General features: G+C 49.0%; 3 protein-coding genes across 5 annotated transcripts; 1 reads left to right on the top strand and 2 right to left on the bottom strand.

Moving 5' to 3' along the window:
- Positions 1 to 24,147: 24,147 nt before the first annotated feature.
- On the bottom strand, positions 24,148 to 88,219 carry LOC119978315 (centriolar coiled-coil protein of 110 kDa-like). Its single transcript, XM_038819854.1, is given in 16 exon segments — positions 24,148 to 24,499; positions 33,293 to 33,352; positions 33,481 to 33,549; positions 38,719 to 38,798; positions 41,836 to 41,952; positions 42,476 to 42,577; positions 42,879 to 42,995; positions 46,309 to 46,430; positions 47,647 to 47,684; positions 47,686 to 47,721; positions 47,723 to 47,802; positions 49,646 to 49,773; positions 62,445 to 64,104; positions 76,622 to 76,750; positions 78,306 to 78,484; positions 87,973 to 88,219. Coding segments are annotated over 15 exon segments (3,138 nt in total). The 5' UTR covers positions 78,447 to 78,484; positions 87,973 to 88,219; the 3' UTR covers positions 24,148 to 24,240.
- Positions 88,220 to 106,346: 18,127 nt separating this feature from the next.
- Positions 106,347 to 148,026, top strand: gde1 (glycerophosphodiester phosphodiesterase 1). Its single transcript, XM_038820274.1, is given in 7 exon segments — positions 106,347 to 106,646; positions 114,990 to 115,165; positions 117,851 to 117,956; positions 130,890 to 130,982; positions 131,183 to 131,391; positions 147,533 to 147,603; positions 147,606 to 148,026. Coding segments are annotated over 7 exon segments (984 nt in total). The 5' UTR covers positions 106,347 to 106,391; the 3' UTR covers positions 147,680 to 148,026.
- A 5,921-nt stretch (positions 148,027 to 153,947) lies between these two features.
- LOC119978784 (transmembrane channel-like protein 5) lies at positions 153,948 to 406,617 on the bottom strand. Of its 3 annotated transcripts, XM_038820662.1 has the most exons (25): positions 406,466 to 406,617; positions 353,984 to 354,143; positions 345,356 to 345,552; positions 342,323 to 342,457; positions 307,921 to 308,037; positions 307,593 to 307,695; positions 290,667 to 290,757; positions 280,052 to 280,300; positions 278,290 to 278,441; positions 275,783 to 275,927; positions 265,861 to 266,016; positions 257,208 to 257,429; positions 254,109 to 254,278; positions 248,224 to 248,299; positions 239,635 to 239,732; positions 228,911 to 229,006; positions 228,718 to 228,793; positions 210,635 to 210,768; positions 202,694 to 202,870; positions 198,253 to 198,331; positions 193,739 to 193,840; positions 187,982 to 188,011; positions 169,847 to 169,895; positions 159,418 to 159,474; positions 153,948 to 155,362 (listed from the first exon to the last, which is right to left on the bottom strand). In XM_038820662.1, exons 2-25 carry the CDS (start codon positions 354,058 to 354,060, stop codon positions 155,268 to 155,270), a joined length of 2,883 nt encoding a protein of 960 aa, XP_038676590.1. In that variant the 5' UTR covers positions 354,061 to 354,143; positions 406,466 to 406,617; the 3' UTR covers positions 153,948 to 155,267. The 3 variants fall into 3 exon arrangements, with proteins under 3 accessions (XP_038676590.1, XP_038676589.1, XP_038676591.1); XM_038820661.1 differs by lacking the exons at positions 342,323 to 342,457; positions 345,356 to 345,552; positions 353,984 to 354,143; positions 406,466 to 406,617 and adding an exon at positions 323,684 to 324,382; XM_038820663.1 differs by lacking the exons at positions 257,208 to 257,429; positions 342,323 to 342,457; positions 345,356 to 345,552; positions 353,984 to 354,143; positions 406,466 to 406,617 and adding an exon at positions 323,684 to 324,382.
- Between the last annotated feature and the right edge of the window lie 5,645 nt (positions 406,618 to 412,262).

The following is a 412,262-nucleotide window of genomic DNA, read 5'->3' on the forward strand; positions in this document are numbered from 1 at the left end:
GTTGCAGTGAGTGGATTGCAGTGAGTGGGTTGCAGTGAGTGTGAGTGTGGGTTGTAGTGAGTGTGGGTTGTAGTGAGTGTGGGTTGTAGTGAGTGTCGGTTGTAGTGAGTGGATTGCAGTGAGTGTGGGTTGCAGTGAGTGTGGGTTGTAGTGAGTGGGTTGCAGTGAGTGTGGGTTGTAGTGAGTGGGTTGTAATGAGTGTGGGTTGTAGTGAGTGTGGGTTGGAGTGAGTGTGGGTAGTAGTGAGTGGACTGTAGTAAGTGTGGGTTGCAGTGAGTGTGGGTTGTAGTGAGTGGGTAGTAGTGAGTGGACTGTAGTGAGTGTGGGTTGTAGTGAGTGGGTTGCAGTGAGTGTGGGTTGTAGTGAGTGGGTTGCAGTGAGAGTGGGTTGTAGTGAGTGGGTTGCAGTGAGTGTGGGTTGTAGTGAGTGTGGGTTGTAGTGAGTGTGGGTAGTAGTGAGTGGATTGTAGTGAGTGGGTTGCAGTGAGTGGGTTGTAGTGAGTGGGTAATAGTGAGTAGACCAGGGGTGGGCAAACTACGGCCCGCGGGCCGCATGCGGCCCGCCAAAGGTATTTCTGCGGCCCACCAAGTCATTAAAAAATAAATAAAAAAAATTTTAAATTTTTTTTTTTTTTTTTTTTAATTTTTTTTTAAGGTTAATGGGGGGGGGGGCTGTTGGGTTACTTACTGGTATAGGGTGGATACGTTGACTTGAGTAGGGTGATCATTGCTCGGCACAACGTCGAGGGCCGAAGGGCCTGTTCTGTGCTGTACTGTTCTATGTTCTATATGAGGCGCCCAGAATCATAACCGGGTGAAGTAATTATTTTACTTAATATACTATGCGGCCCTTTGTGAATTGTGAATTTCTGAATGTGGCCCTTGCACGGAAAAGTTTGCCCACCCCTGGAGTAGACGGTAGTAAGTGTGGGTTGCAGTGAGTGTGGGTTGTAGTGAGTGGGTTGCAGTGAGTGTGTGTTGTAGTGAGTGGGTTGCAGTGAGTGGGTTGTAGTGAGTGGGTTGCAGTGAGTGTCGGTTGTAGTGAGTGGATTGCAGTGAGTGGATTGCAGTGAGTGGATTGCAGTGAGTGTGGGTTGTAGTGAGTGTGGGTTGTAGTGAGTGTGGGTTGTAGTGAGTGGATTGCAGTGAGTGGGTTGTAGTGAGTGTGGGTTGTAGTGAGTGGATTGCAGTGAGTGTGGGTTGTAGTGAGTGTGGATTGCAGTGAGTGGGTTGTAGTGAGTGTGGGTTGCAGTGAGTGGGTTGTAGTGAGTGGATTGCAGTGAGTGTGGGTTGTAGTGAGTGTGGGTTGTAGTGAGTGGATTGCAGTGAGTGTGGGTTGTAGTGAGTGTGGGTTGCAGTGAGTGGGTTGTAGTGAGTGTGGGTTGTAGTGAGTGTGGATTGCAGTGAGTGGGTTGTAGTGAGTGTGGGTTGCAGTGAGTGGATTGCAGTGAGTGGATTGTAGTGAGTGTGGGTTGCAGTGAGTGTGGGTTGCAGTGAGTGTGGGTTGCAGTGAGTGGGTTGTAGTGAGTGTGGGTTGTAGTGAGTGGATTGCAGCGAGTGGATTGCAGTGAGTGTGGTTTGTAGTGAATGTGGATTGCAGTGAGTGGGTTGCAGTGAGTGTGGGTTGTAGTGAGTGGATTGTAGTGAGTGTGGGTTGTAGTGAGTGTGGGTTGTAGTGAGTGTGGGTTGTAGTGAGTGGATTGCAGTGAGTGTGGGTGGTTGTGAGTGTGGGTTGTAGTGAGTGGATTGTAGTGAGTGTGGGTTGGAGTGAGTGTGGGTAGTAGTGAGTGGACTGTAGTAAGTGTGGGTTGCAGTGAGTGTGGGTTGTAGTGAGTGGGTAGTAGTGAGTGGACTGTAGTAAGTGTGGGTTGCAGTGAGTGTGGGTTGTAGTGAGTGGGTTGCAGTGAGAGTGGGTTGTAGTGAGTGGGTTGCAGTGAGTGTGGGTTGTAGTGAGTGTGGGTAGTAGTGAGTGGGTTGCAGTGAGTGTGGGTTGTAGTGAGTGTGGGTAATAGTGAGTAGACGGTAGTAAGTGTGGGTTGCAGTGAGTGTGGGTTGTAGTGAGTGGGTTGCAGTGAGTGTGTGTTGTAAGTGGGTTGCAGTGAGTGTGGGTTGTAGTGAGTGGATTGTAGTGAGTGTGGGTTGTAGTGAGTGTCGGTTGTAGTGAGTGTGGGTTGTAGTGAGTGTCGGTTGTAGTGAGTGGATTGTAGTGAGTGTGGGTTGTAGTGAGTGTCGGTTGTAGTGAGTGGATTGTAGTGAGTGTGGGTTGTAGTGAGTGTCGGTTGTAGTGAGTGGATTGTAGTGAGTGTGGGTTGTAGTGAGTGTCGGTTGTAGTGAGTGGATTGCAGTGAGTGGATTGCAGTGAGTGTGGGTTGTAGTGAGTGTGGGTTGTAGTGAGTGGATTGTAGTGAGTGTGAGTTGCAGTGAGTGTGGGTTGTAGTGAGTGGATTGCAGTGAGTGTGGGTTGTAGTGAGTGTGGGTTGTAGTGAGTGGATTGCAGTGAGTGGATTGCAGTGAGTGGATTGCAGTGAGTGGATTGCAGTGAGTGGGTTGTAGTGAGTGTGGGTTGTAGTGAGTGGATTGCAGTGAGTGGATTGCAGTGAGTGTGGGTTGTAGTGAGTGGATTGCAGTGAGTGTGGGTTGTAGTGAGTGTGGGTTGTAGTGAGTGGGGGTTGTAGTGAGTGGATTGTAGTGAGTGGGTTGTAGTGAGTGTGGGTTGTAGTGAGTGGGTTGCAGTGAGTGTGGGTTGTAGTGAGTGGGTTGTAGTGAGTGGATTGCAGTGAGTGTGGGTGGTTGTGAGTGTGGGTTGTAGTGAGTGGATTGTAGTGAGTGTGGGTTGTAGTGAGTGGGTTGCAGTGAGTGTGGGTTGTAGTGAGTGTGGGTTGTAGTGAGTGTGGGTTGTAGTGAGTGGATTGTAGTGAGTGGGTTGCAGTGAGTGTGGGTTGTAGTGAGTGGATTGCAGTGAGTGTGGTTTGTAGTGAGTGTGGGTTGTAGTGAGTGGGTTGTAGTGAGTGGATTGCAGTGAGTGTGGGTTGTAGTGAGTGTGGGTTGTAGTGAGTGGATTGTAGTGAGTGTGGGTTGTAGTGAGTGGGTTGCAGTGAGTGTGGGTTGTAGTGAGTGTGGGTTGTAGTGAGTGTGGGTTGTAGTGAGTGGATTGTAGTGAGTGGGTTGCAGTGAGTGTGGGTTGCAGTGAGTGTGGGTTGCAGTGAGTGGGTTGTAGTGAGTGGATTGTAGTGAGTGGGTTGCAGTGAGTGTGGGTTGCAGTGAGTGTGGGTTGCAGTGAGTGTGGTTTGTAGTGAGTGTGGGTTGTAGTGAGTGGGTTGTAGTGAGTGGATTGCAGTGAGTGTGGGTTGTAGTGAGTGTGGGTTGTAGTGAGTGGATTGTAGTGAGTGTGGGTTGTAGTGAGTGTGGGTTGCAGTGAGTGGATTGTAGTGAGTGTGAGTTGCAGTGAGTGTGGGTAGTAGTGAGTGGATTGTAGTGAGTGTGGGTTGTAGTGAGTGTGGGTTGTAGTGAGTGTGAACCTGGTGCCATGTTTATGCAAAAGTAATTCCATCACAGAAAATACCAGAAATGAACACATTTAAATGCCTGTGACCTCCAGATTATTTTGATTGAGGCTGCTCAGAGCACAGGGTAAAATCTGGAAGAAATGCCTCTCAAACCACTTTAAATTATCAAAATAGTTATTGTTGCAGTCTTTTGTTCTGACTCCAATATATATTGTGAATGCAGGACTGACAAAACAGTAATGTTTTAAAAGATCTCCTTTAATTTAAAGTCAAAAACACCCTGGAAAACAGGATGGTGAGGACATACTAAACCTCCACCTGCATTGCCACTTCGCAGAGACAAGCCCATATTATGTGGTTGCCATGCGAAAGAAACGGAAACCTATTGAAATCAAATGACAATTTTGACACTTGACACTACCTAACAGCAAAGAGACAATGACTTTTAGAGACAAGCAGACACAAAGAAGTGACTGATAGAGGAGCAGCTGGACTGCATTTGGTGTTAATAACCATTTAAGATGCACCAAGGTGGACTTTGCTGGTGGAAATCGGAGTTGGGAGACTCAGACTGAGCAAAATGATTTGTGAGGAACACTGAAAGTTTCAACCTGGCACAGCAGGGTGAAACAAATCTGGAGAGTTACAGAGGGTCAGTTCCAATGATGCTGTATGTCTGGCAGAGGTGCAGTGCACAGCAAGAGGAGCTGTAAGGCATATTTGATTGTATTAGATCTTTGAAGAAGAGTCACCCCAACTTGAAACATTAGCTCTGTTCTTGCTCCACTGATGCTGTCAGACCCACGAAGATTTTCCAGCATTTTCTGTTTTTGTTACATGCCCATAGGTGCTTGTTTCCCAGTGTATGACAATTGGACAGTGATATCGGGAGGAAAAATATTAACGCTCTTGTTTTCCTGACACTGGTGTTCAATCGTTTTGATGTGAGTTTGTTTAATACAGTAAAAGACTTAAAATGAGAAATCTTGTCCCTGAGGTATTTCTATCAGTCACTGTAATTTCATCTCATTTTAAAAAGTTGTTGGTTTCTGTGTGGGGGCGGGGGGCGGGGGGCGGGGGGGGGGGGGGGGGGCACAACAATATTACAGATCTTCTATGAAGTGACTCGACCCAGACAGAAACTGGTCCAAATTGTTTGAAGGAGTGCAGGAAATCAGTATTCACCAGAATGTTTAGAAACCTGTTCCACAGGGTCCACTCCTCTCTGCAAAAAGAACAACCACCCAACAGGCAACTTATATTTGTTTTGGATCCGGACAGGAACCCAATTGGTTTCAATTTGTAACATTGTGGGGAAATGTAACCACACCACAGGAGTGATATCACTGACCAATTGGCAGCTTTTATATGAAAACAAACTTTAATTTAATCACAGAATTAACCACATTTGCAACAAAGAAATAGCTTTACAGTTACCAGTCACAACTGTTCCCGTACCAGCTGAGGTTATAGCGGTAATGGGGAGGGTTTAAACTAATGTGGCGGGGGGTAGAAACCAATGTAGGAAATCGGAGGGTAGTAAAGAGAGGATAGCTGAGTCCACAAAAGATCAGCCATGATCTAATTGAATGGCGGAGCAGGCTCGAGGGGCCAGATGGCCTACTCCTGCTCCTAGTTCATATGTTGTTATGATAGAAACAAAAGTCAGTAAGGAGAAAAGTGGAAGGCACATAAACAGATTGAACGGCGTTTATTTCAATGCAAGAGGTCTGACGAGCAAGGCCGATGAACTCGGCACGGATAGGTACATGGGACTGGGATATTATAGCCATTACTGAAACATGGCTAAGGGAGGGGCAGGACTGGCAGCTCAATGTTCCGGGCTACAGATGCCATAGGAAAGATAGAACAGGAGATAGGAGAGGAGGGGGAGTTGTGTTTTGATTCAAAACAGTATCAAGCCAGTACAGAGAGAGGATATAACCGAGGGTTCACCCACTGAGTCTAGATGGGTAGAACTGAAAAATAAAAAGGGTGAGATCACTTTGATAGGATTGTACTATAGGCCCCCAAATAGTCAGCGGGAAATGGAGGAGCAAATATGTAAGGAGATTATAAATAGCTGTCGGAAAAATTGTGTGGTAATAGTTGGGGACTTTAAGTTTCCCAACATTAACTGGGACAGCCATAGCATTAGGGGCTCTCCATTCCAGGCAACATCCTGGTAAATCTCCTTTGCACCTTTTCCAAAGCTTCCGCATCCTTCCTAAAATGAGGTGACCAGAACTGCACACAGTACTCCAAATGTGGCCTGACCAAGATTTTGTACAGCTGCATCATCACCTCACGGCTCTTAAATTCAATCCCTCCGCTAATGAACGCTAGCACACCATAGGCCTTCTTTACAACTCTATCCACTTGAGTGGCATCTTTCAAAGATCTATGAACATAGACCCCAAGATCTCTCTGCTCCTCCACATTGCCAAGAACCCTACCATTAACCCTGTATCCCGCATTCATATTTGTCCTTCCAAAATGGACAACCTCACACTTGTCAGGGTTAAACTCCATCTGCCACTTCTCAGCCCAGCTTTGCATTCTATCTATGTCTCTTTGAAGCCGACAACAGCCCTCCTCACTATCCACAACTCCACCAATCTTCGTATCATCTGCAAATTTACTGACCCACCCTTCAACTCCCTCATCCAAGTCGTTAATGAAAATCACAAACAGCAGAGGACCCAGAACTGATCCCTGCGGTACGCCACTGATAACTGGGCTCCAGGCTGAATATTTGCCATCCACCACCACTCTCTGTCTTCTATCGGTTAGCCAGTTTGTTATCCAACTGGCCAAATATCCCACTATCCCATGCCTCCTTACTTTCTGCATAAGCCTACCATGGGGAACCTTATCAAATGACTTACTAAAATCCATGTACACTACATCCACTGCTTTACCTTCATCCACATGCTTGGTCACCTCCTTAAAGAAGTCAATAAGACTTTTTTTTTTAAATAATTTTTATTGAAGAGATTTTTTACATGCAAGTATTTACCCCCCCTAACCATAGACTATTACACAATATTCCCTCTTAACAGATATCCCCCCCCCCCCCCGCCCGACCCCCCGCGCGCGCTGTCCCTCCCCCCCCTCCCCCCCCCAAAAAAACAAACAAAGCAACAATTAACATCAAACATGAACTGCGAACAAATTTGTCCGCATTACAACCTTAAATAACCCACCACACCCGTTGTTGCCTCCCCCCCCTCCCCCCCCCCCCCCCCCCGGGTTGCTGCTGCTGCTGCGACCTCTGCACCCTATCTTTGAGCCAAAAAGTCGAGGAAAGGCTGCCACCGCCTGAAGAACCCTTGTACCGACCCTCTCAGGGCGAATTTGACCCTTTCCAACTGGATAAAGCTTGCCATGTCATTAATCCAAGTTTCCACGCTTGGAGGCCTCGCGTCCTTCCACTGTATCAGTATCCTTCTTCGCGCAACTAGGGACGCAAAGGCCAGTATTCCGGCCTCTCTCGCCTCCTGTACCCCCGGCTCCACCCCAACCCCAAAGATCGCTAGTCCCCATCCTGGTTTGACCCTGGATCCCACCACCCTCGACACCGTCCTTGCCACCCCCTTCCAGAACTCCTCCAGTGCCGGACATGCCCAAAACATATGGACATGGTTCGCTGGACTTCCCGAACACCTGACACATCTGTCCTCACCCCCAAAGAACCGACTCATCCTTGTCCCCGTCATATGGGCTCTATGTAGCACCTTAAATTGAATGAGGCGAAGCCTCGCACACGAGGAAGAATTAACCCTCTCCAGGGCATCAGCCCATGTCCCATCCTCTATCTGCTCTCCCAGCTCCCCCTCCCACTTGGCTTTCAGCTCCTCTACTGATGCCTCCTCAGCCTCCTGCATTACTTTGTATATGTCCGATATCCTCCCCCCTCCGACCCAGACCCTCGAGAGCACCCTATCGCTCGCCCCCCTGCTGGGGAGCAAGGGGAACCCTTCCACCTGGCGGCTAGCAAATGCCTTCACCTGCAAATGTCGAAACACGTTTCCCGGGGGGAGCCCGAATTTCTCCTCCAGCTCTCTCAGGCTCGCAAACCTCCCATCTACAAACAGATCCTTCAGCTGCCTGATGCCAACCCTGTGCCAGCTCTGAAATCCCCCGTCCATGTTCCCCGGGATGAATCTATGGTTCCCTCTTAACGGTGCCTCCATCAGACCTCCCACTTCCCCCCTGTGTCGCCTCCACTGCCCCCAGATCTTGAGGGTGGCCGCCACCACCGGGCTCGTGGTGTACCTCGTGGGAGGGAGCGGCCATGGCGCCGTTACTAGGGCCCCCAGGCTTATGTTGCCACAGGACGCCCTCTCCATTCGTTTCCAAGCTGCCCCCTCCCCTTCCATCATCCACTTGCGCACCATCGACACATTAGCCGCCCAGTAATACCCCGAAAGGTTGGGTAATGCCAGCCCTCCACTCTCCCTACTCCGCTCCAAGAAGACCCTCCTCACCCTTGGGGTGCCATGCGCCCACACGTAGCTCATGATGCTGCTCGTCACCTTTTTGAAGAAGGCCCTAGGGAGGAAGATGGACAAGCACTGAAATAAAAACAAAAACCTTGGGAGGACCGTCATTTTAACGGACTGCACTCTGCCCGCCAGCGACAGCGGCACCATGTCCCACCTTTTAAATTCCTCCTCCATCTGTTCCACTAGCCTAGAGAAGTTCAACTTGTGGAGAGTCCCCCAGTTCCTTGCCACCTGCACCCCTAAATATCTAAAACTCTTTCCTGCTCTCTTCAACGGGAGTCTCCCGATTCCCTCTTCCTGGTCCCCTGGGTGTATCACAAATACCTCACTCTTACCCAAGTTTAGCTTGTACCCCGAAAAGACCCCGAATTCTGCTAGCAGTTCCATCACCTCCGGCATTCCCCCTTCTGGGTCTGCCACGTATAGAAGCAGGTCGTCCGCGAATAGCGATACCCGGTGCTCCTCCCCGCCCCTTGTCAGCCCTCTCCACCCCCAAGAAGTCAATAAGACTTGTAAGGCAAACCTACCCCTCACAAATCCATGCTGACTATCCCTAATCAAGCAATGTCTTTCCAGATGCTCAGAAATCCTATCCCTCAGTACCCTTTCCATTACTTTGCCTACCACCGAAGTAAGACTAACTGGCCTGTAATTCCCAGGGTTATCCCTATTCCCTTTTTTGAACAGGGGCACGACATTCGCCACTCTCCAATCCTCTGGTACCACCCCTGTTGACAGCGAGGACGAAAAGATAATTGCCAACGGCTCTGCAATTTCATTTCTTGCTTCCCATAGAATCCTTGGATATATCCCGTCAGGCCCGGGGGACTTGTGTATCCTCAAGTATTTCAAAACGCGGAACACATCTTCCTTCCTGACAAGTATCTCCTCAAGCTTATCAGTCTGCTTCACGCTGTCCTCCCCAACAATATGGCCCCTCTCGTTTGTAAATACTGAAGAAAAATACTTGTTCAAGACCTCTCCTATCTCTTCAGACTCAATACACAATCTCCCACTACTGTCCTTGATCGGACCTACCCTCGCTCTAGTCATTCTCATATTTCTCACATATGTGTAAAAGGCCTTGGGGTTTTCCTTGATCCTACCCGCCAAAGATTTTTCATGCCCTCTCTTAGCTCTCCTAATCCCTTTCTTCAGTTCCCTCCTGGCTATCTTGTTTCCCTCCAGCGCCCTGTCTGAACCTTGTTTCCTCAGCCTTACACAAGTCTCCTTCTTCCTCTTAACAAGACATTCAACCTCTCTTGTCCACCATGGTTCCCTCACTCGACCATCTCTTCCCTGCCTGACAGGGACATATATATCAAAGACACGCAGTACCTGTTCCTTGAACAAGTTCCACATTTCACTTGTGTCCTTCCCTGACAGCCTATGTTCCCAACTTCTGCATTTCAATTCTTGTCTGACAGCATTGTATTTACCCTTCCCCCAATTATAAACCTTGCCCTGTTGCACGCACCTATCCCTCTCCATAACTAAAGTGAAAGTCACAGAATTGTGGTCACTACCTCCAAAATGCTCCCCGTACTAACAAATCTATCACCTGCCCTGGTTCATTACCAAGTACCAAATCCAATATGGCCTCCCCTCTGGTCGGACAATCTACATACGGTGTTAGAAAAGCTTCCTGGACACACTGCACAAACACTACCCCATCCAAACTATTTGATCTAAAGAGTTTCCATTCAATATTTGGGAAGTTGAAGTCACCCATGACTACTACCCTGTGACTTCTGCACCTTTCCAAAATCTGTTTCCCAATCTGTTCCTCCACATCTCTGCTGCTATTGGGGGGCCTATAGAAAACTCCCAACAAGGTGACTGCTCCTTTCCTATTTCTGACTTCAACCCATATTACCTCAGTAGGCAGATCCCCCTCGAACTGCCTTTCTGCAGCTGTTATACTATCTCTAATTAACAATGCCACCCCCCCCCCCCCACCTCTTTTACCATCCTCCCTAAACTTGTTGAAACATCTATAACTAGGGACCTCCAACAACCATTTCTGCCCCACTTCTATCCAAGTTTCCGTGATGTCTGCAGTGTTTTGCGTGGGCTTCCGTTCTCCATCTTAGATTGTACGAGTAACATCTCCTAATTAACCTTGCATTGTGTTTGTAAGAAATACAAGCTTGTGGCACCTCCAGACCTTTTCTCTTTACAACGCTCGGAGAACATAACAAAAAGAGAAAACTTGCGGCAAGGATTGAAGCAAGAAAGGATTGGGGCAGCACAGCATAGTGGTTAGTACTATGGCTTCACTGCGCCAGGGTTCCAGGATCGATTCCCAGCTTGGGTCCCTGTCTCTGCAGAGTCTGCATGTTCTCCCCGTGTGTGCGTGGGTTTCCTCCCATAGTCCAAGGATGTGCAGGTTAGGTGGATTGGCCACGATAAATTGCCCTTGGGTTAGATGGGGGTGCTGGGTTACAGAAATGGGGTGGACGTGTGGGCTTGGGAGCCAGTGCAGACTCGATGGGCCGAATGGCCTCCTTCTACACTGTAGATTCTATGAAAGCGGTGTTGCGAGTGGAGAAAAGATTCTCTGGAGAGGATTCGCAATTCCGAAGAAGCAAAAGCCGCCAATGTTGAAAAGAAAAATCTAAGTTGCATTGTGGATAAGGGGATCTCATGTTCTATACATCAAAAAGAATCGGAAGGGAGGTGGTTGAAGTATACACTCAAGGAGCCAACATCTGGAATATCAGGAAAGATGGGTGCCATTGATGCATTTGAGGAAGATTGAGAGACTGAACTCATCAGAGATTTGAACATAGCCTCCTAGCAAATCAAACACTAGAGGGCGTAACGAGTTCAACATTTCTTAGTTCATTAAGGCGTAAATCTTTTATGTTGCTGCAAAAGGTAGTTCATCCACCAAAACCTAGAGAAAAGACTTCAATCAAACTAATGAAACTTTTAGGAAATTTTTCACCTCGGCTGTTGTTAATTGCAGAACAGAGGACAGCAGGGTAGCATGGTGGTTAGCATAAATGCTTCACAGCTCCAGGGTCCCAGGTTCGATTCCCGGCTGGGTCACTGTCTGTGCGGAGTCTGCACGTCCTCCCCCTGTGTGCGTGGGTTTCCTCCGGGTGCTCCGGTTTCCTCCCACAGTCCAAAGATGTGCGGGTTAGGTGGACTGGCCATGCTAAATTGCCCGTAGTGTCCTAATAGTAAGGTTAAGGGGGGGGGGAGTTGTTGTGTTACGGGTATAGGGTGGATACGTGGGTTTGAGTAGGGTGATCATTGCTCGGCACAACATCGAGGGCCGAAGGGCCTGTTCTGTACTGTTCTATACCCTTCATGATAGGCTGGTATGTGGACTACGTAGTGAGGCTATTCAGAGGAAGCTGCTTCCTGTAAGTGATTTCACTCTCAAAGTTGCTGTGGTCGTTGCCCCATCTACAGAGCTAGCAACAACAGAGGCTTCACCGATTGGGGCTGGAACGAAGATCCACAAGATCAAGACCATTGGAAAGAAGGCTGCAAAGGGACAACCGTGTGATCGATGTACACAGGTTGGACACTCAGCGGGGTAATGCTGGAGTCGAGAAAATAAGTGGAAGATCAGTGGCAAAAAGAGTCATATTGCCAAAGTATGCTGGACACGGCAAACTTCACCAACATCTAAGATGTGTAACAAAAATAAAACATCTAAGCAGACTAGTTGAGTCGACAAGTTAAAGAAGAAATTCAAGACCCTCAAGAGATGATGCACCCAAACAACTTCCAAGCTTAACCGTGGTTATTTATACTCTTCCTAGAATCCTTTCTTCTCAGCTCTCCCACAAGGGGAATAACCTCTCAGCATTTACCCTGTCAGCTCTCTTCAGGGTCTTATGTTTCAACAAGATCACCATTCATTATTCTAAACTCCAACGGTCCCACCCGCCCAATCTTTCCTCATAAGATATATGAATGCGAAAGATGAGACATTTTCTGAAATACAAATAATGGTTGAATTGTTTATTTCGCAAGATGCACAGCATAAATGCAACAATTGAAATATTATAAAAATAAATATTGGCACAAAAATGAATGCAATTTAAACAAAATAAAATAAGGCTATTTATACCGGGAAAACAGCATTTACACAGACTGTAAAATGGCACCTGTTGAACTGAAGGCTTTTTAAACTTCATGGTGGAATTCATAATACAAACAGAACAAAATATCAAAATAATGGAAAAGCTGCATGCTTTGTCAATTTAAGGTAAAATTACGACAGACATTTATCGCAGAAATCTGTGAAGTTTCTGTGAAATTAAACTAAACGTCAACATTTAAATACACAAATACATTCCAGGAGAAAAGTCTATAATCTTATTCTAATAGCTATGTTTTCCACATCGACCCAGTAACAGAATAACAGTGAGAACTGTGTATTTAGTTCACAGCCATATTTAGTAGACTAACTGCTACTATTTTTAAACAGTCCCTCATTAGATACACGCAAGTATATAAATCAGTGCAGAAAGATCAGAAAACACTCCTTAGCTGGTGGCAGGTCCACTTTAATAAGCTTCTGTGAGTGCATGCATTCTTTCACTTTGTAAGGTATAGAATCGTTAATAATTATACAAGAATTTAGAAACTTTGACACCTGTAAAGTTTCTTCCATTAAGTCCTATGGCCGATAACGATGTTTTATTTCAGTAGTTGTATTGAAAGGGTTGTTCTGTTCATGGAAGTGAAGCAGCTCTGCTCATCCTATCGAGTGCTGTTTCTTCACAGTGTCGTAACGCTTGACTTTGTTTTCAACACTCTTCCTGGGCACACTCCTTTAAAAACCACACAAATGTTCAACTTTTGAATTAACATGTGAACGTTTGAATTAACATGTGAACGTTTGAAGCTTTCTTGATTAAGTTGCGAGAGAAAGAAAGGTATTCAGTGGAAACTAAAGATAAACAAACTATTTTCACAACTCTTTTAAGGATTAGGACAGGAAAATGTTACATTTATTCTGTAGTATGTTCATCAGATAGTAGAATTGCAGTTTGCAGAAATATAATTTTACACATGGTAACATTGTTCCTTGGAAATACACTCCCCCAGAAAACAAATGCGTAAAGTTTTAGGGGCAAAGAGTTTAGTAATATTCTTCACTTTTCCAAAAAAAAGGTCAAATCAGTTCTCAGAATTGTGAAAACCAAAACAATTTTCCAAATTTCATCTTGTTCAAATTATTATTTTGTTTTGGAGATGTTGATTACTGATCTACAACAGAGGTGTGGTGTCCATTCTGATCTTGGGAAATACTATTTCTGTTCTTTGGCTATCCATTTCACAGCAAGGATACATCACCGGAATTGGCATGTGGGTCCTTCCTGGGCGCACAACACAAAATTAAATTCTGAAGTATTTTAGCCAGTGAAATGTTGAAGCACTGGTGTGTTTTTTATCAGCTTGAAGACATTTCCTCATGAACAGAACAGAAATGCAGTTTGTTAATAATAATCAGAAGCTGCTGGAAGTATTAAAGAGCCAATTTATTTTGCAAGCATTGCAACAGCAAAATACTAATAAAACAGGCCGTCAGTCACCAGTGTGGCAGCACTTCATTGGCAAAGGTCCTTGGAAATTTCACTCGATCAGGATCGCAGGCTCTGACCATATTCTGACTGTCCTCCAACCATCCAATTGAAAAACACTCAGCGATCAAAACTGGTGCAGCATAATCATGTTAGCCAATCAACATATCGCCATCTTAAACTTGTTAATATTGTGCAAAAGTTAATATGTTAATTCAATATCTGCTTCGTTAAATAGTTTACTATTAGTCAGAGACTAATAGTCAGAGACTTTTTCCCAGGGTAGGTTGCTAGGTGGCATAGGTTTAAGGTGCGAGGGGCAAGGTTTAGGGGAGATGCACGAGGCAAGTTTTTTTTACACAGTGGGTAGTGGGTGCCTGGAACTTGCCGCCAGAGGAGGTGGTGGAAGCAGGGACGATAGTGACATTTATGGGACATCTTGACAAATACATGAATAGGATGGTATTAGAGAGAAACGGACCCCGGAAGTGTAGAAGATTGTAGTTTAGTCGGGCAGCATGGTCGGCGCAGGCTTGGAGGGCCGAAGGGCCTGTTCCTGTGCTGCACTTTTCTTTGCTCGATGTACAATTGAACAGGCCATTACTCTCACAAAGGGAATCAATTACTCCCCTTTAGAAGTTGTATAAGGAGGGATGTGATCTCCCTGAGCCACAGGACACAAACGCTTGTCCGAGTGACATACCCCAGGTATTTGGAAAGCAGTGACAGTAAAGGACAGGTCCCAGAGGGCACAATACCTCCCACCACCCCTAATCTCTCTTTCTCTCGCCCTCATCTGCCATCCAACTTCCCTCAGTCTGCCCACGGGACAGTCCTCCTCTAAGTTTCCCCGAGGCTCCAAACACAATATCCTAAAAAATATACTGCAAGATCCACAGCAGATAATAGCACCAAGGTTGAAATGAATCATGCAAATGAAGAGACAGGAAGTCCTGAGTCCTGGTTTTGAAAACCTGAAGACTGCAGGAGGCAAAATAAATCAGAGGAGGGATGGGCTTCCAGTCATGACAGCTTAATTCATAGAAACATAGAAAATAGGTTCAGGGGTAGGACCCGTTTATTCCCATCTCTTTGTTGCCCATGATGAATTCACCTGATTCTAACCGTAAGGGACCTACATTTGTCTTCACCAGTCTTTTTCTCTTCACATATCTAAAGAAGTTTTTGCAGTCAGTTTTTATGTTTTCTGCAAGTTTACTTTCATATTCTATTTTCCCTTTCCGAATTAAACCCTTTGTCCTCCTCTGCTGAATTTTATATTTCTCCCAGTCTCCCTCAAGGGCTCAAAACAGGATATATTTTCTACATCTGGGGGGAGGTCTCTGACATAACCGTGAGAATGGGGAGCTCAGTTTTTTTGATAAGTGTGGAAACAAAATGCCAGAAATAAATAACTTTTAAATTAAAATATTTCAATGAGGCCCAAGACAAACGTTTACACATTGTACAGAATTTGTTGCTGCAGATTTAAACTGCCCAACCTCTGAAGTCCTGAAAAACGTGCAGAGCTTGCTTATCTCCAGTAATCAACTTTATAACAGTTCCACCCAACAGACAGTATACAATCAGCTGAATAAAATATTCTCTTATTAGCATTTTATTGCATTCTCGTTGACATTAATCCACAACAGTTTATTTTTAACTGAAAAGAAAATATTCAGGTAGAAAGTCACCAAATACGGTTTAAAACCATGTTACAGGCAATGGAAATTTTAACAAGAGTAATGCCCAAAATTCCCGAAATGTAGTTTAACAGAATATAATAGGAAACAAATGTTAATATGAATGTTCCCAATTTCTTAAATTGTACTGTCATACACAAATAAGTGAAATATTTCACCAGCCTTGGAAGAGAGCTTGTCGAGCAGATAAGAGATTGAAGGAAAAGGAAAAATATCAAAACTGAGAAAATACATAAAGAAACTGAGGAGTATTGGGAGACAATGTTGAAAATGTGGTGAGACAGAGAGGAGACACGTTCTCACAGTGAGGCCAATTCTCTCTCTCTCTCTCTCTCTCTTCCGCCCCCCCCCCCCCCCCCCCCCCCCCCCCTCACCCAGGCTACTCGAATTTTAGCAGCTGAATCAATATAAACTATGCTAAAGGTAATCCACCTGCCCATTCAGCCAAGGATCACAAAAACAACAACTTGCATTTATAAAGCACCTTTAACATCCCAATGCACTCCACAGGGGTGTCACAAAGCTAAATTTGACAGCTTGGTCAGATAGTCCACAACTTGGTCAAATACATCGATTTTAAGAAGCTCTAAAAGGATCGAGAGATAGAGGAGGGAATTCCAAACCTTAAGGCGAAGGCACTGGACATTGCTTCACCAATGAAAATCAGGGGTGCTGAAGAGGCCAGAATTCAGTCTTTCGAGTCTGCTCCGCCATTCATTACGATCTTGGCTGATCATTCAACTCAATAGCCTAATCCCACTTTCCCCCATATCCTTTGATCCCCTTTACCCTAAGTGCGATATCTAACTGCTTCTTGAAACCATACAATGTTTAGGACTCAACTACTTCCTGTGGTAACGAATTCCACAGGCTCACCACTCTCTGGGTGAAGAAATTTCTCCTTATCTCTGTCCTAAATGGTCTACCCTGTATCCTCAGACTGTGACCCCTGGTTCCAGACACCCCCCTCATTCTTCTGCGTGGGTTTCCTCCGGGTGCTCCGGTTTCCTCCCACAAGTCCTGAAAGACGTGCTGTTCGGTGGGTTGGACATTCTGAATTCTCCCTCAGAGTACCTGAACAGGCGCCAGAATGTGGTGACTAGGGGATTTTCACAGTAACTTCATTGCAGTGTTAATGTAAGCCTACTTGTGACAATAACGATTATTCTCATCTCCAGCGAATACAATTCTAACCTAGTCAATCTCTCCTCATACATCAGTACCGCCATCCCAGGAATCAGCCTGGTAAACCTTATCTGCACTCCCTCCATAGCAAGAACATCCTCCCTCAGATAAGGAGACAAAACTGCTCACAATATTCCAGGTGTGGCCTCACCAAGGCCCTGTATAATTGCAGCAAGAAATCCTTGCTCCTGTATTCAAATCCTTCGCAGTGAAGGCCAGCATTCCATTTGCCATCTTTACAGCCTGCTATCCCGTTGCACGTTCCCCTCTCCTAATTTATGGTCATTCAGATAGTCTGCCTTCTCATTTTTGTTGCCAAGAGTGGATAACCTCACATTTATCCAAATTATACTGCATCTGCTATTTATTTGCCCACATCACACTGAAGGATCTTTGCATCCTCCTCACAGCTCACCCACCCACCCAACTTGGTGTCATCTGCAAATTTGGAGATACATTTTATTCCCTCATCTAAATCATTAATATATAACGATTCCTATGGTACCCCACGAGTCACTGCCTACCAATTTGAAAAAGACTCATTAATTCCTACTCTTTGTCTCCTGTCTGTCAACCAGTTTTCTATCCATCTCAATACACTATGCCTAATGCCATGGGCTTTAATTCTACACACTTATGTGGGACTTTGTCAAAAGCCTGCAGAAAGTCCAAATTAACCACATCCACTCCCCCCCCCCCCCACCCCCCTCCATCAATTCTACCAGTAACATCCTCGAAGAATTCTAGTAGATTTGTCAAGTATGATTTCCCCTTCTTGACTCTGTCCAATTCTGAAAAATTCTATCATATTATGGTCGCTCATCCCCAAGGGATCTCGCACAAGTATATTGCCAAATTGATGATGAATATATTTTGGAGGATTGTGCAACTGGAAGAGATTACTGAGAAAGAAAGAGGGCAGTGAAAGGGAGAGGTCATGGAGAGATTCAAAAACATGAAAATAAAAAAAAATAAAATCAACATTCAAACCAAGCAGCAAGGAAGCCAAAAGCTAGAAACATTGCAGAGTGCAAGAAACAAAAACAAACACCTCACAAAAGTTAAATCACCCAAATAAATAGCATTAAGTAAAAATCTGAGGTACAATAAATAGAGAATGGATGGATGTCAACAAATAGTGAAACACACCTGGACCAGCTTTCCTAGGGAATCTGCTTTCTGTGCACCTCTCTCTATTCTGTTCAACCCCCTTCCTAGAAGTCTGGGCTCTAATCAAATCAAAAATACATGAGTGGATACTGTAAATGCATCTTAATTTGTTATACAAGACTCAATATTTCATGGAATTTAAATAGAATTCCATCAATCCCCCTCTCCTCAACTTGAAGTCATGATGTGGAGATGCCGGCGTTGGACTGGGGTGAGCACAGTAAGAAGTCTTACACCACCAGGATAAAGTCCAACAGGTCTGTTTCAAACACTAGCTTTCGGAGCACAGCTCCTTCCTCAGGTGAGGAAGGAGCTGCGCTCCGAAAGCTAGTGTTTGAAACAATCATGTTGGACTTTATCCTGGTGTTGTAAGACTTCTTACTGTGCTCAACTTGAAGCAATATTCTTTGGGATGAAAAGCTATTTATGGTGAGGCAGAAAGGATACTAGCTGAAGTATTGTTAAAACCAAAAATAATTCTGTGAGCTATTAGTAGCTTCTTAATGAGCAATTGCAGTTTCCAGGGTAAACTTCCTGAAGTTTACACGGTTGCCTGTCACACATCAGCCGTCATTTTGGAGGAAGTGGAGGAAATGTAGCCTGGTGATTGTGCAATTCAATATTTGGTAGAATGAGAATGGTACATTCAAAACGAGCAATCAGAAGCTCACCTCCCAGAGATATTCCAAGGACAGATTGGCTGAATGGTCAGCAGTTAGATTTTAATAAATTCTAAAATATAACTGTGTTTACTACCACAATTTTAAAAAATTCATTTTCAGGATGTGGGTGTCGCTGGTTAGACCAGCATTTATTGCCCATCCCTAGTTGCCCTTCAGGTGATGGTGAGTTGCCTTTTTGAACCGCAGCAGTTCTTGAGGTGTAGGTACACCCACAGTGCTGTTAGGGAGGGAGTTCCACGATTATGACCCATTGACAGTGAAGGAACGGCCGATATATTTCAAAGTCAGGGTGGTGAGTGACTTGGAGGGGAACCTCCAGGTGGTGGGGGTCCCAGGTATCTGCTGCTCTTGTCCTTCTAGATGGTAGTGGTCGTAGGTTTGGAAGGTGCTGTCTGAGGAACCTTGGCGAGTTCCTGAAGTGCATTTTGTAGATGGTACACACGGCTGCCACTGCGCATCGGTGGTGGAGGGTTTGAATGTTTGTGGAAGGGGAGCAATCAAGCGGGGCTGCTTTATCCTGGATGGTGTCGAGCTTTTTGTGTGTTCTTCGAGCTGCACTCATCCAGACAAGTGGAGAGTATTACATTAAATTCTTAGCAGTGTGGATGAGCAGAGGGATCTCGGTGTCCATGTACATAGATCCCTGAAAGTTGCCACCCAGGTTGATAGGGTTGTGAAGAAGGCCTATGGTGTGTTGGCCTTTATTGGTAGAGGGATTGAGTTCCGGAGCCATGAGGTCATGTTGCAGCTGTACAAAACTCTAGTACGGCCGCATTTGGAGTATTGCGTACGGTTCTGGTCGCCTCATTATAGGAAGGATGTGGAAGCTTTGGAACGGGTGCAGAGGAGATTTACCAGGATGTTGCCTGGTATGGAGGGAAAATCTTATGAGGAAAGGCTGATGGACTTGAGGTTGTTTTCGTTAGAGAGAAGAAGGTTAAGAGGTGACTTAATAGAGGCATACAAAATGATCAGAGGGTTAGATAGGGTGGACAGTGAGAGCCTTCTCCCGCGGATGGAGGTGGCTAGCACGAGGGGACATAGCCTTAAATTGAGGGGTAATAGATATAGGACAGAGGTCAGAGGTAGGTTTTTTACGCAAAGAGTGGTGAGGCCGTGGAATGCCCTACCTGCAACAGTAGTGAACTCGCCAACATTGAGGGCATTTAAAAGTTTATTGGATAAGCATATGGATGATAATGGCATAGTGTAGGTTAGATGGCCTTTAGCTTTTGACTTCCCATGTCGGTGCAACATCGTGGGCCGAAGGGCCTGTACTGCGCTGTATCGTTCTATATTCTACACTCCAGACTTGTGGCTTGTAGATGGTGGACAGGCTTGGGGAGGGGGTGTCATGTCAGGAGGTGAGTTACTCACAATAAGATTCCTAGCCTTTGACCTGCCCTGACAGTGAGAATACTTTTAAGTCCTCTTGTATATTATTTTATTAAAATGTCAGACTGGTTCAGTTCCCTCGTAGCTCCAAGAACGGTATTGCAGAGGTCACAGAAGAATGAACTTGCACATTTTATCAGTCAAGGAGAACAAATATATGGGAGGAAATTAAAATTGCAAACCAAAAATATACATTTTTGAGAAAAAGAAATCAATGAAATGTGGTAGAAAGATTTATTGCAATACAAAAAGATTCCTCAAACGTGTTGTACTAATGCTGATTTCCAATAAATGCCGATAGTTAACATGATCACCAAACAAATCAGACCAGGAAAATAATGAGTGCAGAAAGATGGTAATAGCCTGGATTATCTACTGGTACTGGGAAAATAGCTAACAGCAGCTCATTTAATGCTAGAACATGTTGTCCTCAAAACATGGAAAGCACGTACAGCCAAAATCTAATTCTTATTTCTATAACGATCAAAGCATTTTTCAAGAAATGGTGGCATGCTGTATCTGTATAAAATGGGGACACACTGTTACTTAAACCATTTATCACATCATGGATGAAGAACAAAGTAGTATTTGAGAGACTTCTACCATCCTTTCACTTCAATATGGTTTCTTTCAAAAATTCCACATTCACAACTGTTGTGTTTAACTTTTCAACAAATAGGTAAAATTTTGAAAGTAATTCCAAAATAATTATTCACTTTTCTGAACCACCTGTGGAAAATGTCTTCCATTAAAATCTGTTCTGCTTCAATTTGGGAGAGAATTCTGAAATAATTATGAAGGCATATTCAGCCCGTTTCATCTCTTTTAGTAATAAAGTTGCTACATTATTCAAGTGGTGCTATCCCAGAATAATATCCAGCACTGACATATTACAAGCAGATCAGCTTCTTCTGAAGCTGGGATCACCCCCCACACACACACTGGCCTGCACAGAAATAACACCTTGCATTGCGGTGGCACCTTTAAACATAGTAAATTGACGGAGCCGCCATTGTCAATTTGGCGACTTGACCATTGAGCGGTCTCTCGATCTGGTGCTCACTGAGACACTAAAAATGACGATTGCAAATATCAGCCGTGTAATAGATCAGAGACCCGGCTTGTTGATGCGGAATGTGAATGGTCATGAGGACAAGCTTCAGAATACGAATAAGAGTCTCGATGAAACGGAGGAAAGAATCCTCAACTTTAAAATGTTGCTTCAGCTGAAACTTGTATTCAACCCTTGGAAAACCAGTTGTATGGCACGTCAGAAATCCTGGAAGATTTGGAGAACCGAAGCCGGAGAAAGAATATCCAGGTGTGCCGGAGTGCGGGAATATCCGGGTGTGCCGGGGTGTGGGAATATCCGGGTCGCTGGTCTGCCGGAGTGTGTGAATATCCGCGTGTGCCGGAGTGTGGGAATATCCGGGTGTGCCGGAGTGTGGGAATATCCGGGTGTGCCGGAGTGCGGGAATATCCGGGTGTGCCGGAGTGCGGGAATATCCGCGTGTGCCGGAGTGTGTGAATATCCGCGTGTGCCGGAGTGTGTGAATATCCGCGTGTGCCGGAGTGTGGGAATATCCGCGTGTGCCGGAGTGTGTGAATATCCGCGTGTGCCGGAGTGTGGGAATATCCGCGTGTGCCGGAGTGTGGGAATATCCGCGTGTGCCGGAGTGTGTGAATATCCGCGTGTGCCGGAGTGTGGGAATATCCGGGTGTGCCGGAGTGTGGGAATATCCGGGTGTGCCGGAGTGCGGGAATATCCGGGTCGCTGGTCTGCCGGAGTGTGTGAATATCCGCGTGTGTCGGAGTGCGGGAATATCCGGTGTGCCGGAGTGTGGGAATATCTGGGTGTGCCGGAGTGCGGGAATATCCGGTGTGCCGGAGTGCGGGAATATACGGGTCGCTGGTTGCCGGAGTGTGGGAATATCTGGGTGTGCCGGAGTGTGGGAATATCCGGGTGTGCCGGAGTGTGGGAATATACGGGTCGCTGGTCTGCCGGAGTGTGGGAATATCTGGGTGTGCCGGAGTGCGGGAATATCCGGTGTGCCGGAGTGTGGGAATATACGGGTCGCTGGTCTGCCGGAGTGTGGGAATATCTGGGTGTGCCGGAGTGTGGGAATATCCGGGTGTGCCGGAGTGTGGGAATATACGGGTCGCTGGTCTGCCGGAGTGTGGGAATATCTGGGTGTGCCGGAGTGTGGGAATATCCGGGTGTGCCAGAGTGTGGGAATATCCGGGTGTGCCGGAGTGTGGGAATATCTGGGTGTGCCGGAGTGCGGGAATATCCGGTGTGCCGGAGTGTGGGAATATACGGGTAGCTTGTCTGACGGAGTGTGGGAATATCCGGGTGTGCCGGAGTGTGGAAATATCCGGGTGTGCCGGAGTGTGGGAATATCCGGGTGTGCCGGAGTGTAGGAATATCTGGGTCTCCGGTCTGCCGGAGAGCGTATAGGATAAAGCTCCAGTTCAGTTCTTTGGGAATTGTTTTCTCAAGCTGGATGTGAAGGCTGAGTGTTCCAAATTGGAAAGGGTGCAGCGCATCTCCGCTTGGAGGCAGAGGGACAGGCAACGTGACAAGCCTATAATCATCGCTTCCACAATTTTAAAGATTGCCAGTGTGTCCTGGAGATGGTGAGACCTGGTTCCATAAGGGAGCAAGAATTTCCTTTTTCCAGGACTTTTCGGCGTGACAGAGCTGAAGCATCGAGGTTTTGGCGATGTTCGAAGGCAGCTGGACTGAATTATCCTGAAACCCTGAAATGATATCCGACGACTCAGTTACGCCTTTCAATGATACAGCTGGTGCCTTAGCCTTCGTTAAGTCCATTAGGGCAGGTGGTGAACTCATATTTTACGCTCAGAAAATTTGAAGTCCGGACTTGCTCCACATCATGTTGTTATTTGTCTAATTTCATTGTCATATATTCTGTTTAATGGGAGGTATTAACATTGCAGCACTATAATGAATGTCTCTTTCTTGTCCTCGAGTTCCAGGGACTTTTATTAATTGTGGTAGCTTTGCTGATTACCCATCACCCTTTCTAATTATATCCTCTCTTTAATCATTTCAGAACAGAGCGAGAGGTGAATGGAGGGTACAGGACTTTGTGGGAGGGTTGAAAATGCCGGGGGGGTGGGGGCATTTGTCTCCCGTTCCCTTGTTGGCTTTTTCCTTCTCCTCCTTGTCGAGGAGGTTGTCTCCTGATGGAATGGCTTCCTGATCGATGCAGCGCTAACTCTGCAGCTCCTCACCTTTATTGGGGGGGGGGGGGGGGGGGGGGGGTGTCCCTTTGTAACTATCATGATTCTTTTGTATTTTTGTTACGTTAGGGTTTCTATATTAACGATGATATCCTGCGTTGGTACAGACAGGTCTTTTATCTGAGAGAAGAACATGTTCAGTACATTCTGGTGCATCTGGTGTTGCTCGAGATGGGGGGGGGGGGGGGGGGGGGGGTTGTATGGCGCATGTCCAAATATGGTGTGAAAATCCTATTGTATTCTTTTTCTGGTTGTCTATGCGATGGCAGTAACTAATTTTAAACTTTGTGCTTTGAATGTACGTCGAATTTATCATCCTATCAAAAGAGAACAGAAGGATAAAGTGGACACAGCCTTGTTACAGGAGACTCACTTGGGAAGGCGGGTTTGGGTGGGATGGGATCTTTTTATTTCCATTTTGACGAGTAGCAGGGGTGTGGCAGTTTTGGTCAACAAGAAATGGAGAATTGTGTTAATGATAAGGGAGGCAGGAGATTGTCAAGGGATTAGTACATGGAGAAACTGTCTCAACAATGGATGTATCTGGCCTGCCGAATTACCCCTGTAGCTTATCACCAAGACCTTTTCAGATTTTGTGGAGCTGACTTTGGTGAAATGAAATGAAATGAAACTCGCTTATTGTCACGAGTAGGCTTCAAATGAAGTTACTGTGAAAAGCCCCTAGTCGCCACATTCGGTGCCTGTTCGGGAAGGCTGGTGCGGGAATTGAACCGTGCTGCTGGCCTGCCTTGGTCTGCTTTCAAAGCCAGCTATTTAGCCCTGTGCGAAACCTGCCCTCCTGGGGTCAACTCTTCTATGAGTGGAGGCTATCATCAGAATCCCTTGATGGACAAGCTTCTAGTTACCAGAGATCCCCCCAGCCTGCAGGCTAAGCCGGCCTCGGTGTGAGCAAATGGGATGTATGGAGAAGATTTTTATTTTTTCCCGGCCTCTCATCAGTGTCAGACTAGAATTGACAAGTCCTCTGCCGAGGAAGATCCTACACTTTGTCCTCTTGCACTGTGGGAAGCTGTAATCTCCGACCATGCTCCTGTCGGCCTGGAATTTTTGCGTGAGGGCTTTCCCCCCCCCCCCCCCCCCCCCCCTCCTCCACCTGATCTAGGTCATGGCGGTTTGACCCTCCCTGCTGAGGGATAAATCTTTTATTACATATTTTAAGGTGTACGAGCTTTTACTCGGTAAATTCCCCTTCTGACGTCACCCCTTCAATCTTGTGGGAAACGCGCAAGGTCATTGCTAAGGATTGGTTATTTCTTACATTACTAACAGGAGAACGTTGGAGAGCCACTGCTGATTGGATGAGGTAGAGGGGAGGTACAGGAGCGCTCCCAGCAAGCAGTTGCTGAAGGAGGTTAACACAGCTAAAGTAGCTCTGCATTCCTTAATGACACAGCAGGGTGACAGAAGGAAAAAACATACGTGTTTGGGAATAAGCTGCAGAAATACTTGTCCTTTCTGACGAAGGTGACGGCAGAATTTAGAGTTATCCCTCTGTGCGCAGCTCAGGGGTAGACTGTTAATGAAAACGGAAAATATTAATGGGTCTTTCAGGGATTTTTGTTTCTTGCTGAACTATACATGTCTGATCAATCTGGATGTGCTGGTGGTCACATTGATAGGTTCTCTCCCCTCGAGCTCCCTGTGGTTTCCGAGGATCAGCTTTTGGCCTTCAGTGCACCTATCCCTAAAAAGGAAGTGGCTGCGGCCAATAAGGAGCTTCAGCCGGGGAAGGCCCCGAGGTCGGATGGTTTTGGGTGTTTACAGGAATTTAAGGATCTGTTTATGGAGCCCCTGCTGGGTGTGTCTTGTCACTCCTTTGAGCCACAAACTCTGCAGGAGATAAACGTCTCCCTGATTTTGAAGATAGGCAAGGATCTGGAACAATTTGTCTCTGACAGGTCAATCTGACTTCAGAGTGTTGATTTGAAATTGTTGTCTAAGGTATTGGTGAGGCAGTTAGAGGAAGTTTTATTCATGATTTTCCAGGAGGATCACACTGGGTGCGTAACAGGTAAGTTTTCCAGTAAAGACATTAGAAGGTTATTGAAAAAAGCTAGCGGGTAGCCAGGGAAAGGGTTGGCCCACTGAAGGATAGGCAAGGGAATGTATGTGCGGAGCCAGAGGAAATGGGCACGGTACTAAATGAATACTTTGCATCAGTATTCACCAAAGAGAAGGAATTGGTGGATGTTGAGTCTGGAGAAGGGTGTGTTGATAGCCTGGGTCACATTGAGATCCAAAAAGACAAGGTGTTGGGCGTCTTGAATAATGTTAAGGTGGATAAGTCCCCAGGGCCTGATGGGATCTACCCCAGAATACTGAAGGAGGCAAGAGAGAAAATTGCTGAGGCCTTGACAGAAATCCTTGGATCCTCACTGTTTTCAGGTGATGCCCCAGAGGACTGGAGAATAGTCAATGTTGTTCCTTTGTTTAAGAAGGGTAGCAAGGTAGTCAGCGGTAGGGAAATTACTGGAGAGAATTCTTCGAGACAGGATCTACATTTGGAAGCAAGTGGTCGTATTAGCGAGAGGCAGCATGGTTTTTTGAAGGGGTAGTTGTGTCTCACTAACTTGATAGAGTTTTTTGAGGAGGTCACAAAGATGATTTTTGCAGGCAGGACAGTCGATGCTGTCCGTATGGACTTTAGTAAGGCATTTGACAAGGTCCCTCATGGCAGACTGGTACAAAAGGTGAAGTCACACGGGATCAGGGGTGAGCTGGCAAGATGGATACAGAACTGGCTAGAAGGCAGAGTAGCAATGGAAGGGTGTGATGTACCATCAATTGTACGTGAGGCGAGTGATTTACCAAAGTCTGGCTTTAATTGACTAGAACACAGCTCTGCGATCGTCTACAATGGAAAGGACGATCGTCAGGCGTCTGACCATTTATACCTCGTTAATAGAGGCGTGGTTAACTCAGCCTCTCGGCCAATCGGTCGAGAGGCACATGACCGACCCGAGCCAATGGTAAGCTGACGTTCTGGCCCAATGGCAGACAGGTATGCAGATCATATCACCACAGGGTGCTTTTCTGATTGGAGGGCTGTGACTAGTGGTGTTCTGCAGGGATCAGTGCTGGGACCTTTGCTGTTCGTAGTATATATAAATGATTTGGAAGAAAATGTTACTGGTCTAGTACGTTTGAGGACGACACAAAGGTTGGTGGAATTGCGGATAGCGACGAGGACTGTCAGAGGATACAGCAGGATTTAGATCGTTTGGAGACTTGGGCGGAGATGGCAGATGGAGTTTAATCCGGACAAATGTGAGGGTAATGCATTTTGGAAGGTCTAATACAGGTAGGGAATATACAGTGAATGGTAGAACCCTCCAGAGTATTGAAAGTCAGAGAGATCTAGGTGTACAGGTCCACAGGTCACTGAAAAGGGCAACACAGGTGGCGAAGGTAGTCAAGAAGGCATACGGCATGCTTGCCTTCATTGGCCAGGGTATTGAGTATAAAAATTGGCAAGTCATGTTGCAGCTGTATAGAACCATAGTCAGGCCACAGTTGCAGTATAGTGTTCAATTCTGGTCGCCACACTACCAGAAGGATGTGGAGGCTTTAGAGAGGGTGCAGAAGAGATTTACCAGGATGTTGCCTGGTATGGAGGGCATTAGCTATGAGGAGAGGTTGAATAAACTCGGTTTGTTCTCACTGGAATGACGGAGGATGAGGGGCGACCTGATAGAGGTCTACAAAATTGAGGGGCACAGACAGAGTTGATAATCAGAGGCTTTTTCCCAGGGTAGAGGGGTCAATTACTAGGGGGCATAGGTTTACGGTGCAAGGGGCAAGGTTTAGAGGCGATGTACAAGGCAAGTTTATTTTACACAGAGAGCAGTGGGTGCCTGGAACTCAGTGTTGGAGGAGATGGGGAAAGCAGGGACGATAGTGACATTTAAGGGACATCTTGACAAATACATGAATAGGATGGGAATAGAGGGATACAGACCCCGGAAGTGCAGAAGATTTTAGATTAGATGGGCAGCATGGTCGACACGGGCTTGGAGGGCCGAAGGGTCTGTTCCTGTGCTGTACTTTTCTTTGTTCTTTGATGTGTTCCAGGCTTTCCAGAAACGGGCACTAGTTGGGCTGGTGAGCTCCTTCAATGCAGAGAAAGTCTTTGATTAGGTGGAGTGAAATTATCTGGTGCACCCACAGCGCAGGCTTGGTTTGGGTGAGGAATATATTAACTGGGTTCAGGTACTGTATCAAAGATCCCCGGCAGCAGTGCTCACAAATGGTTTTAGGTCCAAGAACTTTGGCTTGCAGAGGGGGACCGGACAGGGGTTCCCCTACCCTCCTTGCTGTTTGCATTGGCCATAGAGTTGTTGTCGAGGATATTAGGAGGAACCCCTTGATATTGTGGTTGGGCTGTGGGAAGAAGCAACATAAGATTACGCTTTATGTGGCTGATGTTTGTGTTGAAGACGGATGTCTCAGTTCTCACTATTAGTGATGTTGTGGGTAGATTTCGTGCTTTTTCCAGTTATAAGATTAATTTTACAAACTCGGAAGAATAGAGGCCTAGACTATTTTCTAAATGGGTAAAGGCTTCGGAAATCTGGAGCACAAAGGGACTTGGGAGTTCTCGTTCAGGATACTCTGAAGGTTAATGTGCAGGTTCAGTCGGCAGTTAGGAAGCCAAATGAAATGTTTGCATTCATGTTGAGGGGGCTAGATTACAAGACCAGGGATGTACATCTGAGGCTGCATGAGGCTCTGGTCAAAACCCATTTGGAGTATTGTCAGCAGTTTTGGGCCCCGTATCCAAAAAAGGATGTGCTGGCCTTGGAAAGGGTCCAGAGGAGGTTCACAAGAATGATCCCTGGAATGAAGAGCTTGTCGTACGAGGAACGGTTGAAGACTCTGGGTCTGTACTGGTTGGAGTTTAGAAGGATGAGGGGGGGACTTTATTGAAACTTACAGAATATGGAGAGGTCTGGATAGAGTGGACGTGGAGAGGATGTTTCCACCAGTAGGAGAGATTAGAACCCAAGGGCACAGCCTCAGGCAGAATGGAGGATCCTTTAAAAATGAATGTCCCAGGGTTTTCAGCATTTAGGAAGGACAAGTATAAAGGAAAAGGTGTTGGCGTGCCACTGCTGGTTAAAGAGGAAATTAACACAGTGGTGAGAAAGGATATTAGCTCTGACAATGTGGAATCTGTATGGGTAGAGATGAGAAATACCAAGGGACAAAAACATTAGTGGGTGTCATATATAGACCCCCAAACTGCAGTGTTGATGTTGGGAATGGCATTAAACATGAATTTAGAGATGCATGTAATAGGGAATGTCAGTGATCATGGGTGATTTGAATCTTCACATAGATTGGTAAATCAAATTAGCCACAATGCCTTAGAGGAGGAATTCCTGGAGTGTATACGGGATGGTTTTCTTGACCAATATGTGGAGGAACCAACTAGAGAGCAGGCCATCTTAGACTGGGTGCTGTGTAATGAGAAGAGAATCATTGCCAATCTGACTGTACGAGACCCCTTGGGGATGAGCGACCATAACATGATAGAATTTTTTATCAAGATGGAGAGTGGAGTAGTTGATTCGGAGACTAGGGTGCTGAATCTTCATAAAGGGAACTATGAGGCGTGAGTTGGCCTTGATAGATTGGGGAGAGTTACTTAAAGGGATGACAGTGGATAGACAATGGCAAACATTCAAGGAACGCATGCGGGAACTACAGCAACTGTTCATTCCTGTCTGGCACAAAAGCAAAGGGGGTAAGAGGGCCAATCCATGGCTTACAAAGGAAACTAGAAATAGTATCCGATACAAGGAAGAAGCATACAGATTGGCCAAGAAAAATAATAGGTCTGAGGATTGGGAGCAGTTTAGAATTCAGGAAAGAAGGACGAAGGGATTGATTAAGAAGGGGAAAGTACAGTACGAAAGGAAGCTTGCAGGGAACATAAAGACTGACACTAACAAGTTTCTATAGATACGTGAAGAGGAAAGAGATTGGCAACGAGAAATGTATGCCCCCTACAGGCAGAAACAGGGGAATGCATAATAAGGGACAAAGAAATGGCTGAGCAATTGAATACATACTTTGGTTCTGTCTTCACAAATGAGGACACAAATCAGATCCCAGAAATGTTGGAGAATGAAAGGTTTAGTGAGAGGGAAGAACTGAGGGAGATCAACATTAGTAGGGAAATGGTGCTGAGAAAATTGATGGGTTTGAAGGCAGATAAATCCCCAGGGCCTAAGAATCTGCATCCCAGAGTGCTTAAAGAGGTGGCTCTGGAAATAGTGGATGCATTGGTGGTCATCTTCCCGGATTCTGAGGAGATCGTGGATAGCACGTTCAGTGAGTTGGTCACACCGCAGATTAGGATTGGTGACGGAGACAGGGAATGGGTGACCAAAAGGCAGAGAAAGAGCAGGAAGGCAGTGCAGGTGTCCCCTGCGGTCATCTCCCTCCGAAACAGGTATACCGTTTTGGATACTGTTGGGGGAGATGACTCACCAGGGGAAGGCAGTAGTAGCCAGGCTCATGGAACCGTGGCTAGCTCTGCTGCACAGAAGGGCTGGAAAAAGACTGGCAGGGCTATAGTCATAGGCGATTCAATTGTAAGGGGAGTAGACAGGCGTTTCTGTGGTCGAAAACGAGACTCCCGAATGGTATGTTGCCTCCCGGGTGCACGGGTCAGGGATGTCTCCGATCGGCTGTAGGACATACTGAAGGGGGAGGGTGAACAACCAGTTGTCGTGGTGCATATAGGCACCAACGATATAGGTAAAAAAAGGGATGAGGTCCTACAATCAGAATTTAGGGAGTTAGGAGATAAGTTAAAAAGTAGGACCTCAAAGGTAGTAATCTCAGGATTGCTACCAATGCCACGGGACAGTCAGAGTAGAAATTCAAGAATAGTCAGAATGAATACGTGGCTTGAGAGATGGTGCAGGAGGGAGGGGTTCTGATTTTTGGGACATTGGAACCGGTTCTGGAGGCGGTGGGACCATTACAAACCAGATGGTCTACACCTGGGCAGGACTGGAACCAATGTCCTAGGGGGTGCTTTTGCTAACACTGTTGGGGAGGTTTTAAACTAATGTGGCAGGGGGATGGGAACCAGATTAGGAAGTTAGAGGTCAGTAAAGAAGCAGCAACTAAAGCCAGTAAGGTACGAGACAATAAACTCAATGTGACTAAGGGGAAGAGTAGACAGGGAAGAGATGGTGAACGCAAAGGTGGTCTGAGGTGCATTTGTTTTAATGCGAGAAGTGTAGCAGGTAAGGCAGATAAACTTAGAGCTTGGATCAGTACCTGGGAATATGATGCTATTGGTATTACTGAGACTTGGTTGAGGGAAGGGCAGGACTGGCAACTGAATATCCCAGGGTATAGATGCTTCAGGAGGGATAGAGAGAGAGGTAGAAGGGGTGGAGGAGTTGCATTACTGGTCAGAGATGATATCACAGCTGTGATTAAGGAGGGCACGATGGAGGATTCGAGCACTGAGGCAATATGGGTGGAGCTGAGAAATAGGAATGGTGCAGTAACATTGTTGGGACTTTACTACAGGCCTCCCAAAAGCGAGCATGAAGTAGGGGTACAAATATGCAGACAGATTATAGAAAAATGTAGGAGCAATAGGGTGGTTGTGATGGGAGATTTTAACTTCCCCAACATTGAATGGGATTTGTGTAGTTTTGGAGGCGTAGATGGAGCAGAGTTTGTAAGGAGCATCCAGGAGAGTTTTTTAGAGCAGAATGTAAATAGTCCAACTCGGGAAGGGGCCATACTGGACCTGGTATTGGGGAATGATCCCGGCGAGGTGGTTGATGTTTCAGTCGGCGATTACTTTGGGAATAGCGATCACAATTCCGTATGTTTTAGAATAGTCATGGACAAGGACAAGAGGGGTCCTAAAGGAAGAGTACTAAATTGTGGAAAGGCAGAGTATAACAAAATTCGGCAGGAGCTAGGGAATGTGGATTGGGAGCAGCTGTTTAAGGATAAATCCACATTTGAAATGTGGAAGTCTTTTAAGGAAAGGTTGATTAGAGTGCAGGACAGACATGTCCCTGTGAAAATGAAAGATAGAAATGGCAAGATTAGGGAACCGTGGATGACGGGTTAAATTGTGAGACTAGCTAAGATGAAAAAGGAAGCATACATAGGATCGAGGCAACTCAAAACTGATGAAGCTTTGGAGGAATATCGGGAACGTAGGACGAATCTCAAACGCGCAATAAAGAGGGCTAAAAGGGGTCATGAAATATCTTTGGCTAACAGGGTTAAGGAAAATACCAAAGCATTTTATTCGTATGTAAGGAGCAAGAGGGTAACTAGAGAAAGGATTGACCCACTTAAAGACAAAAGAGGAAATTTATGCGTGGACTCAGAGGAAATGGGTGAGATTCTTAATGAGTACTTTGCATCGGTATTCACAAAGGAGGGACAAGACGGATGTTGAGGCTAGAGATGGATGTTTAAATACTCTCGGTCAAGTTGTCATATGGAAGGGGGAAGTTTTGGGTATTCTAAAAGACATTAAGGTGGACAAGTCCCCTGGACCGGATAGGATCTATCCCAGGTTACTGAGGGAAGCGAGGGTCGAAATAGCTGGGGCCTTAACAGATATCTTTGCAGCATCCTTGAGCACAGGTGAGATCCCGGAGGACAGGAAGGGAAAATCACGCTTGACAAATCTGCTGGAATTCTTTGAAGATGGGGCAGCATGGTAGCATTGTGGAAAGCACAATTGCTTCACAGCTCAAGGGTCCCAGGTTTGATTCCAGCTTGGGTCACTATCTGTGCGGAGTCTGCACATCCTCCCAGTGTGTGCATGGGTTTCCTCCGGGTACTCCAGTTTCCTCCCACAGTCCAAAGATGTGCAAGTTAGGTGGATTGGCCATGATAAATTGCCCTTAGTGCCCAAAATTGCCCTTAGTGTTGGGTGGGGTTACTGGGTTATGGGGATAGGGTGGAGGTGTTGATCTTGGGTAGGGTGCTCTTTCCAAGAGCCGGTGCAGACTCAATGGGCCAAATGGCCTCCTTCTGCACTGTAAATGCTATGTAACCAGTACAGCTGATAAGAGGGAGTCAGTCGATGTGGTATACTTGGACTTTCAGAAGACGTTTGACAAAGTCCCGCATAAGAGATTGTGTAAAATTAAAGCACATGGGATTGGGGGACATGTATTGAGGTGGATAGAAAACTGGCTGGCAGAGAGGAAAAGGGATTATTGGGTCCTTTTCAAATTGGCAGGCAGTAACCAGCGGGGTACCACAGGGATCGGTGCTGTGACCCCAGCTATTCACAATATATATTAATGATTTGGATGAGGGAACAAAATGTAACATCTCAAAGTTTGCAGACACCAAATTAGGTGGGAGGGTGAATTGTGACGAGGATGCAGGGATCCTACAGTTGGGCGGGTGGGCAAATCAATGGCAGATGCAGTATAATTTGGATAAGTGCGAGGTTATTCACTTTGGAAGCAAAAACAGGAAGGCAGATTACTACCTGAATGGTTGTAAATTGGGGGAGGGGAGTGTGCAGCAGGACCTGGGTGTCCTTGAGTACAATTCACTGAAGGTAAGCATGCAGGTGCAGCAGGAGGTAAAGAAGGCTAATAGTATGTTAGCCTTCATTGCAAGAGATTTTGAGTATAGAAGCAGGGATGTGTTGCTGCAATAATATTTGTAGAGCGTGGAGAATGGCCCACCAACCAGAGCGAGATCTAAACTGACGTCCGCTCTTTCTCCAATCCAGAGCAGCCTGGGCTTTCCACCAGGTCTCATGGATTTGATACTTGGAGAGATGGAGGTGTTTGGAGGATGGGAGATATGTTCAGTGATGCTTCTTGTCATTCCCTTGAGACATATTGTAAGTCTTGTTCTCCGAGTACATCAAGGCGTGCAGCTTGGGATATTATCCTATCTCACTGACACGGTCTTATCCTCTTTCTCCCATAATTGTTTTTTCTGATCGATCAAGTATTAAAGATGGAGGCACTAATTTATAAGTCTGTTATTCTAAAGTCATCCTGTCTTGTTCGTTCTTATACTAGCAACCATTTCTTGTTCTGTAAAAAACTTAAAAATCTAATGAAAATACATTTAACAAAATAGAAGCAAAAAGACATTTCTGCATAAACAATGTTTCCCAGGTACACCTACTTTTGTAGAATTACTGTTGCATTTGAAATTGAAGTTTCTGTAATAACTAGCTTGTCATCTAGGATGTGCGATGTTTTATAAATTCTCCTTGTACAATTAAAAGTTGAAATAAATCAGATAACTGAAACAAAACCATTCTGTCCCTTACCCTTGTCTATGAAGTAGTCTTTGGACTGGGGCATTCTGCCCCTGGCTTGGTTGAAGAATTCTGTAAGTAAACAGTAGGATATGTGCAATTTTATTTTGTATAACAAACAGCTTTACACGACAGATCTCTATCTGACCTTATTCAGATTCCCAGCATCCAGAGTATTTTGCTTTTATATCTGGTCTTACCTGGTTTCAGAGGAACTCTTCGGTTTCACGTTGGACTTTTGTTTACTGGTTATTCCCATTTCAGCAGCCCTTGAAAATAAAAGACAACTCTGACCAGCTTCTAAAAGGTGACAATCATTTCCTACTCCTGGGTGTTTATCTGTTTATCTAAGGGGCTGTTTAGCTCAGGGCTACATCGCTGGCTTTTAAAGCAGACCAAGCAGGCCAGCAGCACGGTTCAATTCCCGTAACAGCCTCCCCGAACAGGTGCCGGAATGTGGCGACTAGGGGCTTTTCACAGTAACTTCATTGAAGCCTACTCGTGACAATAAGCGATTTTCATTTCATTTTTTCATTATCTCCCAAACTTGACTTTGCATAAAGAGCAGAAGCTTATTTGTCACCAACCCTTATAACCTGGGTACTGGGTCTTCAGATGGAAAGAAAGTGCAAACTATATGTTTCGCTATTTAAATATCAAATATTACAACTGTTGTGTATCAGAGAATACATCCCTGCTGGTAATAATAATCATCGCTTATTGTTACAAGTAGGCTTCAATGAAGTTACTGTGAAAAGCCCCAAGTCGCCACATTCTGGTGCCTGCTCGGGGAGGCTGGTACGGGAATTGAACCCGCTCTGCTGGCCCTATTCTGCATTACATGCTAGCTATTTAGCCCACTGTGCTAAACCAGCCCCCCAGATTGTGCAGCGCCACATACTCTGCAGTGGTTAGCAGAGAGTGTTTGCACGGGCTTCAGTTAATTATATGAGCAACATCGGTAATAAAACCTCTCATAGTGTTGGTAGGAATCTGGAGCGTGGGCACAAAGAACAACAAATAAATCAGCACAAGAACAGACCCTTCGGCCCTCCAAGCCTGTGCTGACCATGCTGCCCATCTAACCTAAAACCTTCTATACTTCCGGGGCCTGTATCCCACTATTCCCATCCTATTCAAGTATGGCACCTCAATATCTTCTCTCTTTCTGCCAAATTCAAAGATATGACAAAAGAGAAAACTGGCTACAAGGATTGAGGGAAAAAACATAACGGAGCGAAAGAAAAAATCGTCGATTAAATTGGAAACGATGTCAAGACGGAGAAAGACTTTTGGGATCGGACTCCCACATACAGGTTGGGCAAAGCAAGCCGTGGATGCTGAAAGTTTAAAAAAAACAACCACAACAGTGAGTACAGAGGAACTACAGTTGGAAAAAGTGCTTGCAGTTGAAGGGGTAGATTCTGGGCTGTGCGGCCACACATGTGGTGAAGCTAAACCAGCTGTAGGAACGAGGATTCAGAGGTTGTCTAACTCTGTACAGGACATTACTCAGCAAAACGGCAAACCACAATAAAGCATAAAGGAAAACATTTCTGAGCCACAGTGTGGGTAAGGGGATCGTTTGTGCCATACACCCAAAAGAATTGGGAGGAGGGGGGGGAAAGTGGTTAAGTATAGGAGCCGGGATCTGAAACAGCAGGAAATACGGCCATGGATGCATTTGATGAAGACGGTGATGGAACATGAGGCAAGATTCCAACTTTATCTCACAGCAAATCAAAAACTGGAGAACCTAAAGATCACAACTTTTCTCAGTCGGTAGGTGGTAAAACCTTTCTGCTGCTACAAAATCTTGTTCATCCAGCGAAGCGGGAGATAAGTCCGATATCAAACTAATGAAGATTTTAGAAGGGCTTTTCTCACCTAGGCCGGTGTTAACTACAGAAGGTCCCGACTTCACTGTCGTGGTCAGGAAGAAGGTGAAAGCATTTATAATTCACAGCGACTTTAAGACAATTAGCAAAAATACTGAGTTTGGTGCAACTTTGATGATACCCTTCGTGATAGGCTGGTTTGTGGATTCCGCAGTATAAAAACTCACGAGGAAACTGTCATAACGAAGGTGAATTTATTTAATATATACAAGTTATACTTTACACTCCCAGTGCAGACCCTGTTGGGATGACAGGTCTCACAAGGCCCCTGCTTTTATCCCCTGCCTTAACCAGCCCCAGATTGTAGGTCTCCTCCCCCTACCTAGTGAGCTTGTATTGCATGGGCCTAACAGGGAAATCAATGATGGTTTCCCTGCGGTGCTCATGGGGGTTATACCCCCCCCCCCCCCCCCCCCCCCCCCGACGCCACTGACGGAGGCTTTGTGTGCTGCTCAGCCCTCGGCTGACCACCCACTTGCGGATTATACCTCCGTGTCCACATCGGAACCGAGTCGTAGTATTCTCAGTGTTGATTGTGACAACCCAGACGGCTGGGCCCACACCCCAGGTAGGTCATGTTGCGATGACAGTGGTTCTATCGTCAGTGGAAGGTCCCCACAGGCAACCTCACACCTGGTAAAGCGGGTGATGTGTTTAAGGGTCTTTCCCTGGACTCGGAGCCTAAATGAGACCGGGAAAGTCTGTTCCAGCACCACGCCTGGGAGACACAACTCGCTATGTCCAAAACATTGGGTGAGTAGTGTCTCCCTGGTGCGAACCATTCGTCCCAGCGTACCAGAACCACGGCAACTCTTCACCACTTCCTGCTCCCGCTTCCTGCTCCCGCTCAATCTCGGTCCCTAGGTTAGGAAGAGCAAAACTCACCAAGTCCTGAGCCGTCGTCCCATTAAATGTCCAGCTGGAGAAATCCCAGTGCTCACATACGGCGCTGTGCGATAATGAATACAAAAAACACCAACCGTTTATCCATAGATCCAACGACTGCTTTTTAAAGACGCACTTAAAAGTTTGGACTGCCTGCTCAGCCACTCCATTAGAAGAAGGATGATATGGCGCAGTGCGGATGTGGCAAATGCCATTTTGCCGCATAAAAACAGCAAACCCCTTGATGGTAAAAGGTGTGTTATTATCTGTCACTAGCACCTAGTGCCCATCCCTGGATTCTTGCCGACCCAATAGACGGGATGCTTTTGTCTTCCCGAATAGGCAGAACAACGGCTTGTGGTCCGTTATGATAGTGAAATGCCGTTCATACACATATTGATGTAAGTTTTAAATTGTAAAGATGACAACCAGACCTTCCTTCTCAAGTTGCGAGGACCAGCGCTCAGCATCCACCAAAGTCCTTGAGACAAATGCGATGATGTGTTCCATGCTCTTATCCCACGCATGGGCCAGCACCGCCGGAATGCTACAAGGGGAAACATCGCAAACCAAAATCAGGGACCTTTTGGGATCAGGAGTTGCTTGGAAAATCGGCGCTTCTTCACAGCCACAAATGACTTGTTTTGGAATACGCCCCAGCATCACATTCCTGGTCTTCCCGCGACAACTAATGCAACGAGACCAACAGAAAGGCCGCATTTGCAATAAATTTGCCTTAATAATGGACAAGGCCCAATAAAGACTGGAGTTCAGTGTCGTTCCGCAGGGTGGAACCCCTTTATAGCCCAGACTTCATACTCGACTGGGTAAAGCCCCTCACTATCCAGGACGTATCAGAGGTAGGTCACTGCCTTGGCAAGGAAAACTCATTTGCTTTGTTTTAGACGGACATCCACATGGGCAAAATGTCAGAGCACCTTCCGGAGATTGTCCATGTGCTCCTACTCCGTGGAGCCGGTGATAAGAACGTCATCCAGGTAAACAACCACTTTTGGCAAGCTCTGTAAGCTGTCCATGTGGAGTTTGCACATTCTCCCTGTGTCTGCGTGGGTCTCACCCCCACAACCCAAAGATGTGCAGGTTAGGTGGATTGGCCACGCTAAATTGGGAAATATTTTTTTAAAGATATGCATGGCTCATGTCTAACTTCATAAATGAAGAGCTCCCAGTCAACAGAGCATATAGATCTTTGATAGATCTTCGACCCGGGGTATCGGGAAGCGGTCCAATCGTGAAGCCATGTTTGTCGTCAGTGAAATCCCCACATGGCCAGACAGTTTTACCAGGTTTCATCGCCGGCGCTGCCAATTCCACAACCAGGTTTCATCACTGGCATCACCGGTGCTGCCAATTCCACAACCTGCACGGGTCAGATAACCCCCAGATCCTGTAAACATTGCAGTTCTGCACCCACCTTCGGAACTGGCCTGGCCCAGAGGTACCGGCAGGATTGACATAATTTTGGGCTCCAGCACCCTTAATCCTGCTCAGACCTTCCTGGAGAACCTCCAGATATTTATCCAACACATCTTAAAGAATGCCAGAGGCCATTCGAAAGATTCCCTGCCAATCAACTTTGGACCTGGACCACACACGACCACCAGCAGCAAGTCGATCGGCTGCTGTCCATACTCCACCCGCGCCACAGTGGCCCCCACAATTTTCAAAGGTTCCCTTGTACAGGTAACCAATTGAGCCTTGGTATCCCACATAGACAGCGGTTATGATTCCCGTACACAGCTGCCAAAATGTTGTCACCCTCCTCCCCCTCGGTGTCCACAAGCACAGCCCTTGTGCGGGGCGACCTCAGCTGCTTTCGTGGGCGGCGTGCTTTGTGCCATGCCAGGCAGGCCTGACCTATTAGAAAGGAGGCACGGTGGCCGGTTCTCACCGTCATCCTTGGCAAAGCATCACGCCCATCCAAGGTAGCGTCCGAAAACCAAACTACGCCATGAGCTTGCAACGTGGATCATTCCACCGACCGATATGGAATGCGAACGGAAGGCTGAACCAAGCCATGCATACCATAAACGCACACATGCGCACACGCACGCAAACGCGCAGTACTCAGCGATGCACCACAAACGAGTTTTAAAAGATTGTCACTGACTCACCATGGGAGCGTATTGCCATGTTAAACCAATATTGTTACATTATCAGACGGTTTGCGGATGTAGTGGTTCCGAAAACCATTGGTACGAGTTCATCAAAGACCCTGGAATCCGGTCAGGCGGATGATCCCAAACGCCTGGCCCCGCAAGGTGGTCAGAAGGTCAGAAGTTTAAGGGAGATGTGCGTGGAAAGTCTTTTACGCAGAGGGTTGGTGGGTGCCTGGAACGCTTTGCCAGCGGAAGGTGGTAGAGGGTGGGCCACGATAGCATCATTTAAGATGCATCTGGACAGATATACGAACGGGCGGGGACAGAGGGAAGTAGATCCTTGGAAAATAGGCAACAGGTTTAGATAAAGGATCTGGATCGGCGCAGGCTGGGAGGGCCGAAGGGCCTGTTCCTGTGCTGTAATTTTCTTTGTTCTTTGTTCTCCCCTTTGCACCAAACTCAAAGATATAAAACCAACTTTAATCAGTTACTATTATATAAACAATTACTGTCACCCAACAACAGTGGAACTTACTTAATTTGTCTTTTTCTATCTAACGATCTCTGGGTCGCAACTGAAAGGGCTCCTCTTTCTTTCGGGCACTTCCATTTCTCCTGTTGGGAAAGAGCAAAATCCAAGTGAATATCAGGAAAGCCAAAGTGGTGCAATGAATTACCTTAAAGCAACATTAATATGGTTACACTCACCGATACGTGACACTTATCACTTCTTTATTTAGAGATTATATAACATGACAATTTTTATAGAATTATCATCTCCTCAATATCATCCTAAATTTTCAGTAGATTTGAATTCAATGAAAAATTTAAGTACAATTAAAACGTGTTCCTAATTTAACGTATGGGCAAAGTTAACAATCCAAGTGCAGCAAGTTAGAAACAGAAACAAAGCGGCGGAGAGGGGGAGAGATCCACATGATGCGAGCGCAGGAGTGGCTATGTTTTTATGAACTCTGCTGTTATTCATTTTTTAATCCTTTTTGTTTTGATCCCGATGCAAAACCTATAATTATTTGATCCTGGTGCTATGTTCCTGGAAGATTCTGGCTAGACTTTGGCGAAGCGGTGCTGAGTCAAGTCAAGAGAATGCTTGTTTGATTGAGGCGGGCAGGGTGAGGCTCAATGCACAGTGGAGGCGGCACTAGTGGGTAGGCCTTCGCTTCAGCAATATCTTGGTGCAAGATGGTGGGCATCATTTGTGAGTGAAATTGTGGATGATGATCTCAGCTCCCTGGCACAGTTTATTGGTGCTCACATTGATGAAATAAGAGAAATCCTAACGAAAATGGGTAAAGTGGAGAAGAGAACACGGTCAGTCAATTGGGGAAATCTCCCAGGTGGGAGCTCAGCTTCAGTCTGTGGGAATCTTGCTGCTGGATATGTTGACCATGCTGGTCGATTGGGGGAGATGGGCCACACAGGGCGTGTTCGCGTACCCGGTCTTAAGAGGGGAGCTGGGGTTGATTCCCAGCTGAATTGGAGAACTTGCTGCCATGCTTTTTCAATCTCGGTTTGAAGGCTGGTCGTTTTGAGTTTGATGGAACATATTGTATCCGGTCTTTGAGGCGTGAGGTTGGTCAAGCATTCCGGCCATTGGTCTTACATTGTCTTGTCCTTAATGTTCGTCTGAGAAGGTTAGAGGCAGCCTGACATGATGGGTCTTTGCCACCAGCCAGGCCCCAGGTCTCTCACCACCGGGGCTTCGGTACGGCAACGTGTGAGAGGGGTAGGGGTTCCGGTGAAACTCCTGATGGATCCTGGATGTTGCTCAAGAACTTATCATGGCTTTGGCCTTTTCCAAGCTCCATGTATGGTGATATTAATCTGTAGTTCATCAACAATCCAGAACTTGTGATTTCATCGCTGATTTCAGGTGATTGCCTTTTTTCCTGACGCGGGGAGTATGAAATATGAGCAGCGGCTTCCTCGCCCGTTATCCTACTGTGGCGCAAATCAGGCTGAGTGGGAAAGAACAAGAGGGATGTGCAGTATTTACCTAGTTTTGTTTTTATATGTGTGGTGTAATCTTCGTTTGCAATGAGGAGTAAAGTGTTTTTTAGGTACTTTTCACTTTGTTTACAGAGCTGATCAGTGCCTCAGCAGGGTGGTGGGTAGGTGGTTTTGATGTAGAGGTAGTTGGTATGGCCTCATAAATCCACATTGTGGGTGATGAAAACCTCCCTTTAAAACTATTAGTGTTGTGTATTTTAGTACTTTTGTTATTTTGGGATTATGCAATCCTTACTCAGCTCCTATGAAAGTTTGGTCAGACTATATACTAGAGCAGACTGGGTTCCTTTATCTCTTCTCTTCCATGGTTAGTGCCTCTGGTGCTGTTGGAGTTGGAGAGAAGATTGTATTGGTGCATGCCCAGGGTGTTAATCCCTCGGATATCTAACCTTTTCTGTGGTTTCTCTTCTACATTTGCTCGGCTGCGTGGGTGGTCACTTGATTAGAGTAGTTAGGGCAGTTGTAACTGCGTTTATCCGGGTGGGTGGTGGGTATGTTGGGTGATGGAGGGCCTGTTACCTGGGCACCAATACAGCCTTTTGGCCAATTATTAGCCACCAGCCAACCAATCGAATCAAGTCCCATAATCTCTCAGGAGTTGAAAGGTTCAATGCTGCTGTCTAAAGCTTGGACAGTTGTCCTATGCTGTAAACTTTTGAGTTCTGCATTTCCCTACTCGACTGAAGTACATGTCCATTAAGCATTCATGGATCAAAATGATAACAGGAAAAATAAAGAAAGGGGAATAAGGGAATAAGGAAGTGCCCTTACAACTATGTGGACTAATGACAATCTGTACTGTACCAGACTGTGAGGATGTGAGCAGAGGATTGAGGACGCTCCTGGTTAGCTGAGCTGCAGAAAATTTGTCTGGAAGATTTTATTTCTCAATCATAGTCCAATTTCACCAAAGTAAAATTGAGCACAGATTCAATTTGTACGGCTGAAACCTAGTTTCAGTTAACAGTTTATTCTTCCATATTTCTGCATCTGAACAAAGGATGAGCACAGAGGATATTCACAGCACCAACTTATACTTAATTCTTTGGGATATCATAAACAAACCACTTGCCATGATAATGGAGTTTCTTTCAAACTAATTGGTGAAAAAAAAAACTAAGGTTGACACCAGAGTTACATAATTGAGTGCTATATCTACTTTCCTTTAGCATTTAAGCTGTCATCATAGAATCTACAGTGCAGAAGGAAGCCATGTAGCCCATTGAGTCTTCACCAGCCCTTGGGAACGCACCCTACTTAAGCCTCCACTCTATCCCCGTAAACCAACCCCTCTAATGTTAGAAGAACACCCAAATAATTTTTCTCCATTTAAACAATCCTCAACCAACATGGTAGCTGCAGTAAAGACTTTAACAAGAGAACCATGACATCCACCAATATCTCTTTCACAAACCATCTCCTTGCTTCTCTCTACCATCAACCCCCATCAATCAACCTTGTAATTTGGCTGGAAAATCAAGTCAGTAGCGCAGAAGAGATTATGCTTTGCAAGTTCAACAGGGTAATCTTAATTATATTTTTTTGTAAAGTAATATTTAAAGAACATTTTAGCATTTAAAATACAGAAGCGCTTTCTTTACTGAACCATAATGAACTTTACCATTTGTCTCAGCTGTTTTTCTTTGCGAATTTCCCGATCATGGCACAAAATTTGCATTCTCTCATCTGGATCCAATACAAAGAAGATGTCGTGAATCTCATAAAGGGCAGCCCGTAACTGGAAAAGAGGAATAAAACATTACACATCATAGATCGTAGAAATTACAGTGCAGAAGGAGGCCATTCGGCCCATTGAGTCTGCACCAGCTCTTGGAAAGAGCACTCTTCATAAACCCACGCCTCCACCTTACCCCGTAGCCCAGGAACCCCATCTAACCTTTTTTGGTCACTAAGGGCAATTTATCATGCCCAATCCACTTAACGTGCACATTTTTGGACTCTGGGAGGAAACTAGAGCACCCGGAGGAAGCTCACGCAAACACAAGGGAAGCGTGCAGACTCCGCACAGACAGTGACCTAAGCCGAGAATCGAACCTGGGACCCTGGAGTTGTCAAGCAACTGTGCTAACCCCTATAAGTGCCGTTATACACTTCGATAAATTCGTACAATCTCAACATAAAATGCTGGAAAAACTCAGCAGGTTTAGCAGCATCTGTGGAGAGATTGTTAACGTTTCAAGTCGAATATTACTTCTTCGGAACTTGCTTTTATAATAAATTTGTGCAATCTGATTCAGTACCTGTGCAATGACTCTTTCGTGTAGTGAAACATCTTGGGATGAAACCACACCTCTTTTCAAGGGGGCTTCTGTCTGTAAGTTACTGATAAACTCCAAGGTATCCTTCAACAGAAGCAGACATTAGTGGTGACATGAAGTTTTCTAAATAATCATGGTCAGAAAGTTGAAAATCTATTGCAATGGTTATCTATGTAAAATAAATTGTTGTCAGCATAAAAGTTTAAAACAAATGCCATTGGGTTGAAACTTTCAAAAGAGAACGTAGAATATACCAGAAAAGGTGAAATTTGAAATGATAGTTTTGGAAGAACTAAGCAATGGGACAGCACAGACACATCAGGCCGAATGGTCGCATGATTCTATGATATGATTTTATTTCTGTAATCTCAGTGGAGTTTCTTACTTTTACCGTCTGTTGAAGCTGTTTCAATTTCTCGGTTTTCATCAGTCTCCGAGTGAGGAATCCCTTTGCCACAGCTGAAACTTTATTAAACCTCTTTTGGACCTCTGGTGCATTGATCTGAAATACAACAATTTCACAGTGATTACATTAAAACGCAAGCTTGACAAGTTTCTCAAATATTGCTTCATTCACAAAAATTAGAAATAGAAAATGAAGCAGCCACACGCAACAGGTAAGCACCTTCCTTCAAGAAGCAATCACAACTAACTTGTGACTGCCATTCATCATTTCCCAAGCCAGTAGGAAAATTCACCAAAAGTCATGGATGGCAATTAAATAACCTCTTTCGAACCCATCAGATATGAAATGGCCAAATACCGTGAGTCCAATTTCGTTTCCAGCATAATGGCTTGCACTTCAGAGCCTGCGTATATAAAAGCCTCATATACTCTTGGCTGGTGTGTACACACATGTTAATTTTGCATAAATGTATTAACACCCAAGACAGCTCTGGGACCAAGCGTGGAATTCTATTTTTCGTGCAACACCTCCTCCTCCCCTCCGCCCCCCCTCCCCCGACTTCAGCTCCCCACCACCACCAACTCAGGCAGAAAGGACTCTGTTTACTAGGGCGGGGAGGCATGGAGTGGAGCCCTGTCAATTCCACCCCAACTGTCTGAACCTATGATTGAACCCTGTGGGTCACACTTCAGACAATCAGGCAGTTCAAGATGGCTTCTCACTCGCAACTCAAAGGGCAGTTAGTGATGGGATACAAATACTGGTCTTGCCAACAACATGCACATCCATTAAAGAATTTAAAAAGTCACCCTCAAGTGTGCAAGAAAATCTCTTGCTTAACTGAACCATTTCTCATGCAAGTCAGACCATCAAATAATAAACCCTATGGGGTAATCAGCACCCTCCTCAATGGGAGGCAAAGGAGTAAAACTATCAACACCAATAATTCCCACAGATACAATATAATAACCCTGAATCTTTCCATGAGCCAAATACCCTCTTCAACACAGACATCAGGTTTAAATTCTCTACTGAGAGCAGTTTTAAATTAGCAAGTGATTTGAAGACATTCCTTTCATGAAGAAATAAATCAGAATTACACCTGGTTTTGCTGGATGCAGCTCCCAATCTGCAAAATAAAACCAAACACACCCGGTAGCTGCCAGCCCAAAGCGAAAGTAAAGCAGACAGACAGCCCAGCTCCACCCACACTGACATCAATACAGCTATTTGATAAACACCCATTTCTTAAAGATACTCTGACATGACAGGTTCCAGCCCTCAGATTTTGGGAGTAATTGGAATATAATGGGCGGGATTCTCCGGTCTCGAACGCCAAAATCAGATTCGGCGATCGGCCGGAGAATCCCGTTTACGCTGAAATCGGGGGCGGTGCCGCTTTGACAATGCTGCGCCCCAGGAGTACGCCGCGTGTCATATCGACGGCCTCAGGTCATTACCTGAGGTCCCCCCCACGTTGCTACGCCCCGACCGGCCGAGTTCCCGACTGTGTGGGTCTCTCATGCTATTTGTTGTCGGGAACTTGGCGTGGCGGCTGCGGATTGAGTCCAGCGCTGCCACAGTCAGGTGGAAACCAATCCACGGGTAGGGGGGACTTTGGCAGGGGGCTGGGGGCACTGTTGGGGGATGGTCCGGGGATCGCGAGCCTGGCCAAAGGGGGACACTATTTGGCAGGGTGGGTCCATGTTGCATGGCGCAGCCGGCATAGTAGGCCACCATCGTGCATGGCCACGGGTCATGCAATTCTCCGCCCGTATCGGCAGCTAGAGTCAGGTGCTCTACCCTGTCTGCCTGCTACCCCCACACCAAACGGAGGATCGGTGGTCATTTTGCACCGAAATATCGGTCGTAAAACGCCACCTTGGATTTGGATTTTTGTTTATTGTCACGTGTACCGAGGTACAGTGAAAAGTATTTTTCTGCGAGCAGCTCAACAGATCATTGAGTACATGGGAAGAAAAGGGAATAAAATAAAATACATAATAGGGCAACACAAAGTACACAATGTAACTACATTTTTTTTATAAATTTATATAGCCAATTCTTTTTTCCAATTAAGGGGCAATTTAGCGTGGCCAATCCACCTACTCTGCACATTTTTGGGTTGTGGGGACGAAACCCACGCAGACACGGGGAGAATGTGCAAACTCCACACGGACAGTGACCCAGAGCCGGGATCGAACCTGGGACCTCAGCGCCGTGAGGCGGTTGTGCTAACCACTAGGCCACCGTGCTACACAATGTAACTACATAAGCGCTGGCATCGGCTGAAGCACAGAGGGTGTAGGGTCATTTAGGAGACAGGACATACCCAGGGATGCCCCCAGAGATTCGTGAGGAAGACTTTGCAAGTCCACAGGACTAAAAGCCTTTGTCGTTTCCAGTACCTCGGTTGATGACGGGCGGTCGGTTTGGTTTCATTCCTATTGATTTTGTTACAACTGAGTGGCTTGCTCGGCCGTTTCAGGGGGCACGGGAGAATCAACCACATTGCTGTGGATCTGAAGTCCAGACCAGGTAAGTAAACCAGATGGGCTTTTATGACAACCAATAGTGGTTTCATGGGCATCATTAGATTTTTATTGATTGAATCTGCGTGGTGGGATTCGGACTCAGGTCCCCAGGACATTAATATAATAATTGCTTATTTTCACAAGTAGGCTTCAATGAAGTTACTGTGAAAAGCCCCTAGTCGCCAATTCCGGCGCCTGTTCGGGGAGGCCGGTACGGGTATTGAACCCACTGCTGGCATTGTTCTGCATTGCAAGCAGCTGTCTAGGCCACTGTGCTAAACCAGTCCCTTTACCCTGGGTCTCTGGATTATTAGCCCACCACCTCCTCCGAGAAGTACTGGTCGGCTGGAGAATGCCACGTCGACCTTCCTGGCTTCCATCCCGTGTGAAATGCTAATGAAAAAGGATACAGAGGAGCTTTTACAATGCTGAAGTGGCAGTCTGAATCTCATTTCATGTGGGATTGAACCCAACGTTAAAATCAGCACCTGCATTTAATTCTATATAGATTTTAAAATTGGGATTAGAGCAGTCATGCATCTTTTATTTTTTAAACAGTGCAGAAGGAGGCCATTCGGCCCACCGAGTCTGCACCAGCTCTTGTAAAGAGCACCCTACCCAAGGTCAACACCTCCACCCTATCCCCATAACCCAGTAACCCCACCCAACACTAAGGATAATTTTGGACACTAAGGGCAATTTATCATGGCCAATACACCTAACCTGCACATCTTTGTGCAGCACAAAAGAGGCATGGCTATAAATGATAGGCAATCAACTCCAGATTCTCAGAAAAACAAATGTATAACAAGCATCTTGAACATTCCAGCACATTATGCACATAGATCACAATGAAGTATTTAATTCCATCTCACCTGTGACCATCTATTCCGTGGCCTGCTCAGATAACAGGAAGACTGCATCTCGTCCAAGTCATCATCCCCAGCTCCCCATCGACTGAAAGGAAACTCGGCACTGGCCGAATTACTGGTAAATGCTGGAAAAGAAGTTGGGACACAATGCAATACCAAATTATTGGGGAAAAGGAAAAAAAACAGCCACCATGTCACTGAATATAATTAATTAATTAATTAATGTTCATGTAATTAATTAATAGAAAATTCTTCAAAGACTACGTAACCAAACATTCAGTCTATGAACACGTGATTTGGCCAATGAGCTGGAAATAAATCTGGATCTTCTCTAACTTCTGCCATAATGTCTTTACGTCTCAGAGTAGGTGGATTGCAGCTTTGTTTTACTATCTCAACTGAATGAAGATAGTACCTCCAACAATGTGGCACTTCTGCTGAACTCATTAAGAACCACCTTTGATTGTGTGTTCATGTCCTGGAGTGGAGCTTTAACACATGTCTTCTTGCCCACAGATGAAAAATGCTTCCAAATGAGCCAAACTGATATATTAAACAAACCATATCATACTGAACTCACCTTCAAAGCCAACATATAGTCAGAAGCTGATCATTTGAAGCCATTTTTGCTCGAATAAAATTTAATTATTCAGTAATTCCAAATTAAGCAACAGAACATAGTGATAATCAATTGCTTTAAAAAATGACCTAGATTATTTAAATTAAATAAAATAGCTTCCTCTAACTCAAAGTTAGTTTCCAGTATTGATAAGACTAAAACAAAATTGTACAATTGGTCGTTAAAAAACACAAACAAAAGAACAAAGCAAAGTACAGCACAGGAACCGGCCCTTCAGCCTCCAAGCCTGTGCCGATCATAAAAACAAAGCCTTCTGCCCTTACTTGGTCTGCATCCCTCCATTTCCTCCCTATCCATGTACCCTTCCGGATGTCTCTTAACTGTTGCTAATGCGCTGCTTCCACCACATCCTCTGGCAGCGAGTTCCAGGCACCCACCACTTTCTGCATGAAAAACTTTCCCCTCACATCTCCCTTAAACTGTCCCCCTCTCACCCTGACCCTGTGCCCCCTGTGTAATTGACACTTCCACCCTTGGAAAAAGCCTCTGACTATCCACCCTGTCAATACCTCTCATAATTTTGTAGGCCCTCTATCAGATGTCCCCTCAGCCTCCGTCTTTCCAGTGAAAACAATCCTAGTTTATTCAACCTCTCGTCATAGCCAACACCCTCGGAGACCAAGATTCAAGCAACGGGAAAAGTTCATGTGCTTTAATGCAGTATTCTTTTGAAACTCCGATTACCAATGTTAGGAGAATACTGGACTGATGGCCATCAACTCCATTGATCAGAGATGCATGGGGTAGTTTCATTTATTCTCCTCCAACCTAAAGAGTTTCTTTACTCAGCAACTTCCAGATGATTCCATCACAAAATTCCTTTGCTCCCTAAATCGCCTTTCCTGTTCTTCTATTTCCTAAAAGACAAAAGTTTTAAAATCAACTAGGTCAAATATATTTTCACCAATGGTTAGCAGAATCACTCAAATTATTATTTCTCTTTGCATGGAAGGCATCCAACAATCTTTCTATCATATTTGCCGCTGATGGTCGATGATGTTTAACGTTTTGGGGCCAAGTAACAACAATAGGCAATCTGAAACCTGCAACATTAATTACAAGACAAATTGGGGCAGCAGGTAGCATGGGTGGTTAGCATAAAGGCTTCACAGCTCACAGGGTCCCAGGTTCGATTCCCAGCGGGGTCACTTCTGTGTGGAGTCTGCACGTCCTCCCCTGTGTGCGTGGGTTTCCTCGGGTTGCCGGTTTCCTCCCACAGTCCAAAGATGTGCGGGTTAGGTGGATTGCCATGCTAAATTGCCCATAGTGTCCTAATAAAAGTAAGGTTAAGGGGGGGGTTGTTGGGTTACGGGTATAGGGTGGATACGTGGGTTTGAGTAGGGTGATCATGGCTCGGCACAACATTGAGGGCCGAAGGGCCTGTTCTGTGCTGTACTGTTCTATGTTAAATCAAAGGTGTTCATCAATGAAAGAGGAGTTATCTTTAGACTTAGCCAGAGGAATATTTAGATGCAGTGGGAAATTTCCAACTGCTTATCTTTAAACTAGCATCTTGATCTTTACCAGCAATCTTCAAAGAAATTCCTCTTCCTTTACACAATAAAAACACCTTCATGACAGAGAATATGATCATTCTTATTGCTTTGGATTGCAGAATAATTTCCTAACATCAACAAATAGCTGGACATGTTCAAACCTGTTATGATAGATTTTGAAAAAGGAAATTAAAGCTGCCAGACCCATAGCACCTTTGAAATATATGCCTCACTGTCACTGTCAAAAACCTGAAACTCCCCAACAGCACCATGGCCGTGGCGATAACAGTGACTGCAGCAGCCTCCTCAATTTAGACTCCATATCTTAGTTCACGTGTTGTGGAGGTGGGGGAAATGTTGAAGAAACTTCTCATGAGTCTGATACATGGTCAGGATGTGGTGGGTATGTATCAATTCAGGATGGGTACAGTCCTTGGGTCAGGAAGGGAAGGGGGCAAAAAGGTTGCTCTAGAGAGTTCGGCACCATCAAGTCAGCGCTAAACTCAATGTTGCTAACTCAGCAATTTATTTTTATTTTTAAACAAGAAAATACATTCCTATTTTATGCTTGAGAAAAAAAATAAGTCCAAAGAGCCTGTTTATTGTTCAACTGAAACCTGGTGTCAGATTTCTGAAGAGTCAGGAAGACTCTGTGGATCTTTAAAAATGGAGGGCAGGGAAATCACAACCTCATTTCTGATAGGTTCTTGCCAGCAAGGGAATGGAAACTGTAATAACAATAATTAATAATAAAGTACCATCTTCAGTTAGAAACTGGAGGCATTTACATTTTACTTGTTATTTGTGACCAAAACATTCAAGTCCTCATTAAGCCAACCTGAGCAGACAATGAATTAAGGAAAGAAAAAAAATTCATGACTTGAACTGGAAAAAGACGGTCGCAAATCTAGGGAAAGAATAAAAGCTTACAGTAGGGAATGAGCCAGTTAAATGCTGTACAACATTACTGTAATAAGACAAAAAGCTTTCAATCTATTTCCAGTAATATAGTATCCTTCCTGTAATACAGGATTATGACATTGGAAAAGGTACAAGGACTACCCATCTGTTGTTCAGTATTTAACAATGAAAACACCATCTTACAACATTTAAAAAGCGATCATTTTATTTATATTTATGTTTGTTGGTTAAAACTTTGAAGACAAGTTTCAATGTCTAACACTGTATTAAGTGGTTTCCCTACCCTTTGCAGTTTCTCTTGTTCCTTTTCTTGTTCAGCAATCAGCATAGAGAGTTGTAATGTGTGTTGTTGTTCTAATTGTTTCCGCATTTCTACAAACGCCATCATCTGCTTTGTGATGTGTTCTTCATCTGAACAATGGAGCAGAAAAAAATACATTTAGCCCTCTTCTTAAAAATACAAATAGGCCTGTATTTTGCAGTCAGCAATGAATGAACAGCACTCATCACATTTACACATGCCCACAGACATGGGTTTTTACACTGGAACTTGCAATAATTAGAAATCCATTCCAGCAAGGTGCCCTCCACAAGCATCTAGAATTACTTTGAAAGGGGCAAACACTTAACAGCCTCTTAACCAAATAGACTCTTCTGTCATACAATCTCTCCTGACTATCTCTCCTGACTATCACAGACTTTTCTTTAGTCCTTGTCCCACCCTCCCCTTGCTTAAAACCTACTCCATTTTGAAATTTTCCCACTTCTGCTTCTTCCTACCCAGTCTGAACTTGTCCTAATTTGAAATATTTCCTCAGATAGGTCCCCATAAATCGGTGCCACGCCAAATTTTAAGTTTTAATTTGTATTTGTAATTCCTCTTTCTCATATAAAGCAGCATCCTAGTGAATTGTTCTCTAAAGTCTCTTACAATGTTCAAGCCATCACTACATGCAGAAGGTTTATGCAGAATTATCGACTCTTGGCTTTTCTTTCTCTCGCATCATAAAGTCTAAAATTCCATTAGTATTTTCCTTAAAAACTACTGGATAAAGCAGAGATGATTTTTATAATCCGTGAACCCGTAGCCACAAATTTCTTTGCTCTTTCACAGCACCTAGTCTCCTTCCATTCAAAATATCAATTATTGAACGCTAATTTACTGGCCACTTTTGAAGCTTGGGTATTGATTTGAGCAATATCTCTTTGCAGCTTCTTTTGACCGTCTAAATAATTAACCTTGCCTCCTATTATCTGCTCTAGGCTTAAAGCCAAATACTCAACATACATAACGAACAGAAGGGACTCGGAAATAAACCCTGCATAATGTCATTACCCACTTCCAATAATTTAAGAAATTCCAAACACACGATGACATGAATAATCTTACCAAATGGGTATATAATTGGAATATGAATTCCAATATAGATAAACGTGTTGTTGTGCATTTGGTGGGGGGAAAAAAATCACAAAGGGATTAATCTTTGGGGAGTGGCGAAATGCTGAAGCTGCAAAAAGGATTGTACTATCAAGGCAGGTGAACCAACCTTTGTATTTGGGATGGTGGAGTAAGCGTCTCATTTCAGCTGCTCCGTGTGAGCATCCACACACAGGATGCTGAGGGGAACTGAATTCAAGTATATCAGAGTATATGAGTATATCAGGGTATATCAGTATATCAGGGTATATCAGTATATCAGGGTATATCAGTATATCAGGGTATATCAGGGTACAACAGTATATCAAGGTACATCAGTATATCAGGGTACATCAGTATATCAAGGTACATCAGTATATCAGGGTACATCAGTATATCAGGGTATATCAGGGTATATCAGGGTACATCAGTATATCAGGGTACATCAGGGTATATCAGGGTACATCAGGGTATATCAGGGTACATCAATATATCAGGGTATATCAGGGTAAATCAGTATATCAGGGTAAATCAGTATATCAGGGTATATCAGGGTATATCAGTATATCAGGGTATATCAGTATATCAGGGTATATCAGTATATCAGGGTAAATCAGTATATCAGGGTAAATCAGTATATCAGGGTAAATCAGTATATCAGGGTAAATCAGTATATCAGGGTAAATCAGTATATCAGGGTAAATCAGTATATCAGGGTAAATCAGTATATCAGGGTAAATCAGTATATCAGGGTAAATCAGTATATCAGGGTAAATCAGTATATCAGGGTAAATCAGTATATCAGGGTAAATCAGTATATCAGGGTAAATCAGTATATCAGGGTATATCAGTATATCAGGGTATATCAGTATATCAGGGTATATCAGTATATCAGGGTATATCAGTATATCAGGGTATATCAGTATATCAGGGTATATCAGTATATCAGGGTATATCAGTATATCAGGGTATATCAGTATATCAGGGTATATCAGTATATCAGGGTATATCAGTATATCAGGGTATATCAGTATATCAGGGTATATCAGTATATCAGGGTATATCAGTATATCAGGGTATATCAGGGTAAATCAGTATATCAGGGTAAATCAGTATATCAGGGTATATCAGTATATCAGGGTATATCAGTATATCAGGGTATATCAGTATATCAGGGTATATCAGTATATCAGTATATCAGGGTATATCAGTGTATCAGAGTATATCAGGGTATATCAGTATATCAGGGTATATCAGTATATCAGGGTATATCAGGGTATATCAGTATATCAGGGTATATCAGTATATCAGGGTATATCAGTATATCAGGGTATATCAGTATATCAGGGTATATCAGTATATCAGGATATATCAGTATATCAGGGTATATCAGTATATCAGGGTATATCAGTATATCAGGGTATATCAGTATATCAGGGTATATCAGTATATCAGGGTATATCAGTATATCAGGGTATATCAGTATATCAGGGTATATCAGTATATCAGGGTATATCATGGTATCAGAGTATATCAGGGTATATCAGTATATCAGTATATCAGGGTATATCAGTATATCAGGGTATATCAGTATATCAGTATATCAGGGTATATCAGTATATCAGGGTATATCAGTATATCAGGGTATATCAGTATATCAGGGTATATCAGTATATCAGGGTATATCAGTATATCAGGGTATATCAGTGTATCAGGGTATATCATGGTATCAGAGTATATCAGGGTATATCAGTATATCAGGGTATATCAGTATATCAGGGTATATCAGTATATCAGGGTATATCAGTATATCAGGGTATATCAGTATATCAGGGTATATCAGTATATCAGGGTATATCAGTATATCAGGGTATATCAGTATATCAGGGTTTATCAGTATATCAGGGTAAATCAGTATATCAGGGTAAATCAGTATATCAGGGTAAATCAGTATATCAGGGTAAATCAGTATATCAGGGTAATCAGTATATCAGGGTAAATCAGTATATCAGGGTAAATCAGTATACAGGGTAAATCAGTATATCAGGGTAAATCAGTATATCAGGGTATATCAGTATATCAGGGTATATCAGTATATCAGGGTATATCAGTATCATCAGGGTATATCAGTATATCAGGGTATATCAGTATATCAGGGTATATCAGGATATCAGGGTATATCAGGGTATATCAGGGTATATCAGGGTATATCAGGGTATATCAGGGTATATCAGGGTATATCAGGGTATATCAGGGTATATCAGGGTATATCAGGGTATATCAGGGTATATCAGGGTATATCAGGGTATATCAGGGTATATCAGGGTATATCAGGGTATATCAGTTCTAGGGATGTAGAGGAAAGGATGGCGAAGATGATTCTGGAAAAGAGCGAAAGTAACAGGGTAGTTGTTATGGGAGACTTTAACTTTCCAAATATTGACTGGGAAAGATATAGTTCGAATACATTAGATGGGTCGTTCTTTGTACAATGTGTGCAGGAGGGTTTCCTGACACAATATGTTGACAGGCCAACAAGAGGCGAGGCCACATTGTATTTGGTTTTGGGTAATGAACCAGGCCAGGTGTTAGATCTGGAGGTAGGTGAGCACTTTGGAAACAGTGACCACAATTCGGTGACCTTTACGTTAGTGATGGAAAGGGATAAGTATACCCCGCAGGGCAAGAGTTATAGCTGGGGGAAGGGCAATTATGATGCCATTAGACATGACTTAGGATGTGTAGGTTGGAGAAGTAGGCTGCAAGGGTTGGGCACACTGGATATGTGGAGCTTGTTCAAGGAACAGCTATTGCGTGTTCTTGATAAGTATGTACCAGTCAGGCAGGGAGGAAGGCGTAGAGTGAGGGAACCGTGGTTTACCAAAGAAGTGGAATCTCTTGTTAAGAGGAAGAAGGAGGCCTATGTGAAGATGAGGCGTGAAGTTTCAGTTGGAGCGCTCAAGGTGTTTCTCTGGTTGGCAATCAGTAGCTAGTGGCGTCCCTCAGGGATCCGTGTTGGGCCCACAATTGTTCACAATTTACATAGATGATTTGGAGTTGGGGACCAAGGGCAATGTGTCCAAGTTTGCAGATGACACTAAGATGAGTGGTAAAGCGAAAAGTGCAAAGGATACTGGAAGTCTGCAGAGGGATTTGGATAGGTTAAGTGAATGGGCTAGGGTCTGGTAGATGGAATACAATGTTGACAAATGCGAGGTTATCCATTTTGGTAGGAATAACAGCAAACGGGATTATTATTTAAACGATAAAATATTAAAGCATGCCGCTGTGCAGAGAGACCTGGGTGTGCTAGTGCATGAGTCACAGAAAGTTGGTTTACAGGTGCAACAGGTGATTAAGGCGGCAAATGGAATTTTGTCCTTCATTGTTAGAGGGATGGAGTTTAAGACTAGGGAGGTTATGTTGCAATTGTATAAGATGTTAGTGAGGCCACACCTGGAGTATTGTGTTCAGTTTTGGTCTCCTTACTTGAGAAAGGACATACTGGCACTGGAGGGTGTGCAGAGGAGATTCACTAGGTTAATCCCAGAGCTGAAGGGGTTGGATTATGAGAAGAGGTTGAGTAGACTGGGACTGTACTCGTTGGAATTTAGAAGGATGAGGGGGATCTTATAGAAACATTTAAATTATGAAGTGAATAGATAGGATAGATGCAGGCAGGTTGTTTCCACTGGCGGGTGAAAGCAGAACTAGGGGACATAGCCTCAAAATAAGGGGAAGTAGATTTAGGACTGAGTTTAGGAGGAACTTCTTCACCCAAAGGGTTGTGAATCTATGGAATTCCTTGCCCAGTGAAGCAGTTGAGGCTCCTTCATTACATGTTTTTTAAGGTAAAGATAGATAGTTTTTTGAAGAATAAAGGGATTAAGGGTTATGGTGTTCGGGCCGGAAAGTGGAGCTGAGTCCACAAAAGATCAGCCATGATCTCATTGAATGGCGGAGCAGGCTCGAGGGGCCAGATGGCCTACTCCTGCTCCTAGTTCTTATGTTCTTATGGTGGACCCAGCAGGGTCACCAACACCAGCCCACTCGCCGATGGAACAACTAATGGAGGTTCTCTCTCCGGAGCTCCAGAAACACAGACTCGATAAAAGACGACCTTATGTTGGTCATGAGGTCTGCAATAGAGGCTGTGCTGGCTCCCATTGAGGGAGCAATGGGCAAAGTGGAATGGAGACAGGAGGCAGGTGGGGCGGGGAAATAGAGAACAGAAACCACCACCCCCCCCATTAGAATAGTCACCTGGAACGTGAGGGGGCTTCACAGACCGGGAAAGACCCCAAGTGTTTGCCCATCCAAAAAGCCTGAAAGTCGGCATAGTCTTTCTTCAGGATCACATTTAAGAGAGAAGGAATGACTAATGGCAAGGAAAAGTTGCGTTGGGCAGAGTTATCAGGCATGCTTTGACACAAGGATGAGGGGGTGGCCATACTGCTCGGCAAAAGGAGCCTTCACAGCAAATACCATAGTGATGGACTCAGGGGGACAATATGTAATGGTTGCCGGGACCCTGGAAGGGGCCCTAACTATATATGGCCCAAACTGGGATGATACCAAGTTCATTAATAATAATGGTGGAGATCCCCAACCTCGACTCCCACCAATTAATCATGGGGTGGTATAGGGGGGATCAGTGAAGGAGAGGCATCCAGAGGGGATACAGAGAGCACACTCTCACTGTATGCGGATGACCTGCTCTTCTCTGCCTCAAGCCCCCTAGCCGGCATGGGAAGGATAATGGAACTTCTAAGAAAGCTCGAAGCCTTCTCAGGAAACAAATGTAACCGGAGCAAGAGCAAAATCTTCACCGAGAACTCCCAGGGTAAAGAAGCAGAACTGGGAACGCTGCCGTTCAAACTGGTACAAACCAAGTTTAAATACCCGGGGATCCAGATCGCCCACAACTGGAACGGATCCATAAGTGGAACCTGTTAAGCCGAGTGGAGGAGGGAAAGAGACACCTATGGAGCTCGGACTCGCTCCCCGCTCTCCCTGACAGGAAGAGTGCGGACAATCAAAATAAACGTGCTGCCAAGATTCCTCTCTCTATTCAGATCCCTCCCAATCCTCATCCCCAAAGCCTTCTTCACCAAGGTAGATAAGTTAATCAGGGTGTCGTGTGAGTAGGAAAAAAATCCCGGATCCGCAAAAGCGTCTTATAAAGAGGGCAGAGCACGGTGGCCCTGACGCTTCCGAACCTCCTCCTCGGAGATGGCTGGGAGAACCGGAGGCGGAATGGGTGCAGATGGAGGAGACCTCCTGTATTGGGACATCCCTACGGGCACTGGCCACAACCCCACTCCTATTCCCCCTGCGGGGTGGTGACGAGGCTAAGGACCTGGAACCGGCTCAGGCATCATTTCAAACCTGCCGACATGTCCGCTGGGGTCCCCCATTTGCAAAAACCATAAATTCATCCTGGCAAAAATAGACGCCACCTACAAAATATGGAAACAGGACAGAGGGGTACTGACAGTACGTAGACGGTAGAGTAACGACCCTGGGAAAACTATCAGAGAAGCTCCAGCGTTTTGACTAGCTGACTGTTCACCTCCCTTACCTGTGCTATCTCATTCATGGCAGCCTCTTCCTGAATTGTACAAGGTCTCCTGTGTCTGCCATAGCTGGTTCACTGCTTTCCCTGTGGAAAGCAGGTCAAATTCCATTTGTATCTTTTTCTTCTCTGCCAGCAGCTCCAACCTCACGTCCATGTTGTGTGGCTCGTGGTCTGAGATAACTATTGCGGAGTATTCCACCACGACCAACCCTGGAAGCACCAGCTTAGCCGCTACAAATAAGCCTATGCTGGAGTCGGTTTTGCGAACATGGGAGGAGGAGTCCTCCCTTGGATGGTTGAATCTCCACAGCCCCCCCTTACATACGACTGCTGGACTTCTTACGCAAGGAGACCGCAACATTCCCCCAGCTACCCGGACACTCCCTACTGGACAGACTGCTAGCAGCAGACAAATTAGGGGACGGTAAATGTGTCGACATGCACGTTAGAAAAGGTAAGGGTCCCACTGGACGAGACACGAGAAAACTGGGAGGAAGAGCTCGGCATAGAGATTGGGGGATGACTCTGGATTAAAGAACTGCATAGGGTGAAGTCCACCTCCTCATACGCAGGGCTGAGCTAATCGCAACTAAAGGTGGCGTACCTGACCAGTACATGCATGAGCGGGTTCTTCCCGAGGTGGAGGATGGTGCCGGGGTGGTCTGGTCAACCAAACCCACATGTTCTGGTCCTGCCCCAAACTTGTCAGGCACTGGACCAGCTTTTTTGAGGACATGTCTGTTCATGGCAGTCTTTGGGGTGTCAGAACAGCCAGAACTCTTTATGGGGAGAGGGGCAGACCCCTTTGTCTCCCTGATTGCCCGCCAGAGACTGTCTGACTTTGCAGAATTCCGGAAATAGGAAAAAAATTAAATTTGCGATCAGGGGATCGGAAGAAAGCTTCCAAAACACATGGAGGCAATTCACCAGCTTGTTCGTGACCAGCAACTAGGAAACTGGGGAGTGAAAGGGTGCAGTGAAAGAGGACGCAGCACCCAAAACACAGGGGAAATATACACAACAGCGGGGACACGGGAGCCCACAAGCAGCGCTGCAGAAGCACACACCCACCAAAAGAAGGGCAAGTTCTGCAGACGAGGCCTCCGCACCCTCGTGGGCCTCGCTCTAGTCAACAGCAAGCTGGATACTCTGCTCCCCCACAGGTGACAACAGAGAGGGGTCTCTACTCATCACCCTGGAACATAGAGCTACCAGGCCGGAATGATCCACTAACACAGACCACACTGGTAAAATGCACAGCACAGGTACAACTGAACCGCATAGTCGGCAGGGGGAGTCGAAGGAAGCAAAATATTTATTTATGTCACCATGTCTATTTCCCTTTAAGTACTTTGATCATATTTCTAGTATGTTTACTACAATGGTGTAGCTTCACAGGAAATACACTGCAGAAGAGGTCCTAAGAACATAAGAACTAGAACATAAGAACATAAGAACTAGGAGCAGGAGTAGGCCATCTGGCCCCTCGAGCCTGCTCCGCCATTCAATTAGATCATGGCTGATCTTTTGTGGACTCAGCTCCACTTTCCGGCCCGAACACCATAACCCTTAATCCCTTTATTCTTCAAAAACTATCTATCTTTACCTTAAAAACATGTAATGAAGGAGCCTCAACTGCTTCACTGGGCAAGGAATTCCATAGATTCACAACCCTTTGGGTGAAGAAGTTCCTCCTAAACTCAGTCCTAAATCTACTTCCCCTTATTTTGAGGTTATGCCCCCTAGTTCTGCTGTCACCCGCCAGTGGAAACAACCTGCCCGCATCTATCCTATCTATTCCCTTCATAATTTTAAATGTTTCTATAAGATCCCCCCTCATCCTTCTAAATTCCAACGAGTACAGTCCCAGTCTACTCAACCTCTCCTCATAATCCAACCCCTTCAGCTCTGGGATTAACCTAGTGAATCTCCTCTGCACACCCTCCAGCGCCAGTACGTCCTTTCTCAAGTAAGGAGACCAAAACTGAACACAATACTCCAGGTGTGGCCGCACTAACACCTTATACAATTGCAACATAACCTCCCTAGTCTTAAACTCCATCCCTCTAGCAATGAAGGACAAAATTCCATTTGCCTTCTTAATCACCTGTTGCACTTGTAAACCAACCTTCTGTGACTCATGCACTAGCACACCCAAGTCTCTCTGAACAGCGGCATGCTTTAATATTTTATCGTTTAAATAATAATCCCGTTTGCTGTTATTCCTACCAAAATGGATAACCTCACATTTGTCAACATTGTATTCCATCTGCCAGACCCGAGCCCATTCACTTAACCTATCCAAATCCCTCTGCAGACTTCCAGTATCCTCTGCACTTTTCGCTTTACCACTCATCTTAGTGTCATCTGCAAACTTGAACACATTGCCCTTGGTCCCCAACTCCAAATCATCAATGTAAATTGTGAACAATTGTGGGCCCAACACGGATCCCTGAGGGACACCACTAGCTACTGATTGCCAACCAGAGAAACACCCATTTATTCCAACTCTTTGCTTTCTATTATTTAACCAATCCTCTATCCATGCTACTACTTTACCCTTAATGCCATGCATCTTTATCTTATGCAGCAACCTTTTGTGTGGCACCTTGTCAAAGGCTTTCTGGAAATCCAGATATACCACATCCATCGGCTCCCCGTTATCTACTGCACTGGTAATGTCCTCAAAAAATTCCACTAAATTAGTTAGGCATGACCTGCCTTTAACGAACCCATGCTGCATCTGCCCAATGGGACAATTTCTATCCAGATGCCTCGCAATTTCTTCCTTGATGATAGATTCCAGCATCTTCCCTATTACCGAAGTTAAACTCACTGGCCTATAATTTCCTGCTTTCTGCCTACCTCCTTTTTTAAACAGTGGCGTCACGTTTGCTAATTTCCAATCCACCGGGACCACCCCAGAGTCTAGTGAATTTCGGTAAATTATCACTAGTGCATCTGCAATTTCCCTAGCCATCTCTTTTAGCACTCTGGATGCATTCCATCAGGGCCAGGAGACTTGTCTACCTTTAGCCCCATTAGCTTGCCCATCACTCCCTCCTCAGTGATAACAATCCTCTCAAGGTCCTCACCTGTCATAGCCTCATTTCTATCAGTCGCTGGCATGTTATTTGTGTCTTCCACTGTGAAGACCGACCCAAAAAACCTGTTCAGTTCCTCAGCCATTTCCTCATTTCCCATTATCAAAACTCCCTTCTCATCCTCTAAAGGACCAATATTTACCTTAGCCACTCTTTTTTGTCTTATATATTTGTAAAAACTTTTACTGTCTGTTTTTAAATTCTGAGCAAGTTTACTCTCATACTCTATCTTACTCTTCTTTATAGCTTTTTTAGTAGCTTTCTGTTGCCCCCTAAAGATTTCCCAGTCCTCTAATCTCCCAGCACTCTTTGCCATTTTATATGCTTTTTCCTTCAATTTGATACTCTCCCTTATTTCCTTAGATATCCACGGTCGATTTTCCCTCTTTCTTCCGTCCTTCCTTTTTGTTGGTATTCCTTCCTTTTTGTTGGTACAGCCAACAGCCCATCAAGTCTACACCAATGCATGAAAGACACCTGACCTACCCACCTAATCCCATTTGCCAGCACTTGGCCCATAGCCTTGAATGATGGGCCAAGTGCTCATCCAGGTACTTTTTAAAGGATATGAGGCAACGTGCCTTTTGTAATCTATGCACTGATTGATAAAAGCAAGTGTCCTATTACCACCCTATTAACCTGTCCTTCTGCCTTCAGACATGTCTGGACAAAGACACCAAGGTCCCTTTGTTCCTCAGAACCTTCTAATGTCAGGCCATTCATTGAATATTTGTCAAATTACTCCTTCCAAAGTATATCATATCACCTGACACTTTTTCAGGATTAAATTCCATCTGTCACTTATCCGCCCATTTGACCATCCCGTCTCTATCTTCCTGTAACCCAAGACACTCAACCTCACTGTTAACCACCCGGCCAATCTTTTTCAATGCCAGCAGTGCGGGTTCAATTCCCGTACCGGCCTCCCCAAACAGGTGCTGGAATGTGGCGACTAGGCGTTTTTCACAGTAACTTCATTGAAGCCTACTCGTGACAATAAGTGATTATTATTATTGTCATCCGCAAACTTACTGACCCTACCAACAACCCCCCCCCCCCCCCCCCCCCCCCCCCCCCCCCCGCATGGTCATCCAAGTCTTTTATATAAATGACAAATAATAGGGGACCCAGCACAGATCCCTCTGGGCTTGTTTATAGTTTATAGTAGGCTTGGTACAAGTGTATTTGGATGATACTGTTCATGTGCTTTTCTTTATTTTCTGTTATAAATATAAATGAAAATTTTCAATAAAAACATGCCCTAAAAAATGCTCAACAAAAAACAGACCACCAACTAGTGGAAGGGAGATAGAGGAACAAATTTGCAAAGAAATTACAGAAAGATGCAAGAATGAAGGAGTAATTATAATGAGGGACTTCAATTATCCAAATATAGACTGGGATAGAAATAGTGTAAAGGGACAAGAGGGGGAGAGGGCCTGGATTGTGTTCAAAGTAATTTGCTGCAGCAGAATGTTTGCGGTTTAATGAGAGGGTAGACATTATGGAACCTGGTTCTGGAGATCAAACAACAGTGGGAGAGCATTTAGGGTTAGGAGGGAGGAATTTAAACCCTTATCCCCAGGGCATTAGCCTGGGTCACTAGTCTAGTGATATTACCACAATGTCACCATGTATACTTCCCCCTCCTTTCCCCCACTTCATTCAGTTCAACATTGATTTCAGCAAAGGCTGAAAGAGAAAGGTCAAAGGCTAAACTCAGAATGAATGTGTGGCCAGTCAGAGTAGGACAGAGGGTTCATGATCACAGAATCTCTAAAGTGCAGGAGGCCTTTCGTCCCATAGAATCTGCACCCTTCAAAAGACCCAACCCAGGCCCAAACCAGTGCCCTACCCCCGTGGTCCCACCGAACCTTTTGGACACTAAGTGGCAATTTAGCATGGCCAATCCACCCAACCTGCACATCTTTGGACTGAGAGAGGAAACCCACGCAGACACGGGGAGAACGTGCAGACGCCGCACAGTCACCGAAGGCTAGAATTGAACCTGGGACCCTGGCGCGGTGAGGCAGCAGTGCTAACCACTGTGGCGTTTGAACAGGCATAAAACCAAAAGTGAAAATTCAACCTGCGACAAATATTAGGATGAGGTTTGTACAGATGATTGTAGCAGTTAAGTGTGCATCTGCTACTCTGTTGTGTCACATTAATGAATCTAAAATAAACCAGCGACCTGACTCTACATTGACCTGACCTCACCCAGAGCATACATCAATGAAGGTTGATTAGTCACACTGATCACGATGCCTAATTTACACTCCAGAGTTATTCTATTATGCTTCCGATATTGACCCCGGTTTGGCTCTCAGTGCTATAAGAATGACCTTATCCGTTCACCTCTGCTACAGCTGCCTAGAGACTGAGGGCTTGTCAGTGGGAATTTCCACCAACCAGGTGCTTCATCTAGCCTGGTGCCCTCGACGAGAAATCTGTGGCATCCGAGTAGGTCAGGCAACAGTGAGGTTCTCCTACTAGTAAGATTGAAGTATCTCCCTGAGACACAGACTAAAAACCAGGAGGTTCAAAAATATAAATCACATATGGTAGGCAAAATATATGTTGGTACATAGGAATGGGATAAAGAAAGAGATAAAAGAAAACAAACAGAAAAATTAAAAATATATTTTTTGATTTTGTTAATTTTCTTCAAATGAATGAGACCCCAAGAGTTAATTTTTCAGGACAACCAAGGTTATTCATTGGTAATTGTTGGTTAATGCAATTCCTCCTCATCTCTGTCTTAAATAGACAATTCCTTACCCTGAGATTATGCCCTCTGGTCATAGAGTCTCCCACAAGAGGAAACTAATTACATATTATTATTAGATTGTATTAATATATTTGCAAGGGAAAACACAGAACTGACAATGTAGCACTGCCACACCATCAGTAATATCTCAGACAGGCCATGGTTAGGAAAGAGAATTTAATCCTCTGTACCTCAAGATAAAGTTGTTCTTACCTAAAGCATTAATATAGCTTGTTGAAGTTACTTCATTTTCACTCCTGCAAACAGAAACTCTTTGATATCTCTCCTCTCGAATCCACCTACTCATCTCCTGAGAATTTGAGCCTGCAGTTTCAACAACGGACAGTTCATTTTCTTTGGCATCTAAAGTATCCAGAGCTAGCTTGCGTTTGGCTTTAGCTTCTATGCTGCTTTGTAGACTTGTTTCATTTTCTGAGGGTGTAACTGTGAGGTCCATTTGTTGTCTTGTATATTGAGTCTGCAGCAACACTGGAGATGGATGTTCGACATCATAGGATTTGTTAAGCTCAATAGGTGAACTTTGTTTGGCCTTCTCAGGCAGACTGCCAGTCTTATGGCCACTGAGCTTAAGTTCATTCTGGGTTTCTAAAGGCGGAGTTATTTCCGGATGATCGAGGTGTAATGGAGATGCTCTTTCCAAATCACACAAATCTTTCGGAATCAAGCTCCTCAATGGCACTTGAACTTCATTCCCAACAATGGCTCCAAACATTTTTATGTCAGATTTTCCAGAAGGTTCAGCACACAAAAACTGTGAGCAACTTTTTGTTGGAATGTCATGTAACCTTCCCAAACCTGCTGGAATATCCTGCACTTTCCCTTGATTATTTTCCATTTCTTTTTGCTTGACTGCTATTAAAGCTTCATTTGAAACTGCTCTCTTTATGCTATGATCACTAATATTCATTTTACCTTGCTGAGTCCCAGGCAGCCCTCTAAACTTTTCTTTTGGACTTAGCTCATAAGCATTCACTGGGTTATTAATGACAATGTGGGTGGATGCCCTGGGACGTCTTTGGTGCATTTTGGGACTGCGACTTGGTTCAGGGTTGGGCAGTTTAGCATATGAGCCCATTAAACTTTTAAGCAAGCTGTTTTCATTGGTCATCCAATCTTCATCTGAATCGGATTCTCTGGATAAACCTCTCATTATCTTTGCTGGAAAGTCTACTTTTGATGAACTGCATAAAGCTGAAGTGGGCAGACTAACTGCTCTCTTATCAGACAATTCAAAGCTTTCTCTGCTTGTAGAGGCAACTTGCGGCTGTGGAAATGACCTTGCACTGCTCGATTTGTCAACTCTCACAGGACTGGAGCTTTTGTTCGAAATCCTGTTCCTTTCTCTTTCCCAGTCATTGATTTTAACACCTTCATTTTCTTTATCAGAATGGCTTTCGTTTGCACCTTCCTTGGGAGCGTTTTTCCCATTGCGCCGATTTTGTTCCCGCTCTACATATTCTCTTGACTTTTTAAGCAGATTCTGAAGACTCATTGCATAGTGATCAGGAGATTCCTTGATAGGTGACATCACAGTTTCAGATTCTTCATTCTTAGGATCCACACAAACAGAAAGCCTGTCATCGGATTGGATACTGCAAATGGCTTTAGGAAGGTCACTTACTTGAGGGGAAGAAATAGACTTTTCAGAGTATCCCACAGTAATCTCTTCCTTTAATTTCAACAATGTCTTAGTTGATAGAACGGTACCATCAGGTTTGTCAGAACAGCTTGGGGAAAGTGAAGAACGGTCAGTATGCTGTGTTGTAGTGAAGTCATTTGTTGGACCAGGTTTTGTTGCCGGTCGAGTAAGAGGGTCTTTGACATATTCGGTGGTACTTGGCACTTGGCATACCTTCAGAAAAAAGGTTTTCAAAAATCAGGATCGACAAAGTAATAATGTTCTCCTCATTTGTAAAATATGTGTACCTGTAAAACAGGCAATTATATAATGCTATTTCCTCGGTACATTATTGAGCAGTTAATAACTGAGAAAAATTTTTAAAAGTGTATTTTAAACATCAGACAAAATTGATATCTTAGCCTTTCAAAAAAAAAAGGGTAGCCACTTATAATGATTATACGTAACCAGAAAGCAAGATCTTCAGTGAAACAGAGACTGCAGGAGGTCCATTGGAAGTGAAGCAGAAAGTTTAATGTTTGTTGGCAACCACTGGTAACGGAACCATTAAAATCCCATCTCATGTTTTGCTTTTGGTATCCAAGTACACAATTGTAAACAAAATAAGATAAGCCTTCTAAAGCAGTTAGGAAACAGGGAAGTATTTTTACTGTCTGTAATCATTGCCCCTTATGAATTGCTAACTGTAGGAGTAAAATTGGATTAAGGAAGAGAACACTTTATTTGCAATAACAAATAATTTGGGGAAAACAACTAAGTGTTCAGACGGCAAAAACAAATTTAATTACTACTTGCATCTGTCAGTCAGTCCAACTCTTTAAAAAAAAAAAGAGTTGTTATATCAGAATTCCATTGAACTCATGATTAACTCAATCATGCCAGTGCTGAAATGGCTCCATTATGAAGATGTAAAAATATTCATCATATAACCTGGGCAGGTAGGAGAGGAATCTGATGCAGGGCCTCGTCACGTTGGGTCTATGGTCTTTTATTAAAAGCACAGATGTATCAAAAATACTGGTGGTGGGCACTCACACTCATGCTTTATCACAGAAAGATGATTGGCAGGATGACCGTGTCCACCGGAAACAGGATACAGTAATATTTTGAGACATCACCAGATTAGTCAACCAAATGCCAGACAAACAGTCCAGAGAATGCAACGTTAAATCCCAGCATGGCAATTAGAGAATTTGGAAATATTCTGAAATATAAATGACTGTGAAGTTGTTGGGTTGTCGCAAAAACTGAACCGGTTCACAAATGTCCTTTAAGGATGAGAAGCTGCTGCCCTTCCCCAGTCGAGGCTGTACATGAGTAAAGTCCTACGCCGAGGTGTTACTCTGAACTGACCTTTGAAGTAAGACGGAAAATACTGGATAAACCCAGGAGGTTTGGCAGCATCTGTAGACGGGTCAACGGACTCTTAACGTTAACTCTTTCTCTCTCCACAGATGTTGCCAGACCTGCTGAGTTTATTCAGCATTGTCTGTCTTTAATTCAGATTTCCAGCATACACAGTATTCTGCTTTTATCTGATCTCAATTGTTCCAAATGGCTAAAAACTAATGCCAGATGGACCCACTCAGCTGCAGACAGAGCATCAAATCACAACACAAAGGCACAATCTGCCCTGCCGCATCTGCATTAACAGCCGAGGATCGGGGACCAGGAACAAAGTCAAGCAACAACCTACCAGACAAACTCCCAATTATAGAACCAGAGAAATGTTAGTGCAGAAAGAGGCCATTCTGTCCTTTGTGTCTGCGCTGGCCAAAAAAAGGAGAAAAGCCTTTCATTGGAATCCAGCATCTGATCCATCACCTTGCAGGTTCCAACTCTGCCGATGCAGATCCAGGTTCCTTATCAATGAATTGAGCGTTTCAGCCTCAACCACCAAACCAGACACCACCACCCTCTGGGTGAAAACAACTTTCCTCATATCCCCTCTATCCTTCTACCAATCACCTTAAATCTATGCCCCCCCCCCCCCCCCCCCGCCCCCTCACCTCGAGGAAAACAAGAGTTTCCTGTCTACCGTCTAGGCCCCTCAATCAGGCCACACCTTAGTCTCCTCTGTTCGAAAGGGAAACACCCCCAGCCTATCTAATATCTCTTCAGCTGCTATTTTCAAGCCCTGGTAACATTGTAAATCTCCTCTGCACCCTCTCTCCAGAGCATCATGACCTTCCTGTAATGTGGTGACCAGAACTGTACACAAAACCCCAGCTGTGGCCTAACCAGGTTTTATACAGTCCCAGCATTGCACACCTGCTTTTGTATTCAATACCTCACCCAATGAAGGAAAGCATTCCATGTGCTTTCTTAACCACCTCGTCCACCTGTCCTGCTACCTTCAAGGACCTGTGGACATGCAATCCCAGGCCTCTCATTCCTCAATCTCTCAATATCTTCCCATTTATTGAGTATTCGCTTCCCATTCAAATGCATTACCTCATACTTTTCCAGATTGAATTCCATTTGCTACTTTCCTGCCCACTCAATCAAACCATTGATCTCATTCTGGATCTGACAGCTTTCCTCTTCACTATCAACTACACAGTCAATTTTTTTTGTCACCTGTAAATTTCCCAGTCATTCCACCCACATTTAAGTCTAAAATATTAATATATACACAACAAACAGCAAGGTCCCCAACACTGAGCCACTGTAAACCTGTTTTCTATTTGCAAAAATATGCAACGACCATTGCCCTTTGTTTCCTGCCAATTCCTGAGTCAATTGTGGATCCAACCTGACACTTTCCCCTGTATCTCCGGAGATCTGTGATTACTAGAGGCTTTACACAGTAACTTTATTGAAGCCTACTTGTGACAATAAGCGATTATTATCTCACTAACCTGCCCAGTCTGTCAGTGGGCCCTTTCCATATACTCAAAGCACAGAAAAGGCCCTTTGGCCCATCACGTCTGCACTGATCAAAAACAACAACCTAACTAACAGGTTTTAAATTGGCAATTTGGTACAGGGTTATGGAGAACGGGCAGGACAATGGAGTTAAGGCCAGGATGGAGTCAGCCATGGTTGAATGGCGGAGCAGACTCGACGAGTCTAATGGCCTAATTCTGCTCCTATATCAACAAACAATAAAGAACAAAGAAAAGTACAGCATAGGAACAGGCCCTTCAGCCCTCCAAGCCTGTGCCGACCATGCTGCCCGACTAAACTACAATCTTCTGCACTTCCGGGCTCCGTATCCCTCTATTCCCATCCGATTCATGTATTTGTCAAGATGCCCCTTAAACGTCACTATCGTCCCTGCTTCCACCACCTCCTCCGGCAGCGAGTTCCAGGTACCCACTAACCTCTGTGTAAAAAAACTTCCCTCGTACATCTACTCTATACCTTGCCCCTCGCACCTTAAACCTATGCCCCCTAGAAATTGACCCCTCTACCCTGGGGAAAAGCCTCCGACTATCCATTCTGTCCATGCCCCTCATAATTTTATAGACCTCTATCAGGTCGCCCCTCAACCTCCGTCGTTCCAGTGAGAACAAACCGAGTTTATTCAACCGCTCCTTATAGCTCACAGAACAATACCTTTCACTGTACCTCAGTACACGTGACAATAAATCTGATATGGTAATAAGCCATCGGTTCAATACCAAGAACGCCCCTAGCTCCAGATGTGGTCTCACCAGTACCTTGTACAGCTGCAGCAAGGCCTCCCGACTCGGATACTCCAACCCCCTTGAAATAGGGGACAACATTCTATTAACCTTCCCGATTACCTGCTGCACCTGTGCTAGCTTCCTGTGTTTCATGCACAAGTACCTCCAAATCTCTGTTGCAGCTTTCTGCAGTTTTGCTCCATTTAAATAAGACTCTGTTCTTTTGCTCTCCCTTCCAAAATGAACTTCACATTTTCCCACATATCCTACCGGTTCTGGGGGGAGGTGGGACTACTACAAATTGGATGATCTACACCTGGGCCGGACTGGAACCAATGTCCTTGGTGGTGTTTTTGCTAACGCTGTTGGGGAGGGTTTAAACTAATGTGGCAGGGGGATGGGAACCAAATGAGGAGGTTAGTGGACAGTAAGGAGGTAGTAACTAAAGCCTGTAAGGAACTAGATCATGAAGTCAGCGTGACTAAGGGGAAGAGTAGGCAGGGAGCAGATGATAAACGCAAAGGGACTGGTGGTCTGAGGTGCACTTGTTTTAATGCAAGAAGTGTAGTAGGTAAGGCAGATGAACTTAGGGTTTGGATTAGTACTTGGGAGTATGATGTTATTGCTATTACTGAGATTTGGTTGAGGGAAGGGCATGATTGGCAACTAAATATCCCAGGATATTGATGCTTCAGGCGGGATAGAGAGGGAGGTAAAAGGGGTGGAGGAGTTGCATTACTGGTCAGAGAGGATATCACAGCTATGCTGAAGGAGGGCACTATGGAGGACTCGAGTAGTGAGGCGATATGGGCAGAGCTCAGAAATAGGAAGGGTGCGTTAACAATGTTGGGGCTGTACTACAGACCTCCCAACAGCGAGCGTGAGATAGAGGTACAAATAGGTAAACAGATTATGGAGAGGTGTAGGAGCAATAGGGTGGTGGTGAAAGGAGATTTTAATTTTCCCAACATTGACTAGGATACACTTAGTGTCAGGGGTCTAGATGGAGCAGAATTTGTAAGGAGCATCCAGGAGGGTTTTCTAGAGCAGTATGTAAATAGTCCAACTCGGGAAGGGGCCATACTGAACCTGTGTTGGGGAATGATCCCGGCCAGGTGGATGAAGTTTCAGTCGGGGATTACTTTTGGAATAGTGATCACAATTCCGTAAGTTTTAGAATACTGATGGACAAAGACGAGAGTGGTCCTAAAGGAAGAGTGTTAAATTGGGGAAAGGCCAACTCTATCAAAATTCGGCAGGAGCTGGGGAATATGGATTGGGAGCAGCTGTTTGAAGGTAAATCCACATTTGATATGTGGGAGGCTTTCAAAGAGAGGTTGATTAGACTGCAGGACAGGCATGTCCCTGTGAAAATGAGGGCTAGAAATGGCAAGTTTACAGAACTATGGATGACAGGTGAAATTGTGAGACTAGCTAAGAGGAAAGAGGAAGCATACATAAGGTCTAGGTGACTGAAAACAGACAAAGCTTTGGAAGAATATCGGTAATGTAGGGCCAATCTGAAACGAGGAATCAAGAGGGCTAAAAGGGGTCTTGAAATATCTTTAGCAAACAGGGTTAAGGAAAATCCCAAAGCCTTTCATTCATATATAAGGGGCAAGAGGGTAACTAGAGAAAAAGTTGGACCACTCAAGGACAAAGGAGGAAAGTTCTGCGTGGAGTCAGAGAAAATGGGTGAGATTCTTAATGAGTACTTTGCATCGGTATTCACCGAGAAGAGGGACATGACGGATGTTGAGGTTAGGGATAGATGTTTGATTACTCTAGGTCAAGTCGGCATAAGGAGGGAGGATGTGTTGGGTATTCTAAAAGGCATTAAGGTGGACAAGTCCCAGGTCCAGATGGGATTTATCCCAGGTTACTGAGGGAAGCGAGAGAGGAACTAGCTGGGGCCTTAACAGATATCTTTGAAGCATCCTTGAACATGGGTGAGGTACCGGAGGACTGGAGAATTGCTAATGTTGTCCCCTTGTTTCGGAATGGTAGCAGGGATAATTCAGATAATTATAGACCAGTGAGCCTGACATCAGTGGTAGGGAAACTGCTGGAGAAGATACTGAGGAATAGGATCTCTTCCCATTTTGGGTGGATTGGTCATGATAAATTGCCCTTAGTGTCCAAAATTCTATGATTAACCTAGGACAAAAGTTTGGCACAACATCGTGGGCTGAAGGGCCTGTTCTGTGTTGTATTTCTCAATCTATCTATTTATTTGGAAGAAAATGGGCTTATCAGTGATAGGCAACATGGTTTTATGCAGGGAAGGTCATGTCTTACCAACTTAATAGAATTCTTTGAGGAAGTGACAAAGTTGATTGATGAAGGAAGGGCTGTAGATGTCATATACATGGACTTCGGTAAGGCATTTGATAAGGTTCCCCATGGTAGGCTGATGGAGAACGTGAAGTCTCATGGGGTCCAGGGTGTATTAGCTAGATGGATAAAGAACTGGCTGGGCAACAGGAGACAGAGTAGTCGTGGAAGGGAGTTTCTCAAAATGGAGAACTGTGACCAGTGGTGTTCCACAGGGATCCGTGCTGGGACCACTGTTGTTTGTGATATACATAAATAATCTGGAGGAAGGTATAGGTGGTCTGATTAGCAAGTTTGCAGATGACACTAAGATTGGTGGAGTAGCAGATAGTGAAGGGGACTGTCAGAGAATACAGCAGAATATAGATAGATTGGAGAGTTGGGCGGAGAAATGGCAGATGGAGTTCAATCCGGGAAAATGAGAGGTGATGCATTTTGGAAGATCCAATTCAAGAGCGAACTATACGGTAAATGAAAAAGCCCTGGGGGAAATTGATGTACAGAGAGATCTGGGTGTCCATTGCACCCTGAAGGTGGCTGCACAGGTCGATAGAGTGGTCAAGAAGGCATACAGCATGCTTGCCTTCATCGGAAGGGGTATTGAGTACAAGAGTTGGCAGGTCATGTTACAGTTGTATAAGACTTTGGTTCGGCCACATTTGGAATACTGCGTACAGTTATGGTCGGCACATTACCAGAAGGATGTGGATGCTTTGGAGAAGGTGCAGAGGAGGTTCAACAGGATGTTGCCCAGTATGGAGGGCACTAGCTATGAAGAGAGGTTGAGTAGATTAGGATTATTTTCATTAGAAAGACAGAGGTTGAGGGGGGACCTCATTGAGGTCTACAAAATCATGAGAGGTATAGACAGGGTGGATAGCAAGAAGCTTTTTCCCCCCCAGAGTGGTGGACTCAATTACTAAGGGACACGAGTTCAAGGTGAGGGGGGAAAAGTTTAAGGGAGATATGCTTGGAAAGTTCTTTACGCAGAGGGTGGTGGGTGCCTGGAACGCATTGCGGGCGAAGGTGGTAGAGGCGGGCACAATAGCGACTTTTGAGATGTATCTAGACAGATACATGAATGGGCAGGGAGCAGAGGGATACCGATCCTTAGAAAATAGGCGACAGTTTTAGATAGAGGATCTGGATCAGCGCAGGCTTGGAGGGCCGAAGGGCCTGTTCCTGTGCTGTAATTTTTCTTTATTCTTTGTTCACATTATACTCCATTTGCTCTCTTACTTAACCTATCAATATCTCTTTGCAAACTGTTTGTATCCATCTCACAACTTTCTTTTTCACCTATTTTTGTGCCGAGTGAAAATGTGGCTATAATACATTGGTTTCCCTCCTCCAAGTCATTAATATATCTATTGTAAACAGTTGCGGTTCCAGCACTGATCCCTGTGGAACCCACTGGTTACAGGTCACCAACCTGAAAAAGTCATTTATCCCCACTCACTGTTTCCTGCCCATTAGCCAATTTTCTGTCCATACCAGTATACTACCTCCAGCACCATGGGATCTTACCTTATATATATATTTATTATTGTCACAAGTAGGCTTACATTAACACTGCAATGAAGTTACTGTGAAAATCGTCACACATTCCGGCGTCTGTTCGGGTCACAGAGGGAGAATTCAGAATGTCCAATTCACCTAACAGCACGTCTTTTGGGACTTGTGGGAGGAAAATGGAGCACCCGGAGGAAACCCACGCAGACACGGGGAGAACGTGAAGACTCCGCACAGACAGTGACCCAAGCCGGAATCGAACCTGGGACCCTGATGCTGTGAAGCAACAGTGCTAACCACTGTACTACCATACCGCCCATTTTATGACTTAACCTTTTGTGAGGTACCTTGTCAAACGCCTTTTGGAAGTCCAAATATAGCACATTTACTGGTTCCCCTCTATTCATTCTGGTTGAGACATCCTCGAAAAACTATAATAATTTAGTCAGACATGATTTCCCTTTCATGAAGCTATACTGACTCTGCTCGATTAGATTATGATTTTCCAAATGTGCTGCTATTACTTCTTAAAATTGATTCCGACATTTTTCCAACACTAAATGTTCGGCTATTCAGCCGACAGTTACCTGCTTTTTACCTCCCTCCCTGTTTGAATAGGGGTGTCATATTGGCAGTTTTCCAATCCTCCGATACTTCTTCAGAATCCAAGGATTATTGGAAAATTACAACCGGTTCATTTACTATCTCTGTAGCTACTTGTTTAATTCCTGTTTAACCCCTCTGCCATTTCCTTTTTCCCCACCACTCTCCCCCAGATTTATTTTCTAAGGGGTCTATGTTCACTTTGACCTCTCCCTTCCTTTTTATATATTTAAAGAAACTCTTATTGTCAATTTTTACATTACTCGCTAGTTTGCCCCCAGTTTCTTATCTCTCTCTTATTATCTTTTTAGTCCTCCTCTGCTGGATTCTGAATTTATCCCAGTCTTCGGGGCTATCACTGACTTTTGACTACTTATGTTCTTTTTCTTTCAATTTAATAGCTCCTTAATTTCCTTGGTTAACCAGGCTTGGTCTATCCCACTCTTAGAATTTTTCCGCTTTACTGGGATATATTTTTGTTGAGTTATGAAATATGGCTTAAATATCTACCACTGATTGTCTTTCCTGCTAATCTGTCCGCCCAGTCCATGTTAGCTAACTCTATCCTCATTTCATTGTAATTCCCTTTATTTAAGTTAAACACAGTTGTTTCCAACCCAGGTTTCTCACTCTCAAACTGAATATTAAATTCTTTCATGTTATGATCACTAGTTCCTCGGGGATCTTTTTACATTCTTTTTACATTAACAAAAACTATTCTTTTTACATGCTCCTATTATTTGTTGATTTATATCTTTCCTAGTGTGGCTGCTCTTTGGGGGTCTGTCTATACTCTACTCCTACCAACGTCTTCTTTCCCTTGCTGTTTTTTCCCTCCACCCAAATGGACTCTAAATCATCAGAGTCTCGATCATCTCTCACAACTGTCCTCAGTTCATTTCATATTAACAGTGCTATTCCACCATCTTTGCATTCTCTCCTGTCCTTCCAAAAGGACAAATATCGCCAAATATTAAGTTCCCAGTTTAACCTCCCTGAAACCATGTCGCTGCATGTGCTATGAGATCATCTCCAGTTACCTCTATTTGCACCGTCAGTTCATCGACCTTATTCTGAATGCTTCATGCATTAATATACAAAACATTTAGACTTGTCTTTCTGCCATTTTTAATCATCCTAACTATGTCTGTGAAATATTCCATCTATGTGAAGATTCAGAATGAAAGAACGCTAATTATCCAGCCATATTTCTCCCTGTTTTTCAAATTCTTTGTACTCATTATGTGATACCAATGACAGGGACAGGAACATTTTAATTTGAGACCGCCAGTGTCAGCATTAAAGGTCTCAAGTCAGATTAAGTAGAATGAGAGTCCGGATAATGGTCGCATGATTTTTATTGCCACTATTGCTCTGCCCCAGCCCCACAAAAATACTACAGTAGCTGTGTGGCAATTATAATAATAATCTTTAGTATTGTCACAAGTAGGCTTATATTAACACTGCAATGAAGTTACTGTGAAAAATCCCTAGTCGCTACACTCTGGAATCTGTTCAGGTACACTGAGGGAGAATTCAGAATGTCCAATTCACCTAACAGCACGTCTTTCGGGACTTGTGGGAGAAAACCGGAGCACCCGGAGGAAACCCACGCAGACACGGGGAGAACATGAAGACTCCACACAGACAGTGACCCAAGCCGGGAATCGAACCTGGGACCCTGGCGCTGTGAAGCAACAGTGCTAACCACTAACCATGCCGCCCATTCTCCATTTCCCAGCACAACCACCCTTGGGGCTGCCATAAATGCCAGGCAGTTTGGAGTAGACCCTTGGTCTGGAGCAGGATTGAGCCTCCAAACTCACAGGAGGAGTAAGCCATTCGGCCCCTTAAGCCTGCTTTAGCAAGATCATGACTGATTTGATTGTGGCCGTTAACTCCATTTTCTACCCTGCTGCCCATAACCCTCGATTCCCTTGTTGAACAAATATCCGCTGAACTCAACCTTGAATATATTCAATGATCCAGCCTCCGCTGCCTGATGGGAAGAGAATTACAAAGACTGGCTGCTGTCTGAAAGAAATCAGTCTTAAATGGGAGACCGCTATTTCAAAACAATGCTCCCTTGTTCTAGATTCAGCCACCAGGAGGAATCACCCAGCATCAACCCTGCCAAACCATAAGACCATAAGACATAGGAGTAGAATGAGGCCACTTGGCCCATCAAGTCTGCTCTGCCATTCAATCATGGCTGATATTTTCTCATCCCCATTCTCCTTCCTTCTTCCCATAACCCCTGATCCCCATATTAATCAAAAACCCATCTGTCTCTGTTTTAAAGACACTCAGTGATTTGGCCTCCACAGCCTTCTGCGGCAAAGAGTTCCACAGATTCACCACCCTCTGGTTCCTCCTCATCTCTGTTTTAAAGGATCATCCCTTTAATCTGAGATGGTGTCCTCTGGTTCTAGTTTTTCCTACAATTGGAAACATCCTCTCCACGTCCACTCTATCCATGCCTCGCACTATCTTGTACATTTCAATAAGATCCCCATTCATCCTTCTAAACTCCAACGAGTACAGGCCCAGATGCCTCAAATGTTCCTCATACGACAAGTTCTTCATTCCAGGGATCATTCTTGTGAACCTCCTCTGGACCCTTTCCAAGGCCAGCACATCCTTCCTTAGATATGGGGCCCAAAACTGCTCACAATACTCCAAATGGGGTCTGACCAGAGCCTTGTACAGCCTCAGAAGTACATCCCTGGTCTTATATTCTAGCCGTCTTGACATGAATGCTAACATTGCATTTACCTTCCAAACTGCCAACTGAACCTGCACTTTAACCTTTCCGAAGCATTTCCCCATTTAGAAATTAGTCTATGCCTAGATTCCTCCTTCTAAAGTGCATAACCTCACACTTTTCCACATTGTATTTCATTGGCCACTTCATTGCCCACTCTCCTAGCTTCTCCAAATCCTTCTGCAGCCCCCTTGCTTCCTCAATACTACCTGCCCCTCTCCAGATCTTTGTATCATAACCCTGAAGGAATAAAATAAAATAATTCAGAGAAGATCAGGAACGACTGGGGCCTTAAACAGTGCACACTTTCTGCTTCTCTTTACCCGATTGGTCGGTCAATCAAACCCATTACTTCCCCCCCCATAGACAACCTGACTCAATTCTCCATTTTCAAACTGAGAATAACTTGCATTTATATACTCCTTTCACATAGTAAGATGGTGCAAAGGTCACGCAAAAGCATGATCAAACAAATAACGATACTGAGCCAAAAGGGATATTAGGACAGGTGTCAAAAGCTGGATCAAAGTGGCAGGAAAGTGTGGTGGGGAGGGTTTATTAGCGATTCTTTCCCCATCTTAAGCTGGTTTAATTTTAATTTCCAGATGAATATTCCCTATCTCTCTGGTGCTTGAATCAAGGAGGTAGAAAAAGTGCAGGTTAGTCTCCTTTGAAAGAATAATACTCTGAACATATTTTTTGGAACACTGTCCCAGGCTTTGTACAATCTGGTTTAAAACTATGACCATATGGCTTTTCAAATTAACATGCAAAGCAATCTTTCAGCTGCAGAAGGCGGAAGCAAGCAGATATTCCCCATTTCTAGCACATATTACACAAATGCCAAACAGAAGAAGTCAATAAAACCATTATTCCTTTTGCCAGGTACACTTCTTAAAATACACAGCCGCAACCATGGAATAAAATTGCACCCAGAATAAAATGGATTTCTCTGTGAATTTTCTTCCCTGCTTATGCAAACTGAACAGTGTCACTGCCTGGCATATTAGTGAGCTAGCTGTTGTCTTCTCTATATTTTATATATAATTTATTACTACGGAGCTTGAATTTCTGGGCATAAGCCAAAGCATTAGGGAAGCCCAGTCTGCCTGATATTAAAACCTAAAAAGCAAACAAAACACAAACTGCATATAGCGTCATTTCACAAACAGCAATGAGATCAATGACCAGGAAGCCTGTGTCGATTAAGGAATTAGTGCTGGTCAACACACCAGGAGAGTTCCCTGCCAGGGTCTTCATTTAACATCTTCTCCAAAAGATAGCAACTGTAAAAATACAGCACCCCCTCAGCCCTGCACTGAACGGTCAGTCAGATAAGTCTTGGGAAGGGCTAAACCCATCACTCAGAGGCAAGACTGCCAACACGGAGCTAAATCTGACACTGAAATAATCTACACTTTGTGCGTGACAGTAAGCCTCATACAATATAATTCATAAATGCAGCAAGCTATTTAATTGGACAAAGGAAAACTCATTATGAATTACAATAATCAATTTGTTTCAAATATCACAATAAGGAATGATGTGGAGATGCCGGCGTTGGACTGGGGTGAGCACAGTAAGAAGTCTTACAACACCAGGTTAAAGTCCAACAGGTTTGTTTCAAACACTAGCTTTCGGAGCGCAGCTCCTTCTTCAGGTGACTGGAGAGGCCTCTCCATTCACCTGAGGAAGGAGCTGCGCTCCAAAAGCTCGTGTTTGAAACAAACCTGTTGGACTTTAACCTGGTGTTGTAAGACTTCTTACTGCACAATAAGGAAGATACTGGAGCTATAAAGTCTCCTCTGAACTTCTGATTTTACTCTGCCATTTTTAAATTTTTGTTAAAAATCCATTAAAGTAAACAAAGATACTATTAACTAACCTGCACATTTTCAATAATTTCTTGGACACGGGTAAGTAAGGCGCTTTTCCTCGCTTTCTGCCGGCTAAGCTCCAACTCCACAGCTTTTTGTCTGTATTGCTGCATCTCCAGCTTCCTTTCAGTATTCACCTGCAACAGGAAAAATTAGCTTGATTCAGTTCAGTAGTGTGAAAGCTTTCAGAAAATCTGTACCTCATTATAGTGATCCAATTTCAAGCTGCCAAGAACTAAGCTTAACCAGAAGTACCTCCACTAAGTATTGTAAATACTACTTACGCACTCCACTAGTCAGGTGATAAGTAACTCAAAGCTGAAGCAAAGCTATCAAATAACCAGCCGAAGCTTAGTTGTTAATGAGTCCTATAAAAGCTTATGAGTAACCATTGCTCAGTGTGTGGTTTCCGATTTAAAAGACGCTGTGCTTACAAAATCCTCAATGACAAATTAAAGCAACCTGTTAGTCAAAGAACAAAGAAAAGCACAGGAACAGGTCCTTCGGCCCTCCAAGCCCGTGCCGACCATGCTGCCCAACTAAACTACAATCTTTAACACTTCCTGTGTCCATATCCCTCTATTCCCATCCGATTCATGTATTTGTCAAGATGCCCCTTAAATGTCACTATCGTCCCTGCTTCCACCACCTCCTCTGGCAGCGAGTTCCCGGCACCCACTACCCTCTGTGTAAAAAATCGTGCCTCGTACATCTACTCTAAACCTATGCCCCCTAGTAATTGACCTCTCTACACTGGGGAAAAGCCTCTGACTATCCACTCTGTCTATGCCCCTCATAATTTTGTAGACCTCTATCAGGTCGCCCCTCAACCTCAGTCGTTCCAGTGAGAACAAACCGAGTTTATTCAACCGCTCCTCATAGCTAATGCCCTCCATACCAGGCAACATCCTGGTAAATCTCTTCTGCACTCTCTCTAAAGCTTTCACATCCTTCTGATACTGTGGCGACCAGAATTGAACACTATACTCCAAGTGTGGCCGAACTAAAGTTCTATACAGCTGCAACATGACTCGCCAATTCTTATACTCAATGCCCCGGCCAATGAAGGCAAGCATGCCATATGCCTTCTTGACTACCTTCTCCACCTGTGTTGCCCGTTTCAGTGACCTGTGGACCTGTACACCTAGATCAACATGTGATCTGTGGATTTTAGACAGAGTTGATTAGGTTGTAACCACCGTCTTACGAGACAGAAGGCTGACAAAAAGGTCTTTAGGTTTGAAGGTATTCCAACCACATCAGACAAATCTAGCTTACATCTGTTACAATAGATTAACTTAGCAATAGCAGATACATTTGATTAAAATGCATCATCGTCCATAAATATGTTGCAAAGATCTTCCAGTTAATGTAGTCTGACTGAATTTTCTTCCACACAGACTGTAGGTAACTTACAATAGAACTGAGCACCCACAGGCTGTAGAAACTAAAAGAATGTGCCATTGTGCATTCATCCTTTGCCAATCTGCAGTGGTCTGCACATTGTCACTCTTCCTGCATCACAGAGGGATGGACACAATTTGTAAAAATGCAGAGAAATCCTACTTGAAACATCTTTTGCTTTGGTGCCAGTGGAGTAGCCAGCAAATTACTTCCTTTCTTTTCTTCGAATTTATGATACCTAATTTGTTGTTTTTTTGGTCAGGTGACAATAATCAAAGTCAGTCATACCAGAGGAGAGAGTGCAGCAATCCCGTGGAAGTAGATCACAGAGTTGCTCTTCTGCCAAATTGATTGTAAAGAATTATTTTCCATCATCTCAGCCTGAATCCTGTCTAAATGCCTCTTGCAGAAATCCTCGTATTCTTCCATTCTCACCCACTAACGTTTTCTTCTATAGTTGTACAAAGCTGTATGAAGAAGCAGATTAAAATGACGGAGATCATTGACACATTCCAAATAAACTAATAGTACAACTCCAAAGATACTTCACAGAGCCATTTTTCTCACCAATGACATATTAGAATTAAATCAAACTAAACCTTCATAAAAAACAAATAGTGAGAAACACAAAGTAGGTATTATCTCAGTGTGATGGCTGCAAATGAGAATACCAATAGTTTCATATAACTAACTCACCAAATTACCCAACCGGAATTTTTGTTATCTGCAACAAAATTGTACGTTTTCTTCAATTGTATTTCAGCCATTTTGAATTCAAGAGGACAATACAAATATTTACCCTATATGGTTTTAACAATGTTTTTAAATTACTGAAGCTAATTGCACTTTACAAAGCTGTGAAATTCATTCACATTTTCTCTCAAATCATTTTTTTAAATAACCAGATGATTTAAACGAAGATGCCCGTGAACAAGTTTAACCTTATTGGATCTACATCTCGCTCAGACACTGCATTCAGCAGTTTTTATTTGTTACAGTATTCTTTTTCTCAATGGTGAAAAGTCCTAGAATAAAACAAGATTTACTGAAAATCCCAAGTCGCGAGCACACCTTTATATAACACTTCATGACTTACACACTTTGCATCAGTGAGATTTTTAATGTTACCATCCAGCTGGTGTACAAATTGCAGATCCAACGATTAATTGCAGTTTATGCTGGTAATTACGTCACAGATTAACAGTGTTAATGCCCCAACAAGTTAAATACATGGGGGCTGTGAAAGAGGACGAGACGGGGCACGCGGGAGAGGGATAGTACGAGAAAGTGATAGTGCGAGAGAGCATAAATAATGGCCCCTGCTTCTCTGCTTTAAATTCTTTGTAATTTGGGAGATTAGCACAGTCTCTCAAGCCTCTTCTGGTTGGGTTTTACTACAATATTCAAAAGCAATTTAAATGAACTATCAAGGGGCCTATTAACTCAAAATTACATCAAGTGATCCTTGTTCTGCTGAACAAAAGAAATGTTGCCCAGACCTGCAAAGCACGAGTTTTTTTGCTTCTCAGTTTTCACTTTTAGGATTGGATAAAGAGTATTATTTAATACACAAGTAAATAGCTGATATTTTATTTGGTCTGGTCATGGATATCAGGATTGATACCACAAACTATATATTTTATTGATGGAGGGAACGATTTTTGATGACTGTTCAGGCACGAAACTGGATACAGAACTGGCTCGATTATAGAAGACAGAGCATAGCAGTGGAAGGGTGCGTTTGTGAATGGAGGGCTGTGACTAGTGGCGTTCCTTAGGGATCAGTGCTGGGACATTTTCTGTTTGAACTATATATATACATAAATGATTTGGAGGAAAACATAACTGGTCTGATTAGTACGTTTTAGATGACACAAAGGTTGGTGGAATTGCAGATAACAATGAGGATACAGCAAGATATAGTCGGTTGGAAAATTGGGCGGAGAGATGGCAGATGGAGTTTAATCTGGACAAATGTGAGGTAATGGATTTTGGAAGGTTTAATACAGTGGGGAAATATACAGTAAATGATAGAACCCTTAGGAGTGTTGCCAGGCAGAAGGATCTGGGTGTATAGGTCCACAGGTCACTGAAAGTGGTAACGCAGGAGGAGAAAGTAGTCAAGAAGGCATACGGCATAAGAACAAAGAATGAAGAACAAAGAAAAGTACAGCACAGGAACAGGCCCTTCCGCCCTCCAAGCCTGCGCCGACCATGATGCCCGACTAAACTACAATCTTCTCCACTTCCGGGGTCCATCATGCTTACCTTCATCGGCCAGAGCATAGGACCTTAGTTAGGCCACACTTGGAATATAGTGTTCAATTCTGGTCACCACACTAACAGAATGATGTGGAGGATTTGGAGAGGGTACAGAAGAGGTGCACCATGATGCCATGAGGAGAGGTTGGATTAGCTCAGTTTGTTCTCACTGGAACGGCAGAAATTGAAGGGTGACCTGATCGCAGTGCACAAAACTATGAGGGTTTTTCCCCCCCAGAATGGAAGAGTCAATTCTTTTGAACTCTAAGGATTATACAGCTATCCTGCTCAACATTTCCTCATCAGATCTGTGACAATCACTGGTTCGCACTGGGGGGGGGGGGGGCCTGAACGGGGGATTCAGGAGGTGTCAGCGGGCAGGGATTGATAAATTTGGTACTCTCTTCATTGAGGGGGGTTTCCCCGAGCCTGGAGGAGTTTGGGTTGCAGGGTGTGTTGGATCTCCCTGTTGTTTAAAATGTGAAAATGTTAAAATTATAAATGCCTCAATAAAACATTTTCTAAAAAAAAACATTTCCTCATCAGATCGCCCCTTCATCCCAGGAATCAACCTAGTGAAGCTTCTCTGAACTGCCAGTGCAAGTATCTCCCTCATTAAACCAGGAGAACAAATCTATACACAGTACTCTTGATGCAGTCCCATCAATGCCTTTACAAGTCTTGCCTACATTTATCTTGGAGAAGGCAACGAATGGAACTTTGTGGGTAGAGCTTAGGAATGAAAAAGGGGCAACCACATTGTGAGGTGTTTATTATAGACCCCCAGATAGTCAGCAGGAAATTGAGGAGCAAATATGTGCTGAATTCGCAGAGGTGTGTAAAAATAATAATAGGATAATTATGTTAGGTGATTTCAACTTTCCCTATATTATTTGGGGTAGGCATAGTGTTAAGGGCTCAGATGGAGTGGAGTTCTTAAAATATATACAGGAGAACTTTTTTGCTCAATATATAGAGGGTCCAACAAGGGACAATACAGTGCGGGACCTAATTCTGGGGAATTAAGCTGGACAGGTGGTTGATATGTTGGTGGGGGAGCATTTTAGTGATAGCGACCACAACATGGTGCAATTTAAGTTTGTTATGGGCAAAGAAATAGACAAATTGCAAAAAAAGGTTTTGGATTGGGGGAAAGAGTAGATTTTAGCAAAATAAGGCAGGATTTGGCCAAGGTAGACTGGGAACAGCTACTTGTGGGGAACTCTACAGGAAAGCAATGGGGTTGTTCAAGAAGGAAATGGGGAGGGTACAGGCCCAACATGTTTACTCTGGGGTGGTAGGAAGGAGTAACAGCTCAGAGAACCGTGGATGACCAGAGATATTCAGGATACGGTGAGAAGGAAAACAGAGGGTTTTAAACAGGTACAAGGGGAACAAATCAGCAGAGGCATTATTGGAGTACAGAATGTGTGGGGTGGGGCTTAAGAAAGCAATTAGGAGAGCAAAGAACGTATAAGAAGAAGCACTGGTTGGTAATATCCCAAGATAATATATCAATGGGAAGAGGATAACCAGGAAAGAGTAGGGCCCATTAGGTGGAGCTGCAGGACATTGGTCAGGTGTCGAATACATCAGATCCTTCTTCACCCATGATAATGTAGGTATGAAACTCAGGGGGAAGGGACTGTGAGGTTCTTGTGCAATTTGTCACAGGGAGTGACAAGGTATTGGAGGTGTTGTCAGGCTTAAAAGTGGACAAATCTCCAGGTCCGGATGATGGGAAGCGAGAGGGGAGATTGCAGTCTCTGACCCAAATGTTTAATCCCTCTCTGGCCATGAGGACTGGTTTAGCACAGGGCTAAATAGCTGGCTTTTAAAGCAGACCAAGGCAGGCCAGCAGCACGGTTCAATTCCCGTACAGCCTCCCCAAACAGGCGCGGGAATGTGGCGACTAGGGGCTTTTCACAGTAACTTCATTTGAAGCCTACTTGTGACAATAAGCAATTTTCATTTCAATTCATTTTCGGGAAGTGTCAAAGGATTTCACAACAGCAAAGGTGGATCCACTATTTAAAAAGACTTGTAGAGATAAGCCAGGGAACTACAGACCAGTGAGTATCATGTTAGTGGCAGGGAATATAAAGTCTGTCTGAAGGAGAATGTACCCCCACTTGGAGAGGCAAGATTTGATCCGGGAGAGTCAGCATGGCTTTGTCATAGGAAGGTTATGCCTAACAAATCTGATTGAATTCTTTGAGGTGACCAGGATGATGGTATTGCCATAAAACATAGGAGCAGAATTAGACCATTCGGCCATCAAGCCTGCTCCACCAACCATGGCTGATATTTTTCTCATCCCCATTCTCCTGCCTTTTCCCCATAACCCTGACCCCCTTATTAATCAAGAACACCAGATTTGTGCTTGAGATGCTGTTACTGACAGGTACAGACCGAGAGCTGGAAGGTGAATTAGACAGAACAGTTCTTTCTTAGAACATAAAAACTAGGACTAGGCAATTTAACCTCTCAAGTCTGTTCCACTGTTGATAATAATAATCTTTATTATTGCCACAAGTAGGCTGACATTAACACTGCAATGAATTACTGTGAAAATCAATATGAATCTCCACCGTTCTCTGCAACTCTTTAACCCATTACCAATTAAAAATCTGTCTAACTCCTTAAATTTACTCACTGTCCCAGCATCCACCGCACTCTGGGGTAGCGAATTCCACAGATACAAACCCCTTTGGGAGAAGTAGTTTTCCCTCAACTCTGTTTTCAATTTGCTGTCTCTTATCCTGAGACTATGACCTCTCATTCTGGAATGTCCCACAAGAGGAAGCATCCGCTCCACGTCTACTTTTTATCATCTTGTATACCTCAATTAGATCTCCCTCATTCTTCTAAACTCTAGAGTATCGGCCTAAACTGTTCAATCTCTCCTCATACGACAAACCCGTCATCTCTGAAATCAACCTGGTGAACCTCCTCTGAACTGCCTCCAATCCGACTATACCTTTCCTCAAATAAGAGGACCAACACTGTGCCCAATACTCCAGGTGCGGTCTCACCAATGCCTTGTGTAGTTGAAACAACCCTTCCTTACCTTTATACTCAATTCCTTTTGCTACAAATGCCAACATTCTATTTGCTTTCCTTATTATCTGCTGCACCTGCGTGTAACTAATGCATGAGGACACCCAGATCCCTCTGCATCGGAGCATCCTGACGTGTGTCCCTACTTAGATAATAAGTTGCTTTTCCATTTTTCTGACCAAAATGGATGACCTCACACTTATCCACGTTAAACTCAATCTGCCACATTTTGGTAGACTCTCCAACCTATCTATATCCATTTGTAAGGTTCTTATTTCCTCATTGCAACTTACTGTCCCACCTATTTTAATGTCATCTACAAATTTAGCTATAGAACCTTCTATCCGTGTATCCAAGTTGTTAATATAGATTGTAAATAGCTGGGACCCAAGGATCGAACCCTGAGGCATCCCATTGGTTACATCTTGCCATCCAGTAAAAGACCCATTTCTCCTGATCCCCTGCCTTCTGTCCGTCAGCCAGAGTTCTCTCCAAGCCAATAAGTTACCACTAATCCCATGTGATCTCACTTTGTGAATTAACCTCACCTTATCAAACGCGTTCTGGAAGCCCAGATATACTACATCTACAGGATTCCCATTACTCATTTGGCTTGTTACATCTTCGAAGAACTCTAGCAAATTAGTCAAACATGATTTACCCTTCATAAAACCATGCTGACTCTGATGGATTGTGTTTTGACTTTCCAAATGTCCTGATATTACATCCTTGATAATGGATTTTAACAATTTACCAACAGGTGTGAAACCAACTGGTTTGTAATTTCCTACATTCTGCCTCCCTCCCTTTTTAAATAAGCGTGTTACATTAGCACAACAGAAAGCTGCTTTAGTGACTGGAAGCCAGTGTCCAGTGGGATACCACTGGGATCTGTGCTGGGTCCCCTATTATTCATCATTTATTTAAACAACATAGACTATGTGGGGGGTAGGATCAGTAAATTTGCGGATGGCACAAAGATTAGCCGGGTGGTTAACAATGAGGTTAAGTGTCTTAGCAGGGAGGTAACATTGGAGTTGTATAGAACTTTGGTGAGGCCACAGCTGGAGTACTGGGTGCAGTTCTAGTCGCCACATTATAAGGGTGTGATTGCGCTGGAGGGGGCGCAGAGGAGATTCACCAGGATGAAGCCTGGGATGGAACCTTTCAGTTATGAAGAGAGATTGGATAGGCTTGGGTTGTTTTCATTGGAGCAGAGAAGAATGAGGGGCGACCCGATCGAGGTGGACAAGATTATGAGGGGCACGGATAGGGTTGATAGGGAGCAGCTGTCCTCCTTAGTTGAAGGGTCAGTCACGAGGGGACACATGTTCAAGGTGAGGGGCAGGTTATGGGGGGATTTGAGGAAAAACCTTTTTATGCAGAGGGTGTTGACGGTCTGGAATGTACTACCTGGGAGGGTGATAAGAGACGGATTGCCTCACGTCCTTTAAAAAGTGCCGGGATGAGCTCTTGGCATGTCAAGGCTATGGGCCAAGTCTGTTGAATGGTATTAGGTAGGTCGGTAAGTCAGGTGCAGATTCAATGGGCTGAAGGGCCTCTTCTGCGCTGTGATTCTGGTTCAGTGGGAGAGGGGCAGACAGTTCACTCCACAGTACACATGTATATCATTTTCACAATTACCTTTTCACACATGCTGGAGGTACAAAACTCTTTTTCAAAGACATGTGTATTGCACCTTAACTCATTCAGAACAGAAAAGTCCACCTTTAAAATTGCATATAACTTACATTTCCAATCACACTTTCCCATCAAACTGCAAATCATGTTTACGCATTACAGTCAAGACACCCAATATATTACAATAGCTGCAACAATGATGAATCTCTTTCTTACTGAAAGAACTTTCTCTGGCCATGAGACATATAAGCATACAGGTAGCAGAGCATGCAATTCCAGTGAGCAAAGACTGTGCCGTGTACTTGAGCACTGTGCAGAGCAGAGCAGGAAGAGGAAGAGCAAGCAATGCAGTGAAGTACAGAGCAAAATGAAAGGGGTGCATTGTGAGCAACAAAATGAGGAAGGCAAGGTCTTCTTTCTGTGTTGTCAATGTCTTTGATAGTCCTGATGTGACCATCACTGTGGTAAGGTGTTGCACTACTGCTGTAGTTCCAGGTCTACAATGCAAGATCAAGCTCAACAGTGGAATTCAGTTTCTTTTCATGTGCAACATTAATCTTTTTATTAGCTCCAGGAAAATTGGATCCAAGTGTGGGGATAATTTGGGGTATTTCAAGTCCTTTATCACGAGATTTTCTGAGATGCAATTTCCAAACTTTTTTCCCCGAATAGCTGTTTACAGACGCTACTCACAGCATTAAGAACAGTGGAACTGTTTTAACATCTTTAGTCTAACTTCAGCAAGTTGCTGGAACTCCCCTGAACAACAGGTGATCCCAGTTGGAAACAAGGAAGGCCTGTTGCCAGATGTCAGCAGTAAGAATGAGGGAGTAACAAAGCCCATCAGGATTCACACACTTTATTACAACCTAATAACTCATGAGGATGTATATACATGGACATCAGAACACCAAAGAAGCTCAACTCTATCCAGGATATTCCACAAACATTCACTCCCTCCTGACACCTACAAGATGCACCAAGGCTCCTCAGATAGCATTTCCAAACTCATGACCACTACTATCTAGAAGGACAAGGGTAGCAGACACATGGGAGGTTGGCCTCCAAGTCACTCAACATCCTGACTTGGAAATATATCACTGTTCCTTCACTGTTGCTGGATCACAATCCTGGAACTCCCTCCCTAACAGCACTGTGGGTGTACTTACACCACATGGACTGCAGCGGTTTGAGATGGCAGCTCCCCACCACCTTCTCAACGGCAATTAAGGATGGACTAGCGAAGCCCACAGCCCTTGAATGAAAAAAAAGGACACGGAGCTTCCATCACATTTCCACCTACATATATCCGTGAGTAAATAAATTACCAAACTCCTAAACGACCCTCTTATGGACTGACCTAATTAACACTATACTCTGTATGCTTCACCCGATGCCGGTGTTTATGTAGTTACATTGTATATGTTGTGTTGCCCTATTATGTATTTTCTTTTATTTCCTTTTCTTCCCACGTACTTAATGATCTGTTGAGCTGCTCGCAGAAAAATACTTTTCACTGTACCTCTGTACACGTGACAATAAACAAATCCAATCCAATCCACCGTTCGCTGGTCCCCTATCCAGCCACCCCCCCCCAACCCCCCCCCCCCACACCTCACCCACCCCCACCCCCCTCCAACCCCCACCAACCCCCACCCCCCCAACCCCCCCAACCCTAGCTCCCTTCTCGCTCCACAGACACTGTCAGACGGGCTCAGATTGTCCAGTATTTTCTGTTTCCAGAACCCGGACTAATTTGCTTTAATTTCAATTCCAGCGTTCAATTCCTTCAAGAAATGTCGAGCGGCAGAGGCAGAGTGGCAGGGGGGCAGCGACAGGGGGGCAGGGACAGAGAGACAGAGGGGCAGGGACAGGGGGGCAGGGGCAGAGGGGCGGGGGCAGAGGGGCGGGGGCAGGGGGGCGGGGGCAGGGGGGCGGGGGCAGGGGGGCGGGGGCAGGGGGGCGGGGACAGGGGGGCGGGGACAGGGGGGCGGGGACAGGGGGGCGGGGACAGGGGGGCGGGGACAGGGGGGCGGGGACAGGGGGGCGGGGACAGGGGGGGCAGGGGGGCGGGGGCAGGGGGGCGGGGACAGGGGGGGCGGGGACAGGGGGGGCGGGGACAGGGGGGCGGGGACAGGGGGGCAGGGACAGGGGGGCGGGGACAGGGGGGCGGGGGACAGGGGGGCGGGGCGGGGCGGCAGGGGGGCAGGGGGGCGGGGGCAGGGGGGCAGGTGGGGCGGGGGCAGGGGGGCGGGGACAGGGGGGCGGGGACAGGGGGGCGGGGACAGGGGGGCGGGGGCAGGGGGGCGGGGGCAGGGGGGCGGGGGGCAGGGGGGCGGGGACAGAGGGGCGGGGAGACAGAGGGGCGGGGACAGGGGGGTGGGGACAGGGGGGGGCGGGGGCATGGACAGGGGGGCGGGGGCAGGGGGGGCGGGGGCAGGGGGGCGGGGGCAGGGGGGGCGGGGGCAGGGGGGGGGCGGGGGGGGCAGGGGGGGCGGGGGCAGGGGGGCGGGGGGGAGGGGGGCAGGGTGCGGGCGTGCGGGGACAGGGGGACGGGGACAGGGGGACGGGGACAGGGGGACGGGGACAGGGGGACGGGGACAGGGGGGCGGGGACAGGGGGACGGGGGACAGGGGGGCGGGGACAGGGGGGCGGGGGCGGGGGACAGGGGGGCGGGGGCGGGGACAGGGGGGGGGGGCGGGACAGGGGGGCGGGGGCGGGGACAGGGGGGGGGGGGGGGACGGGGGGAGGGAAGAGGGGCAGGGGCGGGGGGCAGGGGCAGGGGGGCAGGGACAGGGGGAGCGCAGGGACAGGGGGGGCAGGGACAGGGGGCAGGGACAGGGGGGCAGGGGGGCAGGGACAGGGGGGCAGGGGCAGGGACAGGGGGCAGGGACAGGGGGGCAGGGACAGGGGGGCAGGGACAGGGGGGCAGGGACAGGGGGGCAGGGGCAGGGACAGGGGGGCAGGGGGTGGGGGTGGGGGAGACACTTACCCGGGTAGCCGGCAGCGGCCGGGATCCTGGCAGCCGCAAGGTGTCTGTCCGGGTCTGTGTGAGGGTGTCTGTCCGGGTCTGTGTGAGGGTGTCTGTCCGGGTCTGTGTGAGGGTGTCTGTCCGGGTCTGTGTGAGGGTGTCTGTCCGGGTCTGTGTGAGGGTGTCTGTCCGGGTCTGTGTGAGGGTGTCTGTCTCGGTGCTGCCGCCTCCCTCCCGCGCCGACCAAACGGCTCCGTCACCCGGCAACCGCCGCCCGCTCTGATTGGTCAGCGTTCAACTTCCGCTTCCGGGCCAGCCAGCCAGACAGTAATAATCACCCAGAGTAATCGATACAGACAGTAATAATCACCCAGAGTAATCGATACAGACAGTAATAATCACCCAGAGTAATCGATACAGACAGTAATAATCACCCAGAGTAATCGATACAGACAGTAATAATCACCCAGAGTAATCGATACAGACAGTAATAATCACCCAGAGTAATCGATACAGACAGTAATAATCACCCAGAGTAATCGATACAGACGGTAATAATCACCCAGAGTAATCGATACAGACAGTAATAATCACCCAGAGTAATCGATACAGACGGTAATAATCACCCAGAGTAATCGATACAGACAGTAATAATCACCCAGAGTAATCGATACAGACGGTAATAATCACCCAGAGTAATCGATACAGACAGTAATAATCACCCAGAGTAATCAATACAGACAGTAATAATCACTCCGAGACTCTGATAGAGACATTTTATTGTCACCAGCCGCCAAGGGTTTTTTTGGAACATGTTACATGATGTCATGACACACAATGGTGCAAAGATGATGGGTGGCCGAGTACAATCCACATCCGCGGACATTCATGATCCGAGGACAATCCAGATTCGAGGACAATCCAGATCCGAGGACAATCCAGATCCAAGGATGATCTAGATCCGAGGACAATCCAGATCCAAGGATGATCCTGATCCAAGGACAATCCAGATCCGAGGACAATCCAGATCCAAGGATGATCCAGATCCAAGGATGATCCAGATCCGAGGACAATCCAGATCCAAGGATGATCCAGATCCAAGGATGATCCAGATCCGAGGACGATCCAGATCCAAGGATGATCCAGATCCAAGGATGATCCAGATCCGAGGACAATCCAGATCCAAGGATGATCCAGATCCAAGGATGATCCAGATCCGAGGACGATCCAGATCCAAGGATGATCCAGATCCAAGGATGATCCAGATCCAAGGATGATCCAGATCCGAGGATGATCCAGATCCAAGGATGATCCAGATCCATTGCTGGTGCTGAATCAACCTGATGTCCTATTACACAAACTGCTCCATTCCAAATGTGGCCAGAAACAATATCCAATAATGGCAAATTCACAGCTCACTGTAATCCATTAAAGAACCCTCCAGACAAGGTCACCATTACAAGGTCTGGGAGTACCAGCAGATTACCTGTATGCAGAAGTACATACAACGGATGAATCTATGTACATGTAGTGTAAATACTTATACTTCTTTGGAAAGGGGGAAAGTATAATTCAAAAGAAAGGGAGATGTTGTAATATGCCTTTAGGCAATAGCAGCATATGTATTAGTAAGATTGTATCACTGATGGTAAAACATAGAACATTACAGCGCAGTACAGGCCCCTCGGCCCTCGATGTTGCGCCGACCTGTGAAACCCCTCTAAAGCCCATCTACACTATTCCCTTATCATCCATATGTTTATCCAATGATCATTTAAATGCCCTTAATGTTGACGAGTGCATTACTGCTGCAGTCAGGGCATTCCACGCCCTTACTACTCTCTGAGTAAAGAACCTACCTTACATCTGTCCTATATCTATCTTCCCTCAATTTAAAGCTATGTCCCCTCGTGCTAGCCATCACCATCCGAAAAAAAGGCTTTCACTGTCCACCCTATCTAATCCTCTGATCATCTTGTATGCCTCAATTAAGTCACCTCTTAACCTTCTTCTCTCTAACGAAAACAGCCTCAAGTCCCTCAGCCTTTCCTCATAAGATTCTCCCTCCATACCAGGCAGCATCCTGGTAAATCTCCTCTGCACCCTTTCCAATGCTTCCACATCCTTCCTATAATGCGGCGACCAGAACTGCACGCAATACTCCAAATGCAGGCCGCACCAGAGTTTTGTACAAGCTGCAACATGACCTCATGGCTCCGAAACTCAATCCCTCTACCAATAAAAGCTAACACACCGTACGCCTTCTTAACAACCCTATCAACCTGGGTGGCAACTTTCAGGGATCTATGTACATGGACACCGAGATCTCTCTGCTCGTCCACACTACCAAGAATCTTTCCATTAGCCCAGAACTATGTCTTCCTGTTATTCCTTTCAAAATGAATCACCTCACACTTTTCTGCATTAAACTCCATTTGCCACCTCTAGCCCAGCTCTGCAGCTTAACGATGTCCCTCTGTAACCTGCAACATCCTTCCGCTTTGTCCACAACTCCACGGGCTTTAATGTCATCTGCAAATTTACTCACAAGGCTCACAAGGCTAAATCGCTGGCTTTTAAAGCAGACCAAGCAGGCCAGCAGCACGGTTCGATTCCCGTACCAGCCTCCCCGGACAGGCGCCGGAATGTGGCGACTAGGGGCTTTTCACAGTAACTTCATTGAAGCCTACTCGTGACAATAAGCAATTTTCATTTCATTTTCATTTCATTTCTACGCCCTCCTCCAGGTCATTTATAAAAATGACAAACAGCAGTGGCCCCAAAACAGATCCTTGTGGTACACCACTAGTAACTGAACTCCAGGCTGAACATTTCCCATCAACCACCACCCTCTGTCTTCTTACAGCTAGCCAATTTCTGATCCAAACTGCTAAATCATCCTGAATCCCATGCCTCCGTATTTTCTGCAATAGCCTACCGTGGGGAACCTTATCAAACGCTTTACTGAAATCCATATACACCACATCAACTGCTTTACCCTCGTCCACCTGTTTGGTCACCTTCTCAAAGAACTCTATAAGGTTTGTGAGGCACGACCTACCCTTCACAAAACCGTGTTGACTATCCCAAATCAAAATATTCCTTTCTAGATGATTATAAATCCTATCTCTTATAAACCTTTCCAAGACTTTGCCCACAACAGAATTAAGGCTCACTGGTCTATAGTTACCGGGGTTGTCTCTACTCCCCTCCTCCTTATGAACCTCAAGCCCTTCTCATCTAGTAGCCTGTATCTCAGTATACTCCTCGACAACATTGTCTTTTTCCTGCGTGAATACTGACTGAAAAATATTCATTTTAGCACCTCTCCTATCTCCTCGGACTCCATGCACAACTTCCCACTTCTGTCCTTGACTGGCCCTACTCTTACCCTAGTCATTCTTTTATTCCTGACATACCGATAGAAAGCTTTAGGTTATCCTTGAACTTACCTGCCATAAACTTCTCATGTCCCCTCCTGGCTCTTCTTAGCTCTCTCTTTAGGTCCTTCCTAGCTAACTTGTAACTCTCGAGCACCCTAACTGAACCGTCACGTCTCATTTTTACATAAGCCTCCTTCTTCCTCTTGACAAGTGATTCAGCTACTTTAGTAACCCACGGTTCCCTCGCTCGACCACTTCCTCCCTGTACATACAGGTACATACTTATCAAGGACACGCAGTAGCTGTTCCTTGAACGATCTCCACATTTCAATTGTGCCCATCCCCTGCAGTTTCCTTCCCCATCCGATGCATCCTAAGTCTTGCCTCATCGCATCATAATTACCTTTCCCCCAGCTATAACTCTTGCCTGCGGTATATACCTATCCCTTTCCATCACTAAAGTAAATGTAACTGAATTGTGGTCACTATCACCAAAGTGCTCACCTACCTCCAAATCTAACACCCGTCCTGGTTCATTACCCAGTACCAAATCCAATATGGCCTCGCCTCTCATTGGCCTATCTACATACTGCATCAGGAAACCCTCCTGCACACATTGGACAAAAACAGACCCATCGAAAGTACTCGAACAATAGCGTTTCCAGTCAATATTTGGAAAGTTAAAGTCCCCCATAACAACTACTGTTACTTTCGCTCCTATCCAGAATCATCTTTGCAATCCTTTCCTCTACATCTCTGGAACGTTTCGGAGGCCCATAGAAAACCCCTAACAGGGTGACCTGTCCTTTCCTGTTTCTAACCTCAGCCCATACTACCTCAGTATTCGAGTCCTCATCAAATGTCCTCTCAGCCACAGTAATACTGTCCTTGACTAACAATGCTACCCCTCCCCCTCTCTTACCACCTTCCCTGAGCTTACTGAAATATCTAAACCCTGGAACCTGCAACAACCATTCCTGTTCCTGCTCTATCCATGTCTCCGAAATGGCCACAACATCGAAGTCCCAGGTACCAACCCATGCTGCAAGTTCACCCACCTTATTCCGGATGCTCCTGACATTGAAGTAGATACACTCTAAACCACCTTCCTTCCTGCCGGTACACTCCTGCAACCTTGAAACCTTACTCATGACCTCACTACTCTCAACCTCCTGTATACTGGAGCTACAATTCAGGTTCCCAACCCTCTGCTGAATTAGTTTAAACCAGGGGTGGGTAAACTTTTCCGTGCAAGGGCCACATTCAGAAATTCACAATTTTAAAGGGCCGCATAGTATATTAAGTAAAATAATTAATATTTAAAATAGCCAAAATAAAAGTTTTTTAAAGAAAAAAAAAGCAATTAATTAATATTTTAAAGTAGAAACTTTACATGAAACACATTTATTTGAAAAACAAAGTAACTCAGTAAGTAACAGAACAATGTCAATGAGAATGATGCATCTGACTGCAGTCATTTACCAGTTTGTTAAAATCAGGTGTCAAGTTGCTTGTGCTGATCCTTGCAGTCACGAGCCTAGCAGAGTCAACGGTGCGGGCGAGCGTAGTGGGTTAGATGAGCGGGGCTGTCTTATTGGTGGGTATAGTTGGGTGCGACCAATAGGACAGTCGTAGTAGTCCCGGTTGTAACCAATTAGCGTGCGGCATATACCTCAGCGCTTCCCCCGGTGGCATCCTGCCTTTGGCCCTCTTTTTCTCTACTTTTCAAAAATGGCGCTTCAACCGGTTATGATTCTGGGCGCCTCATATGACTTGATCTTGGTGGGCCGCATAAAGACCTTTGGTGGGCCGTAGTTTGCCCACCCCTGGTTTAAACCCTCCCGAAGAGCATTAGCAAATTTCCCGCCCAGGATATTGGTACCCCTCAAGAGCAATAAAACATAAAACAGACCAGTATCTGAAAAACATGAAAGCAAATGGGGCAAATGTATAACGGGGTTTGTAAGCAAAGGTGATGTTTGTGAAATCAATGTGCTGGGAGTAGAAATTAGCACGGATTAGCAGGAATAATAGGTGAGTGGGACAGCACAAGATAATTGGAACACTCAAATAAAAGCAAAATACTGGAACTCAGAGATAAAATATAGAAAATATTAGGGAAACCCAGCCAGTCTGGCTGTATCGGTGGAGAGATAGAGGGAACATTTCAAGTCTAAATGATTCTTTACAGAACTATAATGAGGACTGAGAGAGGGAATTATGCCTATTATAACTTCCCAGCAGGAAAAACACCCAATTTCTGCATCAAATTGTCGTTAATTCTTACCAGGATTCATACCTCCATTCGTTTATCCGGGTGTGTATTCCACCTATTGATCACTGTGACTGATTCATTTTAAAGTTATCTTTCACCAGTGTGTGGCCAAGTGTGGTGACTAGGGGCTTTTCACAGTAACTTCATTGAAGCTGACTTGTGACAATAAACGATTTTCATTTAATTTCATATGTTCCCCCCAAAATAGACACTGTTGCTGGTTATTCTGCCCCTACCTTTACATTCTTGCCATAATAATAAATCTTTATTTGTGTCACAATAGGCTTATATTAACACTGCAATGAAGTTACTGTGACAATCCCCTAGTCGCCACATTCCAGTACTTGCCCACTGAGGGAGAATTCAGAATGTCCAGTTTACCTAACAAGCACATCTTTTGGGACTTGTGTGAGGAAACCGGAGCACCCGGAGGAAACCCACGCAGACACAAGGAGAATGTGCAGAGTCCGCACAGACTGTGACCCAAGCCGGGAATCGAACCTGGGTCTGGGTCTCTGGCGCTGTGAAGCAACAGTGCTAACCAGTGTGCTACCGTGCCGCCCCATACCATGTAAGATAAGTTTCATCTTTGCTAAAATAAGTGCATAGAAAATCATGGACAAAGTGCAATATTTCCTGATATACACGAGTTCACTATTAGTCAGTGACTTAGAGTCATTGAAAAAAATCAGAGATAATCATATCAAACCCAATGAGAACTGGAAGCTTAACACTTACACTGATTCCAAATTTGTGCATTGAAATGTGAAACCAAAAAAAAGACATTATTTTCATTGAGTACGTACAAACAATAGTGCTGATTGTTTACAATGAATAGTTTTTGTGTTAGTCTGATTTATTTCTCAAGAAACAACAGACTGCTAAAAACATACAGGATCCTTAGTTTTATAAATAGAAGCATAGAGTACAAAGTGAGAGAAGTCATGGTCTTGTCACCAGTTGCTGGCACCGCACTTCACAAAAGGCGTTCCCTGCATTGGAGAGGGTCCAGGGGAGGCTTCTCACAATGGTACCCGTGATGAGGTAATTCAGTCAATGTGGAGCAAGAATAGTAAATGAGATTGTTCACCCCGACTCACGTGACAGCCAATACAGTGAGATTTCTGTCCACACCTACTGCAGTACTTACCATTCACCACAGGACAGCACTGTAACAATGCATTTCCCAGAGAATTTAAGCCACTTTGCTGAAGGTAATCTCATTGCACTGTTAGTGGCAGACTTACTCTGCTGCTGTGCCTCTTTGCCCCAGCATCTTTCAATAATCAATCCAATAAACCATCATGGAATCAGCAGAGGCCAGGGATTGGTGCTTTTACACGTGAACCAGTGGTATGTGGCCCATTATGGGTCCGAGTCAAGTCTCCGTTTGGGAGACTAAGTGTTGGTGCTGGGACTGAATAGTTTGCGATTCACGCTTCCATTGGGGACGCTAAGTAAGAGAGTCAGGACATGCAAATGGGCCAGCACTCTGCCGGTGCAAATTCAGAGCAATTCCCGATCAGGTGGACGTGGTATTCACTCAGACAGCACTTGGTGCTGAAGAGCCTGGCAGCTGCAGCGGGTTTTAATCGATCCACATAACAGACACTCACTGCAGCCACAAAGGCAGCTTATGTAAGACCATCCCCCCTGTGTTCAGGAGTTCGAGGGGGACCCACAGCCAGGGCCGGCTCAAGGCACCGGCAACTCGGGCAGTCGCCCGGGGCGCCATGTGCTAGGGGGCGCCAGAGACTCGGGTCCGCGCATGCGCAGTTGGGCCGGTGTCAACCAGCGCATGCGCGGTGGCCGCCCTCCCCCAGGGCTGCCCCCCCCGGTCCGCCCCCCCCGCTCGGTCCGCTCCCCCTCCCGCGGTCCCCCCTGCCCCCCCTCGGGTCCGCCCCTCCGCCCCCCCCTCGGGTCCGCCCCCCCGCCCCCCCCTCGGGTCCGCCCCCCCCTCGGGTCCGCCCCCCCCCGCGGGTCCGCCCCCCCCTCGGGTCCACCCCCTCCCTCGGGTCCGCCCCCCCCCTCGGGTCCGCCCGCCCCGCCCCCCCCCCCCGCCCCCCCTCGGGTCCGCCCCCCCCTCGGGTCCGCCCCCCCCCCCGGGTCCGTCCCCCCTCGGGTCCGCCCCCCCCAAGGGCGCCGAAGTTCAGCTTGCCCGGGGCGCCAGCAACCCTAGGGCCGGCGCTGCCCACAGCTCCATGGCAGTGAGGACCGGAGGGACACCCTCTTCCCCAGGGTGGGCCCAGACTCAAGCCCACCCTCCTGAACACTGCCTGGGAGGTGGTGGCAGAGGCAGTCAGCGCTGCCAGTCTCACCGGGAGGAGACAGCGGGGGTATCCGGAGGGGTGGGGGTCACTGGTGAGGCCTCTGCCCTGAGAGGGGCAGAGAACCAGGGAGGGCTCCACAGGCCACAGAGCAGGTGTCCTCTGGCTGGGGTGGGCTCTGCTGTTCCCCTGCTTCCTCTCCACTGTCTGGGCAGCAGGCCACTCCCCGCTGCTGTCCCTGGCCCGGGCAGCCACCCTAGGATGCCAGCCAATGTTTGAGGATTTTTCAGTGTGTTTTAGCCTCCGGCTCCCCGTCCCGCTCTGCAGCCATGGCGCCCAGGCCCCACTTCTAAACATTTGCTCTAATTCTCACCCGTGTGCCCTCGGCCTGAGAGAGGCACAGTGTCACTCGGGGCTGGGGCATGAAGCCGCTGATGATATTGAAACCCATGCAAGTGACGGTTTTGCATCGATCCGCTGTGTGGGGCACAAACATCGATATCACCGCCAGCGAGGGACCCAAACAGGGGGCGGAATTCTCCCGGGGGGTTGGAGAATCGCCCTGTGCTGGCGTCAATCCCGCCCCCGCCGTGGCCCGAATTCTCCGCCACCCGCGAATCGGCGGGGGCAGGAATCGCGCTGCGCCGGTCGGTAGGCCCCCTGCGGCGATTCTCCGGCCCGCGATGGGCCAAAGTCCCGCCGCTGACAGGCCGTTCCCGCCGGTGGGAATCAAAGCAGATCTGGTGCCGGCAGGATTGGCGGCGCAGGCGGGCGCCGGGGTCCTGGGGGGAGTGCGGGGCGATCTGGCCCCGGGGGGGTGCCCCCATGGTGCGATCGGGGCCCACCAATCGGCGGGCCGGCCTGCGCCGTGGGGGCACTCTGGTGGGGGCTGTGGCGGCGGCGGAAGAGACCCCCCCTCCGCTGCGCATGTGCCGGTATGACGTCAGCAGCCGCTGACGCACAGGCGCATGTGCGGACTTCCTGGCTTGCGGGGCACCAAAAGCTGTTCGTGCCGGCTGGCGGAGCGGGAGCCACTCCGGCGCGGGCCTAGCCCCTAAAGGTGCGGAGAATTCCGTACCTTTGGGGAGGCCCGACGCCGGAGTGGTTCAGGCCACTCCGTCCCGCCGGGACCCCCTGCCCCGCCGGGTAGGGGAGAAGCCCGGCCAGGGGGTCGAATCGGCGCCAGGCGCAAACCTTGACTTCCATTACCCACGATTCTCCACTCGACTGCTTTCCGCGTTCCCGGCATCGGAAAGCTGAGAATCCAGGCCCAGAATCTGCCAAACCTCCCAATTGTAACATGGTTTCATGTTGAGTTGTGGTCAATAATTACTGGGGTATTATTGTCTGTCCCATGACACAGTTCCTGAGTCTGGTTACCTTGCTGCAGACAGGGGCAGGGTTTAAAGGATTAAGACCCACTGTTGAGGATGATGTTCACAGACAGATTTTAGTCTGGGTTTACAGAAGAGAAGGAGGTCTTTCTAACCCAGCTTTGTGCAGAGGACGATTTTCTGGTCCTTTCGGTGACGCTGGGAGACAGAGTTTGGGGAGCGGTGGGCGGCGCTCCTGTAACGTGATTATTAAATTAAATTAATTATTGAGAAACATATCAATCAGAGCAATGCGATGGAAATCACCAAACATTTCACTCTGCCACATGTCACAATGATTGTTTCCGTGCTCCTCACCTCAGTCATTCTAATTCTCTGCATTAACCCAACATTTCCTGGCAGGATAATGGGCTCTGACGTTTGGGACAATTCCAAGGTCAGGGGTATTGATTTTGTCCGGACATTTCAGTTAAATCTGTTTGATCTCTCTTTGCAGCCGAAGCCGGTGTAAAAATAGATTTTTTATCTAAAAATGGCATCACATGTCTTCTTATTCTGGATATTAATACCTGGCTAAATATGGGATAGAGTGTAAACAAACCATAATGTTCAGCTTTAAAGTCACAAATGCCTCCTTGAATGTTCTGCCCCACCTTTTGTATAATCTCGTTCAGTTCTCCAATATTAACTTTGGACAGTGAGCTGGTTTGATATTTCAGCAAGTTATCGATGGTGAGAAAAGTAGAAGCCAGATTATTATAAGAATTCCACAAAGCACAGTGATTTCAATATTTATTTAAATGTGAAAGTTGGAGGGGTTATGAACCATTTGAAAGGTGCTGATTACTGACGCACACAATCACTCGATTTACCTGAATCGAATTTACGTAGTTATAGAACATAGAACATAGAACAGTACAGCACAGCACAGAACAGGCCCTTCGGCCCTTGATGTTGTGCCGAGCATGATCACCCTCCTCAAACCCACGTATCCACCCTATACCCCCAACAACCTTCCCCTTAACCTTACTTTTTAGGACACTACGGGCAATTTAGCACGGCCAATCCACCTAACCCGCACATCTTTGGACTGTGGGAGGAAACCGGAGCACCCAGAGGAAACCCACGCACACACGGGGAGGACGTGCAGACTCCACACAGACAGTGACCCAGCCGGGAATCGAACCTGGGACCCTGGAGCTGTGAAGCATTTATGCTAACCACCATGCTACCCTGCTGCCCCAAGGTGAATGTCAGGAGTGGGAAAGTAACCTGCCGTACTCAATCTTCTTGCAGATTTGTTAGCAAAGATTGTGATTGTAGGAAATATGGCTCCATGGCCGGTTATATAACAACTCATCCTCCGCAATGTGTACATCCTGACCTTAGCATGCAGAATTCATCCAATCTTTGCATTGTTTCGAAATGAACTATCTAAAAATTAAGTAATTTGCTTCGATCCAGATGAACTGTTCCAATGATGATTTGTAATCAGATCGTACAACACTGATTGATCATCTTTGAGAGAATTGTCCTGGAGAAAGGAACACATCTTCTTGGTTCTTTGTTTAATTATAAGGCAAAGTAAAGTCGCCACAGTCCCAGATGACCACAGGCTGCTTTCCCCTTTGATGTAACCTGAGGTTCACCACATCTCAGGCGAGGGGCAAGGTTGAGAAATGAAATGAAATGAAATGAAAACCGCTTATTATCACGAGTAGGCTTCAATGAAGTTACTGTGAAAAGCCCCTAGTCACCAAATTCCGGCGCCTGTCCGGGGAGGCTGGTACGGGAATCAAACCGTGCTGCTGGCCTGGCTGCTGGTCTGCTTTAAATCCAGCGATTTAGCCCAGTGAGCTAAACCAGCCCCTGGGAGGGGCCTTCATGAATAACCTCAGCCAGTATGGCTAATTGTATAACTAATTTCAATGCAGAAAATATACTTGTATTATGGCAGTTGCATGGAATTATTTTTAACCATGGGAGGGGTTTAAAAACCAAGCACTTGGGAAGACAGTGTAGTTAAACCATCAGGGAATCAGCACAGACCAATGTTCAGTGTGTATACCCAATCTGCACTGGAAAACCTGAGTCTTGCTTTGTGTAGTTCTTCAGTGATTGAAGAAATTGTGAAGTACTTTACCCGTATGCTGACAGTTGATTCATTAAACTTTGTAACTTTTCCAGTGTAAAATTAATTGAGTGAATGGTGTACAATCATTTTCCACTGATCCATTACAGGGGGAAATTGGGCAATGTCCTCTAATCTCTGCAGAGTTTTCAAATATCTCTGGTGCTACCCTGATCAAATTCCATAATGATGTGGAGATGCGGCACAGTAGCATAGTGGCTAGCACTGTGGCTTCACAGCGTCAGGGTCCCAGGTTCGATTCCCGGCTTGGGTCACTGTGCAGAGTCTGCACTTTCTCCCCGTGTGCGCGTGGGTTTCCTCCGGGTGCTCCGGTTTCCTCCCACAGTCCAGAGATGTGCAGATTAGGTGGATTGGCCATTGCCCTTAGTGACCAAAAAGGGGGGTTGTTAGGTTATGGGGATGGAGTGGAGATGTGGGCTTGGGTAGGGTGCTCTTTCCAAGGTCCAGTGCAGACTCGATGGGCCAAATGGCCTCTTTCTGCACTGTAGATTCTATGATTCTATGCTGGTGTTGGACTGGGCACAGTAAGAAGTCTGTCGACACCAGGTTAAAGTCCAACAGGTTTGTCTGAAAGCACAAGGTTTTGGAGCGCTGCTCCTTGATCAGGTGAAGTGGAGCCAATGTTTCGCCGGGGATTCCGGATAAACCTGTCCTACTTCAGCTTTGTGAGATTTCTGACCAGACTGAATATGAAGCAGAGCCCTCCCCTTCCACCCCTCCCCACTCCTCTACAGCCCTGCCCCCTGTGAGAGGCCCTGCCCCCTGTGTGAGGCCCCGCCCCCTGTTTGTGGCCCCATCCCCTTTGGGACGCCCCGCCCTCTGTAGGAGGGGACCTCCCATGCCATTGGCCGGGCCTTCGTTGCTGGTGAGGTCAGTGAGCACGGTGAGAAGTCTTACAACACCAGGTTAAAGTCCAACAGGTTTGTTTCAAACACGAGCTTTCGGAGCGCAGCTCCTTCCTCAGGTGAATGAAGAGGTATGTTCCAGAAACATTTATATAGACAAAGTCAAAGATGCTGGACAATGTGAGCATTTGCATGTAATTGAATCTTTACAGATCCAGAGATAGGGGTAACCCCAGGTTAAAGAGGTGTGAATTGTCTCAAGCCAGGACAGTTGGTAGGATTTTGCAAGCCCAGGCCAGATGGTGGGGGGTGAATATAATGCGACATGAATCCCAGATCCCGGTTGAGGCCGTACTTGTGTGCAGAACTTGGCTATATGTTTCTGCTCAGCGATTCTGCGTTGTCGGTTGTCCTGAAGGCCGCCTTGGAGAACGCTTATCCGGAGATCAGAGGCTGAATACCCTTGACTGCTGAAGTGTTCCCCGACTGGAAGGGAACCTTCCTGCCGGGTGATTGTCGCACGATGCCCGTTCATTTGTTGTTGCAGTGTCTGCATGGTCTCGCCAATGTACCACGCTTCGGGAAATCCTTTCCTGCAGCATGTGAGGTAGACAACGTTGGCCGAGTCGCACGAGTATGTACTGCGTACCTCGTGGATGGTGTTCTCACCTGTAATGGTGGTATCCATGTCGATCATCTGGCACGTATTGCAGAGATTGCCCTGGCAGGGTTGTGTGGTATCGTGATCGCTGTTCTGAAGGCTGGGTAGTTTGCTGCAAACAATGGTGTGTTTGAGGTTGCGCGGTTGTTTGAAGGCCAGTAGTGGGGGTGTGGGGATGACCTTGGCAAGATGTTCATCTTCCATCGATGACGTGTTGAAGGCTGCGAAGAAGATGTTGTAGTTTCTCTGCTCCGGGAAAGTACTGGACGACGAAGGGTACTCTGTCAGTGGTGTCCCGTGTTTGTCTTCTGAGGAGGTCGGTGCAGTTTTTTGCTGTGGCGCGTTGGAACTGTCGATCGATGAGTCGAGCGCCATATCCCGTTCGTACAAGATCACATTTCAGTATCTGTAGGTGTCTGTTACGCTCCTCCTCGTCTGAACAGATCCTGTGTATACGGAGTGCTTATCCACAGGGGATGGCATCTTTAATGTGTTTAGGGTGGAAGCTGGAGAAATGGAGCATCGTGAGGTTATCCATGGGCTTGCGGTAAAGCGAAGTGCTGAGGTGACCGTCCTTGATGGAGATGTGTGTCCAAGAATACAACTGATTTTGGAGAATAGTCCATGGTGAGTCTGATGGTGGGATGGAATTTATCGATGTCATCGTGTAGTTGTTTCAGTGACTCTTCGCCGTTGGTCCAAAGGAAAAAAATGTCATCGATGTATCTGGTGTATAACGTTGGTTGAAGGCACTGTGCGGTGAGGAAGTCTTGTTCAAACTTGTGCATGAAGATGTTGGCATATTGAGGTGCGAATTTGGTCCCCATGGCTGTTCCGTGCGTCTGGATGAAGAATTTGTTGTTGAAGGTGAAGACGTTGTGATCTAGAATGAAGCAGATGAGTTGCAGAATTGCGTCTGGAGATTGGCAGTTGTCAGTGTTGAGGACTGAGGCTGTTGCAGCAATGCCGTCGTCATGGGGGATGCTGGTGTAGAGTGCCGAGACATCCATTGTGACGAGGAATGTTCCATGGGTGCTGAGTTTCTGTAGGAAGTCCGTCGTGTCGCGACAGAAGCTGGGCGTTCCTTGTACGATGGGTTTCAAGATGCCCTCGATGTGGCCAGAGAGGTTCTCACACAGGGTCACATTGCCTGAAACGCTGCGAGCCGGGGGGGGCGGGGCTGTGAGCCGGGGGGGCGGGGCTGTGAGCCGGGGGGGGCGGGGCTGTGAGCCGGGGGGGGCGGGGCTGTGAGCTGGGGGGGGCGGGGCTGTGAGCTGGGGGGGCGGGGCTGTGAGCTGGGGGGGCGGGGCTATGAGCTGGGGGGTGGGGCTGTGAGGCGGGGGGCGGGGCTGTGACCCGGGGGGTGGGGCTGTGAGGCGGTGGGGTTGTGAGCTGGGGGCGGGGCTGTGAGCCGGGGGGGGGGGGCGGGGCTGTGAGCTGGGGGGGGTGGGGCTGTGAGCTGGGGGGGCGGGGCTGTGAGCTGGGGGGGGCGGGGCTATGAGCTGGGGGGTGGGGCTGTGAGGCGGTGGGGTTGTGAGCTGGGGGCGGGGCTGTGAGCCGGGGGTGGGGCTGTGAGGCGGGGGCGGGGCTGTGAGGCGGGGGGGGGCGGGGCTGTGAGCCGGGGGGTGGGGCTGTGAGCTGGGGGGGTGGGGCTGTGAGCTGGGGGGGTGGGGCTGTGAGCTGGGGGGCGGGGCTGTGAGGCGGGGGCGGGGCTGTGACACGGGGGGGGGGGGGGGGGGTGGGGCTGTGAGCGGGGGGGCGGGGCTGTGAGGCGGGGGCGGGGCTGTGACACGGGGGGGGGGGTGGGGCTGTGAGCTGGGGGGCGGGGCTGTGAGGCGGGGGCGGGGCTGTGACACGGGGGGGGGGGTGGGGCTGTGAGCTGGGGGGCGGGGCTGTGAGGCGGGGGCGGGGCTGTGACACGGGGGGGGGGTGGGGCTGTGAGCTGGGGGCGGGTCTGAGTTCCGGGGGGGGGCGGGGCTGTGAGACGGGGGGGGGTCTGTGAGCGGGGGGGGGGGCTGTGTTCCAGGGGGCGGGGCTGTGAGCCGGGGGGCGGGGCTGTGAGCCGGGGGGCGGGGCTGTGAGCCGGGGGGGGGGCAGGGCGGAGTGCCAGGGGGCGGGGCTGTGAGCCGGGGGGCGGGGCTGTGAGCCGGGGGGCGGGGCTGTGAGCCGGGGGGGGGGGGGCTGTGAGCCGGGGGGCGGGGCTGTGAGCCGGGGGGCGGGGCTGTGAGCCGGGGGGGGGGGGGGGCTGTGAGCCGGGGGGCGGGGCTGTGAGCCGGGGGGGGGGGGGGGCTGTGAGCCGGGGGGGGGGGGGGGCTGTGAGCCGGGGGCGGGGCTGTGAGCCGGGGGGGGGGGGGGGCTGTGAGCTGGGGGGGTGGGGCTGTGAGCTGGGGGGGGTGGGGCTGTGAGCTGGGGGGCGGGGCTGTGAGGCGGGGGCGGGGCTGTGACACGGGGGGGGGGGGGGGTGGGGCTGTGAGCTGGGGGCGGGTCTGAGTTCCGGGGGGGGGCGGGGCTGTGAGACGGGGGGGGGTCTGTGAGCGGGGGGGGGGCTGTGTTCCAGGGGGCGGGGCTGTGAGCCGGGGGGCGGGGCTGTGAGCCGGGGGGCGGGGCTGTGAGCCGGGGGGGGGGGGCAGGGCGGAGTGCCAGGGGGCGGGGCTGTGAGCCGGGGGGGGGGGCTGTGAGCTGGGGGGGGGGGGCTGTGAGCTGGGGGGCGGGGCTGTGAGGCGGGGGCGGGGCTGTGACCCGGGGGGGGGGGGGGGGGTGGGCAGTGAGCTGGGGGCGGGTCTGAGTTCCGGGGGGGGCGGGGCTGTGAGACGGGGGGGGGGGGGGGTCTGTGAGCGGGGGGGGGGCTGTGTTCCAGGGGGCGGGGCTGTGAGCCGGGGGGGGGGGCAGGGCGGAGTGCCAGGGGGGGGGGGCTGCGAGCCGGGGGCGGGCCTGTGAGCCAGTGGGTGGGGCTGTGAGCCGAGGGGGGCGGGGCTGAGTGCCGGGGGGCGGGGCTGAGGGCCGGGGGGCGGGGCTGAGTGCTGGGAGGCAAGGCTGAGTGCCGGGGGGCGGGGCTGAGTGCCGGGGGGCGGGGCTGTAAACTGGGGGGTGGGGCTGAGTGCTGGGGGCGGGGCTGTGAGCTGGGGGGGCGGGGCTGTGAGCCGGGGGGGGGCGGGGCTGTGAGCGGGGGTGGGGCGGGGGGCGGGGCGGGGCGGGGCTGTGAGCGGGGGGCGGGGCTGTGAGCGGGGGTGGGGCGGGGCGGGGCTGTGAGCCGAGGGGCGGGGCTGTGAGCGGGGGTGGGGCGGGGGGCGGGGCGGGGCGGGGCTGTGAGCCGAGGGGCGGGGCTGTGAGCCGAGGGGCGGGGCTAGGTGCGGACGGGCTCGGGGCTGAGTGCCGGGTCGCGGGGCTGGGTGCCGGGGGGCGGGGCTGTGAGCGGGGGGGCGGGGCTGTGAGCGGGGGGGCGGGGCTAGGTGCGGACGGGCTCGGGGCTGAGTGCCGGGGGGGCGGGGCTGTGAGCGGGGGGCGGGGCTGTGAGCGGGGGGGGGCGGGGCTGTGAGCGGGGGGGGCGGGGCTGTGAGCGGGGGGGCGGGGCTGTGAGCGGGGGGGCGGGGCTGTGAGCGGGGTGGCGGGGCTGTGAGCGGGGGGCGGGGCTGTGAGCGGGGGGCGGGGCGGGGCTGTGAGCGGGGGGCGGGGCTGTGAGCGGGGGGGCGGGGCTGTGAGCGGGGGGCGGGGCTGTGAGCGGGGGGCGGGGCTGTGAGCGGGGGGCGGGGGGCGGGGCTGTGAGCGGGGGGCGGGGCTGTGAGCGGGGGGCGGGGCTGTGAGCGGGGGGCGGGGCGGGGCTGTGAGCGGGGGGCGGGGGGCGGGGCTGTGAGCGGGGGGGCGGGGCGGGGCTGTGAGCGGGGGGCGGGCTGTGAGCCGGGGGGCGGGGCTGTGAGCGGGGGGCGGGGCTGTGAGCGGGGGGCGGGGCTAGGTGCGGACGGGCTCGGGGCTGTCAGGCGGTGTCTCGGGCGGGATGGATGTGACGGTGGGCGGGGCTGTGAGCCGGGGGGCGGGGCTGTGCCGGGGGGCGGGGCTGTGAGCGGGGGGCGGGGCTGTGAGCGGGGGGCGGGGCTGTGAGCGGGGGGCGGGGCTGTGAGCGGGGGGCGGGGCTGTGAGCGGGGGGCGGGGCTGTGAGCGGGGGCGGGGCTGTGAGCGGGGGGCGGGGCTGTGAGCGGGGGGCGGGGCTGAGTGCCGGGGGCGGGTCTGTGAGCGGGGGGCGGGGCTGTGAGCGGGGGGCGGGGCTGTGAGCGGGGGCGGGGCTGTGAGCGGGGGGGCGGGGCTGTGACCGGGGGGCGGGGCTGTGAGCGGGGGGCGGGGCTGTGACCGGGGGGCGGGGCTGAGTGCCGGGGGGCGGGGCTAGGTGCGGACGGGCTCGGGGCTGAGTGCCGGGGGGCGGGGCTGAGTGCCGGGGGGGCGGGGCTGTGACCGGGGGGCGGGGCTGAGTGCCGGGGGGCGGGGCTGTGAGCCGGGGGGCGGGGCTAGGTGCGGACGGGCTCGGGGCTGTCAGGCGGTGTCTCGGGCGGGATGGATGTGACGGTGGGCGGGGCTGTGAGCGGGGGGCGGGGCTGTGAGCCGGGGGGCGGGGCTGAGTGCCGGGGGCGGGGCTGTGAGCGGGGGGCGGGGCTGTGAGCGGGGGGCGGGGCTGTGAGCCGGGGGGCGGGGCTGAGTGCCGGGGGCGGGGCTGTGAGCGGGGGGGCGGGGCTGTGAGCGGGGGGGCGGGGCTGTGAGCGGGGGGGCGGGGCTGTGTGCCGGGGGGCTGGGCTGTGTGCCGGGGGGCGGGGCTGTGAGCCGGGGGGCGGGGCTGTGAGCCGGGGGGCGGGGCTGTGAGCCGGGGGGCGGGGCTAGGTGCGGACGGGCTCGGGGCTGTCAGGCGGTGTCTCGGGCGGGATGGATGTGACGGTGGGTGGGGCTGTGTGCCGGGGGGCGGGGTTGAGTGCCGGGGGCGGGGCTGTGTGCCGGGGGGCGGGGCTGAGTGCCGGGGGCGGGGCTGTGAGGCGGGGGGCGGGGCTGTGAGGCGGGGGGCGGGGCTGTGAGGCGGGGCTGTGAGGCGGGGGCGGGGCTGTGAGGCGGGGGGCGGGGCTGTGAGCCGGGGGGCGGGGCTGTGAGCGGGGGGGGGGCGGGGCTGTGAGCGGGGGGGCGGGGCTGTGAGCGGGGGGCGGGGCTGTGAGCCGGGGGGCGGGGCTGTGAGACGGGGGGCGGGGCTGTGAGCGGGGGGGAGGGTCAGTGAGCCGGTGGGCGGGGCTGAGTGCCGGGGGGCGGGGCTGTGAGCGGGGGGGGGCGGGGCTGTGAGCGGGGGGCGGGGCTGTGAGCGGGGGGCGGGGCTGTGAGCGGGGGGGCGGGGCTGTGAGCGGGGGTGGGGCGGGGGGCGGGGCTGTGAGCGGGGGGCGGGGCTGTGAGCGGGGGGGCGGGGCTGTGAGCGGGGGTGGGGCGGGGGGCGGGGCTGTGAGCGGGGGGCGGGGCTAGGTGCGGACGGGCTCGGGGCTGTCAGGCGGTGTCTCGGGCGGGATGGATGTGACGGTGGTGGCCGGCTTCCTGCTGCTGGTGGCGTTGGTCGCGCTGCTGGTGGTGAGTGTGTGCCACCCCGTCTACTTCCCGGTGATGGTGCTGGGCCTGTGCCTGGCTGTACAGGTGCTTCGCTACCCGGCTGTGCCGCTCGAGGTGGCCCAGCAGGTGCTGCGCCCCAATGGCCGCCTCTCCATCGTGGCCCACCGCGGCGGCGGCTATGATGCTCCTGAGAACACACTGGGGGCCATCAGGAAGGTGAGTGACCCTCAGTATGAGGGAGGGAGTGAGGGAGGGAGGGAGTGACCCTCAGCATGAGGGAGGGACCCTCAGCATGAGGGAGGGAGGGAGTGACCCTCAGCATGAGGGAGGGAGGGACCCTCAGCATGAGGGAGGGAGGGACCCTCAGCATGAGGGAGGGAGGGACCCTCAGCATGAGGGAGGGAGGGACCCTCAGCATGAGGGAGGGAGGGAGTGACCCTCAGCATGAGGGAGGGAGGGAGTGACCCTCAGCATGAGGGAGGGAGGGAGTGACCCTCAGCATGAGGGAGGGAGGGAGTGACCCTCAGCATGAGGGAGGGAGGGAGTGACCCTCAGCATGAGGGAGGGAGTGACCCTCAGCATGAGGGAGGGAGTGAGGGAGGGAGGGAGTGACCCTCAGCATGAGGGAGGGAGTGACCCTCAGCATGAGGGAGGGAGTGACCCTCAGCATGAGGGAGGGAGTGACCCTCAGCATGAGGGAGGGAGTGACCCTCAGCATGAGGGAGGGAGTGACCCTCAGCATGAGGGAGGGAGTGACCCTCAGCATGAGGGAGGGAGTGACCCTCAGCATGAGGGAGGGAGTGACCCTCAGCATGAGGGAGGGAGTGACCCTCAGCATGAGGGAGGGAGTGACCCTCAGTATGAGGGAGGGAGTGAGGGAGGGAGGAGTGACCCTCAGCATGAGGGAGGGACCCTCAGCATGAGGGAGGGAGGGAGGGACCCTCAGCATGAGGGAGGGAGGGAGTGACCCTCAGCATGAGGGAGGGAGGGAGTGACCCTCAGCATGAGGGAGGGAGGGAGTGACCCTCAGCATGAGGGAGGGAGTGACCCTCAGCATGAGGGAGGGAGTGAGGGAGGGAGGGAGTGGACCCTCAGCATGAGGGAGGGAGTGACCCTCAGCATGAGGGAGGGAGTGACCCTCAGCATGAGGGAGGGAGTGACCCTCAGCATGAGGGAGGGAGTGACCCTCAGCATGAGGGAGGGAGTGACCCTCAGCATGAGGGAGGGAGTGACCCTCAGCATGAGGGAGGGAGTGACCCTCAGCATGAGGGAGGGAGTGACCCTCAGCATGAGGGAGGGAGTGACCCTCAGCATGAGGGAGGGAGTGACCCTCAGTATGAGGGAGGGAGTGAGGGAGGGAGGGAGTGACCCTCAGCATGAGGGAGGGACCCTCAGCATGAGGGAGGGAGGGAGTGACCCTCAGCATGAGGGAGGGAGGGAGTGACCCTCAGCATGAGGGAGGGAGGGAGTGACCCTCAGCATGAGGGAGGGAGGGAGTGACCCTCAGCATGAGGGAGGGAGTGACCCTCAGCATGAGGGAGGGAGTGAGGGAGGGAGGGAGTGACCCTCAGCATGAGGGAGGGAGTGACCCTCAGCATGAGGGAGGGAGTGACCCTCAGCATGAGGGAGGGAGTGACCCTCAGCATGAGGGAGGGAGTGACCCTCAGCATGAGGGAGGGAGTGACCCTCAGCATGAGGGAGGGAGTGACCCTCAGCATGAGGGAGGGAGTGACCCTCAGCATGAGGGAGGGAGTGACCCTCAGCATGAGGGAGGGAGTGACCCTCAGCATGAGGGAGGGAGTGACCCTCAGCATGAGGGAGGGAGTGACCCTCAGCATGAGGGAGGGAGGGACCCTCAGCATGAGGGAGGGAGGGACCCTCAGCATGAGGGAGGGAGGGACCCTCAGCATGAGGGAGGGAGGGACCCTCAGCATGAGGGAGGGAGGGACCCTCAGCATGAGGGAGGGAGTGACCCTCAGCATGAGGGAGGGAGTGACCCTCAGCATGAGGGAGGGAGTGACCCTCAGCATGAGGGAGGGAGTGACCCTCAGCATGAGGGAGGGAGTGACCCTCAGCATGAGGGAGGGAGTGACCCTCAGCATGAGGGAGGGAGTGACCCTCAGCATGAGGGAGGGAGTGACCCTCAGCATGAGGGAGGGAGTGACCCTCAGCAAGAGGGAGGGAGTGACCCTCAGCATGAGGGAGGGAGTGACCCTCAGCATGAGGGAGGGAGGGAGTGACCCTCAGCATGAGGGAGGGAGGGAGTGACCCTCAGCATGAGGGAGGGAGGGACCCTCAGCATGAGGGAGGGAGGGACCCTCAGCATGAGGGAGGGAGGGACCCTCAGCATGAGGGAGGGAGGGACCCTCAGCATGAGGGAGGGAGGGAGTGACCCTCAGCATGAGGGAGGGAGGGAGTGACCCTCAGCATGAGGGAGGGAGGGAGTGACCCTCAGCATGAGGGAGGGAGGGAGTGACCCTCAGCATGAGGGAGGGAGGGAGTGACCCTCAGCATGAGGGAGGGAGTGACCCTCAGCATGAGGGAGGGAGGGAGTGACCCTCAGCATGAGGGAGGGAGGGAGTAACCCTCAGCATGAGGGAGGGAGGGAGTAACCCTCAGCATGAGGGAGGGAGTGACCCTCAGCATGAGGGAGGGAGTGACCCTCAGCATGAGGGAGGGAGTGACCCTCAGCATGAGGGAGGGAGTGACCCTCAGCATGAGGGAGGGAGTGACCCTCAGCATGAGGGAGGGAGTGACCCTCAGCATGAGGGAGGGAGTGACCCTCAGCATGAGGGAGGGAGTGACCCTCAGCATGAGGGAGGGAGTGACCCTCAGCATGGAGGGAGTGACCCTCAGCATGAGGGAGGGAGTGACCCTCAGCATGAGGGAGGGAGTGACCCTCAGCATGAGGGAGGGAGTGACCCTCAGCATGAGGGAGGGAGTGACCCTCAGCATGAGGGAGGGAGGGACCCTCAGCATGAGGGAGGGAGGGACCCTCAGCATGAGGGAGGGAGGGACCCTCAGCATGAGGGAGGGAGGGACCCTCAGCATGAGGGAGGGAGTGACCCTCAGCATGAGGGAGGGAGTGACCCTCAGCATGAGGGAGGGAGTGACCCTCAGCATGAGGGAGGGAGTGACCCTCAGCAAGAGGGAGGGAGTGACCCTCAGCAAGAGGGAGGGAGTGACCCTCAGCATGAGGGAGGGAGGGAGTGACCCTCAGCATGAGGGAGGGAGGGACCCTCAGCATGAGGGAGGGAGGGACCCTCAGCATGAGGGAGGGAGGGACCCTCAGCATGAGGGAAGGAGGGAGGGACCCTCAGCATGAGGGAGGGAGGGAGTGACCCTCAGCATGAGGGAGGGAGGGAGTGACCCTCAGCATGAGGGAGGGAGGGAGTGACCCTCAGCATGAGGGAGGGAGGGAGTGACCCTCAGCATGAGGGAGGGAGGGAGGGACCCTCAGCATGAGGGAGGGAGGGAGGGACCCTCAGCATGAGGGAGGGAGTGACCCTCAGCATGAGGGAGGGAGTGACCCTCAGCATGAGGGAGGGAGGGAGTGACCTCAGCATGAGGGAGGGAGGGAGTGACCCTCAGCATGAGGGAGGGAGGGAGTGACCCTCAGCATGAGGGAGGGAGGGAGTGACCCTCAGCATGAGGGAGGGAGGGAGTGACCCTCAGCATGAGGGAGGGAGGGAGTGACCCTCAGCAGGAGGGAGGGAGGGAGTGACCCTCAGCAGGAGGGAGGGAGTGACTGACCCTCAGCAGGAGGGAGGGAGTGACCCTCAGCATGAGGGAGGGAGGGAGTGACCCTCAGCATGAGGGAGGGAGGGAGGGAGTGACCCTCAGCATGAGGGAGGGACCCTCAGCATGAGGGAGGGAGGGAGGGACCCTCAGCATGAGGGAGGGAGGGACCCTCAGCATGAGGGAGGGAGGGACCCTCAGCATGAGGGAGGGAGGGACCCTCAGCATGAGGGAGGGAGGGACCCTCAGCATGAGGGAGGGAGGGACCCTCAGCATGAGGGAGGGAGGGACCCTCAGCATGAGGGAGGGAGGGACCCTCAGCATGAGGGAGGGAGGGACCCTCAGCATGAGGGAGGGAGGGACCCTCAGCATGAGGGAGGGAGGGACCCTCAGCAAGAGGGAGGGAGGGACCCTCAGCATGAGGGAGGGAGGGACCGACCCTCAGCATGAGGGAGGGAGGGACCGACCCTCAGCATGAGGGAGGGAGGGACCGACCCTCAGCATGAGGGAGGGAGGGAGTGACCCTCAGCATGAGGGAGGGAGGGAGTGACCCTCAGCATGAGGGAGGGAGGGAGTGACCCTCAGCATGAGGGAGGGAGGGAGTGACCCTCAGCATGAGGGAGGGAGGGAGTGACCCTCAGCATGAGGGAGGGAGGGAGTGACCCTCAGCATGAGGGAGGGAGGGAGTGACCCTCAGCATGAGGGAGGGAGGGAGTGACCCTCAGCATGAGGGAGGGAGGGAGTGACCCTCAGCATGAGGGAGGGAGGGAGTGACCCTCAGCATGAGGGAGGGAGGGAGGGACCCTCAGCATGAGGGAGGGACCCTCAGCATGAGGGAGGGACCCTCAGCATGAGGGAGGGACCCTCAGCATGAGGGAGGGACCCTCAGCATGAGGGAGGGAGGGAGGGAGGGACCCTCAGCATGAGGGAGGGAGGGAGGGAGTGACCCTCAGCGTGAGGGAGGGACCCTCAGCGTGAGGGAGGGACCCTCAGCGTGAGGGAGGGACCCTCAGCGTGAGGGAGGGACCCTCAGCGTGAGGGAGGGACCCTCAGCGTGAGGGAGGGACCCTCAGCCTGAGGGAGGGACCCTCAGCCTGAGGGAGGGACCCTCAGCCTGAGGGAGGGACCCTCAGCGTGAGGGAGGGACCCTCAGCGTGAGGGAGGGACCCTCAGCGTGAGGGAGGGACCCTCAGCGTGAGGGAGGGACCCTCAGCGTGAGGGAGGGACCCTCAGCGTGAGGGAGGGACCCTCAGCGTGAGGGAGGGACCCTCAGCGTGAGGGAGGGACCCTCAGTATGAGGGAGGCAGTGACCCTCAGCACGAGTAACCTTCATTCAGCTGCTCCACTAACACCAACTTCAGACTGCCTTCACTGCCCTGTCTGGCTGCATGGGACACCCCAGGGTGCCCGGGCTCCTGAGGGTCAGGGTGTGCCCGGTCCTCGGAGGGCGCGCTATGTCCTTGGAAGGCGCGCGCTGTCCTTGGAGGGTGAGCCTGAAGGGTGAGCTCTGTCCTTATTTGGAAGAGCGAGAGCTGATCTAATTGAAACAAACAGTCAATAACTGAGGAGGTTTGACACAGAGGACACCGAGACGTTGTACCCGCTGGTCGGGGATTCTAAAAAAGGGTGGGAGGTGGGGGGAGGTGCGTGGGGACAGCCTCCGAATAAGGGGCTGATCTTTTGGGACTGAGATGAGGAGAAAGTTCATCACTTAAAGGGGTGTGAATCTTTGGAATTTGCCACCTCAGGGGTTTCTGGGTGCTTAATCGCTGAATATATTTAAGGCTGAGATAGACAGATTTTTGGTGTCTCAGGAAATGAAGGGGTATGGAGCGGTGTCGGTTTGGAGAGCGGGGAGGGGGAGAGCTGGGGAGACCGGGATGGGAGAGTGGATTAGAAGCCAACATCAGCCACAATTGTACTGAATGGCTGGGCAGGCTCAGTTTGCCATGTGATCTACTATTTCTCATGTTCTTATGCAGCAGCCCTGCCGCACTCGGAACTCCCATACAATCAGCAGTCTGTGGGATTTGTTATACAGACCCACACGAATAGTTATCGTGTTAGCTAATTATGAGTTGGAGTTAAAATGCACCTTGTATTTGAACGATACAAGAAAGTCCTCTGTCCACTTGACTCAACTGAATCGAGATGTGGTTTTTGCTCGTGTGATGTCTAACCATGGGTGCTGCAATAGGTTTTTGGCTAGCAGGCATGCTGCACCTTAGACTTTTCTCTGGGATTCTTTTACTATTACAATCAATGTTAATTTTGGTCGGAGATTTGTCCAACTTGTTATTCTCTTTCTGTTACATATTGAGTTGCTTGCTGCCTCATCTTTCCTTTCTGTGATAAACTCATATGGTCAGATTTTTTTTAAAAATCATCAGTTAACCTATTCCAATGCTGAAGGGAAAAATGTCCATATAGATAACTTTAAAGAAGTATTTATCTATAAAGTTAGAACTTTAAACCTCCAAAGTGTTTCAACTTAAAACCATCTTGATTATTCTGATTTCAAAATATACTGATTTCTCATTTCAAGAAAGCTTATTAAAGTTTAGTGAGATGCACTAATGCTTGAGACGATTTCAGCATCACAAGAGTTCCATATCTCATTAGTTCCAGTGTGAAAAGAAACCAGTTACTTCTTCAAAGAAAGAGGGGGAAATAAGGTGAATTATTGGTCAAAAGTTTGGAACTCCCTCTCTTTTATATATAGTCGCCATAGTCCCAGCTGACCATAGGCTGCTTTCTCCTTTTGAGGGGCAGAGCTGACTGGTGGGGATTTAACCTGAGGGTCACCACACCTCACGCGAGGGGCAAGGTTGAACCTCAGCCGGTACGGGAATTGAACCCACGCTGCTGGCCTCGCTCTTCAACACAAACCAGCTGTCCAGCCAACTGGGCAAAACCAGCCCCCAACTATTCCCTTCCTAACAGCATTGTGGGTGCACCAACAGCACATGGGCTTCAGTGATTCAAGAAGGCAGCTCACCACCACCTTCTCAAGGGCAATTAGGGATGGCCAATGAATGCTGGCCTGGCCAGCAATGCCCACATCCTATAAATTAATTTTAAAAATTTCCTCTTGTCTCCCAGCTACTGGCCTGGAACAGAATTGGAAAAAAGTGGGTACAAAACGAAATTTAACATTTTTAAATGAGTGATCATTCAAATATGAAGTGTCGAGACAGAATTTTCTGGATCCCTTTGCCCACCAGGCCCAGGCATGCAATGACTCGCATTTAAATAGCAAGTTTCACTTGGTAAAACATGCCGTGGCAGTACATACAGCATAGTCAGATAGAAAATTTGATTGACCCTTTTGAGGGTGTTAACCCAAAAATAATAATAATCACTTATTGTCTCAAGTAGGCTTCAATGAAGTTACTGTGAAAAGCCCCTAGTCGCCGCATTCCGGCGCCTGTTTGGGGAGAGTGGTAAGGGAATTGAACCCACGCTGCTGGCATTGTTCTGCATTACAAGCCAGCTGTTCAGCCCACTGTGCTAAACCAGCCCCTAAAATTGGTCAGAGGTAGATTTTTAAGGAGGATCTTAAAAGTCACCGCTTCAATGAGTTGCTTATTGCATGAGTTTTGCCGAGAATATTCCATTCCTTTTGCACTAAAGGGAGGATATCCACTGAAGTTGATATACTGAACCTCCCACTAAGGACTACATGTAACATCTCCCTGTTGGCAATGTTTGGCGGGGGGGGGTTGTGTACACCCGAACACCTTCTCGCCCACCCCTAAGATTTCCCGCATTGTGCAGGGGTACGGGCGGATATTGGCATTTGCAGCCCACCCATCATACTTAAATAAATAATCAGGGGTTATTTGGGCTTGTTACCAAGGCAGCTGACCCTGATCAAATGCTGCCCACACCATAAAACAATTGGCATGGGCAGTCAGCTGGGAGTGGGCAGGACATTTAAATAAAATTACAAAGGGGGGGGGGTGTTAGCTCTGGGGGTGTCTCCCTCCGCAGTCAGGAGGTGTGCCAACTAAAATAGCCCCCACTCCTATCCGCTTGCTCAATTAAACACCATCCTCGCCCCCCCCCCTCCTATATCTGCTCAAACACTCCCCACCGTGGACCCTGGCTCTGGATTCCATGGGTGGCACCTTCCTGCCCGCAGTCCCGCCAGCCTGCACTAATTCACTGTTAGCACCGCCAGGCTGATGGATAGGCTGACCAATTGAATGATCACATTCTGGCTGCAGGGCAGGATAGTGTGCTGTAGGTAAGTCCATGTCCATGTTGGTTCCGTTAGCTGGACGCAGGCCATCTCTTCCCCGCTCCCACCTATTTCTGCCCTAAGTGTGTGAGGCCTGTAGTGCAGGGTTTTAATTGGTTCGGAACTATGCAGCTCAAATTAATTATTCGAGTTGTAGCTGCTCTTTCTCCGAGTTAGCTGCAACTCAACAATGATATCAACTTCCATTTATTCATTTATGTTCCGAATTTATAAAAGAAAAGCCAAGATGTTTGTTTTATAGATAACCGAGGTACATTCAGAAAAAATAAACATTGAACCAAAGCAGTGGTGACAAAGAGCTTGGCCATTGGCTTTTAAAAGTTTGAAAAATATTTCCAAAGTTCTATTTCAAATGTTTTTGGTGGAAATTGCTATAATCTATTGCAGTAAAGCCTCCATGCTCGGAAGAGAATGTTATTTAGAGGTTGTATGATAGTCGAGGTTAAATTTACATTATGTACGATGGCAACATTGCATCAAGGCTCTCTATTTGGCCACTGTGCCGTGTAATAAGCTAACGAATACTGTGAGACGTCCTGTTCTCGCTCCTCGTCTAGGCTGCTGAACATCATGCTACTGGTGTGGAGTTGGATCTCGAGTTCACTTCAGATGGTTTCCCTATTCTGATGCACGATCGTACTGTGGATCGCACAACTGATGGTATCGGTTCTCTTGATCACTTAACTTTCGAAGAGGTCCGAAAACTTAACCCGGCAGCCAAGCACAGACTGCAGTATGTAATCAGAATGTTCCCCACACTGATTATAGTGACAAAAATACAGTTTTACATATGCTGCCCATAGATTTCCCAATCTGTAAGAATTAGACTATATTCTTTCAATGTGCTATTATTTCAGGAGTGTTGCAGCACTGTACAGTTTGAAAAACTGCCCGTTATTGTCCTTTCTGCAGTTGCGATAAATGCATTGTTTTTATTTTGATTGCACTCCATACAAAGATTTGGATTGTGACACCTTGAAGAACTGCAGTAAAATATGGGGTGGTGGTGGTGTCACGAGGCTAGTAATCCAGAGGCCAGGGCTAATTCTCTGGGGACATGGGTTCAAATCCCACCGGCACCTGGTGGAATTTAAATGCAATGAGTTAGTCTGGAATTGAAAGCTATCTCCGCAATGGTGACCACAAAACTATCGTCTATTGTTACAAAAAACAATCTGGTTCACTAAACCTGCCATCCTTACCTTGTCTGGCCTACACGAGACTCCAGATCCGCAGAAATGGGGTTGACTGCCCTCAAAGTGAGACACTCAGTTTAAACGTAGTAGGGAATGGGCAACAAATGCTGGCCAAGCCAGCAACGGCCACATCCCGTGAAATAAAGAAATGTAAATGTGAATATTCTCTGGGACTCCTTTGGTCGCAATCTGATCTGAAATATGGATAACGGTGTGATTATATTGGACTCAAATCAGTTTCTGCATTACAGTGACATTCCATTATAATTACAAAGTTGTATTCTGACTCATTTGTGGATAAGGCAGTGTGAGAACACCTCACCGAGGCTGTCTCACACCAGTGGGTTTGACAGCACGTGGAGCAGCATTGGGCTGGGTGTAAATCTGCCCTAAACAGCAGCCAAAATCCTTGGACCACTTTGTAAAACTGAGTAACACTTAATGAATTGGGTTGGAGCACAGGTGCTACAGCTGATTCAGTACATTTAAAATACAACGGTCATGTAGGCACACTTACAAAGAACTACTGTCTCAATCAAATAGTTATAAATACATTTAGAAATAACCCTTACATACTTAGCAGGACACTTTGACATCTGTGGTAAATTGCGACCCTTGACTAAACATGGTGAACTGTAACTAGTGGGGTGCCACAGGGGTCAGCCCTTAGACCTCAACTGTTTATAATCTTAAAAAATAATCTGCAAGCAGCGACAGAGTGTAACATAGCAACATTTGCGGATGAGACTAAAATAGGTGGGAAAGCAGGCAGTGAAGAGGAGATACAGATTTTACAGACGGATAGAGATAGGCTAGGAGATTGGGCCACAATTTGGCAGATGGAGTTTAATGTGGATAAGTGTGAGGTTATCCATTTTGGCCGAAAAATAGTCAGGCAAATTATTGTGTAAATGGAAAGCAGATTCAAAATGCATCAGGCAGAGGGATCTGGGTGTCTTTGTTCATGAATCGCAGAAAGTCAGTATGCAGGTACAGCATGTAATAAAAGCCAATGGAATGTTAGCGTGTATTGCGAAAGAACTGGAGTATAAAAGTAGAGAAGTGTTTTTGCAATTGTATAGGGTATTAGTCAGACCACATCTGGAGTATTGTGTCCAGTTTTGGTCTCCTTATTTGAGGAATGATGTGGTGACAATGGAGGCAGTTCAGAGGAGGTTCACCAGATTGATTCCGGGGATGAAAGGGTTGACGTATGAGGAGAGATTAAACAGTTCGGGGTTATACTCGCTGGAGTTTACATGGATGAGAGGGGATCTAATCGAGGTGTATAAAATACTAAAAGGGATTGATAAAGTAAACAGAGATCAAATGTTCCCCCTTGTGGGTCAATCTAGAACGAGGCGTCACAGATATAGGCTGAGAGACGGTAGATTTAGAACTGAGATGAGGAGGAACTACTTCTCGCAGAGGGCAGTGAATTTGTGGAACTCGCTGCCCCCATAGTGTGGTGGAGTCTGAGTCATCAAATGGTTTCAAGAGAGATAGATATATTTCTGATTTTAAAAACGGGTTAAAGGGAAATGGGGAACAGGTTGGGAGGTGGATCTGACTGAATGGCGGAGCAGGTTCGAAGGGCTGAATTGCCGATGTCTGCTCCTAATTCCTATGTTTCTAAGTGATTGAATTCTTTTTTGTTCATATTGAATTCGACGACTTCTAAAATTTGAAAAATATAAGGTTTATATGGAGTTTAATGTGGATAAGTGTGAGGTTTCCATTTTGGCCGAAAAATAGTCAGGCAAATTATTGTGTAAATGGAAAGCAGATTCAAAATGCTTTTTTTTACTGTCAGAGCCTAATTTCTGCCAGTCTCTGTTTGTCTCTTTGTTTTCTTATTGTTTGAAAATGTATATTAATTACTTCTGTTCCTATTTGCTGCTGACCTGTACAATTAGAAAGCGTTTTGTGAATAGATTAGGTCAGGGAGTGAGAGCAGAAAGGTTATTTTAAAAACACATCAAAAAATCAGATTTTAGCCGTTTTCCATTGTTTCTTTAAAACATTAATTGTTGAATGACACTAGATTCCATGCTCTTATACTCTATAAAATGCATAGTGAATAAGTAAATATTGTTTTCCATTAAGAGAAACTTCATTTGTAAGCAATGAGCCTGTTTTTGAACAGATTTTAAAATGCTAAAGGTTAAATTTATGTTGTAAACCTTCCATTTTTAATATGATTTGTGTTCTATTCCGTGCAGCAAATATTTTCCACATGAGAAGGTCCCAACATTGGAGGAAGCTATCGTGGAAAGCCTCAAAGGCAACATGACAATTTATTTTGATGTCAAAGGTCATGCAGCTCAGGTACAATACGTTTTATAACCTCCGTAAGCCAGCTACATTCCACTGAGGAAATGTCTGAAAAACAGCGTCTGATTTGAGCCGATAGTGCCGTTAATGCCAGCATTAAACATTTTCTAGAGCACAATGTTACAAGTCTAACTGAGATTGATGTTATTAGGTGGATGTTGATAAAATACTTTAAAAGACCTCTGCCTTCATGCAAATGCAATTGGAAGAATGTTTTTTTCATCCTGAAGAGTTTTGTAACAGAGATGTGACTTCAGATCACAGGATCATGTATATCGATTATTATGTTTAAAAGTTTTTGAATTTTATATTGCGGCATTCCTGAAATTGACACTTCTCATATCTGTCACTATAGTGTCTTCATTTTTCCTTCACTCTCCTCTGCAACGTTACCTCTTCAATCTCTTGCTCCTTCGATCCTCTTTCTACTCCACAAGTGCTCCTGAATCCCATGACAATCATACCAATCCCTTTCCCTCGAATATCCTCTCAGTTCTGATATCATGTCTCGGAATGGAATTAAATCCCTTGATTGCCCAACTCCAAGACATGATATCAGAACTGAGAGAATATTCCTGGGAAAGGCTGAACAGGCTAATACTCTTTTCTCCTCAGATGAGAATGCAAAAGGTAGCCTAGTGGAGGTGGTTAAGATTGTGATAGGACTTGACAGAGTTGTCATAGGGAAAATGTTTTTACTTGTGGAGTAATCCCAAACTAGAGGTCATTAAGTAGTCAATATAAATCCAATAAGAATTTTTTGAGAAACTTCTTTCTCTCAAGGGTGTGGAACTCCCAGCTTCAGGGAGTGGTGAGGTGATAGCATTGGTGGGTTTAAGGTAAAGTTAGAAAAGCACACAGAGGAATAGAGGGGTATGCTGATGGGGGTGGGTGAAAACAGATTAGAAATAGCTCATGTGGAACATAGCTGCTGACATAGACTACTTGGACAGAATTGCTGTGCTGTAAACTCTTCTGTAAGCATTTGTTTAAGCTTCACTTCCCTTTCTTGCATCTTCACTTCCAGAATCCCCAGCACTGACCTTCTCAATCGTTCTCATTGTAACTGTTGCTCCTCCGTGAAATTATCTATCGGTCAGCTTACCTAAACAGTGTTGACAAAGTCCAAATCAGCTAGATACCACTTCTCTCTACTTCAATACTACTTCTGGTCTTTCTGACTTCCTGTATGATATCAAATCATGGATGGGTCATAAACTTCTTAAACTGAGCACTGAGAATATAGGTGTCATTTTTGTCTCTTGCCAAAAATGGCACTGACTCCATCGCCCTCCCTCGTTACTTAGTCAGAGCCATATCTTGCAAAACCAGTTTGACCGTACACTGGGTGAAAACCCCAGATTTTCTCCATCACCCATACTGTTTATTTCTAATTCTGATATTCCTACCTTAGCCTCTCTTCTACTGAAAGCCTCAATCACCTTTTGGACATCTTCAGATTCTATTTCACCCACGTCTTCTCTGTTGGCCTTCCACCTTGCACCCTCCATTAATCTCAATTTGTCCACAATACAGCCACCTGTAAGTACAAAATTCTACTCGCCAATTGCTCACATTCTTATTAACCTAAAAAGGCATTTAGTTCCCTGATGTATTACAGGCAAAATAATTGATCTCCTATTCAACCTCCTGGTTGGTCTTACCCACCTCATAGACCATACAGTGCAGAAGGAGGCCATTCGGCCCATCGAGTCTGCACCGACCCACTTAAGCCCTCACTTCCACCCTGTCTCCGTAACCCAATAACCCCTCCTACCCTTTTTTGGTCACTAAGGGCAATTTATCATGGCCAATCCACCTAACCTGCACATCTTTGGACTGTGGGAGGAAACCGGAGCACCCGGAGGAAACCCACGCAGACACGGCGAGAACATGCAGACTCCGCACAGAGACCCAGCAGGGAATCGAACCTGGGACCCTGGTGCTGTGAAGCCACAGTGCTATCCACTTGTGGTACTGTGCTGCCCACAGATCAATACTGAAACATTCTGTAGCTTTGCATATCCTCTGCGATCTTCCAAATGTGGCTTTTTGTATGTCTTCCCATTGGAGCGTCATGAGTGGAACTCCTAGAGATTGGTGGGGGAGATGGTGAGGGTGGACAGGAGATATGCGGAGGCCCTGGAGGAGGGATTGTTGCGGGAGCGGTGCAGCCTTCAGGCTGAGTTTGACTTGTTGACCACCAGAAAGGCGGAAGCTCAGTAGAGGAAGGCACAGGGTGTGGTGTATGAATATGGGGAGAAGGCGAGCAGGTTGCTGGCACACCAGCTCCGTAAGCGGGATGCGGCTAGAGAGATTGGTGGAGTTAAGGATCGGGGAGGAAATGTGGTACGAAGTGGGGTAGACATCAATGGGGTCTTCAGGGACTTCTACGAGAAACTGTATCGGTCCGAACCCCCGGTGGAGGAGGGGGGGATGGGGCGCTTTTTGGATCGGCTGAGATTCCCGAGGGTGGAGGAGGGACAGGTGGAGGGACTGGGGGTGCCAGTTGAGCTGGAGGAGCTGGTTAAAGGGATAGGGAACATGCAGTCGGGGAAGGCGCCGGGGCCGGATGGGTTCCCGGTTGAATTTTATAAGATGTATGCAGACCTGTTGGGCCCCCTGTTGGTTAGGACCTTTAACGAGGCAAGGGAGGGGGGGCTTTGCTCCCGACGATGTCTCGGGCGCTGATCTCCCTGATTCTTAAGCGGGACAAGGATCCCCTGCAGTGTGGGTCATACAGGCCGATCTCACTCTTGAATGTGGACGCCAACCTGTTGGCAAAGATCTTAGCCACGAGGATTTGAGGACTGTGTGCCGCAGGTTATCCACGAGGATCAAACGGGGTTTGTGAGAGGGAGGCAGCTGAACACTAACATATGGAGGCTCTTGAACGTTATGATGATGCCGGCGGTAGAAGGGGAGGCGGAGATAGTGGTGGCACTGGACGCGGAGAAGGCCTTTGAGTGGGGGTACTTGTAGGAGATGCTGGAAAGGTTCGGGTTTGTGGAGGGGTTGTCGGGTGGGTGAGGCTATTATATGAGGCCCCGATGGAGAGCGTGGCCACGAATAGGAGGAGGTCGGAGTATTTTCGGTTACACCGAGGGACGAGGCAGGGGTGTCCCTTGTCCCCCCTACTTTTTGCATTGGCAATTGAGCCCCTGGCTCAAGGGGGCTGGTGCGGGGTGGGGAGGAGCACCGAGTGTCGCTCTATGCGGATGACCTATTGTTGTATGTGGCGGACCCGGTGGGGGGAATGCCGGAGGTGATGAGGATTCTCCGGGAATTTGGGGACTTTTCGGGGTACAAGCTCAACTTTGGGAAGAGCAAGCTGTTTGTGATACACCCGGGAGACCAGGAGGGGGGGATTGGTAGGCTCCCATTGAAAAGGGCGCAGAGGAGCTTTAGGTACTTGGGGGTGCAGGTGGCCAGGAGCTGGGGGGCCCTGCATAAGCAAAACCTCACATGGCTGGTGGAGCAAATGGAGGAGGAGTTTAAGAGGTGGGACATGTTGCCGCTGTCTCTGGCGGGTAGGGTGCAGTCAGTCAAGATGACGGTGCTTCCGAGATTTCTGTTCCTGTTTCGGTGCCTCCCCATCTTTATCCCAAAGGCCTTTTTCAGACGGGTTAACAGGAGCATTACGGGGTTAGTGTGGGCACATGGGACCCTGAGGGTGAGAAGGGTGTTCTTGGAGCGGGGCAGGGATAAGGGGAGGCTGGCGCTGCCCAACCTCTGTGGGTACTATTGGGCTGCCAATGCAGCGATGGTGCGTATGTGGGTGATGGAGGGGGCAGCATGGAAGAGGATGGAGATGGTGTCCTGCGTGGACACGAGCCTGGAGGCGCTGATGACGGCACCGCTGCCGTTCCCTCCAACGAGGTATACCACGAGCCCGGTGGTGGTGGCTACCCTTAAAATTTGGGGTCAATGGAGGCGGCACAGGGAGGAGGTGGGGGCCTCGATGGGATCCCCGATACGGGGGAACCACCGGTTTGTTGTTGATATTAAGCAAAAATTTGAATAAAAATTATTTTTTTTAAAAAAAATGACTGGAACTCCTTCTCTAAACTTTGCCTTTTATTTTCTCTCTTTTAGATCGCGATTGTGGAGGGAGTTGAATAGTAGATTAGACTATTTCAGCCTCAAAGGATGTAAATATTTAGATATTGAAAGAACAGGTTTAAAGGTGGCTGACAGGTCACCAGACCATATTAGTAATATAATCAGCTTGTTCTCGGTTTCTGGACAATGAGGATTGGGAGATTACCAGGCTAGTATAATTGCACATGTCCGTAATAAACTCCACACCTATTGCAAAACACAATAGGAAAGGAGATGAATATCCTAATATCTTGATATCCCAACATCTCTTTCACTTTTCAATTCTGCTTTTCTTTTGATCTTATTCTGCTTTCAATGTGACCAGCACAAACAAACACAGATTAACTGATTGTTGATTACTTAGCTATTTATAAACTCTTGCTCTATACGCGGATTAGCTGCTGTAGTTGTCAGCAAAACAATGGCTCCAAATTGTTCAGGTTTTAGCGAGAATGCAGAGGCGATTTACTGCGGTGGTACTAGAACAGTAAGATGCAAAGATTAGCAAAGCTAAGGTGTTCTCCTTGCAGCAGGGAAGGTTAAAGAGAAACTTAATTTGTGTTCAAAATAATGAAGGGTTTTGATCGACCAAATAAGGAGAAACTGTTTCCAGAAGAGACAGATTTAAGGTTAGTTGCTTAAAGAAGCAGAGGCAAATGCGGAGACATTATTTTACGCAGTAAGTTATGATTTGTGATGGTGTGTGAGAAAGGGCGCTGGAAGTAGATGTGGTAATAACTTTCAAAAGGGAATTGGATTTATTTGAAAGAGAAAAAGATTGGAGGGCAATTGAATTGGGACAACTGAGCGAGACTTAATGGGCCAAATGGTGTCCTTTGGTGCTCCTATTCGATGAATTGGAATATGGGTTAGGGAGTGGGCTGTTTTGACCCATAGGTTTTTTATCTCACTGTGTGCTGATCTGTATCTCAACTCCATCCAGCTGCTGAGGTTCCAGAACTTTTACCACTCAAGTCCAGCAAAAATCCATCTTGGGTTTTAAATTATTACCTGAAAGCAAGCACAAATTTTTGTAGGAGATCATTCCAAACTTCTCCCACCCTTCGCTTGATGAAGTTTTTAAAAATTCATTTGTGGGATTTGGGTACCGCTGGTTATGCCGGCATTTATTCACAATCACAGACAAATACAGTGCGGAAAAGGCCCTTCAGCCCATCAGGTCTGCACCACCACATGAAAGGCACCTGATCTGCCAATCCTGATCCCATTTGCCAGCACTTGGCCCATAGCCTTGAATGTTAAGACATGCCAAGTGCTCATCCAGTATTTTTCTAAAGGATGTGAGGCATCCCGCCTCTGCCACCCTCCCAGGCAGCGCATTCCAGACCGTCATCACCCTCTGGGTACAACGCGTTTCCTCACATCCCCCCAAACCTCCCACCCCTCACTTTGAACTTGTATCCTCTTGTAACCAACCCTCCAACCAAGGGGAACAGCTGCTCCCTATCCACCCTGTCCGTGCCCCTCAGAATCTTCTACACCTTGATCAGGTCACCCCTCAGTCTTCTCTGCTCCAGCGAAAACAACCCAAGCCTATCCAACCTCTCTTCATAACTTAAATATTCCACCCCAGGCAACATCCTGGTGAATCTCCTCTGCACCCCCTCCAGTGCAATCACATCCTTCCTATAACGCGCTGACCAGAATGGCACACAGTACTCCAGCTGTGGCCTCACCTTCCTGCTTTTGTAATTTATGCCCCGATAGCAAGTGTACTATATGCCTTTTTCACCTCCCTATTAACCTATCCTTCTGCCTTCAGAGATCTATTTACAAACACGCCAAGGTCTCTTTGTTCCTCAGGACTTCCCAGTGTGGTGCCATTCATTGATTACTTCCTTGTCAAATTGCTCCTTCCCAAGTATAACAGCTCACACTTCAGGATTAAATTCCATCGGCCACTTTTCTGCCCATTTGACCATCACGTCGATATCTTCCTCTAACCCAAGACTCTTAGCCTCACTGTTAAGCACTCGGCCTATCTTTGTGTCATCCGCAAACTTACTGATCCTACCCTACACATAGTCAGCTAAATCATTTATATTAATGACGAATACTAGGGGACCCAGCACGGATCCCTGTGGTACGCCACTGGACACTGGCTTCCAGTCACTAAAGCAGCCGTCTGTCATTACCTTCCGTCTCCGACAGCTCAGCCAGCTTTGAATCCACAATATCAATTTCCCCTGCATCCCATGTGTATTTGCCGCCTTTATAAGTCTCCCATGTGGGACCTTGTCAAAGGCTTTGTTGAAATCCATGTAAACTGCATCAACTGCACTACCCTCATCTAACACTTAGTCACATGCTCAAAAATTCAATCAAATTTGTCAGGCATGGCCTCCTCCTGACTAAAGCCAGGCTGACTATACCTGATCAAACCTTGCCTCTCCTTCAGAATTTTCTCCATTAGTTTCCCCACCACTGACGTGAGACTCACTGGCCTGTAGTTCAATGGCTTACCCCTACAGCCTTTCTTAAATAGTGGGGTCACATTCACAGTTCTCCAGTCCTCTGGCACCTCTCCAGTGGCCAGAGAAGAATTAGAAATTTGGAGCCTTCCACAGCAACCTGGGCCATAATTTATCCAGACCTGGAGATTTGGCCCCTTTATAGCCTGCCAACACCACCTATAGACAGTGGATGTGGTGTGTTTGGACTTTCAGAAGGCTTTTGACAAAGTCCTGCAAAAAAAGAGATTAGCGTGTAAAATTAAAGCGCATGGGATTGAGGGCAGTGTATTGAGATGGATAGAAAACTGGTTGTCAGACAGGAAACAAAGAGTAGGAATGAATGTGTCTTTTTCAAATTGGCAGGCAGTAACTAGTGGGGTACCAAAGGAATCGGTGCTGGGACCCCAGCTGTTCACAATATATATTAATGATTTGGATGAGGGAGCAAAATGTCATATCTCCAAATTTGCAGATGACACCAAGTTGTGTGGGAGGGTGAGCTGTGAGGAGGATGCTGAGATCCTTCAGTGTGATGTGGACAAGTTGAGTGAGTGGGCAAATGAATGCCAGATGCAGTATAATTTGGATAAATGTGAGGTTATCCACTTTGGTAGCAAAAACAAGAAGGCAGATTATTATCTGAATGGCCATAAATTAGGAGAGTGGAACATGTGCAACGAGACCTGGGTGCCCTCGTACACCAATCACTGAAGGTAAGTATGCAGCTGCAGTAGGCGGTAAAGAAGGCAAACGGTAAGCTAGCCTTCATTGCGAGAGGATTCGAGTACAGAAACAGAGATGTCTTGCAATCATACAGGGCCTTGGTGAAGCCACACCTGGAATATTGTGTGCCGTTTTGGTCATCTTACCTGAGGAAGGATGTTCCAGCTATAGAGGAGTTCAGAGAAGGTTTACCAGACTGATTCCTGGGATGGCAGGATTGATGTACGAGGAGAGATTGAATCGGTTAGGATTGTATTCACTGGAGTTCAGAAGAATGAGGAGGGGATGTCATAGAAACCTATAAAATTCTAACAGGACTGGACAGGGTAGATGCAGGAAGGATGTTCCTGCTGGCGGCGAGTCCAGAACCAGGGGTCACAGTCTGAGGATATGGGGTAGACCATTTAGGACAGAAATGGTGTGAAATTTCTTCACCCAGAGAGTGGTGAGCCTGTGGAATTCGTTACCACAGGAAGTAGTTGAGTCCAAAACATTGTATGGTTTCAAGAAGCAGTTAGATATCGCACTTAGGGTAAAGGGGATCCAAGGATATGGGGGAAAGTGGGATAAGGCTATTGAGTTGAAAGATCAGCCAAGATCGTAATGAATGGCGGAGCAGACCTGAAGGGCTGAATGGCCTCCTCCTACTCTTTGTTTCTAATACCATGTCCCTTCCTATGACAATTTGCTCACAGTCTCTCTCCCAGAGTTCCATATCTGCCTCCTCAAACTTTTGGGTGAAGACAGATGTGAAATATTCATTTAACACCCCACCAATGTCCTCTGGTTCCACCCACAGTTTCCCCCTTGGCCCCTAATGGGCCTTACATTTTCCCTAGTTTTCCTCTTCCCATTGATATCCCTATAGAATATTTTGGGATTTTACCAACTAGAGATTTCTCATATACCCTCTTTGCTCTCCTAATTGCTTTCTGAAGCTCCATCCTGCACTTTCTGTATTCCATTTGTGCCTTTGTTGAGTTGCTCCCCTTGTAGTTATTAAAAGCCTCTCTCCTCCTTCTCATTATATCCTGAATACAGGGCAGCAAGGTGCACAGTGGTTAGCACTGCAGCCTACGGCGTTGAGGACCTGACTTTGAATCCTGGCCCTGGGTCATTGTCCATGTGGAGTTTGCGCATTCTCCCCATGTCTGCGTGGGTAGGGCAGCACGATAGCCTAGTGGTTAGCACAACCACCTCACGGCGCTGAGGTCCCAGGTTCGATCCTGGCTCTGGGTCGCTGTCCGTGTGGAGTTTGTACATTCTCCCTGTGTCTGCGAGGGTTTCGCCCCCACAACCCAAAAATGTGCAGAGTAGGTGGATTGGCCACTCTAAATTGCCCCTTAATTGGAAAAAATAATTGGGTAATCTAAATGTCTGCGTGGGTTTCACCCCCACAACCCAAAAGATGTGTAGGTTAGTTGGGTTGGCCATGCTAAATTGCCCCTTAATTGGAAAAAAATAATTGGGTACTCTAAATTTATTTTAAAAAATTATATCCTGAATATCTCTGGTCATCCATGGTTCTCTGGGCTTGTTACTCCTTCCTATTAGCCTAGAAGGAACATGTTGGGCCTGTTCCCTCCCCATTTCCTCTTCGAACACCCCCCACTGCTCTTCCGTAGATCTCCCCACCAGTAACTTGTTCCAATCTGCCTTATTTTACTAAAGTCTGCTCTCTCCCAATTCAAGACCTTTTTCTGCAATTTGTCTATTTCCTTGTCCATAACAAACTTAAATTGCACCATGTTGTGGTCACTATCACTAGAATGCTCCTCCACCATCACCTCAACCACCTGTCCACCTTCATTCCCCTGAATTAGGTCCAGCACTGCACCATCCCTGTTGGACCCTCCACATGTTGAGCTAAACAGTTCTCTTGCATACGTTTTACAAACTGCTCCATCTAAACCCTTAACACGATGATTATCCCAGTTAATGTTGGGAAAGTTGAAATCACCCACTATATTTACCTATTAAATCACCCCTATTATTATTTTTGCCCACTTCTGCAAATTGCGCACATATTTGCTTCTCAATTTCCCTCTCACTATAAACACCTCGCAATGTGGCTGTCTCTTTTATTCCTAAATTCTACCCACAAAGCTTCATTTAACACCACCCCCAAGATATCATCTCTCCCAACTGCAGTAATTGACTTCTTAATTAATTGTGCAATGCGTTTTTGCTCCCTCCCCTGTCCATCCTGAAGATTCTGTATCTGGGGATGTTAAGCTGCCAATCCTGCCCCTCCCTCAACCATGTCTCTGTGGTGGCTACTATATCACAATTCCATGTGTCAACCCTCGTCCTTAACTCATCCGTTTTATCTGTCATGCTCCGGGAAATAAAGTAGAGGCCATTCAGCCATGTTTTAATCTCCTGGAATTTACTACCACTATATTCCCTCTGACCTGATGGTTTTCTGATTTATACTGTGCCCTATTCTGCTAACAGTCTGCGGACACCCCCCACCCCGGCCGACACAGCATGAGCAAACCCGCCCGCAAGGATGGTTCAGATGTAGATCGTCCCACTTGTACCTGTCCCACCTTCCTCAGAAACGGTCCCAGTGATCTAGGAATCTAAAACCCTCCCTCCTGCACCAACTCTTAAGCCACGCATTCATCTGTGCTATTCTCCTATTTCTGTATTCACTGGTCCTGGCACTGGGAATAATCCAGAGATTACAACCCAAGAGGCCCTGATCTTTAGTCGATTACCTAATACCCTGAATTCTTGATGCAAGACTTTATCCCTTTTTCTACCTACGTCATTGGTACCAACATGTACCATGACCTTTGCCTTATTACTCTCCACCTTCAGGACGCCCTGCAGCCAATCAGTGACATCCCAGACTTGGGCACCAGGGAGGCATCACGACCACAGAAGTGCCTATCAGTGCTCCTAACTATGGAGTCCCCTATGACTATTGCTCTTTAGTGCTTTGACCGTTCCTGTTGAGCAACAGAGCCAGCCATACTGGGGCTGGTTTAGAACTGGCGCTGGTTTAGCACCGGGCTAAATCGCTGGCTTTGAAAGCAGACCAAGGCAGGCCAGCAGCACGGTTCAATTCCCGTACCAGCCTCCCCGAACAGGCGCCGGAATGTGGCGACTAGGGGCTTTTCACAGTAACTTCATTTGAAGCCTACTCGTGACAATAAGCGATTTTCATTTCATTTCATTAATGTTACCGATCTCCCACACCTCACAGTTCGAGCACTGCACCCCGCTGACTGACATATCTAGCACTAATTACTTAAGTCAAAATAAATAGTTACTAAATTTAGGAGTAATTAATTACATTAAAATAAATACTTGTTAAAATTAAAATGAACTATATGGTCCCTTGCGCTAGATTTCTCTGATAAATATTAAATGCTAAATGCACTAATCTCCACATTACTCCTTTACTTAGTTAATGACTCTAGTTTTTCAAATTTAGAAAATATTCCCAACCAGCCAATCAGCTTTACTGCGATGTCACATACCTAGTTGCTCTTCAGAAGGTGGTGGTGAGCTGCCTTCTTGAACCGCTGCAGTCCATGTGGTGTCGGTACACCCACTGTGCTGTTAGGGAGCGAGTTCCAGGATTTGGATTCAGCGACAGTGAAGGAATGGCTGATATATTTCCAAGTCAGGGTGGTGAGTGACTTCGAGAGGAACCTCCAGCTGGTGAGGTTCCCAGGTATCTGCTGTTCTTGTCCTTCCAGATGAAAATGAAATGAAATGAAAATCGCTTATTGTCACGAGTAGGCTTCAATGAAGTTTCTGTGAAAAGCCCCTAGTTGCCACATTCCGCCGCCTGTCCGGGGAGGCTGGTACGGGAATCGAACCGTGCTGCTGGCCTGCTTGGTCTGCTTTAAAAGCCAGCGATTTAGCCGAGTGAGCTAAACCAGCCCCTGTGAGCGAAACCAGCCCCTGTCTAAACCAGCCTACCAGATGGTAGTGGTCGTGGGTTTAGAAGGTGCTGTCTAAGGAACCTTGATGAGTTACTGCAGTGCATCTTGCAGATGGTGCACACGGCTGCCATTGTTTGTCGGTGGTGGAGGGTTTGGATGTTTGTGGGAGGGGGAATCAATCAAGCGGGGCTGCTTTGTCCTGGATGGTGTTGAGCTTCTTGAGTGTTGTTGGAGCTGTGCTCATCCAGGCAAGTAGAGAGTATTCCATTACGCTCCTGACTTGTGCCTTGTGGACAGCCTTTGGGGGATCAGGATGTGAGTTACTTGCCGTAGGATTCTTAGTCTTTGAACTGCCCTGGTAGTCACAGTATTAATGTGGCTAGTTTAGTTCAGTTTCTGAAGTGGTTTCTGCTGAGTGCTCTGGCTCTGATTTTAATGTTCTGCCTCCTTATCATTGGCTCCCCAGTGGGAAAAGTTTCTCCCTTTTAACCTACTGATTCCTTTCAAAATCCTAAAACAAATCCTCAATCCTAGGGCAGCACGGTAGCATTGTGGATAGCACAATTGCTTCACAGCTCCAGGGTCCCAGGTTCGATTCCGGCTTGGGTCACTGTCTGTGTGGAGTCTGCACGTCCTCCCCGTGTGTGCGTGGGTTTCCTCCGGGTGCTCCGGTTTCCTCCCACAGTCCAAAGATGTGCAGGTTAGGTGGATTGGCCATGCTAAATTGCCTTTAGTGTTGGGTGGGGTTACTGGGTTATGGGGATGGAGTGGAAGTGTTAACCTTGGGTAGGGTGCTCTTTCCAAGAGCCGGTGCAGACTTGATGGGCCGAATGGCCTCCTTCTGCACTGTAAGTTCTATGAAATCATCCCGTAACATTTTATTTTCCAAAAAATACTCGCCCAGTTCATGTGATCTTTACTCAAACTAGCCCTGAGAGCCTTGGTAATTTTCTGGTGAATCTAACTGAGAACAGTACATAATATTCTAAATGTCGTCTAATCAGGGTTTGGTACAAGAGTCGCAAAATTTCCTCTCTATATTTTAGCCCTCTGAGTTATCAACTTTAACATTCCATTAGCTTTTTTTTGTACACATCTGCTACATTTTGGTCACCTCTACACAAAGACCCCTAAATCTCTGACTCCCTGCTGTTTGTAGGTTTCCATCATTTAGATCACTTGTTCTTTGGGATATTCTGACATGTGAAGAGTGCTATATAAATGCAAGTTTGATTGTTTATTCTCAATCCTTCCTTACAACCAAGCTTTCTGACACCCATCCTAATCTCTCCCTCTAGTGTTCGGCAGTAACCCCTTTCCTATTCTTCATAACTCCAGTCTCCAAAGCACCTTGGGATGTTTTCTGTGTTAAAGGTGATGTAAGGATTTGGCTTAAGCACTGAAAGCGGGGGAAAGAAAGCTTGAAATGGATACCGGGAGTTTGGATTTTAGATTCCGTGTGAAACTTCTCGTTCAGTCATCATGGTCCTGCCCCTGCAATAACCCTTGTCCTCCACAGAAAATGTTGAAAAATAACATCGGTACTGCAGTCATGGACACTCGCTACTGAGTGAACACTGTGGCTAAATTTCATAATTTATCACTAGTGTTGTGGTTATATATGAGCTCTGATTAATACGCATTTCAGTTGAAAGGGTGAAAAGTATTGTACATATTAAATAGCAATGGCATGAATTTTAAAGGAGTCATTTATCTTTGTTTCACAGGCCTCTGCAGCCCTGAAAAAGATGTTCCAGGAGTATCCTGAACTGTACACCAAGAGCATTGTGTGTTCCTTTGATCCATTGGTCATCTTCAAGGTATTAAAAGCTTTAAACTACATGAAATGAACATAACTTTTGTTCCATGATTCTACTTTGAAGTTATATAGTTAGTGTTAAGCAAAACTGTCATAAATATGTCAGATTAGAATGTGTATTTTGTGCATTGGTCAATTTTACACACGAAACAAAAGAAAAATGTTTAATTTCTTATTTGTTTCATCCTTGCACTATTGCAGATGAAACAAGTTGACCATAATGTGGCAACTGCTCTCACACATCGACCTTGGAGGCTGAGTTTCTTTGGGAATGGTAAACCAAAGTTCCATGACTACAAGCAATATTGGTACATGTTGCTGGATATCATCCTGGACTGGTCTCTCCATGCCTTTTTGTGGAAGTTCTTTGGTATTTCTGCATTTCTAATGCAGAAGAATTTCATATCAATGTAAGTATTACAAACCTTAATCTGGTTCTCTCAAATTATTTGGCGGTTCAGTGGATTTGGATACCATTCTTTCTCCCAGAGATTTGGATCCAAGTTCAGCCATATAAATATCAAAATCTCTTAATCAATAGTGCTGTGAGGCCCAATGTGAAATAAGTTTGGGCATGTATTTTGACTTTGTTCTTGGAACATAAAGCTAGCGTTAATTTAGGAAAATTAAGTAATGAATTGGTAATTTGGTTTTAGGAATGGCTAAGTAGGTGATGGAAAAGAAGTCTCTTCTGAAGTTGGGAAGAATTGACATTGTTGGAGCAGGGGTAAAAGGAGCTTTACTCTGGCTGTGCTACTTGTCCTATGAAAACCTGATCCTGGTACTGTGGGCTAAAAAGAGAACGGGGCAAGATTTGTGAACGAGAAGCCTCGAGGTCTGGGTATGGCTAACGTCCTGTAGAAATGAACAGCAAAGTGTGGAGGTAAGCTGGCTGAGTCTGGAGGAAACACACTTTCCCCTCCTGGCTCACAAACATTTCCTTCTTTCCTCCTTTTACCAACAGGGATTCTCAAGGCCTCGCAACCCTGACCTCTGAGTTTAAAAATGCTGTGAAAGTGGAGACATGCAGCCTGTTTAAACTGTTTCAGCGAATACCTCACCTGAGAGCAGGTTGATTGCCTGACACGCCTCTGTTTAAAACTGAAAGTGGGTGACTTTATTCAACCCTCCCTTCTTGTGGGGAGGAATAAACATTGCCCCTGGGTATCTGATTTCTTAATGCCTCAGTTATAAAATCTAGTCTGCAGCCTTGCTGAACACAAATATCCTCAAAATATCCTTGCAAATGTTCTTTTGATTAGTCTGCATGAGTGGTTTCCTGTGACATTGTTGCTGGTGTCCATTGTTCACATTTTAATAAGAGGAAAGAAATTGCAGCTAAAATTGTACCTTTATATTTTAAGATTAGAATCTGGACACAGTGATGCCAGTTCTCATTCCTCACTGAAACTCTTCCTGTCAACTAAATCTCATTTATCACTACTCATCAAATTCCTCAATGTTGCAAAATATCCTGTTTTCCAGTCAACTGAAAAAAACTTGGTAACCATAATAGTGCCAGAGTACCGAAAACGGATTGTAAAACTCAAAATGTAAAGCTGGAAAGATTTGTTTCTCGACTGTTTTTGGTGGAGTTCACAGCTGTAGCTTTACGAAATGCTGAATGAACTGCAACATGATTGAGAAATAGAACCCCTGAAACAATATTTTAAAAGGGACAGATTTGTATATGATATGGCGTAGATCACGGAAATCATCAATAATTACCATCATGCTTCAGGTGGGTGGAGGAGAGAGAAAACGAGACAGATTGAGAACAAACTGACATCATCCATTACAGCCTTGTGGACCACATCGAGTTGTTGCATACAGCGGTGCTCGTACGTACTGTGGGTTTATCAGAGCCACTCTGCCCATTGTTGTGACTTTAGACTGCATGAAAAACCATCCTATGATCTTTGCTCCCAGCAGTACAGCTCTGAAGGGAAGTGTGTTTTTGTTCCTCCTGAATGCACCCACCAGCACTGGGTAGAGCCTTATTAAAGGCCACAATCACTACCAACCAGAATATCCATTAGGGCTTTGGCTTACGCATGTCTGGAATTTCATGGGAAGAATCTCTGTGCCATTAACCGTCCATCCCTCAGAACAAGTAAAGGTTGGTCGATTATCAACAGTGCTGACATATTGGATTACCAAGTCTGTCACAAAGTTGACACTGATGCAATATTTTGTAGCGAGCTGTCAACTTCAAGTTAATTTTAATCGAAAGAGACCTCATTTGCTTCTCTATTTCTAAGGAGGCTGGTCATTTGATAACTGCCAGCTGTAGGTTTGCGTTCTCGGGGGAATCCTAGCAGGATCTGCACAGGTAGTTTAATATCAATGCACCTCACTGTAAACATGTGAATAATTTTCCAACTTCCATCCAAATGCAGCTTGCATCATCAGTTGGCTGTACCAGTTAAAGTGGCAGAGCTTATTTTTTTTAATTTGAGTACCCAATTATTTTTTCCCAATTAAGGGGCAATTTAGCGTGGCCAATCCACCTACCCTGCACATCTTTGGGCTGTGGGGATGAGACCCACGCAGACACGGGAGAATGTGCAAACTCCACACAGACAGTGACCCAGGGCTGGGATCGAACCCGGGTCCTCAGTGCCATGCACAGCAGGTGGCAGAGCTTTAATAGTACCTGCTTGTCTCTGCAACTGAATCCTTGCTGGGAGCTCATTACATGTCATCTCATTTCCAGGTAATACAAGATGGACATTTACCTTCATAGCAGTGAATGCTGGATGTCCAGCTTCACGGATATACATCGATTCCCATTCGTCACTGCTTAGTTCATAGAACATAGAACATTACAGCGCAGTACGGGCCCTTCGGCCCTCGATGTTGCGCCGACCCGTGAAACCATCTGAAGCCTATCTGACCTACACTATTCCATTTTCATCCATATGTCTATCCATTGACCACTTAAATGCCCTTAAATTTGGCGAGTCTACAACTGTTGCAGGCAGGGCGTTCCACACCCCTACTACTCTCCGAGTAAAGAAACTGCCTCTGACATCTGTCCTATATCTACCACCCCTCAATTTAAAGCTATGTCCCCTCGTGTTGGTCATCACCATCCGAGGAAAAAGACTCTCACTGTCCACCTTATCTAACCCTTTGACTATCTTTTTTTTCTTAATTTAGAGTACCCAATTCATTTTTTCCAATTAAGGGGCAATTTAGCGAGTTCAATCCACCTACCTTGCACATCTTTGGGTTGTGGGGGCGAAACCCATGCAAACACGGGGAGAATGTGCGAACTCCACACGAACAGTGACCCAGAGCCGGGATCGAACCTGGGACCTCGGCGCCATGATGCAACAGGGCTAACCTGACTATCTTGTATGTCTCTATTAAGTCACCTCTCAGCCTTCTCCACTCTAACGAAAACAACCTCAAGTCCCTGAGCCTTTCCTCGTAAGACCTTCCCTCCATACCAGGCAACATCCTAGTAAATCTCCTCTGAACCCTTTCCAAAGCTTCCACATCCTTCCTATAATGTGGTGACCAGAACTGCACGCAGTACTCCAGGTGCGGCCGCACCAGAATTTTGTACAGCTGCAGCATGACCTCGTGGCTCCGAAACTCAATCTCCCTACTGATAAAGGCTAGCACACCATATGCCTTCTTAACAGCCCTATTAACCTGGGTGGCAACTTTCAGGGATTTATGTACCTGGATGCCGAGATCTCTCTGTTCATCTACACTACCAAGAATCTTGCCATTAGCCCAGTACTCTGCATTCCTGTTACTCCTTCCAAAGTGAACCACCTCACACTTTTCCGCATTAAACTCCATCTGCCACCAGCTCTGCAGCTTATCTATGTCCCTCTGTAACCTATAACATCCTTCAGCACTATCCACAACTCCACCGACCTTCGTGTCATCTGCAAATTTACTAACCCATCCTTCTACACCCTCTTCCAGGTCATTTATAAAAATTCAGCTCTTTATGAGAGACTTTTTTTAAAATTTAGAGTACCCAATTATTTTTTTCCAATTCAGGAGCAATTTAGCGTGGCCAGTCCACCTATCCTGCACATCTTTGGTTTGTGGAGGTGAAACCCACGCAGAAACGAGGAGATTGTGCAAACTCCACACAGACAGTGACCCAGAGCTGGGATTGAACCCAGGACCTCGGAGCCGTGAGGCAGCAGTGCTAATCATTGCTCCCATCATGCTGCCTCTTTATGAGAGACTCTGACTGCTTATTGATGGAAACATTTCTAAGTGGACGATTGGCTGGTGTTCCTCAACGGCTACGTGGGTGAGATCGTGGCCTACACTTAACGGCAGGTGGCGCCCGAAATGAGTCCCCACGAGCTTCTCGCCGTTATTTGGCTGTCTCGCTGTCTGATTCGCCTCAGTGTCTGGCTGCTATTGAGGAGGATCTGCTTTTAAACGCTCCCTCAGCACTCACTCCCAGTCAACACACAAGCATGGCAGCATGCAGCCCTGCTACTGGCTTTAGGGATGCTGACAGTGCCAAGCTTCTCGCCGGCATCGATGCGAGACGGGGCATCCTGTTCCCCTGAGGAGGCTGGAGAACCAGCAGCAGCGACACCAATACTGGGAGGCAGCGGCTGTTCCGGCAGCAATATAGGTGAAAAGCTGTACAATGTCAGAAGAAGACCAAAAACCTCCACCGAGCAGCAAGTTTACGTTGTCACCTCTCTCCAGACATCAGTTCCACCTGCCAACCCTCAAATTCCCAATCCCACCCTGCTCCCCCATCCGAGGAACGGGTCCTGAAATCGCAGGGTTGCCCAAGGAGAGAGCAATCATCGACAGCAAGTCACCGCAGAGGTGAGGATACACACTGCCCCTTCACCCAGCTGACCTGTCCCAAATGAGTTGTTCATGCCAGACAAAATTATCCTTCTCAATAAATAAAAGCAAATTACTGCAGATGCTGGAATCTGAAACCAAAGAGAAAATGCTGGAAAATCTCAGCATGTCTGGCAGCATCTGTAGGGAGAGAAACAAGCTAACGTTTCGAGTCCAGATGACCTCTTGTCTAAGCTGACAATGGCTTTGACAAAGGGTCATCTGGACTCGAAATGTTAGCTCTACGTTTGCACTGCCACAATGAAAAAATAAACTGGCTTCAAGGATTCCCGTGAAAACCCACTCCCTGCACCCCTCTGAGGCAAAGGTAGTTCAGTCTCGGACAGGACACACACCTCCGCCTCACCTCCCCCCCCCCCCCCCCATACCTACCCCTCACCTCCACCTCACCCCCCTCCCCCCACCTCCCTCTCTTCCTCACACCTCCTCCCTCACCACCGCCTCACCTCCCTCCTCCTCATCTCCCCCTCGCCTCCCCTCACGCCTCCCCTCACGCCTCCCCTCCCGGCACGCCTCCCCCTCCCGCACGCCTCCCCCTCCCCGCACGCCTCCCCCTCCGGGCACGCCTCCCCCTCCCGGCACGCCTCCCCCTCCGGGCACGCCTCCCCCTCCGGGCACGCCTCCCCCTCCGGGCACGCCTCCCCCTCCGGGCACGCCTCCGGCTCTTCTCCCCCACCAACCACTCAAGCTCCAGTTGGGAGACGCCCAGGCTGACTAAAGTGATTCCACCCCCTCTCAAACGAAACCAGGAATAAGACCACATAGAACCAGAGGTTGGAAGGCCACCACCAACCCCAGGCCTCTAAGACCGGATTAAATGCCCTCCAAATCGAAATCCTCAAAATACGGCAACCAGTTCTCAAACTTGGCTGAGAGCTTCCGCACCATCACACCGGAGACACCAGGTACGACCTGGCCCCTCACCCTTTCTCCCCTCGCCCTCACCCTAACTCCTTAGGATGGACGACAAGCCATGCAACAGGAACTAAACCATGCAAAAGCAGGCTTCCACCAGAGACGGCACTCGCTCTGCTACACAAACCTCCTCGTGCGTCGCCCCCGCCTCCATAAAGACGCAACTCTAATATCCTGCAGGACAGAGCCAAGACTATCAGATGAATCGCCTTCACCGCTAGCAGCCATCATCCTTTTCTGTGCACTATCGTCAGTGCGGGAAACCTCTCAAAGGCAGCGGCGCCATCAAGGGCTAGGTCCTGCCCCAACTCCCTTCAACCGCCACGAATCAGTGAGAATTTAAGCATATTGGCTCGACTCAAAAGTGCTGAAACATTGACCAACGAATCTTGGTACATAGTACAAACCACGTAAACCCACAAAAGTGTCGTGCACAAGGATCAAAACAAAGATTGTAGCTGAAAAGAAAATATATATTAGGGCAAACATAAAATACACAATGTAAATACGTAGACACAGGCATCGGAGTACTGCTCGGTAGAGAAGATGTGTGAAGAGAGCAGATCAGCTCCATAAGATCGTCGTTTAGGGGTTTGCTGCTCCCACGCTCACATTGCGTGATCCTTGTGTCAGAGGGTTGGGGCAGCACAGTGGCGCAGTGGTTAGTACTGGAACTACGACGCTGAGGACCCCGGTTCGAATCCCAGCTCTGGGTCACTGTCCGTGTGGAATTTGCACATTCTCCCCGTGTCTGCGTGGGTCTCACCCACACAACCCAAAGATGTGCAGGTTAGGTGGATTGGCCACGTGAAATTGCCCCTTAATTGAAAAAAAAATAATAATTGTGCACTCTAAATTTATTTCTTTTCAAAATAACGTCGTTGCCCTATAAATGAGAGGTAACAGTGGCCTCGCACCTTAACTGCTCTCGTTGGGTCATTTAAACCTTTCCCTGCATTGGTTTGCAATGACAGGGATGAGGGAGAGGTGACATTTAGTCCATTGCCACCTCTATCTCCACATTATTTTGGGCAGTGTTTGGAGATTTTCTCCCAAAGGCACTCAACAATTTTCTTCTCCTTTCCTGCATCTCATCCAGGAATGTCTTGAGTTCAAATTCACCTAGATTGTGTGCTCCTGTTTTCTGTCCCCTTGCTTGCTTCCTTGGATCTCTCTCTCTCCCGGCTGGCCCAATGGAAGGCATTCCCGAAAACATTCATAAAGTCTGGGACATTTAAAGTCACTAATTAATATTACATGTAGTCTTGCCAAAGGTTTACCACTTGCTTACTGTTTCATCAGCATGCTGTGACATTTCAAGTAAATACTGATCTTTAAAAGCCCCTGAAGTTTCTGGTCTCCTGCCTTGGTGAACTGCTCCGGACTGGCATGGAACCAGTACTAGAAGTGTGCAGATAAGTTGACCCCCCCACTAATTATGGCAGTGTAAGGCATGGATCTATGGGTAGATTTCCTCTACTAGCCACGTCTGGTTTTGGATTGGGATTGGTTCATTGTCATGTGTACCGAGGTACAGTGAAAAGTATTGTTCTGCATAGACACAGGCATTCCTGGAGTCAGCATACAGGGATCGAGTACTGCTCAGTAGAGAAGATGTGTGAAGAGATCAGATCAGATCCTTAACAGCGTCGTTTAGGAGTCTGGTAACAGTGGGGAAGAAGCTGTTTTTCAATCTGTTTGTGCAGGTTCTCAGACTTTTATATCTCCTGCTCAATGGAAGTTGGAAGAGTGAGTAAGCCGGGTGGGAGGAATCTTTGATTATGCTGCCTGCTTTCCCCAGGCAGCAGGAGGTGTAGATGGAGTCGATGGATGGAAGGCAGGTTCGTGTGATGGCTGGGTGATGTCACGACTCTCTGAAGTTTCTTGTGGTCCTGGACCGGGCAGTTGCCATACCAGGCCGTGATGCAGCCATTATTTTGAGATCCAACCCACTACGGTCGTGTCATCAGCAAACTTGTAGATGGGGTTGGAGCCAGATTTTGCCACGCAATTGTCTGCATAGGGAGTACAGTAGGGGGCTAAGTTCGCAGCCTTGCGGGGCCCCGGCATTGAGGGCTTTTGTGGAGGTGTTGTTTATTCTTACTGATTGTGGTCTATGGGCGGGAAGTCGAGGATCCAGTTGCAAAGGGAGGAGCCAAGTCCTAGGTTTGCAGCTTTGATATGAGTTTGGCTGGGATTATGGTGTTGAAGGCGGAGCTGTAGACAATAAATAGGAGTCTGACGTAGGAGTGTTTGTTGTCGAGATGCTCCAGGGATGAGTGTTGGAGCCTTTATTTTCAGTGTGGTCCACTCCTCCTATTTCTCGTGTTCAAGCCAACTATACTTTAAACTATCTTAAGGTTGAAGTCTCACCAAGGCTGGAACTTTTATTCATGTTATTCACATACTTAAATAATTGCTGTTGTAAATTTGGTTCTAAAATTAATGTTAAAGGCAGCCAAACCTTTTAAGATGTGTAGATACCGGCATTGGACTGGGGTGAGCACAGTAAGAAGTCTTACAACACCAGGTTAAAGTCCAACAGGTTTGTTTCAAACACTAGCTTTCGGAGCACAGCTCCTTCCTCAGGTGAATGACGAGGTATGTTCCGGGACCTGGGATTCATGTCGCATCACATTCATCCCCCACCATCTGGCCTGGGCTTGCAAAATCCTACCAACTGTCCAGGCTTGAGACAATTCACACCTCTTTAACCTGGGATTACCCCTATCTCTGGATCTGTAACGACTTAATTACCTGCAAAGGCTCGCATTCAAAGCATTGTCTGGCATCTTTGAATTTGTTCATATGTTTCTGGAACATACCTCTTCATTCACCTGAGGAAGGAGCAGTGCTCCGAAAGCAAGTGTTTGAAACAAAACTTTTTTAAAAGCAGGAATTATAAAACATCTGTTTGAATCTCTTTGACTGGGTCTATAATGGAGAACACGATGGCCAAGTGTTAGGCTTCATTAGACTCCTGTTTAAATATATTTGCATTTTGAGTTCAGGTTACGAGAACTGTGCCAACAATGTTAGCAGCTGCACACTCTTCTTGCCTTTGGCTTTGTGGCGACCAGATATTAAATAACTTTTTTTCTTTAACAAATCAAAATGACCTCATATACTTCTTGTTTGTGAACTATCAAAACACAGTTAAAATGAGCATTTTAATTTTTTGATGGCTTCAGTGAATTAATAATTTGTGGCAGCTGAGAAATGATGGGCCTTCCGCTTCCCCATTCTGACTGTTTGGAGGAGGCATTTCCTCAGGAAATGGCCAGGACAATATCAAAGTTAAAAGTTAAATATGTAGAAAGGTTGCATAGCTTAAGCTTGAATTTAGGGGAATGGGTGGTACCGGATTGTTCCATTTAAGCTGAAGGGTATCGGAGAATCTCGACAGTGCAGAACGAGGCCATTCTGCCCATCTAGTTCACACCTACCCACAGTAAAAGCATCCAACCTAGGCCCATGCTTTCACCATATCCCCGTAACCCAATAACCTTTTGGGCACTAAAGTGCAATTTTATCATGCCCAGTCCACCTAACCTGCATATCCCTGGACTGTGGGAGGAAAGCGGAGGAAGCCCACGCAGATACGGGAGAACATTCAAACTCCACATAGACAGTCACCCGAGGCTGGAATTGAACCGGGGTCCCTGGCGCACTGAGACAGCAGTGCTAACGCGGGTCCCTGGCACTGTGAGACAGCAGTGTTAACCCGGGTTCCTGGCATTGTGAGACAGCAGTGTTAACCCGGGTCCCTGACATTGTGAGACAGCAGTGTTAACTCGGGTCCCTTGAATTGTGAGACAGCAGTGTTAACCCGGGTCCCTGGCATTGTGAGACAGCAGTGTTAACCGAGGTCCCTGGCACTGAGACAGCAGTGCTAAGCCAGGTCCCTGGCACTGTGAGACAGCAGTGCTAACCCGGGTCCCCTGGCACTGTGAGGCAGCAGTGCTAAGCCGGGTCCCTGGCACTGAGGCAGCAGTGCTAAGCCGGGTTCCTGGCACTGTGAGGCAGCAGTGTTAACCCGGGTCACTGGCGCTGTGAGGCAGCTGTGCTAACCCGGGTCCCTGGCACTGTGAAACAGCAGTGTTAACCCGGGTCCCTGGCGCTGTGAGACAGCAGTGTTAACCCGATCCCTGGCTCTGAGACAGCAGTGCTAACCCGGTCCCTGGCACTGTGAGGCAGCAGTGCTAAGCCGGGTCCCTGGCACTGAGGCAGCAGTGCTAAGCCGGGTCCCTGGCACTGTGAGGCAGCAGTGTTAACCCGGCTCCCTGGCACTGTGAGGCAGCAGTGTTGACCCGGCTCCCTGGCACTGAGGCAGCAGTGTTAACCCGGGACCCTGGCACTGTGAGGCAGCCGTGTTAACCCGGGCCCCTGACACTGTGAGACAGCGATGCTAACCCGGGTCCCTGGCACTGAGACAGCAGTGTTAACCCAGGTCGCTGGCACTGTGAGGCAGCAGCGTTAAGCCGGGTCCCTGGCACTGTGACACAGCACTGTGAACCCGGGTCTCTGGCACTGTGAGACAGCAGTGTTAACCCGGGTCCCTGGCACTATGAGACAGCAGTGTTAACCCGGGTCCCTGGCACTGAGACAGCAGTGTTAACCCAGGTCGCTGGCACTGTGAGACAGCAGTGTTAACCCGGGTCCCTGGCACTATGAGACAGCAGTGTTAACCCGGGTCCCTGGCACTGTGAGACAGCAGTGTTAACCCGGGTCCCTGGCACTGTGAGGCAGCAGTGTTAACCCGGGTCCCTGGCACTGTGAGACAGCAGTGTTAACCCGGATCCCTGGCACTGTGAGACAGCAGTGTTAACCCGGGTCCCTGGCACTGAGACAGCAGTGTTAACCCGGATCCCTGGCACTGTGAGACAGCAGTGTTAACCCGGGTCCCTGGCACTGAGACAGCAGTGTTAACCCAGATCCCTGGCACTGTGAGGCAGCAGTGTTAACCCGGGTCCCTGGCACTGAGACAGCAGTGTTAACCCGGATCCCTGGCACTGTGAGGCAGCAGTTGAAGTTAAAACTCACCACTATTCTTAGAATTCCCCCTATACCAAAAAAAAAGGTTGATATTCTAAATGGTGAACAGGGATTCTCACTCCCTGACTCCAATGCAGGCTTCTGTGGGTGCTATTCAGGTCAAACTATCTTTTCAAGTTATCCCCCCGGTATAACCCATACCTTCACCGAAGAATTTTACCTACTTACCCCTTAATAGCATTGATGTCCTGGGTCCTGCGTTATTAAGGAAGTGAAGTAAGCTAATAACCACTTTTTCAGGTTAAGTTATTTTTATTATTATATTTTCTTTTAAAAGCTGCAAACACTTTCTTACAGAAAGGAAAAAAGATCTTGCTTCTGGCTGCTGCTGGTTGCTTCAGGCCCACCTTGGCAATCGATCTTCTTAAAATCTGGTCTTCTTGAGTTGTATTCGCTGGTGAACTCGGTTGCTGTGTCCTGTTCTTCCCATGCACCGAGCTGTGAGAGCTGGCTCTGCTAGCTATCTCTAAGCTGACTCTGACTCCTGTTTAAATTCTAGTCTTCCTTTGATGTATAACTGTTAAACTCGGCTGCTTGCCTTGTCTTTCCCATGACCGAGCTCTCTCCTCTCTCTCTCTCTGAGTTCTCCTCCCCTTCTCCTCCTGTTGCTGGTTTCTCTCTGTCCTCTGTTCCCTGGGGTTATATTCTCTTTCTGAGAGTTATTAAGTTTTAACGACTTATTGTAAATGGCTTGTTTCACATTTGATAGTTTAGAAGTATCTTTGATGTAAACATCTTACTACTACTAATTATTCATTTTGGGCATATCGTCTCCTCTCAGATCTGATTAAACAATGCTTTGGTTTCAATAGGTGTTACTTTTAATTCTGTGATTTCAAATCGTTTAATTTTCCAATTGTCCCCAGCTCATACTTTGCCTTTGATTTTGACTTACATGAGTTTCTCGTAGACAGGTTCGTCTCCAATTTTCTTTTAATTGTTTGATGTTCATAGAATTTTACACTTTGAATTTGACACCAAATTTGACTGAGTATCTTCCATCCTTTCCAGCTGTTTACTAAGAGAGTTATTTCAATTAAGGTGTGAAACTTTGCTTTTAGCTGTATGCTAAAATTTAACTTGGTTATGACTTGAAAGACTGGCCTGTTTTAAACATTCATCACTTAATGCAATTGAAACTCTCATCCATGCTTTTTCAGATGCTTCCTGAGATAGTTTACATTCCATGAAGGTGTGAGCCATTGTTTAGCTTACCACATGAGACCTATGTGTTTGATTAGCCTGCTTGTGAGCAAGAATCGGCATTTATAACCCTGCTCTTTGCAGCTGCTATGATACTTTTGTGGGATCTTTCCCTGTATCCTCTCAAACCAGATATTGCCAGACTTCCATGTTTCAAATGACACATTTTTCTGTATTTTCAAGAACACAGTGCTAACCCGGGCCCCTGGCACTGTGAGGCAGCAGTGTTAACCCGGGTTCCCTGGCACTGTGAGACAGCAGTGTTAATCCGATCCCTGGCTCTGAGACAGCAGTGTTAACCCGGGTCCCTGGCACTGTGAGACAGCAGTGTTAACCCGGGTCCCTGGCACTGTGAGACAGCAGTGTTAATCCGGGTCCCTGGCACTGTGAGGCAGCAGTGTTAATCCGGGTCCCTGGCACTGTGAGGCAGCAGTGTTACCCCGGGTCCCTGGCACTGTTGAGACAGCAGTGCTAACCCGGGTCCCTGGCGCTGTGGGACAGCAGTGTTAACCCGGGGCCCCGGCGCTGTGAGACAGCAGTGTTAACCCGGGTCCCTGGCACTGTGAGGCAGCAGTGTTAACCTGGGTCCCTGCCACTGTGAGGCAGCAGTGTTAACCCGGGTCCCTGGCACTGTGGAGGGCAGCAGTGTTAACCCGGGTCCCTGGCACTGTGAGACAGCAGTGTTAACCCGGGTCCCTGGCACTGGGTGAGGCAGCAGTGTTAACCCGGGTCCCTGGCACTGAGACAGCAGTGTTAACCCGGGTCCCTGGCACTGTGAGACAGCAGTGTTAACCCGGGTCCCTGGCACTGTGAGGCAGCAGTGTTAACCCGGGTCCCTGGCATTGTGAGACAGCAGTGTTAACCCAGGGCCCTGGCACTGAGGCAGCAGTACTGAGCCGGATCCCTGGCACTGAGGCAGCAGTGCTGAGCCGGGTCCCTGGCACTGAGACAGTAGTGTTACCCCGGGTCCCTGGCGCTGTGGGACAGCAGTGCTAACCCGGGTCCCTGGCGCTGTGAGGCAGCAGTGTTAACCCGGGTCCCTGGCACTGTTGAGACAGCAGTGTTAACCCGGTCCCTGGCACGTGACACAGCAGTGTTAAACCCGGGTCCCTGGCACTGTGAGACAGCAGTGTTAACCCGGGGTCCCTGGCTCTGTGAGACAGCAGTGTTACCCGGGTCCCTGGCACTGAGACAGCATGTTAACCCGGGTCCCTGGCCCTGTGAGGCAGCAGTGTTACCCGGTTCCCTGGCACTGTGAGACAGCAGTGCGTAACCCGGTCCCTGGCCTGAGAGAGCAGTGTTAACCTGCGTCCCTGGCACTGTGAGCAGCAGTGTTAACCCAGGTTCCCCTGGCACTGTGAGACCAGCAGTGTTAACCCGGGTCCCTGGCACTGTGAGGCAGCAGTGTTAACCCAGGACCCTGGCACTGTGAGGCAGCAGTGTTAACCGGGTTCGGCACTCTGCCCCGCCACCTTCCCCCCCTGCCCCGCCCCCTTCCCCCCTCTGCCCCGCCACCTTCCCCCCTCTGCCCCGCCAACCTTCCCCCCTCTGCCCCGCCACCTTCCCCCCTCTGCCCCGCCACCTTCCCCCCCTTGCCGCCTCTGCCCCGCCACCTTCCCCCCTCTGCCCCGCCACCTTCCCCCCTCTGCCCCGCCACCTTCCCCCCTCTGCCCCGCCACCTTCCCCCCCTCTGCCCCGCCACCTTCCCCCTCTGCCCGCCACCTTCCCCCCTCTGCCCCGCCCTCCACCTCTGCCCGCCACCTTCCCCCCCTCTGCCCCGCCACCTTCCCCCTCTGCCCCGCCACCTTCCCCCTCTGCCCCGCCACCTTCCCCCTCTGCCCCCGCCACCTTCCCCCCTCTGCCCCGCCCCTTCCCCCTCTGCCCCCGCCACCTTCCCCCCTCTGCCCCGCCACCTTCCCCCCTCTGCCCCCCCTTCCCCCCTCTGCCCGCCCCTTCCCCCCTCTGCCCCGCCCTTCCCCCCCTCTGCCCCCCCCTTCCCCCCTCTGCCCGCCACCTTCCCCCTCTGCCCCCGCCCCTTCCCCCCTCTGCCCCGCCCCTTCCCCCCTCTGCCCCCCCCTTCCCCCCTCTGCCCCGCCACCTTCCCCCCTCGCCCCCGCCACCTTCCCCCCTCTGCCCCCCGCCCCTTCCCCCCTCTGCCCCGCCACCTTCCCCCCTCTGCCCCCGCCCCTTCCCCCCTCTGCCCCGCCACCTTCCCCCCTCTGCCCCCCCCTTCCCCCCTCTCCCCCGCCCCTTCCCCCCTCTGCCCCGCCCTTCCCCCCTCTGCCCCCGCCCCTTCCCCCCCCTCTGCCCCGCTCCCCCCTCTGCCCCCGCTCCTCCCTCTGCCCCGCCCCTCCCCCTCTGCCCCCGCCCCTTCCCCCCTCTGCCCCGCCCCTTCCCCCCTCTGCCCCGCCCCTTCCCCCCTCTGCCCCGCCCCTTCCCCCCTCTGCCCCCGCCCCTTCCCCCCTCTGCCCCGCCCCTTCCCCCCTCTGCCCCGCCCCGTTCCCCCCTCTGCCCCCGCCCCTTCCCCCCTCTGCCCCCGCCCCTTCCCCCCTCTGCCCCCGCCCCTTCCCCCCTCTGGCCCCCGCCCCTTCCCCCCTCGTGCCCCCGCCCCTTCCCCCCTCTGCCCCGCCCCTTCCCCCCTCTGCCCCGCCCCTTCCCCCCTCTGCCCCGCCCCTTCCCCCCTCTGCCCCGCCCCTTCCCCCCTCTGCCCCCGCCCCTTCCCCCCCTCTGCCTCCGCCCCTTCCCCCCCTCTGCCTCCGCCCCTTCCCCCCTCTGCCCCCGCCCTTCCCCCCCCTGCCCCCCCTCCCCCCCCCTCTGCCCCCGCCCCTTCCCCCCTCTGCCCCCGCCCCTTCCCCCCTCTGCCCCCGCCCCTCCCCCCCTCTGCCCCCGCCCCTTCCCCCCTCTGCCCCCGCCCTTCCCCCCCTCTGCCCCCGCCCCTTCCCCCCCTCTGCCCCCCGCCCTTCCCCCCCTCTGCCCCCGCCCCTTCCCCCCTCTGCCCCCGCCCCTTCCCCCCTCTGCCCCCGCCCCTTCCCCCCTCTGCCCCCGCCCCTTCCCCCCTCTGCCCCCGCCCCTTCCCCCCCTCTGCCCCGCCCCTTCCCCCCCTCTGCCCCCGCCCCTTCCCCCCCTCTGCCCCCGCCCCTTCCCCCCTCTGCCCCCGCCCCTTCCCCCCCTCTGCCCCCGCCCCTTCCCCCCCCTCTGCCCCCGCCCCTTCCCCCCCTCTGCCCCCCGCCCCTTCCCCCCCTCTGCCCCCGCCCCTCCCCCCCTCTGCCCCGCCCTTCCCCCCCTCTCCCCCCGCCCCTTCCCCCCCTCTGCCCCCGCCCCTTCCCCCCCTCTGCCCCGCCCCTTCCCCCCCTCTGCCCCCGCCCCTTCCCCCCCTCTGCCCCCCCCTTCCCCCCTCTGCCCCGCCCTTCCCCCCTCTGCCCCCCCCTTCCCCCCTCTGCCCCCGCCCCTCCCCCCCCTCTGCCCCGCCCCTTCCCCCCCTCTGCCCCGCCCCTTCCCCCCTCTGCCCCCGCCCCTTCCCCCTCTGCCCTGCCCCTTCCCCCGCCCCTTCCCCCCTCTGCCCCGCCCCTTCCCCCCTCTGCCCCGCCCCTTCCCCCCTCTGCCCCGCCCCTTCCCCCTCTGCCCGCCCCTTCCCCCCTCTGCCCCGCCCCTTCCCCCCTCTGCCCCGCCCCTTCCCCCCTGCCCCCCCCTTCCCTCCCTCTGCCCCGCCCCTTCCCCCTCTGCCCCCGCCCCTTCCCCCCTCTGCCCGCCCCGCCCCTTCCCCCTCTGCCCCCCCCCTTCCCCCTCTGCCCCCGCCCCTTCCCCCCCTCTGCCCCGCCCTTCCCCCCCCTGCCCCGCCACCTTCCCCCACTCTGCCCCGCCACCTTCCCCACTCTGCCCCGCCACCTTCCCCCTCTGCCCCGCCACCTTCCCCCCCTCTGCCCCGCCACCTTCCCCCCTCTGCCCCGCCACCTTCCCCCCTCTGCCCCGCCACCTTCCCCCCTCTGCCCCGCCACCTTCCCCCCTCTGCCCCGCCACCTTCCCCCCTCTCTGCCCCGCCACCTTCCCCTCTCTGCCCCGCCACCTTCCCCCCTCTCTGCCCCGCCACCTTCCCCCCTCTCTGCCCCGCCACCTTCCCCCCTCTCTGCCCCGCCACCTTCCCCCCCTCTCTGCCCCGCCACCTTCCCCCCCCCTCTGCCCCGCCACCTCCCCCCCCCCCCTGCCCCCGCCACCTTCCCCCCCTCTGCCCCGCCCTCTCCCATTCACCATGGTTGGGCAGTTTTATGATGCTAGCATTAAGAATATGATGTTGCAGCCAATCTTCGCTTCCCCTTTTTACAACAACTTATATAGCATCTTTAAAGTAATGAAACTCCCCAAACTATATTAAATGAGTATCGTGTGCAGCATAGAACTGAGAAATTGAAGAAATGCTGCTGTAAGCTATATTCAGGGAAGCAAAGTAAAATATCTTTGTTATAAAGCATGGTAGCGTCAAGTTATACTGAACTCTCCAATTTTCACTTTGCACAGGGACTACATCCGGTTCTGGTCTGAGAGAGGGGTTGAAGTGGTTGCCTGGACAGTAAATTATTCAGATGAAAACGATACTATGAAAAAATCCTCCATTGTATTTACATTACTGACAGCCTTATCGAACAATGTTCACCTTCTTCCTAACTTCTCTCCTATCACATGTCGTTCTAAATGGTTAACGATATTTAAAAAAAGTGTACCCATCTCTCCAATTCTTTTGTACTTTGATATTAGGGAAGGTAACGAATTTATGATTTGGTAAAACCCATTAATAATGTAAATAATTGTGAAATTATATGAGCATTAATATTGGCATTAAATAAATGCAGCAAATGTACCTTTTAATGGCACAGATTTGCTGGGAGATGCATCCTGGACAGTAGAAACTTCCTTCCAATTTGTTAAGAAACTGTCTTTATTTATGAATCAAATGTGTTTAATGCTGCAAATGTTAAGTATGTGTAAAATAAATTCACACAAGTTTAAATTGTTCATTGTTTTCACTGCTATTTCCAATGCTGCTCTGCTCAAACTTGACTTCCTAGATTCCTGGATTCTTCTGACATCAAGACTATGTTTTGACCGGGACTAAGATTCTGCTCCTCTGACTCGCTCTGCTACTCAGTTGCTTTAAGGTAACCGTTTCTATCCTACAGCCCCTCCATCTCCCTTCACCGCTCGTGGTTTCTCAGCTTTATTTTTGCTGTGGGTCCTCTGGATCTTATAGTGACTTCCACTGCGTCCTGCAGAGAATGCCCTGCCTGATCGGTCATTTCCGATGTCCAGTTTTCTGACCTGCCATGGAGTCTGAAATGCCCTCCTCCCTTACCAAGAATTTTTCACTCGATGCTAAGGTATCGCCAATCTTTTTCTCCTGTTCCACCCTGATTTGGGTTCAGCTCCATTGCTGCCACATTCCTCCTGCTTTTCATTAACGTTGACTCCATTCATCCCTCTGCTACTGGACTGGATTTATTGTTGCACACTAATAATCATAAAGATCAGTCTCACTGCGCTGGATCAACCTTTCTCGACTCGACCTTTTCTGGATCAACCTTTCCCGGATCATAATTGACACTCGTCAGTTCATCAATACTCTTTGCTCCTTTTGAAAAAGTCACTTCCAAATACCCTTTCAAACTCTCAGCTGTAATCTCTCTCCCTCCATTTGTTTTCTCCTATAACTGTTGATTTGTCCAATCACTTCCTCTGCTAGGTCTCCCTTGTTCCTCCCACAGTCCAAAGATGTGCAGGTTAGGTGGATTGGCCATGATAAATTACCCTTAGTGTCCAAAAAAGTTTAAGTGCGGTTGCTGAATTACTGGGATGGGGTGGAGGCATGGGCTTAAGTCGGGTGCTCTGTCCAAGGATCGGTGCAGACCTGATGGGCCGAATGGCCTTTCCCTGCATTGTAAATTCTATGATAACCCCATATCCGTCTCCATGACTAGTAACCGTTGGTACAGAGAAGCACGGTAGCATTGTGGATAGCACAATTGCTTCACAGCTCCAGGGTCCCAGGTTCGATTCCAGCTTGGGTCACTGTCTGTGCGGAGTCTGCACATCCTCCCCGTGTGTGCGTGGGTTTCCTCCCACAGTCCAAAGATGTGCAGGTTAGGTGGATTGGCCATGCTAAATTGCCCATAGTGTTTGGTGGGCTTACTGGGTTGTGGGGATAGGGTGGAGGTGTTGACCTTGGGTAGGGTGCTCTTTCCAAGAGGCGGTGCAGACTCGATGGGCCGAATGGCCTCCTTCTGCACTGTAAATTCTATGATTCTATAACCTTAACTCCAGCTTTCCTTCCCCAAACCTCTGCACCTTTTCATTTAAGAACCTCTTTCCAATCTACTTTGATCATCTGATGTTTCTTTGTAGGTTGCGCCAATGCTTGTTTGATTAGGGTTTTGAAGCATCTTGTGACGTTTTTCATCCTTAAAGGTGCCAAATAAATAACAAGCTGCTGTTGAATTTTATGAAGTAATTCACATGTCTTGGAGCAGAACTGAGTAATAATGAAATCTTCCCTGAGTCATGAAGTCTGCTAAAGGTTAACTGAGTTGTGAAAGATTCCAGGAGTTTGATGGGAGAATGATATTCATGTAAAAATATGGTGGAATCTTTCTGAAAGTAGATGTAAAATTACAAAATGCAGTGCATAAATATTCAGAAAGTAAAACTAATTTTATTGTTTGTGTCTATGAATCAAGAAGCTGTTGTGCTATCTTTTGTTAAAATGTTATTTTCCCCTTATCTTAGTTGCACACTTACAAACCCATGCACTAACTAAAAAACTATTTATAATTTCTTCTGATGAGGTGGAGAGAATTCACACCTTCAGATGGGTCTTGGTGCTTAGGTTATTAGCGCAGTTTATCTCTCAACGCTAATAAAACATAATTATCAGAACTGTGAGTTGGTGTTGGACCCAGACACACAAAGACAGTAGAATGGATTTGAACCCACCAAGCCTGGGAGGAACAGGTGAGGTGACATTTAAAATGGAGCGTTCATCCATTGCTGCTTGACGTGTTCTGACCACCAATTTAACTTCACTGTCGTTTGGTTGATAAGGTGCCCACTAGAAGCAGGTAGGAACCTCAAATTGAACTCCTACTATATCAGTTTTAACCTATGTCTGAGCAGGGAAGCTGCTAGGACTTTTCCACCAGGTGAAATCAGGTCCTGTGTGCAAGTGTCAAATTGTCCCTTTGTCGGGCCAGGAAGAGCAGGAGCTCTCCTCGAGGCCCCGTATAGAAAGTTGCTGCTCCCCTGCCTGCACGTGACTTGGTTTGCTGGTAAGCCACCCTGTGGTGCTGGTCAGTGTCTGAATGTCCTCTCCTGGATACTGGTTTCAGTTCACTTTGGGCAGTTGGTAACAGATCTGGAGTTAAAATACTCCCAACATCAAACATGGGTGTCTCATTACATATTACATTCCCTATTTAAGGATAAAAATCAACCTCATTGAATTGCCGCCTTGGTCATGTGCTGTTCCTCCGTTTCATATTCCAAACTGGTCCAGGGGGTGTTGATTACTGATTTAAAGCTGTCACATTCCTGTAAATTAGTCACTTGTCATGCAATCAAAAGGGAAGAGAATGAGCCTTTGCACTATTTGCCAGTGATGTTTTTGAAAATGGTGACATGTAACACTATTAAATGTGTCTGTCCAGTCACCACAAATTCAAAGAATATGCTTGTCACAACCAATTGTCGCTGTAAATTATTTTAAAGAGAAGCAAATGGGAAGCAGTGCTTGATCTTGGTGCTAGTACACCCTACACCATACACCCTACACCATGGGTTATATTTTCAAACTGCTTCCAGAATGGAAATTACATCCAATTCACAACCACATTTTTGGAAATATTTTGCTTTACAGCAGACTTCCCTTTTTATTCCCCAAGTTAGTCAAACATTAGTCCAAACTGGTATCATTACTGACCTTGTGTTGTAACACTGTGCTGAGCTTCGTTAGAACTCTATTAATAGTCCATTGCGCAGTACACAGTTGATATATTTTTTTGGCTGACTTCTCATTCGCTGATTGAGTTTTTAATGATTAGGATAAACACACCAACTAAACATTTGCTGTCCAGTAAATCATCTTCACATATGGAGAAATATTGAGGTCCCTCTTTTAAATATGAAATGTTCTTACAGAAAGCATTCGATTGGAAATCTGAAAGCTTTCCGAGATAGTTATAGTTTTTGTATTTTCCTTGGCAGTAAATGAATGAATTATTAGCCACAAACATAATTTATTTTATACGGTCCCATTTTGTAGCATTCCTGATGTGATGCGACTCATTGGGAGACAAAATAATCCCGATGCATTTTTCCAAAGTTTTTAAATATTTCCTCAGGGTTCAGTTTAGCATAAACTCTCATTTCTTAAAACAAGCACAAAAAATGCTGCTGGCTTGAATGAATGCATGTTGTTAGTTTTTGAGCAGTTTGTCACTACTTGAATAGTTGCCTAGTTCTGGTTATTAACTCTTGATTTAATTGTACAAGATAATTTACTGTGAAGACAGTTATTATGGATACTTAATCTGTTATTTTACAGTATATGGAATGACAATGTTCTCCAATTGTTTCTGCTCTTTCAATAAATAAAAGTCTTGTGGCAACTTTATTGAATATCTCAATTGTTTCTTGGGAAAATTAGTAAATGTCTTGCGATGCGCTGACAGAGAAACTTTCTGAAGGAACATTCTGAAAGGGCAATCTTCTGATTTCTGTGAAGCTTAAAAAATTGTGATCCACTATTGTTATGTTCATAAGTAACGAAACGATACTTTCTGAACCTCCCTGCTTCCACTTTGATTTCCTCCTTTTTAAACTCCTCTTAAAACTTACCAGCTTGATCGACCTTTGGTCTGAACTAATACTTCCTTATGTGATTCAGTGTCACATTTTGTGATATAATTATTCTGCAAAGTCACTTTGAGACACAGGTTAAAGATGCTATATAAATACAATTTGTGTGTCCATGTAGAGTAAGTGTTAAACTTATTAAAAATAAATTTAGAGTATCCAATTCATTTTTTTTCCAATTAAGGGGCAATTTAGCATGGCCAATCCACCTAACCACATTTTTGGGTTGTGGGGGTGAAACCCACACAAACACGGGGAGAATGTGCAAACTCCACACGGACAGTGACCCAGAGCCGGGATTGAACCTGGGACCTTGTGCCGTGAGGCAGCAGTGCTAACCTTAGTGTTATAATTTAATGCTCCCTCACATGGATTGGACATACAAGACTGATTTAGTCACATTGGGCTGTAACCGTCTGCCTCCAGAGCGTTGGGAACTTCTTAGGTAAGCATTTTCAAGACGATTGTCCAAAAGAGCTAACTTAGAACATAGAACACAGCACAGAACAGGCCCTTCGGCCCTCGATGTTGTGCCGAGCAATGATCACCCTACTCAAACCCACGTATCCACCCTATACCCGTAACCCAATAACCCCCCCTTAACCTTACTTTTTAGGACACTACGGGCCATTTAGCATAGCCAATCCACCTAACCCGCACATCTTTGGACTGTGGGAGGAAACCGGAGCACCCGGAGGAAACCCACGCACACACGGGGAGGATGTGCAGACTCCGCACAGACAGTGACCCAGCCGGGAATCGAACCTGGGACCCTGGAGCTGTGAAGCATTTATGCTAACCACCATGCTACCGTGCTGCCCAACTTCCCCTGGGTAATTGTGCTGTGCTGGGAATCATCCAACAAAGTGATTTAAATCGCTAACTTTAGATGGTTCTGCCATAATAACTTCCAACCTCTGCCCAACCACTTTAAATACTGAGACCAACTCTGCATGGGACTGACTCTCCCACACACCCTCTAACCCCTGGGTCACACCCCCATGGGATTCCTCCATGATATTCCCCGACTTCCCTCACCATCACATCCAACCCCAGGCCCAACTCTCTTCTCCCATCTTTCCACATCCCAGCTGGACCCCCAGACCCTCCCTCATCCCCGAACACCAACTTTCCTGACCATCCAAATCTCATCCACTCCTCCCTGGCCTGTCAGTTGCAGTGGGCCTTTTAGATTACCTGCTTTACAGCAGCTAGTGCAGTGAAATGGGGGCTTGGTCTTCTTCAGCCTGATGCTGGGCCAGTGGGAACTGTCTTGCAGGCCCCAAGCAGTTCCCACCATCGGATGTTTCAGTGCAGTTTTCAAGAACAGGTAAGTGCTTTAAAGTTTTGTCATTCCAGTGGGCCATCGCTTTCAAAGCTAGCCGGTAGTTATGGCCCATTGCAAATTACAAACTGTTTATGTATCTGACCCCTCCCTTTCAATCACCACTGTTTTCAAACACTAAAGGAATTTGGGCAACACCTTGGGTAAAAGACTTCCATCAATAACTTACTGCTAAGACGGGACCATGTTCCACAAAAACTACCAGAACGCTTCAATGTTGTACCCAAGCATAATCATTGGGCAAGTCAATGAGCTCCAGAGTGTTAACAGTCATATCCTTAAAAAGGGTTTAATCACAGCTACTTCAAGAAAATGCTCTCCATGTCTTTGGCAGGGCTGGTGATCTGTTGTGGGTATGTTAGGCCCAACATATTCATAGATCTTCAGCCAATATTGTGACAAAATTACAGCAATTTCTGAATATGGACCTTTCTCATTGAAAAGTAAAAACAATAATTTAATTTATTTATGACTGATTTTTTTTGAACTAATGACATCAGCTCATCTTTGTTATTAACCAGTTCTCACTTGTGAAGTATTTTTGCCATCTGCTGAAAATAAGGGCAGGCCCTGTGGGAATTTGAATGTCAAATCCACCGAAACTTTAGTAAATTTCCCTAACCCGTTGCATGGTTGGAATTTCTGCTGTTTATTGAAGATCAGCATCATTCAAGCAAACATCTCACATTTTGTTCCTTTTAAAGGCTTATTTTTAATGCAATTCCAGTGTGTATTATGATGATTGTGAAACAAGAACTAACAAAATTATACACAAGAAGAACCATCCAGCAGGTACATACACAAACAAACAAGTCAAATAGCACACCTCCAGATAACACACCGTATTGGAGGGACAGGAAATTAGTACTTTGGTGTTTCAATGATTTTGTTCAATGTTCTTTCTTCTCTGGGACCCAGTTTAAATTCAGCTCAAACTGTGAAATTAAGATCTCTCACTGCTGCCAGAGAAGTTTATACAAAATAATTTGAGCATCCCAACCCAGTTGGTAGTGAGCAGCGGAACAAAACAACAATCATTTGACACATTCATAATTATTCAGGAAGACTAGAAGATGACGCCAAAGAAATAGAAATGTCACCCTGAGGTGAGATTCAAACACACTGGCGGAGCAGTGTGGCTGGTGTTTTACTCTGCAGTTGGCTTTGCCACACTTGAGGTCAGGATACTTGATGCTGACACTGGGGACCTGTAAATTATGTTGTATTTTTCCCAGTTTTCTGCTGCAACTTAAGTGGGAGACTGTGGAAGTGCTGGAGAAATGGCACTATTTGCCCATTTCAAACTGAGTTTTTTTGCTCCTGCTAAAGTTATGGTGGGAGACTGCACATAATTTCAGGGCCCAGCTGGAATGTAGAAATGTCCCATTAGCCAGTGTTCCAGAAAAACACAAAGCATTGCCAAAATAAGGAAAATAGTAAATAGACTGTGTAATTAAACTAAAATACAGGCAGAAATAAAAATATTATATTTTACAATTGAATTCTTAACTGTTCTTTGTCAAGTTAAGAAGCATGGTTCTTTTTGAAGTTTAAAAGTAAATTTGGATGAGACCTCAGAATTATTTACCAATAAAATGTACTTAAGTTCTAATAAGCTACTTAACTATAAATTCTTTTTGAAAATTGAAGCATTGCACCTTTCCCAAGTTTGACTATAATTTTCATTATTGGTGATGAATTGTTAGGTAAAAGAGCAACTCTATTAACCTAGATAACAACTTATGATAGAGGCACTTAATTATTTTCAGACTACTCTGAAGCAGTGAAGGAATTCTTAACATTCAGAAGTCTCACAATGGGGATTGGGTAGATTTTGAATGGAGCTCTCCATGTGTCTCAGAACAACAGGCTGCTCATTCGACATTCACTGCTGCATTGTACGTGATGTTTCACCAATTAATGTTAGCAATGATTTTCTGATTTAAGTCACCTCCAGTTTGGTGCTGACATGGCTGTGGAAAGTTGAGTCCTTTGTCTCTGAAACAATTATTCATTTGGGTCCTCAGCCTGATGCCTGGCAGCCATAGCCAGTGCAAGAGCACTGCCCGATTCTTCTCGTGTACTCTGATAAGCTGGTTCTTCTGTAAGAAAGAAAAATATTTCTATCAGCCTGTGAGACAAATGCTTTCGTGGAAGTCATGGATGGGTAACACATAGAATACTTGACCTAGTCCACTCTCTCCAGGTTGCAAATGTAGGAGTAGTTTAGAGTCTGCAGATTGCTTAATTGAAATGGCTATTAGAATGTCCACAAAAACAGCAAAGAGTGGAATCCACCTCGAATTTCAAAATCTTTCCAATTGCGCCAATGTGTACTCTGAATTTCCAATTGGCTATATTTTCAACAAGGGCTACACATAGGTTACACACTTCCTGCGAGTTATTCTGTCATGCAGCATTGCATATATTTCTAAGAATTCTATATTCAAAAGCTTCCTGAACTTAAATGAAGAATGGTAATAGTGTTGTATTTGTGTTAGCTTATGGCTGTAAACCTGAGCGAGCTGGGGCTGCACTAAATCAGGTTGCCTATTCACTGCATCCATGAAAAAGCCCCGACACCCTCCCAATTCAGGGTTTACAGTTTTAAATTACGTTCCCTTTTACCCCATTTCATATGAAGCAGGTGTTTTCTGGTTTTATTTCTGATCTCCTGCATTTTGCCAATCGTTTCTAATTTCTAAGTGATTAAAACGCTGAAAGCAGTTTTTAATGAGAACATAAGAACTAGAGGCAGGAGTCGGCCATCTGGCCCCTCGAGTCTGCTCTGCCATTCAATGAGATCATAGCTGATCTTCTGTGGACTCAGCTCCACTTTCCGACCCGAACACCATAACCCTTAATCCCTTTATTCTTCAAAAAACTATCTATCTTTACCTTAAAAACATTTAATGAAGGAGCCTCAACTGCTTCACTGGGCAAGGAATCCATAGATTCACAACCCTTTGGGTGAAGAAGTTCCTCCTAAACTCAGTCCTAAATCGACTTCCCCTTATTTTGAGGCTATGCCCCCTAGTTCTGCTTTCACCCCCCAGTGGAAACAACCTGCCCGCATCTATCCTATCTATTCACTTCATAATTTTATATGTTTCTATAAGATCCCCCCTCATCCTTCTAAATTCCAATGAGTACAGTCCCAGTCTACTTAACCTCGCCTCGTAATCCAACCCCTTCAGCTCTGGGATTAACCTAGTGAATCTCCTCTGCACACCCTCCAGTGCCAGTACGTCCTTTCTCAAGTAAGGAGACCAAAACTGAACACAATACTCCAGGTGCGGCCTCACTAACACCTTATACAATTGCAGCATAACCTCCCTAGTTTTAAACTTTATCCCTCTAGCAATGAAGCACAAAATTCCATTTGCCTTCTTAATCACCTGTTATACCTGTAAACCAACTTTCTGTGACTCATACACTAGCACACCCAAGTCTCTCTGCACAGCGTCATGCTTTAATATTTTATCATTTAAATAATAATCCCGTTTGATGTTATTCCTACCAAAATGGATAACCTCACATTTGTCAACATTGTATTCCATCTGCCAGACCCTAGCCCATTTGCCAGACCCTAGCCCATTTGCCAGACCCTAGCCCATTTGCCAGACCCTAGCCCATTTGCCAGACCCTAGCCCATTTGCCAGACCCTAGCCCATTTGCCAGACCCTAGCCCATTTGCCAGACCCTAGCCCATTTGCCAGACCCTAGCCCATTTGCCAGACCCTAGCCCATTTGCCAGACCCTAGCCCATTTGCCAGACCCTAGCCCATTTGCCAGACCCTAGCCCATTTGCCAGACCCTAGCCCATTTGCCAGACCCTAGCCCATTTGCCAGACCCTAGCCCATTTGCCAGACCCTAGCCCATTTGCCAGACCCTAGCCCATTTGCCAGACCCTAGCCCATTTGCCAGACCCTAGCCCATTTGCCAGACCCTAGCCCATTTGCCAGACCCTAGCCCATTTGCCAGACCCTAGCCCATTTGCCAGACCCTAGCCCATTTGCCAGACCCTAGCCCATTTGCCAGACCCTAGCCCATTTGCCAGACCCTAGCCCATTTGCCAGACCCTAGCCCATTTGCCAGACCCTAGCCCATTTGCCAGACCCTAGCCCATTTGCCAGACCCTAGCCCATTTGCCAGACCCTAGCCCATTTGCCAGACCCTAGCCCATTTGCCAGACCCTAGCCCATTTGCCAGACCCTAGCCCATTTGCCAGACCCTAGCCCATTTGCCAGACCCTAGCCCATTTGCCAGACCCTAGCCCATTTGCCAGACCCTAGCCCATTTGCCAGACCCTAGCCCATTTGCCAGACCCTAGCCCATTTGCCAGACCCTAGCCCATTTGCCAGACCCTAGCCCATTTGCCAGACCCTAGCCCATTTGCCAGACCCTAGCCCATTTGCCAGACCCTAGCCCATTTGCCAGACCCTAGCCCATTTGCCAGACCCTAGCCCATTTGCCAGACCCTAGCCCATTTGCCAGACCCTAGCCCATTTGCCAGACCCTAGCCCATTTGCCAGACCCTAGCCCATTTGCCAGACCCTAGCCCATTTGCCAGACCCTAGCCCATTTGCCAGACCCTAGCCCATTTGCCAGACCCTAGCCCATTTGCCAGACCCTAGCCCATTTGCCAGACCCTAGCCCATTTGCCAGACCCTAGCCCATTTGCCAGACCCTAGCCCATTTGCCAGACCCTAGCCCATTTGCCAGACCCTAGCCCATTTGCCAGACCCTAGCCCATTTGCCAGACCCTAGCCCATTTGCCAGACCCTAGCCCATTTGCCAGACCCTAGCCCATTTGCCAGACCCTAGCCCATTTGCCAGACCCTAGCCCATTTGCCAGACCCTAGCCCATTTGCCAGACCCTAGCCCATTTGCCAGACCCTAGCCCATTTGCCAGACCCTAGCCCATTTGCCAGACCCTAGCCCATTTGCCAGACCCTAGCCCATTTGCCAGACCCTAGCCCATTTGCCAGACCCTAGCCCATTTGCCAGACCCTAGCCCATTTGCCAGACCCTAGCCCATTTGCCAGACCCTAGCCCATTTGCCAGACCCTAGCCCATTTGCCAGACCCTAGCCCATTTGCCAGACCCTAGCCCATTTGCCAGACCCTAGCCCATTTGCCAGACCCTAGCCCATTTGCCAGACCCTAGCCCATTTGCCAGACCCTAGCCCATTTGCCAGACCCTAGCCCATTTGCCAGACCCTAGCCCATTTGCCAGACCCTAGCCCATTTGCCAGACCCTAGCCCATTTGCCAGACCCTAGCCCATTTGCCAGACCCTAGCCCATTTGCCAGACCCTAGCCCATTTGCCAGACCCTAGCCCATTTGCCGGACCCTAGCCCATTTGCCGGACCCTAGCCCATTTGCCGGACCCTAGCCCATTTGCCGGACCCTAGCCCATTTGCCGGACCCTAGCCCATTTGCCGGACCCTAGCCCATTTGCCAGACCCTAGCCCATTTGCCGGACCCTAGCCCATTTGCCGGACCCTAGCCCATTTGCCGGACCCTAGCCCATTTGCCGGACCCTAGCCCATTTGCCGGACCCTAGCCCATTTGCCGGACCCTAGCCCATTTGCCGGACCCTAGCCCATTTGCCGGACCCTAGCCCATTTGCCGGACCCTAGCCCATTTGCCGGACCCTAGCCCATTTGCCGGACCCTAGCCCATTTGCCGGACCCTAGCCCATTTGCCGGACCCTAGCCCATTTGCCGGACCCTAGCCCATTTGCCGGACCCTAGCCCATTTGCCGGACCCTAGCCCATTTGCCGGACCCTAGCCCATTTGCCGGACCCTAGCCCATTTGCCGGACCCTAGCCCATTTGCCGGACCCTAGCCCATTTGCCGGACCCTAGCCCATTTGCCGGACCCTAGCCCATTTGCCGGACCCTAGCCCATTTGCCGGACCCTAGCCCATTTGCCGGACCCTAGCCCATTCGCCGGACCCTAGCCCATTCGCCAGACCCTAGCCCATTTGCCAGACCCTAGCCCATTTGCCAGACCCTAGCCCATTTGCCAGACCCTAGCCCATTTGCCAGACCCTAGCCCATTTGCCAGACCCTAGCCCATTTGCCAGACCCTAGCCCATTTGCCAGACCCTAGCCCATTCGCCAGACCCTAGCCCATTAATATTACATACCTATATCTTGTTCACTGATTCTATCTTGATCTTCGGCCAAAGTGTGTTCATCAATTCCTGGGAGTGTAAAAATAAAACCTTTAAATTACATTCATTAAATAGCAAGTTTCCAAAGCGACATTGAACATTTGGGTTCATTATCGACAAGTGGAGAGTTTGAGGTTTGTATTCGCCTATTTTAAATATTATTATAAATATATATTGTTTTTGTGTTTTTCCATTTTCAGTTATAAATACCAACATAGCTTCATCATTGCGGGAATCTGTCATGGGTGTGATATTTATGGTAATTCCGATCATTGTGGTAATTGGGGCAACAACTCTGAGATTGTGCATTCAAATCTGGTCAAAAAGAAAAATACTTGCATTTGTATAGAGCCTTTCACAGCCGCGGGATAGCCAATGAAATATCCCGACTGTTGTAATATAGGAAGCATAGCAATTTGTGCACAGCAGGATCCCACAACAGCAATGTGATAATGACCAGATGTTTCTTTAATTTTGATCGAGGGATAAATTCAGCCGGGTTACTGGGGATAATTCCACAGTTTTTCTGTCAAAACTTTCACCATATCTCATCCGACCGGCAGCAGCTCCGACAGTGCAACGCTCCTCAGTCCTGCATTGGGTTTCGGCTGAGAGTTTTGTGCCCACAGCATGGAGTGGGGCTTGAACCGCCAACCTTCTGACTCAGAAACAAGAGGGCTACCACCTGGTGATCTTTCAGTAGCATAGGACCGAACGCCCATTAAAACTGTCGGATTGTCACACAAATCCGACAGGTTCAGTTATAACGGTCAGGAAAGGGGGGACCAGAAACTCCTCCCTGGTCTGGCCCACAGCAGTAGGATTAGAATGCTAAACTCACCAGACTTACTGAAGAGAAAACTGGTTTGGCCAAGATCACAATTTCCTAGAAATGTTTAACGAATGCGTGTATCTGACTGATGCCAATAAGGCAAAGCATTCAGGTACTACTGCACTAAGGAACAAATGATGAAATAAGCACAGGAGCATTAAGAATCATAGAATTTACAGTGCAGGGAGAGGCCATTCGGCCCATCGAGTCTGCACCGGCCCTTGGGTGTACAGTACTGTGAGGGTGTCGGGTATACAGTACGGTGGGGGGTGTCGGGTACACAGTACGGTGGGGGGTGTCGGGTACACAGTACGGTGAAGGGGTTGGGTATACAGTACGGTGAAGGGGTTGGGTATACAGTACGGTGAGGGGGTCGGGTACACAGTACGGTGAGGGTGTTGGGTACGCAGTACGGTGAGGGGGTCAGGTACACAGTACGGTGAGGGGGTCGGGTATACAGTACTGTGGGGGGTTCGGGTATACAGTATGGTGAGGGTACTGGGTACACAGTAAGGTAAGGGTGTTGTGTATACAGTATGGAGGGGGTGTTGGGTATACAGTATGGTGGGGGTGTTGGGTACACAGTACGGTTGGGGTGTTGGGTATACAGTACAGTGAGGGTGTTGGGTATACAGTACGGTGAGGGTGTTGGGTACACTACGGTGAGGGTGTTGGGTATACAGTACGGTGGGGGTGTTGGGTACACAGTACGGTGGGGGTGTTGGGTACACAGTACGGTGAGGGTGTTGGGTATACAGTACTGTGGGGGTGTTGGGTACACTGTACGGTGAGGATGTTGGGTATACAGTACGGTGGGAGTGTTGGATACACAGTACGGTGGGGGTGTTGGGTATACAGTACGGTGAGGGTGTTGGGTATACAGTACGGTGAGGGTGTTGGGTATACAGTATGGTGGGGGTATCGGGTATACAGTAGTGAGGGTGTCGGGTATACAGTACGGTGAGGGTGTTGGGTATACAGTACGGTGATGGTGTTGGGGATACAGTACGGTGAGGGTGTTGGGTATACAGTACGGTGGGGGTGTTGGGTATGCAGTACGGTGGGGGTGTTGGGTATACAGTACGGTGAGGGTGTTGGATATACAGTACGGTGAGCGTGTTGGGTATACAGTACGGTGAGGATGTTGGATATACAGTACGGTGAGGGACGGGTATACAGTATGGTTGGGGTGTTGGGTACACAGTACGGTGATGGGGTTGGGTATACAGTACGGTGAGGGGGTTGGGTATACAGTATGGTGGGGGTGTTGGGTACACAGTACGGTGAGGGGGTCAGGTACACAGTACGGTGAGGGGGTCGGGTATACAGTGCTGTGGGGGGTTCGGGTATACAGTATGGAGGGGGTGTTGGGTATACAGACTGTTGGGGTGTTGGGTATACAGTATGGTGGGGGTGTTGGGTACACAGAACGGTTGGGGTGTTGGGTATACAGACGGTTGGAGTGTTGGGTATACAGTACGGTGAGGGTGTTGGGTACACAGTATGGTGAGGGTGTTGGGTGTACAGTATGGTGAGGGTGTTGGATATACAGTATGGTGAGGGTGTAGGGTATACAGTACGGTGAGGGTGTTGGGTATACAGTACGGTGAGGGTGTAGGGTATACAGTATGGTGGGGGGGTTGGGTATACAGTACGGTGGGGGTGTTGGGTATACAGTATGGTGGTGGGGTTGGGTATACAGTACGGTGGGGGTGTTGGGTATACAGTATGATGGGGCTGTTGGATATACAGTATGGTGGGGTTGTTGGGTATACAGTAAGGTGAGGGTCTTGGGTATACAGTATGGTGGATGTGTTGGGTACACAGTACGCTGAGGGTCTTGGGTATACAGTAAGGTGAGGGTCTTGGGTATACAGTATGGTGAGGGTGTTGGGTATACAGTATGGTGAGGGGGTCGGGTATACAGTACGGTGAGGGGGTCGGGTATACAGTACGGTGGGGGTGTTGGGTACACTGTACGGTGAGGGTGTTGGGTATACAGTACGTGGGGGTGTTGGGTACACTGTACGGTGAGGGTGTTGGGTATACAGTACGGTGGGTTGTTGGGTGCACAGTACGGTGGGGGTGTCGGGTATACAGTACGGTGAGGGTGTCGGGTATACAGTACGGTGGGGGCGTTGGGTACACAGTACGGTGAAGGGGTTGGGTATACAGTACGGTGAGGGTGTTGGGTATACAGTATGGTGGGGGTGTTGTGTACACAGTACGGTGAGGGGGTCAGGTACACAGTACGGTGAGGGGGTCGGGTATACAGTGCTGTGGGGGGTTCGGGTATACAGTATGGAGGGGGTGTTGGGTATACAGACTGTTGGGGTGTTGGGTATACAGTATGGTGGGGGTGTTGGGTACACAGTACGGTTGGGGTGTTGGGTACACAGTACGGTGATGGGGTTGGGTATACAGTACGGTGAGGGGGTTGGGTATACAGTATGGAGGGGGTGTTGGGTATAGAGACTGTTGGGGTGTTGGGTATACAGTATGGTGGGGGTGTTGGGTACACAGAACGGTTGGGGTGTTGGGTATACAGACGGTTGGGGTGTTGGGTATACAGTATGGTGAGGGTGTTGGGTACATAGTAATGGTGAGGGTGTTGGGTGTACAGTATGCTGGGGTTTTGGATATACAGTATGGTGGGGGTGTTGGGTATACAGTACGGTGGGGGTGTTGGGTATACAGTACGGTGGGGGTGTTGGATATACAGTATGGTGGATGTGTTGGGTATACAGTAAGGTGAGGGTCTTGGGTATACAGTAAGGTGAGGGTCTTGGGTATACAGTATGGTGAGGGTGTTGGGTATACAGTATGGTGAGGGGGTCGGGTATACAGTACGGTGAGGGTGTTGGGTATACACTACGGTGAGGGGACGGGTATACAGTACGGTGAGGGTGTTGGGTACACTGTATGATGAGGGTGTTGGGTATACAGTACGGTGGGGGTGTTGGGTACACAGTACGGTGAGGGTGTTGGGTATACAGTACGGTGGTGGTGTTGGGTACACTGTACAGTGAGGGTGTTGGGTATACAGTATGGTGGGAGTGTTGGGTGCACAGTACGGTGGGGGTGTCGGGTACACAGTACGGTGAGGGTGTCGGGTATACAGTATGGCGGGGGTGTTGGGTATACAGTACAGTGAGGGCGTTGGATATACAGTAAGGTGGGGGTGTTGGGTATACAGTACGGTGAGGGTGTTGGGTATACAGTACGGTGAGGGTGTTGGGTATACAGTACGGTGAGGGTGTTGGGTATACAGTACGGTGAGGGTGTTGGATATACAGTACGGTGAGGGTGTTGGGTATACAGTACGGTGGGGGTGTTGGGTACACAGTATGGTGGGGGTGTTGGGTACACAGTACGGTGAAGGGGTTGGGTATACAGTACGGTGAGGGGGTTGGGTATACAGTATGGTGGGGGTGTTGGGTACACAGTACGGTGAGGGGGTCGGGTATACAGTGCTGTGAGGGGTTCGGGTATACAGTATGGAGGGGGTGTTGGGTATACAGACTGTTGGGGTGTTGGGTATACAGTATGGTGGGGGTGTTGGGTATACAGACTTTTGGGGTGTTGGGTACACAGTACGGTTGGGGTGTTGGTATACAGACTGTTGGGTATACAGTATGGTTGGGTTGTTGGGTACACAGAACGGTTGGGGTGTTGGGTATACAGATGGTTGGGGTGTTGGGTATACAGTATGGTGAGGGTGTTGGGTATACAGTACGGTGAGGGTGTTGGGTGTACAGTATGCTGGTGTGTTGGATATACAGTATGGTGGAGGTGTTGGGTACACAGTACGGTGAGGGTCTTGGGTATACAGTAAGGTGAGGGTCTTGGGTATACAGTATGGTTAGGGTGCTGGTTATACAGTACGGTGAGGGTGTTGGGTATACAGTACGGTGAGGGGGTCGGGTATACAGTACGGTGAGGGGTTCGGGAATACAGTATGGTGAGGGTGCTGCGTATACAGTAAGATGGCGGTGTTGGGTATACAGTACGGTGGGGTGTTGGGTACACAGTATGGTGGGGGTGTTGGGTATACAGTATGGTGAGCGGGTCGGGTATACAGTTTGGTGAGGGTGTTGGGTATACAGTACCATGAGGGGGTTGGGTATACAGTACGGTGGGGGTGTTGGGTATACAGTATGGTGAGGGTGTTGGGTATACAGTACGATGAGGGGGTTGGGTATACAGTACGATGAGGGGGTTGGGTATACAGTAAGGTGGGGGTGTTGGGTATACAGTATGGTGGGGGTGTTGGGTATACAGTATGGTGGGGGTGTTGGATATACAGTACGGTGGGGTGTTGGATATACAGTATGGTGGGGGTGTTGGATATACAGTATGGTGAGGGGTGTTGGGTATACAGTATGGTGGGGGTGTTGGGTACACAGTACGGTGAGGGGGTCGGGTATACAGTATGGTGGGGGTGTTGGGTACACAGTACGGTGAGGGGGTCAGGTATACAGTACGGTGGGGGTGTTGGGTATGCAGTACGGTGGGGGTGTTGGGTATACAGTACGGTGAGGGTGTTGGATATACAGTACGGTGAGCGTGTTGGGTATACAGTACGGTGAGGATGTTGGATATACAGTACGGTGAGGGACGGGTATACAGTATGGTTGGGGTGTTGGGTACACAGTACGGTGATGGGGTTGGGTATACAGTACGGTGAGGGGGTTGGGTATACAGTATGGTGGGGGTGTTGGGTACACAGTACGGTGAGGGGGTCAGGTACACAGTACGGTGAGGGGGTCGGGTATACAGTGCTGTGGGGGGTTCGGGTATACAGTATGGAGGGGGTGTTGGGTATACAGACTGTTGGGGTGTTGGGTATACAGTATGGTGGGGGTGTTGGGTACACAGAACGGTTGGGGTGTTGGGTATACAGACGGTTGGAGTGTTGGGTATACAGTACGGTGAGGGTGTTGGGTACACAGTATGGTGAGGGTGTTGGGTGTACAGTATGGTGAGGGTGTTGGATATACAGTATGGTGAGGGTGTAGGGTATACAGTACGGTGAGGGTGTTGGGTATACAGTACGGTGAGGGTGTTGGGTATACAGTACGGTGGAGGGTTGGGTATACAGTATGGTGAGGGTGTTGGGTACACAGTATGGTGAGGGTGTTGGGTGTACAGTATTCTGGGGTGTTGGATATACAGTATGGTGAGGGTGTAGGGTATACAGTATGGTGGGGGGGTTGGGTATACAGTACGGTGGGGGTGTTGGGTATACAGTATGGTGGTGGGGTTGGGTATACAGTACGGTGGGGGTGTTGGGTATACAGTATGGTGGGGCTGTTGGATATACAGTATGGTGGGGTTGTTGGGTATACAGTAAGGTGAGGGTCTTGGGTATACAGTATGGTGGATGTGTTGGGTACACAGTACGCTGAGGGTCTTGGGTATACAGTAAGGTGAGGGTCTTGGGTATACAGTATGGTGAGGGTGTTGGGTATACAGTATGGTGAGGGGGTCGGGTATACAGTACGGTGAGGGGGTCGGGTATACAGTACGGTGGGGGTGTTGGGTACACTGTACGGTGAGGGTGTTGGGTATACAGTACGTGGGGGTGTTGGGTACACTGTACGGTGAGGGTGTTGGGTATACAGTACGGTGGGTTGTTGGGTGCACAGTACGGTGGGGGTGTCGGGTATACAGTACGGTGAGGGTGTCGGGTATACAGTACGGTGGGGGCGTTGGGTACACAGTACGGTGAAGGGGTTGGGTATACAGTACGGTGAGGGTGTTGGGTATACAGTATGGTGGGGGTGTTGTGTACACAGTACGGTGAGGGGGTCAGGTACACAGTACGGTGAGGGGGTCGGGTATACAGTGCTGTGGGGGGTTCGGGTATACAGTATGGAGGGGGTGTTGGGTATACAGACTGTTGGGGTGTTGGGTATACAGTATGGTGGGGGTGTTGGGTACACAGTACGGTTGGGGTGTTGGGTACACAGTACGGTGATGGGGTTGGGTATACAGTACGGTGAGGGGGTTGGGTATACAGTATGGAGGGGGTGTTGGGTATAGAGACTGTTGGGGTGTTGGGTATACAGTATGGTGGGGGTGTTGGGTACACAGAACGGTTGGGGTGTTGGGTATACAGACGGTTGGGGTGTTGGGTATACAGTATGGTGAGGGTGTTGGGTACATAGTAATGGTGAGGGTGTTGGGTGTACAGTATGCTGGGGTTTTGGATATACAGTATGGTGGGGGTGTTGGGTATACAGTACGGTGGGGGTGTTGGGTATACAGTACGGTGGGGGTGTTGGATATACAGTATGGTGGATGTGTTGGGTATACAGTAAGGTGAGGGTCTTGGGTATACAGTAAGGTGAGGGTCTTGGTTATACAGTATGGTGAGGGTGTTGGGTATACAGTATGGTGAGGGGGTCGGGTATACAGTACGGTGAGGGTGTTGGGTATACACTACGGTGAGGGGACGGGTATACAGTACGGTGAGGGTGTTGGGTACACTGTATGATGAGGGTGTTGGGTATACAGTACGGTGGGGGTGTTGGGTACACAGTACGGTGAGGGTGTTGGGTATACAGTACGGTGGTGGTGTTGGGTACACTGTACAGTGAGGGTGTTGGGTATACAGTATGGTGGGAGTGTTGGGTGCACAGTACGGTGGGGGTGTCGGGTACACAGTACGGTGAGGGTGTCGGGTATACAGTATGGTGGGGGTGTTGGGTATACAGTACAGTGAGGGCGTTGGATATACAGTAAGGTGGGGGTGTTGGGTATACAGTACGGTGAGGGTGTTGGGTATACAGTACGGTGAGGGTGTTGGGTATACAGTACGGTGAGGGTGTTGGGTATACAGTACGGTGAGGGTGTTGGATATACAGTACGGTGAGGGTGTTGGGTATACAGTACGGTGGGGGTGTTGGGTACACAGTATGGTGGGGGTGTTGGGTACACAGTACGGTGAAGGGGTTGGGTATACAGTACGGTGAGGGGGTTGGGTATACAGTATGGTGGGGGTGTTGGGTACACAGTACGGTGAGGGGGTCGGGTATACAGTGCTGTGAGGGGTTCGGGTATACAGTATGGAGGGGGTGTTGGGTATACAGACTGTTGGGGTGTTGGGTATACAGTATGGTGGGGGTGTTGGGTATACAGACTTTTGGGGTGTTGGGTACACAGTACGGTTGGGGTGTTGGTATACAGACTGTTGGGGTGTTGGGTATACAGTATGGTTGGGTTGTTGGGTACACAGAACGGTTGGGGTGTTGGGTATACAGATGGTTGGGGTGTTGGGTATACAGTATGGTGAGGGTGTTGGGTATACAGTACGGTGAGGGTGTTGGGTGTACAGTATGCTGGTGTGTTGGATATACAGTATGGTGGAGGTGTTGGGTACACAGTACGGTGAGGGTCTTGGGTATACAGTAAGGTGAGGGTCTTGGGTATACAGTATGGTTAGGGTGCTGGTTATACAGTACGGTGAGGGTGTTGGGTATACAGTACGGTGAGGGGGTCGGGTATACAGTACGGTGAGGGGTTCGGGAATACAGTATGGTGAGGGTGCTGCGTATACAGTAAGATGGCGGTGTTGGGTATACAGTACGGTGGGGTGTTGGGTACACAGTATGGTGGGGGTGTTGGGTATACAGTATGGTGAGCGGGTCGGGTATACAGTTTGGTGAGGGTGTTGGGTATACAGTACCATGAGGGGGTTGGGTATACAGTACGGTGGGGGTGTTGGGTATACAGTATGGTGAGGGTGTTGGGTATACAGTACGATGAGGGGGTTGGGTATACAGTAAGGTGGGGGTGTTGGGTATACAGTATGGTGGGGGTGTTGGGTATACAGTATGGTGGGGGTGTTGGATATACAGTATGGTGGGGGTGTTGGATATACAGTATGGTGAGGGGTGTTGGGTATACAGTACGATGAGTTCCGAGATTCTCCTGATTTTTGGCTGAGTGGTTTTTGTTATGGAGCTGACATGTTGCTGTTATGTTGCCCTCACCCTGGACGACAGTCTGTACAAACCTCAGATCTGCTTATTTGCTGGCTGCTGTTTTGAGGCTTTTGGATCCTCCGCTCAGCCTCTAAAACAAGCATCTCTGAGACTGGTGTTATGGGCCAGGGTTTAGAGAACCCCAAAGTGTATCATGGAGTTCATCTGACCTACAACCTTTCATAGATTGTGGTATGGGGAGCACACGGAAACTCTACAGGTGTGGTACAGCAGAAACGGAAAAGTATTTTTTAAAGCAAAAGTATGTTTATTCTATGAACTCAAGTTAACCTTTTTAAAACATTCAGTGAACATCTTAGCAGCATTAATTCAAATACAGCCCCCAAAGAATACAACACTAATTATCCTTTAAGCTTTCCTTTTAGCATCCATACGACTTAAAAACAAAACCTTTAACAGAAGCACATCAGGTAAAAGGCACTACTGAAAACATTTATAATTCTGAATTCACCAAATGATCTGGAGATAGTCTTTTGATGGCAGGGAGAACAGCACTACAGCTGCTCTGTCTGGCTTCAGCTCCAACACTGAAAGCAAAACTAAAACACACCCTGCAGCAAACAGCCAAAAACAAAAGTAAAAAGCTGACAGACAGCCCAGCTCCACCCACACTCTGACATCACTAATAAACACCCATTTCTTAAAGCTACTCTCACATGACACTAATTGGCGGGTCTTTTACTGTTTGCATTTGGGTTAAATCTAGTTTCAATATTTAGCTTTGAAACTGAAAAATTCATCAAAACAAAATAGTAAACCGGGCGTGAGCTTTTAATTCATCCTCGTTAATTATCCTGAGGAATACATAACTTCATCCCTCTGTTCTGTAATCCAACATAGCACCGTAATATCCGCAAGCATACTATTATCAAGCGTTTATTAGCTTTTCTGATCACTGACGGAATGTTTGAATTTGAAAATGATGAACTCGGGAGGTGGGGGCGAGCTGCCAGTGACCTAGTAACAGGCTGTTGCCGAGTAACAGGCTGTTGCCGAGTAACAGGCTGTTGCCGAGTAACAGGCTGTTGCCAAGGCTACTGTCTGAAGGAGAATGGCGGTCCGCCCATTTGAGCTTTTGACCCAGTCAGAGGAGGTAAAGGGGTGGGGTCACTTTGCCCAGCAGCTGAGTAGGCCTGGGAGTGGCCAATGCTGCTGGGGCACCCTTTTGTGGACCATGAAGTGGCCATCATGGAGGTCTCTCCTTCTCTGAGAACCCCTAAACACAGTGGTGGCAAAATACCCATGGGGGTGTGAGGAGGCTCCTGGACCATGCAGCCACGTTACCGAGGTGCCCGCTATGGGCTATGGCAACGGGAAGATCTCAGTCTCCCCTCCTAACCTTTTTCCCACCATATTGTCAGTTTGTTCACCTCTAATACAGGAGATGGAAAATTCCGCTCAGTTCCACAACAAACTCAATTAGAGCTACACAAATACACTATTTGATTTGTGAAAATGACAGGATGGGGATTGAATGTGGAATTCTATGATTCTACTTTGTGAAGTCAGGACATGATTATAATCACTTTAGAAAACCCGCTTTCCGCATTGTTACACTTACTTGGTGTTTGATAGTTGATAACTCGACTTGTCTCGAAGTGCAGATTAAGCTAAATATAAGTTGAATGAAAATAATTAAAAGGCTTGAAAGTTGAAATTTTTGTCACAATAAAAAAAGGTTCCAGCCGATCCCGTGTGATTAGTGCACGTTTCCTCTGGTTTTCTAGGACTCTGGGTACTTGCTTAATAGATTTCTGATGATTACATCAACTTTAATTCTTTTGTTTGGGTTAAAGGACATGGACATTAGTTTTGGTGTTGGCAGCAAATAAAACACCCAAACTGGGCAAACATTTTGTATTTGATTTAACTCCTTCTTCGTGCCAGAGAGTCTGTAATCTGATCATGTGATGATTACAGATCATTGAGATATTGCCCTTGTATTTTCTGACCATACCTAAGCCCCTTGCAGTCGTTCTGGCTATTTTAGAATTCTGCTATTGAAGTATTTATGTATTTCACTCTGCTTTTATTTTTTTTTATTTGCTCCTCACCCCTGAATAGCTTTCTATCCGACTGGGCCGAGATTTTTCTTCAATGCTTCCTGGAATCATAGTGCTGTGGCCCTTGGAAGGGTCCAGCTACAGAGGAAACAAATCATCTGACCTTTTAATCATCTGACTGAGTCTGCATTGCAGTGCATTCCACACACCCACCACTCTGTGTAAAGAACCTCCCTCTGACATCTCCCCTATACCTTCCTCCAATCACCTGAAAATTATGTCCCCTCTTGACAGCCATTTCCACCCTGGAGAAAAGTCTTTGGCTATTCACTCTATCTCATCACCTTGTACACCTCTATCAAGTCACCTCTCTTCCTTCTTCGCTCCAGTGCTCCCTCAACCTTCTTTTCATTAGACATGCCCTCCAGTCCAGGCAGCATCCTGGTAAATTTCCTCTGCACCCTCTCCGAGGGAGTCAATCTCAAGATTGACTCCTTACTGAAGGACAGGTCTGAGGCGTTCAAGTCAGGCGACCCTGACTTATACAAGAAATCCAGGTATGACCTCCACAAAGCCATCCGAGATGCCAAGGGAGAATATCAAACCAAGCTAGAGTCACAGACTAGTGTTACAGACTCTCGGCGGTTGTGGCAAGGCCTAAACAACATAACTGATGATGGAGTGTAGACTGATAGGGCGGTAATTGGCTGGGTTGGATTTGTCCTGTTTCTTGTGTACAGGACACACCTGAACAATTTCCCACATTGCTGGGTAGATGCCAGTGTTGTAGCTATACTGGAACAGCTTGGCTAGGGGGGCGGCAGGTTCTGGAGCACAATACTTCAGTACTATTGCTGGGATAGTGTCAGGGCCCAGAGCCTTTGCCGTATCCAGTGCCTTCAGCCGTTTCTTGATATCACGTGGAGTGAATCGTATTGGCTGAAGGCTGACATCTGTGATGCTGGGACCTCCGGAGGAGACCGAGATGGATCATCCACTCAGCACTCCTGGCTGAAGATTGTTATGAATTCCTCAGCCTTGTCTTTTGCACAGATGTGCTGGGCTCCTCCATCATTGAGGATGGGGATATTTGTGGAGCCTCCTCCTCCAGTGAGTTGTTTAATAGTCCACCACCATTCACGGCTGGGTATGGCAGGACTGCAGAGCTTCGATCCACAACTACTTCTAACAACCTCTGACCAGCTAGAATTTGCTTGAATTTGTGTTTATTATTTATGGTGCTTCCTGAGTGAGAAAGAAACAAAAAACAAAACAAGATGCTTCACTGACACACATTTTGATATTGAGCCACTTCAAGTGACATTAGGCAGGTGACCAAAAGCTGAGGTAAAGAGGTACCTCTTTAGGAGGAACTTTTAAAACATAAAATTTTTTTTTTAGAGTACCCAAATATTTGTTTTTCCAATTAAGGGGCAAATTAGCGTGGCCAATCCACCTAGCCTGCACATCTTTGGGTTGTGGGGGTGAAACCCACGCAGACACAAGGAGATGCGCAAACTCCACATGGACAGTGACCCGGGGCCGGGTTGAACTCAGGACCTCGGTGCCATGAGGCAGCGGTGCTAACCACTGCGCTACCGTGCCACCCTATTAAGGCGTAACTTAATGGAAGATAAATGTCGAGGAATTTAGGACTGAGTCAGCTGAAGCTTGAGGGATAAAAATCTGAGATTTTAGAAGTTCTTTAATGGGACAAGGGCAATGTCAGCATTTGTTGGCCTTGAGCTGGATGGCTTGAAGGACCATTTCACAGTCAGCCACGTTGCTGTGGGTCTGGAGTCACACCGGCTTGGGCAAAGCAGCTGATTTTCTTCCCTAAAGAGCAGCAGTGAACCAGATGGGTTTTTATGGCAATTGGTGAGAATTACACATCACCATGGCTGAGACTGGTTTAGATTCCAGCTGCCAATAGAGAGTTTGAACTCGCATGCCCAGAGAATTAGCCTGTGCCTTAGAATATTAAATCAGTGACATGACCAAAACACCACTATCTTTCCACAAGAGGCTCAGTGTGGAGAATGCCGAGGATTGTAGACGGCTGTAGAGCTGAAGAAAGCTACAGAAATAGGAAGGTGTAAAACCATCGAGAGATCTGAACACAACAAGGAGAATTTTACAATTGAGGTGCTGCTGGAACAGGAGCTGATGTAGATCAGGGAGCACAGGGGGTGATAGGTGAATGGACAATGCAGATACAGATTTGTATGAACTTGAGTTGATGCAATGTATATGGTGGGAGGTTGTCGGTGACACCACGGGAATATTTAACGCTGGAGGTAACCAAACCATTGTGAAGATTTCAGCAGAAGGTGAGCAGAGTTGGGATGGAGAGGAGTGGCAATTCAGAGGTGGATGTGGACAGTGGGGCGATGATACAGAGGTGGATCATGAAATCCCTACAGTGCAGAAGGAAACCATTCGTCCCATTGAGTCTGCACCGGCCCTCTGAAAGAGCACCCTATCCGCCCCATCCCTACAAACACACCTAACCTTTTGGACACTTGAGGGCAATTTATCATGATCAATCCACCTAACCTACACATCTTTGAACTATGGGAGGAAACCGGAGCACCCGGAGGAAACCCACGCAGACATGGGGAGAACGTGCCTAACCCTAACCCTACAGACAGGGACCCAAGGCCGGAATAAAACCTGGGACCCTGGAGCTGTGAGGCAGCAGTGCTAACCACTGGGTCACCGTGCCAGTGATGTTATGGAGGTGGATGTAGATGTAGGCAGGTTTGTCGATGGAGCAATCCTTCTGGGAGTCCATATCGAAAATATCTGCAGACAAATACATGTGGCGGGCAAAGTTCTTACCAATAACAAAGTCTGAAATTTGTTGAGCAAGTATTTTATTGCAGGTTTCCTGATTATTTTTATGCTACTTGAGGATAAACAGTTGTACATGTGTCAAAGGTCTTCAACCATATTTCAGTGCTTTGGATATTGATGTGGGGCTGGATATTATGGTATCTCTGAGCTAGGCCTGCCCCCCCTCCCAGCCTGGCCCCATAATAAGGGACATGGGCAATTCACCCATAGGCTGCTCCCCTTAGCGCTACTGGGAATGTTAACACAATTCAGTGGCAACTAAGGGCCTCCAAGCCACGTACATTGCTAGAAAACACTGGCAGTAGTAGGCGGGCCAGAGAGCAAAGGGCATTTTTAACAGTGCGTCTTTGAACCCTACCCCCTCCCCCCCCCCCCAGCTGATTCAGAGAGTGGCAAAACTGTGGAACTCGCTACCACAGGTAGTTGAGGCCAAAACATTATGTAATTTCAAGAAGGAATTTAGGGCTAACGGGATCAAGGGATATGGGGGGAAGGTGGGATCCGGGTATTGAACTTGATGATCAGCCATGGTCATAATGAATGGCGGAGCAGGCTCAAAGGGCCGAATGGCCTCCTCCTGCTTCTATTTTCCATGTTTCTATGAAACATCCTCTCAGCATTTACCCTGTCAGCCCTTCAAGAATCACGTCACATTCTTTTAAATACCAATGAGTAGAATCTCAACCTATTTAACCTTTGCTCATAAGACAATCTCACCATACCAGGGATCATCATACTAGGGGCTGGTTTAGCACACTGGGCTAAATCACTGGCTTTGTAAAACAGACCAAGCAGGCCAGCAGCACGGTTCGATTCCCGTACCAGCCTCCCCGGACAGGCGCCGGAATGTGGCGACTAGGGGATTTTCACAGTAACTTCATTGAAGCCTACTCGTGACAATAAGCGATTTTCATTTCATTTTTCATCATCCCAGTGAACAAGGAGAGGCGTTGGTGCAGTGGTACTGTCACTGGACGAGTAAACCAGAGACCCAGAGTAATGCTCTGGGATCCCAGGTACAAATCCCATCACTGCAGATGGTGAAATTTAAATTCAATAAAAATCTGGAATTAAAAGTCTAATGCTGACCATGAAACCATTGTCGATTGTCGTAAAAACCCATCTTGTTCACTAATGTTCCTTAGGGAAGGAAATCTGCCGTCCTTACCTCGATGTGACTCCAGACCCATGGCAATGTGGTCAAGGGGCAATTAGGGATGGGCAATAAAGGCTGGCCCAGCCAGCGACGGCCACGTCACCATCTCTAAATCACCTCCAATGAGGGTGCACGGGGCCCCATGGGCTTCATGGTTCCACCGACTGATCTGCTGGGACCATGCCTGCCAGTTCCCCACTGATCCCACAGAGCAAACCCTATACAGCTCGCTGCCAGGGGTGACCATCCCCCATCCATCACCGATGGCAGCCCACCCTGCCAGAAGCTGCCCCCTCCCCGGCAGAACCCCACTGCCCCCAGTGCCATTGCTTTGGAGCGACGATGGCTGCTCACAGCAGCCATTCCACCTGCTTCATGTCACAAAACCTTTAAACTTGCCTTTTTTTCTATCCTAACTTTTCGTTGTACTGTGGCCCTATTTCCTCTCGCACTTGATTACCCTGTCTACCATTTTTGCATTTTACTGTTCCTTCTTTTAATCCCGCCCCTTGTTTCTCTTTCTCCTGTGTCTCTGCTTCGATTCCCATTCCAGTGCCATTCAAGTTTAAAGCCTCCCCAAACACACAAGCAAGTACTCGCCCTGGGATATCAGTCGCTGTCCTGCCCAGGTGTAACCCGTCCAGTTTGACAGGTCCCATCTCCCCCAGAAACTGTCCCAATGCCCCAAGAATCCGCACCTTCTCTCAACCACGTATTCAGTTGATATTCCCTGCTATTCCTACTCGGACTAGCATGTGGCACTGATAGCAATCCAATCCCGTCCGCCCTCTCAGAATGTTCTGTAGCCGCTCCCTTGGTTCCGGGGAGGCAACATACCATTCAACAGTCTTGTTTGCAGCCACAGAAAACCCTATCGATTCCCCCCTACCCTGACCAGCCTGGTACATTGAAATGAATGAAATGAAAATCGCTTATTGTCACGAGTAGGCTTCAATGAAGTTACTGTGAAAAGCCCCTAGTTGCCACATTCCGCCGCCTGTCCGGGGAGGCTGGTACGGGAATTGAACCGTGCTGCTGGCCTGCTTGGTCTGCTTTAAAAGCCAGCGATTTAGCCCAGTGAGCTAAACCAGCTGCTGCCTGAATAGGCTGTATCTTGCCAAGTGGCAATTGACAATGAAGAAATCAGCAGCTCCAGCTGTTCAGTACAACAAACAGAAAATAATAAACCAGGGTTGGCTACATATAACCCAGGAAAATGCATTCGAATCTCCCCACAATGTCTGTAACATTATTGAATCACGGTAATCCCACTGAGAATATGAACAAACACTGAGAAGGGACAATGTCACCTTGGAGTGGAAATTCGGATTTCCCTAGGGCCTGAGTATTATATCAGCTCAGCTGTGTTATTGCCATGATAAACTAGCTGGCTGACTAATTGCAATCTGAGACTCCTCCCAGTTGACAAAGCAAATTTAGTTAGTGAGTCATTCAACCAGGAAAGTGCTAGTTGATCCCTCACCTATATTCAGTTTAGTTGGGAAGGTGTTAAAGAAACAACAAGTGGCCTGTGTGCTTTCAGGCAAATGTGAAGCGTCCCTCCCGCCAGTACACTGAAATCCACGTCAAGCTCACTGGGCTGAAATTAATCTTGTAAATATAATGGGTGGAAGATTCTGCTATTGGCAGAGCGCTGGGTGGGGTGAGAAACAGAGTGTTCCCTCCAGCTGCACAGCCAAATTTTCTCGTCAGATAAACCAGCTTTCTGTGCCAAATAAATCTCACAGCGTGGCCCACGCCATCACACTGATGGTACACACGGCATCATGCTGGCAGCGCCCATGACGTCACTTTGACAGGGCGCATGCCACCACGCTGGTACGGCGGTGCTGGAAAAGCCGGGTTTGGGTGACATTTTTAAAGGATCCAATAAAAGCAAAGAACTCCCCACCCTCCATTTGTATAGAGACCCTCCTGCATGCACAAGGGGAACCCTTCCCCACCAGGCATGGGGAACAACACCCTCTCCAACAATAAAGGGAACCCCACAATATAGCTCCCCAGAGACCACCCCCTTCCCCCCCCTGCCCCTTGGCAGTACACCCTGGCACCTTCTCTAGCAATAGCCCTTAAGAAACATCCAGCAGTAGTTACCACACTAGGTACCTATATATCTTTTGGCAATTGCTTCTGCTTTAGAATAGTAAACCTAGTAGCTCAAACAGGTTCCCTGGGCAATGGCTTGCAATGGAGTGTGCACAGCCTCCGGCTGTGTATTACTGTGATCTTGGACCAACTCTACTCAGCTCAGCTCAGCCTATAGGATAAACTCTACCACTAACATACTGGATTGGATTTGAGTTATTGTCATGGGCAACGCTGTACAGTGAAAAGTATGGTTCTGCGTACAGTCTAGGCAGATCGTTCTATACATGAACAAAGTGGGGGTTGGTTTTATTCAGTTGGCTAGACAGCTGGTTTGTGTTGCAGAGCGAGGCCAGCAGCGTGGGTTCAATTCCCGTACAGGCTGAGGTTATTCATGAAGGCCCCGCCTTCCCAACCTTACCCCTCGCCCGAGCTGTGGCGATCCTCAGGTGCCATCACCACCAGTCAGCTCTCCCCCTCAAAGGGGAAATCAGCCTATGATCACCTGGGATTGCTGAGCAAAGTTTTCTTTGGGGCGGCACGGTGGCACAGTGGTTAGCACTGCTGCCTCACACTTGGGACCTGTCTGTGTGGAGTTTGTATGTTCTCCCTGTGTCTGTGTGGGTTTCCTCCGGATTGTCCAGTTTCCTCCCACAGTCCAAAGATGTGTAGGTTAGGTGAATTGGCCACGCTAAGTCATCCCTTAGTGTCCAAAAAAGGTTAGATAGAGTTATGGGGATAGGGTGGAGGTGTGGGCATAAGTAAGGTTCGCTTCCAAGGGTAGATGCAGACTTGATGGTCCAAATGGCCTCCTTCTGCACTGTCGGGATTCTATAAAAACACAGGACATACGATAAATACACAATGTAAATACATAGGCACAGGCAGGTGTAGCATACTGCTTTTTTCTTTGATCTTTTCTGATCTTTCCTTGTCCGTTATTGATTGCAGAAAGGTTTCAGTTCCATCACCATAGTCAGGAAGAAGGATAAAGCATTTTACAATTCGGAGCGACTTTAAGGTTAGCAAAATATTGCAAATTTGGTGCAACACTTGATGAAACTCTTTGTGATAGGCTGGTTTGTGATAGGCTGGTTTGTGATAGGCTGGTTTGTGATAGGCTGCTTTGTGATAGGCTGGTTTGTGATAGGCTGGTTTGTGATAGGCTGGTTTGTGATAGGCTGGTTTGTGATAGGCTGGTTTGTGATAGGCTGCTTTGTGATAGGCTGGTTTGTGATAGGCTGCTTTGTGATAGGCTGGTTTGTGATAGGCTGGTTTGTGATAGGCTGGTTTGTGGATTCTGCAGTGGAGCTATTCAGAAGAAGCTGATTACTGTTAAGTGATGTAATTTGAAAAGCTGCTGTGGAAGTTGCCATATCTATGGAATTAGCAATGAGTGAAGATGGAAAAGTTGCCTCTGCGTGTTCTGTGGAAATGTCCTACTTTATTTGGCAGAGATGGTTGGAAAAGACTAGGCTTAATTGGGAAGCCCAGATGGATTCAAGGAGCAAGTTCTAATGAAGAATGAGAAGGGTTTTGAAGATTTGCTAAGGTCTATGAGTGGAGTTGAATTATACCTAAAAATGAAGCCAGACAGCACACCCAAATGTCTCAAAGCTAGAACCGTGCCGCACGACATGATGCCAAAAGTTGAAAGAAGTAGAAAGACGAGAACAAACAATAGCCATTGAACCTGTTGCTACCAGTGATTGGGGAACACCAATAGTTCCTGTATTGAAACGTGATGGATTAGTGAGAATTTGTGGAGATTTTAAAACAACTATTAACCCAGCATTGTGCACAGATCATTACCCACTGCTGCTGTTTGTAGACTTGTTTTCCGGACTTTCTGTAGGGCAGAAATTCAGTAAAATTGATCTTTCACAGGCATATCTGCAAACGAATGTGGCTGCTGAATCACAAACATTACTCACCATCTTAACGCCCAAAGATTTGTTTCATTACAGAAGTGATTTCAGAATAACAACAAAGTAGAATGGAGTGCAATGTTTTTTAGATGACATACTCATCACCGGTTCAATTGAACAGGAACACTTGGAGAATTTGGAAGTTGCCCTGAAGCATTTACAGAGCCACAATCCCGTCTCTGGGTCACTGTCTGTGTGGCGTTTGCACATTCTCCCTGTGTTTACATGGGTTTCACCCTCACAACCCAAAGATGTGCAGGGTAGGTGGATTGGCCACGCTAAATTAACCCTTAATTGGAAAAAATGAATTGGGTATTCTAAATTTTTTTTAAAATTTTTAAACAAAAAAAGCTTTTGATTCAAATGGGTCTTTACCAGACCTTTGCTCTCAATTTCAGGTACAGAGAGGAGAGAGACAGTACAACTGCACTGAACTCCTTTTCCCACTTGTAAGTAAAAGAGGTTTGGGATTAGTTTTTAAAGAAAAGGTAGTGTGTTTTCCCAATCCTTTGGCTATTTTTGAGATCAAATTTCACTGGTTTAGCACAGTGGGCTAAACAGCTGGCTTGTAATGCAGAACAAGACCAGCAGCGTGGGTTCAATTGCTGTACCAGCTCCCTGAACAGGCGCCGGAATGTGGCAACAAGGGGCTTTTCACAGTAACTTCATTGAAGCCTACTTGTGGCAATAAGCGATTATTATTATTAATAGTCCAAAGCAAATTTAAGTTAGGATTAACTCCGAAGGTTTGTTTATTTTGCACATTCGAAACCTGGAAAAGGGGGCGTTTAGCAACATCCCACTCCCGCACGCACAGTAAAAGGGGGAGGGGGAGAATAGAGAGAAGAAGATTTGCACCTCAAGGACCACAGAAAATGAATATTAGTTCACGTGACTTTCAGATCCCAAGGTCCGATTCAAATGAAGAATTCTTTCACGGTGCTCGGACTCCGCTAACCAAAGACCGCAATCGGAGGATTGGCTTTAAATTGGTGCTGATACCAGAAGATGGCGGAGGTAGTCCGAGACAGAGTGTGTTCTGTTGGCAATGATACAATATCTTCCAGCAGTGCTCGGTGAGATGGGAAGGTGAAGCCTGCTTCTGTGGGGCTAATCAGTTGGATGGGCCACAATGTGGTCTGGCCATGATACCCAAAGATGTTAAAACTGTCCAAAGGTCCAGAGGCTTGGGTCACGTAACATGGGCTGTTAATAATAATTACAGCTTAGCAATCAGTTTCTGTGCTTCTTGCTAAATTCTTAGGAAAGTGTCTCTTCCAGTAATGAATTTCGAACTTTCTCTTTTGTGATAGTTCAGGATGGGAGAGCCAGTTCCCCTGCTTTCATTAATCAAAATGAGTTTGTACAATGAACTGTGAAATTCCAGAAGCTGAGAAAGAATGATTTTGTTCTTGAATATCCTGGGGGTAGCACCCAGGCAAAGGACTAACCTGTGGCCAAGTGACTTATAGCAGCCATCTTTATTCTGCAGAAAATTTCAGTTTTGAAAAAGCAGTAAGGATAAAGTTTTGAACATTCAGTGTTGGGGTTCCTTTCGTGTTGTGTAGGAACAAACGTGGAGAGCGGTCACGTGAATTTCAATGATGGCCAACTCTATCTCTACACCATATTTTCACCCTACCACTTCCTCTGAGCTATCAGGCTAATTCTGGATATACAGACTTGGATGAGCAACAATATTTTCCAGCTAAACATTGGGAAGAAGGAAGGTATTATCCTGGGTCCCCAGTGGAACTCAATATCAATGACCACTGGTTCTATTGCTCTCCCTGGCTACTGTCACATTCCTATTTCAGTCCGTCTGTGACCTGACCCTCAGTCACACTTTTGCCACCTTCAAAACTCTATAATGCTCCTCTGGTTCAATTCCTATCCTCCACAGTCTAAGATACGATAGAAAAGCCACTCTGCTCCACTGAACCTTCATTTTCATTTCCTTGGCTGCAAAGATTCGGTGGTATTGATCCATTAATTTCAATTAAAAATAATACAAACGATGAGTATTGAACTTGACATCCCAGCTTCATGACAATGTGAGCATGATCTGAAATACGTGGGTTTTTGTGAAAGGAATTAAGATGCAATTTTGTTATTAATCTAATTTGTCTGTTCCCTTTTTCTTCTGCTTTCCTCTCTCCCTTTCCTTCTTCTCAAACGTGGCTGTGAGATATATTTTCTTTGTTTCTTATCTCTTCCCCCTTTTCAGTGAGACAAAATAGCAGAATGTTATCCTCCTTCAGCGCTGACATAGCCCTAACCAATGCCATGAAGTCCTGTGACCATAACTAACCCCTCCTCATCACCCTTCCCACCAGAACCTTTGACACGGTTGATGATGACACCGAGAAAGACTCACAATTATACCACAATGTCTGAAAACATTTACAGCCAATCAAGTACCTTTGAAGTGTGGTCACTGCTGTAGTGTAGGAAATGCTGCAGTCAATTTGCACAGCAAGATCCCGCAAAGACCACTTGATAAAAACACCAGAATCTGGTGAGTCGACCTGCTTGGTGGGATTTCTCTAGCTTGACTTTATCCTCAACCACTGAACACTTGGAGCATTTCTGCCAAGGTCTTCGCCTCTCATGTCTGTCCTATCACCTTGGGTGGTCCCCGAGGAGTTACTCTTGGGCTCCTCTACTTCCTCATGCTGGCTGGAACTGAAAACATCACTAGGGTCAGCTTCCAAAGGTACGTAGATAACACTCAACCTTCCTCTACAGTGCCTCCTCGAACACCTGCATTGTCTCTGTGCTGTCACACGGCCCAATATCACTCCTCCACATACATAATGTCTCTAGCTAAATGCTTGGAAACTAATGTTGTCACCTTTGGCACGGGTTGGCATTAAGTTCATACACACACAGTCTCCCAAGGCCAGCATTGAACCCTGGCGCTGTAAGGCAGAAATGTCTCCATGCTGCCCTTTGGCGTGGGGACTGTAAGGAGGTTTGGAGGTGAGAATGGACCATGAGGTGGCTCTAAGGCTATATGGGGCCAATGGGGGTCTTGAGGGGTAGTGGGGTCTGAGGGATGAGGGCTTGAGGTCTTAGAATTTAACAAAACAATTGGGACAAATTCTCCGTGAAGCGAGGCAGGCCTTCTAACCAGACTGCCTGAGCACTGAGCTGCAGACACCTCTGACCTGTTTCTGAGTGGGTGGGCCTGACTCAGTTCCACACTGACCACCCAACGTGAAAATTGTGTCTAACGGGCTGCTTTCTACCAAGATGGGATTGCTGAGACAAGGAATTTCTAACTTTGTGATCTGCCTTGAATGTGAAAATCCAGCCCAATGTTGTACAGTTGGAAAGGACAGAAGTCTGAAGACAGGGAGTGAGGAATTGTGGGTGGGCTAGTATCCTGCTGATCTTTAGCCCAGAATGGTGAAAGGGGGTAGCTGTAGAGGTAGCATTGGTGGTCACCTTCCAAATCTCTGTATATCCTGGAATTGTTCCTGCAGATTGGAAAGTAGCAAATACAACCCTCGGTTCAAGAAAGGGAGAGAGAAAACAAGGAACCAGGGACCTGTAATCCTGACATCAGTAGGATAAATGCGAGAATCCAGTAAAAAGAATGCGATAATTGATCACAAGGAAAATAATGATAGGATTTGGCAGCGTTAACATGGATTAATGAAAGGGAAATCATGTTTGACAAACCTGTTGAGAGTTTTTGAGGATGTTACCAGCAGAATAGATAAAAAGGGGAACTAGTGGATGTGAAGTATTTGGATTTTCAGAATGTTTTCGAGAAGGTCCAATACACAAGGTTAGTTAGCAAAATTAGAACACAACATACTGGGACGGATAGCAAATTGTTAAACAGACAGAAAACAAAGAGTAGGAATAAATAGGCCATTCTCAGGTGGGCAGACTGACTAGAGAGTTACCACAAGAATCAGTGCTTGGGTCCCAGCTATTCACAATCTATATCAGGGATTTGGATGTGAGGAATCACCTGTAATATTTCCAAATTTGCTAATGACACAAAATTAGATGAGAATGTGAGTGGTGAGGAGGATGCAAAGAGGGAATTTAGACAGGCTCAGTGACTAGGCGAGAACAGAGTCAATGGATTATATTGTGGAAAATGTTATTCACTTTGGTACTTTGGTATTTAGCTTTGGGACAGTACAGTGGGCAGCATGGTGGCACAGCAGTTAGCACTGCTGCTTCACAGCACCAGGAACCGTGACCAATTCTGGCCTCAGGTGACTTTGTGGAGTTTGCACGTTCTCCCCGTGTGTGCGTGGGTTTCTTCCGGGTGCTCCAGTTTTCTCCCACAGTCCAAAGTTGTGCAGGTTAGGTGGGTTGGCCATAATAAATTGCCCTTCATGTCCAAAGATGTGCAAGGGGGCTTATGGGGACAGTTCTGGTCGCCTCATTATAGGAAGGACGTGGAAGCTTTGGAACGGGTGCAGAGGAGATTTACCAGGATGTTGCCTGGTATGGAGGGAAAATCTTATGAGGAAAGGCTGATGGACTTGAGGTTGTTCTCGTTAGAGAGAAGAAGGTTAAGAGGTGACTTAATAGAGGCATACAAAATGATCAGAGGGTTAGATAGGGTGGACAGTGAGAGCCTTCTCCCGCGGATGGAGGTGGCTAGCACGAGGGACATAGCCTTAAATTGAGGGGTAATAGATATAGGACAGAGGTCAGAGGTGGGTTTTTTACGCAAAGAGTGGTGAGGCCGTGGAATGCCCTACCTGCAACAGTAGTGAACTCGCCAACATTGAGGGCATTTAAAAGTTATTGGATAAGCATATGGATGATAATGGCATAGTGTAGGTTAGATGGCCTTTAGTTTTTGACTTCCCATGTCGGTGCAACATCGAGGGCCGAAGGGCCTGTACTGCGCTGTATCGTTCTATGTTCTATGTTCTAAGAGGGGACATAACTTTAAGGTGATTGGAGGAAGGTATAGGGGAGATGTCAGAGGGAGGTTCTTTACACAGAGTGGTGGGTGTGTGGAATGCACTGCCAGCAGAGGTGGTGGAGTCAGAGTCATTAGGGACATTTAAGCGACTCTTGGACAGGCACATGAACAGCAGTAAATTGAAGGGGTGTAGGTTAGGTTGATCTTCGATTAGGATAAATGGTCGGCACAACATCGTGGGCCAATGGGCCTGTACTGCGCTGTATCGTTCTATGTTCTATTATGGGGTTACAGGGATAGGGCGGGTGAGTGGGCCTAGATGGCGTGCTCTTTCAGAGGATTGGTGCAGATTCGATGGGCCAAATGGCCTCCTTCTGTACTGTAGGAGTTCTATAGTTATACGATGAACACCTTCACTTACAATCGCAGAAGGTGTAACTCCTGCCCCTTTACCTTCTCCCTCCCTCCTCACCATTCAAGGCCCAAAACACTCTGGTCAGGCTGACGTTTCACTTGCTTCTTTCAATCTGGTTACTGCATTCACTGTTCTCAGTGTGGCCTCCTCCACATTGTGGAGACTAAACGCAGACTGGGTGACCACATTGTGGAACACCTTTGCTCAGTCCACAAGCATGGCCCCAGACCTTCCTGTCTCTGCCTTTTTAACTCACTGTCCTGCCCTCACGCCCACATGTCTGTCCCTGGCCTGCTGCAATGTCCCAGTGAAGCCCAGCGTAAACTGGAGGGCCAGCATCTTATCTTCCCATTAAGCACATTACAGCCCTCAAAACTCATCATTCAGCTCAACAACTTTAGACTGTGAACTTTTCTCCTCCATCTTAAACCCTATTTTTATATCCCAGACATTTATTGTCTCAATGCAAGAAAATCTCCCTCAAAATGAGACAGAACAAACAACTTAAAAATGCACATATGCATGTGTCTGAGTATATGTTTGTGTCTATGTATATATGTGTGTGTGTCTGTGTGTATATGTGTGTGTGTCTATGTGTGGGTGTGTGGGTGAGTGAGTGTGTGTGTGTGGGTGTGTGTGTGTGTGGGTGTGAGTGTGTGTGGATGTGTGTGTGGGTGTGTGTGTGGGTGTGTGTGTGGGTGTGTGTGTGGGTGTGTGTGTGTGGGTGTGGGTGTGTGTGCGTGTGTGTGTGGGTGTGTATGTGGGTGTGTGTGTGGGTGTGTGTGTGGGTGTGGGTGTGTGTGTGGGTGTGTATGTGGGTGTGTGTGTGTGGGTGTGGGTGTGTGTGGGGGTGTGTGTGTGGGTGTGTATGTGGGTGTGTGTGTGGGTGTGTGTGTGGGTGTGTGTGTGGGTGTGTGTGTGGGTGGGTTGGTGTGGGGTGTGGGTGTGTGTGTGGTGGTGGGTGTGTGGTGTGTGTGGGTGTGTGTGTGAGTGTGTGGGGGTGTGTGTGTGTGTGGGTGTGTGTGGGGCGTGTGTGGGGTGTGTGTGTGTGGGGGTGTGTGGGTGTGTGTGTGTGTGTGGGTGTGTGTGTGTGGGTGTGTGTGTGTGTGGGTGTGTGTGTGGGTGTGTGTGGGGTGTGTGTGGGGTGTGTGGGCGTGTGGGGGTGTGTGTGTGTGGGGGTGTGTGGTGTGGGTGTGTGTGTGTGGGTGTGTGTGTGGGTGTGTGTGTGTGGTGTGGGGGTGTGTGTGGGGTGTGTGTGGGTGTGTGTGGGGTGTGTGTGTGGGTGGGTGTGTGGGTGTGTGTGTGGGTGTGGGGGTGTGGGTGTGTGTGGGTGGTGTGTGTGGTGTGGTGTGGGTGTGTATGTGGGGTGTGTGTGGGTGTGTGTGTGGGTGTGTATGTGGGGTGTGTGTGGGTGTGTGTGTGGGTGTGTGTGTGTGTGGGTGTGTGTGTGGGTGGTGTGTGGGTGTGTGTGGGTGTGTGTGTGGTGTGGGTGTGTGTGGGGTGTGTGGGTGGGTGGGTGTGTGGGTGTGTGTGTGTGTGGTGGGTGGGTGGGTGGGTGTGTGGTGGGTGTGTGTGTGGTGTGTGTGGGGTGTGTGTGTGGGAGGGGGGGCTGTCCCACATCCTCAGAGGAGATGGAAGCCACAAAGCTAGCACTGTGACATCATTCAAGTGCGCTGTCCACCAGCGCAACACCTCACATCAGGCTCCTTGAGCACAATTACAAATGGTGGGACATCACAAGTCAGCAGAAGTTGTGAGAGGCAGAGACATCTGTGGGCAATCCGCTTCAGAAGACGGAGACAAACCTAGTCATAGAATCACCTGGAGAGTCCACCACAGCAGGACTCCGGGTGGATGCAGGAGTGGCCATTGAAAGCACAGCACGTGCCATGTTTTAGAACTGCCACTGATGACTCAGGCATCCCAGCTGGTGGATCCTCCCAGAGTGACCTGAGGAAGCTGGGGCAGTAACTGATGGCGATGGGTGTGCTTTCACCATCATTGATCTCATTGGCCTCTCTGACTGACGGACTACCCGTGCAGCAAGACCCTGGGTGGAGATTGTTCCTGATTGACACCGGTACAGAGGAGGAAAATGTGATGGCAGCTGCCAGGAAAGCGAGTGAACACTGTGGTGAATGTGATTCACACCGGATTATAATCTGTATATACATGTGCCTATATTGTAAGTGCAGTTGCACTACCTGACCACCAGGGGAAGTAGCTCTGGGAATGCTCGAGAATTGTACTGGGCTTCTCCCTTGGTTCCGCCCAGGACTCCTCCCCCTGGAGCTGCTGTATAAAGATCAGTGCCACATAGTCAGCCGGCCAGTTCACCGAAAGTTCAATGGCTAACCGGCTGGCTCTGTTGTGAGTATATTAAAACCGCTATTCTAATCCTACAAGCACGTGTCCGTAGAATTGTTGGTTCCAACAAACACATACACACGGCACTTGCTATTGTCAGATACTCTTACTGAATCTCACTGGCCAGTCACATTGGTGTCTTGATGGTAATGTGAGTGTAATTGATGATGCCCTCCACATGTGGGAATCCAACAATGTTCGGCCATGCCTGCCCTTTGTACCTGTGAGAACTCATCTGTTTGAAATGTGTACAGTGCTGCTTTGGTAAATAGGACATCAGTGAGCTGTGATGTGGAATGGTGTGCTGCTGTTTGTGAGACATCACCACTGTGTCTACAGCTGAATGTGGAACAAGCTCGGGGCACGATGAGTGATCCAGTGGGGTCTGAACTCTCACTGAATGGTGCATTGATGGCCAACTCCCCTCTGTGTTGCTGCCTCCTCAAACGAGACCTGTTACAGGTCCAGTGTGAACACTGTGTCTTCTGTCACAAATTACAGACTTGCCCTAAATGGGCTAATATGTTCATTAACAGGTTTAACTGGTCAGTGCTCGCATTCGGGATGGGTGCTCGGCCCTGCCTCCCCACTCGTCACAAAGATTGGTGACCTTTAGAATGACATCAGAAACTGGGCAGGAAAAGTAGCCAATGTCAGGAAATGACAAGCAGACACTTCAATTCCCACCCCCATCAAAATCCTGCTCTGACTACAGCATCTTCCAAAGCGGGAAAATGACAAAAGAATTATCAATTAAACTCAGGCTTTGTAAGAAATGACAAGTTAATAAAATCCTTAAAATATGCGGCAGATGTTCCTGCACCACATGGACTGCGGTGGGTTTAAGAAGGCAGCTCAGTACCACCTTCTCCAGGGCAACTAGGGAAGGACAATAAATGTTGACCCAGCCACTCACAACAAAAACAAATTTAATTTTTTGAAAATGATGTGGATAATAATGAGGACAGGTTTTGTAGCCACTGGGTGTGAGGGGTTGCAGGAGGATGGTGCAGAGTTTGGGACGGGAGTTTAAACTCCACAGCATCTGTCTAATACTGGGCAGGGTGCTCTGCTGGAAGCTGAGCAGGCGGATGGTGAGGCCTCTAGAGAAGCCGCAACAATAGACAGGTCTGATCCATGATCCGGTGTGGTTGGTGCTTCTGATTGCTGAACGTGGGGAACATTGCGTGGGCAGGTATAATGGCGCAGGGTAGCTTGGAGGTGCTGCAAAGACAGAAATCTTCCCCCAAACCTGCCCGTATTTACTTTCAGAGGGTACGTTCCCCAAAGGTTGGGAAATGCAGCTGCCCACTGCAAAATCTGCAAAGCTGCAGTCCTATCAAAATATTGAAATTTGATCTTGGGATCAAATTGGCTCCACAAAGGGCTCACTTCTGGGCAGGTTGGGGCCAGGTTGTAGAGTTGAAAGCTTTAACATCTGATCCCAAGTTACCTATTTCTGGATGTTAAATTCAACTCCGTGTAACTCACACGACAGACAACCAGATGTCAAAGAAAGTAATAAAACTCCCATTTGTTTGTCATCTAATATCGTCACAAATTTAACATGAATCATTTGTCATGAAGATATATATATATAAATATATCTATACAATATTATACGTACAAATATCAAATATAAAACTATAAATATATGTTGAATGTATTAAAAAACAAATCTCTGGTTTTAGTAAAATTAATATTTTGCTGATGATTAACTTTTTGGTTTGCTGGAATCAGCGCTTTAAGGAGTTAAACCAGGAATATGCAAAGTGTTTCTCAAACAACAACCCCATCAGTTCAGTTCCATATCATCTTGCTCACATTCCTCAAAAGTGTGAATTGATAAGGCTGGGACAGTAGAAAACGTTAAGTGTCAAATAAATTAAGATAATACTGTCAATGATGGACATTTACAACAAATTGTTTTAACTTAATCATGAGAGATACATTAACTGTTACCTTTGATTCAGTGTCAATCTCATCGCCGGTCTATCATAAAAAAATAAAACCATTTAATGATTTTAAGTCTTAATTTGATACGAGTTTTTCTCTAGTCTACTCTTCATAAATAATGTAATCTATGTATATCCTAGTAACCAAGCTGATCATTTTGTCTTGTGATCTCTGGGTCTGACTCTCACTTACTTTGATATCAGGGAAACCCTGTTGTCCAGGACAGGGAGTGAATAATAACATTATTGTTAAATGAACTCTGATTTAATATACAGGGAAACATTGCAAAAGAATGATACATTTAAAGGCAAGATGAGAACTCAGTCAATGACTCCACAGCCTAGAAACTGCTGTTTATGTATTATTCACAGATAAATTATGAATTTGCTTCCCATTCATTAGGGAGTGCTTTCCCTTATTTACTCTCAGTTTTTGCTGTCATGTGGAGTTTGACAGCCATTAGCTTTGTGGGTCTTCTAGAAGGAGATAATATAAGTTGTACCACTGTTTATTTGTTTGCTTAAAGTAAGTTCCACCATTGGCTCTCTATTAAACTATTTGTAGAGATATATCTCTACTGTGGAAACTCACTGTATAACTGAACAATGCAACTTGACTGCAGACCCTGCATATCATTGAATATCACAGTCCTTCCTGCTTATTCCCTTATTTCCCATTTATTTTATTTTGCCGGTATCATTTTTTTATCCATGGATGGTGAATGGACATGTGTCTTTCAGTCAAGGAGCAGAGAAGAGGGAGGAATTCAGGAGTACAGGAGACAACACTCTCCGAGTTGAAACAGGAGACCTCAGAACTTTTGGCACTGGGGTGGGACTCAGCTCGGTTCATGGGCTGGTGGCAAAAGAATTGGCCAAAAGGCTGTACTCTGCCCAGTAACAGGTGGTGATTAGATTCTACCCCAGTGGGGTGGTTCTCAGAGACCAGTTGAGTCCTAGACACACAAAGACAAGGACCTGCTGTCTCCCCCTCTCTCCCTCTGCCACCAGAAAGGCTGTGACTGTTGTATTTCTGAAACTGCAGAGACCTGAAAGAATCTGCAGTGAAAACCTTGAACTGAAAGTGGTGTTTGAAGAGCAGGAAGGTGCTGGAAATCACCGTCTGAAACAAAGAGTTTTTTCATTTTACTTATGATTTTCACCCCATTTCCCCCCTCGGCGTTGGTCTGTCTTGTGTGTGAAGAGGATGGGGGGGGGGGGGGGCAAGTTAAAGTGGTGAGTTAGGAATTAGATAATAGTTTTTGTATTTGCAGAAAATGTCAATGTAGTCCTTGTTATAATAAACAATAATTGTGTTTACATTTACAAACCTGGTGGCTGTAATTATTTGGCAGCCAAAGGCCAAAGATTTTGGGAATTTTTATAAGAATTATTGGTAAATTCACTTGTGTTGAGACTGTGGGTTGAATGGGCTGGAATTGGCCCTGCCTTGACCCAGGGTGTCTGGTCACGGCCACACGGAAAACTGAAGCTGGTGAAAATAAATGAAAACATAAAAAGGGGAATTTGAAAAATTCACCTAGAAATCAATCCTCAGTGTCAGAATATTTTGGCGGGATTTGACCTGTTGGCTGGAGAGCCGGCCAGAGACCCGTGTTGCTCTCTTTTTGGGAGGATTGCCAAGTCACGCGCCATCAGGCAATGGTGAGGCCAGCTATGAGCCTGGAATTAAGACCCTGGGGAAAGGAGTCTTACTTACCAAGAGCTGCTGGCGAATCAGAGGTTTCTCACTGTGTTAGAGCCCCCAGGGATGACCCATTGGGGCCTGTGGAATACGAGCTCTCCTGAGATAGAAGCCGGCCCAGGAAGGAGTCAGAATCTCAGGATGGTCCCAGCTGGGACTTGGACTGTTGCTGAGTTGCTGCATTTTCTAACTGTGAGGAGGGAACTTTTCACTCACCTTATTGGGCCTCCTCATTGACTAAAATATTAGTGACGAGGATAAAATGGAGCAGACGGCCCTGGAGGCAACTCAGACAATGGCTGTTCTCAACGCAAAGGAGAAAGGTTTGCACAGCTTCAAAAATGCCTCTCTTCGGTAGACTCGGCCTGTTTGATGCGAGTGTGGAAGACGGGGCTCAGCGCACGGAGCGTCTGAAATATTTCTTCAAGGCAAATGCAATCACGAGAGAGAGACCACCAGAAGGCGATCCTGTTGGTCCCACTTTCAGCATCATAAAGAGCTGAATCTACCCTGTGGCCCCAGACTCCAAAACGTTTGAGGAATTGGTGATACGCTTGGCGGTCACTTCCACCCTAAACCTCCGGGCATTGTCCAAAGATAATGATTTAATACGGCCAAGAGAATCCCAGGGGAGTTTGTTACTGGGTTTCCGGTCTGATTACACAAACTAGTGGAACACTGCGACTACGGGCCGTCCCTACCCGAGATGCTACAAGACCTCCTGCGGCAGCAACAACATGGTGGCCCAGGGGAAATTGCTGGCCGAACCGTCATTGGACCTAAAATGGGCCAATGAGACCTCCCCCTCATGGGAGAGTGTAGAGAAGAGAGTCCAGGAACGCCAGGGTAAGTCTGGCATGGAGGTGAATAGTGTAACTTGTGGGTTTCCTCCGGGTGCTCCGGTTTCCTCCCACAGTTCAAAGACGTGCAGGTTAGGTGGATTGGCCATGATTAATTGCCCATAGTGCCCAGAAAGGTTAGGAGGGGTTATTGGATTACGGGGATAGGGTGAAAGTGAGGGTTTCAGTGGGTCGGTGCAGACCCGATGGGCCGAATGGCCTCCTTCTGCACTGTATGTTCTATGTTCTAACACGCCCCTCATTCAGATGAGCAGCACCTCTAAGAGTGGGACGAATGGGACCTCGCCCTTACCCGAACACCGTTTGGGCCAAGCCCATTGGCTGAGGATTCACAGAGATGAACACCTGAGGCCGGAGAACCCATAGGTACTGACAACAACGGGTCAGCCAGCAAGCGAGGGGTCACCCTGATTGGGGAAGGCGCCCTCCTAGAACCAGGACCCTCCACCTGGAGCAGCCCGACGAGGACGAGTGCATGCAGTTGAATTGCATCATCGTCCATGTGATTGGTCACCCACTGGAAATGGAGCTGGACTCGGGGGCTGCGGCCCCAGTGATAGGCTGGCAGACAGTTGAAAAGATCAAGATGGGAATCCAGTGTTTGAACTTAAGGGTCACCAAGGCGAGGTTGGCACCATACACGGGGGACCCCTGGCCATGGTGGGTACAACAATAGTCCCCAGTCGCCGATGGTCAGCAGTCCATCAGACTGCCCCTTGATAACAGTCCGATGCTCTGACCTGAGTCTGCTGGGCTGTGATTGGCTGCAGAGGCCCCGTTTGGACTGGGAGTGAATTTTCAGGATGGGCCCTGGGGATTGTACAAAGTCCCGGGGAAGTACCCGGAAGTTTTCCAGGAGGCCCTGGGTAAGATCAAAGGCCATGGCCAAGAAACACACAGACTCTGAGGCTCCGACAAAGTATTTCAGGGCCTGCCCACCCCCCTACGCATTACTGATAAAGGTGGAGGAAGAACTCAACCGCTTGGAAAGCCAGGAATCATCCAGCCGGTACAATATACAGATTGGGCAGCACCCTTCTTCCTGGTACTGAAACTGCAAAACCGTCTGCCTGTGTGGGGATTACAGGCAAACAGTAAACACGGCCTCTCGTTTGGACAGATATCCGATGTTGCGAATCGAGGACCTCGACACAACGTTGGCTGGAGGACACTCTTTCTCCAAACTCAATATGAGTCACGCGTACCTCCAATCAGAGCTGGACGTGGTTTCCAGATGACTTGTGACCATTAATACCCGCAGAGACTATGAATTGACAAAGTTGCCATTTGGAGGGTCATCAGCTGGTGCTATTTTCCAGAGAGTCACAGAGAACATCCTCCAGGGAATACAGCGAGCGGCGGTTTACTGGGATGAGGTCCTGGTCACCAGAGCCACTGAAAAGGAGCACCTGAGCAACTCAGAGGATATCCTCCACCGGTTTCCCGAGACAGACGTCTGACTTAAGAGACAAAAATGCATTTTTTATGCCAAAGAGGTCACATACTTAAGATATCAGCCTGCGCCCGATAGCGGAGAAGTCAACCAAGCCCCCACATCAGAGAACGTGACCGAATTGCGGACATTCGTGTATTATTACAGGAAATGTATCCCTATCCTGTTGTCCATCCTCGCACTACTGCATGCGGTACTGAAGAAACATCAGGAATGGGCGTAGAGAGCAGCGTAAGGAGAAGCTGCACCAAGGTGAAGGGACGGTCGTCATCGTCAGGGTTGTTGACCCATTACTTCCCCTCAAAGCCCCTTTTGGTCACTTATGAAGCCTCTCCATACGGAATCGGGGCTGTGTTACCCATCGCACGGACAGGGGAGGCGCACTTTTTCTTCAGCTACTGGAGCACGCCACACCTTGCGACTGGAGTGGGAACGGCTGTATTGTTGATGGGCCGGAGGCTGAAATCCCACCTTACCCAAACGTTCCCCAATATTAGCGGGAAAGTAGAAAGGAGACAAGACCTCCAGAGGCGGTACTGAAGGAGACGGACGCAGGATAGATGTGTCCGACCAGGGAACATACTCTGAAACTTTGGAGACGGTGTCTGGTGGACTCCTGGGAGCATGGTGAAACAGACTGGACAAGTATCATACTCAATAAAAACACAAGAATGGATGATGCAGAAGCAGGTAGACCACCTCCGGAGCAGGGAGCCAGCGTCAGGACAATCAGGACAATCCCTATCGGAGGAGCTATCCTCCTGGCCCCCCAGCCCGGCACATGGGGGCCCGGGGACACTACCCTCTGGGGTCCCGACACGGAGATGTATGAAGAAGAAGACATGGAGACTCAGAAATCTGGGTTTTTGGACGATGCCTTCATCAGGGAACAGCCACTGATGGTGACCCCCAGAAGATCGATGTGAAAACAACCTTCCCCAATACAGTACACGCCCCCTGGCCCAGTCCCACAACAGCCAGGGGCACAACGACGGGCAAAGTGGAGAAGATAACCTCCAACAACAGAGGGACTTATGGACCTGGGGGGGGGGGGGGGGGGGGGGGGGGGGGAATGTTATAACCCCCATGAGGATGACCTGACTAATCTCCTCGTGGGGCACATGGAGTACCAACCCCTTCCGGTGAGGGTGGAGAACCCTCAGCAAGCCCATTAATTACCCGAGATAAAAGCTGGCCCAGGAAGGAGCCGGAATCTCGGGATGTTCCCGGCTGGAATATGGACTGTTGCTGACTTGCTGTATTTCCTAACAGTGAGTAGGAAATAAAATACTTTTGACTCATCTTTTGGGGCTCCTCATTCCTCATGGTACACTACAACCTTGAAAATAGTGTAGTTCTGATTGTGTGGGATGAATGCATCTCAGCAGCAAAGCTTTACGACTGTGTCATAGGGATATTCCTCTCAAGGGTCCATTACTTCAAAATCTATTCCAGCAATTTTGCTAATGCCAAGGAATGAACAATAAGGGAGTTTAAATTGTTATTTAAAGGGAGCAATAAGGGAGTTTAAACTGTCAACATTAGTGACTGTTATTTGACAATTGTGACTGATGTAAACTTTGTAACAGCAGATTCTAGTCTTGTGACTTTCGTTAGCAGTGAACTACTGTGTTTATTATTAACCATCATCAAATACTTTACTAATTTGCATCAAAACAGTTGCAGTTTTTCTTTATTAATAAAATGACTGATATTTATAAGATTAACAGATTGCGCGTTACTAACCTCTTCAGTGATTTTGAGCGGCTGAACCGTCTCTTTAGAAGACCCAATCTTTAATTTCACCGTGTTGAGCTTTCGCAGTAAATATGTTTTGTCTTTTCCTTCCTAACAGTGAAAATATCTCTGTAAGGTTAACCAACCAATTTTGTATATTACAAAACACATCACGTTTCAGGAGCAAGTTGAGTCACAACATGTCATGTTTTGCATAAACTAGTCCACCTCCTAAACACCTCCAAGCTTATTCTCTACAGTTCTATTCATTCTTGTGCACATGAAGCATCTTCTTTTCAGACACTGTTAGCATTTCAGTAGTGTTCTTGCTGGGAAAATGGTTGTCTACAACAACTGGTGAGGTTGATACAGGGTGAGGAGTAGTCATTCCCTTGCAGCCTTGAAATAAATATCATTTCATTTTGGTTTCTATGTCCTCATAGAATCATAGAATTTACAGTGCAGAAGGAGGCCATTTGGCCCATTGAGTCTGCAACGGCCCATGGATAGAGCACCCTACTTAAGTCCACGCCTCCACCCTATCCCCCCAAACCCAGCAACCCCACCTAACCTTTTTGGTCACTAAGGGCAATTTATCATGGCCAATCCACCTAACCTGCACACCTTTGGACTGTGGGAGGAAACCGAAGCACCCGGAGGAAACCCACGCACACACGGGGAGAACGTACAGACTCTGCACAGACAGTGACCCAAGGTCGGAATTGAATCTGGGACCCTGGAGCTGTGAGGCAGCAGTGCTAACCACTGTGCCACCGTGCTGCAATTTAAAAAAAATAAATGATGACAATGAGCTCACTTTTGAATATAAACATCTACCCTAGCCATGGGGAAGTGGAAAGTAGACTGCATGTATCAACAACTTCTGGCAAAATTATTGAATTTCCACTTGAATACCTAACTAGTCTTAATTAAAGAAGACTGGATCATGATAGTAATACTGAAATAAAAGCCATTTGACAGTTTCTGAATGAATTGCTGTAGTTATAATTATAACCCCACTTATTGAACATTATTCAGTAATGCTGAAGGACATTTTAATAGTTACAATATTTTTCATCCTTGATATTTGATAGAAGGAGACAGGCAACAAGTAATAGCAGTTAATAATGTGTAAGAACATTTGCTGAGTATCCTTCCATCTAAATACACCAAGTTCTGTGTGGCTCAGAGTAAACTGCCAGCCCTTTGGAACTGGAAGAATGGTCCATTTGGGCCTTTTTGGCTCTTTGAAAAGCTGTTCAATTGATCCCAGAACCCTGCCTTCTCCCATCACCCTGCAAAACCTTCCCCGTCAAGAATTTTCCCCGTTCTCTTTTGAAAATCTTTTTTGAATTTGCTTCCATTGCCTTGCAGGAGCGAGCTCGTGGTCAGAATAACAGCGGTCGGGAAATTAATCTTAATAATAATAATCTTTAGTGTCACAAGTAGGCTGACATTAACACTGCAATGAAGTTACTGTGAAAAGCCCCTAGTCGCCACACTCCGGCGCCTGTTCGGGTACACGGAGGGAGAATTCGGAATGGCCAAATTACCTAACAGCACATCTTTCGGGACTTGTGGGAGGAAACTGGAGCACCTGGAGGAAACCCACGGGGAAAACGTGCAGACTCCGCACAGACAGCGACCCAAGCCGGGAATCGAACCTGGGATCCTGGCGCTGTGAAGCAACAGTGCTAACCACTGTGCTATTGTACCACAATAGGGGCTGTTTAGCTCACAGGGCTAATCGCTGGCTTTGAAAGCAGACCAAGGCAAGCCAGCAGCACGGTTCGATTCCCGTAACAGCCTCCCCGGACAGGTGCCGGAATGTGGCGACTAAGGGCTTTTCACAGTAACTTCATTTGAAGCCTACTCGTGACAATAAGCGATTTTCATTTCATTTCATTTCATTTCTTCTTGCTTTTGAATCTTTCTTTCATTTGCCCAAATCTGTGTCCTCTGATTATTGACTCTTTGACTACTAGAAACAGATTATCCTTATTCATTCATTTTTTTAAACTTTGTGATTTTGAATATGTCCATCTTATCCCCTTTAGCCTTCTTTGCTCCAAGGGAAAGTATCCTACGATGCTGTGTGGCAACATAATGGGGCTTTGACCAGCTAGATAGAGCTCTAAACAGATTAGAAACTAAAATTGTATTTAGATCACAACAGGTATATTGCCAAAGTGATTCTTCCACATTAGCAGTTTGTTACTGTGACACTAATCTACATTTTTGGTGTTATTTTAAAGTGAAAAAAGGCTTTCTCTGAGCCTTTCATTATACTCAGTTGAGGATTCTAATGACTAAAAATTACAAATAAATTGTTTTTTTATTGATGAAATAAGCAACAGCCAATTTTTTGAATCAGAAAGGATCCTAACAACCCAGTCACTCTTTATGTAAGAATGAAAGAACATATAAACTAGGAATTGGAGGAAGCCATTTAGCTCCTTGAGTCTGTTTCTTCATTCAAGATCATGGCTCACCTTTTAACTTAATGTCCCTTTCCTGCACTATCTCTGTGCCCCTGATATACCCAAAATAAACAGGGAGGCAAATGTAGTAAAAACTTGAAGAGCTTGGTGTGTTTCGTCAGCAAATAATTAAGTCACAGAGACCAGGACGGCCACAGATGATTTCTAGCCTGTACTGAATTAATTTAGGGGGCATGACAATAAAAATGTTATAATTGACCCAAGTCCCTGTGTTGGGTGAAGGGGTATCTGCCAGGGTGTTCACTCCTACTCAATTTGATAAGCCGTGCTGGAAATCTACATGTGTGAATGCTGGGTGAGGCTTGACTGGGATGGCTCTTGCTACTGTATCAAATAGTCCATTGAGATTCATTGTTCAGACTTACACTTGGCCAAGGTACAGGAGGCAAATTACCACCATCATAGAAGCCTTATCCAAACAGGGACTCGATGGCTTCAGAAGAGAGTGGCGATAGCTTTATAATTTCTGAATATTGCTTTTGAAACTAAAATAGAAAATTTACAATGTTCCCTCTGTGGATGAGTCCAGGACCAGAGGGTTTAATCTAGGAGTAAGGGGTCATAGAAACATAGAATCATAGAATTTACAGTGCAGAAGGAGACCATTCGGCCCATCGGGTCTGCACCGGCCCTTGGAAGGAGCACCCTACCTAAGTCCATACCTCCACCCCATCCCTACACCACTCTATCCCCCTAACCCCACCTAAACTTTTTTTGGACACGAAAGGGAAATTAGCAAACAAATCCACCTAATGTGCACATATCTGGACTGTGGGAGGAAACCGGAGCACCCGGAGGAAACCCACGCAGACACGGGGAGAACGTGCAGACTCCACACAGACAGTGACCCAAGGTAGGAATTGAACCTGGGACCCTGGCGCTGTGAAGCAACTGTGCTAACCACTATACTACCATGGTAAAAGGTCACCCATTAAAGACAGAGATGACGAGGAATTTCATTTCAGAGGGTAGCGAGCCTATGGAATTCTTTACCACAGAGAGCTGTAGAGGCTGGGTCGTTCAGAATGTTCCAGGCTGAGATAGAGAGAATTTTAATCAGGGAGGGAAACCGGGGTTATGGGGATAAGGCGGGAGAGTGCAGTTGAAGATTATCACGCCTGGGGCCGGCGGCAAAAGCACTCCCGCCGTGTCCCGAATTCTCCGCCCCCCGAGATTCGGCGGCGGCGGGAATCGCCCCGCGCCGGTCGGCGGGCTCCCCGCGGCAATTCTCCGGCCCACGAATTCCCACTGCTGACTAGCCGCTCCCGCCAGCGTGGATTAAACCACCTACCTTACCGGTGGGAGCAGGCGGTGCGGGTGGGCGCCGGGGTCCTGGGGGGGGGGGCGCGGGGCGATCTGCCCCTGGGGGTGCCCCCACGGTGGCCTGGCCCACGATCGGGGCCCATCGATCGGCGGGCGGGCCTGTGCCGTGGGGGCACTGTTTTTCTTCCGCCTTCACCATGGTCTTCACCATGGCGGAGGTGGAAGAGACCCCCTCCCCTGCGCATGCACCGGTATGACGTCAGCAGTCGCTGACGCTCCGGCGCATGCGCGGACTTACGCCGGCCGGCGAAGTCCTTTCGGCCGGCCCTGGCTGGCATGGCGCCAAAGGCCGTTCACGCCAGCTGACAGAGTGGGAATGACTCCGGCGCGGGCTTAGCCCCTCAATGTGAGGGCTTGGCCCCTAATGGTGTGGAGAATTCCTCACCTTTTGGGGCGGCCCGACGTTGCAGTGGTTCACACCACTCCAACACGCCGGGACCCCCCGCCCAACGGGTAAGGGAGATTCCCGGCCCAGATCAGTCAAGATCCAGGGTGGAGCAGACTCGATGGACCGATTGGTCTACTTCTGCTCCTACATCTTATCTCGCAAATTTACTTCAGTAAAACTGTTTCACAATTCAGGCTACACACTAAATACACACAAACCTGAACGGAAATGAAAATAGTGAAAATGCTGATTAAAAATTGCTAAGTAAGCTACAAATTGAGAGAATGAAATTGAGCACATTTCAAACTTACATTACTGATGTGCTCCTGCAAGAGTTTTGTCATCATTTTCTGCCCATCAATAATTTGAAAATACAGGTAGATGATAGCACTTGAGAAAGAGAGAAAATGTCGTTATTAGCAACAGCATTTGAGTTTAATAGCTTTATGAGACACATGTTTAGTATCTACGAATAATCAATGAAAATTACAAAAATATAATTGCCATGAATTTGCAATGTTCTCTATGATCACTGATTGACAAGATCCCAATGGGGCTCTCTGAACATTAAAATTCAGATCCAGCAGTAAACTAGTTCTGAGCACGTGCTGCTAACACAGGTCCTACGTCACTGGTCGGAGTGCAAACAACTCAGATCTGTCAGGTCTGAGGTATAATGACACCCAGAATAACTTGTTAACAAAGACCTAAAAATATAATAATGAATAATTTCAGATTGCTGAGATCATGGATGTGATTTTGAATGTGTTAATACTTAAAAGAGGAGCTGGTCAATATCCCTTTTATGATTTGACAACAGCAACCTCACCAATTCCAGATTCCATCTGCAGCAAGTCAAGAAAGCAACTATTTTTTCCTTGATCTAAGAATTGGAAATATGCAAACAGAATATTTCCTCTGGCGCTGGTTTTTCACCTCCAAAGATCTTTTCAAGCTCCACAAACACACTCCGTTCTCGCCATCCATGGCCCTCCAAAATGACATTGCTCTCCGGCTTTACAAGAATCTCTCCCGCCTTGAATTTGTTGAGGCCACTTTCCTCCTTTCCTGCACTGCCAAGCTCATATAAAAATAATCAATTATAGCCCTTGTGACAGTGGGTATATTATTTTATCTTTGCCACCTCCAGGTGGCAATGGTCCACCAGTAGCTGGTAGCTGGGTCTCCCAGTCCCGCCACTGACAATGCAATTTCCTGCAAGATTCCAGCAGCTGAAAAGAGGCAGAAAATGCTGCTCTGCGTAATCATTTAGCTACTCTACCATTTCTCTATTCCCCATTATAGATCCTCCTGACTCTGCCTGCAATGGCCCCACATAAACGCTGCAGTTTTACAAACCGACAGAAGGTTTTGCAGTCATTTATATGTTTTTTACTGGATTATATTCAGATTCTGTTCTACTTTTCTTTCTCAGTTTCTTGACCTTTCTTTGCTGTATTCTAAAATATCCCAATCCTCAGGTTTCTGACTATTTCTGGCAACATTATAAACTTTTCTTTTCATCTTATACAATCCTTAACTTCCTTTGTCAGCCCCGATGGACTGGTTTTTGGGGTTGTTTGCACCCCGAAGGAAGGTATCGGTGCTGTGAGGTATGGTAATGGTCCTTTGAACGCTATCCATTGCCTATGCACAGTCAAACCTTTTCATGTATTTTTCCCTGTCCACTCAGCCAATTTGTCCCTCACGTCTCCATAATTTCCTTCATTCAACTTTAACTCCCTGGCTTCACATTGAACTTCCTCGTCTTCAAACTTAATGTCAAATTCTATATTATTGTGGTCTCTCATCCCTAAAGGTTCTTTTATAACAAGAATATTAATTAACCCTTTTTCATTGCATAATACTAGATCTAGAATTTGGGGCAGCAGGGTAGCATGGTGGTTAGCATAAATGCTTCACAGCTCCAGGGTCCCAGGTTCGATTCCCGGCTGGGTCACTGTCTGTGTGGAGTCTGCACGTCCTCCCCCTGTGTGCGTGGGTTTCCTCCGGGTGCTCCGGTTTCCTCCCACAGTCCAAAGATGTGCGGGTTAGGTGGATTGGCCATGCTAAATTGCCCGTAGTGTCCTAATAAAAAGTAAGGTTAGTGGGGGGGGGTGTTGTTGGGTTACGGGTATAGTGTGGATACGTGGGTTTGAGTGGGGTGATCATGGCTCGGCACAACATTGAGGGCCGAAGGGCCTGTTCTGTGCTGTACTGTTCTACGTTCTATGTTCTAATAGCCTGTTTCCTAATTGGTCCTCAACAAACTGCTCTAGAAACCCACCCCTGACATTAGTCAGCACGGATTTGTGAGGGGTAGGTCTTGCCTTACAAGTCTTATTGACTTCTTTGAGGAGGTGACCAAGCATGTGGATGAAGGTAAAGCAGTGGATGTAGTGTACATGGATTTTAGTAAGGCATTTCATAAGGTTCCCCATGGTAGGTTTGTGCAGAAAGTAAGGAGGTATGGGATAGTGGGAAATTTGGCCAGTTGGATAACAAACTGGCTAACCGATAGAAGACAGAGAGTGGTGGTGGATGGCAAATATTCAGCCTGGAGCCCAGTTATCAGTGGCGTACCGCAGGGATCAGTTCTGAGTCCTCTGCTGTTTGTGATTTTCATTAATGATTTAGATGAGGCACTTGAAGCGTGGGTCAGTAAATTTGCAGATGATACGAAGATTGGTGGAGTTGTGGATAGTGAGGAGGGCTGTTGTCGGCTTCAAAGAGACATAGATAGGATGCAGAGCTGGGCTGAGAAGTGGCAGATGGAGTTTAACCCTGACAAGTGTGAGGTTGTCCATTTTGGAAGGACAAATATGAATGCGGAATACAGGGTTAACGGTAGGGTTCTTGGCAATGTAGAGGAGCAGATAGATCTTGGGGTCTATGTTCATAGATCTTTGAAAGTTGCCACTCAAGTGGATAGAGCTGTGAAGAACGCCTATGGTGTGCTAGCGTTCATTAGCAGAGGGATTGAATTTAAGAGCCGTGAGGTGATGATGCAGCTGTACAAAACCTTGGTCAGGCCACATTTGGAGTACTGTGTGCAGTTCTGGTCACCTCATTTTAGGAAGGATGTGGAAGCTTTGGAAAAGGAGCAAAGGAGATTTACCAGGATGTTGCCTGGAATGGAGAGTAGGTCATACGAGGAAAGGTTGAGGGTGCTAGGCCTTTTCTCATTAGAACGGAGAAGGATGAGGGGCGACTTGATAGAGGTTTATAAGATGATCAGGGGAATAGATAGAGTAGACAGTCAGAGACTTTTTCCCTGGGTGGAACAAACCATTACAAGGGGACATAAATTTAAGGTAAATGGTGGAAGATATAGGGGGGATGTCAGAGGTAGGTTCTTTACCCAGAGAGTAGTGGAGGCATGGAATGCACTGCCTGTGGAAGTAGTTGAGTCGGACACGTTAGGGACCTTCAAGCGGCTATTGGATAGGTACATGGATTATGATAGAATAATGGAGTGTAGATTAATTTGTTCTTAAGGACAGCATGGTAGCATTGTGGATAGCACAATTGCTTCAAAGCTCCAGGGTCCCAGGTTCGATTCCCGGTTTGGGTCACTTTCTGTGTGGAGTCTGCACATCCTCCCCGTGTGTGCGTGGGTTTCCTCCGGGTGCTCCGGTTTCCTCCCACAGTCCAAAGATGTGCAGGTTGGGTGGATTGGCCATGGTAAATTGCCCTTATTGTCCAAAATTCTATGATCTATGATCAACCTAGGACAAAAGTTCGGCACAACATCGTAGGCCGAAGGGCCTGTTCTGTGCTGTATTTCTATACTCCAGAAACTTGTCTTCTTCAGCAATAGTGCTCACTTGGTTTAACCAGTCTATGTATAGATTGAAGTTACCCGTGATTGCTGTATTGCCCTTGCTACCAGCTTCTCTCATCTCCTGATTAATACCATCCCCACATTATCATTACTGTTATGTGGTCTATAAACAATTCCAACCAAGGTCTGCTGTTTATTAGCTCCATCCAAGCAGATTCCACCCATTGTTCTGATCTGAGATCCTCGCTCACTACTACACTGATCCCATCCCTTGTCATCAGCTCAGTTCCTTCCCTTCCTAAACATCGAACATCCTTGAATATTCAGTTCCCAGACTTGGTCACCTTGCAGCCATGTTTGCGAGATGACAATTCAAACATAGCCATTTACCTCTGTTTGTGATCTTAGATCATCTATCTTGTTGTGAATGCTGCACACATTCAGATAGAGGGACAGTAACTTTGTCTTTTTGACATAATTCCGCATTCTACACACACTCGATGCTTTACTTTGTTTCTCCTGCTTTCCATTCTCATTACTATTTCCTATCACCAACTTTATTTCCTTCAAGTTTGGGCCCCCCTCAGATCACCACCCCCCTGATGAGTTAGTTGAAACCCAACCCAACAGCACTTGTAAAATCTCCCTGCGGGAATATCAGACAGACAAAACAGGTAAGAACAAATTATTTACTAGACATTTTAAAGTATCATTGAATTGCATATTAACAGATCTGTGTATCTTTTTGGACAAATATGAAATGTGCATTACACGAACAAAGGTGATTTTTGAATAATTCTATTGACACAAAATTGCAATAGGATAGCAGGTGGCAATTTGACCAGATATTTTGATATTTGTTATTAAGATCAAATTAATCTTTTTAAAGCTGGAGGAAATTTCCATGTGAATAAAGCAGTTCATTTGCTGCTGAATTAAATGCTAGGATACATAACCAGAATACTCACAACACAATAATCGTTAGGAGGAAGTAGAATAGTGGGTTTTTTATCAGGTTCTTATAGGCCCAGACAAGCCAGAACATCTGAGCAAATCTTCCTTGTATTATGTGAATAAAATGAGAAATGGAATTATAGGGCACGCTCAACCCTCGAAAAGGACCACAATGTTTGGAAGGCTTCCATCTGAGGAAAACAATTTTAATATACATAAAAAATTAGAAATATTACAAATATACAAGCTATAGTTTGAAAAAGAATTGAGAAGGAAGAGAATGTGTGAGAGTTTCTGCTTTGGACATATCAGCAATTATAGTGCACAATGTGCCTGTTTTGTTTGGGGGGGGGGGGGGGGGGCGGTTTAACAGCCAGGGGTACATTTCATCCGGTCCCAGTGACCTAATATTTCCTCTTTCCTGATGTTCATTACTTCACACTGCTGCTCCTTAAACACATTATCTGCATTTTAATCTTATTTTGTGGAGATAGACACTAAGTGTACATTGAGAACCATACTCCATCTCCACAGATCACCTTTTTGGGTCTCTTATAAACATTATGCTTCCCTTGGTCATCAACTGCATTTGTTTCTCCTTGATAAAGCTTGTCTATTCTTCATGTCCTCTCTCTAGGAGCTGGTTTAGCACAGGGCTAAATAGCTGGCTTTGAAAGCAGACCAAGGCAGGCCAGCAGTAGCACGGTTCAATTCCCGTACCGGCCTCCCCAAACAGGCGCTGGAATGTGGCGACTAGGGGCTTTTCACAGTAACTTCATTTGAAACCTACTTGTGACAATAAGCAACTTTTATTTCATTTCTGCTTTCCTCATTTCCCTTACGATTTCATCCTGCACTTTCTAAACTTCCCTCCAAAAGGGAGAGATAGAAAGCAGGAAGCTACAGGCCCATTAGCCTAGCATCTGTCACAGGGAAAATATTAGAAGCTAATATTAAAGATACAATAGCAGGGCACTTAGAAAAATTCAAGGTAATCAGGCAGAGTCAACATGGTTTTGTGAAAGGAAAATAATGTTTAACCAATTTAATGGACTTCTTTGAAGGAGTCACATGAGCAGTGGATAAAGGGGAACTGGTGGATGTACTGTACTTAGATTTCTAGAAGGCAGTTGATATGGTGTCACAGCAAAGGTCATTACAGAAAATAAACTCTCACAGCATAGAGGTAGCGCATTGGCATGGATAGAAGATTGGCTGCCGAACAGAAAGCTGAGAGCAGGCAAAATGGGTCTTTATTGGATTGGATTGGATTGGATTTGTTTATTGTCACGTGTACCGAGGTACAGTGAAAAGTATTTTTCTGCAAGCAGCTCAACAGATCATTCAGTACATGGAAGAAAAGGGAATTAAACAGAATTCAAGAAAATACATGAGAATACATAATAGGGCAACACAAGATATACAATGTAACTACATAAGCATTGGCATCGGATGAAGCAGACAGGGTGTAGTGTTAATGAGGACAGTCCATAAAAGGGTCATTTAGGAGTCTGGTGACAGTGGGGAAGAAGCTGTTTTTGAGTCTGTTCGTCCGTGTTCTCAGACTTCTGAATCTCCTGCCCGATGGAAGAAGTTGGAAAAGTGAGTAAGCCGGGTGGGAGGGATCCTTGATTATGCTGCCTGCTTTCCCCCGGCAGCGGGAGGTGTAGATGGAATCAATGGATGGGAGGCAGGTTCGTGTGATGGACTGGGCGGTATTCACGACTCTCTGAAGTTCCTTGCGGTCCTGGGCCGAGCAGTTGCCATACCAGGCTGTGATGCAGCCCGAGAGGATGCTCTCTATAGTGCATCTGTAAAAGTTGGTAAGGGTTAATGTGGACATGCCAAATTTCCTTAGTTTCCTGAGGAAGTAAAGGCGCTGTTGTGCTTTCTTGGTGATAGCGTCGACATGAGTGGACCAGGATAGATTTTTGGTGATGTGCACCCCTAGGAATTTGAAACTGCTCACCATCTCTACCTAATGAGTGATTTGTGAGCGGGATCCGTGCTGGGACTTCAACGTTATATGATTTATGTAAATAACTTGGACGAAGAGATTGAAGGGATGGTTCAGAAAGTTGCTGATGACACAAAGATCGGCAGGAAAGTAAATTGTGAGGAGAACATAAGGAGGCTACAATGGGACAGAAAGGGTTTAGTGAGTGGGAAAAGGGACAGAAAGGGTTTAGTGAGTGGGAAAAGGGACAGAAAGGGTTTAGTGAGTGGGAAAAGGGACAGAAAGGGTTTAGTGAGTGGGAAAAGGGACAGAAAGGGTTTAGTGAGTGGGAAAAGGGACAGAAAGGGTTTAGTGAGTGGGAAAAGGGACAGAAAGGGTTTAGTGAGTGGGAAAAGTTTCAAAAAGGGTTTAGTGAGTGGGAAAAGGTCCAAAAAAAAGAGTATAATGTGGGAAAATGTGAAATGGTCTATTTTGGCAGAAAGAATAAAAAGCAGTTTATTACAGTCATAAATTCAGAAAGGTCGACAGCTCAGAAAAGATCCTATGGCCCATCGAGTCTGTGCAGGTCAAAAACAGCCAGCTAACTATTCAAACCCCATTCTCAACACTTGGCCGTGTCTGCCCTGGGATCGCACGTGAACATCTAAATACTTCTTAAACGTTATGAGGGTCTCTGCCTCCACCCCCCTTTCAGGCAGCGAGTTCCAGGCTCCCACTACCCTCTGGGTGAAAAGGTTCCCCCTCACATCCCCTCTAACCCTCCTGCCCCTCACCTTAAATCTCTGGCCCCTGGTCATTGATCCCTCCACTGAGGGGATAGGTTTCTTCCTGTCTACTCTATCTATGCCCCTCAATTTTATACATCTCAATCAGATCGCCCCCTCAGGGTGGGATTCTCCGTCCTGCGAGACCGGAATCGGAAATCACGATCTGGTGGGGAATCGGGCGTTAGCCGAAAATCAATGTTGGTGCCTGTTGCCCAATGGAGCGGCATTCTCCGGTGCCTCGATGATGGCCCCACACAGACGGGGCATCGAAAACGTACAGTGACATGTGTTAACATTAATGGGCCTGACGCAGTAGTCTCCCGCCTCCCGCGATGCTCCAGCCCCCAGGTGGAGGTGACACTGCCGCGGTTCACTGTGCATCAGCAACTGTGAGGTGCTCAGCAGATTGTGTCCCTGAATCCCGCCCACTACATTCCCCCACCGAGGTGTGTGTCTCTGCGTTGCTGGAGGGTGAGGCTGGCAGCTGTGATTCAATGATAGTGGCATCCTCGGAGCTCTCTCCTGACGTGTTCTCATGGGAGGCGGGGCCCACCCTGGATGGGCCGGCAGCGTCAGAAAAAGATCCTGGGGGGGAATGGACATGTGGTCAGTGAGAGGGATCTAGGGGCTGGTTTAGCTCACTGGGCTAAATCACTAGCTTTGAAAGCAGACTAAGGCAGGCCAGCAGTACGGTTCGATTCCCGTAACAGCCTCCCCAGACAGGCGCCGGAATGTGGCGACTAGGGGCTTTTCACAGTAACTTCATTTGAAGCCTACTTGTGACAACAAGCAAATTTCATTTCATTTTCATTTCATTTCATTTCATTCATCATTATGTCTGACATGTACAGCACGTGTGAAAGGTCATCAGGGTTGTGGGCGATGGATAATCGCCTGTGTGTCACAGTCAATCTTGACCTCAGTGACTGCTCTGTCCTCGGCCAGGCACCGTTCCATGTAGGGGGTGAAGTGTCTGATGTCCTGTTCCCCCCCCCCCCCCAAGATGCATGAACTTGCGGCTCACGATGCCCTCTCTCTGTCCCCGCGGAGAGTTTGTCCCATAACAGACATGGACACCGCTGCTGAATATGGGTGGGGTGCGCAGGTGGGTGCCAGAATGTGCTGGGTCACAGGTACGGTATTGTGCTTTGGGTGGGGGAGTGCGGTGCCAATGCAGGGTCCGGCTCCTGCGCCACCACATGATCGCTGTGGTCTGAGATCACTCCTTCAATCTCCTGAATCAGCAACCCCTCCACCTCCAAACGCTCCACCCGTTCCATCAAACTCTTCAGGGGAGCCACAGCTCCTTCGATGGCCTTCGAGCAATCCTCCCGCATTTCCATCCTCTGATTGCGGAATTCCTCCTCAATAAAAGCCATCAACTGCTCCACCTGTGGCCTTCCACCTTCCACCAGCCCTTCCCCCTCAGCCACCCTCACACTGGCTACTGCAGCACAGTTTTCCTCTAACTCTTTGGCTGGGTCTCTCACCGTCTTCTGCCAGATTTGGAAACCTGTGCACAAACCACCCCCGGGGGAAACTACTCCTCCGACCTTCACCGACACCTTACCATCGACTTTCCACCCGATATAGGGTTTAAAAGAGCTCTTTCCTGTGCCTTCAAGCAGGGGCTGCCCTGTTTCCGACCACTAACACCATGGTCACCACCAGAAGTCCTCATCCTCACCAACCTGCCAGCCACAGTTTCATCTGTCCATGACACTATCGGTAGAAGTGACCACCGCACAGTCCTTGTGGAGACAAAGTTCCGTTTTCACACTGAGGATACCCTCCATCGTGTTGTGTGGCACTCCCACCGTTGTAACTGGGATAGACTTCGAACAGATCTAGAAACTGCAGACTGGGGCATCCATGAGGCGCTGTGGCCATCAGTAGCAGCTGAATTGTATTCAACCACAATCTGCAACCTCATGGCCCAGCATATCCCCCACTCTACCATTACCACCCAGCCAGGGGGTCAACCCTGGTTCAATAAAAAGTGCAGGAGAGCATGCCACTACACCCTGTATACTTCAACCGATGCCAATGCTTATGGAGTTACATTGTATATCTTGTGTTGCCTTATTATGTATTATCATGTATTTTCTTGAATTTTGTTTAATTCCCTTTTCTTCCATGTACTGAATGATCTGTTGAGCTGCTTGCAGAAAAATACTTTTCACTGTACCTCGGTACACGTGACAATAAACAAATCCAATCCAATCCAATCCAATCCAGGAGCAACATCAGGCAGACCGAACAATGAGGTGTCAGCTTGGTGAAGCTACAACACAATAATAATCATTTATTGTCACAAGTCGGCTTCAATGAAGTTACTGTGAAAAGCCCCTAGTTGCCACATTCCGGCGCCTGTTCTGGGAGGCCGGTACGGGAATTGAACCCGTGCTGCTGGCCTGGTTCTGCATTACAAGCCAGCTGTTTAGACCACTGTGCTAAACCAGCCCCTCAGACTACTTGTGCTGCCAAACAGCATAAGCAGCAAGTAATAGACAAAGCTAAGCAATTCCTCAATGAACGGATCAGATCTAAACTCTGCAGTCCTGCCACACCCAGCCGTGAATGGTGCTGGATGATTAAACAACTCACTGGAGGAGGAGGCTCCACAAATATCCCCATCCCCAATGATGGAGGAGCCCAGCACATCTGGGGAAAAGACAAGGCTGAGGCATTCGCAACAATCTTCAGCCAGAAATGCCGACTGGATGATCCATCTCGGTCTCCTCCGGAGGTCCCAGCATCACAGATGTCAGTCTTCAGCCAATAGGATTCACTCCACGTGATATCCAGAAATGGCTGAAGGTACTATATACAGTAAAGACTATGGGCCCTGACAATATCCCGGCAATAGTACTGAAGACGTGTTCTCCAGAACCTGCCGTACCCCTAGCCAAGCTGTCCCAGTACAGCTACAACACTGGCATCTACCCGGCAATGTGGGAAATTGCACAGGTGTGTCCTGTACACAAGAAACAGGACAAATCCAACCCAGCTAATTACCGCCCTATCAGTCTACTCTCCACCATCAGCAAAGTGATGGAAGGAATCATCAACAGCGCTATCAAGCAGCACTTACTCAGCAATAACCTGCTCACGGACGCTCAGTTTGGATTCCGCCAGGTCACTCAGCTCCTGACCTCATGACAGCCTTGGTTCAAACACGGACAATAGAGCTGAATGTCAGAGGTGAGGTGAGAGTGACTGCCCTTGACATCAAGGCAGCATTTGATTGAGTATGGCATCAAGGAGCCCGAGCTAAACTGGAGTCAATGGGAATCAGGGAAAACTCTCCGCTGGTTGGAGTCAGAACCTGGCACAAAGGAAGATGGTTGTGGTGGTTGGAGGTCAATCATCTCAGCTCCAGGACATCACTGCAGGAGTTCCTCAGGGTAGTGTCCTCGGCCCAACCATCTTCAGCTGCTTCATCAATGACCTCCCTTCCATCATAAGGTCAGAAGTGGGGATGTTTGCGGATGACTGCACAATGTTCAGCACCATTTGTGACTCCTCAGATACTGAAGCAGTCCGTGTCTAAATGCAGCAAGACCTGGACAATATCCAGGCTTGGGGCTGACACGTGGCAAGTTACATTCGCGCCACACAAGCCCCAGGCAATGACCATCAGCTTGTCTGCCTTTTTTTTTACTGTACTTGCACTGAACCCGTGAACACTGCCAAACTCCTGTTTTTATATTTTCTAACCTTTATTTCCTCTGCCTTCCAGACTCATCAATTAATTAATTTCCCAGATGTCCCAAAAGTAAAGTCAGAAATGTTGTTGTTGCAATTTTTCTGCTTTGCCTTCAGCCCACTTAAATATAACGATCAGATTACTGTATACTCGATTACATTTAATATTATTGACATATTCATCGCCAACCTTTGTCCCTTTCACAACCTGGAAACCCAGCTGAATGAATGGTAGAAATCTGGGTTTTGCAGGAACAGGATTAAAATGTGGAGCAGAAACCTGCAAGTCGTGCTATTCCTAATCAGAAATACCAAGCTTGAGAATATGGTGCATCGAACAGAGAAATCGGAACCGATACAGAAAAACAAAATCAACAGGAAATAAATAAATGCAACATTCAGAGGATACAGGAGAAAACGAAATCAGAACTACAAATACTGAAAATCTGAAACAAATGTGTAACATGATAAGCCACTTTTTAACTGATAGAGAAGTGATTGTGATTGGCCAATGCCCATTTGAATTATGGTTTCTTCCCCATAAAATGATCATGACACTAACAGGACAGCAATATTTAGGGGATTACCTCGAGATTCTATTATTTAGGTAACAACGTTGAAGTGGAATATGAATGTCAGTATTTGCAAAATTCTGTGGGCTGGTTTTCAGATAAGAATGATAACATTTACCATTGTTCAGGATCGATACTCTGACTTTCCTGATAAGACGGTTCAGGCAATGATGTAGGTTTTATGCTTCTATTGGATTTGAACAAGAGAACTATTGGCCCCAATGATGCAGTAAAACGGAGATAACCCAGTGCATTTGAGTTGGTAATACCTTCAAATTGTGTGTTGGCTATCTTTGTTTATTTTTCCTATGGTCTGGAATTTGATCAGAGCAGGGCCTTTCAGCTGTGCTACTAGAAGTGTGATAAGAATCACACTGAAACCTGGCTGTACTTTTAGCTGCAAACAGCAGCTTCAGCAACTTTACAGCAGCACAGCAGGCAAAACTCCAAGGAAATTCTGGACTTTTGCATTTTAGTTGTCATCTCTGACTCTTTGCAACTTCAATGTAAAGGAGCTCAAAGCTTGAAGACTGATTGAAATGCAAACTTTACAGGGAGTCTGAATCATTTGGAACTTTCATCATTTTCACACGGAGCAGTGGAAGGACAATTGGACAATGCGTTCTCCCATCCCTGTGACATGTTGGCTTTGTGCCATTGCCCAAAGTATCCGCTACAGGTCACTTCTCAGAATCGATGCAGCTGATTTGCAGGGACACAGACCTTAACAGAAGGTTTCAGTGTTCGTGAACACTTCTTACCCCCAAGTCAAACAAATACACGGTGTGCCCATTTTATGAGGATATTGGGAAAAGGAATATTCCTGCTAGACTTTTTCTCCTCTTTAAACATTGAGAATGTTTATTATTTAAGCTGTAAAATAAACTTGCAGATAATATATTGAATACTGGCAGTGCAGCTACAATAGATAAAACGATTTCGAAGACTTACTTCCACACCGTTACTCCCAATAAGCAAAGGACGCCAAGGAAGCCAGGAAAGAACAACAGGAAAATAAAGATGGTTGTCATATGGGAAGCTCGCCAGGCTTGGCGAGGGGGTTGGCAATTCATCATTAGGCTAACCTAGACATACAACCCAAAGTGTTAATCAGCATTTATCATCAAAACAGCAAACATTCAGAATGCAGAGCCCATATACAAACTACTGTTAATATATTGAGGATACATCATCAAGGTTGTAAAGAACAAGAAGAACATCAAATTATTATTGGGCAGCAGTGGGCAGCACAATAGCACAGTGGTTAGCACAGTTGCTTCACAGCTCCAGGGTCCCAGGTTCAATTCCAGCCTTGGGTCACTGTCTGTGCGGAGTCTGCACGTTCTCCCCGTGTCTGCGTGGGTTTCCTCTGGGTGCTCCGGTTTCCTCCCACAGTCCAAAGATGTGCAGGTTCGGTGAATTGGCCATGCTAAATGGCCCTTAGTGCCCATAAAGGTTGGGTGGGGTTTCGGGGATGGGGTGGAAGTGTGGTGTTGGGGGGGGATGCTCTTTCCAAGGGCCGGTGCAGACTCGATGGGCTGAATGGCCTCCTTCTGCACTGTAGATTCTATCTAAGAGTGTCAACTTCATAATTTACCCAGTGTACTTATCCCACCCATCCAAAATCTAATTCAAAACAAATTTGTATTTTTATATTGTCACAATGAGAATGATCTGGAAATCAGCACCTTGATTTTTAAGTCTTCTGTTCTGGAGTCTTGTCCAATGATGGGAGCGGAAGTCAGAGTGAATTCCACGGGGGAGCGGGGTGGCTGCACACGCATTGCTCAACTCATTAATTATACATTCACAAGAAGCATGGCGAATCTGATGGAAGGTCCTGCAAGTGGCCTGCCCTGCTGTTGCCCCCTGGGCTACATTATTTAGGTGACACCCAGACAGCCATTTACTCCCTGCAGGCCTGGGCTCCAGATTCTGCAAAGAGAAAGATGTTCAGGAGAAACCAGCAACCTTGGCGCACGGATCATCGATGCCTCCCTGGAGAGTCTCCCCTAGGTAGTTGAGGAAAGGAATGGGAGGAGAAGGCCCCCTTGTCTGACCATGCTGGGCTGGGAGGAGATCGCCAAGGAAGTGAGCACTCATGGGGTCCTGGGGAGGACTGTCCTGCCGTACAGGAAACTCAGGAATCATCCATTGCGCTCCACCAGGCTGAGTGAAACTTCTACTCTGTAAATTCAGACTCTCATAACAGCATCAGACAGGCTAAGGTTTAGAGCAGGGTTTACAAACGCAGGGTCGCCACCTGCGGGTGGGTCGTGGGCAGGTGTTGGGAGGGTTGCAGAGTGATTGGTCGCGGCATTCCTGATCGCGGTGAAGTGCCCAACACCATGACAGGATTTTAGATTGAGAATGTTGTCCGCGTGAGCCAGCAGCTACAGCATCTTGCCTTGCTCCATCTGATTGGCTCCCAGATTATCCAATGTGTGATTAGCTTTCCTAACATCACATTGGATGCCTAATTGTTCTGCTGACCAATAGGAGGAGGCAATGGGGCCGGTAAGTCTGGCGGTGGCACTGTCGGAGCTCAGAGCCTGTGAAGGACACGGAGAGAAGCCAAGGGATGTTTGTGTGGGGGTGAGAATGGGGGGTCACGATGCTGGCTCTGTCCCAGTACCGTCTCCTCCTGGCGTCAGTGCGCCCTGTGGGGGTGAGAATGGGGGGTCACGATGCTGGCTCTGTCCCAGTACCGTCTCCTCCTGGCGTCAGTGCGCCCTGTGTGGGTGAGAATGGCGGGTCACGATGCTGGCTCTGTCCCAGTACCGTCTCCTCCTGGCGTCAGTGCGCCCTGTGGGGGTGAGAATGGCGGGTCACGATGCTGGCTCTGTCCCAGTACCGTCTCCTCCTGGCGTCAGTGTACCCTGTGTGGGTGAGAATGGTGGGTCACGATGCTGGCTCAGCACCAGTACCGTCTCCTCCTGGCGTCAGTGCGCCCTGTGTGGGTGAGAATGGTGGGTCACGATGCTGGCTCTGTCCCAGTACCGTCTCCTCCTGGCGTCAGTGCGCCCTGTGTGGGTGAGAATGGCGGGTCACGATGCTGGCTCTGTCCCAGTACCGTCTCCTCCTGGCGTCAGTGTACCCTGTGTGGGTGAGAATGGCGGGTCACGATGCTGGCTCTGTCCCAGTACCGTCTCCTCCTGGCGTCAGTGCGCCCTGTGTGGGTGAGAATGGCGGGTCACGATGTTGGCTCAGTACCAGTTCACTGGCTCCCACAAGTACTTCAATGCCGACACCATCATAAGGAGGAGGAATGATGTGATAGCTAAATGGACAGGGATTGCAACAATTTATTTATTCTTCAAACTGAGACCCAAGAAGACGGCACCAAAAGCATTCACAGGAAATAAATGTTGTTCTGGGGCAGGGCAAGTGGAATTTAAGCACCAGTATGTGAAATCTGTGAATGTTTGAAACCTCTGCAATCGTCTCACTATAATGGGGTATTGTAATTATCAGTCTTCCCAAATAAAACTCATGAAACGCCACGTCCTGTTTAAAAAAAGAGAATGCCAACCACATGCCCCACAGGCAGATCCGGCAGCGCACAGGCAAGATGCTCAGTGGGGCAGAATGCCACTTGCTGATGACAGCGCACAGTTCCAATACCGTCTCCTCCTGACGTCAGCGCGCTGTCCCAGTACCGTCTCCTCCTGACGTCAGCACTCTGTCCCAGTACCGTCTCCTCCTGACGTCAGCGGGCTGTCCCAGTACCGTCTCCTCCTGACGTCAGCACTCTGTCCCAGTACCGTCTCCTCCTGACGTCAGCGCGCTGTCCCAGTACCGTCTCCTCCTGATGTCAGCACTCTGTCCCAGTACCGTCTCCTCCTGATGTCAGCGCGCTGTCCCAGTACCGTCTCCTCCTGACGTCAGTGCGCTGTCCCAATACCGTCTCCTCCTGACGTCAGCACTCTGTCCCAGTACCGTCTCCTCCTGACGTCAGCGCGCAGTCCCAGTACCGTCTCCTCCTGACGTCAGCGGGCTGTCCCAATACCGTCTCCTCCTGACGTCAGCACTCTGTCCCAGTACCGTCTCCTCCTGACGTCAGCGCGCAGTCCCAGTACCGTCTCCTCCTGACGTCAGCCGCGCAGTCCCAGTACCGTCTCCTCCTGACGTCAGCCGCGCTGTCCCAGTACCGTCTCCTCCTGACATCAGCGCGCTGTCCCAGTACCGTCTCCTCCTGACGTCAGCCGCGCTGTCCCAGTACCGTCTCCTCCTGACATCAGCGCGCTGTCCCAGTACCGTCTCCTCCTGACGTCAGCGCGCTGTCCCAGTACCGTCTCCTCCTGACATCAGTGCGCTGTCCCAGTACCGTCTCCTCCTGACGTCAGCACTCTGTCCCAGTACCGTCTCCTCCTAACGTCAGCACTCTGTCCCAGTACCGTCTCCTCCTGACATCAGCGCGCTGTCCCAGTATCGTCTCCTCCTGACATCAACGCGCTGTCCCAGTACCGTCTCCTCCTGATGTCAGCGCGCTGTCCCAGTACCGTCTCCTCCTGACGTCAGCGCGCTGTCCCAGTACCGTCTCCTCCTGATGTCAGCGCGCTGTCCCAGTACCGTCTCCTCCTGATGTCAGCACGCTGTCCCATTACCGTCTCCTCCTGACGTCAGCGCGCTGTCCTAGTACCGTCTCCTCCTGATGTCAGCGCGCTGTCCCAGTACTGTCTCCTCCTGACGTCAGCGCGCTGTCCCATTACCGTCTCCTCCTGACGTCAGCGCGCTGTCCCATTACCGTCTCCATGTCTGCCGCACTGTGTCCATGTCTACCGCACTGTGTCCCTGTCTGCCGCACTGTGCCCATGTCTACCGCACTGTGTCCCTGTCTGCCGCACTGTGCCCATGTCTGCCGCACTGTGTCCCTGTCTACCGCACTGTGTCCCTGTCTACCGCACTGTGTCCCTGTCTGCCGCACTGTGTCCATGTCTACCGCACTGTGTCCCTGTCTACCGCACTGTGTCCCTGTCTACCGCACTGTGTCCATGTCTGCCGCACTGTGTCCCTGTCTGCCGCACTGTGTCCATGTCTACCGCACTGTGTCCATGTCTGCCGCACTGTGTCCATGTCTACCGCACTGTGTCCATGTCTACCGCACTGTGTCCATGTCTACCGCACTGTGTCCATGTCTGCCGCACTGTGTCCATGTCTACCTCACTGTGTCCATGTCTACCGCACTGTGTCCATGTCTACCGCACTGTGTCCATGTCTACCGCACTGTGTCCATGTCTGCCGCACTGTGTCCATGTCTACCACACTGTGTCCATGTCTACCGCACTGTGTCCCTGTCTACCGCACTGTGTCCATGTCTACCACACTGTACCCATGTCTACCGCACTGTGTCCATGTCTACCGCACTGTGTCCATAATCTGCCGCACTGTGTCCATGTCTACCTCACTGTGTCCATGTCTACCTCACTGTGTCCATGTCTGCCGCACTGTGTCCATGTCTACCTCACTGTGTCCATGTCTACCTCACTGTGTCCATGTCTACCGCACTGTGTCCATGTCTACCGCACTGTGTCCATGTCTACCTCACTGTGTCCATGTCTACCGCACTGTGTCCATGTCTACCGCACTGTGTCCATGTCTACCGCACTGTGTCCATGTCTACCGCACTGTGTCCATGTCTACCGCACTGTGTCCATGTCTACCGCACTGTGTCCCTGTCTACCGCACTGTGTCCCTGTCTACCGCACTGTGTCCATGTCTGCCGCACTGTGTCCATGTCTACCGCACTGTGTCCATGTCTGCCGCACTGTGTCCATGTCTACCGCACTGTGTCCATGTCTGCCGCACTGTGTCCATGTCTACCACACTGTGTCCATGTCTACCGCACTGTGTCCATGTCTACCGCACTGTGTCCATGTCTACCGCACTGTGTCCATCTCTGCCGCACTGTGTCCATGTCTACCGCACTGTGTCCATGTCTACCGCACTGTGTCCATGTCTGCCGCACTGTGTCCATGTCTACCGCACTGTGTCCATGTCTACCGCACTGTGTCCATGTCTACCGCACTGTGTCCATGTCTGCCGCACTGTGTCCATGTCTGCCTCACTGTGTCCATGTCTACCACACTGTGTCCATGTCTACCGCACTGTAGCCATGTCTGCCGCACTGTGTCCATGTCTGCCGCACTGTGTCCATGTCTACCTCACTGTGTCCATGTCTACCGCACTGTGTCCATGTCTACCACACTGTGTCCATGTCTGCCTCACTGTGTCCATGTCTACCGCACTGTGTCCCTGTCTACCGCACTGTGTCCATGTCTACCGCACTGTGTCCATGTCTACCGCACTGTGTCCATGTCTGCCTCACTGTGTCCATGTCTGCCGCACTGTGTCCATGTCTACCGCACTGTGTCCCTGTCTACCACACTGTAGCCATGTCTGCCGCACTGTGTCCATGTCTGCCGCACTGTGTCCATGTCTACCGCACTGTGTCCCTGTCTACCACACTGTGTCCATGTCTGCCGCACTGTGTCCATGTCTACCGCACTGTGTCCATGTCTACCGCACTGTGTCCATGTCTACCGCACTGTGTCCCTGTCTACCACACTGTAGCCATGTCTGCCGCACTGTGTCCATGTCTGCCGCACTGTGTCCATGTCTACCACACTGTACCCATGTCTACCGCACTGTGTCCATGTCTACCGCACTGTGTCCATGTCTACCGCACTGTGTCCATGTCTACCGCACTGTGTCCATGTCTGCCGCACTGTGTCCATGTCTACCGCACTGTGTCCATGTCTGCCGCACTGTGTCCATGTCTGCCTCACTGTGTCCCTGTCTACCGCACTGTGTCCATGTCTACCTCACTGTGTCCATGTCTACCGCACTGTGTCCATGTCTACCTCACTGTGTCCATGTCTGCCTCACTGTGTCCCTGTCTACCGCACTGTGTCCATGTCTACCGCACTGTGTCCATGTCTGCCTCACTGTGTCCCTGTCTACCTCACTGTGTCCATGTCTGCCTCACTGTGTCCCTGTCTACCGCACTGTGTCCATGTCTGCCGCACTGTGTCCATGTCTGCCGCACTGTGGCCATGTCTACCGCACTGTGTCCATGTCTACCTCACTGTGTCCCTGTCTACCTCACTGTGTCCATGTCTACCTCACTGTGTCCATGTCTACCGCACTGTGGCCATGTCTACCGCACTGTGTCCATGTCTACCACACTGTGTCCATGTCTACCACACTGTGTCCCTGTCTACCGCACTGTGTCCATGTCTGCCGCACTGTGTCCATGTCTACCGCACTGTGTCCATGTCTACCACACTGTGTCCATGTCTACCACACTGTGTCCCTGTCTACCGCACTGTGTCCATGTCTGCCGCACTGTGGCCATGTCTGCCGCACTGTGTCCATGTCTACCTCACTGTGTCCATGTCTACCGCACTGTGTCCATGTCTACCTCACTGTGTCCATGTCTGCCTCACTGTGTCCCTGTCTACCGCACTGTGTCCATGTCTACCGCACTGTGTCCATGTCTGCCTCACTGTGTCCCTGTCTACCTCACTGTGTCCATGTCTGCCTCACTGTGTCCCTGTCTACCGCACTGTGTCCATGTCTGCCGCACTGTGTCCATGTCTGCCGCACTGTGGCCATGTCTACCGCACTGTGTCCATGTCTACCTCACTGTGTCCCTGTCTACCTCACTGTGTCCATGTCTACCTCACTGTGTCCATGTCTACCGCACTGTGGCCATGTCTACCGCACTGTGTCCATGTCTACCACACTGTGTCCATGTCTACCACACTGTGTCCCTGTCTACCGCACTGTGTCCATGTCTGCCGCACTGTGTCCATGTCTACCGCACTGTGTCCATGTCTGCCGCACTGTGTCCATGTCTACCGCACTGTGTCCATGTCTGCCGCACTGTGTCCATGTCTGCCTCACTGTGTCCCTGTCTACCGCACTGTGTCCATGTCTACCTCACTGTGTCCATGTCTACCGCACTGTGTCCATGTCTACCTCACTGTGTCCATGTCTGCCTCACTGTGTCCATGTCTGCCTCACTGTGTCCCTGTCTACCGCACTGTGTCCATGTCTACCGCACTGTGTCCATGTCTGCCTCACTGTGTCCCTGTCTACCTCACTGTGTCCATGTCTGCCTCACTGTGTCCCTGTCTACCGCACTGTGTCCATGTCTGCCGCACTGTGTCCATGTCTGCCGCACTGTGGCCATGTCTACCGCACTGTGTCCATGTCTACCTCACTGTGTCCCTGTCTACCTCACTGTGTCCATGTCTACCTCACTGTGTCCATGTCTACCGCACTGTGGCCATGTCTACCGCACTGTGTCCATGTCTACCACACTGTGTCCATGTCTACCACACTGTGTCCCTGTCTACCGCACTGTGTCCATGTCTGCCGCACTGTGTCCATGTCTGCCGCACTGTGTCCCTGTCTGCCGCACTGTGTCCATGTCTGCCGCACTGTGTCCATGTCTACCGCACTGTGGCCATGTCTACCGCACTGTGTCCATGTCTACCGCACTGTGTCCATGTCTACCTCACTGTGTCCATGTCTACCGCACTGTGTCCATGTCTACCTCACTGTGTCCATGTCTACCTCACTGTGTCCATGTCTACCGCACTGTGTCCATGTCTACCTCACTGTGTCCATGTCTACCGCACTGTGTCCATGTCTACCTCACTGTGTCCATGTCTACCTCACTGTGTCCATGTCTGCCGCACTGTGTCCATGTCTACCGCACTGTGTCCATGTCTGCCGCACTGTGTCCATGTCTGCCTCACTGTGTCCCTGTCTACCGCACTGTGTCCATGTCTGCCGCACTGTGTCCATGTCTACCGCACTGTGTCCATGTCTACCGCACTGTGTCCATGTCTACCTCACTGTGTCCCTGTCTACCGCACTGTGTCCATGTCTACCTCACTGTGTCCATGTCTACCGCACTGTGTCCATGTCTACCTCACTGTGTCCATGTCTGCCTCACTGTGTCCATGTCTGCCTCACTGTGTCCCTGTCTACCGCACTGTGTCCATGTCTACCGCACTGTGTCCATGTCTGCCTCACTGTGTCCCTGTCTACCTCACTGTGTCCATGTCTACCGCACTGTGTCCATGTCTACCGCACTGTGTCCATGTCTACCGCACTGTGTCCATGTCTACCGCACTGTGTCCATGTCTACCGCACTGTGTCCATGTCTGCCGCACTGTGTCCATGTCTACCGCACTGTGTCCATGTCTACCTCACTGTAGCCATGTCTGCCGCACTGTGTCCATGTCTACCGCACTGTAGCCATGTCTGCCGCACTGTGTCCATGTCTACCGCACTGTGTCCATGTCTGCCGCACTGTGGCCATGTCTACCTCACTGTGTCCATGTCTGCCGCACTGTGTCCATGTCTACCGCACTGTGTCCATGTCTGCCGCACTGTGTCCATGTCTGCCTCACTGTGTCCATGTCTACCGCACTGTGTCCATGTCTACCGCACTGTGCCCATGTCTACCTCACTGTGTCCATGTCTACCTCACTGTGTCCATGTCTGCCGCACTGTGTCCATGTCTACCGCACTGTGTCCATGTCTACCGCACTGTGGCCATGTCTACCTCACTGTGTCCATGTCTGCCGCACTGTGTCCATGTCTACCGCACTGTGTCCATGTCTACCACACTGTGTCCATGTCTACCTCACTGTGTCCATGTCTACCGCACTGTGTCCATGTCTACCGCACTGTGTCCATGTCTACCTCACTGTGTCCATGTCTGCCGCACTGTGTCCATGTCTGCCGCACTGTGTCCATGTCTACCTCACTGTGTCCATGTCTGCCGCACTGTGTCCATGTCTACCGCACTGTGTCCATGTCTACCACACTGTGTCCATGTCTACCACACTGTACCCATGTCTACCGCACTGTGTCCATGTCTGCCGCACTGTGTCCATGTCTACCTCACTGTGTCCATGTCTACCGCACTGTGTCCATGTCTGCCTCACTGTGTCCCTGTCTACCTCACTGTGTCCATGTCTACCGCACTGTGTCCCTGTCTGCCGCACTGTGTCCATGTCTACCACACTGTGTCCATGTCTACCACACTGTACCCATGTCTACCGCACTGTGTCCATGTCTGCCGCACTGTGTCCATGTCTACCGCACTGTGTCCATGTCTACCACACTGTAGCCATGTCTACCGCACTGTGGCCATGTCTACCGCACTGTGTCCATAATCTGCCGCATTATGCCAATGCAATGTCATTCTCATGTGGCTCATCTGAATGTTCTCATGTGGCGTCATCCCCTTCCACACCCTCCGTGTCCGAGGGGATATCTCCTCTCTTCATGTCTCTCTCGGGGAAATAATCCCCCCTTTGCAGAGCAATTTTGAGCATGGTGCAGCAAATAATGGTGATGTGGGAGAGTCTGTGTGGTGAATATTGGAGAGCCACCTGACCAATCAAACATCAGAAACACATCTTTAGGAGACCAATGGTTTGCTTGATCATGGGCCTGGTGGCACAATATTGTACCTCTCCTTGATGCACGATCAATTGCACAAAGACTAAGGTTGGGTACAACTGTGGCTTTATTGTGGCGAGTACGTGCCTGGCAAAGAGCGAGTTCGCTTTCTGCGCGTAGTTCTCTTTGAGGAGTGCCATGGCTTCCGCGTAAGTCGGGGCGTCCTGGATCAGTGGGAACACGCTTGAGCTCAACCTAGAGTACAGGACCTGTATCTTCTGAGTGGGGTCACTCAGTGACTGTACCGTCAGTAGGGTGGATGCTGAGTTGATATGGGCCTCGAAACAAGCTAGCTAGTGATTAAAGTCTTTTCTGGTGTCGGTTGATTGCGGATCTAGCTGCAGGCGATCTGGTTTGATTCTGATATCCTTCTCGTAGAAAATCTGACTGCAATAAATTGATGCACGATCAATTGCACAAAGACTAAGGTTGGGTAGAACTGTGGCTTTATTGCAGTCAGATGCGTGGCCTCCTGCTGCAGCTGGTGAAATGGCTGATCAATGGAGGACACACATATTTATACTCCTCTTCCTGGGCGGAGCCAGCAAGCAGGGGCTACCGGCGAACCTGTAATACAGATCCTACCTTACATCCCCTAATACAGGTGTACAGTGGTTCACCACATTGACCCCCTGTTAAAAATGAGTACGGCGGGGGTGGTGTGGAACTATATACAGTGTTGAAAATTATGTACAGTGTCTTAGAAAAAGAAGTGAAAACAAATGTTGATTTTGAAGGTCCGGTGCCAGTTATTGGTTCAGTCGGTCTGGCGCCTTAACGTTTCGCTGGGAGCGGCGTAACAGTGGCAGCAATGTCGGTGCTGTCGGTGCTGGTGCTGGCCTGCTGATAGATGACTCCGGGTGCGTGCCGAAATCTATTTTGCCTCTTGCGTGGGCGGCGGAAGGAGGAATGGGCCTGGTGGGGTTAACGTTGGAAGTGCCAGGGAAGGGGAGGATGGCGCCTGGGCGGGGAAGTGTGTTTGGTTGGAACCTGACGGTACCAGGTCCCTGAGGGAGACAGTATCTTGGCGGCCGTCGGGTAACGCTACGTAGGCATACTGGGGGTTGGCGTGGAGCAGGCGTACCCTGTCCACCAACGGGTCCGCCTTGTGGAGTCGGACGTGCCTACGGAGCAGCACCGGTCCTGGAGCTGCGAACCAAGTCGGGAGCGACACCCCGGATGTGGAATTCCTGGGGAAAGTAAAAAGACATTAATGGGGTGTGCTATTCGTAGCAGTGCACAGTAGTGACCGGATGGAGTGTAGGGCATCAGGGAGGACCTCCTGCCAGCGGGAGGCTGGGAGGTTCCTGGACCGTAGGGCCAGCTGGACGGCCCTCCAAACCGTCCCGTTCTCCCTCTCTACCTGCCCGTTTCCCCGGGGGTTGTAGCTGGTCGTCCTGCTGGAGGCGATACCCCTGCTGAGCAGGAACTGACGCAGCTCATCGCTCACGAATGAGGATCCCCTGTCACTGTGGATGTAGTCGGGGAAATCGAACAGGATGAAGATTGTATTGAGGGCTTTGATGACGGTGGCAGACGTCATATTGGGGCATGGGATGGCGAAGGGGAACCTGGTTTACTCATCGACCACACTGAGAATATACGTGTTACGGTCGGTGGAGGGGAGGGGCCCTTTGAAGTCCACGCTGAGGCCCTCAAAGGGGTGGGAGGCCTTCACCAGGCGCGCACAGTCCGGCCGGTAGAAGTGCAGCTTGCACTCCGCACAGACCTGGCAGTCTCTGGTGACTGTCCGTACTTCCTCAACGGAGTAGGGCAGATTGCGGGCCTTGACGAGATGGTACAGTCGTGTGACCCCCGGGTGACAAAGGCTGTCGTGTAGGTCCCGGAGTTGGTCTACTTGTGCGCTGGCACATGTACCTCGGGAGAGGGTGTCTGGGGGCTCGTTGAGCTTGCCGGGATGATACAAGATCTCATGATTATAGGCTCAATTCTCCACCGCAAGATTTTATTGTTTTTGATCTTGCCCCGCTGCGTGTTACAAAAGAACATAAGAACTAGGAGCAGGAGTAGGCCATCTGGCCCCTCGAGCCTGCTCCGCCATTCAATCAGATCATGGCTGATCTTTTGTGGACTCAGCTCCACTTTCCGGCCCGAACACCATAACCCTTAATCCCTTTATTCTTCAAAAAACTATCTATCTTTACCTTAAAAACATGTAATGAAGGAGTCTCAACTGCTTCACTGGGCAAGGAATTCCATAGATTCACAACCCTTTGGGTGAAGAAGTTCCTCCTAAACTCAGTCCTAAATCTACTTCCCCTTATTTTGAGGCTATACCCCCTAGTTCTGCTTTCACCCGCCAGTGGAAACAACCTGCCCGCATCTATCCTATCTATTCCCTTCATAATTTTAAATGTTTCTATAAGATCCCCCCTCATCCTTCTAAATTACAACGAGTACAGTCCCAGTCTACTCAACCTCTCCTCATAATCCAACCCCTTCAGCTCTGGGATTAACCTAGTGAATCTCCTCTGCACACCCTCCAGTGCCAGTACGTCCTTTCTCAAGTAAGGAGACCAAAACTGAACACAATACTCCAGGTGTGGCCTCACTAACACCTTATACAATTGCAACATAACCTCCCTAGTCCTAAACTCCATCCCTCTAGCAATGAAGGACAAAATTCCATTTGCCTTCTTAATCACCTGTTGCACCTGTAAACCAACCTTCTGTGACTTATGCACTAGCACACCCAAGTTTCTCTGCACAGCGGCATGCTTTAATATTTTATCGTTTAAATAATAATCCCGTTTGCTGTTATTCCTACCAAAATGGATAACCTCACATTTGTCAACATTGTATTCCATCTGCCAGACCCTAGCCCATTCACTTAACCTATCCAAATCCCTCTGCAGACTTCCAGTATCCTCTGCACTTTTCACTTTACCACTCATCTTAGTGCCACCTGCAAACTTGGACACATTGCCCTTGGTCCCCAACTCCAAATCATCTATGTAAATTGTGAACAATTGTGGGCCAACACGGATCCCTGAGGGACACCACTAGCTACTGATTGCCAACCAGAGAAACACCCATTAATCCCCACTCTTTGCTTTCTATCAATTAACCAATCCTCTATCCATGCTACTACTTTACCCTTAATGCCATGCATCTTTATCTTATGCAGCAACCTTTTGTGTGGCACCTTGTCAAAGGCCTTCTGGAAATCCAGATATACCACATCCATCGGCTCCCCGTTATCTATTGCACTGGTAATGTCCTCAAAAAATTCCACTAAATTAGTTAGGCATGACCTGCCCTTTATGAACCCATGCTGCGTCTGCCCAATGGGACAATTTCTATCCAGATGCCTCGCTATTTCTTCCTTGATGATAGATTCCAGCATCTTCCCTACTACCGAAGTTAAACTCACTTGCCTATAATTTCCTGCTTTCTGCCTACCTCCTTTTTTAAACAGTGGTGTCACGTTTGCTAATTTCCAATCCACCGGGACTACCCCAGAGTCTAGTGAATTTCGGTAAATTATCACTAGTGCATCTGCAATTTCCCTAGCCATCTCTTTTAGCACTCTGGGATGCATTCCATCAGGGCCAGGAGACTTGTCTATCTTTAGCCCCATTAGCTTGCCCATCACTCCCTCCTTAGTTATAACAATCCTCTCAAGGTCCTCACCTGTCATAGCCTCATTTCTATCAGTCGCTGGCATGTTATCTGTGTCTTCCACTGTGAAGACCGACCCAAAAAACCTGTTCAGTTCCTCAGCCATTTCCTCATTTCCCATTATCAAAACTCCCTTCTCATCCTCTAAAGGACCAATATTTACCTTAGCCACTCTTTTTTGTTTTATATATTTGTAAAAGCTTTTACTGTCTGTTTTTATATTCTGAGCAAGTTTACTCTCATACTCTATCTTACTCTTCTTTATAGCTTTTTTAGTAGCTTTCTGTTGCCCCCTAAAGATTTCTCAGTCCTCTAATCTCCCAGCAATCTTTGCCACTGATGCTTTTTCCTTCAATTTGATACTCCCCCTTATTTCCTTAGATATCCACGGTCGATTTTCCCTCTTTCTACCGTCCTTCCTTTTTGTTGGTATAAACCTTTGCTGAGCACTGTGAAAAATCGCTTGGAAGGTTCTCCACTGTTCCTCAACTGTTCCACCATAAAGTCTTAGCTCCCAGTCTACCTTAGCTAGTTTTTCTCTCATCCCCTTGTAATCTCCTTTGTTTAAACACAAAACACTAGTATTTGATTTTACTTTCTCACCCTCCATCTGTATTTTAAATTCCACCATATTGTGATCGCTCCTTCCGAGAGGATCCCTAACTATGAGATCATGAATCAATCCTGTCTCATTACACAGGACAAGATCTAGGACCGCTTGTTCCCTCGTCGGTTCCATTACATACTGTTCTAGGAAACTATCGCGGATACATTCTATAAACTCCTCCTCAAGGTTGCCTTGACCGACCTGGTTAAACCAATCGACATGTAGATTAAAATCCCCCATGATAACTGCTGTACCATTTCTACATACATCCGTTATTTCTTTGTTTATTGCCTGCCCCACCATAACGTTACTATTTGGTGGCCTATAGACTACTCCTATCAGTGACTTTTTCGCCTTACTATTCCTGATTTCCACCCAAATGGATTCAACCTTATCCTCCATAGCACCGATGTCATCCCTTACTATTGCCCGGATGTCATCCTTAAATAACAGAGCAACACCACCTCCCTTACCATCCACTCTGTCCTTCCGAGTAGTTTGATACCCTTGGATATTTAACTCCCAGTCGTGACCATCCTTTAACCATGTTTCAGTAATGGCCACTAAATCATAGTCATTTACGACGATTTGTGCCATCAACTTATTTACTTTATTCCGAATACTACGGGCATTCAGGTAAAGTACACTTATGTTGGTTTTTTTACCTCTGTTTTGAATCTTAACATCTCCAGTTTTATTCCTTTTAGTATTACTGGGCCTATTCACTGAGCTCCCCTCAGTCACTGTACCTTGTACTGTCGCCCTTTTAGATTTTTGACGATATCTTCTCTGCCTTGCACTTTTCCCCTTACTTCCTTTTGCTTCTGTCCCTGTTTTACTACCTTCCAACTTCCTGCATCGGTTCCCATCCCCCTGCCACATTAGTTTTTAACCCTCCCCAACAGCTCCAGTTGTTGAACATGAAGGCCACCGACCGTTGGTCAGTGAGGAGAGTGAATCTCCTGCCGGCCAGGTAATGCCTCCAATGCCGCACAGCTTCAACGATAGCCTGGGCCTCTTTTTTGACGGATGAGTGCCGAATTTCAGAGGCATGAAGGGTGCGGGAAAAGAAAACCACGCGTCTGCCTGCCTGATTGAGAGTGGCGGCAAAGGCAACATCTGAAGTGTCGCTTTCTACTTGAAAGGGCAGTGTCTCATCTACTGCGTGCATCCCATCTTTGGCTATATCAGCTCTCACCTGGGCGAAGACCTGTTGTCCCTCGGCCGTGAGGGGAAATTGGGTGGACTGTATGAGTGGACGGGCCTTGTCCGCATAGTTTGGGACCCACTGAGCGTAGTACGAAAAGAACCCCGGGCAGTGTTTGAGGGCCTTGGGGCAGTGGGGGGGGAGAGGGGGGGGGGGAGCTCCATGAGGGGGCGGATGCGGTCAGGATCGGGCCCCGGACCTCCGTTCTGGACCACATAGCCGAGGATGGCTAAGCGGGTTGTGCTGAACACACACTTCTCTTTATTATACCTAAGGTTGAGGAGAGTGGCGGTGCAGAGGAATTTAGCGAGGTTGGCATCGTGGTCCTGCTGATCATGGCCGCAGATGGTAACATTATCTAAGTACGGAAACGTGGCCACAAACCGTACCGGACGACCATTCGGTCCATCTCCCTTTGGAAGACCGAGACCCCGTTAGTGAGGCCAAAGGGAACCCTAAGAAAGTGATAGAGGCGACCGTCTGCCTCGAAGGCAGTGTATGGACGGTCCAATTTACGGATGGGGAGTTGGTGGTAGGCGGATTTGAGGTCAATCGTTGAGAAGACCCAGTACTGTGCAATCTGATTGACCATATCAGATATGCGGGGGAGGGGATACACGTCGAGCTGCGTGTACCTGTTGATGGTCTGGCTGTAGTCCACGACCATTCTGTGTTTCTCCCCAGTTTTAACTACTACCACTTGGGCTCTCCAAGGGCTGTTGCTGGCCTCGATGATGCCTTCCCGAAGCAGCCGCTGGACCTCGGACCTGATGAAGGTCTTGTTCTGGGTGCTGTACCGTCTGCTCCTGGTGGCAACGGGCTTGCAATCCGAAGTTAGATTGGCAAAGAGGGAGGGGGGGTCGACCTTTAGGGTCGTGAAGCCGCACACAGTGAGTGGTGGTAGGGGCCCGCAGAATTGGAGAATGAGGCTCTGGAGATTGCACTGGAAATCTAGGCCGAGCAATAGTGCAGCGCAGGGAATAGGAAGGACGTAGAGACGGAAACCGCTGAATTCTACGCCCTGGACTGTGAGAGTGACCGTGCAGAACCCTCGGATCGGGACAGAATGGGATCCGGAGGCCAGGGAGATCCTTTGATTGGCGGGGTGGACCGCGAGGGAGCAGCGCCTTACCGTATCCGGGTTTATGAAGCTTTCGGTGCTCCCGGAGTCCAGCAGGCAAGAGGTCACGTGGCCGTTGATTTTCACTGTTGTCGAAGCGGTGGCCAGGTTGTGTGGACGAGACTGGTCCAGCATCATCGAGGCGAGCTGCGGGTGATCATCACAGGTTTCAGACGGAGAGCGTTGGGGGCCCAGGTCTTGGAATGTCGTTGGCATCCCTGCCCCGTGGGGGAGGCAAGATGGCGGCGACTGGAGGTCCTGCGGGGAATTAAATGGCGGCGCCCATGGGCCGCACATTGGTGGAGCTGGACAAGATGGCGGCGCCCACTAGCCGCGCATGGCCCCGGGAGGTGAATATGGTGGCGCCCACTGGCTGCGCGTGGACTGAGGGGAAGGAGATGGCGGCGCCCATTGTGCGTTTGTCAGGGGGGAGGGGGTGATAGTGGCGAATGCGCGGGCCTGGCACACTGCGGCAAAGTGGCCCTTTTTGCTGCAAGACTTGCAAATGGCGGCGCCGGCCGGGCAGCGTTGGTGAGGATGCTTCTGCTGGCCGCAGAAGTAGCATTGGGGATACCTGGGGTGCACGGATTGGCGTGTGGTGCAGGCATATTGGCTAGGCAGGGCCCCAGCTGGGGCGGTCATTTGCGGGGTCCAGGAGGGATAGGAGGGGTGGGCCCCGCGGCCGGAGGGGTAGGCCTGAACATTACGGGAGGCGACCATCATGAAGAGCACTAATTCTTTTGTCTCCGCTAGGTCGAGCGTGGCCCCTTCCAGCAGTCGTTGTCGGATGAGGTCCGACCCAATCCCCGTTACGAAAGCATTGCGCATGAGGAAATTAGAATGTTCATTGGCTATAACGGCCTGACAGTCACAGTCCCGGATGAGTGGGATTAGGGCCCGCCAGAAGTCTTCGATGGACTCACCAGGGAGTTGAGAGCGAGTGACGAGTACGTGCCTGGCGAAGAGCGTGTTCGCTTTCTGCACGTAGTTCTCTTTGAGGAGCGCCATGGCTTCCGCATAAGTCGGGGCATCCTGGATCAGTGGGAACACGCTTGAGCTCAACCTAGAGTACAGGACCTGTATCTTCTGAGTCTCCGTCTGTGGGGTGGACGCTGAGTTGATATGGGCCTCGAAACAAGCTAGCCAGTGATTAAAGTCTTTTCTGGCGTCGGTCGATTGCGGATCGAGCTGCAGGCGATCTGGTTTGATTCTGATATCCATCTTGTAGAAAATCTGACTGCAATAAATTGATGCACGATCAATTGCACAAAGACTAAGATTGGGTAGAACTGTGGCTTTATTACAGTCAGATGCGTGGCCTCCTGCTGCAGCTGGTGAAATGGCTGCTGAATGGAGCACGCGCATATTTATACTCCTCTTCCTGGGCGGAGCCAGCAAGCAGGGGCTACCGGCGAACCTGTAGTACAGGTCCTACCTTAGATCCCCTAATACAGGTGTACAGTGGTTCACCACACTCCTCAAATGTACTCTGTGGTTGACGTTGGACCATAAGCCACGATTTCTCTTTTGTCACCAAAGAGCCCACCCTCTGTGTCCAGCCCCTCAAAGAAAGTGACTCAAGATGTGAGTGGTGAAAATTCCCTGGGAACCGGCACATATACACAGGATCTGCTGTCAGTCGTCACAAACAATCTGCATGTTCGGGGAGGAAAATCCTTTTCTGTTACTGAATTGCACAATGCCACAGGACAATATCCTTATAAATCTGCTTAGTTTGATATTATGACAGGTATACTATAATATCATGTAAGCAATGACAGTTTGACAGTTCCAAGTGTAGCAGTTAACAAAGAGTTTCAAATGTTCGTGCGTGATCACACTATTCTCAACAATCTGTTTAAACGCACCTGCGGTATATTGATCGATATATTGCTGTTACTGTCCTTACACAAATCATTAACACGTCTAGATACTCCAAATGAATTGTAGCAGAGGACTATGTACCATACCTTCTTAACATGAAATATAATGAAGAACTTTATGATCTGTATCGCTGGTAAAAGGGGTGCGAAGAAAAGTCCAATCCTAAAATGTAAGTTTTTAAATGAAGAACTATAAGTCAACAGCATTGAAATACATTAAGAATGTGTCATTTTATAGATTTTTAAATAGTTTGTAAGATCCATTTAAAATTTGACCTACCATGCTAGAGTTTGTGCGTAGATTAAACCCAATACATTCCGTGCAATGTCAAATTCTGGAACTCCGAGTTGACGGCAGCAGTGCGTTCCCATGATACTAATAATAATAATAATCTATATTGTCACAAGTAGGCTTACATTAACACTGCAATGAAGTTACTGTGAAAAGCCCCTAGTCACCACACTCCAGCACCTGTTCGGGTACACGGAGGGAGAATTCAGAATACCCAAATTACCGAACAGCACATCTTTCGGGACTTGTGGGAGGAAACCAGAGCACCCGGAGGGAACCCACGCAGACACTGGGAGAACGTGCAACCTCCACACAGACAGTGGCCCAAGCCGGGAATCGAACCTGGGACCCTGGCGCTGTGAAGCAACAATGCTAACCATTGTGCTACCGTGCTTTTGGAAACCAAGTGTTCAATCAATGCTATTCCATAAAAAGGATATATGCTATATAATTCCAATTCAATCTAGACCAGCGATGGGTAATACAGGCTGGTGAGTGGTTCTCCTTCATCCCAGTGGATTGAAATCGGGATTGTTCACTAACCGTGACCACATGAATAAGATTAAATATATTAAATTTTCGCCAAATAATTCATAATGAGTTATAGAAAATGTTTAATCATTCTATATTAATGTGACTGACAACATCGAATGGTGAAAACAGAGGAAATATTGACACTTTAAACGCAGAGGGAGCGCACAGCTCTCACAGTCAGCGTTGTCAGCAATCGACACCTCGCTTCACTCGCTCGCGTTTTACCCATGTGTCACTTCAGTCACACCAGAAGGAAATAAATAACAGGGACAGAAATCAGCGGAACATGGTGACCCTGCACGCGGGCAATGGCCAACGGCCAACAAGATATCTCGTGGGCCGCACTCAGAACCCAGAAGGGCCGCATGTGGCCCTGGGCTGCAGGCTGCCAGTCACTGATGCCAGCAGTAATAAATTGTGACGGCTGGGATGAAGTGCCCTTAGTGAATTGCAAATCATCATTTAAAGTGAACAATTCTGTAGCACTGTTATGGTCTGAATCCAAATAAAATTCTGAACATTTCTATAGCAGACCAAAAATTGACAATGTAGGTGGATGTCCCTCCTCTGGACCCATCACAAATTAAAATCTCAGGTTGTGAGAACTGCCTGTGAAAAGATGTCTTTGACACAGAGAGCAACAGGCCATGGAAACCATGGGTGGATAACCAATTAATAATGAGCTGACAGGGTATTTCCAAATAGATTATAGTTTTCCTTTTCTAGTTTCAAGAAGTGGAGATGCCAGCGTTGGACTGGGGTGGGCACAGTACGAAGTATTACACCACCAGGTTAAAGTCCAACAGGTTTGTTTGGAATCACTAGCTTTCGGAGCGCAGCTCCTTCCTCAGTCCTGTGCTCTAAAAGCTAGTGATTCCTAACAAACCTGTTGGACTTTAACCTAGAGTTGTAAGACTAGTTTCAAGAAGGCAGCATCAATAGTTTGCTGTGACAATATTGTATGTCACACTGTTTGGAAGGTGATTTAAACTTAACCAGTCAATGAGCAAGTTTTAATGTGGGTGGTAGGGAACCTGATCACCAGAATGAAAACTAATGACAACCCCGTCCGTCTGATCTCTGGGCCCCCCGTCAGGTTGAAGTGTCTAATTGACAGCAGGAATCAGCTGCTGGAGTGCCGGCTCCATTTCTTGTTGCTGTCTGGACTAGAAAATACTTTCAATCCAATGGATCTGGTTAAACAGGAAACAGGTAACCAAGGACGACATAAATAACGATAGAACTGAGAACATTACGTGAAAAATAAAACATTCCCTTTTTGGGATGGCTGGATTTTTTTTCATTCTTTGGATGTGGGCGTCGCTGGCTGCGCCATTATTAAGAGTCAACCACATTGCTGTAGTCACATGTAGGCCAGAACGACAGATTTCCTTCCCTAAAGGACATTAGTAAACCAGATGGGTTTTTACAACATTTGACAATGGTTTCATGGTCACCATATTTTTATTGAATTCATATTTCACCATCTGCAGTGGTGGGATTTGAACCCAGGTCCCCAGATCCCCAGTCCAGTGATCCACTGCACCAGTTTTTTTTGCACTGGAGTGCTGAGCTTGTGGCATTTGAGTGCTACAGTGAGAGTTTGGTGACTGAGGGAGTATAAGGGTTGATTTTTATTTAAAGTCTAGTATTTCTTTTATTTAGTTAATTAACTTAAAAGTTGCTGTTTGGTCTATAAGAAGGTGAATTTTGAATCAGCTTTAAACAAGGTTCTACTTGTACTTACTTGCAGCTGGAGCTTGTTAATTAGTTAATTGCATTAGGCCAGTTTTCAGAGGCCAGAGTCACAGCATAAATAGGAGCTAGTTACAGTGCAGACTTAGTTTGCACTGGAGTGCTGAGCTTGTGGCATTTGAGTGCTACAGTGAGAGTTTGGTGACTGAGGGAGTGCTGAGCTTGTGGCATTTGAGTGCTACAGTGTGAGTTTGGTGACTGAGGGAGTTAGGTGAGGAGGGAGTAAGGTGCTCCTTACATTTCATTTCCTATATTTATCAAAGAGCGTGAAGGGAGCCAGGAGTTTAGAGTACAGCTGACTGGAAGCAGAGTTGGAGGGCGGAGGTCCAGTTGGTCCAAGGGGCAGCTAATTCTGTAAAGTAAGAGGGGATGGAGGCTGGGGCAGTTGCATGCTCCTCCTGTAGGATGTGGGTGGTGAGGGATACCACTGGTGTCCCCGCTGACTATACCTGCGGGAAGTGCACCCAACTCCAGCTCCTCAGAGACCGTGTTAAGGAACTGGAGCTGGAGCTGGATGAACTTCGGATCATCCGGGAGGCAGAGGGGGTTATCGAGAAGAGTTACAGGGAGGTAGCCACACCAAAGGTACTGGACAAGAGTAGCTGGGTTACAGTCAGGGGAAAGAAAACTAACAGGCAGACAGTGCAGGGATCCCTCGTGGCCGTTCCCCTTCAAAACAAGTATACCGTTTTGGATGCTGTTGGGGGGGATGACCTACCGGGGAAGGCCCCAGCGGCCAGGTCTCTGGCACTGAGTCTGGCTCTGGGGCTCAGAAGGGAAGGGGGTAGAATAGAAAACAATAGTAATAGGAGACTCAATGGTTAGGGGAATAGATAGGAGACTCTGTGGTCGCGAGCGAGACTCCCGAAAGGTATGTTGCCTCCCGGGTGCCAGGGCCAGGGATGTCTCGGATCGTGTCTTCAGGATCCTGAAGGGGGAGGGTGAGCAGCCAGAAGTCGTGGTGCACATTGGTACCAACGACGTAGGTAGGAAAAAGGGTGTGGAGGTAATAAACAAGTTTAGGGAGTTAGGCTGGAAGTTAAAGGCCAGGGCAGACAGAGTTGTCATCTCTGGTTTGTTGCCGGTGCCACGTGATAGCGAGGCTAGGAATAGGGAGAGAGTGCAGTTGAACACGTGGCTGCAGGAATGGTGTAGGAGGGAGGGCTTCAGGTATTTGGATAATTGGAGCGCATTCTGGGGAAGGTGGGACCTGTACAAGCAGGACGGGTTGCATCTGAACCAGAGGGGCACCAATATCCTGGGGGGGGGGGGAGGTTTCTAGTAGTCTTCGGGAGGGTTTAAACTAATTTGGCTGGGGAATGGGAACCAAATCTGTAGTCCAGCAACTAAGGAAGCCGATATTCAGGACGCCAAAGCACGTAGTGATGCAGTGGGAAAGGTAACACTGACAAAGGAGAGTATTTGCAGGCAAGGAGATGGGTTGAAGTGTGTATACTTCAATGCAAGAAGCATCAGGAATAAGGTGGGTGAACTTAAGGCATGGATCGGTACTTGGGACTACGATGTGGTGGCCATCACGGAAACTTGGATAGAAGAGGGGCAGAAATGGTTGTTGGAGGTTCCTGGTTATAGATGTTTCAACAAGATTAGGGAGGATGGTAAAAGAGGTGGGGGGGGGGGGGGGTGGCATTGTTAATTAGAGATAGTATAACAGCTGCAGAAAGGCAGTTCGAGGGGGATCTGCCTACTGAGGTAATATGGGTTGAAGTCAGAAATAGGAAAGGAGCAGTCACCTTGTTGGGAGTTTTCTATAGGCCCCCCAATAGCAGCAGAGATGTGGAGGAACAGATTGGGAAACAGGTTTTGGAAAGGTGCAGAAGTCACAGGGTAGTAGTCATGGGTGACTTCAACTTCCCAACATTGAGTGGAAACTCTTTAGATCAAATAGTTTGGATGGGGTAGTGTTTGTGCAGTGTGTCCAGGAAGCTTTTCTAACACAGTATGTAGATTGTCCAACCAGAGGGGAGGCCATATTGGATTTGGTACTTGGTAATGAACCAGGGCAAGTGATAAATTTGTTAGTGGGGGAGCATTTTGGAGGTAGTGACCACAATTCTGTGACTTTCACTTTAGTAATGGAGAGGGATAGGTGCGTGCAACAGGGCAAGGTTTACAATTGGGGGAAGGGTAAATACGATGCTGTCAGACAAGAATTGACGTGCAGAAGTTGGGAACATAGGCTGTCAGGGAAGGACACAAGTGAAATGTGGAACTTGTTCAAGGAACAGGTACTGCGTGTCTTTGATATGTATGTCCCTGTCAGGCAGGGAAGACATGGCCGAGTGAGGGAACCATGGTTGACAAGAGAGGTTGAATGTCTTGTTAAGAGGAAGAAGGAGACTTATGTAAGGCTGAAGAACAAGGTTCAGACAGGGCGCTGGAGGGATACAAGATAGCCAGGAGGGAACTGAAGAAAGGGATTAGGAGAGCTAAGAGAGGGCATGAAAAATCTTTGGCAGGTAGGATCAAGGAAAACCCCAAGGCCTTTTACACATATGTGAGAAATATGAGAATGACTAGAGCGAGGGTAGGTCCGATCAAGGACAGTAGCGGGAGATTGTGTATTGAGTCTGAAGAGATAGGAGAGGTCTTGAACAAGTATTTTTCTTCAGTATTTACAAACGAGAGAGGCCATATTGTTGGAGAGGATAGTGTGAAACAGACTGATAAGCTCGAGGAGATACTTGTCAGGAAGGAAGATGTGTTGCGCGTTTTGAAAAACTTGAGGATAGACAAGTCCCCCGGGCCTGACGGGATATATCCAAGAATTCTATGGGAAAAGAAATGAAATTGCAGAGCCGTTGGCAATGATCTTTTCGTCCTCGCTGTCAACAGGGGTGATACCAGAGGATTGGAGAGTGGCGAATGTCGTGCCCCTGTTCAAAAAAGGGAATCGGGATAACCCTGGGAATTACAGGCCAGTTAGTCTTACTTCGGTGGTAGGCAAAGTAATGGAAAGGGTACTGAGGGATAGGATTTCTGAGCATCTGGAAAGGCACTGCTTGATTAGGGATAGTCAGCACGGATTTGTGAAGGGTAGGTCTTGCCTAACAAGTCTTATTGACTTCTTTGAGGAGGTGACCAAGCATGTGGATGAAGGTAAAGCAGTGGATGTAGTGTACATGGATTTTAGTAAGGCATTTGATAAGGTTCCCCATTGTAGGCTTATGCAGAAAGTAAGGAGGCATGGGATAGTGGGAAATTTGGCCAGTTGGATAACAAACTGGCTAACCGATAGAAGACAGAGAATGGTGGTGGATGGCAAATATTCAGCCTGGAGCCCAGTTATCAGTGGCGTACCGCAGGGATCAGTTCTGGGTCCTCTGCTGTATGTGATTTTCATTAACGACTTGGATGAGGGAGTTGAAGGGTGGGTCAGTAAATTTGCAGATGATACGAAGATTGGTGGAGTTGTGGATAGTGAGGAGGGCTGTTGTCGGCTTCAAAGAGACATAGATAGAATGCAGAGCTGGGCTGAGAAGTGGCAGATGGAGTTTAACCCTGACAAGTGTGAGGTTGTCCATTTTGAAAGGCCAAATATGAATGCGGGATACAGGGTTAACGGTAGGGTTCTTGGCAATGTGGAGGAGCAGAGAGATCTTGGGGTCTATGTTCATGGATCTTTGAAAGTTGCCACTCAAGTGGATAGAGCTGTGAAGAAGGCCTATGGTGTGCTCGCGTTCATTAGCAGAGGGATTGAATTTAAGAGCCGTGAAGTGATGATGCAGCTGTACAAAACCTTGGTCAGGCCACATTTGGAGTACTGTGTGCAGTTCTGGTCGCCTCATTTTAGGAAGGATGTGGAAGCTTTGGAAAAGGTGCAAAGGAGATTTACCAGGATGTTGCCTGGAATGGAGAGTAGGTCATACGAGGAAAGGTTGAGGGTGCTAGGCCTTTTCTCATTGGAACAGAGAAGGATGAGGGGCAACTTGATAGAGGTTTATAAGATGATTAGGGGAATAGATAGAGTAGACAGTCAGAGACTTTTTCCCCGGGTGGAACACACCATTACAAGGGGACATAAATTTAAGATAAATGGTGGAAGATATAGAGGGGATGTCAGAGGTAGGTTCTTTACCCAGAGAGTAGTGGGGGCATGGAATGCACTGCCTGTGGAAGTAGTTGAGTTGGAAAAGTTAGGGACCTTCAAGCGGCTATTGCATAGGTACTTGGATTAGGGTAGAATAATGGAGTGTAGGTTAACTTCTTAAGGGCAGCACGGTAGCATTGTGGATAGCACAATTGCTTCACAGCTCCAGGGTCCCAAGTTTGATTTCGACTTGGGTCACTGTCTGTGTGGAGTCTGCACATCCTCCCCGTGACTGCGTGGGTTTCCTCCGGGTGCTCCGGTTTCCTCCCACAGTCCAAAGATGTGCAGGTTGGGTGGATTGGCCATGAAAAATTGTCCAAAATTCTATGATTAACCTAGGACAAAAGTTCGGCGCAACATCGTGGGCCGAAGGGCCTGTTCTGTGCTGTATTTCTCTATCTATCTACCACTGCATCCCTCCAGATTGCATTGTAAAAGGAATTAATGAGGCAGGCAGGCACAGGGCTGAGCATTAATAAGGGGACCAGGGGTTATGGGGAGAAGGCAGGAGAATGGGGATGAGAAAATATCAGCCATGATTGAATGGCAGAGCAGACTCGATGGGCCGAGTGGCCTAATTCTGCTCCTATGTCTTATGGTCTTATGAGCAAACGACCGCGTATTCAGGTGCGGAGGCAAGATGATCCAATAGTGCAAACATTACACTGGTTAAATTAGCTTAGTTCAACTTTTTTTATCTTAATGAAGCCTTTTAAAGATAACGGTGTAAGTCCAGCCATGGGGTGGGAGTGGCAGTGGTATAGCGGTATTGTCACTGGACTAGTAATCCAGAGACCCAGGGTAATGCTCTGGGGATTCAGTAATCCAGAGACCCAGGGTAATGCTCTGGGGATTCAGTAATCCAGAGACCCAGGGTAATGCTCTGGGGATTCAGTAATCCAGAGACCCAGGGTAATGCTCTGGGGATTCAGTAATCCAGAGACCCAGGGTAATGCGCTGGAGAACCAGGTTCAAATCCCATCACGGCAGGTAGTGAAACTTGAATTAAATATAAAACTGGAATTAAAAGTCTAGTGATTACCATGAAACCATTTTTGATTATCATAAAAACCCATCTGGTGCATTAATGCCCTCTCGGGATGGATCAGCCATCCTTACCTGGTCTGACCTACATGTGATTCCAGACCCACAGCAATGGCCAAGCAAGTCACCAACGGTAATTAGGGATGGGCACTAAATACTGGCCATGAGAGCAGTATTGGGCCACTCAGCCCATCAAGTCTGCTTTGCCATTCAGTCATGGATGATATTTTCTCATCCCCATTCTTGGTAGCGCTGTGGCTTCACAGCTCCAGGATCCCAGGTTCGATTCCCCGCTGGGTCACTGTCTGTGTGGAGTCTGCACGTTCTCCCTGTGTCTGCGTGGGTTTCCTCCGGGTGCTCCGGTTTCCTCCCACAGTCCAAAGACGTGCAGGTTAGGTGGATTGGCTGTGATAAATTGCCCTTAGTGACCAAAAAAGTTAGGCGGGGTTATTGGGTTACGGGGATAGGGTGGAAGTGTGGGGCTTAAGTGGGTCGGTGCAGACTCGATGGGCCGAATGGCCTCCTTCTCCACTGTATGTTCTATGTTCCTGCCTTCTCCCCATAACCCCTGATTCCCTTTATTAATCAAGAACCTATCTATCTCTGTCTTAAAGACACTCAGTGATTTGGCCTCCACAGCCTCCTGCGGCAAAGAGTTCCACAGATTCACCAACCCTCTGTCTGAAGAAATCCCTCCTCATCTCTGTTTTAAAGGATCGTCCCTTTAATCTGAGATGGTGTCCTCTGCTTCTAGTTTTTTCTTCAAGTGGAAACATCCTCTCCACGTCCACTCTATCCAGGCCTCGCAGTATCCTGTAAGTTTCAATAAGATCCCCCCTCATCCTTCTAAACTCCAACGAGTACAGACCCAGAGTCCTCAACCGTTCCTCATATGACAAGCTCTTCATTCCAGGGATCATTCTTGTGAACCTCCTCTGGACCCTTTCCAAGGCCAGCACATCCTTCCTTAGATACGAGGCCCAAAACTGCTCTCAATACTCCAAATGGGGTCTGACCAGAGCCTTATACAGCCTCAGAAGTACATCCCTGGTCTTGTATTCTAGCCCTCTCAACAAAGAATGCGAACACTGCATTTGCCTTCCTAACTGCCGACTGAACCTCCATGTTAACCGTAAAAGAATAGTGAACAAGGACTCCCAAGTCCCTTTGTGTTTCTGCTTTCCGAAGCATCTCCCCATTTAGAAAATAGTCTATGCCTCCATTTCTCCTTCTATAGTGCATTTCACACTTTCCATATTGTATTCCATCTGCCACTTCATTGCCCACTCTCCTAGCCTGTCCATGTCCTTCGGCAGCCCCCTTGCTTCCTCAATACTACCTGTCCCTCTACAGATCATTGTACCATCTGCAAACTTAGCAACAGTGCCTTCAGTACCTTCTTCCAGATCATTCATGTATATTGTGAAAAGTTGTGGTCCCAGCACACACCCCTGAGGCACACCACTAGTCACTGGCTGCCATCCTGAAAATGACCCCTTTATCCCCACTCTCTGCCTTCTGCCAGTCAGCCAATCCTCTATCCATGCCAGGATCTTACCCTTAACACCATGGGATCTTAACGTATTTAACAGTCTCCTATGCGGCACCTTGTCAAAGATCTTCTGGAAATCTAAATAAATCACGTCCACTGGTTCTCCCTTGTCTAACTTCCTATCACATAGAAGACAGAGGGTGGTGGTGGATGGAAATTTTCAGACTGGAGACCAGTTACCAGCGGTGTACCACAGGGATCAGTGCTGGGTCCTCTGCTATTTGTGATTTTTATCAATGACTTGGAGGAGGGGACTGAAGGGTGGGTCAGTAAATTTGCTGATGACACCAAGATTGGTGGAGTCGTGGATGAGGTGGAGGGCTGTTGTAGGCTGCAAAGAGACATTGATAGGATGCAGAGCTGTGCTGAAAAATGGCAGATGGAGTTTAACCCTGATAGGTGCGAGGTGATTCATTTTGGTAGGAAAAATTTGAATGCAGATTACAGGGTCAACGGCAGGGTTCTGAGGAATGTGGAGGAGCAGAGAGATCTTGGGGTTCATGTCCACAGATCCCTGAAGGTTGCCACTCAAGTGGATAGAGCCGTGAAGAAGGCTTATAGTGTGTTAGTGTTTATTAACAGAGGGCTTGAGTTTAAGAGCCGCGGGGTTATGCTGCAACTATACATGACCTTGGTTAGACCACATTTGGAGTATTGGGCGCAGTTCTGGTCACCTCACTATAGGAAGGATGTGGAAGCATTGGAAAGGGTGCAAAGGAGATTTACCAGGATGCTGCCTGGTTTGCAGGATAGGTCTTATGAGGAAAGGTTGAGGGAGCTAGGGCTTTTCTCTTTGGAGCGGAGGAGGATGAGAGGCGACTTACTAGAGGTTTATAAGATGATGAGGGGGATAGATAGAGTGGACGTTCAGAGAGTATTTCCTCGGGTGGATGTAGCTGTTACAAGGGGGCATATCTGTAAGATTCAGGGTGGGAGATATAGGAGGGATATCCGAGATCGGTTCTTTACTCAGAGAGTGGTTAGGGTGTGGAATTGACTGCCTGCTGTGATAGTGGAGTCGGACACTTTAGGAACGTTCAAGCGGTTATTGGATAGGCACATGGAGCACACCAGAATGACAGGGAGTGGGATAGCTTGATCTTGGTTTCGGACAATGCTCGGCACAACATCGAGGGCCGAAGGGCCTGTTCTGTGCTGTACTGTTCTATGTTCTATGTTCTAAACTTGCCAGTGTTTGAGTGGCATTTTTTGTCTGCTGTCACCCGACTTTTCAACATTACTGCAGTGGTACACACCGGAACAGGTTTCAAAACAGGCAGACATTGTTCTCACCCTTTTCTCAAACACTGCGCTACCCTGCGTCTAGGCAAAAGTTTGCAAGCTACCCATGAACATGCAACAAGGAATCTACTTGTTTATATAAACATGCTGATATATCTGCAGCGATGGCCAAGTAGGGAATTCAGGGAGAATGTGCAACATGGAAATATGTAATGTGAAGGAATTGCAAAGGTTTGGAGATTCAGAACTATCTAAATAAATGTTTAATGAAATGAATAGTGTGGGTCTGATTGAAGGGGAAAAGTTTCATGCCAGATTCTGGAGTAGTTACAGACATTGTCCAACTTTAGCACGATGAATATTAAAGATGTAACATTTATTTGATTTCACTTCGTTACTGAATTGAAATAATTATATATATTTTTGTATCTAAAATCGCTTCACACAAGCAAAAGAACATGAGGATGATCGTACCTTCGAATGAACTCCCCGAAGAAGGAACCCAATAAGGAGAAGATAAAATCAATCACCACAAGTCGATACAGATCCTGGCCCACAAATGTTTCCCAACACTGTTAACATAACAAATGTCATATTTAAGACATAACAATTTGATTAACAGCTTTGAAAGTTACAAGATGCAAACATTTATATCAGGTATTTAAGAAAAAACATTAGACAGAAAGTTGGCCGATATCATCCATGTGGAGGCCCTCCAGAGAACAGCCCACCAAAGGCATCTCAGATCAGAGGGCGCGATACGCAGCAGGCCACCTCCACGTCTGCTGCCTGGGGTCACACCTCGAAGGAGCGCTACGCCACGTAAAATAAGGAAGTTACACATCAGTTAAGTTGGCAGAAGTATAACACATAGGTTAGAGGTCGGTCACAACAATTGTATATAGTCACCATTTTCACCATTTCACCAGCAATCCGACCTGCCTCAATCCTTTATCTGAAGGGTATGAGGCATGGGCTGGGTGCTGAGGGTGTGCCAAGTGGAGCGTGTAAGAGGCTGGTGGTGTGGGGTGTGGGAGAGGGCACTGGGCAGGGCTGCCAGGACAACTGATTGTTCCATCTGGGGTCACCCTCAGAGGCAACAGGGGAACGGGGCCAGAAGTGTGAGACTGCCTTGTAGGACAATGCCGGCCCCCAAAGAATATATGGGCCTGGGACAGCTGCCCCCAAAAGATATCTGGGCCTGTGAGATGGAATGGCCAGCACACGTGTAGGGATCATCCGGCCGGACAGTTGAATGAGATCCTGACGGCAGGAGCCAGACTTTGTCAAACAATGAGGAGCACCAGATCTCATGTCACAGCGAGTCATCATCATCCTCCATCCCGTGGACAAGATCCACTGATACTGCCTGCCCCGGGAAAACCCGCTGTAGTGATGATGCTGGGACCCTGAAAGGAGGGAGGGGAGATGCAGTGGTGGGAAGGAGTGAAGGGAGGAGGGACAGTGGAGGATGTGAGTGACTATGGGGAAGAGGGAATGACCTGGAAGGGGGTGGAATATGGAGAGGTGGTCAGGCGGAAGCGCCGGTGGCCAGGCCAATCTGGAGAAGATGAGGTTGTCCCCTGTGCAGCAACCTTGGGCAGCCTGTCATGCCAGCCCGGGCTCCATGCCTGGTTCTTCCTGGCCATCCTCCTCATCAGATGAGGCCAGATGTTCTCCCTCCTCCTCCAGCATGTCCCCCATCTGTTGGGCGACGTTGTGCAGGATGCAGCAGGGATGCTCGAGGCCCTCCTGGGGCTATATTCCCCACCGGAGAAGTCCAGGCTTCGGGAACACACCTTGAGGAAGCCGATGCACCGCTCAATGACAGCGCTTGTTGCTGCGTGGGCATCGTTATAAGGGTTCTCCGCCCCAGTCTGGGGCCTCTGGACAGGTGTCATTAGCCAAGATCTCAGTGGCTAACCCTTGTCACCCAAGAGCCAACCCCTGATCTGAAGGAGAGCCTCGAAGGTGCAACCAATCAGTGCGCCAGGATATAGGCGTCATGCTCCCTTTCTGGGTAGAGGGTGCAGACGTGAACGATATGCAGCAGGTGGGTCAATGGAACATTCAGGGAGTGAAAGCCCTTCCGATTGATGAAGGACAGCCCCCGACGAGCTGGTGCCAATATGGGGCCGTGAATTTCATCGATCCCCCCTTAGAACATAGAAAAATACAGCACAGAACAAACCAGTGATGGCAGCAAATCCTGCTTCAGGATCCTGGTCTGGTCCAGATTGAAGTGTATATAGTCTGCTGCCTGGCACATTGGGCATCCGTCACGATGCGGATTAACCAGAGTGCGGATGTCTGCGAGATCCCAGACAGGTCCCGCTCGTCCCCTGAAAAGACCCAAAGGCATAAATGTTTCGGGCGACCGTCACCTTGACGGCCACCAGGAGTAGGTAACCTACACCATACCCTCGCAGTGCCAGGTACGCCACCAGCTGGTACAGGTGACACACGGTCACCCTGGTTAATCAAAATCTTTGGCAGCACACGCTTTCCGGCAGCTCCTCAAAGAATGGTTTACACATGGCCCTGATGCAGCGCCTCCTTAGCACCTCCTCCTTGGCCTGTTGGATGGCTGGCACTCGGGTCCCACTGGCTGGCCCTGCTCCTCTGGGACAGGCTCCTTTTGCGCAGGGTCCTTCCCGAGCAGGGCCTGTGCCTCCAGCCTCCGTGCGTCTGCAATGGCAGCTGCGGCCAGGTAGATTGAATTCTCTGCAGGGGTGGGGAAGAGAAGTTAGCAAGCTGAGTATTCCCTTGTCCATCCAAATCCAACAGGCTACACGGTGACCCCATCGGGCAGCATGGTAGCATTGTGGATAGCACAATCGCTTCACAGCTCCAGGGTCCCAGGTTCGATTCCGGTTTGGGTTACTGTCTGTGCAGAGTCTGCACGTTCTCCCCGTGTGTGCGTGGGTTTCCTCCGGGTGCTCCGGTTTCCTCCCACAGCCCAAAGATGTGCAGGTTAGGTGGATTGGCCATGATAAATTGCCCTTAGTGTCCAAAATTGCCCTTAGTGTTGGGTGGGGTTACTGGGTTATGGGGATAGGGAGGAGTTGTTGACCTTGGGTAGGGTGTTCTTTCCAAGAGCCGGTGCAGACTCGATGGGCTGAATGGCCTCCTTCTGCATTGTAAATTCTGTGATCTATGAGTTGCACTTCAGCTCCACCCTCCACATGTCCCCTACAAACCCACCCCCACCCCTCAGCCATTCCTCCCGGTATGTTGCCTCCCACCCCTGTCCCCAGCAGTGAGTGAATTTGGGGGGTCTCTATCCTCACCACCCGTTCCTGTCAACAGGGGTCCCAGTGGTTACCACAACCTGTGTCAGTGAGAGGCCCCATGTCCTGCTTCCCCAGTAGGGTTTACTGTGGGTGTCCTCACCCGGTGGGCTGTGTGTTATCCCACCAGCAGGGTGGCACCTGGATGTGTGGTGGAGAGGGTCACCGTGTGCTACCAATCGCCTCCTTGCTTCGGGGTGTGTGTGTGGGCAGGTCCTACAGATGGGGATCAGACAGGGACGTGTGCATCTGCTGTAGGATTAGCTGCCGTGTGATAAGAACATAAGAACTAGGAGCAGGAGTCGGCCATCTGGCCCCTCGAGCCTGCTCCGCCATTCAATGAGATCATGGCTGATCTTTTGTGGACTCAGCTCCACTTTCCGGCCCGAACACCATAACCCTTAATCCCTTTATTCTTCAAAAAACTATCTATCTTTACCTTAAAAACATTCAATGAAGGAGCCTCAACTGCTTCAGTGGGCAAGGAAATCCATAGATTCACAACCCTTTGGGTGAAGAAGTTCCTCCAAAACTCAGTCCTAAACCTGCTTCCCCCTATTTTGAGGCTATGCTCCCTAATTAACCTAATGAATCTCCTCTGCACACCCTCCAGTGCCAGTACTTCCTTTCTCAGGTAAGGAGACCAAAACTGAACACAATATATACCACGCAGGGCAAGAGTTATGTATACCCCGCAGGGCAAGAGTTATAGCTGGGGGAAGGGCAATTATGATGCCATTAGACATGACTTAGGATGTGTAGGTTGGAGAAGTAGGCTGCAAGGGTTGGGCACACTGGATATGTGGAGCTTGTTCAAGGAACAGCTATTGCATGTTCTTGATCAGTACGTACCAGTCAGGCAGGGAGGAAAGGGTAGAGCGAGGGAACCGTGGTTTACCAAAGAAGTGGAATCTCTTGTTAAGAGGAAGAAGGAGGCCTATGTGAAGATGAGGCGTGAAGTTTCAGTTGGGGCGCTTGATATTTACAAGGAAGCGAGGAAGGATCTAAAGAGAGAGCTGAGACGAGCAAGGAGGGGACATGAGAAGTCTTTGGCAGGTAGGATCAAGGAAAACCCAAAAGCTTTCTATAGGTATGTCAGGAATAAAAGAATGACTAGGGTAAGAGTAGGGCCAGTCAAGGACAGTGGTGGGAAGTTGTGTGTGGAGGCTGAGGAGATAAGCGAGATACTAAATGAATACTTTTCGTCAGTATTCACTCAGGAAAAAGATAATGTTGTGGAGGAGAATGCTGAGACCCAGGCTATTAGAATAGATGGCATTGAGGTGCGTAGGGAAGAAGTGTTGGCAATTCTGGACAAGATGAAAATAGATAAGTCCCCGGGGCTTGATGGGATTTATCCTAGGATTCTCTGGGAAGCCAGGGAAGAGATTGCTGAGCCTTTGGCTTTGATTTTTATGTCATCATTGGCGACAGGAATAGTGCCAGAGGACTGGAGGATAGCAAATGTAGTCCCTTTGTTCAAGAAGGGGAGTAGAGATAACCCCGGTAACTATAGGCCGGTGAGCCTCACGTCTGTTGTGGGTAAAGTCTTGGAGAGGATTATAAGAGATACGATTTATAATCATCTAGATAGGAATAATATGATTAGGGATAGTCAGCATGGTTTTGTGAAGGGTAGGTCATGCCTCACAACCTTATCGAGTTCTTTGAGAAGGTGACTGAACAGGTAGACGAGGGTAGAGCAGTTGATGTGGTGTATATGGATTTCAGTAAAGCGTTTGATAAGGTTCCCCACGGTCGGCTATTACAGAAAATACGGAGGCTGGGGATTGAGGGTGATTTAGAGATGTGGATCAGAAATCGGCTAGTTGAAAGAAGACAGAGGGTGGTGGTTGATGGCAAATGTTCAGAATGGAGTTCAGTTACGAGTGGTGTACCACAAGGATCTGTTCTGGGGCCGTTGCTGTTTGTCATTTTTATAAATGACCTAGAGGAGGGCGCAGAAGGTTGGGTGAGTAAATTTGCAGACGACACTAAAGTCGGTGGAGTTGTAGACAGTGTGGAAGGATGTTGCAGGTTACAGAGGGACATAGAGAAGCTGCAGAGCTGGGCTGAGAGGTGGCAAATGGAGTTTAATGTAGAGAAGTGTGAGGTGATTCACTTTGGAAAGAATAACAGGAATGCGGAATATTTGGCTAATGGTAAAATTCTTGGTAGTGTGGATGAGCAGAGGGATCTCGGTGTCCATGTACATAGATCCCTGAAAGTTGCCACCCAGGTTGATAGGGTTGTGAAGAAGGCCTATGGTGTGTTGGCCTTTATTGGTAGAGGGATTGAGTTCCGGAGCCATAAGGTCATGTTGCAGTTGTACAAAACTCTAGTACGGCCGCATTTGGAGTATTGCGTACAGTTCTGGTCGCCTCATTATAGGAAAGACGTGGAAGCTTTGGAACGGGTGCAGAGGAGATTTACCAGGATGTTGCCTGGTATGGAGGGAAAATCTTATGAGGAAAGGCTGATGGACTTGAGGTTGTTTTCGTTAGAGAGAAGAAGGTTAAGAGGTGACTTAATAGAGGCATACAAAATGATCAGAGGGTTAGATAGGGTGGACAGTGAGAGCCTTCTCCCACGGATGGAGGTGGCTAGCACGAGGGGACATAGCCTTAAATTGAGGGGTAATAGATATAGGACAGAGGTCAGAGGTAGGTTTTTTACGCAAAGAGTGGTGAGGCCGTGGAATGCCCTACCTGCAACAGTAGTGAACTTGCCAACATTGAGGGCATTTAAAAGTTTATTGGATAAGCATATGGATGATAATGGCATAGTGTAGGTTAGATGGCCTTTAGTTTTTGACTTCCCAAGTCGGTGCAACATCGTGGGCCGAAGGGCCTGTACTGCGCTGTATCGTTCTATGTTCTATGTTCTAATACTCCAGGTGTGGCCTCACTAACACCTTATACAATTGCAGCATAACGTCCCTAATCTTAAACTCCATCCCTCTAGCAATGAAGGACAAAATTCTATTTGCCTTCTTAATCACCTGTTGCACCTGTAAACCAACTCTTTGTGACTCATGCACTAGCACACCCAGGTCTCTCTGCACAGCAGCATGCTTTAATATTTTATCATTTAAATAATAATCTCTTTTGCTGTTATTCCTACCAAAATGGATAACCTCACATTTATCAACATTGTATTCCATCTGCCAGACCCTAGCCCATTCACTTAACCTATCCAAATCCCTCTGCAGACTTCTGGTATCCTCTGCACGTTTTGCTTTACCACTCATCTTAGTGTCGTCTGCAAACTTGGACACATTGCCCTTGGTCCCCAACTCCAAATCATCTATGTAAATTGTGAACAATTGTGGGCCCAACACGGATCCCTGAGGGACACCACTAGCTACTGATTGCCAACCAGAGAAACACCCATTAATCCCCACTCTTTGCTTTCTATTAATTAACCAATCCTCTATCCATGCTACTACTTTACCCTTAATGCCATGCATCTTTATCTTATGCAGCAAACTTTTGTGTGGCAACCTTGTCAAAGGCTTTCTGGAAATCCAGATATACCACATCCATTGGCTCCCCGTTATCTACTGCACTGGTAATGTCCTCAAAAAATTCCACTAAATTAGTGAGGCACGAAATGACCTTTATGAACCCATGCTGCGTCTGCCCAATGGGACAATTTCTATCCAGATGCCTCGCTATTTCTTCCTTGATGATAGATTCCAGCATCTTCCCTACTACTGAAGTTAAGCTCACTGGCCTATAATTACCAGCTTTCTGCCTACCTCATTTTGTAAACAGTGGTGTCATGTTTGCTAATTTCCAATCCACCGGGACCACCCCAGAGACTAGTGAATTTCGGTAAATTATCACTAGTGCATTTGCAACTTCCCTAGCCATCTCTTTTAGCCCTCTGAGATGCATTCCATCAGGGCCAGGAGACTTGTCTACATTTAGCCACATTAGCTTGCCCATCACTACCTCCTTAGTGATAACAATCCTCTCAAGGTCATCACCTGTCATAACCTCATTTCTATCAGTCACTGGCATGTTATTTGTGTCTTCCACTGTGAAGACCGACCCAAAAAACCTGTTCAGTTCCTCAGCCATTTCCTCATTTCCCATTATTAAAACTCCCTTCTCATCCTCTAAAGGACCAATATTTACCTTAGCCACTCTTTTTTGTTTTATCTATTTGTAGAAACTTTTACTGTCTGTTTTTATATTCTGAGCAAGTTTCGTCTCATGCTCTATCTTACTCTTCCTTACAGCATTTTTATAGCGATGTGGGTCCTGGGTGTGACACACAGGTTGTGACAAACTGACTGGGGGCAGGATGGATGGGAGCAGGGGCACGATGTGCAGGCAGGGATGGAGACAGCTGGTGGTGCTGAGGAATGGCAGCACATAATTGGCCACTGATTGAGCTTGGCCACGCCCATCCTGGTGATAGGTCAGCTGGGGTCTGAGGGTTTCCAGAGGGTCGGCCTGGGTGGGCTCCCAATGACCCGAGGTTCCATTCCAGGACACAGTGAGCAGTCAGCAGAGTGAGCAACCTGAGGCCTGGAACTTGTACTGAAAGCATGCGTTTCAAACAAATGCAGCAGCAATGGCGGCATTAGGCAGGCCGCCCTGATCCCCAGGGGGACACCCAGAATACACAGAGCTGTCACCATGTCGCTCCCTGCCACTCTCCCCAGCGCTGGCAGCTGCTTCCCAGCATGTGCTACAATTTTAACAGTTTTTAAAACTTTGCTTATCATCTCTCCCCTTCAGCAGCCATAGTGCCCAGCCCCCGTTTGTAAATAGCTGGAGTAAATTGTGCCCTGTGACCCCCTCCTCAGAGGGCTGGAGAATACTAGCTCAAATACCGGTTTTGCATTTCCCACCCGGCGCAGGCGCAGACTGCGCTATCGCCACCAGGGCGGGATCGGACCATGGCTCCAGAATCGGCGCCGGGCGCGGACCTCGTTATAGCCAGACACCTGATTCTCCGCCCGATCACGGTTCGCATTTGAGGCAAAGCGGAGATGTTCGCCCCACATATGTCACTTCCAGTACATGCAAATGAGCCACACTGTGTTGTCAGCATCATCTTTAGCTCACTGAGGATTATTTAGCAAAATGTTGTCCAATCACAGGATTAGATCCAGGCTGCCCGGGTACAGTCTGCCGTACCGCCCCTGAGAGCAGCTGGGACAAACTGTTTGATTCAATCCAACAGTTTTTGCCAACCAACTTCTCGTGCAGTATAAATTGTTGTTTCCATTTTTATTGGTATTTTGTCATGTTTCCTGATGAGTGCAAGATAAAAAACTTCGACACATCTCTTTTTTCAGCAGTTACTTAATAGATCCAGAGTGAGCTGAGTGAGAATAAATAATGATTGAAAGCTGCTGTGGTACGTGTAGTGATCTCTGTATATCATTCTACATGATCAATCAATATAAAGCTAGTACATGTAATTGAACACTAGATGTCTCACTATCAGGACCTATATAAATAGTTTCCCCGCTCTTTCTTACAGGAGTGTGTGTCAGGATTGCAGAGAGAACAGACCTAGGAAAGCTAGAGGGAAGGAGTTATTAGTAATCAAAGTATTGTATTATATAATTTAATTAGTTATATCTACAATTTGTTTTACTAGTTGAGTATTAAGTAAAAAGAACTCACAATGTTAATTTATATTACTCAATAAATTGGTTTATCTTTACAAGAAGACTACGGCTCATTTCAACAACTCGGCTGGTTGAAAAGAGTAATATATATATTACATAAAGTAACATAACAGTACGTACCTCTACAGTGCTTGCTACTGTCACTAGCCAATAGTAACACAGAACTCCAATTATTGACATTTTCAGCAAAACATTCCTACAAAGAAGAAGTTAGTTTATTTACTATTATAGTTATACACATCTATACATATCCAATAATCTTATCTCGACTACCGGGAGCAAATCAGTGTAGTATCTATGATAGCAATTTCCCACATCTGGCAAAATCTGGTGCTCAAGTTAAATTTACCGTCTGAATTTTGTGTCCTACACACCGATGTGCATTAAACAATAATGGGAGTGAATGATGTCTTGGAGCTGCTAAGTGTAAAAGTCAAGTTCAGGTGACATTTATAACAGGTGCAACCAATTTAAGAAAAAAATATATTTTTCAGTTTGTCAATGTGACTGTTGAGGCTGGCATTTATTGTCCACAGCCTTGTTGGTCCTTTTTCTTGACCAGAGGAAGCCCAATCTTTTTATCGTAGTTTGACACCTTTTGCAGTGGCTTGCTAAACCATTCCAGAGGACAATTAAGAGTCAACCACATAGATATGGGGCTGAAGGTACACAGATGGCAGACTGTAACTATACCATGTTTCCTTTCTTTAATTATTTACAAAACTCCAACAGGTTCATGGTGACATTAATTTCCAGATCAACCTGAAGTAAAGTTTAAGGCTTTGATCCACCCAAAAGGAACCTTTATTCAACATTCTGTGTGAAATAAATGTCTATTTTCTGTACTGTACTCTCCTAACGCTGTTATCTTTATTATGGAAAATCTAATTCTGCTGTTTTTCAGTTAAAAGTGCAGTGTGTAGCTTAGTGTCTGATTGGTTGAAGCTGCCCCCACCCTAATTGCTGAGAGGCAGTTATCTGTCAATCACCTGAGGCCTGTTTAGGGGCACATTGTATTCTTCTCTTTGAAGTTAAGGTATTTTTTGAGTCATCGATTAGCTGAGGTCTGTATAAAAGACAGACAGAGAGCGCACTCAGTAAGCTAGCGCTTTTCCAAGAGACACATCCGGAGTGAGACTCATCCAGAGTGGGGATTGCAACTTGGTAATTTGGTGCAGTGAGTTAATTCGGTGCAGAGTGTGAGGAGGTGCTTTTTAACCCTGGTAAGTGACTGGTAAGTAGTTTTTCTTTTCATTCTTTTCATTGTCTAATTTATTTATTTTTATTTTGAAATTGCTGTTGTGTAAGTTTACCTAAAGTTTAAGACATGGCAGGAGATCCCAGACCCGTGTCATGCTCCTCGTGTGCGATGTGGGAGCTCAGGGACACGTTCACTGTCCCTGGCTCTTTCACGTGCAAGAAGTGTGTTCAGTTGCAGCTCTTGTTAGACCGCTTGACGGCTCTGGAGCTGCGGATGGACTCACTTTGGAGCATCCGTGATGCTGAGGAGGTCGTGGATAGCACGTTTAGCGAGTTGGTCACACCGCAGGTGAAAATTAATGAGGGAGTTAGAAAATGGGTGACCAAAAGAAAGAGCAAGAGTAGGAAGGCAGTGCAGGTGTCCCCTGCGGTCATCTCCCTGCAAAACAGGTATACCGCTTTGGATACTGTTGAGGGAGATGGCTCACCAGGGGAAGGCAGCAGAGGCCAGGCTTATGGCACCGTGGCTGGCTCTGCTGCACAGCAGGGCAGGAAGAAAATGGCAGGGCTATAGTGATAGGGGACTCGATCGTAAGGGGAATAGATAGGCGGTTCTGTGGACGCAATCGAGACTCCAGGATGGTATGTTGCCTCCCTGGTGCAAGGGTCAAGGATGTCTCGGAGCGGCTGCAGGACATTCTGGGGGGGGGGGGGGGGAGGGTGAACAGCCAGCTGTCGTGGTGCACATAGGCACCAACGATATAGGTAAAAAATGGGATGAGGTCCTACATGCGGAATTCAGGGAGTTAAGAGTTAAACTAAAAAGTAGGACCTCAAAGGTAGTAATCTCAGGATTGCTACCAGTGCCACGAGCTAGTCAGAGTAGGAATGTCAGGATAGATAGGATGAATGCGTGGCTCGAGAGATGGTGCAAGAGGGAGGGATTCAAATTCCTGGGGCATTGGGACCGGTTCTGGGGGAAGGTGGGACCAGTACAAACCGGACGGTCTGCACCTGGGCAGGACTGGAACCGATGTCCTAGGGGGGGTGTTTTCTAGAGCTGTTGGGGAGGGTTTAAACTAATGTGGCAGGGTGATGGGAACCGATGAAGGAAGTTGGAAGGTAGTAAAACAGGGACAGAAGCAAAAGGAAGTAAGGGGAAAAGTGCAAGGCAGAGAAAACATAGTCAAAAATCTAAAAGGGTGACAGTACAAGGTACAGTGACTGAGGGGAGCTCAGTGAATAGGCCCAGTAATAACAAAAGGAATAAAACTGGAGATGTTAAGATTCAAAACAGAGGTAAAAAAACCAACATAAGTGTACTTTACCTGAATGCTCGTAGTATTCGGAATAAAGTAAATGAGTTGATGGCACAAATCATCGTAAATGACTATGATTTAGTGGCCATTACTGAAACATGGTTAAAGGATGGTCACGACTGGGAGTTAAATATCCGAGGGTATCAAACTATTCGGAAGGACAGAGTGGATGGTAAGGGAGGTGGTGTTGCTCTGTTATTTAAGGATGACATCCGGGCAATAGTAAGGGATGACATCGGTGCTATGGAGGATAAGGTTGAATCCATTTGGGTGTAAATCAGGAATAGTAAGGCGAAAAAGTCACTGATAGGAGTAGTCTATCGGCCACCAAATAGTAACGTTATGGTGGGGCAGGCAATAAACAAAGAAATAACTGATGCATGTAGAAATGGTACAGCAGTTATCATGGGGGATTTTAATCTACATGTCGATTGGTTTAACCAGGTCGGTCAAGGCAACCTTGAGGAGGAGTTTATAGAATGTATCCGCGATAGTTTCCTAGAACAGTATGTAATGGAACCGACGAGGGAACAAGCGGTCCTAGATCTTGTCCTGTGTAATGAGACAGGATTGATTCATGATCTCATAGTTAGGGATCCTCTCGGAAGGAGCGATCACAATATGGTGGAATTTAAAATACAGATGGGGGGTGAGAAAGTAAAATCAAATACTAGTGTTTTGTGTTTAAACAAAGGAGATTACAAGGGGATGAGAGGAAAAACTAGCTAAGGTAGACTGAGAGCTAAGACTTTATGGTGGAACAGTTGAGGAACAGTGGAGAACCTTCCAAGCGATTTTTCACAGTGCTCAGCAAAGGTTTATACCAACAAAAAGGAAGGACGGTAGAAAGAGGGAAAATTGACCGTGGATATCTAAGGAAATAAGGGAGAGTATCAAATTGAAGGAAAAAGCATATAAAGTGGCAAAGATTGCTGGGACACTAGAGGACTGGGAAATCTTTAGGGGACAACAGAAAGCTACTAAAAAAGCTATAAAGAAGAGTAAGATAGAGTATGAGAGTAAACTTGCTCAGAATATAAAAACAGACAGTAAAAGTTTTTACAGATATATAAAACAAAAAAGAGTGGCTAAGGTAAATATTGCTCCTTTAGAGGATAAGAAGGAAGTTTTAATAATGGGAAATGAAGAAATGACTGAAGAACTGAACAGGTTTTTTGGGTCGGTCTTCACAGTGGAAGACACAAATAACATGCCAGCGACTGATAGAAATGAGGCTATGACAGGTGAGGATCTTGAGAGGATTGTTATCACTAAGGAGGTAGTGATGGGCAAGCTAATGGGGCTAAAGGTAGACAAGTCTCCTGGCCCTGATGGAATGCATCCCAGAGTGCTAAAAGAGATGGCTAGGAAAATTGCAGATGCACTAGTGATAATTTACCAAAATTCACTAGACTCTGGGGTGGTCCCGGTGGATTGGAAATTAGCAAACGTGACACCACTGTTTAAAAAAGGAGGTAGGCAGAAAGCAGGAAATTATAGGCCAGTGAGCTTAACTTCGGTAGTAGGGAAGATGCTGGAATCTATCATCAAGGAAGAAATAGCGAGGCATCTGGATAGAAATTGTCCCATTGGGCAGACGCAGCATGGGTTCATAAAGGTCATTTCGTGCCTAACTAATTTAGTGGAATTCTTTGAGGACATTACCAGTGCAGTAGATAACGGGGAGCCGATGGATGTGGTATATCTGGATTTCCAGAAAGCCTTTGACAAGGTGCCACACAAAAGGTTGCTGCATAAGATAAAGATGCATGGCATTAAGGGTAAAGTAGTAGCATGGATAGAGGATTGGTTAATTAATAGAAAGCAAAGAGTTGGGATTAATGGGTGTTTCTCTGGTTGGCAATCAGTAGCTATTGGTGTCCCTCAGGGATTCGTGTTGGGCCCACAATTGTTCACAATTTACATAGATGATTTGGAGTTGGGGACCAAGGGTAACGTGTCCAAGTTTGCAGATGACACTAAGATGAGTGGTGAAGCGAAAAGTGCAGAGGATACTGGAAGTCTGCAGAGGGATTTGGATAGGTTAAGTGAATGGGCTCGGGTCTGGCAGATGGAATACAATGTTGACAAATGTGAGGTTATCCATTTTGGTAGGAATAACAGCAAACGGGATTATTATTTAAACAATAAAATATTAAAGCATGCCGCTGTGCAGAGAGACTTGGGTGTGCTAGTGCATAAGTCACAGAAGGTTGGTTTACAGGTGCAACAGGTGATTAAGAAGGCAAATGGAGTTTTGTCCTTCATTGCTAGAGGGTTGGAGTTTAAGACTAGGGAGGTTATGCTGCAATTGTATAAGGTGTTAGTGCGGCCACACCTGGAGTATTGTGTTCAGTTTTGGTCTCCTTACTTGAGAAAGGACGTACTGGCACTGGAGGGTGTGCAGAGGAGATTCACTAGGTTAATCCCAGAGCTGAAGGGGTTGGATTATGAGGAGAGGTTGAGTAGACTGGGACTGTACTCATTGGAATTTAGAAGGATGAGGGGGGATCTTATAGAAACATTTAAAATTATGAAGGGAATAGATAGGATAGATGTGGGCAGGTTGTTTCCACTGGCAGGTGACAGCAGAACTAGGGGACATAGCCTCAAAATAAGGGGAAGTAGATTTAGGACTGAGTTTAGGAGGAATTTCTTCACCCAAAGGGTTGTGAATCTATGGAATTCCTTGCCCAGTGAAGCAGTTGAGGCTCCTTCATTACATGTTTTTTAAGGTAAAGATAGATAGTTTTTTGAAGAATAAAGGGATTAAGGGTTATGGTGTTCGGGCCGGAAAGTGGAGCTGAGTCCACAAAAGATCAGCCATGATCTGATTGAATGGCGGAGCAGGCTCGAGGGGCCAGATGGCCTACTCCTGCTCCTAGTTCTTATGTTCTTATACATCCTGTTGTCTGGTATTAATGTATTATCTTAATTGTCTATTTGAGTATTTTTGTATTCTCTAACAGTGTAAAGTCAATATGATTGGTGCTGCCATCTATTTTCTCCTCACTGTTTGATTAAGGAGCTAATTACATCAAGTCTGAAACGTAGAGTCATGGTGATAAAGGGATGGCAGGAAAGAGAAGAAAGTAGTTCAGAATGAAAGATAAACCAGAAGTAAATTGTAACAATCAATAGGGAAAAAAATGACAAGAAAAATAGAAGGAAAGAATGTAACTTTCAGCTGGTGTGTGACCAGGAATCTTTACGTTTCTGGTGTTAGAAAGTGGTGCTACAGCAGACCCTGCAACTCAAAGTTTAAACCATTGTGGCACATGGTATGCATGCTGTAAACCTTCAATAACTCACGGTGCAATAGGCTCGTTATTGTAATTGAACATTAATTCAGACAAGTTTCCCAGTGATGTCATTTAGTATTCAAATAAAATATTTTGAAAGTGGTCACTCAGGGTTATAATCACTCCTTCCGGCATCTTTAAGTGAAGATAAGATTTATCTGAAAGCAAAATTTGAAATGAATACCTGATAATGAGAATATATATCTCATGCCGTGCATATTTGAATCTTTCCATAACGCCAAGGAATGAGAAGAATAAAGGAATGAACAGATTGATGATGGCCACCACAATAGGTAATACCAACGTCGCTGCTTGTTTTTGCATTTCCTCTTCAATAGGATCTTTATAAATAATCTATAAAAATATAAATCAAAGGATTTTGCTTTATTTCTTACTTCATGAATATTATATATTGTTGTTGCCTCATATCATGGGCGGAATTCTCCCCTACCCGGCGGGGCGGGGGGTCCCGGCGTAGCGGAGTGGTGCCAACCACTTCGGCATCGGGCCTCCCCAAAGCTGCGGAATTCTCCCCTACCCGGCGGGGGGTCCCGGCGTAGCGGAGTGGTGCCAACCACTTCGGCATCGGGCCTCCCCAAAGCTGCGGAATTCTCCGCACCTTTAGGGGCTAGGCCCACACCGGAGTGGCTCCCGCTTCGCCGACTGGCGCCAACAGCCTTTGGCGTTACGCTGCCCGGCGTCGGGGCTGGCCGAAAGGCCTTTGCCGGTCCACGCATTCGCCGGACGTCAGCGGCTGCTGACATCACCACCGGCGCATGCGCGGTAGGGGGGGGGTCTCTTCCATCTCCGCCATGGTGGAGGCCGTGGCGGTGGCGGAAGAAAAAGAGTGCCCCCACGGCACTGGCCCACCGGCCGATCGGTGGGCCCCGATCGTGGCCCAGGCCACCGTGGGGGCACCCGCTGTGGTCCGATCGCCCCGCGCCCCCCCCAGGACCCCGGGGCCCGCTCACGCCGCCTGCTCCCGCCGGCACAGAGATAGTTTAAACCATGTCAGCGGGAGAGGCTTGACAGCGGCGGGACTTCGGCCCATCGCGGGCCGGAGAATCGCTGCGGGGGGCACGCCGACCGGTGTGGCGTGGTTCCCGCCCCCGCCGATTCCCGGGTGGCGGAGAATTCCGTCCACGGCGGGGGCGGGATTTACGCCGGCCCCGGGCGATTCCCCGACCCTGCGGGGGAGGGGCGTCGCTGGTTACACAATGTGTTTTACACAAATTAAGTGATTTCAAGGGTTTGTGGTTTGTATTTTATGAGACTTCAAGCCCATGGAATTGAAACATTCAGTTCATCGCCGAAAACCTTGGCTTTGCTTAATCAACAGCGCCCCTTACAACTCCATCCACCCAGTCCTCTTCTATCAGACCAACCTCATCAACACTCTGTCTAAATCCTAAACTTTAGGTTTATGCACAGCTTTAGTTTAGAGATCACTTTCAGCATAAGTGCCTCCCCCATACTACTCACTCAGCCTCACTCAACCCTCCCACTGACATTTGTCTGTCTAATTTCTGCAATAAATCCACTTTCTTGGCTCTGAGCGAGGAATTCAGTCCCTGTTGAAGTGTAACCCATGGAAATACCTGCTGACTATTCTGACAGAATTGTGACGGCAGACCTTTATTTATAAAATATAAAACGTTTATATTTTTGACATTTATTTCACATGGGTGCTGGCTAGGCCAACATTTATTGCCTTTATGAGGAACACTACGCTGTATAGAAAATGATAAGGATTGGGCCAGGTCAATGGATCAGGTTCGGTGAACACTACCGAGAACCAGTAAAATTGTCCCAGTAAGTGTGAATTACATTTAATTACTGATGCACGATCAATTGTACAAAGACGAGAGTTGAATACAACTGAGGCTTTATTGCTCTAAGATGTGTGGCCTCCCATAGCAGCTGGCGAAATGGCTGCTGAATGAAGGACACACATATTTATACTCCTCCTACTGGGCGGAGCCAGCAGGCAGGGACTACCGGCGAACCTGTAGTACAGGTCCTACCTTACATCACCTAATACAGGTGTAACAGTGGTTTACCACAATTACAAGTGTAATTCAACATTTAGGAACATTTTTTAAAGTGTCTGGTTTTCAGAGAGCTGGATTTTAAACACTGCACCGATACATCGTTCGGGGATAGATTCTCACTAGAATATTTAGACTCAGACTATCCACCAGATTTGGTCCCAGAGTAGCTCCAGCCTTTCTCTACCCTGAATGCAGGTTTTAAAAGTTTGCTCTTGAGATGTGGGCAATGATTGTCAGGACATGGTTGTTGTCCTTCCCTAACTCTTCCTGAGTAAGTGGTAAGTTTCCTCTTTGCTTCCTGATGATTACTTTTCCAATTGAGTGTTTGGCAGAGCCAACTCCGAGGTGTTAAGTGTGTGTCTGGAGCGACCTGTAGACATAACCAGATAATGACGGCTGCTTCCCGTTCCCTAAAGACATTGTTGACGCTGTTGAGAGTTTCAGATAATCCAGCAGTTTTACTGCTCATTGTTTAGTGTCACTCCTTTGAATGATTCAGATTTATGGAATCTGATTTTAATATATTCTCTGGTAGGGGCTTTCGGACATGAACGTCTTCGAGTTTGCATTGCTCATTCCTAAGTAGCTGAGAGAAATATTTTGGAAAGTCGGACAGGAAAGGAAAACACTAATATCATAAAACACATTTCTCACTTCCTGCTAACTAACACTGATCTCTTAGAAGGATTGCTATTTGCAGAACAATGTTTATTGAAAGTACGATTTTGCTGCAGTATTATTTTTCAAAGTTTCAAGAAAACTTATTAAATCTGCTTGTAAAGAATAATCTGGAGTAAACTATTTACAATACTGTGATTAAGAATGGTCCAAATTGAAACAAAAATAGTTAATTTCAGGTTTCATATAAAAAATCCAAATTTTACTAAATTTGGATGATTTGAAATCCAGGTCCTGATGAACATTGAATTGAATAAACTTTTCTGTATATGTTCATATGACATGGTAACTGCAGTGAAAACTCAGGAGATGAAATTGCATAATATGATTAAGATATATCTTTGGATTAATATCTAAAATTCAGACATAAAAGGGGATCGACAATCATTTAGAATACTGACTCTGATGTGTCGTCAGATAGTTGCAGGAAGCTAGAAATCGAATTAATAAGAAAGTTCAAATACTGATTGCCGTTAAATGTATTATTCTGAATTCTCTGATGACAGTCAGTGTACAAAGTAACCATGGTTGTACTTGTATTTCTACATACTCACAGACCACAATTTAGATGGCTCATTCCGCTTTGCTGGTCTATCTGCCACTGACAGCTCGGAACGTAATGAAAACTCAACTGCCTGTGCCTTGACTGGATCAAATTCTTCCCCAGAATTCAGTTTATCAATCAACCAATTCATCCAATTTCGAAAGTTTGCTCGTTTTCCTAGAAACTCTACACAGATCAACCTACCACTTGTGTATATGTAATACCAGATATTCTAAGACAGAAAGAAAGTACAGATTAATTAATCAATTTCTGTGTGCAAATGGGTTGCCACACTTACCTACAGTGAGCATACTTAAATTAATTAATTGGTTGAACAATGGTCAAGTACATCACCCTGTGACCATGGAAGGTGCAATTTAATCTAAATTATTTCCTTAATGTGCCTGCAATGCGCTCCACACTCAGTGACAGTTCAAAGGGGTCTCAAGGCCAGGCCTGCTAAAATGTTGAATATTACATCCTGGGTTTCCCAGTGTCCTAAACAGAGCCATCTTTTATTGAAGTTTGAACTTCAAGATCGATTCTTGTGCACCATAGACTTGTATCTCAATAGCAATGGCCAGCAACCTTCATTGTTCTTCGTACCTAATAGTCTGCCCCTCCTTGTCCACGGAAATATTTAAATGAGCTATGTATTATTGTTATCACAGGTTAAACACAATACAAAGTCGAGATTCTACATTAACTACCCCTGCTCCAATTAAAGGAGCAGCAGTGTGTTTTGGGGGGAGATTTTAGAGCAGGTGTCCATTGTGGAGTTGCTAGTTTGCACAGGGCTGGAAGTTGCTTTTGGGGTTGTGTTCATTATCGTGTTGGACCTGATTTTGCTGTGGCAGTAAACAGCCAGCGAGCCCTTTGTCAGACTTGCCCACGGAGTTTGGAAGGCAAATGCAGCACCATCTCCAGTTTTAACAGAACAAGCAGCTGCGTATCTCCCAAACTAATTCAGTTGAAGAACCGTTAACGAATACATAGTGCCTGAACCAGAAATCAAAAATGAGAAAAGTGAAACAATCTCCAATCAGATACAAAAAATGAAAAAAAAGGCAAAGAAAGGTGCATGAGAGCTCGAAAAGAAACAGAAGAAAAAAAGTTTCAAAAAGTTTTTTAAAAATCTCCAACAATAATTGAAAGTTGAAGGAATGAGAAGCTGATATTGTACAAGTTAATTCCCAATGCCAGAGAGGTTATTTACAAGTTATTAAGATTGACCACAACATTAAACTGGAATGGACAAGTACTAACTTTTGTAGCAAGCTGGGTCTGTATTTACAGGTCAGTACTGACATTTCCTCTCATTCAATACATTTCAATGGGCAGCCAGACCACGAGATAATATTTTTATGTCATTTAAAGAACAGCAGCTTATCTCAGATAGTGACGTTTGGTTTCTGATGATTAACTGTGCCCGTGCTTACCAGATTTTGCTCTTTAATTTGTAAATACATGACAGTGAACACTGTTAGCCTCTCTATTGTTTTCAGATCAAAATCCTGTCCTTGTGGAAATTTGTTATTATGTACCCAAACATTTCTCTGTGTATTTCTGTATATAAATATGTTAATGTTTCCTTTTTTATTAAGGTGATAATCTCTGTGTGAATGATGTTTTCTCCTTGAATGATAAGGCTGTAGACCAAATAATGTAATTGAGGAACAGGTCATAGGGTCATAGAGTCTTACAGCGCAGAAAAGGCCCTTCAGCCCATCGAGTCTGCACCGACAATAACTATCCCTAATCTCGCACTAATTCCATTTACCTTCATTTATCCCATATCCTAGAATATGAGGGTGTTTCAAGTGCTGTCCAAGTGCTTTTTAAAGGATGTGAGGTTTTCAGCCTCCACTACCTTCCCAGGGTTTGCATTCCAGATTCTCAACACCCTCTGAGTGAATGTATTTTCTCAAATCCCCTCGGAATCTCCTGTCCCTCACCCCAAAACTATCCCCCTTGTGATTAATCCCTCAACCAAGGGAACAGCTGCTTCCTATTTACGCTGTTCAAACCCCTCAATCTTATACACCTCAATCATATCCCTCCCTCAGCCTCCTCTGCTCGAAGGAAAACAATGCCATCCTATCCAGTCTCTCCTTATAGCTCAGATGCTCCATCCCAGGGAACATCCTGGTGAATCTCCTCTGCACCCCCTCCAGTACAATCTCCTCCTTCCTTTACCGAGGCGACCTGAACTGCACCCAGTACTCCAGCTGTGGCCTAACCAATGTTCTGCACAGCTCCAACATAACCACCCTGCTCTTATAATCTATGTCACCACTGATAAAGGCAAGTGTCCCAAATACCTTATTAACGACCCTATTCACCGGCTCTGCCACCTGCAGGGATTTGTGAACAAGGATGTATCTGTTCCTCTGAGTTTCCTGGTGTCCTGTAATTCATTACGTACTCCCTCGTCCTGTTTCTCCTTCCAAAGTCCATCACCTCACACTTCTCAGGGTTAAACACCATCTGCCGCTGCTCTGCCCATCTGACCAACCCATCTATACCTTCCTGCAACCTATCACCCTCTTCTTCACCGTTAACCCCCCCGACCAATCTTGGTGTTGTCTGAAAATGTATTTATTATTCCCCCACGGTTCTCATCTATATCTATAACAAACAATAGGCGACCCAGCACTGATCCCTGTGGTACACCGCTGGACACCGGCCTCCAGTTACTCAAACAGCCTCTCCCACTGCCCTCTGTGTCCTGTTACTGGGCCAGTTTCTGATCCATCTCGGCAACTTTCCTTGAATTCCGTGAGCTTCAACCGTCTAAATCAGTCTCCCCGTGGGACCTTGTCAAAGGCTTTGCTAAAATCCATATAAACTACATCAACTACACGTCCTTCAAAAAATGTTATCAGATTAATTAGACATGACCTCCCTCTGACAAAGCCACTCTGACTGTCTCTAATAAACCCATGTCTTTCCAAGTGGGCATTAATTCTCCTTCAGAATTTTTCCAATAGTTTCCTGACCACAGACGTGAGCCTCACTGGTCGGTAATTCCCCGGCTTAGCACTACCAGTGAAAAGTGGAGAAACATTCGCTGTTCCCAAACCTCTGGCACTTTCTCCGTGGCCAGAGAGGAATTCAAAGGTGTTTTAGGACAGGAAATATAAAGATAAATATATAGTTTAACTTAACTGGTGTTAATTAAACTATATAAAACAAAATACATCCTTGTCAAAGACATTGGATGACTTGGGGATTTTCTGCCTTTAAACATGTTTCCATAATCATTTGTTTTAAGGTAAAGGTTAATGCAGATAGTAAACAGTAATGGGTCAATCCAACACACAGACCTCTCCTGTTGCCATGGTAATGGTATGCCTTCCCCAAATACCCTCCAATGTCCCTGATGCCCCCTATGTCAACCTATGCCCCTCCACTCACCCCCATGGCCCTTTATAACTCCTGTGCCAACTTAGTGCCAACTCATTCCCCATCCCACCTTTTGCCCTCACGTCTCACATGCCAACTGATCTGGAATCAGGCAGCACGGTAGCACAGTGGTTAGCACTGTGACTTCACAGCTCCAGGGTCCCAGGTTCGATTCCCCGCTGGGTCACTGTCTGTGCGGAGTCTGCACGTTCCCCCCGTGTCTGCGTGGGTTTCCTCCGGGTGCTCCGGTTTCCTCCCACAGTCCAAAGACGTGCAGGTTAGGTGGATTGGCCATGCTAAATTGCCCTTAGTGTCCAAAGAAGGGGTTATTGGGCTACGGAGATAGGGTGGCAGTGAGGGCTTAAGTGGGTCGGTGCAGACTCGATGGGCTGAACGGCCTCCTTCTGCACTGTATGTTCTATGTTCTATGAATCCACCCAAGCGGAGAGGAGACAAAAAGAGTTCTGTAGAATAAAGTTCTGAGGCTGAAATTTACAGGCCCTTCCCATGGGCGGGACCTTCTGGGCCCGCTGAGGGTGACGGCCCGTAGCGGGTTTTCTAGAGGCGGAGGATGTGAGCCACGGGAAACGCGGTTGACACGGGAAGAACTGGAAGATCTGTAATCAGTCAATAGCAAATTTCCTCTACCCCCGTAAAACAACCCATGGGAGGAGTGGGGGAGGGGGAGGGGCACAAGTGTCTATTGTGGACTTGACTGTCTTGAAAAAGCACTCATTCATGAAATTCCATTTACTCAGTCCTTCAATTCCACCTTAGAACATAGAACATAGAACAGTACAGCACAGAACAGGCCCTTCGGCCCTCAATGTTGTGCCGAGCAATTATCACCCTACTCAAACCCACGTATCCACCCTATACCCATAACCCAACAACCCCCCCCCAACCTTACTTTTTAGGACACTACGGGAAATTTAGCATGGCCAATCCACCTAACCCGCACATCTTTGGACTGTGGGAGGAAACCGGAGCACCCGGAGGAAACCCACGCACACAGGGGGAGGACGTGCAGACTCCACACAGACAGTGACCCAGCCGGGAATCGAACCTGGGACCCTGGAGCTGTGAAGCATTTATGCTAACCACCATGCTACTGTGCTGCCCAAACCTTCCAGCCGCTCCCTATTAACTCCCCGACAGACCGCAGATCCGTCTATCCCAGCCTTAAAGGTGTTCAACAGCGGAGCATACATAACCCTCTAGGGCAGCGAATACCAAAGATTCATAACCCTTCGACTTTTACTTCACCTGAGCATCGAAAATCATAGTCCCACATTCAAGAGTCTATAACCACTTGTAGCTGTCAATCAATTTGTAAAATGGCCAGCAACCTACTGCAATAATAGATAGTTGTGAGATCAATCCTGCAGCACTAATCCAATAATGGAAGCCCTCAGCATTATGTGAATAGACAGAATGAAATTGCATTTATTTTAATTCTCCAGATATATTTTTCAAAATTTTAAAACTTTAAAATGCCTTGACAGCTCGATATCTTCCTTTGTCAGTTTCTCTTGACAGGTCCTCTTCACAGGTGCTTCTGATCATTTTGAAAGTTGATTTTGACAGGTATGTTGACAGTTCCAATGAGCTGAATAATAATGGCTTTATACATATTTTATGCATATTTATGCCACTTTTAACAAATTCAACGGCCATCTCACCTCCACCAAAAATTCTGGATTTTGCACAGCAGAGAGGAAGCCATGTGACATCCCTTTCCGACAGCAACAGTGAGTTTGCTTTTTGGTAATATTACCGGTTTTATACTTTAAATATCTATAAGGGATTATAGCTGAAAGGGTGCTTATTTGTGAGTATAGCCAAATGGAAATCCATTTGGAGGAATGTTCTGTAAGTTTAATTTTAACTATTGTAAGGAACTGGCTAAATCCTTGTCTGTTTTGTGTTTCTCTTTTAATCCCTGTCCCTGCAGCATTACAGACGGCTTTAAAACCTGCAGACTTCAGTCACACCGGAAACACATCTGGTCTAATGTACTGGCCCAGATCTCCCTTTGATGCTCCGTGGCATAGCCCGTGGCATAGCCCGTGGCATAGCCCGTGATGCCATGTTGATAGACTTGGCAAGCAGCCAATCAACTCGTTTGCAATCTGGGTCTTTGGGATTCTCGTTTGGGATTGATGGAGCCTTTCGGAAGGGTCCTGGAGCAGGAGAAGCCAGCTCCGTTTTGTTTCAGTTCTGTGAAACCCTAGGAGACATCACACTGCCAGTCGAGGCTCTCCCTATCAGCTCCTGGCTGGGCAGTATGAATACTTCCAGCTTGGGGAAGTAACTTCTGCCTTAAATGTCTCCGGCCAGGTCGGTGAAAGTGTAAAAACTCTGAAAGGCCTGACAATTAAAGGCATCCAGCTAGCCCGGGAAAGTGACCTGGGAGAGGAGCTGTGGGCAAGTAAATATTTCTATCCTGATTAAGAAGTGTGATGTCCGTGCTCCAAGTTCTTTCTCCCATGTTGACTTCTTCCTGATGGTTCAGGGCATGGAGGGGGTTAAATATACTGTAAACTCTCATACTGAGAACTGTCGTTTGAACTCAGTGAGGCTGATACTTCACCTGGTGGATGCAGGCTAGAATTGCACAGTCCTCAGAAGGAGAATTCTCAGTGTTAAAAGTGGAAGTAACTTGCCGGAGAGATTTTACAGCCTGCAGGTTCCAGGTGAAGACCAGGTTAGAAGATTGTTGGCTACAATGACTGCTACATCGGCAGCAAAGAATGATCTCATGCCCTTTAATCCCTGTTATTTTCAATCCTTTCCTACCTGCACTATATGTTTGGCTTGTGTGTGTCTGGTTGGAGGGTGGGTTGGGGGATAGTTAGATTAACAGACCATTGTTCCATTCTTACCATTATATATTTATCTCTTTCCTTGTTAGAAATAAACAGTTTTTAAATGTTTTACGTATAAATCTGGTGCCTGTAACTCATTGGAGCAATCAAGGGTTAAAGGTCTTAGGAAAATACACAAATTATTGGTTAATTCATTTGTGTTGGGACTCAGGGGTCTGTGGGCTGGAATTGACCGCGCACTAGCCCATAAAGTGACAGGTGGATTTTAACACAGAAGTGTGAGGTCATGCATTTTGGGAGGTCAAATGGTTAAAGGGAGTACACAATAAATGGGAATACACTAAGAGGGGTGGATGAAGTGAGAGATCTTGGCGTACTGGCACACAGGTTCCTAAAGACAGCAGTTCAGTTGGGCAGCACGGTAGCACAGTAGTTAGCAGCTTGGGTCACTGTCTGTGCGAAGTCTGCACATTCTCCCCGTGTCTGCGTGAGTTTCCTTCGGGTGCTCCGGTTTCCTCCCACAATTTATTATTATTAAAGTAGACAAGGGGTGCTGGAATTGTATAAAACACTGGTGAGGCCACAGCTGGAGTATTGTGTGCAGTCCTGATCACCACGTTACAGGAAGGATGTTATTGCTCTGGAGAGATTGGAGAGATTGGGGTTATTTTCCTTGGACCAAAGGAGCCATTGTCTGGACAAAACTACAAGGGGAAGAGATAGAGTGGACAGGATGAAATAATTTCCACTGGGGGATAATACTAGAACCAGGGGACATAGATTCAAGATAAGTGACATAAGGAGTAGCGGGGACATAAGGAAAAACTCTGTTATGCAGAGGGTAGTGAGAGTCTGGAATTCGCTGCCCGAGTTGATAGTGGAGGCAGAGACCCTAAACTCTTTTAAAAAGTACCTGGATCTGCACTTTAAATGCTGTAAACTACAGGGTGATGGACCGGGTGCAGCAAGGTGGGATTAGAAAGGGCTCCTGGGTGTCCCTGGGCTGGCATGGACAAGATGGGAAGAATGGCCTCCTTCTGTGCTATCCCTTTTCTGTGGTTCAATGGTTCATAGAATGATGGAATTTACAGTGCAAAAGGAGGCCATTCGGCCCATCAGGTCTGCACCAGACCTTGGAAAGAGCACCCTACCCAAGCCCACACCGACACCCTAACCCCATAACCAGTAACCCCATCCAGCCCAACCTTTTTGGACACTAAGGCCAATTTATCATGGCCAATCCACCTAACCTGCACATCTTTGGACTGTGGGAGGAAACCAGAGCACCTGGAGGAAACCCACGCACACACGGGGAGAATGTGCAGGCTCAGCACAGGCAGTCACCCAAGCCGGGAATCAAACCTGGGACCTGGAGCTGTGAAGCAACTGTGCTAACCACTGTGCTGCCCAAAAGAAGAGTTGTGATAAGCTTGACAAGTTTCCCTTTTGGGATTTGGTTTGTGTGGCAAATATCACCTGCCAGATCATAACAGCTGGCACCTTATAACCAAGAGCAAGGGATCAAACAGGCAATATGAGCTGTGTTGTGAAGATGTACAGGAGTTCAAGACACGCCCACACAGAGCAAACCTTGCATGGCAAATGACAAAGATGGCGGCCACCCACACCCACAATAACATACATTTTCATACTTGCCATATAAATTGACCGCATTTTGGGAGGAACTTTGAAGCTTCAAAGAGTGATATATACACTGACCTCTCTGGTAGTCTATACACCCAGCAGCTGACTCGCCCTGAAACCCTAACTTGGCTGCAGCCAAGAAACTGATTCCAAAATGGTAAACAGATTCTTCTCTTAAATCCATCAGGGCCTGAGGGAAAGCATTTGATGCTAAACTGCCCCTTCCCCCTGTGTTCTCCTGCTGTCTCAGGTAAATACCGGGGCCACTGTGTTACCACTGGTGGGACGGTGTAACCATAATTAATAACTTCTGGATCATTGCCTCGATGGGGCCCATTTCTGACTTTACATTTCATCTCACTTTGTCAACCAGGGAGTGTGTACTGAGCCAGGAAGTAGGAACTCCTGATATAACGGGGAACCCATCCACAGATCTGCACCAAGACAGCCTTCTTTCTTTACTTTGCAAGCGATTAGTGGCAATCTGTTCCTTAACAGGTTGGAGATGTCCTCATACACCCAGCCATTTGAATGGATTTCACTGGGCTCGTGTTATAGTTCTGCTTGTTAGAGTGCGTTCAGTGTAACTCCCAGTTACACTCTGTAGTTACTCAGGCTGCTCTTTGATATTAAATGATTAGTGAATTATTTGAAACATTTTGTGGATTCACTTTGCGATCCCCCGGTATGTAGCTCTTTAAGGCAATCAGCTTACTTTGCATTGTGAAATAGACAGAAATGTGCCACCCTTCATTCAATAGTGCAACAAGGTACAATGCAACATACCTGGAAATTGACGATAGAATAGGAATGAATTCCCAAACAGCAACCATACGTTGTTCCTAATGAAATAATCCAGCTCATAAAATGAATAAAGTATCGCAAGATTCTCTGCTTCGTTGACAGTTGCCGGTGGTAGCGCATTTTATCTGATAACATTTCCTGTAAGTATGAAGGATTCAATGTTTTAACTGTAAATAGGATATGGTAATCTTCAAGCACTTTGAATCATATTCACATAAAAATGAATTTAACCTGCTCTACTTTCCTGCAATGTTTTCCTTATTTTTAAATCTTTAATAAAGTGAATGGATGGGATGAATTTTTGTCCCACATTTGCTCTGAAGCAGGGATTTCTCATTTAAGCACAATATCAGCATTTCTCCACGTTGACAATTTAACCATTTTGACCCAATGTCAATCTCTCCTCACTGAGGACCAAACTTTCGATGTGATTGATTCTCTTTTCAAATTAAATTTCAGGATAGGGGCATCACTGGCATTTATTGCCCATCCCTACAATCCGCTAACAAACTGGTTTTGAGCCACCTGATTGGGCAGCTTGCTGAGCCATCTGATTGGGCAGCTTGCTGAGCCATCTGATTGGGCAGCTTGCTGAGCCACCTGATTGGGCAGCTTGCTGAGCCACCTGATTGGGCAGCTTGCTGAGCCACCTGATTGGGCAGCTTGCTGAGCCGTCTGATTGGGCAGCTTGCTGAGCCGTCTGATTGGGCAGCTTGCTGAGCCGTCTGAGGACAGTCAGATTCAGCCACACTCCAGAGAGAGTAAATGAAGTGAGGTTTTGATTGTAGATTTGCCCCTAACTCTGGGAGAAAATGATTCGCTTTCACTCGGGAGGTCCTTCAGTGACACGACAAAGATTAGGGGCGGGATTCACCATCCCGGGATGCCCGGAATGTGATTACCCAAAGGGATGGAGAATCAGGTGGTGGGGGAAAATCAGGATTGGCGGCGGGTGCTGACCTGAACCCAATAGTCCAACCCCCTGCTGTATATACCACCCCCGAGGGGGCGGAGCCATAGGCAGAGTCCACAAGGGCATCATCATAATACAATACAGCAGTGAATTGTAGCTGCAATGTGTTCACCACAGTGTCTTTCTGCAGGAGTTTGTAACAGACAATTTTTCCAAGAGAATTTCACTCCTGGAATAATCGCCCTTCAGCAGAAATAATAACGCATACTACAGCACCGGTAAAACCGACCACAGCACTGGTAAAACCGACTACAGCACCGGTAAAACCGACAACAGCACCGGTAAAACCGACTACAGCACCGGTAAAACCGACTACAGCACCGGTAAAACCGACTACAGCACCGGTAAAACCGACTACAGCACCGGTAAACCCGACTACAGCACCGGTAAAACCGACTACAGCACCGGTAAAACCGACTACAGCACCGGTAAAACCGACTACAGCACCGGTAAAACCGACTACAGCACCGGTAAAACCGACTACAGCACCGGTAAAACCGACTACAGCACCGGTAAAACCGACTGCCGCACCGGTAAAACCGACTACAGCACCGGTAAAACTGACTACAGCACCGGTAAAACAGACTACAGCACCGGTAAAACCGACTACAGTACCGGTAAAACCGACTACAGTACCGGTAAAACTGACTACAGCACCGGTAAAACCGACTACAAACCGATAAAACCGACTACAGCACTGGTAAAACCGACTACAGTACCGGTAAAACCGACTACAATACCGGTAAAACCGACTACAGCACAGGTAAAACCGACTACAGTACCGGTAAAACTGACTACAGCACCGGTAAAACTGACTACAGCACCGGTAAAACCGACTACAGCACCGGTAAAACTGACTACAGCACCGGTAAAACCGACTACAGTACCGGTAAAACCGACTACAGTACCGGTAAAACCGACTAGAACACCGGTAAAACTGACTACAGCACCGGTAAAACCGACTACAGCACCGGTAAAACTGACTACAGCACCGGTAAAACCGACTACAGCACCGGTAAAACCAACTACAGCACCGGTAAAACCGACTACAGCACTGGTAAAACCGACTACAGCACCGGTAAAACCGACTACAGCACCGGTAGAACCGACTACAGCACCGGTAAAACTGACTACAGCACTGGTAAAACTGACTACAGCACCGGTAAAACCGACTACAGCACCGGTAAAACCGACTACAGCACCGGTAAAACCGACTACAGCACCGGTAAAACCGGCTACAGCACCGGTAAAACCGACTACAGCACCGGGAAAACCGACTACAGCACCGGTAAAACCGACTACAGCACCGGTAAAACCGACTACAGCACCGGTAAAACCGACTACAGCACCGGTAAAACTGACTACAGCACCAGTAAAACCGACTACAGCACCGGTAAAACCGACTACAGCACCGGGAAAACCGACTACAGCACCGGTAAAACTGACTACAGCACCGGTAAAACCGACTACAGCACCGGTAAAACTGACTACAGCACCGGTAAAACCGACTACAGCACCGGGAAAACCGACTACAGCACCGGTAAAACTGACTACAGCACCGGTAAAACTGACTACAGCACCGGTAAAACCGACTACAGCACCGGTAAAACCGACTACAGCACCGGTAAAACCGACTACAGCACCGGTAAAACTGACTACAGCACCGGTAAAACTGACTACAGCACCGGTAAAACTGACTACAGCACCGGTAAAACCGACTACAGCACCGGTAAAACCGACTACAGCACCGGTAAAACTGACTACAGCACCGGTAAAACCGACTACAGCACCGGTAAAACCGACTACAGTACCGGTAAAACCGACTACAGCACCGGTAAAACCGACTACAGCACCGGTAAAACCGACTACAGCACCGGGAAAACCGACTACAGCACCGGTAACACCGACTACAGCACAGGTAAAACCGACTACAGCACTGGTAAAACCGACTACAGCACCGGTAAATCCGACTACAGTACCGGTAAAACCGACTACAGCACCGGTAAAACCGACTACAGCACCGGTAAAACCGACTACAATACCGGTAAAACCAACTACAGCACCGGTAAAACCGACTACAGTACCGGTAAAACCGACTACAGTACCGGTAAAACCGACTACAATACCGGTAAAACCGACTACAGTACCGGTAAAACCGACTACAGCACCGGTAAAACCGACTACAGCACCGGTAAAACTGACTACAGCACCGGTAAAACCGACTACAGCACCGGTAAAACTGACTACAGCACCGGTAAAACCGACTACAGCACCGGTAAAACCGACTACAAACCGATAAAACCGACTACAGCACAGGTAAAACCGACTAGAACACCGGTAAAACTGACTACAGCACCGGTAAAACTGACTACAGCACCGGTAAAACCGACTACAGCACCGGTAAAACCGACTACAGCACCGGTAAAACCGACTACAGCACCGGTAAAACCGACTACAGCACCGGTAAAACCGACTACAGCACCGGTAAAACTGACTACAGCACCGGTAAAACCGACTACAGCACCGGTAAAACTGACTACAGCACCGGTAAAACCGACTACAGCACCGGTAAAACCGACTACAGCACCGGTAAAACTGACTACAGCACCGGTAAAACCGACTACAGCACCGGTAAAACCGACTACAGCACCGGTAAAACTGACTACAGCACCGGTAAAACCGACTATAGCACCGGTAAAACTGACTACAGCACCGGTAAAACCGACTACAGCACCGGTAAAACCGACTACAGCACCGGTAAAACCGACTACAGCACCGGAAAAACCGACTACAGCACCGGTAAAACAGACTACAGCACCGGTAAAACTGACTACAGCACCGGTAAAACCGACTACAGCACCGGTAAAACCGACTACAGCACCGGTAAAACTGACTACAGCACCGGTAAAACCGACTACAGCACCGGTAAAACGGACTACAGCACCGGTAAAACCGACTACAGTACCGGTAAAACCGACTACAGCACCGGTAACACCGACTACAGCACCGGTAAAACCGACTACAGCACCGGTAAAACTGACTACAGCACCGGTAAAACCGACTACAGCACCGGAAAAACCGACTACAGCACCGGTAAAACCGACTACAGCACCGGTAAAACCGACTACAGCACCGGTAAAACCGACTACAGCACCGGGAAAACCGACTACAGCACCGGTAACTCCGACTACAGCACCGGTAAAACCGACTACAGCACCGGAAAAACCGACTACAGCACCGGTAAAACCGACTACAGCACCGGTAAAACCGACTACAGCACCGGTAAAACTGACTACAGCACCGGTAACACCGACTACAGCACCGGTAAACCCGACTACAGCACCGGTAAAACCGACTACAGCACCGGTAAAACCGACTACAGTACCGGTAAAACCGACTACAGCACCGGAAAAACCGACTACAGCACCGGTAAAACCGACTACAGCACCGGTAAAACCGACTACAGTACCGGTAAAACCGACTACAGTACCGGTAAAACCGACTACAGTACCGGTAAAACTGACTACAGCACCGGTAAAACTGACTACAGCACCGGTAAAACCGACTACAGCACCGGTAAAACTGACTACAGCACCGGTAAAACTGACTGCAGCACCGGGAAAACCGACTACAGCACCGGTAAAACCGACTACAGAACCGGTAAAACTGACTACAGCACCGGTAAAACCGACTACAGCACCGGTAAAACCGTCTACAGCACCGGTAAAACTGAATCAACTTTTAGATGTTGCAAATATAAAATTGGCAAGATGGTTATGTCTTTGCGCTGTATCTTTTATTTCAGGTAAAATGGAGGAATAAAGGGGCTCATGTGATTGGCTCTGAATTCAGACTGCCAACAAGCACGTTAGCATTGTGGATAGCATAATTGCTTCACAGCTCCAGGGTCCCAGGTTCGATTCCGGCTTAGGTCACTGTCTGTGCGGAGTCTGCGTGGGTTCCCTCCGGGTGCTCCGGTTTCCTCCCACAGTCCAAAGATGTGTGGGTTAGGTGGATTGGCCATGATAAATTGCCCTTAGTGTCCAAAATTGCCCTTAGTGTTGGGTGGGGTTACTGGGTTATGGGGATAGGGTGGAGGTGTTGACCTTGGGTAGGGTGCTCTTTCCAAGAGCCGGTGGGGACACGATGGGCTGAATGGCCTCCTTCTGCACTGTAATTCTATGAAGCCTGGAATGATCAGTTGTTAAACCAGCTGGGGTGGATTGTTCCCTCATGCTGATTGGGCTGTGTCTTAACCTGAGCTAGTATAACAGGTCAGCTGACAGGAAGGAGTGAGGACCTGTGTAAATACTGCCGTGATGCTGAATAAACGTCTTTCTGATAAACTCTTTGGATTCCCCTTTTGCCGTCTACTTCACACCTGTAGACAATGGCAAGAGCATCTGTGCTGACTGTGGTTAGACTGTTAGTATCCATGTCTCACAGGGAAGGGTTAGGATGAGGTTTTATAAACGGTTACACTTTAAACTGTCTATTTAATTCCAAGTTACAATGGTATTGGGGTGTAGAGGATAACTAATTAACATTTCTACCTCAATACAATGTCCACATGATCTATATTGTCACTGATTTGCGTTTTGAGGGTAAAAGCCCCCAGTGAGCCATTGTTAAAGGGGTTTTTCAATGATATTCCTGAAATGCAAAGGCATGTGAGTCCATGGGAAAGGGAGAGAGGAAGAGCGTCTGTCAGTCCTGCACCTGAATTAGAGTCAAATCTGACTCCATCATTCACCGCTCAGAATTTGGGTGGAAGCTCATATTGAGATTGAAGAGACCTGGGGCAAAATTCTCTGACCCCCAGCAGGGTCGGAGAATCGCCTGGGGCCGCCGAAAATCCCGCCCCGCCATGGCAGGGATTCTCCGCCACCCGGGAAGTGGCGGCGGTGGGAATCACGCCACTCCAATCGGCGAGGCCCCTGCGGCGATTCTCCGGCCCGCGATGGCCCGAAGTCCCGCCGCTGGGAGGCCTCTCCCGCCGCCGAGGTTTGACTCACTTTTGGTGGCGGCGGGATCAGCGACGCGAGCGGGCCCCGGGGTCCTGGGGGGGGGCGGGGAGCAATCGGACCCCGGGGGGTGCCCCCACGGTGGCCAGGCCCGCGATCGGGGCCCCCCGCTCAGACTCCGGGCCAGTGCCCTGGCTGCACTATTTTCCTCCGCGGCCGCCACAGCCTCCGCCATGGCGGAAGCAGAAGAGAAACCCACATCGCGCATGCGCCGGTGGTGACGTCAGCGGCAGCTGGCTGCTGACGTCACTGCCGGCGCATGCGCCGACCGGCGAAAGCCTTTCGGCCAGCCCCGCTGCCGGGGGCGCCGGTTTTTTGCGCCAGTCTTCTGGTGCCAACCGCTCCGGCGCGGGGCTGGCCCCCAAAGGTGCGGAGAATTCCCCACCTTTGGGGAGGCCCGACCCCGGAGTGGTTGGCTAGTCCCCTACGCTGGGACCCCCCGTCACACCGGGTAGGGGAGAATCCCGCCCCAGGCTTGTGAGGATTTCAACAAGACTGGCAGATTCATCTAGCTTTAGCAAGAGGGTGGAATCTCTGGGGTAACCCTTAAACCGAAAATCAGTCCTGAAATTAGAAATTATCTGCTGGGAAAGGATGAAAGAAATAGGCCACAGGGAGCAGAGAATATTTTTGGACTGGTTTCAAGAGAATAAAGTGTCCACTTAAGGGGCAGAGTTAAATATAACTGCAGTGGGAGATTGTCAGCGGTATTATGAATCACATGGGGGATCTTTTCTGTTGTTTACTAAAACAGTGGCTATTCAATGTTTCTTTTAGTTTTCCTGCTGCAGTAAACATCCTAAAGCTTGAAATCCTGTTGTGTGACCCTTTCAGTCAGTCACTGGAAGTTCATATATATTTCTAAAAGCAAGTGGTTCTATGTTAATTTCAGCATAGGGAAACCCGTATGATTGGTCTAAAAGAAGTGATTGTTGAGGATGGCGTGTGTACCATCTTAATTACCCCCACCAGTAAAGGTGAGTGGAGATAATGGACGTGATTCAACAAAATAAAAGTTCTGGTTTAGCAGGGTGTTTCCCGGCTGCTGGAACACTGGGAAAAATCCCGCTTTTCAATGGCCCTTTCCAGGGAAGTAATAACAATCCAGATACCTATCTGTCTGGAAGCTTTTAACCTGTCAATTACAGCCTACTAAATGGCTTTTTCTCTTTGAAACTGATTAGAAGCTTTGCAGATCGAAGGGTCTCAGAGGGCTTTAAACATTGTGACGTGTTTTGGTTTCCTATGAATTAACAGCGGCTGCTTTCAACACTTCTGTCTGAGGCAGCAGTTACAAGGGGCAGGTAAGTGAAAAAGCAGTGATTTTAGTTTCCAGACAGAATGGCTGATATGGGGGGGTCTTTGATATGGGGCGGTCCTGATTTTTAAGGGGTCTCTCATAGGTGGTCGTGGGAAGGGGTCAGGTGTGTGTGCTGCGATGGAGGATCTGTAATTTCCATGGTGATAGTGGGGAATGCCCTACCTGTCAGCAGTAGGGGGGGAAGAGCGGAGACAAGATTTGCATTATGGGTGGGAGTGGGGCCAGCCGCCGGATCTTGACATCGGGCTGCCTGCTCAATGGCTATCCGATGGCTGGATTCGGAATGGGATCCCGGGAGCTCCCTGCCATGCATACATTACCCTGGCAAGAGAGAGTGAATGCTCCCTGGGCACCGATCCCAGTCCCAGTGCAGGCCAGGACCAATTCCACTCATGCAGGAGAACTTAGTCTCCTAAACAGAGAATCCTGCCCAATGCATCTCAAAAACGAATGAAAGTTGGCACAAAAGACATGGGTCAAGAAAGAACAGATTATAGCTCTTGGTGAAGATGTGGTCCGGGATTCTCCCCTACCCGGCGGGGCGGGGGGTCCCGGCGGGACGGAGTGGCTCCCGCTCCGCTGGCCAGCGCGAACAGCCCTTGGCGCCCCGCCAGCCAGGGCCGGAAGGCCTTCGCGGCTGCCGGTAGTCCGCGCATGCGCCGGAGCGCAGGGGAGGGGGTCTCTTCCGCCCCCGCCATGGTGAAGACTATGGCGAACATGGAAGGAAAAGAGTGCCCCCACGGCACAGGCCCACCCCCCGATCGGTGGCTGAATCTTGGGTGGCGGAGAATTCGGGACACGGCAGGGGCGGGATTGACGGGATCCCGTTGATCAGGATCCTGACATCCTTCAAAAGATGTATCTGTTAACATTCAGAGGTAAGTGGAACTGGCTTTCTTTTCAAAAGAATATTGTAGGTTGTTTCAGAGGAAACGTTGCTGATTGTTTTAGATTGTTGTGATTGTTGTGATTGTTGTGATTGTTGTGATTGTTGTGATTGTTGTGATTGTTGAGATTTTAGATTGTTGTGGATTGTTGTTATTGTTGTGATTGTTGAGATTTTAGATTGTTTTAGATTGTTGTGGATTGTTGTGATTGTTGTGATTGTTGAGATTTTAGATTGTTGTGGATTGTTTCCGCTGCTGTTGTGTAATTTGTCACAACTGTCAAAATGTCAGCAGAGTTTTCAGAACAGGTTGTTGGATGTGGATTGGCCATAAGCCTCCTCAATGAGATGGAAGCTCTCAATAAAAATATTTCTCTTTTTCAGCGTTTTAGCTACAGAGCACTGACCAGGCAAGGAAGAGCTTTGTAATAATGTTGATGAAATGACGAAGGTACACGCTCTACTGTGTTACTCCTTCACTTGTATTGTTTTTACCCTCCTCAATAAACTATTAATTTCAGAATAAATACATTATCAGCATCCAAATTTAAACCACCACAACTGAGTAGATATGTATTGTTAAACTTTTTTTTTACCTATTTGAGGCTGAACTATAGATATTTTAAAACATGGGATAACATTTCATGATTTTTAAAAATACATTAAAATTTATAATTTATAATTTATTTGACTTAATTACCATGTACAAAGAACAGGGGTGGAATACTCCGACCCCCGCCGGGTTGGAGAATTGCCAGGGGCCGGCGTCAATCCCGCCCCCGCTGTGTCCTGAATTCTCCGGCACCGGAGATTCGGCAGGGGCGGGAATCGCTTTGCGCCGGTCGGCGTGCCCCCCCCCCCCCCCCCCCCCGGCGATTCTCCGGCCCACGATGGGCCGAAGTCCCGCCGCTGTCATGCTTCTCCCGCCGGCGTGGATCAAACCACCTACCTTACCGCGGGAGCAGGCGGCGTGGGCGGGCTCCGGGGTCCTGGGGGGGGGATCTGGCCCCAGGGTCTGGCACGCGATCGGGGCGCACCGATCGGCGGGCGGGCCTGTGCCGTGGGGGCACTCTTTTCCTTCCATGTTTGCCATGGTCTTCACCATGGCGGAGGCGGAAGTGACCCCCTCCCCTGTGCATGCGCGGGGATGATGTCAGCAGCCGCTGACGCTCCGGCGCATGCACGGGCTTCCGCCGGCCGGCAAAGTCCTTCGGCCCCGGCGGGCGTGGCGCCAAAGGGCTTCCACGCCAGCCGGCGGGGCGCCAACCACTCCAGCGCGGGCCTAGCCCCTCAATGTTAGGGCTTGGCCCCTAAAAGGTGCGGAGACTTCCACACCTTTGGGGCGGCCCGACGCCGGAGTGGTTCACACCACTCCATCACGCCGGGACCCCCGCCCCGCCGGGTAGGGGAGAATCCCGGCCCAGATTGTTACATCAGATAACCTGGGTGCTCTGGTTTCCTCCTACAGTCCAAAGATGCAGGTTAGGTGGATTGGCCGTGTTAAAATTGCCCCTTAGTGTCCAGGGATGTGAGGTTAGGTGGGGTTACTGGGTTAGGATTGAGTGGGACCTGGGTGGAATGCTCTTTCGGAGGGTCGGTGCAGACTAGATGGACCGAATGGGCTCCTTCTGTACTGTATGATTTTATCAACTGCTCGGAATGAATCATGTGAATGGTGGTGTGTGTAAGACATGACGTACCTTTAACTGTGTACTCAGATTTCTTCTTTTCAGTTCTACCGCTTTCTCATTTGTGATGTTGTAATCCCACGAACACAAGAGTTTGGCAGCATCTCCGGACAGAATGCCAACCTCAACAACGCTTTCATTGAATGACTTTCCCATGCTAAAGTAGAAAAACAATTAATTCAATATGCAGTCCACAAAACTACTATTAACTGATCTCATAAAGACTGATTTTTCTTTATTTCACCTTTTATGGATAGTTTAGCATTTATTAGGTGAAGGATGTCAGTGCTTATTGATGGAGGATTTGGAATGGGACATGTATGGGGTGGGATTCTCCGTTTGGGAGACTCTGGCTGGATAGGACAATGTATTAGATTCCAGCTTCGTGCCAGATAATGAATCATATTGCTTATGGCAGTTGTTTAAATTGACTAGCTGCTATGAAATGTGGGAATGGTGTATTTATGCTGTTATTATCTTTGCTGAGACTACATTTATTCAAAAAACATTGGAGTCAAGGAAAATGAAAATCGTGCCGATTATGAAGCAGGTTCCCAATTCACTGCACAAGCATTATTTCACTGGCAAAAACCAGCTTCACTTGACCAGTATACACTTTTTGCAATGAAATCAGAAGCCATTTCTTCAAGAATGCTATGGGGTGGCATTTTGGAAGGAATAACAGGAAGACAGAGTACTGGGCTAATGGTAAGATTCTTCGTAGTGTGGATGAGCAGAGAGATCTCGGTGTCCATGTACATAGATCCCTGAAAGTTGCCACCCAGGTTGAGAGGGTTGTTAAGAAGGCGTACGGTGTGTTAGCTTTTATTGGTAGAGGGATTGAGTTTCAGAGCCATGAGGTCATGTTGCAGCTGTACGAAACTGGTGCGGCCGCATTTGGAGTATTGTGTGCAATTCTGGTCGCCGCATTATAGGAAGGATGTGGAAGCATTGGGAAGGGTGCAGAGGAGATTTACCAGAATGTTGCCTGGTATGGAGGGAAGATCTTATGAGGAAAGACTGAGGGACTTGAGGCTGTTTTCGTTAGAGAGAAGAAGGTTAAGAGGTGACTTAATTGAGGCATACAAGGTGATGAGAGGATTAGATAGGGTGGACATTGAGAGCCTTTTTCCTCGGATGGTGATGTCTAGCACGAGGGGACATAGCTTTAAATTGTGGGGAGATAGATGTAGGACAGATGTCAGAGGTAGGTTCTTTACTCAGAGAGTAGTAAGGGCGTGGAATGCCCTGCCTGCAACAGTAGTGGACTCGCCAACACTAAACGCATTCAAATAGTCATTGGATAGACATATGGACGATAAGGGAATAGTGTAGATGGGCTTTAGAGGGGTTTCACAGGACAGCACAATATCGAGGGCCGAAGGGTCTGTACTGCGCTGTAATGTTCTATGTTCTAAGGAGAGGGGAAATTCACCCCGATCTTCTCCCACCAGAGCTGAATTGCACCGGACTCTCACTGAAAGAACAAAGAAAAGTACAGCACAGGAACAGGCCCTTCGGCCCTCCAAGCCCGTGCCGACCATGCTGCCCGTCTCAACTACAATCTTCTGCACTTCCTGGGTCCGTATCCCTCTATTCCCATCCTATTCATGTATTTGTCAAGATGCCCCTTAAACATCACTATCGTCCCAGCTTCCACCACCTCCTCCGGCAGCGAGTTCCAGGCACCCACTACCCTCTATGTAAAAAACTTGCCTTGTACATCTCCCCTAAACCTTGCCCCTCACACCTTAAACCTATGCCGCCTAGTAATTGACCCCTCTACCCTGGGGAAAAAGCTTCTGACTATCCACTCTGTCTATGCCCTTCATAATTTTGTAGACCTCTATCAGGTCGCCCCTCAACCTCCGTCGTTCCAGTGAGAACAAACCGACTTTATTCAACCTCCTCATAGCTAATGCCCTCCATACCAGGCAACATCCTGGTAAATCTCTTCTGCACCCTCTCTAAAGCCTCCACATCCTTCTGGTAGTGTGGCGACCAGAATTGAACACTATACTCCAAGTGTGGCCTAACTAAGGTTCTGTACAGCTGCAACATGACTTGCCAATTCTTATACCCAATGCCCCGACCAATGAAGGCAAGCATGCTGTATGTCTTCCTGATGACCTTCTCCACCTGTGTTGCCCCTTTCAGTGACCTGTGTATCTGTATACCCAGATCCCTCTCCCTGTTCATACGCGAAACAGTTCTTCCATTTACTGTACACTTCCCATCTGTATTAGACCTTCCAAACTGCATTACCTCACATTTGTCCGGATTATCCACTCATAGATTCCTTCCTGTGTCTTTGAGTGGGCCAACCCTCTCTCTGGCTCGCCTCTTGCTCTTTATATATGTATAAAAAGCCTTGGGATTTTCCTTAATCCTGCTGGCCAATGACCCACTGGGAGCACAAATCAGGAAGCGATTCCCAATTCTTAACCATGCCAATTTTTGTTAATATAAACTGTGTTGTGCCTAACATTTGATAAACTGGAAGAATGATGTCCAGTTACCTGAAAACCAGATACAGAAAGCAACTCAACATGTAAACTCCGATGGTCAGGAAGTAAGCAAGCTGCATGTTATACTGTTCGGCTGTCGGACTTGCTTGAATACTGTGATTTGAATAAAACCCGTAGTAAAAAATAGTTTTTGTAAAATAACCCTGCAGGAAAAGAAATACATTTAGCTTGAGACAATCAAAAACTATGCTGCCATAAAATCAAATAAAGTGCAGCAACTGAGAAAACATTTCAATAACATCTTCATTGTAAATGCAAAATACTGCAGATCCGGAAATCTGACATTTCCAACAGAAAACGCTGGATAAACCCAGCAGGTCCAGCAGAAGCACTGGCTGGAACTCTCTGGCTGTTGTAGCAGCCAGCGGAGTGGGCTGGCTTCAATGGGAAACCCCAGGGACGAGCAGTGGGAATCCCAGCATCAGCGAACGGCGCGTGCCCTCGAAACACGTGGCTGGGGGGGGGGGGGGGGGGGGGGGGGGGGGGGGGGGGTCGCTGGGGGCGGGAGGGGGGGGTGCTGGGGGGGGGGGGAATCCCACCCACAGTTAACCTTCCATTTCCACGTGGCCCTTTTACACACCCTCCCGTTTCCTGGTGATGGAGCAACCCAGCATTTGCCGGCGGTGGGATCTTCCTGTGCCACCGCTGTCTGCAGAGTTTGGTTTGCGGAACCCGCCATACGGGATTTAGAGCCATGTTTCAGAGCATTAGTCTCGATCTCTGCATTACTAATCCGGAGACATTAACACTAAAGCACCATCTCCCTGTGAAAAAATAAATCATCAACCAAGATCTTTGTTCTGTGGCTTCACGATATCTGTGTCTGGGTATTTACATTGTGTATTTATCGTTATGTCCAATGTTTGTGATGTATGGAACCATCTGTCTGGACTGTACACAGAACAATACTTTTCACTTTGTCAAAGCTTTGATAAAGAGTCACTGGACTCGAAACGTTAGCTTGTTTCTCTCCCTACAGATGCTGCCAGACCTGCTGAGATTTTCCAGCATTTTCCCTTTGGTTTCTGATTCCAGCATCCGCAGTAATTTGCTTTTATTTAATACTTTTCACTGTACTTTGGTACATGTGACAATAAAACAAATCTCAATCTCTCTATTTAAATGCAATGAAAGTGGGTGGGTTCATGGTTGGGTGATTGCCGCATCGTCGCTATGTGATGGGGATAACAATTCACCCCCATGTACCTTTTGAAGTTATGTAAAAGGGGCGGAATTCTCCGCAACGGCCGACGCCGTCGTGAAACCCAGAGTGTTTCACGATGGCGTCGGAGGCTGCACCCCAACCCCTCAGCAAAGAGGGGCATCCCCTCCCCCACCACTAAACGTACGGCTCACTCCTCCCCCCACACTGCACACACATGAGGGTGACCCGACACTCACCCTCAGACTTGCCTCCCCCCTTCTGCCCCCCACCCTTGGCGTTGACACACTGGCCTGGTGCTTTGGACCCCAGTGTGGTTCCCGCTTGGATGGGACCATCACGGAAGGGTTCTGAACCATGCTTCAAACTGGCTAATGAGGTGTAAAAAAGTGGGTTTCCTCCGGGTGCTCCGGTTTCCTCCCACAAGTCCCGAAAGACGTGCTGTTAGGTGAATTGGACATTCTGAATTCTCCGTCTGTGTACCCGAACAGGTGCCGGAATGTGGCAACTAGGGGCTTTTCACAGTAACTTCATTGCAGTGTTAATGTAAGCGTACTTATGACAATAAAGATTCTTATTCTGAATACTTACTGAGCCAGTGAGCAGCTCCAAGCCAGTGAAGGTCAGATTGTTAATACCCATATCGAAGAATTGTGGGATGGCGATGAAGCTGAAGTTTATCAGGAAGGAGAACAAGTTGAACATAAGCAGCCATTTGAGGAAGGTGAAATAGGAAAGGACTCCTGTTCCGAACTTGCTCCCAATGACTTTTAGAGATCCGGTCCAGGGATGAATTGACTGGAAACACATCAGCATAATCTCACGGAAACGCCGAAGAGACTAGGAAAAGATAAAGATCAAGGAATGCATTAATGTTTTTTTTAAATTTCAGAATACCCAATTCATTTTTTCCAATTAAGAGGCAATTTAGCGTGGCCAATCCACCTATCCTGCACATCTTTGGGCTGTGGGGGTGAAACCCACGCAGACATGGGGAGAATGTGCAAACTCCACACGGACAGTGACCCAGAGCCGGGATCGAACCTGGGACCTCGGTGCCGTGAGACAGCAGTGCTAACCACTGTGCCATCGTGCTGCTCCTGCATTTATGAAGATGTCCGTTGTAATCTCACGTTTTTCCCTATTTGCATTTCTCGATTCCTTCCAAATATTTGGGTTGTTTGAATTCTGGTTTGTAATGAAATGGATTTTCTGACCAGACCCATTCTGAAAAGGTGAAGGCAGCGTTTCCGATGTCCTCAGGTTTAGAATTAGAACCTAGAATGTGGAAAGCAGCTGGAATTGTGTTGGAATAGTCAAGGGATGGCACATTAGCACAGTGGTTAGCACTGTTGCTTCACAGTGCCGTGGACCCGTGTTCGATTCCCGGCTTGGGTCACTGTCTGTGCTGAGTCTGCACGTTCTCCCCGTGTCTGTGTGGGTTTCCTCCGGATGCTCCGGTTTCCTCCCACAAGCCCCGAAAGACGTGCTGTTGGGTAAATTGGACATTCTGAATTCTCCCTCTGTGTACCCGAACAGGCGCCGGAATGTGGCGACTAGGGGCTTTTCACAGTAACTTCATTGAAGTGTTAATGTCAGCCTAGCAGAGCAGAGCTACTGATCAGCTGTTCTGGGGAAATTTGCATACGTGCAGTGCGGTCAGCCTAAGTTGAAGGTGGTTTGTGGAGGGGCTGTTGGCAAGTGACAGTTAAACCCGAAACACTTTGTGAGTGTTTCCCACCCTACCTCCTCCTCTAACCAACCCCCCCACCCCACGGTGGTTGGGAAGCGGGAGCAGGGGCCTGTCGTGAAGGTGAGTGAGTGCCTTTAAATTTGCTTACCTTTCAGCGGGATCAGGGTTTGAGGTAATATCAGGTAAGCTCTTCCTTTCTTTTTCTTTTTCTTGTTTTTTTTAATCTAGAGGGGATGTCAGGGAAGGCAGTACAATGCTCCTCCTGCAGAATGTTTGAGGTGAGGGACGCCGTCAGTGTCCCTGCTGATTTCATCTGTGGGAAGTGCACCCAACTCCAGCTCCTCAAAAAACGTGTTAGGGACCTGGAGCTTGAGCTGGATGAACTTCGGATCATTCGGGAGGCAGAGGGGGTCATAGATAGGAGCTTCAGGGAAGTAGTTACACCAAAGACTGGAGATAGATGGGTAACTGTAAGAGGGACTGGGAAGAAGCAGTCAGTGCAGGGACCCCCTGCGGTCGTTCCCCTGAGTAACAAGTATACCGTTTTGGATACTTGTGGGGGGGACGACTTACCAGGGGTAAGCCATGGGGTACGGGCCTCTGGCACGGAGTCTGTCCCTGTTGCTCAGAAGGGAAGGGGGGAAAGGAGTAGAACATTAGTAATTGGGGACTCAATAGTCAGGGGCACAGATAGGAGATTTTGTGGGAGCGAGAGAGACTCACGTTTGGTATGTTGCCTCCCAGGTGCAAGGGTACGTGATGTCTCGGATCGTGTTTTCCGGGTCCTTAAGGGGGAGGGGGAGCAGCCCCAAGTCGTAGTCCACATTGGCACTAACGACATAGGTAGGAAAGGGGACAAGGATGTCAGGCAGGCCTTTAGGGAGCTAGGATGGAAGCTCAGAGCGAGAACAAACAGAGTTGTTATCTCTGGGTTGTTGCCCGTGCCACGTGATAGTGAGATGAGGAATAGGGAGAGACAGCAATTAAACACGTGGCTACAGGGATGGTGCAGGCGGGAGGGATTCAGATTTCTGGATAACTGGGGCTCTTTCTGGGGAAGGTGGGACCTCTATAGACAGGATGGTCTACATCTGAACCTGAGGGGCACCAATATCCTGGGGGGGAGATTTGTTAGTACTCTTTGGGGGGGTTTAAACTAATTCAGCAGGGGCATGGGAACCTGGATTGTAGTTTTGGGGTGCGAGAGATTGAGAGTAGAGAGGTCAGGAGCACAGTTTTGACTTCGCAGGAGGGCGGCAGTGTTCAGGTCTGTGGTTTGAAGTGTGTCTATTTCAATGCCAGGAGTATACGAAATAAGGTAGGGGAACTGGCAGCATGGGTAGGTACCTGGGACTTCGATGTTGTGGCCATTTCAGAGACATGGATAGAGCAGGGACAGGAATGGTTGTTGCAGGTTCCGGGGTTTAGGTGCTTTAGTAAGGTCAGAGAAGGGGGCAAAAGAGGGGGAGGTGTGGCGCTGCTAGTCAAGGACAGTATTACGGTGGTAGAAAGGATGCAAGATGGGGACTCTTCTTCCGAGGTAGTATGGGCTGAGGTTAGAAACAGGAAAGGAGAGGTCACCCTGTTGGGAGTTTTCTATAGGCCACCTAATAGTTCTAGAGATGTAGAGGAAAGGATGGCGAAGATGATTCTGGAAAAGAGCGAAAGTAACAGGGTAGTTGTTATGGGAGACTTTAACTTTCCTAATATTGACTGGAAAAGATATAGTTCGAGTACATTGGATGGGTCGTTCTTTGTACAATGTGTGCAGGAGGGTTTTCTGACACAATATGTTGACAGGCCAACAAGAGGTGAGGCCACTTTGGATTTGGTTTTGGGTAATGAACCAGGCCAGGTGTTAGATCTGGAGGTAGGTGAACACTTTGGAGACAGTGACCACAATTCGGTGACCTTTACGTTAGTGATGGAAAGGGATAAGTATACCCCGCAGAGCAAGAGTTATAGCTGGGGGAAGGGCAATTATGATGCCATTAGACATGACTTAGGATGTGTTGGTTGGAGAAGTAGGCTGCAAGGGTTGGGCACACTGGATATGTGGAGCTTGTTCAAGGAACAGCTATTGCATGTTCTTGATAAGTACGTACCAGTCAGGCAGGGAGGAAGGGGTCGAGCGAGGGAACCGTGGTTTACCAAAGAAGTGGAATCTCTTGTTAAGAGGAAGAAGGAGGCCTATGTGAAGATGAGGCGTGAAGTTTCAGTTGGGGCGCTTGATAGTTACAAGGAAGCGAGGAAGGATCTAAAGAGAGAGCTGAGACGAGCAAGGAGGGGACATGAGAAGTCTTTGGCAGGTAGGATCAAGGAAAACCCAAAAGCTTTCTATAGGTATGTCAGGAATAAAAGAATGACTAGGGTAAGAGTAGGGCCAGTCAAGGACAGTGGTGGGAAGTTGTGTGTGGAGGCTGAGGAGATAAGCGAGATACTAAATGAATACTTTTCGTCAGTATTCACTCAAGAAAAAGATAATATTGTGGAGGAGAATGCTGAGACCCAGGCTATTAGAATAGATGGCATTGAGGTGCGTAGGGAAGAAGTGTTGGCAATTCTGGACAAGGTGAAAATAGATAAGTCCCCGGGGCCGGATGGGATTTATCCTAGGATTCTCTGGGAAGCCAGGGAAGAGATTGCTGAGCCTTTGGCTTTGATTTTTAGGTCATCATTAGCTACAGGAATAGTGCCAGAGGACTGGAGGATAGCAAATGTGGTCCCTTTGTTCAAGAAGGGGAGTAGAGATAACCCCGGTAACTATAGGCCGGTGAGCCTAACGTCTGTGGTGGGTAAAGTCTTGGAGAGGATTATAAAAGATACGATTTATAATCATCTAGATAGGAATAATATGATTAGGGATAGTCAGCATGGTTTTGTGAAGGGTAGGTCATGCCTCACAAACCTTATCGAGTTCTTTGAGAAGGTGACTGAACAGGTAGACGAGGGTAGAGCAGTTGATGTGGTGTATATGGATTTCAGTAAAGCGTTTGATAAGGTTCCCCACGGTCGGCTATTGCAGAAAATACGGAGGCTGGGGATTGAGGGTGATTTAGAGATGTGGATCAGAAATTGGCTAGTTGAAAGAAGACAGAGAGTGGTAGTTGATGGGAAATGTTCAGAATGGAGTTCAGTTACGAGTGGCGTACCACAAGGATCTGTTCTGGGGCCGTTGCTGTTTGTCATTTTTATAAATGACCTAGAGGAGGGCGCAGAAGGATGGGTGAGTAAATTTGCAGACGACACTAAAGTCGGTGGAGTTGTAGACAGTGCGGAAGGATGTTGCAGGTTACAGAGGGACATAGATAAGCTGCAGAGCTGGGCTGAGAGGTGGCAAATGGAGTTTAATGTGGAGAAGTGTGAGGTGATTCACTTTGGAAAGAATAACAGGAATGCGGAATATTTGGCTAATGGTAAAATTCTTGGTAGTGTGGATGAGCAGAGGGATCTCGGTGTCCATGTACATAGATCCCTGAAAGTTGCCACCCAGGTTGATAGGGTTGTGAAGAAGGCCTATGGTGTGTTGGCCTTTATTGGTAGAGGGATTGAGTTCCGGAGCCATGAGGTCATGATGCAGCTGTACCAAACTCTGGTACGGCCGCATTTGGAGTATTGCGTACAGTTCTGGTCGCCTCATTATAGGAAGGACGTGGAAGCTTTGGAACGGGTGCAGAGGAGATTTACCAGGATGTTGCCTGGTATGGAGGGAAAATCTTATGAGGAAAGGCTGATGGACTTGAGGTTGTTTTCGTTAGAGAGAAGAAGGTTAAGAGGTGACTTAATAGAGGCATACAAAATGATCAGAGGGTTAGATAGGGTGGACAGCGAGAGCCTTCTCCCGCGGATGGAGGTGGCTAGCACGAGGGGACATAGCCTTAAATTGAGGGGTAATAGATATAGGACAGAGGTCAGAGGTGGGTTTTTTACGCAAAGAGTGGTGAGGCCGTGGAATGCCCTACCTGCAACAGTAGTGAACTCGCCAACATTGAGGGCATTTAAAAATTTATTGGATAAGCATATGGATGATAAGGGCATAGTGTAGGTTAGATGGCCTTTAGTTTTTTTTTTCCATGTCGGTGCAACATCGAGGGCCGAAGGGCCTGTACTGCGCTGTATCGTTCTATGTTCTATGTTCTATGTACTTGTGACAATAAAGATTATTATTATAAAATTGAGATGTAACACAGGCTTAGGTAAGGGTTTTAGTAGCAAATGAGCTGAGCTGGAGGCAGAGGTGAGAGGTGCAGGTACAGCAGGCAGTTAGCACGGCAAATGGTGTGTTGACCTTCATTTCAGGAGGACTTCAGTACAGGAGCTGACATGTCTTACAGCAGCTGTACAGGGCCTTGGTGAGACCACACCCGGAGTATTGTGTTCACCAGATTGATTCCTAGGATGGCAGGACTGACGTGTGAGGAGAGAATGGGTCAACTGGGCCGGTAGTCACCGGACTTTCGAGGAACGAGAGGGGATCTCATTGAAACCTATAGAGTTCTGACAGGGTCGTGCTTGGGGGGGGGGGGGGGGGGGGGGGGGTCGGCGGTGTCTAGAACAGCAGGTCACAGTCTCAGGATACAGGGTCGGCCATTCAGGGCTGAGATGAAGAGATACTGCTTCACTTAGAGGATGGTGAACCTGTGGAATTCTCCACCACAGAGGCTGTGGAGGACAAATCACTGAATATATTTAAGGAAATAGATAGAGTTCGAGATTCTAAAGGTGTCAAGGTGGTTCGGGAGAGAGCTGGAGTATGGTGTTGAGGGAGAGAACCATGTTGGATGATGGAACAGGCTCGAAGGGCTGAATGGCCTCCTCCTGCTCCTATTTCCTATGTTTCTGTGTTAAGTTGTGGAAATAGATGGTCTTAGATATGGATGGGATGTTTGGTCAGAAGCTCATCTCAGTTTAGGTATGACACAGGTTGTGAATAATCTAGTTGAGCCTCAGACCATTGATGATGAGAGAGTTGAGTTGGTAGCTCGAGAAAGGAGGTTATGGGAGGGACAGAAGTAATGGGCGGGATTCTCTGTTGGCCAAAGCTGAAATTGGGAAAGGTGATTGGGAGGTGAGTCGGTCGTGAGGCCAAAATTATGGCTGGCGCTGGGAGACCGTCAGAATGTCGTGCTCAGTCGCCTCCACAGCGGCGTCAATGTGTTCTACTCCACACGTACAGTAAACGCCATCAACATATCATTAATGACCTGGTATTCTCTCTGTCCGCCAGGAGGAATTACCAACGGTGAGTTTCACTTGTGGTTTCCAATATCGGAAAACAGATGCCGTGGTCGATGAGGGAGAGAGAGGAGGTGGGACGTACAGAGACGGGACCGTAGGCTGCCGGTACACTGCAGGACTGGCTGGGGGGGGGGGGGGGGGGGGGGATGGAGGAAGGGGGGAGTATCTGCCAGATCCGGGGTAGGGGGGAGGGGACAGTGGAGGGTGGCCAGGGCATCAGCTGTGGGGTCGGTGTGCCCTCCCACGGGACCGGGGTGAGAAGGCATGGAGCGCCATTGCCGTGTCCCGCACAGCAGCCATTTTGCTGCACACCCCACTGACCACCCTGCTTGTGCAGAGTGACACCGGCCATATGGGTGCACCCACCCTACCACCCCTCACACCCCATCCCTCACCCTCCACCCCGCCAAGTCCGCACACCACCTCCTACCCTCCACCCCACCACTTCCGCATTCCACGCATCCCCCAGCTGGCTGGCACCCACTGGCAGGGCAGCATGCGGCACACCTAAGGGCAACGGCCACAGGAGCCACTATAGAGGGCGCTGGTCGGGGCCGAGGAGTGTACCGGTGTCATGGACATGGCCAACCAATGGTATCCATGGCAGCAAGGATGTTCCCAGGGCAGGAAACCCCCCCCCCATGGCACCAAGAGTGCCAGGCATGCGGAGGGCAGAGTGCTGGGGGTCCGGCCAGGGGTGGGTGTGGGGATGGGGGACAGAGGGCGACATGCGGAGGGCAGAGTGCTGGGGGTCCGGCCAGGGGTGGGGGTGGGGATGGGGGACGGAGGGGGACATGCGGAGGGCAGAGTGCTGGGGGTCTGGCCAGGGGTGGGTGTGGGGATGGGGACGGAGGGGGACATGCGGGGCAGAGTCTGTAGTGCAGACCGGGGCCACCGTGTAGCCCATTGGACCTGGTTGGGCACGGGGGTACGCACCATGCTAACATGTCTGACTGGCACCCCCTGCAGACACTGGCTATTGGAATCCGGGTGTGTCTGTATAGCCACGGAGGCTCTATATGCCCAGTCTGCACAATACATCCATTTCTGTGTGAACCGAGCCCACCAGAGGGTTCACCATCATCGCTGAGATGTCCCGGGTCCAGGGGGTAATAGACGAGATGCACATCGCCATTCGGCCACCCGGCCTATGGCAGGCCGATCTTCACAAACCGCACAGGATGTGAGGTCCAGGCGTGCACGGGAGTGGGATGGAGAGGGATGGGGGTGGGGCATTGGAGCAGTGAGCGATGGTTGAACTGAGGTCCCTGAACAAGCCCATCCCCACCGCCTACCCATTTCCCCCTTGCCCACCGGCTTCTCCTCAGCAGCCAACTCAAGCCTGCCCTCACATCAGCCTGACAGAGCTCCGAGGCTGGCTGTGCATGTGGATCCCCAGGCAGTATATCAGGAGTACAGACAGCCTGGGTCCTCTCTGGTGTCCGTCCTTTACTGCGACCAAGCCTGGATGGGTGTCCCAGGTGTGGTGCTGCCCTCTTCTACCTGCTGCCCATCAGATGTGGCAGGTACAGAAAGGGGCGGGGTATTCCGAGCGACTGTGATATTCCACCACCTCCCATGTGGGGGTGGTCAGCAAGAACCTCAACGCCCCCTCCTCCCTCCCGCTGCCCGATGGCCACCAGGCTGCTCCTTGGGATGGGTTTGCCACCACCACCTGGAGATACCATTCTGGAGGCCCACTCCCATCTCAACCATGGGCTCACTGTTCGCAGCCATTGAGCACAGAGAGTGTGCCACCTCCCTCTGTGCCTGGCTTAGGTCAGCCAGCGCCGGGCAATGCTATTACGACCAACTGTAACTGGGCCCCACACTGGAACACCACTGCGATGTCCAGGTGGCCCTGGTACATGGCTGCCTGGGAGAGGGCAACCTTATCCTGGACCTCAGCCACCACCCACACAGAGTGCCCAGGCCTCGGACATCCTGACCCATGGCTGATACCTTCGTCTCTAAGGCCTCCACCACAGATGACACCTGTGAAGTGTTGGCCTGGGTGGCGCACATGGTTAATTCCACTTCCTACCTCTGCAGAGGGTTGGACTCCTCCACCTGTGCCTGCAGGAGCTGAATGGTTTCTGACACCCCCTCATGTAGTCCCAGCCTCTCTGTGTATCTGCATCTCCACTATCGATGGAACTGCACTTCCCAGCAAACCGAAACCCATCTGGATGTCAGCTAGTCCCTGGGGTCGGCCTACCTTCTGACCGACCGCCCGCCCCCACCTGAGTTCCTACCTCCACCTGCTGTACCGGATCAGCTGTGTGGTGAGCACCAGATAGTGTCTCAGGAGCCTCTTCACTAAAGTGCCCGACCGAGGTGAGTGTCTCTGGGATGGTGGAGGGCGTTGGTGACAGTGTGACACAAAGTCAATGTTGTCCCCAGACTCGAAAGCCAACTTCCTCCCAGGCGACTGCCCTCTCCCCTGGCCTGCAGACCAGGTCTAGTTTCTGCTGCTCTGCTCCGGAGAGGGTTCCTAGGTCTGCTGCCTCCCTCTGGGCAGTCCCTTTCCCAGAGGTTGTGGCAATCGGACAGTGTTGGACAGTCGGATGCATGCAGCCCAGGCGGTGGGTAGCTGGTGGTCTTCGTGGCCAGGGCATGGGACATGGCGGCATGTGGTTCATGGGGGGGTTTGATTGCCTTCTGGGTAGGTTGGGGGGGATGTTTCAGTGTTTGGTGCCAGGGGAACAGTGATGCCTGCTTACCCGGGCTGGCCAGCTGGCCCAAGGTGCTCATGGCGGCTCTGCCACCTGTACCCAGGCCGCTCGCCATCTTGTTGTCTGGGGTGAGTGTGTGCAGGAGATGGAGTCGCTGATATGTGACTGCCGCTTGTTAGCCTCAAGTATCAATCCCGGCTTCAGCATATCCGACACTGTTTCCCATCGGGATCGCTCGTGTTCCACACTGCTATACTCCACCGACTCTGTCCCAGTGTCAGCATTCCCCGGACTCAGGACATCACCTGCAGGCCCTCCCCCAATGCTGTGCCTCCGATGGACCGACTTCCCGATGGCGTGGGACATGTGCACTCTCAGTTTTCATGAACCTGGCGGCTGCGGACTGTGCTACTGACTGGCGGGGCTTCAGTGGGGGCTGTGGGGCCCTATCTGGCAGGTCGGGTCCGCTGCCGCCGCCATGTTGTAGATCGTCACCGTGCACATTCACAGCCATGGACCTGGCAATTCTCCGGCCGTTTATTCCGTAAAGGCCGTGCGTTTTACGTGGCGCAGCTGCTTGACCCTCACCGGACAGGGTCGGTGCTGGGACCTCACCGATTGTTTCATCGTAGAACTAGAAACCTTCTCCAAACATAGCCTCAAAATCAGAGTCCAGCCCATAGTCTCTAAATCGGAGAATCCAGCCCAAGGCTATGGTTTTCCCAATACGTAATTCGGGGAAAGTTGTGTTTACCCAGCAGCCCAGACAGGTGGTCTGTTAGTTTAGAGACTGTGGAGGAATCAGTCGTGAGGGAGAACGGCCGTCACCAGCTTACTTTTGAAAATTGATGTTGTGTTTCTGGATGATGTCACTGATGGGAAGCATGTGGGTGAGGATTAGGAGGGATTGAGGATATCTTGTGGTATCAGAGTTGTCCTCCGGAAATGGGAAGAGAAACTCTCAGATCAGGATAGAAAACAGGTTTATATTCCGAACCTTGGCTCATGCTCATTGGTCGAAGTTGATTAAGCTTTTGGAGCATGTACATTTTGAATAGCCGCTACCCTGTTCTTGGTGTGAATGTCTCATCAATGACTTTGTTAAGGTTTGTCAATGTCAATTACATCATTAAATAAACAGGTGATGGCTATTTGAACACATAAATTGGGGATAGCTGGGGCACTGCGGATGGGCGAGGTGTGTTGACTCTGAAATAAACACTCTCAAGCATAGATTGGCTCCGTGCTCTTCACCATCTGGTGCGGTCACTAAAGCATCTCTGACATCTAACCTTACCCGGGTATCAATACCACATACATCAGATGATGTTCTCCTAATCATCTGTAGATTATACCAGTGCCTCGATCCATTAGTAGATAATTTGAACAGCACTCGTCACTTCTGGTTGGAAGTGAAGACAGCTGGGAAAATGGGGACAGATACACGGAAGCACTGTTCTCTGTCCCTCCGCGAGCCATTGGTTCCAAAAAATAATAATCAGGTGACACCCCGATTGCCCTGGCTTCTCTTTTCAAATCAATGTCGAGCTCTGGATGCTCCGCTGCCTCCTCTAATGAACATGTTCCCATTCAAACTTACATAGAATGCTTCATACAGCAGCTGGGTACATCTGTGAATTTTAACATCTTTCTCAGCTGTCCGAGGTCCAATCTTCTGCTGAACCTGATCCCTGATAAAGAAATAGTGGAAATGTAAAATTCACATTGCAGTTATGTAATAAGTATCTTATAATAGATGCAGTTGTTGCGTTGTTAACTATTTACATTTCCACATTTGGAACACAGAAAATCCACCCTCGTGCATTCATCCACAAAGCCACCTCTCCACAACCTGCCAACATCCAGCCATCCCGAGCTTCTGCAATGATTCGAATGGCTTCACCTTCTATCTACATTTGAAGACATTTTTCCTGACATTTGTCCCAATCTTGCTCTTCACTGGTTTCAATGTATCTATCCGTGATCAGCTGTTTTGGTCTTACTGAACTAGTGCGCTGAACATTTACTTTCTGCAGTGGTATCTGTTGAGAGAGAAAGAGCGTTATCATTTCAGGATGATGAACTTCCATCAGAACTTTTCTGGTGAAATCTTATCAACCTGAAATGTTAACTTTGTTCCTCTGCCCACAGAATTTGCCAGACCTGGGTCTGTTCCACAGGTAAAATAAGACATGGGTAGAAATTTGCATGAGGAGATAAAGGAGGTTTGTTGAGTTCAGTTGTTAGATGTCAAAGGGAAGTTAAAAGGAGTTTGCAGCCAGGAAAAGGTCACACAAAAAAAGACAAAGTAATTACATTTTATTTGACCTGAAGATGAAAGATTTTTTAATTTCAAACAATGGGAAAGAACCAGGAAAAAAAGCAGATTTAAAGGGGAGTTTGGAGCTGCGCTGGATGTGACCATGAAAGACTTCCTGATGGGAATGCTCTGTGTGGAGACAGAACTGTGAAGAAGTGAAGTGGTCAGCTTTCAGCCGCCCCAGCGAAGTGATTGGCTGTTCCAGAAAACAGGGTTTTGGTTCAAAGTCTTGAATTTCCAGTCGAGTGGGAAAGAGAGAGAGAAGCCCTGTGGAATACCTCCCCCACAGCAGCCATAGGAATTGTGCCTTGTGGTAATATTACTGGAATTTTATAGATTAAATACCTGTAAGGACTGCTTCCTAAAATGCTGTTTGTTTATGCGTCTAACCATATCAAAGAACCATTTGGCAAAATGTTCTGCAAGACTCATTTTAACTGTGTAAATGCAATCTTGTGTAGTTTAGTTTTTTTTTCTTCTGTTAATAAATGTTTTAAAATGTAACATTTAAAATCACAAAGTGTTATTGGAATTTGTGTCGCCTGACTTCAGTACACATTATATTCTCATGTTAAAATATAAATAAGAAATAGTCACTGTCACTTGCCAAGTTTCCCTGTTTAGGATTTGGTATGCGTGGCACTTACCAGCTGTCAGATCATACAGTCTGGCTTCAACTGGAATACTGAGTGGGATTCTCCCACACCCTCCTGCCCTGCCGCTCCACGCCAGCTGCCAAATTCTCCCACACCCTCCTGCCCTGCCGCTCCACGCCAGCTGCCAAATTCTCCCACACCCTCCTGCCGCTCCGTGCCAGCTGCCACATTCTCCCACACCCTCCTGCCGCTCCACGCCAGCTGCCACATTCTCCCACACCCTCCTGCCGCTCCACGCCAGCTGCCACATTCTCCCACACCCTCCTGCCGCTCCACGCCAGCTGCCACATTCTCCCACACCCTCCTGCCGCTCCGCGCCAGCTGCCACATTCTCCCACACCCTCCTGCCCTGCCGCTCCACGCCAGCTGCCAAATTCTCCCACACCCTCCTGCCCTGCCGCTCCGCGCCAGCTGCCACATTCTCCGGCGCCGGTTTTTTGGCGGGAACGGGGATCACATTACGCCGGTCGGGGGCCGTTGGCAGTGGACCTCCCGGTGATTCTCCTGGCCCCGATGGGCTGAACAGCTGCCCATTTTCGGCCGGTCCCGCCGACATGAAATATATAAGGTCCATACCCTCGCTCCATACCAGTGGGACCTGCCTCTGAGAATGGCCTGCGGAGTCCTCGGTGTGTGGGGGGGGGGGGGGGGGCCTGGCCCACGATCGGGGCCCACCGATCTGCTGGCGGGCCTGTGCCATGGGGGCACTCTTTCCCTCTGACGCCGGTCTCTGTAAAACTCCCCCATGGCCGGCCAGAAGAAACCCCCTACGCATGCACAGGGATCATAGAACATAGAACATAGAATGATACAGTGCAGTACAGGCCCTTCGGCCCTCGATGTTGCACCGACATGGAAAAAATCTAAAGGCCATCTAACCTACACTATGCCCTTATCATCCATATGCTTATCCAATAAACTTTTAAATGCCCCCAATGTTGGCGAGTTCACTACTGTTGCAGGTAGGGCATTCCACGGCCTCCACTCTTTGCGTAAAAAACCCACCTCTGACCTCTGTCCTATATCTATTACCCCTCAATTTAAGGCTATGTCCCCTCGTGCTAGCCACCTCCATCCGCGGGAGAAGGCTCTCGCTGTCCACCCTATCTAACCCTCTGATCATTTTGTATGCCTCTATTAGTCACCTCTTAACCTTCTTCTCTCTAACGAAAACAACCTCAAGTCCATCAGCCTTTCCTCATAAGATTTTCCCTCCATACCAGGCAACATCCTGGTAAATCTCCTCTGCACCCGTTCCAAAGCTTCCACGTCCTTCCTATAATGAGGCGACCAGAACTGTACGCAATACTCCAAATGCGGCCGTACTAGAGTTTTGTACAACTGCAACATGACCTCATGGCTCCGGAACTCAATCCCTCTACCAATAAAGGCCAACACACCATAGGCCTTCTTCACAACCCTATCAACCTGGGTGGCAACTTTCAGGGATCTATGTACATGGACACCGAGATCCCTCTGCTCATCCACACTACCAAGAATTTTACCATTAGCCAAATATTCCGCATTTCTGTTATTCTTTCCAAAGTGAATCACCTCACACTTCTCCACATTAAACTCCATTTGCCACCTCTCAGCCCATCTCTGCAGCTTATCTATGTCCCTCTGTAACCTGCAACATCCTTCCGCACTGTCTACAACTCCACCGACTTTAGTGTCGTCTGCAAATTTACTCACCCATCCTTCTGCGCCCTCCTCTAGGTCATTTATAAAAATGACAAACAGCAACGGCCCCAGAACAGATCCTTGTGGTACGCCACTCGTAACTGAACTCCATTCTGAACATTTCCCATCAACTACCACTCTCTGTCTTCTTTCAACTAGCCAATTTCTGATCCACATCTCTAAATCACCCTCAATCCCCAGCCTCCGTATTTTCTGCAATAGACGACCGTGGGGAACCTTATCAAACGCTTTACTGAAATCCATATACACCACATCAACTGCTCTACCCTCGTCTACCTGTTCAGTCACCTTCTCAAAGAACTCAATAAGGTTTGTGAGGCATGACCTACCCTTCACAAACCCATGATGACTGTCCCTAATCATATTATTCCTATCTAGATGATTATAAATCGTATCTTTTATAATCCTCTCCAAGACTTTACCCACCACAGACGTTAGGCTCACCGGCCTATAGTTACCGGGGTTATCTCTACTCCCCTTCTTGAACAAAGGGACCACATTTGCTATCCTCCAGTCCTCTGGCACTATTCCTGTAGCCAATGATGACCTAAAAAATCAAAGCCAAAGGCTCAGCAATCTCTTCCCTGGCTTCCCAGAGAATCCTAGGATAAATCCCATCCGGCCCCGGGGACTTATCTATTTTCACCTTGTCCAGAATTGCCAACACTTCTTCCCTACGCACCTCAATGCCATCTATTCTAATAGCCTGGGTCTCAGCATTCTCCTCCACAATATTATCTTTTTCTTGAGTGAATACTGACGAAAAGTATTCATTTAGTATCTCGCTTATCTCCTCAGCCTCCACACACAACTTCCCACCACTGTCCTTGACTGGCCCTACTCTTACCCTAGTCATTCTTTTATTCCTGACATACCTATAGAAAGCTTTTGGGTTTTCCTTGATCCTACCTACCATGCCAGCAGTTCTGCACATGCACAGGGATGCACAGTAGATAAGGAGAAGCTGTTTCCATTTTTAGAAAGATCGGGTATGAGAGAGGGCAGAAATTGAAGGTAATTGGCAAAAGAAACAAAAGTGACAAAAAGAGAAACCTTTTGACAGCAGCTTGTTGGGATCTGGAATACACGGCCTGAGAGTGAGGTCCGAGTGGGGTCAATTGAGGCATTCAAAAGTGAATTAGATTTCAGCGAGGGAGAGGGGCTACAGTGAGGGAGAGGGGCTACAGCGAGGGAGAGGGGCTACAGTGAGGGAGAGGGGCTACAGCGAGGGAGAGGGGCTACAGTGAGGGAGAGGGGCTACAGCGAGGGAGAGGGGCTTCATCGAGGGAGAGGGGCTACAGTGAGGGAGAGGGGCTTCAGCGTGGGAGAGGGGCTTCAGCGATGGAGAGGGGCTATAGCGAGGGAGAGGGGCTACAGCGAGGGAGAGGGGCTTCAGCGAGGGAGAGGGGCTTCATCGAGGGAGAGGGGCTTCAGCGTGGGAGAGGGGCTTCATCGAGGGAGAGGGGCTACAGCGAGGGAGAGGGGCTTCATCGATGGAGAGGGGCTACAGTGAGGGAGAGGGGCTTCAGCGAGGGAGAGGGGCTATAGCGAGGGAGAGGGGCTTCAGCAATGGAGAGGGGCTTCAGCGAGGGAGAGGGGCTACAGCGAGGGAGAGGGGCTACAGTGAGGGAGAGGGGCTACAGTGAGGGAGAGGGGCTATAGCGAGGGAGAGGGGCTTCATCGAGGGAGAGGGGCTACAGCGAGGGAGAGGGGCTACAGCGAGGGAGAGGGGCTTCAGCGAGGGAGAGGGGCTACAGCGAGGGAGAGGGGCTACAGCGAGGGAGAGGGGCTATAGCGAGGGAGAGGGGCTACAGCGAGGGAGAGGGGCTACAGCGAGGGAGAGGGGCTACAGCGAGGGAGAGGGGCTACAGCGAGGGAGAGGGGCTATAGCGAGGGAGAGGGGCTACAGCGAGGGAGAGGGGCTTCAGCGATGGAGAGGGGCTACAGCGATGGAGAGGGGCTACAGCGAGGGAGAGGGGCTTCATCGAGGGAGAGGGAAGTAAAAAGAGCGAGAGTTCAGCAAGGAGTGCGGGTCATCAACGAGGACAAGGGTGGTAAAGATTGGAAATTCACCATCTACACCCAATCCCAACCCACCCCCTTCTCAACCCAATCCCAACCCATCAGCATCTTACCACAGTTCCCAACCTGCCATGAGTGGAAAAGACCATCTGATAGCGAAAGAACAATAAAGCATCTGAGCTGATGGATTCACAGAAGCATTAAAACCCAACAGTGAAGCACCATTGGGGCGAATACACAACCTCATTTTCATTATCTGGGAAGAGGAGAAGATATTGGGATATCTTAGTGATGACATAATTGTGACCATCATCAAGAAAGCGGAGAATTCTGACTGCAGCAACTACAGAGGAATAGCCTTGCTGTTTGCCAGACGGAAGGTCATCCAGCCGGAACAGTTGCTGCCGGGAAACCATGAGGAGTTTGTGTTTCTGCCGAGCTCTGTCAGAATAAACATGGAGGTAAAAGTGTTGTTGCTCCATCAGATACTAACATTTGGCATTAACACTTCCTGCGGCTGCAGAGTCCCTCCCAGATTCTCAAAGTGGATTCCGCTGACTAATGGGAACAGCGGACATGATCTTCATCACAAGGCAACAGAAGGAAAATGCAGGAACAGCGCTGACTCTTGTACATGGCCTTCTCACAAAGGCCGTCAACACTGTCAACTGCAGGGGGCTATGGAACGTCCTCCTCATTGTAGTCACAGACCCATTTCACATTTGGCCTGGGACAAGTGAGGTTGTGTCATCGCACAAATTCACTTCTCGGTCCTCCTTGCTGTAATGCTCCACCTCACCCTCAGCAAGCTCCCCACTGGAGTGCAAACTGAGGGTCCCGGTTGAAGAAAGGTGAACAGGAAGATTTCCATCTGAAACAAAGAGGCTTATCCTTTTACTTTCATCATTATTTTACACCCGTTTCCCCTCTGTGTCTGTGTGTGTGTGTCCGTGTGTGTGTGTATCTGTGTGTGTATGTGTGTGTATGTGTGTATGTCTGTGTGTCTGTATGTGTTTGTCTGTGTGTGTGTGTATGTGTGTGTCCGTGTGTATGTCTGTGTGTCTGTGTGTGTGTGTATGTGTGTGTCCGTGTGTATGTCTGTGTGTCTGTATGTGTGTGTATGTGTGTGTCTGTGTGTATGTCTGTGTGTCTGTATCTGTGTGTCTGTGTATGTGTGTATGTGTGTGTCTGTGTGTATGTCTGTGTGTCTGTATGTGTTTGTCTGTGTGTGTGTGTGTCTGTGTGTGTGTGTCTGTGTGTGTGTGTCTGTGTGTGTTCATCTGTATGTGTGTCTGTGCATGTCTGTGTGTCTGTATGTGTGTGCGTCCTGTTATGGGCCAGGGTTTAGAGAACCCCAAAGTGTATCATGGAGTTCACCTGACTCACAACTTTTAATAGATTGCGGTATGGGGAGCACACGGCCCACTCCACAGGTGTGGTACAGCAGAAATGGAAAAGTATTTTTAAAAACAAAATAATGTTTATTCTATGAACTCAAGTTAACCTTTTTAAAACATACAGTGAACATCTTAGCAACTATTAAATCAAATCCAACCCCCAAAGAATACAACACTACGTAATCCTTAAGTTGTCCTTTTAACATCCATAAGACTTGAAAAAAAAATGTGAAAGAGAAGCACATCAGGTTAAAGTCACTACTGAGAGCAGTTATTAGTTTCAAATCATCAAAGGATCAATTTACAGTTTTTAGATTACAGAGAGAGAGACCAATACCCTTTCTGGCTGTGACTGCAGCTATCCAGCTCTGAAACCAAAACAAAAACACACCCTGTAGCAAACATCCTAAAACAAAAGTAAAAAGCTGACAGTCAGCCCAGCTCCACCCACTCTCTGACATCACTGCAGTAATAAACACCTATTTCTTAAAGGTACTCTGACTACAGATATTTATATACACACCCATTTATAAACACCCATTTCTTAAAGGTACTCTCACATGACACCTCCCCCCAAGAAAAAAAAGAAACCATCAACTTCAAGATGGTTTCATTTTTCACCTTATCACTATCCTTTAAGAAATGCACACGGTAAATATACTCTCTCGTTTCAAAACAAAAAAAAAACAACACACGCAAACAGGTACAACAATATAGTCCATTTTTCATTTTTCCTCCAACTGGAATCCTTCTCGATTGACAGTCTCTTTGAACAAGAAGGTCTCTGCATGATCCGTCCATTTCTCTATGCCTCGGCATTTCTCTTTAAAGTCAGATACTTTAGTTCAATCTGATCACAGAGTCCCTTGTAATTCTCCAACACAGGAGCATTGGTTACCACAGCTTTCAGGCAGTCAACTGCCTGTTGAAAGTCCGCTGTCCACTGAAATTTCCGATGTGTCTTCAGCAAGTCTATCAGTGGAGCAGTCATGCTACAAAATTTTTTTCACAGATGTTCGATCAAATCCACTCGTGCCAAGAAATGGCATTATTCCCCTTCGCCTTGAGGGTATCGGAATCTCCTCAATAACTATTGGTTTCACTTCCCGTGTGACCATTCGACCCTGTCCGATTGTATGGCCAAGGAAAGTGACTTGGGCCTTTCCAAATTCACTTTTGGCTAGGTTTACCACCAAACCCGTTTCCTGAAGTCGATTGAATAATTCCAACATTTAAATGTTCTTTCCATGTCTGGCTGAAAATTACCAGATTGTCAATGTATACCGCACAATTGGGTAATCCTGAAACAACTTTGTTAGTTAACCGTTAAAATGTGGCTGGTGCGTTGTTCATGCCAAATGGTATAACTTTGAATTGGTCTATACACCTGGAGTCACAAAAGCTGAAATCTCCTTCGCCCTTTCGGATAAAGGTACCTGCCAGTAACCTTTAAGTAAATCCAGTTTGGAAATAAAATCTGATTGTCCCACTTTCTCAATGCAATCCTCCAAATGTGGGATAGGATAAGAGTCCATTCTTGTGACTGCATTAACCTTTCTATAGTCCACACACAACTGTTGGGTACCATCCGGTTTTGGTACCATCACTATGGGTGAGCTCCATTGGCTGCAACCCACTTCAATTATGCCATGTTTAAGCATACTCTCAATCTCTCTGTTAACCTGTGCCAATTTTAAAGGGTTAAGTCTGTATGGGTGTTGTTTGATTGGAACAGCATTTCCCACATCTACATCATGTATAGCCATTTTATTACTTCCCAATTTATGTCCACAAACTTGCGCATGTGATATCAATAACTCTTTCAGATCAGTCCGTTTTTCCTCTGGAAGGTAACTCAACAATTTATCCATATTTTTAAGGACATCCTCATTTTTCAAATTTAATTTGAGGTATGTCAAATTCTGTATTTGGTTCGCCACTTTGAGTTAGAATCATTTAAACCTCCTTTTTCTCTCCTTCCCTTTCAAAGTACCTTTTAAGCATATTCACATGACACACTCAGTGAGTCTTCCTCCTATCTGATGTTTGTACCACATAATTCACCTCACTTAATTTCCTTTCAATCTGATAAGGCCTACAGAACCTTACTTTTAAAGGCTCCCCTACCACTGGTAACAACACTAAAACTTTATCCCCACTGGCAAAACTACGAACTTTGGATTTCTTGTCCGCTACCCGTTTCATCACATTTTGTGCAACTTTTAAATGTTGTCTAGACAATTCACCTGCTCTATTTAATCGTTCCCCAAAATCTGACAAGTAATCCAATAATGTAATTTCCGATTTCTCACTCACCAATTTCTCCTTAATTAATTTAAGTGGACCTTGTACCTCATGACCAAAAATTAATCAAAAGGACTGAATTTGGTTGACTCATTAGGTCCACCCCTAATTGCAAACAGTACAAATGGAATTCCTTTATCCCAATCCTCTGGATAATCTTGACAATAAGCCCTCAACATGGTATCTAATGTCTGATGCCACCTTTCTAACGCTCCCTGCGATTCTGGATCGTATGCAATTGATTTAAATTGTTTTATTCCTAAGCTATCCATAACTTCTTTGAATAACTTTGAAGTAAAATTTGATCCTTGATCCGATTGTATTTCTGTGGGTAGTCCACATCTAGTAAAGAATTGAAGTAACTCCTCCACAATCTTTTTAGCTGTAATATTATGTACTGGAATGGTCTCTGGAAACCTAGTAGACACATCCATTATAGTCAAAGGATATTGATTCCCATTTTTTGTTTTAGGAAGTGATCCTACGCAATCAATTAGGACTCTTGTAAATGGTTCCTTAAATGCTGGAACGGGCATTAAGGGCGCTGGTTTTATCACTGCTTGAGGTTTCCCTATCACTTGACATGTGTGAGATTATTGACAAAATTTGACTACATCTTTATGTAGTCCAGGCCAATAAAAATGTTTTTGTCTTTAGCTTGAGTTTTCCTTATTCCCAAATGACTTCCCACTGGTATCTCATGTGCAACTCGCAACACCTCCTTTCTATACCCTACCGGCAATACTACTTGATGAACCTCTGCCCACTTTTCATCCACCTGTATATGTAAAGGTCTCCATTTTCTCATCAAGACATTGCTTTTACGGTAATAACACTCTGGTATACACTCAGATTCCTCTTCCGTGTATGTTTTCTGATACATTCGTTTTATTTCCACATCTTTCAGTTGTAACTCCGCTAATTTTCTTGAACTAAAAATATCCGCCTCATCCTTCACCTGTTCTTGTTCTTTTTCAACCATCTGATCAAAAATCGTTTCTGATAACTGCACTTCAATGTTATCTTCACTCTTTAATTTCTCCTCTTGTTTGAATCTGTGACTTTGCGACCTTGTTACTACACAATCCGGAAAATCCCAGGATATTTATCCTTCAACACTTCAGTTGTCTGATTTTCCACTGGCTTATCAATCACAGTAGGCATCACTCCCACCTGCGATCAATTACCCATATCATTACCAAGCTATATCATTACCCAAGATAAACTGTATTCCTCATCAAGATAATTTCTCTGTTACTCCTACTACCACTTCACCACTCTTCACTGGACTTTCCAACCTTACCTTATATAATGGAACACTACTCCTCTCACCCTGAATTCCACATATTACCACCTGTTCTGGCAACGTTCTTCCTAAACTACATAACTCCTCATCCCCTACCATTAAAGATTGACTAGCTCCCGTATCTCTTAAAATTGTAACTTATTTACCTGCTCCTCCTGATACACATGAGTAAACTTTACCCACACAAGTAAATTCTTTAAAGAGATCTGGCACCTTCTTATCAATCACCTCTTGATCAGGATGTACAATCTATTGCCCCTCCTTCATTTCCCTTGGGCTTTCCTTTAGCTTTAACAAACCCCACCGTCTTATCACATCAGCCTTCCCAGTGTTCTTCTTCAACCACCAACACTGGTTTATATAGCCTAGTTTATTACAGTGAAAACATTTGAAACTTTTCATTTCTTTTCCACCCTCCTGGATTTATTTTTAATCTGAGGTACAAAGAACAAAGAAAATTACAGCACAGGAACAGGCCCTTCGGCCCTCCCAGCCTGCGCCAATCCAGATCCTTTATCTAAACCTGTCTCCCATTTTCCAAGGTCTACTTCCCTCTGTTCCCGCCCATTCATATACCTGTCCAGGTGCATCTTAAATGATGCTATCGTGCCCGCCTCTACCACCTCCGCTGGTAAAGCGTTCCAGGCACCCACCACCCTCTGCGTAAAATCTCCCTTAAACTTTCCCCCTCTCAACTTGAAATCGTGACCCCTTGTAACTGACACCCCCACTCTTGGGAAAAGCTTGTTGCTGTCCACCCTGTCCATAACTCTCATAATTTTGTAGACCTCAATCAGGTCCCCCCTCAACCTCCGTCTTTCCAACGAAAACAATCCTAATCTACTCAACCTTTCTTCATAGCTAGCACCCTCCATACCAGGCAACATCCTGGTGAACCTCCTCTGCACCCTCTCCAAGGCATCCACATCCTTCTGGTAATGTGGCAACCAGAACTGCATGCAGTATTCCAAATGTGGCCGAACCAAAGTCCTATACAACTGTAACATGACCTGCCGACTCTTGTACTCAATACCCTGTCCGATGAAGGCAAGCATGCTGTATGCCTTCTTGACCACTCTATCAACCTGCGTTGCCACCTTCAGGGTACAATGGACCTGAACTCCCAGATCTCTCTGCACATCAATTTTCCCCAAGACCCTTCCATTGACCATATATCCGCTCTTGAATTTGATCTTCCAAAATGCATCACCTCGCATTTGCCTGGATTGAACTCCATCTGCCATTTCTCTGCCCAACTCTCCAATCTATCTATATTTTGTTGTATTCTCTGACAGTCCTCCTCGCTATCTGCAACTCCACCAATCTTAGTATCCTCTGCAAACTTGCTAATCAAACCACCTATACCTTCCTCCAGGTCATTTATGTAGATCACAAACAACAGTGGTCCGAGCACGGATCCCTGTGGAACACCACTAGTCACCCTTCTCCATTTTGAGACACTCCCTTCCACCACTACTCTCTGTCTCCTGTTGCCCAGCCAGTTCTTTATCCATCTAGCTAGTACACCCTGAACCCCATACGACTTCACTTTTTCCATCAACCTGCCATGGGAAACCTTATCAAACGCCTTACTAAAGTCCATGTCTACGACATCTACAGCCCTTCCCTCATCAATTACGGTAACTTTATCACTTCCTCAAAGAATTCTATTAGGTTTGTAAGACATGACCTTCCCTGCACAAAACCATGCTGCCTATCACTGATAAGTCTATTTTCTTCCAGATGTGAATAGATCCTATCCCTCAGTATCTTCTCCAACAGTTTGCCTACCACTGACGTCAAGCTCACAGGTCTGTAATTCCCTGGATTTCCCTGCTACCCTTCTTAAACAAAGAGACAACATTAGCAATTCTCCAGTCCTCCGGGACCTCACCCTTGCTAAAGGATGCTGCAGAGATATCTGTTAAGGCCCCAGCTATTTCGACCCTCGCTTCCCTCAGTAACCTGGGATAGATCCCATCCGGTCCTGGGGACTTGTCCACCTTAATGTCTTTTAGAATACCCAAAACATCCCCCTTCCGTATGACAACTTGACCGAGAGTATTTAAACATCCATCCCTAGCCTCAACATCCGTCATGTCCCTCTCCTTGGTGAATACCGATGCAAAGTACTTATTAAGAATCTCACCCATTTCCTCTGAGTCCACGCATAAATTCCCTCTTTTGTCTTTAAGTGGGCCAATCCTTTCTCTGGTTACCCTCTTGCTCCTTACATACGAATAAAAGGCTTTGGGATTTTCCTTAACCCTGTTAGCCAAAGATATTTCATGACCCCTTTTAGCCCTCTTTATTGCGCGTTTGAGATTTGTCCTACTTTCCCAATATTCCTCCAAAGCTTCATTAGTTTTGAGTTTACTCGATCCTCTGTATGCTTCCTTTTTCATCTTAGCTAGTCTCACAATTTCACCCGTCATCCATGGTTCCCTAATCTTGCCATTTCTATCTCTCATTTTCACAGGAACATGTCTGTCCTGCACTCTAATCAACCTTTCCTTAAAAGACTTCCACATTTCAAATGTGGATTTACCCTTAAACAGCTGCTCCCAATCCACATTCCCTAGCTCCTGCCAAATTTTGTTATACTCTGCCTTTCCCCAATTTAGCACTCTTCCTTTCGGACCACTCTTGTCCTTGTCCATGAGTATTCTAAAACTTACGGAATTGTGATCGCTATTCCCAAAGTAATCACCGACTGAAACATCAACCACCTGGCCAGGATCATTCGCCAATACCAGGTCCAGTATGGCCCCTTCCCGAGTTGGACTATTTACATACTGCTCTAAAAAACTCTCCTGGATGCTCCTTACAAACTCTGCTCCATCTACGCCTCCAACACTACACGAATCCCATTCAATGTTGGGGAAGTTAAAATCTCCCATCACAACCACCCTATTGCTCCTACATTTTTCTCTAATCTGTCTGCATATTTGTACCTCTACTTCATGCTCGCTTTTGGGAAGCCTGTAGTAAAGTCCCAACAATGTTACTGCACCCTTCCTATTTCTCAGCTCCACCCATATTGCCTCAGTGCTCGAATCCTCCATCGTGCCCTCCTTAATCACAGCTGTGATATCATCTCTGACGAGTAATGCAACTCCTCCGCCCCTTCTACCTCCCTCTCTATCCCTCCTGAAGCATCTATACCCTGGGATATTCAGTTGCCAGTCCTGCCCTTCCCTCAACCAAGTCTCAGTAATACCAATAGCATCATATTCCCAGGTACTGATCTAAGCCCTAAGTTCATCTGCCTTACCTGCTACACTTCTCGCATTAAAACAAATGCACCTCAGACAACCTTTCCGTTCATCATCTCTTCCCTGTCTACTCTTCCCCTTATTATCTCCCATCAGATCACCTTTACCTTTACCACTTGAGTATTTCTCATGTCCCCAGTTTCTATCCCTCACCGGCTGAAACTGATGTCAGAAACCAAGCTTTGATTTATGAACTAATTCATAATCATCTGCCATTTCTGCTGCTAATCTCGCAGTTTTAACCCTCTGCTCTTCCACATGAGTTCTCATTACATCAGGAATTGAATTTTTAAACTCCTCCAAAAGTATAATTTCTCTGAGAGCTTCATATGTTTGGTCTATTTTCAAAGCCCTTATCCACCTATCAAAATTACTCTGTTTGATCCTTTCAAACCCCATGTATGTTTGACCAGGTTCTTTCCTTAAATTTCTAAACCTTTGTCTGTAAGCTTCAGGCACTAGTTCATATGCACCTAAGATGGATTTTTTCACCTCCTCATACAACTCAGATACCTCCTCCGGTAGTGATGCAAATACTTCACTTGCCCTACCTACCAGCTTTGTTTGAATCAGTAACACCCACATGTCCTGTGGCCATTTCATTTGTTTAGCTACCTTCTCAAATGAAATGAAAAAGGATTCCACCTCCTTCTCGTCAAACCTTGGCAATGCTTGGACATATTTAAATAGATCCTCACCAAGTCTTCGACTATGACACTCTTTCTTAATATCCTCACCACTATCCTCCAACTGTATGTTTCCCTTTACGTCTACCAATTTTAACTGACTGTTATGCTTCATAGCCATTTTCTGAAGTTCAAACTCTCTCTCTTTTCCCTTTCCTCTCTATCTCTTTCCTTTTCCTCTCCATCTCTTTTTTCTTTCTTTCTTCTCTCTCCTTTTCCTTTTTCCTGATCTGTGTCTCCCTTTCTCTTCCTTTCATTGCATATTCAAGCTGCTCTAAATCTTTTTCATGTTCAAGTTGCTTAATCTGCAACTGGATCTTTGCCATTTCTAATGAGTCAGACTGTATCTCAGGCAATTTTAAATGCTTAGCCATCGTCATAATTACCTCATCTTTTTGCATTTCGTCAGGTAATGTTAACTGCAATGTTTTTGCCAAATCTGACAGTCTGCTTTTAGTCTCTGTCCGTAAGGTACTGCGTGTGACCTTCTCCACCCCCAAAAACTTCAGAGCCTCTGAAAGATCCATTGTTCACAACACACTCCCCACTTAAACTGACATACCACACCTGAAAAGCAACCGCAATATGCTCACCCCCACTGTCTTTAAATTCACTAAGCCAATCCAATAGATAAACTTCTATCCCCCTCGAGCCCCCAATATGTTATGGGCCAGGGTTTAGAGAACCCCAAAGTGTATCATGGAGTTCCCCTGACCCACAACGTTTAATAGATTGTGGTATGGGGAGCACACGGCCCACTCTACAGGTGTGGTACAGCAGAAATGGAAAAGTATTTTTTAAAGCAAAACAATGTTTATTCTATGAACTCCACTTAACCTTTTTAAAACATACAGTGAACATCTTAGCAACCATTAATTCAAATACAACCGCCAAAGAATAGAACACTAAGTAATCCTTAAGTTGTCCTTTTAACATCCATAAGACTTGAAAGGATCAATTTACAGTTTTTAGATTACAGAGTGAGAAAATCTAATACACCTTCTGGCTGTGACTGCAGCTATCCAGCTCTGAAAATGAAACTAAAACACACCCTGCAACAAACAGCCTAAAACGAAAGTAAAAAGCCGACGGACAGCCCAGCTCCACCCACTCTCTGACATCACTGCTATAATAAACACCCATTTCTTAAAGGTACTCTCACATGACAGTCTGTGCGTGTGTGTGTCAGTGTGTGTGCGTGTGTGTGCGTGTCTGTGTGTGTGTGTGTCAGTGTGTGAGTGTGTGTGTGGAGTGAGGGATGAGTTGAAAGGGGAGGGGTTAGGAATTAGATAGTAGTTAACTAGTTGTATTTGCTGCATATTTAATTATAGTTATTGTTTTTAATAAAATGAATTGTGTTTAAATTTACAAGCCTGGTGACTGTAATTATTGGGCAGCCAAAGATCAAACACTTTGGGTATTTTTCTAAGAATTAATAGTTTATTTTAATTATGTTGCGACTCTGGGTCAAGTGGAGCTGGAATTGACCACATACCAGTCCAGGAGCTGGCATCACTGATCCCATAGCCTTGCTGGACCCCAGGCCAGATTTTGAGATGAATTAAGTTTATTTCTGTACGTTGAAATTCAGAAAATATTGTTTGCCATAGGAAAAGCAACATGACAAATAGGTCAGAGTGAGTGAACTTTCACAGGCTGCACTCGAGCAGAGTAAGTCAAAGAGCCCGCCCTCCCACAATCACAAGTTTTCTTAAAGGGAAATATCTTGGGTGCGATTCTCCGCAATGGCCGACGGCGGAGTGAAACCCGGAGTGTTTCACTCCGGCGTCGGAGGCCGCTCCTCGCCCCCTATTCTCCCCCCCCCCCCCCGGGGGGCCTAGGAGCGGCGTTGCAGGGAACTCGGCTGCCGGGCCTTAACGCTGGCGTCAAGGCGGCGCGCCGAGAATGACGCGGCCGGCGGCGCCTAAGTGGCGTCAGCCGCGCATGCGCAGGTTGGCCGGCTCCAACCCGCGCATGCGCAGTTGCCGTCTTCCCCTCCGCTGCCCCGCAAGATGTGGCGGCTTGATCTTGCGGGGCGGCGGAGGGGAAGGAGTGCGTCTCTTAGAGACGCCGGCCCGACGATCGGTGGGCACCGATCGCGGGCCAGTCACCTCCCGAGCACGGCCGTGGTGCTCGATCCCCTCTCCGCCCCCCACAGGCCTCACACTTACCTGTCGCGCGCTGTTCACGCCAGAAGTGACCAGGTGTGGTTGACGCCGGCGTGAACAGGTCGGGAACGTCAGGTCGCTCGGCCCATCGGGCGGGAGAATCGCGGGTCGCCGTGAAAAACGCAACACGCCATTTTGGGGGGGGGGGTGGGAGAATCGCAGGGGGTGCCAGAGTGGCCCTCCCGCGATTCTCCCACCCCGCCTGGGGAGCGGAGAATCGCGCCCCTTGTGTGGGACTGGGAGCCTGCAGCCTTCCAGCCACGTGTTTCTCAATGGCAGGAGGTGTTGTGTAGCTCGCTGGGGGCGGGGTCTCTGCTCCCGCCGCTTTCAATGGGAATCATCATTGAAGCCACCTCGCACCGCCGGGAATCCCACGGGAGGGGGCGCGCTGCCGGCGGAAGCAGAGAATCCCACCGCTGGCAAAGGGCAGGAGGATTGCAGCCGCGAGATAGCCCTCTCTGTAAGGATGCCATACCATCCCAATTCATCAATGTGCAGAGTGTGTGATCTGGACAGGGGGCACAGTTTGAGTGGGTGGAGTCCTCCGTAATCCCTGGAGAGAAATAAACTGATGGAAATTAACTTTTTTTTTCTATTTTCGTGGAAAACTTCCTTTTTTAACTCCAGTTAATTCAATTAGAGTAGCGAGATACTTGAAAATCAACATTGCAAAGTAGATTTTCTGTACCTGATATCTCGTTTCTCCTCAATGCTCATTGTCAGCTGCTGAATTACCTTTGTCCTCTCATTGAGCGATAATTTGGCCAGCTCAGCAATAAGTTGAATTTTATCTGCACAGATTCAAATAAAACTTGTTACTTCTATTGCCAAGGTGAATGTTCATGGCCACAATTTTATTTTTATTCAGCAGTGACACCCAATTTTGTAGAGCAACAAACTCCAAACTTGGATAAAAGCAAATCACTCAGGTGCTGGAATCGGAAACTATAAACTGGGGATGTTTACAACGTTGATGCAAGACTTTTGTTGATTAGAACCAAAAAATATATACACACCTTCTTTTTCTTCTTCACTTAGTTCAGTTTCTGGCATGCTATACTGTGATAGAGATAGCCCAGCCAAGGACGCCAATCGCAAAGTAACACCAATTGTCCTTCGTCTTTTAGCTTCAGCTGATAAAGAGGAAACACATTTGCATCGTCAAAGACATTCCAATCAAATTGCTTTATTTAACTCTGGCAGGGGTCATTCTCCTAATGTCTCCACAGGATTCACCAGTGATCTGGACAACATTCCACTATTCAACATGATCTCGAGCTCTGTAAATAGATTGAATGAATTACCATATCATTGTCCCCGGGGTGAGTATTTTAATGATTATGCGCAGAGTGCAATAGCTGCCCAGCAGGAACCCTCTAATAATTCCAGTGGACAAATAAGTATCTGGATTTAAATAACCACTATTTAATATTAGTATAGTTTCACCATTATCAGTTCATTTAAAGATAAACAAAAATTAGTTAATTCATATTTAGTGGATTATACTTTGCAATTTCATTTAAAAAAATATTTGAAATGTTTTTTATTGAATTTTCATATTTTATATCCAACAAATTACAAATTATTAGAAAAAAAACACGCAAAAATTAACATGTATATTTACAGGTAAGCATCTTCATAATAACAATTGTGGCCGCCCCCTTTAGCCGGCATACATATTTTACATTCCCCAATATGGCCGAGGCACATGTTTATAGGCATTTATTTACAGTTTGGTTTTGGGCCTTAGCTAGCCATCAAACCCCCATAACGAACCCGTAGCCCCCCCCCCCCCCCCCCCCCCCCCCCGGCTACCTTCCCCGATTCCCGTCCATTTTCCCCTGATTCTTAGCCACCCGACTATTCTTCCTCTTGTACGTTGGCCACAAACAGGTCCCGGGACAATTGCATGAATGGCTCCCACGTTCTGTGGAAGCCGTCGTCCGACCCTCGGATGGCGAATTTGATTTTCTCCATTTGGAGAGATTCCGAGAGGTCAGACAGCCAGTCTGCAGCTCTGGGCGGTGCTGCTGACCGCCAGCCAAACAGGATTCTACGGCGGGCGATCAGGGAGGCAAAGGCAAGGGCGTCCGCCCTCCTCCCCAGGAATAGATCTGGCTGGTCTGAAACCCCGAAGACCGCCACTATCGGGCATGGCTCCACCCTCACCCCCACCACTTTGGACATAGCCTCGAAGAAGGATGTCCAGTACCCCACAAGTCTGGGGCAAGACCAGAACATGTGGGCGTGGTTGGCCGGGCCTCTTTGGCACCGTTCACATCTGTCCTCCACCTCCGGGAAGAACCTACTCATACAGTTTCTCGTTAAGTGGGCTCTATGTACCACTTTTAGTTGCGTCAGGCTGAGCCTTGCACACGTGGAGGTGAAGTTGACCCTATGCAGTGCTTCACTCCAGAGTCCCCTCCCTATCTCCATCCCCAGGTCGTCCTCCCATTTCATTCTTGTTGCGTCCAGTACGGTGTCGTCCCTTTCTACCAGTCGGTCATACATGTCGCTACAGTTCCCTTTCTCTAGGATACTTGCATCCAGTAGGTCTTCCAGTAGTGTCTGTCGTGGCGGTTGTGGGTACGTCCTTATCTCCTTTCGTAGGAAGTTTTTGAGCTGCAGGTACCGTAGCTCGTTCCCCCCAGCTAGCCGAAATTTCTCTGTCAGTTCGTCCAGTGTTGCGATCCTGCCGTCCGTGTATAGGTCCCTGACTGTCAGTGTCCCTCCGTCCTGCCTCCACCTTTTGAAGGTGGCATCAGTCAGTGCTGGTGTGAACCTATGGTTGTTGCAGATGGGAGCCTTGTCCGACATTTTGGTCAGGCCAAATTGCTGCCGCAGTTGGTTCCAGGATTGGAGGGTGGCTGTCACCACTGGGCTGCTGGAGTGTTTTTTGGGTGGGGATGGGAGTGCTGCCGTGGCGAGGGCCCGGAGGGAGGTCCCAATGCAGGAGGCCTCCTCCACACGCACCCACTTGGCTTCTGGCTCCTGGATCCATCCCCTTACTCGCTCGGCTGTTGCCGGCCAGTGGTAGAATTGTAGATTCAGGAGGGCTAGCCCCCCCCTGGATTTTGTTTTTTGTAGGAACTTCTTTGGGATCCTAGCATTTTTACCCCCCCATACGAACGCCATGATGAGTTTGTCCAGCGCTTTGAAAAAGGCCTTGGGGATGTAGATCGGAATGGATCTAAACAGGAAGAGGAACCTGGGCAGTACGTTCATTTTGATCGTCTGGACTCTTCCTGCGAGGGAGAGTGGGAGTGTGTTCCATCTTTGCAGGTCCTTTTTTACTTCCTCCGCCAGGCTGGTGAGGTTCCATTTGTGGATCCCTTTCCAGTCATGGGCTATTTGGATCCCCAGGTAGCGGAATTTATTTCGGGCTTGTTTGAACGGCAGCCCCTTTAGTGCTGCCCCCCCCCCCCCCCCCTTTGCTGGTGTACTGGGAAGATCTCGCTTTTGCTCATGTTGAGTTTGTAGCCCGAGAAGGCTCCAAACTCTTTCAGGAGCACGATGATTCCGTCCATGCTGCTTTGTGGGTCCGAGATGTAGAGGAGCAGATCATCTGCATAGAGTGAGACTCTGTGCTCTCTGCCTCCCCTTCGGATCCCCCTCCAATTTTTTGCTGCCCTGAGCGCGATTGCTAGCGGTTCGATCGCTAGTGCGAACAGCAGCGGGGACAGTGGGCATCCTTGTCTGGTGCCCCTGTGCAGCTGGAAGTATTGGGAGTTGGTAGTGTTGGTCCGTACGCTCGCCATGGGAGCGTTGTATAGGAGCTTTACCCAAGCGGTGAACCCTGTTCCAAGCCCGAACCGCTCCAGTACCTCTATGAGGAATTTCCATTCGACTCTGTCGAAGGCCTTTTCTGCGTCCAGGGAGACGATCACCTCTTGTGTTTTCTCACCGGAGGGGGTCATTATCATGTTCAGCAGGCGCCTGATGTTCGAGGTAAGCTGTCTACCTTTGACCAAGCCTGTCTGGTCCTCTGTCACCACCTCAGGTACATAGTGTTCTAGCCTTTTGGCTAGGATTTTGGCCAGTATTTTGGCGTCTGCGTTCAGCAGAGATATGGGTCTGTATGACCCACATTCCGTTGGGTCTTTGTCTTTCTTAGGTATCAGCAAGATTGAGGCCTGTGCTAACGTGGGTGGCAGTGTGCCCCTAGCTAGCGAGTCTGTGGCCGTTCCTGCCTGCGTTGGGGGGGGGGGACCTGCCGCTGCCGCACCGTTCCTGCCTGCGTTGGGGGGGGGGGGACCTGCCGCTGCCGCACCGTTCCTGCCTGCGTTGGGGGTGGACCTGCCGCCGCCAAGGATCCTCCGCCGACAGGTTTGTTGGGGGGGGGGGGGGGCGTCCCCTCCCTTCCCTTCCCTTCCCTTCCCTGCTCTTTGCCGCGACAGAGAGAAAGGCCCCGACTTCATTACCTTGCGGGAGCCCCTCTCTGTGCGACCGCTTCACTTGCCGACCGGAAGTCCTCTCTCCAAATTTCATAAATATAAAGGAATCAGTATCTGGTCAGGTTGGACTCTATTATTTTTCAATTCTTATCTCTTTTGTTACAGGTCTAAGACATCACACTATATTTTTATGAAATGTCATCATAGATACAGACAAGATAGGAGCAGGAGGAGGCCATTCGGCCTTTCGAGCCTGCTCCGCCATTCATCACGATCATGGCTGATCATCCAACTCAATAGCCTAATCCTGCTTTCTCCCTATAGCCTATAGGCTTTCTAGCCTATAGACTCGATGAGCTGAATGGCCTCCTTCTGCACTGTAAATCCTATGATCTATAATGATGATCCCATTCTCCACAAGTGCTAGATCCAGCCGCCTCTTGAATGTATTCAATCTTTTAGCATCAACTACTTCCCGTGGTAATGAATTCCACAGGCTCACCACTCTCTGTGTGAAGAAATGTCTCCTTATCTCTGTCCGAAATGGTTCACCCTGAATCCTCAGGCTGTGACCCCTGGTTCTGGACACACCCATCATTGGTAACATCTTCCCTGCATCTACCCTGTCTAGTCCTGTTAGAATTTTATACGTCTCTATGAGATCCCCCCTCATTCTTCTGAACTCCAGGGAGAACAATCCCAACCTAGTCAATCTCTCCTCATATGACAGTCCCACCATCCCTGGAATCAGTCTGGTAAACCTTCGCTGCTCTCCCTCGAGAATAAGAACATCCTTCCTCAGGGAAGGAGACCAAAATCCACACAATATTCTAGGTGTGGCTCACCAAGGCCCTGTACAATTGCAGCAACACATCCCTGCTTCTATACTCAACCTCTCGCAATGAAGGCCAACATACCATTAGCCTTCTTTACCGCCTGCTACACCTGCATGCTTACCTTCAGCGAATGGTGCACAAGGACACCCAGGTCCCGCTGCACACTCCCCTCTCCCAATTTACAACCATTCAGGTAGTTATCATGGCTAATTCCAAAAAGTTTAAACTGGATAATGGCTTTTTAAAATGGCTGAAGCCATGTCTGGCTGTGACCCTTGAATAACAGCAGCTAATAGAACATAGAACATAGAACAGTACAGCAGAGAACAGGCCCTTCGGCCCTCGATGTTGTGCCGAGCAATGATCACCCTACTCAAACCCACGTATCCACCCTATACCCGTAACCCAACAACTCCCCCCTTAACCTTACTATTAGGACACTACGGGCAATTTAGCATGGCCAATCCACCTAACCCGCACATCTTTGGACTGTGGGAGGAAACCGGAGCACCCGGAGGAAACCCACGCACACACGGGGAGGATGTGCAGACTCCACACAGACAGTGACCCAGCCGGGAATCGAACCGGGGACCCTGGAGCTGTGAAGCATTTATGCTAACCACCATGCTACCGTGCTGCCCTACTGCAATCTGGTGGTTGCAAAAAAATTTGCATCTCATTATCTCTGAGGTGGTTAGAATGACCCCGTGGAATATGCAAAGACCAAATTCAAAGGCAATTAGACAAAGGCCACCTCCATTTCATTATCAAAACTGGCTAACCGGTCCGCTCGGACAAAGGACCCTGAAACCCTGGTTTAATGGTTGGTACATTAACAATCTCGGGAACCCAGACAAAGGAATATATACCATTTGCAAAAGCCAAAATGGACCCTTGCTGATGGCCATGGAAGGAGTGGCCCCACATCAGGTTGTTCCTGCCTGAGGATTGTTTTTTAAAAATATGATTTCTTCTCCGGTGAGTGATGGCAAAGTGTTACCAGATGAGGAATGTGTCGAACCAGGGGCATTCTTTGGACCTGAAGGACACGGTGGCAGAGTGAGCATTGGCATGATTGTCCGCTCAGTGGGCAACAGACAGGTTGGTAGAGTTCCTATCACCCAAATTTAAAAAACAAAGGCAGGCAGTCGCTGAAGATTTGGTGAGAGTGGCAGAACCAATTAGGGAAGCCCTGGAGAGGGAGGGCCAGTGGCTAGAGTCACAGAATCTGTCAACCCAGAAGGTGGAGGAGTCGGTTGCTGACCACGAGAATCAGATTGCCCTTTTGGAGGCAGAGTTGTTGATGATGTCAGAGGGGCAAAATAATCTAAAGGCCAAGATTGATAACCTGGAGACCCGCTCGAGGCAGCAGAACCTGCAGATTGTGGGGCTGCTCGAGGGCACTGAGGGAGCGAGAACCACACAGTACAGGGCAAAGATGTTCCAGCAGTTGGTGGGGGAGGGGATCTTTGACGGCACTCCTGTTGTAAACCGAGCCCATCGGTCATTGAGGAAGAAGGCAAGAGCTGGGGAGCTGCCACAAGCAATCAAGGTAACTCCATCGAGACCTGGATAGGGAAAAGATCCTGAGGTGGACAAAGGAAATGCGGGAATGCAGCTGGGACGGCCATCCTGTCCGAACCTACCAGGGCATGGGAGCAGAGATGGAAAAAGGAAGGGCTGGGTTTAACAAGACCAAGGCTGCTCTTTTCAGGAGCAAGGTGTGATTTACCATCACGTACCCGGCTGGACTGTGGCTAACGCTTGGGGCAAGAGAACATTATTTCGAAATGCCAGACAAGCGATTAACTTTCTAAAGGAACATGGACTGGGGGACATTGGAAGATTCTGGTGGTTGACTTGCGACAGTGTGGTCAGGGTAGTTGGTACTGGTTTGTTTTTTTGCTGTTGTTTTTTTGATTTACTCTGTTTTCTGAGTGTATAATTTTATAATATCTGCCAGCCTGTGCTGACACCAAAGGTTTCTTTATCAATGGAGGGGGGTACGGCGGCCATCTTGAGTGGGCCTGAGAGGTGGCCTGGAGCCCCCCCCCCCCCGGGGGGGCCTGGGGCCCCCCCCCCCCCGAGGTGGCCTGGAGCCCCCCCCCCCCGAGGTGGCCTGGAGCCCCCCCCCCCCGAGGTGGCCTGGAGCCCCCCCCCCCCCCCGAGGTGGCCTGGAGCCCCCCCCCCCGAGGTGGCCTGGAGCCCCCCCCCCCGAGGTGGCCTGGAGACCCCCCCCCCCCCCCCCCCCGAGGTGGCCTGGAGCCCCCCCCCCCCCGAGGTGGCCTGGAGCCCCCCCCCCCGAGGTGGCCTGGAGCCCCCCACCCCCCGAGGTGGCCTGGAGCCCCCCCCCCCCCCGAGGTGGCCTGGAGCCCCCCACCCCCGAGGTGGCCTGGAGCCCCCCCCCCCCCCCCCCCCCCGAGGTGGCCTGGAGCCCCCCCCCCCCCCGAGGTGGCCTGGGGCCCCCCCCCCCCCCCCGAGGTGGCCTGGGGCCCCCCCCCCCCCACCAGCCTGAGCTCTCAGACTGTGAGGGGATTGAATCAGCCGGTTAAAAGATCTTGGGTGTTGGCCCATTTAAACAGCAGACGTGGTCTTTTTATAGGAAACTCACCTGAGGATTGGGGACCAAACGAGTTGAGGAAAGGGTGAGGGGGACAAGTGTTCCATTTGGGGAATGGATATGAAGACAGGGGGAGCTGCCATGTTTATTAATAAGAGGGTGGCTTTTTTGGCAAGCAACACAATGGGGGATCTGGAGGAAAGATACGCAATGGTGAGTGGAAGGTTCGAGGGGGTTCCTGTGTGGTTAGTGAATGTGTACGCTCCTAAATGGGATGACGTGGAGTTCATTAAGAATGTGTTGGTGAGGGTATGGGATTTAGATACACATTGGTTGATTATGGGAGGAGGAGATTGTAACTACCTCATCTAATGGAAATGGTCAATGATTCATCCGCCAGGTGATGCTTCCGCCCACATTGGCACAAACTTTAATTTCACTGATTTTGAAAAAGTATAAGGGTCCAGAGGAGTGTGGGTCTTATTGGCCGACATCATTATTAAATGTTGCTGGCTAAGGCCTCGGAACCTGCTGGCCAAATACTTGCCAAGTCCGGTATTGTAGCCTTGTTAAGAGTTTGGAATCAGTTTAAGCAACATTTCAATCTGGAGGAATAGGCGCTGTGGCCGCCGATATATGGAAATCAGAGATTTATTCCGCTTGACGTACAGGGTTTGGGAATGGGGGGAGGGGGGGGGGTATAGAGAGGTTTAGGGATTTGTTTGTGAAAGGTACATTTGCAGAGCTGGAGCAACTGGTAGAAATGTTTCAGCTTCCGAGGGGGAATGGGTTCCAGTTTTTACAGGTTAGGAATTTTGTGAATTAGGAGCTGGCCACATTTCTGCGGTTATCACCCCCTTGATTGCCGGAAGAGATTGTTTCTGAGGATGAGCTAGGAGAGGGTAAGATCTCCGATATTTATGACCAGTTGATGGAAGGGGAGCGGGCCTCGCTGGAGGAGATAAAGAAGAAATGGGAGGAAGAGCTGGGTGGTTCATTTGAGGGGAGCGGGTGTGGAGTGAGGTGGTACGTAGGATAAACCCGACCTCTTCAGGGGCGAGATTGAGTTTAATTCAATTCAAAGTCGTGCGCAAGGCACATATGACAAAGAGCCATATGAATGGGTTCTTCCTGCAGGTGCAGTACAGATGTGAGCGGTGTTCAAGGGAGTTGGTGAACCACACACACATGGTTTTGTGTACACACATTATTTTGGGGATAATGTCGGAGATTTTAGGGGTAAAGGTGGCCCAGAGCCTGTGCATGGTGATATTTGGGGTACCGGATGAGCCAGGAGTGCAGGATGGGAGAGGGACTGATGTTTTGGCCGTTGCCTACCTGATAGCCCGGAGCAGGATTTTGCTCGGGTGACGGGATTGGGAGCCAACAGGAGCAATGGCATGGGTGGGCGACCTGTCGGAATTTCTGTGTTTGGAGAAGATTAAGTTAGGGGTTTGGAGGAGGGGTTCTACACAAGGTGAAGATTGTACAGCTCCTTCAAGAGTTGGTAATCATTGTTAGGGAGGGACAGAGAGGGTGGGGTTGGATTGTAGCTGTAAAACGGGGCGTATTGGGCTGTATGGCAGGATGGTTGGTTATCATGAGAATTGAATAATGCTGAATGATTCTTGTGTTTTGTTTATAAAAAGGAAAATATCCTAAATAAAATCAGTAAAAGCCAAAATGGAGGTATGAGTCATGTGACATGAACCCTGCTCTCCTCCCCCCCCCCCCCCCCCCATGCCCCCAGCTGGTGGAAAAAGAATATTGCCTTGTGCAGCAGCAGAACCCAGTCTGCCATCTATTCAGGTACCAGCCTGCCCGAACAGGAGCCGGAATGTGGCGACTAGGGGCTTTTCACAGTAACTTCATTTGAAGCCGACTTGTCACAATAAGCGATTTTCATTTTCATTTCATTTACTAACGAGCTCTCACTATTGTCAACACAAAGGGGAGTTTATATATATCCCACCCTGGCAAACTGTTAATCTATTAGCTACCTTATTCATTTACATGCAGCTGACTGAGAGACTCCTGATGTGTCTCTAATAGCACTCTGGAAGGAACTGGAGGGAAGGAAATTGAGAATGGTGGTTGTGGTGAATTATATGCCATGGTAATTCACACTGTGTAGCACTGCATTATATTATGTCCTTGTGGGCTCTGTCTGTGAGCCGTTGCACGGCTCTGCCCATAGGGGGAGATGAGGAGCTTGTACAGAGCTCCACCCTTGGCTCCGCCCATGGCCCCTCCCACTACCGGAAGTATAAAGTGCTGCAGCCGTAAGCCTGCTCTCAGTTCCTTTGGTCACAGGCAGGCACAGTTGTAAGACTATTAACACCACAGTTTACTTCCAATCGTGTCTCCAATGAATTGATGGTCACATCAATTTAATAGTCTTAGAAAACTTGAAGAAAACTACTATGGAATCAGCCCTCAAACCTGATCGACTAGAACTCGACCCTCAGGCTGCAGAGGCGAAGGAAATCTTCCTACACTGGCTTCGATGTTTCAAGGCCTACCTGGCTGCATCGAGCACATCCGAGACTACAGTGGAGCAGAAACTCAGCCTACTGCACGCTCGGGTGAGCCATCGTATCTCTACGCAACTGAATTGTACCACCTCATATACTGAGGCCCTGGCTATGCTCGACTGACTGTACGTGCGGCCGTTTAACGAGGTCTACGCGCGGCACATTTTCACGACTCGCCGCCAGCGCCCCGCAGAGTCGCTGGAAGACTTTCCGCGTGATTTAAAAGCCCTTGCTTGGGACTGTAATTTTCAGGCTGTCACTGCCTCCCAACATATGGAACTCGCTGTACGTGATGTATACGTTGCAGGGCTCAGGTCTAACTATCTGCGCCAGCGATTGCTTGAAAAAAGGGCCCAGAGCATGGAGGACACGGTAGAGTTAGCAACGACTATGGAGGTTGCGTTCCGCAGTTTGAACTCATTCCCTGCGGACCAAGAAACCCCATCGTGGGCCCCCGACCAGCGACTGCCCCAGGCCTGCGCCGCGCGGCCACCCACCCACTATGGTGCGCCAGCGTGCCATTTTTGTGGCCAGCCCCAACACCCACGGCAGCACTGCCTGGTCCGCAACGCGACCTGCAGCAGCTGCGGTCGCAAAGGACACTATGCCAGAGTATGCCTGGCAAAATCAAAAACTCCAAACTCCCCCGCAGTCCTGAGCACTCGCCTCCCAAACTCACAGGCCCGCAGGCCCCGTAATGCTGCAGCGTGTCTGCTGACTCCGCCCCCACCGACATGTGAGACTCATGGGGGCCGCCATCTTGGCAACCCGCCTCCATGCAGCCGGCCACGTGCGAGTCATGGGGCCGCCATCTTGGACGCCATCTTCCTCGCCGCCCACCACGTGCGATCAACGGGGGCCGCCATCTTGGTCATCAACCGAATCACATCTCGACGACTACAACCTCAGCGGACAGTCATCCCGGGGCCACTCCAGCACAGCTGATCGAGCCGCCGACTACCTGCAACTCAACGCAGTCACATTGGACCAGTCGCGTCCGAAGCACCTCCAGAGCTCGATGATGTCCGTTAAAATCAATGGGTACAGGACACCGTGCCTCTTCGACTCCGGGAGCACTGAGAGCTTCGTACATCCTGACCTGGTAAGTCGCTGTTCGCTCCCTATCTTCCCTGCACGGCAAACTATCTCCCTCGCCTCGGGCTCGCACTCTGTCCACATACAAGGGCGCACCGTCGCGACCCTAACGATTCACGGCACCAGCTACTCTAATTTCCAGCTGTACGTATTCCCCGAACTCTACGCCCCACTCTTACTTGGACTCGACTTCCAATGTAATCTCAAGAGCCTCACACTCAGCTTCGGCGGGCCCCTACCCCCACTCACTGTCTGCAGTCTAGTGACACTAAAAATCGACCCCCCTCCACTCTTCGCTAATCTCACTTCGAACTGCAAACCCGTAGCCACTCGCAGCAGGCGGTACAGCCTGCAGGACAGGGTATTCATTAGAGCCGAAGTCCAGCGGCTCCTACATGAGGGAGTCATAGAGGCCAGTAACAGCCCCTGGAGAGCTCAGGTGGTGGTCGTCAAGACCGGGGAAAAGTTCCGGATGGTGGTTGATTACAGCCAAACCATTAACCGGTTCACGCACCTCGATGCGTACCCCCTTCCCAGAATTGCAGACATGGTTAATCAGATCGCCCAGTACCGGCTCTTTTCCACGGTGGATCTGAAGTCTGCATACCACCAGCTCCCAATCCGCCTGGAGGACCGCCACTACACGGCATTCGAGGCAGATGGCCGCCTCTTCCATTTCCTCCGGGTCCCCTTTGGCGTCACGAATGGAGTCTCGGTGTTCCAACGAGCAATGGACCGAATGGTGGACCAGTACGGGCTGCGGGCCACGTTTCCGTATTTGGATAACGTCACCATCTGCGGCCATGATCAGCAGGACCACGATGCCAACCTCCATCGATTTCTCCAAACCGCCCAGAAACTCAATCTCACCTATAATACGGAGAAATGCATTTTCCGCACTACCAGACTAGCCATCCTCGGCTATGTCGTGGAAAACGGAGTCCTGGGCCCCTCTTACAACTCCCTCTCCCTCATTGCCCCAGGGCCCTCAAGAGGTGCCGGGGATTTTTCTCTTATTACGCCCAGTGGGTCCCCCAGTATGCGGACAAAGCCCGCCCACTATTTAAGACCACACTCTTCCCCTGTCACCTGCATCAAGGAGGACATCGCCAAAGCTGCCATGCGGGCGGTGGATGAATCCGTCCCTTTCAGGTGGAGAGCGACGCCTCAGAGGTCGCTCTCGCCGCCACTCTGAACCAGGCAGGGAGACCAGTCGCCTTCTTCTCCCGAACCCTCTCCGCTTCGGAACTTCGACACTCCTCAGTCGAAAAGGAAGCACAAGCCATTGTGGAGGCTATCCGTTACTGGAGGCACTACCTCGCAGGTAGGAGGTTTACCCTCATCACTGACCAACGATCGGTTGCCTTTATGTTTGACAACTCGCAAAGGGGCAAAATAAAAAATGATAAAATCCTGCGGTGGAGGATCAACCTCTCCACCTATAATTATGACATCATATATCGACCGGGGAAGCTCAACGAGCCCCCAGATGCCCTGTCCCGCGGCACATGCGCCAGCACGCAAGATGACCGCCTGAAAGCTATCCACAATGACCTCTGCCACCCAGGGGTCACCCGGCTCGCCCACTATGTCAACGCCGAAATCTGCCTTTCTCCTCCGAGGAGATCAAAGCCATCACCAGGGACTGCCCGATCTGTGCGGAGTGCAAACCGCACTTCTATAGACCAGACAGGGCCCACCTGCTAAAGGCCTCCCGGCCCTTTGAACGCCTGAACATCGATTTCAAAGGGCCACTCTCCTCGACCAATCGAAATGTGTACTTCCTGAATGTCATCGACGAGTTCTCCCGCTTCCCCTTTGCCATTCCGTGCCCTGATATGACCTCCCACACAGTCATTAGGGCCCTGCACAGTATCTTCACCCTGTTTGGTTTCCCCAGCTACGTACACAGCGACAGGGGTTCATCCTTCATGAGCGACGAGCTGCGTCAGTACCTGCTCAACAAGAGCATCGTCTCGAGCAGGACTACCAGCTACAACCCCAGGGGGAACGGGCAGGTGGAGAGGGAGAACGCGACATTCTGGAAGACCGTCCTACTGACCCTCCGGTCCAGGAATCTCCCGATCTCCCACTGGCAGGAGGTCCTCCCCGACGCGCTCCATGCTATTAGGTCCCTCCTGTGCACCGCCACCAACCAGACCCCTCACGAGCGGCTATTTGTTTTCTCTAGGGGCACTACCACGGGGGCTTCGCTCCCATCATGGTTGAGGACACCGGGGCCCGGTTCTCCTCCGGAAGCACGTCCGGACACACAAAACAGACCCACTAGTGGAGAGTGCTACTGCATCATTCGAACCCCCAATAAGCCTTTATTGAATACCCCGACGGCCGTCAGGACACAGTTTCCCTCCGGGACCTGGGGCCTGCAGGATCCACCACCACCACCGCCGAGGTACCCCTCACACTGCACCCCACCCAAGCCCCCACGCCCTGCGCCCCGCGCCTATAGGTTCCCTGCCCACGCTCTGTGCCCCCACGCCTATAGGTTTCCTGCGCCCCCCCTTCGCCCGTCGTACCGGTCAGGAATGAAGCTCGGACCGAAACACCCCCGGAGTCCACCCTCATACCCACACCGACCGTCACCACCCAGCCACCCGAAGCGGCTGCAACCCCGGTGCTCCGCCGATCCCAAAGGACGACTCGGCCACCGGACCGGCTCAATTTGTAGTCCCATCACCCCAGCCGGACTTGATTTTTTTACAGGTGGTGAATTATATTGTATGGTAATCCACACTGTATTGCACTGCATTATATTATGTCCTTGTGGACCCTGTCTGTGAGCCGTTGCACGGCTCTGCCCATAGGGGGAGATGAGGAGCTTGTACAGGACTCCACCCTTGGCCCCGCCTATGGCCCATCCAACTACCGGAAGTATAAAGTGCTGCAGCCGTGTGAGCCTGCCCTCAGTTCCTCTGGTCGCAGGCTGGCACAGTTGTAAGACTATTAAAACCACAGTTTACTTCCAATCGTGTCTCTAGTGAATTGATGGTCACTTCAATTACTTTCCCTGACACTAAGAATGTGTGTCAGCCAAGTCCAACAAGTTGCAGCAGATGTCTGCTATCACTTGATGTGCCAAATTCTCTTATTCAGCAACAATGCGCACGATTTCACTCAATGAGAACCAAGTTCCATAGCAAGAATGTTTCTCAGCACTGAGAAATCTCACTTAGATGAAATGGGAGGTTCAGGGGGCCATGTGGGGGGGAGAAGAGTAGCCGAGGTCACACACAGCCCCGATTGCATATTGAGGAGCTCTGCTCACTGGAATCCTCAGTTTAGCAAGAGATTAGGGCAGCATTTTTAAAATGGCGTCCCAATCTCTGGGGCCCCCGACCCGACAACCCCTCCCCAAGCCCCAACTCCCCGGGGGTCCCCGGGCCCACAAGCAACCCCCAAACACAGGCACAGGGGACCCCTAGCAACCCCCAAACCCCTGGGCAGGGGACCCCTAGCAACCCCCAAACCCCTGGGCAGGGGACCCCGAGCAACCCCCAAACCCCCACCTAGGGGACCCCGAGCAACCCCCAAACCCCCACCTAGGGGACCCCTAGCAACCCCCAAACCCCCACCTAGGGGACCCCTAGCAACCCCCAAACACAGGCACAGGGGACCCCTAGCAACCCCCAAACACCCGGGCAGGGGGCCCCTAGCAACCCCCAAACACCCGGGCAGGGGGCCGCTAGCAACCCCCAACACCCGGGCAGGGGACCCCTAGCAACCCCCAAACACCCACGCAGCGGGCCCCTAGCAACCCCCAACACCCGGGCAGGGGACCCCTAGCAACCCCCAACACCCGGGCAGGGGACCCCTAGCAACCCCCAAACACCCGGGCAGGGGACCCCTAGCAACCCCCAAACCCCCGGGCAGGGGACCCCTAGCAACCCCCAACACCCGGGCAGGGGACCCCTAGCAACCCCCAACACCCGGGCAGGGGACCCCTAGCAACCCCCAAACCCCCACCTAGGGGACCCCTAGCAACCCCCAAACACCCACGCAGTGGGCCCCTAGCAACCCCCAAACACCCGGGCAGGGGACCCCTAGCAACCCCCAAACCCCCGGGCAGGGGACCCCTAGCAACCCCCAAACCCCCGGGCTGGGTACCCTTGCCCAATCGCTGCTGCGTGGCAAATTCCAGCTTGGCACCTCAGCAGTGCCAGCCTGGTACCCTGGCCGTGCCCCTGCCATGTGGCAATGCCAGGGTATCACCCTGCCCAAACGGCATGCACCTGGGAGCCTCTGTTCCCTTGGGAGACCTCCACGTGCCAAACAGCACTCACCCGGGGCACTGAGGTGAAGGGACTGCATCCCAAATCCTCAGGTACCTCGGGTATCTGACATTAGGGTGAGACTAACTAAACATCTCACCTTCCCCATGGTGAGTCAATGGACACCCCGGAATGTACAGTGGATTGGATTACGTTGCAAGCCTTTAACCTTATCCAAGAGAATTGATGAGAGTGAGTGGGGAATCTGGGGATTGGTTAGATTTGAGGCTATTGGCATCACAATGGGAAAAGTGTGTGAAAGCTGTACAGATAGAAAGGGGAGATAGAGCTGGAAAGCTGGACAGATAGAAAGGGGAGATAGAGCTGGAAAGTTGGACAGATAGAAAGGGGAGACAGAGCTGGAAAGCTGGACAGATAGAAAGGGGAGATAGAGCTGGAAAGTTGGACAGATAGAAAGGGGAGACAGAGCTGGAAAGAGTGACGAACGTGAGCATGAAGCAGAGATTGCAAAAATAATGACTTCCTCTGCTTCTCGGAAACGGTGGGGGTGCAAAGAAGAATTCCGGGGGACAGAAAGTTGGGGGTCAACACATATCGACGCTCTGCTTATTTGCTGTACAGTAAAATCATTTTTTTTAAAAAAACCTTGCAAGGTGCAAAATGCAATTAAAGAATTGGTGATTGGAGGGAGAGCTGCAGGGAGGTGCAGGTCTGAGTGAGGAGCACATTTCCATTTGGGCCTCGATACATTCGGTGTGTTTCTCGCTCCCCGGATGCTGTCAGACCTGCATTTCACAGCATTTTGTTTTTATTTCTATTCAGAGTTCCCGCTGGGAATGTCTGGCGTACTGAAGCACTCCAAGTGGGGTGTGTTAAAACTCCTTAAATTAAACACTTCAATTCCACAATAAAATCTGCGTGTCCCACGGGCATTAATGTAGGAGTTACCTTCTGTTCACATTGGGATATGCTTTACAAATCTGAAATGCACTTGGCTTTAAGCCTCTGCCATGGAAGACTCAAATTTAGTAGCTAACAAAAATAGGATGCTGGAATATGTTCGAAAGTAATCATTTCAAAAGCTATTATCACCGAGAAAGCAATTATTACCTTTCCACCGTGCATCATTAATCTTCTTCAGTGTTGCTGAAGCAATCTCATCAATATTTATCACTACTTTTGTGGCTTTTGGTTTAACTAAATCTTGTAAAGTAACCGGTGCGGCGTTTTCTGATGGAACTTGACTTATTTTATCCAATTCCTTTTCTTGAGTCGGAGGTGTTACAGTCTTCTCGTGCTCGGGCTGTGATTCCGTAAAATAGTGGTAGAAAAACAGGAGCAGAGCAGTGGCAAGCTGATAGAGCTGCTGCAAACGCTGCCAAAGAGTTAATTTTTCCTCTGGAGAATCATCTGGCTCAATGATGACTTCCTCTGAAAACCTGAGATGATTTGCTTCCTGGTTTGCGTAATTGTCACCAATAGTTATTATTTCTATTGATGTTCTCTCTTTACCTTGGCTCATGATACTCGCCTTCTCTTTTCCTTGCATTGCCTCTTCTATCCCTTAGTTTTCCTCACAGATCCTGACTGCTCTCCCAGCTGACACCTTCACTCAATTATCCTCATCCAAGTTGATTTTGAAAACTGTTCCCTAATTGTAATTTTTGTTGAAATACTATCTTCAGTGCTAATTTGCAAAGCTGGAATAATGCTAAAATGATCTATTCTGATCAATAAAAAGTTTAAAAAACATCCAATATTTTTAAGGCTTGACCTGTCTGATTGGCTCTCAAGAATCATTAAAAAAAAGTTTTTACATTATTTGTCTGTTTACTCATGTAGTTACTTTATTGTCGGTACTTCCTCAAAACTCCTTGCAATCTGTGCAACGCCAGATCCGTTAATGAATCATTTTAAAAGTACACATTTACAGAACATGCAGGAGTTCTAGAATGACAGAATGATGGAGTATTACTGAGATTTTAAACAGAACCCAAGTTAATGAAGTAATTATGAAAACATTCTAGCATGGAATGGCTTTGGAACCTGTGTGTTCCGTACATTCTAACTACTTTCATATGAGTTTTCACCTGATGATAAAACGCAGCATACTGATGTCCCAGATAAAAACAGGGGCTCATTGTTGTACAAAGTGTGAAAACTGCCACAAAATAGGTTCAGTGTTAAGAATCTATGCCCACATTTAGCACAATGTCTTGGTATTAATTATCGATGATCTGGAGGTGCCAAACAGACACCTCAGGGTAAGAAATTGGGCTGAGTGGCCCCTGGAGTTTGGGCGCAATCTAATGGAAAAGTTTCTAAGTGTGGTAGCGAGCAGGAACAGCTGGGTGTTCCCTGAAGACTGATCCAGCGAGGCCGTCTCCGGTTAATTAGGGGCTTAACGGTGCCCCAAAGGGCTTCATGCGACAGCTGATTCGCCGGGACCGTGTCTGGGAGCTCTCTGCTAATGAGGGGGAGCATCTCTGAAACCGATCCCACAGAGAAAACCCCAGACGCACACAGCCATGTCACCACACAGACCAGCTCCACGATTCGGAGATGCCGACCTGGACGCGGTGCAGTCCACACTGAATATCCTGTTCTCTGGAGAGGGTTGGAAAGTCAGCCACAGGGCAGCCACTGGGAGGAAGTGGCAGCGGTGGTCAGCTCAGAGAGTGTCACCAGGAGGATCGGAACCCAGTGCCGTAAGAAGCTATAGGAGGGATATCCGAGGTAGGTTCTTTACTCAGAGAGTGGTTAGGGTGTGGAATGGACTGCCTGCTGTGATAGTGGGGTCGGACACTTTAGGAACTTTCAAGCGGTTATTGGATAGGCACATGGAGCCCACCAGAATGACAGGGAGTGGGATAGCTTGATCTTGGTTTCGGACAATGCTCGGCACAACATCGAGGGCCGAAGGGCCTGTTCTGTGCTGTACTGTTCTATGTTCTAAGCTAAACAACCTCCACCGGGCCACATGGGTGAGGTGGCAAAGGCTCCCTGGCACCGGTCCCACCTGCCAGCCCACCTCTCACCCTCCCGTGATGCATGAAGTGTGAGGCTGACAATTGTTATGGGCCAGGGTTTAGAGAACCCAAAAGTGTATCGTGGAGTTCACCTGACCCACAACTTTTACTAGATTGTGGTATGGGGAGCACACGGCCCACTCTACAGGTGTGGTACAGCAGAAATGGAAAAGTATTTTTTAAAGCAAAACAATGTTTATTCTATGAACTCCACTTAACCTTTTTAAAACATACAGTGAACATCTTAGCAACCATTAATTCAAATACAACCGCCAAAGAATACAACACTAAGTAATCCTTTAAGCTTTCCTTTTAACATCCATAAGACTTAAAAACATAACCTTTAATAGAAGCACATCAGGTTAAAGTCACTACTGAGAGCAGTTATTAGTTTTAAATCACCAAAGGATCGATTTATAGTCTTTAGATTACAGAGAGAGAGATACTAATACCCCTTCTGGCTGTGACTGCAGCTATCCAGCTCTGAAAACGAAACTAAAACACACCCTGCAACAAACAGCCTAAAACAAAAGTAAAAAGCTGACAGACAGCCCAGCTCCACCCACATTCTGATATCACTGATAAACACTCATTTCTTAAAGGTACATTTCTTAAATTCCTATTTCTTAAAGGTACTCTCACGTGACACAATGCCCTTTCTCTGTCCCCGCAGGAGAAGTTGTCCCATAACAAACGGGGAAGGGCCCAGACGGGCGGTGAGGTGTCGGACACCAGAGTCCTCGCCCCCTACGAGGAATGGGCCCTGGAGATCGTGGGATGGCCGAGGTAAAAGCAGTCACTGACACCGAGATTGGCCGGCACAGCAAGGTGAGTATCCATCGCCCACCACCCAGCCAACCTGTCACACCTATGTTCATGCCAGACATAATGATCCCTCGCTCCCACTGAACAATAGAACATGACAGCGCAGTACAGGCCCTTCGGCCTTCGATGTTGCACCGACCTGTGAAACCAATCTAAAGCCCATCATGTGGACTGACCACATATCCATTCTCCCGCAGGATCCCCATCTAATAGGGCCGGGATGGCTGGCCGTCTGAGAGGCAATCGCCAGGGATTCCACTGTCGAGGTGTCACGGCTGCCAACCTCACCCTCCACCGGCGCAGAGACACACACCTCGGTGGGGGAAAGTAGTAGACAATCTGGTGAGAATCACACAGCTGCTGATGTACATCTGGCAGAGACAGCAATCTCCAGTCAGAGGGCTGCTGCATCCTAGGACCCAGCTGAGCCTCTGGACCAGGTTTTCCCGGAGCTGATACACCCGATAGGGTGCGGCCGTGAGAGGATGTCAGCGGCTCCGTGGCTGATTGGCAGAATCCCAAAAGCTGCAGGCTCAGGAGATGGCATGGCATTGTGTGGCACAGAGATGGCATGGCATTGTGTGGCACAGAGATGGCATGGCATTGTGTGGCACAGAGATGGCATGGCATTGTGTGGCACAGAGATGGCATGGCATTGTGTGGCACAGAGATGGCATGGCATTGTGTGGCACAGAGATGGCATGGCATTGTGTGGCACAGAGATGGCATGGCATTGTGTTGCACAGAGACCAACACTTCTAGGTTGGTGACCGCAGTGGAGAGCCAGGAGTACCACGTCAGCACCATGGCTGATGGTGCCCAGGGTGTTGTTCAGTCAGTGCCAGCCATGGCTGATGGTGCCCAGGGTGTTGTTCAGTCAGTGCCAGCCATGGCTGATGGTGCCCAGGGTGTTGTTCAGTCAGTGCCAGCCATGGCTGATGGTGCCCAGGGTGTTGTTCAGTCAGTGCCAGCCATGGCTGATGGTGCCCAGGGTGTTGTTCAGTCAGTGCCAGCCATGGCTGATGGTGCCCAGGGTGTTGTTCAGTCAGTGCCAGCCATGGCTGATGGTGCCCAGGGTGTTGTTCAGTCAGTGACAGCCATGGCTGAGGGTGTTGACAGCATGTGCCCATCACTGGGGGAACGTGTATCTGACGCAGGTGGACCTTCGCGAAGCACTGTGGAACATATCCGAGGCTCAGGGACATGTCCCAGACTCAGGCAGACACTGACAAGGTGCTGTGGATTGTGAACTGGGCACAGAGGGGCATCGCTGGGGGCACCAAGCTGCAGACAATGGGAAGCCGCCAGGAATGGAAGAACGGGGCCTTTGGAGCTCAATCCAGCTGCCCCTCCATCCCAAGCGGACCCTCCGGGCACCAACCGGGAGGAGGGAGCGCTGGAGGATGACCCGGGGTCACCCAACGAGGAGTCGACAGTGGTCACGAGCGCTTCCTATTCCCCCCCCCCTCCCCCGCACCCAGACAACAGCACCTCCTGTGTCAGCAGTTGGATAGTTGGATAGGGTGGCACGGCGAGGCAGCTGAGGCCCTCTGGCCCCAGACCCTCCAGAGGACGCCTGCCATGGTCTTCAAAGGCCACAGGGCACGGCCAGCAGCATTGTGGGGGTCACGCCGTGGCACAGGAGCAGAACACGGAGGGTGAGGCAGATATAGGATCACTGAGAAGGCATGGGGGGGGGGGGGGGGGGGGGGAGGAGGTGTCACATCGGTAGTTGGGGACAGTTCGGGTCATGAATACAATATGTTACACACGAGACATGTGAAGCTGCCGTCACATCATACGGGCAGCGGGCCAGGCTGTACCCCCTTCCCCTGTTCGCCCTCTGCCCCCGGGCAGGGTGGTCCTAGATCTAACTTCCCCCCACCCAAGGCATATCCCATACAGGTGATGGGCGAGAGCGCTGTCAGCAGACAGACAGGAGGGCCTCCCTGGGCATGTCGGATCCGCGGTGGGGGTGGGACAGACAGGGTATACACAATCCAGGGCGGAGGGTGGCATTCCGGGCCGGTGGGTGCTGAGTCCCTCACCCTGCCCCCCCACCCCCCCAACACAGGGGCATCCCTCCACCGGTGGCAGACGGCCGCCACAACCGCACTCATCCCCCCCCACCTCCCAGAGCCTCTCGCACCCGCGGGGCAGTGGGGTGGAGCCTCAGAGCCCCCTGGGCTAACTGGCTACACTCCTCCTCCGGTGCCCACAGCAGCCGTGGGGCTTCGGGTTTTTAAAATAGGTTTGCTAAACGGCACCGCGTGTCCGCTCGCTGAGGAGCCGCTTAGATCACGGGACGCCTTTAGATAAGGGGGTCCTTCCCGTTAATAAGATGGAGATCGGCCTTAATTGGTGATTAGCAGTGGTTAGCACTGGGACTGTGGCGCTGAGGTCGCGGGGTCAATCCCGGCCCCGGGTCACTGTCCATGTGGAGTTTGCACATTCTCCCCGGGTCTGTGTGGGTCTCACCCCCACAACCCAAAGGTGTGCAGGGTGGGTGGTTGGCCGCGTGAAATTGGGGGTAAGAATTCTGTACTTTATATTTATAAAGAAAACATTTTGAATTGGTGAATATTGGTTTCTCACCATGTGCCAGACCGTGCCAACAGTGCCATGGTGCGGCCGTATCTTCACCGTGCCAACAGTGCCATGGTGCAGCAGCATCCTCACCGTGCCAACAGTGCCATGGTGTAGCCGTACCCACACCGTGCCAACAGTGCCATGGTGTAGCCGTACCCACACCGTGCCAACAGTGCCATGGTGTAGCCGTACCCACACCGTGCCAACAGTGCCATGGTGCGGCCGTATCTTCACCGTGCCAACAGTGCCATGGTGCGGCCGTATCCTCACCGTGCCAACAGTGCCATGGTGTAGCCGTATCCACACCGTGCCAACAGTGCCATGGTGTGGCCGTATCCTCACCGTGCCAACAGTGCCATGGTGCGGCCGTATCCTCACCGTGCCAACAGTGCCATGGTGTAGCCGTATCCACACCGTGCCAACAGTGCCATGGTGCGGCAGCATCCTCACCGTGCCAACAGTGCCATGGTGCGGCCGTATCCTCACCGTGCCAACAGTGCCATGGTGCGGCAGCATCCACACCGTGCCAACAGTGCCATGGTGCGGCAGCATCCTCACCGTGCCAACAGTGCCATGGTGTAGCCGTATCCTCACCGTGCCAACAGTGCCATGGTGCGGCCGTACCCACACCGTGCCAACAGTGCCATGGTGTGGCCGTATCCACACCGTGCCAACAGTGCCATGGTGTGGCCGTATCCACACCGTGTCAACAGTGCCATGGTGCGGCCGTACCCACACCGTGCCAACAGTGCCATGGTGTGGCCGTATCCACACCGTGCCAACAGTGCCATGGTGCGGCCGTATCCACACCGTGTCAACAGTGCCATGGTGCGGCCGTACCCACACCGTGCCAACAGTGCCATGGTGTGGCCGTATCCACACCGTGCCAACAGTGCCATGGTGTGGCCGTATCCACACCGTGCCAACGGTGCCATGGTGTAGCCGTATCCACACCGTGCCAACAGTGCCATGGTGTGGCCGTATCCACACCGTGCCAACAGTGCCATGGTGTGGCCGTATCCACACCGTGCCAACAGTGCCATGGTGTGGCCGTATCCACACCGTGCCAACAGTGCCATGGTGTGGCCGTATCCACACCGTGCCAACAGTGCCATGGTGTGGCCGTATCCACACCGTGCCAACAGTGCCATGGTGTGGCCGTATCCACACCGTGCCAACAGTGCCATGGTGTAGCCGTACCCACACCGTGCCAACAGTGCCATGGTGCGGCAGCATCCACACCGTGCCAACAGTGCCATGGTGTAGCCGTACCCACACCGTGCCAACAGTAATAACCCGATCGGCGTCTGTCATACTTCCTGATTTCGGACTCTCCCACAATCTAACCGGCCCTCTCGAATTCATGCCAGGCTGTTAGATTGTGCCCCGGGATTTTAGCAGCCCTTTGGGGACAGGCTGAGAGTGTGTAAGGCTGATGAAATGCCATTGAAAGGTGCTGGGGAGCTGGGAGAGGGGTGGGGAGGTGGGGAGCTGGGAGAGGGGTGGGGGGGGGGGGGGCTGGGAGAGGGGGGGGGGGGCTGGGGAGCTGGGAGAGGGGTGGGGGGGGATGGGGAGCTGGGAGAGGGGTGGGGGGGCTGGGGAGCTGGGAGAGGGGTGGGGGGGTGGGGAGCTGGGAGAGGGGTGGGGGGCTGGGGAGCTGGGAGAGGGGTGGGAGTGGGGAGCTGGGAGAGGGGTGGGGTGGCTGGGGAGCTGGGAGAGGGGTGGGGGGGCTGGGGAGCTGGGAGAGGGGTGGGGGGGCTGGGGAGCTGGGAGAGGGGTGGGGGGGGGTGATGGGGAGCTGGGAGAGGGGTGGAGTGGGGGCTGGGAGAGGGGTGGGGGGGCTGGGGAGCTGGGAGAGGGGTGGGGGGCTGGGGAGCTGGGAGAGGGGGGGGGGGGCTGGGGAGCTGGGAGAGGGGTGGGGGGGGGCTGGGGAGCTGGGAGAGGGGTGGGGGGGCTGGGGAGCTGGGAGAGGGGGGGGCTGGGGAGCTGGGAGAGGGGTGGGGGGGGCTGGGGAGCTGGGAGGGGGGGCTGGGGAGCTGGGAGAGGGGTGGGGTGGGGGGGCTGGGGAGCTGGGAGAGCGGTGGGGGGGCTGGGAGAGGGGTGGGGGGGATGGGGAGCTGGGAGAGGGGTGGGGGGGGGGCTGGGGAGCTGGGAGAGGGGGTGGGGGGGCTGGGGAGCTGGGAGAGGGGTGGGGGGGCTGGGGAGCTGGGAGAGGGGTGGGGGGGCTGGGGAGCTGGGAGAGGGGTGGGGGGGCTGGGGAGCTGGGAGAGGGGTGGGGGGGCTGGGGAGCTGGGAGAGGGGTGGGGGGGGCTGGGGATCTGGGAGTGGGGTGGGGGGGGGGCTGGGGAGCTGGGAGAGGGGTGGGGGGGCTGGGGAGCTGGGAGAGGGGTGGGGGGGCTGGAGAGCTGGGAGAGGGGTGGGGGGGCTGGGGAGCTGGGAGAGGGGAGGGGGGTGGGGAGCTGGGAGAGGGGTGGGGGGGTGGGGAGCTGGGAGAGGAGTGGGGGGGCTGGGGAGCTGGGAGAGGGGTGGGGGGGCTGGGGAGCTGGGAGAGGGGAGGGGGGTGGGGAGCTGGGAGAGGGGTGGGGGGGGCTGGGGAGCTGGGAGAGGGGTGAGGTGGGGGTGGGGGTGGGGGGCTGGGGAGCTGGGAGAGGGATGGGGGGGGGGCTGGGGAGCTGGGAGAGGGGTGGGGGCGGGGTTGGGGAGCTGGGAGAGGGGGGGGGGGGGGCTGGGGAGCTGGGAGAGGGGTGGGGGGGCTGGGGAGCTGGGAGAGGGGTGGGGGGGCTGGGGAGCTGGGAGAGGGGAGGGGGTGGGGAGCTGGGAGAGGGGGGGGGGGGTGGGGAGCTGGGAGAGGAGTGGGTGGGCTGGGGAGCTGGGAGAGGGGTGGGGGGGCTGGGGAGCTGGGAGAGGGGAGGGGGGTGGGGAGCTGGGAGAGGGGTGGGGGGGGCTGGGGAGCTGGGAGAGGGGTGAGGTGGGGGTGGGGGTGGGGGGGCTGGGGAGCTGGGAGAGGGGTGGGGGCGGGGCTGGGGAGCTGGGAGAGGGGTGGGGGGGGCTGGGGAGCTGGGAGAGGGGTGGGGGGGCTGGGGAGCTGGGAGAGGGGTGGGGGGGCTGGGGAGCTGGGAGAGGGGAGGGGGTGGGGAGCTGGGAGAGGGGAGGGGAGTGGGGAGCTGGGAGAGGGGTGCGGGGGGCTGGGGAGCTGGGAGAGGGGTGGGGGGGATGGGGAGCTGGGAGAGGGGTGGGGGGGATGGGGAGCTGGGAGAGGGGTGGGGGGGCTGGGGAGCTGGGAGAGGGGTGGGGGGATGGGGAGCTGGGAGAGGGGTGGGGGGGATGGGGAGCTGGGAGAGGGGTGGGGGGTTATGGGGAGCTGGGAGAGGGGTGGGGGGGGTATGGGGAGCTGGGAGAGGGGTGGGGGGGCTGGGGGGCTGGGAGAGGGGTGGGGGGGGTGGGGAGCTGGGAGAGGGGTGGGGGGGTGGGGAGCTGGGAGAGGGGTGAGGGGGGGTTGGGGGGGGGGGGTTCCGGATGCCTTCCACTTCCCACTTTACTAACGATGCGTAAGGGGGCAGAGAGCCTGGAGACCAACTGATACACATGTCAAATAGGGTGGGGCGGGCGGGGGCGTTAGGATCCCAGTTGGTGTTATAACTGGACGGGAAGATTCCAGGAACTCGGGGTGGGATTCTGTGATCCTGAGGCTAAGTGTTGATGCCGTCGGAAACGTTATTGTGTTTCTCGACGGCGTCAATACGGCCTCAGGATCAGCAATTTTGGCCCCTACAGGGGGTCAGCACGGCACTGGAGTGACCCACGCTGCTCCAGCTGCTGATCCCGGCATGAACTGGGTGCCGCGGGGTCCGTGGATGGGCAGTGGCACCGGCACCAACCCGCGCATGGGCAGTGCCTTCCTTCAACGCGCCGGCCCTGACACAAGATGGCGCAGGACTACAGGGGCCGGCACAGAAGGAAGGAGGCCGCCAGCCAGAGAGGCCAGCTCACCGATCGGTGGGCCCCCCCCCTGGGATCGGAAACCCTCCCCTCTCCCCCTCCCTCCACAGGCCGGCCACCCCAACCCTTCCATGCGTCAACCACGCCAGCGCCAATGGCACCGATTCTTCGCGTTGGGGCGGTGTGATGCGATTCGCGCCAGTCGTGGGGATTCTCCGGCCCGGCCCTGCGCTGAGAGAATCCCGCCCCCTGGCTCAAAAGACTGTGGGCTAGATACTCCAGGCAAAATCGGGCCCGACTCCAGTCTGGCGATTCTCCAGGACCCGAGAAGCGGCGGGATTGCGGAGTATCCGTGTGGCTGGGGCCCAATGGCAGAGGCGGGATTGCGGAGTATCCGTGTGGCCCAATGGCAGAGGCAGGATTGCGGAGTATCCGTGTGGCTAGGAGCCCAATGGCAGAGGCGGGATTGCGGAGTATCCGTGTGCCTGGGGCCCAATGGCAGAGGCGGGATTGCGGAGTATCCGTGTGCCTGGGGCCCAATGGCAGAGACGGGATTGCAGAGTATCCGTGTGGCTGGGGGGATGGCAGAGGCGGAAGTGCGGAGTATCCGTGTGGCTGGGAGCCCAATGGCAGAGGCGGGATTGCGGAGTATCCGTGTGGCTGGGGGGATGGCAGAGGCGGGATTGCGGAGTATCCGTGTGGCCCAATGGCAGAGGCAGGATTGCGGAGTATCCGTGTGCCTGGGACCCAATGGCAGAGGCGGGATTGCGGAGTATCCGTGTGGCTGGGGCCCAATGGCAGAGGCGGGATTGCGGAGTATCCGTGTGGCTGGGGGGATGGCAGAGGCGGGATTGCGGAGTATCCGTGTGGCCCAATGGCAGAGACGGGATTGCGGAGTATCCGTGTGCCTGGGGCCCAATGGCAGAGGCGGGATTGCGGAGTATCCGTGTGGCTGGGGGCCCAATGGCAGAGGCGGGATTGCGGAGTGCTCCGTGTGGCCCAATGGCAGAGACGGGATTGCGGAGTATCCGTGTGCCTGGGGCCCAATGGCAGAGGCGGGATTGCGGAGTATCCGTGTGGCTGGGGGGATGGCAGAGACGGGATTGCGGAGTATCCGTGTGGCCCAATGGCAGAGGCGGGATTGCGGAGTATCCGTGTGGCTGGGGGGATGGCAGAGGCGGGATTGCGGAGTATCCGTGTGGCGGCGGGATTGCGGAGTGCTCCATGTGCCTGGGGCCCAATGGCAGAGACGGGATTGCGGAGTATCCGTGTGGCCCAATGGCAGAGGCGGGATTGTGGAGTATCCGTGTGGCCCAATGGCAGAGGCGGGATTGCGGAGTATCCGTGTGGCTGGGGGCCCAATGGCAGAGACGGGATTGCGGAGTATCCGTGTGCCTGGGGCCCAATGGCAGAGACGGGATTGCGGAGTATCCGTGTGGCTGGGGGGATGGCAGAGGCGGGAGTGCGGAGTATCCGTGTGGCTGGGAGCCCAATGGCAGAGGCGGGATTGCGGAGTATCCGTGTGGCTGGGGGGATGGCAGAGGCGGGATTGCGGAGTATCCGTGTGGCCCAATGGCAGAGGCAGGATTGCGGAGTATCCGTGTGCCTGGGACCCAATGGCAGAGGCGGGATTGCGGAGTATCCGTGTGGCTGGGGCCCAATGGCAGAGGCGGGATTGCGGAGTATCCGTGTGGCTGGGGGGATGGCAGAGGCGGGATTGCGGAGTATCCGTGTGGCCCAATGGCAGAGACGGGATTGCGGAGTATCCGTGTGCCTGGGGCCCAATGGCAGAGGCGGGATTGCGGAGTATCCGTGTGGCTGGGGGCCCAATGGCAGAGGCGGGATTGCGGAGTGCTCCGTGTGGCCCAATGGCAGAGACGGGATTGCGGAGTATCCGTGTGCCTGGGGCCCAATGGCAGAGGCGGGATTGCGGAGTATCCGTGTGGCTGGGGGGATGGCAGAGACGGGATTGCAGAGTATCCGTGTGGCCCAATGGCAGAGGCGGGATTGCGGAGTATCCGTGTGGCTGGGGGGATGGCAGAGGCGGGATTGCGGAGTATCCGTGTGGCGGCGGGATTGCAGAGTGCTCCATGTGCCTGGGGCCCAATGGCAGAGACGGGATTGCGGAGTATCCGTGTGGCCCAATGGCAGAGGCGGGATTGTGGAGTATCCGTGTGGCCCAATGGCAGAGGCGGGATTGCGGAGTATCCGTGTGGCTGGGGGCCCAATGGCAGAGACGGGATTGCGGAGTATCCGTGTGCCTGGGGGCCCAATGGCAGAGACGGGATTGCGGAGTATCCGTGTGGCCCAATGGCAGAGACGGGATTGCGGAGTATCCGTGTGGCTGGGGGCCCAATGGCAGAGACGGGATTGCGGAGTATCCGTGTGGCCCAATGGCAGAGACGGGATTGCGGAGTATCCGTGTGGCTGGGGCCCAATGGCAGAGGCGGGATTGCGGAGTATCCGTGTGGCTGGGGCCCAATGGCAGAGGCGGGATTGCGGAGTATCCGTGTGGCTGGGGGGATGGCAGAGGCGGGATTGCGGAGTATCCGTGTGGCCCAATGGCAGAGACGGGATTGCGGAGTATCCGTGTGGCTGGGGCCCAATGGCAGAGGCGGGATTGCGGAGTATCCGTGTGGCTGGGGCCCAATGGCAGAGGCGGGATTGTGGAGTATCCGTGTGGCTGGGGGGATGGCAGAGGCGGGATTGCGGAGTATCCGTGTGGCCCAATGGCAGAGACGGGATTGCGGAGTATCCGTGTGGCTGGGGCCCAATGGCAGAGACGGGATTGCGGAGTATCCGTGTGGCTGGGGCCCAATGGCAGAGACGGGATTGCGGAGTATCCGTGTGGCTGGGGCCCAATGGCAGAGGCGGGATTGCGGAGTATCCGTGTGGCCCAATGGCAGAGGCGGGATTGCGGAGTATCCGTGTGGCTGGGGCCCAATGGCAGAGGCGGGATTGCGGAGTATCCGTGTGGCTGGAGGCCCAATGGCAGAGACGGGATTGCGGAGTATCCGTGTGGCCCAATGGCAGAGACGGGATAGCGGAGTATCCGTGTGGCCCAATGGCAGAGACGGGATTGCGGAGTATCCGTGTGGCTGGGACCCAATGGCAGAGGCGGGATTGCGGAGTATCCGTGTGGCTGGGGGGATGGCAGAGGCGGGATTGCGGAGTATCCGTGTGGCCCAATGGCAGAGGCGGGATTGCGGAGTATCCGTGTGGCTGGGGGGATGGCAGAGGCGGGATTGCGGAGTATCCGTGTGGCTGGGGGGATGGCAGAGACGGGATTGCGGAGTATCCGTGTGGCCCAATGGCAGAGGCGGGATTGCGGAGTATCCGTGTGGCCCAATGGCAGAGACGGGATTGCGGAGTATCCGTGTGGCTGGGGGCCCAATGGCAGAGACGGGATTGCGGAGTATCCGTGTGGCTGGGGCCCAATGGCAGAGACGGGATTGCGGAGTATCCGTGTGCCTGGGGCCCAATGGCAGAGACGGGATTGCGGAGTATCCGTGTGGCTGGGGGCCCAATGGCAGAGACGGGATTGCGGAGTATCCGTGTGGCTGGGGGGATGGCAGAGGCGGGATTGCGGAGTATCCGTGTGGCCCAATGGCAGAGGCGGGATTGCGGAGTATCCGTGTGGCTGGGGCCCAATGGCAGAGACGGGATTGCGGAGTATCCGTGTGGCCCAATGGCAGAGGCGGGATTGCGGAGTATCCGTGTGGCCCAATGGCAGAGGCGGGATTGCGGAGTATCCGTGTGCCTGGGGCCCAATGGCAGAGGCGGGATTGCGGAGTATCCGTGTGGCTGGGGGCCCAATGGCAGAGGCGGGATTGCGGAGTATCCGTGTGCCTGGGGCCCAATGGCAGAGACGGGATTGCGGAGTATCCGTGTGGCTGGGGCCCAATGGCAGAGACGGGATTGCGGAGTATCCGTGTGGCTGGGGCCCAATGGCAGAGGCGGGATTGCGGAGTATCCGTGTGGCTGGGGCCCAATGGCAGAGGCGGGATTGCGGAGTATCCGTGTGGCTGGGGCCCAATGGCAGAGGCGGGATTGCGGAGTATCCGTGTGGCTGGGGCCCAATGGCAGAGACGGGATTGCGGAGTATCCGTGTGGCTGGGGGGATGGCAGAGACCGGCCCAGCCAAGTTCCCAGCGGGGTGGTTTTAACCTGGTATTGCCGGTCGAGATGCTGGCGTGGCGGCTGTGGACTCAGTCCTCAGCCGTCCTGGTCGGGGGGTGGGGGGATCGGACACCGTGGGGGGGGGGACCCTTATAGGCGGGCGGGGGTTAGATCTGCGCGGTGAGATGCTCGGGCGCGTGGCCAATGCGGGGGGGGGGGGGGTCTAATTGCTGGCATGGGCACTGGAGGCCGTCACCGTGCGCAGACCTCAAACCGGAATTGCGGGGGCCCATATCCACAGCTGAAGCTGCGAGAATCACTCCGGGTCCCTGTTGGCCCCTTGCAGGCCAGTGAATTAGCTGATCTTTTTTCCAGGAATATCTGGAGTAAAACACCAGTGTAGGGACATAGACCCACTTTGGGAGAATATAGCACCCTACAACTTCCATTTTTTAATAAAACGTGAAGGAGCAGAGTCACAGGACCGCTAATTAGCTTTAACAACAAGGAAAAAACATTTGGTAAACATGGAAAAACTGGATTATAAAACAAAATTACTTTACTCCCCACTTAGTTTAACAAATATACATAAATGTTAAGATTAGCATAGATTATAATCGTCTCATTAACACAGATCCCCTTATAAACACACAAGATGACGGTGGTCAAATGCACTCTCAACTCTGAACCCCAAGTGAATGTCTATGAATTTCTCCTCAAAATACCCCAGATCGTCGCATGAGGGTTTCCAAACTCCACTTCCAAAAACACAGTCTGCTCCACTTATATCAGTGCACCCAGTCCAGCTTTTAGGATTTATTTGTCCAAACTTCATAATTGCTTTAACTCTTGGTTCCCACACTCCAGTAAAATGGCATCAAACGTGTTTGATATACCTCTGAAGTCTGATGTCCCACTTTTACACCTTATCACTACATGGTAGCATAGTGGTTAGCACAATTGCTTCACAGCTCCAGGGTCCTCGGTTCGATTCCCGGCTTGGGTCACTGTGCAGAGTCTGCACGTTCTCCCCGTGTCTGCGTGGGTTTCCTCCGGGTGCTCCGGTTTCCTCCCGCAGTCCAAAGATGTGCAGGTTAGTTGGATTGGTCATGATAAATTGCCCTTAGTGTCCAAAATTGCCCTTAGTGTTGGGTGTGGTTACTGGGTTATGGGGATAGTGTGGGGTTGCGGGATTGGGTAGGGTGCTCTTTCAAAGAGCTGATGCAGACTCGATGGGTCGAATGGCCTCCTTCTGCACTGTAAATTCTATGAATTGTCTCTTTAACACGGAACCCTTTGTTCGCTCTTCCTTGACTTCTTTGAACAATAACTTGATCTCTGTTCTTGCTGTGCAGAGAGACCTGGGTGTGCGAGTGCATGAGTCGCAAAAAGTTGGTTTATAGATGCAACAGATGATTAAGAAGTCGAATGGAATTTTGTCTTTCAGTGCTAGAGAGATGGAGTTTAAGACTAGGGAGGTTATGTCGCAATTGTATAAGGTGTTAGTGAGGCCACACCTGGAGTATTGTGTTCAGTTTTGGTCTCCTTACTTGAGAAAGGACGTACTGGCGCTGGAGGGTGTGCAGAGGAGATTCACTAGGTTAATCCCAGAGCTGAAGGGGTTGGATTATGAGGAGAGGTTGAGTAGACTGGGACTGTACTCTTTGGAATTTAGAAGGATAAGGGGGGATCTTATAGAAACATATAAAATTATGAAGGGAATAGATAGGATAGATGCAAACAGGTTGTTTCCACTGGCGGGTTGGATTATGAGGAGAGGTTGAGTAGACTGGGACTGTACTCTTTGGAATTTAGAAGGATAAGGGGGGATCTTATAGAAACATATAAAATTATGAAGGGAATAGATAGGATAGATGCAAACAGGTTGTTTCCACTGGCGGGTGAAAGCAGAACTAGGGGGCATAGCCTCAAAATAAGGGGAAGCAGATTTAGAATTGAGTTTAGGAGGAACTTCTTCACCCAAAGGGTTGTGAATCTATGGAATTCCTTGCCCAGTGAAGCAGTTGAGGCTCCTTCATTAAATGTTTTTAAGATAGAGATAGATAGTTTTTTGAAGAATAAAGGGATTAAGGGTTATGATGTTCGGGCAGGAAAATGGAGCTGAGTCCACAAAAGATCAGCCATGATCTAATTGAATGGCGGAGCAGGCTCGAGGGGCCATATGGCCTACTCCTGCTCCTAGTTCTTATGTTCTCTTAACTCCAGTAGTCTCAAGATATTTTTTCTGTCCCAATTTCCTGGTTATCTGGGCTGCAACTTGTTCCTCAGGAAGCCTGCCTCTTTGCAACTCCCTTGTCCTATCCAGTTTCTCCTGGCAGAATTAAGAGATGTTTGCTCCACAATGTCCTGTCCCCAACTGCAATATATCCAGCAAAAACCAAGAAGAAAAATGCTTTTTTCAAAGGGCCTCCAGTTGCTAAGCAACGTCTGTATACCTCTGTTAACCTATTTATTCTTCATGCCGTTGTTCTCTTTAAGCACAATAGAATCACAATGGGAATTTGAACCAACCCCCACACGTACAAATACAGGAGCCCTTCCCCTCAGTGACCAATGCTAGTGGTTGTTCTGTTGCAGCTGAGTTGCCAACCCTTGGAATAAACTGGAAGTTCTGCAGAGTGGACAATATTCCAAAAGGACAGCAGTTTGGCGGCAACCACTTGATTGGCTGCTGGAAGAAAGATCCTGATGGTCACAGAAGTGCAATTGTCTCACTTATGGCCCCAGGGATGGGACCATCCCATTTTCACAGAATTACATCCAATAGGTGAATGGGGTCAGACCCCATTTGGAGGATTGTGAGCAGTTTTGGGCCCCGTGTCTAAGGAAGGATGTTCTGGCCTTGGAAAGGGACCAGAGGAGGTTCACAAGAATGATCCCTAGAATGAAGAATTTGTCGTATGAGGAACGGGTGAGGACTCTGGGTCTGTAATCGTTGGAGTTTAGAAGGATGAGAGGGGATCTTATTGAAACTTACAGGATGCGAGGCCTGGATAGAGTGGACGTGGAGAGGACATTTCCACTTGTAGGAAAAACTAGAACCAGAGGCCACAATCTCAGACGAAAGGGACGATCCTTTAAAACAGAAATGAGGAGGAATTTCTTCAGCCAGAGGGTGGCGAATTTACGGACCTCTTTGCCGCAGAAGGCTGCGGGGCCAAATCACTGAGTGTCTTTAAGACAGAGGTAGATAGGTTCTTGATTAATAAGGGGATCAGGGATTATGAGGAGAAGGCAGGAGAATGGGAATGAGAAAAATATCAGCCATGATTGAATGGCAGAGGAGACTCGATGGGCCGAGTGGCCTAATTCTGATCCTATGCCTTATGGCCTTATGGTGATCGTGCAAGGCAAAAGGAGATGGTTTTGGAAAAAGGAATAAAAGCTATGGAAGTGAGAATAGCTATGTTACCTATAGTTGCGGTCCACGAAAAGGGGGCAAGATTATGATTTGAAATTGTTGAACTCAATGTTGATTCCAGAAGGCTATAAAGATGCTGTTCTTCACAGTTAGAAACTTGGAATGGTTCCAGCATCGAAGACAGCCATTTTCTCCGTCAAGTCTGTGCTGCCTTCAAGATCAATTTGATTTGATTTGATTTGATTTATTGTGACATGTACCAAACTACAGTGAAAAGTGTTTTTCTGCGGCCGAGGGAACGTACACAGTACATACATAGTAGACAAAAAGAATAATCAACAGAGTACATTGACAAATGGTACATCAACGAATGGCTGGTTACAATACGGAACAAGGGGCCAAACAAAGCAAATACATGAGCAAGAGCAGCATAGGGCGTCATGAATAGTGGGCGAAATTCTCCGACCCCCACGACGGGTCGGAGAATAGCGGGAGGGCCTTCCCGACATTTTTCCCGCCCTCCCGCTATTCTCCCCCCAACTCCCGACACAAATCTCTGCCGCCGTTTTTTTACGGCCGGCAGCGATTCACAGCTGTTCGATGGGCCGAAGTCCCAGCCCTTTACGCTGTTTTTACGAACGGCAAACAGACCTGGTCTGGCCGTTCGTAAAAACGGCGGGAACAACTCGCTTTTTATAACCATGGCACCGATTGGCACGGCAGTACCACGGCCGTGCCAAGGGTGCCATGGGCCCGCGATCGGTGGGCACTGATCGCGGGCAGCGGGCCCGATGCCCGCGCACTCTTTCTCCTTCCGCCGCCCCGCAGTATCCATTCGCGGGGCGGCTGAGGGGCAACCCGGCCCGCGCATGCGCGGGTTTCGCGCAAATACGCGATGACGTCATCCGCGCATGCGCGGGTTGGAGTCTTCCAATCCGCGCATGCGCGGCTGACGTCATATGACGCGTCAGCCGGCGCTAACTCCGGCAAGCGGGCTTAACGAAATTCGTTAAGCCCGTGATGCCGGAGCTTGCGGCGTCGGGCTGCTAGCCCCGACCGGGGACCAGAATCGGTTCCCGGTCGGGAAGGGGCGCGCTGGCGTCAAACCCGCCCGGGTTTGACGCCAGCCTTACGATTTCTCCCGTTTTGGGAGAATCGCGCCCAGTGTTCTTACAGGGAACAGATCAATCCGAGGGGGAGTCGTTGAGGAGTCTTGTAGCTGTGGGGAAGAAGCTGTTCCTATGTCTGGATGAGTGAGTCTTCAGACTTCTGTACCTTCTGCCTGATGGAAAGGTCTGGAAGAAGGCGATGCCTGGGTGGGAGGGGTCTCTGATAATGCTGTCTGCCTTCCTGAGGCAGTGGGAGGTGTACACAGAATCAATGTGGGGGTGGCACACTTGTGTGATACGTTGGGCTGAGTTCACCACACTCTGCAGTTTCTTGCGTTCTTGGGCTGAGGGGTTGCCATACCAGGCTGTGATGCAGCCGGATAGGATGCTAACCCTAATTCAGATGGTTCCACTCCCCCACCCTTTCTGTGATTCTGTCATTTTTAAATATCTATTAGTGTGTATCCATTTCCCTTTGAAAGCCACACTTGAACCTATCTCCACCACATTCAGGCCCTGCATTCCAGATCCTAACCACTCGCTGCGTAAATTTAATTTTCAGGCTGCTTTTGATGGTGTCTTTAAATTGGTTTTGCAATCCCTCCAGCAAAGGGACATTGCTACAATCATTTTTCAGGGTCGTGTCCAACAATCTTCAGCTTCTTCAGAAGAATTTACCCTTTAATTAAAGGCACTTTTATCATAGATTTATATTCAACCCATACAAGTATTAACAATTTAAATTAATTGTATATACCTGGCTTTTTGTTTGATGTTTCTTCATTTTGGTGAATGTCAGGAATGGATGAAGTATCTCGGTGACCAGAACCATCTTTTAGAGATGAGGGATTGTCATAAGAATCATCTGGCCAGTGTACAAATCCAGCATTATCTGTCCATTAACAACATAACAATTGTAAATATATTTCATAGAATGTGATGTAACTATTAAAGTGATTGAACAGTTGGGGGGGGAAAGTATTAAATTGAGTACAAGGGACAAAAATATCCGTCAATATTTTTCCAGTTTGCATTCCTGTAAGCTAACATCCAGGATGGGCTAGTCAATGTTAACAATGCTAAAATGCTCTTTTACCCCAGTAGCAAACTCGCAGATTTACAAGAAAATGGTCTACTATTCAGTTTCCAAAATAGGAGCCCTATCTTTGACAATCTAACAGCGAATCAATAAGACCATAAGACAGAGGAGCAGAATTAGGCCACTCGGCCCATCGAGTCTGCTCCGCCATTCAATCATGGCTGATATTTTCCCATCCCCATTCTCCTGCCTTCTCCCCATAACCCCTGACCCCCTTATTAATCAAGAACCTATCTATCTCTGCCTTAAAGACAGAGTCTGTCTTAATCACCTCGGACTCTGCTGTCTTGATATCGCAATTAACCAGACAACACTTTTGAAGATGGGCTTGTTTCACAGTAAGCGAAAAAGCTGGTAATTAATCTCTGAAGTTCTTACAAATCATCTGTTGAGGTAAGTACAGCAAAGGGTTTCAACAATAGCAGACACATTTTATAGAATCATAGAATCCCTACAGTGCAGAAGGAGGCCATTTGGCCCATCGGGTCTGCACTGACCCTTTTGAAAGGCCATCCTATCTAGGCCCAAACCTCCGTCCTATTCCTGTAATCCCACCCTAAGGGGAAATTTATCATGGCCAATCCACCTTCCTGCACATCTTTCGACTGTGGGAGGAAACCAGAGCACCCAGAGGAAACCCACACAAGCATGGGAAGAACATACAAATTCCACACACACAGTCTCCCAAGGTTGGAATCGAACCCGGGATCTTGGCGCTGTGAGGCAGCAGTGCTAACCACTGTGCCATCGTGCCACCCATTTTATATCAGTTTATACAATAGCAGACAAACTTAAATCAAGCACTTTAAGCCTTTAGTGTCCTAAAGTATTTTGAAGTCAATGAAGAACATGTGAAGTTCGCTGTTTTCATGGAGAGGAAGACGGCGCCTTATTTACAAACAGTAACGCTCCACAAACAGCAATAGGACAGACAACCTGACAATTGGGTTTTAATGATGTTTGTTAATGGCAAAATTAATCACAACTTCCAATGTACCAGCTCTGCCACTGGATGTTTGAGAAACAGTATTTGAGGACCTGGATCTCAAACTCAAGACTAAGGTCATGATTAACCAGGCAGCAACGATGCTTTGGCAACTTGGACAACCTGCAGACACCTCAAACCATTGGAAACATGCCATCAGCAGCAGTGTCTTTGCAAGGTCCTCCAAGTCCAGTGGCATGAAAGGAGGTGGAATAGCAATGTCCTCACGCAAGATAACATGGCCAGCATCAAAGCACTAACCACTTAAAACCAGCGCTGCTTCTCAGGGTATGTCGTTCATTAACCTGACACCAGGTTCCTGAAGCAACAACTCCTTGGAACTCGGTCTTGGCCGATAACTCTAAGGAGAACAATGGAAATGCTTTAGAGATGTCCTGAAAACACACCTGAAGAGGTCAAACCTCTCCACCTATTTAAGGAGATCCTGACCCGACCAAGACTTTACCGAACATGCAGAGGTGAAGTTGAAGCATTGGAGGGAGTGCCCAGCAACTCGACCATCCGAACACTTCCTGCACGTGGCAGAGTCTGCACATCGGGCATCGAACTGATCAGCCAAACGCTGACGACATCATCAATACATCACGTGATCAGACTCTTAAAGTGACCTTGTCCCAACGAGGAACAAATATGAATACACAACACTCTCCTCCCCCTAAACAACACTCTCCTCCCCCTAAAAGGTTTCTGCAATGAAACACAATATAACATTATCAACATTTACAATATAAACAGTCAACAAACACAACAGTCAATAAGTTACATGTTTCGGAAGACATTGAATTCTGTGCAGTTGTCGGCATACCTCAGGTATCGGGTTTGTCATGTTCACTATAACCTCTGGTGTTTCTGGATTAGTCTGAATCCAAGCCGGACGTCATGTTTGCAGGTTGACTCGGTGTTGAAGTGTCCTCACTTGGGGCACTGTCTTCCACAGCTGTCTCTGGCCTTGACAGGCTCTCAGGATCAGTGTCTGGGTCTTCACTTGCCACAGTTTGTTGCAAACTCTCAGTTGACTCTGTCTCTGGAAAACTAGTTCTCGTTGCTGAAAGTTGATCAGCGTGACCTCTCCACACAACATCATCCCGAATTTGAGCAGTGTAGTCGACTCTGAATTACCAGTCCTGTAGCATTGCCACTCCATCACTGACTCCCCAGGAAAATGGCAACGTTGGAAATGATATAAGGATGATGAAAACATGGAGACATGCTGATAGAGCTCGATGGGAAAAGGATGGGAACAGCATGGACAAATTGGGCCAAATGGCCTGTTTCGGTACTGTATATTTTCTGTAATTACTGGAAGTGATCAAAGGGACTGGTTTAGCTCACTGGGCTAAATCGTTGGCTTTTAAAGCAGACCAAGCAGGCCAGCAGCACGGTTCGATTCCCGTACCAGCCTCCCTGGACAGGCGCCGGAATGTGGTGACTAGGGGCTTTTCACAGTAACTTCATTGAAGCCTACTCGTGACAATAAGCGATTTTCATTTCATTTCAAGTGAAGACTGTTGGTCCTTTGGGTAAGCAGGTTAGCAAAGACCAAAAACGTAGAAGCCAAAGTCAACATTCAGGAACTACCAGTAAATATTCATAAAAACCCCAATTTGCCTGCAGAGCACAAATAACTATTTGAAAATCAAGCCCAGATTGCCCCTGAAACAGCTCTGAGTAATATAAAAACATACCATATCCAGTTTCATTTTCAGGTGGATCCATATTAAAGAATGGAGGCCTTGGTCTGCTTGTTTCTCTGTCAATTGATCTCATTGGGATCATTTCTGGCGGCTCCCATCGTCTCTGATCACCTGGTGAGTGTAACGGATTCTGCGGATAAGGAGGGTGCAGTGGGGCTGTGTGAAATGTAGACGATATCCCCTGGGCACTAATGCAGCAAAAAACAAAAATATTTGCAAAAGGATGTATTTTTAGCCAATTTAATAATGTCTACATTTTGCTTTGTAATATCAATCTGTAGAACCACCTGCAGCTCTTTGCTTGCGTATTGGCAGACCCGAGACCAGCAGAGAACTGAGAAATTCACTAATATAGCAAAGGTCAGAACCTCAACATAACAATCATTAAACAGCTTTAAAATAAATCATTTTAACTAAATTGTAAAATATTGTAAAACAATATTTTAAACAATTTCCAGTGTCTTCAATTCTGACAAAAGATGTTTCTGTCTGTGTGACATTAAGCTTCTAGAATCTATTTATCATTGCACAAATATCCCTGCTTTTTGGGAATAATGTGATACTAACATATGGATACAGGTCCCTCTGCAGAGTGTTGTGTGTTAATTCCCCCAAGACTATTTCCCCAACCTGACAGTAATTACAGAATAAACACCTTCGACCTCTGCTGTATGTGATACTGTTCTGAACTGTTTTCATAACCACAGGAGAGTTAAAACCAGTGCCTCAAAAACAACAGCATCAACAATAGTGTTACATCAGCTTCCATCAACCTTTGTTTTGCCATTATTAGCTACAGATTTTTCTATCTAACTACAGAAAAACCACTGGATTAAAACCTCCCTTAAAAAACACATTTATCATTGTGAAACCTTTATGGTATTCCGTCTCACACAACCTCGTAATATAGCTTTGAGGCAGAAAACTGCAAACGTTTACATGAAGAAAATAAATTGTATTCATTTCATACAAGTACAGAGCAGACACATCACCAAGGCTAAATCATTCTCATTCTTAAACATTATGGGTCACATGTCACATTATAATTATTCTCTGTGATCTATTATACAATGAATCATTCTTAAAAATTGAGTTTTTTACCTTTCTTATGCTTTTTAGCACAAAGGACTTTTGTACATTATGCACAAGAAGCTTATTTTCTTCTGTATGGTAACTGGGATGTGTGCAGGAAGTGTTTACAGCTACAGCTCCTGGAAGCCCAGGTTTCGTAGCTGGAGCAGCCATGGGGACACTGAGGAGCATCCGCAAGGTGGAGAATATCTCACCGCATAGAGAGCAGGCTAAGAATCCACAGGCAGGAAGGGAATGGGTTACCACCAGACAGAGCAAGAGAGTGAGGTAGGCATCTCCTGTGGCCATTCCCCTGCAGAACAGATATACAGATATACCGCTTTGGATACGGTTGAGGGGAATGATATCTCAGGGAAAGCAGCAACAGCCAAACTCGTGGCACCACAGTTAGTTCTGTTGCAGAGGGGAGGAGTAAAAAGTGTAAGAATGCAAGTTATAAGGGATTTGATTGTAAGGGGAATAGATAGGTATTTCTGTGGCTGCAAACGAGACTTCAGGATGGTGTGTTGTCTGCCTGATGCTAGGGTCAAGGATGCCTCAGAGCGGGTACAGGACATTCTAGAGGGGGAGGGGGAGGGTGAACAGCCAGTGGTTGTGGTACATGTTCGTACAAACAATGTCGAGAAAAAAGGGTGTTAGGAAGAATGTTGAGGTCGGATCTCAAACGTAGCAATCTCAGGATTACTAGGACATTGGGACCGGTTCTGGGGGAGGTGGAACCTGTACAAACTGGACGGGCTACACCTGGGTAGGACCAGGACTGATGTCCAAAATGAAGTATTTGCTGTTACTCACAACCAGGAGTTATAGAACATAGGAAATACAGCACAGAACAGGTCCTTCAGCCCACAATGTCATGCCGAACTTTTGTCCTAGATTAAGAACAAATCAATCTACACCTCAGCACCAGGGACCCAGTTCTACACTACCATATAGTGGAAGAAGCCATCAATGTCCAAATGCAGCAAGACCTGGACAATATCCAGACTTGCCACTGACAAGTGGCAAGTTACATTCACGCCACAGAAGGGCCAGGCAATGACCATCTCCAACAAGAGAGAATCAAACCATTGCCCCTTAACATTCAAAGGCACCACCATCACTGAATCAGCATCCTGGGAGTTACCATTGCCCAGAAACTGAACTGGGCTATCATAGAATTCGTACAGTGCAGGAGGCCATTCGGCCCATCAGGTCTGCACCGACTCTCTGAACAAGCACCCTATCTAGATACAAGCTCCCAACCTATCCCCGTAACCCAGTAACCCCACTTCACATTTTGGACACTAAGGGGTAATTTAGCATGGCCAAGCCACCTAACCTGCACATCATTGGACTGTGGGAGGAAACCGGAGCACCCGGAGGAAACCCACACAGACGGGGAGAAAGTCAAACTCCACACAGACAGTGACCCGAGGCCGGAATTGAACTGGGTCCCTGGTGCTGTGAGGCAGCAGTGCTAACCACTGCACCATCATGCTCCCCAGCCATATAACCAGTATCCCATATAGACTACAAATTCCTTCCAACTTTCTATCTTTCTGTTTGGCTTCCTTCATTTCCAGATTATTAACAACTACTAAAATCTCTCGGTCATGAGGACTTGTACTTTTATTAAGGTTGCTAGCTTGCTCTCCAGACCTTATTCTCGTTAAACTATGGCCTCCATTTACACTCCTGTCCCTTTCTGAACTGTGACGATACAATCTTTCTCCCATACGAGCAGAATATTGTCCACAAGTTGGTGATTTTTGTTCTGTGGTCACTTTATGACTCACTGTCAGAACTGAAACTCCGATTTTTAGGTTTCCACATCTTCACATCATTTTGCCAATCCATAGACTTTGCCTCTTGTCCATCGTCCTGTACATTGAACAAACCTTTGTATCTACCAGAGGTTTTGATTGGGCTCTTATTATTCTAACAGCCTCCCTCCACACACTGGTCTCCTCTGGCATTACTGTCACCTTTGTGCCCGCTGTAGGTAGTTGCTCTTTTGAACAAATAGCGCCATCCTGTGCCTGAATATTGCTCTGCTCAAAGTCTGCCAACCTTGTGTCTCCTGATGGAAAGTGACGTAGGTGATTCTGAGTCTAGAGTCCTGAATCTTAATAAAGGTAACTACGATGGTATGAGACGAGAGTTGGTTATGATGATTTGAGAAATGTTACTGAAAGGGATGATGGTGGGAAGGAAATGGCAAACATTCAAAGAGTGCATGTAAAAGTTTCTCTAGGTATGTGAAGAGAAAAAGATTGGTCCTTTGTAGTTAGAAACAGGGGAATTTATAACGGGGAACAAAGAAATGGCTGAGTAACTAAATACACACTTTGGTTCTGTTTTCACAAATGACGACACAAATAAAGTGCCATAAATGTTGGGGATGCAGGGTTTAGTGAGAGGGAGGAACTGAAGGTGATCAATAACAGGAGAGAAATGGTGTTGGGGAAATTAATGTGATTGAAGGCTGATAAATCCCCAGGGCCTGAGAATCTACATGCCAGGGTACTGAAGGAAGTGGCTCTGGAAATAGTGGATACATTGGTGGCCATCTTCCAGGGTTGTATAGACTCTGGATCAGTTCCTGAAGATTAGAGGGTGGCTAATGTAACTCCACTATTTAAAAAGGGAGGTCGAGAGAATGCAGGGAAGTGTATACCAGTACACTTGACATCGGTAGTGGGGAAAATTCTAGAATTCAGTATAAAAGATTAACTAGCAGACAACTTGGAAAACAATAGACTTGAGGATTGGGAACAGTTTAAAATTCAGCAAACACGGTCCAAGGGATCGGTTAAGAAGGGGAAATAACAATATGAAAGTAAGATAGCGGGGAACATAGAAACTGACTGTAAAAGTTTCAATAGGTATATAAAGAGAAAAAGATTGATAAAAACTAATATAGGCCCCTTGCAGTCAGAAACGGAGGAATTCATAACGGGGAACAAAGAAATGGCTGAGGAACTAAATTCGTACTTTGCAAAGGAAGACATGAATAATGTACCGGGAGTTCTGACAAACACAAGTTTCAGTGAGGAACTGAAGGAAATTAGTATTAATAACAAAATGGTTTGGGGAAATTAATCGGATTGAAGGCAGATAAATCTCCAAGGCCTGATAATCTTCATCCCAGAGTACTTAAGGAAGTGGCCCTAGAAATAGTAGATCCATTGCTGGTCATTTTCCAAAAGCCTTTGGACTCTGTAATGGTTCCTACAGATTGGAGGGTAGCAAATGTAACCCCGCTATTCAAAAAGGGAGGTAGGCAGAAAACAGGGAACCATAGACCAGTGAGCCTGACGTCGGAGGTGGGGAAGTTGCTGGAGTCCATTATCAAGGATTTCAGAGAACAGCATTTGGAAAGCAGAGGTGTAATCAGATAAAGTCAGCGTGGATTTACGAAAGGAATATCATGCTTGACTAGAATTCTTTAAAGATGTAACTCGTAGAGTTGACCAGGGAGAACTGGTGAATGTGGTTTATTTAGACTTTCAGAAGGCTTTCGACAAGGTCTCACATAGCAGATTACTATATAAAGTTAAAGCACCTGGGATTGCGGGTAGTGTCTTGAGGTGATAGAAAGCTGGTTAGCAGACAGGTAGCAGAGTTGGAATGGGTCTTTTCCCTATTGGCAGGCAGTGACTAGTGACTAGATCTGTTCTAGGACCCCAACTGTTCACATTATGTATTATCTTCAATTAGGAGATGACACAAAGTTGGGTGGGAGGGTGAGCTGTGAGGTGGATGCAGAGAAGCTTCAGCAGGATTTGGACAGGCTGAGCGAGTGGGTACATGCACGGCAGATGCAGTATAATGTGGATAAATGTGAGGTTATCCACTTTGGTAGCAAAAATAGAAAAGCAGATTATTATTTGAAATGGTGTGAATTGGGAGAGGCGGATACTCAGCGAAACCTTGGTGTCCTCGTGCATCAGTCGCTGAAAGTAAGCGCGCAGGTACAGCCGGCAGGAAAGAAGGCAAATGGTATGTTGGCCTTCAGAGCGAGAGGATTTGAGTATAGGGATGATTTGCTGCAATTGTGCAGAGGCCACACCTGGGGTGCAATTCCCGCAATCGTGGAGGGAGCCGGGCGATTCCCGCCATGCCGCCCCGGCACCCGCATGTGATTCTCCCACCCCCCCCCCCCCCCCAAAACGGCGCGTCGAGATTTACGACAGACCACTTGGAGAATCGCCGCTCGCCGTTTGTAATGGGCGAGCGGCGATTCTCTGGCCCGGATGGGCCGAGCGGCCTGCCCAATACGACGGGTTCACGCCGGCGCCAACCACACCTGGTCGCTGCTGGCGTGAACAGCGCGGGAACGCTGCGTGGGCGACCTGTGAGAGGGGGGATCGAGCACCGGGAGGGCACTCAGAAGGGGTCTGGCCCGCGATCGGTGCCCACCGATCGGCGGGCCGGCGTCTCTGAAGGGCGCTCTCTTTTACTCCGCCGCCCGGCAAGATCACTCCTCCATGTCTTTCAGGGCGCCCGCGGGGAGGACGGCAACCGCGCACCTGCGGGTTGGCGACGGCCAAACTGCGCATGCGCGGGTGACATCATTTACGCGGCGCCGCTTTCACGTGGCGCCAATGCCCGGCGCGCGTAAATTACGTGGCGCCACTCCTGGCCCCCCGGGGGGGAGAATAGGGGGCGAGGAGCGGCCTCCGATGCCGCAGTGAAACATTCCGGTTTTCACTCCGGTGTCGGCACTTAGGGCGTGATTCTCCACTCCCCACGCCGGGTGGGAGAATCGCGGGAGAGCCGGGCGAATCACGACACACCGCCCTGGCACCCCCCACAATTCTCCCACCTCCCCCAAAATGGCGTGTTGCGGAATCGCAGGTCGCGCCGATTCTCGGACCCGGATGGGCGGAGCGGCCTGACGTTCCCGACCTGTTCACGCTGGCGGCAACCACATCTGGTCGCTGCCGGCGTGAACATAGCGTGAAAGGTAAGTTTGGGGCCTGTGGGGGGCGGAGAGAAGAACGAGTGCCACGGCCGTGCTCGGGAGGTGACTGGCCCGCGATCGATGCCCACCGATCGTCGGGCCGGCGTCTCTAAAAGACGCACTCTTTCCCCTCCGCCTCCCCGCAAGATCAAGCCGCCATGTCTTGCGGGGCAGCGGAAGGGAAGACGGCAACTGCGCATGCGCGGCTGATGTCACTTAGGCGCCGCCGCCGCCTCATTCTCGGCGCGCCGCTTTGACGCAAGCATCAAGGCCCGGCGGCCGAGTTTCTCACAACGCCGCTCCTAGCCCCCGGGGGGGGGGGGGGGGAGGTTGAATAGGGTGCGAGGAACGGCCTCCGACGCTGTCGTGAAACTCGGCCGAGTTCACGAAGGCCTTCCTGATGGCGCGCGGGAGCGGAGAATCGCGCCCTTAGTCTCCCGTTGGGAGAATCCCACCCCTGGAATATTGTGAGCAGTTTTGATGTGCTTATCTGAGGAAGGATGTTCTTGCTATGGAGGGAGGGCAGCGAAGGTTTACCAGGCTGATTCCTGGGGTGGCGGGACTGTCATATGTTAGGGGTGATAGCCCAGTGGTTAGCACAGTCGCTTCACAGCTCCAGGGTCCCAGGTTCAACTTCTGGCTTGGGTCACTGTCTGTGCTCGGAGTCTGCACGTTCTCCCTGTGTCTGCATGGGTTTCCTCCGGGTGCTCCGGGGGGTTGGGGGGGGGGGGGGGGAGGGGGGGGGAGGTGTGGGGGGAAGGTGCGATCGGGCTATTGAGTTGGATGTTCATAATGAATGGTGGAGCAGGCTCGATGGGCCGAATGGCCTCCTCCTGCTTCAATTATTTTATGTTTGTTTCTATGTAAAACCGTGGCAGTATCGAACAGAGTCTGCATAGATTTACTAAAGTGAATCTTGCTTGACAAATCTACTGGAAATCTTCAAAGATGTAACTAGTAGAGTTGATGAGATGGAGCCAGTGGATGGGGTTTATTTGGACTTACAGAAATCCCTCAACAAAGGCCCACATAAGAGATTAACGGGTAAAATTATGATTGGGAGAAGATGGATAGAAAACCTGTTGGCAGACAGGAAACAAAGAATAAGAATAAACTGGTCTTTTTAAAAAGAATTCTTGACCTCCCAAGCCAATGGACAATATTTCTATTTTTGTCCCACTAAGAATATGAGACCATACATTTACTTCCCTCATTGCAAATCATTAATATATAATGTGAACAGTTGGGCTCCTAGCACAGATTCCTGCTGTACCCCACTAGTCACTGCCTGCCAATCTGAAAAAGACCCACTCATTCCAACTCTTTGCTTCCAGCCTGCTAGCCAGCTTTCTATCCATCTCAAACACTACCCACAATCCCATATGCTTAATTTAACACATTATCAATTTATTATCAAAGTGGTGAGAGATTACAGAGCTCTGAGATGGAGAGGGATCTGGGTGTCCTAGTGCATGAATTGCAAAAGGCCGGTATACAGGTGCAGCAAGTAATTAGGAAAGCTACGAGAAAGTTATCAATTATTGTGAGCGGAATTGATTAGGTTAGGGAGGTTATGCTTCAGTTGTATAGGTCACTGGTGACACCACATCTGGAGTGGTGTACACAGAATCGGTCACTTTATTTAACGAATTATGTAAATGTACTAGAAGCAATTTGGGGAAGGTTTACCAGTCTAACACCAGGAATGGGTGGGTTGCCTGATGAGGAAAGGTTGGACAGGCTGAGATTGTACCCCCCTGAGTTTAGAAGAGTGAGAGGCGACTTGATTGAAACATATAAAATCCTGAAGGGTTTCGACAGGGTGGATGTGGAGAGGACGTTTCCTGTTGTGGGAGAATCTAGAACTGGGGGTCACTACTTAAAAATAAGGAGTCGTCCATTTAAAATTGAGATTATGTAAATATTTTCTCTCAGAGGGGGAGTGAGTTTCTGGAACTCTATTCCTCAAAAAGGCAGTGGAGGCAGAGCCTTTGAATATTTTTAACACAGTGGTAGATAGATTGGTGATTAACAAGGGGGTGAAAGGTTATCTGGGGTCGGCAGGAATGTGGGGTTGCAAGTTACACTCAGATCAGCCATGATCCTATTGAATGGCGGAGCAGGTTCGAGGGGCTGAGTAGCCGCCTCCTGATTCTTGTTATATGTTGATAAAAATCTCCCAAATTATTTTAAGATCCAATGAGATGTGATTCTCATGATTTCAGTCAAGTACAAGCCTGTATATAATGTTGTCTAATACAGACTCTGGGGCTGGTGTTAGAATAGAAATGTTAATGTGATGCAATGAGCTGCTGTAGGGCTCTTTCTGATGTTGCAGTGAAGTTACATTTTTAGGGGATTGATGAAGGAGTTTTGTAGTCTGTTCATTTTTTGATCTATTCTTTGACCTTGATCTGCTTCACGCTATCATTAAATAACAAAAACAATCTATTCCCAGGAAACTTAATCAGGTAGTGGTATTGTCCCTGGGCACCTAATCCAGAGACCCAGGGTTTAGTGGTGCTTTACATATCTATAATTTTGAGTTAATCTCTTATTCATCTTTGTTTAAGTCCTACCTTCTGTCCATTTCCAGTGTTTCCGAATGGTGATATGCATAGTTTGCAAAACCTTCGTTCCATTCTTTCCGATTCATTGTGTTAAAAACAATTCCCTCCCTTTAAGGTTCGAGCTCCCGCTTTCTGGGCCACTGCCAAAATTCCACGCTCCTGATGGAACCTGAAAAACAAACATCATTGAAGAACACAAAACATTTGACAAGCGTTTCAAACTCCAACAATGTTCTGTTTTAAATTGGAGCTTGCAAAGAGCGATTGCTCAATGCTAAACAGACCACGTTGCGGAATGTCCCAGGTGATGCTGCAGAAAACACATCTGTTCCAGGCTTAGCAACGTGACAGGTAATACCTTTTGATGCAATTGGACAGCATTCCCGAGGATTGGGAGCTGCGTGGGACAGCATTCCCGAGGATCGGGAACTGCGTGGGACAGCATTCCCGAGGATCGGGAACTGCGTGGGACAGCATTCCCGAGGATTGGGAGCTGCGTGCGACAGCATTCCCGAGGATCGGGAACTGCGTGGGACAGCATTCCCGAGGATCCGGAGCTGTGTCTGACAGCATTCCCGAGGATTGGGAGCTGCGTGGGACAGCATTCCCCAGGATCAGGAGCTGTGTCTGACAGCATTCCCGAGGATCGGGAACTGCGTGGGACAGCATTCCCGAGGATCCGGAGCTGTGTGGGACAGCATTCCCAAGGATCGGGAGATGTGCTGGACAACATTCCCGAGGATTAGGAGCTTTGTGTGACAGCTTTCCCGAGGATTGGGAGCTGCGTGGAACAGCTTTCCCGAGGATCGGGAGCTGCGCGGGACAGCATTCCCGAGGATCGGGAGCTGCGCGGGACATCTTTCCTGAGCATCGGGAGCTGCGTGGGCAGCATTCCCGAGGATCCGGAGCTGCGCCAGACAGCTTTCCCGAGGATTGGGAGCTGTGCGGGACAGCATTCCCGAGGATCAGGAGCTGTGTCGGACAGCATTCCCGAGGATCGGGAACTGCGTGGGACAGCATTCCTGAGGATTGGGAGCTGCGTGGGACAGCATTCCCGAGGATTGGGAGCTGTGTGGGACAGCATTCCCGAGGATTGGGAGCTGCGTGGGACAGCATTCCCGAGGATCGGGAGCTGCGTGGGACAGCATTCCCGAGGATCGGGAACTGCGTGGGACAGCATTCCCGAGGATCGGGAACTGCGTGGGACAGCATTCCCGAGGATCAGGAGCTGTGTCGGACAGCATTCCCGAGGATTGGGAGCTGTGCGGGACATCTTTCCTGAGGACCGGGAGTTGTGTGGTACAGCATTCCCGAGCATCGGGAGCTGCGTGGGCAGCATTCCCGAGGATCGGGAGCTGCGCCAGACAGCTTTCCCGAGGATTGGGAGTTGTGCGGGACAGCATTCCCGAGGATCAGGAGCTGTGTCGGACAGCATTCCCGAGGATCGGGAACTGCGTGGGACAGCATTCCCGAGGATCGGGAGCTGTGCGGGACAGCATTCCCGAGGATCAGGAACTGTGTCGGACAGCATTCCCGAGGATCGGGAACTGCGCCGGACAGCTTTCCCGAGGATCGGGAGCTGTGCGGGACAGCATTCCCGAGGATCGGGAGCTGTGCGGGACAGCATTCCCGAGGATCGGGAACTGCGCCGGACAGCTTTCCCGAGGATCGGGAGCTGTGCGGGACAGCATTCCCGAGGATTGGGAGCTGCGCGGGACAGCATTCCCGAGGATCGGGAGCTGCGTGGGACAGCATTCCCGAGGATCGGGAGCTGCGCGGGACAGCATTCCCAAGGATCGGGAGCTGTGCGGGACAGCATTCCCGAGGATCGGGAGCTGTGCGGGACAGCATTCCCGAGGATCGGGAGCTGTGCGGGACAGCATTCCCGAGGATTGGGAGCTGCGTGCGACAGCATTCCCGAGGATCGGGAGCTGTGCGGGACAGCATTCCCGAGGATCGGGAGCTGTGCGGGACAGCATTCCCGAGGATCGGGAGCTGCGCGGGACAGCATTCCCGAGGATCGGAGCTTTTCGTGCAGCGAGCTGGGTTTGAAGAAATAAAATGACGGCAATGACACAGGATAGAAATACGCTGATTGGTTGGTGAGCAACTGATATTAGGAACTGTGTCTAAACAGCTGAAACTTAAAGAACTGAAAAAAGATAATAGTTAAGGAACGAAGTTTGGAGGATAAGGAAGAAGTAATAACAATAATAATCTTTATTATTGTCACAAGTAGGCTTACATTAACACTGCAATTAAGTTACTGTGAAAAGCCCCTAGTCGCCATACTCTGGCGCCTGTTCGGGTCACAGAGGGAGAATTCAGAATGTCCAGTTCACGTAACAGCACATCTTTCGGGACTTATGGGTGGAAACTGGAGCACCCGGAGGAAACCCACGCAGACACGAGTAGAACGTGCAGTCTCCACACAGACAGTGACTCAAACCGGGAATCGAACCTGGGACCCTGGAGCTATGAGGCAGCAGTGCAAACCACTGTGCTACCGTGCTGCCCACAGTGAATCTGAGAGCAGAACCAGGAAATCAAAAGAAGAGATTGGGTGAGCACATTTATATATTCTGTAATAACAAGGAGCAGAGAAGGAGGGCCCTGGTTAATATTAGTTAATACTAGTTAATATTATTTGACGTTAAAAGAATAACTTTAATTTTAAGGGTAAGGCTTGGCAGCAGAGCTCCAAGCCATGGTCTGCTCTTCTTGCTCCATGTGGGAGACCAGGAACATTTCCAGTTCCCGGGACCAGCGTGAGTGCGGGAAGTGTCTCCAGCTGCAGCTCCGGGAAGCCCGGGTTTCGGAGCTGGAACGGCGGCTGGAGACACTGTGGAGCATCCGCGAGTCAGAGAGCATCGTGGATAGTTCGTATAGAGAGGTAGTCACACCACAGGCTCAAACTCCACAGGCAGGAAGGGAATGGATGACCTCCAGGCAGAGCAAGAGAGCGAGGCAGGCAGTGCAGGAATCTCCTGTGGCCATTCCCCTGCAAAACAGACAGACCAATTTGGATACTGTTCGGGGAAATGGCCTCTCAGGGGAAAGCAGCAGCAGCCAAATTTGTTGCACCACGGTTGGTTCTGCTAAACTTTCCAGGATTTAGATGTTTCAGGCGGGATAGAGGGGGATGTAAAAGGGGTGGCGGAGTTGCGCAACTGGTTAGGGAGAATATCACAGCTGTACTGCTGGCTAGGCAAGGCTATATAGGTAGAGATCAGGAATAAGAAGGGTGCAGTCACAATGTTGGGGGTTTACTACAGGCCTCCCAACAGCCAGCGGGAGATAGAGGAGCAGATAGGTAGACAGATTTTTCAAAGGAGTAAAAGCAACAGGGTTGTTGTGATGGGAGACTTTAACTTCCCCAATATTGACTGGGACTCACTTAGTGCTGGGGGTTTGGATGGGGCAGAGTTTTCAAGGAGCATCCAGGAGGGCTTCTTAAAACAGTCCAACTAGGGAAGGGGCTGTACTGGATCTGGTATTGGGGAATGAGCCCGGCCAGGTGGTAGAAGTTTTAGTAGGGGAGCAATTCGGGAACAGTGACCACAATTCAGTAAGTTTTAAAGTGCTGGTGGACAAGGATAAAAGTGGTCCTAGGGTGAATGTGCTAAATTGGGGGAAAGCTAATTATAACAATATTAGGCGGGAACTGAAGAACCTAGATTGGGGGCAGATGTTTGAGGGTAAATCAACATCTGACATGAGGGAGGCTTTCAAATGTCAGTTGAAAGGAATTCAGGACCGGCATGTTCCCGTGAGGATGTTCCCATTGTAGACTGGTACAAAAGGTAAAGTCACACGGGATCAGAGGTGAGCTGGCAAGATGGATACAGAACTGGCTAAGTCATAGAAGGCAGAGGGTAGCAATGGAAGGGTGCTTTTCTAATTGGAGGGCTTTGACTAGTGGTGTTCCGCAGGGATCAGTGCTGGGACCTTTGCTGTTCGTAGTATATATAAATGATTTGGAGGAAAATGTAACAGGTCTGATTAATAAGTTTGCAGGTGACACAAAGGCTGGTGGAATTGAAGATAGTGATGAGGACTGTCAGAGGATACAGCAGGATTTAGATCGTTTGGAGACTTGGGCGGAGAGATGGCAGATGGAGTTTAATCCAGACAAATGTGAGGTAATGCATTTTGGAAGGTCTAATGCAGGTAGGGAATATACAGTGAATGGTAGAACACTCAAGAGTATTGACAGTCAGAGAGATCTAGGTGTACAGGTCCACAGGTCACTGAAAGGGGCAACACAGGTGGAGAAGGTAGTCAAGAAGGCATATGGCATGCTTGCCTTCATTGGCCGGGGCATTGAGTATAAGAATTGGCAAGTCGTGTTGCAGCTGTATAGAACCTTAGTTAGGCCACACTTGGAGTATAGTGTTCAATTCTGGTCGCCACACTACCAGAAGGATGTGGAGGCTTTAGAGAGGGTGCAGAAGAAATTTACCAGGATGCTGCCTGGTCTGGAGGGTGATAGCCATGAGGAGAGGCTGAATAGACCTGGATGTTTTCGTTAGAATGACGGAGGTTGAGGGGCGACTTGATAGACGTCTACAAGATAATGATGGGCATGGATAGAGTGGATGGGCAGGCACTCTTTCCCAGGGTGGAGGGGTCAGTCACCAGGGGGCATAGGTTTCGGGTCAGTGGGGCAAAGTTTAGAGGAGATGTGCGAGGCAGGTTTTTTACGCAGAGGGTGGTGAGTGCCTGGAACGCGTTGCCAGGGAAGGCTGTGGAAGCAGATACATTAACGGCGTTCAAAAGGCATCTTGACAAACACATGGATAGGATGGGTATAGAGGGATATGGCACAAGGAAGGGCTGAGGGTTTTGGCAAAGGTTGGTATCATGACCGGTACAGGCTTGGAGGGCCGAAGGGCCTGTTCCTGTGCTGTATTGTTCTTTGACTCCACACAGACAGTGACCCAAGCCAGGAATCAAACCTGGGACCCTGGAGCTGTGAAGCAACTGTGCTAACCACTGAGCTACCTTAACATACCGAAAGAGACTTTTACAATCTGTTTTTATGTTCCCCGCTAGCTTATTTTCATATTGTATTTTCCCCTTCTTAATCAATCCCGTGATCCACCTTTGCTGAATTTAAACTGTTCCCAATCCTCAGGTCTATTGCTTTATCTTGCTCATTTGAATTGCCTCTTACTGTCGCTAAATTCCCTTATAAACCATGGTTTGGTCACAGTTCCCTTTCTATTCTTGCGCCAAATAGGAATAAACAGCTTTTGGAGTTCACCTATTTGTTCCTTGAATGCTGCCATTGTAAAAAATTAGTTTTTATACTCGATGCCCCAGCCAATGAAGGCAAGCATTCCGTATGCTTTTCTGACTACCTTGGCAGACCTCACTCTGGCTGTGTCTTCTCTGGCTCACTGGGAGAACATCTTGGGCCTCTTGCCACAGACTTAATCAGGATGGGGATGATGGGACCCTTACCCAGGAGGGAGGTGATGGGACCCTTACCCAGGAAGGAGGTGGTGGGACCCTTAACCAGGAGGGAGGTGGTGGGACCCTTACCCAGGATGGAGATGGTGAGACCCCCACCCAGGAGGGAGGTGGTGGGACCCTTACCCAGGATGGAGATGGTGAGACCCCCACCCAGGAGGGAGGTGGTGGGACCCTTACCCAGGATGGAGATGGTGAGACCCCCACCCAGGAGGGAGGTGGTGGGACCCTTACCCAGGAGGGAGGTGGTGGGACCCTTACCCAGGAGGGAGGTGGTGGGACCCTTACCCAGGGTGGAGGTGGTGGGACCCTTACCCAGGAGGGAGATGGTGAGACCCCCACCCAGGAGGGAGGTGGTGGGACCCTTACCCAGGATGGAGATGGTGAGACCCCCACCCAGGAGGGAGGTGGTGGGACCCTTACCCAGGAGGGAGGTGGTGGGACCCTTACCCAGGAGGGAGGTGGTGGGACCCTTACCCAGGACGGAGGTGGTGGGACCCTTACCCAGGAGGGAGGTGGTGGGACCCTTACCCAGGAGGGAGATGGTGGGACCCTTACCCAGGGTGGAGGTGGTGGGACCCTTACCCAGGAGGGAGGTGGTGGGACCCTTACCCAGGGTGGAGGTGGTGGGACCCTTACCCAGGAGGGAGGTGGTGGGACCCTTACCCAGGAGGGAGGTGGTGGGACCCTTACCCAGGAGGGAGGTGGTGGGACCCTTAACCAGGAGGGAGGTGGTGGGACCCTTACCCAGGAGGGAGATGGTGAGACCCTTACCCAGGAGGGAGATGGTGGGACCCTTACCCAGGAGGGACCTCACTCTGGCTGTGTCTGCTCTGGCTCACTGGGAGAACATCTTGGGCCTCTTGCCACAGACTTAATCAGGATGGGGATGATGGGACCCTTACCCAGGAGGGAGGTGATGGGACCCTTACCCAGGAGGGAGGTGGTGGGACCCTTACCCAGGAGGGAGGTGGTGGGACCCTTAACCAGGAGGGAGGTGGTGGGACCCTTACCCAGGAGGGAGATGGTGAGACCCCCACCCAGGAGGGAGGTGGTGGGACCCTTACCCAGGATGGAGATGGTGAGACCCCCACCCAGGAGGGAGGTGGTGGGACCCTTACCCAGGAGGGAGGTGGTGGGACCCTTACCCAGGACGGAGGTGGTGGGACCCTTACCCAGGATGGAGATGGTGAGACCCCCACCCAGGAGGGAGGTGGTGGGACCCCTACCCAGGAGGAAGGTGGTGGGACCCCCACCCAGGAGGGAGGTGGTGGGACCCTTACCCAGGAGGGAGATGGTGGGACCCTTACCCAGGGTGGAGGTGGTGGGACCCTTACCCAGGAGGGAGGTGGTGGGACCCTTACCCAGGGTGGAGGTGGTGGGACCCTTACCCAGGAGGGAGGTGGTGGGACCCTTACCCAGGAGGGAGGTGGTGAAACCCTTACCCAAGAGGGAGGTGGTGAGACCCTTACCCAGGAGGGAGATGGTGGGACCCTTACCCAGGAGGGAGGTGGTGGGACCCTTACCCAGGAGGGAGGTGGTGAGACCCTTACCCAGGAGGGAAGTGGTGGAACCCTTACCCAGGAGGGAGATGGCGAGCATATATTAAACATATTGCAATAGAAATTCATCTCAGGCATTGACACAAAAAGGATGCTACCAGATCAGGTGTAGGTACATCCACAGTGCTGTTTGGGAGGGAGTTCCAAGATGTTGCCCCAGCGACAGTGAAGGAATGGCACACGGAAATAGTGCTGTTTTTTTTTTTTTAAATAATTTTTATTGAAAGAGTTTTTCCATACAAACATTTACCCCTACTAATTTTTAAATTATTTACAACACAATCCCTCTAGGCAAATGTCCCTCCCTCGCCCGCCCTCTCGCGCGCACCAGTCCTCCCCCCCCCCCCCCCCCAGGCAACCTTAACAAACAAGGCAGCCTACAGTTTCAGACATGAGCAGCGAGCAGACTTGCCCGCGTTACAGTCGTGCATGTCCCCCCACGACCCTTGCTGCCCCCCCTCCCCTCCCCTCCCCCCCCCCCTCCCCTCCCCTCCTCCCCCTCCCCCCCCCTCCCTCCCCCCCCCCCTCCCCTCCCCTCCCCCCCCCCCTCCCTCCCCCCCCCCCTCCCCCCCCCCCCCCCCCGGGTTGCTGCTGCCACGACCCCGAACGTCTATCTCTGATCTAAAAAGTCAAGGAAAGGTTGCCACCGCCTGGCGAATCCCTGTACCGACCCTCTCAGGGCAAATTTGATCCTTTCTAGCTGAATATAGCTAGCCATATCGTTAATCCAAGTTTCAACGCTTGGAGGCCTCGCGTCCTTCCATTGAATTAATATCCTTCGTCGAGCCACTAGGGACGCAAAGGCCAGTATTCCGGCCTCCCTAGCCTCCTGTACCCCCGGTTCTACCCCGACCCCAAAGATCGCAAGCCCCCATCCTGGTTTGACCCTGGACCCCACCACCTTCGACACCGTCCTTGCCACCCCCTTCCAGAACCCTTCCAGCACCGGACATGCCCAGAACATATGCACATGGTTCGCTGGGCTTCCCAGACATCTGACACACCTGTCCTCACCCCCAAAGAACCGACTCATCCTTGTCCCCGTCATGTGAGCTCTATGCAGCACCTTAAATTGAATGAGGCTCAGTCTCGCACACGAGGAGGAAGAGTTGACCTTCTCCAGTGCATCCGCCCACGTCCCGTCTTCTATCTGCTCTCCCAGCTCCCCTTCCCACTTGGCTTTCAGCTCCTCCCCTGATGCTGCTTCCGCCTCCTGCATTATCTTGTAGATGTCTGATATCTTCCCCCCTCCGACCCAGACCCCCGAGAGCACCCTATCACTCGCCCCCTTACTGGGGAGCAGGGGAAACCCCTCCACCTGCCGCCTAGCAAATGCCTTCACTTGTAAATATCTGAACATGTTTCCCGGGGGGAGCTCAAACTTCTCCTCCAGCCCTCCCAGGCTCGCAAACCTCCCCTCTATAAACAGGTCCTTCAGCTGCCGTATGCCCACCCTGTACCAGCTCTGAAATCCCCCGTCGATGTTCCCCGGGATGAATCTATGGTTCCCTCTTATTGGCGCCGCCAACAGACCTCCCATTTCCCCCCTATGTCGCCTCCACTGCCCCCATATCTTGAGGGTGGCCGCCACCACCGGGCTCGTGGTGTACCTCGTGGGGGGGAGCGGCCATGGTGCCGTTACTAGGGCCCCCAGGCTTGTGTTGCCACAGGACGCCCTCTCCATTCGTTTCCAAGCTGCCCCCTCCCCTTCCATCATCCACTTGCGCACCATTGACACATTTGCCGCCCAGTAGTACCCCGAGAGATTGGGCAGTGCCAGCCCTCCACTGTCCCTACTCCGCTCCAAAAAGACCCTCCTCACCCTTGGGGTGCCATGCGCCCACACGTAGCTCATGATGCTACTCGTCACCTTTTTGAAGAAGGCCCTAGGGTGGAAGATGGGCAAGCACTGAAATAAAAACAAGAACCTTGGGAGGACCGTCATTTTGATTGACTGCACCCTCCCCGCCAGCGACAACGGTACCATGTCCCACCTCTTAAATTCCTCCTCCATCTGTTCCACCAGCCTGGAAAAGTTCAACTTGTGGAGGGTCCCCCAGTTCCTTGCCACCTGCACCCCTAAGTACCTAAAGCTCTTTCCTGCTCGCTTGAAGGGGAGTCTCCCAATACCCTCTCCCTGGTCCCCCGGGTGTATCACAAAAACCTCGCTTTTGCCCAAATTTAGTTTGTACCCCGAAAAGTCCCCAAACTCTGCTAATAGTTCCATTATCTCCGGCATTCCCCCTTCTGGGTCTGCCACGTACAGCAGTAGATCATCCGCATACAGCGATACTCGATGTTCCTCCCCTCCCCTAGTCAGTCCTCTCCACCCCCCTGAACCCCTCAGTGCCATCGCCAACGGTTCAATCGCCAGTGCGAAAAGTAGGGGGGATAGGGGACATCCCTGCCTGGTCCCTCGGTGGAGCCCGAAATACTCCGACCTCCTCCCGTTTGTCACTACACTCGCCGTCGGGGCCGAGTAGAGTAACTTCACCCACTTAATAAACCCTTCCCCAAACCCAAACCGTTCCAACGTCTCCCACAGGTACTCCCACTCCACCCTATCGAATGCCTTCTCCGCGTCCAGCGCTACCACTATCTCAGCCTCCCCCTCCACTGCCGGCATCATAATTACATTCAGCAGTCTCCGCACGTTCGTGTTGAGCTGCCGCCCCTTCACGAACCCCGTCTGGTCCTCATGGATTACCCCTGGCACACAATCCTCTATTCTAGCTGCCAGGATCTTTGCCAGCAACTTGGCATCCACGTTCAGCAGCGAGATAGGCCTGTAGGACCCGCACTGCACGGGGTCTTTATCCCGCTTCAATATCAGGGAGATCAGAGCCTGCGACATTGTCGGGGGCAGAACCCCCCCCTCTCGCGCCTCATTAAAGGCTCGTACCAGTACCGGTCCCACCAAGTCCACATTTTTCTTATAGAATTCCACCGGGAACCCATCTGGCCCCGGCGCCTTCCCCGCTTGCATCTGACCTATTCCCTTGACTAGCTCCTCTAGCCCTATTGGCGCCCCCAGCCCTTCTACCAGCCCCTCCTGGACCCTTGGGAACCTCAATTTGTTTAGGAAGTCCTCCATTCCCCCTCTCCTCGTCGGCGGCTCAGACCGATACAACTCCTTGTAAAAATCCCTGAAGACCCCGTTCACTTCTTGCCCCTTCTGCACTACCTTCCTGCCCCTCTCCTTCACTCCCCCAATCTCCCTAGCCGCATCTCGCTTGCGAAGCTGGTGTGCCAGCATCCTGCTCGCCTTTTCCCCATACTCATAGACCGCGCCCTGTGCCCTTCTCCACTGCGTCTCTGCCTTCCTGGTGGTCAGCAGGTCGAACTTGACCTGCAGGCTGCGCCGTTCTCCCAGCAGCCCCTCCTCTGGTGCCTCCGCATATCTCCTATCCACTTCCAATAGCTCCCCCACCAGCCTCTCCCTCTCCTGCCTCTCCTTTCTTTCTCTGTGCGCCCTTATGGAGATCAGCTCTCCCCTGATCACTGCCTTCAGGGCCTCCCAGACCATCCCCACCTGCACCTCACCCGTGTCATTCAAGTCCAGATAGCTCTCAATGCTCTTCCGGACCCTTTTACACACCTCGTCGTCCGCTAACAGCCCCACATCCAGCCGCCACAGCGGGCGCTGGTCCCGCGCCTCCCTCATTTCCACATCCACCCAATGCGGTGCATGATCAGAGATCGCAATGGCCGAGTACTCAGCTTCCCGTACCCTCGGGATCAGCCCCCTGCTCAACACGAAGAAATCGATTCTGGAGTACACTCTATGGACGTGGGAGAAAAAGGAATACTCCCTCGCCCTCGGCCTACCAAACCTCCATGGGTCTACTCCTCCCATCTGCTCCATGTACCCCCTCAGCACTTCTGCCGCTGCCGGCCTCCTATTGGTCCTTGAGCTCGATCTGTCTAGCCCGGGGTCCAGCACTGTGTTAAAGTCCCCCCCCATGATCAAGCCCCCTGCCTCCAGTCCCGGAATGAGGCCCAATAGGCGCCTCATAAAACCCGCGTCATCCCAGTTCGGGGCATATACGTTGACCATCACCACTTTCTCCCCCTGCAGCTTACCCTTCACCATCACATACCTACCCTCCTTATCCGCCACCACCTCCTCCGCCCCGAACGACACCCTCTTTCCCACCAGAATCGCCACCCCCCGGTTCTTTGCGTCCAATCCAGAGTGGAACACCTGTCCCACCCACCCCCTTCTCAGGCGAACCTGGTCCACTACCTTCAAATGGGTCTCCTGTAACATTGCTACATCAGCCTTCAGTCCCTTCAGGTGTGAGAATACCCTTGATCTCTTGACCGGCCCATTCAACCCCCTCACGTTCCAAGTGATCAGCCGGGTCGCGGGACGACCCGCCCCCTTCCCCTGCCGATTAGCCATGTCCTGTTCCCTGCTCGCCCCGGGTCGACCCTCCCCTTCTGACCCGCTCCCCATGACGATGTCCCCCTCCCCCCACCTCTCCAGTCCTCCACTTCCCGTTTCTGGTCTTTTCAGCAGCAACCCGGTGTCCCTCCCTAACCCCCCTCCCCCCCCCCCCCCCCCAGGCTAGGACCCCTCCTAGCCGCGATGTACCCTCCATCGTACTCCCGTAAGTCAGCTGGTTCACGCTGACCCGGCTGCTCCTGCCACACTCCGACTCCCCCCGGCTCGGGGGGGGGGCCTCCCCCCCCTTGCCACTCCTCCCTGGCCCCGCTCCAGCGCGGGAAAGGTCGCCATTGCTAGCCACGCCCCGCACTCCTCCCCTCCCCCCTCCTCTGCCCCGCGCGCGGGAAAACAGAGGAAAGCCCGCGCTTTCGCCCTGCCACACCCCACCCCACCATCTTCAGTTCCACCCCCGTCCCCGTCCATGCCTGTAAAAGAACCCCCCCTAGGAGCCCATATCCCCGATCTGCTCTGCCCCCCGTCCCACCTCCCCAACTTAACATTATAAATAACAGATAAATAACAAATAACAATGTACTTAACAGTCGCCCTCTACCAAACAGCCTAAATAACCATAAATAACCATGAATAACCACAATAACAATAACTAAGGGAAGTTGGCAAAGGGGGAAAAAACATCAGAAGAAAAACCACAGCAAGAGTTCAAAATCCAAACAAAGAATTCAGCTGAAAGTACCCGAGCGGCTACGGCCGCCAAGTATCCCCTGGGTCTAATTCGAGTCCAGTTTCTCTTCCTGTACAAAGGCCCACGCCTCCTCTGGGGACTCAAAATAGTGGTGTTGGTTCCTGTAGGTGACCCACAAGCGCGCTGGCTGCAGCATTCCGAACCTGATCCGTTTTGCATGTAGCACCGCCTTCGTCCGGTTGTACCGGGCCCGCCGCTTTGCCACCTCCGCACTCCAGTCCTGGTAGACCCTCACCGTCGAATTCTCCCACTTGCTGCTCCTTTCCCTCTTGGCCCACTCCAGCACTCTCTCACGATCGCTGAGTCGCTGGAACCGCACCAGCACCGCCCTCGGGGGCTCATTTGCTCTTGGCCTCCTAGCCATGACCCTGTAGGCCTCTTCCAGCTCCAGGGGCGAAGGGACGGCCCCTGCCCCCATCAGGGAGCTCAGCATTTCTGCTACATATCCCGGGAGGTCTGACCCCTCCAGGCCTTCTGCCAGGCCCAAGATCCTCAGGTTCTTCCGCCTCATTCGGGTATCCAGCTCCTCAAAACGGCTCTGCCATTTCAGGTGGAGTGCCTCGTGCACCTCTACCTTTCCCACGAGGACCGTGGCCTCCTCCTCCCTCACAGTCATCTCCTGTTGCAGCTCCCGAATCGACGCCTCTTGGGTCGCCTGGGCTCCCATCAGCCTGGTGGTCGTCGCATTCATTGACTCCAAGAGCTCCATTTTCAGCTCCGTAAAGAAGCGCAGGAGAGCGGCCTGCTGCTCCTCCGCCCATTTCCTCCATTCCTCGGGTGCGCCACCGGCCGCCATTTTGGTCTTCTTCCCCCGCTTTTTTTTGGGAGCTGCTGTTGCTTTCTTTACCACCCCACTCCGGGTACCGACCATAAAGTTGGTCTGGTTCTCTTCAGGGAGCCTTCCCCCACCGGGATTTGTCCTTACAGCGCCGTTGGGGCCCTCCAATCGGCCCGAAAACACCTTTGTAGCAGGAGCAGCCAAACGTGCGACTTAGCTGGTCATAGCCGCAACCGGAAGTCGGAAATAGTGCTGTTAACCTTCACCTGGGGGAACAATTTCCAACCTCCTATTATCACCCACCAAGTGCCCCTGTCTTCTGCTGTTCTCACCATCCCCTAATTTCCTAACCTCCGATAACTATACACACCGCCCCCCCCCCCCCCCCCCCCCCCCCCCCCCCCCCCCAACCCAACCCATTACCAGTGAACCCACCATGATCCTTGTTGATATCCCTGTCCTGTTTGTTGATATTCCCATATCCTTGGTTGACCTGACCTGCTCTCTGATTTTCGGGGACCTCCCCCCCCGCCCCACAAACACACATAATGGAACCATACAACATACCCCATGATATTTCAGCTACTGACTGACAGGATACAATGCCTCCCTTGGCCATCAGCCATCACTGTGCCATCTGCTCCACAGTGCCACCTCTAAACCCCAGAACCAAATTCTTTGGATGACTGACCAGGTCCTGCTCACTATAGAACATAGAACAGTACAGCACAGAACAGGCCCTTCGGCCCTCGATGTTGTGCCGAGCCATGATCACCCTACTCAAACCCACATATCCCTCCTATACCCGTAACCCAACAACCCCCCCTTAACCTTACTTTTATTAGGACACTACGGGCAATTTAGCATGGCCAATCCACCTAACCCGCACATCTTTGGACTGTGGGAGGAAACCGGAGCACCCGGAGGAAACCCACGCACACACGGGGAGGATGTGCAGACTCCGCACAGACAGTGGCCCAGCCGGGAACCGAACCTGGGACCCTGGAGCTGTGAAGCATTTATGCTAACCACCATGCTACCCTGCTGCCCCCCATGCTACCCTGCTGCCCCAACTATGTTGTGTACAAATGTCACTGCCCAGAGAGAACTTCCCCCATTGGCCCTGGATGAAGACCATCGTGCAATGCAGAACCCTCCAATCTCCTGCACAGCCTCGGGATCGTCCCTTCAATCTGTCCCCCGACAGCATGGCCTCAGTCCCAGCACAGTTTCTGACTCCTCCGTAGAATATTAGAACCTTTGCTCCGAGACTGTCTTCCACGACTCTGCTCTCTTCATTGACATAGCGCCCGCCTTCCCTCCCGGGTTCCAGCACTTCCCCAGTTCTGGTATGGCCTCCCCTATCCAGCCTTGGCACAGCTTTTGATTTGAATCTTGCAGCTCTGTTGGAAAGGTTGATGAAGCCAGTACCCATGTACCTCAAAATCATTGCTGAAGTGAAGCTTGCCAGATGGATGCCAATTATATCCAGTTATTTGGCACGGAATCTGGAGGGAGAATGTGATTTTGGTCAGCCTATTAATGAGCATTCATCAGATCCAAATGTGGTTTTCAGGGGTGGCACAGTGGTTAGCACTGCTGTCTCGCAGTGCCAGGGACCCGCCCTTGATTCTGGCCTTGGGTGCCTATGCAAAGTTTTCACATTCTCCCCGTATCTGCGTGGGTTTCCTCCGGGTGCTCCGGTTTCCATCCACAGTCCAAAGACGTGCAGGTTAGATGGATTGGCCATGATCAATGCGAGGGGCTATAGGGATAGGGCGGGGAGGGGGCCTAAATAGACTGTTTTTTCGGGGGGTCAATGCAGACTCGACGGGCCGAATGGCCTCCTGCTGCATTGCAGGGATTCCACGCAGACCAGTGAGAAACATGACCCGTCTTTAAATTGGCATCAAGATCACAAAAATCCGGCCAGTAGGAAACTGACTGTCCATCAGAAGAAACGTGGTGTCTCTGCCCACTGGGATTCAGACCACTGCCCGCTGGGATTGACCACTGCCCACTGGGATTCAGAGCACTGCCCACTGGGATTCAGACCACTGCCCACTGGGATTCAGACCACTGCCCACTGGGATTCAGACCACTGCCCACTGGGATTCAGAGCACTGCCCACTGGGATTCAGACCACTGCCCACTGGGATTCAGACCACTGCCCACTGGGATTCAGACCACTGCCCACTGGGATTCAGACCACTGCCCACTGGGATTCAGACCACTGCCCGCTGGGATTCAGACCACTGCCTGCTGGGATTCAGACCACTGCCCGCTGGGATTCAGACCACTGCCTGCTGGGATTCAGACCACTGCCCACTGGGATTCAGACCACTGCCCGCTGGGATTCAGACCACTTCCCGCTGGGATTCAGACAACTGCCTGCTGGGATTCAGACCACTGCCCGCTGGGATTCAGACCACTGCCCGCTGGGATTCAGACCACTGCCCACTGGGATTCAGACCACTGCCCGCTGGGATTGAGCACTGCCCACTGGGATTCAGACCACTGCCCGCTGGGATTGAGCACTGCCCGCTGCCCACTGGGATTCAGACCACTGCCCGCTGCCCGTTGCGATTCAGACCACTGCCCGCTGGGATTCAGACCACTGCCCGCTGGGATTGACCACAGCCCACTGGGATTCAGACAACTGCCCACTGGGAATCAGACCACTGCCCGCTGGGATTCAGACCACTGCCCGCTGGGATTCAGACCACTGCCCGCTGGGATTCAGACCACTGCCCACTGGGGTTCAGACAACTGCCTGCTGGGATTCAGACCACTGCCTGCTGGGATTCAGACCACTGCCTGCTGGGATTCAGACCACTGCCCGCTAGGATTGACCACTGCCCACTGGGAATCAGACCACTGCCCGCTGGGATTGAGCACTGCCTGCTGCCCGCTGGGATTCAGACCACTGCCCGCTGCCCATTGCGATTCAGACCACTGCCGCTGGGATTGAGCACTGCCCGCTGCCCGCTGGGATTCAGACCACTGCCCGCTGGGATTGACCACTGCCCACTGGGATTCAGACAACTGCCCACTGGGAATCAGACCACTGCCCGCTTGGATTCAGACCACTGCCCGCTGGGATTCAGACCACTGCCCGCTGGGATTCAGACCACTGCCCACTTGGATTCAGACAACTGCCTGCTGGGATACAGACCACTGCCTGCTGGGATTCAGACCACTGCCCGCTGGGATTCAGACCACTGCCCGCTGGGAATCAGACCACTGCCCGCTGGGATTCAGAACACTGCCCGCTGGGATTCAGACCACTGCCCGCTGGAATTCAGACCACTGCCCGCTGGGATTCAGAACACTGCCCGCTGGGATTCAGAACACTGCCCGCTGGGATTCAGAACACTGCCCGCTGGGATTCAGATCACTGACCACTGGGATTCAGAACACTGCCCATTGGGATTCAGACCACTGACCGCTGGGATTCAGACCACTGCCCGCTGGGAATCAGACCACTGCCCGCTGCCCGTTGGGATTCAGACCACTGCCCGCTGAGATTCAGACCACTGCCCGCTGGGAATCAGACCACTGCCCGCTGCCCGTTGGGATTCAGACCACTGCCTGCTGGGATTGACCACTGCCCACTGGGATTCAGACCACTGCCCGCTGGGATTCAGACCACTGCCCGCTGGGATTCAGACAACTGACCGCTGGGATTCAGACAACTGACCGCTGGGATTCAGACCACTGACCGCTGGGAATCAGACCTCTGCCCGCTGGGATTGACCACTGCCCGCTGGGAATCAGACCACTGCCCGCTGAGATTCAGAACACTGCCCGCTGGGATTCAGAACACTGCCCGCTGGGATTCAGACCACTGCCCGCTGGGAATCAGACCACTGCCCGCTGGGATTCAGAACACTGCCCGCTGGGATTCAGACCACTGCCCACTGGGATTCAGACCACTGCCCGCTGGGATTCAGACCACTGCCTGCTGATATTCAGACCACTGCCCACTGGGATTCGGACCACTGCCCGCTGCCCGTTGGAATACAGACCACTGCCCGCTGGGATTCAGAACACTGCCCGCTGGGATTCAGACCACTGCCCGCTGGGAATCAGACCACTGCCCGCTGGGATTCAGACCACTGCCCGCTGGGATTCAGACCACTGCCCGCTGGGATTCAGACCACTGCCCGCTGGGATTCAGACCACTGACCGAAATACATCTGCCCGTAATCTTGCAAATGGAGACATGGGGCGTAAGTCTCCGACCCCTGCAGGGTCGGGGAATCGCCCGGGGCCGGCGTAAATCCCGCCCCTGCCGTGGCCGGAACTCTCCGCCACCCGGGAATCGGCGGGAGGGGGAATTGCGCCACGTCGATCGGCGTGCCCCCTGCGGCGATTCTCCGGCCCGCGATGGGAGAATTCAGCACCTTTGGGGAGGCCCGACGCCGGAGTGGTTGGTGCCACTCCGCTACGCCAGGACCCCCCGCCCCGCCGGGTAGGGGAGAATCCCGGCCATGAGTCTGCACGTTCTCCCAGTGTCTGTGTGGATTTCCTCCGGGTGCTCCGGTTTCCTCCCACAAATCCCGAAAGACGTACTTGTTAGGTGAATTGGACATTCTGAATTCTCCCTCTGTGTACCCGAACAGGTGCCGGAATGTGGCGACTTGGGGCTTTTCACAGTAACTTCATTGCAGTGTTAATGTCAGCCTACTTGTGACAATCAAAAGATGATTATTATCTTATTAAACAGCAGAGCAGCCTCGAACAGCTGTCTTCTGTTCCTATTTCTTACGGTCTTATTAAGTCTGGCAGCCACTGTCTTTTCTTTTATATTTTTATTCTCCATTTTCACATTTTCTTCAGAATTTACACCCTACCAACAAACAGTAAATGGTAACAAATACAACGTCAATCCCCCTACCAACAACAACAATCCCATCCTCCCATCCCCTGCCCAAAGGTCCACCTGACAATATAAACATCAAATAAAACAAACCCTCCTAAGTAGAAAAAAAAAGTAAAAAAGAAAAAAGACTTAGGAATCGCCTATGGTCACCATTAACATATATAGTCCACCCCCCCAACCCCCCTAATATTCAATGCCATCCAATCCCGGAAAGAGTACCGTGTATGACACCCATGAATTGTAGACAACCCCGCCCCCACCCCCCCTCCCAGACTCCTCCCCTCCACTTCCTCTTGTAAACTCCTCCCCCCAACCTCGGTTCCTTCCCCCAACTTTTCACCCCGGCTAGACTCACCAAAACATGTTCTACCAGGCTCCAATGGCCACAGCCCCTCCCCCCACCTCACTCCCGTTCACTGGCCGGCTTAAACCGGCCAGCGTGGAGGCCCCCGCCCGGGTCTCCATCCCCCTTGGCCCCAGGAAAACCAAGAAATCCCGTTCAGCATACAACCCCCGCATACACACCCAAGCCCCAAAGAACCATCACTGCAAATGAAAGTCCCAACTCTTCCCTTGTCCAAATATACAGTGTTGACTCATTTAGTACATACACCAACATGCAGTGAAAAAATAAAGTGACATGAGTCTACATCGGTACACGGCCCGCTCTCAGTCCCATTTCTCAATTCTGTCACAGTCCTTCTGCCTTCACAAACTCCTCCGTCAAATAAAAGTCCTTGGATTTGTAGGTCACCCTCAACTTAGCTGGGTATACTATGCCACACCGCACCTTACTGATATACAGTGCCTTCTTCACCCGGCTGAAGGCAGCCCGCCTCCTCGCCAGCTCCACTGTAAAGTCCTGGTATATACATATACGTTGCCTCCCAGGTGCCAGGGCCAGGGATGTCTCGGATCGTGTCTTCAGGATCCTGAAGGGGGAGGGTGAGCAGCCAGAAGTCGTGGTGCACATTGGTACCAACGACGTAGGTAGGAAAAAGGGTGTGGAGGTAATAAACAAGTTTAGGGAGTTAGGCTGGAAGTTAAAGGCCAGGACAGACAGAGTTGTCATCTCTGGTTTGTTGCCGGTGCCACGTGATAGCGAGGCTAGGAATAGGGAGAGAGTGCAGTTGAACACGTGGCTGCAGGAATGGTGTAGGAGGGAGGGCTTCAGGTATTTGGATAATTGGAGCGCATTCTGGGGAAGGTGGGACCTGTACAAGCAGGACGGGTTGCATCTGAACCAGAGGGGCACCAATATCCTGGGGGGGGAGGTTTTTTAGTACTCTTCGGGAGGGTTTAAACTAATTTGGCAGGGGAATGGGAACCGGATTTGTAGTCCAGCAACTAAGGAAACCGATATTCAGGACGCCAAAGCACGTAGTGATGCAGTGGGGAAGGTAACAATGACAAAGGAGAGTACTTGCAGGCAAGGAGACGGGTTGAAGTGTGTATACTTTAATGCAAGAAGCATCAGGAATAAGGTGGGTGAACTTAAGGCATGGATCAGTACTTGGGACTACGATGTGGAAACTTGGATAGAAGAGGGGCAGAAATGGTTGTTGGAGGTCCCTGGTTATAGATGCTTCAACAAGATTAGGGAGGATAGTAAAAGAGGTGGGGGGGGGGGGGGGTTGGCATTGTTAATTAGAGATAGTATAACAGCTGCAGAAAGGCAGTTCGAGGGGGATCTGCCTACTGAGGTAATATGGGTTGAAGTTAGAAATAGGAAAGGAGCAGTCACCTTGTTGGGAGTGTTCTATAGGCCCCCCAATAGCAGCAGAGATGTGGAGGAACAGATTGGGAAACAGATTTTGGAAAGGTGCAGAAGTCACAGGGTAGTAGTCATGGGTGACTTCAACTTCCCAAACATTGAGTGGAAACTCTTTAGATCAAATAGTTTGGATGGGGTAGTGTTTGTGCAGTGTGTCCAGGAAGCTTTTCTAACACAGTATGTAGATTGTCCGACCAGAGGGGAGGCCATATTGGATTTGGTACTTGGTAATGAACCAGGGCAGGTGATAGATTTGTTAATGGGGGAGCATTTTGGAGGTAGTGACCACAATTCTGTGACTTTCACTTTAGTAATGGAGAGGGATAGGTGGGTGCAACAGGGCAAGGTTTACAATTGGGGGAAGGGTAAATACGATGCTGTCAGACAAGAACTGAAGTGCAGAAGTTGGGAACATAGGCTGTCAGGGAAGGACACAAGTGAAATGTGGAACTTGTTCAAGGAACAGGTACTGCGTGTCTTTGATATGTATGTCCCTGTCAGGCAGGGAAGAGATGGTCGAGTGAGGGAACCATGGTTGACAAGAGAGGTTGAATGTCTTGTTAAGAGGAAGAAGGAGACTTATGTAAGGCTGAAGAAACAAGGTTCAGACAGGGCGCTGGAGGGATACAAGATAGCCAGGAGGGAACTGAAGAAAGGGATTAGGAGAGCTAAAAGAGGGCATGAAAAATCTTTGGCAGGTAGGATCAAGGAAAGCCCTAAGGCCTTTTACACATATGTGAGAAATATGAGAATGACTAGAGCGAGGGTAGGTCCGATCAAGGACAGTAGCGGGAGATTGTGTATTGAGTCTGAAGAGATAGGAGAGATCTTGAACAAGTATTTTTCTTCAGTATTTACAAACGAGAGGGGCCATATTGTTGGGGAGGACAGCGTGAAGCAGACTGGTAAGCTCGAGGAGATACTTGTCAGGAAGGAAGATGTGTTGCGCGTTTTGAAAAACTTGAGGATACACAAGTCCCCCAGGCCTGATGGGATATATCCAAGGATTCTATGGGAAGCAAGAAATGAAATAGCAGAGCCGTTGGCAATGATCTTTTCGTCCTCGCTATCAACAGGGGTGGTACCAGAGGATTGGAGAGTGGCAAATGTCGTGCCCCTGTTCAAAAAAGGGAATAGGGATAACTCTGGGAATTACAGGCCAGTTAGTCTTACTTCGGTGGTAGGCAAAGTAATGGAAAGGGTACGGAGGGATAGGATTTCTGAGCATCTGGAAAGACACTGCTTGATTAGGGATAGTCAGCACGGATTTATGAGGGGTAGGTCTTGCCTAACAAGTCTTATTGACTTCTTTGAGGAGATGACCAAGCATGTGGATGAAGGTAAAGCAGTGGATATAGTGTACATGGATTTTAGTAAGGCATTTGATAAGGTTCCCCATGGTAGGCTTGTGCAGAAAGTAAGGAGGCATGGGATAGTGGGAAATTTGGTCAGTTGGATAACAAACTGGCTAACCGATAGAAGACAGAGAGTGGTGGTGGATGGCAAATATTCAGCCTGGAGCCCAGTTATCAGTGGCGTACGCAGGGATCAGTTCTGGGTCCTCTGCTCTTTGTGATTTTCATTAACGACTTGGATGAGGGAGTTGAAGGGTGGGTCAGTAAATTTGCAGATGATACGAAGATTGGTGGAGTTGTGGATAGTGAGGAGGGCTGTTGTCGTCTTCAAAGAGACATAGGTAGGATGCAGAGCTGGGCTGAGAAGTGGCAGATGGAGTTTAACCCTGACAAGTGTGAGGTTGTCCATTTTGGAAGGACAAATATGAATGCGGAATACAGGGTTAACGGTAGGGTTCTTGGCAATATGGAGGAGCAGAGAGATCTTGGGGTCTATGTTCATAGATCTTTGAAAGTTGCCACTCAAGTGGATAGAGCTGTGAAGAAGGCCTATGATGTGCTAGCGTTCATTCACAGAGGGATTGAATTTAAGAGCCATGAGGTGATGATGCAGCTGTACAAAACCTTGGTCAGGCCACATTTGGAGTATTGTGTGCAGTTCTGGTCACCTCATTTTAGGAAGGGTGTGGAAGCTTTGGAAAAGGTGCAAAGGAGATTTACCAGGATGTTGCCTGGAATGGAGAGTAGGTCATACGAGGAAAGGTTGAGGGTGCTAGGCCTTTTCTCATTAGAACGGAGAAGGATGAGGGGCGACTTGATAGAGGTTTATAAGATGATTAGGGGAATAGATAGAGTAGACAGTCAGAGACTTTTTCCCCGGGTGGAACACACCATTACAAGGGGACATAAATTTAAGATAAATGGTGGAAGATATAGAGGGGATGTCAGAGGTAGGTTCTTTACCCAGAGAGTAGTGGGGGCATGGAATGCACTGCCTGTGGAAATAGTTGAGTCGGAAACGTTAGGGACCTTCAAGCGGCTATTGGATAGGTACATGAATTAGGGTAGAATAATGGAGTGTAGATTAACTTCTTCTTAAGGGCAGCACGGTAGCATTGTGGAAAGCACAATTGCTTCACAGCTCCAGGGTCCCAAGTTCGATTTCGACTTGGGTCACTGTCTGTGTGGAGTCTGCACATCCTCCCCGTGTGTGCGTGGGTTTCCTCCGGGTGCTCCGGTTTCCTCCCACAGTCCAAAGATGTGCAGGTTAGGTGGATTGGCCATGATAAATTGCCCTTTGTGTCCAAAATTGCCCTTAGTGTTGGGTGGGGTTACTGGGTTATGGGGATAGGGTGGAGGTGTTGACCTTGGGTAGGGTGCTCTTTCCAAGAGCCGTTGCAGACTCGATGGGCCGAATGGCCTCCTTCTGTACTGTAAATTCTAGGACCTTCTCCTTCACACTGTACCTACAGAAATGCACAGTTACTACTCTTGGCGGCTCACTCGCCTTTGGTACAGGCCTCCATGACCAATGAGCCCGATTCAGTTCGTATCGGGAGGAATCCTCCCCCTCCCCAATAGCTCCGCCAACATCGTGGCAAAATACTCAGTCAGTCTCGGCCCTCCACCCCTTCGGGCAGACCCACAATCCTCAGATTCTGTCGCCTGGATCTGTTTTCCAGGTCTTCCATTTTGGCTCGCAGAGCCTTGTTGATCTCTATCACCTTCCGCAGCTCCTTCCCCATCGAGGTGAGTTGATCACTGTGCTGCAATAATACCTCTTCCACTTCCTTCAGTGTCTCACCTTGCTCCCACATCTCCACCACTGCGCTTAATACTGCCGCCCTCACCGGGGCAATCGCCTCCTCCACCAGCAGCTTCAATACCGGCCCCATCTCCTTCTTCATCGCTACCATCGCTTTGTGAACTGTTTTTCACGTTCCACAACCACTTTGGTCATTTCTTCTGCTGTGAGCGATGCGGCCTCCCCGGGAGCTCCAGCCTCCGCTTTCCTTACAGTTCCTGCGCTGACTTTTCCACTCACCGCCGGACTTTCATTAACCCCCTTTTTCACGGCCATTTTTTCCCAGATTGGAGGTTTCTCCTCCGTGTGCCTTTTTCCAGCTTTTTCTGCCTCTGGGACCGGGCGTTAAAACCCTGAAATTTCTATTCCTGAGTGGGACCCTCCTGTGTGCGGCTGCCTCCTGCCGTCGCCAGCAGTCCCTCAGACACTGTCTTTTAAATCTCTTCCGTTGAAATAGTGGGGTGATGTCAATTTGCATCTGGAACATTCTTAAGTAACTTTCCAAACATTTTGGGCTGGATTCTCCTCCCGGTTTTCCTGCGTGGCGTGCCCTTGCTGGCAGTTGGATTCTCCCATTCCCACAGCCGGCCAATGGGATTTCCTATTGTGGCCACCCCGGGCTGTCGGGAAAGGTGGGGGCGCTGCCGGCGGTGCGGAGGATCCGCCCACCGTGAATCCCACAGTTCACCTGTCCAGAAATCACAAACAGGAATCACAGACTTTCCAGAAATTGTTTTGAGAGCACACAGTGTTCATTATTTCATGTTGATTTCTTCTCAAAAATACAGACTCCACTGTCCAACTCTCCTTACAGGCAGAACCTGACCTTCACAAGTCAACCATCTTCTACTCAGAATGTCAGTGTGAATTTCTGGCAGTCTCCAATTGGCTTTGCTTCAGTACAATATGACTCAGTTCACTGTGCAGAAACGGTGCGTGACCTGGGCAGCCATTCCAGAAACATAAACAGCACAAATCTCCTTGTGCCCTTTGGGAATGTTGCTCGGATCATCTCCTCTCACACAGGCAGTTTAACGGTGACAGCAATAATGACTGGACCACTCCAAGCATTGCTCAGCTGGGAATGGACACTGGACACGATCTACCAGCTGTTCACGCCAGCGGGATTTTCCCGTTCCAATCCGGTGCACGGCGTTCCCGGCAACAAGGGTTGCAGTCACCGGGAAATCCCATTGTCAACGGCGAGGTTGGTAAATCCCGCTGGCGGGCCGCCTCCACTGCCCAAAAACACACGGCGGATTGATGGTAAATCCGGCTGGCGGGCCGCCTTCGCTGCCCAAAAACACGGCGGATTGATGGTAAATCCCGCTGGCGGGCCGCCTTCGCTGCCCAAAAACACGGCGGATTGATGGTAAATCCGGCTGGCGGGCCGCCTTCGCTGCCCAAAAACACGGCGGATTGATGGTAAATCCCGCTGGCGGGCCGCCTTCGCTGCCCAAAAACACGGCGGATTGATGGTAAATCCCGCTGGCGGGCCGCCTTCGCTGCCCAAAAACACGGCGGATTGATGGTAAATCCCGCTGGCGGGCCGCCTTCGCTGCCCAAAAACACGGCGGATTGATGGTAAATCCCGCTGGCGGGCCGCCTTCGCTGCCCAAAAACACGGCGGATTGATGGTAAATCCGGCTGGCGGGCCGCCTTCGCTGCCCAAAAACACGGCGGATTGATGGTAAATCCCGCCCACTCTATCTTCAGGGCTGTTTACAAACAGGTTACCTCTACGGCAATAACAAGGACTGTGTCATTTGTTGAAAATTTATTGATTTACAGAAATGATTTACGAGGATGCTACCGAGACTTGATGGATTGAGTTATAAGGAGAGGCTGGGACTTTATTCCTGGAGTGTAGGAGGCTTAGAGGTGATCTTATAATCATGTTTGACAAATCTACTGGAATTCTTTGAAGATGCAACTGGTAGAGTTGACCAGGGAAACCCGATGGATGTGGTTTATTGAGACTTTCAGAAGGCTTTCGACAAGGTCTCACGTAGCAGATTACTATTGTTATGGGCCAGGGTTTAGAGAACCCCAAAGTGTATCATGGTGTTCACCTGACCCACAACTGTTAATAGATTGTGGTGTGGTGAGCACACGGCCCACTCTACAGGTGTGGTACAGCAGAAATGGAAAAGTATTTTTTAAAGCAAAACAATGTTTATTCTATGAACTCAAGTTAACATTTTTAAAACATACAGTGAACACCTTAGCAACCATTAATTCAAATACAACCCACAAAGAATGCAACACTAAGTAAACCTTTAAGCTTTCCTTTTTAACATCCATATGACTTAAAAACAAAATCTTTAACAGAAGCGCATCAGGTAAAAGGCACTACTGAAATCATTTATAATTCTGAATTCACCAAATGATCAAGAGATAGTCTTTTGATGGCAGAGAGAACAGCAGTACAGCTGCTTGGTCTGGCTTCAGCTCCGACACTGAAAACGAAACTAAAACACACCCTGCAGCAAACAGTCTAAAATGAAAATAAAAAGCTGACAGACAGCCCAGTTCTACCCACTCTCTGACATCACTACAGTGGTAAACAACTATTTCTTAAAGGTACTCTTACATGACACCTCCCCACAAGAAAAAAAAACTATCAACTTCAAGATGGTTTAATTTTTCACCTTTTCACTATCCTTTAAGAAATGCACACAGCAAATATATATTCTGTTTCAAAAAACAACACACGCAAACAGGTATAATAATCTAGTCCATTTTGATTCTTCTTCCTCCAACCAAAATCATTCTCGATTGACAGTCTCTTTGAACAAGAAGGTGTTTGAACAGCTGGCAGTAAAGAAGGCAAATGGTATGTTGGCCTTCATAGCGAGAGTAAGAAGTCTTATAACACCAGGTTAAAGTCCAATGGGCGGAATTCTCCGCAAGGCCAGACGCCGTCGTGAAATCTGGAGAGGTTCACGGCGGCGGCGGAAGCCTCTCCCGGCCCCCTATTCTCCCCGGGGGGATAGGCGGGCCGTACCGGGAAACTCGGTGGGCACCGATCGCGGGCTAGTCCCCTCCCGAGCACGGTCGTGGTGCTCGATCCCCGATCCGCCTCCCCTAGGCCCCGCACTTATCTGGCGCGCCATGTTCACGACGGCAGCGACCAGGTATGGTTGCCGCCGCCGTGATCAGGTCAGGAACGGCAGGCCGCTCGGCCCATCCGGGTCGGAGAATCGCGGGCCGTGTGAAAAACGGCGGCCCGCGTTTCTCCGAGCGGCGTGTCGGAAAACGGACACGCCATTTTGGGGGTGGGGGGGTGGGAGAATAGCGGGAGGTGCGGGAGCGGACCTCCCGCTATTCTCCACCCATCGTGGTTGCAGAGAATCGCGGCCAACATGTTTGTTACAAACACGAGCTTTCGGAGTACTGCTGCGCTCCCAAAGCGCATGTTTGAAACAAACATGTTAGACTTTAACCTGGTGTTGTAAGACTTCTTACTGTGCTCACCCCAGTCCAACGCCGGCATCTCCGCATCATGGCCGTCATAGCGAGAGGATTTGAGTACAGGAATAGAGATGTTTTACTGCAACTGCATAGGGCTTGGTGAGGCCACACCTGGAGTATTGTGAGCAGTTTTGGTGCCCTTATCTGAGGAAGGATGTTCTTGCTATGGAGGGAGGGCAGCGAAGGTTTACCAGGCTGATTCCTGGGATGGCGGGACTGTCATATGAGGAGAGATTGAGTCGGTTAGGATTATATTCATTGGAGTTTAGAAGAGTGAGAGGGGATCTCATAGAAACTTACAAAATTCGAACAGGATTAGACAGGGTAGATTCAGAAAGAATGTTCCCAATGGTGACTAGTGGGATATTGCAGGGATCTGTGCTACAACCCCAACTAGGGTCATAGTTTGAGGATAAGGGGTAAACCTTTCAGGACTGAGGTGAGGAGAAATTTCTTCACCCAGAGAGCGGTGAATCTGTGGAATTCACTCCCACAGAAAGTAGTTGATGCCAAAACGTTGTGTAACTTCAAGAAGGAATTAGATACAGCTCTTGGGGCTAAAGGGATCAAGGGATATGGGGAGAAGGTGGGATCAGGGTATTGAACTTGATGACCAGCCATGGTCATAGTGAATGGCAGAGCAGGTTCGAAGGGCCGAATGGCCTCCTCCTGCTTCTATTGTCTATGTATCTTTCTATGTACATCGTATCAATGCAACCCAACATTGTATGAATAATAACCTAAACACCCCAGTAATCTTCAGCCAAGTGTTTTTTTAACTCATTTTTATCAGGGACTTACAGGTGAAGATAGGGATAATGGTGGAACAGGACATGGATGTGGGAGTCAGCTTAAAGCATTTCAATTTTCATTTGTTGTCCCTCACCCCCAAGTGGCCACTTTTGTCCTGATGGTCAAGTCAGCCTGCGCACAGGGGCAGGTGGAGCAGTGTTTGCTGAAATCTCCATGGACATGAACCCCAGAGATTGTCTGTTCACAGTATCTGAGCAGTCAGTACAGGGTCTGAGCAGGTGTACATCGATATCCGTTAATGTTACACCAGGGAGAAATGGCAGGAAAAGTAAAGATTTGTAGTTTATAATGATATGCACATTGTTAGAATGTTACATTTCTGAGACGCATAAATATTTCTCTGCACCACTTTCTTGCCTTGTCCATTTTTCGTTGCTGCCTCTAAAACGGCCTTTTCAGCTGAGAGATAATGAATAGGAAGGCATGAGTTATGTGAAGTGCTTGGAGGTGTTTTATTACATTAAAAGGCACTATAGGAATGCAAATTGGTGTTGTTGGTCTGATCCTGTCAGTTTACTGCTGAACAGGTTAGGTTAAACTGACCTCATACATTAATTAATGTGGCATACCGTGGTTCTCACAAACAATTATGGCACATTTACATGGCACACCCAGCCATAGATCTTGCATGTTTTTACCAACTTGCCAATTGTAACCCAGTGATAAACAATTTTCTTTAAAGCAAATAAATGACGGGTTCTGTGGCTGCTTCCATTTTGTCTATAATTCCTTCTAAAGAGCAATTAGAGATGGGCATTAAACGCTGGCCTAGCTATCGACACCGAGTCCCATCAATCAATAACCAGTTAGTAACCACATCACCAGTGCTATGCGGTCTACAATAGTCACCCTACAGTGTTATGCGGGCAAAACAGCACCCGGTCTTTGCATCCAGAGCATTAACGTAAACAGAACGATGCGCTGCATAGATTGAGAATGAGTGCTTGGCTACTGTCTTTGCTTCAGAGCATTTTAATCAGCAACTATTTGGTGGAGAGAATGTATTGAGTCTGATCAAAAACTACTTCAAAGCATCTTTTTAAAATTGCTTCTATCTGCACCAAAGTATCTGCAAAGGGTGTTACTTTCTGTGCAATAATATCATTTAGAAATGAAGTACAAGCAAAAGCAGATTATGTAAAAGCAAAATTCTGTGGATATCTGAAACTGAAAATTCTGCATAAACGCAGCAGGCTGGCAACACCTGAGGAGAGAAACAGAGTTAACGACTCCCGTCTCAGTGACTCAGGCTCAGAACTAGAAAGATCCAACTTTACCGGGTGCTACAGGAAGTTGTGATCAAAGACGGGCTTGAAACCATCAAGGACAAATCAGTTGCTATAAGAGTGCCGACAGGAGTAAGGTGATTTCCCAAGATAGCATCCTGCATAAAGAAATATCCCAAAGAAATAAAAAAATAAATGAAGAAGTTCATGTACAGCATCAAAGATTTGCGTCAAGTCCGAGGAAGGCTAGAGAAGTGCCAGACTGGCCAACCCTGAGCATTGAGATGAAGGCCCATATCAGGCCATCCCTGAAATGGACATCACACTGAGCAAGTTAAAAACCTGGTCATTGCTGATGACAACCCAGCCATACAACGATGAAGCTTTGAGTTGACCTCTTCACTCTCACAGCAATCTTGTCACTGCTGCCTCCTATTCAGACCAGCTGATGTTAATGACTACCAGTGAGATTGTAAACTGCCTGAAAACACACCCCAATCACATTGACATTCCTGAATTTAGTTCAGTTTACATGTGAACAATTCAGGCACTTCATGAATTATTGGGAAATTCAATATTATACATCGGCTGGATCCTCCGCCACCCGCTACCAGTAGCAAAGCTGCCGATGCCGAGGAAAACCCCGTGTTGAGCAGTGGGAGGATGAAGATGGGTCGTTGGATCTGATTAATGGGCTGAGCACTGGAATCTCCACGCCTCCAAGATGCTATGGCCCTCTCGGCCGAGATTTAAGCGGGCATTGATCATAGACTTTACTGTGCAAAAGGAGGCCATTCAGCCCATCGGGTCTGCACCGGCCCCCTGAAAGAACACACCACTTACGCCCACACCTCCACCCTATCCCCGTAACCCAGCAACCCCACCCAACATTTTGGTGACTAAGGGCAATTTAGCATGGCCAATCCACCTAACCTGCACATCTTTGGACTGTGGGAGGAAACCGGAGCATCCAGAGAAAACCCACGCACACACGGGGAGAACATGCAGACTCCACACAGTCACCCGAGGCCAGAATTGAACCTGGGACCCTGTAGCTGTGAGGCAGCAGTGCTAACCACTGTGCCACCGTACTACCTATAGATTGATGCCAGTATTTTCCATCATGGCCCTGACACGGTGGACCAAGGGAGTAAGTGTAAGGGTTTATTCCCCTTTCTTTTATTTTTGCTGTTACATTTTTGTTCCATGGATGATTAATGGACATGTGTCTTTAAGGTAAAGGAGCCTATATCATTAATTCAAACAGAAGAATCCAGAAAGCTGTGCTGGTTTCAACTGGAGATGCAGATGTTTCGGTACCTGTGAGAGAGATGGGGTTGGGACTTGGTTCGATTGATTGGCTGGTGGCCAATAAATTGGCCCAAAAGGCTGTGCTGTGCCCAGTAACAGCTGGTGAAGGATCCTATTCCACTGGGATGCTTTTCAGAGCCCCAAGGTTTCAGTTTTGATTCTGGCAGTAGAAGGAGATGAAACTTTGCTAACTGTCCAAAATGGCTGATGTGAACCTGCTAACGCACTCCAGAAGCCGCTGTGAGTAATATCTCTCTCTCCAGAAAGCCTGAAGGTGCTGTTTTGATAGAATTGTAGGGAAGCACCAGGGACACTCTGTTAACTAATATTGATGTAAAGATAAGAACCTCTGAACCAATGAAGCCACAGCTGTCTGGACTAAACCCACAGAGACTGGCTCAGTTAGAGGCTGAAATACAATGCATTTTGGACCTGTTTCAGAATTAGGTGAAAATGCTGTGGTCCAAGCACGGAAAGTAGAGGAGATTGAAGGCCATGTGTATGGGCGGACCGGTGCTGACTGCTCTGGACTTTTACAGCCCATTTAAAATGGCCACAGGTGCCAGTGACCAGGGGGTGGGGGCAGTGCTACTAAAAAACAATGGTGCAGGGTTAGAGAGGCAAGTTGAAGAAACTAGGTCTGTGCCAAAGAAAGTATTCCACTGTTGAAAAGGAAGCCTTAGTCAAAGTATACTTATTGAGTATAAGAATTGGCAAGTCATGTTGCAGCTGTATAGAACCTTAGTTAGGCTACACTTGGAGTATTGTGTTCAATTCTGGTCGCCACACTACCAAAAGGATGTGGAGGATTTAGAGAGGGTGCAGAAGAGATTTACCAGGATGTTGCCTGGTATGGAGGGCATTAGCTATGAGGAGTGATTGAATAAACTTGGTTTGTTCTCACTGGAACGACGGAGGTTGAGGGGAGACCTGATAGAGGTTTATAACATTGTGAGAGGCACAGACAGAGTGGATAGTCAGAGGCTTTTCCCCAGGGTAGAGGGGTCAATTACTGAGGGGCATAGGTTTAAGGTGCAAGGGGCAAGGTTTAGACTAGATGTACGAGGCAAGTTTTTTACACAGAGGGTAGTGGGTGCCTGGAACTCGCTGCCGGAGGAGGTGGTGGAAGCAGGGATGATAGTGACATTTAAGGGGCATCTTGACAAATACATGAATAGGATGGGAATAGAGGGATACGGACCCAGGAAGTGTAGAAGATTGTAGTTTAGTTGGGCAGCATGGTCAACACGGGCTTGGAGGGCCGAAGGGCCGAAGGGCCTGTTCCTGTGCTGTACTTTTCTTTGTTCTTTGTTCTTAGCATTGCTACTAGCCCTTCAGCACTTTGAAGTATACGTTCAACATGACAATAGAGAAAACATAGTTTACACAGACCATAATCCATTTAAAAGTTTAAAATCCAGCTTGCACTGTGTTCCGTTGGTTTATTATTACAACAGTTCAATGTTAAAATTGTACACATTCCTGGGAATGATAATGTGGGATTGCAGATGATTGGTTACAGGTTTAATGTCTCCACTAATGTAGAAACTGGGAAGGGAACGTATATCATTGTGATGGATTGGATGGAAGTGTGTTTGTGATTAATGTCTTGCACACCTCATAATAAACATCCATGACCTGACGTTTCATATAGCGGGGGCTGGGGTCCTTACTATTTATTCCATTATTTCTCCTTTCTTTTATTTTTGCTGTCACATGTTTTATCCATAGATAATTAATGGACATGTGTCTTTAAGGCCAGCAGCCTATATCTTTGATTCAAACAGAAGAATCCAGAAGGCTGTGCTGCAGATGCATCAGCGTCAGAGAGAAAGATGGGGTTGGGACTTGGTTTGATTGATTGGCTGGTGGCCAATGAACTGGCCCAAAAGGCTGTGATCTGCCCAGTAACAGCTAGCGATAGAATCCTATCCCAATAGGATGCTTTTCAGACTTCCAAGATTTCAGTTTCGAATCTGGAAGCAAGAAAGAGACGAGACTCTGCTGCTGTTAACCGGCTAACTCATTCCAGACACCGGCTGTGAGTACTATCTCTCTCTCTAGAAAGCCTGTGGGTGCCGTTTTTCTGAAACTACAGAATCCTGAATGCAAACCTCAAACTGAAAGCAACGTTTGATCAGAAATAAGGTGCCACTCCGGGGAGAGCTGTGAGCAATATATTTCTCAACTACAGAGAACCTGGATGAATGAATTTACAGAGAAGATAATTATAGGCTGCAAACCAAAGGCTTTAATCTGCAAGTTTGCTGTGAAATATAGTGTGCTAGAACCATCACCTGAAACAAAGACTCTTTCTTCGATCCACTTAAGATTTTTACCCTTTTCCACCCCTCTGTGTTTGTCTGTCATGTGTGTGTTTAGAAGGTGGGGGCAAGATAAAGTGAAAATCAGGTAATAGCTAACAGTTAACTAGTTGTATATGCTGCATATAGCTTTTGTTATAAATAATAATTGTGTTTATATGGTGACTGTAATTATTGGGCAGCCAAGGGCCAAAGACTTTGGGTATTTTTAGAAGAATTATTGGGCAATTCACTTGTGTCGTGGCTGTGGGCCATGTGAGGCTGGAATTGACTGCGTACCGGCTAAGGGTGTCGTAACAGTAAGCATTTAACACAAGTGCCCCAAGCTGGGAATTGAACCTGGGACCCTGGCGTTGTGAAGCAACAGTACTAACCACTCTGCTACTGTGCCGCCCTTGGCCAGACCAGGTAAGGACGGCAGATTTCCTTCCCTAAAGGACATTACTGAACCAGATGGGTTTTTACAACAATTGGCAATGGTTTCATGATATTTTGGGTAAGGATTGGGTTTTGCGCTGGCCTCGACAGGGGGCGGGCCTGAACTCGCTGACAGATCCCGCTGCTCAGAGATCGAGGCTCCCATCTTAACGGGCACCCAATCTCAGAATACATTTCCAGCGCCCCCCCCCAAAAACAACTCTGGCAAAATCCACCTCCCCTCCCACAAGTGAGTGACTCCCCGTTATGGACATGCCAAATTCGTCCCATTCAGGGCCCCCCCTTCAGATCCCTCCCCCTTCACCCTGAACCTCAGTAGCCCGCCTTCTGTACTCCCCCTCAGTCCCCCCTTTTTGGCCTCACCCATTATCAATGCCAGCCTAGTGCCATGAACTCTGACTCCCACCTCCCCTGAAGAATCCCTCCTTGGTACCCTGGAGGTAAATGTAGAGAGGGTACTCACCACCTTGCCCAACCCCCCCCCCCCCCCCCCCCTGCCCCGGAGACCATGGTACCAGGTCCCTACTTGCCAGAGCCAGCAGTGATTTCCGTCCGAGGGACTGCCAGCTGAGGGGGGAGTGAGAATACCGGGAGGTGGGACAGTTCAGCCTGAAATCCGATAATTATATTGAAATGAATGGTAACGGATATTTAGCATATTTGTGCCTACTCTGGCGAGAACCTGATTTGGGCTGGTAGAGCGGGCGAGGAGTGCGGTCCAGGAGACTTGCAATACATTTGCTATCTGACAAGATATCAACAATTCAATGGACCATCGCAATTCCTGCCTGGGGAATAGTCTGCAGAATCAGTGTTTTCAATGGTGAAATCACAATGTGGAATATTTTATTTTCAATTGTGAGTAAGTTATAAGATGGTATGAATAACCACCAGGTTATTCAGGAAGGCCCCTCCTTCTCAACCTTGTCCCTCGCCTGAGGTGTGGTGATCCTCAGGTTAAATCCCCACCAATCAGCTCTCCCCCTCAAAAGGGAAAGCAGCCTGTGGTCGTCTGGGACGATGGTGATTTACTGTACATTATATAATGGCATATCGTACTAAAGTGTGATCTGAGGTCATTTAAATATATCATCTTGATCAAGCTCTATCTCAAAATAATTAACAAGATTTCAATATCTTATTGAACAAGAAATGTCATTACGTACCACCCATTACGGTAAAACATTCAATATTCAACTGCTAGACTGATTAAACTGCACAACACAAGTATGTCACAGTACCTGGATTCATTAATATTTTATTGATAAGAAAACAACAAGCTTTCAATAAAGTTAAATATTGTAAAGTGGTATCACACACAAATGGTGTACTCAGACAATATAATTTGGGGACATTCTGAACACCCTTCCTTGGGTACTTTAAAGAACCTATTTGATACCCAAAATACCTTTAGAAAGGGTTAGACCTGTGTTCACATCTTTAGTCTGGACTGCGTTGATAGCTCGCTAGCTGCTTAGCAACAAGCAGCTCAAATTGCATTTCAGGCTGAGAATCTCTGACAACTGCAACAATTAGCACCGTCATGTCTGAAGAAGGTGGACAATCATGTTATTAAGATTGCTTAAATATTTTTGTCAAATGGCAAATGCCGTGCTGTATATTTAGTCCATCACTTGCTGAATGTAACTCAATATACTTTCTGCCTTTATAAAATATAATATTCCATTTTTATTTTCTTCGCAGTCCAACTCTCCACCAATTACCTCTGGGGTCAAGGAGGTGGGAGAATAATTAGCTTCCAGGAATCTGCTCCGTACCTCTCCATAACAGGAATAGTACGATGAACCTGCACTTTACCACGATGATGGAATTCATCCTCGATAAGATACACATACTGTACATTCAAAAATAGGCTTTCAATTTATCATTCCAAAATACAGTTTTAATTAAAATTATCCCCATTTGTAAATGGTGTAAATGGGGTAAATGGAGTAAATGGTGTAAATGGTGTAAATGGTGTAAATGGTGTAAATGGTGTAAATGGTGTAAATGGGGTAAATGGTGTAAATGGGGTAAATGGTGTAAATGGTGTAAATGGTGTAAATGGGGTAAATGGTGTAAATGGGGTAAATGGTGTAAATGGTGTAAATGGTGTAAATGGTGGTGCAAAATCTTGCGCAAGGCCAAAAATGAGATTTGCGACGGTGAGATCTTGTTTTTGCAGTCGCCCCCGCCTGTGACAGAATGGGGTTCCTGCCATCCAGTGATGGCAAATACATTTAAATACATTTCAAAGTTTTTAAAGTGCTTCCCCACTGTGCCATTCCCCCACATTTGAACCTCCTTCCTCGCCAGCATGACATCATGTCGGTAGATTTTGTGACAGGCCTGGACCAATATGAACCTGGCAGGAAACAGAAAATTAAGATGGGCAGGATTTTCTCCGTTTGGGAGATTATTGGCTGAATTCTCCACCATCGGAATTCTCCTATTTGCCGACAGCCCGGAGGTATCCCGATAGTGTGGGGTTTCCCCACAGACCAGCCGGCAAAACGGAGCATCCCGCCAGAGCGCTGAACCAGAAACCTGGTATGGTGGGACGGAGAAACCCCCCCAATGTTCTCCCACCGGAGCTGGATTGTGCCTGATTGGCGCACAAGCTAGGAGCAGAAGTCAGGAAGCGATTCCCAATCCTTAGCCATCCAATTGTTTGCACGCTGAGAATTGCGAAGGCTTCCCTCGGGAATCCTGCTATTGGGCTGCCATTTTGAGTAGTTGGCCGATAGCAAGGACCCCACTCCCCGCAACACAATTCAGCATGGCCCCCCGGGATTTTCTGGGACCCCCCTCCCTCCCCCCACTCTCCCGCCAGCTTGGGGGTGACTCCGACTGCCCCCCCCCTGGCCCCCCAATTAAAGAGATCCTTTGCCAGAGACCCCCGAATTAAAGAGAACCCCCCCCCCCCCAGATACCCACTAAAGAAAGAGACCTCCCCAGAGACCCCCTAATTAAAGAGATCCCCCCCCCAGAAACCTCCCTGGAGAGAGACCCCTAACTGGAAGCCCCCCCCCCCCAGAGAGACCCCTAACTGGAAGCCCCCCCCCCCCAGAGAGACCCCTAACTGGAAGCCCCCCCCCCAGAGAGACCCCTAACTGGAAGCCCCCCCCCCCAGAGAGACCCCTAACTAGAAGCCCCCCCCCCACCCCCCAGAGAGAGACCCCTAACTGGAAGCCCCCCCCCCACGAGAGAGACCCCTAACTGGAAGCCCCCCCCCCCCCCAGAGAGAGACCCTAACTAGAAGCCCCCCCTACCCCAGAAGACAGTTCCCAGCCTGGAAGCCCCCCAGATGGCCCCCTATCCCGTTATTATCCAATGGTTTGATGCGGTTATGGGGAGAGGGCAGGGAGTGGGCCGAGACGGTGTGTTCTTTCTGAGGGTCAGCACAGACTCAATGGGCCAAATATCCGCCTGGCCTCCTTCTGCAGGAATTCTAAGGTTCTCTGGATCTGCAGAACAAATTGAAAAGTATAACCAAGTGAAAAAGAAAGTTGAAAAAAATGAAAAATGAAAATGGCTTATTGTCACGAGTAGGCTTCAATGAAGTTACTGTGAAAAGCCCCGAGTCGCCACATTCCGGCACCTGTCCGGGGAGGCTGGTACGGGAATCGAACCGTGCTGCTGGCCTGCTTGGTAAACCAGCGATTTAGCTCAGTGAGCTAAACCAGCTGTAAATCCAGGGTTAATAAAATGGCAGGGTTTAAATTTGTACTAATAACCTCATGGGACAGACAATCGATACTGGATAGAACTAAATAGGAGACACAGCACAGAAACAGGCCATTCGGCCCATCCAATCCACACTGTTGTTTATACTCCTCAAATATTTCCACATCTAAATCCACCATCATAATTATCTGTTTCCTTCTCTCTCACATGTTGTTTTGCTTCCCTTAAACACATCAATACCATTCACTTCACCCACACCCTGTGGTTGTGACTTCTGCATCCTCATCATTGTGCGAGTGAGGAAAGAGGCGTGCACGTAGACTGAATGTAAATTATTAAAGAATGTTTATTATAGATGCAGCATTACGATGTCAAGCGAAGGAGCTGGTGGAAATGTACAGGATTTAATAAATTAATCATTTAAATTGTATGTTAATATTTAACAAAATACTAGTTAGACACTGCACCACCACACTAAACATAAAACAAAGGCGTACAGCTTCTTTGAAGGCTTATTGAGTTTGTAGACGGAGGGTGTGATTATAATGGCTGCATTGCGCTGAAGCGAGAGCACGACGAGGCCATTAAATCGGGGGAGAGGACAAAATGGAGAACCGTGTCAGGCTCCAATTGGTTTGCGATCTAACTTGCCCGTTCCCGTTGGCGAAATCGGGATCCCGCTGTGGCGAGAAACCACCAATCGCCACTTAAACCTCCCTATAATTACCGGGAACGACTCCCCATCTAACGGCCTCATGTGACCTAGCCTCCACCGTCCCCCCCCACCCCCCCTCGCTCCCCCCCACCCCCTCCCTCCCCCACCCCCCCCCACCCCCTACCTCCCCCCACCCCCCCACCCCCTACCTCCCCCCACCCCCTACCTCCCCCCACCCCCCCACCCCCTCCCTCCCCCCAACCCCCCCACCCCCTCCCTCCCCCCACCCCCCCACCCCCTCCCTCCCCCCACCCCCCCCACCCCCTCCCTCCCCCACCCCCCCACCCCCTCCCTCCCCCCCACCTCCCACCCCCTCCCTCCCCACCCCCTCCCTCCCCACCCCCTCCCTCCCCCCCACCCCCTCACCCCCTCCCTCCCCCCACCTCCCCACCCCCTCCCTCCCCCCACCCCCTCCCTCCCCCCACCTCCCCACCCCCTCCCTCCCCCACCCCCCTCCCCTCCCTCCCCCCTACCCTCTCCCTCCCCCCCCTTCCCTCCCTCCCCCCCCTCCCCCCTCCCTCCCCCCTCCCTCCCCCCCCCAGCAAGTGCTCACGTGGGTGCCCATTCGGACACCTCTTTAAAAATGTGAAGCTGGTGGAGTATCTGCTGAGGGGGCCTGAGGAGGTGAGGAGCCATCTTCAGTCCCGGATTGAGCCCGGGGTGGTTCCTCGCCATCGGTGTTGGGACAGGGGTGCAGAGCCTGGGGGGGGGGGGGGGGTAGTGCATACCCATGCTCCCATTCTGGGGGCAGCCCCAGCCACCACCACCTCCAGTGCCCATTCCTCATAGGGGCCAGTGCCAAGTGGCCAGTGCCAACCCACCCCTGCGGCCCGATGGAGGTGGTTGACCATCTTCTGGCACTGGGCTCCAATCCTCCTGGTGATGCTCCCCGAGCTGATAGTCGCTGCCACCTCCTCCCAGGCGGCACTGGCTGCCCTGTGGCTGACCCTCCGAGACCCTCGGGGGAACAAGGCATCTCATCTGACCTCTACCGTGTCCAACAGTCTGCCGAGGTTGGCTTCCTCAAATCATGGGAATGGTCTCGTCGGTGACATGGCTACGTGCCGGATTGGCTGTGCCGGATTGGCTACGTGCCGGATTGGCTGTGCCGGATTGGCTGTGCCGGATTGGCTACGTGCCGGATTGGCTATGCCGGATTGGCTGTGCCGGATTGGCTACGTGCCGGATTGGCTACGTGCCGGATTGGCTGTGCAGGATTGGCTACGTGCCGGATTGGCTGTGCCGGATTGGCTACGTGCCGGATTGGCTACGTGCCGGATTGGCTACGTGCCGGATTGGCTATGCCGGATTGGCTATGCAGGATTGGCTGTGCCGGATTGGCTGTGCCGGATTGGCTGTGCCGGATTGGCTACGTGCCGGATTGGCTGTGCCGGATTGGCTACATGCCGGATTGGCTATGCCGGATTGGCTGTGCCGGATTGGCTACGTGCCGGATTGGCTGTGCAGGATTGGCTACGTGCCGGATTGGCTGTGCAGGATTGGCTACGTGCCGGATTGGCTGTGCCGGATTGGCTACGTGCCGGATTGGCTGTGCAGGATTGGCTACGTGCCGGATTGGCTGTGCCGGATTGGCTACGTGCCGGATTGGCTACGTGCCGGATTGGCTGTGCCGGATTGGCTGTGCCGGATTGGCTGTGCAGGATTGGCTACGTGCCGGATTGGCTGTGCCGGATTGGCTGTGCCGGATTGGCTACGTGCCGGATTGGCTATGCCGGATTGGCTATGCAGGATTGGCTGTGCCGGATTGGCTGTGCCGGATTGGCTGTGCAGGATTGGCTGTGCCGGATTGGCTGTGCCGGATTGGCTACGTGCCGGATTGGCTACGTGCCGGATTGGCTGTGCCGGATTGGCTGTGCAGGATTGGCTACGTGCCGGATTGGCTGTGCAGGATTGGCTGTGCCGGATTGGCTGTGCCGGATTGGCTACGTGCCGGATTGGCTACGTGCCGGATTGGCTGTGCCGGATTGGCTGTGCCGGATTGGCTACGTGCCGGATTGGCTGTGCCGGATTGGCTACGTGCCGGATTGGCTGTGCCGGATTGGCTGTGCCGGATTGGCTGTGCCGGATTGGCTACGTGCCGGATTGGCTGTGCCGGATTGGCTGTGCCGGATTGGCTGTGCCGGATTGGCTGTGCCGGATTGGCTGTGCTGGATTGGCTACGTGCCGGATTGGCTGTGCCGGATTGGCTGTGCCGGATTGGCTGTGCCGGATTGGCTGTGCCGGATTGGCTATGCCGGATTGGCTGTGCCGGATTGGTTGTGCCGGATTGGCTGTGCCGGATTGGCTGTGCCGGATTGGTTGTGCCGGATTGGCTGTGCCGGATTGGCTGTGCCGGATTGGCTGTGCCGGATTGGCTGTGCCGGATTGGCTGTGCAGGATCAGTTTGAGGGCTGTTTTCCCTTGTTAAGAGTGGACTGGCGAGTGCGGTTTCAGTGACTCAGCCAGTGGGACATTGTTTGTGGCGTGAAGCCCATGGGCCTTGCTAAGTGGTCCGATTAACTTTTTAGAGCAGTGGGGCAGCACGGTGGCTCAGTGGGTTAGCACTGCTGCCTCAGGGCGCCGAGGTCCCAGGTTCAATTCCGGCCCCGGGTCACTGTCCATGTGGAGTCTGCACATTCTCCCCGTGTCTGCGTGGGTTTCACCCCAACAACCCAAAGATGTGCAGGGTAGGAGGATTGGCCATGCTAAATTGCCCCTTAATTGGAAAAAATGAATTGGGGACTCTAAATTTTTTTTAAAATCCAAAACTTTACACAGCGGTGACGGCCTCGACCAGCCGAGGGTCGGGAAGCTCGGGGCAGTTCCCGTTTGCTCCCACACTTAGAAACTTTACCATTAAATCGTGTGCTGAGTGTCTGAGCCCAATAGACGAGAAAGGTCACGGGTATATTCACTAGTTTGTGCTGAGTGTGGAACCAAAACCACCAGTCCAACTGCTATAAACAGGCTGAACAAGATTAAAGAATGAGAGGAATAATTGAAGCACAGTGTGGAGTGAGAGGCAGTGATGGGAAGGGGTGGTGGTGGAGTGGGAGGGTGGTGGGAACGGTGCAAGAGAATGGGGAAGAGAAAAATATAACGGAAAGACGAGTGAGGTGCATGGAAAGAAGAGAGTGTTGGAAAGAAGAGGAGGGAATTTGACAAGGCCCTGGAATTTTGATTTTAAGACAGCAGGTTGTCAGTGCACCAACCAGGCCCACGGGTAGTTTTTGTTTCACATTAGGCCTCCAATTTAAGAAGGGCAACCAGTGGTTACTATTATTGCTCTTGCCTGTTACCTAATCATCTTGGCTGGAAGTGTACACCTCTTACAGATAGCACCTTTAGTTTGTTCAACCCCAACTACGTCCTGACCCCAACCACCAACAGCCCCCCTCCACCCCCCCCCCCCCCCCCCCCCCCCCCGCTCCCCCACTGCCCTAACAATGCAACATTTCAATTCACAATTCACGTCTGCAGATGGAAGTTAAGGCAGGTGACCTGAGAATTTTTGAGATCTCCCTGCTCCATTTGACAGTCTGCACACGTTCCCGGGTGGCTGCAATGATGGCACTGTGGTCCAATTATTCCTCTCACCCTTGAATGTAGTTTTGCTTGTTTATAGCGCTGCCATGGGTGACTCAGTCTGCAGTTTCATCCATCAGAACTACACACAGAACAAAGGCTCTCCTTAATCAGTCACCTCAATTCATGGCTGCTGTTGATTTGAATTTTTCACCTTTACCATCCTAATAGTATCCAAATAATAAAATTAAAATTAAATTATAGATACTGCACTTGTTAAGTTGCACAAGGATAAAATTAATTAGTTGAGAATGTCCATGAAAGGAAGCATCTTGATTAATGTAAACGGTCAATGAACGATAAAACAGTTGATCACAGAGTAAGTAAATCAGTCCCTTTATGTTTTTACATTGATCCTTCACTCTTCTTCCAACCTTCCTTGTTTATATTGGTTACAACTGGCACTTTATTCCCTCATTCAACATGCCATTGTTCATCACCTCTAGTTCAGTTCAAGCCAGTCGTTATTTTACAATCCCATTCCAAACAGGCAGCCCCCTTCTCCTCTGAAGCTGTTATCATCTCTCCTCTCCTTCCCAGCTCAAACTGGTGCCTATTTCCCTAAAAGCCCACTCAGTTTAAACTGCCAATTGTTCCTCTTACCCACTCCCCCATCTCCGAGATTGTATTGACACATTGTCTTCCTCCACCCAAAACACCACTCTCGGATTCTGTACCTGCCCTCTTCTCTTCCTCGCTCCTTTTCTGCTTCCCTTCATTATTACCCACTGTTATTCATTCAGTTCCTTCTCTGCCACCTTTTCGTTGCTCGTTTCTTTCCTTTCCTATCTTCTCCGCTATTCGGAATTCTTAAAATGCATCCAGGAGAGCTCCTTGAGGTAGTACGTAGAAAACCCTACAAGACAGGGGGGCGATATTGGACCTGATGTTAGGGAATGAAGCCAGGAAAGTGTAGAAGTATCAAAGAGGGAAGGGAGCATTTCAGTGATAGTGACCATAACTGATGCCTTCTCTATCTCCAATCAAGCAAAACCTATCACAGGTCAAAAAACACTTATAAATAAAGTCAGTGTTTTTTAGGATAATCTCTAAAATGGTGCACGTGAAATTGAACCCGGGCCCTCGGGAGGCCATATTTGGGGTGTTGGTCCAGCCGGGGTTGGAAACGGGTGCGGAGGCAGATATCGTAGCCTTTGCCTCGTTGATCGCCCGAAGGCGGATCCTGCTGGGGTGGAGAGCAGCCTCTCCAGCCTGTGCCCTGGCGTGGCGGGGGACCTGTTGGAATTCTTGGCTCTTGAGAAGGTCAAATTTGAACTGAGGAGAAGGATGGAGGGGTTCTACAATTCATGGGTGCTATTCATCTTGCACTGGGGAAGGAGGGTTGGGAAAGATGGGGGAAGGGGGACTGTATGTGTTAATGGTGACTATGGGTGATTACTGATTCCTTTTTGTTATTTATTTTTGTTAATATGCGGGTTAATGTTTGGTGGTTTGGTGGGAGGATGGGATTGTTAATGCATTCGTTACTGATTATTGTTTATTGTGGGGTGTAAATTTGGGAGAAAATGTGAAAAAGGAAGAGAATAAAAATATTTTTAAAAAATTAATAAAGTCAGTTAACACAGAATTACTTGCCAATGCCAGGATAAAGAGTTTGTTTAAAAGACTGCTTGAAGAGAGAGAGATCCTTTGAGTAAACAAGCTGCAGATCCCTATCTGTCAGATTAATGCTGAAGTGATAGCCTTCTGTCAGTGCAATTTGGCAAATTGGATCCAAAATTGGCTTAGTGGCTGGATGCAGAGGGTGATGGTCAATGGCTGCTTTGTGATTGGAGGCCTGTGTTCAGTGATGTTCCACAGGGATCAGTGCAGGGTACCTTGCTGTTTGTCGTGTACATTAATGATCTGGACGTGAATGTAGGAGGTGTGATCATGACATTAAAATTGGTGATGTGTTAACTAGCGAGGAGAAAGGCCTTAGATGACAGGACATAGCAACAGGCTGGTCAGGTGGGCGGACATAGCAACAGGCTGGTCAGGTGGGCAGACATAGCAACAGGCTGGTCAGGTGGGCGGACATAGCAACCGGCTGGTCAGGTGGGCGGACAGTGGCAAATGGAATTTAACCCTGAAAGTGTCAGGTGATGGATTTTGGGAGGACTAACAAGGTGAGGGAATGCACAATGAACGGTAGGATGCCAGGAAGAACAGAGGGACCAGAAGGACCTTGGGTTCATGTCCATAGATCTCCGAAGGCAGCAGGACAGGTAGATAAGGGGGAAATGGGATGCTAGTCTTTATTAGCTGAGACATTGAATATAAGTGCCTAGAGGTTATGGTGAAGCTGTATAAATGTCTGTTAAGCTACAGCTAGAATACTGTATGCAGTTCTGATCACCACACTATAGGAAGGATGTGATTGCACTAGAGAGGGTGCTGAGGAGATTCACCAGGATGTTGCCTGGGCTGGAGCGTTTCAGCTATGAAGAGAAGCTGGTTAGGCACGGGTTGTTTTCTTTAGAGCAGAGAACTGATTGAGGTGGACAAAATTAAGGGACGTAGATGGGGAAGATGGAAGGAACCTTCCCCTTAGTAGGGAGGTCAATGACCAGGGGCATCGATTTAAGGGAAGGGGCAGGAGGTTTAGAGGGGATGTGAGTAAAGCCTTTTTCATCCAGAGGGTGGTGGGAATCCGGAACTCGCTGCCGAAAGGGTGTTGGAGGCAGAAACCCTTACAATATTTAAGAAGCATTTAGATAAACACTTGAAATGCCAAAGCATACCGGGCTATGACCAAGTGCTAGGAAATGGGATTAAAATAGTTAGGTGCAGACATGATGGGCTGAAGGGCCTATTTCTATGCTGTCAAACTCCAGGACTCTATTGTCATCTATTGCCTCTTTCCCTCCCCTCTGTGTGACCATCTATTTTCCATTCATTACTATTGATTGGAGCCTCTTTTTATTCACAAGCATTGTTCCCTTTATTGGTAAAACATTACTCATTCTCCTTACCTAATTCATTTCACTTGACCCCAACCTGTATTCGGTTGCTACTAAAGTAGACAAGGGCTTCTCTTCTCAAAGGCATTCTTGTTATGAATGGTAGTGACTGCTCCAGATAGGGAACTTCTGATGGCCTGATTATTCCCTCCTACAATACACAGCCAGAATCGATTTGTCCACATGAGCAAACGGGTCTTAAACTGGCCGACTGGACGTGGATAGGTGCAGGACGTGGGTAGGTGCAGGACGTGGGTAGGTGCAGGCTAGGTGCAGGACGTGGATAGGTGCAGGACGTGGATAGGTGCAGGACGTGGGTAGGTGCAGGACGTGGGTAGGTGCAGGACGTGGATAGGTGCAGGACGTGGGTAGGTGAAGGACGTGGGTAGGTGCAGGACGTGGATAGGTGCAGGACGTGGGTAGGTGCAGGACGTGGATAGGTGCAGGACGTGGATAGGTGCAGGACGTGGATAGGTGCAGGACGTGGATAGGTGCAGGACGTGGATAGGTGCAGGACGTGGGTAGGTGCAGGACGTGGGTAGGTGCAGGACGTGGGTAGGTGCAGGACGTGGGTAGGTGCAGGACGTGGATAGGTGCAGGACGTGGGTAGGTGCAGGACGTGGGTAGGTGCGGGACGTGGATAGGTGCAGGACGTGGATAGGTGCAGGCTAGGTGCAATACAGAAATATAACTCAAAGGAGAGGCGCTTCCCTTCTTCAAAAACATCGGGAAATAGGGAAAGGAAAAGTGGCAATATTCCGAAAAGATTACAGCAGTTGAAAGAAAGGACATCAGCAAAGTTGAGCAGGCAATGGAAACACTTTGGATTACATTTGGAAGCAGCAAAAGCTGATAGGCTCAAGATGCAAGGTAGGTATTTTCCACATACCTCCTGATAGCAGAGTTGCAACAACAAAATGCATAAAGGGAGAAGGAAAGAATGAGAGAAGTGTGCAAGAAATGACAGGCATTTTTTGCCTCCTTGAATCACATCTGAGGTATGAACTGTACAATAAATTACCCATTGGATCCTATAATTCTTCCATCAGCATAGAATAGTGAATCATCAGAAGTAATGTTATGGGAAATTTCTAATCCTATCATAAAGGCTTCTCTGATTACTTCCTTATAGTCACTATCCACCCAAATCCCCCTCTCCCTCCCAAGTCTACTTCCTGTTGCGATTCCTCGGGGAAAACCCTCACCCCCTCAAATCACTTACAGCAGCACTTTCCAATTCCTGATTGGTTTAGCCTTTGTCCTGTGATCCGCCATATCATTTGAGCAGGTACCAATCTGCTCAATCGCATCCCAGGGGCTGGTTTAGCTCACAGGGCTAATTGCTGGCTTTTAAAGCAGACCAGGCTAGCAGCACGGTTCGATTCCCGTACCAGCCTCCCCGGACAGGCGCCGGAATGTGGCGACTAGGGGCTTTTCACAGTAACTTCATTGAAGTCTACTCGTGACAATAAGCGATTTTCATTTCATTTTCATAATCCACCTTTGATACCGTTGACTCCAACAAAACCATTACCTTCCCTCACCTTGGTTGTTCCTCTGGGATAGCTCTTAACTCAAAGTAATGGAGACTTGAACATTTATAATGGGTAGTTGATTTATTTATTCTTCACTAGAACTAGCTCCACCTCAGAAAGCACTATCAGGTCAAAATCTCCTCCCTCTACACTGCTCCGAATGCAAGATCATCCTGGATGCAGATATAATTATCGGTTTCTCTTCAATACTAAAAACTGCCCTCTGTCCCTTATCCCCACCTCTTCCATCTGGGGGTGGGGGGGGGGATTGAATCATAGAATTTACAGTGCAGAAGGAGGCCATTCGGCCCATCGAGTCTGCACCAGCCCTTGGAAAGAGCACCCTACCCAAGCTCACACCTCCACCCTATCCCCGTAACCCAATAACCCTACTTAACCTTTTTTGGACACTAAGGGCAATTTAGCATGGTCAATCCACCTAACCTGCACATCTCTGGACTGCGGCAGGAAACCGGAGAACCCGGAGGAAACCCACACGGACACGGGGAAAATGTGCAGACTCCACACAGACAGTGACCCAGCGGGGAATCGAAGCGGAGGCCCTGGAGCTGTGAAGCAAGGGTGCCAACCACAGTGCTACTGTGCTGCCCTGGAGGGGGGCAGGGAAGAGGTTGGATCGGGGTGAGATGGAGTGCTTAGGTTATGGGGGAAGGAGTATCCTTATTTCTTTAAATATTTACTTTGATGTTAGAAGTGTTTTTTTTCATTCTAAGTCTTTCCGAGTATCTATCAGGGTAAAACTGGCAGAGCCATCCAATGTGAGCAATTTAAATCACTTTGTCAGATGGTTCACAGCCCAGCGCACTTGTCCAGGGGAGGTTATTCCTTCTTGATGATTGCCGGATAAACCCTTATGTGGAAACTTCCAAGAGGGATTTCCAAACCGCATCACTGGGGAATGCCCCAGATATGATGCTGGGCAGCCAGGATGGTACAGTCCTGAGAGTCAGCTGATCTCAGTGAAACTCATCGAGGTCTACAATGAGGGGCATGGATAGATTGGATGGGCAGGCACTCTTTCCCAGGGTGGAGGGGTCAGTCACCAGGGGGCATAGGTTAAGTTCCGTGGGGCAAGGTTTAGAGATGTGCGAGGCAGGTTTTTACACAGAGGGTGGTGAGTGCCTGGAATGCGTTGCCGGGGGAGGTTGTGGAAGCAGATACATTAACAGCGTTCAAAAGGCATCTTGACAAATACATGGATAGGATGGGTACAGAGGGATACGGCACAAGGAAGTGCTGGAGGTTTTGTCCGTGGTTAGTATCATGACCAGTACAGGCTTGGAGGGCCGAAGGGCCTGTTCCTGGGCTGTATTGTTCTTTGTCTCACTAGGGTTTCCAATCTTCACCTTCAAAGATTAAACCTGCAAAATCATCCAAAAGTCAATCCAACTCAGATGACATCAACAACAGCCCACTTTGCAGGATTTCAATCACATTTCCTCAGGTTCCGTTCTCCTGGTTTCCCAGGTATACCCTCAGCTGCCAAACCACAACTTCAGCCTTTCAGCTGCCCTGAACAGAACACTCCTGCTCCACAGCGGTTCCCTTGTCCCAGTGGCCCGCAGCTTCAACTGCCTTCTTGGATCTTCAGGAATTCCTCCGAGCCCACTTCACTAAGCCTGTTCCCTGCGGCCCTTTTCTTCTTTGGAGCCTGTTTCTCTGTTCCTCCCCTTTCCCTTTGGCATCTCACTGTCCCTGCCTGCAATGTCTCATTGCCTGCAATGGTATTCTGCATCTGGTCACATGGCCCAGGTTTTCACACCTATTTTTATTTCTTTATGAGCAGGTCCTAGGCCTGTCCTGGATGTACACTGCAGAACTGGGCTTGTGCAGCCTACTCCCAGTCTGGGCATTGACAAAACATGGAGGCCCATCAGGAATCGTAGTTCCTGGCCTCTTGCTCACCAGCGATGCAAATGTACCTTTCATAACAATAGTTAGCTCGTGAGGGATCTTAGAACATAAATGGAACAGTACAGCACAGAACAGGCCCTTCGACCCTCAATGTTGTGCCATCTTGAATGACAGACTATTCTTATTGACAAACAGAAAGCCTTTGGAATGCCAGACTAACAGAATTGCAACACATCTGACCTGGATCTTTGCCAATTACATCATCAGTGATCTAGCTAATTAAATTTTTTAATTAAGGTTTTTGATCATGTCCCACACATTAATACACTAGATAAACAAAATAATTTTGCCGTTCGAGGAAATATTAAACACAATGGATAAAATAATTTATTTACAAACAGCAACAAAGAGTCACAATGGATGAGAAAGCCTCAAGCTAGAAATCAGCCTTAAGCAGCGAGCTCAAAGATACCTTCCCAGGCTCATATTTGTTCCATTCTTTATGAATCTAAATCAGACTCTTTGTAGATCATTGGCTAGAGCCATACTGAAGCAGCAACAAGGTTAGCCTCCAGGAAGATCGAAATGATCCCATCAAATGTGGCAATATATTGGGAATTAAATTCAAAATAGAGAAATGCAACATCATGTGAATCAGCAATATGTGACATCCAGCAGTGTCCAATTACATAGTGCATGATTTCCTCCCATGAAATTAATCAAGAATAAATTAATATGGAGTGTTCAAAGTCAAAGTGACTTCTAAGGCATCTAAAATGCTTGTGTTCATGAAACACAACTTTCATTACTCTCCAACTACAGTGCAGGAACAGTATCGGGACTTATTTATTTTTTTGTTTGAAGTGTCCTAGAGATTTTAACTTAAAGCAGTTAGCCATGGCAAGGGAGCACGGAGCTGTGGTATGCTCATCCTGCTCCATGTGGGAAGCTGAGCACATTCCCAGTGCCTGGGACCAGCATGTGTGCAGGAAGTGTGTCCAGCTGCAGCTCCTGGAAGCTCGGGATTCAGAGCTGGAATGGCGGCCGGGGACACTGTGGGGCATCCGCATGTCTGAAAATATCACGGATAGCATGTTTACAGAGGTGGTCACACTACAGCTAAAGGGACTTGAGGAAGGAAGGGAATGGGTGACCACCAGCCAGTGCAAGAGAATGATATCTTGGGGGTGGTGTTAAATGAAGCTTTGTGGATAGAGCTCAGGAACAACAAATGGGACAGCCACATTGCCAGGTGTTTATTATAGACTCCCAGATAGTCAGCAGGAAATTGAGGAGCAAATATGTGCACAATTCACGGAGGTGTGTGAAAATAATAATAGGGTAATTATATTAGGTGATATCAACTTTTCCAACATTAATTGGGACAGTCATAGTGTTAAGGGCTTATATGAAAAATGAAATGAAAATCGCTTATTGTCACGAGTATACTTCAACAAAGTTACTGTGAAAAGCCCTTAGTCGCCACATTCCGGCGCCTGTTCGGGGAGGCTGGTACAGGAATCGAACCGTGCTGCTGGCCTGCTTGGTAAGCCAGCGATTTAGCCGAGTGGATTTCTTAAAATGTATAGAGGAAAACATTTTAAATCAATATATAGAGGGCCCAACAAGGAACGGTGCAGTTCTGGACCTAATTCTGGTGAATGGAGCCAGACAGGCGGTTGGGGTGATGGTGGGGAGCATTTTAGTGATAGCGACCACAACATTGTAGAATTTAAATTTGTTATTGTCAATAAAATAGATAAGTTGCAAAAATCATTTTGGGTTGGAGAGGAGCAGATATTAGTAAAATAAGGCAGGATTTGGCCAAGGTAGACTGGGAACAGCTACTTGTGGGGAACTCTACAAAGGACCAGTGGGGTCGTTCAAAAAGGAAATGGGGAGGGTGCAGGCACAACATATTCCCTCGAGGGTGATAGGAAGGAGTAACAAGACCAGAGAACCATGGATGACCAGAGATATTCAGGGTGCAATGAGAAGGAAATTAGAGGCATTTAGCAAGTACAGGGTGGGCCAAATCAGCGGAGGCATTAGTGAAGGGTGGAGCTTAACCAATTAGCAGAGCAAAGAGGGGATATCAGAACCCTCTGGCTTGTAAAAGAAGGGAAAGTCCGTTCTTTTCTATAAGTATATCAATGGGACGAGGATAACCAGGTGTAGCCATCTGGGATGGCCATTTACAACCAGGAACAGGGAAGGTCGCAAAGCATAGTGGGTAAAATGGACAATGCGAGATTCAGACAGGCTCAGAGCCTGAAATGTATATTTGCGACTGAGGAATCCAGACGGTATCGAAACCCCAACCGATTAGCATTTGATGGTCCATCTGCCCCAGACAAAGGACTGGTGCTTGAGCGACCGGTACAGTCCCAGACATTCCGGCGCCACTCCCTGTACTAGGGAAGCGTAAACAACAGGGTCAGTGACTGCTTGGGACACACCCAGCCATCCAGACACCCGCTCATTGGTTCGAATCGAATATAGTGATCAGGGATCACCCAATTAGTGGGGTCCAAACTGAAGGACCGCCCAAAAGAGCGCGAAAACCCCCAGGAATAAGAAGAGAGTCGGCCATGTGTTTGGCCTCTCTTGGATCTGGCGCTCCGACACCGACCATCTCCAATTGCAGACCGACCAGAAGCAAGTTCAACGCTCGCGACCAGGCGGATGAGCCTAGCTGAGCAGCAGTTACTCCTACAGACACGATAGATCCAGAATCGAACAATGGCCGCTGTTCCTCTGACCTAAACCGGGTGCCTGAAGTTAAGTACAGGTTGTCTTAGTCGATAGGTGTAGTTTAACTAGTAGTGTTTATGTTGCATGACTAATTGTGTGTGTAAATAAAGTACCCTTGATCTTGAACTAACTAACTGGTGTTTGGCTCTTTGATCGATAGCCGGTTGAACCTTGTGGTGGTATCATTTGGTGACTCTGAGCTTTAGAATATTGATATCCAAAGGAAGGAGGGAAACCTCACTGACAGCCATATTTACAGTAGGTAAAGAAGGCAACACAGGAAAGGATTAGGAGGCCATTAGGGACCAAGGGGGAATCTGTGGGTGGAGCCAGAGAACATCGGTAAGGTGTTGAATGAATATTTCACATCTGTCTTCACCCAAGAGAATGAGGATGTAGGTATGGAACTCAGGGACAGAGATACAAGGTTCTTGAGCAAATAGACATAGGGAGTGAGAAGGTATTGGAGGTGTTGGCTTAAAAGTGGAGAAATCTCGAGGTCCGGATGAATTGTATCCCAGGCTGCTCTGGGAGTTGAGGGAGGAGCTTGCTGGGGCTTTGACCCAAATTTTTAATCCCTCTCTGGCCACGGGGGAGGTGCCAGAGGGCAGGAGAACAGCTAATGTGGTCCCACTATTTAAAAAGGGCTGTAGGGATAAGCCAGGGAACTACAGACCAGCGAGTCTCACGTCAGTGGATGGGGAAACTACTGGAGGAGATTCTGAAGGAGAGAATCTATCTACACTTGGAGAGGCACGGTTTGATCAGGAATAGCCAGCATGGCTTTGCCACAGGGAGGTCAGGCCTGACAAATTTGACAGAATCTTTTGAGGAGGTGACCACCTGTGTGGATGAGGGTGGTGCAGTCGATGTAGTTTACATGGATTTCAACAAAGCCTTTGACAAGTCGCATATGGGAGACTTATAAAGAAGGCAAATGCCCTGGGATACAGGGTCATTTGACAAACTGGATTGAAAATTGGATTAATTGTAGGAGACAGAAGGTGGTGACAGACGGCTGCTTTAGTGACTAGAAGCCAGTGTTCAATGGCGTACCACAGGGATCTGTGCTGGGTCCTGAGGCCAGAAGTTGACATAACTTTGTGAAATGTTGAATGAACAAATCAATATTTCTAAGTAGCATTTTTAGCCCCAAAGTGACTGAGCTCCAAGAGTTACTGTTTAAAATTAAGGGTCATCCATTTCAGACAGAGTTGAGGAGGGTATTTTTGTCAGGGGGGGGGGGGGGGGGGGGGGGGGAGTCTCTGAACTCTTCCTCAAAAGGCAGTGGAAGCAGAATCTGAATATTTTTAAGGCAGAGGTGAACCTCATTGATGAACAAGAGGGTGAGGGGGTCTGGGGGTCGGTGGGTGGTTACACTCACATCAGTGATGACCTGATTGAATAGCGGAACAGGTTGGCAGGGCCGAGTGGCCTTCTCCCTAACACCCCGTCTGTAAACAGCCAACATTCTTCATTTACTCTCCAGGAACAGCAGCAACAATCTGTCACAAACCTGCATCTCCAGCTTCCCACAAGGATGTGTTAGAGGGAAAGCTGTTTGAATGCACTGACTGTGGACACTGCCTGCCCAGATTCACAGCCAGGAATGCACTGACTGTGGACACTGCCTGCCCAGATTCACAGCCAGGAATGCACTGACTGTGGACACTGCCTGCCCAGATTCACAGCCAGGAATGCACTGACTGTGGACACTGCCTGCCCAGATTCACAGCCAGGAATGCACTGACTGTGGACACTGCCTGCCCAGATTCACAGCCAGGAATGCACTGACTGTGGACACTGCCTGCCCAGATTCACAGCCAGGAATGCACTGACTGTGGACACTGCCTGCCCAGATTCACAGCCAGGAATGCACTGACTGTGGACACTGCCTGCCCAGATTCACAGCCAGGAATGCACTGACTGTGGACACTGCCTGCCCAGATTCACAGCCAGGAATGCACTGACTGTGGACACTGCCTGCCCAGATTCACAGCCAGGAATGCACTGACTGTGGACACTGCCTGCCCAGATTCACAGCCAGGAATGCACTGACTGTGGACACTGCCTGCCCAGATTCACAGCCAGGAATGCACTGACTGTGGACACTGCCTGCCCAGATTCACAGCCAGGAATGCACTGACTGTGGACACTGCCTGCCCAGATTCACAGCCAGGAATGCACTGACTGTGGACACTGCCTGCCCAGATTCACAGCCAGGAATGCACTGACTGTGGACACTGCCTGCCCAGATTCACAGCCAGGAATGCACTGACTGTGGACACTGCCTGCCCAGATTCACAGCCAGGAATGCACTGACTGTGGACACTGCCTGCCCAGATTCACAGCCAGGAATGCACTGACTGTGGACACTGCCTGCCCAGATTCACAGCCAGGAATGCACTGACTGTGGACACTGCCTGCCCAGATTCACAGCCAGGAATGCACTGACTGTGGACACTGCCTGCCCAGATTCACAGCCAGGAATGCACTGACTGTGGACACTGCCTGCCCAGATTCACAGCCAGGAATGCACTGACTGTGGACACTGCCTGCCCAGATTCACAGCCAGGAATGCACTGACTGTGGACACTGCCTGCCCAGATTCACAGCCAGGAATGCACTGACTGTGGACACTGCCTGCCCAGATTCACAGCCAGGAATGCACTGACTGTGGACACTGCCTGCCCAGATGCACAGCCAAGACCAGTCCCAGGGCAGCTCCCAGGCTCCACTTCAGCAGCACATTGCACAGACCGAAGGTCACAAACTTGGGGAAGCGACTGGAGGCAAATCTTGCTGATGTCTCCCCACAAATGGACAGCAATCGCTTCCAGGTGCACATATTTCGTCGGAATATCAGATGATGAACTATAAGAATGGTTTTTTTCCTGGCAAATAAAGCGCTCAGATCGTGGGAAGATTGTGCACAAACTCAGCGAAACTGTTAATCACCAATTTACTGGATTCAAATCGAGGAGGAGAAATAAAAGGCAATTTACCTTCTGGGTAAATGTCCAGCGCCCAGGTTAAAGCTGCCATTTAACATCCATCGTCAGCACCTCGCAGTTTAGACAGTAACTCCTGCCGACACTCTGAGCTGCTGGAATGATATTCTCCCTCCTCCCGGAACACACAGCCCATCCCACTTCACCTCTCACATTTCCTTCATTGCTGAACTGCACACACTTCACAACCAGCAACTTTATTACAGCTCGTTAGACAAACCTATTCTAGACCAGCATTCTGACCGCATCAGGGAACAAGACACTGCCCCTGGTGATTACATTGAAACATACATAGAAGATAGAAGCAGGAGGAGGCCATTCGGCCCCTCAAGCCTGCTCTGACATTCACTATAATCATGGCTGGTCATCAAGTTCAATACCCTGATCCCACCTTCCCCCCATATCCTTTGATCCTTTTAGCCCCAAGATCTATATCTAATTCCTTCTTGAAGTTACACAACGTTTAGTCCTCAACTACTTTCTGTGGCAGTGAATCCCACAGATTCACCGCTCTCTGGGTGAAGAAATTTCTCCTCACCTCAGTCCTGAAAGGTTTACCCCTTATCCTCAAACTATGACCCCTAGTTCTGGACTCCCCCACCATTGGGAACATTCTTTCTGAATCTACCCGGTCTAATCCTGTTAGAATTGTGTAAGTTTCTGTGACATCCCCTCTCACTCTTCTAAACTCCAATGAATATAATTCTAACCAATTTAATCTCTCCTCATATGACAGTCCTGCCATCCCAGGAATCAGCCTGGTAAACCTTCGCTGCTCTCTCTCCAGAGCAAGATCATCCTTCCTCAGATAAGGACACCAAAACTGCACACAATACTCCAGGTGTGGCCTCACCAATGCCCTGTATAATTGCAGTAAAACATCCCTATTCCTGTACTCAAATCCTCTCGCTCTGAAGGCCAACATACCATTTGCCTTCTTTCCTGCCGGCTGTACCTGCACGCTTACTTTCAGCGACTGATGCACGAGGACACCAAGGTTTCGCTGAGTATCCGCCTCTCCCAATTTACACCCATTCAAATAATAATCTGCCTGCCTATTTTTGAGACCGAAGTGGATAACCTCACATTTATCCACATTATACTGTATCTGCCATGCGTGTGCCCACTCACTCAGCCTGTCCAACTCCCGCTGAAGTGTCTCTGCATCCTCCTCACAGCTCACCCTCCCACCCAACTTTGTATCGTCTGCAATTTTGGAGACAATGTGTTGTGTATTGTTACTCCGAAGTATGTAGATAGATGGGTGATGGTGAGAGGGGCTGGGAGGAAGCAGTCAGTACAGGGATCCACTTTGGTCGTTCCCCACAGTAACAAGTATACCCCTATGGATACTGTTGAGGGGGACGATCTACCAGGGGTAAGCCACAGTGACCGGATCTCCAGCACTGAGTCCGTCCCTGTGGCTCTGAAAGGAAGGAGAGAGAGCAGGAGAGCAATAGTTATTGGGGACTCGATAGTTAGAGGGACAGATAGACGGTTCTGTGGCAACGAAAGAGACTCACGGATGGTATGTTGCCTCCCGGGTGCCAGGGTCCGTGACGTCTCGGATCGTGTTTTCAGAATCCTTAAGGGGGAGGGGGAACAGTCACAAGCGTTGGTACACATCGGTACCAACGACATAGGTAAGAGAAGGGACGGGGATTTAAAACAGGAATTTAGGGAGCTAGGGTGGAAGCTGAGAGCCAGGACAAACCATGTTGTCATCTCTGGTTTGTTGCCGGTGCCACTTGCTAGCGAGTTGAGGAACAGGGAGAGAGTGCAGATAAACATGTGGCTGCAGGGATGGTGTAGGAAGGAGGGTTTCAGGTACATGGATAATTGGAGCATATTCTGGGGAAGGTGGGACTGTACAGACAGGACGGTTTGCACCTGAACCACAGGGGCACCAATATCCTGGGAGGGAAATTTGCTACGGCTCTTCGGGGGGGGTTTAAACTAAATTGTCAGGGGGATGGGAAAACGAGCTGTAGTCCAGAAGCCAGTGTTGAGAGTAGTGAGGTACTGAGGAGGGTATCAAGGTCGCAGGAGTGTACTGGCAGACCCAAAGGTGGGTTGAAGTGTGTCTACTTCAATGCAAGGAGCATCCGGAATAAGATTGGTGAACTTGGAGCGTGGATTGGTACTTGGGACTACGATGTTGTGGCCATTACGGAGACATGGTTAGAACAGGGACAGGAATGGTTGTTGGAAGTTCCGAAGTATAGATGTTTCAGTAAGAGTAGGGAAGGTGGTAAAAGAGGTGGAGGAGTAGCATTGTTAATCAAGGATATTTTAACGGCTGCAGAAAGGCAGTTTGAAGGGGATCTGCCTACTGAGGTAATATGGGCCGAAGTTAGAAATAGGAAAGGAGCGGTCACATTGTTAGGAGTTTTCTATAGGCCCCCAAATAGTAATAGAGATGTGGAAGAAGAAACTGCAAAACAGATTATGGATAGGTGTGGAGGTCTCAGGGTAGTTGTCATGGGTGACTTTAACTTTCCAAATATTGATTGGAACCTCTATAGGTCGAACAGTTCGGATGGGGCAGTTTTTGTACAGTGTGTGCAGGAGGGTTTCCTGACACAATATGTGGATAGGCCGACAAGAGGGGGGGCCACATTGGATTTGGTACTGGGTAATGAACCGGGCCAAGTGTCAGATTTGTTTGTGGGAGAGCATGGAGATAGTGACCACAATTCGGTGTCTTTCACTATTGCAATGGAGAGGGATAGGGCCATACGGCAGGGCAAGGTTTATAATTGGGGGAGGGGTAATTATGATGCGATTAGGCAAGAATTAGGGAGAATGAGATGGGAACAGAAACTGTCAGGGAAAGGCACAAATGAAAAGTGGAGCTTGTTCAAGGAACAAATACTGCGTGTCCTCGATAGGTATGTCCCTCCCTGTCAGGCAGGGAGGAAATGGCCGTGTGAGGGAACCATGGTTCACAAAGAGGTTGAATGTCTTGTCAAGAGGAAAAAGGAAGCGTATGTAAGGATGAGAAAACAAGGTTCAGTTGGGTCGCTTGAGGGTTACAAGGTAGAATTTACAGTGCAGAAGGAGGCCATTCGGCCCATCGAGTCTGCACTGGCTCTTGGAAAGAGCACCCTACCCACGGTCAACACCTCCACCCTATCCCCATAACCCAGTAACCCCACCTAACACTAAGGGGAATTTCGGACACTAAGGGCAATTTAGCATGGCCAATCCACCTAACCTGCACATCTTTGGACTGTGGGAGAAACCGGAGCACCCGGAGGAAACCCACGCACACACGGGGAGAACTACATACAAGTAAATGATTTAAAATACAGAGAGAAAAAATTGAGTCCAGCGGGGTGGAGGAGAGTTATACAGAAGGATGATGTTTCAAGAGTCCCGATCATGTTACAGGTTCAGTCGGTCCGGAGCCTTGATCTGCCGCTGGGAGTGCCGCAGTGGTGGCGGCGACTCCGGTGTCAGTCTGGTCCTCGGTGACTCCGGGAGCGTGCGGAAATCCTTGTCATCCTCGGCCATGGGCAGGGGGAGGACGGATTGTCCTGGTGGGGGAGTTGCAGCTGGGAGCGCCGGGGAAGGGGAGGGTGGCGCTGTGCCGGAGGGGTGTGTGTGTGGGAAACCTGCTGGTTCCAGGTCCCTGAGGGAGACAATATCTTGGTGGCCATTGGGGTACGCTATGTAGGCGTACTGTGGGAATAGCTATACCCTTTCAACCCTTGGCGTGGAGTAGCTATACCCTTTCAACCAACGGGTCTGCCTTGTGGAGTCATACGTGCTTACGGAGGAGTACGGGTCCTGGAGCTGCCAGCCAAGTTGGGAGCGAAACCCCGGATGTGGACTTCCTGGGGATGGCAAAGAGACGTTCATGGGGTTGAGCAGGAACTGACGCAGCTCATCGCTCATGAATGAGGATCCCCTGTCACTGTGGACGTAGGCGGGGAAGCCGAACAGAGCGAAGATGGTGTTGAGGGCTTTGATGACGGTGGCAGACGTCATATCAGGGCATGGGATGGCGAAGGGGAATCTGGAGTACTCATCGACCACACTGAGGAAATACGTGTTTCGGTCGGTGGAGTGGAGGGGCCCTTTGAAATCCACGCTGAGGCGTTCAAAGGGGCGGGAGGCCTTCACCAGGCACGTACGGTCTGGCTGGTAGAAGTGCGGCTTACACTCCGCACAGACCTGGCAGTCTCTGGTGATTGCCCTGACTTCCTCGACGGAGTAGGGCAGATTTCGGGCCTTGATGAAGTGGTACAACCGTGTGACTCACGGGTGACAAAGATTGTCGTGCAGAGTCCGGAGTCGGTCCCCCTGTGCGCTGGCATATGTACCTCGGGACAGGGCATCGGGGGGGGCTTGTTGAGCTTACCGGGGCGATACAAAATCTTGTAGTTGTAGATGGAGAGCTCGATCCTCCACCTCAAGATTTTATCGTTTTTGATCTTGCCCCGCTGTGTGTTAAACATGAAGGCAACTGACCGTTGGTCAGTGAGGAGAGTGAATTTCCTGCCAGCCAGGTAATGCCTCCAATGCTGCACAGCTTCAACAATGACTTGGGCCTCCTTTTCGGCAGAGGAGTGCCAAATTTCGGAGGTATGAAGTGTTCGTGAAAAGAATGCCACGGGCCTGCCTGCCTACGGATGGGGAGCTGGTGGTTGGCGGATCTCGGGTCCACATTTGAGAAGACCCGGTACTGTGCAATCTCATTGACCATATCAGATACGCATGGGAGGGGGTACGCGTCGAGCTGCGTGTACCTGTTGATGGTCTGGCTGTTGTCCACGACCATCCTGTGTTTTCTCCCCATTTTTCATCACTACCACTTGGGCTCTCCAGGGGCTGTTGCTGGCCTGGATGATACCTTCCCGAAGCAGTCGCTGGATTTCGGACCTGATGAAGTTCCTGTCCTGGGCGCTGTACCGTCTGCTCCTGGCGGCAACGGGTTTGCAATCCAGAGTTCAGTTTGGGGGGGCTGTGTGGGGTTCGGGGGGGGAGGCTGGGGGGAGCTGTGTGGTGTTTGGGGGGCTGTGTGGGGTTTGGTGAGTTGGTTGTGTGGGGTCTGGGGGGGCTGTGTGGGGATTTGGGGGGGGCTGGGGTAAGGGAGGGGCAGTTTGGGGGTTGGGGGGCTGGGGGGGGCCTGTATGGGGTCGGGGGGGGTGGGGAATTGGGGGGGCTGGGGTAAGGGAGGGGCTGTTTGGGGGTTGGGGGAGGCTGGGTGGGGTTTGGGGTGTGTGTGGGTGGTTTGGGGGGCTGTGTAGGGTTTAGGGGGCTGTGTGGGATTTGGGGGGTTGTGTGGGATTTGGGGGGCTGTGTGGGATTTGGGGAGCTGTGTGGGATTTTGGGGGGCTGTGTGGGGGTTGGGGGGTGTGTGGGGTTTGGGGGGCTGTGTGGGGGTTGGGGGGTGTGTGGGGTTTGGGGGGCTGTGTGGGGGTTGGGGGGTGTGTGGGGTTTGGGGGGCTGTGTGGGGTTTCGGGCGGCTATGTGGGGTTTGGGGGGCTGTGTGGGGTTTGGGGGGCTGTGTGGGGTTTGGGGGGGGTGTGGGGTTTGGGGGGCTGTGTGGGGTTTGGGGGGCTGTGTGGGGTTTGGGGGGGCTGTGTGGGGTTTGGGGGGGCTGGGGTAAGGGAGGGGCTGTGTGGGGGTTGGGGGGGAGGCTGTGTGGGGGGTGTTGGAGTTTGGGGGGGCTGGAGCGTGTGGGGGGGCTGGGGTGTGTGGGGGGGGGTTGGGGGGATGGGGTGGGAGGGGGGAGTTTGGGGTGTGTGTGGAGGGGTTGGGGGTGGTTTGGGGGGTGGTGGGG

The sequence above is a fragment of the Scyliorhinus canicula genome, chromosome 15 (assembly GCF_902713615.1).
Source record: "Scyliorhinus canicula chromosome 15, sScyCan1.1, whole genome shotgun sequence".
Taxonomy (NCBI): Eukaryota; Metazoa; Chordata; class Chondrichthyes; order Carcharhiniformes; family Scyliorhinidae; genus Scyliorhinus; species Scyliorhinus canicula.

What these genes read in the sequence shown, in the direction of transcription:
- LOC119978784 (XM_038820661.1), bottom strand. Translation starts at nt 324,122, where the DNA reads ATGCAAGGAAAAGAGAAGGCGAGTATCATGAGCCAAGGTAAAGAGAGA. An exon ending in TTCGGGGAGTTCATTCGAAG is followed by an intron (nt 229,007 to 239,634) that starts GTACGATCATCC and finishes TATTATTATTAG; the next exon opens with TATCATGGGAACGCACTGCT. An exon ending in TTATATTTCATGTTAAGAAG is followed by an intron (nt 210,769 to 228,717) that starts GTATGGTACATA and finishes TTGTATGTCTAG; the next exon opens with GTTAGCCTAATGATGAATTG.